Source organism: Dama dama, chromosome 2 (assembly GCF_033118175.1).
Source record: "Dama dama isolate Ldn47 chromosome 2, ASM3311817v1, whole genome shotgun sequence".
Classification (NCBI taxonomy): Eukaryota; Metazoa; Chordata; class Mammalia; order Artiodactyla; family Cervidae; genus Dama; species Dama dama.
Genome location: NC_083682.1, coordinates 8,645,107 through 9,220,568, shown reverse-complemented (window position 1 = coordinate 9,220,568; position 575,462 = coordinate 8,645,107). Strand labels below are relative to the sequence as shown.

The 575,462-nt window shown below is 43.5% G+C and overlaps 14 protein-coding genes, 3 long non-coding RNA genes, 1 other non-coding gene and 3 pseudogenes across 37 annotated transcripts; 12 read left to right on the top strand and 9 right to left on the bottom strand.

Annotated features, from left to right (window-relative positions):
* Positions 1-15,707: 15,707 nt before the first annotated feature.
* LOC133066063 (solute carrier family 22 member 10-like) lies at positions 15,708-43,640 on the top strand (the record flags this gene model as incomplete). Its single annotated transcript, XM_061156772.1, has 11 exons — positions 15,708-16,091; positions 16,985-17,088; positions 20,102-20,256; positions 20,359-20,527; positions 22,011-22,134; positions 24,647-24,762; positions 31,931-32,145; positions 33,971-34,079; positions 35,205-35,408; positions 35,934-35,946; positions 43,617-43,640. Coding segments are annotated over exons 1-11 (1,617 nt in total), but the record flags the coding sequence as incomplete, so codon positions are not given.
* A 6,964-nt stretch (positions 43,641-50,604) lies between these two features.
* LOC133066061 (transmembrane protein 216-like) lies at positions 50,605-50,993 on the top strand (annotated as a pseudogene).
* Positions 50,994-52,795: 1,802 nt separating this feature from the next.
* Positions 52,796-87,111, top strand: LOC133067825 (solute carrier family 22 member 10-like; annotated as a pseudogene).
* A 3,629-nt stretch (positions 87,112-90,740) lies between these two features.
* Positions 90,741-115,489, top strand: LOC133066055 (organic anion transporter 7). The gene is made up of 10 exons (XM_061156746.1): positions 90,741-91,142; positions 91,818-91,921; positions 100,565-100,719; positions 100,822-100,990; positions 102,278-102,401; positions 111,177-111,292; positions 111,968-112,182; positions 113,536-113,644; positions 114,330-114,533; positions 115,429-115,489. The coding sequence occupies exons 1-10, from the start codon at positions 90,741-90,743 to the stop codon at positions 115,487-115,489; spliced, it is 1,659 nt and encodes a 552-aa protein (XP_061012729.1).
* An 11,767-nt stretch (positions 115,490-127,256) lies between these two features.
* LOC133066051 (organic anion transporter 7-like) lies at positions 127,257-156,260 on the top strand. Its single transcript, XM_061156733.1, has 9 exons — positions 127,257-127,658; positions 129,034-129,137; positions 139,625-139,779; positions 139,882-140,050; positions 143,807-143,930; positions 151,727-151,842; positions 152,511-152,725; positions 155,482-155,590; positions 156,053-156,260. The coding sequence occupies exons 1-9, from the start codon at positions 127,257-127,259 to the stop codon at positions 156,258-156,260; spliced, it is 1,602 nt and encodes a 533-aa protein (XP_061012716.1).
* Positions 156,261-166,815: 10,555 nt separating this feature from the next.
* LOC133067821 (organic anion transporter 7-like) lies at positions 166,816-181,533 on the top strand (annotated as a pseudogene).
* A 21,728-nt stretch (positions 181,534-203,261) lies between these two features.
* On the bottom strand, positions 203,262-221,186 carry PLAAT5 (phospholipase A and acyltransferase 5). Its single transcript, XM_061156718.1, has 6 exons — positions 220,934-221,186; positions 219,764-219,857; positions 218,314-218,422; positions 207,990-208,098; positions 203,924-204,186; positions 203,262-203,354 (listed from the first exon to the last, which is right to left on the bottom strand). The coding sequence occupies exons 1-6, from the start codon at positions 221,184-221,186 to the stop codon at positions 203,262-203,264; spliced, it is 921 nt and encodes a 306-aa protein (XP_061012701.1).
* A 9,014-nt stretch (positions 221,187-230,200) lies between these two features.
* On the top strand, positions 230,201-244,677 carry LGALS12 (galectin 12). Of its 5 annotated transcripts, none has more exons than XM_061165133.1 (10): positions 230,201-230,900; positions 232,558-232,646; positions 232,742-232,955; positions 233,966-234,085; positions 235,014-235,052; positions 235,130-235,432; positions 235,650-235,676; positions 236,286-236,374; positions 238,327-238,477; positions 238,967-242,816. In XM_061165133.1, the coding sequence occupies exons 1-10, from the start codon at positions 230,832-230,834 to the stop codon at positions 239,111-239,113; spliced, it is 1,248 nt and encodes a 415-aa protein (XP_061021116.1). In that variant the 5' UTR covers positions 230,201-230,831; the 3' UTR covers positions 239,114-242,816. The 5 variants fall into 5 exon arrangements, with proteins under 5 accessions (XP_061021116.1, XP_061021125.1, XP_061021142.1 ...); XM_061165142.1 differs by having other exon boundaries at positions 238,302-238,477; XM_061165159.1 differs by lacking the exon at positions 235,130-235,432.
* On the bottom strand, positions 243,363-243,435 carry TRNAG-UCC (transfer RNA glycine (anticodon UCC)). Its single transcript has one exon. It is a non-coding gene; the product is annotated as a tRNA-Gly (tRNA).
* Positions 244,678-250,648: 5,971 nt separating the features above from the next.
* LOC133066038 (phospholipase A and acyltransferase 3-like) lies at positions 250,649-264,419 on the top strand. Of its 2 annotated transcripts, XM_061156701.1 has the most exons (4): positions 250,649-250,701; positions 253,858-253,960; positions 259,067-259,347; positions 263,945-264,419. In XM_061156701.1, exons 1-4 carry the CDS (start codon positions 250,693-250,695, stop codon positions 264,128-264,130), a joined length of 579 nt encoding a protein of 192 aa, XP_061012684.1. In that variant the 5' UTR covers positions 250,649-250,692; the 3' UTR covers positions 264,131-264,419. The 2 variants fall into 2 exon arrangements, 1 of the variants encoding a protein (XP_061012684.1); XR_009695062.1 differs by lacking the exon at positions 263,945-264,419 and having other exon boundaries at positions 250,667-250,701; positions 259,218-259,348.
* A 27,993-nt stretch (positions 264,420-292,412) lies between these two features.
* PLAAT3 (phospholipase A and acyltransferase 3) lies at positions 292,413-323,625 on the bottom strand. Of its 4 annotated transcripts, none has more exons than XM_061165095.1 (5): positions 323,523-323,625; positions 322,997-323,072; positions 305,032-305,134; positions 302,220-302,488; positions 292,413-295,381 (listed from the first exon to the last, which is right to left on the bottom strand). In XM_061165095.1, exons 2-5 carry the CDS (start codon positions 323,009-323,011, stop codon positions 295,280-295,282), a joined length of 489 nt encoding a protein of 162 aa, XP_061021078.1. In that variant the 5' UTR covers positions 323,012-323,072; positions 323,523-323,625; the 3' UTR covers positions 292,413-295,279. The 4 variants fall into 4 exon arrangements, with proteins under 4 accessions (XP_061021078.1, XP_061021088.1, XP_061021102.1 ...); XM_061165105.1 differs by having other exon boundaries at positions 323,488-323,577; XM_061165119.1 differs by having other exon boundaries at positions 323,511-323,550.
* Positions 323,626-327,720: 4,095 nt separating this feature from the next.
* ATL3 (atlastin GTPase 3) lies at positions 327,721-368,860 on the bottom strand. Of its 2 annotated transcripts, none has more exons than XM_061165080.1 (13): positions 368,724-368,860; positions 357,720-357,934; positions 357,438-357,581; positions 350,815-350,919; positions 350,256-350,306; positions 347,487-347,543; positions 346,575-346,667; positions 345,556-345,694; positions 335,523-335,650; positions 334,867-334,923; positions 333,716-333,787; positions 332,901-333,332; positions 327,721-332,151 (listed from the first exon to the last, which is right to left on the bottom strand). In XM_061165080.1, the coding sequence occupies exons 2-13, from the start codon at positions 357,924-357,926 to the stop codon at positions 332,065-332,067; spliced, it is 1,572 nt and encodes a 523-aa protein (XP_061021063.1). In that variant the 5' UTR covers positions 357,927-357,934; positions 368,724-368,860; the 3' UTR covers positions 327,721-332,064. The 2 variants fall into 2 exon arrangements, with proteins under 2 accessions (XP_061021063.1, XP_061021054.1); XM_061165071.1 differs by lacking the exon at positions 368,724-368,860 and adding an exon at positions 368,388-368,589.
* Positions 368,861-375,328: 6,468 nt separating this feature from the next.
* RTN3 (reticulon 3) lies at positions 375,329-433,472 on the top strand. The gene is made up of 7 exons (XM_061165040.1): positions 375,329-375,609; positions 427,361-427,568; positions 429,457-429,595; positions 430,168-430,237; positions 430,700-430,746; positions 431,344-431,402; positions 432,459-433,472. Exons 1-7 carry the CDS (start codon positions 375,465-375,467, stop codon positions 432,502-432,504), a joined length of 714 nt encoding a protein of 237 aa, XP_061021023.1. The 5' UTR covers positions 375,329-375,464; the 3' UTR covers positions 432,505-433,472.
* LOC133040010 (reticulon-3-like) lies at positions 392,977-409,398 on the top strand. Its single transcript, XM_061119767.1, has 3 exons — positions 392,977-392,984; positions 394,568-394,677; positions 402,403-409,398. Exons 1-3 carry the CDS (start codon positions 392,977-392,979, stop codon positions 404,733-404,735), a joined length of 2,451 nt encoding a protein of 816 aa, XP_060975750.1. The 3' UTR covers positions 404,736-409,398.
* A 1,215-nt stretch (positions 433,473-434,687) lies between the features above and the next one.
* On the bottom strand, positions 434,688-443,378 carry ZFTA (zinc finger translocation associated). The gene is made up of 5 exons (XM_061165026.1): positions 443,228-443,378; positions 440,614-441,111; positions 439,690-440,091; positions 438,690-439,244; positions 434,688-438,524 (listed from the first exon to the last, which is right to left on the bottom strand). Exons 1-5 carry the CDS (start codon positions 443,376-443,378, stop codon positions 438,067-438,069), a joined length of 2,064 nt encoding a protein of 687 aa, XP_061021009.1. The 3' UTR covers positions 434,688-438,066.
* A 17,073-nt stretch (positions 443,379-460,451) lies between these two features.
* Positions 460,452-484,534, bottom strand: LOC133072139 (uncharacterized). 2 transcript variants are annotated; one of them, XR_009696642.1, is made up of 3 exons: positions 483,769-484,534; positions 461,105-461,276; positions 460,452-460,676 (listed from the first exon to the last, which is right to left on the bottom strand). It is a non-coding gene; the product is annotated as an uncharacterized LOC133072139 (long non-coding RNA). The 2 variants fall into 2 exon arrangements; XR_009696643.1 differs by having other exon boundaries at positions 461,125-461,276.
* Positions 467,343-469,517, bottom strand: LOC133072137 (uncharacterized). The gene is made up of 2 exons (XR_009696640.1): positions 468,451-469,517; positions 467,343-468,040 (listed from the first exon to the last, which is right to left on the bottom strand). It is a non-coding gene; the product is annotated as an uncharacterized LOC133072137 (long non-coding RNA).
* A 324-nt stretch (positions 484,535-484,858) lies between the features above and the next one.
* On the top strand, positions 484,859-496,289 carry SPINDOC (spindlin interactor and repressor of chromatin binding). Of its 2 annotated transcripts, none has more exons than XM_061165017.1 (6): positions 484,859-485,025; positions 488,479-488,808; positions 488,883-489,014; positions 489,162-489,299; positions 489,415-489,615; positions 495,576-496,289. In XM_061165017.1, exons 1-6 carry the CDS (start codon positions 484,899-484,901, stop codon positions 495,668-495,670), a joined length of 1,023 nt encoding a protein of 340 aa, XP_061021000.1. In that variant the 5' UTR covers positions 484,859-484,898; the 3' UTR covers positions 495,671-496,289. The 2 variants fall into 2 exon arrangements, with proteins under 2 accessions (XP_061021000.1, XP_061020992.1); XM_061165009.1 differs by having other exon boundaries at positions 484,862-485,025; positions 495,538-496,289.
* A 17,373-nt stretch (positions 496,290-513,662) lies between these two features.
* Positions 513,663-518,221, bottom strand: LOC133072110 (uncharacterized). Its single transcript, XR_009696635.1, has 2 exons — positions 514,815-518,221; positions 513,663-514,236 (listed from the first exon to the last, which is right to left on the bottom strand). It is a non-coding gene; the product is annotated as an uncharacterized LOC133072110 (long non-coding RNA).
* On the top strand, positions 514,403-568,798 carry MARK2 (microtubule affinity regulating kinase 2). 6 transcript variants are annotated; one of them, XM_061164942.1, is made up of 19 exons: positions 514,406-514,640; positions 553,185-553,364; positions 553,604-553,657; positions 556,548-556,596; positions 556,867-556,932; positions 557,022-557,092; positions 557,310-557,366; positions 558,026-558,262; positions 558,700-558,819; positions 558,918-559,017; positions 559,095-559,207; positions 560,208-560,340; positions 560,572-560,750; positions 561,053-561,150; positions 561,931-562,092; positions 562,716-562,973; positions 564,029-564,055; positions 566,001-566,045; positions 566,678-568,798. In XM_061164942.1, the coding sequence occupies exons 1-19, from the start codon at positions 514,587-514,589 to the stop codon at positions 567,036-567,038; spliced, it is 2,364 nt and encodes a 787-aa protein (XP_061020925.1). In that variant the 5' UTR covers positions 514,406-514,586; the 3' UTR covers positions 567,039-568,798. The 6 variants fall into 6 exon arrangements, with proteins under 6 accessions (XP_061020962.1, XP_061020925.1, XP_061020971.1 ...); XM_061164969.1 differs by lacking the exon at positions 514,406-514,640 and adding an exon at positions 536,470-536,625; XM_061164960.1 differs by lacking the exon at positions 514,406-514,640 and adding an exon at positions 548,390-548,778.
* A 192-nt stretch (positions 568,799-568,990) lies between these two features.
* RCOR2 (REST corepressor 2) lies at positions 568,991-573,930 on the bottom strand. Of its 4 annotated transcripts, none has more exons than XM_061156658.1 (12): positions 573,361-573,930; positions 572,593-572,649; positions 572,237-572,317; positions 571,945-571,997; positions 571,696-571,857; positions 571,459-571,583; positions 571,296-571,368; positions 570,992-571,207; positions 570,596-570,673; positions 570,402-570,459; positions 570,033-570,262; positions 568,991-569,915 (listed from the first exon to the last, which is right to left on the bottom strand). In XM_061156658.1, exons 1-12 carry the CDS (start codon positions 573,485-573,487, stop codon positions 569,601-569,603), a joined length of 1,575 nt encoding a protein of 524 aa, XP_061012641.1. In that variant the 5' UTR covers positions 573,488-573,930; the 3' UTR covers positions 568,991-569,600. The 4 variants fall into 4 exon arrangements, with proteins under 4 accessions (XP_061012641.1, XP_061012651.1, XP_061012661.1 ...); XM_061156668.1 differs by having other exon boundaries at positions 571,296-571,365; XM_061156678.1 differs by lacking the exon at positions 570,033-570,262.
* Positions 573,931-575,462: the final 1,532 nt, after the last annotated feature.

The following is a 575,462-nucleotide window of genomic DNA, read 5'->3' as shown; positions in this document are numbered from 1 at the left end:
GGAAATACATTCATTGAAATAAGAATGTTGACCTTCTAATGGTGAAATTTTAAATGATTATTGCTTTCTTTTTGCAATTTTCTCTCTTCATATTTTCAATAGTTAGCATATATAATTTAAAATTCTTTTAAGTTATCAACATTGAATGGCAAATATAGTATAAGCAATTTTTAAAATGTATATGTATTAAATAAAATCACTGCAAATTAAAAGTTAGATTCTTAGTGTCATGGCTAATTAATAAGAAAAGCTTTTCTATTTAATAGTAATTACTAAAAGACAACAGTAATTAATAAAAGACAAACCAGTTTGAAATATGTTTTCATTTTAAAAACAGCAGATTTAACTAATTATAGTATCATTTTGGGTGAGGGCACACTGTGGTGGGCATTCATAAATGTGAAAACATGCTATAATTTAAGAAATCAAACATGTTATAGGCTGTTGAAGACAATTGGCATTTTATTAAGAGTTTTATTCCAAAACTGAATCAGGAAGAAATAGATCTTAACAGACCCATCATAAGCACAGAAATCAAAACTGTAATAAAAAATCTTCCATCAAACAAAAGCCCAAGACCAGATGGCTTCACAGGTGAATTCTACCAAAAATTTAGAGAAGAGCTAACACCTATCCTACTCAAACTCTTCCAGAAAATTGCAGAGGAACATGAACTGCCAAACTCATTCTATGAGGCCACCATCATCCTAATACCAAAACCAGACAAAGATGCCACAAAAAAGGAAAATTACAGGCCAGTATCACTGATGAACATAGATGCAAAAATCATTAGCAAAATTCTAGCAAATGGAATCCAACAGCATATCAAAAAGATCATACATCATGACCAAGTGGGCTTTATCCCAGGGTGCAAGAATTCTTCAATATTCACAAATCAATCAATGTGATACATCACATTAACAAATTTAAAGATAAAAAGCATATGATTATCTCAATAGATGCAGAGAAAGTCTTTGACAAATTCAATATCCATTTATGGTTAAAAAAAAAAAAAAACCCTCCAGAAAGCAGGCATAGAAGGAACATACCTGAACATAATAAAAGCCATATATGATGAACTCACAGCAAACATTATCCTCAATGGTGAAACATTAAAAGCATTTCCCCTTAGGTCAGGAACAAGACAAGGGTGCCCACTCTCACCACTACTATTCAACATAGTTTTGGAAGTGTTAGCCACAGCAATCAGAGAAGAAAAAGAAATAGAAGGAATCCAGATTGGAAAAGAAGAAGTGACACTCTCACTGTTTGCAGATGACATGATCCTCTACGTAGAAAAACCTAAAGACACCACCAGAAAATTACTAGAGCTAGTCAATGAATATAGTAAAGTTGCAGGACATAAAATTAACACACAGAAACCCCTTGCATTCCCATATACTAACAATGAGAAAAGAGAAAGAGAAATTAAGGAAACAATTCCATTCACCATTGCAATGAAAAGAATAAAATATTTAGGAGTAAATCTACCTAAAGAAACAAAAGGCCTATTTATAAAAAACTATAAAACACTGATGAAAGAAATCAAAGATGACACAAACAGATGGAGAAATATACCATGTTCATGGATCAGAAGAATCAATATAGTGAAAATGTGTATAGTGCCCAAAGCAATCTATAGATTCAGTGCAATCCCTATTAAAAACTACCAACAGTATTTTTCAAAGAACTAGAACAAATAATTTCACAATTTGTATGGAAATACAAAAGACCTCGAATAGCCAAAGTAATCTTGAGAAAGAAGAATGGAACTGGAGGAATCAACCTGCCTGACTTCAGACTCTACTACAAAGCCACAGTCATCAAGACAGTATGGTACTGGCACAAAGACAGAAATATAGATCAATGGAACAGAATAGAAAGCCCAGAGATAAATCCACACACCTATGGACACCTTATCTTTGACAAAGGAGGCAAGAATATACAATGGAAAAAAGACAATCTCTTTAACAAGTGATGCTGGGAAAACTGGTCAACCACTTGTAAAAGAATGAAACTAGAACACTTTCTAACACCATACACAAAAATAAACTCAAAATGGATTAAAGATCTAAATGTAAGACCAGAAACTATAAAACTCCTAGAGAAGAACATAGGCAAAACACTCTCTGACATAAACCACAGCAGGATCCTCTATGACCCACCTCCCAGAGTAATGGAAATAAAAGCAAAAATAAACAAATGGGACCTAATTAAACTTAAAAGCTTTTGCACAATGAAGGAGACTATAAACACGGTGAAAATACAGCCTTCAGAATAGGAGAAAATAATAGCAAATGAAGCAAGTGACAAAGAATTAATCTAAAAAATATACAAGCAACTCCTGTAGCTCAATTCCAGAAAAATAAACGACTCATTCAAAAAATGGGCCAAAGAACTAAACAGACATTTCTCCAAAGAAGACATACAGATGGCTAACAAACACATGAAAAGATGCTCAACATCACTCATTATCAGAGAAATGCAAATCAAAACCACAATGAGGTACCATTACACGCCAGTCAGAATGGCTGCTATCAAAAAGTCTACAAACACCCTAGATAATATACATGTTTTGATGCTGTTCTCTCGAAACATCCCACCCTCACCTTCTCCCACAGAGTCCAAAAGTCTGTTATGTACATCTGTGTCTCTTTTTCTGTTTTGCATGTAGGGTTATCATTACCATCCTTCTAAATTCCATATATATGTGTTAGTATACTGTATTGGTCTTTATCTTTCTGGCTTACTTCACTCTGTATAATGGTCTCCAGTTTCATCCATCTCATTAGAACTGATTCAAATGAATTCTTTTTAATGGCTGAGTAATATTCCATGGTGTATATGTACCGGATGCATGAGACAAGTGCTCGGGCCTGGTGCACTGGGAACACCCAGAGGGATTGGGTGGAGAGGGAGGTGGGAGGGGGGATCAGGATAGGGAACACATGTAAATCCATGGCTGATTCATGTCAATGTATGACAAAAACCACTACAATATTGTAAAGTAATTAGCCTCCAACTAATAAAACTAAATGGGAAAAAAAAGTCTACAAACAATAAATGCTGGACAGGGCACACTGTTGGTGGGAATGCAAACTAGAACAACCCCTATGGAGAACAGTGTGGAAATTCCTTAAAAAACTGGAAACAGAACTGCCATACGACCCAGCAATCTCACTGTTGAGCATACACAGAATAAACCAGAGTTGAAAGAGACACATGTACCCCAGTGTTCATCACAGCACTGTTTACAATAGCTATGACATGCAAGCAACCTAAATGTCCATCAGCAGATGAATGGATAAGAAAACTGTGGTACATATGCACAGTGGAATATTACTCAGCTATTAAAAAGAATGCATTTGAATCAGTTCTAATGAGGTGGATGAAACTGGAGCCTATTATACAGAGTGAAGTAAGTCAGAAAGAAAAACACCAGTACAGTATATTAATGCATATATATGGAATTTAGAAAGATGGTAATGATGACCTTATATGTGAGAGAGCAAAAGAGACACAGATGTAAAGAATGGACTTTTGGACTCTGTGGGAGAAGGCGAGGGTGGGATGATTTGAGAGAATAACATTGAAACATGTATATCACCATATGTGAAAGAGATCGCCAGTACAGGTTCGATGCATGAGACAGGACACTCAGGGCCAGTGCACTGGGATGACCCTGAGGGATGGGGTGGGAAGGGAGGTGGGAGGGGGGGTTCATGATGGAGGACATATGTACACCCATGGCTGATTCTTGTCAAAGTATGGCAAAAATCACTACAATATTTTAAGGTCACTAACATCCAATGAACATTAATAAATTATTTTTTAATAAAGAGTTTTATTCAATTGTTAGTTCTGAAAATACTTGTTAGGCACATATAACTTACAAAGGACTTGACTTATTACCATGGACAGAGATTTAATGAGAAAAGATTATGAAATCACATATAACAGTCCACAAATGCAGTTTCATTGTCATGTTATCATTCTCTACTAGTCCATTTGATTTTTATCTTGGAGGCTCAAGTCTCTGTCACTTGGCGGGATTCCAGAATCATTTTGGGTCCATGTACCTCAAAATCTCCCCATTTGAGGGATCAAGATACTAGGATCTTCATGCAAAACCAAGATTGTGAGTTAGATATCAAAGAAAGAGTTTTCACTTATCTAATTAAAATAGATTTCTAGGTCTCCAGCAGTGCACCCTTTGACCATGTCCACTTCACATTCTATAGCTCCTTGCCTTTTCCAATAGACTTTGTTAAATATATTGAAATGAACATAGTTATTTTCTTCTTTAGTCTCTGTAGTTGGTGAATTATACTGGTTCTTTTTTAAAAGTTCTTTTTAATTGGAGTATAATTGCTTTAGAATGCTGTGTTGGTTTCTGTGTACAAGGTGATTTAGCTGTACGTATACGCATGTCCCCTCCCTGTTGAACATCCCTCCTACTCCCTCACCACCCTGTCTCTCTGGGTTGTCACAGAGCACCGGGTTGAGCTCCTTGTGTTATACTGCAACTTCCCATTAGCTATCTATTTCATATGGTCATGTATATGCTCCAGTGTGACTCTCGATTTGCCCCACCCTCTCCTTTGCCCGCTGGGTCCACAAGTCTGTTCTCTCTGTCTGTGTCTCTATTCCTGCCCTGCAAATATGCTCATCAGTACCGTTTCCCCTAGATTCCATATATGTCATTAATATCCGATATTTTTTTTTCTCTCTTTTTGACTTCACTCTGTATGGGATTCCCTGGTGGCTCAGTCAGTAAAGCGTCTGCCCACAATGTGGGAAACCGGGTTCAACCCCTGGGTTGGGAAGATCCCCTGGAGAAGGAAATGGCAACCCACTCCAGTATTCTTGCCTAGAAAATTCCATGGATGGAGGAGCCTGGTGGGTTACAGTCCATGGTGTCGCAAAGAGTCAGACACGACTGAGCGACTTCACTTCTTTCTTTCACTCTGTATAAGCTCTAGGTTCATTCACCTCATGAGAACTGACTCAGATTCATCCTTTCTACGGCTAAGTAATATTCCATTGCATATAAGTACCACAGTTTTTTTTTATCTATTCATCTGTCACTTCAATGTCCTGGATGCTGTAAATCATACTGCAATGAACATTGGGGTACATGTGTCTTTTTCAATTACGCTTTTCTCAAGGTGTATCTCCAATAGTAGGATTGTTGGGTCACTGCAGGCGTGAAATTAAAAGACATTTGCTCCTTGGAAGAAAAGTTATTATCAACCTAGACAGCATATTAAAAAGCAGAGACATTACTTTGCCAACAGAAGTCCACATAGTTAAAGCTATTGTTTTTACAGTAGTCATGTATGGATGTGAGAATACATGTAAATCCATGGCTGATTCATGTCAATGTATGGCAAAAGCCACTACAATATTGTAAAGTAATTAGCTTCCAACTAATAAAAATAAATGAAAAAAAAAAAAACTGAGCACCTACGAATTGATGCTTTTGGACTGTGGTGTTGGAGAAGACTCTTGAGAGTCCCTTGGACTGCTAGGAAATCCAACCAGTCAATCCTAAAGGAAATCATTCCTGAATATTCATTGGAAGGACTGATGCTGAAGCTGGAGCTCTAATACTTTGACCACCTGATGCAAAGAACTGACTCATTGGAAAAGACCCTGATGCTGGGAAAGACTGAAGGCAGGAGGACAAGGGGACAACAGAGGATGAGATCATTGGATGGCATCACTGACTTGATGGACATGAGTTTGAGCAGGCTCTGGGAGTTGGTGATGGACAGGGAAGCCTGGCATGCTACAGTCTATGGGGTCACAAAGAGTCAGACATGACTGAGTGACTGAACTGGCTGATGGTAGTTTTACTTCTAGTTTTTTAAGGAGTCTCCATACTGTTCTCCATAGTGGCTATACTAATTTACACTCCCACCAACAGTGCAAGAGGGTTCCCTTTTCTCCACAATAGCCATTCTGACCAGTGTTAAAATGGATACATTTTAAAGTGTTAAACAAACCTTCCACTAGAATAAGCCTGCTTGTTCAGGGTATGATGACCTTTTAAAAACACCATAGTGGGAATTGACATATGTACACTACTGATACTATGTATAAAGTGGAGATTGACATGTACACTATTATACTATGTATAAAGTGGAGATTGACATGTACACTACTGATACTATGTATAAAGTGGAGATTGACATGTACACAATTGATACTATGTTTAAAGCGGAGATTGACATGTATACTACTGATACTGTGTATAAAGCGGAGATTGACATGTACACTATTGATACTATGTATAAATTGGAGATTGACATGTACACTACCGATACTATGTATGAAGTGGAGATTGACATGCATACCACTGATACTATGTATAAAGTGGAGATTGACATGTACACAATTGATACTATGTTTAAAGTGGAGATTGACATGTACACTACTGATACTGTGTATAAAGCAGAGATTGACATGCACACTACTGTGTATAAAGCGGAGATTGACATGTACACTACTGATACTATGTTTAAAGCAGAGATTGACATGTACACTACTGATACTGTGTATAAAGTGGAGATTGACCTATACACTACTGATACTATGTATAAAGTGGAGATTGACATGTACACTATTGATACTATGTTTAAAGCAGAGATTGACATGTACACTATCGATACTATGTTTAAAGCAGAGATTGACATGCACACTACTGATACTATGTTTAAAGCAGAGATTGACATGTACACTACTGATACTGTGTATGAAGCAGAGAGCTGTTGAGAACAGACTCTATAGCTCTGGGAACCCTACCCAGTGCACTGTGGTAACCTGATGGGAAGGAAATCCTAGAAAGAGGGGATATATGTATATGTAATGTTGATTCACTTTGCTGTACAGTTTAACTAACACAACAATGTGAAACAACTGTACTCTAATGAAAACAAAAAATAAAGTATTATTTTAATTGGTTTTTAAATACTTTAGCAAGAAGTTTTGCATCTATGTTAAGGAAAGCTATTGGTCTCCAGATCACCTTTCTTCTGCTTTCATCTGCTTTTGGTATCAGAATAATGCTACTCACACAGAGTGTTAGGACACCTTCTCTCCTCTTCTATTCCTGAAGAAGTTTGTGTAAAATGGGAAATTTAGTCTTCCTTAAATATTTGGTGAAAGTCTCCAGTGAAAGTACCTGCAATTTTCTTTGTAGGAAGATATATAACTATGCATACCCATTTATTTTATGTAATAGGTAAAGGGCCATTCAGCTTTTCTATTTCTTCATGAAGAGAATAATAAACTTTTTAATATAAATTTCAATTTTATAATACACTATTATTGGTGATAATCACAATGTTGTACATTAGATCTCCAGAACTTATTTTTCTATAGTTGCATGTTTGTGCCCTTGAACATCTTTTTCACAAACCTGGTTACAACATGAAACTCTCTATTTTTATGAGTTTGGCTCTTTGAAATATTACATACATGTGACATCATATAGCATTTTATTTTTACATCTGGTGACTTTGCATAATGTCCTCCAGGTCCATTCATGTTGTCACAAATAGCAGGATTTTCTTTTTTCTTAGCTGACTAATAATCCTTTGTACATATAGACCATTTTTTAAAATCCATTAATCCATTAACACCCACTTAGTTTGTTTCCATATCTTGGCTATTTTGATAATGCTACAGTCAAAATGGGAGTGCATTTATCTCCTCAATATACAGTTTTAATTTTCTTCAGATGTATATACAGATGTGGGGTTACTGAATCATATGTTAGTCCTATCTTAAATTTTGTTGAGGAATCTCCACATTGTTTTTCATAGTGGCTGCACCAATTGCATTCCCACCACCAATGTAAAGGGTTCCCTTTTTCCATATCTTTAACAATACTTATTATTTTTTGTCCCCTTGATGATCATTGTTGTAAATGATGTGTGGTGATATCTAATAGTGGTTTTTAAATTTACATTTCCCTGATAATTAGTGATGTTGAACATCTTTTCATATATCTATTGTCAGTCTTGATGACTTCTTTAAAAAAATTGTTTTGCTCCTCTGCCATTTTTTAAGCTGGATTTTTTTGTTTGTTTGTTTTGTTACAGAGTTGTATGAGTTTTTGTATATTTTGGGCAGTAACTTCTAGTCCAGTGTATGGTGTGCAAATATTTTTTCCCATTTAATTTTGCTGCCTTTTCATTTTGTTGATTGTTTCAGATCAATTTTATTTGGGATGTGGATGCAAAAATCCTCAGTAAAATACTAACAAACTAAATATGCATGCATGTGTGCTAAATCATTTCAATTGTGTCCCACTCTTTACAACCCTGTGGATGTAGCCCACCAGGCTTCTCTGTCCATGGGATTCTCCAGGCAAGAATACTGGAGTGAGTTCCTGTGCCCTCCTCCAGGGGATCTTCCTGATCCAGGGATCAAACCTTCATCTCTTACATCTCCTGCATTGGCAGGCAGGTTCTTCACCACTAGCATCACCTGGGAAACTCCAACAAACTAAATATACCAACATATAAAATGATTATAAACACAACCAAGTATTATTAACCCCATAAATACAGAATCAATCTAATACATATGATTAAATAATAAAATATAGTATATTAAAGATAGAAAGTTAAAAATCACAAAATTATGTCATTAGAGAAAAAGCATTGGTCAACAAGTCGAACTCTCTCATAGTAAAAAAGCTTAATAAACACATGATAGAATGGGACTTCACCCTGATAAAGAGAATATATGTTGTTTCATTTTGTTGATTATTTTCTTTGCTATGTAGAAGCTTTTGAGTTTGATATAGTCCCAGTTTTCTATTCTGATTTTGTTGCCTGTGATTTTGGTCATATCTATGAAATCATTACCAAGACCAATGTCAAAACAGTTTTCCCCTGATTTCTTTGAGGTGTTTTGCAGACCCAATTCTGTGTTCAAATCTCTCTTACAAATGGAATATCATTTGGTCTTAAAATAGAAGCCAATCCTGCCATTTGGGACAACATGGATAAGCATACAGATATTAAGATAAGTGAAATAAGCCAGTTACAGAAGGACAAATACTGAATGATTATGACATTTTAAAATTATTCAAACTTATAGAAGCAGAGTAGAATGGATGGTATTTGTCAGGGCCTGGGGAGTGGGGAGTGGGAAATAGTTTCTCAGTAGTATGAAGTTTCTAGATGAATAACTTTGTAGAAAATAATACCATATTATGCATCAAAAATGTGTCAAAGGAATGGATCTCATGTTAAATGTTGACTTAAAAAACTACAAAAGAGCAAAAGGGAATTTTTGGATGTGATCAGTATGGTTAGTACCTTAATATAATGATGATATTTTAAATGTATATATATCTACAAACTCAAAGTGTATATCCTAAATGTGTGTGATAGTTGTATATCTATTATACTGCAATTAACCTATAAAAGAGCAGATATGAAGAAGATACAGAAATTGTCATCCTAAATGATGAAAGGTCAATTTATTCAAAATGAATTCAGGTACAATATAATGTCAACTATCACCACATATATTCAACAATTTATTGAAAGTTTTAGTGAGAATAATTAGATAATAAAAAGAAATTAAAGACATATATCCATTTTGGAAAAGAAGAAACAAAGCTATTTTTATTTGCAAATAGCATAACTTTATATGTAAAAAATATGAAACATCCACTAAATACCTATTAGAAGTAATAAATGAGTTTACCAAATTTTCATGTTAAAAAATAAATTGCAAAAACCACTAAAATACTGTAAAGTAATTAGCCTCCAACTAATAAAAATAAATGGAAAAAATAATAAATGGCAAAATCAGTTTTATATCTCTGGTGATTATGATGGTGAGTGCTCAGTTGCATCTGACTCTTTGGGATCGCACAGATTGTAGCTCATGAGGCTCCTCTGTCCATGGGATTATCCTGGCAAGAGTACTGGAGTGGGTTGCCATTTCCTCCTCCAGGGAATCTTCCCGACCCAGATATTGAACCCGTGTCTCCTGTGTCTCCTGCATTGCAGGCAGATTTTTTTTTTTTTAACCACTGGGCCACCTTGGGAGGCCCCTATTTCCCTAGACTAGCAATAGACAACACAAAATTAAATCTATAAAAACCAAATCAATTTATGATAGTATTACAGAGAATAAAATACATAGAAAAAATTATTAGAAGGAGTGCAAGATCTGTCCATTTTTAACCACAAAACAATATTAGAAAATAAAGTGGATCTTAATACAGGAAAAGATATCTCATATTTTTTATCGAGACAAACATTTGCTATAATGCAATATTACTCAAATCAATCTATAGATTGGACGACTTGTCTATCCACAACTCAGCTGGCTTTTTTTCCTTTTGGCAGAAATTGACAAGCTGTCATTAGGATTCATATGAAAATCCAAGAACCCAGATTGCCAAAACAATACTGAAAAAGAAGAATAAGCTTACAGAACTTTCATTTTTTTCAGTTTCAAAGGTTATTGCAAAGCTATAGCACCGTGTGGTTGAGGCATAATAATAGACTTAGAGATAAAGGAATAAAATTGAGAACACAGAAATAAACTCTAAAGTTATGGTCCATTGATTTTCAATAAAAGGAACAAGAAGTCTTTAAGAAATGATGCTTGATCAAAACCACACACTACTGTATATAAAACAGATGACTAATAAGAAGCTGCTGCATAGCACAGGGAACTCTACTCAATACTCTGTAATGGCCTGTATGGGAAAAGAATCTAAAAAAAAGGTGGGTATATGTATATGTATAACTGACTCACATTGCTATACAGCAGAAAATAGCACAACATTGTAAATAGACTATACTTCAATAAAAATTAAAAAGAAAAACTACAATGAAGTATCATCCCACACTTGTCCAAATGGCCATTATCAAAATGTCTATAAATAATAAATGCTGGAGAGGATGTGCAGAAAAGGGAACCCTCCTATGCTGTTGGTAGGAATGTAAATTCATGTAGCCACTATGGAGACCAGTATGGAGGTTCCTTCAAAAACTGAAAATAGAGTTGCCATATATGGTCCAGCAATCTCACTCCTGGGCATAATCCAGAAAAGATAAAAATTCTAATTCAAAGATACATGCCCAGTGTTCATAACAGCTCTCCTTACAAAGTTGTTGTCCTTGTTTAGTCGTAAAGTTGTATCTGACTCTTTTGCAACTCTAGACTCTAGCCCACCAGACTCCTCTGTCCATGGGATTTCACAGGCAAGAACACTGGAGTGGGTTACCATTTCCCTCTCCAGAGGGGATCTTCCCAACCCAAGGACTGAAGCTACATCTCCTGCATTGGCAGGTGGATTCTTTACCACTGAGTCATCAGGGCATTTGTAATAACGAGTAACATTTATGGAAGCAAACTAAGTGTTCATTGACAGAAGAATGGATAAAGAAGATGTGATATTAATACATATCAACAATGGAATATTGCTGATCCATAAAAAGAAAGCAATAATTCCATTTGCAGGAACATGTATGGACCTGGAGATTACCATACTAAGTGAGGTAAATAAGGCAGAGGAAGACAAATATTGTAGGATATTACTTAAATGCCGAATCAAAACTGATACTGATGAACTGGTTTTCAAAACAGAAACAGATTCACAGACATAAAGAACAAACTTACAGTTATCAAAGGGGAGGGAGGGTGGAGAGAGGAATAAACTAGGAGGTTCAGACTAATATGTACACACTACTATATATAAAATAGATAACCAACAAGCATAACACAGGCACAGCGAACTATATTCAATATTCTGTAATAACATACAAGGGTTACTATATAGTTTCTAGTTCCTTGTTACAATGATCTGTGTTTCTGCTGATACTCTTTCTTAATTTCTTTAGCATCTTTATTACTTTCTTTCAGAACTTGGATTATAGTAGACTGGTGAGCTCTGTTTTGTTTTCGTTCTTTCAGAAGTTTCCTCTGAATTTTCATTCTACTTAACTTTCTCTTTCTCTGAATTTAGGAGAAGCAGTTATCTATTGTGCTGTTGAAGGGGTGTTTTTTTTTTTTTTTTTTTTTTTTTTAGTTGGAGGCTAATTACTTTACAATATTGTAGTGGTTTTTGCCATATATTGACATGAATCAGCCATGGATTTACATTGAAGGGGTGTTTTAGGTGGCGGCATCCCTGGGAAGACTGTGTGAAGGAGAGGTTTATAATGGATGCTAGCTTGTCTTCCCTCAGGGTGTTGAATTTGTTTGGGGGTGACCTAAATCCTGTCCCAAGTGAGGCAGGAATTCCGTCTGCTCCATGCCTGTCAACATGCTCTCACAGACAAGTCTGACATGTCCCCAGTTTTTGGAGTAGAAGCCCTGAAAGTCAAGTTGAATCCAGTTCCTTTCCCCATAAGTACATGCCTGCCCAGAAGAGGGGAGCACTGATGCGACCGAGGCCTATGTGCTCACAGAGAAGGCACTGCTTGTGCTGGCATCCACAGCTCTGCTCAGATGCTGCCCAAGGATGCATCCTTTTCCCTGACGTGTCCATCTCAGAGCTTAGCGCAAGGCTGTGATATGGCGTGTGCAGGCCGGCGCGTTTGCTAGGCTGGGCTTGGAGTCATGGTACTGTGGTGGCTGCACTGCTTTCCGTTGTATGGGCTGCTTCCCTGGGTGTTTTCCCCTGGGATCTCTCTGCCCCAGATCCAGAACTAAACCGTGCTGTGGAGTAATTGGGGCTGGGGCCTCCGCCCCGCTCAGCCTGGGGAGGGTGGTGAGGAGGCAGCTGCCAGGGCAAAGCTCTCTGTCCATCTTCACTGTTGGAGCCAAAACGTGTGTTCCCTTGTGTGTAGCATCAAGACACCTCCAGCCCATCTCTTTGCCCCAGTCATTCTCCCAGCAACCAAGGGGGCTTGTGCCATCCATGCAGGGCCCCTGAACTGGGATTTCCAGGCTGTGACTCAGCCAGCTAGATCCCCAGAGTGAGGGCCTGCCCCTGAAGAACTTCTCTTACTTTAAGACTCCTTTCCAGGGCTGGGATCCTGACCTTACACCTTTCCTCTGTCCTCCTCTGTTATGTGGAAATCTGTCTTGTGTCTTTGGTTGTATAGGAGTTCGTCTGACAATTTCCCGTTAATATTTTGTAAGAATTGTCCCACATGTTGATGTATTTTTCACGTGTTTATAAGGACAGCTGAGCTCCACCTCCTCCTACTATTCCACTTTGATCCCTCCCTTCTATATAACAACTTTTATTTATTAAAAAAAATTTTTTTTCATTTAAAAAATTTTTTCAATAACTTCATTTTGTTAGAAAGAAATATTATTATTGATCTAATAACTTCTCTTTTGATGACATTTAATCTCTTATACTTCTGAGTTTTTATTATCATTTTTAAATTTATTTATTTTTGACTGGAGGATAATTGTTTTACAAAATTGTGTTGGTTCCTGCCATACATCAACATGAATCAGCCATAGGCATACATATGTCACCTCCCTTTGGAGCCTCTCTCCCACCTCCCACCCCATCCCATCTCACTAGGTTGTCACGGAGCACCAGTTTGAGCTCCCTGCGTCATATAGCAAGTTCCCACTGGCTATCTATTTTGCATATGGTAATGTATATGTTGCTGTTTAGTCACCAAGTTGTGGCTGACTCTTTGTGACTCCATGGACTGCAGCACACCAAGCCTCCCTGTCCCTCACCATCTCCCAGAGTTTGCCCAAGTTAATGTCCATTGGGTTGGTGATGCCATCCAACTGTCTATCCTCTGTCACCCTCTTCTCCTTTAAAAGTTGTTATATACATTACCGTTAGGGAAAAGAAGGAGAGAATGATAATGTACATGCTGCTGCCGCTGCTGCTGCTAAGTCGCTTCAGTTGTGTCCGACTCTGTGCGACCCCACAGATGGCAGCCCACCAGGCTCCCCCGTCCCTGGGATTCTCCAGGCAAGAACACTGGAGTGGGTTGCCATTTCCTTCTCCAGTGCATTAAAGTGAAAAGTGAAAATGAAGTCGCTTAGTCGTGTCCAACTCTTAGCGACCCCATGGACCACAGCCTATCAGGCTCCTCCGTCCATGGGATTTTCCAGGCAAGAGTATTGGAGTGGGGTGCCATTGCCTTCTCCGGTAATGTACATAACAACTTTAAAATGACAGAGGTAAAATAACAGAAAAGAGATTACTAGATGACAAAGGGAGGAAAGGGAATGACAGGAGCAAGGGGAGGTGGCATATTTCTAATAGTACAAAATTCAGGATTCCTGTGGAGAGGGAATTCTTTAGTATCCTGACTGTGGTGATGGGCACAGGATGATATACAGATGATAAAACTATGGTACTAAGTACAAGTACACACAAATATAAGTACAGGAAAAACTGGGAAAACCTGAATAAGATCAGGAGACAGTGTACCTGTCAATATGTTAGCTGTGATTATCATATTATCATTTTATAAATATTTTTATTGGGAGAAACTGAGTGAAGTGCACGTACATTATATTTTTCTTGCTCCTGCAATGAATCTTCAATAATATCAATAAACATTTCAATTAAAAGTATAAATGGGGAACTTCCCTAGTGGTACAGTGGATTGGAAGCCGTCTGCCAATACAGGGGGGCGTGGATTCAATCCCTGGGCCAAGAAGTTTCCACATGCTGCGGAGCAAGCCCAAGCACCACAACGACTGAACTCCTGTGCTGAGACTGCTGAAGCCCTAGAGACTGTGCTCCTAGAGAAGCCACCACAGTGAAAAGCCCACACATCACTCTGAAGAGTAGCCCCTGCTCACCACAGCTTAGAGAAAGCCCAAGGGCAGCAGTGAAGACCCAGCACAGCCAAAAATAAATAAATGAATAAAAACATTTTAAAACATAGAGGATTGGAAAGTTGTAGCTTGTAAACTGTAAGTATACGAAACTTGGAATTGTTATATTAAAGTGAGTAAATATATACTCATGTAGGTATAGTGGAGCATTACTAGAGATAACGAGGCCAGGCACATTTTGATAAAATAATCAGTTCATCAGGGTTCTGACCAGTAGCACACAAAAGACCCTTAATATATTCTGTAAGGGAAAACCTCAGAAGATAAACCCTTAGGTGATCTTAGCACTGTCTTTCTTCTGTATCTTTATTTGAAGGATTTAAAAATCATTGTGCATTCCTAGTGTGATTGAAACTGAAGCACAATAGCAGTGGCCAAAAGGTAGCAATTGTATCACAACTCACTTTGCTTTAGTTAGAAACAAGGGATTATATTTTGTTAATTATTATAGCCTAAAGTCAGTATAAACAAGAAAAACACTCACTTTCTGTACTTTCCACGGAAAATCCATAGAGCAGTTCCCTTCTGTATCTCTCAAATTTTATTTTCCAGAAATGACTGAAGACTGTGTAGCAGGTTTACTTTATTTAAAAACCATGTTCATGTCAAAGTCCAGTGTTAATTTTACGGAATCACTGAGGACAAGCACATTAAGTGAGTAAACCTTTAAACAGATTTAGTGTTCATCAGACAGAGGAATCTTTGGTAAATAATTTTCTTTATGACATTACTAAAAAGCCAATACCTCGTGATTCCAGAAGGTCTAAGGAAACTGCTTCCATGCTCTCTTACAGCGGCGAAGTGACGAGAACTGTTGATGACAAACTGGTGTGAGGTCACATGGATTCCATGTGAATTAATGAAAGGAAAAATTTCCCTCCCTTTGCCTCTTCACGATGGCTTTTGAGGAGCTCCTTAATGAAGTTGGTGGCCTGGGAAAATTCCAGATCCTTCAGATGGTTTTAGCTCTTCCTCTTGTTGGGATAGCAGCCTGTCATATACTGTTGGAGAACTTCACTGCCGCCATTCCTGGTCATCGCTGCTGGGTCTACATCCTGGACAATGCCACTGGAATCCTCAGCCCTGATGTCCTCCTGAGAATCTCCATCCCACTGGATTCAAACTTACAGCCAGAGAAGTGTCGTCGCTTCCTCCACCCGCAGTGGCAGCTCCTTCACCTGAATGGGACCTTCCCCAACATGACTGACCTGGACACGGAGCCCTGTGTGGATGGCTGGGTGTATGACCACAGCTTGTTCTCCTCCACCGTCGTGAGTGAGGTAAGGCCCCATTTTCCTCTTCTGAGTACTTGGTGTGGGTGTTTATAATAACATAAAATAGACTCTATTCAAATCTTCAGTTACTGAGAAGATAATGTAATGAGTTCTCTTTTATTCTTTCAGTGGTTGTTTATCTTTTTAAATTGCCAAGAACTTACATTACAATCACAGCTTCCCTTGTGGCTCAGACGGTAAAGAATCTGCCTGCAATGCAGGAGACCTGGGTTTGATCCCTGGGTCAGGAAGGCCCCCTGGAGAAGGGAATGGCTACCCACTCCAGTATGCTTGCCTGGAAAATTCCACACACAGTGGAACCTGGTGCATGGGGTCACAAATAGTTGGACACAACTAGGTGACTAACACTTTCACTTCATTTTTAATTACAATTGAGAATGAGGAAATCAGCAAACTGGATATGAATTTTACTGCCACCAAACTTAAAATTTAATGAAGAGGTTGATGTTTAGATAAGTACATGTTTGATATAATGTGTGAAAAATTATTTTTAGTTGCATGTTCTCAGTCTAATTGTAATTGGAAGTACTTCTATTAACTTTTAAAAATTCCATTTCCTGACTAATTGTCAGAGAAACAAATCTGTATTTCACTCTAGATGTGATCCAGATATCAGTGATAAAAAAAAAAAAAAAAACTCAGCTATTTTCAGTGTATGGAAAAGATTGAGAATCACTGAGGTATGCAGTGCTAAGTGAATATAAAGACTGGTTCTGACAAAATCTGAAAGATTGAGTTGAGAATTTCTAGAAAAGCCATGCTTAAACTGGGACTTAAATAGTATAGGTGAGTAAATGTAGGAAAGCAAAGCAGAATGTACTCACTGAGGGCTTTAAAATGCTGTGAAGCTCCTCTGTTCTGGTCTCCTTCTCTTCCAGTGGGACCTCGTATGTGATCACCAGTCACAGAAATCAGTGGTTCAGTTTGTGTTCATGGCTGGAATGCAGCTGGGAGCCTTCATATACGGCCATCTCTCAGACAGGTGAGTGTCTCCCAATCACTGCTGCCCTTCCAGTGTGTGTTTTCACAGTTTATGATTGTTTCATAGGGAAGTCACTCCTGAGTTCCAATGCGCAATTCACACTGTGGGTTGCCGTGGTTCCCAGGAAGTTACAGATGGAAATGTAGAATTAGACTCATTCTGATGGATGCCATTTTGCTGCCACTGGGCTCTCTGTACTCAACACAGAAATGTCATCTCCATAACATCTGAGGGGAATTTCAGAATAATACTTAGAGGTGAACTACCATAAACTTCATTTATAAAGTTGAGAAGGAGTTACCAAGTGGAAGAAGAGGAAGGTGCTCCAAGACAGGAGGTTCTTGTTCTGTGAAAAATGCCACTGATAATTTGATAGGGATTGCATTGAATCTGTAGGTTGCTTTGAGTACTCTGAGAAAACTCTAGGAGATAGTGAAGGGCAAGGCAACTTGGCATGCTGCAGTTCATGCTGCAGTTGAGAAGAGTCAGACACATCTTACAGACTGAATCATAGCAATGCATTAAAGAAAAGAACCTTGGAATATATAAAACAATCACTGACATAACTGAAGGGCAAAGTAATTCTCTATTCATAGCTGAGAACGTCAATACTTCAGTTTTAGTAATGGATTAAACATCTAAGCCAAAGAATAGTAAGGAAATACAAGACTTGAGCAGCACTACAAACTACTAGAGCTAACAGACATGGATTCTTTCATCCCTTCTTGATGAAAGAATACACATTCAGTTCATGGAGCATTCTCCAGACTTGACCATGTATGGGGCTCAAAGCCAAAAATCAGAAAATTTTGCAAGATTTCTAGGCTTTTTAAATATCCTGAGGTGACCATGTATGATAAAAAGTAGGACTAGTGAGTTAACCAATCTGTAAATATTTTTGTTCTAATTCATAAAAATAAAAGGCAACATCTTAGACGTGGAATTGCTAAACCATCTCTGAGAAATGCGAGTCACGACTTATTAATTTAGGTTGGCAGCAGAGGGGCAGAAGGAAATACAGAGGGAAGGCTGTTTGTGGATGTGTTCATATTTGTATTTTGATGATAACCATTGATGTGTGTGTCTCCTGGCTGTACTACAGGAATGCATTGTTAAGTAACTAATCCAATGAAAACACACCTCCTTGCTAATAATTTAATAGCTGAGTTTGGAGAATGAATCCTCTTAGAAAGCACTATACTTTGTGTACTCTGTTGCTTTATGTCTCATTTTTAACTGAACATGAAGTGAATGTAGTATTTCAATCATAGCTCTGCCAATATCTTTGTCTAGAGGCCTGTTGCCATTTTTGTCTTCTCTGAAATTTTTGTCACCAAGAAAGGCAGGATTATGCTTTTTTCCTTAAAGATTGAGTGGTGGTTCAGACGGTAAAGAACCCGCTTGCAATGTGGGAGACCTGGGTTTGATCCCTAGGTTAGGAAGATCCCCTGAAGGAGGGCATGGGAACCCACTCCAGTATTCTTGCCTGGAGAATCCCCATGGACAGAGGAGCCTATTGGGCTACAGACCATGGGGTTGCAAAGAGTTGGGCATGACTGAGCGACTAAGCACAGTGTATTTTTGGTTAATGGCAAATATTCAAGATGTGTGAAATAGCATGATACATAACTGTATGATCTTAATCACATAAAAATGGATGCTTAGTTGTGAAAATACACAAATGAGACCTAGAAGAACACATCAAATGGTAAACTGCTTGTGAATATGAATGACTTAGTTTTTTTCACTTCTTTTGCACGTGTTAACTTTTAAGAAACAAATGTTATTTTAAAAACCTTTTAAAAAAATATTTTCTGTGATTACAACAGAGTGAAATTAGAAAACAGAAGCAGAAGGAAAACCGGAATTTTTACAAATACATGGAAATTTAGTGTGACTCTTACATAAACCTGAACAACTTCGATGCATTGTTTCACTGATCTTTTGCATCAGTTGCATCTTAACCTGTCTGGTGCTAGAGACCAAAGTAACTTTTAGCCCTCTTCTGTCCTACACTGCAGGGGTTAACAGCCAGCTGCCTGTTGCTCTGGCTAAGCCATGAGAAAATCACCATGGGAAAAGAATAAAAGCAAAATATAGCAGTATAGTATAACCCAAATTAAAGTACATCGGGTTGATCAGTTGGGGCTTCATACCCTGCTACACTAAGGAAAAACATAGTGTGGACCTTGGAACACTGGATCACCGCAAGTTCAGAACACTGCTTGTGCACACACTAAGATGTTTTCCCAAGGCATATGCAAGTCTATGACCTCCAGCTAGGTAGTAGCCCTTGTACAAGAAAATAACAAAGATAGTTTATAGTAATCAATAAAATGGGAGATGTGACCAGGAACACAGGAAGCTGACTTCATTGTAACACAATAGATACTTTCTGCTTGCCAAGACACTAAATAAAAGTGATGTGACTCTGAAGAACAGGGCTCTTGACCCAAGAGGTCTTGAGTCCCCCAGTCCCATCTTTAAAACTTTAATTCTATCTCTAGTTTCTTTTTTCCAAACTGTGCATCCACTTTCCATCCCCACCTGCTGTGCTGGCCACAGCACTACACACTACAGAGATTCTCTACTCTGCTAAACACATAAGTTAGTACAATGAGTGCTTATAGTATATTATAATTTCCAATGCTGTAGGTTTTTTTTTTATGGGCTTCCCTGCTGGCTCAGATGGTAAAGAATCTACCTGCATTGCAGGAAATCTGGGTTTGATCCCTAGGTTGGGTCTCCTGGTGACTGGGCGATGAAGTTTTGGTAATGTACAAAACATTATAACACTTGTTTAGGTGTTATAACATTATACCTACTTATTTAGGTAACAAGGAGTGTCACCTTGAAGCAATTCCCATTGTTGACCTGGTTTTTGTGTACTCAAGCTTCCAGATACAAAGAATCACTTATTAAAACATTCTCTAAACTTCAGAGTATGTCTTTTTAATTTTTCACCACAAATTATCACTACCTCCATAATCTAAGCTGACTCTCTGTTTCTTAGGTTTGGGCGGAAGTTGATTCTCAGGTGCAGTTTGCTCCAGTTCGCCATCTCTGGGACCTGCACAGCCTTTGCTCCCACCTTCCTCATTTACTGCTTGCTACGCTTCTGGTCAGGCTGCTCTGCTGTGGCCATCATAACAAATAACTGGATGCTCAGTAAGTCAACAGTTTTGTTCTTCTTCATTTTCCAAGCTTTGAATTTGATCTTGAAATTTCACCCTTAGATGACATTAATATCCGAATTGGGTTTTCCTTTAGTTGCAGAGTGGACAAGGTCCCAGTCTAAAGCCACGGTAATAATGCTGATAACTTGTGCTGTTAGTATTGGACAGATGATGCTGGGAGGACTGGCTTTTGTCTTTCGAGAGTGGCGCACCCTGCAGCTGGTGGTGTCTGTACCTTTCTTTGTCTTCTCTTTCTCCTCAAGGTATGAGCATCTCTCTCACTGTGTTTTAAGGGAACCTGGGATGAAAATGCTTGCTGAATTGGGATATATTGATTTTCTTATTCCCTGAACCCTTTCTTATTGTTTCTGCCTAAACCAGGGTCTTTCATCTGTTTACCTTGTTCAATTTGAGATTTGAGAAGTAGAACATAGAATAACAATGAGCTTTCTGCCTGGGAGTTCCAGGTATTTTCTGCCATTTTGCTTTCTAAGTCTTATCCAGTGTTGTGTCATTGAGTTATTCCATTACTATTTTCTTAATATAAAATATATACTTAAATATTTTTGAAAGATAAAGCTTCAATTTTTTGGCTTTGTAATGAATATGATACAATCAAGTTCTCCATGATTTTCTATGTCACAGATTAAATTGGATAAAGGAAGAGGCAGAAAATATATTCATAGAGAAATTTAACAAAATAGCAGTTTAATTTCTCCAGAAGAGAAAATAACATGCAGATTGGATGATTTACATATGTGTTCATCACTCTGTCTTTCCTTTAGTAATTTTAATGAACATTTATTTATGGATAATCTCATCCCTACACTTAAGACCATTCTAGGGAGAGTCATATTCAGTAGATTCCAGAAAGATTGCTATGGATTTAGTAAAGTGACATGAGTACAAAGAGAGAGAAATAAAAACGATAATCCACATCAGACTCATCTGCTAAGGCATTCTATCCTCTTAACCAGGAAGGTGTGTTTATTGTCTCTGTTTATTGATAAGGAAACTGGGGCAGATGTAAACAGGTGACCCCCACTTATGTAGCTGTTGTTGTTCAGTCACTCAGTGGTGTCCAACTCTTTATGACCTCATGGAGTGCAGCACACCAGGCTTCCCTACATTTGTATTCCACCGATATTGCCAGAAGTGGCAGGAGTATTGACAATATTTGTTGGCCTAAAAGCGTACGTGGTTGGATGGCATCTCCAACTCGATGGACGTGAGTTTGAGCAGGTTCTGGGAGTTGGTGATGGATAGGGACGCCTAGCATGCTGCAGTCCATGGGGTTCCAAAGTGTCAGACTTGACTGAGCGACTGAACTGAACTGAAATGCATTTGGGGGCTTCTTTTTTCACGATAATATATATTATGAATATATGCTATGTGCACAAATGTGCTGGATCTCATGCTTAGTTTTGAAGGGAATTATGCAAGTGAGGGACTCTCAGACTTAAGCTTCATAGGCCTCTTGGAAAACCTTCTGCTGAGTAAGCAGAGAGGCAATTTGACTGCAAACTCTATGATCCTTTGCATGTAGAACATCTCTTAGATGTACTACATAAAGTGGTCATTCTTGTATTTTCCTAGCAGTCTGTAACAAAACACGAGCTCTTTTTCCTAACCCAATACTTGAAGTGGTGAATATTGGATTGAGGGTAAAAAGCATATGCAGTAATTAACCATATGACAAATAAGCAAGAGAAAACTGACTGCACTTGTGGGCCCTTCTTTCATTAGGTGGCTGGTGGAATCTGCAAGGTGGCTGATTATCACCAATAAAATAGATGAAGGATTAAGGGAACTTAAGAAAGTTGCATGCAGAAATGAAATGAAGAATGCCGAGGCAACCCTGAACGTGGAGGTGAGCAGAAAGGGAAGGTGGTTACTAGGCTGAATGGGAGTCATAAACTGACACCTGCCTTCTCGTAATGAGATAGGCAAGCTGCTTTTCTAACAAGGGCAGCTAGTTGAGAATACAAATTCCCTGGTTCTTTATGGCCATAAAGGCCATAAAGCTCATAGAAAAGAAGCTTTGAGCACTGTACAAAGCTTCTTCCTTTAGCTCACTTCTTGATCTGACACTATATCCTATGTACTCTGCAGGATGCCCTGACCCCTTGGTGGCTCTCATTTTCAAAATTTAATGGTTGCCATTTAATTTCTTGGAGTATCCCTTAACTCCTTACCTACTCCATCATATCAACACCTGTGATTGCATGTGTAATATTGTTCAGTTGCTAAGTCATGTTCAACTCTTTGTGACCCCATGGACTGCACCTCACCAGTCTTCCCTATCCCTCACTATCTCCCAGAGTTTGCTCAAACCCATCTCCATTGAGTCATGCCATCCAATCATCTCATCTTCTATCGCCCCCTTCTCCTCCTGCCCTCAGTCTTTCCCAGCATCAGGGTCTTTTCCAATGAGTCAGCTCTTTGCATCAGGTGGCCAAGTATTGGAACTTCAGCATCAGTCCTTCCAATGAAAATTCAGGGTTGATTTCTTTTAGGACTGACTGGTTTGATCTCCTTGCTGCCCAAGGGACTCTCAAGAGTCTCTAACATGCAATTCAAAACATAAATTTTTTGGTGTTCAGCTTTCTTTATGGTGTAACTTTCACATCTATACATGACTACAAAACCATAGCTTTGACTATACGGACCTTGCCAGCAAAGTGATATCTCTGCTTTTTAATGGACTGTCAAGGTTTGTCATAGCTCTTCTTCCAAGGAGCAAATGTCTTTTAATTTCATGACTGCAGTCACCATCTATAGTGATTTTAGAGCCAAGAGAATAAAATTTGCCACTGTTTCCACTTTTTCCCCTTTTCCCCAACTATTTGTCATGAAGTGATGGGACTGGATGCCATGATCTTAGTTTTTTGAATGATGAGTTGTAAGCCAGCTTTTTCACTCTCTTCTTTCACCCTCATCAAGAGGCTTTTTAGTTCCTCTTCACTTTCTGCCATTAGAGTGGTATCTTCTGCATATCTGAGGTTGTTGATATTTCTCCTGGCTATCTTGATTCCAGCTTGTGAGTCTTATAGCCTGGTGTTTTGCATGATGTACTCTGCATGTAATTTAAGTAAGCAGGGTCACAATGTATAGCCTTGATGTACTCCTTTCCCAGTTTTGAACCAGTTCTTTGTTCCATGTCCATTCTGTTGCTTCTTGCCCTGCCTATAGGTTTCTCAGGAGGCCAGTAAAGTGGTATGGTATACCCATTTCTTCAAGAATTTTCTACAATTTGTTGTGATACACACAGTCAAAGGCTTTAGTATAGTAAATGAAGTGGAAGTAGGTGTTTTTCTAGAATTTCCTTGCCTTTTCTATGATCCAGCCCATGTTGGCAATTTGATCTCTGGTTCCTCTGCCTTTTCTAAATCCAGTTTGTACTCTGGAAGTTCTCAGTTTGTGTATTTTGAAGTCTAGCTTGAAGGATTTTGAGAATCACCTTGTAGCATGTGAAATGAGTGTAATTATGCAGTAGCTTGAACATTCTTTGGCATTGCCTTTCTTTGGGATTGGAATGAAAACTGACCTTTTCCAGTCCCATGGTCACTGTTGAGTTTTACAAATTTACTGACATATTGAGTGCAGCATTTTAGCAACGTCATCTTTTAGGATTTTAAACAGCTCAACTGGAATTCCATCACCTCCACCAGCTTTGTTTGTAATAATGCTCCTAAGGTCCACTTGACTTCACACTTCAGGATGTCTCACTCTAGGTGAGTAAACACACCATCGTGGTTATCTGGGTCCTTCAGACCTTTTTTGTGTAGTTCTTCTGTGTAATCATGCCACCTCTTCTTAGTCTCTTCTGCTTCTATTAGATCCTTGCCATTTCTGTCCTTTACTGCACCCATCTTTGCAAGAAATGTTCCCTTGGTATCTCCAATTTTCTTGAAGAGATCTCTAATCCTTCCCATTCTATTTTCCTCTGTTTCTTTGCATTGTTCACTTAAAAAGGCTTCCTTATCACTCTATGCTATTCTCTGGAGCTTTGCATTCAGATGGATATATCTTTCCCTTTCTCCTTTGCCTTTCACTTCTCTTCTTTTCTCAGCTATTTGTGAAGCCTCCTCAGACAACCACTTTGTCTTCTTGCATTTCTTTTTCTTTGGGATGGTTTTGGTCACCACCTCCTTACAATATTATGAACCTCCATCCATAATTCTTCAGGCATGCTGTATATCAGATCTAATCCCTTGAATCTATCTGTCACCTCCACTGTATAATCATAAGGGATTTGATTTAGTTCATACCTGAATATGCTACACTAGAAAGAAAGGACACACGTCTCTCCTATCCTCCTGGCACTCATCACAATACCTGGCACTATGCTAGCAAATGATACTTGATTGCTTTTGTTCAAGGGTTTGAGAGCGACCATGCAGGAGGAACTGGAGGGAGCACAGACCAAAACTACTGTGTTTGACTTGTTCCGCACACCCAACCTGCGTAAAAGGACCTGTCTCCTCCTCTTTGTGAGGTGGGCTACCCACAATGTATGACAACTTGAATGGGAACATGAATCTGTTTATTACAAAAGGTTATGACAGTGTTGTGAGAGGGAGGGCTTATTTGTGGTTAAAAGATGAGGAAGAGAGAACAAGATGTCGAAGGAGTAGGTGGACATGGAGTACATCTCTCTCCATGGATACATCAGGAATACACCTTCAGACATAGAACTGCATGCAGAATACCAGTTGAGAGCAGGCAGGAGTACCTGACCAGAGGAAAAGAATATATAGAACCATGCAAAACTCGGTAGGATGAAGGAACTAGGGGGGAAAATAGGAGTGTTAGTAGGACTGGACCTGCCCTCCCTTGGTGGGAGGGGGAACTAAAGCAGGGGTCCAGTCCCCACAAAGGGGCCATTGTCTGAGTCAGAAGAGAAACATTTAAGGCTGAGAGTGAAACAGCTGATCTGTGGCCGCCTAAATAGAATGGGAATCAGACAGTCCTTGCTGCAGCCATACATACTCTGGACAGGGATGTAGGTCCCCTGGAAGGCATAGTGGCTGGGAGCTGGAGTTTGGGGATTGTGGAGAGATCCCAGGGCGAGGGCTGCTGTTGATTGTGGAGAACAGATTGAGAGGAGGTGAGGCAGGGGGTGGATTGTGGTGGGAAATGCCTGTGGAGGAACGCCAGGAAGCCATAGAAGCAAGGCGATAATGCTGAGTCACGCATAGGGGGTGGAGCCGTCACCATAGCCTCTCTCTCCCCACACACCAGGCAGCTGAACAATAGAGAGGCTGGCCCATCAAATGCCTGACGCACTAAACTAGAGCAGGACCTCACCCAGGGTGCTCCTTTCAGTGACTGATGTGCCGATCTACAGAATAGGACTCCAGCCAGGGGGGCCCCTCTATGTGCCTGATGCACAGAACAAGAGAGAAGGACCCAGGCAAGGTAGCCTTCCAAGGGCCTGAATGGGCAGAGCTATGAAGAAAGAATGGCCAAAGTGGCCTGCTGATCGCCAGCTACAAGAGGCTCGAAGAAAGACTGATAGGGCCATAACTCCTGCAGCAGAGGCAGTCCGTGTCCCTGCACATTTGGTGCCACCAGGGTCCCTGCAAGCCAAGCAGCTGCGCAACCTTCACGCTCAACTCTCACTGGGGCAGAGCCGCCACAGGCAAAAAAAGTCTTGCGTCTATGCACACAAGATCACTCCAACTCTTTATGACCCTGTAGACTGTGGCCTGCCAGGCTTCCCTGACAGGGAGGGTGGTTCTCCAGGCAAGAATACTGGAGCATATTGGCCAATACTGGTTGCCATACCCTTCCAGATCATTATATTTCTTGCTGCCCTAGCTGCCAACTTCCCTGAGTACCTGGTGCTGCCTGAAGCCCTGTGATCCAAGCAGCTGCACCACCTCCACACCTAGCCCTCACAGGGACAAACCCAAGTCCTTCAGGGCAACCTCAGAAGCAAACCCCAGTGGATGACCCACATGTAGAGGTGGAAATGAAACCACAAACGAAACCCAGGAGCAGTGTGGCTAAGGAAGAAGCCCCCAAACCTTCCCACCAGCTGTACAAGCTGCAGATTAAAGCCACACGATCAACTAGGTGGACTCTGTGCCTATGGAGTATATAAAAGGTTGTTGAGAGCTCTCACCAAAGAAAATGCTCTAGTTCTGATAGCTGTGGACCTTGGAAATAGGAACACATAGAAGTAGGACCAGATTAGAATCTGAGCTGCCCCCACAGCAGGTCAAGAGATCAGCACAGTGTTGGAGGGCATCCTAGGGAGCTGAGGTGGACTGTGACTCCCAGCGAGGGAAAGGACTCTGACAGCAGTTACTCAAGAAAAACGTTTATTGTTCTTACATTTTGACTTGTTCTGTAGATTCTTTTGGATATCTTCAGGACATTCCATCCAAATGCAGAAGAATACACATTCTTCTCAAGTGCACACAGAACATTCTCCAGGATGGACCACATCTTGTGTCACAAATCAAATCTCAGTAAATTTAAGAAGATTGAAATTGTATCAAGCATCTTCTCTGATGACAATGCTGTGAGACTAGATATCAATTACCAGAAAAAAAAGAAAAAACGGTAAGAAACACAAACACATGGAGATTAAACAACATGTTTCTAAATAACCAACAGGTTACTGAATAAATCAAAAGGGAAATCAAAAAATTTCTGGAAACAAATGACAATGAAAACATGACAACTTAAAACCTATGGGATACAGCAAAAGCACTGCTAAGAGGGAAGTTTATAGCAATACAATCCTCACTCAAGAAACAAGAAAAACATTGAATAGACAATCTAACTTTACACCTAGAACAACTGGAAAAAGAAGAACAAAACCCCAAAATTAGTAGAATAAAAGAAATCACAAAGATCAGAGCAGAAATAAACAAAAAAGAAATGAAGGAAACAATAGTAAAGAATAATAAAATTAAAAGCTTGCTCTTTAAGAAGATAAACAAAATTGACAAGCCTTTAGCTAGACTCATCAGGAAAAAAAGAGAGGAGAATCAAATCAATAAAATTAGAAATGAAAAAGAAGAGGTTACAACAGACAGTGCAGAAATACAAAGGATTATAAGAAATTATTATGAGCAACTATATGGCAATAAAATGGATAACCTGGAAGAAACAGGCAGATTCTTAGAAAAGTTCAATCTTCCAAGACTGAACCAGGAAGAAATAAAAATTATGAACAACCCAATTACAGGCACTGAAATTGAAGCTGTGATAAAAAATCTCCCAAAAAACAAAAGCCCAGGGCCAGATGGCTTCACAGGACAATTCTATCAAACATTTAGAGAAGAGCTACTGCCTATCCTTCTAAAACTCTTGTCAAAAAATTGCAGAGGAAGGAACACTTTCGAAGTCATACTACGAGCCCAACATCACCCTGATACCAAAACCAGACAAAGATAACACACAAAAAAAGAAAACTACAGGCCAAAATCACTGATGAACATAGATGCAAAAATCCTTTAAAAAATTTCAGCAAACAGAATTCAGCAATACGTCAAAAATCTCATACACCTTGGTCACCTTGGGTTTATTCCAGGAATGCAAGGATTCTTCACTATATGCAAATCAATCAATATGATATGCTATATTAACAAATTGAAAGATAAAACCATATGACAACCTCAGTAGATGCAGAAAAAGCCTTTGACAAAATTCAGCACCCATTTATGATTAAAACTCTTCAAAACATGGGCATAGAAGGAACTTACCTCACCATAGTAAAGGCTATATATGATAGGCCTACAGCAAACATTATTCTCAATGGTGAAAAACTGACAGCATTCCCCCTAAGATCAGGAACAAGACAAAGAAGTTCACTTTCACCACTATCATTCAATAGTTCTGGAAACCCTAGCTACAGCAATCGGAGAAGAAAAAGAAAGAAAAGGAATCCAGATTGGAAAAGAAGAAGTGAAACTCTCACTGTTTGCAGCTGACATGATACTGTACATAGAAAAACCCTAAAGAAAAACCCTAAACCTATCAGAAAATCACTAGAGCTAATCAGTGAATTTAGCAAAGTTGCATGATATATAAATCACTTGCATTTCTACATACTAACATTGAAAAACCAGAAAGAGAAATTAAGGAATCAATCCCATTCACCATTGCAACAAAAAGAATTAAATATCTAGGAATAAACTTACTAAGGAGACAAAATAACTGCACACAGAAAATTATAAGACACTAATGAAAGAAATCAAAGACTATATAAACAGGTGGAGAGATATTCCATGTTCCTGGGTAGGAAGAATCAATATTGTGAAAATGACTATACTACCAAATGTAATCTACAGATTCAATGCCATCCCTATCAAATTACCAATGACATTTTTCACAGAACTAGAACAAAAAGTTACACAATTCAACACAAAAGTCCCTGAATAGCCAAGGCAGTCTTGAGAAAGAAGAATGGAGCTGGAGGAAATCAACCTTCCTGAATTCAGATTATACTACAAAGCTACAGTAATCAAGACAGTATGGTACTGGAATAGAAACAGAAATCTAGACCAATGGAATAAGAAAGCCCATAAATAAACCCATGCACCTATAGGTACCTTATTTTTTACAAAAGAGGTAAGAATATACAATGAATGCAAAGACAACCTCTTCAATAAATGGTGCTGGGAAAACTGGACAGCTACATGTAAAAGAATGAAATTAGAACACTTCCTAATACCATACACAAAGATAACCTCAAAATGGATTAAAGACCTAAATGTAGAGCTAGAAACTATAAAACTCTTAGAGGAAAACATAGGCAGAACAATCGATGACATAAATCAAAGCAAGATCCTCTATGACCCATCTCCTAGAGTAATGGAAATAAAAACAAAAGTAAACAAGTGGGACCTGATTAAAATTAAAAGCTTCTTCACAGCAAAGGAAACTGTAAGCAAGGTGAAAAGACAAGCCTAGAATGGGAGAAAATAATAGGTAATAAAACAACTAGCAAAAGATTATTTTCCAAAATATACACACAACTCATACAACCCAATGCCAGAAAAACAAACAACCCAATCAAAAAGTGGGGAAAAGACCTAACAGACAGTTCTCCAAAGACATACAGATGCTAACAAACACGTGAAAAATCCTCAACATTGCTCATTAGTAGAGAAATGTAAACTAAAACTACAAGGAAATATCATATCACCTCACATCGATCAGAACGGCCATCATCACAAAGTCTACAAACCACAGATGCTGGAGAGGGTGTGGAGAAAAGGGAACACTCTTTCACTGTTGGTGGGAATGCAAATTGATACAGCCACTATGGAAGATGGTATGAAGATTCCTTAAAAAAAAAACTAGGAATAAAACCTCCATATGACCCAGCAATCCCACTCCTAGGCATATACCCTGAGGAAACCAAAATTGAAAAAGACACATGTATCTCATTGTTCATTGCAGCACTATTTACAATAGCTAGAACATGGAAGCAGCCTAGATGTCCATCACGAATGGATAAAGAAGTTGTGGTACATATACACAACTGAATGTTACTCAGCCATAAAATGGAATGCATTTGAGTCAGTTCTGATGAGGTGGATGAACTTAGAACCTACTATACAGAGTGAAGTGAGTCAGAAAGAAAAAGATAAATATCATATTCTAACGCATATATACAGAATCTAGAAAAATGGTACTGAACAGTTTATTTACAGGGCAGCAATGGAGAAACAGACATAGAGAATAGACTTATAGACAGTGGGAGAGGGAAGGAGACGATGAGATGTATGGAAAGAGTAGCATGGAAACTTTCATTACCATATGCAAAATAGCCAATGGGCGTTTGCTGTATGGCTCAGTAGACTCAGACAAGGGCTCTATATCAACCTGGATGGGTGGGGTGGGGTGTGGTGGGAAATGGGAGGGAGGTTCAAAACGGAGGGGATATGTAGACCTATGTCTGATTCATGTTGAGGTTTGACAGAAAACGACAAAATTCTGTAAAGCAATTATCCTTTAATAAAAAATTTTTAAAAGATGAGGAAAACACAGCAAATAAGACTCACATGGAGCTGATTATATTATGAACAGTTCATTATGTCATATCACACTATCAGTCTCCTCACTGGAGATTGATGTTGAGAATTTCTATTACAGTACAGATTTGCCTACTTAATTGTCTTTATTTTTTCTTTCAGTTTTCATTGATGCAAGTGTTGCAAACAGAAACATGAAGAGATCAGGAATATATATGTAAATAAATGAGTACATCAGTATGCAAAAATGTAACCAACATACAGATCAAGATAAAAAATCGTAAATCCCATGGAGTCCCCCACCACCACCACCAGCACTACCCCTATACTCTCCTCAACTACCCTCTCCCTTGCCAAACAAAACTTAGCAGCTATTCTGCTCTCCTTCACTATAGACGAGTGTGTCCTGATCTCGACCTTCACATAATGTAAATTATAAAAGGTTCTGGAACAGCCCGTGTCTCATGCTCACTCATGTAGATTCACGCATTCAGTGGCATGTAACAGTAGATTATTTTCCTCCCTAGTGTTTTTGTTTTCCATTCCATGAATACACTACAATGTTTATATGTACTTTAATATTGATGGACTTTTGTTTACAATCTGGATACCTTTTGTGTGTGTGTTAGCACATGGCCTTCTGTGAAAGTCTTGTTTGTTATCTCTTGAGGGAATGGTTTGGTAGAGTCAGGAGGAGAAATTTTAGATTCTGAATGTTTGAAGATGTATACACATGGACCAAAAAAAGCACACAGGACAGTATATACCCACTGCCAAACTTAAGAAAGTGACTATTGAAATGTATATTTTATCTCTTCCCAGACATATCTCAGTAGACTGCTGATTCACTTAAACTACTTTGTGCTTTTTTGAACTTTTCATATCCGCTAGGACATGAACTTACATTTCTGAATCATAGATGATCAGAAAGGAAGGGAAAAGTACAGATAATGGTCAAGAGAAGACCTGTTTGCAATTGCTCTAGTGGTTTCTTCTCTTGCAATGTCTAAGTCTAGATCTCTCTGGTGAAGTAGATCCTTAAAGTGGATTCCATTCCCTTAGATGCTCCTTGGTTAAAAGGTAGATCCTCACCGGGAATCTTTGATTCCATTTCTGATGGTACAGTTGGTGCATGTTTGCTTTCCTGCATCCTTACATTTTCTTTTAGCCCCATGAAGTCTGATATGAACTTTAAATTACCCAGAATTGTGTTTGGACACCAGGATACTATGCTGCCAAGTCAAGGGGACACAGGTAGCTTCTTTGCAATTTCAGTCATTAGTTGAGAAAAGGGAAGTGCTTTACAGTATGGGCTTTGGGGGAAGAAAGGGAGGACTCTTTGCATACAGACAACCCTCAAAAAGAAGTTATTTCCCTAAATTTTTAGTTTTAATGCTTATGTTTTCAAATTCTCTGTACCTCCAGTTTGGCGATTGAGTCACATTATATTTTTACTGCCAGCTGTTTGCTTAGAGACTCAAGAAAGGACAAAAGGAATATTGTTTTCATCTATAGCCATGTAATTATTTATGGCAACTTTACCATCTAAAATTGAAGAAACTAGGTTGAGACTTTATTCTGTAGCCGCCTGGGTGGATATAATCATCAACTGCAGCACCTGGGCTCTAAATCTTATGGCTTGTGTCTTTCTTCTTTTGCTCACTGCAGGTTTGCTGTCACAGTACCCCTTTATGGCATCGCTATGAACCTACAGCACTTTGGAAGCAATATATTCCTGTTCCAGGTCATCTTTGGAGCTCTCACCACCTTAGCCCGATGTCTTGCACTGGTAGTACTGAATTACAAGGGCCGTCGACCAACGCAGATGCTTTTCTTGTTCCTGGTGGGTCTTTCCATTTTGGCCAACACGTTTGTGCCCCAAGGTGAGAGGAGACTGGACTTTGGGGAAGGGAAGGGTCTTTTCCCCATCCTTCAGGGACTGTAACTGGTCACACTTGTCTGAAATTAGGTTTAAAGAGAGGTTCAGAATAGCATTGAAACAAGTATACTATCAAGGTGAAACAGATCGCCAGTCCAGGTTGGATGCATAAGACAAATGCTCGGGGCTGGTGCACTGGGATGACCCAGAGGGATGGGATGGGGAGGGAGGTGGGAAGGGGTTTCAGGATGGAGAACACATGTAAATCCATGGCTGATTCATGTCAATGTATGGCAAAAACCACTACAATATTGTAAAGTAATTAGCCTCCAACTAATAAAAATAAATGAAAAAAATAAAAAAATAAAGAGAGGTTCATATTTTGAGCTAAGTATTCCCCCAAACCAATCTGATGATTTATGAGATTTTCTGTTAATATTTTTTTGGGAAAAAAAACAAAGGTCAGTGAAGGGCAAATAAGGCATATATTCAATCTTCATCAGATCATGGAAGTGTCTATAAACTGGTAGCATTCCAGATTATTTCCCTAGGGAGCACTTGTTCACTTGCCCTTTGTCCATTCACACTTTTAATAACAAGTATAGAGGGAGGGCTGAGGTTTGCACTTATATCCCAGGTGACGAGATAGTACGGTCACCCCTTTGTTTGTACTCTTCATTAGCACCTTTGATGAGTGGTCCACTTTCCCATCTCTAGTATACACATGTGAGTGGACTGTTAAGTCACCATGACTACAGTTCTTGCTTATAGTAATCTTCCAGGAAATGAAAACACACACACACACACACACACAAAACTCCTTTTTCCAAGGAATGAAGGAGTAAACAGCAGGAACAGGATTTAAGCAGATTAAAATCCCTGTCCATTCCGTGTTAGATTACTTTATAAGTTAATAGAATGAAAATATGTGTTGATTAGGAGAACCATAACGGGCACAATACTTCACTGTCTCCTAGTGCAGGAATGTATTGCACAGCATTAGAGATGGGCAGGCTCTGCTCGTCAGAATGTCACTTATGACATGAGTTTACTCCTTTACAAGAGCGTTCTTTACAATATTATAAAGTCATAACCAGATTTCTTTTTATACTGTGCAGAGAGCTGTTTCTCTAAAGTTTTTTTAGTGGTCCCATTATCCAAACAGAGGTTTCCTTTCTTGGTTCCTCATGTCTAACATTGATGTAGACCTGGGTTCTCTTTAGCCCTTCCACTAACAGAGCAGTTCTGTCTTCCTATTACTCTCCAGTGCCATACCCATGGCAATGCTATTTCTACACTAGGTCAACCGACTCATTGAGGTTTGCCTAAGAGTTTTCTGATTTTTTCAGTGAAAATCCCACATTGCTAAGACCTCCTAAATCCCAAAGAACCCAGGAGGACTGGTCACTTTAAATTCTACACTTTAATTGTTAAGTCCTTAACTTTAGAGCTGAGTCTTTACTCAGTAATTGTCCACATGACGGTCCTACCTTCTGCAATAAAAATTTTAAAAGTATTGAACAGAATAAGTAGATGCAAATTTCTGTCGGATTTACCTTTTCTTCCTGTTCTCTGGCAAATCTCAGATATGCAGAGAGATTTGCTATAATTAATCCAGACCATTTTAAGTACATTTTATTACCTATGTTGATAATTTTATATCTCTCAAATTACAAAAGACTCCATGGTCTCTGCTATTGTAATATTTTCTACAACCTGTTTCAAGCATTCAAATAGTCTATTATAGAGCTGTTGGTCTTGGCTAAACTTGCTGGCTGCTGATTGTTTCAACACAGTTGTCTTAACCTCACTGATCCTCCCATCTCCAGAAATGCAGACTCTGCGTGTGACTTTGGCAAGTGTGGGAATCAGCTGTGTTGCTGCTGCAGTCACCAGCTACTGTGTCCACTGCGATGAACTCATGCCCACTCTTCTCAGGTATAAGACTTTCTATACCTCTGGAAGCCTGGTTAAAGCTTGATATATACTGTCCTATAGTTTAATAAAATTTGTGGTTTAAGGAAGGGACCAGGAAAATGTTCTAATTCCACATATAAGAAGGTAGTTAGTTTACCATCTGTAAGTTCCAGTTATGAGTGTAAAACAGAAATACAAAATACCAAATCAGCCAGTTCTAGTGAGGTGGATGAACCTAGAGCCTGTTATACAGAGTGAACTAAGTTAGAAAGAGAAAGACAAATATCATATATTAAGGCATATGTATGGAATCTAGAAAAACGGTATTGATAAACCTCCTTGCATGGAAGGAATGGAGATGCAGACATAAGAGAACAGACGTGAACACAGTGGAGGAAGGAGAGAGTGGGACAAATGGAGAACATAGCATAAACATACATACACGACTGTGTGTAAAATAGGTATCTGGTGAGAAGTTTCTATATAACACAGGGAACCCGACCTGGTGTTCTCTGATTATCTAGAAGGGTGGGATGAGGGGAAGGGAAGGAGACTCAAGAGGGAGAGGATATATGTATAATTATAGCTGATTTGTGTTGTTGTATGGCCTAAACCAATACAACATTTTAAAGAAATTTTCCTTCAGTTAAAAAAATAATAATGAATGAAAATAGGATACAGAATTTTTATATAAGAAGTAAATATTTTAATATTCATAAAAATAAAGACAAAATAAATGCCTAAAAAAGAAATGTGAAGTACCAAAAATATTAGGAAATAAAAACAAAAAGTGGATTTAATTTTAATTACTGTTGATTTGGATATGGATTTTCTAAAAAGTGATGTTTTAATATACCAAAGATAATTATCATCAAGTTTATTGAAAAAGATGACTTAGTGCCATGTACTATACTAAGCAGTATTTCAATGCATTTGTTTAAAATGATGAAAATGGGTCTAACACATCTTGATCTTATCAAAGACAGAAAATCACAGAGCAAATCACAAAAGCAAGTGTTTTTCATAAAGCCCATGCATATATAATAATTATGTTTTATTGTGTTACATAATCACATCAAAAAACAGATCATAAGTTACATATGTGGATTTTTACTGGATTATTATATATTCTTGTTTATCCCTTAGGGCAAAAGCTTTTGGATTAGATGCGATGGTTAGTAGGTATGGGTCAGCACTGGCTCCTCTCCTGATGACCCTAGAGGTGTATCTACCCACCCTGCCCTGGATCTTCTATGGAGTCTTTCCCATCATTGCCGGTCTTGTTGTTCTTTTCCAACCTGAAACCAGAAATATGCCTCTGTCTGACACTATCCAGGATGTGGAAAATACGTGAGTAAACCTTCTACCATCTCCTGGGAGGGACTGTGTGCTTCTGATCTGTGGGTGAGAAAGGCAACACACCGCGTGGGTCCTTCAGATCCCTGGGGAAGGCAAGCCTTGCCTGGAATACTTCGATCTCGGGCCATTGCCTTCATGAGTGGCGAGATGTCTATCCATTACAAGTTCCAGTCTAGACTGCAGAGATCCCCTCTACCTTGTTTTCATTGGCAGTTTTAGTCCTAAAGAGATGATAATTAGCTCTATTGTGATGGCATATCCTACCTGCCCTCATGATGGTATTTAATGATACTCAGATCCACAAGAAAGAAAATATTAGTTGCTCAGTTGTATCTGACTCTTTGTGACTCCATGGACTGTAGCTCTCCAGGCTCCTCTGTGCATGGCATTCTCCAGGCAAGAATACTGGAGAGTGTAGCCATTCCCTTCTCTAGGGGATCTTCCCAACTCAGGGATCCACAAGAGCCTGAGATATAAAGGGGAAATTTTAATCAAGAGGCATGATCACTCATACAGAAAGACTGGGAGTGTCATGCTATATAAACAATGACTTGACCAAAATATTTAGCTAGACAAGTCTTATCTCAGTGGAAAAACATGGACAGAAGTCTGAGAAGATTGAATAAATAATGAGAGATTAGGAAGTGGAAACACTTACTGTTTCCACTTTAGAAACAGTAAGTGTAAACAGCACTTTAGAGAAATCTCACTGTATGCACTTGAGATTAGGAAAACCATCTGAAATGGCTGACAGTCGGAGGGGGACAGAGGACCAAAGCAACAACTTTAAAAAATAATAGCAAGCATTATTTCACAGAGTTTCACTACTGGTTAGAAGTAATGAACTGAACTCTTTGAGGTTTTGGTCATTTCTTTATTGTTTCCCTTTCTCGTTTGAGTACAAGGTGTTAGTCATTCTATGCTGTATCATTCAGTGCCCAGAGTCAAATAGATCTGGGATATGAAAATAACTCATATTTAAATGTATGTGTTTCCAACATCATATATTTTATTGTTTGCAATTAATGAGTTCTAACCTCATGAAGAAATTTGGATTTTTTGTTTTATAAAACAATTTTCCTAATTTGAATTAAGGCATTTCAACTAACTAGATGAGATCTCTTTCTCTGAGCAAGAGAGATTCAACAACTTTGAGAGAAAAATTAATTATCATTAAAAATGGAACAAGCTGTAGAAATTATGTTATTACAATGATTATTTACACTTCTTTTTTGGTATGAAATTGTTGGTATTTATTATAGTTTAAAACAAATGAATCATACTATAGAAAAAAAAAAGAAACAGTAATAAAGAAATTAATCTTGTTTATGAGCCTCTAAGATTCAGGCAAATTTTGTCACTATACTTCAGGGAAAGTATCAAGGATAGGAGGAGAAAGAAGCTAGTAAAAGTATTTTAATGTGAGAAATATGGTGTCTTTGCAACATCAGGCTTCTATAATCAAGTTCCACAAACTGAGTGAATCACACAACAGAAATGTATTTTCTTAGTTTGGGAGCTTGAAAGTCCAAGCTCAAGTTGTTGGCAGGGCCATGCCCCCTCTGAAGGCTCTAGGAGAGAGTCTGATTCAGGTCTCTCCTGGCTTCTAGTAGTTCCTTGGATCGTGGCACCGTAACTCCAATCTTCACATGGCATCTCCCTGGTATGCCTCTATGTCCAAATATCCTCTTTGTATAATGACACCAGTCAAATTGATTTAGAGACATAACCTGTTCCAGGATGATCTCATCTTAATTAATAGTAACTGCAAGAACCATGCTTCCAAATATGATAATGTCACATTCTTAGACACTGAGAGCTAAAACTTGAATATATGATTTTTTTAATTTCCAGCTTTATTGACATATAATTGACAAATTAAAATTGCTTATTTAGGATATACAATGGGATTTTTATTTTATTTATTTATTTATTTATTTTTTATTAGTTGGAGGCTAATTACTTCACAACATTTCAGTGGGTTTTGTCATACATGGACATGAATCAGCCATGGAGTTACATGTATTCCCCATCCCGATCCCCACTCCCACCTCCCTCTCCACCCGATTCCTCTGGGTCTTCCCAGTGCACCAGGCCCGAGAACTTGTCTCATGCATCCCACCTGGGCTGGTGATCTGTTTCACTATAGATAATATACATGCTTTTCTTTCGAAACATCCCACCCTCACATTCTCCCACAGAGTCCAAAAGTCTGTTCTGTACTTCTGTGTCTCTTTTTCTGTTTTGCATATAGGATTATCGTTACCATCTTTCTAAATTCCATATATATGTGTTAGTATGCTGTAATGTTCTTTATCTTTCTGGCTTACTTCACTCTGTATAAGGGGCTCCAGCTTCATCCATCTCATTAGAACTGATTCAAATGAATTCTTTTTAACAGCTGAGTAATATTCCATGGTATATATGTACCACAGCTTCCTTATCCATTCATCTGCTGATGGGCATCTAGGTTGCTTCCATGTCCTGGCTATTATAAACAGTGCTGTGATGAACATTGGGGTGCACGTGTCTCTTTCAGATCTGGTTTCCTCAGTGTGTATGCCCAGAAGTGGGATTGCTGGGTCATATGGCAGTTCTATTTCCAGTTTTTTAAGAAATCTCCACACTGTTTTCCATAGCGGCTGTACTAGTTTGCATTCCCACCAACAGTGTAAGAGGGTTCCCTTTTCTCCACACCCTCTCCAGCATTTATTGCTTGTAGACTTCTGGATACCAGCCATCCTGACTGGCATGTAATGGTACTTCACTGTGGTTTTGATTTGCATTTCTCTGATGATGAGTGATGTTGAGCATCTTTTCATGTGTTTGTTAGCCATCTGTATGTCTTCTTTGGAGAAATGTCTGTTTAGTTCTTTGGCCCATTTTTTGATTGGGTCATTTATTTTTCTGGAATTGAGCTTCAGGAGTTGCTTGTATATTTTTGAGATTAATCCTTTGTCTGTTGCTTCATTTGCTATTATTTTCTCCCAATCAGAGGGCTGTATTTTCACCTTACTTATAGTTTCTTTTGTTGTGCCAAAGCTTTTAAGTTTCATTAGGTCCCATTTGTTTATTTTTGCTTTTATTTCCAATATTCTGGGAGGTGGGTCATAGAGGGTCCTGCTGTGATTTATGTCGGAGACTGTTTTGCCTATGTTCTCCTCTAGGAGTTTTATAGTTTCTGGTCTTACATTTAGATCTTTAATCCATTTTGAGTTTATTTTTGTGTATAGTGTTAGAAAGTGTTCTAGTTTCATTCTTTTACAAGTGGTTGACCAGTTTTCCCAGCACCACTTGTTAAAGAGGTTGTCTTTTTTCCATTGTATATCCTTGCCTCCTTTGTCAAAGATAAGGTGTCCATAGGTTTGTGGGTTTATCTCTGGGCTTTCTATTCTGTTCCATTGATCTATATTTCTGTCTTTGTGCCAGTACCATACTGTCTTGATGACTGTGGCTTTGTAGTAGAGTCTGAAGTCAGGCAGGTTGATTCCTCCAGTTCCATTCTTCTTTCTCAAGCTTACTTTGGCTATTCGAGGTCTTTTGTATTTCCATACAAATTGTGAAATTATTTGTTCTAGTTCTGTGAAAAATACCGTTGGTAGCTTGACAGGGATTGCATTGAATCTATAGATTGCTTTGGGTAGAATAGCCATTTTGACAATATTGATTCTTCCAATCCATGAACACGGTATGTTTCTCCATCTGTTTGTGTCCTCTTTGATTTCTTTCATCAGTGTTTTATAGTTTTCTATGTATAGGTCTTTTGTTTCTTTAGGTAGACATACTCCTAAGTATTTCATTCTTTTTGTTGCAGTGGTGAATGGTATTGTTTCCTTAATTTCTCTGTCTGTTTTTTCATTGTTAGTATATAGAAATGCAAGGGATTTCTGTGTGTTAATTTTATATCCTGAAATTTTACTATATTCATGGATTAGCTCTAGTAATTTTCTGGTAGAGTCTTTAGGGTTTTCTATGTAGAGGATCATGTCATCTGCAAACAGCGAGAGTTTCACTTCTTCTTATGCTATCTGGATTCCTTTTACCTCTTTTTCTGCTCTGATTGCTGTGGCCAAAACTTCCAACACCATGTTGAATAGTAGTGGTGAGAGTGGGCACCCTTGTCTTGTTCCTGATTCCAGGGGAAATGCTTTCAATTTTTAACCATTGAGGGTGATGCTTGCTGTGGGTTTGTCATATATAGCTTTTATTATGTTGAGGTATGTTCCTTCTATTCCTGCTTTCTGGAGAGTTTTAATCATAAATGAGTGTTGAATTTTGTCAAAGGCTTTTTCTGCATCTATTGAGATAATCATATGGTTTTTATCTTTCAATTTGTTAATGTGGTGTATTACATTGATTGATTTGCGGATAGTAAAGAATCCTTGCATTCCTGGGATAAAGCCCACTTGGTCATGGTGTATGATTTTTTTAATATGTTGTTGGATTCTGTTTGCTAGAATTTTGTTAAGGATTTTTGCATCTATGTTCATCAGTGATATTGGCCTGTAGTTTTCTTTTTTTGTGGCATCTTTGTCTGGTTTTGGAATTAGGGTGATGGTGGCCTCAGAGAATGAGTTTGGAAGTTTACCTTCTTCTGCAATTTTCTGGAAGAGTTTGAGTAAGATAGGTGTTAGCTCTTCTCTAAATTTTTGGTAGAATTCAGCTGTGAAGCCATCTGGTCCTGGGCTTTTGTTTGCTGGAAGATTTTTGATGACAGTTTCGATTTCCTTGCTTGTGATGGGTCTGTTAAGATCTTCTATTTCTTCCTGGTTCAGTTTTGGAAAGTTATACTTTTCTAAGAATTTGTCCATTTCATCCAGGTTGTCCATTTTATTGGCATAGAGCTGCTGGTAGTAGTCTCTTATGATCCTTTGTATTTCAGTGTTGTCTGTTGTGATCTCTCCATTTTCATTTCTAATTTTGTTAATTTGGTTCTTCTCTCTTTGCTTCTTAATGAGTCTTGCTAATGGTTTGTCAATTTTGTTTATTTTTTCAAAAAACCAGCTTTTAGCTTTGTTGATTTTTGCTATGGTCTCTTTAGTTTCTTTTGCATTTATTTCTGCCCTGATTTTTAAGATTTCTTTCCTTCTGCTAACCCTGGGGTTCTTCATTTCTTCCTTCTCTAATTGCTTTAGGTGTAGAGTTAGGTTATTTATTTGGTTGTTTTCTTGTTTCTTGATGTAAGCCTGTAATGCTATGAACCTTCCCCTTAGCACTGCTTTTACAGTGTCCCATAGGTTTTGGGTTGTTGTGTTTTCATTTTCATTCATTTCTATACATATTTTGATTTCTTTTTTGATTTCTTCTATGATTTGTTGGTTATTCAGAAGCGTGTTATTTAGCCTCCATATGTTTGATTTTTAACAATTTTTTTCCTTTAATTGAGATCTAATCTTACTGCACTGTGGTCAGAAAAGATGACTGGAATGATTTCAATTTTTTTGAATTTTCCAAGACCAGATTTATGGCCCAGGATGTGATCTATTCTGGAGAAGGTTCCGTGTGCACTTGAGAAAAAGGTGAAGTTGATTGTTTTGGGGTGAAATGTCCTATAGATATCAATTAGGTCTAGCTGATCCATTGTGTCATTTAAGGTTTGTGTTTCCTTGTTATTTTTCTGTTTAGTTGACCTATCCATAGTTGTGAGTGGAGTATTAAAGTCTCCCACTATTATTGTGTTACTATTAATTTCCTCTTTCATACTTGTTAGCATTTGCCGTACATATTGCGGTGTTCTTACGTTGGGTGCATATATATTTATAATTGTTATATCTTCTTCTTGGATTGATCCTTTGATCATTATGTAGTGTCCTTCTTTGTCTCTTTTCACATCCTTTATTTGAAAGTCTATTTTACCTGATATGAGTATTGCGACTCCTGCTTTCTTTTGGTCTCCGTTTCCGTGAAATATTTTTTTCCATCCCTTCACTTTTAGTCTGTATGTGTCTCTTGTTTTGAGGTGGGTCTCTTGTAGACAGCATATATAGGGGTCTTGTTTTTGTATCCATTCAGCCAGTCTTTGTCTTTTGGTCGGGGCATTCAACCCATTTACATTTAAGGTAATTATTGATAGGTGTGGTCCCGTTGCCATTTACTTTGTTGCTTTGGGTTCACGTTTATACAACCTTTCTGCATTTTCTGTCTAGAGAAGATCCTTTAGTATTTGTTGAAGAGCTGGTTTCGTGGTGCTGAATTCTCTCAGCTTTTGCTTGTCTGTAAAGCTTTTGAATTCTCCTTCATATCTGAATGAGATCCTTGCTGGATACAGTAATCTAGGTTGTAGGTTATTCTCTTTCATTACTTTCAGTATGTCCTGCCATTCCCTTCTGGCCTGGAGGGTTTCTATTGATAGATCAGCTGTTATCCTTATGGGAATCCCTTTGTGTGTTATTTGTTGTTTCTCCCTTGCTGCTTTTCATATTTGTTCTTTGTGTTTGATCTTTGTTAATTTGATTAATATGTGTCTTGGGGTGTTTCACCTTGGGTTTATCCTGTTTGGGACTCTCTGGGTTTCTTGGACTTGGGTGGCTATTTCCTTCCCAATTTTAGGGAAGTTTTCAGCTATTATCTCCTCGAGTATTTTCTTATGGCCTTTCTTTTTGTCTTCTTCTTCTGGGACTCCTATGATTCGAATGTTGGGGCATTTCACATTGTCCCAGAGGTCTCTGAGGTTGTCCTCATTTCTTTTGATTCTTTTTTCCTCTCTGCTTCATTTATTTCTACCATTTTATCTTCTACCTCACTCATCCTACCTTCTGTCTCCGTTATTCTACTCTTGGTTCCCTCCAGAGTGCTTTTGATCTCATTCATTGCATTATTCATTTTTAACTGACTCTTTTTTATTTCGTCTAGGTCTTTATTAAACATTTCTTGCATCTTTTCAATCTTTGTCTCCAGGCTATTTATCTGTAACTCCATTTTGTTTTCAAGATTTTGGATCATTTTTATTATCATTATTCTAAATTCTTTTTCAGGTAGATTCCCTATCTCCTCCTCTTTTGTTTGACTTGGTGGGCATTTTTCATGTTCCTTTACCTGTTGGGTATTTCTCTGCCTTTTCATCTTGTTTAGATTGCTGTGTCTGGAGTGGGCTTTCTGTATTCTGGAGGTCTGTAGTTCCCTTTTATTGTGGAGGTTTTACCCAGTGAGTGGAGTTGGACGATTGGCTTGTCAAGGTTTTCTGGTTAGGGAAGCTTGTGTCGGTGTTCTGGTGCGTGGAACTTGATTTCTTCTCTCTGGAGAGCAATGGAGTGCCCAGTAATGAGTTTTGAGATGGGTCTATGTTTTAGGTGTGACCTTAGGCAGCCTGTATGTTGATGTTCAGGGCTATGTTCCTGTGTTGCTGGAGAATTTGCGTGGTATGTCTTGCTCTAAAACTTATTGGCTCTTGGGTGGTGGTTGGTTTCAGTGTAGGTATGGAGGCTTTTGGACGCTCTCTTATTACTTAAAGTTCCATGTAGTCAGGAGTTTTCTGGTGTTCTCAGGTTTTGGGCTTAAGTCTCCTGCCTCTGGATTTCAGTTTTATTCTTCCTGTAGTCTCATGACTTCTCCAACTATACAGCACTGATAATAAAACTTCTAGGTTAATGGCGAAAAGATTCTCCCCTGTGAGGGACGCCCAGAGAGGTTCACAGAGTTACATGAAGAAGAGGAGAGGGAGGAGGGAGATAGAGATGAGTAGGAGGAGAAAAGGGGGGACTCAAGAGGAGAGAGACAGATCTACGCAGTTGTCTGTTCCCAGAGTGTTCTCCGTAGCCCAGACACCCCCAAAGATTCACAGAATTGGATTGGGAAGAGAAGGGGAAAGGAGGAAATAGAGGTGTTCTGAGGTAGAAAACGGAGAGTCAAGATTGGGAGAGAATAATCAACACACTCCTGAATAAAAATGGGAACTGAATATTGGATTCTTAAATGTTCACAATTTATATCATATACTGAAAAACAAAAATTAAAAATCTAGGGTAGAGGTTAGACTCTTAAAAATACTATATTAAAAACAAAAACCAAAACACACACAAAAAAAATTTTAGAAATATATATGAAGTTCGGTTTAAAAATAGGGCTTGTCTTCTTTTTTTTTTGTAAGGTTATAGTGTAATGAAAATGAAAATTAAGGAGTAGTAGAGGAATAATAGAGGACTTTAAAAAGAAATAAGAGAAAAAGAAAAATAGAAAATAGAAGAGAAAAAGGAAAAAAAGAAGAAAAAAAATAAAAAAAATTTTTTCCTAATTAAAAAAATTGTAAAAATCTATGAAAATGAAAGTTAAGAAGTAATGGGGGAGTAATAGGGAATTTTAAAAGAAAATAAAAGAGAAAAAAGAAAAAAAATTTTTTTTTCTTACTTAAAAAAAAAAATAAAAATATATCTAGGAATTTCTCTGGAGCTGTTGTGGTCAGTGTGGGTTCGGCTCAGTTTCAGATAGCTCCTTGTTCCACCTTACACTTTTCGATATCATCAGGCCCCTTCCAGTGTAGTCGGTGTTATCTACAGGGATTTTGATCTGTTGCACCAGTCCCTTCTGAAGCAGTTCCCTTTGTTTATTTGACTTTTGTTTGCTGGTCTCTTCAGTGCCTCATTTCCGCCCTGACACAGGCGGGCGGAGGTGGTCTCTTATTCAGGTATAGTTCCTTAGCGCTGCAGGGAGGGGCTGGTGCTGCTTTCCCCCGTCTATGCTGCTCGGGCTCCCGGCTGCTCTATATGGAGCATGCCCTGCCCTGCGCGCGGTTCCAGCCCTCCGGTGTTCCACAAAAGCGCGGAATAAAAAGCTGCCCCTGCTTTTTGTGCCTTCCCCGTCCGAGCTGCTCAGGCAGCCAGGGGCTTGACGGGCGCACTCTCCCGGGGTGCGTGCGCCTTCTGCCCTCCGCGTCCCCAGCCCCAGTCCCCGCCCGCGCCGGTTGGGTGCCTGCTCCCTCTGTCTGGCCGTGACCCTCCCGGTGGATGTCGACCATCCAGAATCTCAGGAGGGCTTTGATTAGAAACTGGAGGCCTGTTGGCAATGCGGTAGGGGATGCGGTCCTTGGGGCCAAGCCTGCCCCTTTCCCCTCCCCGCTGCCTCCAGCCTCTGGCAGGGCTGGGTCAGTCCGCCGCCTGCGAGCTCTTCTCTGGACTTTCTCCGTCCCTTTGTTCTGCGAACGGCGGCAGTGTGTTCGGGCCGGTTAGTTTTCCCTCTCTCTTTTGCTGTCCCACAGTTTAAGTTGGTAACTCACAAAAGCTCCCTCCAATTGTCCTCAGGGCACTCAGGCCCGGTCCTTACCCTAAGCAATGGCGCCCGCTCCTCTCTGTTCCGCCCCCACTTGCTGGTGGTGGATGTGGGTGTCTGGGGTGCTTTTCTGCTGGGAGTTGCTTTTAGGCTCCTAATCTGTGGGTTTTATTTATTGTTCCCCTCCCAGTCAGGTTGCCCTCCGAGATTCAAACACTTCCCCCAGACCCGCCAGTGCGAGGGTTTCCTGGTGTCTGGAAACTTCCTCTATTAAGACTCCCTTCCCGGCACGGATCTCCGTCCTTAGCTCTTTTGTCTCTCTTTTTATCTTTTATATTTTGTCCTACCTCCTTTCAAAGACAATAGGTTGCTTTTCTGGGCGCCTGATGACCTCAGCTAGCGATCAGAAGTTGTTTTGTGAAGTTTGCTCTGCGTTCAGTTATTCTTTTGATGAATTTGTAGGAGAGAAAGTGGTCTCCCTGTCCTATTCCTCTGCCATCTTGGCTCCTCCCCACAATGGGATTTTTAAAAGGTGTACAATGTGATGATTCAACAGATATATTTTTTTTCACCTTTTTATTTTTTTTCCATTTATTTTTATTAGTTGGAGGCTACTTACTTTACAATATTGTAGTGGTTTTTGTCATACATTGACATGAATCAGCCATGGATTTACGTGTATTCCCCATCCCGATTCCCCCTCCCACCTCCCTCTCTACCTGATCCCTCTGGGTCTTCCCAGTGCAACAGGCCCGAGCACTTGTCTCATGCATCCAACCTGGGCTGGTGATCTGTTTCACCCTAGATAATATACATGTTTCAATACTGTTCTCTCGAAACATCCCACCCTCCCTTCTCCCACAGAGTCCAAAAGTCTGTTCTGTACATTCAATGGATGTATTTTTAAGAAACTTTTTCTTTTATTAACACAACTCTTTAAATAACATATGAATTTTTGAAGGGACACATTTCAATGCATAACAAATGGGGTTAACATTTCCCATTTGCCTCTTGACTTTCCAAAGATGTCATTGGCCGGAGATCTAAAGAGACAAGTGAGAGTAGCATCCTTCAAATTTGCTTTCTTGTCAACAGCCTTTACAGCATCAGTGTCAATCTCTCATGGATTTTACTGGATTATAAGAAGTTGATGATTAGAGGATCAGTTTGTACTTGTGCAGGGAGGGCATCCAACTTATTTTTTTCTGTTTTTTAGTGTTTCTTTCTATTTGCTAATTGGTTGGTTGATTTGCTTCTGTTTTTTGTTTTTACAGCAAAAAAGTCTCAAGAGAAGCAAATGAAAAAGATTTCTGCATAAAAGTGACAAAATTTTAAGTGGATTTCATGAGATGACTGGTGAGGAAAATAAAAACATGAAGAAAAAAAGGGAGTTTTCCTTTATCTTTATATACTAACAAGAAAATATACTCTAAAATGAATCCTATTTACAATCATGGCATTAATTTTCAATTAAACAGGAAACATGAGTTCAGTCCCTGGGTTGGGAAGATCCCCTGGAGAAAGGAATGACTACCCACTCCAGTATTCTTGCTGGAGAAATCCCATGGACAGAGGAGCCTGGTGGGCTATGGTCCATGGAGTCACAGAGTCGGACACGACTGAGCAACTAAGCATACATGCACACACACACACACAATTTCTTGGAATATAATTCCGTGATCAGAACAATGGTGCCCACATAGAACGAATGTTAGAAAAACATTTTTTTTCTCTTCTACTCCTGAAGGAGTTTGGGTAAAGTGGGTTATACGTCTTTCTTAAATAATTGGTAAAATTTCCAGTGAAGATACCTGTAGTTTTCTTTGTGGGAGGATGTTTAACTGCAAGTTTATTTTATGTAACAGATGTAAGACTATTCAGTTTATCTTTTTTCTCATTTATAGTTTCTATCCTCATCATGTATCCTATTTTCCTATAACTTTACATACCTGGTAATGTTCGATGGATGCCGAGCATTGTGACTCAGCTTCTGGGATATTAGATAATTTTTTATTCCTAAAAGCACCGAGCTGTCTGGGATATGCCTAAATCACTTGAAAACATCAATCTTTTTGGGCCTGAGGGAAATGTTGAGCAGTGTGTACCAGGCAGCTACTTGGACTCATCCATAGGCTATCAATACTGGCAAGGGGCCAAAGAACCATGGGCAAAAGGGCAGTCTAGACATATCTCCTGGCTTGCTCGCCAAATCTGTAATCAATCCAGGCTTGTTTGCCCACTGTAGAACAAGTCAAACACTCAGTCACTGAGGTTTGCCACAGAGAAAGTGTTATTTGTGAGGTAGCTAAGTGAGGACACAGCAGAACAAACCTCAGATCTGCATCCGCAAAGGCCAGAGACCTGAGATGTTTATGATACAAAGAATAGGGGTGGTCTCAGGCATTTGGAAAGGTAATTGGAGGTTGGGAAGATGTGAGGTAATTCATTTCTCTGTAGGCCCATGTTTAGGGTCAGTGGGCTCAACTAGTTTTGGGCAGGTGTATTGGGCAGGGCGTGCCCAAGTCACTTCAGTCGTGTCCGACTCTGTGTGACTCTATGGCCTGAAGCCTTCCAGGCTCCTCTATCCATGGGATTCTCCAGGCAAGAATACTGGAGTGGGTTGCCACGCCCTCCTCCAGGGGGTCTTCCTGACCCAGGAATCGAACCCTCGAGTCTCTTCAGTCTCCTGCATTGGTAGGTGGATTCTTTACTGCTAGCATCACCTGGGAAGCCAGGAGGGTATTGGATAGGAGCTGACTCCAAATTTTTGGAAAACAACTTAAGCCCCCATGACTATGGTGATTCATACATCAGAAGTATTGTCAATGAGGGTGGTTAGAAGTCTGATGATAACTTACATACGGTTCATGAAGCTGGGAGGGTTTGTAGTTAGAGACAAGCAAAAAAAAAACAAAAAACAAAAAAAACTAAAGTAGGCTTAACTAGTAAAGGCAGGTTACAAGTAGAGGGTTTCCTAAGAAACTGTTCCCTTATCTGCTATTCTGTAAGACATGTTCAATGAGTTCTGTTAAGTGCCAGCTTCCATTAATCCTATGGAACATGGTTTCACAATTTCTCCCTCTTCATCTTCTTTCTCTTTCTTACTACCAACTGTATGTGTTTCTCTGCTTCCTGTTCACTTCCCTCATCCTATATTTTACTTTTGCCTTTAAAAATTTTTTTTTAATAAGGAAAAGTATTTATTTGTGCCTTGCACAATTTTTGAAAGCCATTATTGCTATTTAATTTTTGTTATTTACTACAATACTGGGTGCAAAGTTAACAAAAAAAACACTTACTGAATAGATAAATTGCAGGATGAATGAACTGATAGTAATTTCTTGAGAGCTCAAATTTCATTACAGTGACCCTTCTAGGTAGCCCCATAAGGGTTCAGTGCAAGTCACAAACATGCTTGATCTGCTGCAAAGTACATTCATTTTTAAGAATGTAATGCTTACATGAGGCAAAACTTGGAGGTCACTACTCAAAAACTAGCATATGCCAGCCTGCACTAAGGTAAATATCAAAAACTCTAACTGCTCAATGTTAAATTAACCAAGGGTTCATATAGGTCCCTCAAAAGAAAAAAAAATGTGTGAGAAGTATGTGAAACATTTTTAGATGAATGAAATGACGGAAGTCACAATCAGTACAAACTAATAACTAAACAATAGTGGAATCAGTTCAGTTCAGTCACTCAGTCGTGTCCAACTCTTTGTGACCCCATGGACTGCAGCACACCAGGCCTCCCTGTCCATCACCAACTCCCAGAGTTTACTCAAACTCATGTCCATTGAGTCAGTGATGCCATCCAACCATCTCGTCCTCTGTCATCCCCTTCTCCTCCTGCCTTCAATCTTTCCCAGCATCAGGGTCTTTTCCAATGAGTCAGTTCTTTGCATCAGGTGGCCAAAGTATTGCCGTTTCTGCTTCAGCATCAGTCCTTCCAATGAATATTCAGGACTGATTGGAAGGAATATTCATCAGAAGGAAGAAAAAGGTAACTTTAATGAAATGGACAAATTCCTAGAAAGACAAAATTTACCAAAACTGACATGAAGAAGGAATAGAAAATCTAAATAAGACTATAAAGGTGAGTTAGTAATTTTAAAACTCCCCACAAAGAGAAGCTCAAGCTCATTTAGCTTCACTGGTGAACTCTACCAAACATTTCAAAGGAATTAACATGAATCCTTCACAAACTCTTTTAGAAAATAGATGAGAAATGGGCAGTAGAAGAGGACTTCACCCTAACAAAGAGCATGTATACTTTTTCATTTTGTTGATTATTTCATTTGCTTTTTAGAAGTTTTCAAGTTTGATGTAGTCCCACTTTTCTATTTTTGGTCTTGTTGCCTGTGATGTTCATGCCAAACCCTAGAAATCATTGCCAACAATGTCAAAGAAGATTTTCCCTATCTTTTTCTTCTGAAGATTTTTAGAGTCCTAAGTCTGTGTTTAAGTCTTGCTTAGATGCAATATTATTTGTGCATAACAAAGAAGTAAATCCTGACACTGGGACAATGTGTATAAGCATATAGACACTATGATACCTGAAATAATCTGATTACTGAAGGATAAATACAGCATAATTCCACTTATACAAGGTTTTTAAAATAGCCAAAGTCATAAAAGAAGAGAGTACAATGAAAGGTAGTTGTCAGGAGCTGAAGGGATAGGGAAAGTTGAAAATTATTTTCCAATGAGTATAAAGCTTTTTATTCAAGATGAATAAGGATATATATATACAGTTAGTTAGTTAGTTAGTTAGCAACATTGTATTGTGCATTTTATAATATGTTAAAGGGATGGATCTTATGTTGTGTTCATTTAAAAAGATTACAAAAGAACAGAAGGGAATTTCTGGAGATAGTATGGTTAGTTCCTTAGTGTAGTGATGGTATTGTAAGTGTATGCATATGTACAATCTCCACAAGATGTGCAATTATGGAGTGTATCAACTATATCCCCTAATAAAGAGTAAATATAAAGAACCTACAGAAATTCTCATCATCAAGGGTGAAACAGATCACCAGCCCAGATTGGATGCATGAGACTCCTATGCATCGGGGCTTGGGGCTGGTGCACTGGGAAGACCCAGAGGGATGGGGTGGGGAGGGAGGTGGGAGGGGGAATCGGGATGGGGAACACATGTAAATCCATGGCTGATTCATGTCAATATATGGCAAAAACCACTACAATATTGTAAAGTAATTAGCCTCCAACTAATAAAAATAAATGAAAAAGAAAAAGAAATTCTCGTCCTAAATGGTGAAAGACTGAATTCACCATAATTTCAGGAAATTCACTGAATTCACTGAATTCACTGAAATTTCCTGAATTCACCATAAATTCAGGAAAAATATAATGATGTCAACTATCACCATGTATATTCAACAATGTATTCAAAGTTTTAGTAAAGGTAACTAAGAGAAGGAAAATAAATAAAAGATGTATATATTGGAAAATAAAAAGCACAACTGTCTTTATCTGTAGATGACAAAATTTTGTATGTAGAAATTCCCAAGCATTCACTAGATATCCATCAGAAGTAACAAATGAGTTTACCAACTTTGCAGAATACTAAATAAATTGTAAAAGTCAACTGCATTTCTCTGCACTAGCAATGTGTGTGCTGTGCTTAGTCACTCAGTCGTGTCCAACTCTGTGACTCCACAGACTGCAGCCTGCCAGGCTCCTCTGTCCATGGGGATTCTCCAGGCAAGAATGCTGGAGTGGGTTGCCATGCCCTCCTCCAAGGGATCTTCCCAATCCAGGGATCGAACCCTGGCCTCCCACATTGCAGACAGATTCTTTACCATCTGAGCCACACTAGCAATAGACAATCCAAAAGTAAATCTTTTAAAAATCTATTTACAAGAGTATCACAGAGAATAAAATACACAGAAAAAATTAATAGATGAAGTCTGAAGATGGTACCACGAGGTGAGATTTTGGAGGTAAACTGTCGTCCTTCACCTTCATGGAAATCCTGTCCTTTCTGAATGGATGGTATTATGATACCTATTTCCTGCTAGAACTCTTTGTATTTCTGTATAAAGACTCCTGCTCCCATACCCAACAGCCAGTCTAGTACTGGATGTGATGATGCTCTTCCTGTATCTTGGAACTGAAGTAATTTGACTACTCTTTGGTACAAAGGGAAGTCTCTGCCAATGGAAGATGCCACATGATATTAATGTGGTCTTGACCTTCCTGTCCACCATGGTGGCGTCCTATTACCTGCTGCTGCAGACCTCTATGATCCTCCTGGAAGCCATCATGAACAGCATCTTGCTCTTCTTCAGTAGCTCAGAGCTGCTGCTTGAGGTGCTCACCCTGGCCACTTCCTCCAGTACAGACAGGATGTAAAGTGCAAAAATTTCAGCCAGCAGCCCTCACAGGTTGAGACCACACATACATCTGATACTTCAGCCACAGCAGTGAGAAGTGGCAGGCCATGTTGGAAAAGGTTGCAGCTTTTCCTTGGCACAGAGACCTGGGGAACAAACCCAGCATAAGGCCACTGGGCACCGTCTTCTCAACCAGGACCATCAGCCCAGGAGACTCTTCTACACTCCAGAATTGGGAGGGGCAAGGCTGGTGCCTTCCTGGCCCCTCTAGGAACCAATTCCCTTCTGACCTCAGGTTTTCCTCTTTGATCATCGTGGCCAGAGCATCTTGTGTGGACCTTTCAGGCTCCCTGAGCTTCCAGAAGGACCTGAGACACAGGCTCCCCGTGTGTGCTGTGCCCCACATGTCCTGCAGGAACATGGGGTGCCTCAGGAGGGTGTGCTCCCAGAGTGATGCAAAAGCCGCTCATCGCATTTCTCAGACTGAGCTCCAGAGCTTTTTAAGTAGCTCATAGTGTTAGTTTTCTACTCTCCTCATGAAACAAACATTGTTTTATAATATGTATTTCCTGTTAACAAATTAATCGGAGTATAAGAACTGTCAACTATAAACCAAAAAAAAAAAAAAAACAGTGTTCTGAGAAAATAAAGATCTCTAATACATAAATGGAAAGATAGCTCTCAATCTTGTATCAGAAGGTTTAGTGTTGTCAATAAAGCAGTGCTTCTCAAGTTGATCTATAGCTTCAGCACAATTTCTATCCAAATCTCAGCTGACTTTTTGGGGCAGAATTTGACTTTCATTGTCAATTTGTAATATCTTTGTTATCAATATTCATATGGATTCAAGGACACAGATTAGCCAGAACAATATTGGTAAAGAAAAACTTAGAGGACTTTCACTTTTCAATTTCAAAGATTACTGCAAAGCTATAGTACAGTGTGATTCAGGCATTAGAACAGAATTTAACATAAACGAATAAAATTGAGAGAACAGAAACAAATCCTAAAGTTATGGCCAGCTGATATTTAACAAAGGGGACCAGAAAAATCAGTGGGAGAAAGGCAGTCTTCATAGATAATGCTTGGAGGAAAAGATACACATACACATAAAGTTTTAGGACCTCTATCATATACCATAGGGCTTTCTTGGTGGCTCAAGTGGTAAAGAATCTGACTGCAGTGCGAGAGACTGGGATTTGATTCCTGGGTCAGAAAAATCCACTGGAGAAGAGAATGGCTACCCACTCCAGTATTCTTGCCTGGAAAATCCCATGGACAGAGGAGCCTGATGGGCTATAGTCCATGGAGTCGCAAAGAGTCAGACATGACCATAAACAAAGAAGTTTCAAAATGAATCCTGGACTTGAACATAAGAATTAAACTGTGAAGGGAAAAAAAGGATTAAACTGAATTTTCAGAAGAAAATATAAGATTAAATCTTAATGATTTTGGTTAGTCAATGATTTCTTAAACATGGCATGAAAGACCAAATGATAAAAGAGATCAGCATCAGAAAGATGGCAAAAGAGGATGTCCCAGCGTTCCTGTTTCATGGAAACACCAATTTAACAATGGCCCATGGATGAAATTTCCTTTTTGAGGTACCCGGAACCCAGGCAGGAGGTTTCATCAGTCTGGTGCAGCACAGAAATGAGAAAAGACTCATTTCAAAGGGAAATAGAAAAGCTTCACTTTCCTCCTGTCATTCTCTCAACAAAGCATGAGCAGCGCTGAGAAAAATCCCTTTGGCCTAAAAATTCTTTCATGACAGAAAGAAAGAGAAAGCCTGTCTGTGGATTCTGACATCAGGCTCTGCCCATGGTCCTCACCGGGCAGCCCACCCAGGGTCCCCGACAGCTGGCCTGTCCAGAGTTTCTGGCCAAGGTGACTGGTGTAGAACTTTCCCTGCCAAAACCAGTCTGTAATGACTGGAAAGGGTGACTGCTTCTTCAAAAATGCAAGGTTACAAGAATCATGAAGACTTGGAGAAATATGAGACAACCAAAGAAACAAAATACAGCTCCAGGAACTGACCCCAAAGAAATGGATATCTATGAACTGCCTGACAAAGAATTCGAAATAATCATTTCAGAGAAGTTCAGGTAGCTCTTTAAGTTGCAAAGAAATAATGCTAAGCAGCAACACAAAAACATAAGTTTTTGTACAAGTCTCACTGGTAAAGGTAAATGTAAAGACACATAGTAATGTAACACTGGGATGGTGGCATGTAAATTACCTTTTAGCCTCGACATAAAAGTTAAATACAAAAAGTATTAAAAATTCATGACCATAAATTTTTTTATAAATATAGAATAAGAAAATGTAAATTCTGACGCCAATAGCACATGCCCTGTGTGTTTGTGGCAAGTAAATTCATAGAGTTCTTGCATGCAATTGAAGTTAGTTGCTATCAGGTTATAAAACAAACTGTCCAAACTAGAAAAAGTTTTAAGCAAGAATTATGGTAACCAGAAAGGAAAAACCTGACAGTTGATGCAAAAAGATAAAGAGGAAAGTATCAAAGTACATTACCACACATGCAAAAAGACCTTTTCATTGATACGCTACAGCTCACTTCATTGATTTGATCTCATTGAAAGCCTTCAACAGCATAAAGGGGCAAAACTAGAGTTCATATCCACGTTTGTTTAGTGGAGACAGACTGCACCTAGACCATGTGAGAAACCTCCATTAGGCAAGGCCGCTCTGAAAATTGAGGCCTCTTCAAAAGGCTTCCCAAGAAAGATGCCCCAGAAAGATGCTGCCTTCATCCTAAAGACGTATTCTACTAAATCAGTGGAATCAGATCTGCCCCAACCTTTGGTGAGATAAGGAAATACAGGACATAGAAGAATTCTGTAGCATGAGATAAGCTTTATCTAAGAATTATCAGGCTCCTGATGTACAAACAGGGAGTGAGGTATTCCAACTTAAACAGAAAACAGAATAAACTTCTGATGAACCCACTTTCTTCTTCAGCTACTGCCTTATTCTCTGATTTCTTTCACGAAAAAAATTCTTTCTCATTTTCTTCTCATCTATTTATATTTTTAACCATTCCTATAATACATTCAATTACTCAGTTCCAGGAGGACTTCCCTATAGCTCAAATGGTAAAGAATCTGCCTGCAATGCAGGAGATCTGGGTTCAATCCCTGGGTCAGGAAGTTCCCCTGGAGAAGGAAATGGCCACCCACTCCCATATTCTTGCCTGGGAATCCCATGGACAGAAGAGCCTGGTGGGCTACAGTCCATGGGGACCCAAAGAGTCAAACATGACTAAGCGACTAACACACACACAAAATGCATTCCACAGAGCAGTTCTCCTGGGTTCCCTTGTCATACCACTCTCCCCCCAGGTGCCCCTTCCCAATAAAGTCTCTTGCTTTGTCAGTTTGTGTGTCTCCTTAGACAATTCACTTCCAAGTGTTAGATAAGAGCCTACTTTCGAGCCTTGGAAAAGGTGTTCTCCTTCCTACAACAAATGATGACTCTGGTGGGGACTCTTCTTTGCTGCAACTGATATCCTAACCACTTGGGGTACTCAACAATGCGCTTGCCTGCTGATAGACCAGGCCCAGTGGATGCAACTGGGATACTTCTGTCTTTGGTCTCCTCCTAACACAGACAACTCCCCAGAGTGCCCCGGCTGGGTAAGGAACAAGAGGCTTTATTAATCTTTCTCCCCTTCCTTCTCTCTTTCATCTTCTTAATCCTTCCTATCCTACCATTTCTTCTAGTGCCCCGGTCCTGGACCCAGGAGTCTGGTCAAAGGGCCTCAGTCTGAGATGAAGGTCAGAGCCTGATCACCTTCAGTTGGCAGAGAACTCAAATTCTGATTCAGTTCTGGTCTGGTCTGGTTTCTGGTTTAGCCAAATTCCAGTCCTCCCTTCCCTGGAAGCCCAGTGTAAAGTCTCATAATGCCTGGGTATCAGCAAGTGGCAGGAGACATCTGTAAGGCCACCCCTTTTGACTCTCTCCCCCAGGAGATCCCCTGAAGAAGGAAATGGCAAACCATTCCAGTATTCTTGCCTGGAGAATTCCATGGACATAGGAGCCTGGCAAACTACAGTCCATGGGTTTGCAAAGAGTAGGACACGACTGAGCTACTGAGCACACACACATACACATAATACATTCAGCCCCACCAAGTTTCTTAAAATCCTAATGTTTTCTGTATTTTCACATCCAAATGTTTATTTGTGTGTTCGTTGCTCAGTCATGTTTGATTCTTTTGCGACCCTGTGGACTATAGCCCGCCAACTACTCTGTCCATGGGATTCTCCAGGCAAAAATTCTGGAGTGGGTTGCCATTCCCTTCTCCAGGGTATCTTCCCAACCTAGGAATCGAGCCTGGGTCTCCAACCTTCCAGGCAGATTCTTTACTGTCTGAGCCACCTTCTTCAAGTGACATTCAAAATCTGACTGCCCTTAATGACCTGAACTATTACTTACCAAGTCTAAGTCACTCTCGTTTTTCATCTGGACTATTCTCCCTTCTCCAATTCACACATAATTTTTCAATGAAGTCTTTTAAAATTTTTCATGGGATACCAGATCTCAGCTCAAATATCTCTTGTGGCTTCCATCTTATGCAGAATGAAAGTCAACACTCTTACCTTCAATATTAGATCTAGTCTCCTCTGTCTCTTTACCTCTCTAACCTTATCTAACTTTTTATAGCCTCTTTGCATGGCCTGCAGCCTGTCAGGCTTCCCTGTCCTTTGCTATCTTCAAAGAAAAGTATATAAAACATGTGTATATATATATACATTTAAATTATTATTAAAAAAACCCAGTTATTAACTACTATCAAAGTTACAAACTGTAACACACTAGTAACTAAGAATACACATATTTGCCCCTCCAGAATAATATTTTATTAGAAACCACCCTCTAGATGTTTGTAGTAATTACTTTCATACACATTTCTTTATTATTATTCATGGTTTATTAGATAAAATTCACACGTGGTCACATGTATGAATTCCAAGTTCAAAAGTCATTGTATTTGATGAGATTGGGCATGTACAAGATTGTATGGAATAGACAAAAAATTCAGTGTATTTGGATAAATTCATATGTCAGACCCCATGGACTGTACCCTGCCAGGTTCCTCTGTACATGGGATTTCCCAGGCAAGAATACTGGAGTGGGTTGCTATCTCCTTCTCCAGGGGATCTTCCTGACCCAGGGATCAAACCGGCATCTCTTGGATCTCCTGCATTGGCAAGTGGGTTCTTTACCACTGAGCCACCAGTCCATAATACTACATTATAAACTTCAAACTTAGTAACAGATTAGATCTTAATTGTTCTCACCACAGAAAGGAAATAATAATTCTGTGACATGAATAAAGTGTTAGCTAACACTATGTTGGTGATCATATTGCAATATACAGTGTACCAAATTAACACATAGTATATCTTAATGTTATAAATTTTGTCTATTATATCTCAATTATGAACAAACAAATGCAAAAACTAAAAACTATCTAGATGACTTTCATCAGGTGATGGGTTAAACTAACATTTATATCTACATTTCATGTACTCAGCAGCAGAAAGAAATAAGCTATTGATAGCAACTTCAATGAATATCTGTATAATTTTGATTAGCATAAAAGCCAACTTCAAAATATTACATACAATATTATTATTTGGTTAAAATTAAAATTTTCAGCTTCATGAGATAAAGTAAGAGATATGTCTTATGCTAACATTGTGTAAGTTTAAGATGTACAGCATAATAATTAAATATATGTATGTACTGTGAAATAGTTAATAAAACAACCTTAGTTACCACATACAACACCTCACATAGTTACAATTTTTGTGATGAGAACTTTATATATAAAGCACATATTCTTTATCCATCCATTGACAGAACGCTAGACTGTTTCCATGTCTTGAGTATTGTAAATAGTGCTCTAATGTACATTGGAGATGAGATGCAGATATCTCTTTAAGATGGTGACTTCATTTCTTTTGATTTTGTATCCAGAAGTAGGAATGCTAGATCTGATGATAGTTTTATTATTAGTATTTAGAGGACTTTCCATATTGCTTTCTACAGTGATTGTTCCAGTTTGCTTTGCCACCAGCAGTCTTCATGCCTTTCGTTTTGTCCTCATGCTTACTGGCACTTGTTATCTCTTATTCTTTATATGATTATATGATAATTGTTTTAACAGATGTGAGGTAGTATCTCATTGCAGTTTGGGTTCACATTTCCCTGTTAATTAGTGATATTGAAATGCTTTCATTTATCTGTTTGCCTTTTGAATATCTCCCTTGGAGAAATGTCTATTCACGTGCTTTGTTTATATTGGTAGGATTTTTCTTTTTGCTATTAAATTCTGTGTGTTTCTTAAGTATTTGGGGTGTTAATTTCTTATCAGATGTATAAATTGGAAATATTTTCTGTCATTCCATAGCTTCTATTTAATTTATGGATCATTTCTTTAATGTGTAGTAGCTTTCTAATTTGATATAGTCCCACTTGTTTAGTTTTGCTTATGTAGCTTGTAGTCCGGTATCATCAGTAAACTCATTGCCAAGACCAATGTCAAAATGCTTTCCTCCTTTGTCTTCTTCTAGGAGTTACACATTTTCAGGTTGTATGTTTAGGTTCTTAGCCCATTTTGAGTATTATTTTTTTGTAAGTGCTGTAAGAGAGAGGTCCAGTTTCTTTCTTTCACACATGAATATCCAGTTTTCCAGCACCATTTACTGAAGAGACTATGTTTTCTCCAATAAGTATTCTCGGATCCTTTGTCAAATATTGCATGCATGCTAAGTCGCTTCAGTTGTGTCTGACTCTTTGTGACTCTATGGACTGTAGCCCACGAAGCTTCTCTGTCCATGGGATTCCCCAGGCAAGAATAGTGGAATGGGTTGCCATGCCCTCCTCCAAGGGATCTTACTGACCCAGGGATCAAATCCTCATCTTTTACATCTTCTGCTTGCAGTTCAGGGTTCAATCCCTGGGTTGGGAAGATCCCCTGGGGGAGGAAATGGCAACCCACTCCAGTATTCTTGCCTGGGGAATTCCATGGACAGAAGAGCCTGGTTGGCTATAGTCCATGGGGTCACAAAGAGTCAGACATGACTGAGCAACTAACACTTGTCAAATGTTAGTTGATTCTATATGTAAATGATTTATTTCTGGGCTCTATATTGTATTGCTAGGAGTGTCACAGCCTGAGACGAGCTCCCCTGAGGAGACGCATGGCCCCCCTGGGACCCTCACAGAGGACCTGGAAACCTGAGGGGCTTGGATCTGGGAAGTACAGCAGGCATATGGCCCATACAGCAGGGTATAAAAATAAATTACCATATAATAAAGCATAATGAGAAAGAATATATACAGCCGAATCACTCTGCTGTATAACAGAAATTAACACCACATTGTAAATCAACTACACTTCAACCAATTTTTAAAAATCTGCATTCTATCATGACAGAGCACACAGTATGCCTACAGAAAAGAATCAGTTGAATGTCCATCAGCCTCGGCAAATCCTGTTAGCTTCCTGGCTCCAGGCAGCCTTTCACTGACAGCTTTGTTTGCCACTGAAGAGGAATCAGCAGGAGGCCAAGGAATTGATATTTCATCGTCTAAAAAGTGATCCATTGAAGACAAGTCACCAGTGTTCGTCAACCTCGGGAAATGACATTTTTTAATGGGGAAGGAGACAAAGATCATTGCTGGCTAAATTGGCAGGCTTGGTTCTCTAAGGTGGGGACTCATATTTGAAAATCCAATCAATCCTGCCTTAAATAATAAAGTGATCCCAAAAAAGCAGAAAGAAAATTTTTAAAAATCTGATCATAATATTATGGGAACTCTTTTTTAAGTTAAAGCCACTTTTCTGCTGCTGCTTTCAAATTTTTTTTCTTTGTGTTTGACTTCTGACAGTTTAATAATATGTGTCTCAGTGTAAATGCCTTTCAGGTTTAATTTATTTGGGGTCGGGGTCCCATGAATCTGATGTTCATTTATTTTCCCATGCTTGGGAATTTTTAAGACATTTTTTCTTGAGATTAATTTTCTGTCCATTTCTCTTTCCTTTCTTGGATTTTCATAAGCATGTATTGTTTTCTTTATGTTGTCCCATAAGTTTCACGGCTTCTCTTCACTCTTCTTCATTCTTATTTGCTTTTTTTCTCCTCTGACTGGATAATTTCAAATGACCCATCTCCTGGTTCACTGAATCTTTCTTCTGCAATGTTTAGTCTTTTATAGAAGTTCTCTATTGAATTTTTTAGTTCAGTCATATTCTTTAGCTCTAAGATATCTGTTTGTTTTTATTTTGGGGTTATTCTCACTTCTATATTGAATTTTTCATTTTGTTCATTCACTGTTTTTGTAATTCAGTTTAACTGTCTGTGTATATGTTATTGTAGTTCATTGAAATTTTTAAAAAGGATTATTCTGAATTCTTTGTCAAACAGTTAATAGATCTCCATTTCTTTTAGGTCAGTTCCTGGAGCTTTAATTCCTTTGGTGGTTTAATGTCTATTTGATTTTCTGTGATCCTTGATTCCTTGTATTGGCATCTATGCTATAAGCAAACAGTCTCCTCTTCTAGACTTTAAAGGTCAGGTCACTTTACAACCTTCCTTGTTGTGTGGGGCTTTAGGCTATGTTCTACACTTGGGTGAGGTTTTTGGAAGAGGCATGAATAAGGGTGCAGACCATGTTCAGTGATCAGGCAGCATCATAGGTTAGGTTGTGATATGAGGTGAGGCTGTTTTCTAGGCTGTGCAGCTAGGCAGTACCATAATTGGGCTCTGAGGGCCACTGTTTAAGGTGCTTGGTTATATGGGCTCAGAGATTATTCTTAAAAGTAGAGCAGAACTTCTGGCTTGACTTCCTGTCCACAGATGGGTACTGTGGCTGCCTGGGTTGTCTGGGCAGGGTTCCTGATTGGGTGGAAATGGAAGCTATATACCCAGAAGTTAGGCAAACTTGTGCATTTGCTTCCCTGCTCAGGCAGGGCCATAAGCCAGCACCATGCCTAGTATGGCTTGTAGGCTGGAAATCCAAATAAAGTAGAATTTCCAACTGAGCTCTTTGGCCACCAGCTCGGTTCTGCAGAAGAACAGAACCACTGGCTGGGCTCTCTACTTGGATTCTGTGGCAAGCAGAAATGCAGCCCACCAAAACTTGAGTGCTGGTTACTGTGAGCTCTGCCCACTTCTTCATCTCCATTTGATTCCCAGTGATTGAACCTGGGAATTCCCCTAGTGATTCCCACAAGGCCAGACCTGAGTGGGCCTCCTGGGAAGCGTCTCATAATTCTATGGCAGATGAATGTCCACTTGGATCTTCTTTTTCTCACTGGAGAAACTGTAAGCTCAAGGGGGCCCTCTTGATGTGGTGCTGTGTTGGGCTGGGGGAGGAATAATGTGGTCAGAGAGTAGTCACTCCTCTTGTCCTTCTTAAGTATTTTTCTCTATCTTTGTCCTTCAGAGATTGCTTCATCCTTGTCCTCAGGTTCTGGAATTTTCACAGCAATGACTTGTCTGAGGATAGTTGCTAGCTAATCTTCTATAGAGAAGGACTCAGATAGGAATGACCTATGTCACAATCTTGATGGCTTCACTTCCCCATATTTTTCCTTGTATATAACAATATTTTAATGACAGATTTTTAAAGTGGAAAACAGATTAGTAGTTGCCAAAGATAGCAAAGGGAAAGACAGGAGCAGGTGCAAGGTGAGTGTATTTATATACTCAAGAGGGATAAATACATATATGTGCAAGAGGCATATCAGTAGAGACGGATCTCTAGTATCTTGACTGTGGTGGTGGATGCGCAAAGCCAAACAGGTGATAAACTATATGGTACCAAGTACCTCCCCCCCACACACATATACAAATGTACAGGTAAAACTGGGGAAGTCTGAATAAGGTTAGATCGTTGTATGACTATCAGTAAATTAGTACTAATATATTATAATTCTGCAAATATTTCTATTGGGGGAAAATGGGTACTGTTTAGACAATTTCTCATTACATTATTTCTTGCTGCTGTATGTGACTCTACAGTTATCTCAATAAACATTTTAATAAAGTATATAAAGAATTGGAAAGTTATAGCTTGCAAACTCTGAATATAAGGAACTTGGATGACTATATGAAAATGAGAAAATACATACTTGAAATCAAAGAGTATTACCAGAGATAACTAGGCCAGTTTTATAGTGATAAAAGGATCGGTTCATCAGTATTCTGAACAACTGCACATAAATTATACTTAATACATTATGTAAAGTGTTAGTTGCTCAGTTGTGTCTGACTCTGTGACCCCACGGACTATAGCCTGCCAGGCTCCTCTGTCCATGGAATTCTCCAGGCAAGAATGTTGGAGTTGGTTGCCATTCCCTTCTCCAGGGAATGTTCCCAACCCAGGGATTGAGCCAGGTCGCCTGCATTGCAGGCAGATTCTTTCTGTCTGAGCCATCAGGAAGTCCATATATTATGTAAACCAATAATATATTATGTAAACCAATAAATAAATCCAAGAAAATAAACTCACATGAGTTTACTACTGCCTTTCCCCTGTACCTATACTTCAAGGAACTTAAAATTATTGTGAGTTTTTGGTGTAATTTAAACTGAAGCACGAAAACTAGTAGGGTTGTGTTTTGTTATTTTAATAAAATTCAGTATTAAACAAGAAAGCATTTGTTTCCTATTCTTTCCATAGAAAAATCATAAAGCAATTTACTTCCATGTCTCTCAAATTTCATTTTCTAGAAATACTGAAGACTGTGTAGTAGGCTTATCTTAGATTATTTAGAGACCATGTTCATGTCAAAGTCCAATGCTGATTTTACATAACCCCTGAGGACAAACACATTCAGAGAGTAAATCTTTAAACAGATTTCATTGTCAACAATGGGAAGTATTTTGGTAAATAATTATCTCTACAACTTTACTTTAAAAAAAGAAGATTATTATATCCTGATTACAAAAGGACTGGGAAAACTGCTCTGTTGCAAGTAAGGTGACAAGACTCATTAATGAGAAACTGGTGCGAGGTCACATAGACAGTTTGAATTAATGTAAGGAAAGTTTTTGTGCCTCTGAACTTGTCTCTGTAAAGTCATTGTATCTTCTCTTGAATATCACCTTTTCACAGTGACCTTTGAGAAGCTCCAGGATGAAATTCGTGGCCTGGGGCAATTCCAGATGCTTCAGATGCTTTTAGCCTTGCCTTCTCTCATGATGATAGCATGCCACATACTGCTGGAGAACTTCACTGCAGCTGTTCCAGGGCATCGCTGCTGGGTCCACATCCTCAATAATGACACTGTCTCTGATAATGACACTGGGACCCTCAGCCTTGATGTCCTCCTGAGACTTTCCATCCCCTTGGATTCTTACTTGAAGCCAGAGAAATGTCATCGCTTCCTCCACCCACAGTGACAGCTCCTTCACCTCAATGGGCTCTTTCCCAACGTGAGTGACGTGGACACAGAGCCCTATGTGGATGGCTGGGTGTATGATCACTGCTTCTTCTCCTCCACCATCATGACTGAGGTAAAGCCTCATTTACAATTGTGAGTACGTGGTCTGGGTGTTTAGAATAACATAGCATAAATACTGTTCAAGTGCTTAGTGTAACCACCTGTCTCTCATTCTTTCAGCAATAATGATTGCTTACCTTTTTAAAAGCCAAGCACTTATAATTGAGGACAGTGAAATCAACAAACTGGATATGAATTCTAATATCACAAAGCTTTACCTTTAGTATAAAGACTGGTGACTAGTCAAGTAATTACTTGATACAACTTGTGAAAAATTATTCTTGGTCACTTGTTCTCAATCTAGTTGCAAATTGGAAATATTATTTTTAATAAGAACATATTTCAATACCTTGGGTACTTGTCAGAGAAACAGACTGGAGTATATTTCACTCTAGATGTGAAATCTAGACTTCAATATTTTTTAAAAAACTGTGTTTCCAATGTGTGGCAAAGATTGAGGACCGCTAGGGTATGTAGTGCTAAGTGAATATAAAGACTGATTCTGTTATAACCTAGAAGACTTGGTTGAGAAATTCTAGAAAAGCCATGCTTAAACTGAGACTTGAATGATATAGATTAATAAACATAGTTAAAAAAAAAAACAGAATGTGTTCATGAAGGGCACATTGAGGGATTATGAGATGCTGTGAAGCTCCTTTGTGCTGGTTTTCTTCTCTTCCAGTGGGACTTTGTATGGGATCATCAGTCACAGAAATCAGTGGTTCAATCCCTAGTCATGGCTGGAATGCTGGTGGGGGGGCCTCACATATGGCCATCTCTCAGACAGGTGAGTGACTCCACATCCCTGCTGCCCTTCCCCTGGGGTGAGTTGCCTTGGTTCCCAGGGAGCTACAGATGGAAATGCAGAATTCAACTCACTGTGATGAATGACATTTTGTTGCCACAGAGCTCTGTGTACTGGACACAGAAATATCATCTCCACAAGATCTGGGGGATATTCCAGAACAGTATTTAGAGGGTAAGTATCATAATACTTCATCCAGAAATATGAGGAAGAGTTATCTATGGGAACAGAAAGGAAGGTGCTTCAAGACAGAGGTCCAACTTCTTTAAAAACACAGATAGAGAGAACAGCAGTGCTGGCCTTTGCCATGATTTCTGTGTTAAGTCCCTACTGGACTCAATGAGCTAATTGCTTATGGGTTCCCACATTGGTCATCATGTCTTGGTCGCCCCACCATAACTGGTAGGCATTTCTATAAAACTTGGTGCATAGTGAGGTAATACTGGAATTGCAAAATAATTGCAGTTGTAACCTGGATATTTATCTTGCTTTTAAAAGCCTTGTATTAAGTATTCTTGCAACCATGTATTACCTTAGTATAAGATAATTAATCTATAGACCTCAGGAGTCACAATTTGTGTGAGAAGTTTGGGTTATCCTGGGCCAGCAGTATCCATCCTGAAGTAAGAGACAACAGTGGCAGACAGACACTCAAGTCTTTCACAGGAGAAATGAGAGACTTAAAGTGTCCCTTACCATCCATAAGCATAATGTCATTTTATCTTTCACCTGAAAATTGTGAATTTTGTATGTAATTATACCAAATGTAATTCATAAAAGAGTTGACCAGTATTCTGACCAAAGCCTTTATGACTATTCACAATAAAGTGCTTTTTGATGCTACTGTGAGTGGAATTGTTCCCTTTAATACTTTTTTCACATATTTCATTGTTGGTGTATAGAAATGCAATTGATTTCTGTATGTTGATTTTGTATCCTATGACTTCACTGAATTTGTAGACTAGTTCTAACAAATTTTCAGTTGCATCTTTAGAATTTTCTGTGTATAGGATGATAGCATCTACAAACAGAACTTAATTCTTCCTTTCCAACTTCTATTCCTTTTTCTTGCATGCTTTCTCTGATTACAACTTACAATATTATGTTAAATGTGACCTGTGTGAGTGGGCACCCTTGTTTTTTCCTAAGCTTACAGGAAAATCTTTCAACCTGTCAGCGTTGAGTATGATATTAGCTGAGAATTTGTCGTGTATGGCCTTTATTATGTTGAAGTACATTTCTTCTATACCCAATTAATTATTTTTGTCGCTAAAGGATGTTGGAGTTTGTCTGCATCTCTTGAGATGACCATACTAATATACCTTTCACTCCATTATGTGATTTTTCACATTTATTGATTTGCATATCTTGAGTGATCCTTACATCCTAGGGGTGAATTCCACCTGATCATGTTTTATGATCCTTTTAGTGTGCTATTGAGTTTGGTTTACTAATATTTTGTTGAGAATGTTTTGCATCTGTATTCAGCAGAGATGTCGGTCTGCAGTTTTCTTGGAGTGTCCTTATCTGACTTTGGAATCAGAAGAGTGGTGGATTTCTAAAATCAGTTTGAGAGTGTTTCCTCCTCTTCAAGTTTTTTGGAAGTGTTTGAGAAGAACTGGTTTAATCCATCTTTAAATGTTTGGCAGAATTCACCTGTGAAAACTCTTGTCCAGGTTTTGCATTGTTTTTCTTTTTGTGTGTGAGAAGGAGTGGTTTTTATTACTGATTTAATCTCCTTAGTCATTATTGGTCTGTTCAGATTTTTCCATTTCTTTATGATTCAGTCTTGGTAGATTGTATGTGTCTAGGAACTTATCCATTTCTTCTAGGTTAACCTTTTTTATTAAAGGTTTTATTTATTTTATTAAAACACAGAAATATTTGAGTAGTACCTTATAACCCTGTGTCTCCTCTTTAATTTTTAATTTTTTATTTGAGTCTTCTCTCTCACTTTCTTAATCTGGCTAAACATTGTTGAAAACAAAGTAATGAGGTCCACCAATATGATTGTACCATTGTCTATTTCTCCTTTCACATATGTTCAGTTCAGTTCAGTTCAGTCGCTCAGTCATGTCTGACTCTTTGCGACCCCATGAATCGCAGCACACCAGGCCTCCCTGTCCATCACCAACTCCTGGAGTTTACCCAAATGCATGTCCATTGAGTCAGTGATGCCATCCAGCCATCTCATCCTGTCATTCCCTTCTTCTCCTGCTCCCAATCCCTCCCAGCATCAGGGTCTTTTTCCAATGAGTCAACTCTTCACATGAGGTGGCCAAAGTATTGGAGTTTCAGCTTCAGCATCAGTCCTTCCAATGAACACCCAGGACCGATCTCCTTTAGGATGGACCAGTTGGATCTCCTTGCAGTTCAAGGGACTCTCAAAGTCTTCTCCAACACCACAGTTCAAAAGCATCGATTCTTCAGCACTCAGCTTTCTTCACAGTCCAACTCTCACATCCATACATGACCACTGGAAAAACCATAGCCTTGACTAGATGGACCTTTGCTAGCAAAGAAATGTCTCTGCTTTTTATTTTATTTTTTTGTGTGTGTGTGAGATTTATCCCTGTTTATTTTTATTTTTTTTCCATTTATTTTTATTAGTTGGAGGCTAATTACTTTACAATATTGTAGTGGTTTTTGTCATACATTGACATGAGTCAGCCGTGGATTTACATGTATTCCCCATCCCGATCCCGCCTCCCACCTCCCTCTCCACCCAGTTCCTCTGGGTCTTCCCAGTGCACCAGGCCCGAGTACTTGTCTCATGCATCCAGCCTGGGCTGGTGATCTGTTTCACCCTAGATAATGTCTCTGCTTTTTAATATGCTATCTAGGTTGGTCATAACTTTCCTTCCAAGGAGTAAGCGTCTTTTAATTTCATGGCTGCAGTCACCATCTGCAGTGATTTTGGAGCCCCCAGAAATAAAGTCTGACACTGTTTCCACTGTTTCCCCATCTATTTCCCATGAAGTGATGGGACCAGATGCCATGATCTTAGTTAGTATTTGCTTAATATATTGAGGTGCTCTGGTGTTAGCTGCATAATTATTTATTACTGATATATCATCTTGATAAATGGTTCCTTTGTCATTATGTAATGCAACTTTTTGTGTCTTCTTACCATTTTTGGTTGGAGTCTATTTTGTCTGATGTAAGTATCAGACAAAAATATTCTCATTTAATTGTACTCTGCATAGAGTATCCTTTCTTGTCCCATCACTTTGAGCCTATGTATGTCTTTAAAGCTGAAGTGAGCCTCTTGTAAGGAGGATATAGTTCAGTCCTTTTCTAAAAAATCCATTTAGTGACTCTCTCTTTTGATTGGAAAATTAAACCCATTTGCTTTTAATTGTTAATAAGTTGGCTTCCCTGGTGGCTCAGTGATAAAGTATCCACCTGCCAATGCAGAAGACACAAGAAACATGGCTTCAATCCTTGGGTTGGGAAGATCCCCTGGAGTAGGAAGTGGTGACCCACTCCAGTATTCTTGCCTGGAGAATTCCATGGACAGAGGAGCCTGACAGGCTACAGACCATGGGGTCACAAAGAGTTGGATGTAACTGGGGACAATAACAAGCAACAATGCTTAAAATGTTGCTTTTTCTCTTTCATCTTCAATATTAAAATGGCTACACAAAAATTCACCAACTTTGATAAGTTTTTTAAATGCACTGATATGGCAGCTGTCAAAACAAGGTAACAAAATTATTTTGAATGAACTTAAAGACAACTGAACACTACTAGAGCCATCTTATGGGGGGAAAAATGAATGACCTTTGACCAACCCAACATGAACACCAATTCTTCTTGAAATTTTCCATGAAACAGAAGAGGAGGAAAGCTCCCTAACTCACTCTATGGGACCAGTGCTGCTCTGATATCAAAGCCAGATAATGACATCACAAGCAAACAACAGAGCAACATCCCTTATGAATGCAAAATCTGCAACAAAATGCTAGCAGACTGAATCCAACTGCATATTTAAAAAAGTATATACCGTGAACAAATAAGATTTATCCCAGGAATGCAAAGGTAGTTCATCATAAGAAAATCAATCAGTGTAATGTAGCACTTTAATAGAATAAAGAAAGTGTAATTTCAATTGATAACATTCAGCATTTTATCAAACCTAATACTCTTTCATGATAAAAATAAGACTACTAAGAATAAAAGGGAACCCAACAGGTTAAAGGATATTTAAGAAAAAAATTACAACTAACATTATACTCAATGGTGAAAGGAAAACTTTCACACTAACTTCAGGAGCAAGTCAAGGATGTCTGCTTTCACTATTGCTAATCAACATTGTACTGAAGAATCTAATTAGAGTAGTTAGATAAGAAAGAGAAATAAAATTTATCCAAATTGAAAAGAAAAACTTTAGTCTACCTATATTTGATGACATGATTATACAAATTTAAAATTCCAAAGAATGCACAAGAGAGCTATTACAGTTCATGAATGAATTCAACAAAGTTGTAGGGTACAAGAAAAACACACAATTATATAACCACAATGAACAAGCAGAAAAGGAAATTGAGAAAGTTATTACACTTACAATATCTTCTAAAAGAATAAACTACCTATCAATAAAATTAATCTAAGAGGTAAAAAATTTGTATACTGTAAACTATAAAACCTTGCTGAAGGAAATAGAAAAGCCCTAAATAAATGGAAAGGAATCCTGTGTTAATGATGTTGGAAGACTTAATGTTGGTAACAAGTCAATCTACTTAATACAATCAACAGTTTCAATGAAATCCCTATCAAAATTTCAACATTGTTCTCTGTAGAAATGGAAAAGCTGAACTTTAAATTCGTATGAATTTGGAGCTCCAAAGAGCCAAACAATGTTAAAAAAAAAAGGACAAATTCATTAACATGAATCAGCCATGGATTTACATGTATTCCCCATCCCGATCCCCCCTCCCACCTCCCTCTCCACCCGATCCCTCTGGTTCTTCCCAGTGCACCAGGCCCGAGCACTTGTCTCATGCATCCAGCCTGGGCTGGTGATCTATTTCACCCTAGATAATATACATGTTTTGATGCTGTTCTCTTGACAAAAACCACTACAATATTGTAAAGTAATTAGCCTCCAACTAATAAAAATAAATGAAAAAAAAAAAGAAGGTCAAATTCAGAGGACTCACACTTTTTGGTTTCAAAACTACTACAAAACTGCCATAACCAAACATTATGGTACTGGCATAAGGATAGAGGTACAAACCAACATAAAGGAACTGAGTCCAGAAATAAAATTGTACGTTTAAAGCCAACTGACTTTTGTCAAGTGTGCCAAGATAACTCAGAGTGGAAAAGAAAAATGCCTTCAGGAAATGGTGTTGAACCACTAAATATCCATGTTCACGCCTGCAAATTCACTTCAGTCATGTCCCACTCTTTGAGACCCTATGGACTGTAGCCCTCCAGGGTCCTATGTCCATTGGATTCTCGAGGCAAGAACGCTGGAGTGGGTTGCTGTGCCCTTCTCCAGAGGATCTTTCCAACCTAGGAATTGAACCTGCATTTCTTAACATCTCCTGCATAGGCATAAATGGTTTTTTCACCACTAGTGCCACCTGCTGCTGCTGCTGCTAAGTCACCTCAGTCGTGTCCGACTCTGTGCGACCCCACAGACGGCAGCCCACCAAGGCTCTCCCATCCCTGGGATTCTCCAGGCAAGAACACTGGAGTGGGTTGCCATTTCCTTCTCCAATGCATGAAAGTGAAAAGTGAAAGTGAAGTTGCTTAGTCGTGTCCAGCTCTTAGCGATTCCATGGACTGCAGCCTATCAGGCTCTTCCATCCATGGGATTTTCCAGGCAAGAATACTGGAGTGGGGTGCCACCTAGTAAGCCCCTAAATGCCCATACAGAATATTTTTTAAAAGTTTACTCTTCTCTTACTCTATATGCAAAAGTTGACTGAATTAATAACCTATATGTAAGAGTTAAAACCTTAAAACTCTTAAAGGAAGCATAGAAGTGAATCTTCATGACCTTGTATTTGGTAATGGATTCTTAGACATGCAAATCACAAACAAAAGAAAAATAGTTAAATCAGACTTCATCAAAATTAAAAACCTTGTGCATCAAAAGTTATTATCAAGAGAATAAAAGATAACCTACAATTGGGTGAAAATATTTTCAAATAATACAGCTGATAAGTATTTAATATCCAGAATATATGAACCATTCAATAACAAAATGATAAACCAATTTAAAAATTAGCAAAGGACTTGAATATATTTCTATGAAGAAGATATACAAGCGGTTGATAAGCACAAGAAAAGATCCCAACATCATCACTTATTAAAGAAATGCAAGTCAAAACTATACAGCAAACCATATCACACCTACTAGGATGGCTATAATTTTTAAAAAGCAGAAATAGTGTTGGTGAGCAAGTAGAGAAATTGAAACAAACCCTCATTCATTGACAGTGGAAATATAACATGATGAAGCCTCAGTAGACATGAATTTGAGCAAACTTCAGGAGATAGTGAAGGACAGGGAAGCCTGGTGCGCAGAGTCGGACACAACTTAGTGACTGAACAACAACAAGATGGGAAACAGTTTGGCAGATTGTCAAAAGTCTAAATAGAATTTTCACATGAACTAGCAATTCCATTCCTAGGTTTATACTCTAAAAAATTAAAAACAGAGAGTTTGACAGCTGAATATCAGTATTCATTACAGCATTATTTATAATACCTGAAGGTGGCAATCCAAATATGCATCAGCAGATTAATGGGTAAACAAATATGATGAATATACACAATAGGAGATTATTCATCCAGAAAAAAGAATGATGTTCTGGTACTTGGTACAACATAAATAAACTTTGAAAAAAAAATATGCTGAATGAAATAAACCAGGCACAGAAGGACAAAGATATGCATTCACTTACAAAAGAACGATCTTTCTGACCTTTGCGGTTTTAAGCAGGAGGTGTCCGAAAAGTTACCACAAGGATAACTGGTTTGTGGCGGCCAAGTGTTCACAGTGACACTACTTTTTGATCCTTCGATGTCAGCTCTTCCCATCACTGTGAAACAGAATTCACAAGAACTAGTTAAGACTAGGCAAATTAGTGGAGGCAGAAAGTAGATTTAAGGTATCAGAAGAATAAAGTGAATTAAGAGTTATAAACTAATGATTACAGAATATGAATGCTGCATCTAATTCTGTCAGTTTTATTTCATGTATTTCAAGCTTTTGTTGAGTTCATATACATTTGACCTTTTCAGCATTATTATTTCTGTAAATGTATTTTGTTTTGAAATTTGTTTTATTTGATGATAATGTAAAGACACCAGGCATCTTATAATTACTATTTGAACTGAATTTTTTTTTACTGTCAATTTACTTTCAACCCACAATATTTTAAGTACTACTGTACCTAAAATTAGGTCTTTTTTTAAACCCTTTGATAATCTTCCTCTTGTGATAGATGGTTTAAGTCATTAGCTATTTGTTTGGTGTGATTGTTGTTATGATTCGTTTCAGTTTATCACTTTAATTTTTTCTACAAAATTTTTTTGATGATTATGTTGTTGTTGTTGTTCAATTGTTCAGTCCATGCGGTTCAGAGTGGACTGCAGCACACCAGGCTTCCCTGTCCTTTGCTATCTCCCAGAGTTTGCTCAAACTCACATCCACTGAGTCAGTGATGTCATCCAACTATCTCATCCTCTGTTGTCCCCTTCTCCTGCCTTCAATCTTGATGATAATAATGATTACTAAAATGATTATTTGGTGTTATTTTTGTTCCTATGTTTTTACATTTTCCAGTTTTTTTGGTGGACTATTTGAATTTTTAAAGAATTCTATTTCAAACCTTGCAGAGGAATTCCAAATCCCAAAATTTGTACTTTAGTTTTTATTACTGGGTGTATATATTAGCACGTCCTATGTAGTCCAAGTCATATACACTAAGGCACCCTTTTCCTGATGCCCAAGGAAAACCAAATTCCCTTTTCCTCATTTGTCTTTCACCTTCTTTTCCCCTTGATTCACCATCTTACATTAATCTTTCCCCTGGATGGGTTATGGAGCTCATGTTGTTCTAGGGCAGCACGTTGCTTGAGAACTGCAAATCCAGATTCAGTAGAGTGATTTTACATAAAGCTTTAACAACTTTAATGCATTGTTCCATGATATTTTGCAGTGGCTCAGGACCTCCCTGGGGGCTCGGACAGTGAAGAATCTGCCTGCGATGCAGGAAACCTGGATTCGATCCCTGGGTCCAGGAGATCCTCTGGAGAAGGGAATGGCAACCCACTCCGGTATTCTTGCCTGGAGAATTTCATGGACAGAGGAGCCTAGCAGTCTACAGTCCATGGGGTCACGAAGAGTCAGACATGACTGAGCAACTAACATTTTCTTTTTTCAGCTGTAATTTAGAGACTCAAGTATACTTTTAGCTCCATGTGTTCTAGATACTCTAGAGACTCTCTACTTTGCTAGACACACATACTTGTAAAATGGATGCTTATGGTAATATTACAATTTCCAATACTGTGGTTTCTTTAATGTGATATCACTTGATGTCAGTTGCCTCCTGCTGACTAGAGAATGAAGTTTTTATATTCTAGGCTATATTACATAGACAAAGAATGTTACTTTGGGGGAAATGTGTTGATTTAGCTCTTGTTTTTTCAAGATTTCAGGTTCATGAATCACTTGTTAAAACACTCTCTAAGTTTCAGAGTATGCTTTTGCTTTCTGAGTTTCTTACCATATATTACTATTACTCCCATAATCTAAGTTGACTCTCTGCTTCTTAGGTTTGGGTGAAAGTTGATTCTTAGGTACTATTTGCTCCAGCTCGCCATCTCTGGGACCTGTGAAGCCTTTGGTCCCACCTTCCTCATTGACTGCCTACTACGCTTCTGGTCAGGTTGTTCTGTTGTGGTCATCGTAGCAAATAGCAATATGCTTGGTAAATCCACAACTGTGATCTAATCCATTTTCCAAGTCTTGAATTTGACCTTGAAATTTCATCTTTATCTGACACTAGTATCTCAATTGGGTTTCTTCCAGTTATAGAGTGGATAAGTTCCCAGTCAAAAACCATAGTAATGACACTGTTATCCTGTACCCTTAGCATTGGACAGACGATGCTGGGAGGACTGGCTTTTGTCTTTCGAGAGTGGCGCACCCTGCAGCTGGTGGTGTCTGCACCTTTCTTTGTCTTCTTTCTCTCCTCAAGGTATGAGCATCTCTCTCACTCGGTCTTATGGGAACCTGGGATGAAAATGCATGTTGAATCAGAGTAGTCTTACTCCAGGGATCATATCTAATTGTTTGGAACTAAAATCCATGTCTCTCATCTGTTCATTCTGTGTAAACTGAGATTCGAAAAGTACAACAGGGAGTGACAATGACTTTTCTTCCAGAGAAATCTAAGTATTTTCTGCCATCCTTCTTCATGTATCTTACTCTGTGTAGCAGTCATAGAGTTATTTTAGTGTTATTTTCCTTAATGTAAAATGCACTCAAATATTTAAAAAGTAAGCACCTTTAGTATGTTTGGCTTTGGAATGAATCACATTATGGCAAAGTTTTTATTTTCATTTTTGTAGGTGAAATTGGATAAAAGGAAGAGGCAACCAATTTATTCATATAGTTAGCTGACATAATAGAAGCATAGTTTTTTCCAGTAATAAAACTGGCATTCAGTTAGGTGCTTTACATCATATGTTCAACAGTCCCTCCCCCCTTAGATAATTTTAAGATTTATTTATGGTAAACCTCATCATTAAACTTAAAACCAGTCTAGGGAGAATCAGATTTCATCAATCATAAAGAAACGACTACAGATTTAATACACTGAGAAGAGTTTAGGGAGAGAGGAAAGGGCAATCCATGCCAGATACAACTGTTATGTCATTGTAGTCTCACAGCAGGCCCATGAGGACGGTGGCATTACTTTCTCTACTGTATCAATGAGAAAACTGAGACTCATTTAAATAAGTGACTCATCTGTGTACTTAGCTACTGACAACAGGTTACTAAGAGCAGGTCATGGTTGGAGTACTTGCACATGTTGTTGGGATTTACGCTTACATAATTGGGGGGCTTTTTAAAAAAGAATATTTTATAAATATATAATGTGAGCACAAAGTTGATAGAACCAAAGACAAACTTTGAAAGGGAATTATGCATGTGGAAGACTCTCAAGCTTAAGCCTCATAAGTTTCTTGGAAAACCTGCTGATTAAGCACAGAGGAAATTTGACTCCCAAGTCTGTATTAGACTGCGTGTGCTATGCCTTTCAGGCGCAATGCCCACAATAGTCATTCTCCTATTTTCCTAGTATTTGTATAAAAGAACATAATTTCTTTCCTAATCCAATAAGTGAAGTTCTAGGTATAGATGAAAGGCAAAAAGTATCTGTTGCCAATAATCAGGTGACAAATAAGCAAGGGAGAGCTGACTGCACTTGTGTGCCCTTTTTTCATCAGGTGGTTGGTTCAATCTGCTCAGTGGCTGATTGTCACCAATAAACCAGACGAGGGCTTAATGAAACTTAGGAAAGTTGCACGCAGAAATGGAATGAAGAATGCTGAAGAAACCCTGAACATGAAGGTGAGCAGGAAAGGGAAAGTGGTTACTGGGTTGGCGGGAAGAAATAAACTGACACCTGCCTTCTCCTTATTGAGATAGACAAGCTGCTTTTCTAAAAAGGGCAGTTAGTTGAGAATGTAAGCTCAGTTCCCTTATCTTTCATGGCTATATCATGAAAAGAAGCTTTGAGCACTGTACAAGGATTGGTGATTTAGCTCATTTCCTGATCTGAATCTACAGCCTATGTGCTCTCATGGACCCCTGCCCAGCTCTATGGCCTCATTTTCAAAATATCACTGCTCCTGTCTAATTTCCTGGGGTCTCCCTTAACTCCCTGCATCTTTCTTCATATCTCATTCACACAGGCGATTGCATGTGTAATATGCTACAGTACAAAAAAAAAAAAAAAGGGAGCACATCTTTCTCATCCTGTTGGGCACCTGTGCTTTTCATAATACCCGGCACTATGCTGACAAGTGATACGTGTTTGTTGTTATTGGAGGGTTTGAGAGTGACCGACCATGCAGGAGGAGTTGGAGGCAGCACAGACTAAAACTACTGTTTTTGACTTGTCCTGCACACCTAACCTGTGTAAAAAGATGTGTCTCCTGCTCTTTGTCAGGTGGGCTGACAACATTCAAAGAGTGGGGACATGAAGCCATTTATGTCAAAGATTATAATGTGTTGTGGGGGGGCATATTTAAAGGTAAAGGATGAGGCAAACACCAAATAAGACTCACATGGAACTGATTATACGATGAACAGTTAGGTTGTATCACACTGTCAGTCTCTTCACTGGAGATGAATGTACTCCATCTGTAATCCATCACAGTACAGATTTCGGCACATCAGTTCAGTTCAGTTGCTCAGTCATGTCAACTTTTTGCAACCCAATGGACTAGCACACCAGGCATACCTGTCGATCACCAAGCTCCTGGAGCTTGCTCAAAATCATGTCCATCAAGTCAATGATGCCATCCAAACATCTCATCCTCTGTTGTCCCCTTCTCCTCCTGCATTCAATCTTTCCCAGCATCAGGGTCTTTTCCAATGAGTCAGTTCTTTGCATCAGGTGTCCAAAGTATTGGAGTTTCAGCTTCAACATCAGTCCTTACGATGAATATTCAGGACTGATTCCTTTTAAGATTGACTAGTTTGATCTCCTTGCAGTCCAAGGGACTCTCAAGAGTCTTCTCCAACACCACTGTTCAAAAGCATCAATTCTTTGGCACTCAGTTTTCTTTGTCCAAATCACATCCATACATGACTCCTAGAAAAACCATAGCTTTGACTAGATAGACATTTGTTGGCAAAGTGATATCTCTGCTTTTTAATATTCTGTCTAGATTGGTCATAGATTTTCTTCCAGGCAGCAAGTGTCTTTTAACTTCATGGCTTCAGTCACCATCTGCAGTGACTTTGGAGTCCCCCAAAATAAAGTCTCTCACTGTTTCCACTGTTTCCCCATCTATTTGCCACAATGGGACCGGAGGCCATGATCTTCCTTTTTTGAATGTTGAGTTTTAAGCCAACTTTTTCACTCTTCTCTTTCACTTTCATCAAGAGGCTGTTTAGTTTTTCTTCACTTTCTGCCATAAAGGTGGTGTCATCTGCATATCTGAGGTTATTGATATTTCTCCCAGTAATCTTGATACCAGCTTGTGATTCATCCAGCCCAGCATTTCACACGATGTACCTTGCATATAAATTAAATAAGCAGGGTAAAAATATACAGCTTTGATGTACTCCTTTCCCGATTTGGAACCAGTCTGTTGTTCCATATCCAGTTCTAACCGTCGCTTCCTGACCTGCATACAGATTTCTCAAGAGGCAGGTCAGGTGGTCTGGTATTCCCATCTCTTTCAGAATTTTCCACAGTTTGTTGTGGTCCACACAGTCAAAGGCTTTGGTATAGTCAATAAAGCAGAAATAGATGTTTTTCTGGAACTCTCTTGCTTTTTCGATGATCCCGTGGATGTTGGCAATTTGATCTCTGGTTCCTCTGCCTTTTCTAAATCCAGATTGAACATTTGGAAGTTTACAGTTTATGTACTATTGAAACCTGGCTTGGAGAATTTTGAGCATTACTTTACTAGTGTGAGATGAGTGCAATCGTGCGGTACTTTGAACATTCTTTGTCATTGCCTTTCTTTGGGACTGGAATGAAAATTGACCTTTTCCACTTTGGCCACTTCTGAGTTCCCCAAATTTGCTGGCATATTGAGTGCAGTAACTTAACAGCATCATCTTTTAGGATTTGAAATAGCTCAACTGGAATTCCATCACCTCCACTAGCTTTGTTTGTAGTGATGCTTCCTAAGGCCCACTTGACTTCGCATTGCAGAATGTCTGGCTCAAGGTGAGTGATCACATCATCATGGATATCTGAGCCATGAAGATCTTTTTTGCATAGTTCTTCTGTGTATTCTTGCCACCTCTTCTTAATATCTTCTGCTTCTGTTAGGTCCATACCATTTCTGTCCTTTATTGTGCCCATCTTTACATGAAATGTTCCCTTGGCATCTCTAATTCTCTTGAAGAGATCTCTAGTCTTTCCCATTCTATTGTTGCCTCTATTTCTTTGCACTGATAACTGAGGAAGGCTTTCTTATCTCTCGTTGCTGTTCTTTGGAACTCTGCATTCAAAGAGGTATGTCTTTGCTTTTCTCCTTTGCCTTTCACCTCTCTTCTTTTTTCAGCTATTTTTAAGGCCTCCTCAGACAACCATTTTGCCTTTTTACATTTCTTTTTCTTGGGGATGGTCTGGATCACTGCCTCCTGTACAATGTCATGAACCTCTGTTCACAGTTCTTCAGGCACTCTATCATATCTAATCCCTGGAATCTATTTGTCATTTCCACTGTATAATCATCAGGGATTTGATGTAGGTCATACCTGAATGTTCTAGTGGTTTTCCCTATTTTCTTCAATTTAAGTCTGAATTTGGCAATAAGGAGTTCATTATCTGAGCCACAGTCAGCTCCCAGTCTTGTTTTTGCTGACTGTTTAGAGCTTCTCCATCTTTGGCTGCAAAGAATATAATCAATCTGATTTCAGTATTGACCAAAATAGGAGAAAACTTTGCAAACTGTAATATGAAGAGATCAAATTGTTGTTGTTCAGTTGCTAAATTGTGTCCAACTCTTTATGACCCCATGAACTGCAGCACTCCAGGCTCTTCTGTCCTCCACTAACTCTTGGAGTTTGCTAAAATTCATGTCCATTGAGTCAGTGATGCTATCTAACCATCTTATCCTCTGTCATCCCCCTCTCCTTTTACTTTCAGTCTTTCCCAGCCTTAGGGTCTTTTCCAATGAGTCGACTCACCACATCAGGTGGCCAAAGTATTGGAGCTTCAAAACAGTCCTTCCAGTGTATATTCAGGGTTGATTTCCTTTAGAACTGTCTTGTTTGATCTCCTTGCAGTCCAAAGGACTCTCAAGAGTTTTCTCCAGCACCACAATTCAAAAGCATCAATTTTTCGGTGTTCAGCTTTCTTTATGTTCCAACTGTCACATCTGTATATCATCACTGGAAAAACCATAGCTTTGATCATACAAACCTAATGTTGGCAAAATGATGTCTCTGCTTTTTAATATGCTGTCTAGGTTTGTCATAGCTTTCCTTCCAGGGAGCAAGCATCTTTTGTTTCACCATCCTCAGTGATTTTGGAGCCCAAGAAAAGAAAATCTGTCACTGCTTCCATATTTCTCTTTCATGGCAAATGCTATGAAGTAATGGGACCAGATGCTATAATCTTAGTTTTTTTCATGTTGAGTTTCAAGCCAGCTTTTTCACTCTCCTCTTTACCCTCGTCAAGACTCTTTTTAGTTCCTCCTCATTTTCTGCCATTAGAATGGTATCATCTGTATATCTGAGGTTGTCGGTATTTCTTCAGGCAACCATGATTCCAGTTTGTGATTCATCCAGCACTGCAATTCGCATAATGTACTCTGCATATAAGTTAAATAAGCAGGGTGAAAATATACAACCTTGTCATACTTTCCCAGTTTGGTACCAATCCATTGTTCCATGTCCAGTTCTAACTGTTGCTTCTTGACCTGTGTACAGGTTTCTTAAGAGACAGGTAAAGTGCTCTGGTACTCTCATCTCTGTAAGAATTTTCCACAGTTTGTTGTGATCCCCACAGTCAAAGTCTTTAGCGTAATCAATGAAGCAGAGGTAGATGTTTTTCTGGAACTTCCTTGCTTCCTCCATAATCAACCAAATGTTGGCAATTGATCTCTGCCTCTTTGAAACCCAGCTGGTACATCTGGAAGTTCTTGGTTGACATGCTGCTAAAGCCTAGCTTGAAGGATTTTTAACATAACCTCACTAGCGTGTGAAATGAGCACAATTATGTGGTAATTTGAACATTTTTGATATTGCTTTACATTGGGGTTGGAATGAAAACTGATCTTTTCCAGTCCAGTGGTCACTGCTGAGTTTTCCAAATTTGCTGACATATTGAGTGCAGCACTTTAATAGCATCATCTTTTAGGATTTGAAATAGTTTTGCTGGAATTCTATCACCTCCACTAGATTTGTTCATAGCGATGCTTCCTAAGGCCCACTTGACCTCACACTCCAGAATGTTTGGCTCTAGATAAGCGGCCACACCATTGCGGTTATCTGGGTCATTAAGACCTTTTTTGTATGGTTCCTCTGTGCATTCTTGCAATTTTTTCTTAATCTCTTCTGCTTTTTTCAGGTCCTCACTGTTTCTGTCCTTTATCATGCCTATCCTTGCATGAAATGCTCCCTTGAGTTTTCTTAAAGAGATCTCTATTATTTTCCTTTATTTCTTTGCATTTTTCACTTAAGAAGTCTTTATCTCGCCTTGATATTCTCTGTAACTCTGCATTAAGTTGGGTATATCTTTTCTGTTCTTCCTTGCTTTTTACTTTTCTTTTCTCAGCTATTTGTAAGGCCTCCTCAGACAAACATTTTGTCTTCTTGCATTTTTTTTTTCTTTGGAATGGTTTTTATTCACTCCCTCCTGTACAATGTTATGAACTTCTGTTCATAGTTCTTCAGGCACTCTGTCTACCAGACCTAATCCATTGAACCTATTTGTTACCTCCATTGCATAATCATAAGAGATTTCATTCAGGTCATACCTGAAATGCCTACTGATTTCCCCTACTTTCTTTGATTTAAGTCTGACTTTTGCAATAAGGAGCTGATGATCTGAGCCACAGTCAGCTCTAGGTCTTATTTTTGCTGACTTTATAGAGCTTCTCCATCTTCAGCTGCAGAGAACATAATCAATATGATTTTGGTATTGACCATCTGGTATGTCTGTGTGTAGAATCATATCTTGGGTTGTTGGAAAATGGTATTTGGTAGGACTAGCATGTTCCATTGACAAAACTCTGTTAGCCTTTGCCCTGCTTTGTTTTGTACTCCAAGGCCAAGCTTACCTGTTATTCCTGGTGTCTCTTTACTTCCTACTTTTGCATTCAAATCCTCTATGATGAAAAGGACATCTTTTAGGTGTTAGCTCTAGAAGATGTTGTAGGTCTTCATAGAACCAGTCAACTTCAGCTTCTTTGGTATCAGAGGTTAGGGCATAGACTTGGATTAGTATAATGTTGGATGATTTGCCTTGGAAGTGAACCAAGATCATTCTATCATTTTTGAGATTGCACCAAACTATGCTTTTCAGACTCTTGTTGACTCTGAAGGCTACTCCATTTCTTCTAAGGAATTCTTGCACATGGTAGTAAATATAATGATCATCTGAATTAAATTCACCCATTCCCATCCATTTTAGTTCACTGATTACTAAAATGTCGATCTTCACTCTTGCCATCTGCTTGACCATATCCAATTTACCTAGATTCTTTGACCTAACATTCCAGGCTCCTGTGCAATATTGTTCTTCTCAGCATCAGACTTTACTTTCACATCAACAACTGAGTGTTGTTTCCACTTTCACCCAGCTGCTTCATTCTTTCTGGAGCTATGAGTAATTGCCCTTCATTTACTCTTCCCCATTAGCATATTGGACACCTTCCAACCAGTGGGGCTCTCCGGTGTCAAACCTTTTTGCCTTTTCATACTGTTCATGATATTCTCATGGCAAGAATACTGGAGTGGTTTGCTATTTCCTCCTCCAGTGGACCATGTATTGTCAAAACTCTTCAATATGACCCAACAATCGTGGGTGGCCCTGCATGGCATGGCTCAAGCTTCATTGAGTTACATAAGTTCCTTCACCACGACAAGGCTGTGATCCATGAAGGGGGATGAGATCATGAGTATGTACAAATCAGTGAATATTTCTAAATGGTAAAACTGTAACCAACCTGCAGATCAAGATAGAAAGATCCTATTTCCACAGGGGTTCCCCTCAAGTTATCCCATACAACAATAACCACCACCACTGCCTGACTCTTCTCTCCTCACTTCCCTCTCCTGTGAAAACAAAAATTAATAACTATTTTGATCTCCTTCACTATAGATGAGTATTTGTTGATCTTGACCATCAAGTAGTGTAAATTGATAAAGGGTTCTGTGACAGGCCCTCTTTCCTCATGCTTATTCATGAATATTCACCCATTCTATTGCATGTAACAGCAGGTTGTTCTCTTCCCTAGTGCTTTAGAGTCCATTACATGAATACACTACAATTTCTTTATGGACTTCAATGTTGGTGGACTTTTGTTTCCAATGTGGGGTGTTAGCAATAGGGCTTCTGTAGAAAATCATGTACATTATCTCTTGGGATATAAGTACTTACTTTGAGATCAGGGGGAAATTTTTATATTTAATTCTGAATTGTTGAAGTGTTATTTTTTAAAAAATCCCACACAGGACAATATAGAGCCAATGCCAAGCTTAAAAATTTAACTACTGAATTATACAGTTTACCTCTTCCTAGGTATATCCTAGCAGACAACTTCTGCATTTAACTGCATTGTGCTTTTTCTATCTTTTATCTACCCACTGGGCTATAGACATAGGTTTCTTAATCTAGACAATCAGCTTAAGATTTCCCTACTCTAGACAATCTGAATAGGGGAAAAAAGTAGAGATAATGGTCAAGAAAGGACTTACATTCTTGGGATTGCTGTGATCTGTGGTGTTTCTTCTGTTGAAATGTCTAAGTCTACCTCTCTGGGTGTAGCAGATCTTTAAAGTGGATTCCTTTCCCTTAGATCTTTCCTGGGTAAATTGTAGATCCCCCGTGGGAACTTTTGATTCCCTTTCATATCGTACAGTTAGTGCATGTTTGCCTGAATTCTTACATTTCTCTTGGCCCTAAGAAATCAGACATGAACTTAAATTCCCTAGAATTGTGTTAGGTACCAGACACTGTGCTCCCAGGTCAAGGGGACACAGTAGTATCTTTGCAGCTTCAACCACTAGTTGAGAAAAAGGAAATTGTTTACAGTACTGAGGTTGGTGAAGGAAAGGGAGGACTCAAAGCATACTGACAACTCTCAAGAAAGAAATCCTTCTCTAATTTCTAAGTTTTACCCTTCTATATCCAACTTCTATACACCATCCAGTATGGTGACTTGATCAAGTTATGCTTTCATTTCACTGCCAACTCTATTCTAAGTGACCCAGACAAAAGAATGACGGGAGTATCATTTTCACTATTGTCATATAATTATTTATAGTAGCTTTATAATTATGACCTTAAAATGACATATTATACAGGCTGGGTCTTAATCCCTTAGCCTCGACCATTGACTGCTTAGGTAAATACAGTCACAGACTGCAGCTCTAAAGCTGAGCTCTAAATCTTATCGTTTGTGTCTTTCCTCTTCTGTTCACTACAGATTAGGAAGCACAATACCCTCGTTTGGCATCTTTATGAATCCACAGCTCTTCGGGAGCAATATTTTCCTGTTGCAGGTAATCTTTGGAACTTCCACTCTCTCAGCCTGAAGACTTGCATTTTTACCACTGAATCATATGGGCCATTGACCAACCCAGATTCTGTTTGTGTTCCTGGTGGGACTTACTATTTTGCCCAACACCTTTGTGCCCCAACGTGAGAGAAGACTGGATTTTGGGGAAAGAAAGTTTCTTTTTCTCATCCTTCAGAGGTTATACTGGTCACACTTATCTGAAGCCAGTAGTAAAGAGAGGTCCTAATTAAGGGCTAAGTATTCCCACAAGCCAAACTGATGAAAAATTCTGCTAGTAATTTGTTGGGGGTAGAGCCAAAGGTCAGTAAGGGGAAGCTGAGACATATATTTATCTTCATCACATCCTAAAATATCTGTAAACTGGTACCATTTCATCCTCACACTTCCTCTAGGACAGTTCTTATTCACTTGCCTTTTGTCCGTTCACACTTCTAATAACATAGAGGGGTGCAGCTTTGCAATTATACCCCAGGTGAGGACACAGTAGGGTCATTCCCTCTGTTTGGGCTCTTAATTACCAGCTTTGAGGACTGGTCTACTTCCCCATCTCTAATGTATCCACATGAGACTGTGGGGTTAAGTCACCATGACTAGAGCTAGTGCATATTATAGAGGTCTTCCAGGAAATGAAAGAAAGTCCCCCCTTTTCAAGAAATGAAGCAGTGAATAATAAGAATAGTATTTAAGCAGTTTAAAATCCTTGTCCATTCCATGTTAGATTACTTTGTACATTAACAGAATGATGACATGCAATGATTATGAGAACCTTAGTGGGCACTATGCTTCACCATCTCCCAATGTAGGAATGTGCTTCACAGCATTAGAGATGGGTGTACTCTGCTCCTCATTAATGATGGAGGCTTATTCCCTTACCATTGAATTCTCTCCTATATTAAAAAAACTATAATTATATTAATTTGTATACTGTAAAACTTCCTCTGAAACTTTTTCAGGGGTTTCCAAATTCTGACATTTTTTCTGTATAGAAGTTTCCATTCTTGCTTCCATGTGTGTAACATTCATGGAAATCTGGCTTCTCCTCAGCCTGTACAATAACAGACCAGCCTTGTCCTTCTATTGCTCTCTGGTGCCCTACTCACCCATGGCAATGCTGTACCTGCACTAGGTTCAGTGAGTCATTTAAGTTAACCTGGGACTTTCCTAACTTTATCAGTGAAAACCCCACATTGCTAAAACCTAATTCCAAGGAAAACCAGGATGACTGGTAACTTTAAATTCTGCACTTTAAGTTTCTTAAGGTTGGAGCTGAGCCTTAGACTCAGTAATTGTCTGCATGACAGTTCTACCTTCTACAATAAGGATATTGCAAATAATGGCAACCCACTCCAGTATTCTTGCCTGGAGAATCCCTTGGATAGAGGAGCCTGGAGGGCTACAGTCCATGGGGTCACAAAAGGTCGGACACGGCTGAAGCTATTTAGCACTCACAGACAGACAGAATAAGTAAAAACAAGTTTCTGCCAGACTCACTTTTTCTTCTCCTTCTCTGGCAAATCTCTGATATGCAAAGAGATTTCCTGCAATTAATCCAGATAATTTTATATACTTTTTACCATCTACATTAGTAATTCTACATTTCTCAATTTATCAGTCCCTCCATGATCTCTAGGGCTTCCCTCGTTCCCAGGTGGCACTAGTAGTAAAGAACCCACCTGCCAATGCAGGAGACATAAGAGATGCAAGTTCAACCTCTGAGTCAGGAAGATCCCCTAGAGGAGGCATGGCAACCCACTCCAGTATTCTTGCCTAGAGAATCCCATGGACAGAGGAGCCTGGTGGGCTATGGTCCATAGGGTCCGCAAAGAGTCAGGCATGACTTAAGCAACTTAGCACCCACCATGCTCCATGACACTGTACAATTTTCTACGTGTTTCAAATATACAAATAACATATAGGGTGTCTCTTGTCTTCATGGAATTTGGTGAATGCTGATTATTCAGCCCAGATTTCTTAATCTCCGTGGTCTTCCTGTTTCCATAAATTTAGACCCTGCCTGTGACTTTGGCAAGTGTGGGAATCGGTCATGTTGCTGCTTCTGCTACCAGTCTTTCTGTCCACTTTGTTGAACTCGTCCTTGCTCGGCTCAGGTATATGAGTTTGTGGGCGCTCTGCCAGTATACAAAGTAGGACTTTCCCAGCTAATTGCAGCTTATTACAAGAATATACACAATAAGATCAGTTAGCTATAAAAAAAAATCATTTGTAATGGTAATAGCAGCAATATACTAGCAGCCATTATAACCAAAGTTTATTGGAAAAGCTGACTTGGTGCCTTGTACTGTGCTGAGCAGTATTTTTTTCCCCAATTATTTTTATTAGTTGGCGGCTAATTACTTTACAATATTGTAGTGGTTTTTGCCATACATTGACATGAATCAGCCATGGATTTACATGTGTTCTCCATCCTGAACCCCCTTCCCATCTCCCTCCCCATCCCATCCCTCTGGGTCATCCCAGTGCACCAGCCCCAAGCATTTGTCTCATGCATCCAACCTGGACTGGCGATCTGTTTCACACTTGATAATATACATATTTTGATGCTGTTCTCTCAAATCATCCCAGCTTCGCCTTCTCCCATAGAGTCCAAAAGTCTGTTCTATACATCTGTGTCCCTTTTTCTGTCTTGCATATAGGGTTATCGTTACCATCTTTCTAATTCCATATATATGTGTTAGTATACTGTATTGGTGTTTATCTTTCTGGCTTACTTCACTCTATAAAATGGGCTCCAGTTTTACCCATCTCATTAGAACTGATTCAAATGTATTCTTTTTAATGGCTGAGTAATATTCCATGGTGTATAAGTACCACAGCTTCCTTATCCATTTGTCTGCTGATGAGCATCTAAGTTGCTTCCATGTCCTGGCTATTATAAACAGTGCTGCGATGAACATTGGGTGCACGTGTCTCTTTCAGATCTGGTTTCCTTGGTGTGTATGCCCAGAAGTGGGATTGCTGGGTCATATGGCAGTTCTATTTCCAGTTTTTTAAGGAATCTCCACACTGTTCTCCATAGCAACTGTACTAGTTTGCATTCCCACCAACAGTGTAAGAGGGTTCCCTTTTCTCCACACCCTCTCCAGCATTTATTGCTTGTAGACTTTTGGATAGCAGCCATCCTGACTGGCGTGTAATGGTACCTCATTGTGGTTTTGATTTGCATTTCTCTGATAATGAGTGATGTTGAGCATCTTTTCATGTGTTTGTTAGCCATTTGTATGTCTTCTTTGGAGAAATGTCTGTTTAGTTCTTTGGCCCATTTTTTGATTGGGTCATTTATTTTTCTGGAATTGAGCTGCGGGAGTTGCTTGTATATTTTTGAGATTAATCCTTTGTCTGTTGCTTCATTTGCTATTATTTTCTCCCAATCTGAAGGCTGTCTTTTCACTTTGCTTATGGTTTCCTTTGTTATGCAAAAGCTTTTAAATTTCATTAGGTCTCATTTGTTTATTTTTGCTTTTATTTCCAATATTCTGGGAGGTGGGTCATAGAGGATCCTGCTGTGATTTATGTCGGAGAGTGTTTTGCCTATGTTCTCCTCTAGGAGTTTTATAGTTTCTGGTCTTACATTTATGTTTTTAATCCATTTTGAATTTATTTTTGTGTATGGTGTTAGAAAGTGTTCTAGTTTCATTCTTTTACAAGTGGTTGACCAGTTTTCCCAGCACCACTTGTTAAAGAGGTTGTCTTTTTTCCATTGTATATCCTTGCCTCCTTTGTCGAAGGTAAGGTGTCCATAGGTTCATGGATTTATCTCTGGGCTTTCTATTCTGTTCCATTGATCTATATTTCTGTCTTTGTGCCAGTACCATACTGTCTTGATGACTGTGGCTTTGTAGTAGAGTCTGAAGTCAGGCAGGTTGATTCCTCGAGTTCCATTCTTCTTTCTCAAGATTGCTTTGGCTATTCGAGGTTTTTCGTATTTCCATACAAATTGTGAAATTATTTGTTCTAGTTCTGTGAAGAATACCATTGATAGCTTGATAGGGATTGCATTGACTCTAGAGATTGCTTTGGGTAGTATACTCATTTTCACAATATTGATTCTTCCAATCCATGAACACGGTCTATTTCTCCATCTATTTGTGTCCTCTGTGATTTCTCTCATCAGTGTTTTATAGTTTTCTATGTATAGGTCTTTTGTTTCTTTAGGGAGATATACTCCTAAGTATTTTATTCTTTTTGTTGCAACGGTGAATGGTATTGTTTCCTTAATTTCTCTTTCTGTTTTTTCATTGTTAGTATATAGGAATGCAAGGGATTTCTGTGTGTTAATTTTATATCCTGCAACTTTACTATATTCGTTGACTACCTCTAGTAACTTTCTGGTAGAGTCTTTAGGGTTTTCTATGTAGAGGATCATGTCATCTGCAAACAGCGAGAGTTTCACTTCTTCTTTTCCTATCTGGATTCCTTTTATTTCTTTTCCTGCTCTGATTGCTGTGGCCAAAACTTCCAAAACTATGTTGAATAGTAGTGGTGAGAGTGGGCGCCCTTGTCTTCTTCCTGATTTTAAGGGAAATGCTTTCAATTTTTCACCATTGAGGATAATGTTTGCTGTGGATTTGTCATGGGCTTTTATGATGTTGAGATATGTTCTTTCTATTCCTTGAGCAGTACTTTAATGTGTTCTCTCATTAATTTTTTAAGGCTATTTGTCAGAATAGGTGCACTCTGTAACTTGTTTAAAATGATGACAGTGAGTTTTAATACGCTTTGACCCTGAGAAAGGCAAGTAGAAAATCATAGAGCAAAATCGCAAAAGCAAGTGTTTTTCACCAAATCCATGTATTTAGCAGTTGTGTTTTATTGTTTTCCATGGTTTAGTCACTAAGTCATGTCTAGTAGCATGCCAGGCTCCTCTGTCCATGGGATTCTCCAGGCAAGGAAACAGAAGCGGGTTGCTATTTCCTTCTCCAGGGGATCTTCACGATTCAGGAATCAAACCCACATCTCCTGCATTGTATGCAGATTTTTTACTGCTGAGATGCCAGGGAAGTCCTCTGTCTTCCATAATCAAGTCAAAATAAAATATCACAAGTTTCATGTGTGTATTATTACTGCATTATTACATGTTTTAATTTACCCTTTGGTGCAAAAGCTGTGGGATTAGATATGATGGTAATTTGGTTTGTGGCAACACTGGCTCCCCTCTTGATGACCCTAGTGGTGTATCTACGCAGTTTACCCTGGATCATCTATGGAGTGTGTCCCATCTTTTCTGGTCTTGTTATCCTTCTCCTACCTGAAACCAGAAATTTGCCTCTGTTTGACACACTCCAGGATGTAGAAAATAAGTGAGGAAACCTTCCACCATCCCCTTGGAAGGACTGTGTGCTTTGAATCTTGTGGGTGAGAAAGACAACACACTGAGTGGGTCCCTCAGATCACCTGAGGAGGCTGAGCCTTTCCTGAGATACTCCTATCTTGGCCCATTACCTTCACAAGGGGCAAGGTCATTTATGCCCACTGTGTGTTCCAGTCTAGACTGCAGAGATCCCCTCTACCCTGTTCTCATTGGTAGCTTTAGTACTGAAGTGACAACAATTAGCTCTATTGTAAGGGCAAATCAACAAAGAGTCGGACACAACTGAGCAACTGAACTGAGCTGAACTGAAGAGCAAATCCTACCTGCCCTCATGTGAGACACATATACCTGATGATATTTCATGATCCTCAGATCCATTAGAGCCTGGGATATAAATGGGAAAGAAATGAGATTTCTAGTGAAGGAATAATGTTAGGACACACAGAATTAAAGTCTCTCTTTGAAAATATAATAAAGAAATAAATAATTCTTGTGTTCACCTCTGTAAAGTTAGGCAACTTTGCTGCTGTAACTAATAGAACTATTGAGGGTAGGGAGAATAAGAAACCAGTAAAAGGTATTTTAAAATTATAAAAATTGTAGCTTAGCTTTCTAGTGCTTTCATAATAAATAAAGCTCTCCAACTGAGTAACTTTAAAAACAGAAATGTATTTGTGTCATAGTTCTAGAGGCTCAAGTTGTTCACAGGGCCATGCTTTCCTCTGTAGGCTCTAGAGAAGGGTCTGTTCCAGGTTTCTCCTGGGGAAGAAAACAACATAAATTAGGAAAGCAGGAAAAAAATGAAAGTATGTAACAGGACTCTATTCTTTGTGGGGAAAAGAAATGTCTAGGTATTAGTCAAAATATTAACATTAGTATCTATGTGTATTACTACTGCCAAGAGCTTTCATGAAGTAAAATGTTCTATGTCTAACTTTTTATGATGAATGTTTAGTTCAAAGTTAACCTGTACCTATGCTGTTTATAAAAGACCTGCTTCAGGTCTAGGGACATGTACAGACTGAAAATGAAGGGATAGGAAAAGGTATTCCACACAAATAGAAATCAAAGGAAAGGTGGAATACTAATACTTACATCAAACAAAATAGACTTTAAAATAAAAACTGTTACAAGAGATAAGAAAGGGATCAATCCAAGAAGAAGATATAACAATTGTAAACATATATGCACCTAATGTCTGTGTGTTAGTCACTCAGTCATGTCCGGCTCTTTGCAACCTCATGGACTATAGCCCACCAAGCTCCTCTGTCCATTGGATTCTCCAGGCAAGAATACTGGAGAGGGTTGCCATTTCCTACTCTAGGGGATTTTCTCAACCCAGGGATTGAACCCATGTCTCTTGCATTGGCAGGTGGATTCTTTACCACTGAGCCACCTGGGAAATCCCATGCACCTAACATAGGAGTACCTCAATTTATAAGGCAAATGGCACCATGATCAGAGAAGAAAAGGAAATAAAAGCAATTCAAATTGTAAAAGAAGAAGTAAAATGGTCACTGTTTGCAGATGACATAATACTATACATAGAAAATCTTAAAGATGCTATCAGAAAACTACTAGAGCTCATCAATAAATTCAATAAAGTTGCAGGATACAAAATTAGTACACAGAAATCTCTTGCATTCCTATACACTAACAATGAAAGATCAGAAAAAAATTAAAGAAGCAATCTCATTTACCATCACACCAAAAAGAATGAAATACCTAGGAATAAACCTGACTAAGGAGGCAAAAGACCTGTACTCCAAAAACAGTAAGACACTGATGAAAGAAACTGAAGACACAAACAGATGGAAAATCATACCATGTTCCTGGATTGGAAGAATCAGCATTGCCAAAATGACTATACTATCCAAGGCAATCTACAGATTTGGTGCAATCTCTATCAAATTACCAATGGCATTTTTCACAGAACTAGAAGAAAAAAATTTTAATGTGATAGAAGCATAAAAGATCCTGTATAGCTAAAGAAATCTTGGGAAAGAAAAATGTAGCTGAAAGAATCAGGCTCCCTGACTTCAGACTGTATTACAGAGCTACAGCAATCAAAACAGTATGGTACTGGCATAAAAACAGAAATATAGCTCAGTGAAACAGGGTAGAAGGCCCAGAAATCAACCCATGCACCTATGGTCACCTAATCTATGACAAAGGAGGGAAGACCAGGGAAGAATACACAATGGAGAAAAGACAGTCTCTTCAATAAGTGGTGGTTGGAACACTGTAAAGCTACATGAAAAATAATGAAATTAGAACATTCTCTAATACCATACAGAAAAGTAAATTCAAAATGAATGAAAGACCTAAATGTAAGATGGGATACTGTAAAACTCCTCTAGGAAAATACAGGCAGAAGACTCTGACATAAATCACAGCAATATTTTTTGGTTCCACCTCCTAAAGTAATGAAAATAAAAGTAAACAAATGGGACCTAGTTAAACTCACAAGCTTTTGCATGCAAAGGAAGCCATAAACAAAATCAAAAGACAACCCACAGAATGGAAGGAAATATTTGCAAATGAAACAGCTGACAAAGAATTTATTTCCAACTATACAATATAGCTCACAAAGTTCAATTTCAAAAAAAAACAAAAAAACAAAAACAAAGAAAACAATGAACAGAAGACCTAAATAGACATTTATCCAAAGAAGACATACAGATGGATTAACAGCTCATGAAGATGCTAAACATCACTAATTATCAGACAAATGCAAATCAGAACTTGCAATGAGGTATCACCTCGCTCTGGTCAAAATGGCCATCATCAAAATCAGATAATAATAAATGATGGAAGTACCTCTCCCTTACTCACCATAGTCTTACACTTGAAGAGCTTATCTTACACACTGCTATATTTATAGAACAGAAAACATCCTCACAAATCTTATCTGAGTGAATCAATAAGCCTGTAATAAATAAAGTGGTAAATGCACTTACCACTGACTTAGCCCTCTGCCCTCACTACCTGTCCTGACCCCGTTTCGAGTACTTTGTTTTCAACAGGAATTCATGGTTTGATTTGACTTGAAGCAGAATAATATCATTTACTGAAAGAAAAATATTGTACCATATTTCACTTGCTGTAAATTAACTCAGGACTATTTCCATTAACTTTTGAAATGAAAATTCAATATTAAACAAGCAAAACACCTACTTTCAGTACTTTTTACAGAAAAATAAAAAAACATTTCACTTTCGAGTCTGGCAAATGACATGTTCTGAAATGGACTGCAAACCATGCAGCAGGTTTATTTTATTTTATTTACAGATGTGGCGCTCAAAGTCCAATGCCACTTTGGGGCACTGCTGACAAAAAGAATTTTCACAGAGTAGACCTTTAAACAGTTTTGTCAATTACTGGAAGCATCTCAGCAAAGTATTTCTGTGACGTTAAAGAAAACAGTTACCAACCTGATCCCCAAACAAGCTGGAGAACTAGCTTCCATGCCCTTGCTGTGGAGGTGACCCAGGACCTACTGGGCTAACATTGAGATCAGGATCAATACACACTTAGTGCGTGACACAGTGAAAGTTTTCCTCTCTTTGAACTCCTCTAAATAGTCATTTCGCTTCCTCTTGGGGATCACTGCTCAGCCTCGATGGCCTTTCAGGACCTCCTGGATCAAGTTGGAGGCCTGGGGAGATTCCAGATCCTTCAGATGCTTTTACTTTGTATCTCCAGCCTCGTCACCTACCCTCATATTCTATTGGAGAACTTCACTGCAGCCGTCCCTGGTCATCACTGTTGGGTCCACATTCTCGACAATAACACTGACTCGGCTAATGACACTGGGACCCTCAGCCCTGATGCCCTCCTGAGAATCTCCATCCCACTGGACTCAAACCTGAGGCCAGAGAAGTGTCGTCGCTTCAGCCACCCCCAGTGGCAGCTCCTTAACCTGAACAGGACCTTCCCCAACATAACTGACCTGGACACAGAGTCCTGTGTGGACGGCTGGGTGTATGACAAAAGCATGTTCACCTCCACTATCGTGACTGAGGTAAGAGGCCTCATTTACGTCTTGTGAGTACATGGTCTGAGTCTTTAAGGGTAACTGAGTAACGGATAAGTTTCTAGCCTTTTTAGTCACTATTAGGTGCTCATTCTTCCATCTTTCAGCAAATATTAATTACTTCTTTATTGAATGCCAAACACCTATATATTTAAAGAATTTAATGAACTCAAAAACAGATGTGACCTTGCTATTATATGGCTTAAAGATCAAAGGTTAAGAAAGTAATTTATGTGATGTGTTTAAAAGGTCATTAATGTTCAGCCTTGCTTGTAAATTAGAAATAGCAGGGATATTGATGGAAACCTCCAAGCACTCTATCCCAAAGCAGCCATATAAGAAGATCTGTGATGAAATTCTGGCATCAGGAAACTTTTTAAGGCCCTCAAATATTGCACTCTATGGCCAAGATTGAGGACCACTTTATATAGAAAAAAACAAGGCATTGTTAAATCTAACAGGGTTAGAGAAGGCTTCCTAAAAGAAGTTATATTTAAGCTGAGACTTGAATAGTAAAAATCAGCTAATGTAACAAAGAAAGCTGGAGAGGGAAAAGGGGATAAAATAAACAACCACGTGAATCATTCAAACTGCTTCAATCAGGTTTCCACTGAGAGGTTATACATCGTGCAGCTCTCCTTTGCTGCTTTCTTTCTCTTCCAGTGGGACCTGGTATGTGAATCTCAATCACTAAAATCAATGGCCAAATTCTTATTCATGGCTGGAATGCTGGTGGGAAGCATCGTATATGGCCATTTATCAGACAGGTGAGTGTCTCTGAATCACAGCTCTCTTTACTCAGGTATTTTCAAGAACTCATAAATATTCTTCCATTAAGAAACATTTATTGCAAATTACACTGTCCTGGGGCTTCCTTAGTCCCCAGTGATCTAGAAACACAAACAAATGAAGAATTACTGTCAGTGTGGTAAGTGCTATTTTATCAGCTGTGAGCATTGTGTATGGGATACAGAAACAACATCTCCATCAGACATGGGAGCAGTTTGAGAATGAGGTTTGGAGCAGACGTGTCACATCATAGTTTATAAAGATAAAAAAAGAGGTTCCTATGGGAACAGAGAGGAAGACGTTTCACATCGTGAGATTCAACCTGTGTTCAGTCCCTCCTGACCTCTCTTATCTGATTGCCTGTGGATTTTTAGAGTATGGCTATCATGTCCTTATTTCTCAAATATGCTGCTAGACATTCCTGTGAAACCTGTGTTATACATAGCATTGTGTCTTGGTAATGTATTAAAAAAGTATATCAGTGGCCTTGATTTTTTTTTCTAAAACATTACAATAAACATAAAATTTTCAACCATGTAGGGGAATTAATCTAATGACAACTTCCGCCACAATTTGTGGTCTTAGAAATGGAAGTATCCTGTACCTGACAGTACACTTAATTAGATAGCCCAACCAATTCCACCAACCACCCAAGTCTGTCTTCTCTAAGGTTATGGGGAATTAACGTGCTCCTTACCATCTACTAGCATAATGTCATCTATTATCTCAGCTGAAAATCATGAATTCTGAGTGTATGATCTTATAAAAGGTAAGATACCTTATTTTTAAAAGCACCTTATTTTAAAAGGTACCTTATTAAAGTTTTCAGAGTCACAGTGTTCATTTCTAACAGTTCTGTAACACATATGAAAGTGAAAGTGAAAGTCGCTCAGTCATGTCCGACTCTTTACAACCCCATGGACTGTATAATCCGTGGAATTCTCCAGGCCAGAATATTGGAGTGGGTAGCCTTTCCCTTCTCCAGGGGATCTTCCCAACCCAGGGATCGAACCCAGGTCTCCCACATTGCAGGAAGATTCTTTACCAGCTGAGCCACAAGGGAAGTCTGGATATTAAGCCCTATTCCACTAGTCCATTCAATAATGCAGAACTGTTAAATTATGCATACTATATAAAAGTGTTCAGAATCAGAGTGTTCATTTCGAACAGCTCAATTACACAGAACTATTTACCTTGCAGAAATAAAAATTAAACAATATATCTATGCTGACTGATTTTTGAAAAAGTTTCCAAGACTTTTTGGGTAAATGGGTAAAATATGTCTTGTTTAACAAGTGAAACAATGCTTATTAGACATACACATGCAAAAGATGCAAGTAAACCTAAAACCATAGCAAATATTAACACAAAATGGATTTGCAACTTTAATAAAAGAGCTGCTGCTGCTAAGTCGCTTCAGTCATGTCCGACTCTGTGTGACCCCCATAGACGGCAGCCCACCAGGCTCCCCCATCCCTGGGATTCTCTAGGCAAGAACACTGCAGTGGGTTGCCATTTCCTTCTCCAATGCAGGAAAGTGAAAGGCGAAAGTGAAGTCACTCAGTCGTGTCCGACTTAGCAACCCCATGGATTGCAGCCTACCAGACTCCTCCGTCCATGGGATTCTCCAGGCAAGAGTACTGGAGTGGGGTGTCATTGCCTTCTCCGAATAAAAGAGCTAAAACCATAAAACTCTTATAAGAAAACAGGGGTAAATCTTCTTGGCTTTGGGTTTGACAATGGATTCTTAGATATAACGTTAGAAGTGTGAATAACAAAAGAAGATATAAAATAGGTGGGCCTTGGTTTCCCTGGTGGCTCAGAGTTAAAGCGTCTGCCTGCAATGCGGGAGACCTGGGTTTGATCCCTGGGTCGGGAAGATTCCCGGGAGAAGGAAATGGAACCCATTCCAGTATTCTTGCCTGGAGAATCCCATGGACGGAGGAGCCTGGTGGGCTACAGCCCATGGGGTCACAAAGAGTCGGACACGACTGAGTGACTTCACTTTCATCAAAATTAAAAACTTCAGCACATCAAAGGATATTATCCATAAATTGAAAAGATAACATGTCTAATGGGAGAAAGTATTTGCAAATCATATACAAAGAACAAAGACAGGTGAATAGACCAATAGAATAGGGTTTAATATTCAGACTATATAAAAACTCTTACAACTCAACAACAAAAAGACAGAGAACTCAATTTTTAAATGAGCAAAAGACTTGAATATACATTTCTTTTATAAAGTTATATATATATGGGGCATAAGCACATAAAAAGATGCTCAACATGATATCATTTTTAAAATGTTAGTCATCCCAGTGCACCAGCCCAGAGCACTTGTCTCATGCATCCAACCTGGGCTGGTGATCTGTTTCACCCTTGATAATACAATATTGTAAAGTAATTAGCCTCCAACTAATAAAAATAAATGGAAAAAAAAGAATAAAAAAATAAAAATGTTAGTCAAACCACAATAAAATGCCACTTCACACATACTAGGATTGCTATAATCCAAAAAAAAAAAAAAAAAAGAAAGAAAGAAAGAAAAATAACATGCTTTCACAAGGATGTAGAGAAACTGGAATCTTGTACATTGCTGATGGGGAGGTAAATTGGTACCACCATTATGACAAATACTTTTGGAGTCTTCAAAAAATCAAATTTAGAGAAACCACATGACCTAACAATTTCATTGCTAGGTATAAAATCAGAAGAGTTGAAAACAGGAACTCAAACAAATAGCTTATAAAACAATGTCATTGCAACATTATTCACAATAGCCAAAAGGTGAAAACTACACATATCCATCAACAGATGAATGGGTAAAATGTGATATGTACAGCCATAAAAAGAAATAAAGTTCTATATCATGGTAAAACTTGTAGGACCATGACAACATGTAAACTAAAATGACAGACAAAACATAGCAAATATTTATGATCCCACTTACATAAAATATATAGACTAGGAAAACTCATGAAGAAAAATTCAGATTAGAGATACCAGAAGCTGGGAAGAAAAAGGAATGAGGAGTTATTGCTTAATGGGTACAAAGTTTCTACTGAGGATTTTGGAAAGTTTTGGCAGTAGATAGTGATGATGGTTACATAAAATCATGAATGTAATACCAGTGAGTGACCTATATAATCAAAAGTGGTTAAAATAGCAAATCATATTTTATGTATTATACTACAACTAAAAAGAAATATGAGGCTTCCCTGGTGGCTCAGATGGTAAAGAACCACCTGCAGTGTGGGAGACCTGGGTTCAATCCCTGGGTTGGGAAGATCCCCTAGAGAAGGGCATGGCAACCTACTCCGGTATTCTTGCCTAGAGAATCCCCATGGACAGAGGAGCCTGGAGGGCTACAGTCCATGGGATCACAAAGATTTGGACACAACTGAGAGACTTAGCACACATTGCACAAAAAGAAATATAACCAAAAGAATGAGAAGACCAACCACAAACTGGGAAAATATACTTGCAAAAGACACCTGAAAAAGAATGGTTAACCAAAATACACAAAGAACTCTTTTTGAAATTTATTTATCTATTTTCAATTGAAGGATAGTTGCTTTACAACATTGTGTTGATTTCTGCCATATATCAACATGAATCAGCCATAGGCATATGTATACAAAGAACTCTTAAAAAAAGAAAAATGAACATTCCAATTAAAATATAGTCAGAAAATTTGAAAGACATCGCCAAAGAAGTTGTACAGATGGAAAATAAACATATGAAAAGATGCTCCACAACATATATCTTTAGGGAAATACAAACTAAAACAATGATATACTACTGCATATGTATTAGAATGACAAATAGATAGATAGATAGATAGATACACATCAAAGGCAAAGATGTAGAGCAGCAGGCATTCTCTTATTCATTGCTGATGGGAATGTAAAATGATATAGCTGCCTTTGAAGACATATTGACAGTTTCTTACAAAATTGAGCACACTCTTGCCAAATAATCTAGGAATCATACTCCTTGGTAATTACCCAAAGGAGTTGAAAAGTTATGGCCACACAAAACCTACCCAGGGATGTTCATAGCAGCCTTATTCATATCTTCTAAGCCAAAACTTAGAAGATGAATGCATGAATAAATGCATTTATTTTAGCAAATGCATACATAGATAGTTATACATCAAGTCATAGGATCTTATTCAATGCTAAAAGGAAATGAGCTATCAAGCCATGAAAAGATATGGAAGAACTTTAGATATATACTGAAAAGTGAAAGAAGCTAATCTGGAGAGTCTACATACTGTATGATTCCAACTACATAACATTCTGGAAAAGTTAAAACTATGTAAACAGTAAAATGATAAGTGGTAGATAGGAGGAAAATAGGGCTTCCCTGGTGGCTCAGATGGTAAAGAATCTGCTTGCAATGTGGGAGACCTGAGTTTGATCCCTGGGTGGGGAAGATCCACTGGGGGAAGGCATGGCAACCCACTCCAATATTCTTTTTTTTTCCCATTTATTTTTATTAGTTGGAGGCTAATTACTTTACAATACTGTAGTGGTTTTGTATACTAAAGCATATATATGGAATTTAGAAAGATGGTAATGATAACCCACTCCAATATTCTTGCCTGGAGAATCCCCATGAACAGAGGAGCCTGGTGGGCTACAGTCCATGAGGTCTCAAAGAGTCAGACACAACTGAGCAACTGAGCACACAGCACACACAGGAGGAAAACAAAAGAATAGGCAGAATTCAGAGGCATTTTAGGGCAGTGAAACCACTGTTTATGACACTGTAACAGTGGGCACATGTCATTACACATTTCTCAAAACCCATAGAATGTACAATAGCAAGAGTGTATCCTCATGTATTCCTAATGAACACTGGGAGATAATGACATATCATTGTAGGTTTGTTAGTTGCATCAAATGTGTCTATTGGTGCAAGAAGGCAGGGACACTGCATGAGTAGGGGCAGGGATATTGAGAAATCTCTGTATCTTCCTTTCATTGTTGCAGTCAACCTAAAACTGCTCAAAATTAAGAGCACCTAGATACGTAAAGCAAATATTAACAGACATAAAGGGAGAAATTGACATGACACAATAATAATAGGGGACTTCGGCACCTCAGTTATACCAATGGAGAGATCATCCAGACAGAAAATCAATAACAGCATTAAATGACACATTAAACCAGATGGTCTTAATATATATACATATGTATATCTAGATTAGCTCATCAAAAAAACAGAATACACACTCTTTTCAAGTACACATGTAACATTCTCCAGGATAAGTCATATGAGAGGTCACAAAAGCAGTCTTAGTAAACTTAAGAAAATTGAAATCCTATCAGGCATCTTTTTATTATCACAATACTGTGAGACTGGCAATCCACTACAAGGAAAAAAAAACTGCCAAAAACACAAGGATATGGAGGTTAAACAAAGGCTACTAAACAACTAATGGTTCACTGAGTAAATCAAAGAAGAAATTTAAAAAAAATACCTAGAGACAAGTGAAACCAAAAACACAGCAATCCAAAATCTATGGGAATCAGCAAAAGCAGTACCAAGAGGAAATTTATACAAGTTTACCTCAGAAAACAAGAAAAATCTCAAATAATAACCAAACCTTACACCTCAAGGAATTAAAAGAAGAACAAACAAAGTCCAAAGTTAGGAGGAAGAAAAAAATAATAAATATCAGAGCAAAAAATCAATAATTCATTAAAAGGATCATACACCATGATCAAGTGGAATTTATCCCAGGGTAGGGATGCAACAATGGTTCAGTATCTGCAAATCAATCAGTGTAATAAAGCACATTAACAAACTGAAGAAAAAAAATCATATGATCGTCTTGATAGATGCAGAAGAACATTGAAAAAATTCAACATCTATTTATGATAAAAGCTCTCAACAAAGAAGTTACATATCTCAACACAATAAAGGCCATATGTGACAAGCCCACAGTTAACTAACATCATACTCAAAGGTGAAAAATTGATAGCATTTCCAGTAATATCAGGATCATGACAAGAACACCCTCTCTTACCTCTTTTATTCACTTCTATTTACATAGTACTGGAAGTCCTAGCCACAACAATCAAACAAAAAAAGAAAGAAAAGGAATCCAAATTGTAAAGGAAGAAGTAAAACTGTCACTGTTTTTAAATAACATGACACCATACACAGAAAATCCTAAAGATGCTACCAAAAAGCTACTAGAACCCATCAATGAATTTGGCAAAGTTGCAGGATATAAAATTAATTTACAGAAATCTGTTATATTTCTATATACTAACAATGTATACACTAACAATCAGGGAGAAATATTAAGAAAACAATCCCATTTACAGTTGCATCAAAAAGAATAAAACTCCTAGGAATAAGTCCAAATGAAGGGGTACAATATCTGTACTTGGAAAACTATTAGTCATTGATGAAAGAAACTGAAGACAACAACAAAAGAGGGAAGATAAACTGTCCTCAAGGATTAGAAGAATAAATATTGCTAAAATGAACATACTGCCCAAGGTGATGTCCAAAATCAATGTACTCTCTATCAAATTACCAATGTTATTTCTCACAGAACTAGAATAAATAATTCTAAAACATATGGAAGCATGAAAGACCTCCCAATACCCAGAGCAATCCTGAGAAAGAAGAGCAAAGCTGGAGTATCATGCTTTCTGATTTCAAACTATACTACAAAGGTACACTAATCAAAGTTTTATACTAGCTCAAAGCCAGATACACAGATCAATGGAACCCAATAGAAAGCCCAGAAACAAACTCATCGCATGTATATGGGCAATTAAAGAATACACAATGGAAAAAGACGGCCCTCCTCAAGAACCAGTATTAAGAAAACAGGTCTGACTCTTTGCAAACCCATGGACTGTAGCTCTCCAGGCCTCTGTCCATGGAATTTTCCAGGTAATAATACTGGAATGGGTTATCACTTCCTGTTCCAGGAGATCTTCCCAACCCAGGGATCAAACCCACAACTCTTGCACCTCCTGTATTGGCAGGCAGGTTCTTTACCACTGTGCCACCTGGGAAGCCCTAAAATGGAATATTGTTCAGCCATGAAAAAGAATGAAATCTTGCCATTTGTGACAACATGGATGGACCTAGTGGGTGTTATGCTAAGTGAAACAATTCAGAAAAAGACAAATGACAACTTCACTAATATGTGGAACATAAAAAGAAAATGATGACCAAAACAAACAGTTATGGATAAAGAGAACAAACAGCTGGTTCTAGAGGGACAGGGATGTGGGGAAAAAATAGATGAGGGAGACTAAGAGGTTTAAACTTCTGGATGTGCAATAAACGAGTCAAGGGTATGAAATGTACAGTGTGGGGAGTATAGTCAATAGCTATGTATTATCTTTTTATGGTGACAAATTAAACTTACCATGGTAATCATTTTGAAATGTGTAGAAATACTGAATCACTATGTTTTGTAATAGGAACTAACCTAGTATTTTGTAGATCAGTTAGACTCCGAAAGCAAACAAACTCACAGAAAGCTTTGTTACCAGAGGCAGACATGAGAAGAGGGGAAATTGGATGGAAGCAGTCAAAAAGTAGAAACCTTCAGTTATAAGTAAGTACTAGGGATGTAATGTATAACATGATGAATATAATTAACATGGCTGCATGTTATGAAAGCTGTTAAGACAAAAAATCCTGAGTTCTCATCACACGGAAAAAAAAATTTTCCTTTCTTTAAATTTGCATCTATATGGGATGATGAATGTTCACTAAATTTATTGTGATAATCATTTCATGACATAAGGCAAATCATTATGCTGTATACTTTAAACTTGTCCAGTGCTGGTATTTCAATTATATCTCATCAAAATTTCATTGCAGCACTGTTTACAATAGCTAGGCCATGGAAGCAAACTAGATGTCCATTGGCAGACGAATGGATAAGGAAGTTGTGGTACATATACTCAATGGAATATTATGCAGCTATAAAAAAAGAACACATTTGAGTCAGTTCTATTGAGGTGGATGAAACTGGAGCCTATTATACAGAGTGAAGTAAGCAAGAAAGAGAAACACCAATGCAGCATATTAATGCATATATATGGAATTTAGAAAGTTGGTAATGACAACCCTATATACAAGACTGCAAAAGAGACACAGATGTAAATAACAGACTTTTGGACTCTGTGGGGGAAGGCAAGGGTGGAACGACATTAGAGAATAGCATTGAAACACGTATATTACCATATGTAAAATAGATGACCAATACAAGTCTGATGCATGAAGCAGGGCACTCAAAGCTGGTGCTCTGGGACAACCCAGAGGGATGGGGTGGGGAGGGGGGTTCAGGATGGTGAGACACATGTATATCCATGGCTGATTCATGTCAACGTATGGCAAAAACCACCACAATATTGTAAAGTAATTAGCCTCCAATTAAAATAAATAAATCTAATTTAAAAAAAAAAAATCAAGGTGGGGGAAGAAAAACAGAAATTTTTTAAAAAATAAAATAAAAATTAGAAAATTAGAAAGCATGCCCTAAATTTCAAAGTGTGTATTCTTTTTTTTTTTTTCCATTTCTACTATACTGTTGTTACTACTACCATATCTAACCTGTCTCCATTTCTCAGGTTTGGGAGGAAGTTAATTTTCAGATGCTGTTTGCTCCAGCTTGCCGTTACTGACACCAGTGCAGCCTTTGCTCCCACCTACCTCATTTACTGCTCGCTACGCTTCCTGGCTGGGTTTTCTACCATGAGCATCCTGACAAATTGTACTGTTCTTAGTAAGTCAAAACTTTGGGTCTTTGACATTTTCCAAGCCTTAAATTTGACTTTTAAATCCTAACTTTGTCTGAAGTCAAGATCCTATCTGTGTTTTCTTTCAGTTGTAGAGTGGATGGTGCCCCGATTCCAAGTCATGGGAATGACCCTGCCCACCTGTGCCGCTTGCTTGGGCCAGATCATCCTGGGAGGACTCGCTTTTGCCATTCGAGACTGGCACACCCTTCAGCTGGTGTTTTCTGTACCATTATTTGTCTTCTTTCTTTCCTCAAGGTATAAAATTTCTTTCTTTATCTGAGAAGATCCTGGATGCAAGCTACATGGAGTTAGGATGCAAGAATTCTGATTGGTCTTAGTCAATATTTGAACACATGCTTAACTAATCTGTGCCCTGTGTACAACTAAAGAAGTAGAACAGTTAGTGTTACAAGATAATATCAAGGGCATTCAGGTAAATGTGAATTTTAGATAAAACACAAAATCTTTATATAGTAACCCCAAATTTTGTATGGAGCATAGTTACACTAAAAATCACTCATTGTTTACATGAAACTTCTACTTACCTGAGAGTTCTGTATTTTTATTTGGGATTCCCTGGTGGCTCAGATAGTGAATAATCTGCCTGCAATGCAAGAGACCCAGGTTTGATCCCTAGATCAGGAATATCCCCTGGAGAAGGGAATGGCTATCCACTCCAGTATTTTTGCCTGGAGAATTTCATGTACAGAGGAGCCTGGCAGACTACAGTCCAAAGGTCACAAAGACTAAAAAACTAACACTTTCACTACTGTTCTGTATTTTTATTTACTAACCTGATAAAAATACAGTGTCTCATTAAAGTAAAATTTCAAATAAACAGCAAATACTTTTTAGTATATGTACAAAATACTGCATGGGATGTAGTGGTACTCAAGGTTTACTCATATTCACTGTTAATCTAAACTCGAATTTAACCAAACACAGTATTTGCTACAACTGTTACTATCCCTCTGAATAATGGGAAGGGAACACTATGACTCCAAGTCTATATTCTGGCAGTAAAGGTGTACTGCATGCAGAGGTCATCTTCACCGTTTCCTAGTTATGGTGAAAGTGAAAGTCACTCAGTCATGTCTGACTCTTTGCGACTCCATGGACTATACAGTCTATGGAATTCTCCAGGCCAGAATACTGGAGTGGATAGCCTTTCCTTTCTCCAGGGGATCTTCCCAACCCAGGGATCGAACCCAGGTCTCCCAAATTGCAGGTGGATTCTTTACCAGCTGAACCTCAAGGGAAGCCCAAGAATACTGGAGTGGGTAGTCTATCCCTTCTCCAGAGGATCTTCCCAATGCAGGAATCAAACTGGGCTGTCCTGCATTGTAGGTGGGTTCTTTATCAACTGAACTGTCAGGGAAGCCCCTAGTTATGGTACGAGAGAATATACATTGTATTTTCTGGTATAACAAAACAAGAGGTAGGTATTAGATGAGAGGGGAGAGGTATTTCAGGGAAAAAAAGGATATGTGAAAAAATGAGGAAATGAGAGCTGGTTGCACCTCTGTTCTCTTCTTTGATCAGGTGGCTGGCAGAGTCTGCTCGGTGGCTGATTATCACCAACAAACCCGAGAGGAGCTTAAAGGAACTTAGAAAAGCTGCTCACAGGAATGGAAGGAAGAATGCTGGAGATGCCCTAACCATGGAGGTGAACAGAAGAGGGGATTGGGATGACTTGACCTGACATATACTCTAGTTGGAGTCCAAGTGAATAAAGGGTGGGAACACAGGTGTGGTTGGGGTCTACTTAGCTCATTGTCCTGGTCTTCAATAGCTGCCCACATTGTTTGAGTGAATATTAAGAGAGAGCATCATGGTGCTGAAGGGACTGAACGCAGATATTTCACTCAACAGAGGCAGAAAGCCCTTGGTATGTATGATTGTAAAGACTGTGTATTGGTCGCCCTTTGTGATAGAGAAAGTAAAAAAAAAAAAAAACTAATCCATTTCTTTCCAATTAACATTCCAATGGCTTTTTTGTCAAGATGGTAAGGCAAGAAGAGCAGCAGCTTAATGACCATGCAGAAAAGAGCATGTGACAGTGAAAAACAGTCATGTCCAACTCTTTGCAACCCCATGGACTATACAATCCCTGGTTTTCTTCAGGTCAGAATTCTGGAGTGGATAGTCTTTCCCTTCTCCAGGGGATCTTCCCAACCCAGGGATTGAAATCAGGTCTTCCACCTTGCAGGTGGATTCTTTACCAGCTGAGTCACCAGGGAAGCTCAAGAATACTAGAATTGGTAGTCGATCCCTTCTCCAGTGGATCTTCCCAACCCAGGAATTGAACCAGGGTTTCCTGCATTGCAGGTAGATTCTTTACCAACTGAGCTATGAGGGAAGCCCATTACTAACTTTTTTTTGTTTGCAATGATAAGAGAATGGAAAGAATGCTGATGGAGACAAGGAGAAATCATCTACCCTCGTTAATAGGAAAAAGAGAAGGTTAGGGGCTAGACAGTCAAACAAGAACAATAAAACATTTCTGCAAATTTACTCATTGGCACATCTGATCAATTTTTTGAAACCACTTTATTGAAGTTTTAACATACAAAGAGCTGTACCTATTTAGTGTACAACTTGATGGATTTGCAAGTTAGTATACATATGAACATCATCACCACAGTTTATACAATAAACATATCCATTACCTCCTAAAACTTTCTCCATCCTTCTTTATTCATTATTTTTTTGTGATAACACAATGTAAGACCTCCCATCACAGCAAATTTTGAGTGCACAGTACAGTATACCCTAGACACAATGCTATAGAGTATATTCCTTTAGGATTGATTTTTCTTTCTCAACTTAAACTTTGTACCCTATGGTAAATATTGCCCCATTTCTCACATCCCCCAGCACCTGGCAAGCACTATTCAGAAACTCTCTGCTTCTTTGAGTTTGACTATTTTAGATTCCTTGTATAAGTGGTATCCTGCAGTATTTGTTCTTTTGCACATAGCTTATCTTTTGTAGCATAATATCCTCTAGGTTAGCCATGCTGTGGCAAATGGCAAAATTTCTTTATTTTTATTGCTGAATAATATACCATTTTGCATATATATAGATGCCACTTTCCTTTTCTTTTCATCCATCGATGGATATTTGCTTCCATATCTTAGCTGTTGGGAATAATCTAATGAATATATGAGGGCAGATATCTCTTCAAGATCCTGATTTCAATTCCTCTGAATGTATATCCAGAAGAAGGATTACAGGAAAATATACTGGTTCTAGTCTCAGTTTTTTGAGGAACCTCCATACTGTTTCCATAGTGGCCACAGCATTTCACATTCCCAGCAACAGTGTACAAGGATACCCTGTTATCCACATCTTTGCCAATACTTATCACTTTTTTTATAATAGCCATTCCAACTGGTGTGCAGTGGTAACTCATAATCTTGATTTGCCTTTCGCTAACAATTAGTGATGTTAAGCACTTTTTTATGTACCTGCTGGCCGTTTGTATGTGGTCTTTGCAGAAAGGTCTATTCAGTTCGTATGCCCATTTTTTGTTGTTGTCGCTGTTGCGAAGTCATATCCAACTCTTTTCGAGCCCATTGATGGCAGCATGCCAGGCTCCCCTGTCCTTCACTATCTCCTGGAGTCTGCTCAAACTCATGTCCATTGAGTTGGTGATGCCATCCGACCATCTCATCCTCTGCCATACCCTTGTCCTCCTGCTTTCAATCTTTTCCAGCATCAGGGTCTTTTCCAATGAGTCGGCTCTTCACATCAGGTGGCCAAAGTATTGGAGCTTCAGCTTCAGCATCAGTCCTTCCAATGAAAAATTAGGGTTGATTTCCTTTAGGATTGACTAGTTTGATCTCCTTACTGTCCAAGGAACTCTCAAGAGTCGTCTCCACCATCTTCTAAAGCATCAGTTATTCATTGTTCAGCCTTCTTTGTAATGCAACTCTCACATCCGTACATGACTACTGGAAAAACCATAGCTTTGACTAGACAGAACTTTAATTGAGTTATTTGGGTTTTTCGCTATTGAGTTGTAGGAGTTTCGTATATATTCTGGATATTAACCCTCTATAAGACATATGGCTCACAAATAATTTCTTCCAGTCTGCAGATGCTTTTTCATTTTATCGATTATTTCCAAGCTGTGTAAAAGCTTTTCAGTTTGATATAGTACCATTTGTCTATTTTTGCTTATTACTTGTGCTTTTGGTGTCACAACCAAAAAATCATTGCCAAGACCAATATCAACAAGCTTCTCTCCTATATTTTCTTTAGGAATTTTATAATTTAGGTTTTTGGTCTTTAATTTATTTAAGTTGATTTTTTGTTTTTCTTAACTTACTTTATTTTATTTTTTCAGTTTTATTTATTTATTTTTTTTTTTACTTTACAATATTGTATTGGTTTTGCCATACACTGACATGAATCTGCCATGGGTGTACATGTGTTCCCCATCCTGAACCCCCTTCCCACCATAATTTCTTTACAATATTGTGGTGGTTTTTGCCATACATTGACATGAATCACCCACAGGTGCATAGTGTAAGGTAAGTTTCCAATTTCATTTTTTGCATGTAGATATCCAATTTTAATAAACACCATTTATTAAAGACAATCTTGTCCCCATTGTGGATTATTGGTACAATTGTCAGAAATCAATTGTCTGTATATGCATGAGTCTATTGCTGGGCTCTCTATTCTGTTCTATTGGTCTACATGTCTTTATGCCAGTATCATGCTCTTGGTTACTGTGGATTTATTATATATTTTGAAACCAGAATATGTGATGCTTCCAGCTTTGTTCCTGTTCAAAATGCTTTGACTGTCAGGGGATCTTCTGTATTTCCATATGAATTTTAGGGGTTTTTTTTTTCTATTTCTGTAGAGAATATCAATGAGATTTTGACAGGGATTTATTATTGAATCTGCATTTTGCTTTGTGTTGTATGGACATCTTAACAATACTAATTTGTTTAATCCATGAGCATGGATATCTTTTAATTTTCTAGTATCTGCCTTAATTTATTTCTTCAGTGTTTTCAATATGCAAATCTTTCACCTTCTTGGTTAAGTTTATCCCTAAATGCTTTATTGTTTTTGATGATATGGCAAATAGGACTGTCTTCTTAATGTTATTTTTAGATAACTTGTGGCTGGTGTATAGAAATACAACTGATTTTGTATGTTAATTTTTTATCCTGTGAATTAACTGAATTCACTTACTCATTTAACAACTTTTTGGATATGTGTTTAGGTTTTTCTACAAATAAGATCATGTTGTCTGAAAAAAACATAATTTTACTTCTTTCTTTCTGATTTGGATGCCTTATTTTTTTCTTACCTAATTGTTCTTGCCAGGGCTTCCAATTCTATGTTGAACTGAAGTGCGATCCTTGTCTAGTTCCAAATCTTAGAGGAAAAATTTTCAGCTTTTCACCATAGAGTATGATGTTATTAGCTGTGGGCTTTTCATATATGGCCTTTAATGGAAGTTCCTTCAGTACTTAATTTGTTGAGAATTTTTGCCATGGAAGTGTGTTGAATTTTGTCAAATGTGTTTTCTGCATTTATTGAGAGAATCATATGATCTTTAGCTTCATTCTGCTACTTTGGTGTATCATATTATTTGCTTATATTGAGCCATCCTTGCATCCCAGGAATAAAGCCCACTGGGTAATGGTGTGTGATCTTTTCAATCTGCTGTTGAATTTGGTTTGCTAACATCTTGTTGCTTATTTTTTGGACCATATTCTTCAGGAATGTTGGCCTGTATTTTTTTTCTTTTCTTTTCTTATGGTTTCTTTGTCTCACTTTGCTGTCAGGATCATAGTGGTCTGACAAAATTAATTTAGAAGGATTTCTATCTTCTATTTTTTGGAAGAGTTTGAGAAGATTTGTATTAATTCTTTAAATGTTTGGTAGAATTCACCTGTAATGCTATATAATATTAAGCTTTTATTTCTGGAATTTTTAATTACTACTTCATGCTGTTTATTAGTTATTCATCTATTGAGGCTTTCTAGTTCTTCTCAATTCAATCTTTGTAGGTTACATGTCATATATTTGTGTTAGAATGATCCTTTTGCCATTATAAATTGCCTTCTTGGTCTCTTGTGACAGTTTTTTATTAAAATCTATTTTATCCATACAAGGTGGACTATCCCTGCCCTGTTTTGGTTATCATTTTCATGGAATGTCTTTTTTTCCATCCATTCATTTAAAGTCTATTGTGTTCTTAAACTTTAGAAATGGAAAACCTAAATTCATTTTGTCAGGCCAATATAATCCTGAAACCAAAGTGAGACAAAGATACCACAAGAAAAGAAAAGAAAAAAATATAGGCCAACATTCCTGAAGAGTATAGTTGAAAAAATCATCAACAAGATGTTAGAAAACCAAATTCAACAGCATATTAAAAAGATCATACACCATTACCAAGTTGATGTTTTTGAACTGTGGTGTTGGAGAAGACTCTTGAGAGTCCCTTGGACAGCAAGGAAATCAAACCAGTCAATCCTAAAGGAGATCAACCCTGAATATTCATTGGAAGGACTGATGCTGAAGCTAAAGCTCCACTACTTTGGCCACATGATGTGAAGAGCAGACTCATCAGAAAAGACCCTGATGCTGGGAAAGATTGAAGGCAGGGGGAGAAGGGGACGACAGAGGATAAGATGATTGGATGGCATCACTGACTCAATTGACATGAGTTTGAGCAAGCTGTGGGAAATGGTAAAGGACAGGGAAACCTGGAGTGCTGCAGTCTATGGAGTCACGAAGAGTAGGACACAACTGAGTGACTGAACAACAGCAAACCTAAAGTGATTCTCTTACAGATAGCAGAGAACTTACAGTGGGGGTCAAGTCAGGGTGTGCTGGAAAATGTTTAACACTTTAGTTACAGGAAGAAAAAAAAGCCATAGGTCTCAGATTTGTGGTGCTGATCCATTTCTGTGATGTGAATATTACCACTGTAGCCAGTTTCAAGCCACCAACTGGATGGTAACTGCTTAACAAACTATCTAAACATTTAACAAAGGGCTTTTATGAATTTTCACACTGATTCCAGGGCACAACTGGGCAAGGGTTCAAATAGGGGCTGTTTCATGCATTTTAATCCGGGAGAGTGTTATGAGTGGTATGAATAGGTTTAAGGAAAAAAAAAAAAGAAAATGAAGTGAAAATTATAGAGAAAAGTGCATTTTAAAAACTGAAGACACAGCAGGTTCCTATTTGAACATGGGCCTCTTTTTCCCAGAATAAGGATTTTATCAGGTAGTAGGAGCTCCTTGGTTTCTGTGAGTGAGCTGGCATTGCCCCCTACAGAACTATTTCTGCTCTCACTTCATATCTCTGCTTGCTCACAAAAAAATGAATGACCAGTATAAAATAACCACAATGCGTTGGTGCTGTTTTAGTTTCTAAGTTGTGCCTGACTCATTGTGACCCCATGGACTGTAGCCTACCAGGCACCTCTGTCCATGGGATTTCCCAGGCAAGAACACTGGAGTGGGTTGCTATTTTCTTCTCCAGGGGATCTTCCTGATATATCTTGAAATTTAACTTTGATATTGGATGTAATTCAAGTCTAGTCTTACAGGCTTTGAACCCCTCGTCTGGCCCAAGTTTAGGATATTATTTGAGCTTATTCTGACATTATCACACAGAATATACACAGAAGAACTATACAAAAAACATCTTCATAACCCAGATAACCACAATCGTGTGATAACTCACCTAGAGCCAGACATCCTGGAATGTGAAGCCAAGTGGGCCTTAGGAAGCATCACCGCAAGCAGAGCTAGTGAAGGTGATGGAATTCCAATTAAGCTATTTCAAATCCTACAAAATGATGCTGTTAAAGTGCTGCTCTCAATATGTCAGCAAATTCGGAAAACTCGGCAATGACCACAGGACTGGAAAAGGTCAGTTTTCATTTCAATCCCAAAGAAAGGCAATGCCAATGAATATTTAAACCACCACACAATTGCACTCATCTCACACACTAGCAAAGTAATGCTAAAAATTCTCCAAGCCAGGCTTCAACCGTATGAGTACCGTGAACTTCCAGATGTTTGAGTTGGATTTAGAAAAGACAGAGGTACCAGAGATCAAATTGCCAACATCTGCTGGATCATCAAAAGAGCAAGAGAGTTCCAGAAAAACATCTATTTCTGCTTTATTGACTATGCCAAAGCCTTTGACTGTGTGGACCACAACAAACTGTGGAAAATTCTGAAAGAGATGGGAATACCAGGCCACCTTACCTGCCCCCTGAGAAATCTGTATGCAGGTCAAGGAGCAACAGTTAGAACCAGACATGGAACAACGGACTGGTTCCAAATTGTGAAAGGAGTACATCAAGGCTGTATATTGTCACCCTGCTTATTAACTTCTATGCAGAGTACATCATTCAAAATGCTGGACTGGAAGAAGCACAAGCTGGGATCAAGAATTGCTGGGAGAAACATCAATAACTCAGATAAGCAGATGACACCACCCTTATGGCAAAAAGTGAAGAAGAGTTAAAGAGCCTCTTGATGAAAGTGAAAGAGGAGAGTGAAAAAGTTGGCTTAAAGCTCAACATTAAAAAAACTAAGATCATGATATTTGGTCCCATAATTTCATGGCAATTGGGAAAAAAATGGAAACAGTGACAGACTATTTTCTTGGGCTCCAAAATCAGTGCAGATGGTGACTGTAGCCATGAAATTAAAAGACACTTCCTCCTTGGAAGAAAAGCTATGACCAACCTAGACAACATATTAAAAGGCAGAGACATCACTTTGCCAACAAAGGTCCATCTAGTCAAAGTTACATTTTTTTCAGTAGTCAGTTATGGATGTGAAAGTTGGACTATAAAGAGAGCTGAGCGCCAAAGAATTGATGCTTTTGAACTGGAGTTGAAGACTCTTGAGAGTCCCTTGGACTGCAAGGAGATCCCACTAGTCAATCCTAAAGGAAATCAGTCCTGAATATTCATTGGAAGGGCTGATGCTGAAACTGAAACTCCAATATTTTGGCCACCTGATGCGAAGAACTGACTCATTGGAAAAGACCCTGACCCTGGGAAAGATTAAAAGCAGGAGGAGAAAGGGACAACAGAGAATAAGATGGTTGGATGGCATCATCGACTCAATGGACATGAATTTGAGCAAGCTTCAGGAGTTGATAATGGACAGGGAAGCCTGGCATGCTGCAGTCCACGGAGTTGCAAAGAGTCAGACATGACTGAGTGACTAAACTGAACTAAACTTACATTATCATCCATGATGCAATCCTGACTCCTCTCTTCTAAAAGCCTAAGTCCAATATTTTTGCTACTCAGGTTATAACTGAAAGGATGTTATTGCATGTGTAGGTCCTCAGTTAAGGTGGCCTTTCACTTCTCTGAATTCCTCATGAAATTATTCCAATGGACTTTATGATATTTTTTCATTTGTAGAGGTGGGATAAGAATTAAGACTATATTGTTTGAATAACTAATAAATAGGTATCTGAGATAAGTTGGATACAATTCCATATGCACATTTATAGCCTCATGTCTGGCCCTGGAAATCTTTGTGAGAGAAATGCTATTATTTTTCTCCACCTACTCTTCTACTCTGATTCCTCTACTTGTTCTTTTTTTTGCTGTTGTTGTTCAGTCACTAAGTCATGTCCAACTCTTTGTAACTCCATGGACTGTGGCACTCCAGGCTTCTCTGTCCTCCACTATCTCGTGGAGTTCCTCAAATTCATGTTCATTGAGTTGTTCATATGAATTGAGTTTTAGAAATATTTAATTAACTTTCTCAAGGTATATATCCAGCATATTGCAGGACTATTAAGTAACTCCATATTATAACCAGTTCTGAATATAAATCATTCTACTCCAAGATCTCTCCTGATTTCGTCCTCAGATTTAACTCTAGGCATCTCATTCATGGAGGCACAACATGCCAGGAATTCCCCAAAAAGTGACTGAACAAAGAACCAAAACAAAGAATCTCAGGAAATGTTCTTTTTCCTGAGATAAACAGTTTTTCTGCAAGGGACAGCCAGCTGATAACCAAGCTTAGTTTCCAGGTCTTTCATGCCCATCTGGCACAAATGGACCTTTGGACCATTATCCAAGTAAGCATGATTTGATTCCCTTTCTTATCTGTGTATCTGACATACAATCCCTTTCTAATGATCTGTAGCCCTCTCAAATCCTGTGTTTAAATATTTTTGTGTTTAAATATTTTTGTATTTAAATACTTTTGTGTTTAAATATTTGTTAAATAATTTCATTCAGTTCCTTTTAACTCAGGAATTCTCTATTCATATCACTTTTACATCCATTGTTACATTTTCAATGACTATATTTCCCAGCAGACAGAAAGGGAAGTCATCTATCTTGTCCTCTGTTAGGGGCCTCACAATGCCTACCATTGTGTGACAACTGAACAGTTTGTTGTTGTTGAAGGTCCTGAGATCTGCCATGCAGGAGGAGCTGGAGGCAGCACAGACCAAATCTTCTCTGTTTGACTTGTTCCGCACACCCAACCTGCGTAAAAGGATCTGTCTCCTGTCCTTTGTAAGGTGGGCTTCACACAGTGCATGAAAGATGTTAAAATAGTGGAGACATGAATCTATTCCTTATCAAAAGAAAAACATGGTGGGAACAGATCTGAGATAAAACAGAGAAAGCCATAATGATAACTGCTGTATTGAGTAGTCAAAGGGTTATGAAAAGACTGACCCAGAGCTAGGTATACAACAAAGAGTTCTGTTTATCATATTACCCTAACAAGTTCATCACTGGAAACTGAGGCTAAGAACTTCAGATGTTCTCATGATACAATGTTGGCTTTAACTCTCTTCACTTGTTTGTTTTCATTTTAAATAAGGTAAAATTACAAACCACAAAATGAAGAAGAATATATAGCCTGATGAATATTTCCATATGTAAATATGCAACCATCACCCAGATAAAGACACAGAAAAACTCTAAATCCCTGGAAGGTTCCATCATGTGTCCTCCACAAAAATACTCCAAACCCTCCTCCAAAATGTAACAATAACTAGGAGCTCCAAATACATAACTATCTTATAGTTTTAAAATCATCACCTTATGAGGAAATATTTCATAAAACCTATCATGTTTTTATACTTTAAAACCAACCACTGGCTGCTTAGTTAATAGTTATGATCATCATTTGTAAGACAAAGGCTCTAAACCTTATGGTAAATGTCGTTCATCTTTGTTCACCACAGATTTGCAAACTTCATGTCATTTTTTGGTCTGATTCTCCACCTCCAGTATATGGGGAGCAATGTTTTCCTGTTCCAAGTTCTTTTTGGCGCAGTCAACCTCCCAGCCAATTATGTTGCTTTTTTGTCACTGAATCACCTGGGCCGTCAAGTAAGCCAGACACTCTTCATGTTTCTTCTTGGAATCTCCATTCTGGCCATCACATTTGTGCCTGAAGGTGAGAAAAGAGCACAGGTTGAAATAAGAAAATGTCTTACGCCAGGTATTTGAAGACAGAATCTGAAGCTAGAAGGAAGTGAAGGCTAGGGTTCTAAGGATTCTCCAAAACCAGTCTGAGGATTTAGGATAGATTCTGCCATTAAGTGGCTGCAAAATAGTTCAGACAGTTCAGACGACTAGTTGTCTACATCATATCTCACATGTATTTGGTAATTGGTACCTGGAACAGCAATTGATCACTTTCCCTTTGGCCAATCACACTTGTAACTGTAAATGGCAGTATTATGTCATATATCAAATTGTATCTCATATGAGGACACAATACTGCCACTTCCTCTGTCTGGTCTCTTTCCTATTATGACAGTTTCAGTGACACTTTACTACCTGACTCTATGTATCCACTCACGTGTCTGGAATTAGGTCACCATAACTTCAACCTGGTTCCAGGTTGTCATCTTGACTCCAAGGTATTTTTAATCCCTTCCCTTCAAGCATAGTAGATGTGTAGAATAGGGGGAAATGCATTAAAGCTGTTAACAGCCTCTCTTAAAATCCATGTTACTAAGTTAAATGACTATATGCAATGAATAAGGGAAGCCAGATGGTCACCATGCTTCAAGTAACTCCCAGTGCAGTGGCATTTATGCAGGATCCCATCTTGAATATCAGCAGCAATGCAAATTTCCTGCCTTTCAACAGAGCCCACTCCAACGTTGTAATACTTTCATGAACTTTTTTTTTAATGGGATAGAAAACTGACTGTCTGAAACATCTTTTCAGAGGTTTCCAAAGTCTACTTTTTTCCCTAAAACAGATCCTTATTCTTGAATCTTAAAATATTATTCTAGATCAAGCAATTTTCCAGCTTATCCATTAACATGAGCCCCATTCTTTCATGATTCTCTACTGCATTACTAGCCCTTTGTCAATATTGTGTAAACACATGACTTTTAAAGGATATTGATGAGTCTTAACATTTGTCAGTAATTGCTCGTATGATAGTCCTATGTTATACATGAAAGACAGAGGAGACACTGGATAGAGTAAATGAAAGCAAACCCTTTCTGGGATTTTGTTCCCCCCTCTATCTTTAGGAAACTTCTAAAATCTCTGATATGCAGATACAGTTGATTCAAATACTCAGGTTTTTAAATTCTTATTTAGGCTGTAATATACAGATAAGTCACATTTCTCAGCTATTAGTCTCTGCGCATTCTCCGCTCCACGCATTTTCTCTACTATGTATTTAACACATGTAAATGTTTCCAACTGTGTCTTTTTCAGTTATAATTTGGGGGATGTTGATTTCTTCATCTCAGATTTCCTGAGTCTCACTGATGTTCTTCTCCAGAAATGCAGACCCTGCGTATGGCTGTGTCAACTTTGGGAATAGCGGTTTCTTCTGTGACTCTCCTGTGTTGTTTTGCCCATGGAAATGAACTAATCCCCACTGTTCTCAGGTACACAAGCTCATGGAAGCCCTAGCAGAGTCAAAATAGACCTTTCCCAGCTAATTAAGACTTATAGAAGGAAGAAAACTAATGTGAATCATTATCGAAAGCATTGATTATAGTAGCATTAATAATAAAAATTAGAGCCAAAATTTTAATCAAAATCTCAATTTTGTTAGGCATGTTAAGCCCTTTAATGTATCATCTCCCATAATCTGCTGAACCACTAAGGTGCTATGTGTAAGAGTATTTTTAAGTAACAAAAACTTTTTAAAAAAAAACACTTGTGCACTTAAAAAATTTTGTGAGCAAATAAGAGTATATTTTAAATGTAAAAAGTACATCATTAGTCTTCATGTATCTAAATACTGCTGTGATGTCTCCCACGTCTGCATACATGCTAAGTTGCTTCAGTCATGTCTGACTCTTTGTGACCCTATGGACTGTAGTCCACGAGGCTGCTCTGTCTATGGGATTCTCCAAGGAAGAATACTGATGGGTTCCCATGCCCTCCCCCAGGGGATCTTCCCAACTCAGGGATTGAACCTGAGTCTCTTACGTTGGCAGGTTCTTTACCTCTAACCCCACCTAGGAACCCCATGTGGTCTCCCATAGTCAAAGCAAAATAATAAATCTCATATTACATGTATGGATTTATACCAGATTATTTTTGTATTGTTGTTTTCACTCCAAGGGTAACAGCTTCAGGATTCTTGGGAGTTGCTTCTAATATTGGTGCAGCCCTGGCTCCCCTCTTGATGATCTTAACAGTGTATTCCCCCCACCTGCCCTGGATCATCTATGCAGTTTGCGCCATCCTTGGTGGCCTTGTTGTCCCACTTCTACCTGAAACCAGGAATAAGCCTCTGCCTGACTCCATCCAGGATGTAGAAAAGGAGTGAGTAAACCCCTGGTTGTCCCTTAGAGTTGCTGTGTGATACAGGTCTGTGTAAGAAGGCCAAGGTACCATACAAGGTCATTGTCCCCAGGGGAAGGCTTACATCTAGATGTCTCTAGGTGGTCAGTACCTTGAGTTTAGCTACAGCCTCATCCCTCCCCACAGTGACCTCAGCCTCCCCCAAGACTTCCTGGACCACCCAGACCAGCACCAGTAGGCACCAATAGGTTTAGTGATGAAGAAGTCAAAATTAGGTGCCCTAGTATAACATAAACAACCCCGAAGGTGTTTTACAAACATGCACAGATTTAAACATCAGATTCTCGCCCCTCAGGCCCTGGCAGCGCTCAGCCCAGTGAGGGCAGTAAACTCTCTGAGATTATCAGTGTCTGTAGGTCTGTGACCTGCCCTGGTCACTGAAGCAGGTCCCTGAGGGAGACCAAGGAGAGGGCAGGAGCCCTTCCTCTCTCTAAGATGACAGTATGTCTTAGAAGAAGGAGTCCTGTTGTGCTGCCTGTGAGATTCAGACCATCTGATTTTCACTAGAAATGAAAGTGTTGAAAAAAGAGACGAGAAGGGTGGTAATTAAGGTATTTTTAAAAGATCAAGAATTTGAAAGGATTTTAAAACTTTTGTGTATTTCCTTTGCCTCTTCCAAAGACCCAGTTAGCCGACACCTTGGTGTCCAATATCAAAGCTGCCTTCCCAGATCCTGTCCTGGGAGCATGGATTTTTTCTTCACAAAATTTACTCAGATCCTCAGGACAGGTGTCAGTGTTTTTATCAATACTCACAGACCAACACAATCCATTTTCTCTAAATAATTTAAGACATAGGTGCCTTTTCCATGCTTTTTAATCTTGTTCTTTTGTTGTTTTCATTGTATTTGCTCTAGGAGAAAAGACTCAAGAAAAGCGAAGCCGGAAGGTACTTTCATGAAAGTGACACAATTTTAAGGAATTCCATTCCAGGCACTATCTGCTAATCAAAGAGCAAGATAAACAAGAAAAGTTGGGATCATTCCCAAATATATTTGGAAAACAAATAAATAAAAAGATGTAATAGGAAAATGGACCTCATTAACAATTGCAGTTCTAAATAACTATGTACAAAATGCCTATGACTGATCATAATATGAAGTTTGAGGAAAGTAATGATGATTTTAAAGGAATCATAATAAAACATGTGTGTTTCTGGATAGAGAGACAGAATAGCATTAAAAAAAAACATTGATTCTGTTCCAATTAATGGCACAGTCATTGATGGAATAATTATTAGGGGAACAACTTGAAAAATAGTTCCAAATTTATCTACAGGTTAATAATAGGCAAGATTCAAAAGATGAAGTTTATGGAGGGAAGGTGGAGCAAGTATATGTGGCAGTACATGCTGAAAAGAAATGCAGATGCATTTACAATTCAAAAGATGTCCAGAATAGGCTTGTGCCATGTAGAACACTTGAAATTTGGAAATCGGAACAGCATAAATCACTGATAGAAATAAATGATTATGTAATAAGTATCATTAACTAACTTTGGAAATAAATGACTAATAATTTGAAAAAGTATTCCACATGTTTAAAATGACGAATGGAACAATTAAGTCACATTATTCAATAGAAAATGTGAGTACAAAATCTCAGGATTAAGAAAACTTTCTGATTAGTAAAAACAAATGCCAACAGTTTAAATATACGTATATTTGACTAAATACCTCTATTGAAAACCTCTATTGGACAAAACTCTAAAAACTTATGGGATAAATCCAGAAAAATATTAATATTCACCAAAATGATAAAGTACCTTTAGGATATTTTACTTTCTTTATCAGTTTCTGTATTCTAAGTTTTAAAAGGATAATGCAATATTTTAAAATATTGTACGGTGATCAAAAATAAACTGGAAAAAGACCAAATAACAATTTTCAAAATGATTCTATAATAATACGTGGGATTCTAATAATCATGGAAAGAATACATAATTCAATATTAGATGGTCAAAAGGCAAGAACATATACTTTTCAAAATAAAAAAATCCTATGACTAATAACTTTATGAAGATGTACAAGACCACTGGAATTTAAAGACATACAAACTAAATAAAATACCAACTTTTATTTTCCAAAAGAATGTAAATGAAAATTTGTAAATTGATGGCTGAATTGGAAAATAACATATGCCATACAGTTGTGTAAAACAGAATGGTGTCATTATAAGTAGCTTTAAAAATATTTCATTGATTCAGCAATAATTTGTTCAACATGTCATTAAGCAGCGTGTTAGGAACCTTGGATACACAGAGGAAATGAAAAAAATTATATATTAGCAAATATTAATCTACGTGTGACAGATATTAGTCCACATGTACTGGTATGGCATCTTATTTTTATTTTATATGATCAAAGAAGATTTATTTTAAAGTCCTCATTCCCCCCAGGCTGGTGAAAAATTGCAAATCAGTTACTTTGGGAAGTTATTTCCATAAGTCTTCCACACCAGAGCTTTCTAGCTTCTAGGCGTATGTACAGTGGCAAGGTGGTTACAAGGAGGACTGCACTGGTTATCAGTCGTCTATTCAAAGAGATTACCAGGTTACTACTGGACCAAGAGACACTCGGGTGCAGCAACTTTACCATTCACACCATAATGAGATGTTGGAATCTGGGGCTTCCCATCTGACAGCTTAGCTCCTTATACAGTTATAGACGTAGGAGTCTTCTGTTTCCATGAAATGTTGCCAGGGCTCAGGACTGGGTTCTTGCTCCCCCAAGATCTACAAACATTCCTTCATCCTCGGACTTCCCAGACACTCAACTTCTTTCTTTTATTAGCTCTTCTACATACACCCTTTAGTTACCCCATGGGCTTTAGCTTTTGAAACACACTCAAGCAAATCAATCAGTCTTACAATCTTCTTTTATTTTTCTCCTGCCAATAACTTCCAAGAGACCAAGAAACAGAAGTGACAACCTGCAAGAAGCGAGAGAGAAAGGAATGCCAGGGAACTATCAATGATGAATGTCATCGGTTTATCCATCCTTCTTCCTAATGAAATGCTTGATGTCCCATCATGAGAAAAACCAGACAGCATCTATTGTGCATCGCCCCAAAGACTGACTGCCAGCCCATAAAATATGATGCTTTGTGGCAGAGAAAGCCCCACGGGTCCTCATGGGTTTTTGGTTTTTTGTTTTTGACTTATTTATTTGGCTGCATCAGGTCTCAGTTGCAGCACATGGTATCTTCGTGGCTGTGCACAGACTCTAGCTCTGGCACAGGGTTTCCCTGAGTGTGTGGGATCAGTCGTAGCAGTGCACAGACTTTGTTGTTCTGCAGCATGTGGGAACCTTAGTTTGCTGACCAGGGATCGAGCCTGTGCCCCCTGCATAGCAACGTGGATTCTTAACCACTGGACCACCAGGGAAGTCCCCTTCATGGTATCTGATGCTACCATCCGCATTTGTGGCCCAGCAGATGCTCCGTAATACAAGCAGTAGAGTGATATGTATTATGGTGGAGAAGTACAGTAAGCACAAGTATAGAAAATGGGAATGAGAGGGTTGGGCAAGTATCCTTTCAGTTTAACACAAAGTTGCAGGTCGATTCTTCAAAAACCTCCTCAGTATTTCCAAATTGTCATTGTCTTGCAACAGGATTACCAGTGAATATGCTTCATTTACTCTGTATTTTGCAGTATTTCTCAAGAGGAGTTTTATAAAAGGAAAAAGAGAATTCAGAGAACTAACGACATTTAAAATCAAGTGAGGAAATGCTGGATGGCAAATCCTTTCTCCTATTGTAGTATTAGATCTTCCTCCTGGCTATAGATACCAACTACCCCTTAATAGAGACCCTTCAACTATACCCTTCTAAGCCATAAGGCTGTATATAATTTTTGACAATTTTTATATAAAACATGAGTATATTAATTATTCAGAAATAGCATCATGAAGTCTAGTCAAACGTTCCTAAACAGTCATCAGTCAGTCAGTTCAGCCACTCAGTCGTGTCCGACTCTTTGCGACCCCATGAATCGCGGCACGCCAGGCCTCCCTGTCCATCACCAACTCCCGGAGTTTACTCAAACTCATGTCCATTGAGTCAGTGATGCCATCCAGCCATCTCATCCTCTGTCGTCCCCTTCTCATCCTGCCCCAAATCCCTCCCAGCAACAGGGTCTTTTCCAGTGAGTCAACTCTTCACAAGAGGTGGCCAAAGTACTGGAGTTTCAGCTTCAGCATCAGTCCTTCCAATGAACACCCAGGACTGACCTCCTTTAGGATGGACTGGTTGGATCTCCTTGCAGTCCAAGGGACTCTCAAGAGACCTCTCCAACACCACAGTTCAAAAGCATCAACTCTTCGGCGCTCAGCTTTCTTCACAGTCCAACTCTCACATCCATACATGACCACTGGAAAAACCATACCCTTGACTAGACAGATCTTTGTTGGCAAAGTAATGTCTCTGCTTTTTAATATGCTAACTAGGTTGGTCATAACTTTCCTTCCAAGGAGTAAGCGTCTTTTAATTTCATGGCTGCAATCACCATCTGCAGTGATTTTGGAGCCCCAAAAAATAAAGTCAGCCACTGTTTCCAGTTTCCCCACCTATTTGCCATGAAGTGATGGGACCTGATGCCATGATCTTAGTTTTCTGAATGTTGAGCTTTAAGCCAACTTTTTCACTCTCCTCTTTCACTTGCATCAAGAGGCTCTTTAGTTCCTCTTCACTTTCTGCTATAAGGCTGGTGTCATCTGCATATCTGAGGTTATTGATATTTCTCCCCACAATCTTGATTCCAGCTTGTGCTTCCTCCAGCCCATTGATTCTCATGATGTACTTTGCATATAAGTTAAATAAGCAGGGTGACAATATACAGCCTTGACGTACTCCTTTTCCTATTTGGAACCAGTTTGTTGTTCCATGTCCAGTTCTAACTGTTGCTTCCTGACCTGAATATAGGTTTCTCAAGAGGCAGGTCAGGTGGTCTGGTATTCCCATCTCTTTCAGAATTTTCCACCCATGCAGTCAAAGGCTTTGGCATAGTCAATAAAGCAGAAATAGACGCTTCTCTGGAACTCTCTTGCTTTTTCAATTATCCTGCGGATGTTGGCAATTTGATCTCTGATTCCTCTGCCTTTTCTAAAATGAGCTTGTCCTAAACAAGCATGGTACCCAAAGCCAGGGCAGCTATAATAGGACAGCAGATGATTCACGTAAAGACATGGCATGGAAATCTCTGCTGAAAGAGGTTTCCACTGGTATCCTTGCTAGCAAGTTATTGACTCTTTATTTTCTCAAAGTTACTAAATGGAATATAGTCTTGTTATGGACCTGAGAAAAGGAAATGTGTGAAAACTAGAGAGCTGGTCTGTGTCACCACTCATGCAGTTTAAGTAAATCTGGGGTTGGTTGGTTGGTGGGTGGATTTTTCACCATCCCATGGACACATAATCTTTCTTTCCAGAAAACTCAGAGACATTAGTTGAGCCTTGTTCCCCAGAATCTATTTTGTTCAGAGTCCATGAGTTGCTGTGGATCACAAGACAGAGGTTAAGAGGCTTAGTCACCATTAGCCATCGTCTGTACAGCATGCTCTGTAAGAGCTAAAAACTCTTATATGAGGATATCTCAACTACAGAGCTGCCATTTGTCATCTATCAATATGTTTTACTTCCTAGATATAGTGTTTATTGTTCCATTTTAGATAACCTATGGTAATAATAAAAGAAACATATCATCCCTCTGGGCAAGATAGATGGACCACAGCAAGAGTATGACTTAATGCATACATCTATTCTTTGGGTCCTTGGTTAAAGGGATGTATATCCTTCAGTGTTACACCTATTGGTAACATCCTTTACAACAACCAGAGTACTACACATGTATAATATATCTAGTGTCGCAACACATTCAGCAGTATCAATCACTACTACTTGATGGCCCAAAAGTTCCAACCCACAAAATTACATTAGCAACATCTTAGCAAGATGGCAGAAAAAGAAGTCCTAGACCTTCCTCCCCCACAGATTTAACAATAAAATTACAGAGTACTTCTGTGAGAAATCCAGAATCCAATTAAAATATTCATGCACCCCAGATGAGCATGAAGCCAACATCTTCAACCAGTAGGGAATTCCTGACACTCTCCACCTTCTTTGATCAGAGCCCTTCTGTACACCTCACACTGAGGGGCATTTGACTAGAAATCACTGACTTCTATCTTCTTCCTGGAGAAGAAATTGAAATATTGTAAATTCAACTGATTTATACCAGGTTTCTGGAGAGATTATCATCTATACAAATAGGAATGGATGCCAGGTTGAAGAGGGTGTCTCTGAAAATAAAGACATAAACCTTGCACCAGGATATGCAATACCATAAACAGACACTAGAAGGAGACCCAGGACAGTGATTTACCACAGCATCTGCTAGCCTCAGTACTACAATGGGGAGAAGTACTGAGTAAAAATCAGCCAGCTTCTTCAAACTAAAGATTACACACAAAAGTCAGAGAGGACATATATCTAGAAAAGGCTTGAGAGGTCTCCAGAATCTCTAGCCAGGCTTTGTTGAAGTCCTCCCTGTATGAGACCAGATTACAGGGTTTGGAAGAGCCAACTGATTCTTCAGATGTTAAAAATCTCAATAAGAAAAATAACAAAATACACAATGAAACAGGCAATCATGACACATTTAAATGAACAACTAAATCTCCAGAAACTGAACCTAAAATAAATAGAAATACATGAATTGCCAGAGAATGTAAAATTACCATGGTAAGAATGCTTAGTGACTTAAAGAGAGCACAGACAATGTAACAAAATGGCATGGGGGGGGGGTGGGAAATGTGTGAACAAAATGACACTATCAACAGAGGTGTAAACTATGAATGAAAACCAGACAAATTCTGGAACCAAAGAATAGAAAAACTAAATTGAAAAATTTATGAGAAGGACTAAACAACAGACTTGACCAGGCAGAAGACAGAATCAACCAACTTAAAGACCGAACTTTTGAAATTACCAAAGCAAAGGATCAAAAAGAAAAACAAATAAAGAAAAATGAAGAGAGCTAAAAGGACTTATGGAACACATTCAAGTGGAACAACATGAACATTATGGGAGTCACAAAATAGGAAAGAAAGGAGCAGAGAAACAATTTGAAGAATTAATAGCCAAAATTTTCCAAGTCCAAGGAGACAAATAGAAAGTCAAGTTGGAACACCAATTGAGATAGGTCTAAAGAGACCTATCCTGAGGTACATTATAATCATATAATCAAAAGCCACAAACAAAGAGAGAATCTTGAAAGCAACAAGACAGAAACAACTTGTTATGCACAAGAGAGTGCCTATTAGATTATCTGCAGATTTTCAACAGAGATTTTGCAGCCTAGAAAGAAATGGAATGATAAATTCAATGAAAAAAAAAAAAAAAACCACTGCAAATCAAGAATACTACATCCAGCAAAACTGTCCTTTAAAAGAAGAAGGAAGACTTTCTCAAACAAAAGATGAAGAAGTTTATCATCACTTGATCAGACCTATATGAAATGCTTAAAGGAGTCCTCCAAGTTGAAGCAAAGGGACAATAAGCAGCAACACAATACCATGTAAAAGTCTAAAATCCCTGACAAAGTAAAGAGACAAATACAGAATCTTGTGGCTTGTATTGTAGATGAGTGTCTTTTCATTTGTTTGTATCTTCCTCAGCTTCTTTCACTGATGTCTTTATTGTTGTCAAGTTGTTCAGTCTTGCCCAACTCTTTGCGAACCCGTGGACTGTGGTCCACCAGTCTTCTCTGTCCATGAGATTTCCCAGGCAAGAATACTGGAATGGGTTGCCATTTCTTTTTCCAGGGGATCTTCCCAACCCAGGGATCGAACCCATGTCTCCTGCTTGACAGGCAGATTCTTTACCACTGAGCCACCTGGGAAACCAGAGATTAGCATGATGTGATGACTTATGTTTTCCAAATACAACTCTTTCACCTCCCTAGCTAAATTTTCTTTTGATGAAATGTTTAAGGTGATTGTTTTCTTAATTTCCTTTTCTAACAGATTTTTAATTCATGGAAATGAAACAAATTTCTGTATATTAATTTTGCATCCTACAACTTTACAAAATTAGTTTATCAGTTGTTATGTTTTATAAATCATCACTTCAGTAAACCAGATCTGAAAGAGACACGTGCACCCCAATGTTCATCGCAGCACTGTTTATAATAGCCAGGACATGGAAGCAACCTAGATGCCCATCAGCAGATGAATGGATAAGGAAGCTGTGGTACATATACACCATGGAATATTACTCAGCCGTTAAAAAGAATTCATTTGAACCAGTTCTAATGAGATGGATGAAACTGGAGCCCATTATACAGAGTGAAGTAAGCCAGAAAGATAAAGAACATTACAGCATACTAACACATATATATGGAATTTAGAAAGATGGTAACGACAACCCTATATGCAAAACAGAAAAAGAGACACAGATGTACAGAACAGGATTTTATATATAGTTTTATGTCATCTGCAAATAGTGACAGTTTTACTCTGTCTTTTCCAATAAGGATCCTTTGAATTTTTTTCTGTCTGTTTTCTATGGCTAGGATTTCCAATACTATGTTTAATAAAAGTGAAAAAAGTGAGTATCCTTGTCTTGATCCCAGTCTTAAATAAAATGTTTTCAGCATTTCAGTAAGTATGATTATGGCTGTATGTTTATCATATATAACCTTTAATTATGTTCCTTTTCTACCCACTTAGTCAACTGTCTTTATCATAAATGGATGTTGAATTTTGCCAAAAGCTTTTTCTGAATCTATGGACTTGATCGTATAATTTGATTTTTTTATTCTTCAATTTGTTAATGTGGCATATCACATGGATTCATTTGTGACTATTGAACCATCCTTGCATCCTTGAGCTAAATCTCACTTGACATGGTGTGTATTTATTTTGAAGTACTTTTAAATTTACTTTTCTAATATTTTGTTGATGATTTTTGCATCTATGTTTACCAGTGATATCAATTTGTATTTGTGTGTGTGTGTGTGTGTGTGTGAGTATCTTTGGCAAATCTAGACAGCATATTAAAAAGCAGAGACATTACTTTGCCACCAAAGGTCCATATAGTCAAAGTTATGGTTTTTCCAGTAGTCTATATGGATGTGAGAGTTGGACCATAAAGAAAGCTTAGTGGCAAAAAATTGATGCTTTTGAAATATGGTGTTGGAGAAAACTCATGAGAGTCTTTTGGACTGCAAGGAGATCAAACCCATTGACCCTAAAGGAAATCAGTCCTGAATATTCATTGGAAGGACTGATGCTGAAGCTGAAACTCCAATACTTTGGCCACTTGATGCAAAGAACTGACTCCTTGGAAAAGACCCTGATGCTGGGAAAGATTGAAGGCAGTAGGGGAAAATGATGACAGAGGGTGAGATGGTTAGATGGTATCACTGATTCCATGGACATGAGTTTGAGCAACCTTAGGGAGTTGATGATGGACAGGGAAGCTTGGCATGCTGTAGTGCATGGAGTCGCTAAGAGTCAGACACAACTGAGTAAGTGAACTGAACTGAGTATCTTTGTCTGGTTTTGGAATCAGGGTAATGCTGGTTTTAATGAATAAGTTTGGGAGTTTTTCTTCTACTTCAATTTTTTTGGAAATTTTGAAAGAATAGCTATTGTTTTCTTCAAATGTATAATAGAAATACCCTGTGAAGCTGTCTGATCCTGGACATTTGTTTTGTGGACATTTCTTCTTGATTCAATCTTGGAAAATAGTACCTTTCTAGGAATGTATCCATTTCTAAAGGATGTTGTGCATTGATTGGCACATAGTTGGTTACAATAATCTCCTATGATCCTTTGTTTCTGTTGTGCCATTTATAATTTCTCCTCTTTCATTTCCGATTTTATTTATTTGAACTATTTTTTCTTGATGAATCCAGTTAAAGGTTTGTCCATTTTCTTCCATTCTCAAAATTAGTTCTTAGTTTTATTGATCTATTCCATTGTTTGGGGATTTAGTCTTTGCTTCATTTTTGCTACTCTGATCTTTCTTCTTTTTTTCCTTCTACTTAACTTTGTGTTTTATTCGTTCTTATTTCCCAGTTTCTTTAGGTGTAAGGTTGCTGCTGCTGCTAAGTCGCTTCAGTCGTGTCCGACTCTGTGCAACCCCATAGATGGCAGCCCACCAGGCTCCCCCATCCCTGGGATTCTCCAGGCAAGAACACTGGAGTGGGTTGCCATTTCCTTCTCCAATGCATGAAAGTGAAAAGTGAAAGTGAAGTCGCTCTGTCATGTCCGACTCTTTGCATCCCATGGAGTGCAATCCACCAGGCTCCTCCATCCATGGAATTTTCCAGGCAAGAGTACTGGAGTGGGGTGCCATTGCCTTCTCCAAGGTGTAAGGTTAGATTACTTATTTGAGATTTTTCTTGTTTCTTTAGGTAGACTTATATTGCTATAAACTTCCCTCTTAGAACTGCCTTTGCTTCATCCCATATATTTTTTAAAATTTATTTATTTTAATTGGAGGCTAATTACAATATTTTAGTGGGTTTTGCCATACATTGACATGAATCAGCCATGGGTGTACATGTGATCCCCATCCTGAACACCCCCCCATCTCCCTCCCCATCCCATCCCTCAGGGTCACCCCAGTGCACCAGCCCTGAGTACCTGTCTCATGCATTGAACCTGGACCCCATAGATTCTTTATCATTGTGTTTCTATTTTCATTTGTCTCCAGGTGCTTTTTTTATTTCCTCTTTGATTTCTTCAGTGACCCCTTGGCTGTTTAGTAACCACATCATATGTTTGTATATTGTACAGTTTCCTCTTTTAGTTGACTTTTTTATTCACATAGAATTGTGCTTGATATGACTTCAAATTTCTTAAATTTATTAAGATTTTTCTTGCAGCTTAAAATGTGATATGCTGAATAATATTCCACATATACTTGAAAAGAATGTGTGTTCTGCTGCTTTGGGATGAAATGTTCTGTATACAGTGAACCCCCTGCATACAAACCTTCAAGCTGAGAACGTGCAAAGAAGCGAGTGTACACCCGTATGTCCAATCAGACAGTTTGTCCCTGTGTCTGGCATACATTGTCACATGTGTGCACCCTTTACAAGTGCTTCTGCTTCCATATACTTTACTGCACAGCAGTAAAATTGTGAAAGTGGTGTCTCTACTTTTTAACAGACTAAGTTTGTCATAGCTTTTCCTCCAAGGAGCAAGCGTCTTTCCTTTAAAGAAGCAAGAAATTTTATTTACAATCTTTTCATATTTACTTCTATGTATTTTGCTTGTTTTAACACTTATATTTAGATTTTTAAAAGAATATTTAATGCTATTCAAGGTGATATTTTATTCCACTTTATTCTGTTCAATTCTTCCATAGCAATTTTGTGCATCTGCCATATATGTACCTTATGACATAAGATTATAATTATTTATTTCTCCTTTATCCACTGGATTATAACTGCCATGAAGTTATAGTTCCTTAAACTAGCACAAAAAAGATCCTCACAAATGCTATCTGTATGAATAAACAAGCTAAATAAATAAACCTCTATAAGAACTTTCCATTGGCATAGCCCTCTACCCTCCATCATTGCCCACTCTCCCCTCAATTTCAAAAAAATCACTTTGCCAACAAAGGTCCATATAGGCAAAGCTATGGATTATCCAATTAGTCATTTATGGATGTGAGAGCTGGATCATAAATGAGGACCAAAGAATTTATGCTTTTGAATTGTGGTGCTGCAAAAGACTCTTGAGAGTCCCTTGGACTACAAGGAGATCAAACCAGCAAATCCTAAAGGAAATCAACCCTGAATATTCATTGGAGGAACTGATGCTGAAGCCGAAACTCCAATACTTTGGCCACCTGATATGATGAAATGACTCATTGGAAAAGACTGTGATGCTGGGAAAGATTGAAGGCAAAAGGAGACGAGGACAACAGGATAAGATGGTTAGATAGAATCACTGACTCAGTGGACATGAATCTGAGCAAACTCTGGGAGATGGTGAAGGAAAGGGATGCCTGGTGTGCTGCAATCCATGGGGTCTCAGAGTTAGACATAACTTAGCAACTGAACAACAACAACAATTTTCATTGTGTTGATTTTCATTGATCTGATTTGAACTGAAGCAGTTACTGAAAGAGAATGATTTCATCATATCACTTGTTTTAATTTAACTCAGGATTGTTTACATTAACTCTTTTAATAAAAATTTAGTATTAACTGAGCAAAAATCTATTTTTGCTTCTTTTCACACACAAAAAGTCAAAAAGCACTTAACTTTTGAGTCTCACATATTACACTTTGAGAAGGGACTGTGCACACAATATAAAGTTATTTTAGTTTATTTACTAGAGAATCTACAAATCAAAGTTCAATGCTACTTTGGATACTGCGGGGTAGAAGAATTTTTACAAAGTAAACATGTAAGAGATGTGATCATCAACTGCTAGAGTTACTCAGCAAATTATTGATCGCTAATAAATCGCTAATTACTTACCTGACCTTAAAACAACACGGAGAAACAGCTTCCACTATCCTGATGGAAGAGCAAGTTGAGGAGAAAGTGCGGCCAGGATCAACACACACTTAGCGTGACACTGCAGCTGGAAATATTTTTTCCCTTGAACTTTTCTAGATAGTCATTTTGCCTCCTTTTGAGGATCACCAGCTCATCCTTGATGGCCTTTCAGGACCTTCTGGATCAAGTTGGAGGCCTGGGGAGATTCCAGATCCTTCAGATGGTTTTCTTTTGTATCTCTAGCCTCATAGTGTACCCTCACATCCTACTGGAGAACTTCACTGCAGCCATCCCTGGACATCGCTGCTGGGTCCACATCTTGGACAATGACACTGACTCTGCAAATGACACTGGGACCCTCAGTCAAGATGCCCTCCTGAGAGTCTCCATCCCACTGGACTCAAACCTGAGGCCAGAGAAGTGTCATCGCTTCAGCCACCCACAGTGGCAGTTCCTTCACCTGAATGGGACCTTCCCCAACATGACTGACCTGGACACAGAGCCCTGTGTGGATGGCTGGATGTATGACCGAAGTTCCTTCTCCTCCACCATCGTAACTGAGGTAAGAGGTCCCATTTACCTCTTGTGAGTACATGATCTGGGTGTTTAGGGGTAACAGAATAATGAACATGCTTCCAGCCTTTAGTCACTAAGTAGGTGCTCATCCTTCATCCTTTCAGGGAATCTTAATTGCCTCTCTACTAAATGCCAGGCACCTATATATTTAATGAGTCTAATGAGCTCCAAAATAGAAATGAACCCTTCTATTATACTACTTTTATCCTTGGGATGACCAAAGTCTAAACAAGTAATTTATGTAATGTGTTAAAAATGTTATACCAGGTCAGTAATGCTCATCACTTGGTTGTATATTACAAATATTTAGTAGACTGATGAAAAACTCCATTCCCAGGCTATATTCCGGAGCAGTCATATTACATCTACTGTAAAGTTCTAATCAGTAAAATGTTCAGTTCAGTTCAGTTCAGTTCAGTCGCTCAGTCGTGTCCGACTCTTTGCAACCCCATGAATCACAGCACGCCAGGCTTCCCTGTCCATCACCAATTCCCAGAGATTACCAAAACTCATGCCCATCGAGTCGGTGATGCCATCTAGCCATCTCATCCTCTGTCTCCCCCTTCTCCTCCTGCCCCCAATCCCTCCCAGCATCAGGGTCTTTTCCAATGAGTCAACTCTTTGCATCAAGTGGCCAAAGTATTGGAGTTTCAGCTTCAACAGCAGTCCTTCCAATGAACACCCAGGACTGATCTCCTTTAGGATGGACTGGTTGGATCTCCTTGCAGTCCAAGGGACTCTCAAGAGTCTTCTCCAACACCACAGTTCAAAGGCATCAATTTTTCGGCGCTCAGCTTTCTTCACAGTCCAACTCTCACATCCATACATGACCACTGGAAAATGTTACATCGCCTCAAATGATTCCACTCTGTGGCCAAGACTGAGAACTATTCAGTCTGATGTAAACTGGAGATTATTAAAACCAACAGATTTAGGGTATACTTCCCTAAGGAAGTTATGTTTAAATGAGACCTGAATAATAAAAGGTCAACTAATGCAGAAAAAAGAAGCTGAAGAGGGTGATAAAGGCCCCAAATATTGAACTTTGCAAGTAATGTTAAGAAGTTTTGACCAGATTTCCACTGAGAGATTTTTAAAGTTTATTTTTAATCAGAGGATAATTGCTTTAAAAAGTTCTGTTGGTTTATGCCATACAACAATATGAATAAACCTTAAGTATACATATGCCCCTTCCTCTTGAATCTCCCTCCCACCCCAACATCCTACCCCTCTAGGTTGTCACAGAGTACTGGGTTGAGCTCCCCGTGTTATATAGCCACTTCCCACTAGCTATTTTACCCATGGTAATGAGATTTTAAGTTGCTGTGAAGCTCTGCAGTGACGGTGTCCTTGTCTTTCAGTGGGACCTGGTATGTAAATCTCAGTCACTGATCTCAGTGGCTAAATTCCTAGTCATGAGTGGAATTCTGGTGGGAGGCATCATGTATGGCTCTTTATCAGACAGGTGAGTATCTCTCAATCACAGCTTTCTTTATTCTCAAGTACTTTCAGCTTATGAATTATTCTTTCATTAAGAAATATCTATTTCAACTTAGTTTTATGAAGCATCAATCATAACAATCTAGAAGTGTTTTATTTAACTTTGATTAATCACTGTGTTCATACAGTTAAATACTCAAAAAATTACAACAAAAAAAGAATACTTATTTCAATTACTTCAGTATTACAAATACTTCAGTATTCTTGCCTTGAGAACCCCATGAACAGCATGAAAAGGCCAAAAGATAGGACACTGAAAGATGAAGTCCCCAGGTCGGTAGGTGCCCAATATACTACTGGAGACCAGTGAAGAACTAACTCCAGAAAGAATGAAGGCACAGAGCCAAAGCAAAAACAACACCCAACTGTGGATGTGACTGGTGAGAGAAGCAAGGTCCAATGCTGTAAAGAGCAATATTGCATAGGAACCTGGAATGTTAGGTCCATGAATCAAAGCAAACTGGAAGTGATCAGACAGGAGGTGGCAAGAGTGAACATCAACATTTTAGGAATCAGCAAACTAAAATGGACTGGAATGGGTGAATTTAACTCACATGACCATTATGTCTGCTACTGTGGGCAAGAATCCCTTAGAAGAGTTGGAGCAGCCATCATAGTCAACAAAAGAGTCCAAAAAGCAGTACTTGGATGCAATCTCAAAAACAACAGAATGATACCTGTTCGTTTCCAAGGCAAACCATTCAATATCACAGTAACCCAAGTCTATGCCCCAATCAGTAATGGTGAAGAAGCTGGAGTTGAGTAGTTCTAAGAAGACCTACAGGACCTTCTAGAACTAACACCCCAAAAAGATGTCCTTTTCATTATATGGGACTAGAATGCAAAAGTGGGAAGTCAAGAAACACCTGGAGTAACAGGCAAATTTGGCTTTGGAGTACAGAATGAAGCAGGGCAAAGGCTAATAGAGTTTTGCCAAGAGAACCCACTGGTCATAGCAAACACCCTCTTCCAACAACACAAGAGAAAACTCTACACATGGACATCACCAGATGGCCAACACTGAGATCAGATTGATTATATTCTTTGCAGCCAAAGATGGAGAAGCTCTATACAGTCAGCAAAAACAAGACTGGGAGCTGACTGTGGCTCAAATCATGAACTCCTTATTGCCAAATTCAGACTTAAATTGAAGAAAGTGGGGAAAACCACTAGACCATTCATGTATGATCTAAGTCAAATCCCTTACGATTAAACAGTGGAAGTGAGAACTAGATTTAAGGGACTAGATCTGATAGACAGAGTGCCTGATGAACTATGGACAGAGGTTCATGACCTTGTACAGGAGACAGGGATCAAGACCATCCCCAAGAAAAAGAAAAAAAGAAAAATGGCTGTCTGAGGAGGCCTTACAAATAGCTGTGAAAAGAAGAGAAGCAAAAAGCAAAGGAGAAAAGGAAAGATATACCCATTTGAATGCAGAATTCCAAAGAATAGCAAGGAGAGGTAAGAAAGCCTTCCTCAGTGATCAGTGCAAAGAAATAGAAGAAAACAACAGAATGGGAAAGGCTAGAGATCTCTTCAAGAAAATTAGAGATACCAAGGGAACATTTCATGCAAAGATGGGCACAATAAAGGACAGAAATGGTATGGACCTAACAGAAACAGAAGATATTTAGAAGAGCTGGCAAGAATACACAGAAGAATTGTACAAAAAAGATCTTCATGATCCAGATAATCACAATGGTGTGATTACTCTCACTCACCTAGAGCCAGACATCCTGGAATGTGAAGTCAAATGGGCCTTAAGAAGCATCACTACAAACAAAGCTAGTGGAGGTGATGGAATTCCAGTTGAGTTATTTCAAATCTTAAAAGATGATGCTGTGAAAGTGCTGCACTCAATATGCCAGCAAATTTGGAAAACTCAGCAGTGGCCACAGGACCAGAAAAGGTCAGTTTTCCTTCCAATCCCAAAGAAAGGCAATGCCAAAGAATGCTCAAACTACTGCACAATTGCACTCATCTCACACACTAGCAAAGTAATGCTCCAACACCTCCAAGCCAGGCTTCAGCAATATGTGAACCATGAACTTCCAGATGTTCAAGCTGGTTTTAGAGAAGGCAGAGGAACCAGAGATCAAATTGCCAACATCTGCTGGATCATTGAAAAAGCAATAAAGTTCCAGAAAAACATCTATTTCTGCTTAATTGACTATGCCAAAGCCTTTGATTGTGTGGATCACAATAAACTGTGGAAAATTCTGAAAGAGATGGGAATACCAGACCACCTGACCTGCCTCTTGAGAAACCTGTATGCAGGTCAGGAAGCAACAGTTAGAACTGGACATGGAACAACAAACTGGTTCCAAATAGGAAAAGGAGTAAGTCAAGGCTGTATATTGTCATCCTGCTTATTTAACTTATATGCGGAGTACAGCATGAGAAATGCTGGGCTGGAGAAAGCACAAGCTGGAATCAAGATTTCTGGCAGAAATATCAATAACCTCAGATATGCAGATGGCACCACCGCTATGGCAGAAAGTGAAGAAGAACTAAAGAGCCTCTTGATGCAAGTGAAAGAGGAGAGTGAAAAAGTTGGCTTAAAGCTCAACATTCAGAAAACTAAGATCATGGCATCTGATCCCATCACTTCATGGCAAATAGATGGAGAAACAGTGGAAACAGTAGCTGACTTTATTTTGGGGAGCTCCAAAAGCACTGCAGATGGTGACTGCAGCCTTGAAATTACAAGACGCTTACTCCTTGGAAGAAAAGTTATGACCAACTTAGACAGCATATTAAAAAGCAGAGACATTACTTTGCCAACAAAGATTTGTCTCGCCAAGGCTATGGTTTTTCCAGTGGTCAAGTATGGATGTGAGAGTTGGACTATAAAGAAAGCTGAGTGCCAAAGAATTGATGCCTTTGAACTGTGGTGTTGGAGAAGACTCTTGAGAGTCCCTTGGACTGCAAGGAGATCCAACCAGTCCATCCTAAAGGAGATCAGTCCTGAGTGTTCATTGTAAGGACTGCTGTTGAAGCTGAAACTGCAATACTTTGGCCATCTGATGTGAAGAGCTGACTCATTTAAAAAGACCCTGATGCTGGGAAAGATTGAAGGAGGGAGGAGAAGGGGACAACAGAGGATGAGATGGTTGGATGGCATCACCGACTCAATGGACATGAGTTTGGATAATCTCTGGGAGTTGGTGACAGACAGGGAGGCCTAGCATGCTGTGGTCCATAGGGTCACAAAGAGTCAGACATGACTGAGCAACTGAACTGAACTGAACTGTATTACAATTACAATATTGTGGGACTTATGTAATCTCCCCAGGAATAGAGATACACAAATGGAGAATTAATCGGTATGATAAGTGCCATTTTGTCAACACTAAGTTCTGCATACAAGATACAGAAACAACATCTCCATCAGACCTGGAGGCATTTCTGGACAGAATTTAGAGAGGGAATGCCATAACATGTAATTTGGAAATAAACAGCTATCTATAGGAACAGAAAGAAGATGTTCCATGACATGGGATTCCACTTCTTTGCACACATCATATGGCTCAAAGTGTTTTTAGCCTTGGCCATGAGCATTGTATTGATTTGCTCCTACGCTCTGTTAGCTGAGTGGTTATGGATGCTCAGAGAATGGTCATCACATCATAGCTACCCATGTGTGATGTGTATAAATCCTATTAAACTAAACATATGGGTACACAGCAATGTGTCATTGGTGGTCTATTGAAAAAGTATGCCATAATTTTTATTTTGATTTTTGCAAAAGCAGTTCTCTAAAGATAACTTTGACAACCATACAATTAATCCAATAACTGCTGTTTCAATATGTATAATCCTCTGATAGTGCTTCTGAAATAGACAATCATTGCCACCACTGAAGTATGTCTCCCACAGACATATTGGAGAACTGAGGAGGGCCTTATCATCCATCTGCATAATGGTAACTGCTGCTCAGCTAAGAACTATGAAACTGGAATTAGTGAAGTGAAAGTCGCTCAGTTGTGTCCCACTCTTTGCAACCCCATGGACTATGCAGCCCATGGAATTCTCCAGGCCAGAATACTGAAGTGGGTAGCTTTTCCCTTCTCCAGAGGATCTTTCCAACCTAGGGATTGAACCCAGGTCTCCCAAATTGCAGGCAGATTCTTTACCAGCTGAGCCACAAGGGAAGCCCAAGAATACTGGAGTGGGTAGTCTATCCCTTCTCCAGCAGATCTTCCTGACCCAGGAATCCAACCAGGGTCTCCTGCATCGCAGGCAGATTCCTTAGCAACTGAGCTATGAAGGAAGTCCCTACGAAATTGGAATGTATCATAATAAATGTAAATTAGAAAACAGCTCAGAATCAGAGTATTCACTTACAACAAACCTGTGACCCAGGCATCTGTGAAAATGTCATGAAAAAATGCAGAGATCAATATTCTTATTGAGTTATAATTGACAGATACAACTATATATATTTAAAGTGTACAACGTGATGTTTTGACATATGAATACATTATGAACTACATTACCTGTATCTATTGAATTGGTCATACTATTTTTATCCTTCTTTCTGTTAACATGGTGTATCACATTAATGATTGTGTATGTTGAACCATTCACATCCCAGGGATAAATCCCACTTCCCACTTTATCAGTTCAGTTCAGTTCAGTCACTCAGTTGTGTCCATCTCTTTGTGACCCCATGGACTGCAGCAAACCAGGCTTACCTATCCATCACCAACTCCTGGAGCTTGCTCAAACTCATGTCCATCGAGTCAGTGATGGCATCCAACCATTTTGTCTTCTGCATCCCCTTTTCCTCCTGCCTTCAGTCTTTCCCAGCAGCAGGGTCTTTTCCAATGAGTCAGTTCTTCACATCAGGTGGCCAAAGTATTGGAGCTTCAGCTTCAGCATCAGTCCTCCCAATGAATATTCAGGACTGATTTCCTTTAAGATTGACGGGTTTGATCTCCTTGCAGTCCAAGGGACTCTCAAGACTGTCTCCAACACCATAGTTCAAAAACATCAATTCTTCAGTGTTCAGCTTTCTCTATGGTCCAACTCTCACATCCATACATGACTACTGGAAAAACCATAGCTTTAACTAGATGGACATTTGTCAGCAAAGTAATGTTTCTGCTTTTTAATATGCTGTCTAGGTTTGTCATAGCTTTTCTTCCAAGGAGCAAGCGTCTTTTAATTTCATGGCTAATCACCACCTGCAGTGATTTTGGAGCTCAAGAAAATAAAGTCTGCCACTGTTTCCATTGTTTCCCCCATCTATTTGTCATGAAATGATGGGACCAGGTGCATGATCTTAGTTTTTTGATGTTCAATTTTAAGCCAGTTTTTCACTCTCCTCTTTCACTTTCATCAAGAGGCTCTTTAGTTTCTCCCACTTTATCAGGGTGTATGATTCTTTAAGTGTACCGTTAAACTGAGCTTGCCAATATTTTGTTGCTTCATGGTTGGTTCTTAGTAGGTTGTATGTTTCTGGAATTTATCCATTCCTTAAAGGCCATCCAATTTGTTAGCATATAATTATTTGTAGTAATTGCTTATGAGTCTTTGTATTTCTGTGGTATCAGTTTCAATGTCTCCTCTCATTTCTAATTTTATTCATTTGAGTCTTCTCAATATAGAAGTCTATAGTTTTTTGTCAGTCTAGCTAATAGTTTGTCAATTTTGTTCATTTTTTTAAAAAAACTCTGCTTTATTGATATTTTCTATTTTCTAATCTCTATTTTGTTTATCTCTGCTCTGATCTTTGTTATTTCCTTCCTCTGCTAGCTTTAGGTTTAGTTTTCTAGTTCCTTGAGGTGTAAAGTTGGGGTGCTAATTTAAGTTCTTTCTTTTTTAACATAGGAATTTATTGTTATAAACTGTGTTAAAAATTGTTTTAAAATGCCTTTGCTGCATTCCATGACTTTTTTTATGTTGTACTTCCATTTTCCTTGGTGTCATATTTTCATTTCTCTTTTGATTTCTTCTTTGATCCATTGAAAGCTTATTTCATGACCCAACTTTTGACCTATCTTCTCTGTGCACTTGAGATGTATGTATATTCTGCAATTGTTACATGGGATGTTCTATATAGTCTACTAGGTTCCTCTCATCTAAAGTGTAGTTCATATTTTCTATTTCTTCCTGGTTTATTTTTAGGAGACTACTCCTGTCTAAGAATTTATCCATTTCTTCCAGGTTGTCCATTTTATTGGCAAGTAGTTGCTTGTAGTATTCTTTTATGATCTTTTGTATTTTTGTGGTGTCCATTGTAACTTCTTTTTCATTTCTAATTTTATTGATTTGAGTCCTCTCTCCTTTTTCTTTGATGAGTCCAGTGAAAGGCTTATCAATTTTGCTTATCTTTTTGAACCAGCTCTTAGTTTTATCTTTGCTATTGTTTTCTTCAATCTGTTTTATTTATTTCTCCTCTGATCTTTATGATTTTTTCCTTCTACTATCTTTGGATTTTGTTTGTCCTTCTTTCTCTAGTTGCTTTAGGTGTAAGGTTAGGTTGTTAATTTGTGATTTTTCTTGCTTTCTTAAGCAAGATTGTATTGCTATAAACTTCCCTCTTAGAACTGATCTTTCCATAGGATTTGGATTGTGATGTTTGTTTTCAGATGACATGATGCTATACATATCATGATTTGATGTTTGTTTGCAGATGATATGATTTCTATACATAAAAAATCCTAAAGATGCTACAATAAAACTAATAGAGCTCAGCAATGAATTCAGTAAAGTTGCAGGATACAAAATTAATACACAGAAATCTGTTGCACTTCTATATTCTAACAACAAAAGAACAGAAAAAGAACAGAATTGAAGACCTATACTCTGAAAACTATAAGACCCTTATGAAAGAAATTGAAGATGATACAAATAGATGAAAATATATACTATGTTCTGGGATTGGAAGAATGAATATTGTCAAAAATGACTATACTAGCTAAGGCAATCTATAGATTTAATGCAACCCCTATCAAATTATCAATGGCATTTCTCACAAACTAGAACAAAAAAATCTTAAAATGAGTATGGAAATAAAGAAGATGCCAAACAACCAAAGTAATCTTGAGAAAGAAAAATGGAGCTGGAGGAATCAGCTGTGGTCATCAAAACAGTATGTTACTAGTACCAGTAGATACATAAATAGATCAATATGGAGCAGGATAGAAAGTCCAGAAATAAACCCACACATTTAGGTTCAATTAATTTACAACAAAGAAGGCAAGACTATACAATAGAGGAAAGACATAAATGGTGCTTGGAAAGCTGCACAGCTCCATGTTTTTTAAAAATGACATTAGAACATTTTTTAATACCATACACAAAATATAAAATCCAAATGGATTAAAGACCTAAATGTAAGACTGAAAACTATAAAACTCTTAGAGGAAAACATACGCAGAACACTCTTTGACATAAATCACAGCAATATCTTTTTTGAGCCATATCCTAGAGTAATGGAAATAAAAGCAAAAGTAAACAAATGAGACCTAGTCAAACTTAAAAGTTTTTGCACAGCAAAGGAAACCATAGACAACATAAAAAGACAACCTTTGGGATGGGAGAAAATATTTGCAACAGATGCAACCAACAAGAGATTAGTCTCCAAAGTTTACAAACAGCTCATGTGTCTCAATATCAAAGAAGCAAACAATCAAACAATGGGCAGAAGACCTAAATAGACATTCCTCCAAAAAGACATACAGAGGGTCAGGAGGCACATGAAAAGATACTCAACATGGCTAATTATTAGAGAAATGTAAGTCAAAACTAAAATAAGATATCGCCTCACACTGGTCAGAATGTGTAGTCTTAGTCAATCAGTCGTATATGACTCTTTGCGACCCCATGGATTGTAACCTGCCAGGCTCCTCCGTCCATGGGATTCTCCAGGCAAGCATACTGGAGTGGGTTGCCATTCCCTTCTCCAGAGGCCTTCCCAACCCAGGTCTCCTGCATTGCAGGTAGATTATAGTTAAAACAGCCATCATCAAAAAATCTACAAACAATAAATGCTGGAGAAGCTGTAGAGAAAAGAAAACCCTCCTACATTGTTGGTGGGAATGTAAATTGGTATAGCCACTATGGAGAATAGTGAGGAGGTTTCTTTAAGAACTAAAAATAAAGCTATAATAGGATCTAACAATCTCACTCCCAGGCATACATCTGGAGAAAAACACTGTTCAAAAGGGTACATGCTCCCCTGTGTTCATAGAGCACTATTTACAATAGCCAAGACATGGAAACAACCTAAATGTCCATCAGCTGATAAATGGATAAAGATGTGATTCATATATATAATGGAATATTACTCAGCAATTAAAAAGAATGATAATGCCATTTGTAGCAATGTTGATGGACCTGGAGATCATCATATTAAGTGCAGTTAGTCATACAGAGAAAGACAAATATATGATATTGCTAATATTCAGAATCTTAAAAAAAATTATACAAATGAACTTATTCACAAAACACTGACTTAGAGAATGAACTTATGGTTACCAGTGGGGAAGGGTGGGAGGGAGGGATAGACTGGGAGAAAAAATATATAGTTCAAATCATTATTTCCTATTGATTTTCCATTTCCATTTTCCACTGTTGAAAGTGGTATTGAAGTCCCCTGCTATTATTGCACTACTGTCTATTTCTGCCTTCGGATTCTTAATATTTGCTCAGTATTTTATTTTGCCCTTCTCTTAATTTGTCTTTCTCTTTCTCTTCTTCTTCTGGGACTTCCATAATGAGAATAGTGTTTTATTTGTTGGTGTTCATAATCCAACAAGCATTCTGTACTCTCTTTAATATTTTTTTTGTTCTTCTCTGACTGGAAAATTTCAAATGACTAGTCCTTGAGTTCATAGATTTTTCCTCCACTTTATACATCTTTTGTTGGTGTTATGTATATTGCTTCACTTATTGTATTCTTCAGCTTTAGTATTTGGTTCATTTTTATCATTTCTAGCTCTCTGTTCAACTTCTCATTTTGTTCATGTATTATTTTCTTAATGTCATTGAATTGCCAACCTGCATTCTCTTGTAGCTCATTGAGCTTCCTTAAGACAGTTTCCTTGAATTCTTCATGAAGCAGTTCAAGGACATCCATTTATTAGAGGTCAGTTGCTGGAAAACTATTCTGTTTCTTTGTTGGTGTCATGTTTCCTTGATCTTTTATGTTTCTTGTAGTGTTGCATTGATATATGCACATTTCATGGGACAATTACCTCTTCCAAACTTTGTAGACTAGATTTGTTGGAGAAAGGCCTTCACTTGTGGGGGAATGAGCAGCTACCAGCTGGGTGGGGTGTGCCAACTCCAGCTGTGAGGAAGGTCCAGTAGTGTAGTCTCCATGCCGCTCCACCAAGTGAGGGCTGCGTTGGTAGCAGCCCTCTAATATTATTGGTACAAGGGCTGTTTGGGGTATGGATGCCTACCACATCTTTCCTCAGAGCGTGCTGGTCATTTTGCCCTTGATAGGAGGTGTAATTGACGTTGCAAGGTTCATAGCCTGCACTGAATGTTGGGTATATCTTCCTCTTCGCTCCGTGACTGTCATAGCCCTGTCAGGGGTGGGATCTAATCCCCAGTTGTTGGAATAGAAGCCCTAAGGGTCAGATTCCATAAGGTTCCATTGCCCTTAAGTGCAAGCTTTGTGCCAAAGGAAGTGAGGGCTATAGCAAGTGGGGCCCATGTGATCACAGTGAACTTATGTACCTCCCATGCAGGCATTCACAGTTTTGCCCAGTAGCAGCCCAAATTTTCATCCCTTCTCTGTTGTGTTCATCCTAACGTAGCACTATAGTGGCTCTGGGAGCTGGGGTGCGGCAGCTGCAGGAATCAAGGTGGCTGCCCTGCTGCCTGGGACTTGGGGGGCTGCCTCTTTAAATCCCTCTTTTGAAATATTTGCTTCTGTGTTTCTTCCTTCTCCATCTTATCAAACTCCTCTCAGAATTTTCTAAGTCCCCCTGCTTCTGTCATGACTGTCTTCTACATTGTTTTAGAGGGAAACCTGTTGCCCAAAGCCCACAAACCCAAAGTCAGCAAGGAGGGTCTCATATGCCAGCCACTGTGATGGATTTATTCCACAGGTGTTGCTTTCAAATAAGTTCTGTTGTAAACTGTGTGGGCCTAGATTGGCAAGTACAACATTAGATTCCCTGAGTGTAGGTTTTGTACAGAATCCTTATGCTAAAGGCATGTGTTAGTAGAAGGGACAGTTCTGATATTTTAAAATTCCAAAATATTGCAACCTGCCTATATGGTTTGAATTGGTGTCAGCTCAATACTAGTAACAGAATGGGAGAAGAGGCTTTGATACGTTCAGTTTCTGTTTACACACGGGAAGTTTGCTTCTCAGATCTGCCATTTATTATTGATTCTTTAAGGATTCAAAGTGCTTTCTTTTTGCTAGTTTTTACAAGAGGTTGTTATCGTTCCTATAGCCTAATTTGGTGCTTTCTTTCTCAGGTTTGGGAGGAAGTTTATAATCAGGCTGTGTTTCCTCCAGCTCGCCATTGCTGACACCTTTACAGTCATTGCCCCCAACTTCCTCATTTACTGCTCACTACGTTTCTTGGCTGGAATGTCTGCTACGTGCCTCCTGACAACTAATGTTTTGCTCAGTAAGTCAATGCTTTGTATCTTCAGGGTTTTCCAAGTCTTAACTCTGTCCTTGAGATTCCATGTTGATTTGAATTAAAAATTCTGCTTGTGTTTTCTTTCAGCACTGGAATGGACAGAGCCCCGATTCCAAGCCATGGCAACTACACTGTTGATGGCGGCCACTAGTCTGGGACAGACAATCTTGGGAGGCCTGGCTTTTGCCATCCGAGACTGGCACACTCTCCAGCTAGTGATGTCTGCACCCGTCTTTGTTTTATTTCTGGCCTCAAGGTATGAGCCTTCTTTACTCCTTTGTCTTGTGAGAGTCTGGGGTGAGAATGTACATGGAATCAGATACAAGAATTCTGTTTGGTCCTGGTCTACACCTAAGTATTGAAGAAGGAAATGGCAATCCGCTCCAGTATTCTTGCCTGGAAAACTCCATGGACAAAAGCCTAGTAGGCTACAGTCCATGGGGTCGGAAAGGGTCGGACATGACTGGGTGACTTTCACTTCACTTCATACCTGAGTATGTACTCTTCTTATATGCGCCCCATGTACAATTCGAGATGCAAAACAGGCAGACTTGCCAGATAAAATTAAGGCCATTCAATGAAATTTGAATTTAAGATAACCAGCTAATATTTTTGTGAAATTATATCCCAAATATTGTAAGGTACATAATTATACTGCAATTTGTTCATGATTTATATGAAATTTCTAGCTGGGTTCTGTATTTTTGTTTGCTACTGAATAAAACAAAAGAAATCCCATTATATTAAAATTTCAAACAAGCAACAAATAATTTTTTATCTAAAATATTGCATGGGGCATAGTTCTAATAAAAAATTTACATTTTTTACTTGAAGTTCAAATTTAATTAGGCACACTATTTTTACATGCACACATGTAAATCCATGGCTGATTCATGTCAATGTATGGCAAAAACCACTACAATATTGTAAAGTAATTAGCCTCCAACTAATAAAAATAAATGAAAAAACAAACTAATAACTCCTTGGAAAAAAATAAAAAATAAATAAAATATTGCATGGGGCATAGTTCTAATACAAAGTTTACCTTTTTTACTTGAAGTTCAAATTTAATTAGGCACACTATTTTTACATACTAAAACCAGCAACCCTAAAGACAGAAGATAGCAAAGAATCTTCTTCTGGGAATTCTGAGTCTTTTGCAGTCTTTCCATCCTTACTAATGAGACTTAACAAGTATGATGCAAACAGAATTGCTACAAAAATATTATCCCTACAGAGTAAAACATCTGAAGGTGATCTAGCCTCCATTACAATCTGTGATTATAGGTATCACTTTGTAAGAAAACTTATGTGATACAGAAGATATGGACATTTTTCATTTTTTTAACTGATATTGGAGAGAGGAATGGGAAGCAAATTCACCTCCACAACTATGTAAAGGAAAAGCAGCATGGTTCTTCTAGTTTAAATTAAGTCAGATTGGATCAGTTCAGTTCAGTTCAGCCACTCAGTCATGTCTGACTTTTCACAGCCCCGCGGACCACAGCACACCAGGCCTCCCTGTCCATCACCAACTCCCACAGTTTACTCAAACTCATGTCCATTGAGTTGGTGATGCCATCCAACCATCTCAACCTCTGTCGTCCCCTTCTCCTCCTGCCCTCAATCTTTCCCAGCATCAGGGTCTTTTTAAATGAGTCAGCTCTTCACATCAGGTGGCCAAAGTATTGGAGTTTCAGCTTCAACAATAGTCCCTCCATTGAACAATCAGGACTGATCTCCTTTAGGGTGGACTAGTTGGATCTCCTTGCAGTCCAAGGGACTCTCAAGAGTCTTCCCCAACACCACAGTTCAAAAACACCAATTCTTCGGCATTCAGCTTTCTTTATAGTCCAACTCTCACATCCATACATGACCACTGGAAAAATCATACCCTTGACGAGACGGATCTTTGTTGGCAAAGTAATGTCTCTGCTTTTTAATATGCTGTCTAAGTTGGTCATAACTTTCCTTCCAAGGAGTAAGCGTCTTTTAAGCCATTTCAAGGCTGCAGTCACAATCTGCAGTGATTTTGCAGCTCCCAAAAATAAAGTCAGTCACTGTTTCTGCTGTTTCCCCATCTATTTGCCATGAAGTGATGGGCCCGGATGCCATGATCTTAGTTTTCTGAATGTTGAGCTTTAAGCCAACTTTTTCACTCTCCTCTTTCACTTTCATCAAGAGGCTCTTTAGTTCTTCACTTTCTGCCATCACAGTGATATCATCTGCATATCTGAGGTTATTGACCTTTCTCCCAGCAATCTTGATTCCAGCTTGTGCTTCCTCCAGCCCAGCGTTTCTCATGATGTACTCTGCAAATAAGTTAAATAAGCAGGATGACAATATACAGCCTTGACTTACTCCTTTTCCTATTTGGAACCAGTTTGTTGTTCCATGTCCAGTTCTAACTGTTGATTCCTGACCTGCATACAGATTTCTCAAGAGGTAGGTCAGGTGGTCTGGTATTCCCATCTCTTTCAGAATTTTCAACAGTTTGTAGTGATCCATACAGTCAAAGGCTTTGGCATAGTCAGTTAAGCAGAAATAGATGTTTTTCTGGAACTCCCTTGCTTTTTCAATGATCCAGCAGATGTTGGCAATTTGATCTCTGGTTCCTCTGCCTTTCCTAAAACCAGCTTGAACATCTGGAAGTTCATGGTTCACATATTGCTGAAGCCTGGCTTGGAGAATTTTAAGCATTACTTTACTAGCGTGTGAGATGAGTGTAATTGTGAGGTAGTTTGAGCATTCTTTAGCATTGCCTTTCTTTGGGATTGGAAGGAAAACTGACCTTTTCCGGTCCTATGGCCACTGCTGAGTTTTCCAAATTTACTGGCTTATTGAGTGCAGCACTTTCACAGCATCATCTTTTAGGATTTGAAATAGCTCAGATTGGATGGTTTTTTATCATTTGTTCTATGCGAACTCTGAGAGTCCCTTGGACAGCAAGAAGATCAAACCAGTCAACTTAAAGAAAATCAACCCTGAATACTCATTGGAAGGACTGATGCTGAAACTGAAACTCCAATACTTTGGCAACCTGATGCAAACAGCTGACTCATTGGAAAAGCCCCTGAACCTGGGAAAGATTGAAGACAGAAGAAAAGGATTACAGAGGATGAGATGGTTGGATGGCATCACCAATGCAATGAACATGAATTTGGGCAAAGTCCAGGAGATGGAGGAGGACAGGGAGGCCTGGCGTGCTGCAGTCCATGGGGTCACAAACAGGCAAACACAGCTTGGCAACTGAACAGCATGCACAACTTTGCCCTTCTCTTAGAAAGACTCAGGAATGGCAATTACACCCCTCCCCCTAAGAAGGCTGTTCAGAAGAAGATTATTGTCTGAAAATGACTCTCCCTCAGAGAAATGATTACAGATATATTAATAATATAGTGACGTGAGTTCATTTAGACTGGAGGATGTAGTCTCTATCAGGCTCACCCATTATGTCACTACATCCTCATGACAGTTCTACAGAGTATATGGGGGACTGCCTCCTTGTTACACAGATGATAAAATCAAGGCAGCTGTAAGTAACTCACTTATATAGCCAGATTCCATCATAACTGGTAGGAGCAGGAGTGATTCCAAACTGTGTGAGCCTTTGGCATACGTAAATCACTCAAGGGCCCTTATTTTAGAAAAATGACACATTATGAGGAGACATTTTTTGTGCCCTTACAAGAACCTTGGCAAAGGCCTGTACAAGTAAGGATCCCTCATGTTTCAGCTTCATGAGCTCCCTGGTAAATTTGCCTCTGGTTGAGAAGGGAGTCAATACGACTCCAGCCTGCAATCTCAATAGTGAAGGTAAACTGCACAGAGAGGTCATCTCATTTTCCCCTAGTTATGGTACAAAAGAATGTAAGTTTATAAATTTTGGTATAATCCAACAAGTGGTAGGCATCAGACTGGAGGGGAAAGGCATCTCTGGACAAAGGCTATGTGCAAAATGGGCAAGTGAGAGATGACTACACTTTTGTCCTACTCTTTTTTTTTTTTTTAGGTGGCTGATAGAATCTGCTCGGTGGTTGATTATTATAGACAAACCCCAAAAGGGCTTAAGGGAACTTCAAAAAGCGGCACACAGAAATGGAAGGAAGAATGCTGGAGAAACCCTAACCATGGAGGTGAGGAGGCTGGGAGCTGGTTACAGAATGCAAGAAAAACATATATGCTATTCTTTATATTATCTATATGTCATATATATCATTCATATCCATAAGAGGAAGGGAAAGTAAGATCACAGTGGTGGTTATGAGGCTTCTTACCTCACTGTCCAGTTTCTCAACGAGTATCAACATTGTTTGTGTTGGCCTTGGCACAGAACACGTTGCTGCTAAAACTAGACACAGATATTTTACTTAACAGAGGAGAAGAGTACTAATTATTAACAACTGGAAAGACTGAGCATTGGTCACACATTAACTTGGTAAGGGAAAGTAATCAAAGTTAATTTACTCTTTACAGTTCAATGTTCTGATTGCCTTTTTTCAGGGCAACAAGACCAGAAGGAAAGGTTCATGACTGTGCAAATAGAGTATGTGGAGCTTCATATTTCTGTTCATTAACTCACAAATACTTTGATCCATGCTATCTACTTAATGCCTACCTATGGCAAGTTTGGTTCTATCCCTGGAATTATGACAGTGAACACAACAATACAAATCTCTGTTTTGTGAAAGTGACAGTCAACTTACCACAAGTCCCAAGGGTAAAACTGACTAGGTATGCCTCAAAGAAGTGATTTTCTTTTTTATTTTCCTCCCTAGCTAAGTAAAACATTGTAGACCATTAAGTGACTAATTCATCATATCATGCACATACATAAAATACTTAACAAAAGATTAGTGTGTGAGACATGTTACTTGGTCATGAATAACAGAATAAGCCAGAATCCCAGCCTTCAAGAATCTTTCATATAGATATGAGGGGGAAAGTAACAGATATTTTTTAGTCTAAATGTTTGCAATGATAGGAGATAGAAAGATTTCTATTGAAGACCCTGAAAAAAGAGTCTACCTTCATTTTATTGGAAAAAAATTAATAATTAGCTGGTTCAAGAAGAGAAATGCAACTTTTCTGGAAGCATATTCAGTGACATATCTAATGAAAATTTTTATACCCCCAAAAGAAAGCAGAGGCTCTTTTTAAAAGAGATTTGATTTCACAGTCCAGAATCCCCCCAGTAGCATCTCCCACACCCACAATTCAAACAGTCCCCCAAAGTTAAAGGTGAGTGGTTACCAAAAAAAAAAAAAAAAACTCATTTCACAGTCCAGAATCCCCCCAGTAGCATCTCCCACACCCACAATTCAAACAGTCCCCCAAAGTTAAAGGTGAGTGGTTACCAAAAAAAAAAAAAAAAAAACTCATTTCACAGTCCAGAATCCCCCCAGTAGCATCTCCCACACCCACAATTCAAACAGTCCCCCAAAGTTAAAGGTGAGTGGTTACCAAAAAAAAAAAAAAAAGAGATTTGAATAAGGAGAAGCAAAATGCTTCTGAGAGTTAAGATTCCACTGAAGATGGGGGAAAGGAATCAAAGCATGCTCAGTTTTGTCTGGCTCCCTGCAACTCCATGGACTGTAGCCCGTCAGGCTCCTCTGTCCATGAGATATTCCTGGCAAGAAAACCAGAGTGGGTTGCCATTTCCTTCTTCAGGGGATCTTCCTGACCCAGGGATTGAAGCTGTGTCTCTTACGTCTCCTGCATTGGCAGGAGAGTTCTTTACCACTGAGCCACCTGGGAAGAAATCAAAGTTTCTCCCAAAATGAATCCATTACACAGAGATAATACCCCTGAGGGTCCTTGACATGATGGAGAATATGTTGGTACATGCTTTCAAAATAAAACAGAAAACCTCTAAATTGGTGTTGACCTACGGTTCTTTTAAAACTGCATTGATAGAACTCTATCTTATACAAAATTAGATTGTACCAACTTACTTCTGAGGAACTATCTTTATAGTCAAGCCCAAATCTAACATTTTGCCTACCAGTTTGGCCCAGTACAGAGAATGAAAGATTTGATCTTACAAGGACCAGGCACATAACAAAAACAAGTCATACAAGCAAGAAGTAAGACAAGAATAAGGCATTATCAAAGTGAAAGGCAGTTGACAATCCCCTTAGTGCCAGGGGAAGGAAGGGAGTTTCACACAAGAGGAACAATTGAAATTTGGTTTACAAGATGGATTCACTGCATGAATGACTACTCAGTATTGTTTAATTTGATTTTTTTATTTTGTAAAAATAACTTAGAAATTTGTGATCTTAATTTTGTTTTAACTTCATCTGATGGATGGCCTGACACACCCACTTCAATCATAACTTAAATTTGTTCCACTTATATCCACTCAAATATCAGTTTATCTTTTAATAGGACTATAATTGTTTTACAATGTTGTGTTAGTTTCTGCTGTACAATGAAGTGAACCAGCTGTATGTATACACATATACCCTCCCTCTTGGACCTCCCTCCCACCTTCCATCCTTCCCACCCACCTAGATCATCACAGGCACCCTGTGCTATGCAGCTATCTATTTTATACATGGCAGTATATATATGTCAACCCTAATCTCCCAATTCATCCACCTTCCCCTTCCTCTACTGTGTACGTGTCTGTCTTCTATATCTGCGTCTATATTCCTGCCCTGCAAATAAATTTATCTGTACCATTTCACATACATGCATTATTATTACTCCAATCTTGAATGTCTGAGAGCCCAGTATATAACACATCTCTTTTTCCCAAAACACATACAACTTAGGTACAATTTTAAGTTCACAGAAAGACAGAAAGCAAAATCTTTGTTTTTTCACTCCAGTGAAAATTGGAGTAATAGATGTGACTTTAAATATCTAGCCCCAGAGTATCATCAGCAGGATGAAGGGCTAGGAGGGGCCAACACTTGTCTCCCCCTTAAAAACAATAAAAACAATAAATAAACAGCTTGTTGTTGTTGTTTAGCCACTAAGTTGTGTACAACTCTTTTGCAACCCCATGGATTATATCCCCCCAGGCCCCTCTGTCTGTCTCTAGGATTTCCCAGGCAAGAATACTGGAGTGGGTTGCCATTTCCTTCTCCAGGGGATCTTCCTGACCCACATCTCCTGCACTGGCAGGCAGATTCTTTACACTGAGCCACCAGGGAAGCCCAAAATAAACAACTACCAACCGACAAAAATAGCTCTGGAAAAAGGCTGGACTACAAGGACAAGACAGCAGAAACACAAAAGTCAAAAGGATATCTGCATAGAAGAAGTGCAGGAAGCATTTTACCTGCATCACCCCTTGCTCCAACCCAGAGTAGCCTGGTAACAGGAGGAGTCCCCATGCAGGGATATTACCCTATGAGGAAATGGAGAACAGGATACTTCTGCAAGCCGCAACTCTCATGGACTTTTACAGACTTTGCTTCTGAGGACTCACGTAGGCTTCACCTATGCTGGTCAGATGTCAGAGATACCTGGAGTCCTAGATACTGTGTTTCTTCTCCAAGGCTGCCACTGCCACGGTGGTTAGACCTTTCCCCAGGAACCCCAGTCACTGTTGTGTCCAGCTCTCTGGGATCATGATTCCACAGAATTAAGTATCCTTTCATGAGAGAAATTCTCAAAAACTCGGGTATAGAGGCAATGTACCTAAATATGATAAAGGCCATATATGACAAGCCCATAGCTAACATCATACTCAATGGTGAAAAGTTAAAAGCCGTTCTTTAAGACCAAGAACAAGAGAAAGATGCCCACACTCATCATTTCTATTCAACATAGTTTGAAATCCTTACCATAATAATTAGGCATGAAAAATAAATAAAGCCATCCAGGTCAGAAAGGAAGAAGTAAAATCAATTCTGCTTGCAGATGATATGATCTTATGTACAGTGTGGACATGAAGCAAACAGATTGCTAGGTATTTCTCCAGTAAAGATGGGTTTATTCAGGATCAGTAAAGAATTGCATTTCAGGGCTTGCAACCATGGTGAGCCATGTGCAAGTTCCTGCATGGGAAGGGAAAGAAAACACCTTTGTGGGGAGGAAAACGCAGTTGGAAGATCTTTTATAGTTAACAGAGAGTCCATGGCTTCATTGGTTTGTCCTTGCCAGGAAAGGAAAGGAGTCTTTCTTCTTCCTGTTGGGCTCTACTACTCTCATAAGACATGGAAGCTCCCCCTTCTAATCTCTTGATTCTATCTAATTGAAGTTTCTATGTATTAAGTTTATACAATAGAAAATCCTACCGACTCCATATAAAAAGCCTGTTAGAACTGGATATTCAGTAAAGTTGAAGGATAAAAAAATCAATATTAAAAATTAATTACATTTCTACACACTAACAACCAACTATATGAAAGAGAAATTATGAAAGAAAACCCATTTACAGTAGTAAAAAAAAAAAAAACAATAAAATACTTAGGAATAATTTAAGCAAGGAGGTGAAATTTTTCTGTATACAGAAAACTATAAAATATTAATGAAAGAAACTGAAGACACAAATAAATGGAAAGATATCCCATGTATTGGATTGGAGTAATTAACATTGTGAAAGATCCATACTACCCCAAGTAATATGCAATTCAATGCAATCTCTATCAAAATTCAAATGCGTTTTTCTTTGAAGTAGAAAAAACTATCCTAAAACTTGTATGGTACCACAAAAGACCCTGAGTAGCCAAAGCTATCCTGAAAAGGAAAAACAAAGCTGGAGGTATCACAAATCCTGATTTCAAACTATATCACAAAATTATAGTAATCAAAACAGTATGGTGTTGGCATAAAAACAGGCACAAAGAATGGTGGATCAGATAGAGAGCCCAGATACAAACCCATACATAAACGTCCCACAAGATTTTAATAAGGGAACACACAATGAGGAAGGAATAATCTCTCCAATAAATGGTACTGGGGAAACTGGATATTCATATGCAAAAGAATGAAACTGAGTCCCAGTCTTACACAACTCACAAAAATTAACTTCAAATAGATTAAAGACTTAAAGGTAAGTCCTAAAAGCATAAAACTCCTGGGGGTGGGGGTGGAAACAAGAAAAAAACTTCTTGACATGAGTCTTGGCAATGTTTCTTGAATAAGACACCAAAAGCATAAGCAACAAAAGCAAAAATAAAAAGGTAGGACTGCATCAAACTAAACAGCCTCTGCACAACTGAGAAAACAATGAATTGAAAAAGGCAACTTACAACTTGGGAGAAACTAATGTATGGCAAAACCACTACAATATTGTAAAGTAATTAGCCTCCAATTAAAATAAATAAATTTATATTAAAAAAATAAGTTTCAAACCATATATCTGATTAGGAGTTAATATTCAAAAATATATATAAATATTAACTTTTATCAAATGAGCAAATAATTCAATTTTAAATGAGCAAAGGATCTGAATAGACATTTTTCTAAAGAGAAACAAATGGCCAATAGGTATGTGAAAAGGTGCTCAGCATAAATTTAGGGACATGCAAACTAAAACCACAATAAAGTATTATCTCACACAAATTGTCAAAAAGACAAGAGATAACAAATGTTCACAAGGATGTTGAAAAAGGAAAACCTTACACACATTGTTGATGGGAATGTAAATTGGTACAGCCATTGTGGAAAATGCTATGGTAGCAATGGTAGAATTGGTAGTTTCTCAAAAAGTTAAAAACTGAGCTACCATATGACCCAGCAATTCTACTTCTGGGTGTATATCCAAAGGAAATGAAATCAGTATCTTGAAGGGAAATCTGCACATCCATATTAATTTATCAGTTTTCATAATAGACAAAATTTAGAAATAGTCTAGATGTCCTTCAGAAGTTAAATGAATAAGAAAGTATGAGATACACAGACATATGCAATGGGATATTATTCTGACTTTTAAAAATATAAGGAAATCTTCCCATTTGCAGCAATGTGGATTAACCTGGAGGGTATTATGCTAAGGGAAATAAGCAAGACAAATATTTTATGATACTACTTACATGTGCAATCTCAAAAAAAGAAAAAATCAGTTTCTCAGAAACAAAGAACAGAATAGTGGTTGCAAGGGGCTGGAGAAAAGGAGAAATGGGGAGACATCAGTCAAAATGTAAAAACCTTTAGATATAAGTCTGGGGATGTAATGTACAGCATGGTGACTATGGTTAATGATAACAGTATCCAATGAATGCTTCCCTGGTAGCTCAGATGGTAAATAATCTGCCTGCAATGCAGGAGACCTAGATTTGACCCCTGGGTTGGGAAGATCCCAAGGAGAAGGGAATGGCTACCCACTCCAGTATTCTTGCCTGGAGGATCCCATAGACAGAGAAGCCTGGTGGGCTACAGCCCATGGAATCACGAAGAGTCAGACACAACTAGTAATAATACTCTTACATCCCATGAATGAATAGAGAAGATGTGGTATATACACAATGGAATATTGGCCATAAAAAATGAAATATTGTCATTTGTAGCAACATGTATGGACCCTGAGAATAGCATACTAAATGAGTAAGTCAGAGAAAGACAAATATTACTTATCACTTATACATGAATTCTTAAAAATATATATATAATACAAATGAATCTATTTAGAAAACAGATTCACAGACATAGAAAACAAACTTATGGTTACCAAACGGGAAAGGTGAGGTGGGGGGGGCTGTAAATTATGAGCATAGAATTAATAAACACACACTATTATATATGGGCTCCCCTAATGACTCAGACAGTAAAAAAAATCCGCCTGCAATGCAGGAGACCCGGGTTCAGTCCCTGGGTCAGGAAGATCTCCTGGAGAAGGGAATGGCTACCCGCTCCAGTATTCTTGCCTGGAGAATCCCGTGAGCAGAGGAGCCTGGTGGGCTACAGTCCATGGGGTTTCAAAGAGTCAGACACGACTGAGCGACTAACACTAACACTAATATATACAAAATAGGTAATCAACAAGGGTTTACTGTATACTGTACAACACAGGGAATAATAGTAAGTATTTTATAATAACCCATAATAAAAATAATATGAAAATTTTTATGTATATGATTATATGCATAATTTATATATATGGATCACTTTGCTGTAAGCCCAAAACTAACATGATATTATAAATCAACTGTATTTCAATTAAAAATTAATAAATAAAAATCTTTAGTTAATAAGTTAATAAGGATCCCAGCTATACAAGATGTAAACTGATATGCACATTTGTGACTACAAATCTCTGTGAGAAAGACATTATTTTTTGTTCTCCAAATATCCTAATCCTGATTCCCTGATTTATTCATCTGCTTATTCTTCTTTTTAATGACAAGGACACTGAGGCTAAAAGATATTCAATTAACTTCTCAAGGTACATACCTGACAAATGGCAGAGCCATTGTATAACACCAGGTAATAAAGTCTGGGCATAAAATATACTACTCCAAGATCTCCTCTGATTTTGTCCTTAGATTTAATGCTAGGCATTTTATTTATGAAGGCACAACATGCTAGGATTTTCCTTAAAGAGGCTGACTCAGGAACAAAAGTTAAGGTTGTCACAAGAATTAGTCTCCTTCCTGAAAAAAACTTTCCTACCAAGAGCAGCCAACTGAGAACCAAGCTCAGTTGCCAGACTTTCAGGCCCCTCTCATAAAAATGAAGCTTTGGACCTAAATTCAAGTAACTCTTCCTTTAGTGCCTTCCTGGCCTGAATCTACAATCTTGACACCCCTTTTGATTCCCAACAGGCAAATTAAGTCTCATGCCAAAATGTCATTGTCACTGCACAATTTCCCTTTAACTCCATGAATCTCCATTCATAACACTGTACAGCTGTCATTACATATTCAGTGTCTGTATTTTCCAGTAGAAACAAAGGGAAGTCATCTACCTGGTCCTCTGTTGGGAACCTCACAAAGCCTACAATTGTGTGACCACTGAACTGTTTGTTTTGTTGAAGGTCCTGAGATCCACCATGCAGGAGGAGCTGGAGGCAGCACAGACCAAACCTTCTGTGTTTGACTTGTTCCGCACACCCAACCTGCGTAAAAGGATCTGTCTCCTGTCCTTTGTGAGGTGGGCTTCACACAACACATGAAGGCTGTTAAATAGTGGAGATGTGATTGTATTTGTTATTGCAACATCTATAACATGCTAGAGGGACAGATTTGAGACAAAGCATAAGGAAGTCAAGAATATGGTTGCTATGTTTGGTAAAAGTGAAAAGGTTATGAAAAGGCAAGCACAAAAGCAATTATACAATGAGTTCTGCTTGTCACACCACCCTGCCAGGCTCATCATGCAGATGCTGAGAATGTCAATCGTGGCACATGAATGGCTATAAGTTTCTTGTCTATAAGTTTCTTCACTTGTTCTAATTTTAATTAAAGTAAAACTACAAATAGTAAAATGAACAAATACATCTTGTCCAATGAATAATTCCATATATAGATAGCCATCACCCAGATCAAAGTATAGAAAAAAAGCCAAAATTCTAGAAGACTCCATCATATCTCCTCTACAGCAAAACTCTCTCCCTGAAAGTTTAATAATAATTATGATTTCCATCATCATACAATCATTTTATGGTAATTTTAAAGTGATAATCTTGCAAGGAAATATGTCACAAAATAGACCATTCCTTAATAGTTTATCGCCAACCACTGCCTGTCTGGGCCAATATTATTACAATTTGTAGGGCCTATAGTCTAAACTTATGTGTCTTTCACCTTTGTTCACCATAGATTTGCAAACGTGTTGACGCATTTTGGCCTGACTCTCCACCTCCAGCACTTGGGGAGCAATATTTTCATGTTCCAGATTCTCTTTGGCATAGTCACCATCCCAGCCAATTACGCTGCTCTTTTGGCCCTGAATCACCTGGGCCGTCGAATAACCCAGATGCTTTTCATATTTCTGCTGGCAGTCTCCACTCTAACCATCACATGCGTGTCTGAAGGTAAGAAAAGACCAAATATTCAAGAAAGAATATGTCTTCCCCGCCCTCATTTCTCATAGGTGTGTACTGGTCACACCTACTTCAAGCAAAAAGAAAATGGAGATTGGGTTCTAACAATTCCCCAAAACCAATCTGGAGTTTTAGTACATGTGCATGCTAAGTCACTTCAGTCTTGCCTGACTCTTTGTGACCCTATGGACTGTAGCCCACCAGGATCCTCTGTCCATGGGATTGTCTAGGCAAGAATACTGGAGTGGATTGCAATGCCCTCCTCTAGGGGATCTTTCTGATTCAGGGTTTGAACTTGCATTTCTTGCCTCTCCTGCATTGACAGGCGGGTTCTTTACTACTAGCGCCACCTAGGAAGCCCCGGGTGTTTTTAGTACATATTCTGCTATAAAGTTGCCAAAAAAAGAGCCAAAGATCTGTCGAGGTTGGCTGTGATATCATGCCCAAGAAGTATCCGGAAACTGATACCATGTATTACTGACAGTTTCTCTAAGATAGCATTTGATCACTTGGCTTTGCCCAGTCACACTTCATTTGGGCGTTTGCTTTGCTTGTTTTTGGCCATGCGGTACAGCATGCAGGGGTCTTAGCTCCCTGACCAGGGAACCAACCCAGGCCCCCTGCAGTGGAAATGCGGAGTCTTAATCACTGGATGGCCGGGGAAGTCCTGCCTTTTTATAGTAAGTATGGAGGTCTAGGAGCTTCCCTGATGGCTCAGAAGTAAAGAATCTGCTTGCAATGCAGGAGACACGGGTTCAATCCCTAAGTTGGGAAGATCTCCAGGAGAAGGAAACAGCAACCTACTCCAGTATTCTTGCCTGGAGACCCCCATGGAGCCTGGTGAGCTACTGTCCATGAGATCTCAAAGAGTTGGACATGACTTAGCGACTAAACAACAGCAACCTGGAGGATCTAGACCTTGTAACTGCATCTCATGCAAGGACACAATACTATCACTTCCTCTCTTCAGGCTCTCTCTTTTTTTAAATTAACTTATTTATCTTAATTTGAGGCTAATTACTTTACAATATTGCGATGGTTTTTGCCATACATCGATATGAATTAGCCTCGGGGGTACACGTGTCCCCATTCCTGAACCCCTCTCCCACCTCTCTCTCCACCCCATCCCTCTGGGTTGTCCCAGAGCACCGGCTTTGAGTGCCCTGCTTCATGCAGTGAACCATGACATTCTATTCCATGATTCTGTCTCCAGAATGTATATATATTCTCCAACTCTGGTTTAGGGGTGCATTCTTGACCTCAAGAAAACAAAAATTTCTTATCTTCAGGCAGAGAAGAAATATCCATTAGGAACAAGTCACTATAGTTAAGGGCCTCTCTTAGAATCAATTTCACTGAATTGAGCAATCATGTGTAATAAATAGGGGAACCCAGATGGTCACCATGCTTCACCTGACCCCCAGTGGGCAGTTATATATTTTACATGATACTTGATTAACAGGTTCCACTCCTCATCTTTTTTTCATTATTATTATTGGAATATAATTGTTTTATAATGTTGTGTTAGTTTCTGTTGTATGAAGAAAGTGAATCAGCTATATGTATACAGAGATCTGCTCTCTTTTGGAGCTCCCTCCTACCCACCCCCATCCCACCCATACACCTCATTTCAGAGCACTGAGCTGAGTTTCCTGTGTTACATAGCAACTTCTCACTAGCTAGCTATTTTACACATGGTAGTATATATATGTTAACCCTAGATTCCATACATATGCATTAATATACAGTACTTATTTTTCTCTTTCTGACTAACTTCACTCTGTCTGACAGACTCTAGGATCAGCTACATCACTACAAGGGGTCCAACTTCATTCCTTTTTATGGCTGAATAGTATTCTCTTATATATATGTGCCACCTCTTCTTTATGCATTCATTCATCTGCTGATGGACATTTAGGTTGCTTTTATGTCCTAGCTATTGTAAACAGTGCCACAATCAAATTGGAGTAGATGTGCTTTTAGAATTATGGTTTTCTCAGGATATATGCCCAGTAGTAGGATTGCTGGGTCATATGGTAGCTCTCTTTTTAGTCTTGCTCCTCTCTTCATCTTGAACAGCATCAACAGAGCAAGTTTGCTGCCTTACAATCAATGTCACTCCAATGTTGCAACATTCTTATGAGATTTTCTGTAACTGGGTGGAAACTGAACCTAGCCTTCAGTGTTTCTTGAAGGCTAGCATTCTTTCCCTTGTGAAGGTCCATACTCCTGATTTTTTAACATTATTCTAAATCTAGTTACTCTTCAAATTGTTCATTAACATAGCAGTTCTGCCCTTTTATTATATTCTTCTGCAATATAAGTCCCTTGTAATTATTGCATATGCACCAATGTTTCAAACTCATGAGGATTTAAGCGATGATCATATACCTCAGAAACTGCCAACAAGAGTTCTACATTCCACCTCAAGGGCAGAGGAGACACAGAACAGAATTAGTGCCAGAGAACACCTGCTGATCTCACCTTCCTTTTCCTCTTCTGCAAATCTCAGACATTCAAGGAGAATTGAGGAGATAACCCAGACCCTTTTATTCATCATGAGCCATAAAAAGTAGATAAGTCACATTTCTCAGCCTATTAGACACTGCACATTTTCCGCCCCTGTGCAGCTTCTCTACAGGGTATACTTGCAAACGCCTCCATTCAGATCTTCTTCATTTGTAATTATAGGAATGCAGTTGCTTCAGCTCAGATTTCATGAGCCTCACTGGTCTTTCTCTCTCCAGAAATGCAGGCCCTGCGTATGGCTTTGGCAGCTTTAGCAACAGGAGTTTCTTTTGCCACATTTGCCAGCAATTTTTGCCATGGAAGTGAACTAATTCCTACTGTGCTCAGGTATACTGAAATCTCGTGGATACTCTTTCAGGATCAAAACAGACCTTTCTGAATTAACTGACATTTGTTGAAGGAAGAAAAGAAGATTGGTTAGTTATCAAGGCAATCAATTATAATTACAAAACACCAGCAATTTATAAGCAAATTTATTTAAAGCAGACTTTGTTGGGTACTGGGTGATGTCCTTAAATGCATCATCTTATATAGTCTTCTGAACCACACAAAGGATAGATGGCATGAGTAATGATATCTTTTTTAATGATCAAGCTGTGTTTTAATGCACTTAATGTACTTGAAATTGAAAAAAATCACTTATGACTAATAGAAAATTTCAAAAGCAAGCATAAGTCATCAGCCTTCTCCACTGCTATGCTATCTCCCATAATCAAAGCACAATAATAAATCACAAACTATATTGTAGATTTGTACTTGACTTTCTTGTATTATTGTTTATACCCTAAGGGTAACATCTGTGGGAATCATGGGAATTGCTGCTAATACTGGGGCAGCCCTGGCTCCCCTCTTGATGATCCTAACTGTGTATTCCCCTCACCTACCCTGGATCATCTACGGAGTCTTACCCATCCTCGCTGGTCTTGTTATCCCACTCCTTCCTGAAACCAAGAATAAGCCTCTGCCCGACTCCATCCAAGATGTGGAAAATGAGTGAGTAAACCCTCTAAGCGTCCCTTGGGGGAGCTGTGCACTCAGAGTCTGTGACGAGGAGGGAAAAACATGAGTTGAGACACTGTCCCCCAAACAAGCTAAGCTCTAAGCTATTTCCAGGTGATCAGTGCCTTTGGTTTAGCTACAGTCTCATCCCTCCCCACAGTGACCTCGGACTCCCCCACGCTTCCCTGGATCACCCAGACCAACATCAGTATGCACCAGTAGGTTTAGAGGTGAAGAAGCCAAAATTAGATGCCTTGGTGTGACATACACACCCCTGAAGGTGTTTCACAAACATGCACTGATCCAAACACCGGATTCTCATCCCTCAGACCCTGGCAGACCTCAGCCCAGTGAGGGCAGTAAGCTCTCTGAGACTGTTGGTGTCTGTAGGTCTGTGACCTGCCCAGGTCACTGAAGACCTGAGGGAGACCAAGGAGAAGACAAGAGCACCTCCCCTCCCATAGATATCTCAGGGGAAAGAGTCCTATTGTGTTGCCTGTGAAATTCGGACCATCTGACTTTCCCTGGAAATGAAATGTTACAAAAAGAGAGAAGAGTAGTAAATATTGGGATCTTAAAGTGATGACTGGGAAAGGAATCTATGACTTTCTGTGTTCCATTTGCCTTTTCCAAAGACTTTTGACCAATGCAATGGTGTCCAAAAGTAAAAGTAGAAACTATTGAAGCTGCCTTCCCAAATTTTGCTCTGGGCGTTTGGTCTTTTTCTTCACAAGATTCATTCCAACTCTCAGAGCAGAGGTCACAGTTTTCACCCAAGCTGGTGGATAAAAGATTAGCTTATTCCAAAAAATAAACATGTAGGGCATATAGGCTTCTTCCATGTCTTTTTGTTTTTGTGTTTGCTTACTGGTTTATTTGTATTTGTCCTAGGGAAAAAAGGTCAAGAAAAACAAAGCAAGAAGATACTTTCATGAAAGTGACACAATGTTAAGGGATTCCTGGAATGAACTGCTCATCAAAGAGGAAGAAAAAATTGGTGTCTTTCCTATTAAAAAAATTGAAAAATAAATAAAACAAAAGATACAATAAAAACGTAGATCTCATTTACAATTGTTGTACTAATTGCTAAATATTCAATACTTACAACCAATCATTGTAAGAGGTATGAAAGAAAATAGAATTATAAAAATATTTGAATTAGAATGTTTATGTAATGGTAGAAACCTAGTATAGTGAAAACACTAGTGTTTTTTGCAGTTACTTGGTAGAATAACTGGTAGGGGAATTACAATAAAAAAAACTCTGTATTTTTTGAGATATTAAAACTTGTTCCAAATATATTTAGAAATTAATAGTAGACAAGATGATTCAGAAAAAGAGGATTATAGAGTGGATTGAGCTGCTCGTTAAGTGGAGAGGCATGTGCAAGTCTTTAACATTGTAAGCTATAATAGTAAAAAAAAAAGAAAATAGTAATAGCAGATGCATTTTCAAATAAAAAGAAATCCAGAAACAGACCATAGTATTTTAACATTTAATATATCATAATTTGGTTATAAATCACTAGAAGAAATAGAGTATTGTGCAAAAAATAGCATTAACCATGTGTTTAGAAGTTGCTAATAATTTGATCACATAGTAAACCAGAAAAATCTACCTGAATAAAGTCAAATGGAACAAATAAACAAAAGAGATGATTATACTGCTTTCTTTCTGTTTTGAATGCCTTTTATCTCATTTTCTTACCTAATTGCTCCAGCTGGGACTTCCAGTACTATGTTGAATAGAAGTGTCAAGAGTGGACATTCTTGCCTTGTTCCTCATATTAAAGGAAACACTTTCAGTTTCCCCTGTTAAGTATAATGTTAGCTATGGGCTTCTCATAGATAGCCTTTTTTATGTTGAGGCAATTTCCTTCTATTCCTGTTTATTAGTGTTTTATCACAAAAGGGTGTTATTTTTTGTGAAATTCTTTTCTCCTTTCATTGAGATGATCATTTGATTTTTATCCTTCATTCTGTTATGTGGCCTGTCACATTATTGACCTGATGTGTTGAACCATCCTTACATATCAAGGGTAAATCTCACTGGGTCATGATGTATAACCCTTTTAACAAGATATCAAATTATTTCCTAACATTTTGTTGGGAATTTTTGTGTCTACATTCATCAGGAATACTGGCCTATAACATTCTTTTCTTGTATTAATAGTATCTTTGGCTTTCGTATCAGGATAATGCTAGCCTCAAAATATTAATTTGGGAGTGTTCCCACTTCTTCAATTTCTGATAGAGTTTTGAGAACTTGTGTTAATTCTTTAAATGTCTGGTAGAATGCATCTGTGAAGCTATCTAGTCCCGAGCTTTTCTTTGTTATAACATAGTGTGTATGTGCTTTTCTTTGTTATACCAAAGTGTGTATATGCTCAGTCATGTCCAACTCTTTGCAACCATTTGGCCTGTAGCCATCCAGGCTCCTCTGTCCATGGGATTTTTCAGGCAAGAATACTGGAATGGGATCTCCTCCAAGGGATCTTCCTGACCCAGGGATCTGACCCATGTCTCCTGAGTCTTCTATGTTGACAGGTGGATTTTTTACCACTGAACCATCCGAGAAGTCTGGCATGAAGACTTGGGTGGTTCAGCTGGTAAGGAACTTGCCTGTCAATACAGGAGATGTGAGTTTGATCCCTGGGTCAGGAAAATGCCCTGGAGTGGGGAAGGGCAACCCACTCCAATATTCTTGCCTGGAAAATTCCATGGACAGTGGAGTCCATGGGGTTGCAAAGAGTTGGACACGACTGAGGACATATGCACCATTTTCTTTGTTGGGAGGTTTTAAATTAATGATTTAATTTACTTCCTCATTATTGGCCTGCTCAGAATTTTTATTTCTTCCAGATTCTAGGAATTTATATCTTATAGCTTACCCAATTAGTTGTATAATTGTTCATAGCAGTGTTCTATGATCTTTTTAATTTCTCTGGCATGAGTGGTAATGTCTCTTCTCTTTCACTTCTGATTTCATCTATTTGTCTCTTGTTTTTTTTCTTTAGTGAAAAATATCAGTTTTATTTTATTTTTTCCAAAACATTATTTAGTTTTGGATTTTTTAATTGTGTCTGCTATTTCATTTATTTCTGCTCTAATCTTTAATGTTTCCTTCCTCCTGTTAATTTAGGCTCAGTTTCTTCTTTTTCTAGTTTCTTCAAGTGTGAACTTAAGATTTTTAATTTGGGATATTTCTTCTTTTTAGTGAAAGCACTTATTACCATAAATTTCCCTCTTAGTACTATTTTGCTGCATACCATAGTTTAGATACCTTGCATTTTCATTTTTGTTTGTCTCAAGATATTAAATAATTTCCTTTTTGATTTCTTTTTTGTTCAAGAGTATGTGGTTAAATTTCCACATATTTGTGAATTTTCCTGTTTTCCTCCTGTTATTGATTTATTCTATTTCAGTGTGCTTGTAGAAAAAATTTAGTATGATTTCAATGATTATGATTTTATTTGTAGAAGACCCTAAAACTTCACATGAAATAAAGAAACTGTGAGAACTAATAAACAAATGCAGTAACATTGCTAGATACAAAATCAACAAGCAAAAATCAATTGCATTTCAATACACTAACAATGAACTATCTAAGACAGAAATTAAGAAAATAATTTAATTTAGAATAGCAAAAAAAGAATAAGACAGTTAGAATGAAGAGGTGAAAAACTTGTACTTTGGAAATTATATGAAGTAATGGAATGGATGCCATGATCTTAGTTTTTTTGAATGTTGATTTTTATGCCAGATTTTTCACTCTCTTCTTTCACCTTCATCAAGAGTCTTTAATTCCTCTTCGCTTTCTGCCATAAGTGTGGTGTCATCTGCATATCTGAGGTTATTGATACTTCTGGCAATCTTGATTCCAACTTGTGGTTCATCCAGCCTGGCATTTCGCATGATGTACTCTGCATATAAGTTAAATAAGCAGGGTGACAATATACAGCCTTGATGTACTCCTTTCCCAATTTGGAACCAGTCTGTTGTTCCATGTCTGGTTCTAACTGTTGCTCCTTGACCTGCATACAGGTTTCTCATGAGGCAGGTCAGGTATTCTGGTAGTCGCATCTCTTTAAGAATTGTCCACAGTTTGTTGTGATCCACAGAGTCAAAAGCTTTAGCACAGTCAATGAAGCAGAAGTAGATTTTTTTAGAATTCCCTTGCTTTCTCTATGATTCAATGGATGTTGGCGATTTGATCTCTGGTTCCTCTGCCCTTTCTAAACCCAGCTTGTACATCTGGAAGTTCTTGGTTCACATATTTTTGAAGCCTAGTTTGAAGGATTTTGAGCGTTACCTTGCTAGCATGTGAAGATAAATTAGTCATGAGTATATTTGCATCAATCACCTTCAGAAAAGTGATCTATATGAAAGAAGACAAAGATTGAAATGCCAAAATAATAGGAGATTTTTAACCACTTCCCTCAATACAAGGCATATCAACAAGAAAGGATATAGACGGCCTTTAAAATGCAGTATCTTTAGATATCTTAAGGTAAATCTTGTGGATCAACCTATTGAACTTTACTATCTAATATTCCAGACTACGCCTTCCTGTCAAGCAAATATTAAAAATTCACACAAAAAATTTAATCATATAGTAAGTGAAAGGTTTTCTGTCTAATCAAAGAACATCTTTGTGACCAGATGTGTGAGTTTTTCCCCACACCAACCAATTCTCCAACACCAACTAGGTGTCCTACAATTCAGTTCAGTTCTGACACCTCTGCTGGAGTTAGTGTCAGAGCCCGCAGGTTAAGGGCTCAGTCCCACAAGACTATCCCCACTTCAGATGTCAATCAAAGGAAGTGGGTCCCCAAGTTATCCACACTTGTGTCTGACAGCTACAAAACTGGGGTTGGCCCTGGCCCCCTCTCCTCAAGTTATAACAGTTCACATAACTCAAGGAAACTATTGACATTCGCTGATTCATTACAGGAAAGGATATGGATGAGCATGCAGATGAAGAGGTATATAGCGTGATGTCTAGAAAGGTTCTAAACATAGGAGTCGGGGTGTGCCGCCCCCTCTCAGTGCATGGGTGTGTTCACAAACCTGGAAGCTCTCAGAACGCTGTATGCATGCATGTCAAGTCTCTTCAGTCACGTGCAATTCTTTGTGACCCTATGGACTGTAGGCAACCAGGCTCCTCTGTCCATAGGATTCTCCAGGCAAGAATACTGGAATGGATTGCTATGCCCTCCTCCAGGGAGTCTTCCTGACCCAGGGATCATATCTGTCTCTTATGATTCCTGCATTGGCAGGCAGGATCTTTACTACTAGCGCCACCTGGGAAGCCCCCTCAGAACCCCATAGTTCAGGGATTTTCATAGAGGCTTCACCATATAAGCATGATGGATTATTAATTCAATTTCCAGTCCCTCTTTCCTTTCCCAGAGGACTGGGAGGGTAAGGCAAAAACTTCAGAGTTTCTGATCATGGTTTGGTCTTTCTGGTGACCAGCCCCCATCCTGATCTTCCTCTGCCTTTTACAAATCCAGCTTGTACATCTGGAAGGAGCCAGAGATCAAATTGCCAACATCCATTGGATCATAGAATAAGCAAGAGAGTTCCAGAAAAACATCTACTTCTGCTTCATTGACTATGCTAAAGTCTTTGACTGTGTGGATCACAACAAACTGTGGACAATTCTTAAAGAGGTGGGAATACCAGACGACCTTACCTGCCTCCTAAGAAACCTGTATGCAGGTCAAGAAGCAACAATTAGATCCAGACATGGAACAACAGACTGGTTCCAAATTAGGAAAGGAGTACATCAAGGCTGTATATCATCACCCTGCTTATTTAATTTATATGCAGAGTACATCATGTGAAATGCCAGGCTGGATAAGGCTCAAGTTGGAAACAAGATTGCTGGGAGAAATAGCAACAACCTCAGATATGCAGATGACACCACCCTTATGGCAGAAAGTGAAGAGGAATTAAAGAGCCTCTTGATCAAGGTGAAAGAGGAGAGTGAAAAAAACTGGCTTAAAATTCAACATTCAACATATTGAGATCATGGCATCTGGTCCCATCACTTCATGGCAAATAGATGGGAAAACAATGGAAACAGTGACAGACTTTATTTTCTTGGGCTTCAAAATCACTGTGGATGGTGACTGCAGCCATGAAATTAAAAGACACTTGCTCCTTGGAAGCAAAGCAATGACAAATCTAGACAGCATATTAAAAAGCAGAGACATTATTTTGCCTACTAAGGTCCATAGAGTCAAGAGTATGGTTTTTCCAGTAGTTATGTATGGATGTGAGAGTTAGAAAATAAAAAAGCTGAGCACCAAAGAATTAATGCTTTTGAATTGTGGTGCAAGAGAAGACTCTTGAGAGTTTCTTGGACAGCAAGGAGATCAAACCAGTCGATCCTGAAGGAAATCAGTCCTGAATATTCATTGTAAGGACTGATGCTGAAGCTGAAGCACCAATACTTTGGCCACCTGATGCAAAGAGTTGACTCATTGGAAAAGACCTTGACGCTGGGAAAGATTGAAGGCAGGAGGAGAAGGGAATGACAGAGGATGAGATGGTTGGATGGGATCACTAACTCAATGGACACGAGTTTGAGCAAACTCTGAGAGATGGTGAAGGACAGGGAAGCCTGGTGTGTTGCAGTCCATGAGGTCACAAAGAGTCGGACAAGACTGAGCGACTGAACAACAACCCCATCCTGAAGCTATCCTGTAGCCCAGCAAGAGCAGCCTCATCAAAATAAAAGGAGGTCCATCACCTTCTTTTTACAAGGGATTTACGAGCTATGTGTCAGGAACAGATCAAATATTAGAGTGAAAGATACTCCTAGTGCCTTAATTTTTCAGGAAATTAGAAAGGTTTTGGGCCAGGAGCCAGGTACAAAGACCAAAATAAATACTTCTTACTATATCACAATATCATATTAAATCACAAAGAAAAATCAGTAATTTCTATGATGGAATATGATGACATATTCCAACCCACAACCTCTAATCATCTAAAGAAAATTAAAAATTCATGCACTAGAAAAAATTAAAAGACTTTCCCTCCTGGAACTTGCAAAGCTACCTCTTAAGTATCTCTTTGTTGAAAGAGGGAAAAAATCAACTGAAATTTCAAACTACTCAAAAATAAAAATAATTAAAACACTACAGACAGGAGATTACAGGGTTTTTTAAAAACAGTAATCAAACACAAATTCTAGCACTAAATATTTCTATCAGAAATAATAAAAGAATGAAAATAATGAATGAATTTCCAGCCAAGAAACTTCAAAAAGTAAAACAAAACAAAACAAAAGAAATCACAATAATAGACCAAAGACAAAAAGTATTTGCATACAGTATAGAATAAAGAACACATAATTAATATATATTGTATTTCTGAAAATACTTATCAAATACAAAAATGCTAGCTAAAGTAATCAAGGAAAAGGGAGAAAGTGCAAACGTAGGAAACATATCATGGAGTGAATAACAGAGCAAATTAGGAAAAATCACTAGCCAGGCACAGTGCTTCTGCTGGCGGTGACCAGGCAGAGTCTCTGCAGGTGCCAGCGGTGCCCCACCCTCTCTCCACTGGTGAGAGGTGGGTGCAGTGGACAGCATCCCACACCAGCCAGTGGCAGAGGCATCTCCCTGCAACACCCACACTCCAAGGACCGGAGCTTCCACCCTGCACTGTGTCCCAATGGCCACAGGACTGACCTGTCCCATCGCCTCTCCCCATGCTCTCCAACCCGGCTGAACCTGACAACCACTGCACCCCCAGCTTACCCTCACCACCACCACCTCCTCTAGTTAACTGCAGCGACCAGAGCAAGCAGGAGGGTGAGGGGCAGTCATTGAGTGGTCCTTGGCATCCAGACTACCAGATTATTCAACTGGACGACGGATCGAGAGGAACTGGCCAATGGTGCTGCCATGACTGCTATTTAGAAAGAGGCTGGAGTGCAGGAAAAAGTTAGTACCTGGGGAATATTGAAGAACAAAGACAGAAAGGCCAGAACACAAGTGTATGTTCTGTTCCGACAGTCACTGAACTGTGAGGAGATTGGAAATGTTCTGCAACTCAGGTGTCCCCAACCTCTGGGATCTAATGACTGATGATCTGAGGTGGAGCTAAGGTAATAATAATAGAAATAGAGTGCACAATAAATGTAATGTGCTTGAATCATCCCCAAAATCACCTGCCCCCCATCCATGGAAAAATTGTCTTCCACGAAACCAGTTTCTGGTGTCAAAAATGTTGAGAGCTGATACTGTAACTATAGGATAGAGAATGGTTCAAGGGAATGGATGCAGTCAAAGTTCTGGAATGTCATAAACTTGCACCTGCAGTGTATATGCAAAGCAAAAGCTTCGTTGTGCCAGCCAGTGGAAATTCTAAGCTCTGGTCCCATATGACCCTCCTCCCAGATAATAAAAATACATCTACAACGGCAGAACATTCCTCTGGATAGTATAAGACAAAGACAGTGAAGAGGCTCTCTACCAAAGATACAATGGAGAGGGAGTGGGGAGGTGCAGGTGGGTATAGAGGTGTAGGGGGATGCATTTTTTTCCAGTTGACACTTCACAAGGTAACCATTTTATTTTACAAATTCCAGTTTGTGAGTTTTTCTCAATTATACAATAACTATTTGGACAAATTAGAGAGGCCTCTGCTGATAGCAAGGCTCTGGTTCCTCATAGAGTTCAGGTGAAGAAGAGAAGTCTGCCCTGGGTCCCTTCGTGGTCAACAAAACTGTTGATTGAAATATAATATGGCATAATATGAGAGCTGTGAGTTTAAGTTTTATTTGGGGCAAAATGGTGACTATAACCTGGGAGACAACATCTTAGGTAGCTCTGGGGGAAGGTCAATATTACATATGGTTTTAATAAAGGGCAATAAATACAGTCAAGCACACATTTTGGCAGAGGCTTGCTGCTAGTCACAAGGAACAGATGTCAACATTAATAATTTTAGTGCTTTTCTAGACATGAGGAGATGGAAGGTTTGGGGCTCATAAAATCTTCTGAAAATATCTAACTATCTGAAGGTATAGTTAGATGTTTGCCAGTTTTTTCCCAGAGCACAGTGTGCCTCATTCCTGATCTCAACCCTGAAATCCTTTCAGGGTGTGTTGGAGGTCAGCAATTGCAGTGGCTAATAAATTAATTCTTTTTTCTTAATAATAAGCTAATTCTTACAGAAGCAGATGGCAAGTGCCAACCTTTAGTTGGCAGCTTCTATTAATTTGCTAGAGTGGCTTACTTAACATAAAAAAGAGAGCTTTATTGCTCTCAACACAGGAAATTTCAAGGTTTTAAGAGCTTTATGCCAGGAACTAAGATGAAGAACAAATATATGTTTCTAATCATAAATCACAATATCACAGGGAAGGAAAAAATAAGCACACTAGATAAAATTGAAATTTCTATCACCTTTAGCTCCAGTTGGGCTTTTGTGGTGGTGTTAAAGATGTTCTATAGAGATAATAGTGATGGTTGCACAAATTCTGTGATAACTATAACTCAGTGAATTATACACTTTAAATAGATGATTTAGATGGCATGTAAAAGATATCTCAATAAAACTGTAAACAGAGAAATTTTAATAGATGATTTAGTGCTAATCAATAGTGTTATGACATTTTATCTCATATTTTCTCTGCAATTCTTCCCTAGCACATTGTGCATCTGCCATATGAATTTTATGATATCAAGTATAATTATTTATTTCTCCTTTACTCACCAGACTGTAAGAGCTGTGAAGATGTTGTTTGACATAATGCTGTATTTCTAAAACTAGAACAGAAAAAGATCCTCACAAATGTTATCTGAAATGATCAATAAACCAGTAAAAATGAGCCTCTGTATGAGCTGACACAAACTAACCTCTCTGGCCTCCATTACGGCCCAATCTGCCTCGATTTTGAGTAACTTATTTTCAGTGTGAATTTGTGGTATGATTTGAACTGAAATAGAATGCCACTTACCACAATGGGAAGGGTTGCATCACATTTCACTTATTTAATTTAACTCAATAGAGTTTTCATTAACACTTTAATTAAAGTTCAATACTAAACAAGTAATACATTTTCTGTTCTTTTTAAAAAAAAATCAAAGGCATTTCACTCTTGTGTCTCACAAATTACGTTTTCTGGGAAGAACTGCAAATCGTTTAGCAGATTTATTACAGTTCTTTTAGCAAAGTCCAAAGCCCAATATTGTAATTCAGAGTCCAACGGTGACTTCGTGGTATTGCTCAGTACAAAATTTATACAAAGTACACTTTTAACAGATTTAATTGCCAACTGCTAAAGTTACCTCAGCAAAATATTTCCCTCTGTGAGTTAATGAAACCAGCTACCTTCCTGACCCTCCAACAACTTGGAGAAGCAGCTTCTATGGCCCAGCTTTAGAAGTGAGACAGGGCCAATTGAGAAGAAAGTGCAGTCGGGATCAACACACACACACTGTGACATTGCACCTAGAAATATTTTTTCTTTTGAACTTTCCTGGATAGTCATTTTGCCTCTTCTTAGGGGTCACCTGCTCAGCCTTGATGGCTTTTCAGGACCTTCTGGACCAAGTTGGAGGCCTGGGGAGATTCCAGATCTTTCAGATGGTTTTCCTTTGTGTCTCTAGCCTCATAGTCAGCCCTCACATCCTACTGGAGAAGTTCACTGCAGCCATCCCTGGTCATCGCTGCTGGGTCCACATCTTGGATAATGACACTGACTCTGTTAATGACCCTGGGACCCTCAGCCCTCATGCCCTCCTGAGAATCTCCATCCCACTGGACTCAAACCTGAAGCCAGAGAGATGTCGTTGCTTCAGTCACCCCCAGCGGCACTTCCTTCACCTGAATGGGACCTTCCCCAACATGAAAGAGCTGGACAGGGAGCCCTGTGTGGACGGCTGGGTGTATGACCGAAGTGCCTTCTCCTCCACCATCGTAACTGAGGTAAGAGTCTTCATTTACCTCTTGTGAGTACATAGTCTGAGTGTTTAGTGGTAACAGAGGAATGAACATGCTTCTATCCTTTAGTCACTAGGTAGGTGTTTGTTCTTTGTTGTTTTGGCAAACATTAATTACTTCTCGATTAAATGATGCATTCAGAAATAGACATGAACCCTGCTTTCACAGTGCTTTTTTTCTTAGGAAGACCAGGTTCAAGCAAGTATTACATGATATTTGGTAGTGAGTTAGAAACATCTGGAAGCTTAACAAAAATCTCTATGCCCAAGACTACCTCAGAACTATCATATAAGAACATCTGTGGCAAAATTCAGGCATCGATAAATTCTTAAAACTCAAATCGCTGCACTCTGTGGCCAAGATTTAGAATCAGTTAGTATGGAGTGAAACAGAGCATTAATAGAACTTAATAGAACAGATTGAGAGGAGGCTTCTCCAAAAAATTAATGTTTAAACTGAAGTCTGAATGAGAAGATCAGCTAATGCAGAAATGGAAGATTAAGAAGAAGGTAGAGGCCTGATATTAAATTTGCAAGTAATATTAAGGTGTTTCCACTGAGGGCTTATAAGATGCTATGGAGCTCTCCTTTGCTGGTTCTCCTTCTCTTCCAGTGGGACCTGGTATGTGATTATCAGTCACCGAACTCAGTAGCTAAATTCCTACTCATGGCCAGAATGCTTGTTGGAAGCATCGTGTATAACTATTTATCAGACAAGTGAGTATCTCTAGATAATAGCTCTTTTTATTCCTGGGTGTTTTTATCAATTCAAGAATCATTCTTTCATTAATGAAAAAATATCGCAAACTTCACCATCCTAGAGCTACCCCGGTCTCCAATCTTTTAGAAACACAAACAGAGAATTAATCAGTGTGGTGAATGCTGTTTTTTCAACATTAAGTTTTGTATACTAAACACAATAATGATATTTCCATCAGATCTGAAGCACAGCAGGACGGGATGTAGAAAGGAGTGCTGTAACATATGGTTTAGGAGCATGAGAAAGAGTTATCTATGGAAACAGAGAAGATGCCTCGTGGTATGAGACTCAGCCTGTGTGAAGACACAGATGTGGAAAATGACTTTGTTGGCCTTGGTTAGGGCTGCCATGTTCAGTCCTTCCTGGACTCTATGGGATGGATGACGGTGGCATCTTAGAAAATAAGTCTTAGAAAATTTAGAATATTAAAATCATAACAAGAATCTTTTCTGACCACCGTACAAAACTAGAAGTTAAAAACAGGAGATCTTTCACATCAGTTTAGCCTTAGCCTGCAGGGTCCTAGAGTCCCTAAATCCACTGTGTTCTAGATGCTAAAAAGACATCTTACTATGCTAAATACACCTGTTGGCACAAGAAATATTTGTGATGTGTGACAATTTCTAATATTGCAGGCTGTCTTATTTGGTTTCAATTGCTGTTGAAGATTCACTAGTAACAGAGTAGAGAAGACACTTTGTTATGCTCAGGTTATGAACAAGAAGGCTGCTTCTGAGATCTGTTGTTGATTCTTTTAGGTTTCAAGTGTGAAGTTTCACTTGTTAAAACATTCCCTAAATTTCACAATGTGCCCTTTCGTCACGTTTGTTTACAATATATTGCTATCGGTCCCATATTCTGACCTGTACTTGATTCTCAGGTTTGGGCGAAAGACGACTCTCAGGTGATGTTTGCTCCAGCTCGCCATTGCTGACACCTCTGCAGTCATTGCCCCCAGCTTCCTGGTTTACTGCTCACCATGCTTCTTGGCTGGGCTTCCTGTCCCAACCATAATAGCAAACATTACTATACTTGCTAAGTCAACACTTTGGATATTGTACAATTTGACTTGACTGTGATGGTGACATTCCACCTTTGCTTGAGGTCAAAATTCTGTTTGTATTTTCTTTCAGTTTTAGAGTGGATGGTGCCCCGATTCCAAACCGTGGGAACAGCACTAGTAATTTGTGCCATTGGTGTTGCACAAATACTCTTAGGAGGTCTGGCTTTTGCCATTTGAGACTGGGGCACCCTTCAACGGGTGTTTTCTGTGCCATTATTTGTCAGCTTTCTGTTTTCAAGGTATAAGCTCTCCCTGAGTATTAGAAGGTCCTAGAATGAAAGAAGCACGGGAATTCCCTAGCAGTCCAGTAGTTAAGACCCCCACCTTCCAATGCAAGGAGTGCAGGTTCAATCCCTGGTCAGGGAACTAAGATATCACATGCGGCAGGGGGTGGCCAAAAATTAAAATAAATAAATAAAACTTGGGGAAAATAAAAGAAAGAAAGAAGCATGGAATCAGGACACTTGAATTCTGTTTGGTCTTTGCTCAACCCTTGAGCACGTACTCTACTAATCTGTGCAATTCAACAGGCTAAATAGACAGGGTTGCCAAATAATATTATGGACATGAAATTAAATTTGAATTTCAAATAGGCAACAAATATTGCTGTATAATAACATGCCAAATGTTACATGACATGTAGTTACAGTGAAAATTATTCATTGTTTGTGTGAAATTTCCATTTATCTGAGAGTTCTGTATTTTTACGTGCTAACTGGATGAAATGTAGGCTATTTCATCAAATTCAAATTTCAGATAAATAGCAAATAAAATTTTAGTATAAGTATGTCCAAAATATTTATTGGAGTTATTCAGTTTGTTTGATTAAAAATTTAGCTAAGCACATTATACTTTTATTTGATAAAATTGGCACATCTCCTGAATAAGAGGGGAGTCAATAAACCTCCTGTCTGTGTCATCCTTGCATTTTCTTTGTCATGGTACAGGAGGAGTAAATTTTTATTTTCTGGTATAACCTATTAGTGATGAGTATTAGATGGGAGGGAAAAGACATCTACAAGGGAGGAAAAACTTTCTTCTACCTTCTTATATTCTGTGGGCACCTTGGACACAAGAGAGGTTAACAGGAGAAATGCACACAAATGTATTTAACATTTTTACATGTATAAATGAGTCTTCAAAAGGAAAATTAAAACCCAAAGAAGCCATTAAGCCCAAACGCTTATATGCCTTTTCACATTAAAAGCAATAAACTGTGAGTACGTGACAAGACAAAGAGGAAAGGGCAGTAATTTATGGGATAGTGACTAGAAAGCTTATGGAAAAACTAAGGAAAAGTAAGAGTGGTTTCAGTAAGTTTGTTTGTACAGGTCTGTTTGGGCATCACTTCCCAGTCTTTGGTGATAAGATTGTTCTTCCCTTCCTGACACAGAACAGGCATCTTTCTCAGGGGAAATTTTATGACCTACTTTTAGGTAGAAAGGGGGAGGTCGGAGAGTTCTCTTCCTGGATCTTCCACTTCTCGAGTGCAGTGCCTTCAGCTCAAAATAACCAATATATCAAAGCATCATTTTTTTCTATAGCACATCCCGAACCCTTTCATATTTATGGACAAAAGTTATATGAAAAACTGGGAAATATGAGTTAGTTGTACACTGTCCTCTTTGATTAGATGGCTGGCAGAGTCTCCTCGGTGGCTGATTATCACCAACAGACCCGAGGAGGGCTTGAAGGAACTTTAAAAAGTTGCACACAGGAATGGAAGGAAGAATGTTGGAGACACCCTAACCATGGAGGTGAGGAGGCTGAGAGGTGGTTATGGAATATAGGGAAGATATAACCTAACGTCTATAGGTAGGTAGTATCTGTAAGAAGAATGGCAGGTAAGATCACAGGTGTGGTTGTGGGTCTTCTGACCTTATCAGCCTGGTTTTCAAAGAGTGTCAACATCATTTGAGCTAAAATTAGAGAAGGATATGCAGTTGCTAAAGGACTGGACACATATCTTAGTCAATGGAAGCAGAAAGCACTGAGCAATAATAATGAAGACTGTGTTTTGGTCTCAGTCTATGTAAGAGAAAGTAATTTTTAAAAATTCATTCTTTTCTAATTAATGTTCTGACGACCATTTTTCAGAGCAGCAAAGGTAATGGCAAGAAGGATTAGAGACCATACAGAATAGAGAACAAGGAGGTTCTGCTGTCAGTTCATTCACCCACGCACCCTCTTTCATGGTCTATTTAGTGAGCACCCACCTGTGGCAGGTTCTGTTCTGTCCCAGCAAGTATGGTGTGACCACCATCATGAAAATCTACATTGTGTACAGTTTACATTCTACATTACAAGTTCCAAGAGCAGAAATGAGTCAAAATGTCTCAGAGAAGCTTTCATCTTATTTTCTCTCCTAGGCATAGAAGGTAGATACTGTTTCAGATCATTAGTTAAATCATTCTTCATGTCATGCACATATATAAAGTGTGTATTGAAAAATTAAATTGTGCCAGGCATCATGCCAGATCATAAATAATAGAATAAGTCAGAGTCCCCACCTTCAAGGAGCTGTCCTATTAGTATGAGAGAGAAAATTAATAGACACTTTTTAATCTAAATGTTTAAAATGATCAGAGACTGTAAAGAATGCTAACAGAGACAAGGAATAAAACATCTACCCCCTTTCACTGATAGAAGAGCAAATTAAAAGTTAGGCACTCAAAAAGGAGAAATAAAACATGAATGTAAACATGTAATCACACATAAAATAGAGGTTCCTACAGTCCTAGAAAAATGAAGAGGTCCTTTGGGTGGTGGTGGTGGTTTAGTTGCTAAGCTGTATCTTGCAACCGTATGGCTGCAAGGCTCCTCTGTCCATGGGATTCTTCAGGCAAGAATACAGGAGTAGGTTGTCATTTCCTTCTCCAGAGGTCCTCTAGAAGGTTTCAAATAAGAAAAAGGAGAACACTCCTGAGAATTAAGAGCCCACTGAAGATGGTGAGAAGAAACCAGTTTCCCCAGAGATGCAGCCATTAAAGAGACAGTGGCACTGAGGGTTCTTGATATGAATGGGAAAGTGTTGGCTTGTGCTTAAAAAAAAAAAAAATGAGGGAAGTGAACCTTGAAATTTGGGTGGGGCTCTGAAATTCAGTTCTTCTGGCCCAATGCAAAGGAAGAAAGCTTAAATACCTACAGGCCCAGGCAGATACAAAAATAAGTTATATTAGCTGGAAGCAAGAAAAGAGCAATTCATAATCAAGAATGACAACTGACAATCAGCTCAGTGACAACAGGGAACAAAAATAGCATGGCACATGAGTAGCAGTTAAAGTGTAGTTTATGCAAGAGTACCTTAAACTACATTTGAATGAATGGATAGCTAATGGGCTTTCATTTAATTGTTTTATTTTGTAAAGATAATTTAGAAATTTGTGATCTTTGTCCTGTTTAATCCATCTGATGGGTAGCCAAACACATCTGCTCTGAAAAATCCTTCTAGCTTAAGGCTGCTCCACTTTATATCAATACCGATCAATTGATTACTCCAGATTTCCAAGAAGGGTGGCCTTTCAATTCTCTGAATCCCCTTTATCATGAAGTTTTTCTAACGAATTTGGTGGTATAATTTTATTTGTGGAGCTGGAATGACAATGGGGCTAATAGTATTTGAATAATTAATAAATCAATAACCTCCTGAACCATGTGAGATGGAATTTCATGTGTACACTTGTGGCTTCTGTACAGCCTTGGAAATCCTTGTGAGAGAGGCATTTTTTTCCCCTCCTATTTTTTCTGATCCTGATTCCTTTTTCTGAGGTGTAAGTGTCATATAATATTATAATAGTTTCAGATGTAAACATAATGATTCAACATTTGTATATTGCAAAATGATCACCACAATAAGTCTAGTTAGCATCTGTCATCAAATAGTTACATTTTTTTTCTTGTAAAAAGAAATTTTAAGATCTACTCTCTTAGAAACTTTTCAAATATATAATACAGTGTTACTAACTATATTCACCATGGTGCACATTACACCCCCAGGACTTTTATATTTTCTAACTGCAAGTTAGTATCTTTTAACCCCCTTGACCCATTTCACCCACCTACCCTTTAAACCCTACCTTTGGCAAACACTAGTCTATTCTCTGTATCTATGAGCTTGGTTTTGTTTTGTTTTTAGAGTCTACATGTAAGTGAGATCATATGATATTTGTCTTTCTTTGTCTGGCTTGTTTCACCTAGCATAATTGCCTAAAGTTCCATCCATGTTGTCAGAAATGGCAAGATTTCCTTCTTTTTATAGCTAAATAATATTCCATTAGATATATAAGCTACATTTTCTTTATCCATTCATCCATTAATGGACCCTTAGGCTGTTTCCCTATCTTGACTATTATAAATAATGCTGCAGTGAACATGAGGGTGCAGGTATTTTTTTAAGTTAATGTTTTCATTTTCTTCAGATAAATTCCCACAAGTGGAATTGTTGGATCATATGGTAGTTCTTTTTTTAATTTCTTATGAACCTCTATGCTTTTTTTCTATGCTGGCTGCACTAATTTACATTCCTACCAACAGTATGCAAGAGTTCCCTTTTCTCCACATTCTTGCCAATACTTGACATTTCTTATCTTTTAAATGATAGCCATTACAACAGATTATATATCAGTGTAACTTTTATTTGCATTTCCCTAATGATTGGGGAGGGGCTTCCCTGGTAGCTCAGCTGGTAGAGAATCTGCCTGCAATGTGGGAGACCTGGGTTCCATCCCTGGGTTGGGAAGATCGCCTAGAGAAGGGAACGGCTACCAACTCCAGTATCCTGGCCTGGAGAATTCCATGGACTGTATATAGTCGGACATGACTAACTTTTCACTTTCACTTTCAGTTTCAGTGATTAAGGATGTTGAACACTTTTTCATGTATCTATTAGCCATCTGTATATCTTCCTTGAATAAAAATGTCTATTCAGACACTCTTCTCATTTTTTAATTGGATTGTTTGGCTTTTTGCTATTGAGTTGAATGAGTCCTTTACATGGTTTAGACTTTAATCCCTTATCAGATACATAATTTGCAAATATTTTTTCTCATTGTGTAGGTTGTCACATTTCTTGGGGTTTCCCCGTTGACTCAGCAGTAAAGAATTCACCTGCAATGCAGGAGATGCAGCAGGAGCAGCAGGTTCGATCCCTGGGTGGGGAAGATCCCCTGGAAAAGGAAATGGCAACCCACTCCAGTGTTCTTACCTAGGAAATCCTGTGGACAGAGGAACCTGGTGGGCTACAGTCCATGGGATTGCAAAGAGTCAGACACAACTCAGCAACTAAGTGCACACATTTTCTTATTCCTAGTCATCTTTTTAATGAGAAAGAAATTGAGGCTTAGAGATGCCCTATTACCTTCATTAAACTGTACATTTAGCATTTAGTAAAGCTATTGCATAATGACAGGTAATAAAGTCTGGGTGTAAATCATACTACTCCAATATCGCCCCTGATTTTTGTCCTCAGATTTAGTTCTAGGCATCTCATTCATGGAGGCACAACATGCTAGGGTTTCCCTGAAAGAGGCTAACCCAAGAGCCAAAATTAAGTCTCTCAAGGAAATTACTCTCCTCCTTCCTGGAAAAAAAAAAAAAAAATTCTGCCAATAGTCACCTGAGAAGCAAGCTCAGTGCCAGACCTTCATGCCCCTCTGGTACAAGTGAAACTTCGAACCTAAATCCAATAACTCTTTCTTTAGCCCCTTCCTGACCTAAATCTATAACCTTGACATCCCTTTTGATGCCCAGCAGGCAAACTGAGTCTCTTATTGAAATGTCCTTGTCACTGCACAATTTCCCCTTACCTCCCTGATTCTCCATTCACAGTACTTTGCATCTTCATTACTCATCATTACATCTTCAGTGGCTATATTTTCCAGTAGAAACAAAGGGGAGTCATCTGTTGGGGGCCTAATACTGCCTACTGTTGCGTGAAAACCGAATAGTTTGTTGCTGTTTCAAAGGTCCTGAGATCCGCCATGCAGGAGGAGCTGGAGGCAGCACAGACGAAACCATCTGTGTTTGACTTGTTCCGCACACCCAACCTGCGTAAAAGGATCTGTCTCCTGTCCTTTGTGAGGTGGGCTTCACACAATGCATGAGGGATGTTAAAATAGTGAAGACGTGATTGTATTTGTTATTTCAGCATCTATAACATGCTAAAGAGACAGATTTGAGATTAAGCATGAAGAAGTCAAGAACATGGTTGCTAGGTTTGGAGAAAGTAAAAGGGTTATGAAAAGACAGACACAGAACCAATCATACAGTGAGGAGTTCTATTTATCACATCACCCTAAAGGCTTATCACTAAAGATGTTGCTGAGAATGTCAATCATGGCACAGATCTTGGCTATAAGTTTCTTCACTTGTTTTCATGTTCACTGAAGTAAAACTATAAACAAAAAGTAAGGCATTCAGATGCATGCAGTTCAATGAATAGTTCCATATATAAGTATATAACCATCACCCAGATCAAGGTTTAGAAAAAAAGCTAAAAGTCTGGAAGGCCCCATTATGTCTCCTCCATAACAAAACTCCCTGCATTCCCCCCAAAAGTGTAATAATAATTATGACTTCCATCATCATATAATTATTTTGTGATAATTTTTAAATCATCACCTCACAAGGACATTGTTTTTATAAAGTCCCCAAGATTTGTTTTAACCAGGTATGTTAAGACATGAAAACTTGGAAATGACTGTCATGAAGGAAGTTTTACTCACAAATCCCTAGAAAGAGGAAGTATGTGACAAGCCAGATGGGGCCATGCAGGGAAGCACCTGGGTCAGTCGGAAGAGGATGGCCCCAAGCCTTTATTGGGGTTTTGTGGGAGGGAATGAGAGGAGGTTATGTATCTTGAGTAAGCTGAGGGTTGGACTGTTTGAATAATTTCAGCAGGATCCGTGCTGTAGAGATGGCTCTGAGTGTCCAACACCTGACCCTGGAGCTATTTAGGGCAGGGAGAATATTGGCTTGGTGTGAGAGTTTGATAAAGGGGATGCTTGGGGATGTGGGCCCTGGATTGGTGGTTTGTATACCCAAGGTATACTCACAGGGGAGCAGTTTGCCACCTTATCAGTGAGCCCTGGAAGAGGCAGACTCTCCACGATCAAGGCCCCTTCTTCCAGTGAATCAAAAATACAGAAAATTTTACAGTATAATCAAAATTGAAATATTCTACAAATCAGACCATGTCTGAATACTCTAACACCAAGCCTTAGCTTACTGGCACAATATCATTATTTGTATGATTGGAGAATCTAAACTCATGACATCTGTCTTACCTCTTCTGTCCACCCACAGACTTCTAACCACCATACCAGTTTTTGGCCTATCCCTCCACCTCCAGTTTGTGGGGGAAAACATTTTCGTACTCCAAATTCTCTTTGGCATAGTCCAACTTTGAGGCAATTATGCTGCAGTTTTAGCACTGAATCACCTGGATCGCAGAGTAAGCCAGATGGTTTTCATATTCCTGCTGACCGTCTCCATTCTCCTCCTGATCTTCATACCCCAAGGTGAGAAAATAACTCAGCATTAAAAATAGGTTTCTCAGCATCCTCCCCTCAGGAACTATATGGATCACACCTAGCTAAAGCCGGAAGGAAAGCAGCATTGTGTTCTAAGGATTCCCTGAAACCAGTCTAGGGGGTTAGTAAAGCTTCTGCACTTACATTGCTGGGAAAAGAACTGTCAGAAGAAAGTAATTCTCCTCTGCCCTTTTAAGTTCTTCTGTCTGGACTAAGAATTTTTTTTTTTTTTTTTTTTTTTTTTTTAGTTGGAGGCTAATTACTTCACAACATTTCAGTGGGTTTTGTCATATATTGACATGAATCAGCCATGGAGTTACATGTATTCCCCGTCCCGATCCCCCCTCCCACCTCCCTCTCCACCCAATTCCTCTGGGTCTTCCCAGTGCACCAGGCCCGAGCACTTGTCTCATGCATCCCACCTGGGCTGGTGATCTGTTTCACTATAGATAATATACATGCTGTTCTTTCGAAACATCCCACCCTCACCTTCTCCCACAGAGTCCAAAAGTCTGTTCTGTAATGATAACCGTATATGCAAAACAGAAAAAGAGACACAGATGTACTGGACTAAGAATTAAATTGACATGAGACGAACTAACAGGAGAAAATCAAACAAAAGTTTAATAACATGTATAAACATGGGAAAGTGAAAGTGTTAATCACGTGGGAGGGTCTGACTCTTTGCAAAACCATGAACTGAAGCCTCTGTCCCTGGAATTCTCCAGGCAAGAATACTGGAGTGAGTAGCCATTCCTTTCTCCAGGGAAACTTCCTGACCCAGGGATCAAACCCAGGTCCCATATTGTAGGCAGACTCTTTACTGACTGAGTCACCAGGGAAGCATGAGACCCAGGCAAAATTGAGTAACCTATCAAAATAGCCAAAGCCCCAACCTTCAATACTGTCTTCAGCTAAAAACAAAAGAGAAAAATAGGATGTTGAGGGGTAGTGGTTTAGGACTTCAAAGGGGAGGTAGGCAATTCGCCTGGAAATGGAAAAGATGTTTGATAAACAAGTGTTTGCTTGGCCATGTAGAAACAATGGGACATAGAGTGGATGCTGGTCTCTGGGCCCCGCTGAGTTTCCCCCACCATACCTAGCCCATGTTGTCTGCAGACATTTCCAGTTTTAGGTCTATTCCAGGACTAAGCCCTTTACCTAAATTCTTTCATCAGCTAAGGCGGAGGGAAAAAAACAAGACTTCCTGAATCTTCTATTTCTCAAAACTAACCAACCTAAATTAACCTTCATGCCAAAGAGACACATTTTGGGGTGGCGAGTTTTGCCCCCCTACAGAATCAAACGTAATTAAAGTCGGCTCAGACATATGATTGTATTCATCACATCTGAGAAATATCTGGAAACTGGTGCCATCTATTATTGGCAGTTACTCTAGGGCAGCAATTAATCATTTAGTGGTGTTGGTTTACTGACTAAGTTGTGTCCAACTGTTTATGACTTCATAGACTGTAGCCCCATAGACTGTAACCCACCAGGTTCCTCTGTCCTTGGGATTTCCCAGGCAAGAATACTGAAGTAGGTTGCCATTTCCTTCTCCAGGGGATCTTCCCATCCCAGGGATTGAACCCGTGTCTCCTGCATTGCAGGCAAATCCTTTACCCGAGCCACCTTTGGCCAATCATACTTTACAGAGTAAGCAAGGTGGGTCTAGACCTTGTAATAGGCTCTCATGTGAGGACACAATACTGTCACTTCCTCTGACTGGGCTCTTTCTTGGTTCTATAGCTTCACTGAAAATGTATCCTCTGATCTCTATATAACTACTTATATGTCTCATGTCTGGTCACCATTAGGGCAACTCTAGTTTAGGGGTGTCATCTTAACTTCAAGAAAATAAAATTCCCTGTCTTCAAGCAGAGAAGAGAACAGTAGGAACAAGGCAGAAAGCAGTTAAGAGCCTGTCTTACTATCTATTTTACTAAACTGAATAATCATATGTAATGAAGAGGGAAACCCAGCTGTTCACATGCTTCACCTAACTCCCAGTGCAGGGGTGCACTTTATGGGATCCCAGATTGTTGGGGTTCCACTGCTCACCTTGAATATTAACAGTGATGCAAGTTTGCTACATAATGACAGAGCCCACTCCCAGTATTGTAGCACTCATAATGAAATTTCCTTGCAGGGAAGGACATGTAGGCATAGAAAACAGACTCTAAAATTTCCCTTCTGTTGTTTCCAAAATCAGACTATTTTCCCAATAGAGATTCTTATATTTGATTATTGAAACATTGTCCTAGATAAAGACACTCTCCAGATTATCCATTAATACAGGAGTCCTGTCCTTGTATTAATCTCTTCTGCAATACTGCTGCTGCTGCTAAGTTGCTTCAGTCATGTCCGACTCTGTGAGACCCCATAGACAGCAGCCCACCAGGCTCCCCCGTCCCTAGGATTCTCCAGGCAAGAACATTGGAGAGGGTTGCCATTTCCTTCTCCAATGCAGAAAAGTGAAAAGTGAGAGTGAAATCACTTAGTCGTGTCTCTGCAATACTAGCCCATGTCAATATTGTGAAAGCTCCTAGGTTTTAATCTGTTGAGACATGGATGAATCTTACACCCCTCAGTTATTGCTCACATGACAACCCTACATTCTACCTGAGGGGCAGAAGAGACACTGAAGAAACTAAATGAAATCACGTTCTGCTGGTCTCACCTTCTCTCTCCTTTTCTGGCAAATCTCAGAGAGGCAGGGACAGTTGATGAAATAATTCAGACCCTGTTATTCACCATAAGTCATAAAATGTAGCTAAGTCACATTTCTCAGCCTATTAAACACCACACATTTTCAGCCTCTGTGTAGTTTCTGTTCTGTGCATTTTACACCAGAGAACAGCTCCAATAAGGTCTTCTTCATTTGATCAGGCTTCCCAGTTGTGCAGTGGTAAAGTCTCCACCCGCCAAGGCAGGAGACACAGGAGACACAGTTTCCATCCCTGGGTTGGGAAGATGTCATAGAGTAGGAAACATCAGCCAGTGTTCTTTGCCTGGAAAACTCCATGGATAGAGGAGCCTGACAGGCTACAGCCCATCGGGTCGCAAAGAGTCAGACAGGATTAATCATGCATGAACAGTGTGTGCAGGCTCTATGTCATTATCTCTATCTCATTTGTAACTATGGAGATGCTAATTCCTTCAGCTCAGATTGCCTGAGGCTCACTGGTTTTCTTCTCTCCAGACATGCAGACCCTGCGTGTGGTCACAGCAACTTTGGCAGTAGGAGCTTCTGGTGCTGCATTCTCCAGCTGTCTTTCTCATGCATTTGAACTGACTCCTACTGTACTCGGGTATGAAAATTCATGGATACTCTTTCAAAAACAGACCTCTGCCAGCTAACTGACACTTATTGGAGGAGGAAAACTAAGATTGGTTAGTTATCAAAAGTAACCAAGTGTAATAACAAAAACCTAACAATTTATACCCAAAGATTATTTAAAGTTTTTGCCAGACACTGGGTGAAGTCCTCATGTGCAACATCTCATGTGATCTTCTGAACGACAGGAAGGGAAGATGTCATGAGTAACGGTAATTCTTAATGATCAAACTGGTCATAATGCACTTAACTGCACTTGAATTTGAAGGAAAAAAATTGCTAGCAAATTAAAGAGAAAATTTCAAAAGGAAGCATATGTGGTCAATCTTCTGCACTGCTATGCTGTCTCCCATAATCAAAGTAAAGTAATACATCACAAAATCACATGTGTAGATTTTTACCTGACTTTCTTGGATTATTGTTTACACCCCAAGGGTAACAGCTCTGGGAATCATAGGATTTGCTTCTGCTACTGGGACAGCCCTGGCTCCTCTCTTGATGATCCTGTGTATTCCCCACACCTGTCCTTGACCATCTACAGAGTCTGTTCCATCCTTGGTGGCTTTGTCATCCTACTCCTTCCCGAAACCAAGAATAAGCCTCTGCCCAACTCCATCCAAGATGTGGAAAATGAGTGAGTAAACCCTCTAAGCATCCCTTGGGGGAGCTGTGCACTCAGGGTCTGTGACGAGGAGGGAAAAACATGAGTTGAGACACTGTCCCCCAAACAAGCTAAGCTCTAAGCTATTTCCAGGTGATCAGTGCCTTTGGTTTAGCTACAGTCTCATCCCTCCCCACAGTGACCTCAGACTCCCCCACGCTTCCCTGGATCACCCAGACCAACATCAGTATGCACCAGTAGGTTTAGTGGTGAAGAAGCCAAAATTAGATGCCTTGGTGTGACATACACACCCCTGAAGGTGTTTCACAAACATGCACTGATCCAAACACTGGATTCTCATCCCTCAGACCCTGGCAGACCTCAGCCCAGTGAGGGCAGTAAGCTCTCTGAGACTGTTGGTGCCTGTAGGTCTGTGACCTTCTCAGGTCACTGAGGACCTAAAGGAGACCAAAGAGAAGACAAGAGCCCCTCCCCTCCCCCCGACCCCCCCCCCCCCCAACACACACACACACACACAGTACATCTCCGGGAAAGAGTCCTATTTTGTTGCTTGTGAGATTCGGACTGTCTGACTTTCCCTGGAAATGAAATGTTACAAAAAGAGAGAAGAGTAGTAAATGTTGGGATTTTAGGTGATGAAGACTGGGAAATGATTCTATGACTTTCTGTGTACCATTTGCCTTTACCAAAAACTCTTTTGACCAATGCAAAGATGTCCGAAGGTAAAAGTAGAAAGTATCAAAGCTTCCTTTCCAAATTTTGCTCCAGGAGTTTGGTCTTTCATTCACAAGGTTTACTCCAACCCTTGGGGCATGGCTCACGGTTTACAACCAAAGCTGTTTGGCAAAGGATAAGCTTGCTCCTGAGGATACAAGACATATATGCTTATTTGATATTTTTTCTTTGTTGGTTTCATTGTAATTTTTCCAGGCGAAAATGTTCAAGGAGAACAAAGCAGGAAGAAACCTTCACGCAAGTGACAAAATTTTAAGGAATTCCATTAAGTAACTGCTGATTCTAGAGCATAAAAAAGGGGGGGAAATGAGGTAATGTTAAGATGCTGGAAATCTTTGTAAAATAAATAAATATATAATAGAAAAAATTGATTTTTTACAATTGTGGTACTAAATTATGAACTATAAAATATCTCTGATTAACCATAATTTAAAAATGTGAAGAAAACCATAATATTTTTAAAAGATTTGAATACTTGTATAATTGTAGATAATTAGCATGTTTCTGAATAGGAATGTAGAATGGAACTGAAAATAACTAGTCTTCCCCTAATTAATCAGTAGAATAATTGATGTAGTAATTACAATGAAAACCAGATACTTTTGGAAGAATTTGAAAAATAGTTTTAAAATTACCTACAATTTAATAATAAGCAAGATGATTCCCCAAAAAAGGAGATCATGAGGTGAGAGGGTGCTGGCTAGTCTATGGAGTAGCATTTGCTACTCATAGTAGTATTTACTATAAATGCAATAGTCACTGATGAAAGAAATCAAAGAGGACACAAACAAATGGAGAAACATACCGTGTTCATGGATTGGAAGAATCAATATTGTCAAAATGGCTATACTACCCAAAGCAATCTATAGATTCAATTCAATCCCTATCAAGCTACCAACGGTATTTTTCACAGAACTAGAACAAATAATTTCACAATTTGTATGGAAATACAAAAAACCTCGAATAGCCAAAGCAATTTTGAGAAAGAAGAATGGAACTCGAGGAATCAACCTGCCTGACTTCAGATTCTACTGCAAAGCCACATTCATCAAGACACTATGGTACTGGCACAAAGACAGAAATATAGATCAATGGAACAGAATAGAAAGCCCAGAGATAAATCCACGGACCTATGGACACCTTATCTTCGACAAAGGAGGCAAGGATATACAATGGAAAAAAGACAACCTCTTCCACAAGTGGTGCTGGGAAAACTGGTCAACCACTTGTAAAAGAATGAAACTAGAACACTTTCTAACACCATACACAAAAATAAATTCAAAATGGATCAAAGATCTAAATGTAAGAACAGATACTATAAAACTCCTAGAGGAGAACGTAGGCAAAACACTCTCCGACATGAATCACAGCAGGATCCTCTATGACCCACCTCCCAGAATATTGGAAATAAAAGCAAAAATAAACAAATGGGACCTAATGAAACTTAAAAGCTTTTGTACAACAAAGGAAACGATAAGCAAGATGAAAAGACAGCCCTCAGATTGGGAGAGAATAATAGCAAATGAAGCAACAGACAAAGGATTAATCTCAAAAATATACAAGCAACTCCTGCAGCTCAACTCCAGAAAAATAAATGACCCAATCAAAAAATGGGCCAAAGAACTAAACAAACATTTCTCCAAAGAAGACATATAGATGGCTAACAAACACATGAAAAGATGCTCAACATCACTCATTATCAGAGAAATGCAAATCAAAACCACAATGAGGTACCATTACACGCCAGTCAGGATGGCTGCTATCCAAAAGTCTACAAGCAATAAATGCTGAGAGGGTGTGGAGAAAAGGGAACCCTCTTACACTGTTGGTGGGAATGCAAACTAGTACAGCCACTATGGAAAACAGTGTGGAGATTTCTTGAAAAACTGGAAATAGAACTGCCATATGACCCAGCAATCCCACTTCTAGGCATACACACCAAGGAAACCAGATCTGAAAGAGACACATGCACCCCAATGTTCATCGCAGCACTGTTTATAATAGCCAGGACATGGAAGCAACCTAGATGCCCATCAGCAGATGAATGGATAAGGAAGCTGTGGTACATACACACCATGGAATATTACTCGGCCGTTAAAAAGAATTCATTTGAATCAGTTCTAATGAGATGGATGAAACTGGAGCCCATTATACAGAGTGAAGTAAGCCAGAAAGATAAAGACCAATACAGTATACTAATGCATATATATGGAATTTAGAAAGATGGTAATGATAACCCTATATGCAAAACAGAAAAAGAGACACAGATGTACAGAACAGACTTTTGGACTCTGTGGGAGAAGGCAAGGGTGGGATGTTTCGAGAGAACAGCATTGAAACATGTATATTATCTATAGTGAAACAGATCACCAGCCCAGGTGGGATGCATGAGACAAGTTCTCGGGCCTGGTGCACTGGGAAGACCCAGAGGAATCGGGTGGAGAGGGAGGTGGGATGGGGAATACATGTAACTCCATGGCTGATTCATGTCAATGTATGACAAAACCCACTTCAATATTGTAAAGTAATTAGCCTCCAACTAATAAAAATAAATGGCTATTATAAACAGTGCTGCGATGAACATTGGGGTGCACGTGTCTCTTTCAGATCTGGTTTCCTCAGTGTGTATGCCCAGAAGTGGGATTGCTGGGTCATATGGCAGTTCTATGTCCAGTTTTTTAAGAAATCTCCACACTGTTTTCCATAGCGGCTGTACTAGTTTGCATTCCCACCAACAGTGTAAGAGGGTTCCCTTTTCTCCACACCCTCTCCAGCATTTATTGCTTGTAGACTTTTGGATAGCAGCCATCCTGGCTGGCATGTAATGGTACCTCATTGTGGTTTTGATTTGCATTTCTCTAATAATGAGTGATGTTGAGCATCTTTTCATGTGTTTGTTAGCCATCTGTATGTCTTCTTTGGAGAAGTGTCTGTTTAGTTCTTTGGCCCATTTTTTGATTGGGTCATTTATTTTTCTGGAATTGAGCTGCAGGAGTTGCTTGTATATTTTTGAGATGAATGGATAAGGAAGCTGTGGTACATATACACCATGGAATATTACTCAGCCATTAAAAAGAATTCATTTGAACCAGTCCTAATGAGATGGATGAAGCTGGAGCCCATTATACAGAGTGAAGTAAGCCAGAAAGATAAAGAACATTACAGCATACTGACACATGTATATGGAATTTAGAAAGGTGATAACGATAACCCTATATGCAGAACAGAAAAAGAGACACAGAAATACAGAACAGACTTTTGAACTTTGTGGGGGAATGTGAGGGTGGGATATTTCAAAAGAACAGCATGTATACTATCTATGGTGAAACAGATCACCAGCCCAGGAGGGATGCACGAGACAAGTGCTCCGGCCTGGTGCACTGGGAAGACCCAGAGGAATCGGGTGGAGAGGGAGGTGGGAGGGGGGATCGGGATTGGGAATACATGTAAATCCATGGCTGATTCATATCAATGTATGACAAAACCCACTGGAAAAAAAAAATAATAATAATAATAAAAAAAAATTAAAAAAAAAAAAAAAATAAATGAAAAAATAAATAAATAAATGCAATAGTCAAAAGAGTAGATGCATTTACATATCAAAGAAAGTCCAGACAGACCACAGATGTAACACTTAATATATAATTTTGGCATCACAAATTTTGGGTAAAATAAGGAATTATGCAACAAATAGCATAACTATTTAGAGTTAAATGACTAATAATGTAACTCCATTCAATTCTGTTCAGTCGCTCAGTCTTGTCCGACTCTGCGACCCCATGGACCACAGCACGCCAGGCCTCCCTGTCCACCACCAACTCGAGGAGTTTACCCAAACTCATGTCCATTGAGACGGTGATGCCATCCAACCATCTCATCCTCTGTCGTCCCCTTCTCCTCCTGCCCTCAATCTTTTCCAGCATCAGGGTCTTTTCAAATGAGTTGACTCTTCCCATTAGGGGGCAAAAGTATTGGAGTTTCAGCTTCAACATCAGCCCTTCCAATGAACAGCCAGGACTGATCTCCTTTAGGATGTACTGGTTGGATCTCCTTGCAGTCCAAGGGACTCTCAAGAGTCTTCTCCAACACCACAGTTCAAAAGCATCAATTCTTCGGCACTCAGCTTTCTTCACAGTCCAACTCTCACATCCATACATGACTACTGGAAAAACCATAGCCTTGACTAGACAGACCTTTGTTGGCAAAGTAATGTCTCTGCTTTTTAATATGCTGTCTAGGTTGGTCATAGCTTTCCTTCCAAGGAGTAAGCGTCTTTTAATTTCATGGCTGCAATCACCATCTGCAGTGATTTTGGAGCCCAAAAAATAAAGTCAGCCACTGTTCCCACTGTTTACCCATCTATTTGCCATGAAGTGATGGGACCTGATGCCATGATCTTAGTTTTCTGAAAGTTGAGCTTTAAGCCAACTTTTTCACTCTCCTCTTTCACTTGCATCAAGAGGCTCTTTAGTTCTTCTTCACTTTCTGCCATAATGGTGGTGCCATCTGCATATCTGAGGTTATTGATCTTTCTCCCGGCAATCTTGATTCCAGTTTGTGCTTCCTCCAGCCCAGCGTTCCTCATGATGTACTCCACATATAAGTTAAATAAGCAGGGTGACAATATACAGCCTTGATGTACTCCTTTTCTTATTTGGAACCAATGTGTTGTTCCATGTCCAGTTCTAACTGTTGTTTCCTGACCCGCATACGGGTTTCTCAAGAGGCAGGTCAGGTGGTCTGGTATTCCCATCTCTTTCAGAATTTTCCAGTTTGTTGTGATCCACACAGTCAAAGGCTTTGGCATAGTCAATAAAGCAGAAGTAGATGTTTTTCTGGAACTCTCTTGCTTTTTTAATGATCCAACGGATGTTGGTAATTTGATCTCTGGTTTCTCTGCCTTTTCTAAAACCAGCTTGAACATCTGGAAGTTCATGGTTCACGTATTGCTGAAGCCTGGCTTGGAGGATTTTGAGCATTACTTTGCTTGTGTGTTCAGATGAGTGTAATTGTGCGGTAGTTTGAGCATTCTTTGGCATTGCCTTTCTTTGGGATTGGAATGAAAACTGACCTTTTCCAGTCCTGTGGCCACTGCTGTTTTCCAAATTTGCTGGCATATTGAGTGCAGCACTTTCACAGCATCATCTTTCAGGATTTGAAATAGCTCAACTGGAATTCCATCACCTCCACTAGCTTTGCTCATAGTGATGCTTCCTAAGGCCCACGTGATTTCACATTCCAGGATGTCTGGCTCTAGCTGAGTTATCACACCATCATGATTATCTGGGTTGTAAAGATCTTTTCTGTATAGTTCTTCTGTGTATTCTTGCCACCTCTTCTTAATATCTTCTGCTTCTGTTAGGTCCACACAATTTCTGTCCTTTATTGAGCCTATCTTTGCATGAAATGTTCCCTTGGTATCTCTAATTTTCTTGAAGAGATCTCTAGTCTTTCCCATTCTGTTGTTTCCCTCTATTTCTTTTCATTGATCACTGAGGAAGGCTTTCTTATCTCTCCTTGCTATTCTTTGGAACTCTGCATTCAAATGGTTATATTTTTCTTTTTCTCATTTGCTTTTCACTTCTCTTCTTTTCACAGCTATTTGTAAGGCCTCCTTAGACAGCCATTTTGCTTTTTGCATTTCTTTTCCTTGGGGATGGTCTTGATCCCTGTCTCCTGTACAATGTCACGAACCTCCATCCATAGTTCATCAGGCACTCTATCAGATCTAGTCCTTAAATGTATTTCTCACTTCCACTGTATAATCATAAGGGATTTGATTTAGGTCATACATGAATGGTCTAGTGGTTTTCCCCACTTTCTTCAATTTGAGTCTGAATTTGGCAATAATGAGTTCATGATCTGAGCCACAGTCAGCTCCCAGTTTTGTTTTTGCTGTCTGTATAGAGCTTCTCCATCTTTCTAGCTCCATACCCTAAACCAGAAAAATAATCTGATAAAGTTAAATGCAATCAGTAAACCACAATTTTCAACAGAAAATTCTACAAAACCTTGAAATTAAAAATATTCTGAATAGTAAAGCAAATTCCAGAAATTTAAAGACAGATAAGTTGAAGCTGAATAATTCTCAAGACTCTTGACAGTCCCTTGGACAGCAAGGAGATCAAACCAGTCAATCCTAAAGGAAATCAGTCCTGAATATTCATTGGAAGGACTGATGCTGAAGCTCAAGCTCAAGCTTTAATACTTTGGCCTTCTGATGGGAAGAGCCAACTCATTGGAAAAGACCCTGATGCTGGAAAAGACTGAGGGTAGAGAAGGGGGTGACAGAAGATGAAATGATCAGATGCCATCACCGATCCAATGGACATGAGTTTGGGCAAACTCCAGGAGACAGAGAAGGACAGGAAAGCCTGGTATGCTGCAGCCCATGAGGTTGCAAAGAGTCAGACATGACTTAGCGACTGAACAACAACAACAACAAATTGAATGATAACTCATTTAAAGCCCATGTTTGGCAAAATTCTAACAATTTATCGGAGCAAACTAGAAAAATATTCACCAAAATGATAAAAGCAATTAACTTTTAATGGTGGACTTTTAAGTGATTTTCACTTTGTTCTTTGTAAATTTCTGTATTCAAAGTTTTAGTCAAGGAATGTGTAAAATTTCAAAATATTATAAGGTGTCGAAAATGAAAGAACAAATGACAAAATAAACAATTTTCAAAGTGTACTTTTAATACATAGAATTCTGTCATAAATATCTACCAAAAAGATAGTAAAATAAGTTAATAGAAACGTGTAAAATCCAGACCATATCATTTTTAAGAGAAAAAAGCCACATGGGTAATAAATGTATGAAAAGCTGTACAAACCCACTGGAAATCATAAGACATACAAGTTAAAATGAAATATCAACTTATATTTTCAAATGGCCAAAAATTATGTTCTTATTGTCAAGCTGGTGAGAATGCAGTTCAGTGGAAATGTATTATTTGATGGTAGAATTATAAAATAATTCATGCTAGATGGGTGCTAGAGACACAGAATTGGCATCAATATCAAGTGCTTTAAAATAAACTTGCTAATCCAGCAGCTGTTTATTGAGCACATAATAACTACCAAGGTAAGCAATCTACATACTTGCATGCATGCTTGCATGATCTGTCATTTCTGACTCCTTGCAACCCCATAGACTGTAGCCGCTAGCCTCCTCTGTCCATGGGATTCTCCAGGCAAGAATACTAGAGTGGGTTGCCATGCCCTCCTCTAGGGAATCTTCCCGACCCAGGGATGCAACCCGCAGTTCCTGCATTGGCAGGAGCAACCTGCAAAGCCCAAGCAATCTACATACACAGATGAAATTTAAAAGATGGGCACAAAACAGATGCAGGTGTGGTCTCACATCTTTATTTTCTACAGATGAACATAATTTTAAGTTCCCTTTTCCTCTAGGTTGGCAGTCAATCACAAGTCAGTTAGTTTTGGGGAATTATTACTATAATCCTTCCCTACCTGAACTTCCAGATCTCATAGGCATATGCAATGCCACAGTGATGGGATAAGAACAAGATAGCTGATTGTCCTTATCTGTTAGTACTGGTCCTGTACTCATTTGGTTGCTACCACTTTGCCAGTCACCACCACATCAGGCGCTAGAATCTGGAGCTCCCAGTCTGACTGATCCGCTCTTTATGCAGCCACTCTGTTATGGGTCTATTATTTTCCCAGGACCTACTGGATCCTTCTCCTCCCCACTCCAGTATTCTTGGGCTTCCCTTGTGGTTCAGCTGGTAAAGAATCTGCCTGCAGTGCAGGAGACCTGGGTTCAATCCCTGGGTTGGGAAGATCCCATGGAGAAGGGAAAGACTACCCACTCCAGTATTCTGGCCTGGAGAATTCCATGGACTATATAGTCCATGGGGTCGCAAAGAGTTGGACACAACTGAGCAAATTTCACTTCACTTCAGAAGGGGAAATATATCCCCAAGGTTACATCCATCTAGTGAGGGGAAACCTGTATCTATTGACTAATCAATGTGTAGTTACAAAGGTTCCCACTGTGGTTTAATTCCAAACATTTCTGAAGAGCCATTCCATCTGCCCATGGAATGACTTAAGGACTGTCTACCATGATTCAACATGAACTTCTCAACAATCAGGCTTCTGTCACACACTTATGGAATGAAGTTCTAAAAGAATGCTATAATAAACCTGTGTGTACATTTGGACCTTGGAGCTTCTTTCCCTAGAAACCAGCCTGTGGAGTCCTGGCCCAAGGCCACAGGTGTGAGGCCTTTCATCAAGGCCACTGAGGCAGAGCCGAGAACCAAGTGTCACCTCCAGCACTGACTGAGCCCTTGTAAGCATTGCCAAAGGCCCCCCTGATCATCACCAGCAGGTTTCCTGGCCCCAAAGTAGGCAAAAATGCCCACCCCAATAGTCACCCTATAGTACCCTAACCAATCACCCAATGCCAACCTTGAAGCAGGAATTTTCTTTGCCCAGTGGCTATAAAAATTGGCTACTAACCCACAAAAAGACTTCCCTTGTAGCTCAGTTGGTAAAGAATCTGCCTGCAATGCAGGAGTACTGGGTTCGATTCTTGGGTCGGGAAGATCCCCTGGAGAAGGAAATGGCAACCCACTGCAGTATACTTGCCTGGAGAATCCCATGGACAGAGCAGCCTGGCAGACTACAGTCCATGAGGTTGCAAGAGTCAGACATGACTCAGCAACTAAACCACCACCACCACCAATCCACAAAAACTGTCAGCTCTCCCTGGTCTTTCAGAAGGTCTGTCCACTGCATTTGCAGTATCTTCATTATCTCAGCTCATTGCTCTCCATAAATTCACCCCTTCTGAAATATTCTGTGTCTGGAAATTCTTTTACAGAAAATCTGAGTCTTTCCAACTCAGACCGCCACAACACAACCCAAGGCAAATGTTAATAACAAGGTATTCCTGGGTCTGCAGTGAAGCAGCCCAAGTTAGCATGAACATGATTACTTCGGTTTGGGCTGGAACCATATTAAGTCAAGTAACACTAAAATTTTCTCTCTGATCTTATTGTGATGATAGGAAGATGTTTGGTAAGTAGAATTCACTGGATTTGGAACTGACTGAGCCTTGAGTGAACACTAAGGATAGTCAGAGGATATTGTAAAGGCTTTTGACTTGGATAACTGGGTGGAAGGGAGTACTATTTACAGAGATAAACAAGAGGAGCAAGTGATAGCAAGAGGTGGAACATGAGGAGACAGTAGTGAAGAATGAAAGGCTGTCACAGTCATCAGCAACAGAGCCAGAAAGCCCTGAGGGAATTCAGGAAGAAAAGAATACCTGCCATCTAGCGGCCATCAGACTGTAGCCACTCCCTACTGTGAGCCCTGAGAAAAGGAAGCTCAGGATGTGAAAACAAGATCAGTTCAGTTCAGTTCAGTTGCTCAGTCAAGTTTGACTCTTTGCAACCCCATGGACTGCAGCATGCCAGGCTTCCCTGTCATCACCAACTCCTGGAGCTCACTCAAACTCATGTCCATGGAGTCAGTGATACCATCCAACCATCTCATCCTCTGTCATCCCCTTCTTCTCCCACCTTCAATCTTTCTCAGAATCATGGTCTTTTCCAATGAGTCAGTTCTTCGCAGCAGGTGGCCAAAGTATTGGAGTTTCAGCTTCAGCATCAGTCCTTCCAATGAATATTCAGGACTGATTTCCTTTAGGATTGACTGATTTAATCTCCTTGCAGTCCAAGGGACTCTCAAGAGTCTTCAACACCACAATTCAAAAGCATCAATTCTTCGGCGCTCAGCTTTCTTTATAATCCAACTGTCACATCCATACATGACTACTGAAAAAACCATAACTTTGACTAGATGGACCTTTGTTGGTAAAGGAATGTCTCTGCTTTTTAATATGCTGTCTAGATTTGTCATAGCTTTTCTTCCAAGGGGCAAGCATCTTTTAATTTCATGGCTGCAATCACCATCTGCAGTGATTTTGGAGCCCAAGAAAATTAACTCTGTCACTGTTTCCATTGTTTCCCCATCTATTTGCCATGAACTGATGGGATCAAATATCATGACCTTGGTTTTCTGAATGTTGAGTTTTAAGCCAAACTTTTCACTCTCCTCTTTCATTTTCATCAAGAGGCTTTTTAGTCCTATTTCACTTTCTGCCATAAGGGTGGGGTCATCTGCATATCTGAGGTTATTGATATTTCTCCCAGCAATCTTGATTCCAGCTTGTGCTTCCTCCAGCCCAGCATTTCTCATGATGTACTCTGCATATAAGTTAAATAAGCAGGGTGACAATATACAGCCTTGACATACTCCTATCCCATTTTGGAACAAGACTGTTGTTCCATTTCCAGCTCTAACTGTTGTTTCTTAACCTGCATACAGATTTCTCAAGAGGCAGGTCAGGTGGTCTGGTATTCCCATCTTTTTCAGAATTTTCCAGTTTGTTGTGATCCACACAGTCAAAGGCTTTGGAGTAGTCAGTCAATAAAGCAGAAGTAGATGTTTTTCTGGAACTCTCTTGCTCTTTTGATGAGCCAATGGATGTTGGCAATTTGATCTCTGGTTCCTCTGCCTTTTCTAAATCCAGTTTGAACATCTGGAAGTTCATGGTTCACATACTGTTGAAGCCTGACTTGGAGAATTTTGAGCATTACTTTACTAGTGTGTTCAGATGAGTGCAATTGTGCAGTAGTTTGAACATTCTTTGGCATTGCCATTCTTTGGGATTGGAATGAAAACTGACCTTCCAGTCCTGTGACCACTGCAGCATTTTCCAAATTTCTTGGCATATTGAGTGCAACACTTTCACAGCATCATCTTTTAGGATTTGAAATAGCTCAACTGGAATTCCACCACTTCCACTAGCTTTGTTCATAGTGATGCTTCCTAAGGTTCACTTGATTTCACATTCTAGGATGTCTGGCTCTAGGTGAGTGATCACATCATTGTGGTTATCTGGGTCATGAAGATCTTTTTTTGTATAGTTCTTCTGTGTATTCTTGCCACCTCTTCTTAATATCTTCTGCTTTTCTTAGGTCCGTACCATTTCTGTCCTTTATTGTGTCTATCTTTGCGTGAAATGTTCCCTTGGTATCTCTAATTTTCTTGAAGAGATCTCTAGTCTTTCAATTCTGCTGTTTTCCTCTGTTTCTTTGCATTGATCACTGAGGAAGCTTTTTTTTAATCTCTCCTTATTATTCTTTGGAACTCTGCATTCAAATGGGTATATCTTTCCTTTTCTCCTTTGCCTTTTGCTTCTCTTTTCTCAGCTATTTGTAAGGCCTCCTCAGACAACCATTATGCCTTTTTGCATATTTTTCTTAGGGATGGTCTGGATCACTGCCTGCTGTACAGTGTCACGAACCTCCCTCCATAGTTCTTCAGGCACTCTATCAGATCTAATCCTTTGAATCTATTTGTCACTTCCATTGTATAATTGTAAGGGATTTGATTTAGGTCATACCTGAAAATGGTCTAATGGTTTTCCAAACTTTCTTCAATTTAAGTCTGAATTTGGCAATAAGGACTTCATGATCTGAGCCACAGTCAGCTCCTGGTCTTATTTTTGCTGACTGTATAGAATTTCTCCATCTTGGCTGCAAAGAATATAATCAATCTGATTATGGTATTGACTATCTGGTGATGTCTATGTGTAGAGTTATCTCTTGTGTTGTTGGCAAATGAGTTGCAAGATACTGGCCTCAAGATAGCTGAGGTGCATATCAAAGGAATGATTTCAGTGAACTCATATCCTTATATATCTGATTTTCTTTAATTTACAAAAACTTTAGACATTTGAACTACCTGCCCTTTTTTGCAAAACTTCTACATAACCTGGCTCCTCCCCTCACCTCCTCAGAGCAGTTCTCTCATAGTTACTTGAAGTGCTGTCTCCCAGGCTTGCAGTCCTAAAAACTCCCACCAAATAAAACATAACTCTCAACCTGTGGATTGTGAATTTTTTAAATAACTTTGCTTATTGTACTGGGTCTTCAATGCTGTGTGGGCTTTCCTCTATTTACGGCAAGTGGGGTCTACCCTCTAGCTGCTGTGCCCAGGCTTCTCAAGGAATGGCTTCTCCTGTTTTGGAGCATGGGCTCTGGGGCACATGGGCTTCAGCAGTTGCAGGCTCTACAGCACAGGCTCAGTAATTGTGACACACAGACTTAGCTGCTCTGTGGCATGTGGGATCCTCCTAGATCAGGAATCGAAACTGTGTCTCCTGCACTGACATGGATTCTTTATCCCTAGTCACCAGGGAAGTTTCATGAGTATTTTTTTAAGTCTACAGTAGGAAGATACATTTCTATTTCTCCTATAGTTTGTCTAGCCATTTCTGATATCTTCTTTGCTGGCTCTATCTTCTCAATGCTCTACTTAAAATCAGAGTTCTAAAAGCTCATCCTTAGGCTTCTTCTCTTTTCATTTTATATGATCTTCTCTGGTGCTCCTGCCACTGATAGGTACTTAGTGTGCACCTATACCTGCTATATAAATGGAAACAGTGACAGACTTTTATTATCTTGGTCTCCAAAATCACTGCAGGATGGTGACTGCAGCCATGCTATTAAAAGACACCTGCTCCTTGCAGGAAAAGCTATGATGAACCTAGACAGTGTATTAAAAAGCAGAGACATCACTTTGCCTACAAAGGTCCATATAGTCAAAGTTATTGTTTTTCCACTAGTCCTGTACCTATGTGAGAACTGGACCATAAACAGGCCTGGTGTGCTGTAGTTCATGTGGTCACAAAAAGTCAGACATGACTGAGTGACTGATCAAAATTATACCTACTATGTCTGCAGCTTAGACTCACTATTTTGTTTAAAGAAGTATTTCAAATCTCAAGTGGAAAACCCTACATAGATATCCAAAAAAAAATAATAGAAGGAAAGCAAAATTTTGCCCTTCTTGTATTCTGATTTTGGACAATGTCATTCCAATGCACAAAAAAGAAACTGAGGAGTCGGTTTGATTTCTTCCCTTTTCCTATTCCTAAATCCAATATTCAATGATTTGGCAGGTGACCAAGATGGTGAAGGAGGAAGATCCAAAACTCACCTCCTACATGGACACACCAAAATTACTACTACTAGAACAAATATCTATGAGAACACTCTGAAGACTAGCAGAAAAGACTGTCCACAATTAAAGACATAAAGAGGGAACTACAGCGAGCCAGGAGGAGGGACAGAGACATAATATTGTCAGGATGCAGACCCCCCACCCCAAATCAGTGAGGGCCTAGGGAGGACTATCACAAATGGGAGGACTGTCACAATTGTAGAGGTCTTCCTCAAGGATTGAGGGGTCCAAGCCCCACATCAGGCTCCCTAGCCCAAGGGTCCTGAACCAGGAAAACAAGACCCCAAAAACATCTCATTTGAAAACCAGCAGGATTATATTCAAGAGAACCAGAAAGCTGTAGGAGACAGACTCTGCTTTTAAATGGCACATGCAACATCTCACAAGCCCCAAATGCTATCACAGAAGCACAGAGGCAATAGTTTGAAAGGAGCCTGGCTGATCTTGAAGAGCCTCCTGGAGAGGCAAAGGGAACTGGGACTCCCCCCTGGAGACACTGGCAGCAATCAGTTTGGGGAGCTTGTTCTATCTCAGTAACACTGGAACTGGTATAATCAAAGAATTTTGAAATCCTTCCTCTAGCCCATTGGCACTGGGGACCTTGCCCCATCCTCCAGCAAGAAGAGAACCAGCAATGGACAAAGAGGAGCCATATTTCTCCCAGCCTATCTCCCTGAGCCTCGGGGCACTTAGAAAATCAAAAGATTTGAAGAAGCAAGTCTCAGAAAGGCAGGGGTGGGGGTCCCTCTGGAGCCCCAAAAGCAGGAATTTGGAATTTTTATGCTGAACCCATTAAAATGCCTCAGACCAACAATTTACCTTCTGCACATCTCTTCAGCCAAGTTTCAAATTCCCAGGAGAGAAATGATTGCTAAGAATGATTCTCTGGCAACCTAATACATATTTCCAAACCGGTTGACCCTAGCTGTGAATGATAAATCCAAGGGCAGGGATACCCCATTTAAGATAGGTCAGTTTAGTTCAAATTTATTCATCCATGGCCAGGAATACACAGCTCTTTTATAAGTAGCCAGGGGATAAGCTCTTTCTTCTCTGAATAAATGTCCTTCCCTCAATTCCTCCTTTTGTTGTTGTTCAATCACTATATCGTATCCGAATCTTGGTGACTCCATGGACTGCAGCACACCAGGCTCTTCTGTCCTCCACAATCTCCCAGAGTTTGCTCAGATTTCTGTCCATTGAGTTAGTGATGCTATCTAACAAACATCCTCTGCTACCTCCTCCTTTTTTTGCCTTCAATCTTTCCCAGCATCAGGGTTTTTTCTAATGAGTCAGCACTTTGCATCAAGTGGCCAAAATATTGGAGCTTCAACTTCAGCATCAGTCTTTCCAATGAATATTCAGGGTTGATTTCCTTTAGGACTGGCTGGTTTGATCTCCTCGCAGTCCAAGGAACTCTCAAGAGTCTTCTCCAGCATCACAAATTGAAAGCATCAACTCTTTGGCACTTCCTCCTATTGGAAGGACTGATATATTTCTGCTTAGTTATTATGATACTGTATAAACAGGGCAAGAACAGCTTCACTTTCCATGCATTTGAGTTTCATACAATCTTAATCTTTATGTATTAAACACTAAAATTCACCTTTGATAGGCTGTTCTTCATACACCAATGGTTAAGCATTTGGCGCTACTGAGCAACTATTATGAGATGAGATGGTTGGATAGGATCACCTACTCAGTGGACGTGAACTTGGGCAAACTCTGGGAGACGGTGAGGGACAGGAAGGCCTGGCATGCTTTAGTCCAAGGGGTGGACTTATAAGTGCACGAACTCTGCTGTATAGTCAAAGATGGTGCTGCTGCCGCCAAAACGGAACTGCTAGTCTGATAGGCAATATAATAGTTGCTGCTGTTGTTCAGTCACTGAGTTGTCTGGCTCTTTACCACCTCACTGGCAAACTCCAGCAGACAGTGAGGGACAGGAAGGCAGGGCATGCTGTAGTCCATAGGGTGGCAAAGATTGACTGGTCTGATCTTCTTCTTGCAGTCCAAGGGACTCTCAAGAGTCTTCTCCACAGTTCAAAAGCATCAATTCTTCGGCACTCAGCTTTCTTTATGGTCCAACTTTCACATCTATATATGACTACTGGAAAAACCATAGCCTTGACTCTATGGACCTTTGTCAGCAAAGTGATGTCTCTACTTTTTAATATGCTGTCTAGGTTGGTCAAAGCTTTTCTTCCAAGATGCAAGCGTCTTTTAATTTCATGGCTGCAGTCACCATCTGCAGTGATTTTGGAGTCCGAGAAAATAAAGTCTGTCACTGTTTCCATTGTTTCCCCATCTATTTGCCATGAACTGATGGGACTGGATGCCATGATCTTGATTTTTTGAGTGTTGAGTTTTAAGTCAGGTTTTTCACTCTCCTCTTTCACCTTCATCATGAGGCTCTTTAGTTCCTCTGTCCTTTCTGCCATTAAGGTGGTATCATCTTCATATCTGAGGTTATTGATATTTCTCCCAGCAATCTTCATCCCAGTTTGTGCTTCATCCAGCCCAGCATTTCTCATGATTTACTCTGAATATAGGTTAAATAAGGAAGGTGACAATATACAGCCTTGATGTACTCCTATCCCGATTTGGAGCAAGTCTGTTGTTCCACTTCCAGTTCTAACCCGTTGCTTCTTGACCTGCATACAGATTTCTCAGGAGGCAGGTAAGATGGTCTGGTATTTCCACCTCTTTAAGAATTTTCCACAGTTTGTTGTGATCCACACAAAGGCTTTAGCATAGTCAATGAAGCAGATATTTTTCTGGAATTCTCTTGCTTTTTCTATGATCCAACAGATCTTGGCAATTTGATCTCTGGTTTCTTTGCCTTTTCTAAATCCAGCTTGTACATCTGGAAGTTCTCAGTTCAGGGTCTGTTGAAACCTAGCTTGAAGGATTTTGAACATTACCTTGCTAGCATGTGAAATGAGTGCAATTGTGTGGTAGTCTGAACATTCTTTGGTATTGCCTTTCTTTAGGATTGGAATGAAAACTGACCTTTTCCAGTCCTGTGGCCATTGCTGAGTTTTCAAAATTTGCTGGCATATTGAGTGCAGCACTTTCACAGAATCATCATTTAGGATTTAAAATAGTTCAGCTAGAATTCCATCACCTCCGCTAGCTTTGTTTGTAGTAATTCTTCCTAAGGCCCACTTGACTTCACACTCCAGGATTACTTACCTGTGTTTGGAAGCTGACAGCTCAACCACACCAAATATCCTTTCCACACTTTTCTTAATTTTACTACCTGGCTGGGTCCTCCTTTTGGTGTCTGGGTAATGCTGTTAGACAAGGCTTGATTAACTCCACCCCTGCCCCACCCTTCCAGAGACCAGCCTTGCATATTAGAAATCCTGAATGTGAGCCCCTACAAGGTCATTTCTTCACTGTTAGAGCACCATTTTCCTATTGCCCTGTGAAGTCCCAGAGCTGCCCTGGACAGCCACCCACCAGGCAGACATATGGAAGAACAGAACCCTCGGTGTCTGCATGTGAGCAAGGCATGCTGGAACGTCTTGCTTTATCCCTGAGCCTAGATGGTAGTGAAGCCTGCTCCTGATACAGTGTGCCGGAATGGGCTCCCTGAGACTCCAGAGCACCCAGGCAAGCTCTGCCGCAGCCACAGGGGGTCAGGCGAGGGGCAAGGGGCTGGGGGGGCGGGGGGAGTGGCATGTGACTCTGTGCAGCATCAATCCTGTATTTGCATCAACGAGGTACAAAAGGAAGAGATTAACTTTTCTCCCACCACTTCCCAGTAGAGAGGACACACTTTCTTGCTTCAGCCCTGAGAGAGATACTGTCAGTGTCCGTATCCTGCAGGGACTTCCTGTCCAAAGGTAACATGCCTGTGTGCTTAGTCACTCAGTCATGTCCGACTCTTTGCAGTCCTACGAACTGTAGCCTTCCAGGCCCCTCTGTCCATGGGATTCTCCAGGCAGGAATACTGGAGTGGATAAACATTCCCTTCTCCAAGGCGTCTTCCCAACCCAGGAATCTAACCTATGCCTCCTGCATTGCAGGTGGATTCTTTATGGGCTGAGCCACCAAGGAAGCCCAGTTACCATAGATCAGATCAAAAATTTATCCTACTCATCTCTGTTAATATTCATCCAACAGCCAAAGTCTGATATAAAGATTATGTGCAATTGATTTTGCCTTTGCTGTGGATGAGGAACCCTTTGTCCCTGCCCCACATAGCCTTTTCATTATGCATCTGCTGGCCTTAATTACCCTCTTCCCTCATGTCATTATAACGCAGGTCTTGATCTCAAAGTCCTTATTTTGCCAAGTGGAGACATTACTGCTATAAACATTTACCCACTTAAAGGACTGGGCAAAGGTGGGTGAGTGGGTACCACCTGTTCACAGCAGGCACTGAGTCTCTGATGGAGATAATGAACACATAGAGCCACAGGGTCACTGATGGTCATCAGGAGGCTGGGATTAACAGACACACAGTACTGTATATAAAATAACAAGTACCTACTATACAGCACAGGGAACTCTACTCAATATTCTGTAATAACCTATACAGGAAAAGAAGCTGGAAAAGAATGTGTGTGTGTATTAAATCACATCAGTCATGTCTGACTCTTTACAACCCTATGGACGGTAACCTGCCAGGCTCCTCTGTCCATAAGATTCTCCAGGCAAGAATACTGGAGGGAATTGCCATGCCCTCCTCCAGGGGATCTTCCCAACCCAGGGATCGAACCTGAGTCTCATGTCGCCTGCATTGGCAGGCGGGTTCTTTACCACTAATGCCACCTGGGAAGCCCTGAAAAAGAATAGATACAGGTATTTTATAGAAGGGAATCACGTTGTTGTACACCTGAAACGCAACATTGGAAATCAACTATACCCCAAAATTAAATAAAAATTAAAAATTAAATAAAATTCACTCTAATTTAAAAAAAAAAAAAAAAAGTGCCCGGAACAAGGTGAGCTCTCTGCTGTCACTGCTGTCCTTGGCATTATTGCTTTATTCCCCTGAACTGTTGGGAGCCTGTCCCTGAAGGCTTCGGGTCCAGCACACGCCCTCCCCCAAGGCTAGCTGGTGCTGAAGGTCTGGACTCGGCTTCACCCACAGCTGCTCCACTTTTCCTGTTTCTGGCATTGGGCAGCTCCATGACATTCTGCCTGCAGGGAGGGTTCCACCGCTCGGGCAATGCTTGGAAAGCACTGCTCTGGAAAATCCCCTGAAGACAGACCTCCCGTGTTTTTCCAACTCAGACTGTCTCCCCACCACCTTGGTCACTGCTCACGGGCTCATGCAAAGGTCAGGCAAGGCCTCCTGCATCAAGATGGAAAGGCCAAGAACCTGTGGCCTCGGTCAAATTTTTTTTGTTTTTCTCAGTCAATTGTCTTTTTCAAACACAACTGGAAGAATTCAAAATTACTCATTTACAAGGCATCCCCCCACACTGCTACAAACTCACATATGCTTTACCTTTTAAGTTGAACTTGAAGCAATTATTCTGAAAATATAAAAATTATCTTTTTTATATTTAACCTAGAAAACTGAATGTTTTTTAATATCCACCACCATAATTTAACAAATTTTAAAAAATGAAGCACTTTCTCTGCCCCAAGAAACGTCACCGACTGTGGTCGACAGATAGCTGCCTTCTCATTAAAGCGTCTGCTCAGCTGGCTGACAACGGGCTGGCTGGCTTCGAAAGCACAGAGAACAGACCCTTCCAGAGAACAGAACTTTGAGTTTGAACTCAGCCTTCTTAGAGTTTGTTTAACCGTGTATTGTTCTTGCTACAGCGTTAACAGAAGTTTCAGTAGGAACAGCCTGGGGTCAGACAGTATCCAGCACCCCCTCTCCTTATGTTGCGCTTGACTCTGTGTGATATAAAAATCCTAGTCCTGCAGAATTGAGTCAACTTCCCTTTAAAATTTGTACTTCTTTGAATGAGCTCCCCTCCCACCGGCCTGCGGGAAATCCAGTTCTGTCCCGCAGTATTCCAGAGGACCCCCACTCTGGAACCTCTGGTCAGCTTGCTTCTAATGCACTCCCCTCTGGGGTCCCTGAGAGCTTCTTCCCTTAGCTGCAGCCCTCAGGTGCTACAAACCATGCATACCGGCCCCTTCCTTTATGTGCCAAACACAGCAAATACAAGGCTTACAGATAACAATAAGTGATTATAGGCATAAAACAAAAACTTAAAACCAGGAACTTGGGAGCAGCTTATCTCTACTCCCACTCGGGGGGTCCCCTCCATTTCTCCCCTCAGGCTCTGGCCTGCTGCCCCAGTGGTGGGGGTTCATTCCCATTGTGTCAGTTTGCAGGCCTGACTGGCATATTTCCCCTCCTATCTCCCAACGCCTGGCCAGCAAAACCGGATCCCTTTGTTGTCACAGTAATCTCTGCAGAGGTTATTCAGGATTTCCAAAAGTCTGTCTCTCCTCTGTCGTTAAGCAGAACATCTGGGTTGTACCTGGGAGCTGCCAGCCCACGAGTCTCTTAGAGTGGGCCTCCCCACCATTAACCACACAGCACACATCCGTGTTCTCTGTTCCATGTGATACGCCAAGCGAACCAATGCCACCACCGTCCCCACTCGCCCACACCTGCCAAAGCAAAAAGGAACAGACCCTAAAAAAAAAAAGAACACAAACCAGTAGTTAACATCTCAGAAATATTTGCATTCAGATGGCTTTCCCTTGGGACCTCCTCTCCAATTGTGGGTATGTGTTTTATATTTACAAGACTAAACAGGCTCACCCAAGTGTTTTCCAGGTGGTACTAGTGGTAAATAATCCACCTGCCAAGGCAGGATTCGCCAGAGATGAAGGTTCGATCCCTGGGTTGGGAAGATGCCTGGAGAAGGAAATGGCAACCCACTCCAGTATTCTTGCCTGGAAAATCCCATGGACAGAAGAGGCTAGCAGGCTACAGCCAAAGGGGGTTGCAAAGAGTTGGACACAACTGAGCGTTCACACACACACACACATACACACACCACGGTCCCACTCAAAGCAGAGTTCTTTTTACCCTAGAATGCAGCAACAAGTTTTTAATGACACTTTAAGAAACCCTCCCCTCCTCATCTGCAAAGTGTGAAGAGTGCCTCCTAGAGCTCATGACTTTATGGACAGCTTGGAAACAGGGGGAGGCCACTGTCCAGTAGGTGGTCTCCAACCCATGCTCCACTGTGTCTTGCATCCCTCCAACCATCTCAGAACTACTCACTGCCATCCCAGACCACCACGCATGGGTTCAGACAAAGGTGGGCGGAGCCAGGGCTTGACACATGGCAGACATTCCAACATGTTTGTTGGATGAACTGAGTGAACATAAGCCCTGAAGATGCTTCTGAGGGTCTCTGTCCCATCTAGTACAAACCAGAAAGGACCCACGGAAGTGTCTTTCTGTTCCAAACATAAGCAAGAAATAGATAAGTCCTTATTTCAAAGTTACTAAATACATCCTGGCGTGACAGAGTTGTTTGTTAATCAAACAACACCCTGTTCCTTCAATTAATGATTAATATGGTCTGTGAGTTCAAAGTGACCTTCAGATCAAAAGGTTTACTAATCTATCACTGAGTTCATTCAAAGCTAAAATCTATAAAGTATAACCCTGGCACTTGGATTCTCCTCTAAAGGAAGTCTCCAACGTAGACCATATCATGACCGAAGGGAGGGATACTGGGAATTCTGGTGATGTTGGGAGGCAGGGAGGAGGTGATGGCAGGAACCAGGGGCAACGACTTTATCCTAGTCGTGATTCACAGAGATGGGGGCAAGCTCCACTCGCCAGCACCTGAAACTGTTGTGCAAAGCAGAGAGAGAGGCCCTTTAGGCAGGGCAGAGGGGAATCAGTCAAAGACACACATCCAGACTCCAAAATCTAGGAGACAGGAGGAGTCAGTCAAGCCTGGATGGCTAAGAACAGAACAGAGCAGGGGAAACTGAATGGTTTCACTGCAGGTCTATTTCTTTCAAACGGGAGAAAGATGGAAGATCCTAACGGACCTGATGTGAGATGCTCTGGGGGTTCCATCCCCCTCTATTCCAAATTCTCATGCTTCCCAGGCATTTCGAGAGTCCTTCTCTGGCTTTCTAGGCTGGCTTCAACTCTCTGCTAGCACTGACAATCTCTGGCCATCATTTTAGCTTTAGTGTCATGTCCACATTCTTCAAAGCACGAAAATCACTCCTTTCTCTCCCTCATTCACACCAAAGTCCATTGATTAAATTATTTTAAATATTCCTCTGAAATTGGTGAAGATGGAAATTTCTAAATTTTCTGGTGCTTATGAGGCAGAAAAAGCAAGATAAATGGTCTCGTCAATTAAACTTTACATTGGGACACTTTTTAGACAATAAAGAATAAAGCTGATGTATAATTTTTAAAAGAAAATATTTCTTGGGAAACCTGCTTCTGGATGAAGGCACAGTTGGCCCTGAGCAGAGAGTTACAGGTTTCCTTAAAGGCTTCCTCCCCTGAACCACACTACGGGGGTCTGAAAAGGGCAGTAAAGAGAACTTCTGGAAAGAGTTCTTTGCTCCTGGGAACATTCAGCAGATCTTCCAGGATGTTAAAAAGCATCACAGACTAGGTTCAGCCTAAGAAGTAAGTAAGGCCCTTTTCCTACAAAAAAACAAAGTTAAGATGAAGTATATGAAATGCCTAGCACAGTGCCTGGTGCCTAATAGATGCATAACAAATATTAGGTTCTTCCCACCCTGAGCGTCCAGGGGCCTATGAGCACATATATTGGATGTATTTCTGGAGGGGCAATTGGGTACATTCTAGATTCTTCCAGAAGCTCACAATTTTCTTACAAGGGGCCATGGAGAGAGGAAGGCAGGGGAGGGAAGGAGGCCCGGGTTCTCTTTGCCAGCTCAGCCGCTCTTCTTCTGCCTGGGGTTTTCAGCACCTTCAGGCCGTCACTGATTTGGGTCTTATGCTGTCCACCACGGCTGACAGCACCGCCCCTGCCGCCTTGGCTCCCTGCATCAGCACGTGCTCCACCTGCAAAGGAGAACAGCTCACAGGACCCTCGGTGAGGCTCCTAGGACCCCCCCCCTGCCCCACCCCTCCCTCATCGCTCCCTTCAGGAACTGGCCTGCCTAGGAGGAAGCCACCTTATATTCCCAAAGATGCTACAGCCGCGAGAGACCTGGACAAGCCAGGATTGCCCGAGACGGACATCGGAGGCAGGGGGGAGCCCTTTCCTCCAGGAGGCAACCTGGGCTCCTAGTTCTCCTGCTCCCCCAGAGCCACTCAGCCCAGGGTCTGCCTGTAGCATGACAGTCAGAAGGGCACAGCCGCTGAGTCCCTTATTCTACATACAGGGGGCCCGAGAGGTGGGGAGGGGCGCCCCCTTGGACACGGTCACACAGGGATCAGTTTCACACAGACCTGGGCTTGGGTCTCCTGAACGCCCGGCCCAGGCTCCTTGGGAGGACCTCCTATCACCCCCTTGCTCCCTGGTGTCTTCTTTCCACAGGCAAATGCTCGTGAGATGGGAGACCCCTCATGCCAGGGCCCACCGAGCCTGCAGCACTAGAGCAAGGTCTCCCAGGAGCAGAATACCACACCTGCTGGCTCCTGGGCACGCCGTATCGCAGGTCGTTGACAAAGTGCTCGCAGTTGCCCTCGATCAGGCTGTACTGCACGATCCTGTTGACCATCTTTTTTGTCCGCTGGATGATCTTGTCCACAGGCAGGGGCAGGTACGTCCCATCCAGCTTGTTGTTGACCTTCCAGGAGCAGCCGTGCAGCACGTCCTCCAGACGACTGTATTTCACCACCGCCCGGTTGCTGAAGACAGAAGTGATGCTGCCAGCCTCAAACTCCTCACCTGGCGACCAAAGACAAGCCAAAGTTGGGAGCTGCAAGCGGCCACGGTACAGAGCCATCAGCTCGCTCCAGGGGCTGGGTGAATGGCTTCTCTTAGGGCCCCAGTTTCACCGTCTCTAAAAGCCACAACAGAGAATGGGGAGTTGGGCTAAATGAAATGCAAAGGGCCGGCCTCCCCAAGAAACCTTCTGCCCTGTTTTCTGCACTCCCCACTTTCAACCCTCACAGCAATCTCTTTCTCACCAAGCTCTGGAAGCACCTTATGGTGTGGTCCTAGATTCCGTTCTGTGTACTGACCCGACCAAGTCCTAGGACTGGAATCTTGCTTTCCTAACCAGAACCCAGGGTGACAAGCACCCTTACATGTAAGAGTCATTGGTTCCTTGAGGAAGGATTATGGCTTCATGACAGGCCTCCCCCTGCCGCCCCTGTAGGGGTGCAGATGAAACCAAGAGGGCACGCAGACAGGACTCTAGATGGGACCCATTCCAACTAGCTTCCACCCAAAGCCATTCTCCCTTTCTCTCCACTCAAGTATTAGGATTCTCCTTGAGGGCTTATTTAAAACCAGGGTTCCACACCTTTGAAAAAAGAAACATTTGAAGCTGCTGTATTATCATACTCAGTCCTTAGAGGAGAGCCTCAGAGAGGGTCAGGAACCCACTCAAGGCCAGTTAAGTGGCGATTTAATACAGGACTGTTTTCCTGCTACAAGCATATGGATATGCAAACATGGGAACCATCCCCTGCTGTAAGTTGTGTGAGCGCAAGAAATGTCCCCTTTCCTTTGCAAAGCATTTGAAGTCTATCTGCTGATTTCACAAAAGCTGGCAGTAGGCAATTCAGCTTTGGGGAACAAAGATGGCAGAATTCATTTTTAGAGGAAGATCTGACAGGGAGGATAGGGACATAACTGTTACCTTATCCCTATAACAACTCTGGTTATACCAGAAGTTTCCTGGATTTAGACTGGAAAGGAGAGGGGAGATGAATGCATTGTGAAGTGATTTTTCATTTTTCACGTAGGCATGCAGACAGGAAGTGGGACAGGCAGTGGGGAAGCAAAGCAGGAGAGAGGGACTCTGCTCTGTGGGAAGGTCCCAGCCAGGTGAGAAGCTGGGCCAACCAAAGGGGACAGGACATGGGCAGGAGAGCCATGACCACGGTGTTCAGTTCGGTTCAGTCACTCAGTCGTGTCCGACTCTTCGCGACCCCGTGGACTGCAGCATGCCAGGCCTCCCTGTCCATCACCAACTCCCGGAGTCCAATTAAACTCATGTCCATCGAGTCGGTGTGATCAAGGTGTGGTCACAGGCATTTGGTATCAGTGCCCTTTTGTAATCTCAACTTGAACTGGCAGCACTTGCACAGGAGGCAAAATTCCAGAGGCGTCAAAGATTACACAGTGGAGCCCCATGCCTCTCCACCTTCCAACTCCCCCAGGTCCCATCTCCTGAGGACACCATGTGACCAACAGCTCTAGATGTCCAGTTTTAATCCGCTTCACATTCCGTGCTGTAATCTTCCACTATGATCACTTCCACCCCCGCAAACCTCAACTAAAATTTAGTTGGTCACCTGTTTGATCTCAGCCCTGTGTTCATGCTGAAATGAAAGGAGAACAGTGTCCACACTGAGGGGGAAGCCACCTAGGATTGGTTGGGAAAGCACGGAGACCCAGAGAGGGTGGAGCTGCCGAAGGTGACCAGGAAGCTGGAAGCAGCATTTGGGGACAACAGGAAACAAGTGGGCAATCAGAATGCGTAAGTATCTGCACCCCTCCCGGGGAATCCTCAGAAATAGGAAGATCTTGAACCAAGTTGTGTCTGACTCTTTGCAACACCTAGGCTCCTCTGTCCGCGAGATATTTCAGGCAAGAATACTGGAGTGGAGTGCTATTTCCTTCTCTGAGGGATCTTCCTGACCCAGGGATCAAACCTGCATCTCCTGCTTGGCATATGGGTTCTTTACTACTGAGCCACCTGACATTTCTATTTTAAAAGAAAGGGTGGTCTAGGCGGCCAGGGAACTTAGGGATGTTCTTCACACTTGTGTCTGTCTTAGGGCTGGACACTCGGTGGTTTTTGATGGGCAGAGATCAAGCTCAATCACACAGTAAATTAAGGTCCAGTCATGCTTCTGGTATTTTATTGTTGAAGTAAGGTAGCAGCTCAAAATTCTCCAAGCCAGGCTTCAGCAAAACATGAACCGTGAACTTCCAGACGTTCAGGCTGGTTTTAGAAAAGGCAGAGGAACCAGAGATCAAATTGCCAACATCTGCTGAATCATCGAAAAAGCAAGAGAGTTCCAGAAAAACATCTATTTCTGCTTTATTGACTGACTACTCCAAAGCCTTTGACTGCATAGACCACAACAAACTGTGGAAAATTCTGAAAGAGATGGGAATGCCAGACCACCTGACCTTCCTCTTGAGAACCTGTATGTAGGTCAGGAAGCAACAGTTAGAACTGGACATGGAACAACAGACTGGTTCCAAATAGGAAAAGGAGTACGTCAAGGCTGTATATTGTCACCCTGCTTATTTAACTTATATGCAGAGTACATCATGAGAAATGCTGGGCTGGAGGAAGTACAAGCTGCAATCAAGATTGCCAGGAGAAATATCAATAACCTCAGATATGGAGATGACACCACCCTTATGGCAGAAAGTGAAGAAGAACTAAAGAGCCTCTTGATGCAAGTGAAAGAGGAGAGTGAAAAAGTTGGCTTAAAGCTCAACATTCAGAAAACTAAGATCATGGCATCTGGTCCCTTCACTTCATGGCAAATAGATAGGGAAACAGTGGAAACAGTGAGAGACTTCATTTTGGGGGGCTCCAAAATCACTGCAGATGGTGATTGCAGCCATGAAATTAAAAGACGCTTACTCCTTGGAAGGAAAGTTATAACCAACCTAGACAGCATATTAAAAAGCAGAGACATTACTTTGCCAACAAAGGTCCATCTCGTCAATGCTATGGTTTTTTCAGTGGTCGTGTATGGATGTAAGAGTTGGACTATAAAGAAAGCTGAGCACCAAAGAATTGATGTTTTTGAACTGTGGTGTTGGAGAAGACTCTTGAGAGTCCCTTGGACTGCAAGGAGATCCAACCAGTTCATCCTAAAGGAGATCAGTCCTGAGTGTTCATTGGAAGGACTGATGTTGAAGCTGAAACTGCAATACTTTGGCCACCTGATGGGAAGAGCTGACTCATTTGAAAAGACCCTGATGCTAGAAAAGATTGAGGGCAGGAGGAGAAGGGGATGACAGAGGATGAGATGGCTGGATGGCATCACTGACTCAATGGACATGGGTCTGGGTGAACTCCGGGAGTTGGTGATGGACAGGGAGACCTGGCGTGCTGCAGTTCATGGGGTCGCAAAGAATCGGACACGACTGAGCGACTGAACTGAACTGAAGGCAGCAGCTGAGGGACACAATAATTAACTGTCCCTTTTACGTTGCTAACTTCAGTATCAATATTTCAATAGAGCAGTGGCCCCCAACCTTTTTGGCACCAGGGACCATTTTCATGGAAGACAATTTTTCCATGGGTCAGGACAGGATGGTTTCGGGATGATTCAAGCACATTAAATTTATTGTGCACTTTATTTCTGTTATTATCACATTGTGACAATTTGGAAATGTGAGCAATGGGGAGCCACTGTAAACACAGATGAAGCTTCACTCACTGGCCCACCACTCACCTCCTACTGTACTGCCCAGTTCCTAACAGGCCATGGACCTGAACTGGTCCATGACCCAGGGGTTGGGGATGCCTACAGTAGAGTATCCACTCTTACTTGGGGGAGCCAGGTGAACCACACAATCATCTTCCACATAGATGGCCCAGTGCTCATAGCCAATCCGAAAAATCTCAATCAGGTCTCCAGGTCTGGGTTTCGGTTTATCCTATGACAGAAAAACAAAATAAAATGAGACTTCACGTGCCCAGGGAAATCCAGAGATCCTGTTTGGGGATCAGCTACAACTCAGTGTGAAGACACTGCCTTTCATCACATTACCGAAACCCAAGGAGAAGGAAATGGCAACCCACTCCAGCACTCTTGCCTGGAAAATCCCATGGATGGAGGAGCCTGGTAGGCTGCAGTCCATGGGGTCGCGAAGAGTCGGACACACATGAGCAACTTCACTTTCACGTTTCACTTTCATGCATTGGAGAAGGAAAAGGCAGCCCACTCCAGTGTTCTTGCCTGGAGAATCCCAGGGACAGAGGAGCCTGGGGGGCTGCCGTCTATGGGGTTGCACAGAGTCGGACATGACTGAAGCAACACAGCAGCAGCAGCAGGGTGCAAAAAGATCTTTCCACACAAATGACTGAAGGACCCACCCACTCCTGCTACCACCCTCATTATTAAAGCCACAGAGGCTAACAGCACCAGCTCCAAATGCGCAGCTCACATGTATACATGCCCTTCAGTAACTGATGGAACTTCTGTACTCATTTTCCTTGACGCTGCGCACCATGCAAACTTTTTCAATAGAGGGCGCCAGAGAGACACTGCAAGAGGAAGGGGATCTCCTGCAGGTTCTGGTTTTGTTACACCAAACTCAATTCTTGGGATAAATCTCATTTAGTAATGATGTATAATCCTTTTTTTATGTTGTTAAATTCAGTTTGCTAATATTTTGTGGAGGACTTTTACATCTATATTCATAAAGTCTGTAATTCTTTTCTTTGCCTGATTTTAGTATCAGGGTTAACACTGACCTCAGAATGAGTTGGGAAGCATTCCCTCCTCTATTTTTCAGAGTTTATGAGGGATTGGTAACTTTTCTTTTTTAGAGCTATAGTAGAATTCTCAAGTCAAGCCATCTGGGCCTGAGTTTTTCCTTGTGAAAAGATCTTTTATTTACAAATTCAATTTACTTGTTGTAGGTCTGTTCAGATTTTTGAGTTATTCCTGAGCCAGTTTTGTAATCTGTGCCTTTCTAGGAGTTTGTTCATTTCATGTATGTTTTCTAATTTGGTAGTATAAAGTTGCCCGTAGGACTCCTTTATTATCCTTTTAATTTCTGCAAGATTGTTAACGAGCTCCCTCTTTCAGTGTGGATTTTGGTAATTTGAGTTTTCTCTCTTTTTTTCTTGGTCAATGAATGTAGCAAAAGTTTTGCCCATTTTGTTTATCATCTCAGAGAACCAACATATGGCTTCCTTCTACTTGCTTTGAGTTTAGCTTGCTTTCCTTTTTCCAGTTTATCAAGGTAAGAACTTGGATTCTTGATTTGAAATCTCTATTCTTTTTTAATATAGGCACTTATAGCTTATATTAAGCACTGCTTTAACTGCATCTCATAAAATTTGATATGCTGTTTTCATTTTTATTCAACTGAAAATATCTTCTAATTTGTATATTTTTATTTCACCCATGGATTATTCATAAGTATGTTTTTAATTTCCAAATACATATTTCCCAAATTTCATTCTGTTATTGATTTCTAGTTTAATTTCATGTGAACAAAGAAATACTTTGTATGATTTCAATCCCTTTAAATTTGCTGAGACTTGTTTTATGGCCTAGAATATGATCTCTCTTGGGGGATATTCAAGTCTGCTTAAGAAGAATATGTATTCTATTTTTGAGTAGACTATTCTATTCTGTAAAAGTCAGTTAGGTAAAGTTGATTAATATCATTGTTGAAATCTTCTATATGCTCACTGATTTTTTGTCCAGTTGTTCTATCCAGTATAGAGAGTAGAGTATCTAAGTCCCCAACTATTATTTCTGAATTGCCTATTTCTCCCAATTCTGTCAGCTTTTCTTCATGAATTTGGGGCTTATATTATTAAATGTATATGTGTTTACAATTGTTATATCTTCCTGATGAATTAACCTTTTATCATCAAAACTGTTGCTCTCCTTAATAAAATTTCTTCTCTTAAAAGTCTATTTTTTTTTTAATATTAGTATAACCACTCCAGCTGTGATTCTTCTTGCATCCTTCTACATCCAACCTATTTATGACCTTGAATCTAAAGAGTGCCTCCTGGGAACTCCCTGGTGGTCCACTGGTTAGGACTCAGCACTCTCACTGCCATGACCCCAGGTTTAATTCCTGATCAGGGAACTAAGATCCTGTAAGCCATGCAGCCAAAATAATAAATAAATAGTTTGTCTCACACAGATGTACAGAACAGACTTTTGGACTCTGTGGGAGAAGGTGAGGGTGGGATGTTTCGAGAGAACAGCATGTATATTATCTATAGTGAAACAGATCACCAGCCCAGGTGGGATGCATGAGACAAGTGCTCGGGCCTGGTGCACTGGGAAGACCCGAATCAGGTGGAGAGGGAGGTGGGAGGGGGGATCGGGATGGGGAATACATGTAACTCCATGGCTGATTCATGTCAATGTATGACAAAACCCACTGCAATGTTGTGAAGTAATTAGCCTCCAACTAATAAAAATAAAGGAAAAAAAAATAGTTTGTCTCTTGTAGGTGGCCTGTAACTGGATCTTGTATTGGCAAGTCAGATGATCCTTTTTTGGACTGTTTGAGTCACAAACTGCTGTGAAACTGTGGATTCAAATTCCCATCTGGAGTCCTTAATCCAATATAAGCTCCATGACTTTAAAATTAGTTAGAACAAAAGCTAAAACATATATTTATATTCTTTTACAATAATAACCTATGTAATTACCTTTACTGGCGCTTTGTATTTCTTCATGTAGATTAGTTACTGTCTGGTGTGACTTCCTTTCAGCCTGAAGAACTTTGATACTTCCTTTCAGGCAAGTCCTCTAGCAACACTTTCTGCCAGTCTTCACTTATCTGAGACTTCACTTTACTCCACCTTCATTTTTGAAAGACAGTTTACCAGACACAGGATTTCTGATTGACAGCCTTTTTTTTTCTTTTGTCACTTTTCATACGCCATCCCACTGCTTTCTGGCCTCCATCATTTCTGACAAAAAACCAGCTATCAGTTTTATTGTGGTTCCTTTGTACATGATGAGTCTTTCTCTCTCTCTCTCTCTCTCTCTCTCTCTCTCTCTCTCTCTCTCTCTGTTTAGAGGCCTGACTGGGTTAATTCTTCAATGTCTGTTTCCCTCACAGTATTCAACCCCTGGTGTATCTGCTCCAGTTTTGTTTTGTTTTCTTGCTTCTGTTTCTAAGCCTGACATGGCTTAATGCTAAGCCAGTGACTGGTCAGAGGCTGACACACATCTTGGGCCAATAAGGCATCACTTTTTTTCTATGGAGCTTGGTGTGGTTTGGAGAATTCATTCAAGGTTCTAAAGTTGAAAAGTCTGTGAGCTGTTATTTAATACTTTCTGCATTCACAAGGCCTCATGCTCCTCCAGGAATGGAAGGACAGGCCCCTCCAGTGTCTCCTGAAAGTGTGTGCAGCCTGTGCACCCCTTCCAGACCAGCAGCTTTTCTAGGCCCTCTTTAACTGTATCAGTACCTGCATTTCTGTATTAAATTTCTGGCTAGTCTGTTAATCTATCGCTTGTCCCAACAAACACTACAACCTCAAGCTAGCTGCAATTTTGGCCTTCCATGATGTTTGTCACTGAGGTAACTACTGTTTTCAACAACATCCCTGGGCATGGAATTTTCCACATTTTGTTTCAAATAAAGTTTCCCTCTGTGGCCACTGCCAATCCTCCTGGCAGGTCCCACCCACTTTCCCACCACAGAGCTGAGGAAGGTAGGGGATGGAGGGCATCCTAAGACACTACAGATCTCCATTGTTCTGAGATTCCAGGATTCAGTAGACTTTCTTGATTTAATATATATCAACTTACTGTATGCTTCTGGTCAAATTTCAGAGTTTTCTTTTATTTATTTATTGGTTGTGCTGGGTCTTTGTTGCTGCACAGGTTTTTCTCTAGTTGCAGCAAGCAGGGGCCACTCTTCCTTGTGGTGTGCAGGCTTATCACTGTGTTGGCTTCTCTTGTTGTTAAGCACAGGCTCTAGGGAGTGTGGCTTCAGTAGTTGCTGTTCCCAGGCTCTGGAGCACAGCCTCAATAGTTGTGGCACATGGGCTTAGTTGCTCCGTAGCATGTGTGATCCTCCTGGACCAGGAATTGAGCATGCATCTGGATTGAGCATGCATCTCCTGCATTGGCAGGCGGGTTCTTTACCACTGGGCCACCAGGGAAGCCCCAGAGTCTTTAAATCATTGTATTTGACAGTTTCATCCAGCTTTATTTTTGCTATTTGGGGAGATTTTCTGAGATCCTCAGCCATTTCAGAAGTCCTACCCACTTGAGGGAATGAATTTTTATGGGCACATTGCAGACCACTGACCCAGCGATACTACATGGAAGAAACTGTGGCCAAGAAAGATGAAGTGCTTTGCCAAAATCCTATGCAAGTCAGCTGGCAGAGCTAGGACCAAAACCAGGTTTCTACCCCCTGACCAAACTAACTCCTGCCTGAAAGAGAAAATACAATAGCAACTGAGTTCCCACTAGAGGGCGCCCCAAACCAGCCTTCCCATGTGGACAGTGAAATCACTATCCCTGCTGAATTTTCCTGGAATGACTGCCATTAGGAAGACAGAACAATTTATTCTGATGCTAGTCTAAGCCAGAAAAAAAAAAAAAAAAAATCAAAAGAAAACCACATGCTGGCCATCAAGGATGTTTAACAAGCTTGGTACAAGAAACAGAAAGTTTCAGCACTGAAGGGAGTGGATTTTAGAATTTTAATCCACCTGCAACATTGCCACTGGATAAGGGTTGTTGTTGTTCAGTTGCTAATTCATGTCTGACTCTTTGCCACCCCATGGACTGCAGCACTCCAGGCTTCCCTGTCCTTTACTATCTCCCTGAGTTTGCTCAAACTCACGTCCATTGAATTAGTGACACCATTCAACTAATTCATCCTCTGTCACCCCCTTCACCTCCTGCCCTCAGTCTTCCCCAGGATCAGCGTCTTGTCCCCAGCATCAGATGGCCAAAGGACTGTAGTTTCAGCTTCAGCACCAGTCCTTCCAATGAATATTCAGGGTTGAATATTCTGAATGAATTGACTGGTTTGATCTCCTTGCAGTCCAAGGGACTCTCAAGAGTCTTCTCCACACCACAGTTCAGAAGCATCGATTCTTTGGCACTCAGCCTTCTTTATGGTCCAACTCTCACATCCGTCCATGACTACTAGAAAAACTATAGCTTTGACTATACAGACCTTTGTCAGCAACATGATGTCTCTGCCTCTTAATATGCTGTCTAGGTTTGTCATAGCTTTTCTTCCAAGGAGAAAGTGTCTTTTAATTTCATGGCTGTAGTCACTGTCCACAGTGATTTTGGAGCCCAAGAAAATAAAATCTGTCACTGTTTCCACATTTTCCCCATCTATTTGCCATGAAGTGATGGGACCATATGCCATAATCTTTGGTTTTTTGAAAGTTGAGTTTTAACAGGGGTAGGAAGGTGAAAACTTGGATGGAACTTACAACAGACTTAACAGTCACCTAGAGTCATCTGCTTAATAGTCACCTGCTCTCTTGCTGAAGTTTGTCCCACTGTAAACATTGTATTGAGCTTTGGGTCTCAACTTTGGCTGCACGTGGAAATCCCCTGCAGAACTCTTAAAAATTAAGACTAATGTGGAGTATGGCCTGAGAACCAGAGTTTTAAGAGCTCCTTGAGTGCCTCTAGTGGCAGCCAAGGTTGTAGCCACACTGGGAGCTTTTCCAAGGCCTCATCCTTTCTTATCCTTGACTTTCCCCGGCCCCCAGCGCTTCATGAACCTCAGGAAACCAGTCTATATCCTCCAGGTTGATCTCCAGCCCCAGCTGGTGCTCCAGTCTCCAAATCCAGATTAAGCTTTCTCTGTCCTTTTACTCTCTTGGAAATAAGATGTCACTTCAAAATCTTCCATCCATCTTGTTATTTATTTCCTTTGCACAGGCTGGCAGCCCAGCCCTGGCCCTTCTCCCAGATATAGGCACCTGTTTAGAAAAACCAGTCTTTCATAAGGCCCCTAGACGATAAAAGTTTCTGAAAGTCTTATAACTCTGAGGGGTGATACAAGGAAGTGGGTGGAGGGCTTCTTCATGCCTACAGCAGAGGGGAGGGCTCCCTGAGACAGGCCATTATGTATGGAAAGTATCCTTTTAGTGACCAAAAGCAATGGGAAACACAAGTTAAAGTCAAAGAAACAGATCCAATATGGAGTCAAAATTGGCTCTTCTCTATAACAATCTGTACACACGTGTTCATAAGCAGCTTTGTTTGCAACAGCCAAACACTAGAAACAACCCAAATGCCCATCAACAGGTGAGTGAATGAACAAACAGTGGTCGATCCATACAATGAAATACTACTTAGTCATAAAAAGAAATAAACTATTGATAACATGCAGCAACACAGATATAACCTGGAATAATTATATGAAATTATGTGAAAGGAGAGAGACCCAGAAAAACACATACAATATGATTCCATTTATGCAAGCCTCTAGAAAATGCAGACTAACGCATAGCAATAGAGAGCACATCAGTTGTTGCGTGGGGATGGGAGTGGAAGAGGGAGGGGTTTACAGAGAGGACAAAGGAAGCTGTGGGAGTGAGGCAGATGTCTGTGCCCCCACCAGGGATTGAACCTGCACCCTTAGCAGTGAAAGCACAGAGTCCTATCCATTGGGCTGCCAGGGAATTCCCTGGTTATTTGTTATCTTGACTGTGGTGATGGTTTCATGGGCGAATACATGGGTCAAATCATATCCAATTGTATACTCTGAATATATGCAGTTTATGGTATGTTGGTTATACCTCAATAACGCTCAATAAACAGATCCATAACGTTGTTTCTAAACAATTCAAAAGGCATAAGCAACATCTAATCACATGGACCACAGCCTTGTCTAACTCAATGAAACTAAACCACGCTGTGGAGGTCCATCCAAGATGGATAGGTCATGGTGGAGAGTTCTGACAAACCATGGTCCACTGAGGAAGGGAATGGCAAACCACCTCAGTATTCTTGCCTTGAGAACCCATGAACAGTATGAAAAGCCAAAAATACAGAACACTGAAAGATGAACTCCCCAGGTCAGTAGGTGCCCAATATGCTACTGGAGATCACTGGAGAAATAACTCCAGAAAGAATGAAGAGACGGGGCCAAAGCAAAAACAACACCCAGTTGTGGATGTGACTGGTGATAGAAACAAGGTCCGATGCTGTAAACAGCAATATTGTAGGAACCTATAATGTTAGGTCCATGAATCAAGACAAATTGGAAATGGTCAAACAGAAGATGGCAAGAGTGAACATTGACATTTTAGGAATCAGCAAACTAAAATGTACTGGAATGGGTGAATTTAACTTACATGACCATTATATCTACTACTGTGGGCAAGAATCCCTTAGAAGAATTGGAGTAGCCGTCATAGTCAACAAAAGAGTCCAAAATGCAGTACTTGGATGCAGTCTCAAAAACGACAGAATGATCTCTGTTCATTTCCAAGGCAAACCATTCAATATCACGGTAATCCAAGTCTATGCCCCAACCAGTAACACTAAAGAAGCTGAAGTTGAACAGTTATATGAAGACCTACAAGACCTTTTAGAACTATACCCAAAAAAAATGTCCTTTTCATTATAGGGGACTAGAATGCAAAAGTAAGAAGTCAAGAAACATCTGGAGTAATGGGCAAATTTGGCCTTGGAGAACAGAATGAAGCAGGGCAAAGGCTAATAGAGTTTTGCCAAGAGAACATGCTAGTCATAGCAAACACCCTCTTCCAACAACACGTGAAGACTCTACATATGGACATTATCAGATGGTCAACACCGAAATCAGATTGATTACATTCTTTGCAGCCAAAGATGGAGAAGTTCTATACAGGCAGCAAAAACAAGACCAGGCGCTAACTGTGTCTCAGATCATGAACTCCTAGTTGCCAAATTCAGATTTAAACTGAAGAAAGTAGGGAAAACCACTAGACCATTCAGGTATGACCTAAATCAAATCCCTTACGATTATACAGTGGAAGTGAGAAATACATTTAAGGGACTAGATCTGATAGACAGTGCCTGATGAACTATGGATGGGGGTTTGTGACATTGTATAGGAGACAGGGATCAAGACCATCCCCAAGAAAAAGAAAAACAAAAAAGCTAAATGGCTGTCTGAGGAGGCCTTACAAATAGCTGTGAAAAAAGAGAAGCAAAAAGCAAAGGAGAAAAAGAAAGATATACCCATTTGAATGCAGAGTTCCAAAGAATAGCAAGGAGAGATAAGAAAGCCTTCCTCAGTGATCAGTGCAAAGAAATAGAGGAAAACAACAGAATAGGAAAGACTAGAGATTTCTTCAAGAAAATTAGAGATACCAAGGTAACATTTCATGCAAAGATGGGCACAATAAAGGGCAGAAATGGTATGGACCTAACAGAAGCAGACGATGTTAAGAAGAGGTGGCAAAAATACACAGAAGAACTGTACAAAAAAGATCTTCATGACCCAGATAACCACAATGGTGTGATCACTCATGTAGAGCCAGATATCTGGAATGTGAAGCCAAGCAGGCCTTAGGAAGCATCACCATGAACAAAGCTAGCGGAGGTGATGGAATTCCAGTTGAATTATTTCAAATCCTAAAAGATGATGCTGTGAAAGTGCTGCACTCAATATGCCAGCAAATTTGGAAAACTCAGCAGTGGCCACAGGACTGGAAAAGGTCACTTTTCATTCCAATCCCAAAGAAAGGCAATGCCAAAGAATGCTCAAACTACCACACAAGTGCACTCATCTCACACGCTATCAAAGTAATGCTCAAAATTCTCCAAGCCAGGCTTCAGCACTACATGAACCGTGAACTTCCAGATGTTCAAGATGGATTTAGAAAAGACAGAGGAACCAGAGATCAAATTGCCAACATCTGCTAGATCATTGAAAAAGCAAGGGAGTTCCTGAAAAACATCTATTTCTGCTTTCTTGACTGACTACTCCAAAGCCTTTGACTTTGTGGATCACAACAAATTGTGGGAAATTCTGAAAGAGATGGGAATACCAGACCACCTGACCTGCCTCTTGAGAAATCTGTATGCAGGTCAGGAAGCAACAGTTAGAACTGGACATGGAACAATAAACTGGTTCCAAATAGGAAAAGGAACACGTCAAGGCTGTATACTGTCACCCTGGTTATTTAACTTATATGCGGAGTAAATCATGAGAAATGCTGGGCTGGAGGAAGCACAAGCTGGAATCAAGATTGCTGGGAGAAAAGATCAATAACCTCAGATATGCAGATAACACCACCCTTATGGCAGAAAGTGAAGAATTAAAGAACTTCTTGATGCAAGTGAAAAAGGAGAGTGAAAAAGTTGGCTTAAACCTCAACATTTAGAAAACTAAGACCATGCCATCTGGTCCCATCACTTCTTGGCAAATAGATAGGGAAACAGTGGAAACAGTGAGAAACTTTATTTTGGGGGGTTCCAAAATCACTGCAGATGGTGACTGCAGCCATGAAATTAAAAGATGCTTGCTCCTTGAAAGAAAAACTATGACCAACCTAGACAGCATATTAAAAAGCAGAGATACTACTTTGCCAACAAAGGTTCGTCCAGTCAAGGCTATGTTTTTTTTTTTAGTCATGTATGGATGTGAGAGTTGGACTATAAAGAAAGCTGAACACTTAAGAATTGATGCTTTTGAACTGTGGTGTTGGAGAAGATTCTTGAGAGTCCTTTGGACTGCAAGGAGATCCAACCAGTCCATCCTAAAGGAGATCAGTCCTGAGTGTTCATTGGAAGGACTGATGTTGAAGCTGAAACTGCAATACTTTGGCCACCTGATGGGAAGAACTGACTCATTTGAAAAGACCCTGATGCCTGGAAAGATTGAAGGCAGGAGGAGAAGGGGATGACAGAGGATGAGATGGTTGGATGGCATCACCAACTCAATGGACATGAGTTTGGTTGAACTCCGAGAGTTGGTGATGACCAGGGAGGCCTGGTGTGCTGCAGTCCATGGGGATGCAAAGAGTCAGACACGACTGAGCAACTGAACTGAACTGAAAGCAACATCCCTAATCAGTGTGCAATTCAACCGTCCACCATATAAATAAAGTAAAATACAGTATAATGTAGAGAAGTCTCCAGGAATTAAAGATATACCTGGTCTGAGAATTCCCACAGTACCCACCTCCGCTGCTTGCTTCGTTAACCTGCCCGCAGTCCCAGGCTTCGGGGTTGAATTCCACTCTGTTCTCTTCTGGTTGGGTGTGGACTCCAGGCTGACTACGGGCTTCTCCCTAAATGAATTTTGTGATCATATACTTAATAGAAAAACCACTACTTCACAACTATTGGAAATTCTGTATTACTTCAGAGTTATGATTTTAAGATATCTTTCAGTTTTGAGATTCTAGGAAACATTTTGCCTATGAAACTTGTTTCTGTGATGCCATTCTGTCCTGCAAAAATAATGGCTATTTTCTGCTTTTCAGACAATTGTTTAAATGCTAATGACAGCAATGAGTAGTTTTCAGGGGTGTTCTCCTCCGTCTAATAATCTTTTTTTTATGTTTTTAAATATTTAGACATAGCTTTTTTAAAAATAGTACACAATGACTTCTAAGGAAATTCAACAGGCCTCTTCTCCTTTCCTTCCTCTCCCAGTCCTCCAGGCCAGAAGAAGGGCCCCTCAACTGTTGGACTGTTTCTTCCAATAATTAGCTCCGTATTTCTGAGAAAGCCTGTTGACAACACTGTAACTGCCAGTAATGTGATAGAAATCAGTATATTTTGTCCCTCAAAGCAAAATGTTACAGGAGAGGACTGAAACTGAAGGCAGGGATATAATTTTGGGGTAGAACAGTAGAGTGAACTATATGGGGCCACAAAGACCTGAGTTTGAATCCTGGCTCTCATATTTGCTGTGCATCCTTGAGCTAGTAAACTAGTCTGTCTGAACCTCAGTTTGACTGTCTATAAACTAGAGATGCTAATATTGGTCTCACAGTTATCAAGAGGGTTAAATGGAAAAGCATATGTATACATCTGGCTTCCCTGGTGTCTCAGATGGTAAAGAATCTGTCTGCAATGTAGGAGACCCAGGTTTGATCTCTGGGTTCAGAATGACCACCCCCAAAATGGCTTTTTCCTTACATCCCCAAATTTTAACTCTTCTCAAAAGGTTCAGTGTATGGGAATGATGGGGAGGAGATGGGACATACTCCCCATTTTCAGTATTGTTCTTCTCCAAACTTTCAGCTCTCAGAATCTTAAACAGAGACAAATATCATGTTTCTCAAGAAAGTCAGTTGTAGAAACTGGAAGACGGTTGCATCATTCATTAGTTAGTGAGACCAGCTGGCAATATTGTAAGCATTCTTGGGAAGCAGTTCAGTTCTCAGGGGTCTGCAGAATGGCCTTGTGGCTAGAAACTACTACAAGGCAGCCTCCAGGCCTGGCCTGCAGGTCCCAGGACTGCCCTCCCGCTGTTATCACCAGGAGCATACCAGGCCTCGTTGCTGGAAGCCTGGTTCATGCAGCACCAGCTAAGGATTTGTATTACAGAACTGTCATCAAAGTCAGTTCTTCAAAACCACCCCTTAAAGACCCAGTCCTTCCACACAAAGAAAGAATCTTACCCCTGCTGGACACTGCTTCTGCCCTGTTCTATCGTGTCCTGCTGCGGCTGCTTGGGCAAAAGCTGGTCCAACACCTGAGATCCCACAGATTCTTCTAATGCAAAGGAAAAAAAGAAATCATGTTACTGAATATTTAAACCACAACTGCCTTCTATGGGGAGTGTAACCCATGAAAGGACGGCTGGAGCCAGGCCTTGACAGCATTGGGAAGGTGGGAGCTCCAGTCTAGCACTGAGCCCGGCTCCCAGTTCAGTCAGTTCAGTTCAGTCGCTCAGTCATGTCCGACTCTTTGCGACCCCATGAATCACAGCACATCAGGCCCCCCTGTCCATCACCAACTCCCGGAGTTTACTCAAAGTCATGTCCATCCAGTCGGTGATGCCATCCAGCCATCTCATCCTCTGTCGTCCCCTTCTCCTCCTGCCCCCAATCCCTCCCAGCATCAGGGTCTTTTCCAATGAGTCAGCTCTTCGCATGAGGTGGCCAAAGTATTGGAGTTTCAGCTTCAGCATCAGTCCTTCCAGTGAACACCCAGGACTGATCTCCCTTAGGATGGACTGGTTGGATCTCCTTGCAGTTCAAGGGACTCTCAAGAGTCTTCTCCAACACCACAGTTCAAAAGCATCAGTTTTTCGGCGCTCAGCTTTCTTCACAGTCCAACTCTCACATCCATACATGACCACTGGAAAAACCATAGCCTTGACCAAACGGACCTTTGTTGGCAAAGTAATGTCTCTGCTTTTTAATATGCTGTCTAGGTTGGTCATAACTTTCCTTCCCAGGAGTAAGCGTCTTAGCCCTGAATAAATTCTGGGATAAAGGGGGCTGTGAGGCCATCCTGAAAAGGGTTCCTCCTCCGGGAAAGAGAGATTTTGGAATTTCTGGGTACGGAATCGGGAACTGTTGCCTCTAACCCAGATGGCAGAAGCCTTGGGGTTAAACCCAATGGCAGAAGCTTCTGTGGGGCTGGAGTTGTTCTGAACTCTACCTGCCGGGCAGCAGCCGCGTCTGTTTACAGGGTAAATACTCGCGAGGGTCGCTGGATGCCTGGCCCGCTGTAATTAAATTAATAGCCAACGACCATTCCTAACTATTCACTTATTTCGGTTAACAAGCATCTCTAACAATGAACAAATATCTATGAGGAAAGTTGAAGGAAACCACGGTGACCTTTCTGGAGGTCCGAGGGCCTGCTGGGACCTGGAGAACGACCCCGGAAGGCTCCAGGCCCGGGCGTGGCGGCTCGGTGGGGAGAAGCCCCACGCCCGCAGCGGCCTGACCGGGGCCCGGCTGGAAGTCCAGGATCGGGCTGGGTGCCATTCGGCCCAGTACTCGCGGTTCTCAAGGCGGGCCTGACGCGGGACCGTGGGGGCCTAGGGAGGCGGCGCCCGCCCTCGTCCCGGGCGGCGGGGCTCAGGCCCATCCCGTTTGCTGCCGCCCCGCCGGTCCCCGGGCCTCGCAGGGGGCGACGCGCCGGGCTAGCTCCCAGACGGCGCGGGCCGGGTCGGCGGCGCGCAGGGAGGGCAGAGGGGCGCGGAGCCGGCACGCGGGCGCGCAGCAAACGGCGGGGGCGCGCGGCCAGAGCGCTCGGAGCGCCGGGGGCTCGGGCGCGGTGAGCACGTGCCCGAACAGGGCGGGCACCGATCGCCCGCTTGAAGGCCCAGGAACCTGGGGGCGGAGGGACGTTGAGAGGAAAGGCCGGGAGAAGCAGCGTGGGCTGTTGGTGGGATGGAAAGTAACAACCGTTTGCATAGGACTCAGGTGGAATCTGATGTGGTTGGAGCAGCTGAAGGTCAACGGTGCAGACAGGGGAGCGACAAATGGAGACAAGAGTTGAGGCCTGGTTAGGAGGTCTTGGAGAGGCATCTTATTTGTTTAGGAGTTAAAATCTTGGGAGATTCAGACTAGGTAGAATGACAGATAGTCTTTTACAAACTTTTAATTAAATTATATACATATGTTATATATATATATATACATATATGTATACACATAAAAAAAATAATAATGGGATACATGTAGTTTTGAAACGATGATAAAGATGAATGCACCATCCAGGGTTTCCCAGCTGGCACCAGGGGTTAAAGAATCTGCCTGCCAATGCAGGAGATGCAAGAGATGCGGGTTCAGTCCCTAGGTTGGGAAGATCCCCTGCAATAGGAAATGGCAACCTGCTCCAGTGTTCTTGCCTGGAAAATTCCCTGGACAGAGGAGCCTGGCGGGCTACAGTCCACAGGGCTGCAGAGAGTCAGACACTGCTGAGCGACTCAGCAGCAGCAGCAATATACCATCGTTGGTAAGAACGCTGCATCACATCAATACCTAGCACAGATGCTCCTCCTGCCTGTACCTTCTTCCCTTACCCTGTCTCCCAGCTCCTCCTCACCCCCACCCCTGATAGGTTACCTCTCTCCTGTCTATCATGCTCTTGCTTTATAAAACATTTTTTAAATCTCTTCTTTGTATTCCTAACACGCTGTTTCATTTTGCTTATTTGAAGCTCATAACACAATTTAATCACGCTGTATCTTCTGCAATCTGTTTCTTTTAAAGTTGTCTCTATAATGCATTCACATTGCTATACAAATCTGTAATTTGCTTCCCTTGCTGAAAGATATTCCATTATGTGAATAGACAATTTATTGATCTCCTGATGAAATTACTTGGGGTTATTTCTATTTTGGATTTAGAAAAATATTGAAAAGAACCCAAACTGTGTCCTGGTGTATGCATGCAAGAGAGTCTATAGGATTTAATAGCTAGCAAGATATGAAAATATTCAACTTTATAGTAGAACACTGTCAAGGAACATATAACAGGAGGATTCCTGGGTGCTGATTTCTATTTCTCGTAAATCCTCTGTTCCTTATCAGTTCCTGGCAATGGGAACGAGTGAAATGGCACGCTATTCCCAGGACTGAGGTCATAGGATGAGACATGCATGAATTCCCTTCAGTGACTCTTTTCAGCGTCAGCGACCTTGTATGTATTAGACTATCCATATTGTGGCTATTGATAAAATTTCATCCTGTGTAATAGCTGAGTAATCATCTTACTAAAGATATATAAGCCTGCATTTCTGCTAATAAAGCACCCTTGCTCCATCAGAGCTTGGGTCCCCGTGTCTTTCTTTCTCTCTCTCTCTCCCTCTCTCTCTTTCATTTTCTTATCATCGACTCCGGATCACCAGGTTTCAGTTCATTAAAGTGCCGCAACAGAACACTAAAACATTTTCCCAGTTGGTGGTACCAGTTCCACTTCCACCAGTAGTGGGTAAGAATTCTTGTTGATTTACATCTTTGCCAACACGTAGTACTATCTTCGGAGAAGGCAATGGCACCCCAGTCCAGTACTCTTGCCTGGAAAATCCCATGGATGGAGGAGCCTGGTAGCTGCGGTCCATGGGGTCGCTAAGAGTCGGACGCAGCTGAGCAACTTCACTTTCACTTTTCACTTTCACGCATTGGAGAAGGAAATGGCAACCCACTCCAGTGTTCTTGCCTGGGGAATCCCAGGGACGGGGGAGCCTGGTGGGCTGATGTCTATGGGGTTGCACAGAGTTGGACATGACTGAAGTGACTTAGCAGCAGCAGCAGTACTATCTTACTTAATTTTTCCAGGTGAGCAGATATAAAATAGTATTTCACTGAAGTTTTCATTTGCACATAACTGATCACTAATGGGGCTTCCCTGGTGGCTCAGACAGTAAAGCATCCACCTGCAATGCAGGAGACCTGGGTTTGATCCCTGGGTTGGGAAGATCTCCTGGAGAAGGGAATGGCAACCCACTCCTGGATTCTTGCCTGGGGAATCCCATGGACAGAGGAGCCCAGCAGGCTATAATCCTGTTCTGTGTGTAGTCACTCAGTCATGTCTGACTCTTTGCGACCCCATGAACTGTAGACTGCCAGACTGCTCTGTCCATGGGCATTATCTAGGCAAGAATACTGGAGTGGGTTGCCATGCCTTCCTCTAGAGGATCTTCCCAACCTAGGGATCGAACCCAGGTCTCCTGCATTGCTGGCAGATTCTTTACCTTTAAGCCACCTGGGAAGCCCAGGCTATAGTTCATGGGATCTCAAAGAGTTGGACATATCTGAGCAACTAAGCAAATCACTAATAACATTGAGACCTTTACATATATTTATTAGCCATTTAGACTCTCTCTTTTAAATGTGCCTGTTTGTGTCTTCTGCCCATTTGTCTTTGGAGTTGCACTCTTACTGATTTGTAGGTATTGTTTATAAATTCTCGATATTCATCTTTAGCTGGTCATATTTGTTTGCACACATTTTCTTCCAGTTCCTGGCTTGTCTTTTCACTCTGTCTATGAAATCTTTTGAAGAGAAATTATGGACTTTAAGGAAGCAGAATTTACCAATTCTTTCTTCTGAGGTCAGCTCCCTGTGTCTTTCCATGAAGTCTTACTTTGCCCTGAATTCAGAAAAAATATTTTTCTACATTTTCTTGTAAATTTTTTAAAACATTCTTTTCATTCTGTCAACCTGGAATTGATTTTTGTGTGCATGTGAGGCAGAGATCCAATGTGTGTTTCCCTCATATGAATAATCGTTTATCTCAGCATCACTTACTGGTAGTTTCTTCCTTCCCTCCCAACCCCACCCCCGACCCCCACCCTCATGATGAGCAAGGCCACCTCTGTCACATGTCAGGTTTTTGTGAATGAGCAGGAATATTGTTGGCTCTTATTCTACTCCACAGGAAAATGTGTTTGTCTTTGTGCTACTACTGTTAAGGGAAACATTGACTGAAACCTCCCACCCTGGCCAGGTACCATAGTAACCATTTGTGTGAGTTATTTTACGACAGGAGGTCCTGGCAAGGAACACAGAACTAACAAGCCACCACCAATGGGAGGAATCTGGGAAAGGTCAAAAGAAGATACCACCTGTCCTACCACCTCCCAGAATCATTCTCACTGCATCCATCTTGGCTAAGCAATGCATGTGCCACTAGGAAGGACCCTGAGTCAGAGTGACTGGCCAGAGAAAACCTGGAAACTAATCCCATCACCATAAAATTGGAAACTGCAAGCCGCATGGCAGAGCAGTTCTCCTGGGTTCCCTTACCCGGTATACCTCTCTGCCTGGGAGCCCCTTCCCAATAAAGTCTCTTGCTTTGTCAGTATGTGTGTCTCCTTGGACAATCCATTTCTGAGTGTTAAACAAGAGCCCACTCACTCTTGGACCCTGGAAGGGATCCAATGATTTTATCATATAATCTTAATTACTATACCTTTATGATAAATCTTAATATATAAATATCTTCAGATTCCCCTTATTCTTCCCCAGGAGTTTCTTGACTACTCTTGAGTTTTTGCCCTTCCATAAATATTTCAGAATCAAGCTTGTCAGGTTGCTCAAAAGAGTGTGTCATCACCTTGATTGACATTACATTGAATTCATAAATCAATTTAGCAATTTTGAGATCTTTACAAAATTGAGTCTTCCAATCTATTACATATTATATCTCTCTTCTTGTTAGGACTTCTTTAATGTCTCTCAATGAACTTCTATAATATTCTTCATAGATATTTGATCTTAGGTGTGTATTACATTTTTTTCTCTATTCATTTGGAAGTTTACACTCTATTCTTTTATTTATTGCCCTCAAAATTTTAACATTCATGCTCAAAGGTTTAAAGTAATATCCTAAACACCCCTCTGAAGCAATGTGAGAACCTTGCAACACTTTCACTCCAATCTGCCCCTTCCATGCTATTTTAGTTCTGCCCTTTTTTAAAACCCCAAATTCACATTATTATTGTTACCATTATTATATTATAGATACATATATGCTTAGATTTGCCTATACATTTGCCACTCCATTTGTTTATCATTCCTTCTCACATCACAAACCTTCCCTCTGAAGCCATCTTTCTTCTTCCTAAAATATAGCCCTTTGAAGTTCCTATAGTAAACATCTGTGGGTGATTAACTCCTGGCTTGCTCCAGATGCTTGCTCCTTGGAACAAAGGCTATGACCAATCTAGACAGCCTATTAAAAAACAGAAACATTACTTTGCTGACAAAGGTCCATCTTGTCAAAGCTGTGGTTTTTCCAATAGTCATATATGGATGTGAGAGTTGGACCATAAAGAAAGCTGAGCACCGAAGAATTGATGCCTTTGAACGGTGGTGTTGGAGAAGACTCTTGAGAGTCCCTTGGACTGCAAGATCAAACCAGATCAAATCCTATAGGAAATCAGTCTTGAATATTCATTGGAAAGACTGATGCTGAAGCTGAAACTCCAATACTTTGGCCACCTGATTCAAAGAACTGACTCATTGGAAAAGATCCTGATGCTGGGAAAGATTGAAGGCAGGAGGAGAAGGGGATGGCAGAGGATGAGATGGTTGGACGGCATCATTGGCTCGATGGACATGTGTTTGAGCAAGTTCCGGGAGTTGATGATGGACAGGGAAGCCTGGCGTGCTGCAGTCCATGGGGTCACAGAAAGTCAGACACGACTGAGCTACTAAACTGAACTGAACTCCTGGCTCTCATGGTGCCCAGATGAGGACCTCAGAGGTTCCTGGGGTATCATATGGAGAAGCAAGAGCCACAGGGCTGTTCAGGCAGCCAAGCGGGTTGGGAGGGCTAGGGGAGGACAGGCTCCTGCCTCTGAAAGGGCCCAAAGGGAGACCCAGGTGCCTCTCTGAGGGCCTCCTCCATGACAGAGAGTGCTGGAGTAAAAGAACTTTGCCTGTTCTATTTCTACACTATTTCTACTGAGGCCCCCAGCACTAGAACTGCCCAGAGATAGAAGGAGTGCCTGGTGGGCCCCCATGGCTCTCCTCCTCCATCCCCACATTCAGAACCTTTCCACCTCCCCTCCCATTCAGGACACTGCAGTGGGAAGGTGCCCACAGGAGCAGACTGTGCTTCTGCTCTTCCAGGCCTTGCATCTCTCCCCCAGCAAAAAGGACAGGAGAGCAAAAGCTGTGCACTGATTGAGTTGTGGTTTGGGTTTTGGATTCTTTGGTTGGTTGGTTCAGTAAGATACACATCAAAATATTAATAACAAGAAATGTCATGTTAGCCTACTGAACCTATGAGTGTTGCTTGTCCTTTTCCCAATTTTATGATATTTCTATCTATCTCTTTGGAGGGGGGAAAGAGAAATAAAAACAGCTGGCTTTGTCCTGTTGGTTCTCCCCTCCAAGTATATGTCTTCTCTCTCCAATTAGACTGGAGGCACCCTGAGAGCAAGATTGATTGCTGATCCCTTTAACAAATGCAGCATCCAGTTATTTTTAAAAAATTGCTGCAGTCACTAAAACTCACTTACAGGGCAGCATAGCCACCAAAAGAAATTGAAACTGTTTACTCAAGAGTATACGAACCTGCTTTCAGACCATAGCACCTTCATTCCTTCAAACACACTGACTGAACATCCCCTGTGTCCAGGCTCCACCTAAACTGATTCTTATACCCCCACCTCCTCCAAAATGATCTTGGCTGGAATTAACCAGCTTGCCACCCCCTCCAGATTATACCTCAATCTTCCCTGTTTTTCCAGAATTTTCTGAATCATTTAATTCAAGATGTTGGAGTCCCTTTTGGGAGTCCTTTTTCCCTGTCTCCCTTATCCAGCCAGCTGTCAGGTTCTGCCAATTCTTCTTGCCTTGTCAATTCTTCTATCCTGCCACTATGTTTTAGGATGATGCAAAACTGGTTCCGAGAGAAAAAGAATCCATGAGCATTTTCAGTGACCTAGAAGGGAATTAGATAGAAGAAAGGGATGGAGACATAGATCAAAGTAGGTTAATCTATGCAGTAGTCCCTCCCTAGGCCCAGAGAGTTCTACCTATTCAGGAGCAGTGAAAGAGGCTCCTAGATCAAAGAATGGGGGAAGTGGGGCACCTTGAGATCCCTGAGCATGGATTATGTTTCCCAAATTATTAATTGGTAATTGACAAATATTGATTTTTTTTTAATGTCTCAGTTACAATCTGTAGCTAGTTAGAAGAGTATGTGGGCTATTTTGCAGTTGGGCCATGATTCCACACCTGCTAAGGGAGAGACAGAGAAAAAGGCAGAGACAGGACAGGAACTATAAACCATCCCCCTCACAGTCACCCAGTCTATATTCTGAGAACTTTCCCTGTGTCAGGCATTTGGTTGTAAGAATCTGCCCTCTTGGAACTTACAGGTGAGGAGTGGGGGAAATAAGAGACACATTAAACAATTCTTCAGTACATAATGACAAGCTATGATAAATGCTCTGAGGAAAAGGTACAGGATGGAGGGTATGGAGGTGGGGTGGGAGAGTGCCAGTCTGTGGCAGGGGAACCCCACCTGCCAGCGTCAGGTCACCTTCAGCCCTTTCCTGAACCTCTCCCAAAAGTGCCCCCTGACTCTGGCTCGGGAAGAGAAATTTACTCCACCGCCCCATGCCACCCCTGGACAGACTAACTAAGACCTTCTCTTACTCTGGAGCCTCTTGGATCAGATCCAGCAAGTCTGGATGTGTGCTTTAAACCAACCAGGTCCCCATCTGCCACCAGCTGTCAAAAGTTGGAGTCATCAGAAAAGAGAAATGACATGCACCATCCCCCTTTCTTCTGCTGCCTCCCTCCTGCAGGCCCTCAGCAGCCTCCACTCCTGACTGTTGCAAAGAGAAACAGTTATAACCACCTGGGGTTTCAGAACCACTCTCCTGTTATGGGCTGAATTGTGTCCACCACCCCCAAATTATCTGTTGAGTCCTGACCCCAAGTATGGCTTCCCCGGTGACTCAGTGGTAGAGAATCCGTCTACCAATGCAGAAGATGCAGCTTCAGTCCTGGGTTGGGAAGATCCCCTGGAGAAGGAAATGGCATCTCACTCCAGTATTCTTGCCTGGGAAGTCCCATGAACAGAGGAGCCCAGTGGTCTACAGTCCATGGGGTCACCAAGAGCCGGGCACGACTTAGAGACTAAACAACAAAACCACAGTATGTAGAATGTGAGGGTGTGTTCTGTTTGGAGATAAGGCCTTTGAAAGGAAAAGGAAGGTAAAATGAGGTCAGATGGGTGGACCCTAATCCACTGTGAGCGGCCTCCCTACAAGAAAAGATGAGGATGCAAACCAAGGAGAAAAACAACCCCAGGGAAAAAACAACCCTGCTGACAGCTTGATCTGGGCTTCTAGCCTCCAGAACCGTGAGAAAATAAACACCTGTTGTCTCAGCCACCCAGCCCCCAGTGTTCTGTTATGCTGGCCCTAGTTCCTCAATTCAGGGAGGAGGCACTGAGGCTGGAAAGGGTGTGGGGGACGGGCATCATTTGGGTGCCGCCAAGCTGAGCTCCGCCCTCTAGGTGCAGGGCTCCCCATCCTTGCCCAGCTGGTTTCTCTACCTCTGGTTTTCTCCCCCCTGCTGTGTATATAGATTATTCTTCCTGAACGCACCTCAGATCCAATTTTCCCACACAGAACACCTTCAGCTGCCCAGCTCCCCCTACCCAGCAGGGTCTGAGTAAACAGCCTGGTTCTGTACCTGGAGCCCTGCGGGTTAGGATCTAAGTCAGTGTTTCCATGTAAATCCATAGCTGATTCATGTCAATGTATGGCAAAAAACACTACAATATTGTAAAGTAATTAGCCTCCAACTAATAAAAATAAATGAAAAAAAATAAAAAGAAAAAGAAAGTTAAAAAAAAAATAAGTCAGTGTTTCTCAAACATTAAAATGCTGATTCCTGGGCTCTTCCACCCCAATATCTCTGGGGTGGGGCTCAAAAGTTTATATTTCTGGATCTTCCAGACCCAGGGATTGAACCTGAGTCTCCTGCATTGCAAGCAGATTCTTTGCCATCTGAGCCACCAGGGAAGCCCAATAAGTTCCCAGGAGGTAAGGATGCAGCCTCTTTCCCTAGGACCCCACAAGGGCTCACCCATCAGAGCAGCTGCTTCCTTTCCCCTCCCCACCCCGGACCCTTGAACCTTTGCCCAGCTTCGTCCTGCCAGGAATTCTCTGCTGCCAAGTCGACACAGTGGTCAGATCCTGGGACTTCCCAACTCGGGATAAAGTTGAGAGGTTGTGCTGCTTTTTGAAGGAAAAGGCTTATTGGAATTTGAACCAGAACTGGAATGGTTCCAGTCCCAAGGATCATCTGTTGTTGTTGTTGTTCAGTTAAGTCGTGTTTGGCTTTGCAGCCCCATGGACTGTAGCCCACCAGGCTCCTCTGTCCATGGGATTCTCCAGGCAAAAATACTGGAGTGGGTTGCTATTTCCTTCTCCACCAAAGGAGAACAGGGTAGCTTAAAAAAAAACACAGAAATCTAGACCCACTCCCAGATACAGACCTCCCTTCAAGACAGAAGACACGCTACTGTGATCACCTTTTCATATGTAAATGATCAAAAGGAGCCCCAGTGAGGGTAAGTGACTTGTCCTGGGGAACAGCACACTAGAGCAGAGGCTGAGCAAGAACCCAGGCCTCCTTCGGTGTAGCTGTGTGCTCCCCTCTGCTCCCCTGCCTCTTCTGAGCCAAAGAGGGTCTCCTCTCACCCTGCCTGTTCTTACCTCCCCCCATGCCACTTCCTTGTGACCCCAACTGGGCCCTGGCATTTCCAGCCATTGCTGAAGTGGAGCCCCAAAGGACTATGAAACTTGCCAAGAGGAGAAGAGTGGGGAAAGCGGCAGAAGAGAAGGGAGAGGTGGAAACCTTTTATGGGGAGGGAAGGGGAAGCCCCCCATTGGTGTCCAGGAAGTTGGGGGCGGGGCTTCTCCTGGAACCTGCCCACATGTACCACCAGCTCTGCCTCTGAACCTTGACGGGCTCCGGCTGCCGCCCTGGAAACCGCAACCCGCTGCGGGCCTCAAAGGAACCAGCTTCTGGCTTCCCTCTGCAACAGGCTGCGTGCTTCAGACCCTGAGGATTAGTTACTGCAAGCTTCGCGCCCCTCAACCTGGACTTCTGCTGACACCCAATCCAGCCGGTGGGGCTGGAGCTGGGGCCGGGCGCTGGGGGTAGACAGCTCCCAGCGACACTAGGACCCTGCAGGGTGCGAGTGAGACTGACTGCTGGGAGAGCTGCCCCAGGCACCCCACCCCACCCCCATGTCACCTGGAGAGAAACTGGACCCGCTTCCTGACACTTTCATCCTGCAGCCGCCAGTCTTCCACCCGGTGAGCAGCCGCTCAGGTCTGGAACCTCCTGGGTCTCAGGGCTCCCCCTTCCAGCTGGGCCCGGTCTCCCAGGTTGGCAGGGGGCTGGAGAGGTTCTGAGTCATGGACCCTGTTTCCCCAGCCCCTGCCCATGGCTCTTGGAAGGTCCTCCTGAGCTTAGAGTGAATGACAGCTCATTTTCACTTGCTCTCAATGAGCTCATGGGATGATTGCATTTTAAAAGCAGTAGAGCCTGAAAACAGCGCTGTCTCCTATTCCACAGTGGGTGGCTAAGAGGGTGTGGGGGGGAGTGCGTAGTATCGTTAGGGGACCCTGATCACTTAGGAAGGGCAGTCTCATCTCCAGCCTGGGAGTCAGGTCAGAACCTCCCAGTCAGACAAGGGGTTGGGGTTTCCTGGACTCCTCCTTTGGCCCAGTGCCCGGCAGATTTCCTGAAGCCTGACAGTGCATTACAGAAGACCAAACTCCCAGGAGACCCACCCTCCCACTAATGAGCACTAATTATACTTTCTCTTTCCTTGGTCCTCTCTCAGGAGAACAGCTTCAGCTCAGTTAATTACAGGCCAGGCCCGAAGAAGCTTGGGAAGTGGGAGGGACTGACATGCTGAGCCCGGCTAAGCTGTGGGCACTCTGATAGCCGGGGCCTCCCGATCCTCCCCAGGTTAGAGGGGCCCCTTGCTTTGCAAGCTGCAAGCTCCCACCTAGAGGGCAGAGCTGTTGGGTCTCAGCTCTTCTCGGCAGTTTGGGCTTCTGAAAGCTGCCGGGAGTTGGAAAACACTGGGTAAGGGCCCATCTTGTGACACTGCCCAGTATGAACCTGGGCAAGTTCATGTTTATTCTGCAGATACCTCTTTAGAGCCCACTCTGTGCCAGGCCAGGCACTGAGCCTGTAGAAGCTAAAGGCAGGACTTTGTCTTAGGGGCTTGTCCCTCCCAGCAGGAACAACCAGCCATAGGGCTCTAAGCCAGTCAGCCAAGGGCCAGACTAGCCACGGCAGTAGAGAGCACAGTGAGGGAAGGGATAATTCAGGCACCAAAATGGATGATGCTTGAAAAAGCAATCAGAGCCTGGGAAGTCAAGTCAGATTTCACAAGGTGGAGGGAGGGCTGAGGAAACAGTCCCAGAAAGGGCCAGAAGTGGTAAAAGTGTACGTCGTCTTTTAGGAATACCAGGGGGAAAGGTGAGCTGAGAAGGTAGACTGAGTCATTATCAGGCATCCATGCCAGGATCTGGGCTCAGATCCTAACTTGTCCATCCCTCTGCCTCCCAGTTCCCAGGTTCTGGCCTATAAACAGTCCTCGGGGAGACTGGACACCAGGCTGGTGGAGGCCAGGGTGGCAGCCAGGGGACTGTGAACCTCAGTGGGGTCACTGCTGTGCCCTAGGAGCTGAGCGGGGGCTGGGCTGGTGCTCCCAGGGTGCAGTGGAGCTGAATCCAGCTTCCCCTGTGTGGTGTGGCCTGGATGTTGTGAAGGTCCAAGACAGGAGAGGAGACGAAAGAGAACATTTCAGAGAAAACTTGTTTTTCCCCATCAGGACATTTTCTGTTTGGGGTGGGAGAGTTATCTTGTTCCTCTCCCCTCCCCATCCCACCCCCAACACAGGGGTCCCTAGGCCCTTTCTCCAACCTTGTACGGATGAGTTTCTTCTTTGTTCAGGTGATTCCTTATGTCACAACAATTTTTGGTGGCCTGCGAGCAGGCAAGATGGTCATGCTCCAAGGAGCGGTCCCTCTAAATGCACGCAGGTAAGGGAAGTGCTCCACGGGGCTTCCTCTCTGCCTTCAGGGTCTCTGGGAGTCTCTGACCAGAGGTGCCCTTTGAGAGCCTCACCTCCCCACAGGTTCATGGTGGACTTCCAGTGCGGCTGCAGCCTGCACCCCCGGCCAGACATCGCCATCCACTTCAACCCTCGCTTCCACACCACCAAACCCCATGTCATCTGCAACACCCTGTACCGTGGGCGCTGGCAAGCCGAGGCCCGGTGGCCCCACGTGGCCCTGCAGAGAGGGGCCAGCTTCCTCATCCTCTTCCTCTTTGGAAATGAGGAGATGAAGGTGAGCGGGAGGGGACATCAGGGCTTCCCAGGTGGTGCTCGTGGTAAAGAACCTGGCTGCCAATGGAGGAGATGCAAGAGACGATCCCTGGATCGGGAAGACCCCCTGAAGGACATGACAACCCACTCCAGTACTCTTGCCTGGAGAATTCCACAGACAGAGGAGCCTGGAGGGCTACAGTCCATAGGGTCGCAAAGAGTCGGACACAACTGAAGTGACTTAGCACGCACGCACGGGAGGGGACATCACGGGGTCTAGAACTCGTGTCCTTCTGCCTCTCTTTCCTTCAGCCGTCCCCCTTGTCACTGAGTTAAGGGATATTTGGAGGGATGGAGCACAGAATCCAGTACTCAGAGGACCAAGGAGCTGCCAGGCCCGGTTCCAAGCTGCCCTGGACCCACCTGGCCCGGTATACATGGCGGTATTCAGCAGATGCCAAGGTGCTGCCACTGTCTAGGGAGCGTCTAGAGAGCACTGCAGATGCCAGACACTGTTCTCAGCTCACTGACTCCTCACAACAACACATGAGGAGGGAACTTTCATTGTCCCCATCACACAGAACAGTGGGGAAGGAAGGGAGAAAGAAACTTGGCCTCAAGGCTTTCACCGCTGCTGCGAACTCCTGCCAGAAGGATCTTCAGACTTCTCCAGGGCAGAGGGAGCTGGTGCGAGCCAGCGCTGCAGAGAAAGATAGGGGTCCCAGAGCCCCTGAGGCTCCTCACCTGTGGATGGGGCAGGCGGAGGGCTGCTGCGGCTGCTGGCAGGTCAGCTGAGAGGCGAAAGGGGGCCAGCGTGGTGTGTCAGGGACCAGGCAGAGCACTGAAGGTGCTCTGCCTGCCAGTTCCACAACCTTGGGGAGGCTACTTAAGTTCCCCCAAGCCTTGGGCATCTGTCTGTAAAACATACCTGCCTCCTAGAGTTGATGTGAAGTTAAAAGAGGAAAATTCCATTAAGAGACTCAGTGGATGTCTGGCACGTCAGTATGGTCTCAGCCTCGTCTTTTTCTCCAGGTGAGTGTAAATGGACACCACTTCCTCCACTACCGCTACCGGCTCCCACTGTCTCGGGTAGACACCCTGGGCATATTTGGCGACATCTTGGTGACAGCCGTTGGATTCCTGAACGCCAATGTAAGTTCCTCTGGGGCCAAGGCCTGGGTGGCAGCAGCCTCTGACTTCCCCTGATGACTGGACAAGCCTGGGACCCCTTTCCATCCCAGACAAGTCCTGACGCCAATTACAGCCAAGGTGGAGGGCATCCATCCAGGTGTGGGACATGGCGGGGCTGAGGGAAGAGGTGACCACAGAAGAGGGGCCCAAGAGCCTGGGGCAGAAGTCTATCCTGGACGTGAAAGTGAAAGTCGCTCAGTTGTGTCTGACTCTTTGCGACCCCGTGGACTGTAGCCTGCCAGGCTGTTCGGCCCATGGAATTCTCCAGGCAAGAATACTGGAGTGGGAAACTGTTCCTTTATCCAGGGGATCTTCCCAACCCAAGGATCAAACCCAGGTCTCCAACATTGCAGGAGGATTCTTTACCATCTGAGCCACCAGGGAAGCCTGTGAATACTGGAATGGATAGGCCTATCCCTTCTCCAGGAGATCTTCCCGACCCAGGAATCAAACCAGGGTCCTTTGCTTTGCAGACGGATTCTTTACCAACTGAGCTGCCAGAGGAGCTATCCTGGGCGTGGGGTCTGGTCAATGTGGAACAGTGGCCAGAAGGCAAATGACTTGGAGTCTTGGAGCCGTGGGACCCAAACATAGCACTGGCTGTATCATTCCCAGTTGAGGAGTTGATTTAAAAATGCAGATTTCTGGGACCCACCACCAGAGATTCTGATTTAGCAAGTCGAAGGTAGGGCCCAGGAATCAGCATGATCAAAATGCCAGGTTTGAGAAGCCCTGACAAGGCCTCTGGGGAGAGGAAGAGCTACCAAGGCCACAGCCAGCCTCTGCCCTCCTTCCCAGGCACAGAAGGGCAGACAGGAGCCAAAACAGTCAAGCTCTAGGCTTGCAGTGGTCCTGAATCCTGCCTGTTGCTTTTTCTCTCTCCCAATAGCCATTCGTGGAGGGTGGCAGCGAGTATCCGGTTGGACACGTGAGTCTTGGGAGCTGGGTTAGCCTTTGCTGTCCTAGCCATCCCAGCTGAGCCGGTTCCCCTCTCTCTGACCCCAGCAGGACCTGCCATTCTCTGGGCTGCTGCACATTGCACAAGGCCCAGCTGCCCCTTCCCTCACTGTGCGGACACCATGGTTACAGCTGGCCCTGCCTCAGCCCATGGGAGCCTGGATTTGCCTCTCCCTGGTGCCAAGGCCAGCTAGGGAGGACGGATGCGGTGGGCTGACTTCCTGGAGTGGGCAGGGCCCAGCCTTTCTGCCGGATCCATCTCAGATGGAGCTTCAGCAACCCTGCAAGGTAGCAGGTTGGCCTGCAGGGCAGAAGGGAAATGAGACCCAGGGACTCGGCCAGGGTCACACAGTGAGTGAATGACAGACCCTCCGTCCAGTTCTTCTCCATTATTCCAGAGCCGGTGTCCACCTGAATTCAAGAGGGCCCCACTGGAAGGCCAATCATTTTCCTGTCTTATCTCTGAGAGAAGCAAATCCCCAGTATCCCCAACTTTTAAGGATCCCTTTATTGAGCTATTGAGCGAGCACCACGTGGCCTCCATGTCGCCTCTTTCTTTCCTTGACAGCCTTTCCTGCTGAGGAGCCCGGGGCTGGTGAGTGACCGCTGCTCCTGCATCTGGTGGAGGGACAGTCCCTCACCTGCTCTATCAGGGCTGGGAGGGCGCCCCCACCTGGCGGGAAATGGCCCCCAGCACCAGGATTTCCCCTTGAATTGCAAGTTGTGGGTGAACGGGCAACTTCAGGCTAAAGCTCCAGCTTCATTTTACCTATTCTCCATTTATCCTGCACACAATTTTCTGATAGTTGTCCCTGCTAGGCCCAGCACCAGGCTCCAGGGTGGAGGTACATATCAGCTCCACCCCTCCAGCTGCTTACAGGCTGGTGGGGAGGCAGACCAAGGAATGAGCCATTCCCATTTGGAGCTCAGCATTAGGGGATCGCAGCACAGGGGGGCAGGCGAAGAGAAGGGGAGGACAGGGAGAGCAGAGTACAGGAGGCTGGCCTACAGTAGGTATATAATAACTGAGCAGGGCTGTTTCCTCCTGGCTGCAGGCGCAGAGGCAGAGATTTACCTGCCTCGGGGCTCCCTGGACCCTAAGGACAGCCCAGGAAGCAGCTCCTCGGGGCAGTAGCCCTCCCCAACCCCCTCTGTGAGATCCCCCCCCACCCCCGCCTCTCAGTCATTTCCTGTGTTCCTTCAGGAGGTGCCCTGCTCACATGCCCTTCCCCAGGGTCTCTGGCCTGGACAGGTCATCATAGTGCGGGGACTGGTCTTACCCGAGCCCAAGGAGTAAGTATGCAGAATTGGGGGGCGGGGTGGGAGACGGGACGCATCTCTGTGCCAGGCACAAGCTTTAGAAGCATCATCTCTTCAATCTCCAGGACTACTGCTTAGCCCCCAGGTGAGGAGACAGAGGAGCAGAGAGCAGAAGTACATTGCCCAAGGTCACAGAGCCTGTGAAAGTCTCACCTGGGATTGGTTCCAGGGCTCAGGTAGCTTTGTGGCACCAGCAGCTCCAATTCTGGGAGTGTCTTCCCTGCCTGGACGTGTGGTCAGGCCGGCCAGCCTCTCACCGCAGGCCCCAGCTGCAGCCTCAGGAAAGGCCCTTTAAAGACACAGGCTGGGACTTCCACGGCAGCCCAGTGGTTAGGACTCTGCGCTTCCAGTGAGGGGGCACAGGTTTGCTCTCTGGTCAGGAAACTAAGATTCCCTCATGCCTCTCAGCCAAAAAAATAAAAACTAGAGAATAAAAGTGTACAACTTGAAAAGTCGCGTACAGATGGGAGCACGTGATCTCCCATAGTGTCCTGGTTTAGGAAACACCGCCAGAGGACCCCAGAGAGTAGGCCCGGCACTGGGAGGTGGGGGCTTAGAGGAACTCTAGTCAAGTGGATGCTGCCTGGCTTCCCCCACAGGGGGCGCTACTACTTCATCCCTCAAACCTGCAGGCTCCAGTAAGACAAGTATCTTTCTTTTCTTTCTTTCTTTCTCCTTCTTTTCTTTCCTTCTTCCTCATCATCCTTCCTTCTCTCCTTCTTTCCGGAACTGCACTGGATCTCATGACGTTTCTGGACCCGATTTCCTGGGTTTACTTCTGTTGCATGCGTGTGTGCTAAGTCGCTTCAGTTGTGTCCGATTCTGTGTGACCCTACGGACTGTAGCCCGCCAGGCTTCTCTGTCCATGGAATTCTCCAGGCAATAATACTGGAGTGGGTCATCATTTATTTCTCCAGGGGATCTTCCCGACCCAGGGATCAAACGCGTGTCTCTTAGGTCTCCTGCATTGGCAGGTGCGTTCTTTACCACTAGCGCCACCTGGGAAGCCCTTGACTTCTGTTGAGGACACTTCGAATCTGAGCAGCTTCACAGCAGTGACCTTTCCTCTCTGTGCCTCCGTTTCCTTGTCTGTAAAAGGGGGTAAAAATAGTTCCAGCTTTAGGGATTATGCCAGGCATATAACAAGTGGTCCACAAATGTGGTGGAAGAGCAGGGGAGTAAGGAGAATGCCGTGTATTTTCCCTGCCCCATCGCCTTCTGTTTTGCTCTTGTTTTTTAAGTCACTGACCTGACTAAATCCTTGCCCCCCATGCTCTTGATCAGGTTCATGAATTCTGGGCGGGTTGCAGCAAAGCTCTCGGCAGCATGGGCCTCAAAAACCAGGCACGACTGGGTTGGATTCCTGGTTTTGCGTTTTATAAACTGTGGTCTTGGGCAAGTCACTCCATCCCTCTGAGCCCTGAGTTCCCCCATCAAAAAAAAAGGAAAGAGATAACCCCACCTGAACAGGGAAGATGAAAAGTTTCCAGTGAAGAAAAGAACCCCCGCTCCTTCCCAAATTTGGAGACAGGAAGCCAGATCTTAGCTCAAAGTCACATGGTTATTAGTAGTTGACACACAGATCATTTTACTGCTCTCTCTCAAGGGCCGTGAATTCACGTGTCCTCAGAGGCCAGGCAGGTCACGTAAACAGTGAGGCACCAGGTTGGGAATGTGGTGAAGTGGAAAGAATATTTCTGTAGATTTTCTGATGCCAGATCTGAATTTAAAAAAAAAATGCCAAAAGTTCTCTTTTGTATAAACTTTCTCAGTTTTCGAAAATGCTAATACTTTAAAGTTGAACAATACTGGGGACCAGCCAGAACATTTCTACAGGTTAGGTCAGCCCTGGGCCACCGACCTCAAGGCTTAGCACAGCATCTGGTGTTTATTTTGCAAGCCCCTTCTCCGGCCCCTTCCCACAGTTTCACGCTCAGTCTGCGAGACGAGGCCGCCCACGTTCCCGTGACACTCAGGGCATCCTTTGCAGACAGAACTCTGGCCTGGGTCTCCCGCTGGGGCCGGAAGAAGCTGATCTTGGCCCCCTTTCTCTTCTACCCCCAGCGATTCTTCGAGGTGGGTAAGAGCCCAGACCCCTGGTCCCTCTGGGGTGGAGCGCAGAGCTGTACTCCCATCTGGGAGAGTGGGGTTACGTCCGGGGAGGGGGGTCGCGGTTTGTGGAGCCAGAGCCACTAGAAGAGAGGAAATCAGTGGGCCTGATCGCACACCCTGAAACACCAATTTAATTAATCAAAGTGGGCCCTGGCCTCAGCATTATTAAAAAGCCCTGCTAATGACTCCAGTGTGCAGCTGAGGTTGAGACCACTCCTCCAGGGGAAGCAACCCCTGTTACAGATGGTGAAACAGAGGCCAAGTCCTGGGCAGATCCTTGTGGCAGGGCTGATGACAACCTGGGCCCCTCCGTCATCCTGTCTTTTTCACCAGTGGGTGCCCCATGGGTCCATTCCCTGTGTCCTTTGGTGGAAGGAGAAGCTCACTGGGTGGGGCGTCAGGCAGGCAAGGGAGGGTCTGGGAGCCCGCAGCACCCCATGCCCTTCTATACAGGTGCTGCTCCTGTGCCAGGAGGGAGGCCTGAAGCTGGCACTCAACGGGCAGGGCGTGGGGGCCACCAGCCTGGGCCAGCAGGTCCTGGAGCAGCTACGGGAACTGCGGATCAGTGGTAGTGTCCAGCTCTACTGTGTCCACTACTGAGGAGGGAGCCAGAGGGCCCAGCCAGAGAAGAGGACCTGCCTATACCGAGGGCCCCACCAGCTGACCCCACTCTCCTCCCCTCATTAAAAGTGTCACCACGATGTCGGGCCTGGCTCACCTCCGGAACCAGGAGCCTGAGTCTGCAGATGCTTTGGGCCCCACAGCAGAAGGTGGGCACAAGAACGTGAAGGCTCCAGAAACTCTGAAGCTCCCTCTTCTGAGAGCCTGGGATTTGGCTCTGCTGTCCTTCAGGGGCCTCTAAAAGGAGGTAGATACTCCAAATGAAGCCCAATGAAGGTACCCCAAAATACAGCAGCTTTAAAAATTGAGATGTTTATTTCCTTCTCACATAAACAGAAAATAGTTCAGGTCAGTGGGTAACTGCTCGCTGTGGACCTTCTGGGTCATCCCACAAACCCCAGAGCATCAGCATCACCTGCATGGCTGAGGCATGGTCACCACTGTATCTGGGTTTCAACCACTGAGAAGGCAAATGGAGAATATGGACAAGGCCCACCTGATGTCATAAGCCCAGGCCTGGGATTGGCACACACTATTTGCACTCACATCTCATCGGCAAATAGTTACATGGCCACACTGTCTACAAGGGAGGCTGGAAGTGTTCTCTGTGAGATGACCATGTGCCTGGTCACAGGTCCACAACTGTGATTCCTGACATATTTGGTATCATTCATATGATCTGATTTTGTGTTTTCTACTTACTATTGCTATTTTGTCCTTATGTTTTCAGCTTTCATACTTACTATTGGATTGATGAAGTCTCCTTTATCACTCTCCCATTTTTTTCTTAAGCTAATTTGAAAGTTATGAATTCCATTTTATATATTTCTAGTGGTTATCCATACTTTTTATTTTATTTTTTAATTAACATGTAAAATTGACTTTCCAGGATGGGTAAAATTCTAGATTTGTGTGATGACCACCAATACAATCAGGATATATATAACTCTGTCATTCCAAAAAATTCCTTGGTGTCACTTCTGTGTAATCATACCTCTCCACCCCCTCCCTTCAGTTCAGTTCAGTTCAGTTCAGTCGCTCAGTCGTGTCCGACTCTTTGCGACCCCATGAATCGCAGCACACCAGGCCTCCCTGTCCATCACCAGCTCCCGGAGTTTACATCAAACTCATGTCCAGCCATCTCATCCTCTGTCGTCCCCTTCTCCTCCTGCCCCCAATCCCTCCCAGCATCAGGGTCTTTTCCAATAAGTCAACTCTTTGCATGAGGTGGCCAAAGTACTGGAGTTTCAGCTTCAGCATCAGTCCTTCCAATGAACACCCAAGACTGATCTCCTTTAGGATGGACTGGTTGGATTTCCTTGCTGTCCAAGGGACTGTCAAGAGTCTTCTCCAACATCACAGTTCAAAAGCATCGATTCTTTGGCGCTTAGCTTTCTTCACAGTCCAACTCTCACATCCACACATGACCACTGGAAAAACCATAGCCTTGACTAGACGGACCTTTGTTGGCAAAGTAATGTCTCTGCTTTTTAATATGCTATCTAGGTTGGTCGTAACTTTCCTTCCAAGGAGTAAGCATCTTTTAATTTCATGGCTGCAGTCACCATCTACAGTAGTTTTGGAGCCCAAAAAAATAAAGTCTGACACTGTTTCCACTGTCTCCCCATCTATTTCCCATGAGGTGATGGGACCAGATGCCATGATCTTAGTTTTATGAATGTTAAGCTTTAAGCCAACTTTTTCACTTAACCCCCAGCAACTCACTGATCTGCTCACCATTACTATATTTTGTATTTTGAGAATGTCTTATAAATGGAATCAGGTAGGATATGACCCTTTGAAATTGGTTTCTTTCAATCAGCAGTACCTTTGGGTACTGATCTAAGTGCTGTGTATAACACTGAGTCATTTCTATTTATTATTAATACTCAGTATGATTCTATTGTACCGCAATATATCTGTTGACCCACTGAAGAACATTTGGGTGGTTTTCAGTTTTTGACAATTATGAATAGAGCTGCTAAAAACATTTGTATACAAGTCTTTGTATGAATGTAACTTCATTTATCTTGGTTTAATACCTACCACTGGGCTTGATGGATTATGTGGTAAATGCATGTCTAATTTTATAAGAAGCTATCAAACTATTTTCCAGAGTTATTTCAGAGTAGCTTTGGAAATTTCACATTCCCACCAGCAATCTATGAAATTTCCAGTTGTTCTGCATGCTCATCAATACTTGTTATTGTCAGGATTTTTTATGTTAGCCATTCTTGATGTGTAGAGGTATCTCATTATGGCTTTAATTTGTATTTTCCTAGCAGCTAAAGATGTTGAGCATCTTTTCATGTGCTAATTTTCCATCTGTGTGTTCTCTCAGAAGTGCTGTCCCCTTCTCTATTTTCTGGAATTTTGTAAACATTGGGACTGTTTCTTTAAACTGTTCATGAAATTTGCTGGGGAAGCTATCTAGACCTGGATATTTCCATTTCGAAGATTTTTTAATTAAAAATTCAATTCTTTTAATAGGACATAGAAATAGACTGTGTATCTATTTTATCTTGGGTTGGCTTTGTTAGTTTGTGTTTTTCAAGAAATTGGTCCATTTAATCTAGATTCCATATACATGCATTAATAGGCAATATTTGTTTTGCTCTTTCTGACTACTCTGTATAACAGGTCCTGGATTCATCCACCTCACTACAACTGACTCAAATTTGTTCCTTTTTATGGCTGAGTAATATTCCATTGTACATATGTACCATATCTTCTTTATCCATTCATCTATCGATGAATATCTAGGTTGCTTCCATGTCCTAGCTATTGTAAACAGTACTGCGATGAACACTAGGGTACATGTGTCTTTTTGAATTGTGGTTTTCTCAGAGCATATGCCCAGTAGTGGGGTTGTTGGGTCATCTGGTAATTTTATTCCTAATTTGTTAAGGAATCTTCATACTGTTCTCTATAGTGGCTGTACCAGTCTACATTTAATCTTAGTCATCAAATGTAATACATATATGCAGGGCATAATATGATTTTCTTATCTTTTCAATGTCTATGGGGTCTTTAGTGAAAACCCTTCTTTCACTTCTGATATTGGTAATTTGAATCTTTTTCCCTTTTTTTCTTTGTCAGTGTCACTAGAGTTTTACCAACTTAATTGGTATTTTCAGAAAAATGGCTTCAGCCCTATTGATTTTCTCTACTGTTTTCTGTTTCCAACTTTATAGATTTCTGCCCTTGTCTTTTTTGTTTCCTTCTTTTTACTTGCTTTAGTTTATTTTGCTCTTTTTTTCTAATTTCTTCAGTTGAAAGCTCAGAGTACTGATTTTAAACTTTTCTTCTTTTCTAGTATAAGCATTTAAGATAATACATTTTTCCTCAGCACTTTACCTATACCACACAAATTTTGATATTTTGTGTTTGCATTTTTGTTCATTTTAAAATATTTGCTAATGTCCATTGAGACTTCCTCTTTGATGGGTGGATTATTTAAAAGTGTGTTATTTAATTCCAAGTATTGTAGATCATTCTGATATCTTTCTGTTATTGAGTTATAGTTTAACTTCATTATGGTCAGGAACACACTTTGTATAATTTCAATTATTTTAAAATTTTTAAGATTTTCTCATGATCCAGAATATAAACTTCAAGTTCCTGTGGGCACTTGAATGTGTACTCTGATGTTACTTGTTCAATAAATGCCAGTTAGATCCAATTTGTTGATGGTATTGTTCAACTTTTCTGTATTCTTGCTGGTTTTCCATCTACAGGTCCTGTAAGGTTTTCAGAGAGGAATGTTAAAGCCTTCAGCTATAATTACATGTTTCTCTATTTTTCCTTTCAGTTCTGTCTGGTTTTGCTTCCTTTATTTTGAAGTTCTGTTTTTTGGTGCATATTAAAGTGCTTTAGATATGATATTGTTTCTCATGGTTAGATAGCATTACCAACTCAATGTACATGAATTTGAGCAAACTCAGGGAGATACTGGAGGACAGAGGAGCCTGGCATGCTTCAGTCCATGGGGTCACAAAAAGTTGGACACAATGCAGTTATACCGCCAAATGTCCAGGGTGGTAGAGGGTGGGGGTTTAAATTTCCCCAGCTGAAAACCACTGGTCTATTATATTTAATTTCTGTTGTTCTTCCTTCCTTCCTGATGTTCCTGATTTCCTTTTAGTATCATTCCTTTTTTTTTTTTAATATATATATTTATTTATTTATTTGACTGCATGAGGTCTTAGTTACAGCACATGGGATCTTGTTCCCTGACCAGGGTTTGAACCCGGGCCCCCTGCATTGGAAGCACAGAGTCCTAGCCACTGAACCACCAGGGAAGTCCCAGTATCATTTCTTTTTCTCTGAAGAATTTCCTTTAGCAATAGTTATAGAGCAGATGCGGGTAATAAATTTTCTTGGTTTTCCTTTAACTAAAAACATTGTTTGTTTGTTCACTTAGGTGAATAGGTGAACACTTACAGGTGAAATTGCTGGATTGTAGGGTTGGTGTATGTTATGTTAAGTGTATGAGGGGGCCTGGGGTGGGGTGGGAGGAGTGGGTGGGCAGAGTGTGCATGTGTGATGGTGAGATGGAAGAGAAAGAAGGAATAGCAATGAAAGCAGGAGCAAGAGGGTGAGTAGTGAGAACCTGAAGAACAAGTCTGCAAAATACAGATTTACTTCAAAGACTGGTTGGTGGCTTGGCAGTTTTTTATTAGCTTAAATATACACTTACCATATGACCAGCAATCCCACTCCTAATTCACCCAAGTGAAATGAAAATACATGTCAATGCAAAAAACCCACATTTGAATGACCATAGTGACTTTATTAAAAACTAATACTCTGACATAAATCACAGCAGGATCCTCTATGACCCACCTCTCAGAATATTGGAAATAAAAGCAAAAATAAACAAATGGGACCTAAACAAACTTAAAAGCTTTTGCACAACAAAGGAAACGATAAGCAAGGTGAAAAGACAGCCCTCAGATTGGGAGAGAATAATAGCAAACAAAGCAACAGACAAAGGATTAATCTCAAAAACACACGAGCAACTCCTGCAGCTCAACTCCAGAAAAATAAATGACCCAATCAAAAAATGGGCCAAAGAACTAAACAGACATTTCTCCAAAGAAGACATACAGATGGCTAACAAACACATGAAAAGATGCTCAACATCACTCATTATCAGAGAAATGCAAATCAAAACCACAATGAGGTACCATTACACGCCAGTCAGGATGGCTGCTATCCAAAAGTCTACAAGCAATAAATGCTAGAGAGGGTGTGGAGAAAAGGGAACCCTCTTACACTGTTGGTGGGAATGCAAACTAGTACAGCCGCTATGGAGAACAGTGTGGAGATTTCTTGAAAAACTGGAAATAGAACTGCCATATGACCCAGCAATCCCACTTCTGGGCATACACACCAAGGAAACCAGATCTGAAAGAGACACGTGCACCCCAATGTTCATCGCAGCACATTTTATAATAGCCAGGACATGGAAGCAACCTAGATGCCCATCAGCAGACAAATGGATAAGGAAGCTCTGGTACATATACACCATGGAATATTACTCAGCCATTAAAAAGAATTCATTTGAATCAGTTCTAATGAGATGGATGAAACTGGAGCCCATTATACAGAGTGAAGTAAGCCAGAAAGATAAAGACCAATACAGTATACTAATGCATATTTATGGAATTTAGAAAGATGGTAACAATAACCCTATATGCAAAACAGAAAAAGAGACACAGATGTACAGAACAGACTTTTGGACTCTGTGGGAGAAGGCGAGGGTGGGATGTTTGGAAAGAACAGCATCGAAACATGTATATTATCAAGGGTGAAACAGATCACCAGCCCAGGCTGGATGTATGAGACAAGTGCTCGGGCCTGGTACACTGGGAAGACCCAGAGGGATCGGGTGGAGAGGGAGGTGAGAGGGGGGATCGGGATGGGGAATACTTGTAAATCCATGACTGATTCATGTCAATGTGTGACAGAACCCACTGCAATATTGTAAAGTAATTCGCTTCCAACTAATAAAAATAAATGAAAAAAAAAAAAAAAGACTATACACTAGAACTGCTTGGCAACATTTTTCCTTTTCCAGTGAAATTTGAATAAAACCAAGATAATGTATTGAGTTATTTAAAAAGCTGAATTTATTCTGTCTTAAAGGATTAAAAAATTCCTGAGACTATGTCCTTCTTAAAAAAAAAGAAAGTGAAAGTCACTCAGCCATGTCCAACTCTTTGTGACTCCATGAACTACACAGTCCATGGAATTCTCCAGGCCAGAATATTGGCATAGGTAGCCTTTCCCTTCTCCAGAGGATCTTCTCAACTCAGCGATCGAACCCAGGTCTCTTGCATTGCAGATAGATTCTTTACCAGCTGAGCCACAAGGAAAGCCCAAGAATACTGTAGTGGGTAGCCTATGCCTTCTCCAGAGGATCTTCCCGACCCAGGGGTCAAACCAGTCTCTCCTGCATTGCAGGCAGATTCTTTACCAACTGAGCTACAAATGAATTATTTATAAAACAGAAATAGAGTCATAGATACAGAAAACAAACCTGTGGTTACCAGAAGAGAAGAGGAAGAAGGCATAATTTGGGAGATTGAGATAGACTAGATAACTATTAAGAATCATCTGCATAGCAGTTGTTCAGTCGCTAAGTCATGTCCAACTCTCTTGCAACCCATGGACTATAGCCCACCAGGCTTCTATGTCCACTGGATTTCCCAGGCAAGAAATACTAGAATGGGCTGCCATTTCCTTCTGCAGGGGATCTTCCCAACCCAGAGATCAAACCCACGTCTCCTGCATTGCCAGGCAGATTCTTTACCACTGAGCCACTTAGAAAGCCCTACTGTATAGCACAAGGACCTCTATTCAGTACTCTGTAATGAGTTATATGGAAACAGAACCAGAAAAAGAGTACGTGTATCTGTGTGCATGTGTATAACTGATTCACTTTGCTATGCAGCAGAAACTGACACAGCATGGTAAATCAACTATACTCCAATAAAAATTAGTTTAAAAATAAAACCTAAAATTAAAATTAAACAATTATAGTACAGCCACATAATGGAACACTACCCAGTGAAAATAAATAACAAACTACTGTTTCATGAAACAACATTGATGAGTAATAATAATTTTTGAAAACATTATGTTAAATGAAAGAATCTGGACCCAGAAAGCTCCATATGGTCAATTCCATTCACATGATATTCTGGAAAAGGCAAACTGCAAAGGACAAAAATCAGAGTAGTGGCTGCCCGAAACTAGGTGGGGGGAGGAGCTGACTACAAGTGACATTTGAGGGGTGATGAAATATTCTCTATCCTGCTTGTGGCAGTAGTTACATAATAATTGCCAAAGCTCACAGATCTGAACTTTAAAATGACAAATTTTACTGTATGTAAATGATAACTCAATAAACAGACAGAGGGTGAGATGGTTGGATGGCATCACTGACTCAATGAACTTGAGTTTGAGCAAACTCCAGGATACAGTGAAGGACAGGGAAGCCTGGCATGCTGCAGTCCATGGGGTCACAAAGAGTCAGATACAACTTAGCAACTGAGAAACAACCAACCCAACTTAAAAAAATAAAAAGACTACTTAATGGAAAATAGGGCTTCCCAGGTAGCTCAGCTGGTAAAGAATCTGTCTGCAGAGTAGGAGACCCTGGGTTGATGCCCAGGTTGGGAAGATCTCCTGGAGAAGGGATAGGCAGCTCCCTCCAGTATTCTTGGTCTTGCCTGGTGGCTGAGACGGTAAAGAATCGGTTTCCAATGTGGGAAACCTGAGTTCGATCCTTGGGTTGGGAAGATCCCCTGAAGGAGGGCATGGCAAACCCACTCCTGTATTTTTGCCTGGAGAATCCCTATGGACAGAGGAGCCTGGCAGGCTATAGGCCACAGGATTGTAAAGAGTTGGACACAACTGAGAGTCGGGCGGGACTGACATTTAGACAGGAAATCCTTCCTCACTTGCAGGGACCAGATGGACCGCATTCTTATCCAATAGCCACTTTGAAAAAAATCTCAGCCAGATCTCCAGGTATAGTGTTTGGCCTGCCTGCCTTAGAAAAACCAGATGTACATGAACCTAAGTTATCTGTCTCGCAGAGAGTGGCTTCTTTAGGGAGAAGGGGTGATGCTTAATCTTCATCACGTGATGGGCAACCAGGACGGTGCAAGCAATTGTCTTGGGCACCAGCCCCGACTCCTGCTGAGACATAGGAAAGGAGGGAGGATCCTGGGACTGTGTTGGCTGAGTCCGTGATCACTCAGGTGTACCTTCGTACACCCAGGGCTGTGTGGATGTGTTTCTGCACATGTGCACTCTTGACAGAGCATGCAGAGCATCTTCCCAACATGTCCCAGCACCAGGCCCACCCAGGGAAATGCTGGGCAGTCAGTCTTGCGGACAGACCCTCAAGCCCACCATCCTGTGCTCGTGGAGTCCATGGCCTCATTGGGCCCCATCTTTGGGTCCCCTCCTGCCCTCAGGATGCCCTCCTCTCATAGCTGATGTCTTGAGAGATGCAAGTTGGAGGGATCTTAATGGGACCCAACAGGCAGCTCGGCCAGGGGCCAGAACCTTGTGGGATCACACAGCTGTCAGCAATGGGGTGGACCCCTGCCCTGTGGCCCTTCCGCCCACACAACACCCTGACAAGGGAGCCTCACCCCATTGTAGAGGTGCAGGAACCAGGGTTCCCAGAGGGTGTCCACTTGCTCAAGGTCACTTGTGCCAAGAGGCCAAGCCAGGCCTTTGCCCACAGCTCTCACTAGGCACCCCACAGTCCTGCCTGACTCCCTTTCCTCACCCCATTCCTCATGGCCTGTGTTCCACCCCAGGCCACCCCAGCTGCAAAAATGAATCATTTTTCTGTTCCCTCTATATTCATAATCAGGGGAATGACATCCCCTGTTCCAGGTTTCCTAGTCCCCAGAGAGGGCCATCTTAAGTCCTCCATCTCCCGAATACATCCTTTCCTGCTGCCCACCCTCAGCCACACCCCTGCCACCTACATCCAACCACAAAGTCTGGTCAGTGCCCACCCTGGAAGTTTATCCTGAGTTCACTGCCTTGTCCAGCTCCCACTCACTGACTTGGTCCAGGCCAGCCCCGACCCTGTTACTGTGACCCCTCCACCCTCTGCCCATGCCCCCCACCTCCTATCTCCAACACTCCACATTCAGTCTCCCAAAGACTCCCTGTGGCCTCCTGAGGGCATATTGCCCATGACCTTCCTTTCACCTTAGAGCACAGGGCACATGGTTTCAGCAGCTCACAGGCCCTTGCTGACCCACCCTCCTCACCCCTCCTCCCCCTTCCTGCCTCCCCCTTCCCAGGCTGACTGGACAACGTGCCCTTGCCCTGACTGGTTTCTCACCCTTGCCTCTGCTCCTCTGCACATCTGGTTCTCTCTGATCCCAACCCCTTCCCACACCCACTTCCTCTTCTCCCCCATCTCCTCTGAGAAGCTGGCCTGCAGGCCCCAGCCTGGTGAGCTGATCCCCTCTGGGTCACCAGGCGCCTGGGACCTCCCCCTCTTCCCCACGGTTGTGTCTGGCTGAGATTCCCTATGCCTGCCTTCACCCCCTCTGGGCGTGGACCTCCATCCAGGTAGGATCCTGTGTGCTTGGCCCTCCCTCCCTGTGGCTCCAGCACCAGTCAGGGGCCTGGCTTGGAACAGGAGAAAAGCAATTGTGTAAGGAGGAGGGCTGGGACTCCATGGGGCCAGGACTCCAGCCCAGCTCCTCTGCTCTCTCAGGCCAAGTGTCCCTTCTGCCAGGGCAGGGCCAGAGATAGTCGACATGCAGAGAGCATGTGGAGACTGTTCACTCCATCCCCAAATGTCCCCAATTGTCTAAGACCACGGCTGGGACACTGACAACAGCAGATGGTGGAAAGGCAGTCAGCTGTGTCTCTACTTGGAAAGGAAATGGGGCAGGATACAGGCACAGAGCTGCACACAGCAAGGGCACACAGGCCCATGCTTCCTGAGAAATAGGATACCTTTTCCAGGAATTGACCGAGTTTCAGTAATTCGGAGGCTCTCTACATACCCACAAGCCTGCTCTGCATCCTCCTCCCATCCCCAGTGAGTCTGTCGCCCCGGATTTTCCTGCCAGATGCTGTCTGATTGTTGGTGAACTGGTTCCTGTCTGTTTGTAGCCTTGAAATAAGGTGTTTTTCACCCAAATGAGAAGCAGGGGAGTGCATCCCATATGTCGACTGTATAGTCAGGAACCATCTCTCCCCATGATGCACGCACACACCACGGTCACTCACCTTCTCCCAGGCTCACGATCCTGCTGTTCATCAGGCAGCAGGCGACCCTCCGGCTCCAGTCCACGCACCGTGAGTGGTCTGAAGCTGCTGGGGAAGCCCCTTTCTCTTTGCCCATGATTGGTTTGGAAGGGGAAGCTTGACAGTTCTGGCCAGTGAAGAGGGAGAGCAGGCCAGCCAGGGGGTTATAGGAAAGACTGTATTCCCTGGAGGAGAAAATAAAAAAGACAAGTGATGAGAAATACCTTCCTTTAGTGCATTTGGACATCACCAGGAGAAAATGTGCCCCTTGAGGCTGCTGCAGCCATGGTGACCGGGCAGGGTGTCACTGGGGACACAGCACCAGCATGATGGAAAAGCCTAGGTCCTTAGTGGCCTCGATGAGCTACTGAAATGGATCTGAGTCACCGGCCTCTGGCTACCTGTTACAGAGTCAGTGACTGTCCAGGCTGTCAAAACCTGTTTTAGTTAAGTTCTGCTTCTTGCAGCCAAACGCATCCTACAGGGGCATCGAGGTCCTGGGTCCCACATGCCACGAGGCACCCACCTCCTGAAGGCTTGCCCCGTGGAGTGCAACACGCCATCTGGCCCACCCCATGGCTTCTGACCCAGTATTTCCTAGAGTCGTTACAATGGCCTGGAAGGTGTACTAGGGGGTTGGCACCTCTGAGCCTCTAAATGCCCCTCTTCCTGGAGTAGGAACAGTCGTCCGAGATTTTGTTGGAAGAGACCTTGGGTTTCTCAAACAAGGCCAGATGATAGCACTGGCCTCCTACTCTACTTCCAAGGGGCTTTAAAGTCCCGACAATTTTATGTTTTGAGGTAGGTAATCATGGACCTTTCCACTTAAAGCAAATCCTGCTGCTAAGTCGCTTCAGCTGTGTCCGACTCTGTGTGACGCCCATAGACAGCAGCCCACCAGGCTCCCCGACCCCTGGGATTTTCCAGGCAAGAACACTGGTGTGGGTTGCCATCTCCTTCTCCAATGCAAGAAAGTGAAAAGTGAAAGTGAAGTACCTCAGTCGTTTCCGACATTTCGCGACCCCATGGACTGCAGCCCACCAGGCTCCTCCATCCATGGGATTTTCCAGGCAAGAGTACTGGAGTGGGCTGCCATTGCCCTCTCCGAAAGCAAATCATAGTCTCCCTAAAAAAAAAAAAAAAAAAGTTTACAGCTTTGTAGTTTTTAAGAAGAGAAGAAAAGCGAAAGCGAAACTCAGCTTTGACATAAAAACTGGTGTGAGAGCGGCAAAATCACACTACTGCTCTGGCATGCGATGGCATCGGTAAGTCCCCTGAAACTCCCCACCACTGACTCTAAATGAGAGGGCAACTCCCTTCCTGTAAAGGCTGGGTCTTGCTCTTCCCAGAGCCTGCCTGGAGAAGGCTTTCATAGGAAAATATATTGGTTGTTTAAAACTCCCTTTTCCTGCTGGAACTGCGAGGTCTTTGGGCAGAGTGGGCGTCCTGTCCACACCCAGTGCAGTGAGGGGTAGGGACTGCCATGGAGAGGAGTGGTGGGCGTTCTGGGGTCCATGGGGAGGAAGCTGGGGTGGCAGCGGAGGGGCAACCCTGGGACAAGGGAGATGAGTGCATCCCACCTCCTCCGCCTCCTCCATCACCCGAGGCATCGGTCCTGCTGCAGAGAATGCACTTGCATTTCACGTTCTGTTCCTGAAACACTCTCTCCCCAGCAGCCAGTGTTTCTGAATGAGAGAAGTTTAGGTGCGGGGACGGGGCGGGGGGAGGGGGGGCAGGCTCCTTTCCTAGTGTGCAGCTGGAAAGGAACAAGCCAGATTCCTGCCATTACTGAAAACCAACCAATTCTGGGAAGAGGTGCCATATTTCTCAAAAAAGGCGGCATCAAGCCTCGCTCTGAGCTACTCCGTGCCTGCTTCCTGCCCCATTTCCTTTCCAAGTAGAGACACAGCTGATGTTCCGCCTTTTCGCTGTCTGCTGTTGCCAGTACCCTGGCTGTGGTCTGAGACATCTGGGATTACCTAGGGATGGAGTGAACAGTCCATCTATATGTTTTCCAGATGGAAACAAGAAGTGGGGTCGGGGTGGGGGGTTCAGGGGTCAGAGGGAGTCACGGATGCAGGGACGGGGCTGCCCTGGACCAAGTCAGAGGACAGGAGATGAGGAGGCAGTGAATTCAGGGAAAGCTTTCAGGGTCAGCCTTTTTAGTTGGACATGAACTTGAGAAAGAAAGGGAAGGTGAGATGAGTCCAAGTTTCTCTGTAGATAAGTTTGCTGCTGGGTATATATAGATATATATTAGCAAGCTTGTTTCTCTGTATGGTTCTCCTTTCATTGGTATTTGCCTGGGACACAGTGAACTCCTTGAGTCTGTGTACCTACTGCTGCTGACTACTTGACCCCATATTACTCAAGTTCTAAATGTCTCTTTTTCTAGTCCATAAGCTCCTTGAGGGCTGGGTCTCTGCCTTGCCTGTACGTCCTGGGTCATTCATGGAAAAGCCCAGTTAAATTCCCCTTTGGGGACCCCTGTGTTCAGTTGCTCAGTCATGTCTGACTCTTTGCAGCCCCATGAGCAGTAGCCTGCCAGACTCCTCTGTCCATAGGATTCTCCAGGCAAAAATACTGGAATGAGTTGCCATTTCCTTCTCCATTGGGGATCCCTGGCAACCTCCTAACTCTCACCCAACAATTAATATACATTTTTTTTTCTCCTATTCTGGAAAACAAATGAGATTCCTAAATTGTGACCATTGTCCAGTGTTCTGAAATCGGTTCTCGTTAAGGTCTGGGTGACTTCTAGGAAGATAAATTATAGTTACTGCAATAAGACAGCATGATTGGTCTGTAAAATCCAGCAAAAAAAGATATTTTTCCTGCCTCATGGGATGCTTCTTGGCAGTTTTGGGGCTTCTATAAATAGAAATGAACTGCCCTTGCCCCTGCTTCACAGCCACTGTAGAGTGGTGATGGGCTATTCCCACTGCCCATCATTGCTATCCCAGGGGAGTCCACACTCCCTACTCATCTTTGCTGAAATCTCTCAGTCAGGCCAGAGTTTGGAGGTGGGATGTGGACAGACCCCTGTGGGTCTCTCCCCAAACAGCAAGGGGTGAGCAGGAAAGGACAGAGGGCTCAAACAACCTCTAAGGGGCTCTGTCTCCAGGTGTCCCAAAGAGATTCACGGTTGGTTTGGACGAGGGAAGTCCAGATCAGAGTGCCCCCACCTCCAGCACTTAGCACAGTGTCTGGTACTGGGACCTCAGTACACTGAGTGACAGTGATCTTGAAGCTCTCCTGAGTGCTCTCAGGCTCTGGCCACTGCTCCCATCACAGAGCGGGGGTCTGAGGAGCGTTTCAGCATCCTTCCCACCTTCCCCTGCACACACACACACACACACCCTCACTCCCACACACGCGCACTGTGATGTAATGGGAAATGTCTATTTAGTCCTGGTCCCAGGTTCCTACCACAGAGCTTCTAAAATCCGAGTAATTTCCTGAGCAGTGGGGGAGAGAGGAATGCGTTTCATCATTCAGAAGAAGCCCCTTTCAACCAACCAGGTGACCAAAGAGCTGGAAGTAGCATTAATCACCAGTAGGCAATGATCTCATCAACCGAGCCTACATGATAAAGCCTCCACAAAACTCCTAACATGGGGTGTCGCTAAGAGCATGAAGGTCCTGGAGAGCAGTGGTCCCCAGAGGGGTCAGGGATGCTCTGAATACCCCCCTGCCCCACAGCTTGCCCTCTGCATTCCTGAGTTGCATATTTTCTAGTAAACTGGTCATCTAGCAAGTAAACTGTTTCCCTGAGTTCTATGAGCTGTTCTGGCAAACCACTGAACCCAAGGAAAGGGGCTGTGGGAACCATCAATTTACAGCCAGTTGTTCAGAGCACAGGTAACAACCTGCAACTTGCACCTGGCATCCGAAGCTCAGTCTCCTGGGACTAAACCTGTGGGGTCTGGGCTGACTTTGGGCCATCAGTGTCAGAACTGAGTTCAACTGTGGGACGCCCAGTCAGTGTGCACCCAGGATTGAATTGCTTAGTGTGGGAGACCCACAATCCGGTGTCAGAAGGAGAGGAGAGAGCACGGTGCAGAGGAGAGTGTTCCGTCGCTTGTCACACACGCATGCAGCGCTCTTACCCTCAGGATGAGCAGCGAGGGGCCCATTACTGCCAGAGGCTGCCACCACCCTTCGCCAGGCTCTGAGAGTAACAATCAGGTAGAAGTCCCAGCGAGGTGTGCACTTTGCAAGTAGTCATGACAGGTGGGCAGGCCCATAAGCCCTGGCAGACATGTGAAGTGGGCCGGGCACCGGCATGGCCCGGCGGGCTCGGGAGGACGTCCTGGAGAGCTGTGAGATGAAGGCCGCTGAGCTGCTCCCTCTGGGCTGAGCTCCACCCCTGGTTCCCAGCTCCCTGCTCACCTCTAACAGACTTCTTCTTGGTTTTACAGCCCAAACCCCAGCCTGGAGACTTGATTGAGATATTTCGCTGCTGCTACAGCCACTGGGCTGTCTACGTTGGCAATGGATATGTGGTCCACGTGGCACCCCCAAGTAAGGGCACCCAGCGCCTCCACCGTGCTAAGGCTGGAAGCAGAGGGGATGGGGAGCTGTGGGTAACTGGGGACCCCAACATTCTTCTTGCTCTCCAACTGGCAGTTGGTTCCTGAGGGCTACAAAAGACATTTTGGTGTGGGACCATAGTTTTCAAACTCTACTCCTTGGAACCCAAGGGGTATGAAGACAGATTGAGGTGGGATTCCAAGGGGGCAGTTCTACTGTAATGCATTTTATATATTATGACCTTGTATAAAACACATTCAACTTTTAAGTTGAATTTTAATTAAGCAAATCATCTGCAAAGAGTATAGGTCTTTGGGCAGCGGACTGACTATGGATCCAGTTTCACTCTCAACCCTCGGTTTCCTCATTTGTGAAGTCAGGCTGAGAATTCTTAACTTGGGGAATTGTGAGGATTCCCCACTCCCTTTTCCTAAATTATTTAACTGAGGACCAACCTAAATGCAGTCAAGTGCATATATATTGTAGTGTACAGTCAATGAATTATTTTAAAAGTATCTATCCAAGTGATGATGAACAGATCAAGGCCTAGAACATTTCCACGGCCCTTAAAAGCTCCTCGTGCATCTTCAGGACCCTCTCTCCCTGCTGAGAGGCAGCCACTCCTCTAGGTCCTCCTGCTTTTGTTTGCCTGTTCTAGAACTTCAGGGCAACTCTTGTGTTTGGCTCTTTCACTGGCCCCATGAAATCACCCGTACTGTTCTTACTTCTCCATTGCTGTGTATGCTCGGACGATGGGAATCCCATTTGTTATCCCCTCTTCTGCTGATTGGCATTGGATGCTTCCAGCTGTAGGCTGCTCTGCGTGCAGCTGCTGTGGACATGCTTGGGTGTATCTTCTGATGACCTAGGATGGTAACAAAATCAGCAAGCTCATGCTGTATTTACAGAGAAATCAAAGTAACCAGGGTGGATGTCACCGTCCCCGCCCCTGATCAACCAAACCACCAATCTCCACATATACAGAATCTGCCTTTGCCCTTATTTATAAAGCCAGCCCCTGGGTTGGACAAAGGCCCTGGACTCCTCCTCTTACTTTCATAAGCATTTTGCCCTCAAATTCCCCCCTGCCTTCTCTGTTATTCCTCTTGGCTTTGAACCCACTGGAATATCTCCCACTGTTAAACAAAGACCCCCTTGACCACACATTCTCTCTAACTAACTTCCCATGGGGTAGATCTCTTGTCTGCCATGCCCATTGCTGGCTCCTTACTTCCCATCCTCTCTTCGGTTCCACCAGAGGGCATTTACGCCCCTCCTGGAGCAGCTCTCATCAAGGCTTCATCAGGATCCTGGTTCCAGCCTCCTTGCTTCTCTGCAGCATTTAGCACGAGTGACCTCTTTCGATGCTTCCCCTAGCACTGCCTTTCTTCCTTTCCCTCTAGGCGCTTCCATGTGACCTCCTGTGGGAGGGGGTGGGGTGGGTCCCTCCTCCTCTCCCATATCTCTCATTTTTACTCCTCCCTCACCTATCCCCTGGATTCTAATACCTTCTATTTGTCGATGTCTCCCTAAAACCCCAACCTTAACTTAGGCTTGATCCTGCTCACCTTCAGACTTGTATAACATTTTGAATACTTGGCATCTTCCCTTAGGTGTCTAACTGGCATGTTGCACTTGACAACCTCAATGGAGGGCTCCAGACGACAACACCATTCAGTTGCTTAGACCAAAAATCTACACATCATCCTTGATCCTTTTCACCCTATATCTAAACCATCAGGAAATCCTATTGGCTTTATCTCCAAAACAGACCCACAATCTGATCACTTCTCAGCATCTCCACCGATGTGCATGGGGTAAGATACCATGCTCTCTCACCTGATGCTACCGCACTTCTGCTTGGTTTCTCTCTGTCTTGTCCACGGATTGTCAGTCCTTCCTTCACTGGGCAGCCAGCATGATCATTCTAAAATATAAATCTGACTATGTCCCTCCACTCCTTAAAATGTCGACTGGCATTTCCATCACGTATAGAAAAAGTTTCAAATCTGTGCTGTGGCCTCTGAGCCTGGCATGGTCTGGCCGAGGCTGCCTATTGATCTTCCTCTCCTTCTCTCCTCTTGGGTCTCCAGACCTCACTGGCCTCCTTGCAGCCTTCCTTCCTGAGGTCCTTGCTTTTGCTCTCCCTTTTGCTTGTGATGCTCTTTCCTGGCTCTTCGCACACCTGGCTCCCTTTCATCATTCAAGTCTCAACTCAAATGGCCATTCCTGGGTGCAGCCCTCCCCAGTCTGAGCAAGGGCAGCCTCCCATGGGCATCCTCTCCTGTGTGACTTCACTTAATCTTCCCCATAGCCTTTTCAAAACCTAAAAGTATTTTATTTTTTCTATTTGTCACTGTCAGTGTCCTTTTACCAGAGCATAAACTAGTTGATGGCAGGTGGGCTGTCTAGTGCATGTTCCCCTTCAGCACCTTGGACAAGGCCGGGCTCATAGTAGGGCCTCAGTATTGACTGACTGTGCTGAGTGGGTGTTACTGCTGGACAAGAGACAGGGAAGGCATGACAGGGACCTGGGTGGACAGTGTGACACCCATCACTGGGTGCACGATGCTCCTTAAAGGGAAAAGATGCTTCTATCTGCATCCTCTCATTGGAGCTTCACAGGAATCTTGTGAAATCGGTGAGGCAAGGGAGACTGACCTCATACTCCTGAGAAAATGGTGGAAGTTAGAGCCGGATGGAAACTTAGAACAACCCAGTACTAATGAGAGCGAAAACTGCTGGGCACTAACCCTATGCCAGGCACTGTGGGAGGCAGCTTACCTAATCAGTTTCTTAAATCCTTGCAGCTCCCCGTCCACCACTGTAGGCACAGGTGGAACTTATTGGACCTGTTCCACAAGGAACTGGGGACTCAGAGAAGTTAAGCAACTTGTCCACAGTCATATAGCAGAAAGTCGCAGAGGTGGGACTCAAACCCTGTCTCTGACTCTATTTCCTGCCTTTAAACCTGATGCTCCGCTGTTAAGTCTGAGGTTCCCCAAATATCAGTCATGGATTATTTGCCATATTCATGCACCCTTTCTCCAACTGTTGAACTGGTATTTTCTTTAATGTTGTTCAGTTGCTCAGTCATGTCCAACTCATTGTGACCCCATGGACTGCAGCATACCAGGTTTCCCTGTCCTTCACCATCTCCCGGAGTTTGCTCAAACTCATGTCCACTGAGTCAGTGATACCATCCATCCATCTCCTCCTCTGTCATCCCCTTCTGCCTTCAGTCTTTCCCAGCATCAGGGTCTTTTCCAATGAGTCAGATCTTTGAGCCAGGTGGCCAAAATGTTGGAGCTTCAGCTTCAACATCAGTCCTTCCACTGAATATTCAGGATTGATTTCCTTTAGGATTGACTGGTTTCATCTCCTTGCAGTCCAAGGAACAATCAAGAGTCTTCTCCAACACCACAGTGCAAAAGCATCAATTCTTTGGCACTCAGCCTTTTTTATTGTCCAGCTCTCACATCCACACATGACTACATGGACCTTTGTCACTAAAGTAATGTCTCTGCTTTTTCATATGCTGCCTAGGTTTGTCATACCTTTTCTTCCAAAGAGCAACTAACTGTCTTTTAATTTCATGGCTGCAGTCACCATCCACAGTGATTTTGGAGCCCAAGAAAATAGTCTCTCACGACTAACTTTAAACAGAAAAATAATTCTTTTAAAAGGAGCCTTAAATTCCTAAAGTGATGTGTGTTCATGAATCCACCTTAGCTTGTATTTGTGGATTCCAGCGTTGGCTCAGCTAAGGTAAGGGGCAGGTCAAGTCCGTGCAGTGATGGGACCAGAATCAGCACCCACTGCTTCTGCCTCTGAGCCTGTGCGCACTCTCACCAGGGAGGCACCCAGCGTGTGGAGTGTAAGGAAGCCCTCACTGTTGGGTGTTGACTCTGAACTTGCACCTCTGGAGCTGGACCTCCTGAAATCCTGTGCCCTAGGCACCTAGCTTGCCTCTCCCCAGTCCCAGGCCCCTACCTGCCCGACAACGGGCTGAAGGTGGATGGGCCTCTGGAGCTCCCCTGATTCAGTCCCCACGCTGACCCTTTCAATAGACTCAGGGCTCAAAAACAGCATCATCTCTATTTACCTCACTGAATTCGTTAGACACCTCCTGCCCTACTAGGAGGAAATCTGAATTCCTTGATTTTCTAAACCTCAGAGTTGTTCTCAGGGCAGAGGGGTTCAGTCCTCTTTGGAAAGCTGAGCAGAACACTGATCAGACCCTCTGGCCACTGCTTGTTGCTGTCACCTGGCGTCACAGTGCAAGATGGGTCATGACCCGTGTAATGGGATGCTTCCCCTCCTGGGAGAGAACTGTGGGTTCCTGATCATGGCAGGGCCACAGAGGCTGTCTGAGGGACACAAGTATCCTCTGTCATGTTCCCTGTGGTCCACCTCTTTAGTGCAAGCCCAGTTTTCAGTCATCATACCCTCCCTACATGATATAAGCTGGTGACCTCAAGAGGGATCTCTGTGTGGGCACCAATTTCACTCCACACCATCCTGGCTCCTGTATTGGCCCCAAATCCCTTTCTTCAAGGCAGTTTCACTTCTGGAAATCTGTTGCACCTCCAGCCCCTCGGCATCGACCAGGACTCTGTGAATGTACCCCTCCTTGACCTCCCTGGTGTCACTGCTTTGGGAGCAGCTGTGGGGTTTTGGTCCCTTTGTTCCCAGAAGGATGGAGTCCCCTTCTGCAAATCCATTCAACTTTTCTGCAATCACCAGCTTTGTGTGTGTCGGGGAAGTGGAGCCTTGGCAGGATCACAAAAAATTCACACTCTATTCCCCCAGGGAGGTGGGTGTGCTCAGGGCCCATACTGCACAATCAAGAAGCCCACTGAAGTGTCACAGGGTGTACAGGGCCAGTTTCTCTACATTAAAAAAAATCACAGCAAGTCATAGGATTTTACTCCTCCTTATTTCAGATAAGAAAACCAGGGACCAGAGACCACAAGGGTCTTATCCAAAGCCACACAGCTCTGACCCTGACTCATCTGCTCACCCCCTTGTGGATGTGGGGATGCTAGGCTGGGGGCCGGCCCAGGACCAATCATGGTCCCTATCCTGAATCCACAGGAAAAATCCCAGGAGCTGATGGGGCCAGTATCATGTCTGCCGTGGTTGACAAGGCCTTCGTGAAGAAGGAGCGGCTGTGTGCCGTAGTTGGGGGAGATACGTACAGGGTCAACAACAAGCACGATGACAAGTACAACCCTTTCCCTCCCAGGAAAACCGTCCAGCCGCCAGAGGAGCTGGTGGAGGAGCTGGTGGACCAGGAGTTCTGCCGCAGTTTGATCAGCAATTACCACAAGCATTTCATCAATGAGCTGCGCTACGGGGTCCCCTGCAGCGACCAGGTGGGTCCTCACTGTGCCCCTAGCTCCACGGTCTCTTAGTTTCTTATTTCTCTGCTGTTTCTCTTACTCAGGTTGGCCACATCCCCCAGAAGTTGCCTTAAGATATATAGGATAATGGTGACACAGTTAACTCTACATGCCAGGCTCTAACTTGAATTGGTTGCTCTATGAGTTTCCGTGGCTGCTGTAACAAACGGCCAGAAATTCAGTGGCTTAACACAACACAAATGTACTGTCTTATAGTTCTGGAGGTCGGAAGTCTGACACAGGTCTCACTGGCCTAAAATCAAGGTGTCAGCAAGGCTGTGTTATTTTCTAGAGGCTCTCACAGAGAACCTGTTTTCTAGTCTTTCCCAGCTTCAAGAGGCTGCCTGCATTCCTTGGCTTGTGAAGAGGAAAGGTCCTCTTCAAAGTTAGAAATGGCTGGTTGAGTCGCTCTCCCATTGCATCACTATGATACTGACTCTAATCCTTCCCCCTTCCATCAGAAACTTTGTCATTACATTGGGCTTACCTGGAAATCCAGAATAATCTTCCTATTCTAAGGTAAATTGATTAGCAACCTTAATTCTATCTGCAATCTTAATTGTCTCTCTCCATGTAGCATAATGTATTTACAAGTATTAGGAATGAGGACATATTATGGAGTTAAGACCTAGACATCGTTGGGGGCTATTTTTCTGCCTACCAGTTACTCTTTACACAGGGTACAGTTATTGTCCTGGGAGCTCCTCTTGCTGTTATTCTAGAAAGACTTCCCTCTATTATCTCCTGCACCAGAGCACCACCTTCCATATCTCATGTCCTCTTTCTTGGTTTGTTGTTATTGTTGAATGGCTAAATTGTGTCCGACTCTTTTCTGACACCATGGACTTTAGCCCGCCAGGTTCCTCTGCCCATGGGATTTCCCAGGCAAGAATACTGGAGGGGGTTCCATTTCCTTCTCCAGAGGATCTTCCCAATCCAGGGACCAAACCCATGTCTCCTGATTTGGCAGGTCAGTTCTTTACCAATGAGTCACCTGGGAAGCCCTGTCTTGGTTTACACATTTCTCATGGTGGAAACTCCTTCAGCAGCTTCCTGACAAAGGATGCATGGACAGAGAATTTGTTTGAGATCCTGTATGTCTGAATTATTTTTCAATTTACCCTCCCACTTGATTTAATAGTCTGTATAGGTATAGAATTCCAGGGCTTCCCTGGTAGCTCAACTGGTAAAGAATCCTCCTGAAATGCAGGAGACCCTGGTTTGATTCCTGGGTCAGGAAGATCCCTGGAAAAGGGATAGACTACCTACTGCAGTACTCTTGGCTTCCCTAGTGGCTCAGACAGTAAAGAATCTGCCTGCAATGTGGGAAACCTGGGTTCAGTCCCTGGGTTGGGAAGATCCCCTGGAGGAGGAGGGCATGGCAACCCACTCTAGTATTCTTGCTTGGAGATTCTCCATGGACAGAGGAGCCTGGTGGGCTATGGTCCATAGGGTCACAAACAGTCGGACACAACTGAGCAACTAAGCACAGAGGTGTATAATTCTAGGTTAGAAATTGTTTTACTTTAAGATTTTTGAAGGCATTCTTCCCTTGTCTTCTTGCTTCCAGCACTCCTATGATGAAATCTAAAGTAATTCTGATTCCTGATCTTTTCTCGGTTTCCTGTTTTTCTCTCCTGCTCTAGAAGATGTGATGTCTTGTCTTTACCCGGTGTTCTAAGATCTCACACTAATGTGCCTTGCATAGATCTGCTTTTATCCTCAAGGCACCATTTCAATCTGAAAACATATATCCTTTGGTCCTAGTAAATTTCCATGAGTTATTTCTCTCTTGCTTCCCCTCCTCTGAGTTTCCTCTGGTCCCTCTTTTTGGAAAGTTTATTATTCAAATGTTATACTGACTGGATTATTCCTTCATTTTTACCTTTGGAAGCTATTTTCTATAGCTTCATCTTTTCTACTGTTCCTTCTGAGAGATTTCCCCAACTTTATCTCTAAAATGTCAATTGATTTTGTAATTTCCATCATATTTTTATTCTCTGAGAATTGCTTTTATTCTCTCAACATTCTGTTATTTTTAATAGCACCGTGTTCTTCTTTATGGTTGTTGTTGTTGTTTAGTCACTAAGTCATATTTGATTTTTGCAGCCCCATGGGCCATAGCCCACCAGGTGCCTCTGAGATTTCCCAGGCAAGAATACTGGAGTGCCTTCTCCAGGGGATCTTCCCAACCTCGGGATCCTGAATTGCCAGGTAGATTCTTTACCTTGAGCCACCAGGAAGTCCCTCTTCTTTACTGTATACATTCTATTCTCTAAAGACATCTTTTAAAAAGATGTTATCTTTTCTTTCTCCAGATTGCCTTTTCCTTTTTGTTTTGCTCTCTGTCTTCTATTTCCGAGGTCCTGCTAGATGTCTGGTACATCTGGATTGTGCGCTCGTGATTAAGAGTAGGGGGCTTGTGGAGTGAGCTCAGAGGGGGCAGTGAGGTGTTGACTTTGAGTTTCACTTCAGAGTAAACTGGGAACCTTCATATTGGTACCTTTCATTGTTTCCACTTGGGTCAGTCAGATTCCCCAGAAAAGTTTTCCTGACTCTTATGTAGAGGGTAAAGTGCTGGGAGTAGAGGGGATGGGAAGGCCAAGAGTCTCCGTTTACCATATTTATGGCCTCTCAATTCCTTTTTGGAGGTATGATATCCACACCCTCACATGTGCTTCTGTTTTCAGACCCCCAAATCTTCTGATTTTCATTGTGGTTAGGGAGGAGCCTCAGTCTCTCTCTTTCACCCACTTCCAGAAGTACCTGGTGATGTCAATATGTGATCTTTTTCGGGGATTTTGGTGTACACAGTAAGCCCCCTACATATAAACATTCAAGTTTTGAACGTTCAAAGATGCAAACTTGTGTTCCAGCAAAGTCCGGAATGAGAGACACTGAAGCTTGCCTTCTGTCTCCTATTGCTGACGATCCTTCAGTTCTACCATCGCCCACCCCCCTCCCTCCTCCAGTCAATAGCGCTTCTCGCCTGTTCTCATGACACCAGCCCCAACAACACCAGTGTTGTTCTTTACTACTGTACTTTTCAAAGTACTATACTGTAAGATTAAAGATATATGAGTGGGACATCCCTGGTGGTTTCAGTGGTAAGGAATTCACCTGCCAATGCAGGGGACACAGGTTCGATCCCTGGTCCAGGAGGATCCCACCTGAGGTGAGGTAACTGAGCCCTTGTTACCTCACAACTACTGAGCCCAAGTTCTAGAACCTATGCTCCGCAACAAAGAGGAGCCCCCACTTCCTGCAACTCGAGAAAGTCTGAACACAGCAATGAAGACCCAGTGCAGTCAAAAATAAATGAATACATCTTTTATTTTTAAATGTATGAGAACCCTGTTAAAAGGATGGCTCAGATGGTAAAGAATCTGCATTCAATGCAGGAGACTGGGGTTCAATCTCTGGGTTAGGAAGTCTCCCTTGAGAAGGGAGTGGCAATCTACTCCTGTATTCTTGCCTGAAGAATTCCATGGACAGAGAAGCCTGGCGGGCTACAGTCCATGAGGTCGCAAAGAATCAGACACAAAGGAACAGCTAAGGCTTTCACTTTCAATAAGTATTTTTGAGTGTGATGATAAAGAATTTAAGTTGAAGTTTTTAAAAATGTGTTCTTTATTCTTTGTTTTTATGTGTTTTTTGTGTGAAAAGTATTATATATCTTTTACAGTACAGTACTGTATAGTTCATTGTGTTACTTGGGTACCTAAGCTAACTTGGTTGAACTTACGAACAAATTGGACTTAAGAACGTGCTCTCAGAACTGACCAGGTTAGTACGTAGGGGACATACTGTATTTAGGATTAATATTCAGCTTTTTCCACAGCTTCCTTAGCCCTTAGTGTTCTCTGAGTCCTAGAGGAATTATGCCTGAAAACTAATGTCTTACTTTATTTTTATTTGGAGTTCAGGAAGGAGTGAAATTTGATACATGTTCTGTTTTTACCCTGAAACTTACTCTTACTTTTGCAGGGTTTCTTTTCTAGCACAAGCAATATAAGTAAGATATCTTAATAATTTAAAGTATAACATCACCACTCTTCTTCATAGTTGAGTCATTTATTGAAGAACGTGCAAAGAGCACTTGGCACTTGGCAGGTCTGGGCTCTGGGGATGCAGCAAAGATGAAGACAAGTGAGGGCTCTGCCAGGACCCAGGTCAGAGTTCATTGAGGATTCAATAGCAATTCCTCTTCAATTTTATATGTACCTCAAGAGCTCCCTGTTGATCAGCCAGGATTTCAACCATCTGGCTTCATCTCCCTGTCCTTTCCACAGTCACCCTGTGGGGATCTGTCTGCTTTAAAAAACTTGCAGGCTGAAGGGAATTTCCCTCTACAGGCCTGTGTATGTCATTGGCCAGCTGCCTCATTCACAAATTCCTTCCTCATGCTGCCCTCCTCTCTGCGTTTCCCTGCCAATATTTGTTGACTCCTGAGTTTGTCAAGGAGGCTATGAAGCACATGAAGCTCCCTGAGCTGGACATCCTTGTTGAATGTATAGTCTGTACTCAGCTTACTGACACAGAGTCTGACTCACCCTCCTCTCTCTCGCAGGTCAGAGATGCTGTCACAGCAATTATCATCATGGAAGTGCTCCTGGCACTGGAAGTGCTCCTATTGACTAGAGTCACGTTCTCAAGAAACAAGAAGCAAAATCAATGGCCTGAAGGGAGTGTCTTGTCAGCAGTGACATTATGCATTAAGGAGAGTCTTGTTTTGCTAGACAGTTTTAAGAGTTAACAGGCAGGTTGATAGGGAGTCCAAGGCCCCTTTAAGGAGGAAGTAAACTTTCTTTCTTTTTCATATTATTTTGCCTTAGTCTTGTAGGCTATGATATATCCTTGTAGTCCTGTAAGCTATGATATATCTTGCTCAAGGACATGCTTATTTTAAAAGCTCTGTGGTGGGAGGGGGGATCAGGATGGGGAATACATGTAACTCCATGGCTGATTCATGTCAATGTATGACATAACCCACTGAAATGTTGTGAAGTAATTAGCCTCCAACTAATAAAAAAATAAATAAATAAAAGCTCTGTGTTAATTATGCAACAGTCTATTTCATTTGAAACCTGGCCTTTTAAGCATAATATATCTTACTCACGGGTATGCTTTTCTCAGACCCTATATCTCTATATTAGTCATTATAACTGTAACAAATGTTGCCTGGGAACCTGTTTCCTCACTGCTTACATAGCAATAACACATCTCTCCCAGAGACAGGGTGCTTAAAACCCCATTCTTCCAGACTAATCTTGGGTCAATGTTATCTCAATATGTATGCTGTGGGAGAGGGTCTGGATAAAACTTTCTCAATCTTGAGGTATTCTTTTTATCTATTCTCAGCAACCAGTTGAAAAGTATATAATGCCCTGCTTAAACTAGTGAGGTGGGTACTCTTTCTACCCCCTTCTGATATCTATGTCAGAAAATTACTCTGTCCTTTTACGTTAAATAAAAATCTTTGCTACACAAAGCTCTGAGTGACTGAGGCTGCATCTTTGGTCCTGGAGTTAAATCTTCTCCTTTGGAGACCACAAATTCGACACCAAACACCATAAGCTATCAGTTTCTGGTTTGGTTTGTGGATTTCATTTTTTCTTACAATAATAAAAACAAAACCCAATAAGGGAGGATTTTACTGGGGGACATGCATCAAGAACTGCCTGGCATGAAGTCTGTTGAGGTTGCAGTGAGGCTCTGTTCCTGCTGATGCCAGGCTGTGCTCTGGGTCTTTGGTGATTTTCTCTCACTTTCTATTTGTGGGCTGTGTTCTCTACCTGCAGGAAAAAAAGTCCAGCTCTGGTTATCTTAAGTAATGGGTGTTTCCAGTTGTGCAGGTACAGGTGGGCAGCAAGAGAGACAGACAAACCTGGCTGATATGCAAGAACACGAACCAAGGGAAACCAGGACCCTTGACCTGGAACTAGACCCAGGCCGGCTTCCAGGAGTCAGCAGCTGGAGTCCGTAGATGTCCAGTGGGGCTCAAACCAAACCAAACCACAGCCATAATGAAAAGTATATGCTCTGGCCAATCTTGTTTAAAACCTCCCCTGGTCTCCGCAGCTTTTCTCTGCCTTATCAGTTTCACCCCGCAGTGATCCTGCGTCCTCTCCTCTTAGGGCTTGTCACAGCCCCCAAGTCTCTGATCCCACACCCACTCCTGTGGCTTCTCTTCCCATATCTGCTCAGCTCCATCCCTATCCCGGCCTGAGAAGAGCTCTTAGCACAAGCTCCTGAGAGAAAATCTGATTGGCTCACTCACCACCCTGAGCTGTCTACTGATTGGTTGACTGCCATTGGGTCAGGTGGTCCCACTAGACCAATCAGCTCTGCCCAGTGGAGCCAGGTCACATGGTACAAGGCTGCCTGAGACCTTATGGAGCGTGGGTGTGGATGGTCCTATATCTGAACTGCGTGCTGCTGAGGCCTCTGGGGAGGGGTTAGGGAAAGAGGTATGACCATTCCGGGTTGGACCCTTCAGATTTGTTGCCATCACTCACTGGACTTGGCAGATGTTCAAAGTTACCATTTTCCTGAAAAGAGCGTTCGTGGGTTCCTCAGAAGCACCCTAATGGGGCCAATTTGTCCTTCAGTCCACAGGGCAAGTCTCATCCTCCATCTAGTTGCCAGTGTTTCCTTGATCAGCTCCGGTTGTATGGGGACAATCTGTCTGTGGAATCCTGGACAGAACTTATAAATGGCTCCTTGCCAGCTCCCTCCTGCTTGGACCATATCTGACCTAGGATAAGCTTGTGCTTTTTTATGCCCCAGTGTTGATATAAGAATAATTTTCTCCCGGTGTAGTTTTTTTTTTTTTTTTTTGGTTCAGCCCTATTGATGTAACATGTCATGTCAGCTCTCAAGCTCCCCAAACCCAAGAGACACAGGCCAAACATAAAAGGGTAGGCATCTGAGAGCCCCTTCTCTTACATGGGGCAGAATGTGATGTGGACACATAGACTATAAACCTCCAAACTAACTATGTAGTAAAAAAGAAGAATGAGGAAAAATAAACACAAGAAAGCAAATCAAAACACCCAGTTAAATTTAAAAATAAACAAATAAAAATACAGAAAGTGTGGTGTGTAGAAATAACCAGATAAGATGTAAGAACTAATTTCAAATGTATTAGTAATGACCATAAATATAAATGGATTAAACTTGACAAACTTTCCAAGTAAAAGCAAATATTACACTGGATTAGAAAACTAATCCAGGGAATATAAGAACACAAACATAGGTTAAAATGATAGACATTTTACATGACAACTCATCTGATGTCTTTAAAATGTTAATGTTATCAAGAAGAAAAACTGAGGGTATATATAAATTGTCTTAGACTGAAAAACATGTTGGAGGCAAAACAATTAAGTGTGAAAAATGAATATGAAAGCAATCTGGAATAACTGGAAATTTAAATATGGAACGAGTATTTTACAATATTAAGAAATTATGAATTTTATTAAATGTGATAGGCATGAAATTTTATATAAAGCACATGATCAAGCTTAAAAATAGATGCAGATAAAGCAAATATGACAAAAAATAAATTTTTAATCTATGCACTGGGTATATGAATAGTCATTGTACTAGTCTTCCTAGTATTTTTGTATATTAAAATTTTCACATAAAACATCTTAAAAATTTCTGAAATTTGAACTTGAAAATTTGAATAAAATAAAACTTTCAAAATTGTTTCAATAAATTACATAATTATTTTTAATTAAAAGAAGATATGCTAGGCAAGTACTAACTAAAAATTGGTTAATCAGTAATACTAATTAGCTAAGAGTTTGTATAGCATTTTCATATCCTATAATATAAGCTTTAAAGCAAAAATGATTACTAGACAGTAAGAAGATAAAAAGTATGACATAATAAGAAATACGCTTGGTCTTTGTCCTTGGTTCTGGGCCAGAGCACCTGAAACCCTCAGAATTTCCTTGGTGATAAGCTTGTCTTTTGCTATTTCTAAGGAACCCCTTTGATCAACCTGAGTTTGTGCTAATCGGGTGACTTAGACCCTAAGATAGCCTTAGGATGGGGCTGGTCATCAGAAAGACCCAGTGATTACAGGGTTGGAAATTTCAGCTACTGATCTCTAAGAAGGGAACGTGGGAGAGGGTGCTAAAGATTAAGTTCTATAAAAACTGTTCAGCGAAGAGACTTGAACTTCCTGGGTGGTGAACAAACCAAGGTATCCGGAGAGTGGCTGCCTCAAGAAGACATGGAAGCTCCTTGCAAGCTCTGCCCCCACACCTTGCTCTATGCATCTCTTCCATTTAGTGGTTCCTGAGTTGTATCCATTATAATAAATCAGTAAACATAATTAAAGTGCTTTCCTGAGTTCTGTGAGCTTCTCTAGCAAATGATTGAACCATCAGAGGGGTTGTGGGAACCTGTGATTTTTAGTCCATTGACAGAAATACATGTGGCCTGGGACTTGCAAGTGGTGAACAGCATCTGAAGGTGAAGGAGGGCAGTCTTAGGGTACTGAGCACTAACGCTGTGAGGTCTGTGGTTAGTGTCAAAATCGAAGTGACTTGTTGAGCAACCAGTTGGTGTCTGGAACTCAGATAATTAGTTGCTGATCTTAAAATATACTCCACAACAATTCTGATAAAAGTTGCAACTCAGTAGGAAAGTATGATAATTCTAAAATTGTTCACATCTAATAAAAGTCCTAAAATAGATATTGAAAATGTTGGCCTGTTGCAAGGGGAAAATAACAAATTCACCATACAGTAGGAGATCTACATACACCTCTCTTGGGAATTGATAAATTAAGGGTACACAAAAATCAGTAAAGATACAGAAGCTTTGAAAAAGTTACCTGCAAGCTGATTTAATGAACACATACAGTACAATTGTGGAATACAGATTCTTTTTGACCACACACAAAGGAATGCTTATGAAACTGACCATGTCCTTGACCTTGAAGCAAGTCCGAACAAATTTCAAGGGACTGGTAAGACAAAGATCATTTTTTTTTTTTAATTTTTATTATTATTATTTTTTTTTCCAGTGGGTTTTGTCATACATTGATATGAATCAGCCATGGATTTACATGTATTCCCAATCCCGATCCCCCCTCCCACCTCCCTCTCCACCCGATTCCTCTGGGTCTTCCCAGTGCACCAGGCCGGAGCACTTGTCTCGTGCATCCCACCTGGGCTGGTGATCTGTTTCACCATAGATAGTATACATGCTGTTCTTTTCAAATATCCCACCCTCACATTCTCCCACAAAGTTCAAAAGTCTGTTCTGTATTTCTGTGTCTCTTTTTCTGTTCTGGATATAGGGTTATCGTTATCACCTTTCTAAATTCCATATACATGTGTCAGTATGCTGTAATGTTCTTTATCTTTCTGGCTTACTTCACTCTGTATAATGGGCTCCAGCTTCATCCATCTCATTAGGACTGGTTCAAATGAATTCTTTTTCATGGCTGAGTAATATTCCATGGTGTATATGTACCACAGCTTCCTTATCCATTCATCTGCTGATGGGCATCTAGGTTGCTTCCATGTCCTGGCTATTATAAACAGTGCTGCGATGAACATTGGGGTGCACGTGTCTCTTTCAGATCTGGTTTCCTCAGTGTGTATGCCCAGAAGTGGGATTGCTGGGTCATATGGCAGTTCTATTTCCAGTTTTTTAAGAAATCTCCACACTGTTTTCCATAGCGGCTGTACTAGTTTGCATTCCCACCAACAGTGTAAGAGGGTTCCCTTTTCTCCACACCCTCTCCAGCATTTATTGCTTGTAGACTTTTGGATAGCAGCCATCCTGACTGGCGTGTAATGGTACCTCAAAGATCATTTTTTCTAACCACAATGCAATTAAGCTAGAAATCAATAACAAAGAGATAGTTAGAAAAATCCTATACTTTAAGACATTTTAGAACACACTATGAGATAAATTACGAGTCAGAGAAGGAAACATGATGGGAGCTAGACAATATTTAGAACTAGATGATAACACAAAATATCACTATTTGGGTCATTCCACTAAAGAGATACCTAGAAAGGAATTTTTACCATGAATTCTTACATTAAGAAAGGAAAAGGTGCAAATTAATGAGTTAATCATCCAATTTAAGAAGATATTAATACAAAGAATCATATAGATGGCCAATGAAGTGAAGTGAAAGTCACTCAGTCATGTCCAGCTCTTTGCAACCCCATGGACTATACAGTCCTTGGAATTCTCCAGTCCAGAATACTGGAGTGGGTAGCCTTTTCCTTCTCCAGAGGACCTTCCCAACCCGGGAATCGAACCCAGATCTCCCTCATTGCAGGCAGATTCTTTACCAGCTGAGCAACAAGGGTAGCCCAGATGGCCAATAGGTAAATGAAAAAAATGCTTAACAGCAGTAATCATCAGGGAAATGAAATCAAATCTGCAATGAGATATCACTTCATGGCTATCATCATAAAGGCAAGAAATAACACATGGTGGTGAGGATGTGGAAAAAAGACAACTGCTGTCCACTGTTGGTGGGAGTTTAAATTGGTGGAGCCACTATGGAAAACAGTAAGAAGGTTCTTCAAAAAATTAAAAATAGAACTACCATATGATCCAGCAGTCCCCCTTCTGGGTATTTATCCAAAGAAAAGAAAAAAATAATTTGAAAAGATATGTGTACCCCCAAGTTTGTCACAGCATTATTTACAACATCCAAGATATGGAAACAACCCAAGTGTCCATCAGTAGATAAATGGATAAAGAAATTGTGGTATACAAAATGGTTTTAGTTTTAAAACATTTTTTTTTAATTTTAAAAAGGTGCTGATTCACTGAAACTGAAAAATGAAAAGCATTGTGGTATATATATATGAAAAGGGACACTATTCAGTCATAAGAAAGAATGAAATCTTGCCATTTGTGACAGTATAAGTTGACCTTAATGGCATTATGCTAAGTGAAATAAGTCAGATAAATGCAAATACTATATGATCTTACTTATATGTTGGATCTTTAAAAAAAACTTATGCTTGTAGACACAGAGAACAGATGGTCGTTGGCAGAGGTGGGGCTTGGGGGTGGGCAAAATGGGTGAAAGAGGTCAAAAGATACAAACTTCCAGCTATAAGATAAATAAGTCATAAGGAAGTAATGTACCACGTGGTGACTGTAGGTAAAATACTTCATTGCATATTTGAAAGTTTCTAAGAGAGTAGCTCTTCAAAGTGCTTGTCACAAGAAAAAGAAAAGTTTGTAACTATGTATGACAGATGTTAACCAGATTTGTTGTGGTGATCATTTGCAATATATGCAAATATCAAATCATTATGTTGTGCTCCTGAAACTAAGATAAACTAAGATAATGTATGTTAATTATACATTAAAAAAAGACTGAAAAAAAAGAAGATAGAGGCAAAAGGAAAAAAATAGGAAGAAAGTAAAAAGATACGAACCAAGAGAAATGAATCAAAATAAGCAAACAAAATAGAATGCACAAGTAAATGTTTTAGGGAAAAATGGAGATATATCTACAGATGCTAAGGAGAATGAACAACAAGAAAACAATAAATAACTTGAAGACAATAAATTAGTAAATTTGAATGTAATTAATACATTCTAAGAAAAACATGTTATGAAAATTGAACCCAGGATAAATTTAAAAAATCTAAGTAGCTCTATTACCATTGAAGGAAATAAATCGGTAGTTAAAATTTGTCCCACAGAAAAAGGCATGCCTGGATAGTTTTACAGATGAGTTTTACCAAACATTCAAGCAATATATGGATGACAACTCTGTGGAGAAAATATTTAAGGACATCAAAGGAAATCTAGTAATTGGAGAGAGATACAGTATTCATGGATAGGAAACCTCAATATCATAAATGTCAGTTTCTTTCCACATTTCATCTCTAGATTCAATGCAATTCCAAACCAAATTCCAACAGGGTCTTTGCTGAAATTTGCTGCCAGATTCTAAAGTGGACCTCTAAAAAGTAAAGAGGCAAGATTTGCTTTTTCATTGCCAAGAAGAAATACCAGACAGGGAGACTTGCACTATCAAATATCAAGATTTACTGTAAATTATTATTGAGATCAAAACAGTAGGGGGGTAGATAGATGAATGCAAGAAGAGGTTCATTATAGGAATTAGTTCACATGGCTACAGAGGCTGAGAAGTCCCACGACCTGCCATCTGCAAGCAGAGAACAGAAAGCTAGTCATGTAACTGAGTCCAAGCCCAAAGGCCTGAGAACCAAGGGAGCTGATGGTCTAAGTTCCAGTTCCTGGCCTGAGAACTTGCAGCGTGGGGTGCTAAGGTAAGCCCTGGAGTCTAAAGGTCAGAGAACCAGGAAATCTGATATCAGAAAGCTGGAAAAGATGGACCTCCCAACTCAAGAAGAGAGAGAGTTCCTCCTTCACCTTCTCTATTCTATTTGGGCCATCAGCAGATGGGATGATGCTCGTTGTCAACTTGTAAACCTGAGTGAGTGAGTGATAGTCATTTGGTCGTGTCTGACTCTTTGCAACACCATGGACTGTAGCCTGCCGGGCTCCTCTCTCCATAGAATTCTCCAGGGAAGAATACTGGAGTGGGTTACCATTTCCTTCTCCAGGGGATCTTCCCAACTCAGGGATTGAACACAGGTCTCCTGCATTGCAGGCAGATTCTTTACCATCTGAACCCCAGGGAAGCCTAGAAGGCGATAATGAGATAGAAATCTGTTATTTGGGATCAAAAAACTACAATGCAGAGCACACAGATTTGAGTAGCAACCTAAACAGTGTCCTACTAGGGAATAAAAGTCATGGGTTTTTAAAGACAAAGAAGGGAGACTTGCATGGCAAAGAATTTTAATTGGAGCTGGATGCAGAAGCTAATCCTGGCTGAACAGGATTACTAAAACTATGACTAGAGCAAGGTGAAAACCTGTTGCTATGACAAGTTTTGGGGATTACCCAGGTGGCACAGTGGTAAAGAATAGGCTTGCCAGTACAGGAGACACAAGAGACATGGGTTCAGTCCCTGGGTAAGGAAGATCTCCTGGAGAAGGATATGGCAACCCACCCCAATATTCTTGCCTGGAGAATTGAGCACACACACACACAAGTTTTAGGTGTTTTTGCAGAGTCCTTGGAATTTGTGCTTTCACTCAGTTCAAAAGTTGAGGTTCCATCCAAGTAGGATGTGGGAAAGGTCCACCTACTTAATGGCCTTCTGGTTTCACTAAAAAAAAATTTTACCTTTGTGATTCCATTTTGTTTCACATTTCTCACTGCCCACAGGTGAGAGCAGATCTTTACTTAGTCTACTAATTCAAATACTTAATCTCACCTGGAAACACCCTTACAGATACACCCAGAAATAATGTTTTATCAGCTATCTGAGCATACCTTGGCCCAGTCATGTTGACTCAAAATTAACCATCACATGCAAAAGTATAAAATTTTTAGACAAAAATTCAGGAGAACATCTTCATGACCTTTCTGTAATTCTGTAGCACAAAATAATACAGAAAAAAATAATAAAGCACAAAAAGGTAAATTTGATTCCATCAAATAAGATTTAAAAAGTAAATGAAAAGGCAAGCAACATCTGGGAGAAGATATTTGTAACACAAAAACTGACAAAGGATTAGTATTCAGTATGCATAAAGAAATCAATAAGGGAAAGACAACCCAACAGAAAAGTGGACAAATACATTAATGGGCTTTTCACAGAGGAGTGAATACAAATGTCTCACAAATACATGACAAAATGAAGAACTTCATAAGTAATTACAGAAACGTTAAATGAAAGACCCTGTAAGCTGCAGCTACCATGCTGGCAAATATTTAAATACTGAGCAGTTACACCTCTGGTATTCTGCCAGTGAAAAGCTTCATTTTCCATTCTTTTTCTAACAAAGCCAAAGGTCATACCCTACAATCCAGCAACTCTGGTTTGTGACCCTTTAGCAAGTGATAACTTCTATTTAATGGATCACAGTCAGTATTTTAAAAATCATTCAATAAAGCAGAGTGTCCAGTTGAGTTCAATTCAGTTGCTCAGTCGTGTCCGAATCTTTGCAACCACAAGGACCACAGCAGGCCTCCCTGTCCATCACCATCTCCTGGAGTTTACCCAAACTCATGTCCATTGAGTCGGTGATGCCATCCAATCATCTCATCCTCTGTTGTCCCCTTCTCCTCCTGCCTTCAATCTTTCCCAGCATCAGGGTCTTTTCTAAGGAGTCAGTTCTTCGCATCAGGTGGTCAAAGTATTGGAGTTTCAGCTTCAACATCAGTTCTTCTAATGAATATTCATGACTGATTCCCTTTAGGATGGTCTGGTTGGATCTCCTTGCAGTCCAAGGGACTATCAAGAGTCTTCTCCAACACCACAGTTCAAAAGCATCAATTCTTCAGCCCTCAGCTTTCTTTATAGTCCAACTCTCATATCCATACATGACTAGTGGAAAAACCATAGCCTTGAGTAGACAGATCTTTGTTGGCAAAGTAATGTCTCTGCTTTTTAATATGCTCTCTAGGTTGGTCATAGTTTTTTCTTCCAAGGAGCAAGCGTCTTTTAATTTCATGGCTGCAATCACCATCTGCAGTGATTTTGGAACCCCCCCAAAAAATAAAGTCTCTCACTGTTTCCACTGTTTCCCCGTCTATTTACCATGAAGTGATGGGACCGGATGCCATGATCTTAGTTTTCTGAATGTTGAGTTTAAGCCAACTTTTTCACTCTCCTCTTTCACTTGCATCAAGAGGCTCTTCAGTTCTTCTTCACTTTCTGCCATAAGGGTGGTGTCATCTGCATGTCTGAGGTTATTGATATTTCTCCCAGCAATTTTGATTCCAGCTTGTGCTTCCTCCAGCCCAGCGTTTCTCATGATGTACTCTGCATATAAGTTAAATAAGCAGGGTGATGATATACAGCCTTGACGTACTCCTTTTCCTATTTGGAACCAGTCTGTTGTTCCATGTCCAGTTCTAACTGTGCTTCCTGACCTGCATACAAATTTCTCAAGAGGTAGGTCAGGTGGTCTGGTATTCCCATCTCTTTCAGAATTTTCCAGAGTTTGTGGTGATCCACACAGTCAAAGGTTTTGTTGCCGGGGTCCAGCCCCAGCAGGACCCAGGGGTACCCTCAGGATGAACGGTATTGGCAAGAAAAAAGAGAGAGGGAGAGAGAGAGAGACCAGACTGGGGTATGTGCAGCAGGGTCTGGCAGCGTTTTATTTTCACTGTAGCCTTTCTACCCTAAGTGAGTACATTTCTAAGGGGGAGATAAGCACACAGACTTAGTTTAACGTTACATCAGCTTGTCCTTCACGAGACCAGGTGTTCTCTGCATACATCTTTGTTTATGAGAGTCTTTTTCCATAGATTTTTTGTACATTATCTTCTGGCCTTGAGCTTGGCAGAAAATAGAAAAGTGGCAGTCTCATGGTACAGCAGGTTGCAACATAGTAGAAATACAATCCTGTCAACACAAAGGTCAGTTCTTTTGCAGAAGTTACCAGCTAAATTTATCTAAAAAGTTTAGCACACAAAGACTCTGCAGCTCCGGTGAGGCAGCCTCTGTTTTAGCACTCTTGGTTAAAATTAACAATTACCTTATTGTTTCTACACTAGGGCTAAATTCTTATTTTTCTAAATCCTTCACTATATTAACAATAGTTTCCACTGCACAACTTCAGCACAATAACAGCAATCAAACGTTGATCCAATAACCACTTTTAGAATAATATTTTGTGTGTTTTTTAATAGGGCTTTCTCACCTCCAGAAGTGCCTTAGTACACATTTGCCAAGCAGACTAGAATGCCAGTAAAGGGGTCTAAATTGAAACACTCCTTTTATCCTGGATAATCTTATAGGATACCACCATTCAGAGGACATATTAATTAAAGTTCTAAGTTGATTCTGTTTGGAAAGAGATCGGGGAAGGCCTTCTACCTGTATCACAGAAATTAGGGAGTAGTCTAATATAGCAAGCATCAGAAAGACAGAGATCATCTTTAAGGTGAGCGCCGGAGCAGCTTTTCAAAATCCCTGAAGTCCTGATCTGCCTTGCTTGTCAGGTCTTCTCCTCATGACCTTGTCATGGGTGGGATCTTGTGTGCTAGCTCCCGGCATTTTGTCATAGTCAATAAAGCAGAAATAGATGTTTTTCTAGAAGCCTCTTGCTTTTTCGATGATCCAGCAGATGTTGGCAATTTGATCTCTGGTTCCTCTGCCTTTTCTAAAACCAGCTTGAACATCTAGAAGTTCACAGTTCACATATTGCTGAGGCCTGGCTTGGAGAATTTTGAGCATTATTTTACTAACAGAATGTAGAGAATAGTTTTTATCAGAATGAATCTCATCTTGTTTTTTGGTAAATTTTTGGTAAGACTTTTACTTACATATGTCAAGTCTATATATATATCCTGATGCATTATAAAGTGCATTTCTCACTGTGAGTCTTGGTCAAAAAGTTTTAGAAGCCTCCGTTCAGAGAAGAGCCTCCAGATGCTCCAGGAGGTTCATATAAAGATGTTCAGGGTAGTTTGGTCAGTAATGGTGGCACCCTGGGAAGACCCTCAATGTCCGTTGACCAAAGACAGGATAATTAACTGTGCTACATTCTACAAAGGGAATACTGTGAGCATGTATGAACAATGGCTACAATCCATCAACATGGAACCTAATCATGAGCAAAAATAATTAAGTTGTGGAATGTATGATCTTTGATTCTGTTTTTATCAATTTTTTAAAAATATCATTAAGGGATACATTTACATGTGTAAAAAATTTTTTAAAGCGAGCCCTTAGACTCAGGAGCATGTCCACAACAGTATTAGGAGGGAGAGGAAATGGGATTAACTTTTTTTTATAACAGCTTTTTTAAAATAGAAATCACATAGGGATTCCCAGGTAGCTCAGTGGTAAAGAATCCACCAGCCAATGCAGGAAATGCAGGAGACTCGGGTTTAATCCCTGGGTCTGAAAGATCCCCTGGAGGAGGAAATGGCAACCCACTCCAGCATTCTTGTTGGGAAAAAGAAATAAAATAAAATAGAATCCACATACCATACAGTTCACCCATTTAAAGTCTATAATTCCGTGGTTTTTGGAATAGCCACAGATTTGTGAAACCGTCACCATAATCAATTTTAGAACAATTCCCCCACTTCTAAAAGAAGATCCATATCCTTTAGCTATCATCTCCCAGCACCACCTCTACCCCTAATCTTAAACCATCTTGAATCTACTTTTTGTCCCTATATATTTGTCTATTTGAGGCATTACATATAAATAGAATCTTATAATAGGTAGCATTTATGACCTGTTTCTTTCACAAATATGCTTTCAAGTTTCCTCCCCTTTGTAGCATGAATTATTACTTCCTTCTTTTTGTGGCCAAGTAACATTCCATTGTATGGATATACTAATGTTTTTTATCCATTCTTCAGTTTGGGTTTTGTCTACCTTTTGGCAATTATGAATAATGCTGTTGTGAATATTTATGTACAGACTTTTTTGTGTCATGGGCCTTATCTCAGATATTGGTTATTTTCTCTTTCTTCAACTAGAAGTTGGTGCATGGGTATTTTATTGTTACTTGTTATGTCTTACACTTATGACTGTTCTCTATAGATATAATATTGAGAAAACTCATTAAAAATTATATGTAGTATAATATATTCCTGGAAGGCTATCAGAAATTGATACAGTTTCCTCTAGGGAGGGGATCTGGGTGGTTAAGGCCTAGAGGTGGGAATATAGAAGCTCATCTTTTGTTTTATATGTTTTAAAAAGTATACATATTTTAAATTATATATATATATTTAAAGTATATTAGATGGTGCAGTGGTAAAGAATCCACCTGCCAATGCAAGAGATGCAAGAGAGCTTCAATCCCTGGGTAAGGAAGATCCTCTGGAGGAACAAATGGCAACCCATTCCAGAATTCTTGCCTGGAAAATTCCGTGGACAGAGGAACCTGGCGGGCTACAGTCTGTGGGGTCGCAAAGAGTTGGACATGATTGAGTGGCTGAGTGTACACACACACACACACACACAGATCAAAAATGTATGTCTTCAAGGCTGTAGTCTTGCTTGTGAATAGGCTGGTACCCCTATCTCCCCTCTGCACAGCTGGGGGCGCTTTGGCCTCTTTCCTGTCGAGCACCTTTATGCACAGTACCAGGACAAGCAGAACACCCAGCCCACCAGCTCTTGCTTTGCTGACTGCCACAAGGCTCTTGGGTCTGATTCTCTGATGCCCTGAACAAATTGGATTAGGTGAAAAGCCACAAGCCCCAGCATGGGCACAGTGACGTTTCTTCCTGTCTCAACCACCGAAGACTGGGTTACTCACTCTGCCAGCCCTATCTGAGTTTTCTTTAGCTGAAAAGTGCACAGCGAGTCTTCTTGCTCAGGGAAACAGGGTTGTGATGTCAAGGCAAAGGGATGGCACTGATTGGATGAACCATGATCACGTGACTCCAGGCTGGCAACTCAAAGGTGTCCAGCATCCTCAAGTCGGGGCTGGCCAAAGGACTCGGGAGATAATCAGTTGAGCCAACAGCACTAACTCCCTCCAGGATGGAAGATGAGGGTTACTTCTAAGACTGTCCCCTGAAATCAGAGAATGGAGTGGAGATGCTGAGAGAGGCTGAGTTTCCAGGGGAGCAAGACCACGTGACCTGTGAGAGCAGATGGTCTGCAGAGAGGGGCGGATGCTGAACCATTATCCAGTCCCAGTTCCTGTCCACTTGCATCCTGAAAATAAAGCCCCCCTTTTTACTAAAAGCCTGAAGAAGGTAGGTTACTGGTCCTTGCTTCCCTGGCCACACATCCCATAATGAGGATCCTAAAGGCCTCCCTACTCCCACCCCCCAGCCCCCCACCCAGGTTGCCCAGGATGTTTCAGCTGATAAGGACAGGTTGTATGAGACATTTATTTGAGGCTTTGGGGAGGATAGCATTCTGGTGCCTAAAAAAGCAGCCCCTCCACACCCAGGCTGTCATGGATTTGGGGTTTCCATTTGGCCTAGAATGTGCCTCTGAACTGCGGGCCAGAGGGAGAAACGGGGAATCGTCTCCCACCATCCTTGTAGCTGAGCAGGCTCACACTCTTTCCAGGGTGTGGCAGGGCCATGTGCCTCTGATGACTTGTTTGGTCTTATTCCATTGGCTTTGAGGTTGGTGCAAAACAGTCCCAGTTTTGGGGTCTCCCTGGGCCTCCTCCTCCTTGGTGAAACTCTCTCACCTGCGCTCCGCCTCTTCATCCTGCCTTGCCTCACGCCACCTGGCTTGACTTGCTGCCCTCTTACCCTCTCCTCTCTGCCCTGAAACTTGGTGAGTGTTGACCGTGACCCTGACCTCACCAGCTCCTTCTGAACCTACATCTCAAACTCTGATGGCTCTTCTTCAGGGCCTGCTTGTCTACCCAGCACATAGCCTGGCCCTGCTTGCAGTTCTCACGTGAACTCTGACTCATGTTTCTAAAGATTTGTGTGCCTGGGCAGTGTCAGAGGAAAAACCAAATTCTTGAAACGATGTTGCTGGATGTCCAGGCAACAAAACAGACAGACATCATCTTGCCAGAAAGATGGCCTCAGTCAGTCTAAACTGCAGATAAGCTTTTATTTAAAAAAACAAAAACAAAAAACTCTGTTGGTGGTGATTTTCTTGTTGGTCTGCAGCTCTGGCTCAGAGGGACGCAGGTCAAGCTGAGGCCTGAGGGTCCAGGTTGGGTGGGGAGCACTCCTGCGGGCAGTCCCGAGAAGGCAGGAACAGTGGGCTCGGGGAGCCCAGCCCCACCTCCTCAGTCACGCTGTCCATATCAGTGGGACCAGGAGCGTGGTTCACAGCGGTGGGCCCAGGTGGGCTGTCAGAGGCATCCTTGTCCCATCACAGCAGCCCCTCTGCTTTCCCTCCATCCCTTTATCCTCCTCCATGTGTTCCTTCTCCCTCTGGCTCAAAAATATCCACATTCTCTGAGTGCTCACCACAGCCTGCAGTATAAGAAAGGCTTTTATTTCGCTTTTGAAACAACCCTGTGAAGTAAGAATGTGTGTGTGCGTGCTCAGTTGCTCAGTCGTGACAACTCTTCACGACCTGAGGGATTGTAGCCCACCAGATCCTCTGTACATAGGATTCTCCAGGCAAAAATACTGGAATAGGTATACATTTCCTCCTCCAAGGGATCTTCCCGACCCAGGGATCAAACCCACGTCTCTTGTGTCTCCTGCATTGCAGACAGATTCTATACCGCTGAGTCATCAGCGAAGCTGTGAAGTAGGAATAATTACTCCCAAGTTCACACTCGAGAGCACGAATGCCCTTCTCCAAAGGAACTTCTCCAAGAGGCAAAGCGGGAATCTGACCCTAGGAGAGTCTGACTCCAAAGCCAGAACTTAAAAAACAATTAATTTCTTTAATTTCACAAGTAACATGTAAATACATTTTCCTTGTTAACAATAACAACAACACCACAACAAAACCAAACCAAAGCCCAATCAAAACTGTCAGCATTAAGGCTAAAATCCCTTTCCACCATCGTCTCCTATGTAGACAGTTTCTCCTTTAGACAGCTGGGTATGTGCCCTTCCAGATAACTTTTCTACTCATTTGCCTCCATAAGTATGGCTACCTTTTCAGTGTTGTGTTGTGACTTTAGATTTTGCTGCAGTTTTTCATCTGGTTCCCTGAGTATAGCTCATTTAAGAAATGATTGACTGGATCTTTTCCTTTGTTTATCAGTTTTTCAAATGATATGGTGAGTCTTTCATACTCTCCAAAGGTAACAAATAAATTTTAAAATATCATTATGAGCACATAGATTTCAATATATTGGATATGTTTCAATCTATGTGTAGTTATTCTTTTTAATGTGCGAACTATCACATCTTTGGCCAAGTTGAGTCTTGACTCCTATAATCAAAGGCTTTGCTCTCAGCCATGTCTCCCCACTAGTCAGCTGGAATCCTCTGCCCACAGCAGTCACTCAGCCCCCTGGTCAGGGTGTGGCTGGCTAAGCCAGGTCACAGGGAGCTGTGGTGCTGGCTGACCTCAGAGCGTTCCTGAAATAAAACTCCTGCGGGAAGGACGTATCTGGCATTCTGAGTGTGACCTCCTCCAACATACCTCCTGCTGCTGCAAACTCCAGAAAGTCACTGCCCACTGCCAACCCCAACCACACTCTGTGATCCCCAGCCGGCTCAAGGCCTGGAGCCCAGACTTGAGCTGTCCCAGGAGGGCCTGGGATGTCCCGGGATCGTGAAGGGCATAACATTGGAAATATTCAGGACTAGGTTTTGGTCTTGCTCTTCTACTTATAGGTAAGACAGGCCATCTAACCTCCATGAGCCTCAGTCTTCCCATCTGTCAAGTGGGGCAGTGACAGGTCTTACTCGCAGGAATGATGATAATATGGCTCCATGTTGAGCACCATATCTGGCATGTTGGGCTTCGCAGGTTGGAGCTCCATCACTCATATCACTTGCCCAGGGAACAAGGCAGGTGGCCCCTTAGAAGGCATTGTAGACCTCTTGGGAGTCAGGACTCACTCTCTGACACACACATCCTCTGCACATACAGTGCACTCACACCCAACTTGTGTACATCACTCTGACTCACTCCCCTGCTGCATGTCCACCCACAATGCTTTCTGGACCCCCTCTCCATCTCTTCTTTGTCCCCCAAAGAGCTTCCTTCCAGCCCAGTCATCCTGTGAGGCAAGCAGAAGTAACGCCATGGCAGGCAGCTTAGATTAGGAGCAGGCCTTCCTACTTCTGGGTGGTAAGATTATCAGGCCACCTGGATACAACCAATCAGCTTTCGCTTAAACACTGACCATTATTTACCAGTTAGGAAATTAGGAACGGGGCAGAAACCCCTGGGAAAGTCCCGCGCGCGCGAAAGTTTTGACCAATGAAATTGCTTTGCAAACTTGTAACCAATCCGCTTAAACCAACTACCAACAGCGTGTGCTCACCCTATAAATTTGTGTAACAGCTTGGGCTCGGGGCTCTCTGACCCTGCACCACTGCGTTGGTTGCGGCAGAGGCCCTGGCTCAAGTCAGTAATAAACTTCCCTTTTTGCGAGTTGCATTGTCTTGGAAGCCTTCTCTATTCCCGCTAGGGGATTCGGACATTGGGCATAACAATCCCAGTAAAGAGAGGGACTTCTCACCAGTATAAGAAGGGCTCCCAACTGTTTACTGCAGGTCACGAACAGAGGGAGCCTGCAGGCTGGACTGGGGCTCCTTGAGGGTCAGGTTCTAGAATGTTCCCTGCCAGGGCTCCCCTCTGCCTGTCTCTGGTTTTCCTGAGGACAGGCAGCCAAGACCAAGCCAAGCCAAGACCGAGACTTGGAGACCTGACTGAGATTTCTGCCTTTGGCTGTGAACACTGGATCTTCTCTGTGAGCAGGGGCTCTGTGAGCCATCTGGCTCCCTCAAGTAAGGATGGGCTCTCTGTTTAAGCACCAGGGTTGAGGTGGAGAGTGGGAACAGTTGCACCATCACGTACTTGTTCTCACTTCAGTGCCTGGCACAACAGGCACTCAAAGACCATTTGCTGAATTCATCATGCTCCCCCACCCCTGCGGTGTACCAAGGGCTCGTCTTCATTAGAAGTGAGTTCATGGGCAGACTGTTGACTTTATTCCATTAGAGAGTGGGGTTCAGTTCCAGCCAACCCCCGGTTCTTGGGAAGCATCTCTTCCTGGGTCCAGTCTCCTATATATTAGTTGTTCTGGAGGGATGAACAAGAGTAAGAAATATCTATTTCCTCCCAATAGTTAACAACTGGCTGCACAGTGTAAGGAAAGGAGTGTGAGCCTCCCAACTAGACAGAAGCAGTTTGGGATCCTCGGTCTCCTGCTCCCTGACTGTGCAACTTGCACACGTGACTGCCCCCACCCCCCTGCTAAGTTCAGCTGCATCCTCTGTAGAGCCAGTAATAATCCCTACCTCTGGGCTGTGTAGGGATGGAGTGAAGGCGTGTGTGGGGAGGCACTGGGGCAGGCTTGGATAGGTCCTGGACCAACTCCCTGCTTCCTTCCACAGCATCACAGCATTAAAGAGAATGCCCAAGCCCTGGAAATAGCAGGGAATTGGCCAAATAAAATAGATACCTGCAGGTAATGGCATGTTAAGTGAAAGTGAAAATTGTTCAGTCAAGTACAACTCTATGTGACACCATAGATATACAGTCCATGGAATTCTCCAGGCAAGAATACTGGAGTGGGTAGTCGTTCCCTTCTCCAAGATATCTTCCCAACCCAGGGATTGAACCCAAGTCTCCCTCATTGCAGGCAGATTCTTCACCAGCTGAGCCAACAGGGAAGCCCAAGAATACTGGAGTGGGTAGCCTATCCCTTCTCCAGCGGATCTTTCCTGCCCAAGAATAGAACCAGGGTCTCCTGCATTGCAGGCGGATTCTTTACCAGCTGAACTACAAGGGAAGCCCTTGCATGAATGGCATGTTTTGGAACCATTAAAACAGCTTTACAGTACATATGCATATACATATGTATGCATGTATTTCTGTATATATATATGTTTATATTCAAAATAAATATAAAAAATAGACTTATTGAAAAACATTTACTAATAGTAAATTTACCCCTTTTAGTACATAGTTCTTTGACTGTTGACAAACTCACATATCCATGTAACCATCAGCAGAACACAGATCATAGGAGAGTCACTCACCCCTAAAGTTCCCCCATGCCCCTTTGTTGTCAGCCAGCCCCTCACCCCCAGCTCCACACCTCAGCTCCTGTGATCTCTTTTCTCTCCCTATAGCTTTGCCTTTTCTAGAGTGTCATATAAATGGAATCATACAGAAGCTTGCTTTTTGTGTCTGGTTTCTTTCACTTAGCAGAATGCATCTCACATTCATTTATGTTGTAGCACATGACAAGCTTTGTTCCTTGTTACTGCTGAGTGGTATCCTGTTTTATGTATGTCCCAGCATTTGTTTATTCACCAGCTGGAGGACATTTTTGAGACTTTTGATATTTGATTGTCAGGAGAAATATCAATAAACTCAGATATGCTGATGATACCACCCTTATGACAGAAAGCGAAGAACTAAAGAGCCTCTTGATGAAAGTGAAAGAGGAGAGTGAAAAAGTTGGCTTAAACTCAACATTCAGAAACTAAGATCATGGCATCTGGTCCCGTCACTTCATGGCAAATAGATGGGGAAACAATGGAAACAGTAACAGACTTTATTTTTGAGAGGCTCCAAAATCACTGCAGATGGTGACTGCTGCCATGAAATTAAAAGACGCTTGCTCCTTGGAAGAAAAGCTATGACTAACCTAGACAGCATATTAAAAAGCAGAGACATTACTTTGCCAACAAAGGTCCGTCTGGTCAAAGCTGTGGTTTTTCCAGTAGTTGCGTATGGATATGAGAGTTGGACTGTAAAGAAAGCTGAGCACTGAAGAACTGATGCTTTTGAACTGTGGTGCTGAGAAGACTCTTGAGAGTCCTTTGGACTGCAAGAAGATCAAACCAGTCAATCCTAAAGGAGATCAGTCCTGAATATTCATTGGAAGGACTGATGTTGAAGCTGAAACTCCAATACTTTGGCCACCTGATGCAAAAAACTGTCTCACTGGAAAAGACCCTGATGCTGGGAAAGATTGAAGGCGAGAGGAGAAGGGGACGACAGAGGATGAGATGGTTGGATGGCATCACCGACGCGATTGACAGGAGTTTGAGTAGGCTCCAGGGAAGCCTGGGGTGCTGCAATCCATGGGGTCGCAAAGGGTCAGGCACGACCGAGCGACTGAACTGAACTGAACTGATGAATGTTATCATACAGGTTTGTTTGTATGCATGAACGTATATTTTAATTTCTTTTGGGTAAACATTTACAAGTAGGGTTGTGGAGTTACGCGGTAAGTGAATAGTTAATCTTAAGAAACTGCCTACCCACCCCCTCAAAAAAACGAAACAAAATGCTGTTGTCCAAGTTCCCCTCAGCAACATAGGAGAGGGCGCCCTCTACTGGGGAAAGGAAGAAGCCCATCGCGGAGATGCGGGGTCTGGGAGGCAGAAAAAGGAAAATGAACCCAGGAGAGACTGGAGGTTGGGGGATTCTCGGGGGCAGAGACAGAGGAGACAATGTGCTTTTCTCATGAAAAAGAACCAATTCTTGGCGACGTATATCCATGCCTATATTAACCCTGTTTCCTCCACCTGGCAAAACCTAAGCGCTGCCTCTCCTGGTACTGACTCAGCAGAATCTCTTTCTCTACCTCCATCCCTGCTATAGCTGGAGCGAGCTGGGGCAGGGACTTTTTTTAAATGGCGTTTTGAAAGAAAATAAAACAGGTGAGCTAAAGGGTAAACACAAACGAGTGAATTTAGAAGGCTCGATGACTCGACTGTGGAGAGACGGACATTCCTCCGCAGGCTTCCTATGAGCCCCGCTGCGTCCTGCAGGTCCAGCGGCCCCTCCCTGACGGTTCCAGGCGCATCACTGGGCGGTCATTCCAGCTTTCCAACAGGCATATGCATATCCTGCCACCGCAGCTGAGCCTTTAATGCCAACAGGATATTCTCAAGAGGACTTTAGACGTATATGTAAATGTCTGATTTTCATGCTTGCTCTTCACATTGTGGGCTATCAGACAAGATAGTTACTTGAGAAACATGGGGAACACAGAGATGACCGCAGGGCAGCAGTAAGTATGGTGCACTTTTTCGCAGTTTAAGTTGGATATTTCTTTACATGCCTGAAACCATTTTTAAAGCTTTTTTGTACTAGAAAATGCAGGCATATTTCACCAAAGTAGACGTACGGTGATTTGAAATCCAATAAATGAAGGCAACACGTGGCCTTCCAATAAAAAAATATTTGAAGACTGAAAAAAGTGGGTGAGGCAGGCAGCCACCCTTTAGAGGTGAATCAGAGAATTTAGAGCTGGGAGAATGTGGACAACACCAGGCCCAGTGCTTTCCATTTATACATGATAAAAGCAGGTGAGGGCTTCCCTGGTGGCTCAGTGGTAAAGAGTTCGCCTACCAATGCAGGAGACACGGGTTCAATCCCTGGTCTGGGTAGATCCCACATGCTGAGGAGCAAAGAAGCCTGAGCACCGCAGTTACTGAGTCTGTGCTATAGAGCCCAGGAGCTGCAGCTACTGAGCGCAGGCACCCTAGAGCCCGGGTTCTGCAACCAAAAAAAGCCACCACAATGAGAACCATGGACCACAACTAGAGAGCAATCCCCACTTTCTGCAACTAGAGAAAAGCCAGTGCGGCAAAGAAGACCCAGCACAGCCAAAACTAAATAAATACATTTTAAAAAATAAAATAAAAGCAGTGAGAAGAGGAGGGACTTATCTGGAACCACGCAACAAATGAGCCAGGAACCTCAACTGACTGTGGCTGGCGTGGAGAGAGAGGCATAAACAAGACAAAATAGCAGTCCATAACAGAGTTCAATTGTCTTTTTTTTTTTTTTTTTTTTACTGCATCAAGTCTTAGCTGCAGCATACAAAATCTTTTATTGCGGTGCATGGACTCTCTCCTTGGGCTTCCCTTGTGGCTCGGCTGGTAAAGAATCTGCCTGCAAAGTGGGAGACCTGGATTCAATCCCTGGGTTGGGAAGATCCCCTGGAGAAGGGAAAGGTTACCCACTCCAGTATCCTGGCCTGGAGAATTCCATGGACTGTACGGTCCATGGGGTCGCAAAAGTCAGACACGACTGAGCAACTTTCACTATGGACTCTCCAGTTGCAACATGCATGTTCCAGAGGGCATGGGCTCAGTAGTTGCCCCGCTCAGACTCAGTTGCCCCGAGGCATGTGGGATCTTAGTTCCCCGACTAGGGACTGAACCTGTGCCCCCTGCTTTGGAAGGCAAATTCTTAACCACTGGACCACCAGGGAAGTCCTCAACTGTGTCTTTAATAGAATCATGCTAGTCTGCATTTCCTCAAATAAAATCTTCCCATGCCTTTAGTTCCATTAAAATAAGCCTAAATGATCACAAAACAGGGAAATCAATAAACTAAACTCCATGCCTGCTAGCTAAGCAAGATTTCCCTATAGTAACTGGCTGCCTTCATGACAATTCCTTGAACTTACTGCTTTTCCCTCTTGTTTCTGCAGGATCACAGTGAGGCAGGGGCCAGGCCCACTTCTATGGTGACACCTGCTGTCACACCTACAGTCATGAGCACATCAGTGACCTGCAGCAAGAAGAGAAGTGGGGTAACACTCAGTACCAGGGGTCTGACCACAGAAACATAGAACACCAAGAACCTTCAGCTCAGGGAAGACCCATCTGGTCTGGTCCTCTTCAAAGCAACCCCAGCGGGAATAAATACAGCCATGAAAGGGGGCATCCGGAAAATACTGGCGACCCAGGAGAGAGGGGAGAAAGTGGCTGGCTAGAGGGGAAAGAGTAAGTGGGAGGAGGAGCCACAGGTATGAAATGCAGGGAAGGGAGGCATCAAAGGAGGGAAACTCAGCGGCCCTGTGGGTGTAATACCCCCGGAGGGCGTGGGTGCCCAGATGATGTAGGTCAGGGCTGACCAACTGGGAGCCTGGAAGCTGGTGTAAAGCGGAGGAAACCACCCCTGTGACCTCCCACTACCCAGAGTCTGTAGGCAGAAAGCTCGCCTGGATCGTCCTGTGTCCCAGGTGCTCAGCCACCTCCAGGCGCATAGTAGGCTTGTGATTTACCTGCTGAGCAAATGTCTGGACTCTGGGTAGCACTGAGGTTCTGCTTTTATGAAATAATATTGTCTCACATGTGTGCTGTTGGGGAGAGGAAATTTCCCCCTCTGTGCCTCTTGCATTATTGTGGCTGAACTAATTATAAAACTAATGATAAAATGAAAAAATGATGGAAACAGTGACAGACTTTATTTGCTTGGGCTCCAAAATCACTGCAGATGGTGACTGCTGCCATGAAATTAAAAGACACTTGCTCCTTGGAAGAAAAGCTATGACCAACCTAGACAGAATATTAAAAAGCAGAGACATTACTTTGCCGACAAAGGTCCGTCTAGTCAAAGCTATGGTTTTACCAGTAGTCATGTATGGGTGTGAGAGTTAGACTATAAAGAAAGCTAAGCACGGAAGAATTGATGCTTTTGAACTGTGGTGCTGAGAAGACTCTTGAGAGTCCCTTGGACTGCAAGGAGATCAAACCAGTCAATCCTAAAGGAGATCAGTCCTGAATATTCATTGGAAGGACTGATGTTGAAGCTGAAACTCCAATACTTTGGCCACCTGATGCAAAAAACTGTCTCACTGGAAAAGACCCTGATCCTGAGAAAGACTGAAGATGGGAGGAGAAGGGGAAGACAGAGGATGAGATGGTTGGATGGCATCACTGACTCGATGGACAAGAGTTTGAGTGGGGTCCAGGAATTGGTGATAGACAGGGAAGCCTGGTGTGTTGCAGTCCATGGGGTCATGAATAGTCGGGCACGACTGAGCGACTGAACTGAACTGAATGATAAAATCAACTCAAGATAGACTTGTAGAGAAAAAGAAAAACATTTTAATGTGTACACACAGAGGCTTCATGGAAATGGTCCCTAAGAAGTAGCCAAAGCAGGCAGCTTTTAGACGTTTTAGACAAAGAAACAATACATTTGTGAGAAATTGACAGGACAAAGAAACTAATGTGTTCTGAGTATTGGGTGGTTTGTTGTTGTTGTTATTATTGGTGTTTGTTTGTTTGTTTGGCTGCCCTGGGTCTTTGTTGCAGCACAAGGGTTCCTGGTTGTAGTGCACAGGTTTTCTCTAGCTGAAGGCTTGCTCCGGTTGCAGGCTTGCTTTTGTTGCACTGCGCAGGTTTAGTTGCCCTGAGGCATGTGGGATCTTAGTATCCTGACCAGGGATCGAACCCGAGTCCCCTGCATTGGAAGACGGATTCTTAACCACTGGACCACCAGGGAAGTCCCAAAACTTAGGTATTGAGTGTTCAATTAGTGAGGAATCTAAGCAGAGTTTGCACTTGGGGTGGTAAACTAAAGAAGTAATGAGGTGTTTATCCAGGCTTCTTCCCCCGGATTCCCTGTCCCTGGCAATAAGGATGTCCTTCTACCTCCAGGTGCAGGGAGAGCACCTTTCACCTGAGGGGTGTATTTCCTGCTTTCAGGGGATCAGAAAGGAGAGTCAGAGCATCCCTCTTGCCTTGACCATTTCTTAACTAACTTTAATTCAAAATAAGCAATGTTCCATTGTAATATATTTGGGAGTAGTCCACCACAAGTCCCAACAGCACCAGTCAGAAAATGGTTCTAGATAAAGACATGGATACTCGGAAAACAGAAAAGGATGCAGTAGATATGTGAGGATGATCCCCGAAGGCCAGTATACTCAGCCCAGCTCTGCTGTGCTCACCAACACAGTGACATGGGCAGGGGTGGGGCCAGCTGGTAAGACTGGAAGCTGGACTTCTATACCCAACAGAGACTTGGAGACAGTGGCCCTGTCCTTCCTGGGGACCACATTCAAAGGGATGGCTTCAGGTCCTGGCATCATTGAGCTTTTTCAAGCTGGTATCTGAGGGGTCATCCTGCAGACATGGCCTCATGTTGCCAGAAGCCCTGCTGGAGTTTGACGGTCCCTTGGTGCAAAAGTCTGGATGCGTTGGTTCTGTGGCTCAAGTTCCGCTGTTCTCACAGGCCCACATTCTCACCTAGAGAGAAGGAGACAGAGGAGAGTCTTTCTAGAGAAACAGTGTGATGAGAAGGAAGGGGTGAGGGGGAGAAAGAAAGGCAAGTTAGTGAGCTACCTTCAGTGGAAAGAGTTCAGAAATAGAGGTGCCAGGGCCAGGGAAAACTAACAGATGAAGGAACCACACACCCCAAGTCCCTCCTGCCATCTCGAGGGGTTCTTCCTTCCCCCAGTAGAGGGCGTGCACTCCTATAGTGCTGTGAGGTACTTGGACAACAATAGGGCCGTTTCTTACAATAAACATTCACTTACCATTGTTGTTGTTGTTCAGTAACTAAGTCCTGTCCAACTCTTTGTGACCCCATGGATGGCAGCATGCCAGGCTTCCTTGTCCTTCACCCCCTCCTGGAGTTTGTCCAAATTCATGTCCATTGAGTCGGTGATGCTATCTAAACATCTCATTCTCTGCCACCCTCTTCTTTTGCTCTCAATCTTTCCCAGCATCAGAGTCTTTTCCAATGAGTTGGCTCTTCACATCAGGTGGCCAAAGTATTGGAGCTTCCGCTTCAGCATCAGTCCTTCCAATGAATATTCATTGGAATGTTCATTGATTTCCTTTAGGGTTGACTGGTTTGATTTCCTTTGCTGTCCAAGGGACTCTCAAGTTTCTCCTCCAGCACCACAGTTAGAAAGCATCAATTCTTCAGCACTCAGCCTTCTGACTCTCACATACGTACATGACTACTGGAAAAACCATGGCCTTGACTCTATGGACCTTGGTCGGCAAAGTGATGTCTTTGCTTTTTAATATATATATAGTCTAGGTTTGTCATAACTTTCCGTCCAAGGAGCAAGCGACTTTTAATTTCATGGATGCAGTCACAGTCTGCAGGGATTTTGGAGCCCAAGAAAACAATATCTGTCACTGCGTCCACTTTTTTACCTTCTATTTGCCATGAAGTGATGGGACTGGATGCCGTAATCTTAGCCTATGATTCTGCATTCCTACCCCTAGTGTTTACCCAAAAGAAATTAAAATCCATGTTCATGCACACAAACAAACCTGTATGGGAATATCTATAGTAGCTGTGATAATTATTGTCAAATATCAAAAACTCCACAGACGTCCTCCAGCTAGTGAATAAAGAAAGGCTGGCACATGCATGCAGCAGGGTACCACTCAGCAGTAACAAGGAACAAAGCTTGTCATGTGCTACAACATAAATGAGTGTCAGATGCATTCTGCTAAGTTAAAGAAACCAGACACAAAAAGCAAGCTTCTGTATGATTCCATTTATATGACACTCTAGAAAAGGCAAAGCTATAGGGAGAGAAAAGAGATCACAGGAGCTGAGGTGTGGAGCTGGGGGTGAGGGGCTGGCTGACAACAAAGGGGCATGGGGGAACTTTAGGGGTGAGTGACTCTCCTATGATCTGTGTTCTGCTGATGGTTACATGGATATGTGAGTTTGTCAACAGTCAAAGAACTATGTACTAAAAAGGGTAAATTTACTACTAGTAAATGTTCTTCAATAAGTCTAACTTTTATACTTATTTTCACTATAAACATATATATATAAACACATGCATACATGTGTATACACACATGTGCTGCCCAGCTGTTTTAACAGTTAAATAATATGCCATTAAATGCAGACATCTATTTTATTTGGCTAGTTCTTTGCTATTTAATGGTTTCCAGGGTTTGGGCATTCTTTTTAATGCTGTGATGCTATGGAAGACAGTAGGGAGTTGGTCCAGGACTTGGCCAAGCCTGCCCCAGTGCCTCCCCACACATGCTTTCACTCCATCCCTACACAGCCCGGAAATAAGGATTATTATCTGCTCTACAGAGGATGCAGCTGAACTTAGCAGGGTGGTGGGGGCAGTCACGTGTGCAAGTTGCACAGTCAGGGAGCAGGAGACAGAGGATCCCAAACTGCTTCTGTCTAGCTGGGAGGCCCACGCTCCTTTCCTTACACTGTGCAGCCGGTTGTAAACTATTGAAAAGAAGTAACTGTGTCTTATTCCTGTTTGTCCCTCCAGAACAACTAATATATAGGAGACTGGACCCAGGAAGAGATGCTTCCCAAGAACCGGGGGTTGGCTGGAACTGAACCCCACTCTCTAATGGAATAAAGTCAACAGTCTGCCCATGAACTCACTTCTAACGAAGACAAGCCCTTGGTACACCGCGGGGGTGGGGAGCATGATGAAGTCAGCAAATGGTCCTTGAGTGCCTGTTGTGCCAGGCACTGAAGTGAGAACAAGTACGTGATGGTGCACCTGTTCCCACTCTCCACCTCAACCCTGGTGCTTAAACAGAGAGCCCGTCCTTACTTGAGGGAGCCAGATGGCTCACAGAGCCCCTGCTCACAGAGAAGTTCCGGTGTTCACAGCCAAAGGCAGAAATCTCAGCCAGGTCTCCAAGTCTCGGTCTTGGCTTGACCTGAGACAGGAAAACCAGAGGGGAGGGGAGCCCTGGCAGGGAACATTCTAGAACCTGACCCTCAAGGAGCCCCAGTCCAGCCTGCAGGCTCCCTCTGTTCGTGACCTGCAGTAAACAGTTGGGAGCCCTTCTTGCACTGGTGAGAAGTCCCTCTCTTTGTGGGATGACTGGGCTGGAAAGGAGCTCTTTAGGAGACAAACGAGAGATGGAGAGGGGGTCCAGAAGGCAGTGTGGGTGGACATGCAGCAGGGGTGTGAGTCAGAGTGAGGTACACAAGCGGGGTGTGAGGGCACTGTATGTGCAGAGGATGTGTGTGTCAGAGAGTGAGTCCTGACTCCCAGGAGGTCTGATGTGCCTCCTAAAGGGCCACCTGCCTCCTACTCAGGCATGGTCAGTTTTCGTAAGCATTGCTTTGTGTGTGGTCAGAAAGAATCTGTATTTCACAGTTTACTCTATGAATCAGCTCACAGTTTAGCTCATGGAATCAGCTCGTCAGTACGTTTTGCGAAGTTTCTGTATCTTAGCTGATTTTTGTGTCCCCTTGATTTATCAGATCCTGAGAGAGGCGTATGTAGATCTCCCACTATGGTGAACTGCTCATTTTCTCCTTACAACAGACCAAAATCTTTAATATTTGTTTTAGGATATTTATTAGATGCAAACAATTTTAGAATTATTAATATCATACCTTCCTAGGAAATTGAAGGTTTTATCAGAATCTTTGTGGAGCGTTTCTCAACACCAGCAGTTAATTCTCTGAGTTTCCAGACACCAACTGGGTGCTCAATGAATCGGTTCAATTTTGACACTAAACAGACCTCACAGCGTTAAGTACTCAGTCCCCTTAGACTGTCTCTCTTCACATCAGATGTCTTTCACCACTCACCTGTACTTTCGTCAAAACCCCTCCTACATTTCAATAGTTTTCCAGAATGGCTCACAGAACTCAGAAAGGCACCTTAAATGTTTACCAATTTATTATGATGGATACAATTCAGAAGCAATCAAATGGAAGAGAGGTGGAGGGCAAGGCATGGGGGCAGAGGATGCAAGGAGCTTCCATGTCCTCTTGAGGCAGCCACTCTCCGGATACCTTGGTATGTTCACCACCCAGGAAGTTCACCAAGTCTCCTCACTGAACAGTTTTTATAGAGCTTAATCTTCAACACCCCCTCCCACACTCCCTTCTTAGAGATCAGTAGCCTGAAATTTCCAACCCTCTAGTCACTGGGTCTTTCTGATGACCAGCCCCATCCTAAGGCTATCTTATGGTCTAAGTCACCCCATTAGTACAAACTCAGGTTGATCAAAGGGGTCTCCTCAGAAATAGCAAAAGATAAAGCCTATCACCAAGGAAATTCTGAGGGTTTTAGGAGCTCTGGCCAAGAACCAAGGACAAAGACCAAGTGTATTTCTCATGATGCCACACTTTTCATCCTTTCTGTCCAGTAATCATTTTTGGTTTAAAGCTTATATTTTCTGATATCAATATAGTTATGCCAGCTTTCAGTTAATTAGTATCAACTAATTAACCAGTTTTTAGTTAGTAGTTGCCTAGTATATCTTAATTAAAAATACTACTATAAAATTTATTGAAATAATTTTGAAAGTTTTATTTTGTTTAAATTTTCAAGTTTCAGCTATTTATAAGGTATTTACTATGTAAATGTTTTAATATACAAAAATACTAGTAACATGGCCACGCATATAACTAATGCATGAGTTAAAATCTTATTTTATCATGTTTGCTGTATCTGCATCTATTTTTTACACCATGTGTTTTACATAAACCTCATACCTTTATCACACTTAATAAGATTCATGATTCCTTAATATTCTTTTTTTTTTCCCCTTAATATTCTTCATTATCCAGTTCACATTCAAATTTCCCCAGTAAACCTAAATTGCTTTTATAGTCCTTTCTCACATTTAGTTACTTTGTTTCCAACATGTCTTTCAGTCTAGGACAGTTTATACACACCCTCAAATTTTTTCCTTGATAACATTAATGCTTTCAAGACATCAAATGACTTGTCACATAAACTGTCCCATCTTATTAACTTCAGTCTTTATGTCCTTATATTTCAATTGTATCTGCTGTAAACAGTATTCCCTGGATTAGTTTTCTAACCCAGTATAATGTTTGTCTTTTACTTGGCAAGTTTAGTTCATTTATATTTATGGTCACTACCAATATATTCGGAATTAGTTCTTCCATCTTATCTGATTATTTCCACAAATCTCACTTTCTATATGTAATGCTTCATTATTTTTTAATTGAATGAGGTGCTTTTGTTTTGCTTTCTTGCGTTTAATCTACCTCATTCCTTTTTATTTCATAATTAATTTGGAGATCTATACTCCATGAGTCCACATCACATTCCGCCCAGTGTGTGAGAAGGGGCTTCAAGAGACTCCCCTTTAATTTTGGCCTGTGTCCCTTGGGCTTGGCAAACTTGAAAACAGGCATGAGATGTTATATCAATAGAGCTACGATAAAACTAAAAGAAACTAACTGGGAGAAAACTATTCTTATGTCAACACTGGGGAAAGAATGAGCATAAGCTTTTCCTAGACCAGGTATGGTCCAAGCAGGAGGGAACTAGAAAGGAGCCATTTATAAGTCCTGTCCAGGATTCCACAGACAGATGGTCCCGAGACAACCAAGGCTGCCAAGGGAAACACTGGCAACCAGATGGAGGCGATGATTTGCCTTGTGGAGGGAAGGACAATTGGCCCCAGCAGGGTGCTTCTAAGGAGCCCACAAAAGCCCCTTTCAGGAAACTGGTCACTTTGAACATCTGCCAAGCCCAGCGAGGAACAGAGGCAGACCCCAAGGGACCAATCACGAATGGTCATACCTCCTTCCCTAACCCCTCCCCAGAGGCCTCAGCAGCACGCAGGTCAGGTATAGGACCATCCACACCCACGCTCCATAAGGTCTGAGGCAGCCTTGTACCACGTGACCTGGCTCCACTGGGCAGAGCTGATTGGTCTAGTGGGACCACCTGACCCAAAGGCAGTCAGCCAATCAGTAGACAGCTCAGGGTGGTGAGTGAGCCAATCAGATTCTCTCTCAGGAGCTTGTGCTAGGAGTGCCTCGCAGGCCACAGGGAGGGATGAAGCTAAGCGGATATGGGAAGAGAAGCCACAGGAGTGGGTGTGGGATCAGAGACTTGGGGGCTGTGACAAGCCCCAAGAGGAGAGGACGCAGGATCACTGCAGGGTGGAACTGATAAGGCAGAGAAAAGCTGCGGAGACCAGGGGAGGTTTTAAACAAGACTGGCCAGAGCATATACTTTTCATTATGGCTGTGGTTTGGTTTGGTTTGAGCCCCACTGGACATCTACAGACTCCAGCTGCTGACTCCTGGAAGCCGGCCTGGGTCTAGTTCCAGGTCAAGGGTCCTGGTTTCCCTTGGTTCGTGTTCTTGCATATCAGCCAGGTTTGTCTGTCTTCCTTGCTGCGCACCTGTATCTATACAACTGGAAATACCCATTACTTAAGATAACCAGAGCTGGACTTTTTTTCCTGCAGGTAGAGAACACAGCCCACAAATAGAAAGTGAGAGAAAATCACCAAAGACCCAGAGCACAGCCTGGCATCAGCAGGAACAGAGCCTCACTGCAACCTCAACAGACTTCATGCCAGGCAGTTCTTGATGCATTATCCCCAGTAAAATCTTTCCTTACTGGGCTTTATTTTATTCTTGTGAAAATAAACCTTATTGTAAAATAGAATGAAAACTACAAACCAACGCAGAAACCCTCTAGGAAAAAAAGACCCCCTCAATGTATAAAGTCACTGCAGACAGGACTGTATAAAATCACTGCTTTTGTTTCTTGTTTCTTGAGAACATGACTCCAATGAGGCCCATGGCTGCAAGGCCCACTCCCGCGATGCCAACTGCCATGATGGCATCTCTGACCTGCAAGAGAGAGGACAGTGAGTCAGACTCTGTGTCAGGAAGCTGAGAACAGACTGTACATTCAACAAGGACATCCAGCTCAGGGAGCTGGACATGCCCCTTAGCTTCCTTGACAAACTCAGGAGTCAACAAATATTGGCAGGGAAATGGGGAGAGAAGGACAGGATGGGAAAGCACTTGGTGGATGGGGCCAGCTGCCAACAAAGTACACAGGCATGAAGAGGGAAACTCCTTTGACCCTGTGAGTTTTTAAAGCAGACAGAGCCCCAGAGGGTGGCTGTAGAAAGGACAGGGAGACGGAGCCAGATGGTTGAAATCCTGGCTGGCCAACAGGGAGCTCTTGAAGTAAGTGTAAAGTTGAAAAGAAATTGCTATTGAATCCTCAATAAACTCTGACCTCTGTCCTACAAATCCCTCACTTATCTTCATCCTTGCTGAATCCCCAGAGCACAGTCCAGCCAACCATTGACCTTTGCATGTTCTTAAATAGATGACTCAACTTTGAAAAAGAGTAGTGATGTTAGACTTTAAATTATTAAGATATCTGGGGGAAAAAAGATATCTGACTTGTATTGCTTATAATAGAAAAAAAAAAAAAAAAACACTGGGGCAAAAGTAAGAGTAAGTTTCATGGTAAAAATTGAATATGTCAAATTTCACTCTTTCCTGAACTCCAACTAAAAATAAAGTAAATCATTAGTTTTAGACATAATTTCACTAGGACTTGGAGAACACTAACTGCAATGAAGGCACAATGCCCCAATCAGCAAAACTGTACTTCTCCCAACTAAAAGAGTATCATGAACATGGATCAAGAAATCTCCCCTGAAACCAACCAAGCATTTAAGCAGAATCAAGATTCAAAAAGGAAAAGATTTCCTTAGTGGTTTGATGCCAAGAAATCCAATGAAACCATATATCAGAAATCTCAATAATATAAAGGGTGAAAATGTGGACTTGGAACCCAAAATCCACATCCTTACATGACCCGCCAACTCTGCCCTTGGAACCCTAAGCACAGAGCTTGTCTAGGTTGTATATTTTGTGGCTGCAAAACTCACACATGCCCAACAGAAAGAACAATTTGGAAAGCTTCAATGGTTAAAAAATACGTATCTTGGCGCTGCCCAGGCTTATCTGAGCCATAAATGTGTCCAGTAAAGCTATGTGAAATTCCAGGAAATATACCAGTGTAACTAACATCACAAGGTATCCAGAACTGGTATCCTTGGCAGCAGAGTACATGATGACAAAAGTTTGAATGAGGCAACTGACCTAAGTTCCACTGTCAGTCAGTCTTCAGAGTTTCCTGTGAAAGCTAATTAGCCAGGCTTTATGGCACCCATGGTTCTGTTTCGTTCTTGCTAGGGAACCTGCATATAACCACTTGTATCCAGTGTTTTCCTTGCTAAGCTACGTGTCAGGGTGGGAGAAATGGTTTGCAGATAATGGAGTAGGAACAATAAGCCCCCAGTTCTTTACAGAACCTCATAGTGTGAGAAGAAATGCTGATGGAGCCAGTTCATACAAAAGGTACTTTGTCAAGGAAAACAACAATAGCCTCATTGTTTGTGCCCCTGCTTTGTACAAAGTATTTAATTAAATACAAAAAGTAGTATATAGTTAGTCCTGAGGGTGCAAGTTTTACAGAAAGAATGATCTTCCTGGGAGAGACAGTGCTACCTTCAGATGCCATTGATGATTTTCTTGTTGCAAGGCTGCTGGGTCCAGCCCAGCCACTGTGCTGAAATTGCAGGAGTTCTCATCATGAAAATAGGCTACATGGTGTGCATCAGAGGTCTTCAATCAGAATATGATGAAAGAGAAAAATTGTCCTTCATTATCTTTTTTTAAAGTGGTCAAACTGTAATTCTATCAGGTTGCAGACAACTAGCTGCTTATGCTAAAACGTCCATTCTGAGTTAAGCCCTGGAATTGTTTCTAGGAAAAAGACAATTTGAATGTGCTTTCTTTACTTTCAGCCATGTTGTAAGTGGATATAAGAAGAGTAATATTACTCATAGAGCAACTGAATTTAGACTATCAGCGGTTACAAACTAAGAATGTTTATAAAATATTTGACATCAAGTTGGCTTTAATACTTAGAGTAATTTTTAAATAATGCCCTGCAATTTATCCAGGTTTATGAAATATACACATTACCACTGGCCAAATCTTCAATTTCTACTTATCTTAAAATTTTATCTGATACAGAATAGACTTCAGCCTGAGTGTGTAGCTCCTAGTTGCTTTTTTTTTAAAGTACATATTCAATGTACTTATTCACATATTCAATGTGAACATATTCACATATTCAATGTGAAGGCTTATTTACAAAAACTTACTAAGTATACATTTCTTGAAACCTGAGTATTTTTAGGTAGGTAGATGGAAAATAGGAGAATCTGTTTTAGAATACTCAGGCGTGGAAAGCACAAACTACATTTTAGTTTTAATCCATGGCTTCCCTTTCTAACTGGAAAGTTAGATGGGTCACATGTAGTCTGTTGAAGGAAAATCTAGTCTGCTTTAAAGAGCTGAACACAAATAAACACAATGACTAATCAGATTCTTTTAACACAAACACAAATGTCCTCATGAGTTAAATGAAAAAGAGAGTTGCTGCTTTGACAGCGATTACAAAGAAAACTACTGCGGGACATTGTCCAGCACCCGCTACTTTCACCCTCTCTGGTGAGACGGGACAAGTGCAGAAGTTGCATTTTAATTTGGCCACAGCGTGTATTATGATCGTTGCTTGCCTTGGCCAGTGATTCTCAAGAAGGGGACAGGCTGGCCTCTGGGAGATATTTGTCAATATCTATAGACATTCTGGCTCTTACACCTGGGGGTGGGAAGGCTACTGGCATCTAGAGGGTAGAAGCCACAGATGCTGCTAAACATCTTGCAATGCACAGAGCAAGTCAGGACAATGAAGGCTTAACTTCATTGTCAATGGCCCAAAATGTTAACAGTGCTGAGGTTGAGAAACCCTCATCTAGGCCAAAAAGTAAAAGAGGAAATCTTTGGAAACAGTTTAAATGGCACCTCCTCTTGCTTCATAGTCTATCCTGCTTTCATGTTCTCTGAAGGGGGTCCAGAAGAATTGTTGATGCTGTTTTGCCTTTTCAGGTGTATGAGTGGTGCCTCAGGCTAAAGTCTGAGGAAGAGAAATGTGTCTAGTCAGTGTTGCTTCATTTTTCAGGAAGATGTTCGTAGAAAGAATGAACAATACACAAATATTTCTTGGTTTTTTTTACTATCTCAAGATTTGGAATTGTACTTAAACGCTCTAAATATTATTTTTGTGTACTGACAAATGTATTTTACTAGATTATGTAACAATATTGTGTCAAAATGTTCTACTTATATGAACTTATGAATTTGTTCTTCAGTCTATTAATAATCACTAAAGGACAACTAAAAATGACATGATTAAGAGATATTTTATAAATCTACCAAATCTTCCTGATACAACACCCTAAATTTATTACTTCCCAAATGTGTACAGTAATCTCTTTTTTTTTATTTTACTGCTGCGTAAGAGAGTGGACATTTACCTGAAATTGAAGCCAGGTCTAACTGGCTTCAGTTAGACCTGTTATGTAGTACCACGAATGATGAAATCTGATTCATTTAGTGTTAGTTTCTCTTTATCCTGATGTCATCATTGCTCCTTAATTAAACCAAATATACCAGTAAATGTTAGTTTTCTCATTTAAAAAGATAAATAATTGGAAAACAGGAGAGAGAAGATAAGGAAATCAGAGGAGGGCTTCCCTGGTAGCTCAATAACAAAGAACCTGCCTGCCAATACAGGAAATCCGGGTCCCATTCCTGACCCGGGAAGATCCCACCTGCCACAGAGCAACTAAGCCCATGCACCACAACTACTGAGCCTGCGCTGCGAGCCCGGGAGCCGCATCTGCTGAGCCCACACGCTGCAGCTACTCAGTCCATGTGCCCTAGAGCCACGCTCCGCAGCAAGAGAAGCCGTCGCAACGAGAAGCCTGCACAGCAATGAAGACCCAGCACAGTCAGAAATGAATAAATAAAAATTTAAAAAAAAGAAAATCAGAGGAGCAGTCTAGGGGTACAACCTCCGGAATAAAAGAAGAGAAAATGGAAAACTTCCCAGAACTGAAGAATTGGGGTTTCCAGACTGAAAAGAGTCATCAAATTCCCAACACAGTTCATGAAAACAGATCCACGCAAGGTTTATCATTGATAGATTTCAGAATGCTGAAGATAAAGAGAAGAGTCTATAAGCTTCCAGAAAGCTAAAACTGGTCACATACAAAGGCTCGAAAATCAGAACGAATTCAGACTTCTCAACAACAGTAGCTTAAATGACATGACAATGGAGCGATACCTTCAAATTTGGGGCAAACTTTTTTTTCAGCTTAAAATTCCACCCCCAGTCAAACTATCAATAAAACAGGATAAAATGAAGATATCTTCAGGCACACACAGTCTTTTTTAAATGCACCCTTTCTCGGAACCTATTCAAGGTGGTATTCCACCAAAACTAGAGAGTAATCCAAGAAGGAGAAAGATGTGAGCTTTCTCGAGGGTAAAAGCATTAATACAGGAGAAAACTGAAGGGTGTCTCTAAAGGCTACTAGTAAAGACAGATACTAGGATGACAGTATGCATCAAATGTGACTCAGGACAAAGGTTTTGAAGGTCATTTTCCCCAATAGACACATGTACTGATGCCATCATCCCCAGATTCCTTCTGTTTGCATCACCTTTGTAACCTAATGAGGTTCCTCTCATGGACCTGCCCAATGACTTTCCCAGAAGGAGGATCTCATAAACTGTCAGAAAAGTTGAATCCAGACTGTGACCCAGAGATTCTGGAACTCTTCACCAAACATTGGCAGTGTTATCCTGTCCATACCTAGGCAGGGGTGTACTTGATATTCCTCAATTTTTATATTAATCGCCTTTCACATTCACATATACATACTTATATATTTATTGCATATATGCACATGTATATGGGTGAAGTAATCAGCATGCAGGTCAGTGTAGTAAACACCACTGGTTATCAGCAGTATGAGGAAGAAGGCTGAGCATGATCCTTGCTGTTGAATGCCTCCCCAGGATGTCACTGTGGCCCAGACAGGCCAGTGGAAAAGACACTGGGTGAACCAAGAGAAAGAATGAAAATGAGGACCATTATGACTACTTCAACTCCCACAATTTATTAAGAGAATTCTCTTAGTTGCCACTATGCTAAGCATAAGGATGCTCTTATCTAATTCACTCAGTAACCCTCCGAGATCAATATCATCACGTGTACTTTACCAAATGGCAACCCACTCCAGTATTCTTGCCTGGAAAATCCCATCGACAGAGAAGCCTAGTGGGCTACAGCCCATGGGGTCACAAGAGTCAGACACGACTGAGCGACTAAACCACCAAGAGTGGTATTTAACCTGAGAGAACTTGAATCAATCCCCAAGGTCATAAAGCTGACAAAAGGCAGAGCTCACATCCAGCCCAGGCCTGCCTGACTCCAGAAGCCCACACTCTTGACCACCACACTGACCAAGGAAGACACCAAATGTCAAAAAGTTATAAAGTAATGAAAATCAACAACCTGATGGATCTTAACCTCACCTTTCATCAAAAGAAAAAGAAAAATCATACTCTTTTGCATCAACTGGCATCTAAGAACTTTAGGAAATAATGTTGTCACACATACACACACACACACAAGAGGAGAGGAAGGGCCAGAAAAGGAGGAGAGGAAGGGAGAGAAAATGAGGAGCAAGTTAGTTTCCCAGCAGTGATTCAAAAAAGAGAGTAGCCATGGCTAAAATCAACTAAGTAAATAAACATCTCCTGGGGGCTCCTGGATTGCCCCTTGGGTTACGGCAGTTCTGAGCACAGTGCTTTTTACAAGCAGGAAAAGTTGTGTCAGACAGACCTGGGATTCAAATCTCACCTCTGCTACTTATCAGCACAGCTGGAGACAGCTCTCAGGAAAAGAGATAACACTGATTTGTTTGATAACATGAAAGGCCACCAACAAGTGCTCTGGGGCTCAAGTTTCTGCATCTGTAAAAGCAGAACAATAAAACCCGCCTCTGGGTCTTCCCAGAGCACTTGTCTTATGCATCCAACCTGGGCTGGTGTTCTGTTTCACCCTTGATAATATACATGTTTCAATGCTGTTCTCTCTAAACATCCCACCCTTGCCTTCTCCCACAGAGTCTAAAAGTCTGTTCTGTACATCTGTGTCTCTTTTTCTGTTTTGCATATAGGGTTATCGTTACCATCTTTCTAAATTCCATATATATGCGTTAGTAGTGCTCGGGGCTGGTGCACTGGGAAGACCCAGAGGGATCGGGTGGAGAGGGAGGTGGGAGGGGGGATCGGGATGGGGAATACATGTAAATCCATGGCTGATTCATGTCAATGTATGGCAAAAAACCACTACAATATTGTAAAGTAATTAGCCTCCAACTAATAAAAATAAATGGGAAAATAAATAAATAAAGAACAAAGATTACCAATTAAAAAAAAAAAAAACCGCCTCTGGGGCTGTGGGAAGGGTCCATGTCAGGGCCAGGCAGCCAGGGATGGCTGGGCAACCGAGCTGACAGTGATGCCTGTGTTCAAGCCTTCAGCCAGCATCCCCTAACGCCAATTGTCTGCGGTGCCCATCACCTCACCCCTGTCCCCACCCTGACTGTGATACTCTTGAGGGCAGAGTTCTGTCTCTGCTATCCTGTCTTGTTTGTGCGCCTGTCTCCACCCCAGCCAAGTCCACACTGATGCCTGCATCAGCTGAGAAAATGGAGAAGGGGACGCGCTGAGGACCCACCTGGTCGCTGCGGGGAACCCCGTAGCGCAGCTCATTGACGAAGTGCTCGCAGTTCTCGCTGGTCAGCTTGTAGAGGACCTCCTGGCCCACCAGCTCCTCTGCCCGCTGGACGATTTTGCTGGGAGGCAATGGCGAGTATCTGCCGTCATGCTTGTTGTTGACGTGGTACCGGTCTCTCCCGACCACGTCACACAGCCGCTCCTTCTTCACGAAGGCCTTGTCGGCCAGTGCAGACATGACACTGGCCGCACCAGCTCCTGGGATTTCGCCTGTGGATTCAGGATGAGGAACACGATCGGTCCTGGGCCGGCCCCCAGCCTAGCACCCACCAGGGGATGAGCAGATGAGTCAGGGTCAGAGCTGTGTGGCTTTGGATAAGACCCTTGTGGTCTCTAGTCCCTGGTTTCCTTATCTGAAATGAGGAGTGAAGTTCCATAATTTGTTGTGATTTTTTTAACCTAGAGAAGCTGGCCTTGTACACCCTGTGACCCTCCAGTGGCCCTCTGATTGTGCAAATAAAGGCTCTGAGCACACCCACCTCCCTGGGAGAACGGAGTCTTAATTTTTTGTGATCCCGCCAAGACTCCACTTCCCTGACACACACAAAGCTGATGACTGCAGAAAAGGTGGATGGATTTGGGGAACAGATCCCATTTCTCTTGGAGCAAAGGGACCAAAGCCCCACGGCTGCTCCTAGAGGTATGACACCAGGGAGATTCAAAGGGTACAATGGCATGGCCCTGGCCAACGCTGAGGGGCTAGAAGGTGCAACAGATTTCCAGAAGTGAAACTGCCTTGAAGAAAGGGATTTGAGGCCAATACAGGAGCCAGGATGGTGTGGAGTGAAATTGGTGCCCACACAGAGATCCCTCTTGAGGTCACCAGCTTATATCATGTAGGGAGGGTATGATGACTGAAAACTGGGCTTGCACTAAAGAGGTGGACCACAGGGAACATCACAGAGGATACTTGTGTCCCTCAGACAGCCTCTGTGGCCCTGCCATGATCAGGAACCCACAGTTCTCTCCCAGGAGGGGAAGCATCCCATTACACAGGGCATGACCCATCTTGCACTGTGACACCAGGTGACAGCAACAAGCAATGGCCAGAGGGTCTGATCAGTGTCCAGGTCCTGTTCTGCTTGGCTTTCCAAAGAGGACTGAACCCTTCTGCCCTGAGAACAACTCTGAGATTTAGAAAATCAAGGAATTCAGATTTCCTCCTAGTAGGGCAGGAGGTGTCTAACGAATTCAGTGAGGTAAATAGAGATGATGCTGTTTTTGAGCCCTGAGTCTATTGAAAGGGTCAGCGTGGGGACCGAATCAGGGGAGCTCCGGAGGCCCATCCACCTGCAGCCCCTTGTCGGGCAGGTAGGGGGGTGGGACTGGGGAGAGGCAAGCTAGGTGCCTAGGGCACAGGATTTCGGGAGGTCCAGCTCCAGAGGTGCAAGTTCAGAGTCAACACCCAACAGTGAGGGCTTCCTTACACTCCACACGCTGGGTGCCTCCCTGGTGAGGGTGTGCACAGGCTCGGAGGCAGAAGCAATGGGTGCTGATTCTGGTCCCATCACTGCACGGTCTTGACCTGTCACTTAACTTAGCTGAGCCAACACTGGGAATCCACAAATACAAGCTAAGATGGATTCATGAACACACATCAATTTAGGAATTTAAAAGTTCCTTTTAAAAGAATTATTTTACTTTTTAAAGTTAGTCTATTAAACAAAATACTAATTAAACAATTGGAGAAAGGGCACCTGGATATGGCTAACACTCGATGACTGAATTTGGGGGAAGCTCAGACTTGACAGTAGAGCCTCGGGTTTAAAGGCAGGAAATAGACAGTCAGAGCCAGGGCTTGAGTCCCACCTCCAGGACTTTCCTGCTATGTGACCTTGGACAAGTTGCTTAGCTTCTCTGCACCGTCATTCCCTGTAGAAAAGGCCCAATAAATTCCACCTGTGCCTACAGTGGTGGACGGGGAGCTGCAAGGATTTAAGAAACTGACTCATTAAGGTGCCTCCCCCAGTGTCTGGAACAGGGTTAGTGCCCAGCAAGTATCCGCTCTCATTAGCACTGGGTTGTTCTCTAAGTTTCCTTCCGGCTCTGACTTCCACCATTTTCTCAGTAGTATGAGGTCAGTCCCCCTTGCCTCACCTATTTCACAAGATTCCTGTGAAGCTCCAATGAGAAGATGCAGACAGGAGCATCTTTTCCCTTTAAGGAGCATCGCGCACCCAGTGATGGGTGTCACACTGTCCACCCAGATCCCTGTCATGCCTTCCCTGTCTCCTGTCCAGCAGTAACACCCACTCAGCACAGTCAGTCAATACTGAGGCCCTACTATGTTCCAGGCCTTGTCCAAGGTGCTGAAGAGGAACATGCACTAGACAGCCCACCTGCCCTCAACTAGTTTCTGCTCTGGTAAAAGGACACTGACAATGAACAAATAGAAAAAATAAAATACTTTTAGGTTTTGAAAAGGCTATGGGGAAGATTAGGTGAAGTCACACAGAGAGGATGACCATGGGAGGCTGCCCCTGCTCAGACTGGGGAGGGCCACGCCCAGGAATGGCCATTTGAGTTGAGACTTGAATGATGAAAGGGAAGTAGCTGCGCTGAGAGCCAAGAAAGAGCATCACAAGCAGAAGGGAGAGCAAAAGCAGGGACCTCAGGAAGGAAGGCTGCAAGAAGGCCAGTGTGGCTGAAGTCTTGTTGGAGAACAAGAATAATGTTGGGGTCCCCGGTTACCCACAGCTCCCCCATCCCCCCTGCTCTGGCCTCAGCATGGTGGAGGCCCTGGGTGCCCTTACTTGGCGGGGCCAGGTGGACCACATATCCGTTGCCAATGTAGACGGCCCAGTGTCTGTAGAAAGGGCGGAAAATCTCAATCAGGTCTCCAGGCTGGGGTTCAGGCTGCAAAACCAAGAAAAGGGCTGTTAGAGGTGATGGGAGAGCTGGGAACTGGGGCAGGGCTCAGCCCAGAGGGAGCAGCTCAGCGGCCTTCATCTCCCAGCTCTCCAGGACATCCTCCCGAGTCCACCCGGCCACATAGGTGCCCGGCCCACTTCACACACGTGTCCCAGAATTTCAGGGACTACGTGCCTGCCCATCTGTCATTACGACTTGCAAAGTGCACACCTAAAGGGTTTTTTCATTTGCTGGGGCTTCTACCTTCTTGTTACTCTTAATATTATTTACTGAACTCAAACTCTAAGTCAAGCACTCTGCTAAGTGTTTCACAGGTGCAGCTCAATAAATTCACACAACCCGCCTACGAGGTGGGCACTTTTGTGAACCCCATGTGATGAAAGAGGAAATCAAGGCTCAGAGATGGAAAGGAGATTTTGCAAAACCACACAGCCCCTGAGTGATGTGACCAGGACTCAGCGTGAGGCCGCCTGATTCCCAGGCCATCATCTTGACCCCCACAGTGACCTCAGGCAAGCACACGGGTTATCTGCCTAGAGCTGCCCACCTGGGGACCCTGCAGAGGCCGTCACATCTCGGGGGATGGTATTCCACAGACACTCCCCTACCCGACCCAGAGCCTGGCGAGGGGTGGTGGCAGCCTCTGGCAGTAATGGGCCCTTGACTGCTCATCCTGAGGGTAAGAGCGCTGCGTGCGTGTGTGACAAGCGAAGGAACACTCTCCTCTGCACCGTCCTCACTCCTCTCCTTCTGACACCGGATTGTGGTCTCCCACACTAAGCAATTCAATCCTGGGTGCACACTGACTGGGCGTCCCACAGTTGAACTCAGTTCTGACACTGACGGCCCAGAGTCAGCCCAGACCCCACAGGTTTAGTCCCAGGAGACTGAGCTTCCGCTGCCAGATGCAAGTTGCAGGTTATTACCTGCGCTCTGAACAACTGGCTATAAATTGATGGTTCCCACAGCCCCTTTCCTTGGGTTCAGTGGTTTGCCAGAACAGCTCACAGAACTCAGGGAAATAGTTTACTTGCTAGATGACCAGTTTACTAGAAAATATGCAACTCAGGAATGCAGAGGGCAAGCTGTGGGGCAGGCGGGGATTCAGAGCATCCCTGACCCCTCTGGGGACCACTGCTCTCCAGGACCTTCACGCTCTCCGCAACACCCCAGCTTAGCAGTTTTATGGAGGCTTTATCATGTAGGCTCGGTTGATGAGATCATTGCCTACTGGTGATTAATGCTACTTCCAGCTCTTTGGTCACCTGGTCAGTTGAAAAGGGCTTCTTCTGAATGATGAAACGCATTCCTCTCTCCCCCACTGCTCAGGAAATTATTCGGGCTTTAGAAGCTCTGTGGCAGGAACCTGGGACCAGGACTAAATACACATTTCTCATTAAATCACAGTGGGTGTGTGTGGGAGTGAGGGTGTGCATGCGTGTGCAGGGGAAGATGGGAAGGATGCTGAAACGCTCCTCAGACCCCCGCTCTGTGATGGGAGCAGTGGCCCAGAGCCTGAGAGCACTCAGGAGAGCTTCAAGATCACTGTCATTCAGTGTACTGAGGTCCCAGTACCAGACACTGTGCTAAGTGCTGGAGGTGGGGGCACTCTGATCTGGACTTCCCTCGTCCTAACCAACCGTAAATCTCTTTGGGACACCTGGAGATAGAGCCCCTCAGAGGTTTTTCGGGCCCTCTGTCCTTTCCTGCTCACCCCTTGCTCTTAGGGGTCAGACCCATAGGGGTCTGTCCACATCCCACCTCCCAACTCTGGCCTGACTGAGAGATTCCAGCAAAGATGAGTAGGGAGTGTGGACTTCCCCATGTATGGCCTCCCCTAGGACAGCAATGATGGGTAGTTGGAATAGCCCATCATCACTCTACAGTGGCTGTGAAGCAGGGTCAAGGGCAGTTCATTTCTATTTATAGAAGCACTAAAACTGCCAAGAAGCATCCCACGTGGCAGGAAGTATACAGACAAATCATGTTGTCTTATTGCAGCAATTATAATTTATCTTCCCAGAAAAAGGCACCCAGACCTTACTGAGAATCTATTTCAGAACACTGGACAATGGTTACAACTTACAAATCCCATTTGTTTTCCAAAACAAAGGGAAAAAATGTATATTAATTGTTGGGTAAGTGTTAGAGGTCTTCAAGGATCCCCAGAAGGGAATTTAACTGGGCGTTTCCATGAATACGCCAGGACATAAAGGCAAGGCAGAGACCCAGCCCTCAGGGAGCCTAAAGATTAGAAAAGGAGACATTTTGGACTTGAGTAATATGACGGCTTCCCTGGTGCCTCATACGTTAAAGAACCTGCTTGCAATGCAGGAGACACAGGTTCGATCCTTCGGTCAGGAAGATCCCCTGGAGAAGGCAATGGCAGCCACTCAAGTATTCTTGCCTGAGATTTCCACGGACAGAGGAGCCTAGTAGGCTACAGTCCATGGTGTCACAAGAAGTCGGACACAACTGAGCGACTAACATTTTCACTTAATATGCTGTCAAGTAATAAGCAGCCTGTAGGTATGCAGACCCAAGGAGCTCACTGTGTCCCAAGCAAATCACAATGAAAGAAGACCTATGCAGAGAAACATGTTTACTATACACACACACACACAGCAACAAAAATATCTACAAAGAAACTCAGACTCTGTAACACTGAATACTGATGCTAAATGAGAAAAAGTCGTACCAAAAATCTACATACAGTAAAAACCTACATACTGTGTGATTCCATTTATATGTCATTCCAAAATAGCCATCACTATTAGGACAGAAAAGTAACCTATGATTTCCAGGGGCTACAAGGGATGAACAAGGAAGGGGTATGAGGGGATTTTGGAGCAATGAAAGTTTCTGTACTATTCTGTATTTGATCATGGTGAATGGTTACTCAATTGTATATGTTATCAAAACCCATTGAACTGAACACCAAAGGGAGTAAATTTGACCCTAATTTTTTAATTAATAAAATTTTTTAACTTTGAAAAATGGAAATCTACAGTTTGAAAGCAAAAAAAGCTGTGCTTTTTTTAATACTCAATCATATTGCCTTTCTCTAATAAAAGGGAAAAGGCACATATTTCCAAATATGCACTAGCTTAAAACATGCCACCACTCAAGGAAACTTCTTTTTAAAAATGATCTGAAAGGTGATGGATTCACCCACGGGGCCCTGTGCACTAGTTAGAAGCAAGGACTCGATGTTCACGAGACCACATGGACAATCTTAGCTACAGTGCTGAGTGGAAAAATGAAGACTGAGCTCTGCAAAATACCACTTATATAAATTAAAGACACCCACACACAAACCAATAATACACATCTTATCAGAACCATACCCAAAAAAATTATTTTTAAAAAGCAACAACAAAAGAATCTCAAAAACACACACATCATTTTAGAAACTAAAGAATACTTATTAAACATATTGGGATGCTAGCTAGCCATTGGGAAGATGGAGAGAAAAGTGATGATATAATGGAACTTAAAAGTAAACAGAAGACAAGACATCTTGCAAGGACCAGTGAGGACAGGTTGCCATGAACAGAAGACATGAATAATTCACACTCTTTCACTAAACTCTACCTGGAGAAACAACTGCTTAATGATACACACAGCCAACTGTGCTCAATCAAAATTAAAAACTCAAGAAATCATGTTATAAGTTTAGAAATATGAGAACTACAGTCCTTGGGCCCATTGTGTGCCTCTGCTTATTTTTGTCTGCTGGCAAAGAATAATGTTTACATATTTTAATGGTTGGGGGAAAAGTCAAAAGAAGAATATATTGTGACACAAGAAATTATATGAAATTCAAACTCCAGTGTCTATAAAGTTTTATTGGCACACAGCCATGCCCATCAGTTGTGGCCAATGCTGTTTTCTCTCTATGGCAACAGAGACCAGACATAGTAAACTGTTCCCTCTCTGGCCCTTAAGTTTGGATCAAACAGTGACCCGTCCCTCACTCAGCTTGATCCCCAGCCCTAAAATCCAGTGGTTCTTCTCCCAGGAACAGGTGAGCCAGCAGGAAGCCAGAAATTCTCCCAAGCACAGTAGCCAGGGCTCTCCCACACGACACAGGCGATGACAAAGGCAAAGCTGAGACTCTGCGCCCACGGGATTTCAGAACAAAACGTCTTTATCCTCTCCACAAAAGCACAGCTTATAATGAGCTGTGTAACAGCCATTTTCCTTAGCAAGCAAATGGGGAACAATGTCTGGCCTCCGCAATTCGTATCGGAAAAACAACCTAGACGACCACTAATAAGAACCAATGAAATAAATTATCTTATATGTGTATGTATATACAGCCAATAGAGGGAACAGGTTGGTTTTACATGAGCAGACACAGAAGCAATCAAAAAAATAAGCTGGAAAACATTATCCCATTTTTGTTTAGAAAACATCATTGTGATTGAAAACATATTGCTTTTATGTGAAATCTAAAACTAGGCTACAAATAAACTTATCTACAAAACAGAAATAGAGTTACAGATGTGGAAAATAAACTTATGGCTCTGGGGGGAGCAGAGCAGGGAGAAATAAACTGGAAGATTGCTATTGACATGTACACACTACTATATATAAAACAGATAACTAATAAGCACCTACTGTATAACGCAGGGAATTCTACCCAATACTCTGCAATGGCTTATGCGGGAAAAGAATCTAAAAGAGTGGGTATATGTATACATATAACACATTCACTTTGCAGTATACCTGAAACTAACATAACATTGTAAATCAACTATAGCCGTATAAAAATTATTTTTTAAAAATAATTGTACACTTATAAGCAAAACATATTATACACTATGTATGAGCTACAGAAAATACATCAAACTGTTATATACTCCATACAGTGGGGGATTGAGATTCAGAGACTTTTACATTTTATGTTATATTATTTTATTGTTTTTAATCAATGTGAATTACTTTTACGATAAAAAAAATTTTAATACTTTTAGATGGGAAAAAATCCTTCATACTGATGACCCTGCAGTTTTTTAATTGGAAAAGGTGAATATTTCCTGTCACCAAAACCTCTTAAAACCACCTTTCATTTGAAGCTTGTAAATATTACCAAGATAATAATGCTTAAAAATCATTAACATTTAAATGTATCAATAACACATAAAACCACAAAATAAAACCGAAAATAATATAGGTGGATACATATCAGATCTTGGAATAGAGAAAGACATTCTAAAGATAAAGTCCAAAAAAAAAAAGGCATAAAGTAAAAGGTTGAAAGTTTTCATAGGTTTCCGTGGTGAAGAATCTACCTACCAATGCAGGAGACAAAAGTTTGACCCCTGATCAGGGAAGATCCCACATGCCTTGGAACAATTACACCCGTGTGCCGAAACTATTGAGCCCGTGCTCTAGGGCCCAGGCGCCGCAACTACTGAAGCCCACGCACCCTGGCGCCCATGCTCGGCAACCAGAGACGCCTCTGCAACTAGAGAGCAGACCTGGCTCATCGCAACTAGAGGAAAACCTCGCAGCAGTGAAGACCCAGCACGGTCAAAAATAAATAAATAAATAATAAACATTTGGGGGGAAAGTTTTTATGATTGAAAAAATGTTAAAGCACTTCTTATTTAAACTTTCTATCATTGCCTATTATGTTCATACTCCCTTTTAAGAGAAGATGACCAGCCACAATCCCGACTGCCCCGGCAGCCATATTTTATACCACGTGACCACCGCATCCCAGCCTCCGCCAGCTGGACTAGAAAAAGGCACGGACCCCAAGGAGGTCAGCGTCCTGGGATCCTCCATGGTCCTCTCTCTCACTCTCAAAAATCTGCAGCAAGTAATTTTAAAAATAGCTTTTGACACAAGAGCTAAAATTGAAAAATCGTGACATGGGAGAGACAAGAGCGACCCCAGTGAACCACAGGCCAAACCAAGGGTTGGAGTTCTCACACCCACTATGACCAAGCAGAAGACCCCTGTGGACAGTGGGAGAGAAAGAAGCAGGCACGTCAAGAATAGCTAGCTGAGTCACACCATGGGTGGAGCACTAGAGATGCACAATTTCAGCTGTAGAGTGCCTGGAATCACCATGATCCTGAACTGCCTCCCAGGCCCTGGGCGGCCCAGCCGTATTATAGCTCTTGTACTTAGGTTTTCCCCTTACCCCTCCACATGTGTCATTAGAATAAACCTTCTTTACTTGAGCTAGCTTAAGTGGGCTGCTTGTAATCAAAAGAGCCAGACCAGAAAATTCTGTGCACTGAAAAAAACACCACAAACTACCATGAGTAACTGGAAGAAAATGACAGCCTTAATATATAAAGAATTTTCATGAACCAAGAAAAAATTTAAACACTGAAACAGGGAAAAAAATGGAGACAGGGTATAATAAATAATTTTATAAAGAGAAATATATATTACCACTAACACAAGAAAACTTATTCTAGCTCACTAGTAATCAAATAAAAGTTAATTAAAAACAGTTCAGGGAAATACTAATACTAAATATAAGAAAAGATGCAGGTAAACAGGTACCCTCAGTCACTGTTGATAGGAGTATAAATCAGTACAACTTTTCTGAAGGTCAATTTGGCAATTTGTATCACTAACCTTAAAAATGGGCTTCCAGGTGACGCTAGCGGTAAAGAACCTGCCTGCCAATGCAGGAGACGTAAGAGACGTGGGTTGGATCCCTAGATCAGGAAGATCCCCTGGAGGAGGGCATGGCAACCTACTCCAGTATTTTTGCCTAGAGAATCCCTTGGACAGAGGAGTCTGGCAGGCTACGGTCCATAGGTTCGCAAAGAGTCGGACACAACTGAAGCAACTTAGTACACACGCATGCATGCACACAACCTTAAAAATATTCATATTCTCTGACCCACATCTTTATAGACCAGATCTTAACAATAACCTGAAATGCCTACAAAAGATGTCACAAAATCACATCTAATGACAAAACAATAGATATCTAAATATCCTACATAAAGATATTAGTTAAATCTTGCCATATTTATAGTATACTGTACAGTTATGCTTTAAAAGTTATATTTTAAAAGAATACTTAAGGACAAGAAATGCCTGTAATATAATGGTTAATAAAAAGGTTTTACAGTCAAGGATAACTCAATTTTTTAAGTTAGAAAAAAAAACCTTTACACAAAATGGTATTTTTTTTTAAACTTTGTTCCAAAAGGAAAACTGACACATTAAAAAAAAAAAACTGGAAATACACCAAAATGTAAACTGTGTTTATTACTAGTTGTGGAATTTGGGATATTAATTTTCTTTTTAATTCTTTTCTAGTTTACCAGAGGTGTAAATACATATATATTTGTTTTAGAATCAGAAAACAATGTAAAGCTTGATAAACATCAGTGTGCTCAATCTGGGGTAATCCCTACAATTACTATTATGTAACAAAATAAATACACAAAAGACTAGAAAGATATATAGCAACATCCTAACAGATTCCCTCCAGGTGCTCAGGCTAAAGGTGGTTGTTGTGATTATTTTGTTTCTTTCCATTTTTCTGCATTTTCCAGCTTTACTGCAATGAGCATTTTTAAGTTTATAGCATACTTTCCAGCTTTATTATTTCTCCACTTTATTATGAAGATTTTTCAAATGCTCAAAGTTGAAAGCATTTTTTAGTGAACATATACCCACAACCTAGATTCTACCATTGTGTTATTGTATTTACTTTATCACATATATGTCCACCTATTCATTCCAACTATATATGTCTTTAAACTCCTCTTACGTCTGTGAGAGGCAGACGTAAAGCACTGAGGGCGTCTGGGACAATGACAACAATAACAACAGCAGTAAAACAAGCATGTGATGTACTCTCACGCTGATGGGCTCCAGAACTCACTGGGTTCCTGACCTCAAGCCTCCAGCCTTCATCCCGAGCTATGGTCTCAGACCCAAGCCTTGCCCAAGTTACAGGAGAGGAGGTTGCCAGCATGCATGCAGAATCACCCTGCCCTTAACAAACACCCTCTCCCACCTTAGGGAAGTGGTGTAACTGGTCAATGATACCCCTTGAGAATTCTTTCACCTTGGGGATGCTCACCTCTGCCTGGGAGGGTCAAAGGACTCATTCATTTGCTCACTCATTCAACAAAGGCTCACAGAGCTGGGTACCTGGGCTATGCCCATGAACAAAGCCAAGATACCTGTCTTCATAGAGCTCTTGTTCAGTATGAGAGAGAGAGAGAGAGAAATTCTTCAAATGCATTTAAAGCCTCAGCGTGGGTGCGCTTAGTTGCTCGGTCCTGTGTGACTCTTTGTGACCCCATGGACGGTAGCCCATCAGCCTCCTCTGTCCATGAGATTCTCCATGCAGTGAGTGGCCATTCCCTTCTCCAGGGACTCTTCCTGATCCAGGGATCGAACTCCGATCTCCTGCATTGCAGGAGGATTCTTTATCGTTTGAGCCATCAGGGAAGCCCCAGTAAATGATGATATCAAATAGAAGAGATATCAAATAAAAACAAAAAGAAAGAAAAGGTAGGACAGGATTAAGTGGTCTGGAGTGCAATGCGGTGGGCAGGGGTGGGAGGGGAGGACGCGGGCTGCAACAGTCTAAGGGAGCCAGGGAAGGCAGAGAGTAGGCCCTGCCGATGCCGGGAACATTCAAGCCAAGGAGACAGGTAGGAGTGTGTTTAAGGAACAGCCTGAAGTCCAGCGTGGCTGGAGTGCAGGGGGGAGGAGGAGAGGGGAGGATGGAGGATGGAGAGAGAAGCTGATGACTCAGACAAGATGGGGACAGCAGAGCATGAGAAATAATGGATTCTGGACTTCTTTGAAGGTAGACTCCACAGGATTTGCTGTTGCAATGAAGGAGGGTTTGAAAGAAAGAGGAGTGAAATGTGACTTCAAGGTTTCCAGGAGGCCGAATGGGCAGGCTGCTGGCGGGGAGGGTACACTGGGTTGAAATGTCCACCTGGAGCGGGGCAGCTGCATGTGTGAGTCTGGAGATCAGAGGAGCGGTCTGGGGTGAAGGTCACTGCTGATCTTTAGAACAGCTCCTATTGGGAGTTGGAGGGAAAAACCTGGCTGAAACGGGTATGAGAGAGACCAGGAGAAGAGGACCTCCTGGGAAAGGCAGCACCTGAGATTTTTGTTGAAGACTTGAAAAATGAGGGAGAGCATGTATTCAAACCCAAATCCTGCACTTTTTTTTGGGGGGGGGGGGGGGAGGGGAGGCCATACCATGTAGCAGACAGGATTTCCTGACCAGGGATCAAACCTGTGCCCTCTGCAGTGGAAGCACTGAGTCTTAACCACTGGACTGCCAGAGAAGCCCCCCAAATCCTTCACTCTTAACCCTCACACTCTGCTGCAATCAGAGGAGGCAGAAAAGCAGATAGACGGAAAGCAGACAGATGGAGACAGGTGAACAGGGGTGGGGGCAGACAGGAGCAAAAGCACAGTAGTGCAGGCATCTCAGAGCGACCTCAGGGTTGGGTCAGAAGCAGGATCCCTGAGCTGGGCCCCAGGCCTGGCGTTTTTGTTTTTTTTTTAAGCCTCCGGGTGATTCTATTGTGCAGCCCAGATGGAGAACCACAGGAGGGGGTGTCCATAGGGCAGAGAAGGCTAGATAGACAGAGAGGGGCAGACATACCTCATTTTGCAGTTGGGGAAACTGAGACTAAGAGATGAGGTCACTTACCCAGCGTCAGCCCGCAAGTAGCCAGTCAGGAACCTGAACCCCCACCTCGTCCCCACCACAAGGAGGAGGGACACCGCCCGGCCCTCTAGCAGATTTCACCACCTGCCCCTGCATGATAACCCCCATTCACTCCTGCAACTCAGAGCCGGTGTGAGACCTCAGGTGCGGGCACTGCACAAGACTGGAGGGGAAAGGAAAGGCACTTCCAGAAGAATTTTCAACCCAAGGGTTGAAACAAAGCAAAAGGAATGTTTTTTATTTTTCATTCAAGACCACTAAGGAAGCATTCCAGTCCACCCACACTCAGCCCCATTTAGCCCCCTCGTCAGAAGTTTGCAACGTTGGGTTTTTTTTAATTAATTTATTTTTTATTGAAGGATAATTGCTTTACAGAATTTTGCTCTTTTCTGTCAAACCTCAACATGAATCAGTCATAGGTATATGTATATCCCCTCCCTTCCAAACCTCCCTCCCACCTCCCTCCCCATCCCACTCCTCCAGGCTGACACAAAGCCCCTGTTTGAGTTTCCTGAGCCACAGAGCAAATTCCTGTTGGCTATCTATTTTACATATGGTAGTGTCAGTTTCCATGTTACTCTTTCCATATGTCTTACCCTCTCCTCCCCTCTCCCCAGGTCCATAAGTCTATTCTCTATGTCTGTTCCTCCATTGTTGCCCTGTAAATAAATTCTTCAGTACCATTTTTCTAGATTCCATATATATGTGTTAGAATACAATATTTATCTTTCTCTTTCTGACTCACTTCACTCTGTATAATAGGTTAGGTTCATCCACCTCACCAGAACTGACTCAAATGCATTCTTTTTTATGGCTGAGTAATATTCCATTGTGTGTATGTGTACCACAACTTCTTTATCCATTCATCTGTTGATGGACATCTAGGTTGCTTCCATGTTCTAGCTATTGTAAATAGTGCTGCAATGAACAATGGGACACATGTGTCTCTTTCAATTTTGGTTTCTTCAGGGTATATGCCTAGGATTGGGATTGCTGAGTTATATGGTGGTTTTATTCCTAGTTTTTTAAGGAATCTCCATACCATCTTCCATAGTGGCTCTATCAATTTACATTCCCACCAACAGTGCATGAGCATTCCCTTCTCTCCACACTCTCTCCAGCATTTATTGTCTGTAGACTTTTTGATGAGGGCCATTCTGACCAGTGTGAGGTGACATTTCATTATAGTTTTGATTTGCATTTCTCTAATAATGAGCGATGTTGAGCATTTTTCATGTGTTAGCCATCTGTATGTCTTCTTTGGAGAAATATCTGTTTAAGTCTTTTTCCCACTTTTTGATTGGGTTGTTTGTTTTTCTGGTATTGGGTTGTATGAGCTGTTTGTATATTTTGGAAGTTAATCCTTTGTCAGTTGTTTCATTTGCTATTATTTTCTCCCATTCTGAGGGTTGTCTTTTCACCTTGCTTATAATTTCCTTTGCTGTGCAAAAGCTTTTAAGTTTAATCAGGTCTCACTTGTTTACTTTTGCTTTTATTTCCATTACTCTAGGAGGTGGGTCATAGAGGATCTTGCTTTGATTTATGTCACTGAGTGTTCTGCCTATGTCTTCCTCTAAGAGTTTTATAGTTTCCGGTCTTACATTTAGGTCTTTAATCCATTTTGAGTTTATCTTTGTGTATGGTGTTAGGAAGTGTTCTAATTTCATTCTTTTACATGTAGCTGTCCAGTTTTCCCAGCACCATTTATTGAAGAGGCTGTCAATGTTGGGGTTTTTTTTTAATGAAATATTTCAGGCATACAAAAAAATACAGAAAGTAGGCTAGTGAGCATGACTGCTGTGTTTAAATCAGGATGCATTTGGTTTTTAGAAACTGCATACTGATTACAGCCTTGGGGCGCCGAAGCCACATAGCCAGGGTTCAAATTCTAGCTGTACTACTTATTAGCTGAGTGGCCTTGGGCATGTTACCTAACTCCCAGCCTCAGCTCCCTCAGCTCTAAGATAAGGGTAATTACAGCACAGGATTCAGGAGACTGTCCTGATGATCACATAAGTTAGTATCTGTGAAGCAAACACTACCTGGTACATAGCGGCCTGCTCAGTCGCTGCAGTAGTGTCTGGCTCTTTGCGACCCCATGGACTGTACCCCGCCAGCCTCCTCTGTCCATGGGATCCTCCAGGCAAGAACACTGGAGTGGGAATTGAAAGAGACACGTGTACCCCAATGTTCATCACAGCACTGTTTACAATAGCTAGGACACGGAAGCAACCTAGATGTCCATCGGCAGACGAATGGATAAGGAAGTTGTGGTACATATTCACAGTGGAATATTATTCAGCTATTAAAAAGAATGCATTTGAGTCAGTTCTAATGAGGTGGATGAAACTGGAACTGGAGCCTATTATACAGAGTGACGTAAGTCAGAAAGAAAAACAGCAATACAGTATATTTACGCATATATATGGAATTTAGAAAGACGGTAACAATGACTCTATATGCAAGACAGCAAAAGAGACACAGATAGAGAGAACAAACTTTTTGACTCTGTGGGAGAAGGTGAGGGTGGGATGATTTGAGAGAATAGCTTTGAAACATGTATATTATCATATGTGAAATAGATGACCAGTCCAAGTTCGATGCATGAAACAGGGCACTCAAAACTGGTACACTGGGACAACCCTGAGGGATGGGATGGGGAGGGAGGTGGGAGGGGGGTTCCGGATGTACACCCATGACTGATTCATGTCAATGTATGGCAAAAACCACCACAGTATTGTAAAGGAACTAGCCTCCAATTAAAATAAACAAATTAATTTTTTAAAAAAAAGAATACTGGAGTGGGTTGTGATGCCCTCCTCCAGGGGATCTCCTGACTCAGGGTAGAACATGTGTCTCCTGCATTGGCAGGTGGGTTCTTTACCACTAGTGCCACCTGGGAAGCCCTGGCAAATAGGTAGTGTTCTGTAAATGGCAGTTTTTGCTGCCACTGTTCTTGGGGGTGTTTTTATTATTCTTGATTTGGAAGGTTCACAGACAGCTCCAGGACCAACTGGAGACACTCTGGAGGTTGTGAAACCCAGCCTGAGAGCAAGTTCTCTTTGTTCCCAAATCACATGCTGTGGTGAGTGTGGAAATCCCTCATCTTATCCACTCCATTTCTGATACTCTGGGGAAACCCACGAGAGGCACGTAATTCAAAACAAAAGCAAAACCCTCAAGTCCGGGGAGGGTGCTAAGAACGGACTTTGCCAGTAGAGTTGGGAGTTTTGATGCAAAGACTTTAGGGAGAAAAGAAGCCCCGGAGGAGCCCACCCTCAATACTGTCTGTCTGAGACTGCGTTTTCAGAAGCAGAACCCAGTCCACCTGAGACTGAGGCCCCTTTGCTCTATTGCTGTGTGACCTTCAGGAATCACTTAACCTCTCTGAGCTTCTCCAGCAGAGTTTGTGTCAGGAATAATGAGATAATGAGGGTGAGAACTCTAAAATCCACTTAACACCTGTTAGAAAGTCCCAAACTCATGCCCCAGGCTTGAGTGGGTGCAGGGAACTGGGTGAAGGGGGAGACCAGACTCCCCAGTTTCAGGCTCAGCAAGAAGGTAGAGGAGGGGCTGGGTTGACTCATGACCTCTTCCCTCCCAGCCTCTGGGAGAGGGACAGTGGCAGCTCCAATCAGGCACCAGTCCAGCCCCAGCAACCCAAAGGTCACGGGCATCCTGGAAAAAGGAGGCAAAACTCATCCACCTTCCCAGGCTCTTGACCCCCACAAGCCCCAAACCTGTTCCACGTGTTGAACGTCAGCCCACGGGAGCCAGGACTTCCCCTGAACTCATCTGGGAACCACCACCGCTGCCACCAGGCACCCCTCGCGGTTTTCACAAGTTACTTGGAATCCTTACAGCAGCCCCATTTTAACCACCAGAAAACAGCTCAGAGATGGGAAGTAACTTGCCCAAGAGAACTCCTGAGAAGTGGGGCCAGGGGGCTTCCCTGCTGGCTCAGCGGTAAAGAATCCGCCTGCCAATGCAGGAGACACGGGTTCAATCCCTGATCCGGGAAGATCCTACATGCCATAGAGCAACTAAGCCCGTGCCCCACAGCTGCTGAGCCTGTGTTCTAGAGCCCAGGAGCCTCAACTTCTGAAGCCCGCCTGCCCTAGAGCCGATGCTCTGCAACAAGAAGCCACAGCAATAAGGAGCGAACTGCAACTGGAGACCAGGCCCCACTCGCCACAACTAGAGAAAAGCCCACGCAGCAACGAAGACCCAGCACAGTCAAAAATAAATTCATTAACTAAATTATTTTTAAAAAGAAGTGATGCCAGGATTACACCACAGGTCTTCCTGAACCCAAAGGCCAAGTTCTCTTCGCTGCACCCAGTAATTCACACCAAGCTTCTGACAGCTGCTCACCACCCCCACGGTGAGTTTTGCCTCTGCTTCACTGTCTTCTAGGCCTACAAGGCCCTTGACTGTTTGCTAGCAAATTCCTGCTCATCCCTCATGTCTCCGCCTCCTCAGCGCCTCCCCCTGACTTCCCAGCGGAGAGTGTTTATCAGCCACAGCTTGGTGTATCTATAATGATGACTGTAATTGTCGGGCTGAGCCCCCAGGAAAGGAGAGATCGGCTTCCCTGCCCAGCCCGCCAGGCACATACAACGTCCTCAGCAGAGGTTTGTGGGCTAGAGGAACGCTCTGCTTCCTGCTCAAGCCCCTCCACGGTGCAGATGAACCCCTGCCCTGCCTGAAGCATCCACTTCTCCCTCCTCCCCTTTGCACCATAACTAGCTCCACAGAGATCTGTCAGGATGTCAGGCAAACCTCGAGGGTCGTGAAGAGGTCCATAAGAGTCTCAAGTCAGAGCCCAGAGCAGGCCCATCAATTTCTGCATATCTGCAGGCAGGAGTACAGATGCAGAGGTAGAGAACAGACTCGTGGACACAGGAGGGGAAGGCGAGGATGGGATGAATTGAGAAAGGACCACTGACAGACGTACAGTACCATGTGTAAAATAGAAAGCTGGCGGGAAGCAGTTCTGTAGCGCAGGGAACTCAGCTCAGGGCTCTGTGATGACCTAGAAGGTGGGATGGGAGTGGGGGTGAGAGAGAGGCTCCAGAGGGAGGGGATGTGTGTATATACTTATAGTGGATTTGTGTTGTTTTACAGCAGAAACCAACACTATAAAGCAATTATCCTCCAGCTTGAAATAAATTTTTAAAAAATTTCTGCGTATCTGGAGCCTCAGATGCCCTTTGGATCTTCACTTACCCAGCAGGAGCTGCTCAACAAGCCACGGGTTTAAAGACAGGGTGCATGGAGAAGGGAAGGCAAAGCTCTTGGACCACGCGTCCTAAGCAAATGTATTAGTAGAACACAGTGGCACTGACCTGGAGGCCTCGGGCTGGACTAAAGGGCTTGGAGACACGTGGGCCCATATGGTAGATATGCAGCCTCTCCAACCCCGGGAGATCCAGGGAGCTCTATCAGAATAACTACAGTTGTCAAGTCCTAAGAGCCAGGCTTCCCAGGTGGCTCAGTGGCAAAGAATCCGCCTGTCATACAGGAGATGTGGGTTTGATCCCTGGGTTGGGAAGATCCCCTGGAGAAGGGAACAGCAACCCACTCCAGTATTCTTGCCTGGGAAATCCCCTGGACAGAGGAGCCTGGCAGGCTACAGTCCACGCAGTTGCAAAGAGTCGGACACGACAAAGCGCGCGCACACACACACATAAGAGCCAGGCCGTGGCATACACAGAGTGGGAAAGTGCACCCATCCTCCGGGTGGAGACAAAGAGGTGAGAGTTGTCTGTAGAGAATTTTAAAACAATAAGACATACCAAGAATCCATCTGCTGTTTATTCTCACCATATGCCAACACTTCTAAACAGCATCAGTGATAATGGTCTAAGTTCTAACTCATGCGATTCCTGCCGAGATTTAATAACATGCATGCGAGCTTTACGTTAGCACACATTCCTGTTCTTTGAAAAGCTTAGTTTTCTATGTGGAAGTCTAATCAGAGAACACCTAGCTATACAGTGAACCTCCAACACACACAGACTCAGCTCCATGTGTCTGCTTCAGCAGGAAGTTCTGAATGGCTCAGAATGGTTCGAGTTCACTTTCAGGACAGTTTGGGCTACCAATCCCTTCCTACATTTTCCTGTGTTTAAACAGAAGTCTGCGCTCCCAGCACCAGAAGGAAAGAGATTAAAAGACAAGTGTTTGAAAGTCTGAATCAATTTCACTGGGAACTAAACTCTCATTCTAAAGCAATGGATTAAATAAATGTCAAAGTTCACCATCATTCAGCCATTTTCTCTGACTTTTGCCAAAGAAGAAAAACTTGGGAGAATTTTACCAAATAAATTAAAAACTTACGATGGATTTTCTGGTGAAGATGTTTTAGTCAAAATGTTTTAAATGTGGATATATTTTAAAGCCTTTGAATGGATAAACAACAAAGTCCTACTGTATAGCACAGGGAACTATAGTTAATATCCTGTGATAAATTATAATGGAAAAGAACATTAAAAAGAATATATATGTGTGCATATACATATATATAACTGAATCACTGTGCCGTTCAGCAGAAATTAACACATTGTAAATCAACTATATGCCAATAAAATAAATTTTAAAAATAAAAATAAAAAATCAGAAATTCCCTAGCAGTCCAGTACTTAGGACTCCCTGATCTCACTGCCTAGAGCCTGAGTTCTACCCCTGGTCAGGGAATTAAATCCTGCAAGCTGAACGGCACAGACAACAAAACAAACAAACAAAAAACCTAGAGATCAACAAACATAAATAAAATTAAAAATAAAAGCCACTAAAATTAATTTTTTAAGATATAGGCAGCATTTCAGTTTCTGGAATTTATTACAAAATGGGATTTTTATGAATCTCTGACAAACCGATTCTAATGTTTAAGGCTTTTCCTATTTGTATATCTGTTGTTTCATATGAGAGAAACTTTTGAAATTAATAAAAGCTGTTCTTCAATCAACTGTGAGCCAAGATACATTGACAAGTCTGCCTCTACTGAGAGTTGCATATGCAAAGAAGATCAGTTTTGTCAAAGTCAAGGACAACTTTTCAGAAAAAGTTCCAAAACAGAAACTGGAATGTTGTCATTATTCATGACTATAACCAACCTAACTATAAGAACAAGTTTTCTTCTAAATTACATTAATGCAACTAAAAACTATTAACCCATTACTTCTATTTTTCTCTATAACATCTACCCTACTTTACAATTTTTAGTTTTTCACTGGCATGATTTCATATACAAAGCTCAACAGAAGCAGCTTTACTGTGTTTACTTTCCTGCCATTACTAATATTTATTTCATGATTATTACTGAAAATAGTGTTGTTAGATAAGGAAGAGGAATGTTTTTAAAAGACCACTCCCAGCATCAAATATGCCAGGTACACCCTAATACCAGGCGCTGCCTTAAGCTCTTTACACGGATTAAACAATAATCATAATCACAACAATGAATTACAGGTGAGCACTTAATATGTCTGCTAAGCACTGTTCTGAGCACTTCAGAAGTATTAAGTCACATAATCGTCACTGTGGGATTGGAAACGTGATCAAAGTGCCGCAGCTAGGGAACACGATCGTGAACATTATCCCAGGGGTGTCTTCCTCAAAAGCCAGGCTCGAACCTCTCTGCAGAGGGTCCTGCTAGGGTTGAAAGGAAGCATATGCTAAGCCCCTTTATGATTTCTGAACCACATCACAGATCAGAAATTGGGAAAGTGAAAGCTGGTAAACTGCCGGCAGGGCGCCATGAAGTGTCTCAGCCGAGGCCAGAAAAACGCCCCTGTGGTCAAATCCGGGCGGTGGCGGGGAGCGGGGGGTTTGCATCAGGTGCAGCCCCAGACTGTGCTCCAGGGGCCCTTCCAGGCGCTCTGGTCTTCAGGAAGGCAGACAGGACCTAGGCGGAGCAAGTCTGTCCTCGCTGCCTCCCAGCTCCGGTAGGCCCTGCTCCTGTCTCAGGCAAACAGGACCTACCCACACAAGTACTCACACTAAGACAGCTCTAACCACTGACCGTCTCCCGCCTGAAGCCCACCGGCCAATGGAGGTGTGGCCCGCACATCCTCAAGGACCGGTTCTCTGATGACTCAGACCCGCCCAAACACGGCCCCCACCCCCAGCCCACACCCGCCTGCCTTACTTACAAACGGTGCACGCATCTTCCTGGGTGATGGCGGCCCTCGATTTCAGTCTCGAGTTGACTTGATCAGCTGTAAATGCCTGAGGCAGGAGGGAGGGGGAGTCACCGTCAGCAATAAGAAACCGCGTCCCCAAGACCCCAGGGGCCAGTGGCTTCTGGCGGAGGAGATCGTGCCCAGTTGATCTCCAAATTCTCCGGCAACGACCCGCTCACTCAGTTCCAGTTCCTTGCCGGCCCCCTCCTAGCCCCGGCACCTGGCCATGAACCCTCGCAAGGCGGGCAGGAAGGTTCACCTGATACCGGAGAGGCTGGCGGTGCAGCGGCGGGGAGCGCGATCGGTGTCACTTGCCCCGGCGGCCGCGCCCCAGAAAGTCCGCGGCGCCGCGCGCGCGCGTGCTCAGCTAAACCGAACTAATTTGTTTACTCCAGTCTCACCCAAGTTCTCCATCCCCCACACAGCCTGGGACACCGGGAGAGCCACCCCAAGCGTCTCACCCTCCTTACGAGCTTGGAAGTACCTCTCCACCCACCTCGCGAACGTGGAAGGCAGTAGCGGTATCCACCAAGAAGGGAACCAGTTAAATGGCCGCAGAGGGCAGGTCAGCGTGAGGTCACTCGGCCACTCCCCGTGTGACTAATTAGAGCCCCGCAGAGCTCCACGCCCCAGGGGGCCTCTGGGGCAGTCAGGCCAGGATGCTTTCCGCTCACCCCGAACCTTCTCCGCACACCCTCCCCTAAGCAGAGGAGCCCCCTGACCCCAGCTAGGGGCTCCCCCACCCTCAGTAGTTTAAGATCTCTTATACCTATCTATACAAATCGCACTGCAGTGTAATCAATTTGCTCATCCCCTCAAGTGGGTAGTTTAAAACTACCGTCAGTCAGTTCAGTTCAGTCGCTCAGTCGTGTCCGACTCTTTGCGACCCCATGAATCGCAGCACGCCAGGCCTCCCTGTCCATCACAAACTCCCGGAGTTTACTCAAACTCATGCCCATCGAGTCTGTGATGCCATCCAGCCATCTCATCCTCTGTCGTCCTCTTCTCCTCCTGCCCCCAATCCCTCCCAGCATCACGGTCTTAGACCCCCGTTATCCACGAGTTCTCTATCTGCCCTCTGCTGGGTAAAAAAAATAAGGAGAGACAGAATTATGGATAAGCTGAGGTTATTTTAGGGTTCCGGACCTCCGGTTTGAGGCATTCGCTGGGGATATTGGAACACATCCTCCTAGGATAACGGGGGATTGTATATTAATTTTTAAAACCATTTAAAAGCAAGGGCCTAGCAGAGAGAAAGTATTTTTAACTATTGGGTCCCAAGCCATCAGATATCCCCCAAATCTGGCACCAACCTGGCACATGGTAGGCATTTCACGAATGAAGGAATGAATGACCAAACACAAGCCCTTCTTGTGCACTGGGCTGTGACTCTGCAGGGATAAAAACAGTTCTGGTATATCACTATTTCCTGACCCTTCGCTGCTGGCACTGAGCTTGGAATCAGGACCCGTTGGCCAAATCCTGAACCTACAGGGTCAAGAGCACCCTTCCCTCTCTGAGCCTCAGTTTGTTCATCTGCAAACTGGGGTGGTGGTGATATTGTACAAGATGTAAGATAATGTATAAAAACATATACGGCTTTGCTGTCAGATAGGCGTCTCAGGTGGCTCAAGTGGTAAAGAATCCACCTGCCGATGCAGATGCAGGCGATATGGGTTCGATACCTGGGTCCCCTGGAGTAGGGAATGGCTACCCACTTCAATATTCTTACCTGGAAAATTCCATGCACAGAGGAGTCTGGTGGGCTATAGTCCATGGGGTTGCAGAGAGTCTGACAGGACTGAGCATGTACACAATGTAACAACAAAAATGCATTCCCCAAAGGGAGAGCAACAGATGAAGCCTGGCATATATATAAAGTGGGAGCCTGATGTCTGGCCTGGGGCAAGTCCTCACTGGGGACCTCTTGGCTGTTGTTAGGAGGAAAAGTACATGCTTATCCACAAACCAGCTTCCCAGCAAGGAGGTCAGAGGCACTGAAATAAACACCAAAGTTTTATGTGCATACTACTCACCCAACAAATCGTATTATGTGTATTGAGCAAGAGATTATCTGTAAGGCCATCCAAACCCAGAATGGCAAGTTTTGGTTTTGAGGAAACCACACCTATTCCTGCCTCTCCTTAATCTTTGCTTTCAATCAGCCCAGATGTCACTTTTTTTACTTTCTTTTTTCTCTTCCCTCTGTGACTGTGCCAGGAAAAACAACATCCCTGCTGAGGGGCAGGGATGTCAGAAAGTTTGGTTTCACCTTTCACACAGCTCTCAAAGGTGGAGCTCTGTAGGGAAGTCCCCAAGAGAAGCTACCGCGTGTTGCCACCACCATCATCAACAAGGCAGTCTGTCCTTAAGCCCCATTCCAAGTCCATCACCATGATGTGAGGGGACGGCCAAGTTCAAAACAGCCAGGATCAAACTGCTATCTGCCTACGAAGCCTCTTCCGGTCTTTTCTGCAGCCACAGCTATGGAGGCCCATCCTTCTTGTGACAGGTGGAAAATATTAATTTTTCATTACTTGCCATCTCTCCTTTCTCTGCCTGCTGAGGGTTCTCCTCCAGGAGAATCCATTGTTGTGCTGTCTCTGAGGAAGGAGTAACCACGAAAGAGGGAGGAAACGGCACAAGGTTACATGCCAAGAGGGCTTCCCTGGTGACTCAGCAATCAAAAATCCACTGCAGTGCAGATGTGGGTTCAGTCCCTGGGTGGGGAAGATCCCCCAGAAGAGGAAATGGCAACCCACTCCAGTATTCTTGCCTGGGAAACCCCATGGACAGAGGAGCCTGGTGGGGTACAGTCCATAGGGTCACAGAGTCAGACACGACTTGGCAACTACAGAACAACACGCAGAGCAGACCTAAAAGACCCTGCAGGGATTCTGAGCAGGTGGGGCAGGTATGAGAAGCAAGGGCCAGGGCAAGAGGAGAGCAAGAGAGGGGAGGAAGTGTGGGCAGACAAACTGCATTTAAGGGAACAGAAGCCACAGAGCATTATGTGACAACATGAAAGCTCTGATGTGAAACAGCAACTCCAAACCAGATCGCTCCTCAGGGGAAAGGTACCCCACCAGCCAAGTGAATAGGCTTTTGATCTGTATCCAGGTCACTCGGGGGAGGCGATGTCAGTACACTGACTGACAGATTGCTTTGACCAGAAAAATCAGGCTTTTAGGAAAGGAAGGTGAAGTGTAACTTCCTCATGAATTGCCTAGGTCTGCAACCCCTCAAACCCTACTGAAGAGGTGAGAATAAACCCCTATTGAGAGGCCCTGCAGAGCTTCCACTAGTAAATGTGCGGCATAACCACCTCTATTTCCCCTTAAAAGCACATTCCCGAGATGTTCCAGGCTCTCATTCCACTAAATGGCCAGTCTGGGGAACTGACAACTGCAGAGGACGTTTGCTTCTGGCCAGCATTCTCTCATTTGGCGACTCTGCTTGGTTCTGGTACGAGTCACAGTACCCCCCCATCACCCTGAGTAGGGACACATGTGACCTACATCTGGCTCTCTATCATGCCCCAGCCCTCAAGGGAGCCAGGGACCCTGGAAAGAGCATATGACCCAAGGCAGACCAGTCAGAATCTTCCTCTAGGATGGAGGTTTGTATGTATATAAAATACACACACACCTTGTAATAGGCAATGGGTCAAAAAGCCTCTCTCCTCTGGGGACAGTCAAGTGGAATGATGTAAGCCTGGAACCGTTTGTTCCTGCCCTCCCCAGCAGCGTGGAAGAAATCTACCTGCAAGAGGAAGTGATGCAGCCAGGAAATAATAGTCCTGTTGACATTTGATTCACGCCAGTGTAACTTCTAGATATCCAGTTACAAGAAAATGCTTCATTTAAAATATTCTTTTAATTATTAAGCTAATCAACATTGGACTTATCTTTGGCAAACTGTTTAACAGTAATCAAAGGCAAAAGTGTCTATCAATGCACCAAAGAGAAGCATAGTTTGCTTGACCTCTCCTCATCCACACATGACCACTTTCCCCACCCTGCTCCTTTCTGCCCCCCAGCTTACACTGATGGAGGGATCAACACTCCCCACACTCTCCATATTACATTAACTTGTGAGTTTGCCCCTTTCCTACTAAACTGTGAACTCAGTACAACACCCAGCCTGGTATGATCAGGGATGGATGGCTGGCTGATTGGCTACTGACCCCATCCAGTCTATGTTTCAAACTAGGAAAGAAATCTTTTTATTGTAGGGCTGAATGGGGTTTGTAAAGTGATCAGTCAATATTTGAGTTCAAACAACTTCTTCACTGCCTCCAAGGTCACCAGTGAAAAGGAAAGCTTTCAGTAGAGCTGTATTTACCTCACCCCACTCCCAGAGACGAACCACTTAAACCAGTTGGCTCTAGATCGGGCAACTAAATGAAAGTGCTCCAAATTCAAAGGTCCTCACAAGTCCATGTAACTATAAAATCTGTGCTTCATCTTACACAATACGGTCAACAGCACAGCTTTCTCTGGCATTATGCTAGAGATTAAGACACTAGTGCGGTATTATTTTGCAGGACAGAGAAAGCTGACTCACTCAAACCACTTACCACTGCCACCTTTGACACCAAGTTTTCATTCGCTTAGAGATCCTATTCACTTTACCAAACCCAAACCTACTTAACACATCTTCCCATATTAAAGAGAAAGGAAAAACACAAGTAACACGGTGCTGAGATCTTTATTCCATTAAATGACCTTAAAACTAAGAAACAGAAACATGCTTTTAATATACTAATAGCATAATCTAATCCATTGCACTTTTTAAAAAGTATATTAAATTTTAAAGCCATTCAAAAAGTCTAGGAGGAAGAAAGTGCTTTTAACAAATCATTTTTTTAAAGAAAGAGAAATCAGAGAAGAAAATTTGTATATGCTCAAAATTAGTATTAACTCCTTTAAGGCTTAAGTCCATGACAGCATTTATGTATCTAAATTGGAACACTTTGAGAATCAGATGCATCTTCCCCTGGTCATAAGAATACTACATTTATAATCTTAGTTCTGGCATGTGAGACTCCTTTCCCAAGAAGAAAAATTTCTTCTAAAATCTTTCTGCCCTTAGATTAATCTTGAAAGCCCCTGGTAAGGGGTACTCTGTCACTAATCTTCAAATTTATGATCCTCTCTGTCCTTTTTGTTCATTTTTATTTATGGCTTATGGTTTTCTGTGCATGAAAAGATTTAGAGGTTCAAGTCACAGTGCTAAATTTTTGCTTTTTCAAAGAAAAACAACTTTCAAACTAGTTTTTTTAATCCTAAGTACACCTGTTGGTAAATAGGATACTTGTACATTCATTTTTCAGAGAAGGCACTAGGACTTTCTAATTTAGAGAAACATTTTCATAGAGCTTGGGTAATCCTCTGGACTAAATGCATCCTTGTTACTCCTGACACTGAACTCTCGGTGACTGTATCTGGCAGGAGACCGCCTATTCTGAAACTCAGGCGAAAGGTGTCCACTTGCCTTCAGGCAGCACCAAATTGCACTTCCTTCCCATCCCTCAGATCACTCTCTCCCACTGTGGTCTCTGAACCACCTGTGATGCTATTTTTAAAAGTGGTGATTCCAGGGCCACAACCCAGACCCAGATCCACTAGGGCAATCCCTGGGTACAAAGCTAGCAATTTGAATTTTTTTAAACATGCCTCCCAGGGCTGTTTTATGCAGGTCAAGATAGAAGACAGCCACCATTCAAAACACAGTTACAACATGACTTCACAGAAGGAAAACTATTCAACTGCAAATAGTCTCTTACAAGTGGGCTTCAGAATGTCATTTTAAAACACCACCTACACAAATAGTTGGTATGTTAGTAACTGAAGTTTTTCTTCACTATGCCCCTATTCCTTGACTAAAATTTTGATGGATCTAAACATTAAGCCAAATGATGCAACCTGTGTTGGCTACCTTAGATGGCAGCCATCCTAAATAATCCTAAATTACATTTCAATAGTTTCATGGGGGGAAAAAATAGCTCTATTAAGATATCCATATAAGTTACATTATTTTGTTTAAAAAACCAGGGAAAAATAAAACTATGTGCTTTTTAATCACTTTTGCCTGGACTTAAATCAACTATGTAATTTTTCTATAACTCATACATACTTATCCAAGACACCATTTTCATAAGCCAGGTGGAACGCTGGGTATAACCTGTTAAATGCACTGCCAGTACACGGCAGTTTGTCTGTTTGTTCACCTAAAGCATTTTACTTCACGAAAGAGAAAAAAAGGAAAGACCAGGTAAAACAAAAACAATACTCATAAGCAACTCTACCAAATGTGAAACTACAGAGACCTCCATGCGACAGCTTTCTTGGTATACTGCTAAAATAAGGTATGACTCTGAGGCTATTTCATCATCTTACATGATAGTTTTCCCTCATTTTGTCTACACACCAATCTAGAAAGAGTCATCAATGAAAGACTGAGATTTTGATTCTATTATTTTTACTTGGAAGCTAACTGGAAGTATTAAAAAAAAAAAAAAAAAAACTTAACATTTAACTTCTCCTAAAATGAATTCTTTTCATAGAAAATTATGAAAACCTTTTATATGTTAGTAGGGAATGTGCCCCATATACTCTTAGGAATGTGCAAACTGAAAATGCTTGCTTGCGTGGAAAGGCAGGAGTGCCAGAGAAACACATAGCCGGCAAACCTCACCGTCCTAAGTACCGTCCCTGACCCACCAACCAACAGCTGAGGCGCGTAAGAAGAGAGAGGCATTCTCTTCAACCTGGTCATAAACCTCCCCAGGACTGCTTACAGCCAGCAATGAGAACGCACCTTTCATTGGAAAAGTTGATATAAAGTCATCAATTCTCTTTTAAAAAAAAAAAAAAAAAAAAAACAGAGAGGGCAAAGGAAAACTCATAAAAGTCCTCACTGAAAAAACTATAAACAATTTCCAGAGGCAGAATAAGACCAAAAAAAAAAGGTTTCCCCAGGGTAATTAAACAAAGTTATTCCTTTATGATCAAAACAGAAATTCGGTGAATTTAAACAGTAACTAAATTCTAAGGTTTCATTAAATCATACATGATTGCATGTTTTTTATTTTTTTAAAATCTAGTATTTTAGTATTGAAATAAGTTTTAAACATAGCATCCTTTTCTCACCATTAAAAGTAGGATAATTCTAGACAACTCTTCTGAAATCTATAAACATGCTTATACGGTGCATTAAAAGCTAAGTATGTCAACATCTGTAAGGCCTTTAGCAAATAAGTATCAATCTTCAGGAAGATGACAGGCCACTTGAAAATGCACCAAAATTTCAAAACTAAGGTTTTAATTTAATAAAGCTAAGTATTATTGATATGCAAGTAAACAGTTTTTAGAACAAGTTGGAATTTTTCTAAAATTTAACCATGATTGAATCAAATAGCAAGAACTTCGGAGCAAGATGGTATGTAAATATGAAAAATACATTAAACACTTAGAATTAATTCAAAACTTACAAAAATACTTGAGTGGTAAAGTGTTAAAACAGTCAAGAGAAACACTCTTTGATAAAAAGATGACAGACTAGAAAATACTTTTTTCCACCATTCATACTTCACCTATATAGAACTTACACTCGGAATTTGCCTAAAATTCCCTACCTCCCTCCCACAACAAAAAAATTATCTTAAGAATTAAGGCTCATATACCTGAATGCTTATATAAATACTTGCAGGCAAGTTGTATGAAGTTTTAAAATCCAAAACAATTCACCATGATAAACAAAGGAAAAGGCAACTGATAGACAAAAATTTTTATCATATAATCAAGGTAAATAAAGAATTTAGATACTTTCTAGATATTATATATCCAAACTTGGGTGGGACTTGGTCCTTACTAAGCCAAAGATACTTTAAAGCTACCAGACTAGTCACATATAAAATTAAATAAAGGATGATTCACTAAATAAAACTGACAGTTTTAGCTTCATTATTAAAAATATCAGACCATGAATAGGAGACTGCAAATAAACATTGTGGATAAAGACCTGATGTACTGCCAAGCCACATGAAACAGGACATCAATTAAAGGCAGCATGTTTGGTAAAAATCCTTCCTCTAGTCCTTGATAAAGTTCTGTTCTCATGAATGACAGCTGTGAGTGAGTTACGTACAATACACATATGTATAGACAGAAACCTACAATCAGCGAGTCTGACCAAGGCACAAGTTCAGATGACTTATCAGAGGTCATATGGTTCATTTAAACTCAAGTTTTTTCCTTGAAGTATTCAACTCATTCCTTTTATTATAAGCAGCTCTGGTTTTTCAAGGCATGTTTGCCTCTTTTCTAGAAAGAAGCTACAGGAATGAATGAAGGCAAAAAAAAAAAAAACAAACAAAAAAAAACAGAATATGTTCTAACAAAACTGCCAGCCTGTCAAGAAACAGACTTTAAATTTCAGTGTATGGTAGATTTAAATACAATTTTTCCATATTATGTGGCAAACACAATTCTCTAATATCATAAGATTTAAAAACTGTAATAGCATCATTTTTAATGTCTTTAGTTTTGAAGCTTTTGCCAAGTTTTGTAAACTTTTAAAAAAGGAATCCTTCTCAAAAGAGTACGGTACAAACTGACAATTCACCTCAAAACAGCATCTTTCATGTGAGTGTCCTCAATTTCCTCCCGATCAAGTCCTCGAAAGCATGGGTTCAATCTTAAAAGGCACTAAGCGGCACATAAAGGACTGAAAATCGCATTTCCATTGTTCTTTTAGCTTTTTCCCCCATAAAGTGCACAAAGCAGAGTAATAAGAAAACAGACTCAAGCTTGGATCTACACCAGCAAGGAAAAGAAATGCTTCCAAGAGAAATGGAAGTGTGTTTAAGAATTTGAAACCACAGGAAAGGTCTGTTCATTTATTAGTGCCGTGTTTCAGCTCTTCCCAGACGGTCCCGGGTCTGCTTTCCTGGAGACCTGGGCCTGTGGCCGTCGCAGAAGCCCAGAAATCAGAGGGAGCTAGAAGGGTTCTTGTCTGATCCTCTTGTTAGGATGCTACTGAGCTTTTTTATCCGAGGGTGGTCTCCCAGCAACTGCATCCCTTACAGCAGCCTGAGTGGAATTACCGATGTGAGAAGTGGCCTGCAAAAGTCCATTTATTCAACATGTCAGTTAATAAAATTACAGCACAGTGTCAAAAGAGCAAGCCATTACAGACAAACTTTCAAAAATCTCTGTCTACACTGAGACTGAAAATTAGGGAATGAAAAGGTCAAGGAGCCTGTGGCAGCTGCTAATGCCCAGAAAGTAGGTCAGCTGAACCTTTGGTGGGTGGGCAGCTCACCAGCATTCACAAGCTTCTAACTCAACTAATCTGTTCCTGCTACTCAGAAAAACAAAGCAGAGTCTCAAATCTGTAAACCTGGAGATCATGTAATATCAAAAGCCACTGATTTGATGAACTGATGGAAGTGAAAGAGATGCCATCCACTGGCAGATCTCAAAACAGAACATTTTGCTAAATTCATATTTTTCAAAGCTCATGACTTTCAGTGAAGCAAACTAACCTTGGATGTGGGAGATAATCACACAGGAATTATATCTGATGAGCATGTATTTAAAAGTTTCCCGTGAAGAATACAATGTATGTTAAGTTGGAAAGCTTTCTGCATTAATGAGCAGGTTTTAGGCATGGAAACAAAATATTAGGAATAAACATTAATATCCTAAAGAACAATAATAAAACATAAGGCCTATCAAAAAAAAATAAAAAGGCATGTTTCTCATGCCTTCTATCACTATTGAACTCTTCCAAATCGAGATATTTTACAATAGAAGCATGGATATCTATCTGTTACCAACCGTCAGCCTCCTGGGTTGGCACCACTTACCTGCTCTAACACATACGCTGCACCGGAATCAATAGCACCGCCCAGCTCACGATACTGACCAGAGTACCTGATGTACCCCCAGGTGAGAAGCGCTATTAACAGCAGTCCAACCATACAGTTGAACAGCTGGGCCACCACCTCAAGACCAATAAAGCCAGTGAGGCCGGAGGCGATGTATAGAGCCACGATGCCCGTGAAGAGCACTGCGGGGGTTCGGAACGTGCTAAAGACATTCTTGCTACTGTTGTGCTTGCAGAAGTTCTCATAGAGTTCCTTGATCTCCTCCTCCAGCTCCTGCTGGTAACGAAGGCTAAAATCCTTCCCGCCCATCTTTTTCGTCTTCTTAAAATGGTCCAGAGCAAGCTGTTTGAATTCGCAGTGCTTCTCCTCTAGAATGTCTGGAGACAAATACGGTTTGTCTCCCCCACAAACCTGACAAGAATAAAGACAGAACACGGTAAAGAATCCTTCAGAAACAAGTGCCAAATAAAACAAGTAAAAATGCTGAAAAGCTTAGAAAATTTTAAGATACTAGAAATGAACTTTAAAATGATGACTAAAATCAATAAAAGTCTGGGTTCAATTCTTCTGAAAAGCACACTTAGGAACCAGGGTGATACTGATCAGTGAGAGCAGTGACACTGTAAGGAAGTCTTGCTTAGAAAGGGTCATAATTAAAAGGCCCCAGTAACCAGGATAACCTGAATGTTGCCTCATCACCATAAGATACACTAAGCAGGATCAAGCTGGGACATCTGAAGTTAAAAATATTGCCCAGGTTAGATATTTCAGAGTAAGACTTATGTCCAACATACCTCTTCCATGTTGTTGTAATAAACGTCCTTGGCAGAGGCTGCAGCTGCTAAATTGTTAGCTTCAGCAGTGGCCTTTTAAGAAAGAAAACCACAAACTATAAATTCTTTCTCTTTTAATATTCTTCCACAAATAACCAAACAGAAGTTTTGTTTCATTCTATTCCCCATTCTTCCTTCTTTATGATTCTTCTGTTATTTTTCAGGTTTCCACACAGTCCAACTGATTAAATACACCTTTTCTGCCAGATTTTCTGCCAAAAAATGTTCTCATACATAAGAATCTTTGTCTTAAAACTAAACCTCTGAAAATAGTTCCTTTGCTTCAATTTTGTATGTTAAGAAATAGATGTAACTCAGAAGAGAAAAAATTTATCTTTACAATACCAATCCCACATGCTAACTCCCTTTGTGAAAATGTTTTGTCTACTAAAGAAATAAACATTTGGCAATGAACAACCTTATCTTCAGCACGTGTAAGTCAGAAATCATATGTATTCACAAAATGACATCTTGAAAACATCAAAATGTTGATAATAAAACTTGCTGAAAATGAAAAACCTGATTAGGAAATAGATAAGTCAGGACATGTTTTATGAAAATAGACAACAAACAGGCAATAGGAGAATGATCTGTCTAACAGAATGGGGTCTGTTTAACCTGGGTACAGTACACTTGTGGGGAAGCTGTTCTGGTCTAACTCCACCACCAGGAATACGGACAAGAAGATCAGAAGGCAGTCACACTGCTGCAAACGTGCTAGACGTGAACAGACCTCAGCGTGATGAAAAGGGGGGCCTCCCCTGCTGGCTCTGCGGTAAACAATCTGTCTGCCAATGCAGGGACACAGGTTCAATCCCTGGTCCTGGAAGATTCTACACACCACGAGGCAACTAAGCCTGTGTGCTACAACTACTGAGCCCATGCTCTCGAGCCTGTGAGCCACAACTCCTGAAGCCCGCGCGCCCCAGAGCCCAGGCTCTGCAACAAGAGAAGCCACTGCGGTAAGAAGCCCAATGCACTGCAACAAAGAGTAGCCCCCCTCCAGAAAGACCTCGTGCAGCTACAAAGACCCAGCACAGCCAAAAATAAATAAAAGTTTTTTTAAAAAAAAAGAAAAGGGGAACTACCAGGACTGTCAAAGAACTGCTTACCTGAAGCATGGATTTGGGGTGAGGCAGATCTTCTCCTTGGTAAATTTTAATATATGCCTTAGAATATAAACATAAGAACAATTACGAAAAACGCCATTAGTCATATTTAACTGCAACTTACTTTTCAGAAACAGTGACCATACAACTGCATTTCCTAAAGACCTAGATCCACACCCAGGAATTAGCAAAAACACAGCACACCTTTGAGTGCATGTTAGCATTTTTTTAGTTAACTAAAAATGTTCTCAAAGCAGCACACGCCTACCAAGGCGATGGCTCCCACCAGACTCCCCATGCACGCTGGCCTCACCACTGCCTGTGGGCAGAGTGACCGTCCGCCGTGAGGTAGTCGTGTCACATCTAGGTGCCGTCTCCTACTCACAGCAACTTCCTAACCACCTCCTCTCCACACCATCTTCCTTGAGGACCAGTCTTCCTTTAGCCACAGTAATCACTCCTCTAAGAGAGTGCAGAGAACATCCATTTGGTGCCTAGACCAATACTGCCACCCAGTGGCCCACTCCTGGAAGGACACTGGAGTCTGAAAAGGCTTTTCCTTCCAACTCCCCAAGCTTTAAAATACCTGAACCGAGTTCTTAACCTGTATCAGTTTCACCAAAAGTCAAATATTTTAATAATGAAAACCCCATATTTACCTTAAAATACTCCAGCAGTCCCCGACAGGTGACTTTTGAGCCATTGATCTCCTTTTCCATTAAGTTGGCTGGGTTTAATACATACAGTATCAGTGTCTGTAACTGCTCTTTGAATTCACTGGCAATGTCTGTTCGCAGGACCAAGAAAAAGGAAACAATAAGCCAAACAGATTTATTCAACCAAGGGGAGCATAAAGCACAATCTTCAGTCTATCTGCTAGCTGAAAGAGAGGGGCAGGGGTCCCAGACTGTGAGCCTGACCCTTTCCGTTGCTGACGGGTCTCTGTTCTCATGTACCTGTACGGTCTCCTTCCTTTCCACAGTATTAAGTCCTCTCTAGGTCCATAACAGCGAAGAAGGCAATGGCACCCCACTCCAGTACTCTTGCCTGGAAAATCCCATGGACGGAGGAGCCTGGTAGGCTGCAGTCCATGGGATCACTAAGAGTCAGACACGACTGAGCGACGTCACTTTCACTTTTCACTTTCATGCACTGGAGAAGAAAATGGCAACCCACTCCAGTGTTCTTGCCTGGAGAATCCCAGGGACGGGGGAGCCTGGTGGGCTTTCATCTATGGGGTCGCACAGAGTCGGACACGACCGAAGCGACTTAGCAGCAGCAGCAGCAGTTCATAACAGAATATGCAGAATATCGCTACCCTGGTTTTCACTCTGAGAGATTCATGTCTACTCCCTACATGTCCAAGAAATTTTACTTTTTATTTTACGGGACTGCCCTGGCAGTTCAGTGGTAAGGACTCTGCCTTCCAATCAGGAGTTGGGGGTTCAATCCCTGGTTGGGGAACTAAGATCCCACATGCCTTGTGGCAAAAAAGCCAAAACATAAAACAGAAGTAGTGTTGTAACAAATTCAATAAAGACTTCAAAAATGGTCCACATCAAAAAAAAAAAATCTTAAAAAAAAAAAAAGAATTTCATTAATATATCTTCAGGAAAATCCTTATCAAACCTTCAGGTTCTCCCAGACCAGGCCTTTGCCACACCCTCACTCTCCCCCTTAAAAGCATTATAAATCACTATTTATCCATTTGCTTTACTTTTGTTCATTTTTTTAACGTTAAAGGAAGTAGAAGCACTTCAACCTCATGATATTTAATTTCTATTATCTCCTCACAGAGGTTCTCTCTGGGCCACCCCAAAGGGAAAAGACTACTATTTCAGAAAACATGACAGCTTCTTTCCAGCTTCTATAGAGTTCCCACAGAAGGTTCAGGAAGCTGTTAAACAGAGCTCTTTCCTCAAAGTGAGAACTAGCTGGCCCAAGTACGAAAATGCAAGGAATCTGATTTATATGATCCAGCATCTTCGTAATTCAAGTTATTGAATTCAACTAATTCAAACTATCAGCTAAAAATAAAGTAGACAGGAACCCACACAAAGGTAGGAACTCCTTAACACTGCATAAACCGAATTTTACAAAATGGAGACAGTCTTATGTATTCATTTAACAGATTTTGACCACCTTTTTGTGGCAGGCATTGTTGTAAGAGTTGGAGATAGAGCAGTGAATAAAACAAAAGTGGTTTACTAAATTTTTTCCAGCTACAAGGATCACCATAAAAATCTCCACAGAAAAACTTCAGGTTATTTTATTTCTAAAGATTATAGGGTCTTCTAAGAGGAATTACTAGGTATGTGAGAAAAATATAAATTGCTGGAAAATATTTAAAACTATTAAAAAATATAACAACCATCCATAAAACCCACCATCAGACAATCAAAATTAACATGTAAAATTAACTCTCCCCTTCCTTTTTAAGGCTCTTATATCTTGCTAAATTGCTTTTGTAGAAGATTGTACCAACTTATATCCCTATCACCAACATATGAGAAGGCTTGTTCATTACTATGAACGCACGAGATTTTTATTGTTTTTAAAACCTTTGCTGACTTGATTGGCGAAAAATCGTATCTTGCAGCTTCTGCTTCTGACAGTACTAAACATCAGAGATACGGACGGGATCTTCTTCCTAACAAGATCCTGCAAAAGATATTCTATTCCAATGTAGACTTGGGAGTCTACAAAGTTTACAAAGAGAGCTGCAAGGGGCTGAGTAGGTGGGGAGTGAGCTGAAACCAGAACACTGAGCTAAGTACATGTGAAGCTGTGGCTCGTTTGAGGCTATTCACTATAATGGGGTAACAAACTTTCCGCAAAAATAATTCCTGAATTAAGTTGGATCCTGAAACGGGACTGCAATCGTCCTGGGTTGGTAAGCCCCTAGCTCCCCGAAGAAGCAAACCAAAAGAGGAGATCAAATCTCCTCTGGAGGAAAAAAAACAATCTGAATAATATACCAAAGAACAGCACAGAGAGATCGGAAGATGCAAAATAAGGAAGAAAACTAAGATATGGAAGACAGAATACAAGGTCCACAACTAAAAACAGACATACAGAATCTTGACATTGCAGAGAAAGAACACCCAATCGAAAACTAGACAAGAAGAATTTCAGAGGAAAGGAAACATGAATGGAAATAAATACATGAAAAGATATTCAACCCCATTAGTAATCACAGAAATGCAATTCAAGATCACAGTGAGATACTATTTTATAATCACTGATTTAACAAAACTAAGATGGCTGTTAATACCAAGTGTTGCCAAGGATATGGACCAATGGGAATTTTTATAACACTGATGAAGGAGTATAAATTGAAATAAGAACTCTGGAAAACAATTTGGCATTACCTAAGGTGAAGATATATATATTTCAATTATCCATCAATCCCACTTTTAAGCACATAACCTGGGAAACTCCCATATATCCACATCCACAAGAATGTTAATAGCAGTGCTACTCATAATAGCAAAAAAACTAGAGAAGCCCAAACTTCCACTGAGAATAAACTGCTATATTCACAGGAGGCACTGTTATCCTACAGTGAAACTGAATGAATTACAATCACATGCAATAATACAGATAGCCTTAAAAATAAAGCACACAAAGACAGTAATGACAACTCTATATGCAAGACAACAAAAGAGACACAGATGTGGAGAAGAGACTGTTGGACTCTGTGGGAGAAGATGAGGGTGGGATTTGAGAGAAGAGAATTGAAACATGTATATTACCATATGTAAAATAGAGGACCAGTGCCAACTTCAATGCACGAAGCAGGGCACCCAAAGTTGGTGCTCTGGCACAACCCAGAGGGATGGGGTAGGGAGGGAGGTGGGAAGGGGGTTCAGGGTGGGGGACACATGGACACCCGTGATTGATTCATGTTGATGTATGGCAAAAACCACCACAATATTGTAATTAGCCTCCAATTAAAATAGATAAGTTAAAAGAAAACAAAAATAAAAAAATTAAGCTCACAGTGAAAATGCAAATTGGCCACATACTATATTTTTATAAAGTTAAAAAAAAAATTGAAGAAACTTAGCAACAGACTGTTAAGTGAATCAAACACAAGGGCTTCCCTGGTGGCTCAGATGGTAAAGAATCTACCTGCGATGCGGGAGACCTGGGTTTGATCCCTGGGTTGGGAAGATGCCCTGGAGAAAGGAGAAGCTACCCACTCCAATATTCTGGCCTGGAGAATTCCATGGATAGAGGGCCAGGTGGACTATAGTCCATGGGGTCCCAAAGAGTCGGACACGACTGAGCGACTTTCACTTCACTTCACATACAAGTAATAACTTTTTTAATTCAAGGACAGAATAAGCAAAATTTAGAATAGTAGTTATTTCTGTGGCGAGGCAGGGAGAAGGAAAGAAGCATACAAATATAGAAAACAGCACTGATAATGTTCTTAATAAGAGACTGGAAAACTACAGCCCTTGGGCCAAATATGATAGCTAACTATATTTATAAATAAAGTTTTATTGAAATATAACCATGTATATTCATTAATACAATTGTCTATGGCTGCTTTCTTGCTACAAAGCAGAGTTAAATAATTGTATGGCCCACAAAGTCTAAAATATTCACTGTTTACTCCATTACAGAAAGTGTGCCAATTCTAGTTCCAGATATTAATAGTAAGTTGGGTAGTGGGTTGATGATATTCATTACATTTCATACCTTACATATATACATTATGTGTATTCTTTCTTATATGTAATACTGATGCATTCTTTTGCATATCAAATAACATATTTAAAAATTTAATGGTAGATCATTCTTCTAATTTGCTTTTATTTATTTTATTACTTGTTAGGCCAAACTCTCTCCCCTATTTGTTCATCAGCTGATTACCTTTTCATTGAACTTTTAGGGCCTTTATCTTAGTCACTCTTCAGCAAGTAAATAGATATATTGTTCTTTATGTGTATTATGGTAACTGAAATTTTTCTCCATTTTGTTTGCCTTTTTATAAACATGCATAAGATTATTATGTATTCAAAAGTATAGCACTTTTTCTTGATAATTTCTTTTATTCCTTCTAATTTTAAAGAGTCCTTCCCCAATTCCAGAGGTCAAATAAAATTAATTTTTCCCCATGCTTTCAATTTTATACTTAGAGTTTACTTATGGCTAATAAATTGAAATTTGCATGAGATTCTTTTTTTTCTAAATAGTAACATATACTTCTAATCACTGATTTCTACACCATCTTAAATAACCAATCATAAGATCTCTTGACATCAAAAAATGTTTGTTTTTTAATGAGCTACCTAAATAAACAGATACCGATCTCCATCTAAATACCCTTAATTCCACAGTCTTCTCAGGATGGCACCAAAATATGGCCCTATACCAACTTTAAAAAGGGGTTGATCCCTACATTTAACATTTGATAAAGGTGACATTTCAGCCAGTGAGGACAAGTTGGACTCTTCGACAGTGTTGAGACTCATAAGTAGTCATTCAGAAAATAAGCTGGATCCAAACTGGATCATTGGGAAAGACCCTGACCCTGGGAAAGATTGACGGCAGGAGGAGAAGGAGACGATAGAGGAGGACATGGTTACATGGCATCACCAACTCGATGGACATGAGTTTGAGCAAGCTCTCGGGGTTGGTGATAGACAGGGAAGACTGGAATGCTGCAGTCCCTGGGGTCGACATGACTGAGTGACTGACTGAATTGAACTGAAACTGGATTATAAATTATAATGTGAAAAAAATGGGACCTCAAAATTTCAAGAAAGAAATTCTTTAAAACCCTGAAGTGAAAAACACATAGTGTACATATTAATAATATGCTATCCTATGTATATTTATATTTGCCTTGCATATACTAAAGAAACTCCAGAAGCCTACAAAAATGGAATAGACTTTTCACTGAATACATTTTAACTCTTTTTGGGATTTAAAACATGCGACTGCATCATCCACTTGGAAAAACTTTTTTTAAAGGTTTCAACAGTCATCACACTGAAAGACTGAGAGCTTCAGAAATATTTCACACAGGAAATAGCAGGATCTAGACACCACAAATGGTATTGTCCAGGGTTTTACCCATATTTAATAGACCCTCAACTATTAATGTTTCTATGAAGGCTGTACCAAAATATGAGTTTTAGACATAAGAACAGATAAGAACTACTGTCACATGACTTAGACAATCTCAACATCTCATGGCGTCCAAGAAGATTGCTCCCTACAATGTCTTCTGTTTAATTTCTAGCTAACTATCTCAGTAGTTACTGTATTAGGTCTCTCTGCTATAGTAAAAAAAGGAAAACAGTTTTCTTTATGGTGATGACAGTTATCCTGTGTCTGCTGAAAAGGAGTCTCAAAAATGAGCTAATTTCCTAGCTAACTACTGTAGGAAGCAGCAGCTTAGCACTGATTATACCATAACTAAGATTGTGTCTGGCAGGTGTTCACCTCTGAATAAATAGTTATTCTTTTAAAAAATAAAGTAAGACCAGTAAAACAATCCCTGAAGTAATTAGGGGAACATTTGCAGAAACAGCTTCAGAATGCAGTTCTTAATAAATTTAAATGTTCTACAAAAACTACATGAAGGTCTTTTTCTGGATTACCCCTAAACAGTCTCAGGCTAATGTCTTATCTAGGTTATACAGGGCAGAGCTGTAGGATCTCAACCAAGTCACTGTACAAGTATATGCTTGAGAAAATACAGTGTCTAGGAAATTTTTTTCAACTCTCAGAAATGTTATCAACTCTACTTAAAGGTCCCCCACAATGAAGTTTATGTGGTTCTCAACCAAGCACTTGCCAAATATTCACAAGTCACACACTATTTGCAATGTAACATCCTCAATTTGCTCTTCACTCAAAACCCTTCAGTAACTTGTTTTAAAGGTTCCCTAAAATTACAAAATACCCGTACACATATACCTTTGCAGAGCTAACAAGAATTCATCAACAACCCTCCTAATGACTACAGGTCCCTTAAAAGACACACAAAGGCAAGCTATTAACATATTTTTTTAAAGTGAAATAAAAAAGGAAATTTTTATTTCTCAAATCCTTCCTTTTTTAAAAACAACCTCATAAAAATTCACTTTTAAATAATTAGGATCATGCAATATATGCTACTCTGTACTTTCCACATTTAACAACATATCATGAACGTCTTTCTATGGAAATACAGATATATCCATCTATCTACTTTTACCTTTTAAATGATTTATTTTCATCCCTTTGTGAGATGTACTGTAATTAAACCAATTCCTCAGAAATATATATTTAGGTTGCTTCCAATAATTCACTATTATAATAATGCAGCAGTGGTACTATCCTTGTCCACATATGTTTATCTACTTATATATGGATAGTTCCTAAGGAAAATTTCCTAAAAGTTAAATACTGGATCAAAAGATGTGAACATTTACAATGCTGCTACTGTGGTACAGACTATATAAATTTGTACCAACACATTTGCACTTTCTTGATTATAGCTAGGCAACACATATTTTCATGAATTATGTCTTGACCATCTGTATTTCTTCCTTTGGGACTTGCCTTTCCATGTAGCAAAAGAGGATTTTAACCCTAAAAATGTGTTTTACAGTTTTATCATGCATAGTGAATAATTATGAGACTGCTGTTGCTGCTAAGTCACTTCAGTCGTGCCCGACTCTATGCGACCCTATCCCCGGGATTCTCCGGGGAGTGGGTTGCCATTTCCTTCTCCAATGCATAGAAGTGAAAAGTGAAAGTGAAGTCACTCAGTCATGTCTGACTCTTTGAGACCCCGTGGACTGCAGCCTACCAGGCTCCTCCGTCCGTTGCTTATATAGAATTTGTTCCCTATTTTATAATATGAAGCTTAGCACCCTTAATGTTTAGTGACAAACCCTTCATATCTGTAAATCCGTGTACTCTGGAGTGTCCCCTGCTAAAATGCATGTCTATCTGGAATCTCAGAATATCTTATTTAAAAATAGAGGCTTTACAGATGTAATAAGTTGAGATCATACTGGATGAGAGTGGGACCTAAATTCAAAGAGCAGCATCCTTGCAAGAAGAGAGAACACAGGGAAGGTGGCCATGTGAGCACAGAGGCAGAGAGCAGAGTGATGAAACTAAAACCCAAGGAATGCCAAGGACTGCCAGCAACCACCAAGAGAAGCACAGGACAGATTCCCCTCAAGAGCGTCCAGGATGAACCTACCCTGACAACACCCTGATTTTGGAATTCTGGTCTCCTGAACTGCTAGTGGATGAATTTCTTAAGAAATCTAGTTTATGTTACTTTTTTACAGCAGTTCCTAGGAAACTAACATAAAATACATACCCAAGAGTGATAGAAAATTTCAAAAGTCAAGGTTACAGAACTTTAAAAAGCTCTTCCTGTTTCCTAGAATAACATGATGAAAATTAATTTTAAAACAGAATATTCTGAAATATTTAGATGCTTAATAATACGAAGGAATGTCATGTTTGTATATTATGTATGTTTATGCCCAATAACCTGAAACCACCCTAAAGCAAGACAAAGGTATGAGGAGTCACTCCCACCCACCCTCTCTTAAACATCTTCAGTTAATATTCCACTGGATAGTTTCCCTACCAGTAATGAATATACCAGAGCTCAGATTTGGTAAATGCATGTCTAATAATGGAACGTTAAAATCCTAAACAACACCTCACCTACAAACTCAACTTTCTTACCTACTCAACTCAGAGAACTCACTCACAACTGCTTCTGTTTCAGCACCAGTTGTTGCCTAAGCAGATTTCTCTCCAAAGGCAGACCCCAACCTAAGGTTTCTGAACTGCCAACCTATAGGCTGTGAAAGTTTCCCACTCAGGAAAGCTGCCAACCACATAAAATGTCACATAGGTGACAAATAGAAGGTAAAGGTAAGCCTTTCAGACTCAATTTTTTTTTTGCAATAGTAAGACCAGCTGGAATGTAAATCTTAAGCTGAATGAGCATATTAACGTTCTTGAATCCACTGAGTTACATAAATTGAAAATTATGCATCTTATGTTTAATACAAAGTAATAAAAAACTTCCACTTCACAAGGCAAGTTCCAGTAACTAAGCAGTGTAAATCCTCTAAGTGACTTGCCCAGTACAGCAGAACTTCTTCTACAACTATGAGCAAGAAGGATCTGGATGTGGGTCTCTGTCCCACCACCTACTAGCTAAGTACTCTGAGCAAGTTATGTAACTTTGCTAAGCCAGTTTCTTCATTTGTAAGATAAGGGAAATAATATCAGTTTCATGGAATTACTGGGAGCAATAAGTATAAAAGTAACTAGCATAGTGTTGGTGCTCAGTCGCTCTAGTTGTGTCTGACTCTTTGCGACCTCATGGACTGTAGCCTGCTAGGCTCCTCTGTCCCTGGGATTCTCCAGGCAAGAATACTGGAGTGGGCTGCCATTTCCTACTCCACATAGTGTTGCTGCTATGGTCTAAATGTCCGTGTCCTTCCAAAACTCACATGTTGAAATTCTAACCCCTAAAGGTGATAGTATTAGTAGGCAGGGCCTTTGGGAAGTGATTAGTCATGAGAGTGAAGCCAAGTGGGATCAGTGCTCCTATGAAAGAGATCCTACCACGCTCCCTAGCCCATTCCCCCCAAGAGGATACAACCAGAAGTTTTGAGGCCAGAAAGACAACCTCCCCGGATCATGCTGGCACTCAGATCTTGGAAATCCAGCCTCCAAAACTATGAGAAATGAATTTCTGTTTTTTATAAACTACCCAGTCTATGGTATTTTGTCACAGCACCCTGGAGAGACTGACAGCGGGGAACACAAACGGCCTCTAAAAATGGCAGCGATTATTATTTCAACTTTACTAGGAACCTAAGAAGCTCCAATGGGCTTCCCTGGTGGCTCAGTGATAAAGAATCCATCTGCCCATGCAGGAGACGTGGGTTCAATCTCAGGGGATCAGAAATATCCCCTAGAGAAGGAAATGACAACCCTCTCCAGTATTCTTGCTGGGAAATCCCCTGGACAGAGGAGTCTGGTGGGCTACAGTCCATGGGGTCGCAAAAATAGTCAGACTGGACTTAGTGACTGAAAACAACAAAAGAAGCTCAGATTAATTTATAAACAAAAGTGCTTGGTTAAACCCATGTGTAAACTGAGGACTAGCTATTAAATGACTCAAGGTTTCAGTGAGTCAGGATCAAAAATAAGACAATGGAACTCAAGAGTCCCACCTCTGATTCCTCTAAGCTACCACCTGGTTACCACTTCCTGATAGTAACTCATGACCCAGCACCAAGTTTGCTATAATCACAAATAAGATGAAAACAATAGCCATGCCATGCATCATACTACCTTTGTTTGGGACTTTAGTTTTACTTCATAAAAATGAGCTGACTAATGTTAACTCTTCCTTTATCTAGCATTTTTATCTCTTGTAAACCAGGAATCACAACATCATTCTTAGAAAGATGATTAATGGGTATTACCACAACCATTTCAGATGGAGAAACTAAGATAATTCTGATGGTCACACTAAGGTAGGAGAAAAAAACTGAACTAGACTGTAAACACTATTCTTTCTAAAGGAACATAGTATTTCTGTTAAGGACTTACTGTTCACAATTGATATTTTCTGGTCACTCTTTTTAATTCCAAAGATAAAAATCACATGTATAAATAACATCATTTGCAACACACCTTTCAATTTGCCATCAAAGTCAGGGCTTGTGGCCACCTGGAGTCCAGGATGTGGTAGTAGAAAACAGGAGACGCTGGAGAAACATGAATGGATGTGATTCCGGACATTCTGAATTTCTTCATGTTGATGTTCTTTTACCTGCCAATAAAGGCCAACAATTTACAAACGACCATGTGTTTTTCCTAACCAGCACTCACTAGTATAGGACAAAGAGAAGAAGACTTTCCAACTCTAAAAGATCATAGTGGCCCAGGTGTTGTCCAGTGAGGAAACTCAGAACCCTGAGAAGCAATAAATGCATAAATTTGATTAACTACGGCTTGGCCCCTAGAGCTATCGAAGAACAGGTACTACAGAGTTTCTTAAAAGAGTATTGCACAAGACTTAGGAAGAATAAGGAAAGATTTGTGGGCACGAAGGACACGGAAAGGCTTGTGGGCATAAACCAGTAAGCAGTGACTGACTGTGTTTTAATTTTGGAAAACAGGCTAAGCCTGTTTGTATCCACACCAGAAACCAAAAACACATATGGACTCGTGTGAATTATGAAATGGAAATTGCAATCAAAGCTTGGGCTTTTGCCTGGGGTTTTTCTCTCCAATCCCTGTGAGTTATATACACAGGTTCTATAACCTTACCATGAATAATATCAGTTTGTGCTAATTAATAATTCCTAAGTGTTTAACACACAATGTAATTTTCCATCATCTGCTTTAAATACAGTGGTGGAGAGTGGTTTAGTCGCTAAGTTGTGTCCGACTCCTGTGACCCAACGGACTATAGCCAGCCAGACTCCTCTGTCCATGGGATTTCCCAAGCAAGAATACTGGAGTAGGTTGCCATTTCTTTCTCCAGAGATCTTCCTGATCCAGGAATTGAACCCAGGTCTCCTGCAGTGCAGGCAGATTCTTTACCAACTGAGCTAAGAGGGAATCCCTTTAAATATAGTAGCTAAAGGCAAATGAGAAAGTTATCACTACTTTTAGGTAATTCCTCAGAAGACTATATTTCTATTTACCTGTAGACGCTTTTCCAAAAATGACATTCCTCCCTGTAATCCACAGTTGTATTCATAAGGGAAACTCCAGTCTCGAACCAGGAACATCAGTGTCTATTTAGAAAAAGAGCAGAACACATTATAAAACTACATAAATGTATTTTCAAAATAACCATTGAAATACTTCTTTGCAAAATGCCAGCTTCTTCAAAAGGGGCAAGAAAATGTGCTAAAGGATTTATCTACCCAATCCTACCCTGTAATGTCTTAGAAACCCTATAAAGACTAGAAGGACATGCATAAGCCATTTGTGAGGTCAGTATATCTCATCTGATATTTTTGTCCTTATGGGTTAAGAGAAGAGATTGATGAAAACAGACTGATGAGAAAATGCTACATTCGGGGGTCTGCTCAAAAGGCAAGTATGAATAAGGTGAAGGAAAAGAAAAAAAAGAGCACTAGCTAATCATAAAATGAGATCTGTTAACGTCAGACAGGAAAAAAAAAAACTAAAATAAAAACAATGCTTAGAGATCCTTTAATCTTACTGAGGCTACTGTGCATTTTCATCCTCATAAAGCAGTTAGGTAAAGCTGGGGTCAGCAAACGTTTTCCGTAAAGGGCCAGAGAGTAAATATCTCAGACTGTTGTAGCAAGAAGCAGCCATGGACAATACAAATAAGTGTAGCTGTGTTCCAATAGAGCCTTCACTATGGCCAACTGACATTTAAATTTCAGATTATTTCCACATACCATGAAATATTATTCCTCTTTTGATTTTTTTTAACCATTTAAAAATGTAAAAAAGAAAACACTCCTAACTCACAGGTCATATAAAAACAGACAGTTAGCCATATTTGGCCTGTGGATTATAGTTTGCTCATCTATGAACTAAAACAAAGATGTGACTTATATTTACAGTTAACAGTCTACCTGGAAGGGTTTTTGGAAAATTTCATCCATCGCCAGACGACCATATTCTGTGAAGAGCTTTAAAAAAGAAGAGTTATGGTTTGTAAGGCAATATTACATAAAGCATTTTAATGGCTATTCTGTAGCAAATAATTCTTTTAACAGACTGAATACTATTTATATGAGACCAAAATTCTAACACTCCCACAGGAATCACGAACCTTAAAATAATCTAGACTCTTCCTCTCTCACAAATTCCTCATCCCAATTCATTAGTAAACCCAAAATCCAACCATGTGCAACTTCCACATGGCTTAGAATATTGTGACAGCTTCTCACTGTGTCAGCCCCAGATTCTCCTCAACACAGCGGCCACAGTGGTTAGTCAGACCACATGATGCCTCTGCTCGAAACCCTTCAACCTCATTGCGAATAAAAGCCAGACCCTACAGTGTGATCTGGCCACACTGGCCCTCCTTGATGTTCCTCAAACTCGCTGCGTGCACTGCCATCCTAGGGCCTTTGTTCTGATGCCTCCTTCTGCCTGCAATGTTCTTCCCCCAGGCACCTGAACAGCTACATCGCTCCTTCAGGTATTTACTCCAATGACTCCTTTCTAATGAAGCTTCTCATGGCCATCTACCTAAAAACGTTACACCTCTCCACCCAGTATTTCCTATCCCATGTCCTTTCAAATTTTTCTCCTCACTTGTGTATACACTGTACCTTTACTTATCTTGCTTAGTAACAGTCTTCACTACCAGCACTTAAGGTCTATGAGGGAAGGATGTTCTGTGCACTGTGGGGCCTCCAGCACCGAGGACGGCACGTACCAGACCTGCAGGATGCGTGCCATGTGAATGACCCAGTGAATGAATCCTTTAGAGTTAGGGTTTACCCGTTTACCTCTATTTCTTCACGAAGCTGCACCAAAAAGTACAGCAAAATGAAGTGCAAAAGTCATAAACTCACAGGACAGAGAGGAATAGAAAGGGTATGAGAAAGAAGAGTTGTCACAAACACTCTGGAAGGAGAACAAATGAGAACTGTCTTGGGTTTTGGCTTTCTCCATCCCGCTAAGAATAAGAAATCTATGAGGCAGGGGCCAAAAAGTAACAAGCAGAGTCTCTCAGCAGAACCCCTGAAAGGCTCAGAAATTAAAGCACCAGTTACCCTGAAAGAGGAGGTGAGGGAGCGGGGCTGACGACTAAGGAAACAGTTGGAAGTCTTTATATATATTATATACACATATCACGTCCAGCTTACCCAACCGAGAGATGATACATTTCTACTGTTTTAAGTCACCCAGGTTACGGCACTCTGTGACGTGCGTGCAGCGGTCCTGAGGCATCACTCAGGCCTAGTCGTCTCTGCACCCTCTCACTGCCGGGACTACAAAACCCATAAGGAATCAGGCCTAGCTCACACACTAGTGTTACCACACACATGGCCCACTGCCTCACACTGATTGTTGCTGTTGTTTGGTTGCTCAGTCGGGTCTCTTTGAGACCCCACAGACTGTAGCCCACCAGGCTCCTCTGTCCATGGGGTTTCCCAGGCAAGAATACTGGAGTGGGTTGCCTTTTGCTGACCCAGGGGATCTCCCTGATCCAGGGGTCAAACTCATGTCTCCTGCACTGGCAGGTGGACTCTTTCCCACTGATCGACCAGGGAAGCCCTCACACAAATTAGGTATTCCAAAAAATGTGCGAAAGAAAGGAGCTTAGAAAGGAGTCAGTTTCGGGTGAAAAGGTTTCAAACTCAAGTTTTGATGGATACGTATCAAGGAGCAACAGCTCTCAACCACCGAATGATGGCACTGGTGTAGAACCACTAATTATGAAGCACAAGTAAGTGTTAACAGTAACATTAAGAGCCAAAATTTCAGATTTATTTTGTTCTTTTTAAAAGGAATATAAATTAAAACTAATTCAAGGTAATCTCTCTAATAAATGACACCCCCACTCTCGTATTCTGATACATTTCTTGAATGTCAGTGGAGGAGTAGAATTCGAGAAGCATGCCAGACTGCATCCAACTCTGGGATACCCAATGAAGAGGATTTCACAGGAAAAACGTGTAAGAACTGCTGCTATGGAGAAGAGAGGACATGACTAATAACAGCACCAGGTTTAATAAGTAACAGCTAGCACATATTAAGCACATACTATTTTCCAGGCAATGACCCTATGCCTTTGATAAATATTAATTTATTTAGCCTCACTTGAATTACTGCAGTAGGTTCATAAGCAGTCTCACTGAATGCATCATTGCACCTCTAAAAATATACTCTAAACACAACAGTCACCATGATCCTTTTATCACATGTCAAACAATATCACTCCTCTGATGTAAACATGGCTCCCATCTCACCCAGAGGAAAAGCCCACGTCCTTACAAAGCAGAGCATCACTGGAAGCTGAGTGCCTGCCTCTCTGATGCCGTTCTCCCCTCTCACCCTCCAACCTCACCCACTGGCCTCCCTGCTATTCCTGGATCCCAGCAAGGACACTCCACCTCAAGGTCTTTCTTCCTGCTGTTTCCTCCCCTGCACCACTTTCCCCCCAAAATATCCGCAGGATTTACCTACTCACTTTTTTCGGTCCCCTGCTTAACTCAGTAAGAGCATCCCTGACCACTCCAATCATAGATACACAGGGTGAAGGATTACCATGAACCCGCACCTTCCTCCACACTTCAATCTTTTGCTGAAACTACTCAGTTGTAAAACGCACCATGGCCTTAAAACTTTTAAATGACATTATTAACATTTTTATGAGGAATACATACCTGCAGCTGTTGAAGATCATCTTCTTGAATGTTCTGGGACAAATTATAAATCTAGAAAACAAAATTTCAGATTGATACTACTCTAATCTACTTCAGATGAATCCCAAGTTAAGTCTAAAGCAGTGAACAGAAGCTTGTACAGTTAAAGGTCTGAATATAAGAATACGAGGTCTGTTTCAACAGTAATATTATCTCTCTTCTTAGAGAACTATGCATATATGGTTGAAATTGCATAATTCTTCCTTTATAGTTTAAAATACAGTTTTCTTACTTTTTTCACCAAATCTACATTTCCTGTGTAATGCAACTGATTTAACTTCAATTTCCACTTTTCAGACTTCTCCTGGAATATACTATATATATTTATGACCAAAGTGGAAAAATATTAATAATTTAGGCTGCTTCCTGAGCTTATAAGAGCTTCACTTATATCTGTAGTATAAAAAGAACATTTACATATCACCATAGGAATTCTGATAACAGAACAATAGCTGAAACTAGATGTGTCCTCTTCATCTTATTTCTTCTACAAAATTTTTTCCTCGTCAACTAGTTTTACCTGAACAGAGCTAGTCATGGTGCTCAGAGCAAAGATGGTGGCACAGTCTTTCACAGTGGACTGGCTGTCAAATGCCCCCTGGGTATCCATCAGAACAACTGCAACCTATAAAACACACACACAAACACACACACAAAATATGTTACAGTGAGAAGGAGGAAGCACATGCTTGTAGGTTCTATCAGAAAAACACAATTACAGTTAACCCTTGAACAACACAGGTTTGAACTACACGGGTCCACTTATATGCAGATTTTTTTCAATAAAGGTAAGTATTTAGATGCCTTGCTTTTTTGACCAGAGAACTTTGCTGGAAAAGATTATCTGCTCTGACAGAGAGTACAGAACAGAGGTATACAGAGCAATATGAAAAGAGAGGAAAATCACCCTAACAATCAAGACAGCCAAATGTTGAAGCCAATTAGCTCACTTTTCAAGCCAGTCCTGTGGATGTTTTTGTTGTTGAAAAACAAATTTAAAATATTGACTTAGTTTAAACTCAGGCATTATCCAGTAAAAATAAAATGCATGGCCTTTTTGGCATTTCCCTGCAAAGCTGAATACTTCTCTTTAATTTATAGGATTTTCTGGTCATTTGATAAAAGAAAAACAAACATTGATTTCAATCTTTATGAAAAAGAGACCACACCACAGATGCCAAATGAAAGCAACAGAATCAAAGCTATCGTTCACTCTATGTAACTAGGTTTCATGAAGCCTCATACTTTCCAAAAAGAACTTAATGACCCAGTCCCACCTTAAAAGTGAAATTTAAGTAAAATGTTAAAAAAAAAAAAAAGATGTAGTACCTATCATCCTTATATAACTTGCAATAATTGAAAAAATATCTGCACTCCCACATTCACTGTAGCATTACTCACAATAACCAAGGTATGGAAACAGGCTAAATGTTGTTTGACTGATGAATGAATAAACAAAATGGAGTATATATCCATACACTGGATTATTTTACCATGGAAATGAGTCAAGTCTCAATATATGTTACATCATGGTAGGGCCTTGAGGGCACTGGGCTGGCTGGGAGAGGTCATACAAAAGACCCATATTTTATACGATTCCATTTGTATGAAACAGCAAACATGGAGGAGGAAAGGAGATCAGTTGTGGCCAGGGGCTGGGAGAGGAGGGAAATGGGACATGACTGAGTTTCTTTGTGGGGGTGATGAAAATGTTCTGGCATTAGATGGTAATATTTGCACAGTCTTGTAAGTGTACTAAAAATAGCTGAATTACACACTTTGAAAGGATGAATTTTATTGTAGGCAAATTATATTTCAATGAAAAAGAAAATCATAACATCTGCTAATAAGAAAAATGAGGCTAACTAGAGGGAAAAAGAAGAAATACTAAAGAGAAGCTCTTTAAGGAGTGGGAGTCATATGTATACTTAAAGTGCTGGATATTTGGAGGGAAATGGTATTCATATATCATGTAGTAGAACAGTAAAATGCCCTAACAACCTTCAAAAACAGTTTGGCAATAGTGAGAAATAGAGGAAATGGGTATTCTCAGACCCAGTAATTCCACTTTTAAGAGACTTTCCAATGTTTTTTTTACTAGAACCCACAGTAAGAAATACATTTTGCATTACAATCAAATATGCACATCCATAAAGCTGAAACTTAATTTTTATCTGTTCTATATATACTCTAATACTTTCTAGTTCTTATTTTTAAAAAACTGGTCAGAACAGTCCAAGTTCGATGCATTAGACAGGGCACTCAAAGCTGGTACACTGGGACAACCCAGAGGGATGGGATGGGGAGGGAGGTGGGACGGGGACTCGGGATGGGGGACACACATACACCTGTGTTCAAAATTCTCCAAGCCAGGCTTCAACAGTATGTGAACCGTGAACTTCCAGACGTTCAAGCTGGTTTTAGAAAAGGCAGAGGAACCAGAGATCAAATTGCCAACATCCACTGGATCACTGAAAAAGCAAGAGAGTTCCAGAAAAACATGTACTTCTGCTTTATTGACTACGCCAAAGTCTTTGACTATGTGGATCACAACAAATTCTGGAAAATTCTGAAAGAGATGGGAATACCAGACCATCTGACCTGCCTCTTGAGAAATCTGTATGCAGGTCAGGAAGCAACAGCTAGAACTGAACAAGAACAACAGACTGGTAAATCGGGAAGGAGTACGTCAAGGCTGTATACTGCCACCCTGCTTATTTAACTTATATGCAGAGTACATCATGAGAAACGCTGGGCTGGAGGAAGCACAAGCTGGAATCAAGACTGCCGGGAGAAATATCAACAACCTCAGATATGCAGATGACACCACCCTTATGGCAGAAAGTGAAGAAGAACTAAAGAGCCTCTTGATACAAGTGAAAGAAGAAGAGTGAAAAAGTTGACTTAAAGCTCAACATTCAGAAAACTAAGTCCATGGCATCTGGTCCCATCACTTCATGGCAAATAGATGGGTAAACAGTGGAAACAGTGGCTGACTTTATTTTTCTGGGCTCCAAAATCATTGCAGATGGTGACTGCAGCCATGAAATTAAAAGACGCTTGCTCCTTGAAAGAAAAGTTATGACCAACCAAGAGAGCATATTAAAAAGCAGAGACATTACTTTGCCAACAAAGGTCCATCTAGTCAAGGCTATGGTTTTTCCAGTAGTCATGTATGGTGTGAGAGTTGGAATATAAAGAAAGCTGAGCAGTGAAGAATTGATGCTTTTGAACTGTGGTGGTGTTGGAGAAGACTCTCTTGAGAGTCCCTTAGACTGCAAGGAGATCCAACCAGTCCATCCTAAAGGAGATCAGTCCTGAATATTCACTGGAAGGACTGATGTTGAAGCTGAAACGCCAATACTTTGGCCACCTGATGCGAAGAACTGACTCATTTGAAAAGACCCTGATGCTGGGAAAGACTGAAGGCAGGAGAAGGGGACGACAGAGGATGAGACGGTTGGATGGCATCACCGACTCAATGGACATGAGTTTGAGTAAACTCTGGGAGTTGGTAATGGACAGGGAGGCCTGGCATGCTGCAGTCCATAGGGTTGCATAATTGGACATGACTGAGTGACTGAACTGAACTGTACACCCGTGGCTGATTTATGTCAATGTATGGCAAAAACCACCACAATATTGTAAAGTAATTAGTCTCCAATTAAAATAAATAAATTAATTTTAAAAAATAAAATGAAAAACTAATATAAAAAAACTGGTCATAAGCAATAAATTGATTTCTCTATACTTTATTGGGTCATGGACACAGTTCAAAAACCGTGGCCTGGAGACATGCTTGCACACTACTCACAAAAACATTTTTCAGGCTGTTCACTATAGCAGGAATTACAAAATGAAAAAAAGAAACAATCTAAATGCCCACCAATAGGGAAATCGGTAAACAAAATATGACATATTTATTTGATGATTACTATCCCTGGTGGCTCAGATAATAAAGAATCTGCCTGAATTCAGGAGACTCGGGATTCAGTCTCTGGGTTGGGAAGATCCCCTGGAGAAGGAAATGGCAACCTACTCTGGTATTGTGGTCTGGAGAATTCCATGGACAGAAAAGCTTGGTGAGCTACAGTCCATGGGGTCACAATGAGTCAGACATGATTGAGCAACTAACACTTTATGAAACAACAGTTGCACGACACTGGGCATCAGGTAACAAAGGATAATGATCCTTGAGAGAAAGAAAACAGATGAGGTCAGCCCTACAGATGACACAGCTAACTGGCTAAGGCCGGGGAGCCCCGGCAGAGCCAAGAGTCCCTGAGTTGAGAAAATACAGCTGAGAGTCAGGGAGACCAAGGCAACAGGACTCTCAGGCAGAGCACCTGAGAGGAGAGGGCTACAGAAACGAAGAACACCATGGATCGCAGAGAGGCCCCATCAACTGTTCAGCTGAGTCTTGACAAGCTCATGTGAGTAAGAAAATTACCTGACGCTGGAGAAAGGAGCCATTCAAAAGGCTTAGAGGGAAGAGTACTCACTGCTCACAGAGGGCCAAGAATAGCACCTCTTCCCTCCAGTCAGACGACAAAAGCCCTGTCATTCTAAAGTCTTGCCTCATTAGTAAGGAGCAAATAGCTCTAGATTAATAAAGCTGTCTCATTTAACAAACCCTAAAATTTAAAAGCAAGACCAAAAAGGATCCATCAGCTTCCAAATTTCTTAAATGCATCCCATATAACATGCTAAGTATTTTATGGGAATTCAAAAATATCCAGCATCCAACTAGTTAAAATTCACACCTCTGGCATCCAATCAAAAGTTTGCAGGCATGCAAAGATATCACCCAAATAAGCATACAAAGATATCACCCAAATGAGAAAAATCAATTAAAACTAACCCAGAACTGTCACAGATGTAAAACTAATAGAAAATGACTCTAAAACAGTATTCTGTATATCTGTACTTCATACATCCAAAAAGTTAAATGCCATAAAAAACATTTAAACTTCTGAAGATGAAAATCTCAATGTCTGAAATGAAAAACACACTAGATGAGGGACATCCCTGATGGTCCAGCGGGTAAGACTCCACACTCCCAGTGCAGGGGGCCTGGCTTCAGTCCCTAGTCAGGGAACTAGATACAACATGTATGCCACAACTAAGCCCCCATGCCATGAGAAAGATCCCGTGAGCCACAACTAAGACTCAGTACAGTGAAAATAAATAATAAAGAAAAAAATATTTAAAGAAAAAAATACACTATATGGGATTAACAACAGATTTAAAAGATTGGTGAACTAGAAGACTTAGCAACAGAAACTATCCAAAAGGAAGCAGAGAAATAAAATTTTTTTAAATGAACGGAGCATCAGTGAGCTATGGGACAACCTAAACAGCCTGACATACATGTAATAGGAATCCCCAAAGAGGATAAGGGACAAAAAAATATTTGAAGAAGCAATGGCCCCCCAAATGTTTGAATTTTATAAAAATTATAAACCTGCAGACTCAAAAAGCTCAACAAAATTCAAACACAAGAAACATAAAGAGAAGTGCACAAAGACGTATCATAATCCAATTGCTAAAAAAAATAATAATAATAATGATAAAGAAAAAATTTTTAAAGCAACCAGACTAAAAAGACACATTAAGCACAGAGACAAACAAAAATAAGGTAACAGTAGATTTCTCAGCAGAAACAATGTCAGCAGAAAGGCAGGGGACCGACATCTCTGAAGCACGGAAAGACAAAACTCCCATCCTAGAATTCTATACCCAGCATAAATATTTTCAAATACTTTTCAGACACAGAACAAAAGCTAAAAGAATTCTGCACCGGAAGAGTAGCACTACAACAGCTTTTAAAGGAAGTCCTTCAAGCGGAAGGAAAAATGAACACAAACAATAGATAGAAATCTGGATGCAAAAAGTGAAGTACAGTTAATGGTAACTGCACGTGTAAGTACATGGCTTTTTTCTTATTATTTAAATATCTTTGAAAGATAACTGACCATTTAAACATAAATAAAAAAAGTAAAAACAATGTTATTATAATAAAATATATGACAAAAGCACAAAAGTTGGGAGGGGAGAAATGGAATATCAATTGTATCTTAATAAAGCTGCTAAAAAAAAATTAAAGAACGGATAAAACAATATCTAAAGATTCTTCCAAGCAAAAGTTTCTAACGTTCTATTTCAAAAAATCCTCATTCTCCTCCATTCTCTTCCTACCCACCGCCTTGCCCCCACAGCTTGTGGGATCTTAATACTCTGACCAGGAATTGAACATGTGCACTCGGCAGTGGTCACACAGAGCCCCAACCACCACTGGACTGCCAGGCAATTCTCTACATTCTCTTCCTTTAAAAAGAAAAAGTATAATAATCTCCCTATTTTGCTACACATTTTTTTGTATGCATATCTAAGCATTTAAAAAAAAAAATTAGAGGGTTTTCTAATATACCTTTTCCTGAAACTTCACTAAAACAGAGAAACAAAATATTTAAAGAAATAATAAGGAAATTCATAAAATAAAACAGAAGCTGTGGAAACAGTGATCAAGAATCATGCATCAATTCTCCATCTCCCAAAATATTTAATAACTTAACATCAAGGAAAAGGCTGAAACTGAACAACGTGAAGGGGAGATACGAAATCTTAAGCCTTGGAAAGACTCAAAAAATGAGAGGCACAAACAACCGTGAAAACATGCTTTAGGGTGAGACTAAAAACAGAAGGAAGGGGTTAAAGTCTGTTTAAGAAATAGTCATAACACCAAATTCTCTCTTTCCACTTGAGGAGACACATACCTTGCCCCAGCTGACCCTTACAAAGAGATCTGGGGGGAAGGTCTACAACTGAAGCTTATGAGGTTCATGAGATGAGCTGCTGACAGCTGGAGGGGTGGGTGGAGTGAATGATTACAGAAGTAAGAGTGTAAAGTAACTTCTGAACAGTTGAGAGCATTAGCCTCTGGGAAGTGAAAATGAGCAGAGAGAGGACTAGTCATCTTAGAAGCCTTATGTTACCCCTGACCTTTTAAACTACATTCATGCATTATTTTTAAATCTTGAACTTATATCATTTTGATAAAAATCATTTTAACTGGATTATCAGACTACACATTAGTTTTCATTTCACTGTGTTTGTTAGTTTGTAAGTCTTTTTCTTCCTTACCTTCTTTCCACCTGGCTTCTCCACAGTGAAAACCTCACTCCAGATCTGAATTCCGGTGGTTTCTGGGTCAGAGCCCCCTCGCCATGAAAACCCTGTCAACGGTTCTTCTGGGTCACCCAACCAGTTTGAATGGCCACCTTCCTTCTATAGGAGAAATAAGAAATTTCCATTAAAACTTATTCAAGTAACTTTACACATCAAGGATAACTCATGAGGTGAGTTTGCTCTTTTGGACACAAAAGTCTCCACTTGCTAATCTGAAATGAAATAATTCTACCTTACCTGGAAATATAAGTATCGTAGCATGAAGTCCAGCAAGAAGGACTTGCCCTTTCGGAAGGCGCCGGCCACCGACACCACCACCACATCAAGCTCTCGGATGTGGTCCTGTAAGAGGATGCTGGCCAAGGCTTTCTCTTCTAGCTCAAAGGAATGTTGGTCTTTCTGAACCAAAACAACCTGCACTGGGCCAGGCTTTCCGCTCTCCATAGCATCACCTATGTTGTTACAGAGATTAAAAAAAAAAGTTTCAAATATATGTATTTTTAGCATGGAAGAGTAAAAACTTTTTGAACAGAGCACAAAAGCACCCAACCATAAAAGAAAAAAAAAAAAAAAAGATTAATTAGACTTCATTAAAATTAGGAATTTTGTTCATTAAAAGACACCATTAAGGGAGTAAAAATGCAAGTTACAGGCTAAAAGAAAATACTTTAACACCTAAATCCAAAGGACTCATATCCAGAATCATTATAGAAATCCCAAAGAAAAATACAACTATTCCACCTTTAAAATGAGTAATAAGCAAAAGATTATGAACAGGCATTTCATTTAAAAAGGATATCCAAATGGTCAATAAGCATATGAAAAGGTTCTATACCATCATTTAACAAGGAAATGTAAATCAAAACCATAAGGAGATACCACCGCTTGCCCATCAGAATGGTACAACTGTAATTCTCATACACTCTGATGGGAATGGAACCACTCTGAAAAACTGTTAGGCAGTTTCTACTAAAACTAAACATAACTATGACCCAGCCAATTCCACTCCTAGGTATATACCTAAGAGAAATAAATGTGTACATCCATCAAAAAACATATACACAAGTATGTTCACACCAGCTTCATTCAAAATGGTCCAAAACTGAAAATAAACCAAAAGTCCACCAAGAGTAGAAAGGGCACCTGCCACTGCCAAGCCTTTCACATACATCATTTTACTTAATCCTTAGAACTCTACGAGGTAAATAATACCACTCCATTTTAAAAATAAAGAAACTAAGGCCTACAAAAGTTAAGTAACAGGTCCCAACGGGTCCTAGAGAAAACTTGAAAACATCTGTAGGTGACTATGCTTTGCAGATCACTCTTAAAAACCTAGTCAAGATTTTAGAGGCAAGCAATTCTTTAGATCAAAATTAACACTAACTCGTAGTTTCTCTTCTAGAGTTAAAAACACAAAGATATTCTTTGAAATTCAGAGCCACTTAGCTATGAGGATTTACGGAAAGTTTACAAAAAAAAAAAACAAAGCAGCAGTGGAGCCTATGAAATGAGGCAAAGCACTACTACCTTCTAAAGGAGACGTTCTTAGGTCGTTAAAAGGACACTGTTGTTGTTTAGTTGCTAAGTCACGTCCGATTCTTTGTGACCCCATGGACTAGACCGCCAGGCTCCTTTATCCGTGGAATTCTCCAGGTAAGAATACTGAAGTGGCTTGCCATTTCCTTCTCTAGGAGATCTTCCCGACCCAGGGATCAAACCCATGTTTCCTGCATTAGCAAGCAGATTCTAATAACTGGGTATTTAATGAATTATATTAGGATATTATGAATGAGTATTAGGAAATTATGAATGAGTATTAGGAAACAAAACCATGTTTTAGTGGATTATTGCTTAGAAGGAAGCTAAGTTAAAAAAAAAATTAATGAATTTAAAGTAAATTGAAGGACAAATATTAAGTTGAGCATAGTAGAGGTAGGTAGATATGGTCAAAATCATACATATGGTCCCAGAAACCCTTTCATCTGGGAAGCACTGAAGGCTGAATGATCACAGCAGGCAAAGTAGACAAAACAGCCTGACTGCCAGACTCTACCCTTTAAGTACGCACTGCTGCGCATTTTTTAAACTTACAGTATCAGACAGCAACAAAAGGCCTACCCACTTTTTACCTTTTTTGCTAACTACTGGAAAACAACCTATAACTATAGATTAAATGTCATGCTGGCATTATAATACACAGATACTAACACTTTTCTTTCCCATTATTTCCCATTACAAAAAGGAAACATTTTTGTGAATAATCTCTTGGAGTTCTTATTGACATAACAGCAGGTGAATCCGGGGCCTGAAGACCTTCAGTCTTTCATATAAAAGAACAAAAGAGAACAATTTATTCACACCTTATGGATAAGGCACAGGGTTAAGTGCTGTGCAATACTCAAAGCAGTACCAAGGTCCCTGAGATGGCTGGTTGCTCCCCCAACATCCATTTTTCTCCTGCTGCTATGGTAATATTTTTAGCTGGGCACATAAATGCTCAGAAGAAACACATTCCCAAACCAACCCTGTATGCAGGGTATCACTATGTGCCTAAGTTCTGACTGGAAATGACACAGCAACTTTCAGATCATGCATCTTCCCGCTTCTTGCTGGTTAGATGCAAAAGTAGGAGCAAGTCACCCTGGACCAGGCATGTGAGGGTAACACCTCAACAAGAGAGGTAGGGCTGAGGACTTAGTGTCACAGAACTGCCACTGCTGGCTCACTTTCACAATGAAAGGAAAATGTCTACCTTGTTTAAATCACTTATTTGGAGGGTCTATGAGATACAGCCAAACCGAGTAACCAATAGTCCCCCAGGACTTCACAATTAACTTCATGGTACCGGTTCTTTCCATTTCATCTATTTCACCATTAAAGTTTACTGAGCAATGTGAATTTCCTACAGAAAGCAGGCACACAATCAACAACTGTTAAATAAGAATGAATATGTATGTAATATAGTTGAAAGCTACCACCCTAAGGATGCAGGTGGTACTCTCAGGGCAACAGGCATGGAAGATAACGTTACCTGGACTACAAACAAGATAGAAAAATTCCGTGACAAAAATGTATGACGTTGTACACAATGAATTGCACTTCAAGAAAAGATGAAGGCCACTAAGGACAGTGTTTTTTTTTTAAAAAAAAGATAAAACCTTTCCTCATCTCTTCCTCTTTCTGCCTACAGTAAAGTGAAAAGGAAGAGAACCAGGCTATATTTAGTTAAGGGAGTTGGGGAGATCCTGCATTTCTCTCTGACAGTATACTAGGCACACAGGACTTTAAAAGATCTTGGTTTGGGTCCACTTAAGGGAAAAATCATTTTGAACTATACACATTAATAATTCAAACAGAGGTGCTCACTTTTCACCATACCATCTTTATCTCTCACTTCCTAAGACAATAAAACTATATATTATTGATCATCCAAGTAAAAATCTTATTTTTAGGTATCATGTAAATGTCCTTTGCTCATTTATCTTTGCATCTCAGATCCCCCCAATCCCGTAAAGCCCTTAAGCAAAACCTCAGGGCCCTCTCTTTTAGCCATGCCAGCTTCCAACAGTTCCTGCCTATCAGGTTGATCATTCAAGTCAACATCTCCAGAGTGTTGCTTTGACTTGTCACCTCATTCCCTAGGGCTGAACACCTTCATTACAGTACCTAAACATACCATGAGAGCAACTATGTAACAAAACAATCAAAAACATTTTCCGGGTTGATGGCTCAAAGCTAAAATCTTAATTCTATAAGTCAAAGCCTTTCACCATTCACCCTATTGCCTTAGTTTCTCTAATTCTTTATTCTCCTCATCCTCCCAGGTAAATTTATACTCCTCCTAGGAGAAAGTTAGGATCCAGGTGCTATTCTAATTTCAAAATTTCAAATATACAGCCTATTCAACTATTTGTTTCCACTGAGCAATGTGAATTTCCTGAAATGTGCCTTCCGCTTGACTCCAGCAAACACTTGCTCATCCTTCATCACTCACCTGCACCCTCCCTCAGGCCTGACCTCCCATCCAGTCCTCTCATAGCCCAACACTTTACACTAAAAAGCAATCAAGAGAGTCCGCAGGGCTTGAATCCTTACTCTCTCACCTCCAGAATGCAAGCTCCGTGAGGACAGAAATTTTTGTCTCTTTTGTTCAATGCTATGTCCCCCAAGAACCAGAACAGTGCAGACAGAGAGGAGATATCCAGTAAACATTTGCATAATAAACAAGCAAATTCCACCTCTTAGTCACAATGTGATTGTGGATAAATATCTATTTGTAATTCCATTTATTTATAAAACTAACACCATCTCAAAGCAACAGTGTATGACACATACTGTGAGCGTGCTCAGTCACATCCGACTCTTTGCAACCCCACTAACGGTAGCCTGCCAGGCTCCTCTGTCCATAGGAGTTCCCAGGCAAGAATACTGGAGTGGGTTGCCATTTCCTTCTCCAGGGGATCTTCCCAACCCAGGGATCAAAACCAGGTCTCCTGTGGCTCCTGCATTAGCAGGTGAATTCTTTAACACTGAGCCACCTGTGAAGCCCGTATGACACATATTATGGACTCAATCAAATGAACCTGTTTTCCTATTTCCACTACTAATAAATACTATTCTATTGGGAGGTTGGGGGGAGGTTGAAGAGGGAGGGGACATGTGTATACCTATGGCTGATTCATGCTGATGTATGGCAGAAACCAACACAATATTGCAAAGCTATTATCCTTCTATTTAAAATAAATTAATTAAAAAAAATACTAGTACATATTATTATTCTACTTGGGGCTTCCCTTGTGGCTCAGCTGGTAAAGAATCTGCCTGCAATGCAGGAGACCTGGGTTCGATCCCTGGGTCAGGAAGAACCCCCCTGGAGAATGGAAAGGCTGCCCACTCCAGTATTCTGGCCTGGAAAATTCCATGGACCATATATATATATATATATATATATAGAGAGAGAGAGAGAGAGAGAGAGAGAGAGAGAGAGAGAGTCGGACATGACTGAGCGACCTTCACTGATTATTCCACTCATTGCAACTTTATATTGTAATGAGTTCCTGGGGAGTAAGGAAACTGTCACACTCAGGCCTAGTATCTACCATAGAATAATAGATTCTTAGTATTGTGAACACTAAACCTAACAGTACATATAAAGAATTGTGGTAAAAGTCAGTTTCTTCCCTTCCTCCTCCCAGTCTCCTTTCCGTCATCGTCAGCCTCCTTGAATGTCTTCATGCACTCAACTACCCATTCCCTTCTCATCACCTTGCCATCTGACTTTCCTCTCAGTCTCTCTGTTGAAACCATTCTCTAGTTCATCAATGACCTCACCTGCCAAATGCAATAGGCCTTTCTTGATTCTCATTCAACCCTACACCTGTGATAACACACAATGGCCAATGGCTTCTAACACTTCTTAAAACCTTTGGACTCTACAATACTGCCCACTCCTCCTTCCCTCCCAGCCTCTATCAACCCCTTTTCAGCCTGTGATACCCACCAATGCCCCGCTTTAGCCTCGTGTAGTTCTCATCCTCTCCCTGATTGAGCTCTCTACTCGTTAATTTCACTGAAGCTGAAACTCGCTCAGTCGTATCCGACTTTTTGCGACCCCATGGACTATACAGAATATATATATATTCTCCAGGCCAGAATACTGGAGTGGTTAGTCTTTCCCTTCTTCAGGGGATCTTCCCAACCCAGGGATCGAACCCAGGTCTCCTGCATTGCAGGCGAATTCTTTACCAGCTGAGCCACAAGGGAAGCCCATTAATTAATTAATTTCACTACACCCTCTATTTTGGTGATGCAACTTCATTAATTTCTAACCTGCACTTGGATCCAAATGTGCAACTGCCTAAGGCACACCTTCATCTGGATATTGCACCATCAGCCCACTCTCGGAGGAGTATTACATAGAAATAAATGGATGTAAGAGTCAGAGGACAAGTTCCTGTTCCAGTTCTCCCACTAACAACCTGTGTGATTCTGGGCATGTCCAGCCTTCAGTCTCAACAGTAAAATGAGTGGAGATTAAACCTCTACCATTTTATAACTCTGCATATAGTATCATTAGCCATTTAGTATCATCAAAGTGAATCCTGTCAGCTACTCCACTCTTTCAAATCTCTACCTTTCAGCCTCCACATCTCTCCTGACTCATAAGCAATGTACCACCAAACCCTATCATTTCTTCCATCTATAACTTCAGCTCCTGGTTTGGCAAAGATTGTTATGCAAGTGAAGGAGTATGTACAGGAGGGAGGCCTTCCCTAACAATCAGGAATGGCCAGACTTCAGGGCCCAGTTTCGTACTAACTCTAACACCATGAGTAAATCATTTCACTTACCTGTGTCTCTGTTTCTTCCTCAAAATCAGGCAGTTAGGTAAAGCCATTTTCCAGCTCTAAAATTCAATGCCTCTTGAAAAACTGAAAATTTCCTGAATTATCTAAATTGGCCAAACTTGTTACAGAACCTATTCATGCTTTAGGTTAAGTTAAATTGTATAGGCCTGGCTAAAGAACAGATCAAAATTCATGATTAAAAAAAAAGCAACCTGCACAGAAAGGACTCCACAAAAGACTTGAGGTTTCTTTAAGGGGGAGGGACACCCCATTTGCAGTGAAATTACTTTCATTTCTCAAGAATCATACTGGATGGAGATCTAACCTCCAGGGATAGTGCTAGAAAAACCTTTACATGGCAATCTTATATGCCTTCGCCCTTAGCAAAGCAATCATTTTCCAAGTTGACAACATTTTCTGAGTAACACTCACTTACATGAACAACTAATATTTGTTTAGTATATGAAGAGTTCATGCTTTATTATGTTCACTTACTCGAACAGATGTGACATTTTATACACATACAAAAGATATGCCTGACCAGTCATATCTGTCCTCTGTATACACTTTTTTTTTTGGGGGGGGCGGGGGGCGCACCACAGAACTTGTGGGATCCCAGTTCCCAGACCATCCGTTTACATTTAGTAAACTTATAAACCTAAGTTTAGGAAAAATTGAAGTTTAGTGAACTTAAAACCTAATTTCAAAAAAAAAAGGTGAGTGGTAAAACTATTATACTGCCAATTATTAGTGCTGTAAATAGTTCAAAGTATGTAGAAATGTTGAAAATATTTGGATAATTATAAAGGATTCCAATAATTGACATGGAAGTTTTTTCTAAGTACTTTTAAAGCACTGACTTAGTCTCTCCTTTTTAATACACACCTTAATCCAGATTAATCACTAGATTTAAATGCTTATTTAATCGATGTATAACTGGACTCAATGGACGTGAGTTTGAGCAAACTCCAGGAAATGGTGAAGGACAGGGAAGCCTTGGCATGCCGCAGTCCATGGGGTCGCAAAGAGTCCAACACAACTTAGCAACTGAACAACTTCACCAAAAGGACAGACAAATAGAATGGCTGAAAGACTAAACAAGTGAAATTAATTATTATTGGGGAAAATTTGTACAGACTATGCAAATTACAACACTAATTCTTCCTAGATTTCTGAATTTTTAAAGAACAGAAGAAAACAACGTAGCAGCACAGGCTGAATAAAAGTAGATAAGATTACTGAATTGTAAGTGGCCTTTCTGACACTATGGAAAACACACATTTTAAGAAACAAGTTCTAAAAAAAAAAAAAAAAAAAAAAAGAAACAAGTTCTATCAGAAAAAGCATTATGGGGGAAAGAAGTTTAAATGCTCCTCAAATATTTGAAACCAGTGATAAACTCAACGAAACCAGTTATTTGGAAGCAATCACAATTGCTATTTCAGGTAATTCAGACAGAAGTTTGTAGATCAATTAAAGAGTTTAGACCAGGGTTTCTCAACCTCAGCACCACTGGTATTTGGGTGGATAACTCTTTGTTGTGGGGAACTATCCCACTCACTGTAGGATATTTAGCAGCATCTCTCACCTCTTCTCACCAGGTATCAATTGTGCTCCGTCTTGATTGGGAGACCCAAACATGTCTCCAGGCATTGCTAAGTGTCCCAACCAGGCAAAACCACCCTGGGTTAAAAACCACTGGGGCAGAGCGAGTCTCAGTTCTCATTCTTACTGTCCAGAGAGTTCTGAAAAGCAAATCCTAACTATACTTAAAGAAACATTTCACTGAGCAGCGTGCATGACTCAGGGTAAAGTTATGACCTGAGTTTTCCATTCTCCTTTTGAAATAGCACATTTTCTAAAGAGCAAAAGCAACACACCCAAAAACAGAAGCATACCATTTTCATGCCTCGTTCTTGCTGGCAGTCTTTTAAAGTTCCCAGTTCACAGAGAACGCCAAAGAAAACACATCATCATATACAAAGATACATGGAAGCTCTCAGCCAACTCTACTACTGGGTGTGGCTCCTTTTTGCTGATGGTGGGAGTGCCTTTTGTCTCAAGGTAGTATATTGGTAGATACACATATATTTCTAAGGTTCTTTCCATGAAAATACTATTTAAACACAACTCAATACAATACTAGGGGAAATTTACATTCTAATTAATTAAAAGGTTTACGAGGAAGATTATTTTCATCTGTCATAGGAAATTTTTGTATTTTAGCACAGGTAGTGGTTTGGTCACTAAGTCATGTACAACTCTTGCAAGTCCGTGGACTGTAGGCTGCCGGTCTCCTCTGTCCACGGAATTCTCTTGGCAAGAATACTGGAGTGGGTTGCCATTTCCTTCTCCAGGGGACCTTCCCAACTCAGGGATGGAACCCCCATCCCCTGTCTCCTGCATTGCAGGCGGATTCTTTACCCGCCAAGCCACTGGGGAAGCCCAGAAGAGTAACAACTCAATACAAAAATACTGACATTACAAATTATACTTCCTATAATGCAATAAATCAATTCAAATTAAGCAACCACCTATAGGGAAATTTGATTATCTATTAATATAAAAATCAGATTACTTGGGTTTTAGGAGCTTTTTCACTAGTGCCTGGCTGGAGTGAGCTCCAAGCATTAGCAGGTTTTAAAAACCCCAAGTTATTCTAAAGTGCAGCAGAGCTGGGAACCACAGCTCTACAGCAACTAAAAGATTTTTTTTTCCTTTTAACTAAAAGCTTTCCCATCATGTTTCCCCTTGATATTTTTTACAGAATGTGCTATTAGAATCTCAAAGTCAGGAAAATGTTTTAAAATTCAGACTAACTATAAACTATAGTTGTGTTGTTTAAACAATTTCTCAATATGAAACACAAGGCCACAGAAACTTTAAAGGCATGTCTAGTCATCAGAGGTAAACTTTAAACCAATTCTCAAACAAGTTCACACGCCCTAGGGTTCTCTAATATTTCAAAGAAATATTAGACTATATGACCAAATTGTGAGTAATGGCTACCACTGAGGAACTGGGGAGGTAGAGAAGACATTTCTTCTTACAAGTCTCCATTATTTCATTTTAAATAATTAGTGTGAGTATATCTTTTATGACTTAGGAATCATAAAAATGAAAAACTGCATGTGCTATGCCTTAGAAAACCAATTCTACAAAAGCTTACTCTAAACAAGGATGCCTGCCCTGCTGCTATCTATGGGGTCACAAAGGATGGGACATGACTGAGCAACTGAACAACAAGCCCTGTTGAGTGAAAACTAAAACAATTATGCTAGCACTCGTCATCACATTTCTCCTCTACTACTTTTTTTAACTTTATGACTCCAATAAGACAGTAAACAATAGCTAATAAAACAACCTGCTCTGCGAACATAATACCTCATTAGATAGAGATCGTCAAGTCAAGCGTTTCCTTAACAGGTGTTAACGCAGCAACAGAGATTTCTACACCATGAGCTAGTTTCTGTGGGGACTGAAAAAAAAAGCACTCATTTGAAACTCAACACTGCAATGCTGAATACGTGTCTCGGGTTAAAACTATGTAGGTTTTGATTCTCCAAAAGCCAGCCAAAATGTGAAACCACATTTTCGGTCCGTTAGTTCTTTTCTCTCCTTCCCAAAACATTCTACCCAACTTCGTGTTCAAATTTCAGGGCTGGGATTTATTGAAGTCTTCAATGTTCTGTTGTTGCCTTTAGACTTCGCAAAGGAAGCATCTGGCCATTTCAACAGCACACAAAAATAAAGTCAGGTAAAATGACAGATGAAATCAAAACCCACGAATTTCTGGTGACCATTTGTTTTTATTTAATACTTTCACTATTTTTTTATGTCTTCAAGAAAGCAAAAGAACGTATTGTACCACACGTATTAAAAGAACTTCTTAAAAATCAATTTAGGCCACATTCTCTTATCTCCTTTAGGGAGATAAGTGTGGGTTGAAAATCAACCTTGCTATTACTTCTTGTAACTCAAGGTCGTTAGGATAAAAATAAAGTTTCCAACTCAAAGACACTTCGCAGCCCTCCACAGCTTTTTGAAAGGTTGAACAATACGGCATCTATAATATTTTCTCAGCTCCCTGGGCCCGTTAACAAGGCCAGAGCCACTCGGCCCGCGAGCGTGCGAAGCGCCCAGGCAGGAAGGGGACCGCAGCCAAGAGCGCCCAGCTCAGCCAGGGCGGGGCCGGCGGGGCGAAACCTCGGAACGACGCCCCGGGACCACAGACCCTTGGGGCCGTCCTAGGCGGGGAGGGGGAGGCACCATGCGGGCGGCAGCAGCCCCGAGGGGCACTAACCGTCTCCCCCGGTCGCAGGGCCCGACCTCCAAAGGTGGCCGAGGAAGGCGCCGCCCGTGCCCTACCGTCCCGACCCCGCGAGCAGCCCCTGGACCCGAATAAGCCGGCCAAAGGACACCAGGGAGGGGCGCGCGGTCCCAACCCCGGGACGAGGAAGGGCGGCGGCACGGGCGTAAGGTCTCCTCGGAGCTACAGCAGCGAGGGCGGTGGAGGTGGCTACGGAGCCGGCTCGGGGGAAATCGGGCGCCTCACCTGCTCCTCCCGATGCAGCCGCTACGGCTCGCTGAGGGGACAACATGGAGCCTCCGCCTCCAGCAGAAGCAGCAGGGGCGCAAAAAGAGCAAGACTGGGGCGGGAACGAACCAGGCCCTGGAGGCGGGAAACGGGCGTGGCCTGGGCTCTAACAGAAACGAGGGAGAAGGAGGGGCGCGCGAAGCCGCGAGAGAGCGAGAACTCAGAGGCTTGGCAGGGGTCGACCGAGGCGCAGCGAGCGGCTAGCGGACTGGAGCGGGAAAGCGCACGCGGCAAAATCCCGCCACCGCCCGACGCGTATGCGCGTGCGCTGGAGTCCGACACTGTCTGGAATACCTGGGGCTGCGCACTGGGAGCAACGGTCCCTTGGGAATTGTAGCCCCTCGATCTCTGGTTACCCGCCAGCGGTTCCCGTTTAGCGAACTCATCCGGGGCGGGGAGGAAGCGGAAGAGAGGGACCGGGATTGTCGCGGCTCTTCGACGACTGAACTACAACTCCCAGCAGGCCATGCGGGGAGAACCGAGCCGGCCCGTGGTCCCCGCCCAGCTCCTAGTCTTGAGGCCAGGCCCAGGTCCGAGGCCTCGGTGGAACCGGCATCGGGCCCCTACTGGCCGCGTTTGAGAGGGTTTCGGTGCTTAACGCTGGCCGGAGCCATAGGTAGCCGGCTCTCTACCCTAAGGACCGAAGGGAGGCCTCAACCACGGGTGACGTGAGCATCACTGGTTTTTTAAATGATTTTGACTTCACAAGGAGAGGAGGCCGTGACTTCATTATCACCATTACTGCTACTCCCGATATTCCTGTCTCTGCCCAAGCCTGATGGCGCACCATCGCTACTCTTAACAGCTAACATAAGAACTTCCAGGGAAAGTCCTTCCACTGGCTTTGTTCTTTCTAAGCTATGGCCGTATTTTGTAAACCTCTGGTTTCCTGGAGCTTGTCTTGAAGTTGCTTTGGCAATGACGCTCTTACTTAAACTGTATGGTAGATCAATGCAAACACAGTTCTCCAAAAATGCTTTTATTACACTCACATGTGATTGCAAAACTGGCAGTTGTCACAATTGGAGAATATTGTTATTTTGGATTTGTTGGGGTAGGGACAGTTGTCTTGGGGGTAAGTAGCTGATGAGAGGCTAAAGTGTCTGTTGCCACCACCACCTCTTGCATCACCCTTGCTTCATTCACTTGACACATTTTTCCACTTTCTTCTGTCTTACCTATTATAACCTACCCAGGAACTCCTTCCAGCCATCTCTAGGCTGTGCGATGCCCTTGATCTGTGTTTCACTCCCGGAGTGATTAGGCCAGCAGTAAAGAAGTAAAGATAATTCTACCTAAACTTACCTAAAGAGGTCCTGTTTTGTTTTCTTTTCCTCTGTCCCTTCTGATTCTCTGCAAATTCTCAAGGTTATTTGAATACCTCTTCCAGGCATTATATGTGAGTCTAGATTCAAGCTAAGCTACCTGACCAGCAAGAAACTAGATGTAAATATCAGGACAAGTGGTTACTGGGGTTTCACATTGTATGTGCAGAAAGCAGGACCCAAGAGATACTACTCAAATCCAAGGGATATGCGGCATGCTCAGAGAAAGGGGCCAGAGACTAAAGACTTGTCACAATTGCAAAAAACGATTAAAGAAGTTAAACTGAACATGGTGGTGATGAGCATATAGTGTTAGTCGTTCAGTCACGTCTGACTCTTTGCAACCCCATGGACTCCTCCATCCAGGAGGCTCCTCCATCCATGGGATTTTTCAGGCAAAAACACCTGAGTGAGTTGCCATTTCTTTTTCCAGGGGATCTTCCCAACCCAGGGATCAAAACTGGGTCTCCTGCATTGCAGGCAGACTCTTTACCATCTGAGCTATCAGGGAAACCCCTATACTCCCCTTCCCCAACCTTCTCCATAAGAGTGCTCAACATGTAACTTCTGTTTTGCTTTTCTGTTTGTCTCTTCCCATTAGAACATAAGTTACAGACAGAAATTTTTGTGTTCACTGCCTATATCGTCAGTGTCCCCAAACAGTGCCAGGCAGGAAGTAGAAACTCAAATACTTACTGAAAGGATGAATAAAGAAAGTACATGTTACACGTAACACTGCCCACTCACTTTTTTGTTCCTTTAATACTAAATACTTAATTTTTGCTTTTGAACAACGTACCCTGTTTTAATTTGTGTTAGTCACTCATTCGTGTCCAGCTCTTTGTGACCCCATGGGCTGTAGCCTGCCAGGCTCCTCTGTCCATGGGATTTGCCAGGCGAGAATCCTGGACTTCTTTGCCATTTCCTTCTCCACTGTTCTATTTTACGGGTTCCCAATAGAGACACATTGCAACTCACCCTGTCAGGAAGTGACGGCAAATACTGACATTACATCTTGCTCAGTATAACATCATCAAGGTCAATATCAGTACCTCAGCCTTCTGCATATATTGTAGAAGTTTTTGGCACTTGGAACAACACAATACAAATTATACATAGGCTTTAGGATTAGTCGCAACTCAAGGAAACAACCCCTGTAAACAAGAAACCTGTTTTGTTATTATTGTTTCCTTCTCAAGTACTCATGGTTATCAAAACCCTGGAGATACAAAATGCTAAATATTGATAAGACTGATTTGAGCCTGCCTTCAGCCATCTCACTCATGTATGAGCAGAGGCTGAGCTTTCCTTGTGGTTTTCAAGAAGTAGGTGACATATAGATATGTTTGAATGTGTCAAGGCCACTGGCTTTGTGGTCAGACTGACCTGGTTCTGAATTCTATCTCACTAGCTGTACAGTTGGGTGAGTTAGTCTACCTTTTTGAACTCGTTTCATCATCATCTGCCAAATGACTTGAATACTCAAGCCACAGAGTTGTCATAGTTAGTTAAATGAGATATGTTTGGTAATTATGACTAATGCATGATTAGTGCTCAAAAATTGGTAATTATTATATTCATTCTGGAAAAGCAAAACAAAGTCATAAATATTCAACATACTAGAGTATGTTACAAAGGACAAAAATAGCAAAATTGTTTTCTGCAATAATATCTACTGTGAATCAGGTTCCAAAGCTTTCCAAAAACAGGGTGTTTGTTATGTACCAGGCACAGTGCTAGGCAGTAATGCTGCCACAATACATAAGGCACATTCTTGTCCTCCAGAGACTCACAGCCTTGTTGGGTAAACAGCCAAGTAAATAACCTTCACTCACTGTGTTGGAACACATTTCAGACTCCTCTCCTACCACCTAATCGCAGAATCCACATTTAAGCAACAATCTAGGCACTCGTAAGGGACAGACTGGAGAACTGGCATTCCTGGGTGTCATTTAAATACCTTACTTTGCTTGTGTATAAAATGAGGGAATAACTTGTCCTAGTTTGTCAAAAGAAAAGTCAATCCTGACTCTTAGGCTGTTATAAGTTGAATATCAGGCCCTCAGTATAGTAACAGAATAAAACCTCTAGATCTATCAGCTGCTTCGTTATTGTTAACTGCAGTCAACAGCACAACTGTCTTAATGCCTCAAAAAGACACTAGAAAAGATCACTAGAATTTGCTGTTAAGGAAAGGAAGCACTATCATTTGTGTTAAAAAGGGTGTGTGTGTGTGTGTGTGTGTGTGTGTGTGTGTGTGTGTGTGCGCGCGCGCGCGCGCACGCTCAGTCATGTACTGACTCTGTGACTCCATGGACTGTACCCCCAAAGGCTCCTCTGTCCATGGGATTTTCCAGGCAAGAATACTGGAGTGGGTTGCCATTTCCTTCTCTAGGGGATCTTCCCAACTCAGGCATCAAACCTGCATCTCTTGCGGCTCCTGCATTGGCAGGCAGATTCTTTACCAATACACTACCTGGGAAGCATTAAAAAGGTAGACAAGAATATAAATTTGCTATATTCACCTTTGCATTTGCCACAAAAAAGCTCCTAACAGCAGTTACCTCTGTGAGTGTAGAGGGGGAGACCAGTGGGTACAGAGAGGTTAGTGATAGATTAAAACTTTATAGTATATATACTTTTGATTATAAACATATATGGCATGTAAATATATTAAATTTTTAATTAATTTTTTTTCCTTAAAAGTCAAGGAAAAAAAAAACTGATGATAAAATGACCTGGAAGACAAGGTGGGAAATTAGCTTTGTAAATACCATCCCATAAAGACAGGACCAAGAAAGACTTCCCAGCTCAGTGCCTCAACAATTAAAATTGCTCAGCAAAACTCCTGAGAAATGGCTGTACTCCAGTGAGCACTAACAATTCCATCTGAGCCCTTCCCTGCCTGAAAACTTATACTGAATCCTCCTAAGCCTTCATTCTTTAGGGCTCTGCTTCTACTTCTCCATACTCTGGCCCTGAAACATCTCCATTTGCTCTCCCTTTTGTCCCAATTCAAGCCCTTGCTCTAGCCAACCTGGGCTAACTATACCCAAAACATCTCACACTTCTAAGCTTCCAGTCACCACAGAAGGCTGTGTGGTCTTGTGTTGCATTAATGCAGCCTGTGGAAGGGAAGGGCAAGAGGGAATCAAATCTAGGCCAAGTTCTGCTGGACAAGCCAGCACTGAAGTGCATCATGGACTGGGCTGGGAGAAAAGTGTGCTTTTTTGTGACTGGTCTGCCCGGAAGGAGGTCTTATTGTATACCTGCAAAAAAGCACCCCTTGCATTTGCTTTGCACCATTCTCTCTTGCCTTTAAGGGCCTCCTTACCACTCCAAGCTCCTATGTGACTTAATTTCTTCATAAAACCTCCCCAAGTCACTATAACTCCATAGTGATTCCGTCTACTCTTAAATTCAAACAATTCACTTGTCATCTAATCATAGTGTTATAGTTTTGTGTTGTTTGGGAGTTGTTTTGGCTGCTATTTAATTTGTATTTTGTTTTAATTTTATGTGAGTATGTTCTAAGCCCCACCTAGCTTGTAAACTCAGGACAAACATATTTTTTGGATCCCTCCAGATTTCCCAGTATTCTGTGTATCAAACACACAGCAAATGACCAGTAAACATCTGTGCAACAGATCAGGTACATAAATAACATCCCAACCAAGAGTCATTCTCAGGAAAATGTACTGATACAGCAGATGGAGCAGGAAGGAAAGGCAGCTTCAGGAACTGGATCAAGCACAAATGCCTTTTTTAAAAACATATTTATTTGGCTTCATTGGGTCTTAGTTGAGGCACATGAGATTTTTAGTTGCAGCATGTGGAATCTAGGAACACAGTTTCTTAGCCACTGGACCACCAAGGAAGACCCCACACAAAGGCCTCTTGTGTAAAAAATCTGAAGGCTCTAAAGAGACCACCAAGACCACATCAGTGTCTTGATTTTTATCTTCTTTTCTCTCTTTCTAGATATTGAACTAGGGTTCCTTTCCAGGCAGGGTCTGCAGATCCTTGCAACTGCTGTCAGAGACCAGCATCATTCATTTCCTTATCCAGCACCTGATAATATAAATGCTTAAAATTTATGTATTTATCAGAATGGTAGATAACTGGTTTGATTATCATATTGGCTTGCATTTCTCTCTGTCATCCAAAGGACAAGCTGCTGCAGTATCAACTGATGCTTTAAATGCTAGGGTAAGATATTTGCCACAAAGTTATTTCAGGAAATATTCTTCTGTGCCTTTTTTTAAGAGTGTTTCAATGGCCAGAAGTTTTTTCTTTTTTTTCCTCCTGTCTCGGCTTTACCTGACCTTAAAATCTGTCAAGGGCAGATGGAGTTCACCGCCTGTTCTAGAAGATTTCCACTGGTCAGATTGCTTTCCCTCTCTGTGGCTGCTTGGCTGACTACCTCCCTCTTCATGAGGTTGCATCTTTACAGGATCTGCTGATCCTGCAATTGCCCTTGGGGGTCACTGATTGCTGCTTTAGCAATAACAAGGCCTATAGTCTTGATTTTTATTACTCCTGGTCTACATTTCCCTTTTTAAAAGAATCATACACACTGCAAATCATTTGGCCAGTTGTAGGTAGAAGGCTTTGAATTTTGCAAGCCAATCAGAGAAGCCAAAAAGAGTGAAATCCAGTATAAACTAGATAGTATCTGGTTTCAAATACAGTTTCCACTAAGGACCCCTTTTAGGCGACGAATAAATTCAATTATATGTCTTTTGTGCCACATTCTCAATTTTTAACCCCTAATTTTACCATCCTATAACCAGGCTGTTATCTTCTGGCTCATCTTTCTCATTAGTTTAGCTTTTTTTTTTTTTTTTTTTTCGTTCAGAATGTGTCTTCTCTGTTAGTTATTCGACAGGGAACTGGCAACCTTGGGACAGACCCCTTTTGGGGAAGAGTAACGAGATAAGAACGTGAAGCAGGTTCTGCGGCTGCATTGCAATGTTATTGGAATAGTTTTTCTGTACAGCCTCTTTCTTCACCTACCAAATGGGAGATTGTACCATCTGTCCCTCGTGGTGATGGGGTATTAGGATATATCCGGGAAAATCCATAAATCACATTGCAGAGTGGACCTACACTGTGGTTGTAACCATCGGAGTCACGAGGAGGAACGCATCAGACAAAAAACATCGGCTCTGGAATTTGTGGGAAAGATATACTTCACTAATAGAAGCAAAAAGAAATTTCTATCGTTAAAACACATAATCAGCCTAAGCTAAAACAATCACAGAAAAATCCGCGGAGAAACACTAAGGCGCAGGGCCCCCCTCAACTTCGGCCGCAGTGGTGGGCGGAGCTTGGTGTTTGGCCACGCCCCCTGCGCCAGGTCCCCGGGGGGCGCCGCCCACCTCTCCAAGGGCCTTGGCGCAGCGCGAGGCCGGTTTTGCCCCTCCTTCTCTGGAGGACCGCCGAGGGACAGTTCTTGCGCCTGCGCCCTGTGTCAGTGGGCGCAAGGCGACCATCTCCGCCCCCGCCCGAAGGCCCTTGTGCGCCTGCGCGGTCGCTCTCCCGCCCTCTCGCGGTGCTCGGCTGAGTCAGTCAGTCCGTCGGAGTCTGTCCTCGGAGCAGGAGAGGCGAGGCGACTTTGGAGAGCCAGCTGCCGGATTATTTCCTCTCCCCTCCCTGTCTCCCGTCCCACATCTCTCTTCATCCCTCTCCCGCCTTTGCTCGCGCAGCCATGGCAGAGCCGTCGGCAGCCACTCAGTCCCCGTCCGTCTCCTCGTCGTCCTCCGGGGCCGAGTCCTCTGCGCTCGGTGGTGGCAGCGGGAGCCCGGGAGCCTGCCCCGCCCTGGGGACGAAGAGCTGCGGCTCCTCCTGTGCGGGTGAGGCGCGCCGAGGGACCCCGACCTCGGGAGGGGGCCCCTAGGGGGTCAGGGAAGGCACATCACCCTCGCGTTCTGGAGGCTTCATCCCCCGGGAAGGAGCGGCTGGAAAATGGGCTAAGGGGGAGAGGGGTGACAGGTCTTGCAGGCGGTGAGGAAATAACGGGGTGAGGGGAAAACAGACTGGGGGAGGGGAGATATTCCCGCGGGTGGGCGTTAACGCCGAGACTGGGCAGGTGGGCGAAAGACACCAGTTTGGGGGCGGAGGGCGAATCTGTCCTCTGAACCGGGGTGATTTAGTGGAGGATTAGAGAGACTGAGAGGATCGGGGCAGGTTGGAGGTAGGAGAAATGCCCTGTTAGGATTTTGAGGGGATGGCGGTGAAAGGGTTGGGTTGCATTGCAGGTTTGCAGACAGGTGTTGCCATAACCAGCCGTTCATGGTTGTCTTCCAGAAAATATGGGGTGGTTGTTTTTTTCGGTTGCCCGTGGGGAGGATGAGGAAGTTTAATGGAAACACTGAAGCCGTTTTCTGTACTGTTTTCATCCGCCTTTAGTTTTTTTTTGTGGCCAGACTCGGAATGCCCGATTTTTCAGAGGCTCGGAGGCAGAAGGAGGCGTGATGAGAATAGCTCAGGGAAGATTTGGGAGGGAGCTGCTGACGGTCCAAGATGGATCCGTGGCTGCATCTGCAACACAGCCTGCTCTTCACTGGCGCGGCGTGGGGGTGGGGGCACGAGGTTAGCAGCTTATATTCTAGAAGAGAATAGATAAGAGACATGCCAAGCAGTAGACATGTTTTAATTCCATGCTTTTTGTTGGCTATTATTGATCGAAGTGTAACAAAAGGGGGTGTTTCCCGCAGAAAAGGGGGAGGGGGAGAAAATTCAGACAAAGCAGGGGCTGGTGGAACCCCCTTCTCCTCGCATCTCTATGAAAGACTAGGAGGGAAGCTGCAGGCCGCTTTTAGTTTCCATTGTATACGCGTCTGCCTGCTGGTGGGAGCTGGCTGGCAAGCTCCCCTAGAGTGGAGATCTGCAGTGCAGATGCCTTCTTGAGGGGAAAAAAAAGCACCATGAGCAGGTGGTGGTGGTTCTTAAAGGAACTCAGTCTTTGAAGAAGAAGAAGAAGAGCTTTTTGTCGAAGGACCATAAGCTCGGGGGAGTACAGATAATTTTGTTCTTTATTTAGCTACCTTAGAGAATTTTGAGACGTTTTAAAATGCTTCATTGTCTATTTTGCGAGAATCTTGGGTTGATTTTCTAAAGAACAAAATTTATCTTAGCTTTAAATATATTCTCTAGGTGTTTTTCAAACAGTGGATTTCTACATAAATGCTTTGGTACCCGTTTGGATTTTCCAGTGTGGTTATGGACATTTCAGTAGAAACAGTTATCAGAGGAAGCTTCTGCAAGGCCAAGATGAGCTATCCAGATATAGGAATGAGGCAGCAAATTTAGAACCCCTGTCCCCTTTAAACCACTACCATTTCTCCTCCAAATTTTTGTGTTCTGGGCAAAGGTCCAGATGAATAGCAGCTTCCTTATATACTTAGCAACTTGGTGTTTTGGCTTTAATCACTTGTCATTGGTTACTCTTATGTTGCTGGCCCTTTTGTGCATACCTTTTGATTTTCTTCATTTTAAATTTTTGATACACTTGAAAAATAGATACTCTCGCCACCTTGAACTCTTATCCACTGCAAATATGTATTAATATTGTATAAAAATCATTAATACAGTTTTAGTGAGTTCAACGCAAGATCCTCATTTGTCAGGTCACTACTTGAAAAGTTTAGCTTAAGACACTGTAATATATAGTCAGAATTTCATTGCCAAAGCTCTTCCTTCTTGCTACATCTTTTCTCCATCTCTCAGAGGAAATGTCTCAGGCTTTTGCACCATGAAAATAAGATGAAGTTTGTTATTACAAAATTTGACTCATAAAATGGGTTCTTAAAAAATTTACCTTGATTGTTTTAAAAATCGGTAGGTGTTAATGTCAACCTTTAGCTTCATTTACATTCACCAAGCTTCTCTTGGTTTTAGAAACTTTCAAAAAATAAGAGTTTAAAAAAAAAAAAGAAGAGTAAGTGGTCACTTGGTGCCTGCAGGAAACAATTGTGTCTTGACTGACCTGTTTAGTAACAAACTTTAGAAATTTAGTTTCTAATTAAAAATGATTGGTGATGGCGCTGTCTCATCCAGTGCATTCAGTGTTAGTGCAGCTGGCAGTGATGTATGCTTGGAGAAGGTCAGGAGCCAGGATTGGCTTCCCAGATTTCTGCCTTTGAAGAAGAACAAAGATTTCAAAGGCAGAAATTTGAGGTTGAAGTGAAAGATACGTAAATAATTAGTGTTCTTTTTTTAGGATGAGAGTTGCCTTAGATACCTGTCTATTGCCTGAACTTTAAAAGTGGTTTAATAGTTTACTGTCTGTAGCCTTTGAAATTCTTTAACTTGCTAGAGACTGTTCTTTATTATTGCTCTGAAAATCATGGTGCCAAAATAAAGCTACATTTCTTGTATCTGTTCATGGAAATCAGCTCAAAGCAAAAAACAGCTGGATCAACTAAAAAAAAAAAATACACAAGTTTTTGCTTTAATTACTTCTTTCCTCACTCGTGAAATTGAGTTGTTCCATGTACTTTTTATGGCTTCATTTTTACACTTTGTTCTAACATATCAGTCAATCACATGATTATGTAATTTGTATTTTCAGTCTTAACTCTTAAGTAAAAAAAGAACTCTGACTACCTGTTCAGCACTGAAGTCTGTATTGTACACATGTCAGATTAGCAGTGAGTGTGTAATATGGTGATAAACACACAGACTTGAGTCCCAGAGATACCTATATTTCAGTCCTGTCTATGCTTATTGACCATATGACCTTGTGCACATCCTAAGCCTCAGGAATGTGACGTAGACAAATTTGCTGCCCTTAAATCCTAACTTTTATTGAACAACAATACCTAGTATTTGATACATCTATTTATAGATTTAAAATACATAGATACAAAGAACAATTGAATAAGAAGTGAGAAATCATAAATCTTCCTCATAGTAAAGGATGCTCTTATACTTTGTTCTTTATAAAAGTGAATCGTTTGTTTCAGCTTTTGACCCCTCATATTTATAAGGGGTCATTCCTTTCACTCAACTGACCTGTTAAAGAAGTTGGGGGTGAAGCCAAGATGTTTCATAGGTCGCTTGGCATCAGTATGCTAAGATATTTTCTGCAGCATGCTGACCATAAGTATAGTTATGATACATTATAAAACTCCTGTCAGGGGAAGCAAGAGGACAGGAAAGGGCAAGAATGGTCATGTAGTATGGTTCACAAATGCTTGTTGATTTGAATGATTTTTATTCCCCGGGAACAGAAGATATCTTTTAATGCTGTTTTCTTTTAGAGTCAGATTCACAAATAATTTAACCACTCTGATCAAACAAACCAGTCCACATATATTTAACACTTACACCTTCCTTAAATTGAAATCTCTAAGGAATTGTTTATGTAGTAGCTGGTAAGAGCATCGGTGTTTTTATTTTTATTATTTTAGAGATGGTCTGTAAACAAAATGAAACTAATATTATCGCTTTTATTGTATTCTATGGTGGTGGTGTTATCCAGTCCCTCATTCGTGTCCAACTGTTTTCTGTGGTGAGGAAATTATATATCCTTACTGATACAGTAGTCACCTGTTTAATCCTGTGCAGTTTATAAGCATCTGTAAAATGAAGCTCGGTAGTGAAGGAATTGGTGACGTGTCATTGAAGGGCAGAGGGAACATTAAGTTTTCCAGTTTTGTGTGAGCCAAGACATTGTTCTGTAGAAGGGCACTTCTCTTTAGAATAGCCATAAACCTAGAACTACTGTTTTTGTAAATCTGAACAGAACTCCAAATAAATGATTAACTATGTGTATTTGTTGTATGTACATACCTTATAGTCTGTGTCCAACTTTATTGTTAATGATGAATTTATAACTGCCTCCTTAACTGTACAGACTTACGAAATAAATGTAAATTTTGTAGTATAACTTTTCAGATGAAAATTACCAAGTTGATATTACGTTCATATAATTTAAGTCATTCAGGAGTTGCACAGGAGACTGACTGAAGTTTTATCCCGTTTGTTTGTAACAGCTCTTCTAGAATTATTTTGGATGGTTGGGGAAGTTATAGGTGTTTTTTATAAAGTATGTTTATACTAAACTAAATGGGCCTCCCCGGTGGCACTGTGCTGTGTTGTGCTTAGTCACTCAATGGTGTCGGTTCAGTTCGGACTCTTTGCAGCCCCATGGACCATAGCCTGCCAGGCTCCTCCATCCATGGGATTCTCAGCAAGAATGCTGGAGTTGGTTGTCATGCCCTCCTCCAGGGGATCTTCCCAACCCAGAGACTGAACCTAGGTCTCTTACGTTGCAGGTAATGGATTCTTTACCGTCTAAGCCAGAGGGAAGTCCCCAGGTGGCACTAGTGGTAAAGAACCCACCTGCCAATGTAGGGCACGTAAGAGGTGCTGGTTCTATCGCTGGGTGGGGAAGATCCGCTGGAGAAGAGAACGGCAACCTACTCCAGTATTCTTGCCTGGAGAATCCTGTGGACAGAGGAGCCTGGCAGGCTACAGTCTGTGGGGTTGCAAAGAGTCAAACACAACTGAAGCGACTTAGCACGCCCGCATGTATATTAAGTAAATTTAGCTGTAATCAGTATTGCTTATGATTGCATCATTGCAGTGTTTTACTACATATCTGTGACTAGTAACATCTGTTACTAGAATAGGACATGTTACTCTGTAATACTGAAATTTCAGAGAAAATCCCCTTGTTTCTTACTTTTCTTTTTTTGGTTGTGCTCCACCACTTGCATGAATCTTAGTTCCTCAACCCAGGGACTGAACTCATGCCATGGCAGTGAAAGCACCAAATCTTAACCAGTGGACCACTGGGGAACTCCTGCAGAAAATCCCTTTAAATACTGGATAGGATGTGTGTTTCTGTTTTACATTTTGTGATGGGGTGGGTAATTGTTAACAGTTAGCTTCCTCTTGTGATGGTCTCTTTAAATTTCAAAGAAATATTCTTATCTGTTTTTTCCAGTCTATTGGTTCAGTTTTCCTCATAAGCACATCATCATAACCTGGGGGTGGGGGCGTGGTGGTGGAGGCAGGAGCTCTCTGACTTCTTCTTCACTGGCAGTTTGCCCTTGAAGATATATTGAAAGGTATTCTGAAAAACATTTTTAGCAAAACTAATACGGAGCCACCTGAAAGCATTTCAACAGTGGGCATTGTCTTCATTTTACATAAAAGGCAGAAATACTTGATTTATGTCTTACACTTGTGTATTGCTTTATGGTTTAATTTGTGCCAATACATTAGCTTAATTCAACAAATATTTAAGCATACATCAAGCATTGTGGCTATGAAGTTAAAGGTAGGATAAAACAAGGATTAAGGATCCAAGTCAGTTCTTTCAAATACATACACTGCCTGTCTTTCAAATTTGAAACAACATGTGATAAAAATAGTTCTGTCACCCTCTTAAATTCAGTTATTGGTTAACCAAGTTCAGTTAACTTAGAAACCTTAACTTCTGATCCCATGGTTTCTAAGCCAGGTGGCTTTTTGCTCCACTTTTCTACAGAAACTTCTCTCATCAAATACACCAGTTATTTTCCATGTTATTAAATCCAGTGGTTACTTCTCTTTCTCATTTTATTTATTTTTTAACCTCACTTGAAGGAGTGTGGGATCTTGGCTCCCTGACCAGGGATTGAACCCATACTCCCTTCGTTAGAAGCATGGAGTCTTAACCAGTGGACTGCCAGAGAAGTCTGTCTTCCTCATTTTAAATGCCCTTGATTCCTCTCTTTCCTTTACATAGCAATCAGCAAATCTTATTGATTCTACAGTGACTACCAGTTTTCCCAAGCTCCATCACTACTACCCTGGTCCAGGCTATTATCCATAGCTCTCCTGAATTACTGCAGTTGCCTCCTAATTGATCTCCAGACTTTCTCTCTTGACTCTCTTCAGTCTTTTCTCCACACAGCAGCTGGTGTGAGTCTGTGGAAAATGTAAGTCAGATCATTTCATTCATTGGCATATGCTCTAGTCACTTCTGATCACACTCAGATTAAATGCTGAAGTCATTAAACAGCTTATGAAGCCCTGTAATATCTGGCCCCAGCCTGCCCCCCTTGCTCACCTAGCTTTAGCCACACTGATCTTGTTATTTTTCATACTAGGAATACCTCTCTCAGTGTCTTATTTGCTGTTCACTGTGCCTAAAATCGGAGAAGGCAATGGCACCCCACTCCAGTACTCTTGCCTGGAAAATCCCATGGACGGAGGAGCCTGGTAGGCTGCAGTCCATGGGGTCGCGAAGAGTCAGACATGACTGAGCAACTTCACTTTCACTTTTCACTTTTATGCATTGGAGAAGGAAATGGCAACCCACTCCAGTGTTCTTGCCTGGAGAATCCCAGGGATGGGGTCGCACAGAGTCGGACACGACTGAAGTGACTTAGGAGGAGTGCCTAAAATGCTCTTCCCTCATACATTCTCACAGCTCTTCACTTTCTCACCTTCCTTAGATCTTTGCCTGGCTACCTTATCAAAATTGCATAAGAGAAAAACACCTTATAGGCTTTTCCTGCTTTATTTTTCATGACTTGTCATAATCTGTCTTACAGTATTTGACTTATTTATTTTGTATATTGTTTGTCTGCCACAAAATAGAAGTTTCATCAGAGTGGAGATTTTTGCTGTTTTATTCACTGCTCTATCTCTGATGCCTGTCAGAACCTGGCACAAAGCAGGCCGTCGTATTTTTTAATGAGAGCAAAGACTTTATCATTATGGAATGGATGAGTAGATGGAGAACCTCTACTCCCAGGAAAATAATGCATACATGAAGTATTGCATGAACTTTCACAGATTCATGAACTACTATAAAACTACTCATAAACCTCAGGTTAAGAAAATTTTGTTTTTGAAAATCAGATTGTTAACTTTGCAAAACCTTCTGCATATGGAAATTGATATATTCATTTCGGTGCTGAGGAGAGACTTTTCATATAAGTGCATAATATTATATCCAAATATAGTGTATGTTTAAGATTGTCTTCTTTTACTACTTACTTCTGCACTCTAGTATTTTCCACTAATGGCTTTAAATCCAGAAAATTATAACCACTTGAATGCCACATTTTGGTGTATTAGAGATTAACTTCTATTAAGTACTCAATAGTAAGCTAGTATGATGTGGCAGAATTTTAAAATGTGTTAAAATAAGTCTGATTTCTATCTTCTAACAGAATCTGAGATTTTTATTTAATATGTTTTAAACATTATTTGCAGAAGAGTAAAATATTCTTAACAACAGTAAATATAGCACTACTTAGAAGTTGGGTTATTAAAACATTTGTAACCAATTTACTATTTTTATGCTTCATTTTGTTTGTCAGACTTTCTAATTTTGTTTCCTTTGCAGGAAGAGTTCTGCTTATTTTTCCTCTTAGATTGCATATGCATTTACTCTACATATGTACAGAGAAAGCTTTCCAGCTCTTTAGTGTTATAACAGAGTGAGCATCTTCACTTCTCCTAGAGTGAAATGCGTAACTACTACATTAGTAGGGCTAATGTCCAGACTCAAAGTCTGTTTCTGAAATAACAATTTAAACTCTTGCTAAGGCTCTATAATGTTCAAACCTCCATATCCTGTGTCTTCTACTGTATGCTGACCATCATATTCTGTGCCTTATGAAAGATACAGGGACATGTAAGATGATCCGTAGCCATAAGGTGCTTCCAGTCCAATTGGAATTTGTTTCCAATAGCAAATAAGTTGAATGGATATTAGATCTTATTTGGTTTATTGGTACCAGAGGGCCAAAGCATTGTTAATTGGTCTATTTTTACAGTAATGTTAGCTCTAGTAAATTAAAATTATTAAAAATTAGCCTGCCAGTTTATGTAGATTCTCTCCCATGCCTTAAGTGGGGGAAATGCTTAGTAACTTGCCTCCAAAAGGTACAGTATAGAAGGGTGGGGAAAAGTACTACCATGGAGAAACTTGGCAAACTCTACCTCGGCCAGGGGATCAAAGTTAACATCATCACTGATAAGTCATATTAATAGTATGTACCTTGATATGGTATGACAAGACAGCCCTTCACCTCAGTGAAGGGTTACCCCTCAGTGGTAATCCTCCCTAAAACTCATAACTCCAGTCTAACAATGAGAACATCAGACAAGCCCAAATTGAGGGACATTCTGTGAACTACTTGAGCAGTCCTTCTCAAAATTTTCAAGATCATCGAAGTAAAGAAAACCTGAGAAATTGTCATAGTCCAAAGGAGGCTGAAGAGACATGATGACAAAATGTGATGTGGTTTCCTGGATGGGATCTTAGAACAGGGAGCGGGCATTAGGGAAAAGTTATTGAAATCTCAGGGAAGTATGGGCTTTAGTTATTAGTAATGTATCAATATTAGTTCATTAATTGTCACAAATTTATCAATACCACAATACTAATATAACATGTTAATTATAGCAGAAACAGTGCTGAATAAAAGCAACAATCTTTTCTGTAAATATAAAATTTTCTAAAATAATTTTTTAATAAGAGAAAGCTTTAATCATGAAATGGAGATTGTTTTGGGAGAGGCAAGTAGGTACGAGTAATGCAGTGGAGGTCTAGTGAGCACAAAAAGGAAAAAATGGCATAAATTTTGGGGAGAAAAACAGTCTGCCTGTTCCTGGAGCTCTGATGGGGGAGAGGACAGTAACTGGCTCAGTTTAGCAGTTTTTACTGAGATCCTGAGTTGCCATCAAGAACTGTGGTCATGAAAAACCAGACAAAGATAACACAAAAAAATAAAACCACAGGCCAATATCACTGATGAACATAGATGCAAAAATCCTCAACAAAATTCTAGCAAACAGAATTCAACAACACATTAAAAAGCTCATACACCATGATCAAGTTGGGTTTATTCCAGGGATGCAGGGATTCTTCAATATATGCAAATCAGTGTGACACACCATAGTAACAAATTGAAAGATAAAAGCCATATGATACTCTAAATAGATGCAGAAAAAAGCTTTTGACAAAATTTAGCACACATTTATGATTAAAACTCTTACAAAAAATGGGCATAGAAGGAACCTTACTAAACATAGTAAAGGCCATATATGGTAAGCCCACAGCAAACGTTATTCTCAGTGGTGAAAGCTGAGAGGATTCCCCCTAAGATCAGGAACAAGACAAGGGTGTCCACTCACCATTATTATTCAACATAGTTTTGGAAGTCCTAGCTACAGCAATCAGAGAAGAAAAAGAAATAAAAGGAATCCAGATTGGAAAAGAAGAAATAGAGCTCTCACTGTTTGCAGGTGACATGATACTGTACATAGAAAACCCTAAAGATACTATCGGAAAATTACTAGAGCTAATCAGTGAATTTAGCAAAGTTGCAGGGTGCAAAGTGAATACACAGAAATCACTTACATTCCTATATACTGACAATGAAAAATCAGAAACAGAAATTAAGGAATCAGTCCCATTCACCATTGCAACAAAAAGGATAAAATATCTAGGAATAAACCTACCTAAGGAGACAAAGGACCTGTATACAGAAAATTATAAGACACTGATGAAAGAAATCAAAGACGACATAAACAGATGGAGAGATATTCCATGTTCCTGGCTAGGAAGAATCAATATTGTGAAAATGACTGTACTGCCAAATGCAGTCTACAAATTCACTGCTATCCCTATCAAATCACCAATGGCATTTTTCCCAGAACTAGAACAAAAAATTTCACAGTTCATATGGAAACACAAAAGACCCCAAATAGCCAAAACAGTCCTGAGAAAGAAGAATGGAGCTGGAGGAATCAACCTTCCTGACTTCAGATTGTGCTGCAAAGCTACAGTCATCAAGACAGTATGGTACTGGCACAAAAACAGAAATATAGACCAATGGAACAAGATAGAAAGCCCAGAAATAAACCCATGCACCTGTGGGTGCCTTATTTTTGACGGAGGAGGCAAGAATAATACAATGGGGCAAAGATAGCCTCTTCAATTAGTAGTACTGGGAAAACTGAATAGCTACATCAACACTTTCTAACACCATACACAAAGATAAGCTCAAAATGGATTAAAAACCTAATTGTAAGACCAGAAACTATAAAACTCTTAGAGGAAAACATAGGCAAAACACTTGATGACATAAAGCAAGATCCTCTAGGACCCACCTCCTAGAGTAATGGAAATAAAAACAAAAGTAAACAAGTGGGACCTAATTAAATTTAAAAGCTTTTACACAGCAAAGGAAACTATAAACAAGGTGAAAAGACAAACCTTAGAATGGGAGAAAATAATAGCAAATGAAACAACTGACAAAGGATTAATTCCCAAAATATACAAGCAGTTCATACGACTCACTACCAGAAAAACAACCAACCTAATCAAAAAGTGGAGAAAAGACCTAAACAGACATTTCTCCAAAGAAGATGTACAGATGGCTAACAAGCACATGAAAAGATGTTCAACATCGCTCATTATTAGAGAAATGCAAATCAAAACTACAATGTATGAAGAGAGTAACACGGAAATTTACATTACCATATGTAAATTAGGTAGTCAATGGGAATTTGCTGTATGTCTCAGGGGACTCAAACAGGGGCTCTGTATCGACTTGGGGGGGTGGGATGGGGAGGAAAATGGAAGGGAGGTTCAAGAGGGAGGGGACATATGTACAACTATGGCTGATTGATACTGATGTTTGACAGAAAACAAAATTCTGTAAAGCAGTTATCCCTCAATGAAAAAATTTAGAAGAACTGTGGTCACGAGAAAGAGTGGAAAGAATGCCTTTTGTGTGGGTGGGGGGGGACTCAGTTATAAAGCAAAAAAGGTAGCTAAATGATAAAACTTACTTATTTTTGGCTGTGCTGGGTCTTCATTTCTGCACAAGGGCTTTCTCTAGTTGAGGCAGGCGGGGGCTGCGCTTCGTTGAGGTGTATCAGCTTCTCATTGCAGTGGCTCCTCTTGTTGGGGAGCACAGGCGCCATCTCAGTAGTTGTGGTGCATGGACAGTTGTTGTGCAGCACGTGGAATCTTCCTGAACCAGGTATCGAACCCATGTCCCCTGCATTGGCAGGTGGATTCTTACCACTTCACGACCGGAGAAGTCCAAAAATAATTTGTTTTAAAATTAGAATAGAAAAGATGTTTGAAAGAACTGATTAATTTCTCATTTTCATTATACTAATTTTAGATAAAATTTCAAACACTTCATTTTTCTTTATGTTCTAGAAGAAGCTTTAATAATCTGTGGAAACTAGCACAAGGAAAAAGCTTTGGCATTATAGAAGTCATTCTACAAAGTTGTTCCCAGAATAACTTATTTCTCTAACAGTGTAGTCTGTATTCTGCTGGTGTTAAAGGATGGATACCACCAAAATAAGTAATTCATTGAGACTGTTTTTACTGCAGTTTAGAAAATTCAAACAGTCAGGTTTATTAGTGTATTTACCCCTGATCTAAATCAAAAGTTGACTCTCACATCCGATCCAAAGCTTTTTCTGTCTTTCTCTCTCCCCCAGCAACCCATCTAACACAGGCTTGATAAGAATTTGGAAACCTCCACTAGTGTGCCTTTTTCCTATTTTTCCTCCCTATTTTTCCACTGCTTACCTACTCAGTGTGATGCTGGAGGGAAAGGTTAAGAGGTATGGGGACAGGATCTTATCTTCTTCATTCGACGGAGTTTTAAAACATAAACTTGAGTGCTCGCTTCGGCAGCACATGTACTAAAAAAAACATAAACTTGAGAGAGGAGGGGAGTATAATTGCAGGGTTGTTAAGATTTGTTTGAAATTAAGAGATCAGCAACCTAAAATAATCACATATATAACTGCAAACCAAAAATCTGTAATAGATACACACCCAAAAGAGAAAGGAGGGAATTCCCTGGCAGTCCAACAGTTAGGACTCTGGGCTTTCACTGCTGAGGGCCTGGGTTCAAACTCTAGTTGGAGAACTAAGATCCTGCAAGCCGTGAGGTGCAGCCCAAAAAAAGGAAAGAAAAAGGAATCCAAACAACACTAAAGAGAGTCATCAAATCACAAGGGAAGAGAACAAAAGAAGAAATAAATCCGACAAATACTGTATGTTATCACTTGTATGTGGAATCTAACAAAATTGAATATAACAAAACAGACTCAGAGAACAATCTAGTGGTTACCAGTCAGGAAAGGGAAAGGGGTGGGGCAACATGTAGGAGTAGATGAAGAGGTACAAACTACTATGAATAAAATAAATAAGCCACACGGATATATCATACAGCACAAGGAATATTATAACCAATTTTTAAAATAACCTTATCATATTGTTACTTTATTTTGGCCACACCTCATGGTATGTGGGATCCTAGTTCCCTAACCAGTGATCTTAAGCCCCTTCAGTGGAAGCACAGAGTCTTAACCACTGGACTGCCAGGAAAGTCCCTAAAATAACTTTAAATGAAGTATAATCTATAAAAATTTTGAACCAGTGACACTAAATCCTTAGTTTATATAACTAACCCATGAGAAATAAGATTCAGTAAATAATAAAATAATCATAGAGCTTGAAAATATATAAACAGATGAAAGAGAGGATCGGGGCTCTGGAAAAGTCTATTGCTCAACTTTTCTCATTACTTAAAATTATTTACTCAAAATCATTTACTCAGAAAGAACCCTATCATGATAAAGATGCACATGTATGCAGAAGATATATGTGAAAAGTTAAATAAAATTAATTCATGAAATGTTAATGGAAACAAAGCAGTATTTCTAAATGTTAAGTGTATTACTTCGTATAATTGAAGTGTATTACTTAGTATTTCTAAATGTTAAGTGTATTACTTTGTATAATTTGATTGAGTTCATATGTAATTAAATTAATAAACTGAATGTCATAAGTATAACCACCACAAAAATATGTATACATAAACTTGATTAGTAAATTTTCAGATAAGTACCGCATACATTCAGTTCAGTTCAGTCGCTCAGTCGTGTCCGACTCTTTGCAACCCCATGAATCACAGCACATCAGGCCTCCCTGTCCATCACCAACTCCCTGAGTTTACTCAAACTCATGCCCATCGAGTCGGTGATGCCATCCAGCCATCTCATCCTCTGTCGTCCCCTTCTCCTCCTGCCCCCAATCCCTCCCAGCATCAGGGTCTTTTCCAATGAGTCCACTCTTCGCATGAGGTGGCCAAAGTACTGGAGTTTCAGCTTCAGCATCAGTCCTTCCAATGAACACCCAGGACTGATCTCCTTTAGGATGGACTGGTTAGATCTCCTTGCAGTCCAAGGGATTCTCAAGAGTCTTCTCCAAAATCACAGTTCAAAAGCATCAATTCTTCGGCACTCAGCTTTCTTCACAGTCCAACTCTGACATCCATACATGACCACATACATTACATTACAGACCAGCAAAAGAGACAGGTGATCTGTCTGGTAGGCAGATAGAGAAGAAGCATTGGCTTTCAAAAAACATTCAGGTTTAAATCTTGATTCTGACATTTATAAGCTTCAGTTTTTGTAAGGATTTGATTTGATATGTATATAAATACTTAATTCAGTGTCTGTCATAGACACTTGGGACTCAGTAAGTGAAATGTAGCTCTGTTTTCAAAGAGAAGGGTTTTTTTGTTGTTTGTTTGTTGTAGTTTTGACAGTTTGTTAAAGCTTAAAGTATTATGAAAATTGAAAATCCAGTGGTGTAAAGACTAGTAAGATTATCCACTAAACGGTTTCATTGAGAGAACTGCTAGAGATCCTATTTAAGGTGTCCTTTTTCTCCCTCTAAGGTAACTAATCCACTTCATGTAGGTGGGAAGCACAGGTATGTGTTAAGAATTATAAGAAAAATGTATGTTCATAATAGAAAATTTAGTAAACAAAAATATAAGGAAAATTAAAAATCGATGGGTAGCATATACCTTTCATTTTGTAACAATAATCTCTTGAAATAATACATGTTCCTCATATTCAAAAACTCAAAGCAAGAAAAAAACTCATAATCCCTCTGCTCAGAGAGTAAATATCATTATCCATTTTTCTTCTTAAATGAATTTGTATTTTTTACCGAAATGGGGTCACATTATTTAAATTACTTTTGTAATGCTCTTTTTTATTCATTGTATTATCAGCATCATTTAGTATGAATAAATTCTCATCAACAGTACGATTTTTTTTTTTCATTTATTTTTATTAGTTGGAGGCTAATTACTTTACAGTATTGTAGTGGTTTTTGTCATATATTGACAGGAATCAGCCATGGATTTACATGTATTCCCCATCCCAATCCCCCCTCCCAACAGTACAATTTTTAATGAGTAATATCCCATTGTATGGATATATTAAAAACTATTTAAGCAGTCCCTAGTAACTTTTATTAAATTCCCTTAATATTTGTGATGAACAGTCTTATAACTACATATAGGCACAGATTTATTCTTTTTTTTTTTTAGATTTATTCTTTTACTTATAAATATGATTACATATTGAAATTAGGTTTCATCAGGTCCACTTATGGCCTTTTATCCATTATCTTCTAGCAACTTCCTGGACTTTTTTCCTGCAAATATTGCTTCTTTTTCATATTCAGTCTTTTTCCTTCTACTTGTGCCGTTCTCTATATAAATACACTTGTCATTTCTATTCCTAAAAAATCTCTCTCTCAACTCTGCCTCTCCCTCTCACTGCTGCCCAGTTTTCAGTCCCTTCTCTTTATCCATACTCTGCACACTTGCTTTCAGTGTTCTTAAACTTCGGTTCACTCCTCAGTTTTCAGTGGTTGGCCCCCTCCTCCCTCTAACCATAGAGTCATCAGTGCTGAATTACTTGATTACTTAAGTTCAGTGACCCGTTTCAAAGTCTTCACCACTCCTTGGCTTTTAACTCTGTTAATCATTCTCTAAAGCTTTCTTCAGGTGACAAAACATTTTCCCCCACATTGACTCCTTTCTATCTCCTTCACTAGTGATTCTTTTTTGAGTCTCTGTAAATATTGGTTGTGTATCTCAAGATTCCATTGTTAACACCTCTTTGATTCTCCCTGGACAAATTCATTCACCCCAGTGGTGTCACTTCTCACCCCGGTGTTAGCTCCTAGATATTTACCTATAACCCTTACCTGTCTCCTGAGTCTGTTCATATTGGTAAACAGTTTCCACTTAGATATTCCTTTTTGTTGTTCAGTTGCTAAGTCATATCTGACTCTTTGCAACACCATGGACTGTGTAGCGTGCCAGGCTCCTGTCTTCCACTACCTCCCAGAGTTTGCTCAAAGTCATGTCCATTGAATTGTGATGCTGTCTAACCATCTCATCCTCTGCTGCCCCCTTTTCCTTTTGTCTTCAATCTTTCCCAGCATCAAGGTCTTTTCCAGTGAGTCAGCTCTGTGCATCTAGTGGCCAGAGTATTGGAGTTTCAACATCAGTCCTTCCTATGCATAATCAGGTTGGATTTCTTTTAGGATTGACTGGTTTGATCTCCTTGCAGTACAAGGGACTCTCTTAAAGAGTCGTCTCCAGCACCACAATTCAGATGCATCAATTCTTCGGCACTTAGCCTTCTTTATGGACCAACTCTCACATCTGTACATGACTACTAGAAAAACCATAGCTTTTGGTTTTTGACTATATAAGATATGCCTTTGTTGTTGTTGTTCAGTTGCTCAGTTGTGTCTGACTCTTTGCAACCCCATGGACTGCAGCACTCCAGGCTTCTCATCCTTCACCATCTCGCAGAGCTTGCTCAAACTCACGTCCACTGAATTGATGATACTATCCAACCTTCTCATCTTTTGTCATCCCCTTCGCCTCCTGCCTTCAGTCTTTCCCAGCATCAGGGTCTTTTCTAATGAGTCCGCTCTTCACATGGCCAAAGTATTGGAGCTTCAGCTTCAGCATCAGTCCTTCATGAATATTCAAGATGAATTTCCTTTAGGACTGACTGGTTGGATCTCGTTGCAGTCCAAGGGACTCTCAAGAGTCTTCTCCAACACCACAGTTCAAAAGTATCAGTTCTTCAGTGCTCAACTTTCTTTATGGTCCAACTCTCACATCCATACATGACTACTGGAAAAACCATAATTTTGACTATACAGATCTTTGTTGGGAAAGTAATGTCTCTGCTTTTTAATATGCTGTCTAGGTTTGTCATAGCTTTTCAAGGATAAAACTTTGTCATAGATATGCCTTAGACAGCTTATTTTTTAGTGGAAATTAATACAAAGAATTCCTCCTCATACCCTAGCAAGCCACATTTCATGTAGTTCTTCAGTCCTTTGACTTTTGCTTCTCCAGTCTCCAACATCCAGTGATTCAAAATCCTGTCCATTCTTTCCTGTCATGTCCATCCCTTCATCCCCATCCTCACTGCCTTAGTTTAAGCCCTCATGTCTTGCCAAGATTACGCAGGAACTTTTCAATTAAGTCCATACTTTACCCCTGATAGCTCAGTTGGTAAAGAATCTGCCTGCAATGCAGGAGACCCCAGTTCAATTCCTGGGTGGGGAAGATCCCCTGGAGAAGGGATAGGCTACCCACTCCAGTATTCTTGGTCTTCCCTTATGGCTCAGCTGGCAAAGAATCTGTCTGCAATGTGGGAGACCTGGGTTCAATCCCTGGGTTGGGAAGATCCCATGGAGAAGGGAAAGGCTACCCACTCCAGTATTTTGGCCTGGAGAAGTCCATGGGATCGCAGAGTCTGACACAACTGAGCAACTTTCATTTTCACTTTACCCTGCTGCCAGAGTTCTTTAAAACACATGGGATATTGTCAATCCCTTACCTTCACTGATTCCGCATTACACATCATATGATATAATTCAAATTTCATTGTATGATATTTAAAGCTATTTGGAATCTGGCCAGATGTTCCTTCTCTCCAGACTGCCTTCCCTTGTCTTGTTCACCTGATGAACATCATCTCTTCTGCCTCTACTGTATGCATTCTTCCCATAATGCAAACAGCTTTACTGGTTTGTCTTTTTCAGTTGCTTGTGGGCACAACCATCATCTCTGCACTGTTACAGTGCCTAGACCTAGTTACTTGTAGGTAATATTTGATTTAATTATTAGTATTTGTGAATTAAGATCACCTTTTTTGGGTGCAGTTGCCTGCATCAATATGGCATATGAATAGAATATGGTTTTGTAAGTTAGAAGAGCTCTTGCAATATTGTTGCAAACTACTTCTGGTTATCTGTGTCCTGTATCAGAATAGATGCTATTGCATAAAAATTTGTGTGTTGAAATTTTCCATTAGGAGGGTGTCAGGTGGAAATGAAAAGGTAGGTTCATGGGATCTTTTTTAGCATCGGGCTTACTTAGCATTTAGATTTTCAGGTTTATTCATTTGGCAGAGATTTAATGTTGAAGATAATTGCATATAAACATTAACCTATTTGGAAACATTAAATAGAAATGTTTGTTTTAAGAAAGAAAAGAGTACTGTTTTTCAGTGGTAGGAGTAAATGTGATGCTTCATTTTAAGATAATTAAAAAACAGTGAATTTTTAAATTCTGGTCTTGAGTTACCAAATTACTGCCTCTTGTCCACTAAATTCTGCCTTGGTGTTAACATGCTCTGTATCTGTCAACTGAATAGTTTTTTTTTTTAATTGAAGTATAGTTCATGTACAATATTATGTAAATTACAGATGTTCAATACAATGATTCACAATTTTTAAAGGTTAAACTCCATTTGTAGTTCCTATAAAATATAGGCTATATTCCCTGTGTTGCATTTAGATTAGTATTTACAGATATTGCAATGGCCCAGTCCTTTAAAGCAATCTTCTCATTTTAAGTGTATTTCTGATATTTGTGAAAACCTTTTTATAATTACAAGAAAAAAAGGAGTTAAGTAAAGATCAGTATACTTAGGGGTACTTTTTCAGGGTTTTGTTTTTCACATGCTGTTTTTTTAAATTTTTTTTTCCATTTTTACTGAAGGCAATTTATATTCTTCGTTTAATTTTTTTTTAAGGCCAAAGGTTGTAATGAAAAGCAAATCTCCCTCCTGCCCTAGACCTCAAAGTTCCTTTTGTTGCCAGTTAACAAATGGAAGCACAATGTATGCACGTCAGTACTTTGCTTTTCAATTAAATATATCAACGTACATAGCTGTACCTCATTGTTTTTTGTAGCAGCAAGTATTCCATTATCTGGAGGTTACTATTTAACTAGGCTTTTATCGATGGTCATTTAGATTATTTCTGGTGTTTATAATCAGCGCTGTTACGGCTATCCTCACTGATGTACATGTCTTTGTATGTGTATGCAGATATATTTACCAAGTTAAAGAATATGCTCAGGGGTTGGTAGGGGAAGTCTATGCATTTAAAATTTTGATATATGTTGCCAAATTTAGAGAAATATAAGTCCCAATTTTAGACATAGGAGATTTCTTATATTGGTCCTGTTTTTCCCAGTGGATTAATTGTGATTAAAATTTTTTTTTTTTTTTTTCGGTATTCAGGGTCAGTTTTACATATTTGCCAACTATATATGTTTAAATGCTTATATTCATGGCTGACTCCTCAAAATGAAGTTAAAAATGGTTTTAAGCAAAACCAGTTAGTACTCAGATACCTATTTTTTCTTTCCCACATGAAGTTGCAGGGGAGCATTACCTTTCTTGAGATTATTTAAAAATTCTAGGGGTTCCTCTTTTCTTCCTTTGTGGGTGAGAATATCTGACAGAAGAAATTGAATTGATTAACTTTTAGAAATGCATTTTGAAAATGAAATAAGGTTTTGCTGCCAGGTGAGTGAAAACAGTAATTGGAAATATAGATTTGGGTTTTCCCCTCTTCCTTAAACCCAATGAAATTACGATGCTTTGCCAAATTAAAAAAAAAAAAAGTTAAAGTTCAAATTCCTATGTGAGGTTGTCAAATTCTCACGCTGTATATTTTCTTTCAGATTCCTTTGTTTCTTCCTCTTCCTCTCAGCCTGTATCTCTATTTTCGACCTCACAAGGCAAGTCTGTCATTTTTTGTGTGCATTAATGAAAGAAAAATGTTGAGAAAGAGGCTGTAACTGGGGAAATGAGGCATGAGTTTTCTGTTGCCCCCAAACTCCCTAAAATAAAAACTAAATACAAGTTAGCAACTCCTAATGACTTTCTCATAAAGCTCAGTAAAATAGAATGAGGCTGGGTGGACCCTTTAACATAGCGTAAGCTTTAGGTGTAACTTTGAGTATTTTAAAATTAAAAACTTGCCCACAGAACTTGAAGTAGAAAGAACTGCAGTTCAGAAAACACACTTTCTCCAGAATGCATTCAACCTGTTGATTTGCAGTTATCTAACTTCTTTGGAGAAGTAGTGGATTTGGGAAAGCTATATAAAAGTGTGCTTCCACTGAACTAATATACCATCCTAGCTAGAATACTTTAGTATGGACTTATCTGAGATTAGTCCCAAGAGCTAGGCCAGTTCCAAATTGCCTGGGAACACTGAACAACTCAGTTGAATTTTTGGCAAGCAAGGCTTGTTTTCCTGGAGATTAACTTATGGTGTTTTGGGGGGTTTGTTTCACTCTGTCAACCAATGAAGAAGGGAGTCAGAGCTGCCAGCTGCGTGGAGGAGAGTCAGCTTTGTGCTGTTTCATCTGTGCTCTTGTTCTCCACCTCAGGGATAGATCAACGGAAAATCATTATTTTAAAAAAGATAATTAAACTCACTAGATAGGTCTAAGAAGCCTTGTTCAAAGAGTTTATTGTCCTAGCTGGAATGAAAGTCAGTATGCTGGTTTGTTAGAAAGACTTTCACCTTGTAAGAATAAAAAACCTAATGGGATAAAATAAACGTAGTAAAAGTTTTTTTCAGAGTCTGATCTGCTTCTTGGGAAACATGATATACAGTTTATTGCATTCAATTCAGACTGATAGCATTAGAGTCCCCAACTCTTTTACAGTGTGCCTCACTGTGTGAATTTGAATATCTTCTGGGTCAAATCATGACCTTTGAAATTAACTTGTTTATATTTAAAGATAGATAGTTTGTGAATGTTAGGAAATAAATAGACACAAATTGATCCTCAACATCTAGAACCCATCCAGATTTATATTTTTAAGGGTATTTTTTTCCTCATGAGAAATTTAATAATTTAGGCAAAGAGATATTACATGTATTCTATTCTGGAAGGTGTCAGTTAAAAATATAATGTAAATAAAACAAATAATTATATTTTCTCAAAGTATTTCAGATCTTTTAAGATACTTTCTTCATAGTCACTTTTTTCATATAGAAAGGAAATAATTGATAGCCTAAATAGTGTGACAGTACCACTAATCACAACATGCCTAATACATAGAATGTTGAGAGGATATGTCATAGTTTTAAAATATTACTTTAATCCATATTAGTAGCAACTACATGCACACTCAAATCAGAGGTAAATAAAAGGGATTTTTCTAGTTAAAACACAAGTTCAAGTAGGTTTCAGTTTCACAGTGGCTATGAGAGCTTGTTTAAAAAAAATAGATTTGTCATTCTTCCTTTTATAGTTATTTTGACCAGTGCAGATTCAGGGTATGTTATTGTTAAAGGGTATTGTATTGTAAAAAAGCGGTTTAAAATGTCATATCCCTGAAGGTGTTCCAATCTAGCCTCTATTACTAGCATTTTCTCCTGCAAAAAAGACATAATGGAAAAGCAGCCCAGTTGGTGCTCTACTTCATTGGCAGGTCTAGAGATCAGCTGATTTTTTGAGGGCGCTCTTTGGCAAGTGATTAGGTGTGTTCTAGGGTGGCCAAGACTGGTAGCTTCTAGTCTGCCTTAATAAAAGCAAGGGAAAGGAAGTTATTGGTGTACTTAGTTAACTGGATTAACCCCCCTGGAGAGAATAGCTAGGACCAGTTCCACCCAGCTGCATGCAGGCCTTTCAGAGTGACTGTCGCCAGCAGGTACCTTTGAGTCCATAACTGGCACTAACCCAGCTAATCTGTCTCTGGCTTCTATATCCCTCAGCCATTTAGCCTTGGAGAATTGTGCCTTGCTTATATATATATCCAAGCCATATTAGGGCTTCCCTGGTGGCTCAGCTGGTAAAGAATCCGCTTGCAATGCCGGAGACCTGGGTTCGATCCCTGGGTTGGGAAGATCCCCTGGAGAAGGAAATGACCACCCACTCCAGTATTCTTGCCTGGAGAATTCCATGGACAGAGGAGCCTAGCAGGCTACAGTCCATGGGGTCACAAAGAGTTGGACACAACTGAGCGGCTTTCACTTTCATTCTTTCTTTTCAAGCCCTATTAAGCAATATGTAGCAGTAATTAAAAATGACATTTTCATACTTAAGAATGACATTTTTAATATTGAAATATATATTTATCATTATTGGACTTCAAGGAGAGGCATGTACTAAATCTTGTCTTTTTCTGTTTTTTGATCATGCTGCTAAGCTCATGGGATCCTGATTTCCAGACCAGGGGTTGAACCTGGACCCATAGCAGTGAAAGTGCTGAGTTCCGTCCACTGGACCACCAGGGAATTCCCAAAGTTGTCGTTAATTTGGACTGAGAAGAAAGGGCAATTAAATCTTTCAAAAGGAAATTATGTAGTCTTTATTAAGTTGTACTACTTTGAAGTATACAACTACTTAAGCTAACAAGTTAAGCTCTTTGAAAACTGATAGATTTGTGTTGAGAATGTCGAGAATAATCACTTCTTTCTAAGTAAGTTGTATTCCTGAGGAGGTCCTTTCCAATCTTTTGCTTATTGATTCCTTTTTTAATTCATCAAGCAGAGTTAAATTTCAACTTAATCCTGGAGCATTTCAAAATAGGGGAGTAAATTTTAATGTTTTCCTATACTGTTAAATAAGGATATTAACAGAGGTATAGATGTAGTTTATGTGGTCATTTGGGGTGGGTTGTTTTTTGTTTGTTTGTTTTGAGCTTTTAGTGTGGTTAGTACTTTTTTGTCTCATTTAATCCTCACAACCAATTCTATGGAGGAAAGGTACTGCTTCTTTTACTAATTGAGGGAATTGGGGTTTTAAATGGTGAAGTAACTTGCTCAAGGTCACACAGTGAGTAAATGACACACCTAGGACTCTGAAGTCCATGTATATAACCATTACCTCCAGTAAAGATGATGTATTAGTGGTATTTTAAGGTTTACAGGTTTTTTAGGATGTCATGTTAACATCATGAGAACACAAGAGGCAGAAATGACCATTTTAACCATATTATTGCTGTTAGTGATGTAATTTAGTATCACCTGGGGGATGTACACCCTCCATCAGACACAAAATCAAATTTGGTTTCTCCTTTTGAAATCTTTGATAAAAGTGGAGGCTGAAAAATACTACAATTTTCTGTAGAAAACATTGGAAGAAAAGTGGGTGAAAATAAGATTATAAGGAGGATCTATCCACCACCCAGAATTGGAAGCACATTTGCAGTAGTGAATATTTGCCTATAATTGGAGTAATGCAGTAGGCATCTGGAATAGGAAGTTAAACACTGAACTTTGGGGCAAGCATTGAGGGAAAAAAAATTGCCAGTTACAGCCTTTTTTTTTTTTTTTTAAACAAAAGCAAAACATTTTTCTTTGTACAAAATAGACTTTTTGTTTAGGATCTAGCTTGGCTGCAAAGTGTCTGCTGGCTAACTTCCTATTTTGATGCTTTGGCTGAAAATTGCTGATACTGTTTTGCACGATAATTTGTCTTTCCCTCTTGTTTTGCGAATGTGAGAAAATTCAAGTGTAGGAAAACCTATGCCTGAATATTTCAAGCCTCCCGTGTATGAATAAGCATAGTATGTATGTGAAAACGTAACTTAGTGGCTTACTACAGGCTGGCACCCTTTCTTCACTCATGTGTATGCTTTTTCTATGTTACCAACTAAAAGTAATGAATTTCCTGAGGCTGGATAGTAACCAAATGGTATCTGTAGCATAATCTCAAGTTATTCACTCTTCTAAGGAAGAAGTGTAGTATACAACATTCATTATTGCTTATCTGTTTCTAGATCATATTGTGTTTTCATTATTAGGTTACAAAACACTTGAATAAAAAAGTACTAAACCCTTTTCTAAAAGACAGTTTGGAGAATAAGAGAAGATATTTTGAAGGATAGAGTAAACGGTATATGAAGAGGCTTTTTCAATTCAAAGTATTCACTTGACATATACACAGTATTCAGTTAAAAGTTGTTTCTTCATCCTGTGATTGGGCTTCCCTGATGGCTCAGCAGTAAAGAATACAGCTGCAGTGCAGGAGACTCTGGTTTGATCCCTGGGTCTGTAAGATCCCCTGGAGGAGAAAATGGCAGCCCATTCCAGCATTCTTGCCTGGAGAATCCCATGGACAGAAGAGCCTGGCGGGCAGAGTCCATGGGATTACAAGAGTCAGATGTGACTTAGCGCCTTAACCACATCTTGTTCTGTGAGGTATAACACTCTGTATATAGAAGAGGGAAAACTTTTTCAATTTCCACACAAGATTCTCTAGTCAAATGGAGCTTTTGCCTTATTCCAATCAAAATTTTGAGTTAATATATTAACTCAATTTAATCCTCATAGCAGTTCTTAAGTTAGGTGCTTTAGTATCCCAATTTTCAGATGGTATTAAGCAACTTGACAAGGCCACACACCATTAGTACATGTGATGAAAGGATTTTGCAGCTTTTAATAGGAATTTGGGGTTTGGGCGTGGTCTGGAAATTTAGAGTATGGCCGCCAACTTAATTTCCTAATCTTATTTAAGATAATATACATAAATGGAGACTTCTGAGTAATGACTGTTAAGTGTCATGCTGACTAATTGAAACCATGACAGTGGAGCTTAGTTTCTAAAGACCTATTAGATTCTGGTCTTTGTTTTATTTAATGTTTTCTTACCATTGTAAGCACTTTACTTCCAGACCGGTTTTTTCCATGTCTTGATACAAATCAGCTCTGTTCAAGTTTGTTAGAATTTCAACTAGCCAAATGAACTTCTTTCCGTTTGCTGAAATTCTAAGTAAGATAATTATTAAAATTACAGCAAAAAGGCTAACTTACTTTGCTACATGTGGGGAAGCTTGATTGACTGTCATGAGAGCTAATATGTAGAGCTAATAGCTAATAGATGCTATTAGCTGAGGAATTACTCTCCTAATTACTGAGGAAAGAATGCAGCATCATACTCTGTTTAGCCCCTAAACCTGTCCCCCCAGAAAACACTGTCTGCTCCAAGTATTGTCACAAAATTATCATTAGGGAACATGATAAAGCTATTTTTGTGTATATAATAGTTATGTCATATTAAAGAATCTTCAGTAAAATGAAGTCTCAAGAAGTCAGCAGCATTCAGTACAGAACTTAGTATTCTGAGAATAAGATTTCTAACCTAATCTAGTTTTTACCTCAGATTATTATGTACCTAATTCTAACTTCTGGAGTATTAAGAGTTCAAGGAAGTTAGAAAAGAAACAAGGCTTAGAAAACTGAGAACTTTGTGTCCTGACAAAGCATAGAATATTTCTACCATCCTTTTTGTGTGTATGTGTGGCCGCACTACATGGCTTGTGAGATCTTAGTTTGTCAACCGGGTCTTACTGGCAGAGAAAGCATCGAGTCTGAACCACTGGACCACCAAGAAGCTCCCTACCATACTTTTTTTGTTTCTAATACTGTGTGCATTCTTTCATTAGCATCCAGTATCAGTTGCTTTCTTTTTCATTTCATCAAATCCATCATCATCATCTTCATTTTATCTGTTGACTCTGCTTCTTTTCTATCTCCCACTCTGTATTGTAAGCTCCACAAAAGCAAGAATTTTTTCTGTGTTCACTGGCTTTTAATCTAGATTCTAAAACAGTGTCAGGCACATGATAGTGGCACTCAGTAATTAACAATGAATTATTACTAATTCATTCTGTCCACTTTTGTCTGTAAAATGACAAGTCTAAATCATCTGAAATCTCAATCTCCATAAAACATATAAGCTGAGCATTCCCTGTGAGAGGTGGAGTCAGTTTTGTTCAAGATTCCATTCGTTTGAAGGGAGGGGGTCCCAGTTTTACCTTATTCCAGATTTAGTTCATTAAATGTCTCCTGGTAGAAACATTTACAAGTAAATTTGATAATAATACATAGCTCAGATTGTGGATATTCTGATATTAATGTAGTCCATAGTTCTTTAAATTTTAGGTCTTTAAGCTTTTTAACCTGCAGTGGTGAGCTTCATTTATCCTTAATCAATCTTGCTGTGTATCCATACTGTACAATGATAGATGCAAAGCCATGTTTACTGCATTAGAATTAAATATGAATTATAGCTTACTTCTATCTCATGGGTACAATTTGTACCACCAAACTTCAACTATTTTATTCTCAATTTACAAAGACTTTTCCCCCAGATTATGGTTACACTGTGCTAAAGGTCAGAGATCCTGTTACATCAGATTTCAGTAGTGTTTTAAGATATAGGAACTTTATCTGGCATTTGGAAACACTTTTTTGTAATAGTAGAATTTTGTTTCTTGCAGTAGGATATTTAAATATTTCTTTTCATCTTTATAAAATGATTTTGAATAAAATAAAGTCATAATTTTGCTTTTGTCTAATTATTATTCAGCTTCTCAAATGAAACATGAGTTGAATAAAAGTAATCCCAAAAGTTTTTCTCTCTCACGTCTTCCCAATTGCTCATTCACACTCAAGGAAGGCATTTCTGTCCTGAGGCCTCCTTGGGGCTCACCTGAGCAAGCCGAATCTTTGATTCATTCATGTGGAACTCTTTGTTTAGACCTACTTTGTTCCAGCTGCAAAGATACAGCAGTGTATGAGAACGATGGTGCTTGCGCTTGGGACAGTTGTTCTGATCTTTTCTCCAGTAAAAAACTTCCTAGGTTGGAGAGTTGGAAAACAGGGTGGTAAATCAGTGGCTACTGTGATATTAAAAACTGATAAGGCCTAATTAATGTATTGCTTTTAGGGGGGTATTTTCTGTTTTAAAAGATTTTCTGGAGTTCACTCTTCTTAATAAAGGAAACCAGTGTGCACAGTTCAGTTTTCAGTTGACAAGTTGGTACAAGAGATTTTGGAACAGTCCAGCGTTTTCAGTATCCTTTAAAATATTCAGGCCCTCTCTACCTGGGGCCCACCTTCCCTGTGGATAGAATGGAGTACTTCTAGCCTGATTTTTAGGCTGGGGGGTCCGCTGTATCTCTTGGGGAAAAAAAAACTCTCGTCACTTGTTTTCCTTTTCAGATAGTCAGGCTCTTACCAGTGGTTTTATAAAAGGGGTGTGTTCTAAATTCTTCCACCTACAGATGAGAGTGTATCAGTACTTCGTAATATGTTTTACATGAATTACATTGTTTCTGCTGAATAGCTCTACTAAATACCAAAGGAACAGGAATAAACACTTCCCCAGATTATCCAATCTTTATTATAACCTTCTTCATGCTTTACCATTAAAGGGAAAATGTAGATTGATAAGTATTTTGTCATGAAAATTTTCTGTCATTTTCAGTTTGTAGCATGATAAGCCTTTTCTGTTTCACTGCTGGCGGTTTTATGCATGTTTTATAACTGTTGATCATTGCTTTGTTACATATTTATGTATGTATATGTATATGTACATCCTGTGTGTGTGTATATATATATGTGAATTTAAAAATAAAAAGCATGCTGCTTGGCCTGACTAGCTAATGTGTAATTGTACCTGGTAAACAATTGTTTTTCTTTCAAATTCTGGCCGTAGAGGGATTGAGCTCTCTTTGCTCTGATGAGCCACCTTCAGAAATTACGACTTCCTCCTCTTGTTCATCTTCTGAAATATGTAACACTGACCTTACAATACTACATGGAGTAAAAAGCAAAATGTTAGGCAGCCAGATTCTTTTAGCCCAAGAAGAAAAAGACTGCTTGGCTCTTCTAGATGGGAAAAAGATGGAAAAGCCTCCGGGGACCAGCAAAGACATAGAAGACTCCCCAGTTTCTGCTGCAGGAGAAGTTCACTGCAACCGTCCTTCCATTCCACTCAGCTTCCTGGGTCATCCTGCTTTTCTCTCAAAGGAAGTTGGTCAAATGGAACAACAGATAAATAAAGATCAAGAGTCCAGGAACCCAAATGAGGAACCAAATAGGGATGATATACCTGCTTCGGATGCAAATGACAAGTTCACTTTGCTAACAGCCCAGAAGCCACCCACCCTGCAGCCTAAAGCCGAAGGCATTTGTCCATATTCCTTGTCTCCTTCTGAAGCTTCAGGAGGTGGTGTTATGGAAAAGGATTCCCCTGAATCACCATTTGAAGTAATAATTGACAAAGCAGCATTTGACAAAGAATTTAAAGATGCATATAAGGAAAGCATAAATGATTTTGGTAGCTGGGCAGTGCATACTAGTAGAGAATCACCTGCAGACATTTCAGAGTCTAATGACAAAGTATTTCCACTGAGAAAGAAAGAAGCAGGGCGTTACCCAGCCTCTGCATTGCTCATCAGGCAGTTTTCACACACAACTGCAGCATTGGAGGAGGTATCTAGATGTGTGAGTGATATGCATAACTTTACTAATGAAGTACTGACTTGGGATTTGGTTCCCCAAGTGAAACAGCAGACTGATAAATCTGAGTACAACACAAAAACTACAGGACTTGGCACTAGTGAATATAATTCAGAAATTCCTGTTGTAAATCTGAAAATGAACACTCAGAAAATTCCTGTATGTTCTAGTAATGGAAGCACTACTAACACTAAATCACCAGATGACTGGGCGGAAACATCTCTCCCGCAAGAAAATGCTGTGCCAGACCATTTGGATTCCACACAGGAAGTCACTATCAAAGATGTGCAAGACAAAGTGCAGAAAAGAGACGACACACTTTCAGAGTTACCTGGATCTCCACTGGAGAAATGTGTCTCTCTCGGTTCTGGAGTGGCCACAGATAAAGTGGTTTTACCCGACGGCCACCTGAAAGGTGGAATAAGCTGGCGGACCTCTGTGTTGGGAGAAATGACAGAGGCTGATAGTTCTGGTGAATCTGATGACACAGTAATAGAGGACCTCACAGCAGATAATTCATTTGAGAGCAACAAAATTCAGGCTGAAAAGCCTGTTTCCATCCCAAGTCCTGTTGTAAAAACAGATGGAGAAGTCAAAGAGATCCTCAGTTGTAATAAGAGAGACAGAACATCTGAAAATTTTGAAGGGTCGGTCAGTGACTCTGAGCCACAACAAGTTCAGCCTGGTCCTCTTGAAAGGAGCCCGAGTGAGGCAGTATGTTCACTAGTATCTAATAAGAATGGCACGTCAGAAGTGAAGCAGTCAGGCAGTAAGCATGAAGCTGTTCCTGAAAAGCCTGTTGCAGCTGAGAACCCCAAACTCCCTTCAGAAGCATCTCCTACAGAACTCTCACAAAGTGTGACAACCTCTGCCTATTTGGAGGCATTGCATGAAAAAAATGTGAAAGATATAGATGATTCTTCCCCAGAGGACCTGATGGCGGCCTTTACAGAAACCAGAGAGAAAGGAATAGTAAGTAAAGGTGAAGGAAATACCTTCGAAGCAACATCAGAGCAAACTAAGGACTTTAAAACAAGTCTTCCTCTAGATGTTTTGCATGAGAGTAAGTCACGTGTTTCTGAAATTAAAAACATAAAAAGCAAATACAGTGAACAAAGCAAAGAAACAAATGGGAGTGAGCTTCTGGAAGTTTTCCCTACCCAAGGTACTCCAGTAGCATCTCTCGACTTAGAGCAAGAACAGCTCACAATCAAAGCACTTAAAGAACTGAGTGAAAGGAAGGTTGAGAAGTCAGCTTCTGTACAGGATAAAGGAGAATCTCCTGAAGAAATATTCAAACAGACTTTAACATTTGTTCCAGAATCATCTTGGCCACAGAAATCATATGATGTCCTGGAACACAAAGACGTCAAGACTGGATCTGGTCTTGAGATTTCCAAGAAGCCCACTGTTATCAAAGAAACTACTAGGGTAGAGGTTATTTCCATCCTTAGCGAGACTGAACCGGTAAACAAGCCTGTCCTAACAAGACTTCTGACAGACTTATCAGGTAACCGTTTACATTAGAAATACTGCATGTGGGGGGAAAAAAGAAATACTGCATGTGGTTAATTCTGCTATGATTGATTATTTAGAGGGCCATTTTCTTAGTCTCTGATTTATATCACTAAATTATAGCTAGAATAAAATATACTGTATAATGGGGAAAGGTAGATTTTTTTTTTTAATGGTTGTTTGATTTGGTTTTCTTATACAAATGTTTCCCAAAGCAGGAGACTACTTGGTAAAATTAATATTCTCCTAAAGAAAAAAAATGTCATCATCCAGTTTTTTCAAGGTCCTCCTTTCATTATATGTAGGGGAGATTGCTGCTTTTAAGACTATCACTAGGCTCTTGTTTACACAGATTATTATAAAATCTCACTAACAGTAGCACTGCTTAGCCCTTGGGTTTTTTGCTTAGCCCTTGTAAAATCTATTTAGCAATCAAAGAAAGGAATTCCTGCTGGGAAGATAATAAATGAAACTTTTAATTAATTTGATCTTATACCACAGAGATTTTATGCTCTGAAAGTAGGTAACCAGTACTGTAGTACAGTCGTGCCAGTGATACTTTAGGAGAACTCATGCATTGTTCTACTTTGGACCTTGTTGACATTCTTCAGGTCAAAACTCTTTGTATGGTACTAGAAGCCCTTCTGCTTGTCTTCTGTTTATTTGAGTGATTACTTTCATAGCTGTTGGCCTTCATTTAAATTACTTTAGATGCTCCCTGTTCTGGTGTCTTCGTGTAATGAAAAAAAGATCTATAAAGCCTCCAAAATCGACTCCCAACCTCTGATCTGATATGAGGTTCTGCACTTGGTGTATGATCAGTGTGGACAGAGTTAGGTGCTATGCAGGGCTCTGTGGTTTTCCAAGCTTTTTAAACAATAGATTCCTCTTTCAAATGAAATCAGACACAGAGTTATAATATTTAAAACAAAAAGGTTTTTGTTAAGAGAAACTTTTTAAGTGAGATTGTACCATTTACTTTTTTTTTTCCCCTGTAAAGGTTTTATTATGCACAGACTAAGCAGGGGGCTCAGTCCTTAGCAGCCACTTCCCTCTGGTCACTTCTTCCAGCAAGGGTGCCGCTAACTTGCTTTGCTTGGTTAGGTTCCCTGCTGGCATCTGTGGGTCACCCTGAAGCCTACAGCCGTGGGCTGCTGCAGAGCCGTGACTGCTGCCCGTTATAGCCTGCAGCAGAAAGGCACCGTATACTTCTTATTTTATAAAGGTATTTCCTTACTAAAGACCATAGGCAGGTTATTTAACCTTACTAAATCTTAATCCTTAAAATAGAGATAATAATGGTACTTACTTTATAATAGTGTGAAGATTACAAGTGTAAATGCAGGTTATAAAGGGCCTCAGTTCATTCAGTTCAGTCACTCAGTCATGTCCGACTCTTTGCATCCCCGTAGACTGCAGCACTCCAGGCTTCCCTGTTCATCACCAACTCCTTGATTCGTCAAACTCATGTCTATCAAGTCAGTGATACCATCCAACCATCTCATCCTCTGTTGTCCCCTTCTCCTCTTGCCTTCATTCTTTCCCAGCATCAGGGTCTTATCTAATGAGTCAGTTCTTCACATCAGGTGGCCAAGTATTGGCGATTCAGTTTCAGCATCAGTCCTTCCAGTGAATATTCAGGACTGATTTCCTTTAGGACTGACTGGTTTGATCTCCTTGCAGTCCAAGGGACTTTCTAGAGTCTTCTCCAACACCACAGTTGAAAATCATCAAATTATTCAGTGCTCAGCTTTCTTCAGAGGGCCTAGTATGTAGTAAATACTCATTTAGCAGCAGGTACAGGACCTGGCATATAGTAGGTCCTGGATCATTATTTGTTACTGAATGCAGTGTTAATAATTATCTGTGAAAACACTGAGGCTTTTTTATAAACTCAAAAATGTGAAATGGCAGTTAAGGATAGCTGTTATACTCTAGAAGTTGAAGATAGTTGAACTTGGATTAAACAGACCTGAATCCGTATTATTGCTTTACACCATCTAGAAATGTGACTTTAAACAATTAAGTTACATCACCTTTTGGGGCTTTAGTTTTCTTATCTATAAAGTGAAGATGTTGATGTAGGTGATCATCAATACCATTTCTCTGACCCTGGTAAATACTAGCTTTCTTCATGAGTTGTTGTCAAAATTCTTAAACATAGGTTTTTGAAGTGATGAGGTGTATAGAAATTAGGTAACAATCTGGTGTCTAATCCTGGCAAATTCCTGCTTTAGTGTGTGTGACCTTTGACAATTAGTCAAATTGGTTTGGCATCTTGCTTTGTTAATATTGTGGTATTTTGCCCTGCTTCATAGTGTTACAGTAAATAACGTATTGTGTAAATACTAACTATTAGTAAATCTCAACTGAGTTATTTAATCTAGTGTGAGAGGTGAAAAGGACTATGGAAGTTTAAGTTGTTTTGTCACTGAACAAATTCTATGATTAATAGATATTTTTAGATGATAATTAAAGAAAACTAGTATAATTAGACCAAGAAGCTAAAAGTTCTTCCTTTGAAGGTTTCAGAATTGAAAACCTTTTAAAATTGTCTTACATCATGAATAAATCTTTTAAGATGTAAATTATACTAATATATACCAGAATCTAGCTCTAAGCAGTGTATCTGAGCAGTCTTCATTTCTAAAGTAAAACCAATTCTGTAATTATATTCTGCCTAAAGTTGTTGGGGAAAATAGGCAAAGGAAGCTATGAAAAAATAAATGGTCTTTTATTTTCCTTTTGCTATTCTGTGGTATATATGGCAGTATTTAACAGACCTGGAAATGACCTAGCAATTTTGTTTCTAGGTATGTACTCTAAGGGGAAAAGAAATTTATGTGCGAAAACAACTGTAAAGATATTCTTTGTAGGGCTGTTTACAATAGTGGCAGGTATCTTAGTGCCTCAACAATTAAAGATTGTTGGAGTGTGTGACATATCTGTGCAGTCGAATGTTATACAGCCACTGGAGTTGTTACAGGTTGATGTGAAGTACAAAAAGAAATACACTTGTATTTCTGTATATTAGAATTAACTTCTATTGTTAATTAATATTTGCTTTCAAACTAAAGGACCCTTTGATTACCATCTGACCAAATTCCTGAATTTCCCCAGAGGGAAATTATCTTATAGTGTTGTGTTAGTTTCTGCTCCACTACATTTTAAATGTGCATATATGGTATTGTTTTGTGCTTTTAAAACTTTATTAATTTTATCTTTGTTGGGACTTCCCTTGTGGTCCAGTGGTTACAAATCTGTGCTTCCATTGCTAGGACCGTGGGTTTAGTTCCCTGGTGGGGGAACTAAGATCCTTCATTTCATGCAGAGCTCACCCAAAAAATAAATTAATATTATCTTTGTTATGCAACTTGTTTCATTCAACATTAGGTTTTTTAACTCTTTTCATATGGAGGTATATATAATTTTATTTATTTTAATCACTGTGTAATAACCCATTTTATTACTATATTATTTTTCTTTTAACTAATATTTGGGTTATTTTCCATGTTTTACTATTGTAGACATTGCTGAAGTTAACATCCTGTACTCATCAGTTTTTATACATATGCATGTATTTCTCTTGGGTCCTTATGCCACTGCTTATCAATTTCACTTCTGTATATGCATTATTTTTCTAGTTACTGTCAGTTTGCTGTCAAAGTTGGAGTTTCTTCTGTTATGCGAAAATGTTCATAGTTTATTAATAAAAACTATATTATTTAACACAGTAGTTTTTATTATATGATGAATACTTAAAGTAGACAAAACAAGTGAGAAAACAAGGTTTTCAGAATAATACTTATTTTCATGTCATTGAAAGTGAATCTGTATACCTACACACAGTGTGATTCTGAAGTAAATTTTTAAGAACAAGATCACAGTGATTTTTCTTGCAATGTGGCCAAGTAGGCTTTTACTGGACCTTTGTTGGGACTTCTCTGGTGGTCCAGTAGTTAAGAGTCTGCCTTGCTGTGCAGGGAACACTGGTTTGATCTCTGGTCCAGGGAAATCCCACATGTAGCGGAGCAACTAAGCCCATGTGCCACCAGTACTGGAGCGCACGCTCTAAAGCCTGTAAGCCACAACTCTCATGCTATGTGCCCTAACTGCTGAAGCCCACCTGCTCCAGAGAAACCACCACAGTGAGAAGCCTGTGCACCCACGAGGAGTAGTCCCGCTCACCACCAATAGAGAAAGCCTGTGCACAGCAACAAAGACCAAAGGATGTAAATAACTGAAACTATTTTTTAAAAAAAGGATCTGCACTCCCATCACAGGGGACACGGGTTCATTTCCCTGATCAGAGAACTAAGACCCCACATGCCACAGTGTGCAGGTAACTTTCTTCATGTAAATATATACTCTGGACAGAATTGTGGGGTTAAAAGGGAGACCTGAAAGCACTGGGAAAATGAGCAAAAGCGGGCAAATTCTAAAAAAGGACTGACACTTTCAAGAAGAGACAACATGAAATCAATTTTCTATTTTTACTGTTTCTTGCCAGAGAAAGACTGAAGTTGGCATCTGACAGGGTGGTTAAAATTTTAGTAGAAGACTTATTACTAGGACTTTGCCGGTGGTCCAGTGGTTAAGAATCACCTTACAATGCAGGGGACACCAGTTTTTTCGATCTCTGGTCCAGGAAGATCCCAAAAGCTGCTGGGCAACTACACCCGTGCACCGCAACTGCTGAAACCTGTGCTCTCGAGAGCCTGTGCCTCCACCACGGGAGGAGATGCCACAGTGAGAAGCCTGCACGCCACAGCTGGAGAGTGGGCCCCGCTCGCTGCAACTAGAGCAGAGTTGGCCCACACAGCAACAGAGACCCAGCACAGCCAAATATAAATAAGTAAAATTATTTTTTAAAAAATAAAGTGGAATTCTGTAATATAGTAGCTAAACTTAAAATTCACCAATTGGCCTTAATAGTAAAACAGAGATGATAGAAGAATCAGTGAACTTAATGATAGATGAACAGAAAACTATCTAATCTGAAGAACAGAAAGAAAAAATTTATTACCAAGCTTCAGGGAACTTTGGGACAATATCATAAGACCTAACTTGTATAGTTGGAGTCCCAGAAGAGAGAAAAGTGAGAAGTTGGGGAAGAACATATTTGAAGACAATATGGCAAAAAAAAAATCAAATTTTTTGAAAAACACATTTACTGATTAAAGAAGCTTGGCAAACACCTGTTAGTATAAGGATGAAGAAAACCATACCTTGGTATATGTGTCAGAGGTTCCCAAGACTACTGCCAGGCTCAGTGATTTGCTGGAAGGACTCAGTAGAATTCAGAAGCTGTTAAACTCACCGTACACAGCAAAAGGACACAGAATTGGCAAGGGGGAAAGGCACATGGGATGAAGTCCAAGAGGAACCAGGTACAAGCTTCCTGGTATCCAGTAGAGTCACACAGAGCTGTCCTTAATCCTCCCGTCAATGATCCATGACAGCATGTGCAAAGTGTTGCCAACTAGGGAAGCTCAACTGAGGACTGGGTATTCAGGATGGCATGCTGACCCCCGTGACTCACCCCAGCTACTCAGACACCAGCCATGCAGAGCAGGAACAAGTGTTTGCTGTAAATCATGTTGTTCGGATAGACTTAAGTGGTCACACTGGTGCAGCATGGCACAAGGCCCCAGGCACACAGAAACAGCAGCCAGCATATGCCACTGGCTCAGATTTCATCTCCCAGTCCTGAAGACAGACCTTTCTTTGGCATGTGCATGGTTTGAGCATTCCAGAACTGCTGAGTTAATCCTTTCCTGCCCAGTATATCTTAGTCAAATTGCTTGAAATGAAAGATAAGGAGAAAAATGACACAAAGAAATGACAGTTGTAATTAGAGCTTACTTAACTGAAAACCATAAGCTTCCCAGGTGGTGCTAGTAGTAGAAAACCCGCCTGCCAATGCAGGAGACATGAGACGTGGGTCAATCCCTGGGTCATGAAGATCCCCAGGAGGAGGGCATGGCAACCCATTCCAGTATTCTTGCCTGGAGACTCCCATGGACAGAAGAGCCTGATGAGCTATGTGCATAGGGTCACAAGGAGTCAGACACAACTGAAGCAACTTAGCATACACACACATCAGAAATCACAGATGCCAAAAGAGAGTGAAGTAACACCTTTTAAAGTGCCAAGTGGGGGGAAATATCAATCCAGATTTCTCTTTTCAACAAAAATACCCTGCAAAAATTAAAGCAAAATAAAGACATTTTCAGATAAAAGAAAACTAGGAAAATTTGTCACTAGAAGACCTGTACTATAAGAAACAGTAAAAGAAGTTCAGATTGAAGGGAATTGATACCAGATAGAAACTGAGATCTTTCAGAAGGAATGAAGAGCATTGGAAATGGTAAATAACTGAGTAAATACAAAAGACTTACTCTTTTCCCTCTTCTATAAAATATTTAAGACTGATGAAAAGAGAAATTATACTGTGTGTAGGGATTATAATGTTTATTTGATAGAACAATTTATAACAAGAGTATGTGAACCTAAACTATTGGACGAGATTCTACATTTTTTATAAAGTGTATGATATTTTAAGTAGATTGAAAAGTCAAGGGTATATGTTGTTCCTCCTAAAATAATAATGCAGAGACATATGGTTTAAATTAAAACTTTAAAATAATCAAAAAGAAGGCAAAAAGGAAGAATGAGGGAACAAAAGAGGAAAACATGGTAATGAAGTGGGAAAACTGATGCAGTCACTATCAGTAAGTTAGTGGACTAAAGACTACAACCAGTAGAGTGACAGACTGCATAAAAATGCAAGAACTACTTGTATACTGACTGTAAAAAGATACACATTAAATGTAAAGATACATTAGTTGAAAGTAAATGGATGGGCAAAGGTATACCAAAAAAATATATAAATGTATGCCATGCAAAAGTAAGCATAGGAAGACAAACAGTTTTACCAGAAATGAAAAGTGACATGTTATCATGATAAAAGATATCAAGATGTCTTGACAGTTGTAAGTGTGTATGTACCTCATAACAGCTTCAAAATAAATGAAGCAAAAATTGGTGGAATTAAAGGGAGAAATAGCCCATTCTTTAGTCATAATTAGTGGCTTTAATATCTCTTGCTCAGCAGTTGACAAACCAACTATGCATACACACAAAGATCTGAACAGCACAACCAACCACTTTGACCTGCTTGATAACTTACAGAACGCTGTGCCCTACAGCGGCACAAAATACATTCTTTTCCAGGTGTACAAGGTATACATTCACCAGTATAGACAATATGCTAGGCCATCAAACAAAGCAGTACATTTAAAAGATTAAGATCATACACAGTATGGTCTCAGACCACAATGAAACAAAAATTTTAAACAATGAAAATAAGATATCTAGGAAAATTCCCAAATATTTGAAAATTAAGCTAGTCACTTTTATATAATCTATAACTCAAAGAAATCATAAGAAAAAATTGAAATGTTTTTAAACTGAATAACAATGAAAATACAATAATCAATCTTGTGGAATGTAGTGCTGAGAGGAAAATTTATAGCTCTAAGTGCACATATTAGAAAAGAAAAATAAATTCAGTGATCTAAGGTTTCAACTTTCTTCCAAGGAGTAAGCAAGCGTCTTTTAATTTCATGGGTGCAGTCACCATCTGCAGTGATTTTGGAGCCCCCAAAAATAAAGTCTGTCACTGTTTACACTGTTTCCCCATCTATTTGCCATGATGTGATGGGACCAGATGCCATGGTCTTAGTTTTCTGAATGGTGAGCTTTAAGCCAACTTTTTCACTCTCCTCTTTCACTTTCATCAAGAGGCTCTTTAGTTCTTTGCTTTCTGCCATAAGGGTGGTGTCATCTACATATCTAAGGTTATTGATATTTCTGCCCACAATCTTGATTCCAGCTTGTGCTTCATCCAGCCCAGCATTTCTCAAGATGTACTCTGCATATAAATTAAATAAGCAGGGTGACAATATACAGCCTTGACATACTCCTTTTCCAATTTGGAGCTAGTCAGCTTCAACATCAGTCCTTCCAATGAACATTCAAGATTGAAACTCCAATACTTTAGCCACCTGATGCAAAGAGCTGACTCATTTGAAAAGACCGTGATGCTGGGAAAGATTGAAGGCAGGAGGAAAGGGGACGACAGAGGATGAGATGGTTGGGTAGCATCACCGACTCAATAGACATGAGCTTGAGTAAACTCTTGGAGTTGGTGATGGACAGAGAGGCCTGGCATGCTGCAGTCCACAGGGTCTTCACTGAACTGAATACAAAGGCTTTAGTGTAGTCAATAAAGCAGAAATAGATGTTTTTCTGGAACTCTCTTGCTTTTTCGATAATCCAGCGGATGTTGATAATTTGATCTCTGGTTCCTCTGCCTTCTCTAAAACATCTAGAAGTTCATAGTTCACGTACTGTTGAAGCCTGGCTTGGAGAATTTTGAGCATTACTTTACTAGCATGTGAGATGAGTGCATTTGTGCGGTAGTTTGAGCATTCTTTGGCATTGCCTTTCTTTGGAATTGGAATGAAAACCTAGACAGCACATTAAAAAGCAGAGACATTACTTTCTAACAAAGGTCTGTCTAGTCAAGGCTATGGTTTTTCCAGTAGTCATGTATGGGTGTGAGAGTTGGACTATAAAGAAAGTCTTGAGAAGACTCTTAATAGTCCCTTGGACTGCAAGGAGATCCAACTAGTCCATCCTAAAGGAAATCGGTCCTGAATATTCATTGGAAAGACGGATGCTGAAGCTGAAACTCCAGTACTTTGGCCACTGATGGAAAGAACTGACTCACTGGAAAAGACCCTGATGCTGGGAAAAATTGAAGATGGGAGGAGAAACGACAGAGGATGAGATGGTTTTGATGGCATCACCGACTCAATGGACATGAGTTTGAGTAAACTCCAGGAATTGGTGATGGACAGGGAGGCCTGGCGTACTGCAGTCCATGGGGTCACAAAGAGTCGGACACGGGGACTGATCAACTGAACTGAACTGAAGTTTTCAACTTAAGCTAGAAAAAGAGCAAAGTAAATCCAAAGGAGGTAGAAGGAAGGAAATAATAAAGATAAGAGCAAAAATTAATGCAATAAAATTAGCAAAGCCAAAATTTGGTTCCTGAAAAATATTAACAAAATTGATTTCTTAACTGATTCAAGAAAAAAGAACACAGGTTACCAATATTAAACATGAAAAGGTATCATTCCAGATCCAGTGGATATTAAAAGGTCAGTAGAATATTACGAACTTTATGCCAGTTTAAATTAAACAAGTTCTTTTAAAAATACAGTTTACAAAAAAATAAAAAATAAAAATACAGTTTACCAAAGCTAACACAATTACATTTTAAAGTCCAGGCCCCCCCCAAAAAAAAGTCCAGGCCCAGCAGTTTCACTGAGTGGGGGTGAGGGGTGGTGGGATGTGTTTCAAGCATTTAAGGAAAAAGGAGGCCAACTTTCCAACTCAGACTAGTATATTTATAGTGATACAAAAACTAGAGAAAGATACTACAAAGAAAATTATAAACTAATATCACTCAGGAACATAATAAAATGAAAAGTCCTTCACAAAATATTAACAGCAAATCAAATCCAGCACTATGTCAAAATGTTAATGCATCAAGGCTAAGTGGGTTTGTTCTTGGAATAGGAGCTTGTTTTAAGATCAGAAGCCAGTCAACATAATTTGTCACATTAACTTAGGGAAAATCTTGGTGAGTATATGAGTCAATACAGAAAAGATACTTGAAAAAACTCAACATCCTTTTCTGATAAAAGCTTTCAGCAAATCAGGAATAGAAGGTAATCTCAGTCTAATAAATGGTATCTGTTGAAAACTACAACTGACATTATAGTTGATGCCAAAATATTGAACACTTCCCCTGACATTGGATACAAGGTAAAGATGTCACCCTCACCATTTGTATTTACCATCATACTGGAGATCCTCCCCTTTGAATTAAGACAAAAAATAGAAATAAACAGAATGACTATTGGAAAAAAGTAGTTAAGCTGTCTTAGTTTACAGATTACATGATTGTGTACATAGAAAAATCCTAAGGGATCTTCAAAGCAACTGCTAAGACTAACAAATGAATTATTCAGCAGAGTTACAGGATATTAGGTTAATACACAAAATTCAGTTTTGTTATATGCTAGCAACAAGTAATGAGAAAACAAAAAATTTTAAAGTTCCATTTACAATAACATGAAAGCATAAAATAGGAATAAACGTAACTAAAAGAAAAAAATATGCAGGACCTGTATACTGAAAATTACAAAACTGCAGAAAGAAGCCAGAGAACTCTCTGAGAACCATGCTGTATTCATGGATTGGAAACCTTGATATTGTGAAGAAGTCAGTCCTACCCAAATTCACCTGTGATTCAGTACAATTCAAAGTCCTAGAAGCATTTTTCAATAGAAATTGACAAGCTTATTCTAAACTTTCTTTGAAAATACACAGACCTAACACCCAAAGCAGTCTTGAAAAAGGAAAAAATTGAGGGCTTGGAATACTTACTCCAAGACATTGTAAAACTCCACTAATAAAGACTGTGGAACTTGCAGAAGAGTCAACAAATAAACAAAGAATCCAGAAGTAACACATTACCAAAAACTTAGAAACTTAACACAAGTTTATCATCTCAAGGGCTTCCCTGGTCCCTTAGACGGTAAAGAATCTGCCGCAATGCAGGAAGCCTGGGTTCAATCCGTGGATCGGGAAGATCCCCCGGAAAAGGGATAGATGACCCACTCCAGCATTCTTGCCTGAAGAGTTCCATGGACAGAGGGGCCTGGTGGGCTACAGTCCATGGGAATGCAAAGAATCAGACACGACTGAGTGACTAACACTGCACTTTCACAGTTTCCGAGGGTCAGGAATTCAGGCACAGGATTTCATTTTCTAGTTTAATGGCTGTGGGGCAGCAGTCTCAGCTCAGCTCCAAGAGGCTGCACTCAGATCCCAGGTCTTTCGACTCTCTCACAAAATGCTAGCTTACTTCTTCAAAGCTGTCAGGAGGATTTCTCTCCAGGCTGCTACAGGGTCTTACATAACTGAAACTTAGACACGAGAGTGACTATCCCATCATATTCACAGGTTCTGCTCACATTTGGGGGCAGGAGGAAATATATACAACATGTACACCAAGGAGTAAGATTTTGGGGGGCCATCTAAGCATTCTGCCTGCCACAACCCCTGCTTCATATGATGTGCAAAAATGAAGTGAAAATAGATCAGAGGCATGAACATAAAAACTAAAATCATGAAACTCTTAGAAGAAAGCATAGAATATCTTCATGACTTGAAGGTAGCCAAAGGTTTGTTGAGTCAATGCACTCGTCATAAAATAAAGGATCAGTGAGTTATTTAGACTTCATCAGAAGTAAAGCTTGCTCATTAAAAGACACCACTAATAAGCCAGCTATTGACTAGGACAAAGTGTTTACAAAAAATGTATCTGATGAAGGAATAGTATCCAGAAAATACTTAAAACTACATTTCAACAATAAAAGGGCAAATAACACAAGAAAATAAAGTGGGCAGAAAAGATTCTGACGCTTCACAAAAGGCACACAAATAACCCAGTAATCCAATGAAAATGTTCACCCTCACAAGTCTTCATATAATTAAGATGATTACACACCCACCTGAATAATTAAAATTAAAGACTGACAACTAACTCTCCAACTATTGGTAAGAATGCAAAATAGTACAGATATTTTGGAGAAATGTTGCCCAGTTTCTTAAAGAACTAAACATGCACCTGCCCCGTGACCTAGCAACTCTGCTGTAGAGAAATGAAAACACTCGCACGAACACTTGTGTATGTTCATAGCAGGTTTCTTCATCACAGCTATTCATCAATAAAGGAATAGATAACCTGTGGTGTAGCTACTTAGCTTTTGATACTTGCAACACTTATGGATGAATCTCAGAAACTATGAAAAGTAAAAAAGCAGTACAATGATTCATACTGCACAATTCCATTTATATGAAATTGTAGAACAAGCAGACTGTTGTATGTACGGAAAAGAATCAGATCAGTGTTGGGGCTACCTCGGAGTGTTGGCTGGGAAGGTACATGAGTAAACTTCTTGGGGCAATGATAATGTTCTGTAGTTTGATAGAGTTACGTGGGTGAGTGCATGAGTCCAAACTCAGTGAATGTATTATCTGTTTAATTGTATGTAAATCTTATATCAAAAGAAAAACAATAAATATTGAACTTTGTTAATGATACGCACACTGAAGATGATTTCCTGATATTTGCCATTTACTTTGGAACACGTTAAAAAATTAAAATGGACTAGTGGATAGATAAGAGGAACAAATATGTAAGTAAGCGTAGCAAAGCGTTAATGATCATGGTGATGGTTATACAACAATGGCTGTACTTAACTGTTACTGAACTGCATACTTAAAAATGGTTAAGATGGTAAATTTTCTTACATATACTTACCATGTTAAAAAAAGTTAAAATAAGACATTGCTAGTAAAAATCTAGTTAGTGTGATTATATGGGTGTTCACTCTAAACTGTTTTCAGCTTTGCTATATGTTTGGAGAAAATTAAATGCTGGGGGGCGGGGGCGGTGCAGAATAAAGCAGAGTAGAGGGAAGCTGTCCCACTTAGCAATCAGATTCCCATTTTCCCACGAGGGAAACATTCAGTAGAGCTAAGGAAAATGGAGAGAGTATCTCAAAGGTCAAGGGTATGTGTATTATTAATATAATACCTAATATTTTTATGTTTAAAATTTCTTTAGCTTACTACTGGTAAAGATTTTAGGGACTGTCAGCTTTTTTTAAAGAAGGAAATAGTTATATTACTTATTATGATAGTCTGAAACTCTGCATTACTTAACAGACTGTCAAAGAAACAAACAAATCCAAGTATATTGTAACCATAGGAGAAATGTCACATTACCATAACATGACTAGCATGGAAGACTGAATTACAAATAAATACACACGAAGGGCATAAAATCGCTTTTCAAGTTTGATTGGGGTTTCACGTTAACTAGTGTTTTGTTTAATTTTAGATTTGATCTGATAACTTCTGCAGACTTAAGTCTAAATTTTCTTAGTTGGAGAATTAAGTGGTTGTCAAGCATGTGGAAATAACCAACCGGACAAGGAAAGAAAAAAGCTAAGAAACTAAAGCCAGGGTTTTGTGTCTTTATCCTTTCCATCATGATTTAGCACTACATTTATTATCTTTAATTGTATTCTTTAGATAACTTAGTTCAAAAGTTCACATGTTCAGATCCATCGATTCTTTTGGGGAAGAGTAGTCAGTACCATTTTGTCTTCTGTCCTTTTAAAATCTAAAATTGAAGACATGGGGAAGGGGATGTTAGATTATTTAAATGAATGAAAAACTCTTTCCAGACAGTCTTTGAGAGGAATGCTGGCTTGAAAGGGATTCCTACAGATTTCCTTGGCCTGCTGCCAAGTGTATGCAAGACTGAAAGTATATATGTTTGTCATTGACAGAGTTTTGTATTCTGTCAGTGACCTTTCTGTGCCATCTTGAGAGAGTGTCTTTGTTAAGGATCAACCTGTATTATTAACCCATTTCAGCAGACTATTAACCTAGACTATTAACCCATTTCAGCAGCCATAGAATTTGGTTCTAAGTTTATAAATGCATTATCCAATGTCTTATAACTCAAAAAATGGCTTCACTTATCATGAATTAGTAATACAAAAGTAACCAAAGAAAATAATCAGTGTGGAAATGTCTGTATACTTTTCTTTACAGAAATAGTTATTCATATAAAAAACTTAACTGCTCAATTTCCCCATTTGTTAAAGAAGTTTTCGTATTGAGGTCATGATTTTTTTTTCTTGTAGTTATTGCAGTCACTTTTAAATCTTAGAGATTTGTATTAACAAATTTTGGAAAATTAGTGCTCAGAAGGTAGAACATGTTGTATGGATCCTTAGTTAGAGAGTTATTTTTGAAAATGAAATTAAAGCTTATGGTCTACCAATCCTTAAAATTTCTTGGCACATTTATTCCTTTTCAGAATAAGCGTTTGAGCAGCCTTTCTTTTCTTCCTTTGAGGAGTACACTTGGGAGAGTAAAGTTTGAGAATGGCTTTGGGAATGGTTGACATTGGCGTCAAATCAAGATGTTTCCCCGGTTTAGTAATAAAAGTCAATAGGCAAGGAGTCAACAAGGTTTGGGGCTGTTCTCATTGGAATTGGCAAGAACAGATTTCTTTCCTTCAGTCTTGAGATTACCATTGGATATTATTAGTGCCCTCTTTTGGTGTAAGAAGGTTACTGCATCCTTAAATAATACAGGCAAAAGGTGAGGGTGAGTTATAGTTGCTCAGTCATGCCTGACTTTGCATCCCCATGGACTGTGTGTAGCCTGCCAGGCTCCTCTGTCCGTGGAATTCTCCAGGCAAGATTACTGGAGTGGGTTGCCATTTCCTTCTCCAGGGCAAAAGGTAGACATCCTTTAAAGTTTTTAAAGTAAAAAATATGCTGAAGATTTGGAAAATTAAAGAAAGCAATGAATCATTCATAATTCTACCAGCAACATAAACACTCTTGGTTAATATAGACATTCATTGTCATATGCTTAATCTGCCATTGGCAAAATAAGATAACAGAGAAATTTTTGACTTCATTTACATAAACTTATACAAAGATCCTGGAAATGGATTCTAAGAAATACTTAGTATAACAAGACTTTAAACAGATTGAAACATAACTAGAAAAAAGTAAGGAACTTTCAAATAAAAATAAATTTTAAGTTATGTGATGATAAAGTTATAACTGAAAAGTTAGGAAAACACTAACTTTGTATTTTTGGGACTTCTTTTCATTTTTTTCCAGCACCCAGTGTACTAGCTTGGGTCAGTACTCAGGACTTTGGAAGAGGGTCAGTTCAGTTCAGTTCAGTTGCTCAGTTATGTCCAACTCTGCAACCCCATTGACTGCAGCACACCAGGCTTCCCTGTCCATCACCAACTCCCGGAGCTTATTCAAACTCATGTCCACTGAGTCAGTGATGCCATCCAGCCATCTCACCCTCTGTCATCCCCTTCTCCTCCCGCCTTCAGTCTTCCCCAGCATCACGGTCTTTTCCAGTGAGTCAGTTCTTCGCATCAGGTGGCCAAAGTATTGGAGCTTCAGCTTCAGCATCCGTCCTTCCAATGAATATTCAGGACTGATTTCCTTTAGGATGGACTGGTTGGATCTCCTTGCAGTCCAAGGGACTCTTAAAAGTCTTCTCCAACACCACAGTTCAAAAGCATCAATTCTTTGGTGCCCAGCTTTCTTTATATTCCAACTCTCACATCCATATATGACTACTGGAAAAACCATAGCTTTGACTGTATGGACCTTTGTCTCAAAGTAATGTCTCTGCTTGCTAATATGCTGTCTAGGTTGGTCATAGCTTTTCTTCCAAGGATCGAGCATCTTTTAATTTCGTGGCTTAGTCACCATCTGCGTTGATTTTGGAGCCCAAGAAAATGAAATATGACATTTTCCCCATCTATTTGAAAGCAGTGTAGCTTTCCATTAATTTATGTCGTCATTAGTTTCTCTCAGCAGCATTTTATAGATTTCAGTGTACAGGTCTTATACATCTCTTGTCACATTTATGCCTAAGTATTTCATATTTTCATGCTATTTTAAATGGTGTTTTTAGCTCAGTTTCTTATTGGTTAATACTAATACATGGAAATATAATTAATTTTGTATCCTACAACATTGCTAAAATTTATTAGCTTTTTTATAGATTCCATCAGATTTTCTACATAGGCAACATGCCATCTGTGAATAATGACAGTTTTACTTCATCCTTTCTAGTTTGATGCCTTTTAATTTCTTTTTCTTGATTTACTGTGCTGGCTAAAGCCAGTAGAAGTAGTAAGAGAGAATATCCTTGCCTTCTTTCATTAAATATGATGTTAGCTCTAGATTTCTTGCAGATTATTTTTATTAACTAAAGGAAATTCCCTTCTATAACCTCATTTGCTGAGAAGTTTTATCAGAAGACATATTGGATTTTGTTTTTCCATATCTCTTAAGATGATCGTATAGTTCTTTAGTTTGTTGATGTGCTAAATTATATTGACTGATTTATGAATACTAAGTCTCGCATTTTTGCAAAAAAAAAACTTGGTCATGATATACTCTTTTTTAAATGTTATTTGTATTTGGCTGTGCTGGGTCTTTGTTGCTGTGTGGGGTTTTCTCTAGCTGTGATGAGCAGGGGCTCAGTCTAGTTGCAGTGTGAGAGCTTCTCATTGCGGTGGTTTCGCTTGTTGGGTAGCATGGCCTCTAGCGCATGCAGGCTTAGTAGCGGCGGCATGTGGACTCAGCAGTTGCAGCTCACAGGCTCTAGAGCACAGGCGCAGTAGTCATGGCACACGGGCTTAGTTGCTCCATGGCATGTGGGAGCTTCCCAAATCAGGAATCGAACCCATGTCTCCTGCATTGGCAGGAAGATTCTTTACCACTGAGCCACCAGGGAAGCCCGATCTATTTCTTGAGTGAGCTTTGATGGTCTGGTCACTGGAAAATTTGTCCACTTCATCTAAATTGTCTAGTTGATCCTACTATCCTACATTGATCCTACTATCCCCTTATCTTTTTAATGTCTTTAGAATCTGAAGCAGTGTCACCTCTCTGATTCCTGATATTGGCAATTTGTGTATTCTTTCACTTTTTCTTGATCAGTCTAGCTAGAGTTTTATCTATCTTATTGGTATTCTCAAAGAACCAACTTTGGTTTCATTGATGTTTCTGTTTTTCTATTATCTGTTCATTGACATTTGCTCTGGTTTTTATTCTTTCATTTCTTCTGTCTAGTTGGTATTCAGTTAGTTCTTCCTCTAGCTTTTTAAGGTTGAAAATGAAATCACTGATTTCTCCTCTTTCTTTGCTTATAATATAGGCACTTAGCTGGACACCACAGATTTTTATTTTTATTCAGTTCAAAATACTTTGTAATTTCCCTGTTGATTTTTTCCTTTGGTCAGTGAGCTGTTTAGAAGCATATTGTTTGGTTTATACAAAGTTTATCATTGGTTTTCTCAGTATCTTTCTGTTATTGTTTCTGATGTAATTACCTTATAGTCAGAAAACATGAAAGTGTCTTGAATCCTTTTCAAGACCTAGAGTTAAGTTTATCTTGGTAAATGTTCTACATATACTTGGAAAGAATGTATGTCCTGCTGGTAAAAGTATGGAGTGTTCTTTTGAATGTCAAATTGGTTGATAGTCTTTAAGTCTTATATCCCTATTGATTTTTTGTCTACTTATTCTGCCAGTTACTGAGAGAGGAATGTTGAAATCCCTGACTATAATTGCAAGTTTGTCTCATTTCTTTTTTTTAATACCTCTATTGAGATATAACTCATATACTATACAATTCATCCATTAAGGTTTACAACTAAATGATTTTTTCCATCACCACTATCCAATTTTAGAATATTTTAGTCCCCCCACAGAAAAGAAACCCCATACCCATTAGCAGTCATCTCCCATTTCTAATCAGCAGCAGTTCAGTTCAGTTCAATCGTGTCCAACTCTTTGCAACCCCATGGACTGCAGCACACCAGGCCTCCCTGTCCATCACCAACTCCCTGAGTTTACTCAAATTCATGTCCATTGAGTCAGTGATGGCATCTAACCATCTCATCCTCTGTCATCCCTTTCTCCTCCCGCCTTCAATCTTTCCCAGCATCAGGATCTTTTCAAATGAGCCATCAGGTGGCCAAAGTACTGGAGTTTCAACTTCAGCATCCGTCCTTCCAATGAATATTCAGGACTGATTTCCTTTAGGATGGACTGGTTGGATCTCCTTGTAGTCCAAGGGACTCTCAAGAGTCTTCTCTAACACCACAGTTCAAAAGCATCAATTCCTTGGCGCTCAGCTTTCTTTATAATCCAACTCTCACATCCATACATGACTACTGGAAAAACCATATGTTTGACCAGACGGATCTTTGTTGGCAAAGTAATGTCTCTGCTTTTTAATATGCTGTCTAGGTTGGTCATAACTTCATCACCACAGCCGTAAACCACCACTCATTTACTTTCCCTCTCTACAGAGTTGCACATGTTTTATATAAACATAATCATACAATATGTGGGATTTTGTAGTTGATGTTTTACAGTTGGCATAATGTTTTCACATTTTATCTATAATATGTAGTGTTGGAACTTCATTCCTTTTTATGGCCAAATAATAATTGCATTGTATGGATATGCTCATTTTATTTGTCCATTCATCAGTTGATGGGTGTTTAGATTGTTTCTATGTTTTCCATGTTATGAATAATGCTTCTGTGAACACTGGTGTACATACATTTTTGTGCTGTATGTTTTTATTTCTCTTGCACATTTGCTTAAGAGTGGAATTCCTAAAAAAAAAAAAAAGAGGAATTCCTGGGTCATATAATAATTGTATGTTTAACTTTCTGAGGAACTGCCAAATTGTCTTCCAAAGCAGTTGCACCATTTTTCATTCCCACTGGGAATGCATGAGGTTTCTCTGCATCCTTGCCAATATTTGTTATTATATTTTTTATTATAGCCAATTTAGTGGGCTCATCGTGGTTTTGATTTACATTTCACTAATGAGTAATGATGTTAAGCCTCTTTTTATATACTTATTGGCCATTTGTATATCTTTGGAGAAATGTCGTTTGGATCCTTTCTCATTTTTTGTTTCTTTTTTTCATTTAAGCTGTTCTTTTTTTGAGTTATAATTTCTTCCTATGTATATTTTGGACACAATTAACCCTATTAGATAAATAATTTGAAAATATGTCCTCTTATTCTATGAGTTTTCTTGTCATTTTCTTGGTACTGTTTATAACACAAAGGTTTTTAATTTTAATATAGTCCAATTTATCTTTTTGTTCTTTTTTTTTCTTTTGGTGTACTGAAGTGGATTGCCATTCCCTTCTCCAGGGGATTTTCCGACCCAGGGATCAAACTCGGGTCTCCCGCATTGCAGAAATAACCATTACCGTCTGAGCCACCAGAGAAGCCCAATTTAGAGTGTGTGTGTGTGTGTGTGTGTGTGTGTGTGTGTGTGTGTAAACTCGGGTCTCCCGCATTGCAGAAATAACCATTACCGTCTGAGCCACCAGAGAAGCCCAATTTAGTGTGTGTGTGTGTGTGTGTGTGTGTGTGTGTGTGTGTGTGTGTGTGAGAGAGAGACAGAGAGAGATTTGTGCTTTTGGTATTGTATCTGAGAAACCATTGCCGAATCCAGGATCACAAGGATTGACTCCTGTTTTTTCTCTGTGTGTGTGTGTGTGTGATTTGTGCTTTTGGTATTGTAAGTGAGAAACCATTGCCGAATCCAGGATCACAAAGATTGACTCCTGTTTTTTCTTTTAACAGTTTTAAGACACTTTTGATTTTCTTTTTTCTGCCATGCTGCATGGCATGTGGGATCTTAGTTCCCCAGCCAGGGGTCAAACCTGTGCCCCCTATGGAAGCAGTTAGAGTGCAGGGTCTTAAACACTGGACCTCCAGGGAATTTCCACTTTCAGTTTTCTGAAACAACCATTTCATATCTTTTCCTCACTCGATAAGCCATTGTCACCCCCCTGCCCCCAGTTCCAGCTGACTACCTCATCTCCCTTTTGTTGAGAAAACAGAAATATCCAGAAGGGAATCCCTCCTCTTCCATTCTTCAGATCTGTGAATGGGCCTGTCTCTCTTCATCCTCGTCAAGGTCAGGCCCCTCAGCCTGGGCTCTGCTCCATCCCCTCTTCCTCCAGGACTTCACTGCTTCTGCTCCCTGTCTTCCGTCTCTCCTTGTTTGTGACTACAGCAAGCTTCATAAGCACGCTTATAAAACATGCAAGCATGCTTTAGTGTTTCCCATCATTGAAAACCCTTGGCTCCAGATGTTCTACTCCCCTCATACCCACACTTCTTAAGCATTTTCTTTCATACTGCCTCCATGTCTCACCAGTAATTCCTCTTCAACCCCCTCCAGCTATTCACTGAACCGCTCTGATTAGACACCAACGATCTCCATATTGCTAAGTCCAAGGTAACTTTTTCCCTTTTTCAGCCTCAGCACAGTTAGCCAGTTTCAACACCCTTCTCCACAAACCACTCGTTTCTCAGCTTCTGTGACTCCTACTCTCCCAGTTATCCCCACTTCCTTGGCTATTTCCTCTGTATCCTTTCTCCAGCTCCTCTACTTCTTCTCAGCTACTAAATATTGGAGCACCTCAGAATTAAGACTGGGCCTTCTTCCCTGTAAACTAGGTAACCTTATCCATTTTCATGACTTTTAATATTATTTGTGTGCTGGTGGTTTGCATATGTGCATCTCCAGCTCAGACTTGTCCCGTGTGCTCCATACTGGTAGATCTGACCACCTTCTCGGTGTACATCTCTAGACATCCGTCCAGAACTGCCACGCTCTCTACTCTGCTTTTTCTCATCTCAGTAAAGGACACTGCATCCATCCATTTGCTCAGGCCCCAGAATGAGGTCTCGTCCATATTTATTTCCCTCTGTCACCTCCCACATACTTCATCATCAAGTTCTGACTGTCCTGCCTGCAAAATACAGTCTGTGTGTCTACTCCGCTCCATCCTGACCTAATCTAAACGCCCATCATCTCTGACTTGAACCCCTGTGTTAGCCTCCTAGGGAGTCTCTCTGCCTGTACTCTTGCCCCATCCCGGTCCATTTTCATCACAGAAGCCCACTGTAGCTTTGACAGTGGTTATCATTGTAGGTTTGACTATTTCTTGTCACAGTTTTCATGAGAAAGGGAGGCTTTTTCTAATTTGCACCAAGGTAGATTTGCATTTAGGCTAGCATATTTATGTCTTTTCCCTTCTCTGATGCATCAAGGTCTTTTTCTGTCTAGGCCCCAGCCTTATCCTCTATGCTTTTCTTTCTTTCAAATATTTCAGACTTAAAAAATTCAAACAAAAAAACTGCCATATAACCTTTGCACCTAGGGAGTCTCTCTGCCTGTACTCTTGCCCCATGCTAGTCCATTTCCTTCTCGCTTCAGCTTCAGTCTTTCCAGTGAATATTTAGGATTGATTTCCTTTAGGATAGATTGGTTTGAACTCCTTGCAGTCCAAGGGACTCTCAAGAGTCTTCTCCAACACCACAGTTCCAAAGCATCAATTCTTCAGTGTTCAGCCTTCTTTATGGTCCAGTTTTCAGATCCATACATGACTACTGGAAAAACGATAGCTTTGACTAGACGGACCTTTGTCAGCAATATGTCTCTGCTTTTTAATACACTATCTAGGTTTGTCATAGCTTTTCTTCCAAGGAGCAAGTGTCTTTTAATTTCATGGCTGCAGTCACCATCTGCAGTGATTTTGAAGCCCAAGAAAATAGTCTGTCACTGTTTCCATTGTTTCTCCCATCTATTTGCCATGAAGTGATGAGACCAGATGCCATGATCTTTAGTTTTTTTAACATTGAGTTTTCAGCCCACTTTTTCACTCTCCTCTTTAACCTTCATCAAGAGGCTCTTGAGTTCCTCTTCGCTTTCTGCCATAAGGGTGGTGTTATCTGCATATCTGAGGTTATTGACATTTCTCATTGCAATCTTGATTCCAGCTTGTGCTTCATCCAGCCCAGCGTTTTGCATGAGATACTCTGCCTATAAGTTAAATAAGCAAGGTGACAGTATACAGCCTTGATGTACTCCTTTCTCAATTTGGAACCAGTCCATTGTTCCTGTCTGGTTCTAACTGTTGCTTCTTGACCTGCATACAGGTTTCTCAGGAGGCAGGTAGGGGGTCTGGTATTCCCATCTCTTTAAGAATTTTCCACAGTTAAAGACTTTAGCACAGTCAGTGAAGCAGAAATAGATGATTTTCTGGAATTCTTTTGATTTTTCTATGATCCAATGGATGTTGGCAATTTGATCTCTGGTTCCTCTGCCTTTTCTAAATCCAGCTTGAACATCTGGAAGTTCTCGGTTCACGTACTGTTGAAGCCTAGCTTGGGGAATTTTGAGCATTACTTTGCTAGCATGTGAGATGAGTGCACTTGTGCAGTAGTTTGAACATTCTTTGGGACTGGAATGAAAACTGACCTTTTCCAGCCCTGTGTCCATTGCTGAGTTTTCCAAATTTGCTGGCATACTGAGTGCAGCATTTCAACAGCATCCATCTTTGAAAGGATTTGAAATAGCTCAGCTGGAATTCCATCACCTCCACTAGCTTTGTTCATAGTGAGGCTTCCTAAGGCCCACATGTCAAGTTACCTTTGGTTTTATAGTCTGTTGACCCAACTGTTGATAATTTATAAACCTGGTTTGCTTAATTTAGTCAACAGTTTTCAAGCTTTTCCCACAGTTGCTTTACTGAAGCATTCAAAGTAAATGACACTTTATTCCATTGTACTTGAATAGCCATGACTAAAAACTAAGTTTCTGTAAACCTATCCAGAAACCAGTAAAACCTCTGGCAGTGTGAATCATCCCTGATATAATTTGGTTCTCCTTGACTTTTATTCACTGTCTTACGGAGGGGTGCACCTGTAACTGCATGCTAGTGTAAGGCTTGTCGGGTGTGCAGAGCACAGAGCGAACCATCCCGGCCTCGTGACGCGTGCGAGGCCGTCTAACGTAAGCTCCTTTTCTGTTGGCAGTGCACGACTTGGTTTTCTGGCGTGATGTGAAGAAGACTGGCTTTGTCTTTGGCACCACGCTGATCACGCTGCTGTCCCTCGCAGCTTTCAGCGTCATCAGTGTGGTTTCTTACCTCATCCTGGCTCTCCTTTCGGTCACCATCAGCTTCAGGGTCTACAAGTCTGTCATCCAAGCTGTACAGAAATCAGAAGAAGGCCATCCGTTCAAGTGAGTTCAAGTGTCATAAGTGATGCTGTGCAACTTGGGGAAGGGTTTGCAGAGGCTGCCCAGATCCAGATCAGACCTGACGAGAAGTCAGGAATCACAGGGCCCGATGCAGCTGATCAGGGGCATGGAGCATCAGCTGGAGACTGCTTTATGAAGTGACCACGTTAGAAGCCAGGAACTTTTTGACAGACTATAGAGGCTCCCCTAAAAGGACTGTCTGCATTCCTGGGCAGGGTCATCCTGCAGAGAACACAGAGCATCTGGACAGCACTCAGTTAAATGGGGTCCCAGGTACATGTTTAAGCCCCACATAGTTAATACTTAAAACAGCCTTGGAATATTGTTGTTGAGGATGCATTCTTGGCAATTTCAGAACTCGGTGTGTATATTCTTGGTTTTATTACTGATTTCCTTCCTATCTCTCCTTTAGTTACCTTAATAGCAGCGGCAAGTCGTGATCAAGTCAGTAGGTCATGCATTTGTAGAATCCAGTTGCTACTTTTTCCAACTGTGCTATGACTTTAACAAATGTTTTCCTCACTCCTTTCCTCTTGAAAGTCTTGGCCCATAAAAATTTTAACATCAACAAATGGCAGTATTTTATTATTTCCAAATGGCACATTTTTAAAACCCCTTCTCATGGAAAAAGAAGTATTTCTGTGATCTCTCAGAACTATGACAGAATAGGTGTCTGACTGCAGCTTTGGTCCTTGTGTTTTCTCCTGGTGAAAATAGAAGGAATAATTGAAGCTATATGTGGCATTTAAAAAGTTACATGCAAATTGGTTTTAACAGATCAATAGTTGTTGATTGATTGAGTGGATAAATTTTACTGTTTTGCCACAAGCTGCAATGTAGAAGTTTTTTGTTTTTTGTTTTTTTTTTCCTCCGTTAGCATGACGCTGTTATAGATTATAAAAGGTGTTTTGCTGGGTTGTATTAATTACAGCATCTAGTTTTTATAACTTTTGTGTTTGATAGTAAATATTTCCTTAATAAACAGGAAAGAAAAACATGCCTGTTATTCTTCTGATTTTTCCCGCAAGACTATAGGCTGTTTGAGGCAGAGGCAGGTTTATTTTTCTGATATCCCTACGCCTAGCAGAGGGTCTGGTACTCATGGGCACTCATTAAGTGCTGAGTGAATGAACAGGTTATGAGCAGGTGGTTACATCTCAGTTCTATAATGCATCTTGGGAACATAACCCAGGTCTTTGTGTTTTTTTAAGAAATATTTTATAATGCCTCCTTTATCATTTTGAAATGAAATTCATAGATAATATTACCAGTAAATAATTTTTTGATCATAATTATAAGGAGTGATAAAATAGAAAATCATTGACAGTAAAACAATAAGCAGTTCAGTCAATATTTTAATTTCTTAGAAATAACTACACCAAAAAAAACTAAAGATACTTTAGATCAGATACTTGCATGTACATTTATAATCTCCCTTACAGATGTGATTTTCCAAAATGGCAAAAAAAAATCTTAATAAGGTTTCGGCATAAACAAAACACAGTTTTAGACAATTCGGGATATGTTAAAATTGTGGGGAAAATACTTTGTTTTTATATGTTCTGGGCTCTTGATAACTACAGATAGGTTCATGAACCTTCATGACTATCCTATGAGACAGTAGAAGCTCTGCAGGACATCGGGCAGTTCTTTATTGTACATGACTGTCCCACACTGCAGACATAGGGCAGCTTTGCCTCCACCTGCCAAATGACAGTCATGTCCCCCCCACCCCATGTTAGCAAAAACTGCCTCTGCAGATTTCACACACCCTTCAGGGGATTTGACCCTCTGAAGAACTTCTCTGCTAACAGAAAGAGATCATCTTCTGCCATGTCAAATGTGTGACTGTTGTTTCTTCTTCTGGAAGAGCCTACCTGGATGTCGACATCACTCTGTCCTCAGAAGCTTTCCATAATTACGTGAACGCTGCCATGGTGCACATCAACAGGGCCCTGAAACTCATCATTCGTCTCTTTCTGGTGGAAGATCTAGTTGACTCCTTGAAGGTTAGTTGCCTCTACAGCTTTTGGTGGTAAGGCTGAGGAAAACCAGGGACTGAGTTATAATTCAGAGGAAGGCAGTAAATAAGGTTTTATCAGACAAAAGCAAAATGTATGCTTATCTCAATCAATCTATAAAAATGGAAGTAGGGGTTAGTAAAGAAGGTACTTTCTGCACCGGGAGAACTAACATCAGAATAAGGATAACGTATGTAATTGACAGAAATGCAGTTACCATCTGTTTGGGGGCCTGAGAGAGCCACTGAATTCTCTTATGCACCCTCAAATGTATAATAGAAATGAGATAACCTTCATCTTGAAATTATTAGCGGCATACATCACTAAATTTATGAGGACTTAGCCAAAAAAGAATAACATCAAAAACCTGAATTTTGTAAGATCCCCTGGAGGAGGGCATGGCAACCCACTCCAGCATTCTTGCCTGGAGAGAGGAGCCTGGTGGGCTACAGTCCACAGGGTCGCAAAGAGTCAGACACAACTGAGTGACTAAGCACAACCCAACCTGAATTTTGCATTATGATTATTCCTGCTTAACCCTCTGATGTTGGCCTTCACAGCTTGCTGTCTTCATGTGGCTGATGACCTATGTTGGTGCCGTTTTCAATGGGATCACCCTTCTGATTCTTGGTAAGGTGGCAAGGAAAATGTCTTCAGGCTCTATGAAGTAACTGGTGAGGGTAAGAGCAGAGAGAGCTCAGCACGGCTCCAGTCCTTTCACACTGGCGCAGCCTTCAGCATCCACAAAGACCTTGACTGGGTATTGGAGGGACCTGTGTTTGTGGGCACGGGTTTATTAAACGGTCCCACCTATAAAGAAACATCCAGACAACCAGAAATAATAAAGGAGAGTTGTCTAGATTTGGTTTAAACATGAGGATCTTCATAACTTGGAAATTATTTGTGGTACAAAAGGGAAGCCTGTATACCTGCCTGTATCTAACTGTCCTTAATTGAGAGCTCTGGCCAGGATTTCTCATATTGATGAAGTTCTGTGTCTCCCTGTATTTCATGAGGAAAAATATCCCTGTTACTTGACTTTGTGGCTGTCTCACATTTACACTTGCCGTGTCTCATGATTCTGTCTTACAGCTGAACTGCTCGTTTTCAGTGTTCCAATTGTCTATGAGAAGTACAAGGTAAGCATTTGTCTGTGTTGAATCATATATGCCAGTTAATGTATGACTAATTTTAGTTCTTTTTTTATTTGTTTGTTTATTTGGCTACATCAGATCTTTACTTGCAGCATGTGGGATCTAGTTCCCTGAACACGAATTGAACCAGGGCCCCCCTGCAGTGGGAGCACAGAGTCTTAGCCACTCGACCACCAGGGAAGTCCCTAGTTCATTTTTTAGGCATTGAAAGTTGACAGCAATCTTTTTCTAGTCATTTTTACAGTCTAATTTTGTAAGTCAAGTGCCTATGAGAAACTGGTAACTGAATCCATCAGTGTGAACAGATGTCTGCATTGTAGAGTGGCTTATATTGAGTGTACTGGATGCTGTGAAGTTATTTTTGATAGATTGTCATCCATCATCTGACTTGATTCATGGCTTTTTGGTATTAAATGAATTAGTCTCACCAGAAGTCAGAACATATTTGTTTACTGAATATAGATTAGACACACAGTTTCTGGTATTGAGAAAATGATGGTTAACCGAGACTAAAGAATCTTACCTTCAGGAAAATTGTTAATCTGTGTGTTGCCACAACTGAATGACTTTTCTTCTTTAAAGACCCAGATTGATCACTATGTTGGCATCGCCCGCGATCAGACCAAGTTGATTGTTGAAAAGTGAGTATGCTTAGGTTCCTCATTTCATCATGACATGAGCTTTTTTTCCCCCAATTATTTTTAGTCTCCTATGTAAAATGGTAATGCCAAAGAAAGTAATTTTTATCCTGGGGAAAAGGAAAGGCTTGGTTAATGGTTTCATTTTACTAGAAATTATTTCATCTGTTCCTTTGTAAAGCATTCTTTGTATCTTAAACTGAAAAGGATCAACAGAGTTAGGACCACTCTGCCTTTTTGAACTGGTTTTTAAATGTTTGTGGTTGTCTACTCGCCATTTAGTTTCACAAATATCAATATTAAGCCAAACCCTTCCTTCCCTTTTCAGAAATAAAAGTTATAGTAAATAAATATATTAAAGCTCAAAACTACCTCTTTTCTAAGACTACAAATCCTTCTGTTTTAATCAGTTTCATATTTAAATCAAATAATAAAATATTGGTAGAATTTTTATGACTCCCTATATCAAGGAACTTTGTAAGTTAATATTTTTCCATATTTTCTTCAGATACTCTTTTAAGAAACAAAGCATCACAGCAGTTAAATTCTCTTTGTGCCTGCCCCCCACCTTTCACACCCCAGATTTCAGTGCTTTTTCTAGCTTTGATATGAGGAAACCTTGTCTATATTCAGACAGCCCAGACTTAATGCCTGGATCTTTACCTGCTTTTTCGCTTTCTTAGGTAGATATTGGAGCTAAAGCCCAGCAAGGGCAGTTCACACAGATTTGTATATGGTTGTTGCTTATTCCTATAGAGCACAGGCAGCAGGCAGTGTGCTTGCATATACCTCATTCTCCGGCATCCCCAGTGGAGGGAGCCAGGGGGTTTGGGCAGCAAAAGAGGAGGGAGAGGGTGGATCTTGGGGGTACTCTTCAGCTCATCCCAGGCCAACCTCAGCCCCTGCCTCTTTTCATCTAGAGGAAGCCCAGTGAAAATGGGAGTGTTGTTCACATGACACTAGTAAGTCCAAGAGTTGTCTTCTAGGATCAGTGTTAAAACAAAAATCTGGAACTAATGTCTGTATCTTCACTCTTTTTTTCTTTCCTTTTCCCAATAGGATCCAAGCAAAACTCCCTGGAATCGCAAAAAAAAAGGCAGAATAAGTACATGGAAACCAGAAACACAACAGTTACTAAAACACCATTTAATAGTTATAACGTTGTCACTTGTGCTATGAAGGACCGTGCTCAGTGTCAGCTTGAGCCTGCATTCCAAGCTTTTTAATTTGGTGTTTTCTCCCCTCCTTTCCCTCTACCCTCAGTATCAAGCACAAGAATTGTTGGACTTAAAAAAGAACTTAGTATCTTAGAAATATCTGGATTAATATTCTGGACTTAAAAAAGAACTGGTATCTTAGAAAACCCAAAAGAATAAAGAAAGAACCAAATTAATAGGATAAATCAGTACCTTCATGACAGTGGAGCTTTTTTACCTGTAACTTGAAAGGAGGGGAAATTGGAGGTAAAGGAGAAAATGAAAAATAGAAACCCATGTCTTGGGTTCTTTTATCCAAATTTCAAGGATTAGTCAGTCTTCTATAGCTTCCCATCATAGTTTTGCCCTTATTTTTAAGTTAAGAAATAATGATTAACTTATGAAGAAATTATCTGGGGACAAGAATGGGATTCCTTCCCTTTTTTTGTTTTCTTTTTTGTTGTTGTTTCGTTTTGTTTTGCAGTCCTCTGACCCATCTTCCTGCCCCACAACGTGAGCAGCTACTCCTAATCTTCTTCTTCATTTAATGATATAACTTTCAACTCTGTGAATAACTTATAGTTGATAGTGATGATTCCTGATTCCCAGAGTACCATCTGATAACCAAGAATGGAGATGGAAGGTCGGATGGAGGAGGAGCACACAGGAGCACTGCTGTGAGTCCTGCGCCTCCTTAGGAAGGAAAGGCTCCACATGTGGGACGGTGGTGTCTGTGTCATTTCTTCTGGACACCAGTTCTGAGCTGTAGTTTGAGCGCTTATTCCTGAATGTGCTTTCCTCCCTCTTTCCTACCCTCAAGTTTAATAAATATGGTTGTACTTTTCTTATTATAAAATAAATGTCTGTAACTGCTGTACACTGCTGTAACCTTGTTAGAGAAAAAAAAATTTAATCTGCATGTGGGCCTCTCTATTATTGAGTTACTGTAATCCTGTCTCAGTCCGTGGTGGGGAAACATTCTCAAGAGGTGAACTACAGAAACACAAAGCCCTTTTTCTCTTTTCCCGACACACTCCATCTTTAACCTGTGCTCTTCATTTTACCCTGAGGACCAAAGCTGAGCCGGCTTGAGAGGAGACTATCTGTGGTTAAGACACCACAGATGAGTGTAGGGAGGTGCATTTTGTGGTTCAGGTGGAGTTTTAATGTAGAGGCTAGCTTATTGGGCGTGTGTTATTTGAGGGTTCCTTCCATTTTCAGGCACTAAAGATGTCTTAGCACCTGTACCGTGGCGTAGGGTCCTCTTTTTGAGAGTGTTTTCCAAGGAGCTTTAGGTAAGGGTGACCAGGCAGGGCCAGATTGTGTTGGCGGGCTCCATGCACAATTAAAAGACAACAGAACAGTTCACGTTGATACCAGATGGAGGGCATTTGAAAATCTTTGATTCCCACTTGAGACTTACATCTTCCTCCCCTTCCAACATGAAAATTCAGTAAACTTGAAAGAACATCATCTGTGAATTCCTTCAGGTTGTAACTCACAGTTGTGATAATCCAGACGGAATATGCACTGATGACTTTAAAGTAAGGGCTATAATCTTTGACGGTCCCAAAGCAGTGCAGCTCTGTAGAAGGTAGTGGAAGGACCTTTTCTTTCTACTTTGTTGAGGAAATTACTTAGGAATTTAGATGGGTAAAAGGTACCTTGCCTTACTCCACTCTTCTTTTCTTAGCCCCCTTTCCTTTTGAAATGTTTTAACTCACTTCATGTCATGGTGGGAAATGCACTCTCCATCTCCATTTCTTGCCCTCCCAAGAAGTCAGTGCACTGACTGTCTTTTTGGGCTTCCCCTCCAAAGGACCTTTCCCTGCGCTTGAAGCCTCCACACCTAGCTTTTGTTTCGTCACTGCGGTGTTCAGATTGATGATTGGACAGATCTTTGTGCCACACAGGAATTTTGTTTTTTTTTTTAAGAAAAATCTATAGGTGAAAAATTACTAATGAAACTGTGTGCGTGTAATGTGCGTGCAACATAAAAGTACAGTAGCACCTAAGGAGCTTGAATCTTGGTTCCTGTAAAACTGCAAATTGATGTGGTATTAATAAAAAAGAAAAAAAAAGGAACAGTGACTGTGGTGTCATTCTGCTAACTTTATTCTTTATACACAGTTTGGGTAAAGTAAGAACCAAACGAGGCTTCCACTGGCCCCCATCCCCACTCCACTTTCGAGGCTTTAAAAAGTGACTAATAGTTGATACTAGTAATGATTTCCAAGATTGCAGAATTTCCATAATAGAGCAAAGCTGTGCATTTAGTTTCTCAAAGAAAATAAGAGACCCTCTAAGAGGTGACTGTAGGAGAAAGATGATGAGTGGAAGGGGCCAGGGGGGTCTGTAGTCCCAGTTCACAGCAACCTAGGAGGATTCCCCCACCTGCAACATGAAGCAGCCTGTAACTCCCACACAGTCACAATGTACTTACAATAAGACTCAGTCACCATGGAAAATGGAAACTTCCATCAGGTGTTTGCTGAAAGAACTTATCTTGGATTTGCTCTTTCCCAAAACTAAGGTTGCCATGACCCTTAAGGTGATTTTTTTTTAATTTATTCAACATACCTCTTAGAAAACTTAGGCTGAAATTTTTAAAAAGTAACTGATGCAAACAACTTCACAAATACGCATACAAATGTTCAAATAATGTCACTAACATGGTATATAAATATGTATTCAGAGTAACATTTACATATTGGCCATAATAGCAAGCATACCATTAACAAAAAAGATTCATGAAGAAACTTCACCTGTTCATATCAGACTCCCAAGGCAAGGAGGAGGCACCTAGAGATGAGAACCACCTAAGCTCCTGACTGTTGATTCAAGAGGCTATAATAGCTGCAAAGTAGCAATAACCACAATGCCACTGTAGTTCACTGGTGCTCAGAACTTTAGCGTGCCTTATGATCATTGGAGGGCTTATCAAAACAGATTGCTAGGCTCCATGCCAGTTTCTGATCCATAAGGTGCCACCCAAGAATTTGCATTTCTACTAACTTCCTAATTTCTGTTGGCCACACTTTTGAGAACCAGTGGAGTGTTTGGGGCTGCTTCTCAATGAAGACATCCACTCTTGCCCTCCTAAGGCCTCTCCCTGCCTATTGAGAGCAAAGACCATTCTCACCCTGCTCTCTGCCCTGGCTTACCTGAACTTCGGCAGAGGGTGTGGATGACTGTGATAGTTGCCCCAGTCTGCCTACTGTTTTTGAACAGGCAGAGTAGCAAAAGTGGCAGAGCACTCCTGGATCTGAAAACAACATGCATGAAGGAAAATAAAAGAATGGCAGTACCCAACCTGGGGCCATCCATAATCCCTGCTCTTTTAATACTGTCTCAAAAAACCTGGAGGTTCAAACACTCTAGGAATTCACTTTTCAGATGAGTGACAGCCCACGCAGTATTCCCTGAACCCCTGGTGGCATCAACACAATGCCAGAGCCTTTGCCCAGCAGGGAGGCCTTGGGCCAGGCGGCAGTCAGCTCTACTTCTGGAGTTCTGGTCCAGAAAGCTGCTGCTGGCACCCTCCAGCTAAAGCCAGTGGTGGCAAGACTGCCCTGTTGAATACTTGTTCCAGGAAAGTGTGCTGCTCTCTGCCACCCCCAGTAGCCCACAGCTGCACTGGGAGGGACTGCAGAGCCCAGCACACGCCATCCTTCGGCAGGCCTAACGGTAAAAGAAATATTAACTTACCAGAGATCGGGAGGCCATATGGTGTAGTGCAAAGAACACTGAACTGGGAGTTGAGGTTTTTATTCTAGTCCTAGAATTGCTCCTACCTGGTGTGTGATAATTTCAGTTCCTGGACTCCATCTTACTTATCTGTGAAAGGGGTGGGGGCAGGTACTGGTTGATCTCCAAGGTCTTTCCAGCTCAGACAATCTTGAGTTATATAAAAAATGCTATAAAATCCGTGGTATAAAATTCAATTCCCAATCAGAAGTCGAGGGGAGTGGGCCTTGAGGCACTTGAACCTTGGGCTCTGGCCTGGGAGCACTGAGATGAGGAAGGCTTTCCTCTCTGCTCTCTGCTTTCCCACCCACAGAGGCAGCTGCCAAGGCCGGTACCCCTCCAGACCCAGCCCTGAAGACCCCACCCGCTGATCTCCCCACTCAGCCTTTAAGACCAAAGGAACCGGCCTGGCTATGTGGAGAGCGCCAGTGGGTTACTAGAGACTCCTCGGAGGAGCCTGGTGAGGCACACATTAGTCTCTGATGTTTGGGGTCCCCCCGCCCGCGCCTCCTCGCTCCTCCTACCTTTAGGTCCTTCCTCCACAGCTTATCTCTGATACACGCATAATAAATAAGACATTTGCACATAAGGGTGACGGACAGCTCTCTTCCCGCCCCTCCCCCTCTCATATAAAAGCATTAAATACAGTTTCAAAATAAAATACAAAGAGCAAAAAGGGCCTGATCCCGGGGCCACCTGTTCTCCACAGGAGAATGAATGTACACATCCCTCTCGGACCTGCCTGGAGATCGCGGGACCCGTTCCCGGCCCCTCGCGGCCTGGCTCTGCCGCGGAGAGAGAAAGGAAGGCCGAGGCCCGGCCCCAGGCCCAGAGGGCTGCGAATGGGTGGCACGTCCACGGCGTACAAAAGGGGGGGCAGGAAGGGGACGGGAACAGAACGCCAACTGCCGGGACCTCCAGTGTCCCGGACTCGGACTGAGGGCGCTTGAAGCAGGCGCGCCTGACTGAGCTTAGGGGTACAGGCAGACCTTCGGAGCAGGCGAGCAAAGGAGGAAAGTGCTAATCCCTTTACAAGATCTCGGCGCCGGCAGGCGTGGCAGGAGCCGGGCAGGAGGGCGCGGCGGTCCCCGCAGAGCCCGCCCCGCGGGCGGGGCTCGGGCCCGGCCCCGCCCTTCCGCCCGGCCTCCCGCCCGCGGTCGCCAGCGCCTTCCCCCACCCGCGGGCCGGCGGGCTCCCAGGCCCCACTGCCCCTCCTCGCGAGGAAGGCCCTCGCCTGCAGTCCAGGCCACGGAGCGGCCGCGATGGCCAGTAACGAACGGCTAGGGGGCAGCTGGCCCCGGTCCCCGAGAGCCGTGCCTGCCGGCGTGCCTCTGTGAAACCTCAGCGCCCCCCACTCGCCCAGCCAAGAAAAAGGGACCTGCGCGTCCCTTCTGCGCGCCCTCCGCTCCACCTACTTGGGACCCTAATACTGACGGCGCCCCGCCCGCCCAAGGCTGGCCTGGCGGGGTGCGACCGCGGGCCGAAAGCTCTCCGTGCACCGACCGAGTCTTCTCAGGAACTTGGGGCCTGGAGCGGCGAAGGCCCGGGCTCCGGGTCCGAGGAGAAGAGGGCGCTTCCCGCGGCGCCCGCACTAGCTTGAACCCGCCACGCCACCCCAGTCCCGAGAGTCTCCGCCCTGCCCGGCCAGCGGGGGTGGGCAGTGACCAGGGCCGCGGGGAGCCGGGGGAGTCGGCCCGGCACCGCCGCCCTCCCCCTCGGGTGATCTAGGCCCGACACACGGCGCCCGCCTTGAGGTCCGCGCCGCCGTCGCGCGGCGCCGCCGGGGCGGGCGGCCCGAAGCCCTCGTGACCGTAGCAGCGCAGCGCCGCCTCCTCGTAGGCCTCCAGGATGGTCTGGCGCTCCTCGGGCGTGAAGTCCATGGAGAAGGGGTGCACCTGCAGGATGTGCCGCTTGATGGTGCTGACCTTGAGCGTGGCCAGCGCGCCCCCGCACACCATGCAGACCAAGCCGCGCCGGCTGCCGTCGTAGTCCATCAGGTACTCGCCCCGCCAGCGCGGCTGGTAGTTCCGCCGCTGCTCTCGGCTGCGGGGCGGGGGAGGTGGGGGCGGCGGCGGCGGCGGCGGAGGGAAGGCGAGCGCCCCGGGGTCCGGGCCGTCCTCGTCGTCCTCCTCTTCCTCCGCCTGCCGTTCCGACGGTTCCCCAGGGGAGAGCGGGACGTCGCCTAGGACGGAACAAAGGACCGCTCTGGAGCGTCCCGGCCTCGTGACGCCCCCACCCGTGCCCTCCGGTGGTCCCAGCCTCCCGTCTCCCCTTCGACCTTCCACTGTCCCCACCCGCCTTCTACCCCTAGCCCCTCTCCCTCTCCACCTGCTCTGACCCAGCTCACCCCACCACTCCTCCTCCTCCTCTGGCTGCTCCTCCTCTGGCCCTCCCCCCTCCTCGGAGGCTGCGGCTGTGCTGGGGGCGGCGGGGTCCCCGGGCGATTCGGGGCAGGGCAGCCCCAGGGCCAGCAGGTGAGCGGCCTTCTCGCTCCACTCCTGGGCGATGAGGGCCCCGACTGGCCCGCCGAGGCGCGCGGAGCCCGGGTGGCGCCGGCGGATGTGCCGCTTGATGGTGCTCATCTTGAGCGAGGCCAGCGCGCCCCCGCATGCCAGGCACACCAGGCCGCGCCGGCCGCCGTCCAGCTCCAGGAGGTACTCCAGCCGCCAGCGCTCCGGGCAGTGGCGGCGGGGGTCGCGGCCCCGCGCAGACCGGCCGGGGACCCCCACCCTCTCGCCCTCCTCCGGCTCCTCCTCCCCTGCCGGCCCGGGCACCCTCTCAGGGACCCAGCCAGCCTCTTCCTTTCCGTCTGGGGGGCTGAGGTCCTGAGAGGACGGGGCTCCAGCAGCGGGGGCCGGGTCCCGGCTCTTGCTGGTCAGGTCCTGGGGGACGAGGTCATCGTCTGTTGGGGAAGGGGTGAGGGAGAGGGGCTCAGCTTGCTGGCTGGGTTGCCCTTACCCACGAAGAGGGGGTCCCTTGCTTCTCATCCCAGCCCTAAGCTAGAAGCCCCACCAGAATCTGTGTGCGTGTCCATGGGGGCTGGGGCGGGGGAGGTACGTGTGTGTCTATGTGGGTGGGGGGATGAGTTCCCCCCCCCCCAACCAGAACCTCTGTGTGTGTGTGTCTGGGGGGGGAGGGGGAGGTGTGGATGTCTATGTGGGGTGAGGAGCGTGTGTATGTGGGGGGGAGGTGTGGGGGGGGAGGTGTATGGGGGTGTCTATGTGGGGGGAGGGGTGTGTGTGTATCTATGTGGAGGGGGGAGAGATGAGTCCCTCCCAGTTTTGGCCACAGACCTCACTTTGCAGCCCTTATATAAAGGGGTTCTGGCCGTGGGGTGGGCCTCGCACCTGGTGGGGACTGGGTGAGCTCAGACAGCGCCTCCGGCTGGCCACCCCAGGCCTGCAGCAGGGCGCTAGCCTGGGGGGCCCTACGCTGGGGGCCGCGGAGCCCCAGGCAGCTAGGGTGCACCTCCAGCACGTGGGCACGGATGTCGTCCAGCTGCAAGCTGGGCAGTGCCCGGCCACAGGCCATGCACACCAGCCGGTTCCCCCGCGGGTCATAGTCCATGAGACACTCTGCCCGGAACCAGTTCTGCAGGGACTCCTTCAGCCTCCGCTCCAGCCGCCGGGCACCCAGCCCCCTGCTGCCCCCAGCCCTCCGGGAGGCTGAGAGGCACCGACGCGGAGCCCCGGGTGCCCCTGGGCCCCCTCGCCTCCGGCGCCGGCCGCCCCCACCAGCTGGGGCTTTGCCTGAAAGGGTTGGAGGGAGGGAAGGAACTGAGATGCTGGCCCTCCGGGAGAGCTCCCCCCACCACAGCCAGGCCCTCCAGCCACAAGCCTCTCCCTCACTCTGACTCTGAGCCCTCTGCCTAACCTTTGCCCTTCCCTTCCTCTCCCCTCACGTCTTAACTCCTTCATCTCCTAATCTGCCTGCACACAAAGCCTCAGCCCCACCCGACTCCCCCGAAGGTCCAGATTCTAGCCCCTTCCCTAGACTTCACTGTCAGACCTTTCCAGTACCCTCTGCTCCCAGGCCTCTCGCCAGCCTCCACTCCCTGGATCTTTCTAAAACTACAGAATGTCAAAACTGACTGCAATGCTGGAGATCTTGTCCCACAGTCCCTCACCCACTACTGTCCAATAAGCAGAGCTCACCCCAAAGAGGAGCAGTAGCTTGCTCCAGGAAACCAGCTAGTTGGCTAGGAAGCCCGGGCTGGCCCCACCTGGCCCCATCCACCACCCAGGCCCCAGCTTCCCCAAGTCGGACATTACCTGGGCCCTTGGGCAGGCTAGTCTGGAGGCCAGCCCCTTCCTCCTCCTCTTCCTCGTCCTCCTCCTCCTCCTCCTCAGGCCCCTGGGCCCCCAGCCCCTCGGCCTCTCCGCAAGCCCCCAGCCCCAAATGGGCATCCCAGCTGTTGCTGATGACTTCCTTCTCCCGGGGACTCCAGTGCAGGGAGTAAGGGTGCTTTTGGCGGATGTGTCGCTTAATGGTGCTGAGCTTGAGAGTGGCCAGGGAGCTGCCGCACACCATGCAGACCATGCCGTGCCGAGCCGGGTTGAAGTCCATCAGGTACTCCAGCCGCCAGTGGTCATGGTAGTAACGACGATGGTCACGGCCAGGAATGCGGCTTTTGCCAGGCCTCGAGGCCCGGGCCTCACAGTGGTCTGAGTATTTCCTGCCTGAAGATGCTGGTCCCCTGGCCCTGGAGGAGGGCAGGGGGGCACTCCCCCAGGACCCTAAGGCACCCCCTTCCAGCTGAAGATCTTGCCCTGAAGGGGGGAGGAGGGGGGAAAGGGAGACAGTTTCTCAATCTCTCAGATTTCCAGGGAAAGAACCTAGGGCTTCCATTTTGCAAGAGAATGGAGGTGGGAGAGAGGTCTGTTCAGGGGCAGGAAAGGGACTGCAAGAACAATCAAAGGGAGGTGGCAGAGCAGGGAGTCAAAACATTGGTCCTTTACACAGAATGAGACCCCTTTAAGAGAGGATCAGGAACAAAAGAATGCAGGGCACAGCTCTAATTTTTTTCAAAAAATGAAGGTGAAGGCCAAGGAGGCAGCAGGCTCTGCAAGGCACCCCTTCTGGATGAGCACTGTCAGGGGAAAGCCAGGGGAGCGGCCTGCTGGGCGGTTACAGCCAGAGCAGGGCGGGCAGCGGGGCCAGAGAACAAAGGGGGCATCTGTCTGCACACAGGACCCACCGCCCGAGGCCCCAGCCCGGAGGGCCCCACCCAAAGATCATCTTTTTCCCTTTCTGCAATAGTGCCTCAATTACACCTTCCTAAGAAGCCCATTTTAAGGGGCACTAAACATTGTCAGGTCCCAAAATTAAGGGACCCCATGACAAAGCTGTCAGCACCTCCAGAGAAAGGAGTTTTAAGGACTAGAGTCTGGGAGAGCTGATGACTGGAAGGGGCCGGCAGGAGGGCCACCAGAGTGGCTACTGAAGATACTGCAGCAGGGAGTGGCCACCACCCACCGGAATCCATTAAGTCTCTCTGGGGATTTATTTTTTGCTCTGGCCGGGAGCTGGCCACTGCCCAGAAATCAGTGGGCAGGCAGTAGAGAGGCCACCAACCCAGTAATGTCCCCTTTTGCCAAACGGAGACCCTGAGCAGTCCCCCCCACTTTCCCTACAGTTTGGACCGTATTTCATTTAGAAAAGGGTCTCCTGGCCAAATAGGCTGAATAGACAGATGTGGTCATCCTCCCAGGAGAGAATCTCACTGTATGGAAAACAAAAGGCAGGATCAGAGGGGGCTCCTGTCACCCTGTTTTTGTTTGGTTTTGGTTTAAGTACATTGAAGAAAAAGAAAGCGCTAGTTTCAGAGTCAGAAACGTGGGTCTGACTCCGGACTTCACTGGTAACTTGCTCTGTGACCTTTGGTAGGTGATGTCCGCTCTCTGGGCCTGAATGTCTTTGTCTGCAAAGGCACTGGATAGCTAGCTGGTCTCTCAGCATCCTTGCAGCGCCGGATCTGTTAGTCTAAGGTGGACTGGCCCTTTAAGAGCCGAAAAAAGGGGAGGAGCTGGAATTCTTTAAAAACAAAAGGGGATGGGGAATTTCTGGCAGGGGAGCTCCGGGATTAGGGGTGAAGCTCCAGAGCCTGGACGCAAGCTTCAGGGATCTTAAGCCGTTGACCCCGGATAGAGAAACAGCCCCCTTTGAGAGCAAACGGGGAGGACTGGCTGGTCCCGCTAGAGCTGACAAATTGTGGCAAAATTTCTGAAAAGAAGGGAGGGGTAACGCGCGGACAGAAGGGGAGTGTATGCCATTGTGGGCGAGACCATCTCTTTAAAAACTGCCCGCCCGTGGGGAAGGTACTGGGTAGGTCCCCAAGAGGCGCAAGCCATGCTCTCTTCCAGGGAGAACATAGGGGGAAAAGAAAAAGGGTGCCCTTCTCTAGGCGAGGCCCCAGAGGAGAATATAGCGGAGTCCCCAGCTCAGTTCCTCTGGAGGGAAGCCCCGGAAAGGGACCAAGGTCTGGGCAGACTTTTTAAGAGACAGCTGGTTAAGGGAGACCATCTGGGAGTCAAAGAGAAAGGGACGGGGGACGCAAGTCCCAACAGCCTAGAGCGCGCGCCCCGCGGCGTCAGGCCAGGTCCTTCGGGGCCCCTCCAGCTCGGCCTCTGAGGCGGGGGCCGCGGGGCCCTTTAAGGGGGAGGGGATCCGCCCGAGCCCCGCGGGCCAACCCCGGGAGCTGGGCGGGGGGCTCCGCCGCTGGCCCTGCAGCCACGATCCGCGCCCGCCAGGTGGCGCCCCCGCCCGCCCTGCCCGCGTCCCCCGCTTTGTTCGGCGGCGAAGAGGGGCCCGGAGCCCGGAGCCGCAGCCCTCCCCTCCCCCACGCCGGGGCCCCCGCCCGAGCCGCCGGCCCCAGCCAGCTCTTACCGCCGTCGTCCTCCTCGGGTTCCGCGCTGCCGCTCGATCCGGCGGGCGGCAGCCGTCGGCCCCGTGCCGAGGCCGCTGCTGGCCCGGGGCCGCCCCTGCCGCCGCCGCCGCCGCCGCCGCTCCGACTCCGGTGGTCCCCGCCAGGCTCCATGCGCTGCGCTGCGGCGCGGGGCCCCGGGGCGGCAGGGCGCGGGGCCGCGGGGCCGGCGGCGGCCGGCGCGCGGCGCTCGGTGCGCGGGGCCCCGGGGCGCGGGGCGCATGCACAGGGCGGCCGGCAGCACGGACGGCTGGCTGCTCGCTCGGCGGCGCGGGCTGGACCGGGGTGGGGATTCCTGTCTGGGGCCCCTGGGGCTCCTTTAAGGGCTCCTGGGTAAATTTAAAGGGGCCGCGCGCTATTTCCTCCTGCCAGCTCGCGGGGGGCTGGGGGGAGCGTCGGGAGGCTAAGAGCCCGACCGAGGCTCTGCAGCTGGCGCCCGCCGCGGACGTTAGGAGCACGGACCTCGCCGTCCTCGCGGGTCCGCGCTGCCGCTTGCGGGGCTCGGGTCCCGGCTCCTGGAGGGTCACCGAGGTGGCCAGGGGCGCAGCGTCCGTTGCGACGCGCTGCCACCCAGGCTCGGCTCGCAGCCACTGCCCCCTCGGGGCATCTCAGCGTCCAGCTTCCCGCACCCGCGCTGGCAAAGGGGGTCGCCCGGTGGGGAGGCCCGGGCCCCTGCCAGGGGCTGCCTCCTCCCGCGCGAGCTCGGCGCGGGCCCCAGAGCGGACACGAATGGCAGGGGCCCCAGATGGCCGCGGCCCCGCGGAGAGGGTGGAGCCGCGGGGGCGGCCGCGCCCCCTCCCGCGGGAGCCGCCGGGGAGCGCTGAGAGCTCAGGCTTCAGCCCTGGAGGGCGGACGGGCCAAGCGCCCTCGGAGCTGGCCGGGGCGGGGACCACGGCCTCGGAGATCCGGGCCGAAGAGAGGGGGCGCGCAGGAGACCGCGGAGAGCCGGCCGCGCCGAGGCCCGACGCCGCTGGGCGTTGGGGGCCCCAGGATGGAAGCCGGGAAGAGAGGGGTTGCGCCGCGGCCATCTCTGGCTTTTGCCCTCGCAGGCCTGGGGGTGGCAGACGCGGCCCCGGACACTCTGGCCGGCACGAGGAGGCAAAGAACGCTGACCCCGAGCGAGGTGTCGGGCACCTGGGGACGCGCCCCACCACGGCTGGGAAGCGCTGGAGCTGACCCTGCCTGCGAGCCCCGGGATGCCTCGGAGCCCCCAGGTCCCGGGAAGCGCAGGATAGGGGCCCGGAGAAGCAGCCAGGGGCTCGGCAGCCCGGGGTCCTTCCTCGAGGACCGGCTGGAGGAGCAGGTGCTTTCTTTGCCTGTGGTTGGTCGCCCACAACAAAGGCGATTCCTAGAGATCCAAATTACAGGGTGCGGGAGGCCGTGCAGGGTCTTATTATCTCGAGGTGGGTTTTATTCTCTTCTTTGGGGACGTGCCCAGCAATCCGTTAAAGTCACGCTTGACACTCATTCCTTTGCTCACTCCACACCTACTATGTGCCAGCATGCCCCTAGGCGCTGGGCACACAGCAGCGGGCAAGACCCACAGTCTGAAACTGACTTAGCACCCACGGCTTATGAAAAGGAAACAGTTCCGCCCCTCGGGGAGCCATGGGAAATTCTAAATTACTTGCAGCACAGGAAGCCCGTCTCCTGAATGTTTGTGAAGAGGAACTGGGAACTAAAATTTCTGTAGTGTCTAAAAGGTGGCTGTCACCACTGGAGATGTCCCATCTCTTCCTCAGTCCCCATGATGACCTGCAAGAGACATCTCCTTGGGTGAAAACGGTCTCCCTGCTACAGGGCTGTTCTGTCCACTGCTGGCCTTCCTATGCTCCCTGACTTACTTGCCGGCAAGGGACCTGATGCTGATGCAGTCCCCGATGGGGCTATGTGATGGGGGATTCCCTCATTCATGCGTTCTTCACCTCTGCCAGGCTAGGGACACAAAGGTGAAATAAGACACAGACCTGGCCTTCACATGTTCCTAAATATGGTTTTTATTTTATATTTTTTAAAGGTTTATTTATTTGTGCCAAGTCTTAGTTGCAGCCCGACGGGTCTAGTTCCCCGACCAGGGATCGAACCTGGGCCCCTTGAATTGGGAGCACAGAGTCTTAGCCACTGGACCAGGAGGGAAGTCCCCCAAGTATGTTTTAAAAAAAAAAAAAAAAAAATTAGGAAGATAACCCATGCTCAGGGCTGACCACTGTGAGCCGCTTTTGATAAATGTCTTTCTGGTTCTTTTTCTCCGAGTATATATAGGATAATCTTATTCGTTACCAACTAAAAGGTATGGACACCACCTAGAGGTGTTTTTAACAACCTCTGGCTCCTATCCTTGCTCCCATTTTTGAGCCTAGCTTCAGGACTAGCTCCAAGTCCATGGTTCCAAGCCATCTTCCACCCACATTTAATCCTCACAGCCATCCACAAAGCAGCTTTGCTTTGCAGATGAAGAAACAGGAGACTCAGAGTCGAGAGTCTCACTCAAGGCCATTCGTTCATTTGCTTATCCAGTTATTCAGAAAGCATTGACTGAGCCTGTCCTGCGAACCAAGCACCAGACTAGGGATACAGAGGTTTTAAAATTATGTAACACAGCCCTGGAACGTTCTGTTCCCCACTTCCTAGGAGCTCTCAGTCTATGGGGTCTACTCTGGGAAGACAATGCAATCCTATCACATTATGACTCTTGTTGGGCCCTAGGAACTTTTGTCTCCGAGTGTGTGTGTGTGTGTGTGTGTGTGTGTGTGTGTGTGTGTGTGTTCAGTCGTGTCTGATTCTTTGCAACCCCATGGACTACAGCCCACCAGGCTCCTCTGTCCATGGAATTTTCCAGGCAAAAATACTGGAGTGGGTTGCCATTTCCATCTCCAGGGGATCTTCCTGACCCAGATATTGAACCTGCATCTCTTGTGTCTTCTGCATTGGCAGGCAGATTTCTTTACCACTAGCACCACCTGGGAAGCCTTTGCCTCCATGGGAATCTTCTAAAGAAAATTTTAAAAATGATTTAATGGATTTTTATGGGTCCAACAAATTTTTTTTTCTGATGTGAGAAAAAATAACATTTTCTTTGACCCTTAAAGTTTTTTTTTTTCTTCTGATTTTTAAATAAGTTAAAACATTCTCATGACCCTCTAAGATTATTGAGGACCTGACACTGTGTTCCCAGTGCCCAAAGGCTAGCCAGCCTTGATAGAATACAGGGTGACAAATGCCAAGGAAGAGGTCCCAAGCAACTAGGGGAGAATTTTAGGCAAAGTATGGCTTGAGCCAAGTCTTAAAAGACCAGGAGGTGTTGCCAGGATGAGAAACAGAGGCAAGGAAGATCTAGGGTGAAGGAAAGTCCCACGAGGCAGAAGAAGAAATGGAAAGAGCAGGGACAAGAGCCTGGGGTGCCTTGCTGTGAGTCCTTGAGTTTGTGCCCGAGGTTTGGAGAGTGCCTGGAGCCTCAGGAGGCAGCCCTGAGAATACAAGGGAGGAGGGAGTGAAGAGAGAAAGGTTGGGCACAGCTTGTGCCATCCACACTGGCCACAGAAAGGCAACAGCTGTAGGGCTGATGGAAAAGATGCCAAAGATTTGAGCAGGGTCCCAGCACGTCGTGGTGCTGTCTTCCTGCACACAGGGGTGCTCGAGGGGGATGTGAAATGCTACCTGTTTCATTAATTCTATCTCAGGATAAGTCAGCACACCTTGGGGGGTAAGTAATGGAAAACACAAATTGGATCAGTATTTTTTTAAAGGAGGGGAAGCGTGTATTTATTCATGGAACTGACAACTACAGAAGAGGTTTCTTCAGATGTGACTTGACCCAAGGCTCAGCAACGTCACCGTGATCTTAGTGTTTGTCTGTGTCTCTTTGCTTTTACCCTGCTTCCCCCTTTACTGGTTCCCTTTCAGACAGGTCTTTCAAACGATGGCCCCTAGCAGCTCCAGATGTATGACTTCACCACGCCAAGGCCCTCAGAAAAGAAAAAGATCTTCCTTTCTCCCCCAGTGTGAACAAAATCCCAGGTCTAACTCTCATTGGCCTGAACTGGATCACATGCTTAATCACATGCTTATCCCTCAACCAATCACTGTGGCGCACGGGATGTGCCATTCCCCTATGCCTGAGATCAGACACCCATTCCCAGAGGAATCAGCACGTGGACTGAGATGGGCAGATGTAAAGTAAAACCATATGAAGTTAACAAAAGAAGGGATGCAGAATGACAGAAATGACAGATGTCTAGTCACTCATGTTGAGAATACATTGTCATTCCAGCTTCTAGCAAGACAAGGATGAGGTACATTTGTGGAGCAAGGCACATGCAGGGGTCATGTCTCCTGTTCTATCCATCACAGTCCTGCTGGAGCTGGCTCTCCTTTGGCTATCTGCACAGCTCATCCCTCCCCACCCAGAGTGGGAGCTCCCAGCAACCATCTTTCCTCCACACGTTCCAGCTTAAGAGCCTAGAAGTAGCAGTCCAGGAGTGTCACCCTGACCCATGCAAGGCCAATTAGATTCTCTCTCCCAACACTTCAGGATTTCCAGGCAACTGGATGACGTCACAGGGTGCATCGATCACGACCAGCCCTCTCACAGCCTGAGGAACAGAGTGAGAAGACCTAGAATGTGGAAAGGGAAGAAGAGGCCATGTACCCTTCCCATTTCCAAACCCTGAAGAAGCCTCGTTACTCTCCTACTTGGGTTTCTTGGGACACATCCCCTTTTTCATTTCCTCAAATTAGTTTCTGGTTCTTGCAACAAAAAGCACCTATTATGTGCCAGCAGTGACTATAAGACATAGCCCCTCCCCTCACAACAGTACAATTTTCTTACAATTCAGTAAGAAAAGCTCATCGTATAGTTTAAAGAAAAAAAAGTCAAAGGTTAAGATTAGGCAATTCACAGTCCAGGAATGACAGGTGGCCAGCCAAGAGTAGCTTGACTTTACTTGCGTTCAGGGAACTTCTGATTAAACAGCAAGAGGACCTCCCTGGCAGTCCCATGATTGAGACTCTGCACTTCCACTGCAGCGGGCACAGGCTCAATCCTTGGTTGGGGAAGTTCCACATACTGCACAGTGTAGCAAAAAAAAATAAATAAAGCAAGATACTATTAGCCACTTGTCTGATTGGCAAATATTTTAAAGTTTGATACTATCAGAAATGGGGAGGGTATGAAGAAAGGGGGACACCCAGCTGAGAATGTGTCAACTAGTAGGGCCACTTTGGAAAGCAATTTGGCCAAATTGCTTTATTTATGAATCTAAAAATGTGCAATGTGGTATCCTGGATTGGATGCTGGAACAGATAAAGGACATTAGTGGAAAAGCCAGTGTTACACACTGAATTGTGTCCCCTCCTAAACTCATATGTTGAAGACCTAACCTCCAATGTGACTGTGTGTGGCGACAACCTTGAGAGAGGTAATTGAGGTTAAATGAGATCATAAGGATGGAATCCTAATCCCATAGCCCTAGTGTCCTCTAAGAGGAAGAGACACCAAAGCGCTCTCTCACTCTCCCCATGCAGGTGTGCACAGAAGAAAAGCCACGTGAGGACACAGTGAGAAGGTGGCTGTCTGCAAGCCAAGGAGAGAGACCTCACCAGACACCAACGCTGGAGGCACCTTGATCTCGGACTTCCAGCCTTCAGAACTGTGAGAAAATAAATGTATGTTGCTTAAGTCACCCAAGTCTATGATACTCTATTATGGCAGCCTGAGAAGATAATACAATTAATGAAATCCAAATAGGGACCTTCCTGGTGGTCCAGTGGCTAAGGCTTCACACTCCCAATGCAGGGGACCCAGGTTCCATCCCTGGTCAGGGGACTAGATGCCACATGCTGCAACTAAGAGTTTGCATGCCCCAACTGAAGAGCCTGCACGCCACAACTAAAAAGATCCCGAGTGCTACAGCTAAGACCTGGTACAGTCACATAAATAAATATTTTTTAAAAAAGAAAGAAATCCAACTAAAGTCTGGAGTTTAGTTCACAGTAGTAATATGCAAATATTGGATTTCTTAGTCTTGACCAATGTACTATGACAACATAAGATGATAACATTAGAGGAAACTGGTTGAAGAATATATGGGGACTGTCAATACTCTTACAACTTTTCTGTAAATCTAAAATTGTTCCAAAATTTTTAAAAAATTTATTTGCAAAATGCCCATACCCTCTGATCCAGCAATTCTATACTATAGAGAAACGTACATGTACAGGAATCATAAGTAAAGGGTGTTCCTTGCAGCATGGCAGGTAATGACAACTCAGGAATTACCTAACTGTCCTTCAGTAGGAAAAGAGCTAAATAAGCCAGAGAATGTTCATGCTATAAACATTATGTGGCAGTAAAAAAGAATGAGGTAGAGCTATGTGTATAAAAGTAATAAAAGTAAGATGCAGAAGGGTTAAGTTATTCAATAAAATATTATTATGAGACAAAGGGGAAGAGTAGGAGGAGCTGGAGCTGCCCGGAGGCTGCTGGGGCTGACTTGTGGGCAGGTGGGCAACTCTACCCCCTTGGGCACTCAGCACTCTGCCCATTGGGCATGCTTCCTCCTTTCTATTGATCTGTTTTCATTCTTCTACTTAACTGTTCACTGAAAAAGTCATTGTATTTCCTTAGCTTATATTGCCCAACTATTAGGGAAAGAGACACCTTTCGGACTATCTCTCCACTTACTCCTGTAATATATACCCAATTGCTATTACTTGTAGGTGGCCTTCAAGAAGTTCTGTGAAACAGCAGCCCTCCAATGTCATTTTCTCTATAATTGAGGATTCACCCAGTGTTCAAAGCTGGCAGCAGTGTGGGGATACCTAGAAGCTGCCACTTGAACTATTGGGACATTCACATCATTTGGGAGGGGGGCTTCTACCGGTTTTATCATGTTGGGGAATGTCAATTGTCCCCAACATTCCGTGTCCAATCACACAAATGCTTTTAGATTCTAACTCCTAAGCTGCTCTTCTCTACTGACCAAACCCATTGCACAGCCCATTGTTAAAAGATACTGAAGTATATTAAAATTCTAGAAATTTATTTGAGCAAAAATCCATTTGAATTGGTCATCATCAAGTGGAAGTGGTTAGAAGCACTCCATAGATAGAAGCTGGGGAAAAACTTTTATAGAGAAAAGGTGGAAGCAAAGTAAAGAAATTATTGACTGACTCTAGTTGAAGCGCTGCTGCTGCTACTACTGCTGAGTCACTTCAGTCGAGTCCGACTCTGTGCGACCCCATAGACGGCAGCCCACCAGGCTCCCCCCGTCCCTAGGATTCTCCAGGCAAGAACACTGGAGTGGGTTGCCATTCCTTCTCCAATGCATGAAAGTGAAAAGTGAAAGTGAAGTCGCTCAGTCGTGTCTGACCCTTAGCGACCCCATGCACTGCAGCCTACCAGGCTCCTCGGTCCATGGGATTATCCAGGCAAGAGTACTGGAGTGGGGTGGCACTAGTTGGCTCTTAATGATTGGTTGTTAGGTTTTGTTTACATAACCTTAAGGTATTTACAGGTTTACATTTTGGTTTGCTTACATAGGTGCTGAGACATTGGAGCCACCTCAGTCCAATGGCCTCCTTGTTTAATTTAACAATTCCCCCTTTTGGTCATTCAGAGGATGAACAAGAGTTTGCTGTTAGACCCAATCTCAGTCACTATGAGAGTTAAATTGCTCTTATCGGTTAATGATGTCAGATCCATAGGTGAACTGCCTTTGCTGTTTATCCCATTGTACATCTTGTTTCTGTTTCTCCAAGCTCAGTGAGACCATCTGATTTGCTGCTGTTGGTTGCAAATATGCATTTGAGATCTTTGCCACAACATAGCCCACCAAGGAGACTATAATGATGACTCTTTGTCTGTGTATGTATGTGTGTGTTCATCACCCAGTCGTGTCTGACTCTCTGCGACCCCATGGACTATAGCCTGCAAGGTTTCTCTGTCCATTTCTCTGGAATTCTCCAGGCAAGAATACTGAAGTGGATTGCCATTCCCTTCTACAAATAATGATGACTACTAGGGGATAATACCAAAAGACTGAAATATACTTCTTAGCCAGGGCCCCATGAACCTAGTATCAAATAAATCAAAGAATGTACCTGATATGGTACCAATCCATTTTAACCAAGTAGTTTGTTTGTTAATTTCTTGTTATTTGAGTTTTTACAACACCAGAGGTGTTAATTCAGTTACAGCTGGAGGTATTAGCTATGGCGCAGACCCTTTGTTCAGTCAACAAATAATCTAAAGCAGTTCTTACTATCTGAAATCACCTTAGCTAGAGAGCCCAGGTACTTTTGTTGTGCAGCCAAGGCCTTAGTGGTGGTAGGCTCAGCTATCAGCCAGAGTTAAAGATAAGCTCCTAATCATATGTTTGTTTGTACTAACTCTGAGCCGTGAAAGAAGGGACTGTCCAGATGATCCCCATCTGGAGATATTAACATCTGCTGACAAACTTCTTTTTTGTCCATAGTATAAATTCAAGGGAGTGGGCCAGTGTTGAGTTTCTGAGGTGTTATAGAGGGATAGTGAAACAGTAAATGCAGCAAGACCATGGTGCCGTTTCATTCTCCAGCTGTCAAGGCAATGAGCTGCTGAAGCATGAGGGCTAATACCCAAACTTCTGCATGCCAAAGCCAGGAAGAATACCTAGGACTGCTTCAGAAATATTATCATTTGTGGACTCCTTGGTTGGTTAGCATCATTTTACCAAGACCCAACATGGTAAAAGACCACCTAAATGTATAGGTCTGTCAGCAAACTTACAAATGATTTGATACATTGGCTGTTTTGCAGTGTTTTTTTTTTTTTTTTTTTTTGCCATGTCTTTTATATACATATTCAGTGAATCTCATATTCCATCCCCGGATTGGGTTAAATTGAGGCAAGAAACAGGGATATGTGGAATTAGTATTTTAACTTTATAAAAAGGACCTGTGGAACAAGTTAGGTACACAGTGGCATTTGGGATTCCAGTGAAATTACTTCTAGGGTAAACTAAGGGGTCTCTCCCGTCATGGGCTGATTTTGGTTTAACATGAAAAATCCAGCAGTTAGTTCAGTTTCCTGCATTAGCTATGGTTGGTGAATCCTAACCATAGTGTTATCTTCCCATGCATTAAAAGAGAGAATGCAGACAGCAAATAGGCAAAAGACATAAAGACTTCATATTGGAGATATCTATTTTGATCTGTAATCTAGAGAGAGCTGTTTACCTCAAGATGTCATTTGCTTCTGGGGAGGGATCCCCCTGTCAATTTTAACTTTAGATCTCTGGCTAGGATGTAGTTCCAAGACTCTGGAGGACCACCTTACAACTGGGAGATGTGGACCTAGGGTTTGAGTCTCTGAAGTTTGACTACTATCTGGGTAGTGAGGCAAATATAGATGGTCTCTTCTAATGAGGTTCAAGGGTAGTCTTTCTTAGATGTTTCCAGAATACCCACCCTCCAGGTTCTAAAATGTAGAAGCTTCAACCATCTGTAGAAAAGTCATGGAAAGCTTCTTTTACCTGGTAGAAATTTGCGTTAAAGCTTTACAATACTGAATCATATCAGAATTTGAGTCCAGGAGACAGATGTGATTCTATCATCAAGGGTATCAGTCTTCCCATTACTATTTCATAACGCATTCCTTTATCCTTTCCCATAGGTGTTGATCTAATCACCATGCCCAGAAGATTCCTCCCCAGAGGCAAATGACATCTTGAGGTGGTAGAGAGCTCTCCCAAGATCACAGATCAAGGTCTTTATCTCCAATACTGGAACTCTAGGCAAGGGCAGTCCAATTGATTCTGTTAATTTAGCTAGCTTTAGTATTTTTTTAATATTTATTTTATTTATTTAGCTGTGTTGGGACTTGGTTGCAGCACACGGGATCTTTTTGTTACAGCACCCACTCTCTAGTTGTGGCTGAGAGGTTTGATTGCTCCCCAGTGTGTGGGATCTTAGTTCCCTAACTAGGGATTGAACCCTTGTCCCCTGCATTGCACGGCAAATTCTCAACCACTGGACCACCAGCAAAGCCCTAGCTAGCTTTAGTTTTAAGATACCATTTATTTGTTCAACTTCACCAGGTCACTAAGGACAATGATAATGCCTTTGAGTCAGCAGTGCTTTATTTGTTTAATTATTTGTCTGACGAAATGAGTTCCCCTCTCATTGGAGATTTCTCAGGGGAAGCCCCATGAAGGAAATATATTTTCTAAAAGTTTCTCAGCTATAGTTGTGCCATCAGCCTTTCTGCAGAGGAAGGCTTCAATCCATCCTGAGAACATACAAGCAATTACAAGAACATATTGATAACCATCCATATAGTCAAACTGTGGTCTTTTCAGTAGTCGTGCATGAATGTGAGAGCAGGACCATAAAGAAGGCTGAGTGCCAGAGAATTGATGCTTTCGAATTGTGCTGGAGAAGAGTCTTGAGAGTCCCTTGGACAGCAGGAACATCAAACCAGTCAATCCTAAAGGAAATCAGTCCTAAATATTCACTGTAAGGACTGATGCTAAAGCTGAAGCTCCAGTACTTTGGCCACCTGATGTGAAGAGCCAACTCATTGGAAAAGATTCTGATGCTGGGAAATATTGAAGTCAAAAGGAGAAGGGGATGTCAGAGGAGATGGTTAGACAGCATCAGCGACTCAATGGACACAAATGTGAGCAAACTCCAGGAAATAGCGAAGGACAGGGGAGCCTGGCATGCTCAATCCATGGGGTCACAAAGAGTCGGACATGACTTAGCGACTGAACAGCAGCAATTGTAACCCATTGAGAGAGGCAGTTGAATTAAATTCATTTGTAAGTGTTCAAATGGCTTGCTCAGTAGATAATGGGAATGCCCCATCTAATACCTTAATAGTCTTGCCAGGGTTATGGATTTGACACGTCAGACATTGGTGGTAAACCAGATTTGTGTCCTTGGAGTAGTCATTCCACCAATTCTTTTTCATAATTCGGATCATTTTATCTGTGCAACAATGAGATGCAGAATGTAGGGCTTTTAGTAATGGCATTTTCAAGGATTCAGGAAGAACGAAGCAACTGTCCAGGCCCACAGTAAATTCTTGTATAATGTCAAATTTGCACGCTTGTTGACCCCAAGATTGTTGCTCCAGGTCAGATGCCTAACTTTGTCTTTTATATAAATTATCATAAATAATTTGGTTAGAATTGATCTTACAGAGTTCATTCAGGTTGTGTCTTGGTACAGTTTTAGCGCATACTGATTTAGCCTGGAAGTCTGCCACAGCATTTGCCTGATAATCATGTTCTGTCCTTCTAGTATGAGCTTCAGTTTTAATCATTGCAATTCAGTTACACAATAGAATGACAGAGAACAGTTTCATTTATTCAGGGCCCATTTTTCACCAGCCTCCACTAGTAGTGAGGAGCCTGTTTCCATAACAAACCAGTCATGCACCACCCCAAAGGTATGTTTGCTGTCAGTATAAAGGTTTACTGATTTTCCTTCGGATAACTGACAACTCCGAGTGAGAGCATATAGTTCTGCTGGTTGAGCAGAGTTAAATCGGGAAAGGCTTCCCCTTTGCCGTAAATCCTATTGAGCTGTCATGGCATATCCTGCTTGATTTTTCCCCTCTGCATTCTTAGCATAGGACCCAGCAACAAGTATCAAATCTTGGATTTTTAATGATGTATCCTGTATGTCAATGCAAGGGGTCAATAACCACACCGCCGTGTCTACAAATTACCATGATTTGTACCATCATCTGCAAGGGTGGCAGAGTTGAGAAAGTTGTGGTGCTTGATATGCTTAGAAAGTGAAAGGAGAAGGGTCTCATGTGAGTCTGCTTGCTGAAAACTGTTGAGTCTGAGGGGAGTTTAATAGACTGAACAGCATGAAGTACTTGAAAGTATAAGTCATATCCTAATACAATTCACCTAAGTCTTCCACTAATTTAGCTGCTATGGCTACTGCTTTTAAACAGTTTGAATATGCTCTGGCTACTGGGTCTAACTGTAAGTTATAGGAAGCAATAGCTCTGTTTTCCTCCATGTTCTTGTGTTAGCGTTTCTGGATCCTGGTTATCACCCATCGATAAATAAGATGAAAGGTTTGGGGGCTCTAGGGCTGGAGTTCATTGCAGGGCTAATTTTAGTTGGCGATGAACTTGCTCATGATTATCTTCCCAGGGTTAAGCTCTGGAATTGAGATCCTCGCAAACTCATACAGGGGACTTGGCAATCAGAGAAAAATTTGGAACCCAAGATCTACAATATCCTGTAAATCCTAGGAAACTTCTATTTGTTGTTTAGTCATTGGTCTGGGCAAGTTGTGGATAGTCTCTCTTTTTTCAGATGAAAAGGAAATGCCCCAGCAGATGAATGGATAAGAAAGCTGTGGTACATACACACCATGGAATATTACTCAGCCATTAGAAAGAATACATTTGAATCAATTCTAATGAGGTGGATGAAACTGGAGCCCATTATACAGAGTGAAGTAAGCCAGAAAGAAAAACACAAATACAGTATACTAACGCATATATATGGAATTTAGAAAGATGGTAACGATAACCCTATATGCAAGACAGGAAAAGAGACACAGATGTACAGAACAGACTTTTGGACTCTGTGGGAGAAGGCGAGCGTGGGATGATCTGAAAGAATAGCATTGAAACATGTATATTATCAATTGTGAAACAGATCGCCAGTCCAGGTTGGATGCATGAGACAAGTGCTCAGGGCTGATGCACTGGGATGACCCAGAGGGACGGGATGGGGAGGGAGGCGGGAGGGGGTTCAGGATGGGGAACACAGGTAAATCCATGGCTGATTCATGTCAATGTATGGCAAAAACCACTACAATATTGTAAAGTAATTAGCCTCCAACTAATATAAATAAATGAAAAAAAAAAGAAAAGGAAATGCCGTCTGCACTCTAATTGTGCTCTAGGTAGTAGACCACTTCCTTTGAGAATCAGAGATTTTTCTTGAGGTCTTAGGGCCTTTACAAGCTAATTATTGTAGTTTTTTTTTTTTTTTTTTTTTTTGTCGCTCAGTCGTGTCCGACTCTTTTCGACCCCATGGACTGTAGCCTACCAGGATCCTCAGCCCATGGGATTTTCCAGGCAAGAATACTGGAGTGGATTGCCATTTCCTTCTCCAGGGGATCTTCCCGACCCAGGGATCGAACCTGGGTCTCCTGGGTTGTAGGCAGACGCTTTACCGTCTGAGCTACCAGGGAAGCCCTGTACTAGATAAATCTATTTCTGAGTTATCCTTTGAAGTGGAACATAGCAATAAGTTATCTACATAGTGAATGAGTGTAGAGTTCTTAAGGAACTGAAAGGTGACCAAGTCTTGATGTAAAACCTGTGAAAAATAAGATGGGGCTCCAGTGAATCTTTGTGGCATTAAGTCCAGGTATGGTGTTGGTTTTTTCCAAATGAAGACAAATAAATGTTGATCATCCTTGTCAACTGGAATACTAAAGAAAGCAGAGCTAAGACCCACTGCTGTGAACCATTTTGAGCTTGTAGGTACATTAGATAACAAGGTCTTGGGATTTCGAATGGCATGGAGACTTGGCATCATAATTTTATTAATTGCATGCAAACCCCGGACAGATCTCCAGCCTCATCCATTTGGTTTTCTGATGAGTAAGATCAGAATGTTACAGAGATTACTGCATGGAATTGTAAGTTCTTTCTTAATTAAGTCTGTATTTGGTGAGAGCCTTAGGAAAGCTTCTGGTTTTAGTGGATAGTACAGCAATTTAGGCAGGAGTTTGGAATGTTCTGTTTGGATTTTTTATGGATTCAGTGCTCTTAATTTTGCCTGTGTCACTTGAGGAAGAAGCATACAGGCATTCAGGCACTTTTGAGAGTTAAGGGTTTTCATACTTTAGAGTCCCAGTTCCTGCTTGCAGAGAGCAGGACACCTCGGGTTCAGGGGAGTCAGAAAATTCTAAGATCGTTTTACCTTCTGTGTTAAATTTTATATAACTCTTCATTTTTAGAAAGCAAACCTCATCCTAACAGGCTTATGGGGGCCATGTCACACAGAAGGAAAGTATAGTTTTCCAAAAATGTCATCTGGTTCAGTTTAGGTTAGACACAAATACCCTTTGCACTTGGTTAGAAACCCCCAATATGGAAATATTCTCTTTACTCCAAGGGAGTTGCTGCTTTATAAAAGGAAGTTTTAATAGCGATAAAGTGGCAACGGTAAACCCCAATACTGAGCAGTATTCCCCACTGTTTATCTTAGGTTCCATTCGCTCATTTAGAGGAATCCTGGGGAGCAACTTACAGGAGGACCCCTCAGAGCCCCATCAGTGTTTATTATTACTTCAGTAATCAAAGTTTTTTAATTCCCCCAATGGAAAAGCAGTCTGGATTAATAAATGGAGGTCTGTGAAACAATGGGATCTGCAGGGGGCATTGCTTTTTTCAGTGCCCCAGTTGTGTACAGTGAAGGCAGACACTTCAGAGCAGAGTTCTATTCCTGAATGGGGGATCTCTAGTTTCTGGCTTGAAATGTGTTTGTGGAGGTCTCCTTGGCCCTTGGAGTTGTTATAACTTCAGGGCCACAAATTGGTTGGCTTTTTTAATTTTATCTTTCTCCAAGGTTTTTTCAAAATGCTTAGCTAGGTCTATTTTTTTTTTTTTTTTTTTTTAGCTAGGTCTATTAATTCAGCATGAAAGGTAGCTTCCCAGCCCAGCTCGTGTCTCTTAACTAGGCTACTTGGTTCAGCCAGAGCTTCTTCTTTTTTTTTTTTTTCAGAGCTTCCTAATGAATAAGGAGGTAAAGGTGTTTTCTGACCCTGCATTAATAAAGAATGTTTCACAAACAGGGTTTCCAATTTTTGTCTTCTAATCTGAGACTGCTTCATTCTTTTCTTGTTTGTTTGCAAGATTGATAGACCGGTCAGTCTCTCTGGGAAATGCCTTATCCATACTTACAAGTAGGTCTTCAGCTATTTTTCTAGTGCCTTTTGGGCCATCTGTAACAAACCACAGTTTGTATGTAGGTTTTTATCATCAGTTTCGGGATCTTACCATTTGGCTTCAGTCATCCATTTGGGGGCATTACCACATCCTGATTCATTTGAATAAACTGGCAGAGGTCCAGGAGCCCCATATGGTAGGCTCTAGTTAGAATTCTAAATTCCTCATAAAAATTTTGAGGATTCTCTTGAGGGTCTGGAGAACTTTGATGATGGCTCGGCTTCAACCTTTGACCAGGAGAAAAGATGGTTACGTTTGGTATTCCAGGCTTAGCAAAGGGCCTCACTTTCAAAGGTAAGTGAGGGGACTTCCCTGGTGGCTCAGCAGTAAAGAATCCACCTGCCAATGCAGGAGACACAGGTTTGATCCTTGATCTGGAAAGATCCCACATGCCCTGGAACAACTAAGCCCACGCATCATACCTACTCAGCCTGTGCTCTGGAGCCCAAGAGCTGCAACGACTGAGGTCCACGTGCCCTAGAGCCTGTGCTCCAAAGAGAAACTACTGTGGTGAGAAGCCCATGCACCGCAACTAGAGAGTAGCCGCTGCAACTAGGGAAAAGCCCATGCAGCAGCAAAGACCCAGCACGGCCAAAAATAAATAAAGTTATTTTAAAAAAAAGACCACTGAGGGACCTCCCTGGTGGTCTAGTGGTTAAGACTCCATGCTCCCAATGCAGGGGGCCTGAGTTCAAACCTTGGTTGGGGAACCAGATCCTGCATGCCACAACTAAAGATCCCATGTGCTGCAGCTAAGACGTGGTGCAGCCAAATAAATATACGCATGCGTGCTCAGTCATGTCTGACTCTTTGCGACCCCATGAACTGCAACCTGCCATGCTCTTCTGTCCATGGAATTCTCCAGCCAAGAATACTGGAGTGGGTTGCCATGCCCTCCTCCAGGGTATCTTCCCAACCCAGGAATCAAGCCCACATCTTCCGCTTGGCAGGCAGATTCTTTACCACTGGGCCACCTGGGAAGCCCAAAAGAAAGATAGACACCCCTTGCTCCCAAGGAGGCTGTAGACTACTGGGCATAAATATATCATAATCCTGGACCGGTTCCCTGCAAGGTATTGACGCTGATGTTGTTTAGTCTCTAAATTGTGTCTGAGTCTTTTTGCGACCCCATGGACTGTAGCCCACAAGACTCTGCTGTCCATGGGATTTCCCATGCAAGAATACTGAAGTGGGTTGCCATTTCATTCTCCAGGAATCTTCTGGACCATCTCCTGTCTTGGCAGGTGGATTCTCTACCACTGAGCCAGCAGGGAAGCCGCCAAATAAATAAATATATTTAGAAAATAGAAAGCAATTGAGTAAAAGGATTAGTAGGTTCAGGAAATTTAGGGAGGGGAGGGATACCAGAAGGAACATTTGGAGTCAAGTCAGGCAGTATGCACTTCTTTTTAGATTCACCATCAACTTGTTGCTTAAAGTTTTCAATTGTGTTTTGTAAAGAATCTTTTAAAGAGGTAATTTTGATTCCTTTCATTTTTAAGAAGCTTCTGAATAGCAGTAAAAAAAAAAAAAAAAAAAATGCACCACACTGTTTTGGGGGAGATTTAGAACTCTTTTTCTCTGGAGCACCTTGTAAAGATATGCTTATCTAGATTAAAAATTTCCTGCTACAGCCACTGTAATTCAAGGTTGTCTTTGATAAGATAATACAGGGCCCATAATTTATACATACTGTTAGCCAGGACCGCAGGTGGAGGAGTCCCAGACTTTTTGGACTCAAGGAAAATTTTCTTTCTTTCTCTCTTTTTTTCTTTCATGTTTTGTCCATGACATGTGGCATGCAGAATCTTAGTTCTCCAACCAGGATCAAACTTGTGCCCCCTGCAGTGGAAGCAAGGAGTCTTAACCACTGGACTACCAGGGAAGACTCCCCCAGTCCAGTTCCTTTTAAGTCAGCTGATCCCCAGGCCTAGTCCAGAGAAAGAAATCCTCAAATAAATTCAGAGAGTTCTTTCAAACCCAAAAGCCTCAAAGCTCAAATAAGAAAGTAACTTACCTATAACTTCCAGAGGTAGGAAGAAAGCAGTGAGCCCAATGGGCTCAGTGGGTCACTCTGCCTGGCTGCTTGCTCCTGCGGCAACTTGGCATCTCCTTTGGATCCCAGTTTTGACACCAGAACAGTTAAAAGATAAACTGAGGCATAGTAACTTTTTAGGGAATTTATTTGAACAAGAATATATTCAAATAAGGCCATGCCAAACTGGAAGCAGTTAGAAGTGCTCTGTAGATAGGAACTGAAGAAAAGCTTTTATAGAGAAAAACTGAAAGCAAGGTAAGGAAAGTATTGATTGGCTATAATTTTAAATGTAGTTGGCTCTTTATCCTTAGGTTCTGCTTTCATAACCTTGAGTATTCACTGGCTTTGCTTCTGTAGATGATGTGGGCTTCCCTTGTGGCTCAGCTGGTAAAGAATCCTCCTGCAATGTGGGAGACCTGGGTTCGATCCCTGGGTTGGGAAGCTCCCCTGGAGAAGGGAAAGGCTACCCACTCCAATATTCTGGCCTGGAGAAGTCCATGGACTGTATAGTCCATGGGGTTACAAAGAGTTGGATATGACTGAGTGACTTTCACTTTCACTTCACTTTCACTTTCCATAGATGGTGTAGCATTAGAGCCCCCTCAGTCTAATGGCCTCCTTGCTGAATTAATCTAACACCATCCTCGTCCTCCTCTATCTCCCTACCCCAGTGTTGTCCCCTGCAACCCACTCTCCACTCAGCATTAGAATGATCTTTCTAAAGCAAATCTGGTGCAGTATCTCCCTTGCTTAAAGCCCCCCCCCCCCAACCCAGTGGCTTCCCATTGCCCTCAGAATCAGAATCCATTCCTTCACAGCCCACCTTACCCCTCACTCTTGTCTCTCACCGCCAGCACGCCGGGACCCCTCAAGGAGGAGGCTGGGCATATACAGTGCCCTCTGCTTGGAGTGCATTTCTCTCTCTGTTCCTGGTTCCAACTTCCTCATTCTTTAGGTTACCAGTAGGGCTTCGCAGGTGACTCAGTGGTAAAGAATCCACCTGCCAATTTAGGAGAGAGTTGTAGGTTTGATCCTTGTGTCTGGAAGATCTCCTGGAGAAGGAAATGGCAACCTACTCCAGTATTCTTGCCGGGGAAATCCCAGGGACAGGGGAGCCTGGCGGGCTACAGTCCTTGGGGTCATGAGAGTTGGACACGACTGGGTGACTAAGCAAGGCATTCCAAGGACCTCCCGTATCTGGGGTTGTCTAATGGCCCCCCAGTAGAGTCAGTCCCCTGCTCTTTTGAGTTGGACTGACACTTTCACTTCTTTCAATCGCCTTCTTATTCGTAAGTCAAAGTAATGTACTAAAATGTTAATTTGTCTTTTGTTCTCACTGCTATGGGAGAATTAGCAGGTCATTGATTTGAAAACTTGCGTTCACAGAAGGAAGGTGGCAGAATTGTTCCAGAGGGGAGGGATCTCAACTGCTGAAGGGAATCCTGGTGGGATTCCAGGGGAAGCAGGGAAGAAATCAGTTCATCATCAGCTCAGCCGCTCAGTTGTGTCCAACTCTTTGTGACCCCATGGACTGCAGCACACCAGGCCTCCCTGTCCATCACCAACTCCCAGAGTTTACTCAAACTCATGTCCATTGAGTCGGTCATGCCATCCAACCATCTCATCCTCTGTCGTCCCCTTCTCCTCCTGCCTTCAATCTTTCCCAGCCTCAGAGTCTTTTCTAATGTGTCAGCTCTTCACATCAGGTGACCAAGGTATTAGAACTTCAGCTTCAGCATCAGTCTTTCCAATGAATATTCAGGACTGATTTCCTTTGGGATTGACTGGTTGGATCTCCTTGCAGTCCAAGGGACTCTCAAGAGTCTTCTCCAGCACCACAGTTGAAAAGCATCAATTCTTTGGTGCTCAGCTTTCTTTATGGTCCAACTCTCATATCCATAGATGACTACCTGTGGACATCTAGGTATTGAGAGCAATGGGAGAGTCTCTGAGGACGGGAAAAGACACACCTGAAAAGCAAGGGTACTGGAGAGATCTGAAGGCAGGGCCGGAGTGGAGAAGGGGAATGGAGGTGGAGAAGATCGTTCTAGGCATCCCAGCATGTACAAAGGTTCTGTAGTAGAAGGGGAAGTAGCATGGGTGAGGTATGGCTTGAGGCACGGTCAAGCACGCAGGGTTTTAAAGTCTTTGTTAAGGATTTTGGTCTTTTTTCTAAGAGCAAAAGTGTTAGGAGAAATACACTAACTGAAACTGCCCACCCAGACTAGGCAGCATAGCAACCGTCTGCAAGAGTAACTTTACGACAGGAGGTCCTGGTAAGGAACTCCGAACTACTAGGAGCTAAAAAGCTACTGCCAACTGGGAGAATCCGGGAAAGTTCAAAAGGAGACTCCACATGTCCTACCTCCTCCCAGAATCCCTCTCACTGGCATCCATCTTGGCTGAGCAATGTGCGCGCCACCAAGAAAGACCCTGAGTCAGAATGTTTGGCCAGAGCCAACCTGGAAACTAATCCCATCAATATAAAGCCTGAGACTGTGAGCTAGCAGCAGAGCAGTTCTCCTGGGTTCCCTTACTCTCCTGCTTTCTGCCCGGTGACCCCTTCCCAATAAAGTCTCTTGCTTGGTTAGCCTGTGTATCTCCTTGGACAATCCATTTCCCAGTGGAAATAAGCCTCCTTTCAGACCCTGGAAGAGATTCCCCCTTGCTGCAACAAGAGGAGGTTTTAAACATTCGCGGGGGGTCAGGGTAGGGCAGGGGTTGATATTATCGGATTTATATTTTGAAAAGACAACTGTGAAAATATATTGCAGGGAAAAAAAGAGTAGAGGCACGAGGTAGATAGAAAACCTTTGAATTGAACCGAGAGAGAACTGAGGAGCTGCCAGCAATACCACAACATACGTGGAAATGTAAAAAGGAGGCAGAGTCCACAGTCCCTGAGGATATTCAACAAAAATGGGGGAGGAGAGGGAGACTCCAGTGATGACACTGAAATTTTGGTTTGCAGGAAAGGAAAGGTGTTGGTATTATTCATTGAGCCCTGGGACATCAGGAGAAAAGCAGGCTGGGGCCCGGGAGGGGGGCTGGGGAGGAGCAGATCAACTGGGGAGCATGTGTCTGCAAGTACCAGAAGGCAGAGGCTGAACTGTAAGACTGTTGTTTACAGAAGAAGCTCAGAGATTAGAGTTTCCTGAGTTTTCTCAGACTCTTCCCACTATTCAGCTCTGTCCCTTCTTGCGGGCCGATTTTTTAGTCCTATGTTTGTTGTCTCATGACTGACATAGCTCCAAATATCATGTGCTCACACCAGTGTTACAAGTAAGCAGTGAGGTACAGGGGCTCTGTCTTTTTATCTGGAAGGCAAGATCTTCAAAAACTCACCAGCAGATTTCCCATTGCCTCTCATGGGCCAGAGCTGGCTGCCTGACCATCGCTGAACGCCAAGGGAGCTAGGAAGATTTGTATCTGTGACAAAAAGTCTTCCTTGACAAACTCCAATCCAGGTCCTTTGAAGCCTCTTCTCAGCTGTGCCCTGACTTTTGGACTTGTGTGTTCATCACTGCATCGTTCAGTTTTAACAAGAATCTGTTGGGTTGGTCTAGCCAGAATCTCGCCCTTACCCTCTGAGTTTTCCACTTAGTAATTTTCCATCCACTGACCCCCACCCTGAGCCTTGGCTCTAAATCCCTACTTTTCTTTATTCTGTTTGAAGTTGACCCCTAATACAAACCCCCATCGTAGTAGCTCCTTGGAAAAGTCCACCTGGTGATCATCAACAAATGTAATGAATGATTTTTCCTTTAACATCAATCATTTGGCAAAAAATATATATATATAATATATATAAATATATATTATATATATATATCATTTGTAGTTTAGAGTAATCCTAATTTATCCCCCCGGGGCTGAGGGCAGAGCCTGTATTCCTAAAATCAAGGGAGCCCATAAAGGAGCTGGGGGAGGGCTAATGGGTTGCAGTGAACCGGATATGCATAGTGTCAAGGTCAACTATCATCTGTGCAGCTCAAATCCAAGCTTCTTTCTGGAAACAGCACTTCCCCTTTTTCTTTTGGGATTGTGCTTCTCACACCCAAACTAAGTGGTTGGGTGTGGCTGATCTCATCCCCCACAGTGTGGGGTTGGTGTATGACCCAAGTGAGGTCGCCAGTACCAGGATGCAAACTTGAGACATGTTAATCTTCACATTTTATTCATTATTTATCTAAAATTCAAATGTAGCTGAATGTCTCATTTAAAAAAAAATTTTTATTGACATGTACACACTACTTTATTATTTTTTGTCTGTGCTGGGTCTGAACTGCTGCATGTGGGCTTTCTCTCGTGGTGAACAGCAGGGGCTATTCTCTAGTTGCCGTGCATGGGATTCTCATTGCAGTGGCTTCTCTTGTTGCGGAGGATGGGCTCTAGGTGCATCAGCTTCAGTAGTTGTGGCTCCCAGGTTTGGTTGCTTGGCTGCACGTGGAACCCTCCTGGACAAGGGATCAAATCCATGTCCCCAGCATTGACAGGCTGATTCTTACCCACTGTGCCATCAGGGAAGTCCTGAATGTCTCATTTTTTTTAACTTTTTATTTTATCCTGGAATATACCCAGTTAACAATATTGTGATAGTTTCAGGCCCACAGCAGAGAAACTCAGTCATACATATACATGTATCTATTCTCCTCCAAACTCCCCTCCCATCCAGGCTGTCGCATAACATTGAGCAGAGTTCCCTGCGCTACGCAGCAAGTCCTTGTTGGTTATCCATTTTAAATATAGCAGTGTGTACTTGTCTGTCCCAAGCTCCCTAACTATCCATTCCCCCCATCCTTACCCCCAGCAACCATAAGTTCCTTCTGGAAGACTGTGAGTCTGTTTGTGTCTTGTAAATAAGTTCATTTGTATCATTTCTTTTTAGAATCTGCATAGAAGGGATATCATAGGATATTTCTCTTTCTCTGTCTGACTTACTTCACTCGGTATCACAATCTCCAGGTCCATCCATGTTGCTGCAAATGTTATTTCATTCTTTTTATGACTGAGCCATATTCCACTGTATATATGTATCAGATCTTCCTTATACTCAAATTTTTATTCATTAAATCTGGCAACTCCAGATCCAGGCCTACCAATAGGACACAGACATTGGTTTGGAAAAGACCGTGAGTCCTAAGCCAGGCTGATGAGCGTCCCCCTTCAAACATTTGATGGAGCACTCAGGGAGGAGGCTTTTTTAATTGTACTGGGTTGCAAAGCTAGCAGAACATAACTTCAGCTGCAAGAGTGAGCTTCAGACCTAGATCTGGCCCATCCAAAGATTCCTTCTCCAAATTACAATGATTGTGTCATAACTAGACACAAAACCCAAGCAGAGTCAACAAGACGCAAGCCTGGAGCTGATGATGGAATTATTGGGATAGAGAAACCTCTGTTTGTCTGCTGGAGATACTGAGCTGGAAGCATGGAAGCCTGTTGCTGCTGGTGATTATCTCACCTCCATGTGAGGGAGGGTAAGCATAGAAGTCAAGTCAGCAGAGGGGATTCCCTGGCAGTCCAGTGGTTAGGATTCTGCATTTCACTGCAGAGGGACTGTGTTCAATCTCTGGTCCAGGACAAAGATCCCACAAGTGAAGTCAGCAGAGAAAAAAGCAGAAGCAAGAAATGGGAAAACAGACACTGAGTCCTGTCAATATCATTGAACCTTTAGTATCAATCCGCCAGGCCTCAAGCCATTCTTCCTCTGGACTTTTCAGTTAACGGAGCCATTAACTTTGGTTTATGGCTTAAACCAGTGTGACTTGGAATTCTGTGACTTGCCCCCAAGGGAATACTGATTAGGGGAAGGTCCCTGGGTCAATTTTGGACATGTTGAGTTGCCTCTGATGTCAAGTAGCCAGTTGCAACATGTGAATCTGAGCTAGAGGTTTAAATTAGTTAAGTCTACTTTGCATAGATGGCAATTGAATTCCCCATGCCTAGAACCCAGCCTGGCATAAGGTAGGCATTCAGTAAATACTTGATGAATATGTGAATGAATGAATATAGCAATCATTAATTCTTAATAGCCCTTCAAAACAAGAAGTGCTGATCAGTCCAGGTAGTTGGGATAAATAGAATGAACACTGCTGAAGAAAATGTTAGTGAACGGGAAGACCAACTTGAATAACTTTCCCAGATGGGAGAGGTTTTAAAAATTGAAAATATTAAAAAAAAATTAGTAAAAGTAGAAGTAAAAATATCCAGATAATAGGATTTCAGAAAGAAAAATATAAAGTTGGAGAAAAAAAATATTTGAAGAGATAATGAAAGTAAATTTAGAGAATATAAGAAAAGATCAAAAGACTTCTGTTTGCAACCAGGATATAGAAATTTTCAGCCGGCCAGTGCTCCCACTGCAGAAATTAGAAGAAAAACAAAACAAAAAAGTAAGAAAATTGCAAGAATCATCTTTTTTAAATCAGCAGAGTTATAAATAAATGCAAAGCTATGAATGAATGAGATAAAGATTCCAGACATGAACCTTCATTCCTGAGTAGGCTGAGAGTCACAGGTCAAATATTTTTCTCTGGAGGGATTTGCCAATTCTGGGCACAAAAGCTTAGCTCAGGCAAAGGAACACTACTGGGAGGAAGAGAAGCCAGCAGAGCTTTAGGTGGTCATGAGGAGCTGGACATTCCTGGAAGTCCCGAAACTTGGGAGTGAAGTCTTTTGCAGTCACATGGTGTTTAGGAGACCGTGAGACTCCTAACTTAGAGAAAAAGGGACTGCCTGAAACAAAGGGCACTTGCTATGTTGTAAAGATGTATGGGGTGGGAGATGGGAGTTGTCATTGTTGGAGGTGGGAGAGTTAAAGCTCAAAACTTCCAAACGGCAGAATAAAACATCCCATAGCCCAAAGGCTGAGACAGAGACCTTCTAGGCTCTCATTCAAAAGCCCCGGAATGGAAAACTCCCTGGTGGTCCAATGGTTAACAATCTACCTTCCAATGCAGAGGGTGCTGGTCAGGGAATTAGATCCCACATGTTGTGGGGCAACTAACTCAATGTGGGCAACTAGAGAACCCACACGCTGCAACTAAGACCCAACACAGTCAAATAAAGTTTTTTTTTTAATTAAGTCTTTAAAAATAAAAATAATAAAGAGAAATGAGAGCCCAGAATGCTCCTGCCTAAGAAACAAGGATGCAACAAAAGTAGATAGAATATTCATAAAACTGAAATGTATCCCCAATTCGGTTAATCCTTTACTAACTAAATGTGATCAGTCTTAGTGCAGGAGCCCCACAGAAGTGAATGCAGAACATCCTGTAATGGAGGATAAGATCACGTGTATAAAAGATCATGGTCTTTTGGGAAGTTGCTAGTCTGTCCTAACAGCAAATAGAAGGCTGAGAAAACTGAGAAGTCAGCAACTCTTCTTAGATGTGTAAAAGAAGTGAGGTCACAGCAAGTGACGGAAGGTCGCAGAGGGCCAGGGACCTGTGACAGTGAGGTCGCAGAAGTGAGAGCAGCAAACTGCCGCACCCCAGGTTGGAGAGACAGACAGGTGAATACAGAGAATCAGATCTACCTGAGCAGAAACCCACGAGCTGGAACCTCCGTGGGAGCCCATGCAGGTAGGGAAGCCTGAAGGGTAGTTGATGAGTTGCTAGCAGTTCAGTGCGCATGGCCATGGCATCACTGACTCAATGGACATCAGTTTGAGCAAGCTCCGGGCGTTGGTGATGGACAGGGAAGCCTGGCGCGCTGCAGTCCATGGGGTCGCAAAGAGTCAGACATGACTGAGCGACTGAACTGAATGGGAATATTAGAAAAAGGAGAAAGAGTGAAAGGAGCAGAATAAATACTGGAAACAGCAATGACGTTCCCCAACTGAATGTCAGATACCAAACCCATAGACTTGCCATTTCTAAGAAATGTTAAAAGAAGTTCTTCAGAGAAAAGGAAAATAATATAGGTCAGAAAGTTGGATCTACATAAAGAAAGGAAGAATATGGAAGAAAGAATAATGAAGGTAAAATTAAAACTTTCATTTTTCTTATTCTTAATTGATCTAACAGATAGCAGTTTGTTCAAATTAATAGTATATATGTATATATACACACACACACCCATAATGTATGTTTATATGTAAGTGACACGAATGACAGTGAAGGAACAGGAGAGAAGTTATGATTATTTTGATATTATAGGAAACTCGTTACCGAGACTTCCTGGTGGTCCAACAGTTAAGATTCCAGGCTCCTAAGGCAGGGGGCCCGGGTTCCGATCCTTAGTCAGGGAACTAGACACCACATGGTCTTCAAGGAAGATTGAAGATCCCGAATGCTGCAACTAAGACCTGGCACAGCCAAATAAAAAAATACTAAAAAAAAAAAAGAAAAACGCATTACCCATGAGGTTGTATAGTGTTATTAGAAAGTGGACCTGGACTTCCCTGGTGGAACATTGGAGAAGAATCTGACTGCTAATGCAGGGGACATGGGTTCAATCCTTGGTCCAGGAAGATTCCACATGCCACGGAGCAACTAAATCCATTCACCACAACTGCTGAGCCCGAATGCTGCAACTACTGAAGCCCTTGCAACTAGAGCCTGTGCTCCACAACGAGAGAGGCCACTACAATGAGAAGCCAGGGCAGTGCATGAAGACTAGGCCCCTCCCACCACAACTAGAGAAAGCCCACACCCAGCAATGAAGACCCAGTATAACTAAAAATAAAACTAGCCAAAATCTTTAAAAAAGAAAATGGACCTGGATTAGTTGTAAATGTATATTGCAAACTCTAGGGCAACCACTAAAAAACTAAAAAAAAGATTTTTCTTTATGCTGGGAAAGGAGAGAAACTGGAATCATATAAAATGCTCAGTTAAAATCATGAAAGGTAGAAGAATGGAATATAAAAAATAGGAATAAAGAAGAAGGGCAATAAGTAGGAAACAGTAACAAATATGGTACATATGAATACAACTATACCAGTAACCACTTTTGAATGTCAGTGGTCTAAAAGAACTAATCAAAAGACAGATTGTGAGAGTGGCTCATACCACCGATGAGCAGGGAAATGCAAATAAAAACTACAATGAGATACCACCTCACATCCATTAGGATGGATACTAACAAACAAACAAGAAAGGAAATAAGTGTTGATGAGGATGTAAAGAAAGGGAAACTTTGTGTGCTATTGGTAAAAATGTAAATGGTACATCTGTGGAAAATAGTATGGCATTTCCTCAAAAAATCAAGTATAGAATTACCATATGACCCAGCAATTTCCATTTCTGGGTGTACACCCAAAAGAATTGAAAGCAGGGTCTTCAAGAGATATTTGTACACCCATGTTCATAGTAGCACTATGTACTATGTGGAAGCAACACAAAGAGTCTGTCGACAGAGGAATAAGTGAGTGGGGTGTATACACACAATGGAATATTATTCAGTCTTTTAAAAAATTTTTAATTGATGTGTAATTGACATATAACATTATGTTAGTTTCTGGTGTACAACATAATGATTCAATGTGTGTGTACATTGAGAAACCATTACCACAATAAGTCTAGTTAGCATCTTTTCAGTCTTTAAAAGGAAGGAAATACTGATATAGAGACAAAAAGTAAGATAGTGATTGCTAGGGGCTGGGCAGGAGAGAAAATAAGGGGATTTTGTTTAATAAGTACAGGGATTCCATTTTATAAGGTGAAAAGATTTATGGAGATGAATGGTAGTTGTATAACATTATGAATGTATTTGATACCACTGAACCATAAACATAAAATGGTTAACATGATAAGCTTTATGTGTATTTTATCACAATAAAATAATTGGAAAAAAAAGATCTATAAGAGGAAAACTACCCAACCTGATGAAAGAAATCAAAGAGCTAAATAAATGGAGAGATATTCCATGTTCATGGATAGGAAGACTCAGTATTGTAAAACTGCAGTAATCAAGACAGTGTATTATTGATGAAGGAATAGACAAATAGATCAGTAGATCAGAACAGAGAGCATATAAACAGACCCACATAAATGTGGTCAGTTCATCTTTGATAAAGGGGCAAAGGCAATACAATGGATGGAAGATAGTCTTTTCAATCAATAGAACAACTAGACATCCACAAACAAAAAAAGAAAGACACAAACCTTTTGCCCTTCACAAAAGTTAACTCAAAATGGGTCACTGACCTCAATGTAAAATGCAAAGCTATAAAACTCCAAGAAGATAACATAAGAGAAGGTCTAGATGGCCTTAGGTTTCTAAATGACTTTAGATATGACCCCAAGGGCACAATCCATGAGGAAAAAATTGAAATCCTGGATGTAATTAAAATTAAAAATTTCTTCTAAGTAAACGACACTGCTTTTGGACTTCCTTAGTAGTCCAGTGACTTAGATTCTGTGCTCCCAGTGTGGAAGGTGGGCAGAGGCTTCTCTGACTAGGCTCCAACCTGCGCCCCCTGCAGAAGTGCAGAGTGTTAACCACGGGACTGCCAGGGAGGTACCATCACTTATTTTCTCAGGGAGGAAACTATTTCCCAAGAGTCCTCCAGCAGCCTACCCTTTATGTTTTCACTGGCTAAATCCAAGTCACAACCCACAAACCAGTCACTGCCGTAGGAACGGGATTCCAGGGCTTTGTTGTTGATGTTCAGTCACTAAGTTGTATCTAACTTTGTGACCCCATGGACCACAGCACACCAGGCTCCCCTGTCCTTCACTGTCTCCCGGAGCTTGCTCAGATTCCTGTCCACTGAGTCGGTGATTCCAGGGCTTGGGTTAAACTAATTATGATTCATGCCCTGCGGCTGAGTGAGGGGCTCTCCTTTCCTTAGCTTCTTGCTACCCAAAAAAATTTGGATTCTGTTAACAAAGAAGAAGAGAAACACAGCTATTTGTTAGGTGATGGTACATGCCATATCCTCCTCTTATAATAATGTCATCCCAAATGTTCTCTGTAAATACTCATACATCACTCTCAAAAAGGTTGTTCAACTTGGGTGACTCCACCCCCAAGCATCAGGAGTGGACAGTAAGCCACAAGGGTGGTCCACGGATGAGCATATGACCTATCCTCACTGATGACAGGCATCCTCTGAACTTTTCTGGAACGTTCTGGACAAGTTGCATTCAATCCCCATTGAGCTTAATAAACTACCAAGTTATAAACCTGAAGTCACTATGGTGTTCATCTCTGCCACATAGTAGAGTCTCCCTGAAAAGGAAGCCAATACAGAGGACAGAGCCTGGAGATGGAGAGAAATGACATTCCCAAAAATATCATGTGCACTATTGAATCCAGCTATGCCTGAAGTCAGTGTTGTTCAGGACGTTTCAAATACTTTTTCACCTGACCCAGTGACAAAGAGAAAATCGGTTTCTATCATGTGCAATTGAAGAGTCCTAACGAAACAGAAGACAAGCAGGGGCCAGATCATGAAGGGCCTGAATGTGAGGCCAATATTTATTGGAAGGACTGATGCTGAAGCTGAAGCTCCAATACTTTGACCACCTGATGCAAACAAGCCAACTCATGAAAAAGACCCTGCTGCTGGGAAAGTTTGAGAGCAGCAGAAGAAGGGGGCGACAGAGGATGAGATGGTTAGATGGCATCTTTGACTCAGTGGACATGAGTTTGAGCAAACTCTGGGAGATAGTAAAGGACAGGGATGCCTGGCGTACTACAGTCCATGGGGTCACAAAGAGTCAGACACAACTTAGCAACTGAACAACAACTGGGAAACATGGATGAGTTTTAAGTAAGGGAAAGACATGACCAGATATGTGAGACATGGTCCCTATTGTAGAAACTGGGGAGCCTCTACCTCTGCCAAAGTCAGATCTGCCACAAGTTATACTGCTTAAATCAGGAAAGTGAAAATGTCAGTTGCTCTGTCATGTCTGACTCTTTGTGACCCCATGAACTATCCAGACTCCTCTGTCCATGGGATTTCCCAGGCAAGAATACTGTAGTTGGTTGCCATTTCCTTCTCCAGGAGATCTTCCCAACCCAGGGATCGAACCCAGGTCTTCCACACTGCAGGCAGATTCTTTACCATCTGAGCCAAATCAGGAAGAAGTACCAAATTCCCCAACCCCACCACTATCGACTTTATCAGAAGACTCTAAATCAAAAGAATTGAATGAAAACCACTCCCTGGTTACTCCAAGTAACCATGAAAGTGGGTATGGATTGGGATTTCTCTGGTGGTCCAGTGGTTGGGACTCTGAGCTTCCAATGCAAGGGGCACAGGTTCAATCCCTGGTTGGGGAACTCAGATCCTGCATGCTGTGTAATGTGGCCATAAACAAAAAAAAGGAAATGGATGTGGATTAATGATGTGCCCAAGACCCAGGCAGTGCAGGAAGCAATATTTTCTGAGAAGAGAGCTAGCTATGCAAATGGGGAAAACATCTTTTTAGACATTTATCTTTACTGCCTCTAGAAACTTTTGTTTTGGTGGGGGGAGGTCTTTGAAAGATATACTTACTTAAGAAGAAATCTAATAAGGGAGCCAGCAGGCCCTGTGGCTTTCACTCTTCCAACTGAGCTAAAATTGGTGGGTCTACTGAGGCATCCTTGCTCTGGGTCCTGGAAGCCATTCATCACCTGGGTTGGGCTGGCAGGAAGCAAACATCTGTGCCCTTCTGGCTGAAGTCCAGGACCCTGCTCTCTTTAGACCACAGGATACAGGAAGGAACCCAGAAGCAAAACCTTCTCCTGTGGAAAAGGAGTGGAGCCTTCCTTAGGAAGAGAGCAGTAATCTTACTGAGACACTAGGAAGGAAGTTCATGTACGTTTGCTGGGCGTACCTAGGATGGGGACGCCAAGTCAGAAGAGATAAATGACATGGAGATGGAGACAGACAGTCATATAATGCTTTATTGTGTGACACAAGGGAATGTTCAAGTTGCCAGAACTGTAATTTCTGCTGCTGCTGCTGCTGCTAAGTCGCTCAGTCATGTCCGAGTCTGTGCAACCCCATGGACGGCAGCCCACCAGGCTCCTCTGTCCCTGGGATTCTGCAGGCACGAATACTGGAGTGGGTTGCCATTTCCTTGTACAATGCATGCATGCATGCTAAGTCACTTCAGTCGTGTCCGACTGTGTGACCCTATGAACGGCAGCCCACCAGGCTCCTCTGTCCACGGGATTCTCTAGGCAAGAATACTGGAGTGGGTTGCCATTTCCTTCTCCATTGTAATCTCTGCTCCTCTTATAATGTAAATTCCTTCAGAAAATGCCCTAATTCTGTTTTTTTCCCCCTAATTCTGTGTTTTGCAAACTTTTTTTTAGACTGCATAGGAGTCCCCTACAGAGCTTATTACACATCTAGATTCCTGGGATCCTTCTAAAGATTCTGAGTAAAAAACGTGGGTAGCTGTTGTTTATACCTGTTCAGCATCCTTCACCCGTTCCTTTGGTATCTTTGGGGAAACAAAGTGAAGGACAAATGTGTAAGCACTAATTCACTAGCTTCCATCCCTGTTGGTCAGTCATGGCTCCAGGGGCATCTGTTCCACCCACTTCTAGGGTGTGCAAGTGTTAGTGCTGAATAGGGCTCCAAGTATCCCCCGCTGAGGGGTCAGAGAAGCCCCAGAGCAAGAACCGAGAGGTGCGAAGTGTGGGCTGGGTGCAGTCAGACTGCTTCTATGTGAAGGGAAGTTGGCAACAGTGACTGGAAAAGAGGTGTAACTGATAAGATGTGAAGTCATGTGCCAGAGTTTCCTGTATGGTCCATATCCTGAACTCTAGATCTGTTGAGGCCCTCCATTAAGTCCAATCCATTATGAGGATACACAGAAGAAGCTATATTAATTGTCCTACTGGTCTATCTTCATTCTTTTTTAAAAATTTATGTATTTATTTCTTTTTGGCTGCGCTGGGTCTTTGTTACCATATGTGGGCTTTCTCTCATTGTGGTGAGCAGGCTTCTCATTGTGGTAGCTTCTCTTGTTTCAGAGCACAGGCTCAGTAGTTATGGCACACAGGCTTAGTTGCTCCATGGCATGTGGAATCTTCCTGGACCAGGGATCGAACCCGTGACCCCTGAATTGGCAGGCGGATTCTAAACCTCTAGACCATCGGGAACGGAGAAGGCAGTGGCAACCCACTCCAATACTCTCTTGCCTGGGAAATCCCATGGACGGAGGAGCCTGGTGGGCTGCAGTCCATGGGGTCACAAAGAGTTGGACACGACTGAGTGACTTCACTTTCACTTTTCATTTTCATGCATTGGAGAAGGAAATGGCAACCCACTCCAGTGTTCTTGCCTGGAGAATCCCAGGGACAGGGGAGCCTGGTGGGCTGCCGTCTATGGGGTCGCACAGAGTCGGACACGACTGAAGTGACTTAGCAGCAGCAGCAGCAGCAGACCACCGGGGAAGTGCCATCTATCCCTGTTCTTGATTTCTCTCACCTACACCCAGCATTGATATAGATAGAATTGATGCTGTAGAACTGTGGTGTTGGAGAAGATTTGAGAGTCCCTTGGACTGCAAGGAGATCCAACTAGTCCATCTTAAAGGAAATCAGTCCTGAATATTCACTGGAAGGACTGATGTTGAAGCTGAAGCCCCAATACTTTGGCCATCTGATGTGAAGAACTGACTCACTGGAAAAGACCCTGATGCTGGGAAAGATTGAAGGCAGGAGGAGAAGGAGACAACAGAGGATGAGATGGTTGGATGGCATCACCGACTCAATGGCCATGAGTTTGAGCAAGCTCCGGGAGTTGGTGATGGACAGGGAGGCCTGGCGTGCTGCAGTCCATGGGTCGCAAAGACTTGGACACGACTGAGCGACTCAACTGAACACCCAGCATTGTGCTCACCTGGCAGTGATCCTAGGGTAGGGAAAACACCGTCATTAAGTGGCTGCTCTAGCGGGGATTTGAACCCACGCAGTTTGTCTCCAGAGCAGTGGCTTTTAGCCACTACAGTGCCTATAGCACAATGTTGAGGAAAGTTTCAAGGCAGGTGGCATCCAGTTTCAGTGATTTAAAAAACCCACCATAACTGCTCAGGGATGCTGACTACGAACGAGGAAGCTGGTAGACGCACCACCAAAAGCAAAAGTGACCAAAGGAAAATAGATTCATTGGACCACATCAAAATTTAAAACTTTCTTGCTGCAAATTAAGAGAGTAAAAAGACACCCCCACAGACGAGAAAATATTTACAAATTGTATATCAGAGGAAGGTCTAGTTTCCAGAATATATAATGAATCCTTACAACTCAAACGCACAAAGACTAATAACCTAATTTTAAAATGAGCCAAGGATTTGCATAGACATTTTTCCGAAGAAAGTATACAAATGGGGAATGGGCACACGAAAAGATGTTTAACATCATTAGTCGTTTAGGGAAATGAAAATCAAAACTATGAAAAAAAAAAAAAAAGAAAATCAAAACTATGATACACCAATGTGTGCCCACTAGGATAGCTGTAATAGAAAAGATGGACAATAACAAGTGTTGGCAAGGATGTGGAGAAACTGGATCCCTCTTACACTGCCGGTAGGAATGTACCTCAGAGCAGCTGTAGGAAACAGTTTGGCAGCTCCTCAATCAGTTAAACATAAAATTACCATGTCACTCGGCAATTCCACTCCTAGGCATACACCCAAAACACCTGAGAACAGATGTGCAAACAAAGACTCGTACATAGATGTTCATAGCAGCATTATTCACAGCAGCCCAAGGTGGAAACACCCAAACGTCCACCACTGATAAATAGATGAGTAAAATGAGGTCTACACATACAACTGAATTTTTCCCAGCAATAAAAAGAAATGAATACTGATACATGTTACAACAAAGATGAACCTGGGAAACATTATGTTAATTAAGAAATAAACAGTCACAAAAGGCTGTACTGTCAGATTCCATTTATATGAAATATCCCAAATATACAAATTGACAGAGACAGGAAGTACATTAGTGGTTTCTGTGGGACTGGAGGGGAACAGTAGGGAGTGACTGCTGATAAGCCTGGAACTTCTTTTAGGAGGAGGGACAAAAATGTTCTCAAATTAGATTTTTGTGATGGTTGTACAACTCTGTGACTATACTAAAAAAACACTGAACTGTACACTGTAAATGAGTGAATTGTATGGCATGTAAATTATATTGCAATAAAGCTATTTTTGAAAATCTCAAAGTCCCATGTCCTAGGAAACCCCTCAATCATTCAGCAAAACCGAGATGGTTGTTCTCCCTAATGTTACTCTCAGCCATATAAAATTTTATTCAAAACAGAACACGGGGCTTGGGGAAAAAAGGCAAGGTCTGGAGTATTAGTCAGCTTCTTGCTGTGGCAAGGCTGTGTAACGAACAACCCCAAAATGCAGTTGTTTAGAAAAGTGAACTTTCATTTCTCGCTCACAGGTCTTTGGGTCACCTGTCCTCTACCAGGCCAGCTGTGTTCAACTGGACTTGGGTGTCTCCATTCTAGGACCCAGGCTGAAGAAGCAGCATTTCCCTCGGGCATGCTTTTCTCATGGTGTGTGGCACAGGCAGAAAAGGCCAAGGCATGCCACACACAAATGCAGGAATCCTCAGCTAGAATATAGATTATCTCATGCCTGCTCACATTTCATTGGCCAAAGCAAGTCCCTCTGCCAAGCTCAAAGTCAGTGAGATGGGTAAATATTCACTGCCTAATGAGAAGCATTAAAAGTCTCCAGGCATAGGGGCTAGGCCTGTAATCTTATTATAGGGAGAGTGGAATAGTTGGAAATAAGCCAATCTACCCCAGTTACTGGGCCAAATTCTTGTCATTCCTGCATTATGAGACATTTGTCTAATATCTGCTGCATTGGAAGTCTTTTTTCTTTAATAGAAGTGACTATATTTTAAATTCTGATTACAAAAGTAAATCAGACAATACCGAAAACTTTAAAATATAAAAACTATAATCCCATCATTCAGGCCTAACCAATGTTAACAGTGTTTATTTTTATACAATTTCTTACATATACATAATCACACTGATGTTTTAACATAATTATGATGTACACTATGTTGCAATTGTCAGTTAAAATTTCATGAATACTTTTATATAAAAATGTATATCACCGCTATTTTTTTATCACTGCTATTTTTAATGTTCGTGTGAATTTCATGGTGCTTACATATTTTGACGGTTTATATATTTTTTAACCAATAATTCTGCCATCATAACAGATTTATTTCCATTTCTCAGGTTTACCTCCAATCTGTATTAATGTTATTCAACGTTTTGCTTCAACATAATCATAGTACATGGACTTTCCAGGTAGTGTTAGTGGTAAAGAACCTTCCTGCCAACGCAGATGTAAGAGACGCTGGTTCAATTCCTGGGTCAGGAAGATCCCCTGGAGGAGGGCATGGCAACCTACTCCAGTATTCTTGCCTGGAGAATCCCATGGACAGAGGAGCCTGGAAGGCTATGGTCCATAGGGTCGCAAAAAGTCAGACACAACTGAAGCAAGACTTAGCACACACGCATGTAATCATAGTGTATAGGTGGTCCCCAGCTCACAATGAAGTGAGTGAAGATGTTCAACTTTATGATGGTTGGAAAACAACATGCATTCAGTAGAAACCATACTTTGAGTTTTGACTTTGGATCTTTTCCCAGACTAGCAATATGCAGCCTCTGTCATGATGCTGGGCGGTGGCAGCCACCACTCCCAGTCAGTCATGTGATCACAAGAGTAAAAAACTGATACACTTCCAACCATTCTGCACTCAGACAACCATTCTGTTTTTCACTTTCAGTACAGTATCCAATAAATTACATGAGATATTCAACCCTTTATTAGAAAATAGTTGTTACTGTTGTTCAGTCACTAAGTTCTGTCCAACTCTTGCGAACCCATGGACTGTAGCCTACCAGGCTCCTCTGTTCATGGGATTTCCCAGGCAAGACTACTGGAATGGGTTGCCATTTCCTTATCCAGGGAATCTTCTCCACCCAGGAATCGAACCTGCATCTCCTGCAAGTCTCCTGCATTGCAGGTGGATTCTTTACCTCTGAGCCACTGAGGATGCTCTTGACATGACCATAGGACATGACAAAAACTGGTTAGAACCAGCTAGGTCCAAGATGGCAGACAGGTTGACTTCCAGTAGACCTTGAGCCTCAAATGACACCCCCATCAGGACCAGGACAGTTCACAGGCTAACCATAAAAGGCCAAAGAGTGGGTGATGGCCCAGTCCCTGGCAATCTCCATCCCCTTCCTAAAATAGCCAGAATAATCCTCCCATTTGTTAGCCTATGAAATTATGCAGCCCATAAAAACTAAGCACATTGTATCTTGGGGCCTCTCGCCTTTTGAGATAGCCCACACTCTGTCTATGGAGTGTGTTTCTCCCAAGGTCGTTCTTGCCTTTTGAGACAGACTGCATTCTGTCTATGGAATGTGTATCTCTCTAAATAAGTCCACTTCTTAATAAATCACTTGGTCTCTCACTGAATTCTTTCTGTGATGAGACATGAGCAACCTGAGCTTCATTAAGTCCTGAGACCAGGTGTGTTATCTCAATTAAAAGACTGCGATTAAAAGACAATCTGAGTTGTATGATTTCAAGCTTATGATAGATTTATGGGAATAAACCTGAAAGTCAAGGAATATCTGTGTATGTTTGTGGGTTTGCACACTTAACATTATTCCATAAGTGCTTTTCTGTGTTGTTACAGTCTAGAAATTTGTTCTTTGTGGTGCTGTCACACCATCATTTAATTAACCAATTCCTGTTACTGGCTGTTGTGATTTTTAGTATTTTACTATTATATTAATTTATTCCCAAAATTCCTGTTGCATTCGATTGGCTATTTGTTTGTTAATATTTATGTATTTATTTGGCTGCATCGGGTCTTAGTTGCAGCACGTGGAACCTTCGTTGAGTCACGTGGGATCTGTGCCAGACTCTCTAGTTGCCCTTCGGCATGTGGGATCTTAGTTCCCTGACCAGGGATCAAACCTGTGTCCCCTGCATTGCAAGGCAGATTCTTAACCCCTGGACCACCAGGGAAGTCCCTGGCTGAGTTTTTCTGCTGCCTTTTCCACCATTCTTCCCCTCACATCAAGTGGAGGAGGGATGGCCATTGGCAGTTCCAACTGTTGAGTTCAGCAGCTGTGTAGTCGATCAGTGGGAGGAGTTGTATAAATACACTGCTATAGATGTGTATCGTTCATAGCCACTTCCCTGTCTAGTTACTAAGAACGGTCCTGAGTGGGCATGGCTTCCAGAAATTTTCCGAATGCCCACTAAGCAGATTCAGCTCACTTTGTGACAACCAAAGTGCAGGATCAGAAGTCTTCTGCTGATAGGAATGTATTCTACAGTGCCTGGCACCCGAGGCGCACGTGGGCAGTGGAGGAGAAACAAGGTTTGAAATGTACCCAGTCCCTGGTGGCTCAGATGGTAAAGAGACCGCCTGCAACGTGGGAGACCTGGGTTTCGATCCCCGGGTTGGGAAGATCCCCTGGAGGAGGAGGACATAGCAACCCACTCCAGTATTCTTGCCTGGAGAATCCCCATGGACAGAGGTGCCTTGCGGGCTACAGTGCATGGGGTTGCAAAGAGTCGGACATGACTGAGTGACTAAGCATAGAAGCTAGTAGATGGGAAATGGTGGGACATCTCCTGCTATGTGGGGAAAAAGCCATCTACAAGGAGAGAATAAGGCTGACGCACAGAAAAAGGCAGAGACCAGGGATGGAAAGATTGGACTGGTGGCGTTCACATCCTGCCTGTCTCCCCGCCTTTTGCATGATCGAGTGTTCAGCCCTTCCCTGAATCCCATGAGCCAACAGATCCCCCGTTTTGGTTTCTGTTTATTTCCTTATTTGCCTGTGCTGGGTGTTTGTTACTGCCTGGGCTTTTCTCTAGTTGTGATGAGCGGGGGCTACTCTCCAGTGGCAGTGCTCAGCGTTCTTATTGCAGTAGCATCTCTTGTTGCTGAGCACAGGCTGTGGGGCGTGCAAGCCTCAGGAGCTGCAGCTCCTGGGCTCGAGAGCACAGGCTCAATAGTTGCAGTGCCTGGGCTTAGTTCCCGGGCCAGGGATCAAACTCGTGTCTCCTGCTTCGGCAGGCAGATTCTTTTCCACTGAGCCACCAGGGAAGCCGCTCCCTGATGCCCCTACCCTGCCCCCTGCCCATTTTGTTTGAACAAGACCCTCGCAGTATAGACACCAAGCTGGTGCTAACACCACAGCTCCAGGGACAGGACTGGAACTAGAAAGATGGATGAGAAATGGACCTGCCCTCTGGCAACCCACAGATCAAGAGACTAGGAGATGCTGACAAGTGATTGGAACACGAGTTTCACAACAGAAGTGTTGCTATGAGTACAGAATGCCAAGTAAGTTACAGTGCAGCCCCACACACCCACTTTTAGCCTTCAAACAGCCGTCTCTTCACTTAGAGCTCTGGCTGGCTTTATTTCCCACAGCAGCCCACTCCTTGTCCCCTCATCACCGAGGCCCCAAATGCCAACAGTAAGAGCTGAATCAAAAGGAAATGCTTCCATTCAATGTCTTATAGTAACCTATCATGGAAAAGAATCTGAGAAAGTATATATGCAAGTAGAATAATATAATTTGAAAAAGATATATATATATATATATATATATATAAAAAACTGAATCGGGGCTTCCCAGGTGGCTCAATGGTAAAAAAAAATCCACCTGCAACGCAGGAGACTTCCAGGAGACATGGGCTTGATCCCTGGGTCAGGAAGATCCCCTGGAAGAGGGCACGGCAACCCACTCCAGTATTCTTGCCTGGAGAATTCGAGAGACAGAGAAGCCTGACAGGCTATAGTTCATGGGGTCACAAAAGAGTCAGACAGGACTTCACGAGTAAACAACATAACTGAATCACTTTGTTGTACACCTGAAGCTAACACAACATTGTAAATTAACTATACTTAAATCTTTTTAAAAAGTTAAAAAAAACATAAAAAAAGGCAAAGCTTCATCCCAGCTTGGGCCTCCAGCCCTGGGGATGATGTGAGGAATGGCCTGGAACAGCTAACTACTGGGACAGAGGCCACTGTTTTCATGTCTCTAATCTCCAGTCTGTCCTTCCCCTGCTCTAGGAATCTCACAATCCAAGGCCAAATTCACGAGTTACAGACATATTTGCCTAGTAAATCTCTACCCTTTCTCCTCCACACACACCAACTCAGCAATTAAAGTCCCAATTCCTTCACAAAGGACTCAGCACGGACTATGTGTCTGACAGATGGGAACTGGTAACAGCTTCATTTAAGCTGGTCCTGGAGTTTCCCCTCGGATGCTCTGTGCAGGGAGGGCTCCCTCAGCAGTAGGTATGATGGAAAAGAGCCCTGGCTTTGCAGTCAGAATCGCTCTGTGACTTGCAAGCTGTTTGATCTCAAGTGACTTATTTCTCTTGGATTCAGTTTCTTTGTATGCATGTATCGGAGCTAATAATATCTACCCTTTCATTCATTTAACAACTATTTAAAGTTCCCAGTGAGGCAGCATGGTGCTGTAGTGGATAGAGCAAGGCCAGTGGATGGGTAGAATGGGCAGAACAGGAGTTGAGTCCTGCTTTTGCAACTGGATTTCACTTGAAAGAGCACAAGATGTAAGAAGAACCATTATCTTAGGCAACCCTAAAAATAAAAAATGCTGCCAAGTTCTGACACAATGATTTCTTATCTCTTGGAATTGTTTAGTTATTTAAAGAGCTCTTTGAGACTGACATAGTGACATAGATTTTTCATGTATCACTCTTTATATGTATAAAAATGGAAAATAGAAGCAAAATAAATTAGTTAAGGTTATCAAAGCCTTTGACCAAAGACCACCAGAAACACACCTGTAGTCAAAAAAAGTCAGGCTTATTTAACCAGCAGGCAGTTAGGAGAGCTTATCCTGAGAACATCTTGTGTGTGTCCTTAAATGTGGGCTTTTTCCCCTGGTTCTGTGGAGGGATTAGGGAAGTGGGGACTATGTCTGGATTGAAGGCTGTCAAGAAGCAGGGGCAATTCAGAGACTGGGTATCTTTACAATGCTTACCTAGGAGGCAGGAAGATTCAAACAGGGCTAGATTTGTATCTTCCATAAAGAAGCACCAGTTGGGAATTCCCTAGTGGCCTAGTGGTTGATTCTGGGGGCCGGCTCAATCCCTAGTTGGGGAACATCCCACAAGCCACGTGGTGTGGCAAAAACAAAACAAAACAAACCAAAACCAAACCAAAAAAAAAAAACCACCACCAATCACTCAGAGAAAGGCCAAGTCATTTTTGTGGTCACAAAGTGGCCCCATGTGAGCATCTAAGCATGTCTCATTCTAAGCACTGATAAATAACAAAATTCAACTGAGTAAATTTGAATATTTAATTGGCTTTATCTAATGACTCAGCATCCCATCTAGGGAACAGAAAAGTGCTCCAAAGAACTGTACAAAAAAGGAAGGGTTTAAAAAAAAAAAAGGAAGGGTTTTACAAAAGGAAGGAGTGAGTGGGGAAGTTATTAGCAAAGAAAGAACTTTTCCAGTCCAGGTTATCTTCTTTTCAGGGGAAAGGGGACAGAAGGGGTCTTTTATGCAGATTACCTGACTAGTACTGATCAGGAAATTTTAGATTTTCTGTTTATAGAACACATTGCTGGGAAAGAATGAAACTGCAATTAAGCCTTGATTTGCTGTCCTGAGGGCAAATGGCTCCATTTGGGGCCTGTTTCTTCCTCTTCTTCTTCTTAAAATAGCAATGGTTTAGGTTCTGCTGGAATCATCGTATCCGAATATCAGAAGGGCCATCTTATACTTTCTTGATAGTCCTAAAACTTCACACTGGTGTCCATTAGAGAAAAAAGTATCCCCACTGCAAAGATGTTAAAAATGCAGGGAGAAATGCTCATGCTAGATTTGATGAAATAGGATTCATGGTGATTAACTTGGGCAAGTAATAAAACCCTGTAAGGCTCAACTTCCTGCTAGGTAAAATGGGAACAATACAATCTACCACATAAGACTTGTGAGGTCTAAGAAATAATGTCTACAAAGTGCCTGGTATAATATTGGGTGTATCACTCAAGGTCCAACCAGGCAAACAGGAACCACTCTAAGTATGTAAGCCAGAAAATCCAGTGCCCCGAATTGGTGACACAATGACAGGAGTGATGGAAGGGCTGAGAAACCCAACAGGGGACAATGAGGCGACCCAAAGATTAGCAAAAATAAGAAGCTGCCCACACTCCTAAGCTGGAGGGACAAATGGAGGGGGTGGAATTAAGGGAGAGTGGGGGAGAGGGTCATCCTTGGGAAGTTGGAACCACGAGGAAGAGAAATAACCTGGCTTTCTCCTGCCTTCTACCTTCCAGTCTCCTGCCTCTGTCTCCATTTCGCCAAACCCAAAGCTGAATGAAGGCAGCTGTCCTGAAAGCCTGAGAAACTGCACCCTGCAGGGCAATACAGAGCAGAGCAGAAAGGCAAGGAAGGGGCCTGCAGCAAAGGGAGCGAACAACCTTCAGACAGAATTAGGGTAAACAGACTTAGTAATACCTTTATTCTGATCTCCTCTATTCTGATCTGGTACAGTGGCATTTTAAGAGGGATTTTCAGTGTCAGGCATGTCCTCCACTGAATTCTCCTGAGGGCTTCTACAGCAGACGGAGATGCCCATTCTCTGTCGCAGAGGTCAGAGCTCAGCCAGACCGGAGTTATGCAGCAGCGTCATGGCAAATGGACTCTGGTCCGGGGCTCTCAAGGGCTTCCGAGTGACCTTAGGAGGGAGGAGCACGATGTCTGGACTCGCGTTTAAAAGATGGAAATCACAACCCTCGGCCGGTTGACGCGCGCTCAAAACACTCCACTTGGTATCTTCATCCTTGTCCAGAAGGCTCCACAATTTTTTTTTTTAATAAAGGATGAAATAGTCTAAGAAAACAGATAACGTAGCCAAGGTCTCAGAGCTGGCAAATCTTAAGGAATTCAGTCTCTACTCTTCCCACGCCAAAGCCCTTTCCGCTCCCCTACCGGTTCTTCGCTCGCCCGGGGGCATCTTCTGGCCGAGGAAGGCTAGCTCAGGGAAAGGCTAGAGTCGGGGTTGATCAAAACCCTGGGGCGCCTGGTAGCGCTCTACGTGCAGGCAACGTGCCCGATCGGCGTCTCAAATGGCGGGAGACCCGTCAGACTCGGCTGGCCGGCTCCGGACGCTCCCGGCCGGGAGAAGCTCAGGGTCCTCTCCCGCGTGCCAGCGACCCCCACCCCTGCGCCCCGGGGCAGCCGGAAGCCCGAGGCCCTGCCCGCCCCCGGCGGGTCCCAGGGATTCTAACGGAGCCGCGTGCCCGGGGCGGGGCCACACGCGATTGGCCGCGCGGAGTAGGGGGCGGGCCCGCGGCGGGCCGGCCGGGCGGGCGCCGACAATGAGCCTCCATAAAAGGGAGCGGCGGGGGGCTGGGGCCCCGGATTGAGCCCTCCCCCCCCCCCCCCCCACCCCGGGGTCCCGACGGTGTAGGTCTCGGGGAGGCCCAGACGCGCCCGTCCGCAGGCCGGGCCGGCGAGCGGCGGGCGGCGGGGAGGGGGCTGCACGGGGCGCGAAGTGGCAGCCGCCCTCGGCGCCCAGGCCTGCGCGCCCGTCCTCGGCGTCCGGTCACCAAGATCCCACCCCGCCCCACCCCCCCGGCCGCGCCATGGCCCTGAAGGCTGAGGGCGCCGCGCTCGACTGCTTCGAGGTGACGCTCAAATGCGAGGAAGGGGAGGATGACGAGGAGGCCATGGTGGTGGCCGTAATTCCGCGGCCCGAGCCGATGCTCAGAGGTGAGGAGGGGAGGGGATCCCGCTTCCGCGTCACGGTCCGGGCTCGGCGTCCCCTCCTCAGTCGGGGGTCCGGGTACCCCTCCCCCACCTCCAGTCTGGTGCCCAACCGCCTCCACCCGACTCCAGCCTGAGGCCCGGGCGCCCCCTTCCTCCCAGAGTCTGAGGCCCTGGCGCGCTTTTGCTCCACCCCCACATCAGGGTTTGGAATCTCAGGCCTCCCCGAACTCCCTCTCCCCCGCCCCTGCCCGGGGTCTGGAGCCTTCGATCCACGCCCGGCGCGCTCCGGATGTTCCGGTGCCCGAGCGCCCCCTCGCCCGGGCCCAGCACGACGGCTTCGAGGTGACGCTGGCGGGTACTCCGCCCGGGGAGGCAGAGGCAGGCCGAGGGGCCAGGCTGTGTTCTAGGCCGAGGGGCGTCAACGCCTCCAGGCCGGAGGCAGGGGCCCTTCCCCTCAGGGTTCGGAGCGACTCGGTGGGTGGAGGCAGGCGCCGGTGTAGCCCGCCGAGAGGTGGGTTTTAAGGGCCCTCCAAGCCTAAAGCTTTCCTGCACTTCCCCGCCACCATCCCCAGGCCTTGCACACGCATAAGCCACAGGTGTCAGATTCTGGCGCTAGAGTGGTGAAAGGGATTGCTTACGGCACCCAGTTTTGGAAAAGAAATGTTTGCTACAGGCGCCCTCGGCCACTCTAGAGGGAGATGGGCCTTGAGAGGGGATTTGAAGAGCAATGTGTAAGCACTCACTTTCCCTTCCTCCACCGATTTTTCCAGCCCTCAGGATGTTGAGGGCCCTAAGAAAACAAAGGGCCACCTTCGTGGAAGACTTACTATTCATGAAAATGCAGATCTTTGCATTCCTGGATACCTCTTCTCTTAGTGGGGACAATACCCAAAAAGCTTGAGAGCAATGCCGTTCATTTAGCTAAAGCAGAACATAATGACGTGTCCCTCCACCGCCTCTCTTCCTTTTTGGAGGGCTTTAAAATGAGGGAAATAAAGCATTTTCCATCTGGAAGAGGTTCTCTCCCTACCTTTTGATACCATTTATTGAGTGCTCAGTGCCAGACTGTCTCAGTTAACCCTCTCAACAACTGCGAGAGCATTCTTCTTCCCCAGAGAGTGGATTCATGCAACAAGTATTTGGGGGCACCTCTTATATGTCAGGGCTTCACAGGTGGTGCAGTGGTGAAGAACCCACTTGGCCAGTACAGGAGATGCAAGAGATGTGGGTTTGATCATTGGGTTGAGAAGATCCCCTGGAGCAGGAAATGGCAACCCACTCCAGTATTCTTGCCTGGGAAATCCCATGGACAGAGGAGCCTGGCGGGCTGCAGTCCATGGGGTCACAAAGGGTCAGACACAGTTGAGCACGCACACGTGCATGTCAAGCACTGTTTTAGGCTGGGCATGCTAATTAGCGTAAACAAAGTGGAAACCCTGCTCTTCTGGAACTTGTGGGTATATATTAATGACCAGAGATAGATGAATATAGATAAATGTATAGCTTGTCAGATGGTGACGAGTAGTTCGGAGAACACTGAATCAAGATAAGAAGAGTGAGAATGGTTTATTTGGAGTATCAAGTGGTCAGGAAAGTCTTCTTAATACGGTGAATTTCGAATACAGACCAAAGGAAGTGAGGAAGGGAACCCTGTAGATAATTGGAGGTAAGGCATTTTAGGCAGAGAGAACAGCAATTGCAAAGATCCCGAAACAAGCTTCTTGAAAGGTTTGGTTCAGGGGGTTAAGAAAAACACAAATTCAAGGTTTTTGGCTTGAGTGACTGGAAGGATGGACTTCCCATTTGCTGAGACAGGAAGACTGAGGGGCAGGCCTGTAGGAGGTTACAGTTTGAACAAGACAAGTTTGAGATGCACATTGAAGTACAGAGGTCCAATGAGAAATAAGACACGTGAATCTAAATTTCCTGGGAGTGGCTGGCTAGAGGTGTAGACATGGGAGTTGTCAGCAGGCAGGCTTGGGAGCAAGACCACCAGAGGAAGGAGGTGGATAGAGAAGGGGTCCTAGGACTGAGCCGTGGAATGCTCCAGGGGTTCCAGTTTGGAGACTGAGTCGATCCTTACCAGACATTGCTGAATGCCACGGCATGCCAGGCACTGGGCCAGTTGCTGGAGATACAGGTGTGAAGGATCAAAAAACCCATGCTGTCACGGACCTGCGGCAAAGTGAGGAGACACAGGGAACAAGGAAAGCACGTGTTTCGTCAGGCAGCCTTGTGGGCTCTGGAGGAGATGAAGTGAGGGGAACAGGACACTCAGGTGGGGCTGCTGGCCGCTGTCTCAGGGACGGCAGAGAGGCCTTGGTGAGAAGACAGTTCTCTCCTAGAGAAGGAACTGGCACGGGTGCCCGAAAAAGAGCTCCCGTGAAGTAAAGAGAAGAACCAACAGAAGGTGATGCCCTGGAAACCAGGTGACAAAAATCAAGATGGAAGAAGTGACCTGCCAGGGGATGGAGTTGAAGCGCTGACCGCTGGGTGTAGCAGTGGTGACCTTGACAAAGCTATTCTGGAGGAGTGGTGGGGAAAGAACTGCAGCCCCCGTCACCTGGGGGAGAGGTACCGCCAGCCTTGGAGCTAAACCTTCTGAGACCAAGCCAGTTCTCAGACCTGTTTCAAATGCCACCTCTTCTAGGAAGTCCCCAGGTATTAGAACCTCCCATGTTTGTATTTTGCCCCATCCTCTCAGATGGGAAGAGAGGTGCACCCACAAAGGATTAAAAGCTCTGAGCTGCCAGACTCACAAGAGTCTGAGCCTGCATCCTTTGCTAAGCTGAGAACGGTTCCCACCCTGTCAAATCTTACGATCCCATGTGCAGAGAGAATGGTGCTGGGTCCACCCTTGGGGGTGGACAAGGTCACTGCTGCCAAGGCTTTGCGGGGGAGGCCTCTTGACGGGGCCTCAATGAATGGAGGACCAGGCCTGGATGCCCTTTGCTGACCCAGAGCTCATCGAGCATCTCCTCCCTTGCATGCCAGGCCCTGCAGGAGAATAAGATGACAAAGTTTGCTGTTCTTGTCTTTGAGGAAGTGAGCACTGTCAGAAGTCAGATGTGGATATAGTCAACTGCCAGGGGTGGGTGGTTGGAAAGGCTTCACAGGGCCGAGGATTTGAGTAGGACCATGAAAGAAGTCGAGGAGTTTGCCAGACTGACGGGGTGGTCTGAACAGGTGTGCCCAGACCGGGCCATGCTGGAATACAGTCTTTGGAAGAACCTGTTGGACCTGTGGTCGGAGACTGGATTGGGCTAGCGGGATGTGGTGGCATGTCGGCTGTGTTTATTGTGGCTAGTGTCTTGTGGGCTCCAGAGCGGGGAGAAAAGAGACACTAGGTGGGAAAGGTCCTTCCTTGCACATGCCACCAAGCTTGGGGAACCCTGTTCTCTCTTGCTGGTATGGGCACCTCTACTGATGACACCTCCCCCCTCCTCTCCTCCTTAGTGGCCCAGCAGGAAAAGACCCCACCACCCAGGCCCAGCCTGCTGGAGGCGGGCAGTGATGGCTCTGAGGAGCCCAAGCAGCAGGTGTCTTGGGAGCAGGAGTTTCTGGTGGGGAGCAGCCCGGGAGGCAGCGGGCGGGCGCTGTGCATGGTGTGTGGGGCCGAGATCCAGGCCCCCTCGGCAGACACGGCGCGCGCCCACATCCTGGAGCAGCATCCTCACACCCTGGACCTGAGTCCTTCCGAGAAGAGCAACATCCTGGAGGCCTGGAGCGAGGGGGCGGCCCTTGTGCAAGACTTTCGAGTGGAGCAGACGTCCCCACACCACTCAGGTAGTGGGGGCAGGGGTGGGGGCGGAGGGGAGAGTTGGAGTTTGTGGTTGATCACTGGCATCTGCCCGCTTCAGACTCAGGCCAGGACTCCGACCCGGACCCTGCCAGGATGCCAGCAGAGATTGTCGTTCTCCTCGACTCTGAGGACAACCCATCCCTCCCCAGGAGGACCCGGCCCAGGGGACTTCGCCCTCTGGAACTTCCTGGTCAGTCATCCCAAAGCCAGTGAGGCCAAGTTGGGGTGAGGGTATCATGAGCCCCGTGAGCTGGGTGGAGACAGGCTGCTCGGCAGGTACCCTGCAGCTCCGAGAGTGCGGGAGTCAGACCTCTAAAAAAGGTCTTATCTTTTGCAGTGACCCCTGTTCCAGAGCCAGTAAGCAAGAAGCCCCGTGGTCAGAGATGCAAGGAGCCCTCTGGGGAAGAGCCAGTCAGGAAGAAAAGAGGCAGGCCTATGACCAAAACCCTGGACCTAGACCCAGACCCTGACCCAGGTGAAGGAGCGTGTGGGCTCCAGGGGGAAGCTGGGGCTGGAGGGGTCAGGGTGGGGTGGCAGGGGTCACATGCACCTCAGCCGAGGCCCACGGTTTGATCCCGTCCTTCCTTCAGACCCCCCCTCGCCAGACTCGCCCACGGAGACCTTCGCTGCTCCCGCTGAGGTCCGGCACTTCACGGACGGCAGCTTCCCGGCCGGCTTCGCCCTCCAGCTCTTCTCCCACACCCAGCTCAGGGCCTCAGACCGCAGAGACTTGCCCAAAGAGGGGAGAGGGGCCGAAGGAAGCCTCCTCCAGCCGGAAAGCCCCTCCCCAGGTGAGCGCCTGAGCAGGGGCGGCAGGTGTGCAGGGTTGGGGAGGCCGCGTCCCCGGGTGGCTGGGCTGAGGGCAGGCAGCCAGCCCGAGAGCTGAGGTTTGGGCACGCTCCTTGGGAGCATCCTGGTCATTAGGTTGAGTTAGGCCAGTGTTCCGCAAAGCCCGACAGCCGTCACCACACTCACGGCTGATTCCAGCTAGAGCCTGAGATGCCCACCCAGGGGCCTAAATGGGACTGATAACAGGAGACGGGGTCAACGCGCCACAGACCCTTGGCTCAGGGTATGTCTGGTAATAGCAGTGAGCGCTTGTGTTTCTGTCATGTTCTCTGATTTTAAGAAAATTTTATACACAGCTCATTTGGCGCTTATAAAAGTGTCTTTTTCCGAATGGACAGGCTGAGTCTCGGAGTAGTGGTTCCTTTTCCATGTCCATGTGTTCCCTTCCTATGGCTGCTCTAACAGATTGCCACAAACTCAGTGACTAACAACAGCACAGATACACTGCCTTTTAGTCCAGGAGGCCAGAGGCCTGGTACGGGAGGTGTCACTGGGCTATAGGCAGGGTGTCGGCAGGGCCAGTTCTTTTCTGGCTCCTAAAGAGGGAGTCTTGCCTCTTCCAGCCTCTCGCGGCTGCTTCTATTCCTCAGCTTGCGCTCGCCTTCCATCTTCAGAGCCAGCCGTTGCCAGGCTTTCTTGGGATACCATCTTTGGTTCTGGCCCTTCGACCTCCTGTTTCCCCCTTAAGAACCTTTGTGGTTACCCTGAGCCCGCCTGGATCATCCAAGGCTCCATTTAATTTTAAAGTTGGTTGATTAACAACGTCAGTTCCTTCTGTAGCCTTAATTCTCCCCACCGTGAACGTACCATATTCACGGCCCTGGGGGTTAGGACGTGGACATCCCTGGGGGACTGGTACTCTTGCTAGGACAGTCACCTAATGCGGCAGTAGCAGAATTGAGCTGACACTGGTCTGTTCCAGCGGGGCACCGGCTGAGCCTGGTTCTTCCCTTTCCATCTCGCCAGGCCAGGCCCTGCTCGCAGCATCTCGGGTGCAGAAAGTGGTTCTTGAAGGAGTGAATGTGGCACACACAGTACCTCATCCCAGCCTGCCCGAAGCGGGCACGTGGAGTTGGAGCCCTGAGAAAGATGGCACAACGGGTGTGGGAGGCTCCCCGGAGCAGGGCTCCCGAAAGGGAGGTGTGGCTTTTGCATAAAGAGAAAGCTTCACGTCCCTTCAGCCCACGTCACTCACTGACCACTGTCAGAAATTTGGCTTATGTCCGTCCAACCTCTCACAAAGCTCTGTGTGCAAGTAGGTGCCCATGTACTCCTGTCTATTTGTTTTTTACCCAAAGGGGCTCTGCTTTTTCCAGTCTGAAGGCCGGCCTCACCCGTGTGAGGTTTTAACTGTCTCAGGTTTCAGCTTGAGTCACCTTGCAGTCCTGCCTCGCCAGGACTGCGCTGTGCCTAGACTTGTGTGTTTCCTGGTCCTCCTCGTATCGTCAGCAGACCCCTGCTGTACGTAGCTGACCTTTCCCACTGGCTGGTGGGTCTTCTGGTTTCATTCTTCAAGGCGGGGGCTTCATTTCGAGCCTTGGGGTACCCTGTGCCCAAACTCCACCTGTCTGGAGTGACCAGTAGCTGAGAAGAGCATCCTTGAGGTCTCAGGTTCGTTTGGGGTGAGTGGGCAGAGCCTGAGACTTCGGGGTTCAGCTGTCCAAATGATTTGAAAGGGAGGGAGGCGCTGCGCCATGTTCTGGCAGTGGCAGGGACCTGTAGAGGTTCCAGACAGCCCAGAAAGCGCAGGAGATGGCGAGAGACACAGCGGTACGTGTGCTTGCAGCCTGACCCAGGAAGCTCTGAGAAATGACCCAAGTGGCCCAGCTTTGGCCCCAGGAAACGCCCAGTCTTCTGAGGGGCCCACGCCAGCACATACAGACGAGTAGGGTACCCACGGTGGTTCTGAGCACGGCACGGCTCCAGACTAGTGACCGCAGACCAGTTCTGGGTTGTAAGAACCCAAAGCTCAGATTTCTCAGAAACCTGTGAGGCTTCAACCAGAATGTTCTACTTTGAGTTGTTTAATTTTTTTGAAGTTCTCCAAAGGTCTTGGTGGACTAGAGATCCTACCATTTTAAAAAAGAAAATTAAAAATCAAGGATTTAGAAGTTGGGAGTCGGCAGGAAGTCACTGTGGTCAGCTGAGCTGGTGGCCATGTGTGTAAAGCCATCAGGGGAGGCTTGCTGGACGTTCTGGGGCCTTGGAGGAGGAGGGCGTCCAGGCCAGGAGAGGCGGTGAGCCCTGAGGGCCCACTGGCAAGCAGTGGAGAAAAGCCTTCCTGGTGTTTAATTAGAATAAGACCTGGAGACCTGGCTTAGAATACCTCGGCTAGACCAGTATGTTCCCAACTGGACCAAGGAGAAGAAAGTGTGTGTGTGTGTGTGTGTGTGTGTGTGTGTGTGTGTGTGTGTGTGTGTGTGAGAGAGAGAGAGAGACTGGACCAAGAAGACAGGGTGTGTGTGTGTGTGTGTACCAAGGAGAAGAAAGTGTGTGTGTGGTGTGTGTGTGTGTGACTGGACCAAGGAGAAGACATGGTGTGTGTGTGTGTGTGACTGGACCAAGGAGAAGAAAGAGTGTGTGTGTACCAAGGAGAAGAAAGTGTGTGTGGGTGTGTGTGTGAGAGTGACTGGACCAAGGAGAAGAAAGTGTGTGTGTGTGTGAGAGGGAGAGAGAGAATGGACCAAGGAAAAGACAGGGGTTGTGTGTGTTTGTGTGTGACTGGACCAAGGAAAAGACAGGGGGTGTGGGTGTGTGTGTGTGAGTGTGACTGGACTAAGGAGAAGAGTGTGTGTGTGAGAGAGAGAGAGAGAGACTGGACCAAGGAAAAGACGGGGGGTGTGGGTGGGTGTGTGTGAGAGAGACTGGACCGAGGAGAAGAGTGTGTGTGTGTGTGTGTGTGTTGTGTGTGTGTGAGACTGGACCAAGGAGAAGAAAGTGTGTGTGTGTGAGAGAGAGACTGGACCACGGAGAAGGCGGCGGGGGTGGGGTGCGTGAGCTTCATGAGTGGCAGGCTTTGTTCACTGCTGTATCCTCTGCACCTGGAACAGGGCATGCACAAAGAAAGCCCTTGGAAAAGATTTACTGACAGATGAGTGGATGGCAACTGCTTTCACTTGTCACTCTTCCAGAGTCTCTACTCAGAGATGAGCCTTAGTGAAAAACGAGAGATGGGTCCCATCCACCCCCTGGAGGAGGTGCTCACATTTGCACACATTTGCACAAGTGTGGAGGAAGAGAAGGGGGCTGAAGCTGGGGGAGCAGAGGGATTTGGGCCGGGCCAGGAGGCAAGTGGGGGTGGTTCTGGGCTTGGGGTGCTGAACCCCCGTTTTACAGAAAAGGAAACTGAGCCTCGGGCAGCCTGTGTGTGTATCGCCGGTGCAGCACCCAGCCTGCCGCGAGGGTCAGGGATCAAGTCTCCCTCTGTTGGACCACGAGCTATTCTTTCCTTCAGGTCTTCCCCATCAGCTTACATAGAGATGTTATTTCTCCCTTCTTAACCCTCATCTATCATAGCCTCTGTCACATTTGTCCCCAAACCTTTTCAGCAAAGCTGGAGAGCTTTTCTCTGCCATCTCCAGTCTGTCTTTTGGAAGCCACTAGATTCAAACTCATGCTTACCACCTACATGTCTTTTTTGGCAAGATCGCCACTGACGTCCATAAAGTTAGACCCGGTGGTCAGTCCCTGTCTTTCCTCATCGGGCAGAAACAAGGAGCCTGTCCCGCCCTCCTTCCTGGAGGCTCATGCTGCCCTTGGCCTCTCTGGCTGCACCGTGAGGGGGTTGCCCCTGCCTCTCTTGCCTGTTCACTTCCAGCTCTCAAAGTTGGATCATATGGTGGTTTTACTTCCTGTTTCTAGAGTATTATGCTTCCTTGGGTCTGGAAGTTTGCCTGTTTCATTCACAGTAATGTCCCCAGTGCCCAGCCCAGAATGGGTGCTGTCTGTGTATTTGGCAAATGAATGAATGACCCAACCATGAGTCAGGATCTGTACCCACGCCCTGGGTGATCCCAGACTCGAAGCTTGTCATGGTTCCACCTTCCCTTCTGTCTTGGGCCTGTCCCTTTGGTTCCAGCCTCTCTCTTGCGTAGTTGATGTGTCTGGTTGGTTGTATAAAAGATCCCCCAAACTCGGTGTTTCTGACAGCGTTTCTGAATGGAACCCCAGCCTCTTTACTCCCCCCTCCCCGTGCTTCACTTCCCTGGGAAGCTGGCTACCACGTTCTTCAGCTTGCTTGGACCAAAGCCTCAGAGTCGTCATCTATCTCTCTCAGACCCCACTTCAGTCTGTCAGCAAATCCTGTTAGCCCCACCTCCAAGATGCTCAGGTTTGACACACACACAAACCCTGTCACTATCTCTGCTGCTGCTGCCTTCATCCAAGGTTCCTTAACAGCCTGTCTCCTGGCTTCTGATCATTGCCCACTGGGTCAGTCTGCAGCAGCCAGAGCCGCCGTTGAAAACACAAGTGGGATCCTAGCACTGCTGCTCAGAGCCCCCCAGCGCCGTCACTGTCACATTCCAGAGAAAAGTCAGAGTTCTCGGGGGCCTGGTGGTCCTCACCTTCCCCGCTCACCAGGGCATCCGCATGTCCTCTTCCTCCCCCAGGAATGCTGTTCCCCAGCTAGACAGTGCGGACTCCTCACTTCTGTACACCTTTGCTCACGGGTCACCTCCAGGTCACCTCTGTGAAACCCTCCTATCCCCTACTCTGGTGTGCTTTTTCACTTTGCTTCCGTCCATGTGTATCACATTGCGTTTTTGATTTGTTTGTCCTGTTGATTGGCTCTCACTGCTGGAACGTAAATTCCAGGAAGGCCACTTAGTCTGCCCCGTGTCCTGGGGAACCCCCAGCAGCTAGACTAGCTGGGGCACAATGTGGTTGCCCAGTAAGTTACTGCTGAATGAAGGAGCCCTGTGAGTGGGCCCCACATGTCCTCAAGGAGTGAAGAGTGTGTCAGGAAGACAGACCAGCTCATGTGAATACAAAGCAGTTTGTTCAGTTGCACAACCCAGTGGCAGCCATTGAGTCATTTTACATCCCAGCAAACGGTACAGCAAGATTGTACCCATTTTCCCTGCCAAATCACTAAGTCTCTGGAAACAGTAAAGGCCAAAACCACAAGTAGCACAGACACCACAACAGTTGCAGTCACTGTTTTATGTTTTCTGGTTTTGCTTTTTGATGTAACTTTTGGACCTGCTTATGCAGTGCACTGGGTGGGGTTGCTTCCTGACGGGGCTGTCAGCAGTCCGTTTTCCCATCTTGAGATCCGATTTTGCCTGTTGTGAGTAGCTTCATGCTGATCATGTGGACACGTGACCCCTGCATGGTCAGTACTGACTCGGGAGGTAAAGAGCCTGGTCGGGGTTGCAAAGCAGAGCTGGATGTTAACCCCAGGAGCCTCTGTGAAGTGCTCCCTCCTTCACCCTTCATATTCACCAGGGCAGAGCCCTGTTTCTCTTTGCTTTGGGGTGTTCTCCATCCCACCACCTCTGCCCACGCAGGGCAGAGCCCATCAGGCTAGGATGCCCAGTGAGTTTTAGGTGAAAGAGTCGGCTGAAGACAGAGAGGTGAGGGGGGCGGAGGAGAGCACCAAGCATCCCTGTGTGGAGTACACACAGGAGGGAGGCTGCAGAGGGCCCCCGGAGGCGGGATGCCCCCGTGGTCAGCGCTGGTCCTCGGGTGAACCAGGAGCGAGGCCTCCCACTGTCCCTGGGCTTCCCCTCTGACTGCAGGTCCAGAGCTGTGGAATGGAAGGCCTGGAAAGGGGGGTGTGGTTTAGAGACCTTCCAGGAACATCCCTCAGCCAGATGGTCTGGAGGGCCCTGACTCTGCTCTCTGCCCTCACCCCTGCCCAGCTCCCCCTCCGGGGCTTCGCGGGACGCTGGATCTCCAGGTCATCCGTGTGCGACTAGAGGAGCCCCCAGCAGTCAGCCTCCTGCAAGACTGGTCCAAGCACCCCCAGGGCGCCAAGGGAGTGGGAGCAGGTGACGCCCCAGACTGGCCCGCGGTGCTGTCGGAACCCAGCAGCACTGTGGGGGCGCAGCCAGAGGCGGGGAGTGGCCTGTAGGTTCTTGCTTTTCTGGGATGGGAGGGAGGGAGGGAGGAGGCAGTGTCCCCCTTGGGCTCATCACGCAGAGCCCCCCAGCTCGGCCGCCTAAGTAGAACCAGGTGCCAAAGCAGGATGGAGGAGAGGAAGGTGGGTAGCATCTGCCATGACTTGGGGCGCTGAGAAAACGTCTCCTGGGGGCGAGGCGGGGGACTGCCCATGGCTGTCGTGCGGTAGGGCATTGGGCCTGTGGAGAACACCCACCCGATCCTTTTGCTGACCCCGACCTCTACTGTCCCCCTGACCTCCCGCCCTCTCAGCCCCCCCCCATTCTCCCGCGGCACAGTGCCTTACACAGGAGGTGGTTGTGAACTGAGCCCCACTACCTCGGGGGACGCCTCCCCTCCCCCCTGCGCAGGCCCCCAGAGCAGGAGGCCTCCATTACCTCTTCCCGCTCCATCCCCACAGGTGGCCCACCGGTCACTCACTCTCCTGTTCACCTCTTTTCCTGTTGTATATATCTCCTTTGTTGACAATAAATTATTTTTTTTTATGAAGAGAGTTCTGTCTGGGCTATTATTGGGGGGAGGGATTTGCTAGCAATCTGTCCAGCCCCCTAGAGCGACCCTGAGAAGCAGGAGAGCTGAGAGGGGGTCCTGGGTGTGGGCCAGAAGCTGCGGCTGGGAGGCTGCTGCTGGCACGGGGTGGGGGCAGGCCTTGTCAGATGGGCGCCTCAGCCCCTCCCCTCACCCCTGCCCTCCAGATGGGGTCAGGAGCGCCTCTTACACATACCGTCTCACTCACTTGGTGAACCTCTGTTCGAGACAGGCCACTCTGGGGCACCAGGGAGGAGCTGAGACCTAAGGTCATCTTTCCGGAGTGCCCTGGCTGTGGCCAGCGTGCAGGGGCACCGATGCCTCCCCCCGACCCCGCCCCAGGACAGGAAGAAAGGCAGGCAGGCCGCCTCCAACCTTTCAGCCTCGCGGTCAGCCCCCATCTCCTTCGCTTAATTACAGCGAGCCTTTGCCAGGTCTTCAGGTTCCCTGAACCAGGAGATAACCCACTTTGGATCACTCCCCCTATTCCTTAATCCCTTCCCTCCTAAACTACCATCACCAGCCAAACCTGCATAGGGTTGTGTTCTTCCTCTGTGGTGATGGGGGCTCTCAAGAGGCACAGAGAGCTCTCAGATCCCTAACTTGACTGTCCCGTGTAGAATCCAGGGGTGGGTGGGAGAATAGGGCCGTCCACCCTCTGCCCCGGCTCCACTGCTTCTGATGGGTCTCGTACAACACAGCCCAGCAGGTTCTGAGACTGACCAGAAGGCTGGTCCCTAAACCAGGGGGAGTCGGCTGAGCAGGCTGTGCTGTTTGCCTGTCTGAGCTGATGTCACCTGAGCACCCAACCAGTTGTGGTTGGCTCGTGGGGTGTGGCCCTTTCTCCCCATCTGATGAGTTCGGGAGAAAGAGTCTGAGGATGTCAGGGGCCCTTTTCCAGGGGAGACCAGATGTGTGGTGTGATGGAGGAAAACCGAGCAAGGATTCAGGACCCCTTGTGTCTCAGGCGACTCCAGCAGGGCATGAGGGCCACGGGACTCCCCTGTGTCTCTCCCACCATTTCTGCAAATTGGCAGAACTTGTATCCTACCAAATAGGAAGGAATAAATAATGCTGATAGTCTAGCTCTGAAACACAGACTATGAATTATTGCAGGTGGTTGCTGTCTGTCTTTTCAATGGTGTGACTGTTTACATTTATGCCAATGTGCTTTTATTTTATTTTATTTTTTTTAAACATTTATTTTTATTCATTTGGCTGCATAGAGTCCTAGTTGTGGCATGTGGGATCTAGTTCCCTGACCAGGGATTGAACCCAGCCCCCCTACATCAGGAGCGCAGAGTCTTAGCCACTGGACCACCAGGGAATTCCCTACATTTATGCCAATGTGCTTTTAAAACAACTTGGCTATGTTGTTGGGTGTTGACAATTGGGAGAACTTAGAAAAGTTCATTGTACAATTGTGAAGCTAAATGCATCTTTGCAGCTGTTAATTATGATTGAAGGTTTGGCCCGCTAGACTGTGAGCTCCTTCTGGGCGAGGGCTGGATTGCGTTGACTTCATCTTCCTAGTGTCCTGCATAGGGCCTGGTGCAGAGTAGGTGCTCGATAAATGTTTGTGAAGTGCTCTATTGGTGTGTTCCTTTGTGACATTTGTGCTGTGTGGGCTGGTCCTCGGAATGTGGTCCTCTGCTCTCCTGAGGTAGCTGGCGGAGTAACTGCTGGTGATGTGGTTCTTCGTGGCTTAACCCCCACATCTCAGGTGGCAGGGATCTGCCCAGCCTCAGCGGGGACCCCAGGGACTCTATGAGCTGGTGTGGCTGGAAGCTGCCGGTGGGCACCTCTGGGCTTCCAGGGAGAGGCAGAGTGGAGCCTGGGGCATGGCTCTACCCAGAGTGAAGAAGGAGGTTTCTGAACACCCGTGAAAGATTGCTTGGGGTCCACCACCTGGGCCAGAGTCACCATCCTAGAGCCTGCGACACCAAGAAAGCCTCCCTTGCAAATATCAGTGACCCAGGGGCTGATGGTGGCAGCTTTCTCCAGGTGCGATGCTGAAGTCCAGCCACAACCAAGTGAAGAATCAGGACAAGGATGCCACCACCCAACCCCCTGACCCATGCCCCTAGACCCCAGTACTTTGCGCTTTGAAGCCGGCCACCTGCCACCCTTCACAACTGCCTTCCTTAGGGTCCAGGTCAGGGAGCTCTTTTTGGAGACCTGTGGGCAGAGCCAGACCAAGAGAAGGGAAGAAGCACTCACTTCTCCCCTTGAAGAGAAGCTGAGCTGTGGATGGACAATGGGGATCACTGGCTGGGCACCTGTGTAGCCCCCAGTTCCATCATGGCTCTGGTCCAGACTGTGGCTCCCGCAACCTGACCCCCCCTTTTCCAGTGTCCCCCACCCCAGCTTTCTCACGCATGTGCACACACGCACACGCACGGCCAGGCTGCAATCTGGCTCAAATGAGACTGCCTTCCGGCCCCCGGTGAACTGGGAAATCCTGCACACTCTGGGGTGTGGGGAGGTCTGGAGTGGGAGAGCCTCTCTGAGGGGATCGCAGTCTCTCTCTGTCTGTCCCCCCAGCCAGTCTGTTGTGGGGGGCACCCAGCTGACCCCAGGGCAGGATGGGAGCTGCCGTTGCAGGTGCACTGCCAGGTAAGGTGTCCCCACCGCAGTCCGTGTGTCTGTTCCCCACCTCCCTGGAACCGGTCGCCTTCACACTGCTGAATCCAGCCAGTCCCTTTCTGACCTCTTCCCATGGTCAGAGCTCACCCGCCTCCAGACAGGAAGCAAAGTCACCATTTGGGGCCTCCCCAACACCAACAACAAAGCCTCTGGTCTCAGGCCCCACCTCCAGGAGGCCTGTGGCAGCGGGAGCAGCACGGAGCCAGACCAGGCCAAGCACCCTGCAGGGTCAGACTGCACAGCCGCGAATGAAGGCCCCGGGCAGCCCGGGTGCCGGGAACTGCGGGGGTGGACAGGACACCGCCCTGGTCCCCAGGGTGGGTCACCTCACGCTGTGCCTGTGATACAGATGAGGAAACAGGTGCCTCCAGCTACACGTGGTACCTCGCCTGCCACCCCAGAGCAGTTACAGCAGCAGAAGCTGGCCGAGCCCAGGTCTGTCTGACCGCAGAGCTGCTGTCGCTGGCGCCCTGTGGCCAGTCTGTGCCCTAGGGAGACCCGACATGTCTTCCCTCCAGAGCCTGGGGACCCTTGGTAGGTTTGGGGCGGGAGTGGACTCAGGAATTGGGAAGCGCATTCAAAACGACAAGCACTCACACCTTGTTTTTGTTTTCACAGTTTCATTTATTTACTTATTTTCAACTGTACCGTCTTCATTTCCATGAGGGCTTTTCTCTGGTTGTGGTGCATGGGCTACTCATCACAGTGCTTATCTTGTGGAGTGTGGGCTCTAGGGCACCAGTCTCAGCAGTTGTGGCTCCCAGGCCCTAGAGCACAGGCCCTGTAGTTGCAGCACACATGGGCTTAGTTGCTCCGAGGCACGTGGGCCTTCCCGAACCAGGGATCGAACCTGCGTCCCCTGCATTGGCAGGCAGATTCTTTACCACTGAGCCACCGGGGAAGCCCACTCATACCTCCTTTGCTCCAGGACCGTGATCGTGGTGCCCAGGGCCCTGGTCGTGCCCACTTCCAGAGGCCCCAGGCCCTGGCGCCTGCTAGGAGCATGCCCTGTGCGTGGCAGTGCCCACTGGAGGAGGTCACCACGATGAGGGGTGCTCATCACACCTGTCTCAGGCAATGATGTCTGGGGACCAAGCTGAAGGATTTGAGAGTGTGCGGAGTCTTGTTCCTCACCGACTTCTTTCTCCTGAAAGGGGCCTGGGCTCCTGGGTGGGTCCTGCCTGCTGCCCTGGCCTCACTCTGACCTCTGACCCTGGCTCAGGCTGGGCGTGGTATTTGGAGGCTATAAAAGCAGTGACAGAAAAAATAAATAAATAAAAGCAGTGACAGGATGTGATGTCCACATGAGCTGGGGCTGCCCTAGGGGACAGGGCATAAGGAGGGGCTTCTCCTTTCCAGACTCTGCCCTGACCCCTCTGCTCCTTCTCTCTGATCTGACCACTTGCCCACCCACATCCTCCTGCGTAAGCGGTTGGCCTTGGAGAGACAAGTCCTCCAAGGTCAAGATCACTGCACTCTTCAGAGCTCAGGCTCAAGGGGCCACTTGGACCCGGGCCACAGCTGGAAGCGAGGCGTTCGCTCTTCAGGTGTTTTGAATATAGTCATGAACAAGAGATGGTGCTGAAGCTGTCCCCACACCCTGGACTGCAAACCAGGAACTGGGGTGTCCAGCAGGGATGAGCACCAAGTGAAGGGCACTATTTTTTCCTCTTTTCTTTCATGATCATGGACAGCTTTCTTTTTCCTCACCTCTCAGTTTGTGGGATCTTAGTTCCCCAACCAGGGATCAAGTCCAGTGAAAGCATAGAATCCTAACCACTGAACCACCAGGGAATTCCCGATCACAGCCATTTTCACACCCACCCAAAAGAAGAGAGAGAGGAAATAATGAACTGTGATGTATCCATGATCCAGTTTCAACAAATATGGCCAATTTTGGTTTATCTTTATTTTCTCCTCCTTTCCGGATTATTTAAAAGCAAATCTCAGCAGTTCCCTGGTGGCGCAGTGGTTAAGAATCCTCCTGCCAGTGCAGGGGACACAGGTTCCATCCCTGGTCTGGGAGGATTACACGTGCCTTGGAGAAACTAAACCCACGCGCATTAACAACTGAGCCTGCGCTCTGGAGCCCACAAGCTGCAGCTACTGAAGCCCGTGTGCCTAGAGCAAGAATGAGAGAATGAGAAGCCACTGCAATGAGAAGGCTACAAACTGCCGCTAGAGAGGAGCCCCTTCTCTCGGCCACCAGAGAAAGCCCATGCAGCAATGAAGACCCAGCACAGCCAAAATAAATGAACGAGTAATTTTTACAGTGAAGAAGAGCTAAAGAGCCCATTGATGAAGATCAAAGAAGAGAGTGAAAAAGCTGGCTTAAAACTCAGCATTCAAAAAACAAAGATTATGGCATCCGGTCCCATCACTTCATGGCAAATAGATGGGGAAAAAGTGGAACAAGTGGCAGATTTCATTTTCTTGTGCTCCAAAATTCCTGCAGATGGTGCCTGAAGCCACGAAATTAAGACACTTGTTCCTTGGAAAGAAAGCTATGACAAACCTAGACAGCATATTAAAAAGCAGAGACATCACTTTACCGACAAAGTCTGTATAGTCAAAGCTATGGTTTTTCCAATAGTCATGTATGGATGTGAGAGTTGGACCATAAAGAAGGTTGAGCACGGAAGAATTGATGCTTTGAAACTGTGGTGTTGGAGAAGACTCTTGAGAGTCCCTTGGACTGCAAGATCAAACCAGTCAATCCTAAAGGAAATCAGTCCTGAATATTCATTGGAAGGACTAATGCTGAAGCTGAAGCTCCAACACTTTTGCCACCTAATTGGAAGAGCCAACTCATTGGAAAAGACCCTGATTCTGGGAAAGATTGAGGGCAAGGGGAGAAGAGATAAGGGGAGAGGATGAGATGGTTGGATGGCCTCACTGGCTTAATGGACATGTAGGCATGAGTTTGAACAAACTCCGGGAGATGGTGAAGAACAGGGAAGCTTGGCATGCTGCAGTCCGTGGGGTCACAAAGAGTCAGACACAACATAGGGACTGAGCAACAACAATTTTTAAAAAAACAAGTCCCAGATATTATATCATTTCATCTGTAAATAAGTCTGTTTGCATCTCTCAGAAATTCAAACTCTTTTCAGTAAACATATCATATCACACTTCCAAATTAATAATTCCTTAATGTCACTTAACTTGGATGTGGGGTATCTCCTCCCTGCCACTGCTACTGACCGTGGACGTAGGGTATCTCCTCTCGACTGGCTGCCGTTCCAGTTCCACACTTTGCTGGAGCAGCCATGAAGAGATACCCCACATCCAAGGTAAGCGAAACCCCAGTAAGACGGTAAGCTCTGAGAGAGGGCATCAGAGGGCAGACAGACTGAAACCACAATCACAGAAAACTAACAATCTAATCACATGGACCACAGCCCTGTCTAACTCAATGAAACTAAGCCATGCCGTATACGGCCACCCAAGACAGATGGGTCACGGTGGAGAGTCTTGACAAAATGTGGTCCACTGGAGAAGGGAATGGCAAACTACTTCAGTAGTCTTGCCTTGAGAACTCCATGAACAGTATGAAAAGGCAAAAAGATAGGACACTGAAAGATGAACTCCCCAGGTCAGTAGGTGCCCAATATGCTACTGGAGATCAGTGGGGAAATAACTCCAGAAAGAATGAAGAGACGGAGCCAAAGCAGAAACAACACCCAGTTGTAGGTGTGACTGGTGTAGAAGCAAGGTCCGAAGCTGTAAAGAGCAATATTGCATAGTAACCTGGTCCAGGAATCAAGGCAAATTGGAAGTGATCAAACAGGAGATGGCAAGAATGAATGCTGACATTTTAGGAATCAGTAAATTAAAATGGACTGGAATGGGTGAATTTGACTCAGATGACCATTATATCTACTACTATGGGCAAGAATCCCTTAGAAGAAATGGAGTAGCCATCACGGTCAACAAAGGAGTCCAAAATGCAGTACTTGAATGCAATCTCAAAAATGACAGACTGAAATAAAAAAAAAAAAAAAAACACGACAGACTGATCTCTGTTCGTTTCCAAGGCAAACCATTCAATATCACAGTAATCCAAGTCTATGCCCCAACCAGTAATGCTGAAGAAGCTGAATTTGAACTGTTCTGTGAAGACCTACAAGACCTTTTAGAACTAACACCCCAAAAAGATGTCCTTTTCATCCTTTTACAGGGGACTAGAATGCAAAAGTAGGAAGTCAAGAAACACCTGGAGTAACAGGCAAATTTGGCCTTGGAGTACAGAACGAAGCAGGCTAATAGAGTTCTGCCAAGAGAACACACTGGTCATAGCAAACACCCTCCTCCAACAACACAAGAGAAGATTCTACACATGGACATCACCATATGGCCAACACAGAAATCAGATAGATTATATTCTTTGCAGCCAAAGATGGAGAAGCTGTATACAGTCAGCAAAAACAAGACCGGGAGCTGACTGTGGCTCAGATCATGAACTCCTTATTGCAAAATTCAGATTTAAATAGAAGAAAGTAGGGAAAACCCCTAGGCCATTCATGTATGACCTAAATCAAATCCCTTACGATTATACAGTGGAAGTGAGAAATAGACTTAAGGGACTAGATCTGATAGACAGAGTGCCTGATGAACTATGGACAGCGGTTCGTGACGTTATACAGGAGACAGGGATCAAGACCATCCCCAAGAAAAATAAATGCAAAAAAGCAAAATGGCTGTCTGAGGAAGCCTTACAGGTATCTGTGAAAGGAAGAGAAGCAAAAAGCAAAGGAGAAAAGGAAAGATATACCCATTTGAATGCAGAAATCCAAAGAATAGCAAGGAGAGATAAGAAAGCCTTCCTCAGTGATCAGTGCAAAGAAATAGTGGAAAACAACAGAATGGGAAAGACTAGAGATCTCTTCGAGAAAATTAGAGATACCAAGGGAACATTTCATGCAAACATGGGCTCAATTAAGGATAGAAATGGAATGGACCTAACAGAAGCAGAAGATATTAAGAAGAGGTGGCAAGAATACACAGAAGAACTATACAAAAAAAGATCTTCATTACCCAGATAACCACGATGGTGTGATCACTCATCTAGAGCTAGACATCCTGGAATGTGTAGTCAAGTGGGCCTTAGGAAACATCACTACAAACAAAGCTAGTGGAGATGATGAAATTCCCGTTGAGTTATTTCAAATCCTAAAAGATGATGCTGTGAAAGTGCTACACTCAATATGCCAGCAAATTTGGAAAACTCAGCAGTGGCCACAGGACTAGAAAAGGTCAGTTTTCATTCCAATTCCAAAGTAAGGCAATGCCAAAGAATGCTCAAACTACTGCACAATTGCACTCATCTCACATGCTAGCAAAGTAATTCAAAATTCTCCAAGCCAGGCTTCAACAGTACGTGAACCATGAACTTTCAGATGTTCAAGCTGGTTTTAGAAAAGGCAGAGGGACCAGAGATCAAATTACCAACATCCGCTGGATCATCGAAAAAACAAGAGAGTGCCAGAAAAACACATATTTCTGCTTTATTGACTATGCCAAAGCCTTTGACTGTGTGGATCACAATAAACTGGAAAATTCTTCAAGAGATGGGAATACCAGACCACCTGACCTGCCTCTTGAGAAATCTGTATGCAGGTCAGGAAGCAACGGTTAGAACTGGACATGGAACAACATACTGGTTCCAAATAGGAACAGGAGTACTTCAAGGCTGTATATTGTCACCCTGCTTATTTAACTTACATGCAGAGTACATCATGAGAAATGCTGGGCTGTATGAAGCACAAGGTGGAATCAAGATTACCAGGAGAAATATCAATAACTTTAGACACACAGATGACACCACCCTTATAGCAGAAAATGAAGATCTTGATGAAAGTGAGAAAGGAGAATGAAAAAGTTGGCTTAAACTTAACATTCAGAAAACTAAGATCATAGCATCCAGTCCCATCACTTCATGCAAATAGATGGGAAAACAGTGGAAAGAGTGGCAGACTTCATTTTTTTGGGCTCCAAAATAACTGCAGATGGTGACTGCAGCCATGAAATTAAAAGGTGCTTACTCCTTGGAAGGAAAGTTATGACCAACCTAGACAGCATATTAAAAAGCAGAGACATTACTTTGTCAACATAGGTCCGTCTAGTCAAGGCTATGGTTTTTTCAGTAGTCATGTATGGATGTGAGAGTTGGACTATAAAGAAACCTGAATGCTGAAGAATTGATGCTTTTGAACTGTGGTGTTGGAGAAGACTCTTGAGAATCCCTTGGACTGCAAGGAGATCCAACCAGTCCATCCTAAAGGAGATCAGTCCTGAGTGTTCACTGGAAGGGCTGACGTTGAAGCTGAAACTCTAATACTTTGGCCACCTGACGCAAAGAGCTGACTCATTTGAAAAGACCCTGATGGCTGGGAAAGATTGAAGGCAGGAAGAGAAGAGGATGACAGAGGATGAGATGGCTGGATGGCACCACCGACTCAATGGACATGAGTTTGAGTAAACTCCGGGAGTTGGTGATGGACAGGGAGGCCTGGCGTGCTGTGGTCCATGGGGTTGCAAAGAGTCAGACACGACTGAGCGACTGAACTGAACTGAATGTCACTTAATATCCATTTCAGTGTTCACATTCCCCAGTTGGTCCATGAACATCTTTAAAAAAATTTTTTTAATATTTTGATTGTGGGAAATACACATAGTGTGTATATTCATATTGTTGTGCAACCCATCTCCAGAACTCTGCCAGGAATCTTTTTAAAGCTGATTTCTTTGAATCGTGGTCTAAGTATGGTCCACGCACTACATTCAGTTGACGGGTTTCAACCTGTAACAGCCTTTCTTTCCTCTTTTTCCCTATACCTTTTCTTTTTTCTTAAGAGCACAGTGGCTGGCTCTGTGGACTGAAGTTCCTCCATTCTGAATGTGGCTGATCACATTCCTGTGATATCCTTGCAAGTTCATCCATCAGGGATGCAGTTTTGAAATGGAAGCTTGAGAGGGCCTCCCCTGGAGACCTTTAAGCAGAGAGAACGTGTAGTTACATAGGGAGCGGAGTTCTGGGAAGAGGGACAAGGAAGGCCAAAGCCCTGTGAATTTTGTCTCCTGGGGGTTCGCAGACACTGTTGGAAGCACTAAGGATACTGCCCCAGCCAGAAAACATCCCTGCTGTCCTTGGGGCTGGGGACCTCAGGCACTGCCCTCCCCAGGGAGGATGATGGTAAGGAAGGTAGGAATGTTCCCCCGGACACACCTGCTGCCAGCCAGGAGCAACCCTGCAGCTTTGGGCACACTGTTGAGTCATTGGCCACCCTCCCGTGCCCCTCTCCTCCAGATAGAGCCCTGGATACCAGCTGGTACTGACTCCTCTCTGCCAGCTCCAAGTCTAGGGCTGCTCTTGGCCCATGTGACATCCACATGAGATGAGATGGGGACTCCTTGAGGGCTGGCTGCCTGCAGGCCCTCCATGGGCCGCTCCAATTGCTCCAGTCCCTCCGTGCAGTCCTTTGTTTATCCTTGGGACCTCAGCATCACCTCCTCCAAGAAGCCTTCCTTGCAGCTTCCTCCAGGCCCTGTGCTCCCACAGTTCCCAGATCATCCACTTAGGGTATTCCCCTCTGAGACCCTGGAAAACCTGCCCACTCCTGCTTTCCCCTCTGCTTCCCACCAGCATTGCTTCTGCCAACACGGCAGCCTGATGCTCAAGGCATCGAGGATACTCAACCTTCTTAGCCATGGAGATTGCAGGACCCTCCTTGCCTGTGGACAGTAACCCCGTATGGGAGTGTGGGTGGTCCAAAGGGCACCTCTCACCAGGAGAACAGACTCTGAAGGTGGCCTCCAGGCCTGCGGCACCTGCCCCTCCCCACTTGCCACCCCAAGCAGGTATACAGTGGCCTATGTGGGCAGCTGGAATTTCCTGCTACACTGGGCACATGTGAGTGAGCTGGTAGGGACATGGTCTCCTCTACCCCAGGCACAGTGCCCAGTCCTGGGCTAAGGAGGGCGAGAGTGACATGGTCACTGCATTAGGGTTTGAGACATTGTCTCAGACTGTCACAGAATACCACAGACTCAAGGCTTATGGGCTTCCCCGGTGGCCTAGCTGGTAAAGAATCCGCCTGCCAATTAGGAAGACACAAGAGAGATTGGTTTGATTCCTGGGTCGGGAAGATCCCCTGGAGAAGGAAATGGCAACCCACTCCAGTATTCTTGCCTGGGAAATTCCAGGGACAAAGGAGCCTGGTCGGCTATAGTCCATGGGGTCATAAAGAGTCCATGCACGCATGGCATACAATAACAGAAATTTATTCCTCATATCTCTAGAGGCTGAGAAGTCCAAAATCAAGTTGCCAGATTCAGTGTCTGGCAGGAGCCTGCTTCCTGGTTCATAGACAGCTGTGTTCTTACTCTGTCCTCACGTGATGGAAGGGACCCGCTGGTCCCTCTTTTACAAGGGCCCTCATCCTGGGACTTCCCTGGTGGTCCAGTGGTTAAGAATCCACCTGCCAATGCAGGGGACGTGGGTTTGATCCCTGGTCCAGGAACTAAGGTTCCACGGGCTGCAGGGCAACTAAGCCTGTGTGCCACAACTACTGAAGCCAGAGCATTCTGGAACCCGTGCTCTGAAACAAGAGAAGCCGCCTAATTGAGGAGCCCACGCACTGCAACTAGAGAAAGCCCACGAGGCCACTAACAGCCCCTCACACCGTAGTGAAGACCCGGCACAGCGCATCCAAAAATAAATAAATATATATTTTTAAAAAACCCTTCCTGACCAAATCGCCTCCCAGAGGCACACCTCAAATACCATCACCTCAGGGGTATTATTCAGCCACTCAGTCGTCTCTGACTCTGCGACCCCACGGGACTGGAACACGCCAGGCTGAGGGACGTTACCTAATGACTCACCAGATTCATTAGTGACAGAACTGGGGCCAGGATGGGCTCTCTCACATCTGATCCAGGGTTGCTGTTCTGGGAGGTGGGGAGATGACAGTAGAGAGATTTAATAGAAGACTCGGGAGGCTAGCTAGAGTCTGCCTAGTAATGACCGCAGCCCACACACGGCACTGGCTGGCCACCTGTCCCGGCATGTTTCATGTATTATCTCATTATTGCCTCACAAATCAACCCTGTGAGGTAGGTACTTTTATTATCCCCATTTCACAGATGGGAAAATTAAGGCAGAGCAAGGCTAAGAGGCTTACCTAAGATTACACAGCCACTAAAGAGCAGCCTGGCAGCAGGGCTATGTGTTTGCTCACGACCCCCACACAACCTGCCTCTCGTGGGCTCAGAAGCCCCAAGTTCATTCCCGTGTTCCTACTCCCACTGGCAAGGGACCAAGCTTCTCTAGGCTTCGATTTCCTTCTGAGTAAACCTGAGGAAATAATAGTGCCTCTCGCTTGTAAATGTGATTAAATCCACATAGGACCCAGTGTGGGTTAGCCCTGAGAAAAGGGAAGGCGCCTGGGAGTTCCTGTCCTTGTGTAGCTCATATCCTGGTGGAATAATAAACGTATTCTATTCCATCAATTCTAAGATGCACATTTTCCCACACTCTAATCTCTGAAATGTCCTAAGTTCAATATGAAAAGTGAAAGTCACTCAGTCGTGGCCAGCTCTTGGCGACCCCATGGACTGTAGCCCACCAGGCTCCTCTGTCCATGGAATTCTCCAGGCAGGAATACTGGAGTGGGTAGCCATTCCCTTCTCCAGGGGACCTTCCTAACCCAGGGATCAAACCCAGGTCTCCTGCATTGCAGGCGAATTCTTTACCAGCTGAGCCACCAGGGAAGCCCCAGATTCAATATGGTGTAGGGTAATAATGCTTCCCTGGGAGCTCAGCTGGTAAAGAATTCACCTGGAATGCAGGAGACCTGGGTTCAATCCTTGGGTTGGGAAGATCCTCTGGAGAAGGGAATGGCTACCCACTCCAGTATTTTGGCCTGGAGAATTCCATGGACAGAGGAGCCTGGCAGGCTACACTCCATGGTGTCGCAGAGTTGGACGTGACTGAGCAACTTTCATTTCACTTTCAATAATGATAAATTGCATGATGAAAGTTCAGAGACATCGAGAGAGAGTAAAGCTCAGTGAGAATGGGAGGGCCTCTGGTGAGTCAGAGGGCGTGCGTGGGTCTTCCCACACCCTGTCATCTGACTCTTGACCAGAGGGTAATTCTGGGCTGCTCTCCTCACCCACAAGGTGGCCTGCCAGGAATGGACAAGTTCTCTGGCTCCCCTGATTGGGAGGAGAAGATGGAGAACAGTTGCAACAGTTCACAGGGGTGAGAATGAAAGTGTCTTCCATCCAGCACTTTGGGCTCCCCTTGGCTTTTCTTCCCCTGGCCGTGGGAGGGACCGCTACCCTAAGCCCCTGTGACTCTCCAGCTGGGAATCTGTAATCCTTGCCTTCTCCAGTGGGCATCACAGCTGCCCAGGAGCACTGCTCCTATTGGCTGACTTCTACCTGGTCTGGGGCCTGTGGGAAATGCCTTTATTCTTGTGTTTCTTTTCACTTGTTCAGGTTGGAAAGTCTGGAATTATCCTTAATTCTTCTCTCTCACAAATCTCCTAAACCAATCCATCAAAAAATCCTTTCGGGGACTTCCCTGGTGGTCCAGTGATTAATGGCTCGGCTCCCAATGCAGGGGGCCTGGGTTCAATCCCTGGTCAGGGAAGTAGAACCCCACATGCTGCAACTAAAGATCCCACATGCATGCCGCAACAGAAGATTGAAGACCTTAAATAAATAAGGTGTTATTTTTTTTTTTAATGTAAAAAGAAAGAAATCCTGTCCGCTCTATCAATCCTGTTAATAAACCACTACTTCACTGCTGCGACTTGCTCCGAGCCATGGTCATTCCTCACTTGAATTACCTTAAAAGCCTCCTTCAGGGTATCCAGATTTCTGCTCCTGCTTTGCCCTTTCACTCTATTCATTTTTTAAAATAATTACAAAATAATTCCTGTATTTATTTATTTGGCTGTGCTGGGTCTTAGTTGCCGCTCTTAAGATCTTTAGTTGCTTGAACACTTAGTTGTGGCATGTGGGATCTAGTTCCCCGACCAGGGATCAAAGCCCGGTCTCCTGCATTGGGAGCTCAGAGTCTCAGCCACTGGACCCCCAGGGAAATCCCTCTCACTTTACCAGCAATCTGGCAACCAGTCAGATTGAGTCACTATAGTGGCTCCCCACTTTGCTTCAAGGAAAAGTCAAAGCAGTGGCCCACCAGATCTGACTCCACATCATCTTTGACAAAACTAGACAGAGACATCACTTGGCCGACAAAGGTCCATATAGTCAAAGTTATGGTTTTTACAGTAGTCATGTATGGATGTGAGAATTGGACCACAAAGAAGGCTGATCACTGAAGAACTGATGCTTTTGAACTGTGGTGTTGGAGAAGACTCTTGAGAGTCCCTTGGACAGCAAGGAGATCAAACCTGTCAATCTTAAAGGAAACCAGTCCTGAATATTCATTGGAAGGACTGATGCTGAAGCTGAAGGTCCAATGCTTTGGCCACCTGATGCGAAGAGCCAACTCATTGGAAAAAGACTCTCATGCTGGGAAAGACTGAAAGCAAAAGGAAAAGGTGGCTGCGTAGGATTAGATGTTTAGATAGAATCACCGACTCAAAGGACATGAATTTGAGCAAACTCCCGGAGACAGTAGAGGACAGAAGAGCCTGTATGCTGCAGTCCATGGGATTGCAAAGAGTCAGACATAACTTAGCAACTGAGCAACAACCACCTCCTACTCACCCTCATGCTCACTCTGCATCAGTCTCACTGGCCTCCTTGTTCTTCAAACAGCCAGGCCTGCTCCTGCCTCAGGGCCTTTGTACCCTCTGTGCAGAATGCTCTTACCCCAGATAGCTGCAGAACTCCTTCCCTCCCCTTCTTCAAGTCTTAGCTCAGTCACCTTCTCAGTGAGGCCTGCACTGAGCACCTAATGTTGCAACTTGTTTTCTATCCCCTCACCTCACCTCTGCAACCCTGATTCCCCTTAGCTGACTCTAGGTGTTTTTTTTTTTTTTGGCACTTAATATTAACAATATTAACTAGTATGTTTGTTGTCTGTCTTTCCCCAGTTGAGATGTAAATTCCCCAAAGTTGGAGATCTTTGACTATTTTGTTTACTGATACACCTGAAGAGCTTAGAACTGTGCCTTTCACATATTAGGTGCTCCAAAGAGATTTGTGAATGAGTGAACTTGCAGATTAGAGAGCAGTAAATGTGTGGCAATAATTAATCTTTGAGGAGGTTAGGTGGGTTCAGGGATATGAGAAGATGATATGTGAACTGGATCTTGAGGTATCAATACATCCTGAATTCCAGATGACATAGGTGATGGGCAATTGATCAGCCTGAACTGACTGGCAATTGATCAGAATGAAGGTGAGAGAGCTTGATGGCAGGGCACAAATTGCAGGGAGGTATCAACCAGTGATACGTAATTAGAGAGGATATTCACAAGGTAAGTTGAGGTCAGATTGTATAAAGTTTTCTTTTACTTTCCTTTTTTTTTTTTTGGCTGTGCCACCTGGCATGTGGAAACTTAGTTCCCCATCCAGGGATCAAACCCACATCCACTGCAGTGGAAGCACAGAGTCTTAACCACTGGACCACCTGGGAAGTCCTGGGCAAAGTTTTCAATGCACCATCTTTTCAGTAAAGTCTTTTTCTACTGCCAGGACCAGCTACAAAATCTGTAGGGCCCAGGGCAATTTGAAAATGCAGGGGCCCCTTGGTAAAAATTTCAAGAGGGGTCACAGTAGAGCATTATATCAAGCTTCAAGTTTAAGGCCCTTCTAAGAGTGATTTTGTGAGACTGCACAGGTCAGAGGCCCACAAAGTCAGCCTGCCTAGCCCTCAAGGGAGCTGGTGAGAGCCTTCTAGCAGTAGAGATGTAATTGGAGCTGGACTTCAGGAAGATTAATCTGGCTTGTCTGGTGGGGCAGGTTGGAGGGAGTCTAGGCAGGGAGACCGGTTAGGCAGCCTTATGAGGAAGAGGAGAGAGTGTAGGATGGGGGTAGGGGCCAAGGGGCGGAATACGGGGATGAGAACTCAGGGGAGTGGAAGCATGCGAGAGGCAGAGTGAGTTGAGTCAAGTCTCCTTGGACAGGGGCCAGGGAAGCCCGCTGAGTGCAGCTTCATTGCTTCTCCAACCCTTTCCCCTTTTTCCTTATCGCAGGGACCCCAGCCTTGGAGGTTATCTCTTGCACAGGAATCAGCGGTGAGTTTCCCTTTGGCCACCAGAGGGCAGATCGTTCTCATGGATTTTCTGGATGAATTTGGGGTGGGGGTGTGTCCTCTGGCTTCACCTCTTCCTCTTTTTCCCTCTCACCTCCTTCTGTGTTCCTTCATCAGCTGTCTACCTCAAGGGCTGGGTGCCTGAATGGAGCTGAGGTGGAGCATGAAGAGGCGTCCTGGAGTCCCATGCATTTATTAGGACTGTAAGTCATACTTGTTGCCTTAGGAAGTACGTTCATACCATCCTCTCATTGCTGTCTGGCTGCCTATTTCTCTGGTTGACTTAGCCAAGAGTTCCACTCAAAATGCTGGAGCTGGAGTTGGAGGTCAAGTGTCACAGTTCCAATCGGCACTCTTTCCCTGCAAGCTCTTGGGCCTCTCTTTTCCTGTACCTTCTGCGGACTTGCTGCTTGATCTTGGTCTTTGGCTCTTGTGGGGATTCTGGCTTCTGTCTACTTTAAACTGCTGTTGAACCTAGGGTAGGTTTGGGGGGATGGTTTTCCAAAATGTCTGGGGTACAATGGGTGGGGGCAGCCAGAGAAGTCAGACCTGCCAGTCTACTCACTGTCCTTGATGAGATAGTCTAGGGGGAAGTGAAGAGTAAACTTAGGTTGCCTCATGGACTTCCTGTTAAGGTAAGGGGCTCTCCAGAAATGAGAGGGACCTCAAGCTTATGAATAGTGACCTCTATTCATTAAAAGGAAATCAGGCCCAGGAAGGAAAGGAATGTCTCCAGTTGTTCATTCTTTGTGCCATCCTGAAGAATCCTCATTTTCAACCAGTTTCTCTCTTTTATTTTCCCAATGAGTTTCCTTGTCTTAGAAGGGATAAGTGAAATGTGATTTAAGATGAGACTGTCTCTCCTGCCCAACCTCAGAGGGATATTTTAAAAGGGAACTGGAATGACTCAATATTGCCATAGTGCAATGCCGTTTCGTGCTATTCTGGACAATTAGAAGACTTTTTTTTGAAAGCAAAGAATAAAAAAGGTAACAAACCCAAAGATATTATTTAGAATGTCATCACTGGAACAAAGGCATGGATTCTTTAAAGATAGGGACATTGAGGAGCTAAAGAGAGATATTATGTGATTTTTTTCCCCAAGATCCCATTTCATTTTCACTGCAAAGAGCTGGAGGTAGAATGCAGGGTTGAGGGAATCTCTGAAGCCTTTGGCAGCTGGGAGCCAAGGACGTTTACCTGGTGTTTGCCAGGGACCTTGAGGAGCCCTGTGGATTAGATGTGGGGTACACGGATAGACAAATAAAAGCCAAGATGGACGACAACAGGTGATGAACGGGAGGTAGACAGGTAATAGACTAACGCTGCATCTGACAAGTGACTCACATGTTGATAGATAGGCTGGATGATAAACCAGATGTATTTAAGGAGCTGACTAACAGAGGAACGGACACACAGATAGGAAGTTGCTTTAGAACCAAAGGATGTCAATAGCAGGGCTTAACAGTTTTATTTTCTACTTAGTCAAATAGTAACACGCACACGTGATCTACGCTCCCTGTTCAAGATTTGCAAATACCCGAAAACTGACGGAAAGAAACGAAGAGTCAGACTTTTGGTACCATCCGAGGGAATGACCCGAGGCTCGCCCGATCGCGGGTGTTGCCGGAAATGGCCGACGACCGCCGTTCGCGGCGGGGCGGGATGGGGGCGTGGCCCGCTCCCAGAGCGCGGAGCTGCTTCGGGTGTTTCCGGAAACTGCCGAAAACCAGCTTGAAGGGGGCGGGGAAAGGCCTGTAGGCGTGGCTGGAGTACCCGGAGTCTCTTCGTACATTTCCGTAAACAGAGCCGAAGCTTGGTCTTCGGAATCGAGGAGCCGCGCGCGTCCCCAGGATTACCTTCTTCGGGTGTTTCCGGAATTCACCAGTAGTCGGTGGCTGGGAGGAGAAGGCGCGCCTCCCTCCCGTTTCTAGTCGCTTCGGATGTTTCCGGCTGCTGCCGGCGGAAAGAGCCGAGGACCGGCGGTGGTGGCGGCCATGTTGGGAGCAGCAGGTCCGGCGGCGGCTGCCTGTGTGCCGGGCGCGGAGCAGTGCCGCTGAGGGCAGGGGAGGAGCGAGGCAGGCGGCCGGCTGCGGCGGCAGAGAGTAGGCGGAGCGGCGCGGCCCGGCCGAAAGGCGGCACGGCCCAGCCGGGGGTCGGGGGGGTGCGGTCCGGAGCTGCTCGGAGCCGGCGCGGCCTAGCCCGAGCGGCGCATCCCCGGGCTGGCGTGAACGGCAGCCCGGCCTCCCCGCACCCCCGGCCGGGGCCCATGCGGCGGGTGCTCCTGCTGTGAGAAGCCCCGCCCGGCCGGGCTCCGCGCCTTCCCTTCCCTCCCTTCCTCCACGCTTCTCGGTTTCCCTCCCTTGAGATACCGGCGCCATGTCCAGCGCTCGGACCCCCCTTCCCACGCTGAACGAGAGGGACACCGAGCAGGTAAGGAGCCCTGAGGGCTCCCCACATTCTTTGGCTTGGCCCCTGCACCTTGCAGAGCCTCCTCCCTCTTCAGCTCCCCTCGTGCCCCGGCTGCCATCCCGTAAGCCTCGGCTGCCCTGTCATCTGGCTCCTGGCCCCGTACACCTCCCTTCCGAGTCCTATCCGGGGACCCACCTCGTCCGGACTCCAAGCTGCACACTTGTCTTTCTGCCGACCACCCCTCCTCCCCCCGGCCCTTCTCCCTTCACCGCCCTCCTGCGCTCTTCCGTGTTACCTCCCCAGCTTCCTCTTCTCTTCCCTTTCTCTCTCAGGGGCCTTTTTGGTCTTCCTCCACCCACGCTGAAAGCAGCCACCTTCCTGCTCCTCGACTAACACCCTGCGATTTGCCCCAGATCGTTGTCCACCTCTTCCTCCATCCCTCTAGCCTGGCTTCCCCTCCGCCCGCACCGGTTCTCCCAGTCCCAGTTATCACCCTCAGGGTCCTTGCCCCGGACTGTGACCTCGATCCTTGTCACCCTGTCAGTCCCCCGGCTTTTTACCCTGCCTCCTCCTGTTCCACGTTGTGCTCGCCCTCTTGCTTGCAACCCACCAGCTCCACCCTCATCACCTTTCCAAATCGCTCGCCTACTCTTTGCTCATCACTTTCCCTTCTCTTCTCCAGGAGCTCCCTGGTGCCTCGCGCTGGCATTTGTTGCTTCCGTGTTTCCCCGTGCAGCTGTCATGCGCAGAGTTTTCCCACAGGTTGTCTTTGGGGTTCCAGTCTTCCCTCCCTTCAGAGCCCTGAGATCCCTCACGTTCTCTTCCTCTGGGGCTTGTTTTTTTAAGTTTTGGTTTGGCCTCCTGTTTCTCACGGCGAGTGTTGTACAAGCCTCCCAAGGGCTCTTCCTGCGGAGGGAAAGACTCACTATTTCAGCCCTGCTCCATGAACACCACCTGTTGCGCGGTCCTTTCCCAGGCCTCGCTTCATCCTGGTCCTTCCCTTTCTGTCTTCTTGCACCGCAACACAAGCCAAGCCGTGATGCTTTCCTGTTTCTTCACTCAGGAATCTGTCACTTAGTATCTTCCCCTTTGCTTGTTGCCTTCCCGTTTCTCTGCCCTCACCCCATCTTACTTAGTACCAGTCCTCTTCATCAGGATTGCCTTTCATCTCCATATTCTTCTCCAGCCTTCTTCACATCATGTTTATTTCCCCCACGGATGCCCCCCGTCCATCCCCTTGTGATTGGCTAGCCTTTGTGACTCCCCAGAGCAGGAATTTTGCATGCTAGTTTCTTGAGCTGCTGCTCCCTGTCCCCTCATCCTGGCAATCACTGCTATCATTTGTCACCCAAGCCTTAGCCTTTTCTGTGTCATCTCACCTCTCGGCCGAGAGGCGTCCACTTTCCACCCCTCCCCTTTCTTTCGCCGTCTCTGGTGTCCCTTGCTGCCTACTCTGGAGAGTCCCCTTCTTGTCACCTGGTGGAGAACTTTACTAGGCAAAAAAAAAAAAAACTCAACTTGAAAAAAGAGCTCTTCACCCATGGGGCTTGCAGTGCTTTTTTGCATTCTTTTCTCTTGTTACATTCATTATGTTTTCCTCTTGTTCCCTTCTTTCTGGCTAGCGCAATAGAACCATTGTTATATTCTCTTGCATATTAACGGCTCTTGCATCTTAACATTAACATCTTAAAAAAAAATCTTCCCTCTTTTCATTTTTCCTATGTTTTTCTCTTTTGTTAGCCCCTCTGTCTCTGTCATCTGGACAGTCAGGAACTCAAGAGGAGTTCTGGATAAGTTTTTTCTGCAGTGGTTGACCCTTTCATAACCTGTGAATTGACTGACTGTTTCTAGGGGGTGAAACGGGTTGAGAGGGAGAGATGGTTGAGTTCCATTTTATCACTGGATTTGGCATGGGACTGAGGTCTTTAGAAACAGGAGCTTGGTCTCCATCTCAGTCTTGCCCTCAAATGCCAGTGTTTCTTTCCTTCCTGGGAACCACTTTCTCAAGGCCCTCTCTCCTGTTCCATTACTTTTCCCATCACAACTTTTATTTAGCAGGTAAACCCTGCTTAACCAGAGGACTTTCCCAGACTGTTGATTCTGAGCTGGTAGGAGGAGGCTGAGTGACTGACTGGCACCCTCAGGCATCTGGGGCGTGGCGGTGGAGTGCCTACTCTCTCAGCAAGGCCGTGGGGGGCATTGTGTTCAGCAGAGCAGAGTAACAGGGCCTCAGTGTGGTTTCTTTGTGTTGTTTACTCAGTGTACATGTATTCTTGCCATGGTCTTTTTCTTGTGATGTGTGCATTGATTTCTTCTCTTCCCCTCAAGCCTCTGACACACACCTTGAGCACGTTGTAGGAACCTGGTGCTCGCCTCCCACCGATTTTATGATAGCCGACCTCTGTGCACCTTTTGGGAATGTAAGCTGCTTCCTGATAACTTTGTCCAGAGAACTGGCTGCATGCATTGTCATCTTGTTCCAAATTGTGAATTACTCATCCTGTCCCCACTCTGGGCTTAGGGTCCCCTGAGCCACTTCATCACTTCTGCTGTACCCTCAGGGTAGCCCTGCTATGGACTTGCTATTAAGTCTTATTCTGGAAAAGCATAGATTCTGAAAAACCTTACAAGCAGATGTGGTATTTTTTAAAACAAGAGAAAAAATAAGTAACAACTCTTTGGGTCATAAGGCCAGAGAGGCCTGAAGCACTGGCCTCTTTTGGACTAGATCATGCCGCCAGGTGAGACCAGAGAGCTCTTCTTGGTCCTGTTGTGAGTCTAACTAAAGTGTTTGTGGTAGAAGCCTTAATGTTGCGAGATAAAAAGCAAGGGATGTGGTTGGGTTGGTTTCTTTCGCCCGAAGGTCCTCTATTACCTTACTTAGATTTAAATTATTTAAATTGGTTTCACTGAAAAACAGGTAAACAGACTCTACTGGTTGTCTTAAAACTCTAGTCTCTTCTCGCTCTTTCTCTCCTCCTTTCTTTAAAACATGTGGCTGATGAGAACCTGTTTCTAGGAGCTCTTTGATCACATCTGAATTAAACACACAGAGACACAGAGATAGAAAATGTTGAAGTGTAAAAATAAACCTGGTGATGCAGACATTGCCTGTTTGCTGTCGACTCTGCTTCTGACCGTGAAAGGAGGAGATAAAAGGAAGTTAAGCCCTGCCGTTATTGTGATTTTTGCGGCACCGGATTGCAGATATGCTTTTTCACAGTCATAGACTCTTCTTTTTGCAGGAGGGTTGTAACCTGGGACTGGTTGTTTGGGGCATTCTTAATCTGTGAGCTGAGCTTTCTGTTCACTTTTCCAAATGGCTCTGTTGGCCTGGAGGCTTGGCAGCGGTGGAAGCAATCAGCAGGATGACTATTTGTCTTCCAGCCAGCAGCAGCACAAACAGGCAAGTGCAGAGGGGTCCAGCATGCAGTGTCCACCTGCCGCTGGCGAGCGCTCTCTGTAATACCTGGTGGAGGCCTGCATGGCTCCAGGCCTGCCCCATCTCTGGGCCTCAGGAGCCACAAAGGAGGGCTCCTTCGAGAAAGAAGGAGGCTTTCACTGCCAGCCCTGCCTCTGCCCCTCTGCGGTGGGCGAGGGTGGGGGCTTCTGTCATCCTTTCAGGGAGGCATTGTTTATTCTCTCAGATGATTCTGGGAAGAGGAGTTTGGAAGTCTGGTTGAGAGAGCAAATCTAACTTTCAGGATCCTGTAAAGAATCACTGAGCCACTCCAGACACACATAGCTGGCTCATGGCTCCAAGGGTTGATTCTGGCTGAATGTTTCACTGGATAATCTGGTTTTAGTGTTGTCTCAGGGAGAGCTTGGTTCTCTCTCATTTCACTCCCTGTCCTGCAAGCTGTGCGGCAAGACCCGTGCTCTGGGTGCGGGCTCTGACCTCTGCCCTTTGACTCTGGCAGGGGCCCTTGGTGGTGCTGCCTTCTGCTTAGAGATGTGGGTGAATTTCAGACCATATAGTCTTTACTTTCCGCTTTACCCCTGAAAGAGGGAACAGGCATGGTTAGAGCAAGGACACTAGTAGACCCTGGAGTTCATAGAGTTGCCATACTACAGCCTTTGAACCTGGTAGAGGTAACTACCTAGTAAATTGTAATTATTTCTCTCTAGTCTGTGGACTTTGGGAAACAGCTAAGAAGATGGATACAAGGCAGTCATTGAGATTTGGCCTGCTTCACATTACATGGTAACCGAAGATTGGGCCTGATTTTTTTTTTTCCCCAGCATAAATGTCTTAAACAGAGTTGGTGCTTGTGAGGTAGGGAGAGACTGAGAATTTGTTTTCTGAGAGGTCTGCATGGTTAGAGGTCTTGGGAGTCAAAAACTTCTCAGACTATACTGCTTCCCCTTTGGACAGAACAACCTAATTCTCAGGGGGCACTTGACCAGGAGAACTAAGCCATGCCTTCGTGAACTCTTTCCCACTGAGCACTTAGCCACCTGGCTGGCATTTCTCTTCTCCCAGGAGCTTCCATGACTCTCCTACATATGTATTATGTCGACTTATATGAATATTTTATACCTAAAGTGCAGCTAAGCCTCAGACTTTGTGGCCCATTATCGACAAGCGAGGTGGGGGCTGGGCGCCACCCTTGGCCCCCTGATAGCGTCTCCGCTAAGTGGACCCCCCCAGCAGCACTTTGAAGCCCATTAATGGATTGGGATGAGGTAACCTCAGCAGATGGAAAGGGCGAGGAGGGTGGTCATCCTTCATTCTCTGAGGCTGCCTGATGAGGCTTTCCTGCAGCCAGCCAGGTCCGGCCCCAGCTCCCTCCACTTGGTTAAGCTGTAGACTGACCACTAGGCCTCTTCTTTGAGAGGAGTTCTGGAAAGCCTTTGATTCTCTCTTCGTCATGGTGATGCTGCCATTATTTGCCGCTTTCCTGTCAAAGCCAAAATTGAGAGGGATGTGGAAAGGGTGGGTGGAGTTTAAACCTGGTCCTTCCTCCTTCAGGGGAAGTTCAGCAAAATGACAAACCAGATAGGTGGCTGGGTTTCCTTTTCTCCATGGTAGATTCCAGCTTTGTACATTTTGCACTTGAAGCTTGGATTCTCCGGGCTTTCTCCCAGCCTTCATCAAACAGGCATGAGTCACTGGAGTGTTATCTATGCAGGTTCGCCTTCAGTCTCAGCAATGGGAAGAGTAAGTCTTTACAAACCCCGTGGGGGAGGAAGCCACCCATTTCCCACTTGTGGCCTGGGAGGAAGCCTCTGTCCCCATGTTAACTCTGAAAGTTCTCGTCACTCCCCCACCACGGCCCTCTCAGTGCAGGCTATGGAATTTTCTTGCTGTTTTTTTAGACTTTAAGATGGTACCTCTGGTTCTGAAAAAACACCAGGAGGAAATCTGACCCCTTGATTTCCAATTATCAGTCGGAGGAGGAGGAATCCCAGGTCCTTCTCTTGCCCGCTAGACCTGCCTCTCCCTTGGGCTGTGTAAATAGGCTAGATCCCTTCATCTGAACGTCTAGAGGGTTTGAAGTTTCCTTGGTCCCTATGGGGAGTTCTTCACTCCTTTCCCCTTACTTCCATTGATTCTTTCTCGTTAGAAAAGGGTGAGTACTCCCTGAGTTGCTTTAGTCGTGTCCTGCCCTTTGCGACCCTGTGAACTGTAGCCCGCTGGGCGCCTCTGTCCATGGGACTTCCCAATTAAGAATACTGGAGTGGATTGTCATGTCCTCTAGGGGATCTTCCCAGTCCAGGGATCGAACCTGAATCTCCTGCATTGGCAGGCGAGTTCTTTACCTCTAGCGCAACCTGGGAAGCCCAGAAAAGGGCAAAACATGTATCAGTATATTTCATCTTGTGCAGCAAACTAGTGATTTTAGGCTTACAGAGTCATAAGAGTCACAAGTAGGTAGGAGGGACGGTGAGGTGGACCCTCGGCTCGGCGGATCCTGGGGACAGTGGGGGGTGGGGGAGGGGAGGGGTGGGTTCAACGACTGGCTCCAAGCCATGTTTTTCTTTTTAACATAAGGAAGGCGGAGCAGACCTGGGACTTCTCTGTAGAACCAGTCAAGCTGGTTTTGAGCCACCTCGGCCTATTTTCCTCTGTGCTGTTTGGGAAGCTGGTGATTTAAAGATCTGCCTCCTCTGGGCTCTGCTCATTGAGGCATGAGTTTAGCCGATGTCTGTGAACAACCCCCTTCCCTCCCCTGGTCTCTGAGCTGGGCCTCTGCAGTGAGTGGGCTTTCTCCACACCTCATGCTGCTTTGTCTTACACACCTTTCACCAGCATCTCAAAGGTACAGCTTCTTTTCTTTGCAGTTCACAGCTTGGCAGAAGGCCCTCCACCTGGCCAGGAGGCCTGTGCTTGGCTCCCGGTCTGTGGATCTAGAAGGGAATCTGGACTTCTGCCTCCTGGCTATTGTGACCTGGCTGCTAAATCCAACCAGACCCCAGACCTTTTGGATTGGTGCGTAGGAACTGTTCAAGCCCACTGGAGAAGAAAAAAGGAGAGAGAATAGGTTTTGGTCTTTGGCAGTTCAGCAGGTACTTCAGCCATGGGGAACAGTTTGGTTGTCCTTGATGGAGGTACCTGTAGGAAGTGTGGGAGACTTCAGTCACCGTGTGCTGGCATTTCCTGAACACAGTAGGGAATCCGTCTCAGGGAGGAGACAGCAGGATTCTGAGGCCCCTGCGACTGGACTGCTGCTGCTGCAGCAGGGTTGTGTTCTCAGGCTCCCACTAAACAGAAAGCTCCCAAGCCCACAGCCTGGTGATTAATGAGTGGAGCTACCTGCAAGCAGTGCTCTCGCTTCTGTCCTTGCTGCTGCTGCAGTGGTCTCCTCGTTGTCTCCTGAGCACCGTGTGACTGAAGGGTTTTGTGGGTGCTGGTGATCCCACATGCGGGGCACCCCCTTTCTCCTCACCTTTAGACCGGAGGGTCTGCTGGCTTTCCCTCACCCCCTCACGTCCCCACCTCCTCTCCACAGATGGCCAGGTTTTGACTGTCTTTGCACATAGCATTGGCAGCATCTGTGGCTTGTTGCTTTGCTTTGGCCACAAAAGTTTGAGGTACTAGTTCTCCAGTCACAGGAAGTGGGGCCCCTTGGGCCCTTTTGGTCTAGTGTAGCATTCTGATTGAGTTGACTTTATGGCAGAGTTGAAAGGGGATCCAGCGCCTTTGGATTTCCAATAAATGGTGTTGCTGTGGTCAGAGTGGGCGCTACCGCTAGACTTCCTGAGCTGGAATCTTGGGATAGGCCCCGCTGTGACTTGGGCTTACTCTGTCCCTATGGGGCTGTTTCTTCTTCTGTAAAGAAAAGGGAGTTATAATAGTACTGTCTTAGAGGTGTAGGTGTTCTGAGCATTAAAAGAGTTAATGAATATAAAGCACTTAGAACAGGGCCTGACAGGATGTAACAATTATCAGCATCATTTTTTCAGTTGACCAACTTAGTGAATTTTCTCTGAGTGCCATGCAACTCTAGGTTGCTAGAAGCGAAATACTTTGGATTATCTTTGTGTTGACTAGGGTTCCGTAGGTGCTTTTCCTAGGATTTCTGAGTTTAAAGTTTTTATTTTATTAAAAAAAAATTTTTTTTTTATTTTTAATTTTGCCAGTCAGCAATCTGAAAGAAAATAGGATGCAGTTGGAGAGATTTAGGAGAAGAAGGGGATGAGAGAGGTTGAGATGGTTGAATGGCACCACCGACTCGATGGACCTGAGTTTGAGCAAGCTCCAGGAGTTGGTGATGGATAGGGAAGCCTGACATGCTGCAGTCCATGGGGGTCGCAAAAAGTTGGAGCGATTGAACTGACTGACTGGAGAGGTTTATATACTTTTGAAAGCACTTTTTTTAAAGTTCATGTATTGACAAGATACCAGTATCAGGCAGCTTTATTGATTAAAGGAAAAAGAAACACACGGCCCTCTGCCAGCCCATACTTTTGTGTTGTGAATGGTGGTGGTGGTGGGTGTGCACTCTCTTCATTGGCTGGAAGGCCAGATCTCGTCCCTGGAGCCCCGGCTTCTCTGAGTTGCTAGGATCTGGGTGTTAGAGGAGGCCCCACCTAGCGCCAGGATTGGATTTCTTTCCTCAGGTTCCTTTCTTCACGAGCAGTGTCTACCCTTTGGCTGCAGGAGAAAGCCCGCTGTTTCTCTTAGAGACCACATAGGAGCCTCACAGCTGGTGATTTTAGTTCCTTTCCCACTAGCCGAGAGGCCTGCAAGGGCAGGTTCTCGTTACCTTTGTCGGCTTTTCTGAAGTGAGAAGAAAGCCTCCCCTTTGGGAGCCCTGGGAGGGTGACAGCCATTCCTCAGCGGTTCCTGTGCATCTGTGGACTTTGAATATTGAGCCGAGGTTTTGGTCTCAGTTGGCTCCTGTTGATGTTCCTCGCTTGAGCTTCTAGAGCCTAAATGCCTTATCAGAGCAGCAAGTTGCTTAGTTTTTTCATGTTGCCACTGTGGAGGGGAAGAAAGGTAACAGTGTCGCCGATGCAGGGCTCATCTCAGAATATTTCTTTCACTGCATTTTCCTCTTCCTTTTGACCCCTCTGCTGACTTGTCTCACTTCCTTTTTTTTTTTTTTTTTTTATTCTGTTTGGTTTCTTTGAACTCTGTTCCTTCCTTATCACTGTCCTTCTCGGGTTTTCATCTCCATGTCCCACTGCCTTACCTGTTTCTATGCCTCTTTTGTGGCCTGGCTCAGAAGGGGAATTTTGGTGGTCTGAGATCTCTCTCCTTCATGTGTAGAATCTCAGAACCACCCAGTCCTTTCTTTCTCCTATTCCTCTGATTTGTGTAAAGTTAAGAGCTCCCTGCTTTGGAAAACATTTTCTTTTTTTGTCTCTGGAGCCACTTTGCTCAGTGAAGCCCGACTTGGCGTCCCAGTTTCCCTAGTGACAGGTCTAAGCTAGTTCTGGGCAATCAGGAATGCCAAAACTCTAGGCCATGTCTTGGGAGAGATCTGAGGAGGCACTTACTACTTTTGGTAGCACTGTGTTGGTTCTCAAAGTGTAGTCTGGGGACCCTTGTGGTCCCTAAGACTGTTTGGTGCTATACAAATTGCAAATAACTTTCCTTGTAACCTTGATGCTGTATTTGCTTGTTTCAGCTCTCATTCTCTCACCAGTATACAGTGTTTTCCAGAGACTAAGTGATGTTTATTGACGTTATCACTCTTGGCTAATGGAGTATGTGCTGCTTTTTTTTTTTCCAATGTGTGCTTCTTTATTTTTGTCTTTCCTAGAATTTTTAAGGTAGTACTTTAAGGTATAAATACGGAAGTTTTTGGTGATGAACTTGATTTGTTCTCATCACTTCTTCTGTGCTCTTACTAGCTTTCTTCAGTATACCCGTTGTAATTTCTGTAAACCTCAATATTGTCCAGTAAATAGTTATTTTAAAATCCCAACATTTTCCTGGCACCTTTGAAGAAACACAAGAAGTAAGTACAACTTCCAGCACTTAATTGTAAAAATTTTGGGGAAAACTAATAATTTTTTTTTTTGAAAACTAATAATTTTTAAAATTATATTTATAACTTACTTTAGCACTTAATTCTGTTTTATTCTAAAATAGAGGAAAATTCATAGTATTTTTCTTATATTTAAGGATAAATTGTTGGCTTAAAAAAGGGAGGTTGGAAGTTTTGCTTTCTCAAACACAGCTGCTAGCTCTGTTTACTGCAATTAGAAACGTATCAACAAGTGAAGGGGAGGGATCTACTCTGAAGAAACTTGGCAAAACTGTAAACAAGAAATGAAAAAAAATTTGAAAGAAATGAAATCATAATGAACGGTATCTTCTCATCTTTATAGATGCTAATAATGTAGCTTATTGTGTGTACTTTATTTTTAGTGTTTTCGTGCAGTATTAGGGTGCTGGTTGGCCTTCTGTGGTAGCTCAGACAGTATGGAATCTGCCTGCAGTGCAGGAGACCAGGGTTTGATCCCTGGGTGAGGAACATCCCCTGGAGAAGGAGATGACAACCCACTCCAGTATTCTTGCCTGGAGAATTCCATGGACAGGGAAACCTGGCAGGCTATAGTCCATGGGGTTGCAGAGAGTCAGACATGACTGAGCGACTTAACACTACAACTGCTACTGCAAGGGTGCCAGTTAAGTTGCAGCATCATTCAAGAGCAGTCGTCAGAGATTCAAGAGAAAGGAATTAAGTGTTTTAAGTGCACATACCACAGTCTCTTTAAAAGCCCAAACTTGTTCCCGCGTTTCCAGCTAGAAATGCCAAAGTCACTGAGGCCTCTTACAGGATGAGTTACTGCTCCTTCCGGAGAAGCCCACCCGTAGCTGAGAGACTAATAAAAAAGCTCTGAAGAGCTGGCATTCCTGAATGCACACTGGATGAAAAGGCAGTAAAGTTCGGGGCAGGGCCACTTCATGTGACGGTGTTGTTGAATTAAAGATTCAGCTGCAAACCTGAAGACTGAGTTAATATCTTATTTATAGAATTTTACTTTCACCTTAGAAATGAGCAGGTATATAGGCATGGCTCAACTTGTATCACCACCATCTACGTGTCAAAAAATATTTTCTCTTCTGGGAATGCTCAGCAACAAAACACAAGTTGTGGTAAATGTGCAAAGGGTTGAATGACTTTTTCCGCTCTCGGTTTTTCCTGGAGCAACTTTGTTCCCAGTTGCATTGTTGGTACAAAAGCAGCGCAGCAGAGAAAACTGCTGGTGGCGTGAATCAGGGTAGGGGCACCAAACTCTGCTGGTGGTCAGTCATGGACTTTTCTCTACGCATTTGTGGTTTAAAAAAAAAAAAAACAACTCACTGTCACTTAAGAATGTCCTGGATGAAGCACTGAAAATTGTGAGGTTTTTTTGTTAAATCTCAGTCTTCCAGTAAAGATCTCTGATATTCCCAAGTGATGAAATGTAGAGTATCCATGGAGCATTGCTGCTCTTTTTTTTTTTACTTTTTTTTTGCATTGCTGCTCTTTACCATAGTCCAACTGTCTGGGGAAAATGCTCTTGTGTGGGAGCTGACCCAGCTGAGAGGATCATTTTTACTTGAAATAACAACTGATGGACAAACTATAGTTATTCATACTTCAGTGTTTAGTGGACATCTTCTTGAAATTGAGCAGAGTGAGCCTGTCATCATTGCCAGTGATAAAATTCAAGTTTTCAAGCAAAAATTAGAATTTTGGAAAACTTGCATTTGTCACACTTTTTTTGATGAGATTGGTGGTGAGATTAATGGAGTATGATTTTTTGATATTGTGTGAACTCCCAGTATTTGAAAATTCTGCATAGTCAGTGAAGGAATATTTCCTTGGTTCAGTTCAGTTCAGTTGTTCGTTCCGTCATGTCTGACTCTGTGCGTCCCCATGGACTGCAGCACACCAGGCCTCCCTGTCCATCTCATCCTCTGTCGTCCCCTTCTCCTCCTGCCTTCAGTCTTTCGCAGCATCAGGGTCTTTCCCAATGAGTCAGCTCTTCGAATCAGGTGGCCAAAATATTGGAGTTTCAACTTCAGCATCAGTCCTTCAAATTGAATACTCAGGACTGATTTCCTTTAGGATGGACTGGTTGGATCTCCTTGTCATTTCCTCGGTTATCGGTGGTAAGAGAGCAACTCAAAGTGCAAGGTGACCAATGGATTTTAATATAAAGGTACACAAAAGATTAATTTGATAAAAATCACATATTGCACATTGCAACTACCCTTTAAAAACAACCACTTGTGGAGTTTTGGTCTAGTATCAAAGAAGAAAATCCTCAATATTTGAAAGGCTATTATTAAACTTCATTTTCCAACTACACATTTGTGTGAAATGAGATTTTTGCATCTTTCAGCCAACCTATGGAAACACTAAATGCAGAAGCAGATACAAGAAGTATCTCTTTCATTAAGCTTGATGTTAAAGAGATGTCTTAGAGTATAAAACTGTGCAACTCTTGTTATGAATTTTATTTTGTTTTAGAAATAGTTTCTGCATTTAAAAATGGGTTATTTGTGTAAACAGGTAATGGGGTTTGTTGTTATTTTATTATTTCTTTATTTTTTTTGTTGTTGTTATTTTAAATGAATAAAAATGCTTTAAAAAATCAGTTTCAGTTTTTAATAAGGTAACTGTTGATAGCTATGACCCACATAAACAAAAGATCTTTGCAGTCCTCTATAAGTTTTTTAAGAATGTGAAGAGTTCTTGAGACCAAAAAGTGAGAAAAACCTTTATTGTAGACAAAACCTGAGTTGACTGTCCTCCGTCTTGGGCTGGTTATCTGCAATGACTTCACGGGGAGCCCTTGTTTGCAGTTCCCAGCGCCTGTAATCGCGCCTGCCTGGGCCTCAGGGACTTTGACCCCAGTGCACTTATTTCCTTCTTCTGATACATGCAGCATTGGCCCTGTCAGATTCTTTGATTGTTGTTTTATCTGTGGTTTGTTTATTTCCCCCATTTTTTTCTCTTTATTCCCTGATTTTTTTCTTTTTCTCATTTTCTCTTTATTTGTAATCTTTCTCATTTTTTCTTTTTCTATTCTTTGTTAGGTTTTTTGGGTGAGGGGTCTGGCATTGTGTTTTGCTTGCATTATAAAGTCAGTTCATCAAGTGGATTTCCTTTGGTCTGTGTGAAGTTGTGGTTTGGAAAATACATTTTTTTCATTAAAATTAAGTAAGTAATGTTTACATGTAATGGGTTTATTAATGTTCTTTTAAATGAATGGAGACATTGATAGGTATGATTCATATAAATAGAATCTTTCGGGAGATTCAGGTTATTTTTAATACTGCAAAGACTTTCTGAAACCAAGAAGTGTAAGAACCACAGTTGTAGACAAAACAAGTTAATTCTTCCTGGCTTTGTTGGGTTTATTTCTTGGTGATTTGATAAAAATTAAAAAAAAATTTTTTTTGCAATTCCCAGAACCTTTTTAGTCCTGACTGGGCTCATGAAGGCACTTGCTGCCTTGGTTTGCTGTCGTTCTAAGAAAGCTGGTTCTCTGTCACCAGAGGGGCTTTGACCAAAGTTGGCTTGTCTCCTCCTATGAATACATAACTTTGACCTTACGAGGGTTTTTAAACAGTTAAATTTTATTTCTTTTAAATTTTGAACTTTGAAGAGTTAACAAAAATAATCCAAAGAGTTTTTATATGTTCTTCACCCAGCTTCCCCTTATGTTAACATCTTATGTAACCATAGAACACGTATCAAAACTGATAATTAGTCTTGGTATCATACTGTTAACCAGACAACTTCTGATTTCATCAGTTTTCCTGCTGGTGTACTTTTTCTGTCTAGGATCCAGCCCAGAAACCCATATTGCATTTAGTTGTCATGTCTCCATAGTCTCCTCAGTCTTTTCATGTCTTTCATGACATTGACTGTTTTGAAGAATGCTGGTTAGTTATTTTATACAATGTTCCTCATTTGTGGTAGTCTGAAATTTTCTCATGGCCTTGTGCTTTGTTTTTTCATTGTAGTAAAATATGGGTAACACAAAATTACCCAAAATAAAATACATTTTATTAATTTTTAAGTATATAATCCAGTGGCATGAAATCCATTAATAATGTAGCCGGCACCACTATTTGTAGAACTTTTTGGTCATCCCAAACAGAAAGTCTATATCCATAAACAGTAATTCCCCATCTTTCCCTCCCCCAGTCTTTGGTAACCTTTTTTCTACTTTCTCTATGAATTTGTTTGTTCTGAACACTTCATATAGGTAGAGTCGTACAATATTTGTCTTTTTGTTTCTGCCTCATTTCACTTTGCATAATGTTTTCAGGGTTTCATCCTTGTTGTAGATTTAATAATTAAGTTTTAAAAGTTAACCTAGATTTTACTATGATGATATGTATTAACTTGATATGTTGAAAGATAGTTATTAATACATAGTTGTAATGAGTTCAGTAGTATATTTTAAATGAATTAATAGATTAACATTTTCTCAGTTTAAGTTATAATACAGTAGCTCTGATCAACATCAACAAAAGCTATTTGAGGCCCTTAGTAATAAGAGCATAGAGGGTTTTCCAGGAGTCTGAGAATTGCTGTTGGAGACCAGTAGGGAGTTGACCATCCCTGCCCTTGATTGGCTGGTTACTGACTGTGACCTCATAATGAGCCTTTGTTTTGCAATTCCCAGAGTCCTGGCTGAACTGCAGGAAGGCACTTGCTGCGTTGGTTGCAGTGTATCTAGCTAAGGAAGCTAGACTTTAACCAAGTTTGGCTCATTTCCTCCTTCTAATAGGGGCATTGGCCTTTTTTTTTTTTTTCCTTCCATTAAAAAAATAATTTGGCTTACTCGGATTTCATTATGACAGTAGTTTGTGTTTTTTTTAAGCTTATATATTGGCTATTGGTCAATTCCAAATTTGAAAACTGCAAAGCTTGCATAGCCTCTATCCTTGAAAAACCTTGGTACCTGTAATAGCTCCAGGCACTCACTAAGGCCAGAACACCCAACAGTCTGTTCTCAGAGTGACTGCAGAGCCCACACACTTGGTTCCTATTTCTTCTGTAATTTAACTCTTTGTTAGCCCTGTTTCTTAGTGAAACTTGCCTGCCAAATCCCATTTTTATATAAGTGTACTTTGTTTTCTCTTGGAAGAGGTTAAGCGGATTTGTGTGTATGTAACAGCATGTGGACTTTTATCTTTGCTTCATGAATCTTTAAGAGATAACAGTTGCAGTAAATATATTTCTAAACTACTTTATAGTTTTCCACCTTGTTCTTTTGTTTGTAGTCATTCTCTCACTTAACAAAGCACCTCTCACTTTTAAAAGCTTCTGTTAGTACCACTTATAGTAGACCTTTGGGCCTCCTCTGATAGTCACTTGAATCAGCTTTAAGCAAATCTGCTTACGCTCATTTGCTCAGGATCACTTCTCATCAGAATCATTAAAAAAGTTTAATCAAGTGATTACCTTATATCAGGTTGTGTCTACATATAGACTTGTGGGATTATAGCTCTATTTCCCATCACTCAGCAAGTCCCATAATCCTCTGCTTTTTACACAAAGCATATTTCTTTTCAGATACACATGTGGCTTTCACTTCAATTCCAAAAGTGAACTTGATGTGCTTTTTTCTCTCTCTTCGGCCCCTGGTCTGCATGGAAGACAGACTTTTGCTTTCAAAGGAGATTTGTTCACTCTGTTAGCTAAGGCAGTGACTCCGTAACGGTGCCTCCTGGATGGCCCTCTAAATACAGTACTCTGTTCCAAGTGATTGGGAAACTCTTAAAGGCAATAGACTGAGTACTTGAATAGTAGACAGTGCCCCCACCCATTCCCACGGAGTGCCGTATGCTCCGAGGCTAGTGTCTTTAGCTGTCGCATCATAATAGCCAGCATTTATTGAGCACTTTGTCCCAGACGCTTGTTTAACTAGCTGTTTTACATTCATTAACTCATTTAATCTTTGTGAGATAGTAGATCTTATTATTCCCCCCACTTTGCAGATGAGGAAACAGAGGCCCAGAAATGTTGAGTAACTCTGTTTAAGGTAACAGACTCGTGTAGTCCAGAGTGTTTGTTGGTGTTAGAATAAGACTTTCCTGACCACGAAGAGCACTTTGGCTCTGGCTTCAGTTGTGTCCAGGCAGTAGTAGATAGATACCTTAGGACTAGCTCCCAGTCAGTGTGGGGCACAACTTGCCTCCCAGGCCGGCTTCAGAGTCCTACGTGGTTTCTCTGCCCCACGTTTTCTTTCTGCCCTCTGTGGCCTGTTGAAAAGGTGGCATGGTGTGGAGATGCAGCTCTCTGCGTTTATCTCCCTTGTCTTAACAGCTTATGGGAAGCTTTTTTTTAACTTTACTATTTAATCCTGGCTTCCAATTTTCCTGTTCATCTCTTCTCATCTCCTGGAATTCCAAGAACCTCTAGAAAAACTGGAGTCTTAAGACCTTAAATTGATAACCAGCAAGTAAGTAGCCTAGGACAGTTCGGAAGATTTGCCTGTCCTGCTGGGTAGCACCTCACTCCTGCCTGCCCCCCCCCCCAAAAAAAAAAAAAACTTTTGTTTGTGGCCCTTAACTATGTTTTATCCTTATGAAACTAATATTTTCTTTTTACATGCCATTATGTACCAGTTTCACACACAAGAGACCCAGAGCTGCTCGCATTTGGCCTTGACTGCCAAGGACACTGAATACAGTAGCTGGTAGTGCCAGGACCCTGTGTGGGGGACTTGCCAGTTCAGTCCTGGGAGCTGAACTCTGGCCATCCTGCTGTGGCTCTTTATCCCATTGCTTGGGTAATATGCCACTACTTCCTGTTTGCCTTTGTCGGCCTTTTGGTCTTTTGATCACTTCTCTCTCCTGAAACTCTGCCTGTGGTCCTCCTAGATTTTAGGAGTTGTTTCTCAGTGAGAGTGAATCTCTGGAATTTCAGTTAACTTGAGTTTGTAAGTTTATGGTATGATTTACTTGCATGTCATTCCTGGTATGATAGTGCCTTTTCTTTTATCCTGTTAAAGATTTTGATTTTATTAACTAAATTCTGAAATTTTGAGCTGATTTTTTTTAAGATCCCAGCGTGGGGCAAGGATAAAGGGGTGGACTGCTGCCCTTGATTCAAGCATCACACTTGCCCCCCTCTTGCTGCCCGTAGTAGAAAAAAAGTTCAATTGTGTGATTGTATTTGTGTTCAAACTTGTTTGACTTTTCTAAGATCATGGTTATGTGCCGTTTCTACGGTATTTTAGAATCCATCCTCTTGTTACAGTGGAAGAGCCGCGGACCATGTGAATTATGTTAAGAAGCGCAGGCTGTTAGATTTTCTGAGCGGTTCCCCCCCCCCCCCCGCCCCTCTTCCTGCCGCCAGCACATTTTTATCTGTCCTCAGAGATACACCTGTTCACACACAGGTGTTCGGTAGCGATGCAGGCCACTGCTTCCTTGGAGAGCGCATGGCGGTGTTCTCGCTAATGAAAAGGCTGTCATAATGGGTTAGGTCCTTAGGGGCTCTGCCCTTCTGTACTTGTATTCCCAGGGAGAAGAATCTCTCCCTTAATTACCGCATCATGCTGGGCAGAGAGGTGTGGCTGCTAATTGATTAGATGACCATCCTTTGCTTTGGTGTGGGACTGTTGGTGGTTTTGTTTTTAAATAAAATAGATTTGAGTCAATTAAGTGTATTTTGAAGAGATGAATATTTCCTGTTGTCAACCTCCTGTCTTTAGTGCCATCCTTGTTCTTTAGCTTGGTCATGAGACGTGCTGAATGGACTTTGCTGGCATTTTGCTGCTGGTGGAAACAGCATCTTTTCCTCTCCTGTCCCTCTGGCGTGCTCACTTTTCGTTTGGTAGCATCAGAATCCTTTATTTGGTTCGGTTTTCATTCCCTCCTTCTGTCTTGGAGTGGTTGAACCCTGTTCTGAAATATATTTTTTAAGATAGTGTTTAAAAGCAAACACCCTGCCTTGAAACCTCAGAAGCTGCTTGTGAAACAGCCGATAGGGCAGGCTGCCAAATCTATAGTTAAAACCGATCCCTTAATGACAAAATGTCAGACATTGATGTTAAACCTTCATTATGATTGTGGTGTGAGGATTTTTCTCGTTAATAAATGTTTAGGTGCTGAACTCCCAGTTTCACATTTGGAATGCTTTCTGTTATAAAATTCTGCATAGTAAACCATCCCAAAAGAATCTCCTGGGCTAATCTATCTGCTATAGGGAAGATTTTCAGCAAGCCAATCCCCATTCTCCTTCACCTACTTGTTTATTTTTTTAATTTTGGGAAATGATTTTCTTTTGAGTGATGTGGACCAAGTCTCACTAGCTTTATCATTTTTAAGATAGAACTATATATAAAATATGTAAACAACAAGGACCTAATGTATAGCAAAGGGAACAGTGTAACTGTATTCAGTATCTTGTAATAACCTATAATAGACAAGAATATGAAAAAGAATACATGTATGTTTGTGTATACACACACGTATTTAACTGAATCACTTTCCTGTACACCAGAAATATCGTAAGTCAACTAAACTTCAGTTTTTGTTTTTTTCTTCAGTTTATTTTAATTGGAGGATAACTACCTTGCAACATTGTGGTGGTTTTCGCCGAACATCGCCATGAATCAGCCACAGGTGCACCTGTGTCCCCTATCCTGAACCCGCTCCCCGCCTCCCTCCCCTCAACTTCAGTGTAACAAAAAAAAAACTAGCTTCAGAATTATTTTTATCCCAACAGAGGAGGGCTGGGGCCTTAATCTTTATTCCCACCCTGAATTAACTGAATTAACTTTGTTTTTTGTTTGTTTCATTTTTAAGATGATATAGAATCTTCTGTTTGTCCAGGGAATTTCTAAGTACTTTCAGGAGTGAGCATTCATTCCTTCTTAGAACCTTCCAGAAGAATTCTGATGCTGCTGGTAGCCTGCTGATTAAGAATACAATTTAAAAAAAAAAAAAAAAAAAAGAATACAATTTAAAAACTGATACTAGGGGTACTCTTCCTGCCCCCTTCTGATGCCTCTGTCAGAAGCTTTCTCTATCTCCTTTATACTTTAATAAAACTTTATTTAAAAAAAAAAAAACTGATACTAGTGTACAGCAAGCTATAACACTGATTGAATGAATTGATGAGGGAGACCAGGCTTGACAACCGATAATTGGGAGAGAAAAGGATAAATATGTTAACGTGCCTCCACAGTCACAGCTGGCACTGAGATTCAGGGCTCTGGATACAGAGCTTCAGGATGTCCTTCCACACTTTCACCAAGAGCACCCTATTCTGTTCTAATGCCAGGGGCATTTTTTGACTTGATTCGCATGACCTTAGCCCTGAACAACTTTTTTAACTTTGTGCTTAAGCCTTTCCTGTATCATCTTTGCTTGTATATTGGGCCTGTCTCTGGTTTCTAGATGGGAATGAGACAAGGGAGACTGAATGACTGATTGTTCGGTGCATCTCCCTGAGTTGATTTCCTCTTAATCAGCATCTCACAGCTCTCATCACAGCGCACTCTGTGGACAGGCGCCCCCATTCATTGACGTCTCAGGGTTTAGATAGATTCTAGCAGAACTCATGGTCCTAGCTAGAAGCGGGACCTGGGGATCTCTAAATCTCTCTGAAAAAAACAAAGTCCTGACTTAAATTGCTCTATGTTCTTGCTACCAGAGGGGGCTTCCCTGGTGGCTCAGTGGTAAAGAATCTGCCTGCAATGCGGGAGAGGCAGGCTCAATCCCTGGGTCAGGGAAGATCCCCTGGAGAAGGAAATGGCCACCCACTCCAGTATTTTTGCCTGAAAAATCCCATGGACAGAGGAGCCTGGTGGGCTACAGTCCACGTGGTTGCAAAGAGTTGGACACAACTTGGTGATTAAACAAGAAGCTTCTAGTAAATTGGAGGGCATAGGCAGATTAAACAAGAAGCTTCTAGTAAATTGGAGGGCATAGGCAGACTCTAGTTCCTGGATTTGGTCCTGTGTTAGGTAGTATGATTTGTGCTTCTGTCTCCTATTAGATAGGCAGCTTTATTGAAGGCTGGGCTGTATTTTATCCTTCTCCGCATCCCTTTCTTCCCTGGAGTCTTATTAGAGTGCTTTGCACGTGATCGTCTCTCAATGAATTACTTGTGAAATAAAAAAAAAGAAAAGTTACAACATGGGTAGTATTCTTCACTTACACCACCCTTGGGAAAGTGTGTCCATATTGATTTGTGAATCAGACATCTATTCAGTTTTTGACCATGTAAGTCACAGGTCTTAATAGGTTCAATAATGACGAAAAAGAACAACTTTTCCAGGATGAGAGGATAAGGAGGGTGTTTTCCCCTATCACTGGATTGTTTTAAGAACCCAGAGAGGAAACCACAGGAGGGTGTGCACTGCTGAGGAAGCCCTGTGTGGCTTCCTGAAGTAGGGAGCAGAGCTGAAAAGAAGCCCTCCGGGCTCGGCTGAGTTCTGTTCTTGCCCTGGACACACAGCATCTCAGCCTGCGTTGTTGTCTCTGGTTATAAACTGGCCTCATCTTCCCCGCTTTTGCGATGGGTGAGCAGAGGGACACTGTTGGGAGTTTAGTCCAGGGGTGGAGAGGTCATGGGGTCTGTATCAGAAGACTGGAGTTATTTTTAGTGGGAGAGCCGCTCAGGAGCATGGCACCGGAAGAACTGACTTCACACCACCTCAGCACTTGGTGGTGATGCCGACCCAGATTCTTCTGTGAGCGTCTTGGGGGAGACCAGTTCCTTTTCTGAATTGACCAAGACCTGTGAGGTCAGGGACTGCATTGCCCAGGACTGTTGCCGGTAGGGCAAGAATGAGATGGCCATTTTCTCCTTTCTTCTTCATTTCTTGGTCTTTGTGACTCAGGGCGTGAGAGCTTTCACTGACGCTTGTGGCTCCAGGTTTTGAAGCAGTGCAGAAGAGGCCATCTGTGTGGGGTGGTGGGAAAAGGACCTGTTGGACTAGTCTGCTTGGACCCGCCTTCCCCTCCCCCCACTCTGGGCAGGGAGGGTGAAACTGCTGCTTGCTGGCTTTGCCAAATGGATTTCTCCTCGTGGATGGGCTGCCATGGCGGGCAGGCGGGCAGCTTCCCACCCAGGAGCCCCCCAAGGAGCTGGGCTGCTAGGGAGTCATGCTGAGAGGGGCGGAGGGGGGCAGGTGCTGGGCACTGGATGTGCCACCTGCGCTGCCAGGGGCTCGCCTACTCGGAGCTGCTGAGGCTGAGGCTGCAGAGCCCTCGGGCCTGCTGGGAGGACCTCGTACCTCATACCTTGTGGCCACATTCGTGGTGTGCAGAGAGGCTGGGAGTGGTGAGGAGCTGGTAAATTGTGGGTAAATGAAGTCTCGAGAGGAAGAGGATTCTGGCCTAGGGCGCACTGAGTTCAGGGTTGCAGTGTTTGGAAGTCCAGAGTTGTCACCTAGCTTAACTTGAATTTTCACAGCCCTAGGAGGAAGAGGTTTTCCAATGTGTGAGCCTGGTGTCCTAGACACGTTAGGTGAGGGTTAGTTATGGAGCCAGACTTTTAGGCAGATTGACGCAATGTAAGACAGGGTCAGGATGTGGTCTTCAGAACGTGCAGGCCGAGCCCACTTCCTGCTGGAAGGCTTGTGAGCACAGAGACACTGAGAGCCCTCACGTCCACCGAGGACAGACCCTCCGAGCTCACCGCCAGCCCCTCCTTGTGCAAGTGGGGCAGCAGGTCCCAGGAGGGTGAACGACTGGCTCAAGCGATACAACCTGTTTGGGTGGTGCTGGATCTAGACTCGCTCTCTGCTGGGGACTTGGAGCTGTACCTCCATTGCTTCACTGCAGAAGCCATCCTCTTGCTCAGCAGGCCTGTGCAGGGGCTCCCTGCAGCCCTCAGAGCAGAGGGGAGGCCGGGAAAGGACAGGTGGAAGGGCAGTCGGCCTCAGCTCCACACACTGGCCACGAGCTCTGAAATCCTGCCAGAGACTGCGTCTGTAGAGGCACCAGAAGGCCCTGGAGAATGGATTGAAAGCCACGGGCGCCAGCTCTCTAGCCCTGGCCTAGGTTGAAGAAGTCACGTGGAGCAGAGATGTACTAAGAGCTGTTGGGTAAAGAGTCACTCTGAAAAAGGCAGGAAGACCCTGACCCTGGCTTTCTCTCATGAGTTAGAAAAGCGTTTCTTGAAATCATGTGAGGTGCTGGGTATTGAGGACACAGGGCTGACTGCAGCCCGGGAACTTCCCTTAGGCCGCGCCTAGCCTTGCCCCGGAGAAGGCAGTGGCACCCACTCCAGTACTCGTGCCTGGAGAATCCCATGGACGGAGGAGCCTGGTGGCTGCGGTCCATGGGGTTGCGAAGAGTCGGGCACGACTGAGCGACTTCACTTTCACTTTTCACTTTCATGCACTGGAGAAGGAAATGGCAACCCACTCCAGTGTTCTTGCCTGGAGAATCCCAGGGACAGGGGGAGCCTGGTGGGCTGCCGTCAATGGGGTCGCACAGAGTTGGACATGACTGAGGTGACTTAGCAGCAGCAGCAGCAGTCTTGCACAGTGGTGAACAAGACAGCCACCTAGAGTTCCTCAGGAGCCAGGTCCTGGTGCCGGAAGGCTGCTGTCCTCAGGACGCCTGCAGTGACGGGTAGGACCCTGTGAGGGCAGGGAAAACCTCCCAGGGGGTGCGATGTCTGAGCTGAGGCTGACCAGGAAGGAGAATGGCAGCGGAGGATAGAAGCAGTGTTCCAGGCAGTAGGAGGTGGCGGCAAAGGCTGGAGGTCTGGGAGGACAGGAGGAGGCAGGAAGCAGGAGGAGCCCAGAGTGAGACTCCAGGAAGGGACAAGGGCAGGGAAAGGGAGCCAGCCCATTGCAGGGAAAACCCGGAAACTGTGGATCTGAAAACCAGTTTTTACCTACATATGCACTTATCACACGCGTGTGTACATACATTTGTGTATGTGTAAGGGGAGCTGTGACTAGGAAGCCACATAATGAAGTTCCCAGTGCTGGGTGTCCTGCAGCGATGACTGTTGGTGTCCCCCCGCTTGTTGTAGAGTTGAAGAGGGACTGGTTTTTCTACACGCAGGTGTGGGTGGAGGGTAGGCCGTCCAAGGTTTCAGTCCTGGCAGGTGGGACTGGTTTCAGCTTTGGGGCCGGGCTGGCTCAGGACACTGGGGGGCTTCTTTGGGCTCAGGGGTCAGGCCCCATTTCCCTCTTCTGGGGCGGGGGGTAGTGACTCACAGGTCATCGCTGCCACCAGGTGGGGTGGGGGGTTCTGCAGGCTTTTCAGAGGCAACCTGTGGCGGCCGAGGGTAGTGGCTGATGAGAAAGAGGAAGTACCTGGCGGCCATTTCTCCTGCCACTCCTGACAGGTGTTTCTGTCGCCCCTGTGTGGCAGCCTTGGGCGATGCTCCCGCCACGGAGGAGCATTTCCTGTCCGTGAGAGGGGCCGTCCTCTGTGGCGGAGGCTCTGCCCCCTCCAGCCCGGTGCATGAGAGGCCCCGCTCCCTCCTGTCCTTGACAGTCGGGCACAGGCACTTCTGTGGTGGGCCTTAACTTTCAGGGTCGTGAAGATGACTGTGCTGCAAACTAGAGTTCAGGGCACTGCCGGCAAAGTGTGTGAAAGCCGGCCTAAGGTTAGCGTGGACACCGTCTGCCTCCAAAAGTTGTAACGGGGCAGCGTTTCACTTGCCGACATGGTAGCCGTGGCCGTGGCCTTGCAGGCAGCTGAGCTGTCTGCTCTCCTACCAGGGAGCAAGTTTCGTTCCCATGCTAGTCCGGCTTTTACTGTTTCCCCTCCTGCCTTTCCCCAGGGACCATAAACCTGCCTACCTCCTGTTATGTTCTAGTTCTGATAGGAGTACCATTCAGAGTTCCTGGCAGGAGACCAGCCCACTTCTCCCCGGGTTGGTCTCCTCTCCTCTTCCCAGCGTGTTGGATGTGTTCGCTCCCCAGAGTTCTCTTATGCAGCTGGCTGGCTCCATAGTGCCCAGAGATTGGAGCGCTCCGGCAGCAGGAGCCCAGCTGCTTCCCTCCCCGGTTTTAGGGGCTGGGCTTGAAAACAGAGACTCATAATCTCCCTTCCTCCTCCTCCCCCTCCTCCTCCCCACCACACAGCAGGCAGACTGGAGTGACCGGCTCGGGGGCGCAGAGCGGGGCTCAGCCCGCCTCACCGCTCTGCATGGCGTGACGGCAGCAATCTGGAGGAAGATTAATGGACGCGTGAGTGTGTGAGCTCTAGGGCACGTTACCGTCTCAGACTGGCCCTTGGTGGCAGGTGTGGACTCATTCTGGTGTTAGGGAGACCAGGGCTCCTTCGGGGAGATGATGACCCAACCAGGTGTGTGTCTGCCAAGGCCGCCACCCTTTCTCGTGCGTGGGGAAATGGAAAGTGCTTCTACATACCCCTGCTCTCCAGAAGAGCTAGGTGGGTGGTTTGGAGAGTTTATTCTTGGAATCCCTTGCAGCACAATATCCCTTCCCTTAGCCATGTTCTTTGGCTCCTAATCTGGACTTACTACCTTCACTTCTCATAGGATGGGCCCATGTCCATGGCCTCGGTGAGACCATGGGTGGAAGGTTAGTGAAGGAGTCACTGCTCTTTTGCTAGAAAGAGGAGGTGGGGGAGGGAGCCCAGGTTGCCAGCAGGTGTTTTGTGTCCCTCTCTGGCTGGCTAGAGAAGGGTGCCACCCTAGCTCACTTCTGCTGACCACTTCGGACAGCCAGGGGAGCACCTAAATGGAGAACATCCTCTTGCTGCTGAGGCCTGAGTGCCTAAGGCAGAGAGCAGATGGTAGCCGCCCAGGCCTGCTAAGAGGGGAAGATTGGTTATTTTGGGGCTGTGACAAGCAGCTTCGTAGACAAGCACCAGCCAGGGGCCAGTTTCTGCAGTAACCCTGTGGAGAGCCCGGACGGCCGGGAGCTGCGGGGCCACAGGCGCAGGGGCTGACGCTGTCCCTTCCTGGGTCTGGTGGCTAGTGATGTCGTTGTGAAGGTAACCCCCTGGTCAGAGAGGTCAGCCCTGACACCCAGCCGCCTGAGCCCCTCTGCCCTGGAGTTATTTATACCTAATTGGTCTCCCAGTTCCAGCTTTGATTCGGGCAAGAGGTGGTCATAGGAATTTCTGTGTTGGTAGTTTGACTTCTGATTGGGCATTTAGGCGTCTGAGAACTGACTGCTTTCTTGATGCAAAAGTACCCTGGAAACCCCTTTCTTAAGCCCCACGCTACATATATCTTGGTGAGACAGAAAGCCTTTGCTTGGACATTAATTTGGGGCTCTTAATGGGGTCCTCTGTTGCTCATCCCTCTAATCTCCCTGACTGCCCCCCGGTCCAGAAAGCCAAATCTTTTATACAAAGAACTTCGGGAAAATGGAGCAATGCCTCAAGGTCACTGGATCATAAGTGGTATTTGGCATAGTGAGCGGGTTTGGTGTTTGGTGAGAGATTTATGCTTTTTATTTGAGCAAAAGATTTCTTGGCGGGAGGCCCCTATGCTGTGTTCCTAGTGCTTGCCCTGTGTACAGGGTTTGCCCCCTTTCCTCCCCGACAGGTCATTTTAATCCTCTTGCCCATAAACAAGTGCAGCGGAAGGTGTCGGGCCAGCTCACATGACCTTGGTTATCTCTTCATGGGGTAGCCGGCATCAGCTTTGGATACCGCAGTCACTTGACGTGGTAGAGCTGTCAGGGTCAAGAGGTGGAGATGCCAGGAGGAAGCCTGGGTCCTCCAGGAACGGGGAGCAGGAGTGCCTGTGATTCCTTAGGACCAGGTAGGAGAAGTCAGCTCTCGTGGCACAGGAATGCAAAAAGCATAGCCAGACCGTTTCATTCTGTCTTGCCTTTCTCATCCCTGGATTCCTACTTCTGGTATCTCATTTCTCTTTCCCCTGTTTCTCAGATCATGTCTGCAGGGGCCCAGGACATGCAGCTGCGTCAGGAAACTGCCCCTGAGGCAGACACACGCCAGCTCGTAAGATACAGAACCCACCACTGAGAATCCCATCTTCCCAAACAGTGCTCCCGTTCTGTTGTGTGAAGCACAGCTGGTGGTGGGAGCCTGGCTGCCACAGACCAGCGCCGCTCAGGAGCTGGGTGTGTTGGCTAGGTTTTCACCCCCACGTTCACCCCCAGGGCCACTGCTCTGAGTTTCCGTGTTTCACCACGGAAGAGGCGGGGCTCTCGGTCCGCAACAGTCAGGGGCTCTAGCCACACTGTGTGAGTGTGTGTGTGCGCTTGTTAAATACTAGTCACATTTCCCATTGTGACTGTTAATTTGTAACATTTCCAGTTCCATATACCTAGAAAATCTTGGCAAGATTGTTGACATTGTGTATTTCAAAGCTGTGGTGTACACTCTGGGTTTTCCTAGGGTTGGATGTGTGTGTGTTTCAAGTGCTTTTGATCGGGGCAAGTGGAGTGGCCTTTTATGGAAGGGATAAAACAGTTGAGCTGCTGGAGCCCTTTCTGGCTCTGCCAGAAAGCCACGTCCAAGTCCGAGCTGTGCAAACAGATGACCAGAACTTGGGTCTTTGGCTCCAGTGCTCTCCTAGGCCAGTTTAAAAGATCCGTCTCTCTCTCTCTCTCTCTCTTTTTTTTTTTTGAAAATAGAGAATTTGTGGTAAGCATTGGGTAAAAAGTTAAAGCCAAAAGCCATGTCTTTTTCTGGCAACCTGCAGACTAAGTTAGGAAAGCATGTGGAATTACAGTAATAATAGCTAGCATGTCACGAGCATTTAGTATATGCCAGGAATTGTTCTAAGTGTTTTGGATGGTGTTGGATGATTCTGACTTTAGCCCTTCGTCTTCTCTTGGTGGAAGCCCCTTTATTCCTGTGGGTTCTTTGTCCTTGTCCTGGGGGTGGTGTGGACCAGACAGAACAACAGACTGGGGAGCAGTGGCCTCCTGCAACCAGGCATGTTTTTTCTAACCGGAGGTACCCCTGCAAGGGGGTGAGGAGGGGCAGGTTGCACTCAGTCTTCAGGTTTTTATTTAAGCCAGCATGCTGATTGGCAGTTAGAGCTGCCCTTCAGGATTTGTTGGGGGAGGATCTGTATCCCTTTTGCAGCCATCCTTTCTTCCCTGCCCTCTCTTAGTGAATTTGGAGGTGGAAAGCTAGAAACTTGGCTGCTTGCCTCCTTCAGAACAGCCAGCATTCTCTTGTCTGCAGTCTGTGTAATAAATAGTGCATCTCACAACGCCCTGAAGTGGCCCCCTTCCTCCCAATACCACCTGGCAGTTGATGGTTCTTGCTCCTGAGGGCTTCCACCAGCATAGGAGTTCACCTGCACCAGAGAACCCTGCTCCCAGCTCCACACCACAGACATCGGAAAGCGCAGCACCTCCAGCAGTGTCCTCTGAACCCACGTCTCCCTGCCACCTGGGCCAGGGCTAAACTGGCCTTTTCTGGACTACTCCTTTCTCTTAGAACCAGTACAGAGTCTCTTTCTTGCATTCTGCCTCTCAAAAGATGAATTAACTATTAAAGTGCTTTTTTAAGAAAGCTCTTACAATGGGAAATGACTATCATCTCATTTACCATACTCTCTGCTCCTTGGCCACGCACACAGGTAGCTCGAGCGCCCTGGAGTAGAACCCTTGTTGCCGCCAGAAAACAAACAGGGTTTGGCTTCACAGGCAAACTTAGGCCCAGTGTCAGCAGCTGTCATGTTCTCAGTCCCAGTGAGAAACTCGTGCTTTCCAGCCTTCTCCACCCAGCTTCTGACAAATGAGCCCTCCTCTGTTTATCCAACATGCTAACCAAGGCACCAGCCCAGGCCTTGGCCATGCCATGTTGCAGGATTCAGCAACCTCTGCCCTTGGCCTTGGTCAAGACTGCAGTGGTAGCGATGGGCCCAGTGAGGCAGAAAGGAGGTGTGTCTGTGACTTCAGTTACCAAGCAGGGAAGACAGTTCTGAAAAGTGTTTGCCCCTGCTGTGTCAGGAACTGTCCCAGGCTCCCCTGTGCCCGCCCTCTCTGGAAGTTCTGCTTGGTCTTCCTTCGTTAGGCCTTCTCTCCTAAGGCAATACCCATTCAGAATTCCTTTCCTCCAGCCTTGGTCTTCATCTCCACCTGGGTTTCTGTTTCCTTAGACCCGCCCTCCTGCCCAGCCTCCCTAGATGTTCAGGTCCTCTTATGTCAAGCCCTCACCTAGAGTTTGAAGGTTAAGAAACCCCAGTCTCTACTGCCCGTGGTCCTTGGGGAGCAAAGGTATGTCCCTGGGCCCCATGTTGGAACACTGAGTTCACTTTGCTGTTCAGGACTCTGGTTCAAGTGTTGTGTTAGTCGCTCACTCATGTCCGGCTCTTTGCGACGCCATGGACTGTAGCCCACCAGTCTCTGTCCATGGAGTTCTCCAGGCATAAATACTGGAGTGGGTATGAATTCTCTTCAGAAGATCTTCCCAACCCAGGATTGAACCCAGGTCTGCATTGCAGGTGGATTCTTTACCATCTGAGCCACCAGGTTTATTTACGTGTTAAGTATGGTTAATACAGTACTTCAGAGACAGTGGCGGGCCCTGACAGGATGGGCTGGCCTGAGAATACGAGCGTAATGTGTAACATGTTCCTATGGGAAAAAGTTCCTTCTCAGAATGGAACTTCGGGTAAGTTCGGGGTTTCTTGACTAATATGCTTCAGCAGATTCGCGTGTGCCTTGTGGGAGCATTCTCATTACTTGTAGACATAGCGCTATCTATCACAAAAGTAAGTTGTCTTTCTAGATGCCAAACGCCAAAGATAAACATGCACATACCACTTCCTACCCAGAAAGTTTTCTGGAGAGCTGTGCTCGGCTCCTGCAGTTGTCCTGGGCACAGGTGAGGCTGAATTCTCCATTCTGAGTGATCTGACCCATCGTCATTTAGCACCGGTTCAGGGGCAGCCCTCATTCCTCAGCTTGTTTGTCCTTTCCTGCTTGGGTTTTTAGTGATCCGCCAAAGGAAGAAGATAACACCTCTGCCTGCAGGAACAGCCCAGTGGGCAGTCACCCATGGGAAGGGCAGCCAGTTGGATTTTTAGTGGTCACGTAAGCAAACAGCCACCGTGCAGCCAGGCCAGGTGGGGACGGGTGCCGAGAGAGGTGGTGCTGGCCTTGGTGGTTTCTGCTCTTGTCCCGCTTGAGCTCTGAACTTCTGGCCACGGTGACTTCTGGGCGGCAGACTTTAGTCCCAGTCTTCTTTCTGACGTTTCCTCTTCCTCCTTCAACTCCCTCTTTGAAACTGGAGGAGTCGGCAGGTAGTAGTTTTTCCACTTTCAGAGGAAGAGGCAGTGGGAAGAGGCACATGTCTTATTCAGCACCTTCCAGTGTAGAGCTGGAACCAGATAGAACTCAGCAGGCCTGTTTCCAAGCCTCATGAAGACATTTGAAGAAAACTGCATTGGAAGGGCAGAGACATGGGGTTAAATCTGCACCCAGGTAGAAAGGCTGTTGCATAAATGCTGAGAGAGAGTTGTGGTTTTTTTTTTTTTTTTTTTTTTTGAGATCTCGTGCTGCTTTTTTACTTTGTGTTGGCAAAAACCCCAGGAGAAGATGGGAGATTCTGGGAGGAGATGATTCTGCTGGGCGGTGAGTCAGCTGAGCTCCCCGGCTGCCGTTTTTAGTTCCTCTGCTTTTCTGTGACAGGAGGCGCTTTGAGGAGGGGTGGGAGTCAGGGCAGGGATGCTGATTTTTACAAAGAAACGAGGCAGGTGTGTATGGGTGATCTCTAGGGTCGACTCAATTCATTGGTTCAAGGAGGAAATACGGAAGCAGAGCTCTCAGTGTGGCAAACACTAAGGAAATGTCTCCTAAAGTCTCTGTCACTTCCCCAAATCAGTAGCTCTTCACGTGGCTTCAGCTGCCTTACATTGTCACAGCAAGACACTGTGGTTTTGACAGCAGAGCAGTGGAGGGATTGAATGTGGAGAGGCAGAGAGAGCTGTGTGAAGTGGGAGGGCTTGGGGGTTGTGGGGCAGCAGGAATTTCAAGGAGAGGGAGCTGCCTCTGAGATGAAAGGAGCCAGGGATGGGAGTTGGGGGCAGCTGGTGCCCGACTCTGCCTATATTCTGAGTCTGTCTCCAGTTCTCCTTGATGACCACCCTGGCCTCGAGCTTTGTGAGAGATGGCGTATCAAGGACCCTGTCCCCACCGGAGAGAAAGCTTCTTAGTGGGACTAACCCTCCACAGATGTCACCCATCTTTGGGGCACCCAATTCATGGCCCATTGCCTGCTTGGATGTTGTCTGCAGGGTACACTGACACGGGTTACTGGTGTAGATCCCAGAAGCTGTCATGAAGATGCCCCAACATGTCCTCTTACTTATTCATTCGTACGCATTTATTCATTCATTACCTTACTGAATACATCCGCTCTGTGCTATAGGCATTGTTGTGGGCCATGAATCAGACAGACCAAGGGCCTTCCCTGTATGGTGTAGTCTAGTGAGAAGGACGGACAGTAACCAGTCAACTTCAAAGGGCAGTAAACGCCCTGAAAGAGGAGAGAGGGATCTTGCAGCCAGAAGCTTTGATCTTCCTTCCTCTGCCCTTGCTTATCTCCTTGAGGGAGGAGGGGAGCACTTTAGGGATCACAAAGCTGTACCACTTTCATTCTGTATATTTTCCTCAAGTATTATAAAGCAGGGGAGCTGGGTGCGCACCCTGTTAGGCACTCAGGGCGCACGAGGGTGACCTCTGACTTCGCAGAGCACAAAGAGTGGGGTTAAGGCACAGAGGCCCAAAGTCAGAAGAGCTGAGTGGGTACAGACAGGGTGCTGTGAGAGTCAGGGAGAGGCCACTCAGCTAAGAAGGCGTCTGGGTAACTATATGAATAAAGGGATTTGGGATAAACAAGGGATAAGAGGGTTACTCACATGGACCACTTAAAAGAAGGTGTTACATGAGAGCCGGAGCCTTTCAGTATGTGTATCTGTAGCTCTCCATACCACCATTCCGATCCGTTCTAATCCGTTCCCTACACAGCAACCAGGGTGGTAGAGCTGGGGTCCCCCCACAGGTCTGTCTGACTCCAGAGGGACACCCTGCACCACCTCTACGGTCAGACGGTGTGCTCAAGACAAACTACTGGGCAAAGAAAAGGAACTTAGAGGGTGGCCCAGGCACCTCGGCTGCCCTGGTAGTCTCCATCAGCTCCCCACGATCCTGTGTCAAGAGAGCCAGACCTTTCTGCTGCAGACTGCCTTCTGCCTCCCCCGGAGCCCTGGGCTGCTGGCAGGCTGGCTCTCCTGTGATATGGAGGAACTTGCTGGTCTCCATGGTTACAGTAACCCACTGGTACGGGAGGAGTCGAGTGGAGTGTGAGGCTGGCAGTGAGAGCTTCCCCCAGCCCTTGGCACCATGTGGTACTGGTATGTCGGCTGTCTCTTGGACCTCTTCGGAAAGGAAGGAGTTAAGGAGCTGACAAGGATGGGAAGAGTGGGCACACCTTCCTCCTCTTCTGGGCTGCTCCGAGGGCAGAGGCGTGGCTGCCTTCTCATTCACCCACTTCTCCTGGCAGGAGTGGTTTTATATTAGGAAGGAGGGTCCTTTTTGTCTGACAGCCTGGCCATGGTAGGAATTTAACTTTTCCTCATTCTAGAAGGATTACCAGCTTTGCCGCACTTGTAATCAAGTTCTTAGAGGTTATAGCGCTTCTCAGAGCTCAGAGAACCCCTGTAGATGGGAAACCACAGTTCCTACCTGGAAGTGAAGAGAGATCACAGAAAACATGGCCGAGACTTTGCTGCGCACCCGCCGTGGTCAACACTGGCATGGATTTTCTCATTTCCTCTTCACACTAATCCTGTGAAGTGGGAGCAGCTAGAGTCCTCATGTCTAGAGATCTGGCGGCTCCAAGTGTTCTTGCTGGTGGTGGTCTGAGCTGGTAAGGAGCAAACAGGGCTCCCAGCAGGCCCGGCACCTCCAGAGCTCTGCCGTGCCGTCCCCAGACACAGCGTGAGTCTCGTGGACGGCCCCCCTCCTCTCAGTCTCTCAGAGGCAGCAGCCAGATCTCTCTGGACTTTATAAATGGGCTCCAGCGGTGGGCGCTCAGTGAAGGTGTGCTGAACAGGCCACAGTAGTTGGAGATGGAGACAGAGACCAGGCCCCAGGTGAGCGGGTGCCCAGGGCTGAAGTGGTGTGGAAGCTTCTAAAGCTCTGGTTGCTCTGTAGACTCCACCGTGTTTGAAGAGGAGCCCAGCATTTCAGGTGACTCAGAGGACAGATCTGAGGGGCGCTCCCGGCACGGTGGCCTCTGCGTGAAGGGGTGTGGGCTGGAGGGTGGCTCAGCTCGGCTCTCACTGTGGTCACTTCTTGCCCGCCAGACTTGCAGGCAGGCGCTGGCTCTGCCGTGGCTGCTGGGAGGCACGTGGAGGCTGCTCCCTGCACGGCCTGGGCTGCAGTGCCGGTCTCCCACCCTCGGGGTGAGTCTTGCAGCTCAGACAGCCGGAGGACAGCCAGCCACCTTACTTTCAGCTTGGCCTCGGTCGCAGGCTCTGCTGGCCTCCTTTGTCAGGGAGGCATCTACCCTGACTCGGAGAAGGGAGCAGTTCCATACAAGCCCACCTCCCCTCTGCAACAGAGTGTTAAGGGATTGCAGGAGTTCCTCAGGGGGAGGGTCACAGTTCATGGTCGGGGGGCGGCGGGCTGCGACCAGGCCCTCCACCCATCAGTGCTTGCCAGCTTTCCCAGGGCTCTCCTGCCCAGCATGCTCCACTGGTTTATTGACTCTTGGCAGTTGAGAGGGACAGTTGCTCAGGATGAAAGGGTGCAGAGAAGGCTCCTGGGTGCCGTGAAGGAGGAAGGGTTAAGGAACTAGTGATTTGCCCTGTGACGTGTCAGCTCAGTCCTACCCTGTCTCTCCCCAGCCTCTCTGTTTGAGGTCAGTGCTCAGTACTTCCTCAGTTTACAAAACTTTCACTGCCTCCCACAAATACGGTGGAGGAAACTATCCCTGTGTCACATCACAGAATCCTGGAGCCTAGGCAATGAAGCCATTTGATCCCACTCTGGCTGAGTGGAGGGGCAGGCCTGACTGAGCCCCGGGTCCAGAATAAAGCCTGATCTCTTCCACTGAGTTGAGTGCCCACTTTGAAGGGGTGAGAGGAGGGGGTGCTGTGAAACAGCCCCCGGCCCCTAAACTGGCCTTAACCAGACGTTGGTGCTCCTGCTGCCCCAGGCACCTTTCCTGAACCTTCACATCCTTCCCTCCTCGTCTGTGAATGAAGAGCCAGAGACTTCTGCTTCTCTGGGGAGAAATAAGAGCAGATTAGTCTTCAAGAAGGGCTGAAGGGAAGCTGGTAAATGCAGCCATGAGGAACGGCAGAGTGCTGGAGTGGGCACGAAAGCACTGGCCCCAGGCCCAGCTCTGCACTGGCAGGCTGGCCTCGGGCACGTCTCTTCACTTCTGGCTTCAGTTTCTCATATGTAAAACGAAGGCGCTACCTACCCTGTAGGTGTATGGTGTGGAGAACACAGGACGTACGTGCCAGCAGACGGTAGTACCAGGGATGTCGAGTCTGTTGACCAGGGCTATACAGACGGTGAACACGGAGTAGCACCATCCCCCATGTGTCTGTGCCAGGTGCTGTGAGGGCCCCGGGAGCTCTGCCCTTCCCGGGAGGAGTTTATGGCCTCCTGGCATGAGAGCTTTAGAAAGAGTTGCCTAATGGGAAAGATGCTAGCCTAGAGCAGTGGAATGAATGTGAAGTAGATCTGGCAACCAGAGGAAAAGCCAGTACCAGAATCCGGAACACAGCGAGGAGGGCTCAGCAGGTGCCTGGACCGAAGGTGCTTGGCCAGAGGAAGGCGTGAGGAATGGCTGCCCCTGCTGTGCCCAGGCCCGGGGGAGGGGGTCCTGGGGGAACCTGGAGATCGTCTCCCAGAATCGGGGCTGGAAGGAGTTAGAGAAACATTTGGTTTGTTCCCAACCTTTGGGCAAAATTTAGGATTAAACGTCTCATTGTCTATCAGCAACGAAGATTCTTCATCTAGAACCCATAGACCTAAGGGGCTTCCCAGGGTTCCTGAATCTCCTGATACTATGTCCAGAACACTCCACACAAGTGCATTTTTCTGAGGTTGAGCGCTGGTTTCTGTGAAGTAGGAGGTCCATCTGCCACTGTTGGATGGCTGGTTACTGCTCCCCCCGCCGCCACCCTTGGTCCTGAGGGTGGGTTTGCCGCCGCTCCCTGGGGCAGCCTGTCTGCTTCACACGGAGGCCCCCTCCCCAGGTCCCACCTGCTGCAGGTGCGGTAAGGTAATGGCTTTACCTGGGCTGTCCTCCTCCTCACCCGCTCCCAGCGGTTACCCAGCAGAGCACCTTGGGGAGGGTGGGGCAGCCCACTTCCGGGGAGGGGGAGGGAGAAGGAAGTTGATCTAAACCCGCCTCTTTCTCTCTCTGTCTCCCTTCCTTCCCGTTCCCCTCCGGCCCCTTTCCTCCCACCTGGTTCCTGGGTGGTGTCCGAGGGCTGTCTGGGGTTCCTGGCCACCAGGCCCCAGCCTGCAAGAAGCTGTGGGGCTCTGTCCCCGTCCCTCTCCTTGCCAAGCCCGGGCTCTCTCTGCTAGTGGTGGTTTCGGTTGCGACACAGTCCAGGTTCCCAGAGCCGCTCGGCCTGGCTGCTGTGCTCTTTTTCATTGAGGAGGTGGTGGAAGGTGTCGCCTGCTTCAGCTGAGTAAGGGTGGCTGACGGTGCCAGCAGCCCCCGCCCTGGGCCTGGCTCTTCCCGGCCTCTGTACTTTGCCCTCGCTGCCTGACAGGTTCTGCTCTGGGCTCTGCTGAATGGAAGTCGCTGGTAGTCCTTGTCCCTTTCTCCAGCCGGGTATGTTTCCCCCTGTTTTCTGGGTTTTTTTTTTTGCTGTGGAATTGCCCCCTCCTCTCTCATCCCTCCCACCCCAAACACAGGGTCTTTGAGGAGTTGCTAAGTGGAGCCAGGCACTGACTAGCACAAGGCGTGCGCTTCCTGGGAAGAGGCACGGGCTCAGAAACGAGGGGCGAGTCCCCAGAGCAGTCTGCCCTTAGGTGGAGTCGGCAGGCCTGGCCAGACTGAAGGGACGGAATGAGACAGGCCGAGGCGCCGGGAGGGGGCACGAGTGCCACAGTGAGGGGAGAGAGAGCGGGGGCGCCCCCCAGGGCCAGTGCCCAAGGACACCTCTCCTCCACTCTGCAGGGCCCAGGCGCACTCTGCCTCTGGCCTGGGAGTGCCTGTCACCCTTCCCAGCTTGGCCCCTTCCCGGCCCTGGGGACGCCTAGGGACACTCGAGGCCAGCCCTGAGTGCAAGGCCCCAGAGCGTGAGGTTTTCTCGGGAGGAACTGTTGGCCAGAGCCTCCAGCGTTAGGGAAGGGGCCCTGCCTACCTGAGTCAGCGCCGGGCCGCTCGGGGTGGAGGCTGTCTTCCGGGCGAACCTGGCAACACGCCTAGGCCGGGTTCTGAGATCCCAGGTTGACGGGCCCACTGGATAGAAGACTTTGTTTTTCTTCATCTTCATGCTTCTCGAATGAGGACCACAAAGCTGCTTAGGCCCGACTTCTCAGTCAGGCGTGCTAAGTATCGTGCGTGTTTTGCTATTTGGTTCCAAATCCTGCCTCCCAGGGTGACCCCTTGTTCTTTCTGAAAGCTGCCTGAGGGCCATGGTGTCTACTTTCAACAGACTTCTGAGACCTTTGGGGCCTGTCCATTCTGTAATGTTGGCCAGAGCTTGGAGGATGTAGTGTTCCATGTCTCTGTGGGCAAGGAGGGTGGAGGTGGGGGGCAGAGTGTGGTTCTGGCCAGATCCTGTTTAGTTGGCTCAGGACAGCCAGTCGTCAACCTCCCACCTTGTTGGTGAGCTCTGTGTCCAGGTTACATGGGCTAGTCAGAGCCGTGGAAGGGCCCTGTCTCCATGGTCGTAGCTGCACCCCTGCCTCTGCTTCAGCCTTCAAAGAAGCCACCTGGGGCAGGGCCCTCGTCCAAGGAACATTTCCTACTGAGGACTTTCTCCTTTCTCTTCTTCCTCCCATTCCGTCTCCTCACTCTGTCCCTCATCCCTGCTGTGGGAACTGTGTCTCAACATGGAAGAGGCAGAAGGGGTGAGAGAAGGACTGTGTCCTTGGCATCCTGAGAGTTGGATGGTTTGGTCAGAAAGGGGAGTGTGTGACTTGTAGAGTGGGGGAATCAAAGAACACGCCCCAGCGTTTTCTGCTTCTTTGGGACCCAGATAGGCGGAACCTTCTCTTTGACTGTCCTGGAGACCTCGCTTGGAACTAACCCTTTGCAGCTGCCCTGGCGAGTCCCCTCCTGTGAAGGCAAGGTGGCCGACGCCCAGCTAGGACCTCTCCCCAGCAGGGACATCTCCCCAGCGGGGGGACCCTACATCTCTTGGCCTCCATCTGAGCTGCAGCTGAATCAGGACTTCTTGACTTAGATGTGAAAGTCTTGTTGACTGTGAGACTTCTGGCTGTGCAGACAGGCTGTGTAGCATTTGAAGTGAAGTGAAAATCGCTCAGTCGTGTCTGACTCTCTGTGACCCCATGGACTGTGGCCTTCCAGGCTCCTCTGTCCATGGAATTCTACAGGCCAGAATACTGGAGTGGGTCACCCAGCTGTTCCCTTCTCCAGGTGATCTTCCCAACCCAGGAATTGAACCCAGGTCTCATACATAGCAGGCGGATTCTTTACCTTCTGAGCCACCAGGAGAACCAAAAATAATGGTAATCGTGGTTGTTCTTTATTAAGCATTGGCTAGATGGTTGGGTGGCATCACCGACTCGATGGACATGAGTTTGAGTAAACTCCAGGAGTTGGTGATGGACAGGGAGGCCTGGCGTGCTGCGATTCACGGGGTCACAAAGAGTCGGACACGACTGAGTGACTGAACTGAACTGAAGGCATTGTACATGCTTTCTGTCACCTAATGAATGTGAAATAGGACGGTTTCATCGCCGCTTTACAGATAAGAAACTAATGCTAGTAAATAGGGGGAGCCTGGACTAGAACCTCGGCCTGCTGGACAGAGCTCCTCCGCAGCCACTAGACCATCTACTGGCGCCCACACATGGGATCATCCCATGTTGGTCATCTTTTAGGATTTCTTCCTGCTTTGTAGTAATCTCATCTCCCTCTTAAGGATGTTGTTGATGATAGTAAAATTAACATGTGTTGAGTAAGAGGCAGGTCTGGGACCTGAACCCTGGCAGTTTGTCTCTCCACCTGTACTCTGTTCCAGTATGGAGGACAGTTGTTGCTGTGCCTTGAAGATAGTGTGCAGCTGAGCCTGGGAGTGAGGAGTGGGGAGAGGGTGCTGGCCTGCTGTGCCGCGCAGAGCAGCCCCTGGGCTGAGGAACCTGGAGACAGAGGGGCGGAGCTCAGGATGGGCAGTCGGACGCCCAGAGTTAGCTTCAGGGAGCGAAGGACCCAGACCCTCAAGGCGACACTGAATTGAGGACTTGGTGACTGCCAGGCTCCTGCTGCCTTTGGGTCATATCCTCAGAAAATAGGGGAGTGACCAGAAACTTAGGAGGTCAATTAGAGGTTGCCAAGGAAACTTTTCCACCCATCTTCCTCTCTTGGAAGTGGGGGCAGAGGGAAGTTTTTCCTTGTTCGTGGCCCCTTAGGGCTGAAAAGCAGCTGGTTGGGGAAGCATGCTCCTTGCCAAGGAACCCTGGACAGTTCCTTGGGTGGTAGCAAGTCATTTCTTTGTGGTTTTTGAGGGTTTCACCGAGAGCCAGAAAGGACCGTGAAAGAAAGAATTTCGAGACACGCTTCTCTGGTCCCACTGCTCCCTTCCAGATTGTATCCTTGAAGTTTCCAGGGCAGCTCTGGATGGTTCTGGGACGGAGCTCTGGCTCCCCTTGATCTGCCTGATGCTGGAGCAGTGGCATCAGGTGCTCTGAAGAGGCAGTTCAGGGTTCTTGACTAGCGTTAGACCCTTAATAGTTTGATTGAGATGTAATTCACATCCCATACAACTCACCCTTTAAAGGGTATGCTAAAGGGGCTTTTAGTAAATTCATGGAGCTGTGTATCCATCACCACAGTCAGCATTTCATTAGAATTTTTTCATGACCGCAGAAAGAAACCTCAGCCCTTAGCTGTCATCCCTAAGGCCCCTCATCTTCCTAAGCCATAGGCCCGTCTCTGTTTTTGTCTTTTTGGATTTGCCTACTCCAGAGTAGGCATTTCACATAAAGGGAGTTGTACAGCCTGCAGTCCTTCGTGGCCAGGCTTGTTCACTTAGCATAACATTTTCAAGGTTCATCCGTGTTATAGCATATGTTGGTACTTCTTTTTCTTTGTTTAGTTGCCAATGAATATTCCACTGTGTGGATATTTCACAATTTGTATATCCATTTGTCAATTGATGGACATTTGTGTTGTTTCCACTGTTTGGCACTTGCGAATGTGGAATGTTATGGACGTCCATGGGTGTACAAGTTGTTCTTGGGCGTGTAGCTAGGAGTGGATCACTTGGAACTCTACATTTAGCCCTCTGAGGGCCATACAGATCTTCACACAGAAGGATGTTTTCATCTGGACCGTGCCTTTTTTGTGTTATGTGTATATGCCTGTTGGTGCCAACTGTTGTCATTTTTGCTTCCTCACACTCTTATATGAGCTAGGGGATATCGAAGGAGACCATCAGCAGACCATCATTCCATGTTTTCATTGCACAAGTGTTCATTGAGCATCTACCATAACCCAGTCTACGTAGGTGCTGGGTTGTATCAGTGAATAAACGATACGTGCCTGCCCTCATGAGCTTCCATTCTTACCAGATAGACAACAAATCAACATGAAGTCATACGCAGTAAAGATAAATTTAAAGTACTGGGTGATGAGTGCTATGCAGTAATTCTGATCACGTTGCCCCTGCGGCTCTTGAGTTGTGGCCTGATCAAAGTGTGAACAGGCAACAGGGAGGGCAGTAGACGGCGCTTCCCACACGAGGAGGAGGAACTGTTGGGTTGTTCATGGGGGATGTATGGCCAGAGAGTGGGGCCAGTGATGGGACGGCTCGTAGTAGGATATTGACCCTGGACCCAGGCTGTGCTCCTTTGGAGTGAAGCGGGGCTCGCTTTCCCTCTCCTGTTACTCCCCTGCCTTATGACTTTCTCTCTGCATGCCTCCCAGCCTCCTGGCATCTGCCCCCATACCCCAGCCTCTTACAATTTTTTGCAGAGAGCTAAGGGCCAGGGTATGGGGAACTGAAGGGTGGCACACTTCAAGGTGTGCATGTTTCTACCCGGCAGCCCCCCTTGGGACACCTCGACTCCAAGCCCAGCAGTAAGTCCAACATGCTGCGGGGCCGCAACTCGGCCACCTCTGCTGACGAGCAGCCCCATATCGGCAACTACCGGCTCCTCAAGACCATCGGCAAGGGTAACTTCGCCAAGGTGAAGCTGGCTCGGCATATCCTGACTGGGAAAGAGGTGAGCGCTGGGCCTGGGGCCACGGCAGCATCTCCCACTGTTGACACCCCAGCAGTAGTGGTAGGGCTACTCCCCAAGGCAGCCTTCTGTTTATCAGGCAGAAATGAGATCTGAAAAGAGAGGGATGCACAGAGGGATAGGGCCAGAAGAAGGTGGAAATATAAAGGAAGAAGTAGATTTGAATCCTGATCTTAGCCTGGTCAAAGAGATAATCTTGCGCTTTTTTGTCTCTTGTGCAGGTAGCTGTAAAGATCATTGACAAGACTCAGCTGAATTCCTCCAGCCTCCAGAAAGTAAGCTCACAGTACATCCTGTCCCTTTCTAAACCTCTGTCAGGAGTCACTCATCTGCTGATCCCATTTGGACCTCCTCTTGAACCCCTGGGCTTCCCAGGTGGCACAGTGTAGGAAATGCTGGTTCAATCCCTGGGTCGGGAAGATCCCCTGGAGGAGGAAATGGCAACCCACTCCAGTATTCTTGCCTGGGAAATTCCATGACAGAGGAGCCTGGCAGGCTACAGTCTGTGGGATCCCAAAGAGTCAGACATTTTTGAGCACACACACAGACACTTGAACGTCTAGTTCAGATTCTCCAGTTATTTTGTTGTTCCCACTATCCCTCTCCATGGCTCTGCTATTTTCAGGCTTTTGTTGGATCCTTTGTGCTGACTTCTCCTGCTTGGGCTTCCTGGCCTCAGACACTGGCTTGCTAGAAGTCTTGCTGCCCTTTCCCAGCCCCTCGGCCTACCTGTCTGACCTACTTCCTGCATCTTGTTATTTTCTGGCTTGTGACCAGCCTGTATGCAGAAACACATGTATACAGCCATTACCCGAAACACAAGCAGTTGCTTCAACATCGGGAACGATCCAGGGGAGTGGCTTAGAGGTACAGGGGTAAGAGGAGGCAAAGAACCTGTCCCTGGATCCTGGGCCAGCTCCATTTCAGAGAATGGAGGGCTGGGGTTTTTAGAAACTGAACTCCAGTTTCAAGCCTCTGATAGTATGTGCAGATTAAGGACAGGTACTCCCAGTTTTCCTTCTCACTTTTAGGCTCCTCCTGACTAACAGTTGCAAAGTCGTTTGCATGTAGTCTTTGCAAGGTGAAACTTTTGCTTCCCTTGACTTAAGTGGAAACTGAGGTCTTACTAACTGGTCAGGGAACCCTCCAGGTGGCACCACATACGTAGGAGCGAGGAAAGAAGGCTTTCATTTGCAGAGGAGGGACAGCTTACCAGTGACTGGTGAGTGTAGAGCTGGAAACAGCCCTCTCCGCCTGCCCTGGGCTCAGGCAGTTAGGGGAAGGAAGAAATCTCCCACTGGGCTCCCAGAAAGTGGCCCCTTTTCAGGTCCGTCAGATTTCCTCATTCTCCAGATGACCCTGGCTCAGATTTTCTGACCTTGACTGACCCGGATCTTTTCACCTCATGGCAGATTGAGCTTTCCTTTTCATGAGCATATTGTGTTACTTGGATTAGGAGAGGGTATAACCTCATGCTATCTGAGCCGACGACAGTGAGATTGGGAAGCTTGGGGCTCGGGGTTGGGAGTTGTTACTGAGAGAAACACTCAGAGAATCAGTGTGGGCTGAGGTGCCAAGGTGTTTCCCATTGTCTTTGTTACCCCTGGGATCCCCTCAAGGTTCTTTGAGTCAAAGGAAACGTGGCTGTCATCACCAGGGCTTCCCTGCTGGGAGCTTTCCGGAAGGAAGGGAAAGAGGGCTACTCTTGACACGTTGGCTTGGACCCCACAGAGCAGAAGCCAGCTTGGTGTGGGCCATTTGGTCTTTGGAGTGTCTCAGCCTCCCAGCGTCAGCTCGGCCGTCCTATTTCCCACCTGTCTCTCCTCCCTGCCTCTTCTGCCTGGCTGGGAGACACCAGCTCCAGACAAATGTCACCTGTTAACACACTCCATGGCCAAGGCCAGACTGATTGTGGCCAAATCACTCTGTTTAAATTTGATCCCAGCAGCAACCCCTGAACGACACACCTTGAAGAAGCTGGCCTCTTCAGGGCTCTAACCAAGCTCAGAAAACTCCATGCTGTCCTAGGAGGGCACTCTTTGCAGGTGCAGCGAGTGACCTCAGGGGAGGAACCCTGGCAGCTGCCTTCAGGCCCCATTTCAGTGCTGCTCCCACTACTGCCCTGAGGTGGTGTCCAGGACTTTTTGCCTCTTCACCCACTATATCTCCTGGGCTAGGGAAGAAAGCAGTGAAAAACCTGGGCTCTAACAGGAAAAGGGAGTGAAGGTCAGAATCAGGTTCTCAAGGGTTGGGAAACCTGTCTCCCATTTCCTTTCCAGCTCAGGAAAGCTCTGGGACTTCATTAAAGGGAAAAAAAGATAGGTTCACTTTCTCCCCGTAAAATATAGCCTGAATTAGGTCTCCAAACCGCCCCTCAAAAAAAAAAAAAAACACCAAAACACAACACAGCTAGTTCTGCTCCTTGTGCAAGTGGGAAGGCTTAGAAGTTACCAAAACCCCACCCCCAATTTTCTGGCCCCCGCAGAGGGGATGGGGTTCATTTCTGTCATTTTTCTTTATGGAAATATATGGTTTGGAGTCCCTGATTTTGTTTCACAAAGAGAGCGTGAGTGTGTGTAGGTGGATTTGATTAAAATTGGCATCAGCTATATATAGGAGTGGCTTCTTCTGTCACCACCCCGAGGCCCAGGAGAAAGAGGCGCGCCCACAAGTGCTGAGCCCTCTGACTTCTGTAAGTCAGAAGATGGTGGGGTCCCCCTTCCGAGCTCCCTGCCCCTTCACACAGACCACGCTGGAGTCTGCTTTGTCTGTGATCCGTGGAAGCAGCTCAGGTTCTAAATATTCATGTCCATGGGCTCACGCTCCCTCCTTGGGAGGCACCCAGCCAAAACCGTCTGCTGTGGGGGGGCTGGATCTGAGTAGACAGCCCCTGAGGGAGCAGCTGGCTCGTCCAGATGCTGCCCCTGAGGGTGCAGGTCAGGAGAGCCCAGCTGGCCTCGCGCTGACCCTTCTTGCTCTCCTCCTCCCCCTTGGGCCCTTCTCAGCCCTTGGGGACGGGCAGGGAGGATCTGGACTGCCACACTGTTTCTTCACCCTGCCTGTTTGCTCCTTCGGAAAAAGCATCCTAGCAATGGATCTGTTTGGAGGGGACCTGAGGGGAGCAAGCTGAGCAGGCATGACCCGTGCTGCTATTTTATTTTCCAGCTCTTCCGTGAAGTAAGAATAATGAAGGTTCTGAACCATCCCAACATAGGTGAGGACCGTCGTCGTTCCTCTCCCTCCTCCACCGCGCGCCTCCAGTTCCCACACGTAGTCCTCCTCCCTGAGGGGCACCTGAGGCACAGTGCCGTCCGGCTCTGCCCCTGGCCCTCAGGGCTGTCCATAGCGGTGTGGCTGCCACGGGGGGAGCTTGTCCTCGGGAGGGGGGGAAACGTTTGTTCTGAGGATGCCCCTGTGCATGCCGGGGCTTGACATGTGGCCCCTGCAGCTGTTCTGACTCAGAGCTTGGCCTTTCCTCTCGCAGTTAAGTTATTTGAAGTGATCGAGACTGAGAAAACGCTCTACCTGGTCATGGAGTACGCCAGTGGAGGTAGGTATGGAATTGCCTCTTCCTCCTGTGTCCCTGCCTTCCCCAGCCCCTGCCAGCTCTGATGTAGACCCCACTCCTGTCACTTGCAGGAGAGGTGTTTGATTACCTAGTGGCTCATGGCAGGATGAAAGAAAAAGAGGCTCGAGCCAAATTCCGCCAGGTGGGTGTGACTCCCTCCCTGGACTGTGGGCCCAACCTCTGCTCTGGGGGGTCGGCATACAGGGAGTAGCTACCCGTCTTTCAGCAGCCTCGGAGGGTCCTTTGGGCTTTGCTTATCCATGTGGCAGACTGGAAGTCGGTCACGGGATGGCAGCTCCACCAGCCCGCGTGGCCCACCTTCGGGTGCCTCCGGGCTGACGCCGCTTCCTTCCTTTCAGATAGTGTCTGCTGTGCAGTACTGTCACCAGAAGTTTATTGTTCATAGAGACCTGAAGGTAAGGCATGCTCTCGTCTCCGTGTCTTTGAGGAGGGCTGGCTCGTTCACCTCTGTGAACAGTGACAGAACCGTGACACCCTGATGTTCAGGGAAGCTCTAGCCTGTAATTTTTTTGGAGATGATGAGGAAGCCCCTAGGGCTGCTTCTGACACAGGCCTGTGTGACTGGACTTAGGCTCCCATTCCCACCAGCGAGCGGAGAGTCTCTGCCATTTCACCTCTTCCAGTGCTGCCAGGCCTGGCAGCCAGCCGAGGAAACAGGGCTGACCGTCCCACAGCTTCATCACAGCTGCTTTGCAGATGTGAACACTCCCATCTCTGTCCCTCAGATGTTAGTGTGTGAGACTACCTCTGGGTCTTCCCGGCCTCTGAGTCCTCACAGATGACCACGATTAACCCAGGCCTGACAGGGAAGCTTTCCACAGCTCACGGCCCTCAGCCTTCAGATCCTAGCCCTCACACAGCCCCCTGTGTGAGGAGCAGCCTTTGCCACCCTCCTCCAACCCAGCGCAACCTCTTCACACAGATTGGAGGCTGCCTCCAATCTGTACTTGGAGTACTAAGATTGAAGATGACTCCTGTTTATTCTCTGCCCCTTCCTGTCCGGTGCCTTGGTGTGGTCCACTTGGGCCCTGACATTTTCCTTCTTACCTTTCAGGCAGAAAACCTGCTCTTGGATGCTGATATGAACATCAAGATTGCAGACTTTGGCTTCAGCAATGAATTCACCTTTGGGAACAAGCTGGATACCTTCTGTGGCAGTCCTCCTTATGCTGCCCCGGAGCTCTTCCAGGGCAAAAAGTATGATGGACCCGAGGTGGATGTGTGGAGCCTGGGAGTTATCCTATACACACTGGTCAGCGGATCCCTGCCTTTTGATGGACAGAACCTCAAGGTGGAGTGAAGTGCAGGCTTAGATCATTTGAATTCTCATTTCTTCTCTTGGCCTCTGGTCTTGTCCCCGTCCTCTCACCTTCACTGCTTTTCTACATTTTTCCTGAGCCAGAGCTTCAAAGGGCTTACAAAAGGTAGCAGCTATTAAAAGGCATTATGTACCCGGTGTAATAATCTCAGTTCTTCTCTTGAGGGTGGGGATAGATTGTATGTTTGTTCACCTCTCCAGGGCACTCAGGATTGCAAGCCTCAGGCTCCTGAAGCCCGAGGGCGTGGGGTATCTGACAGCACCGCCTCTCTAGTGAGGGACCTTGACCCAGGCCCTCTGCCTCCTACTGTATTTCATTTCTATCTGCCTGGACAGTCAAACTATCAGGAGCCTGGATGTTAGGTTTCTTAAACCCTTGGCCTTGGGTGATTTAAATTTCACTCCTACAGGAGCTGCGGGAGCGGGTACTGAGGGGGAAATACCGTATTCCGTTCTACATGTCCACAGACTGTGAAAACCTGCTCAAGAAATTTCTCATTCTCAATCCCAGCAAGAGAGGCACTTTAGAGGTGAGCAGCCTGAGACCATCTGGCCAGGTCCTGGGTCCCAAGGAAACCTCCAGGCTGAGTTCTCCCTCTCTGCCCTTCTCCTCCCCTTTGCTCCCCAGCAAATCATGAAAGATCGGTGGATGAATGTGGGTCACGAAGATGATGAATTAAAGCCTTATGTGGAGCCACTCCCTGACTACAAGGACCCCCGGCGGACAGGTGAGGCTGTGCTGGGCAGTGAGGTTGAGTCTGCCTGGGACTCAGGACCTGCCTTAATTGTGTGCCCTCCCGTGCAGAGTTGATGGTGTCCATGGGTTACACGCGGGAAGAGATCCAGGACTCCCTGGTGGGCCAGAGGTACAACGAGGTGATGGCCACCTATCTGCTCCTGGGCTACAAGAGCTCCGAGGTGTGTGCCCCGCTCCGTTCCCGCGTGCTCCGTTCCCGCATGCCGTCCTCTGTCAGCAGCAGCCCTGCTTCTAGCAGCTGTTGAGGGCAGACCTCATCTCCCAGTAGCTGTGTAGCTGCGCTCTCTACTGACTGATTTTAAGCCCCACCTCTGGGGGCGCTAAGGCCCCTCTGGCCTTTGCTTTCTCTGATGGCCATCAGTGGTTCAACAGGAAAGCTGATGGGGTCGGGCCTGGGTCTGGGTTGCCATACGGTGAGTATATCTAGTTCACTCTGTGATGGTTAGACAGGGTCTCAGTGCATCTGGGTCAGTTCTTTGTTGCCTCTAGACATCTGTTTCCACATGTTTTGTGTCTCTCTGTATCAGGAATTGATACAGGAATTGATACCAGGAATTGTGTCTCTCTGTATCGGGATTCCTGGGTGCTTTGTGTCTTATAGGAGCCTTGAGTCTGTGTTGCTTCTGCTTAGTGCTCTTGTCTGGGAGTGTGCATCTGGGTGCCTATACGTCCATCCCTCGTGTCTGTGCATCTGGAGGCCTCGTGATTGTTGCTCTGGGTCACCATGTCTGCACCTGAACCCACGGGTCTCTGTGGGAGTCGGGTCCTGCTTACCATCTGTGTGTTCCCCTTGCACGTGTGGCCTCCCTGTCCCCCTGGTGGTGTCAGACTCCTTTTCTTGATTCTTAGCCTGCTCGGGAGGTATTGGGGGATATCTCTTGAGTCTGAATGCTCATTTTTGCCTGCTCACGCGCACGCATGTGTGTATCCGTGTCCTTCTCTGAGGGCGGGGGGTCTTTGTGGGGAGGTCGGTATGTCTTTGGCTCTTTGTCAGGGTCTTTGTTGCTACTTGTTTTTCTCTGTGTTTACCTACATGTACTTTGGTCTTGCAGTGGGCATGTCTCACGGGAGCCCAGGTGGATTTGTGTCCAGCAGGATTGTGGCGTGGAGGTGGGATCGTCCACAAGCAGCTCTTCATCCCTCCCTCTTGTGTTCTTGCAGCTGGAGGGCGACAGCATCACCTTGAAGCCCCGGCCTTCAGCTGATCTGACCAATAGCAGTGCCCCTTCCCCCTCCCACAAGGTACAGCGCAGCGTCTCCGCCAACCCCAAGCAGCGGCGCTTCAGCGACCAGGGTGAGTGCTTCCGAGAGTGGCAGGTGTGGGGCTCACCCCTCTCCTGATGGGTTCTGGGCGCTTCAGACCCTCTTCAGCCTTATTAGCATGTCCTTGGGCAGCTCACTGTACTTCCCTCCAACTCTGTGAAACGGGGTTTCTGGCAATGCGATAGGAAGCATGAAGCACGTGGTGGGTGTTCAGCGTGCCGCTCTCGCCCTTACTGTTCCCACCGTCCCTCTGGCCCACCAGCTGGCCCTGCCATCCCCACTTCCAATTCCTACTCTAAGAAGACTCAGAGCAACAACGCAGAAAACAAGCGGCCTGAGGAGGACCGGGAGTCAGGACGGAAGGCCAGCAGCACAGCCAAAGTGCCTGCCAGCCCCCTGCCTGGCCTGGAGAGGAAGAAGACCACCCCCACGCCCTCCACGGTGAGCCACGCCCCCTCCTCCCTCCTGGCCAGCCCCACCCCGCTTCTTGCTCTGGGGCCTGTCCTCTCGAAGCAGCTCCTTCCTTAAGCAGGCCCAGCTCCCTTTGGCTGCCTGCCTGACCTTCCCTCCTGGCCCACTTGTGCTTACTGTAGAAAACCTTGCCCCCCAGAGTCAAAGCAACATCTTTTCTCCCCTCCAACCCCCACACCCTCCCACTGCTCATGGTAGAAAGAGGAGGAGGGGGCTCGTTTTGTGACCACTTTGGTTTTCTGTGATACAGCTCTTCCCCTTCTTCCCCACAGAACAGCGTCCTCTCCACCAGCACAAACCGAAGCAGGAATTCCCCACTCCTGGAGAGGGCCAGCCTCGGCCAGGCCTCCATCCAGAATGGCAAAGACAGGTGAGAGGCCTGGGCCCTGCCTGCCGCGCCCCCCAGAGCCGCTCCCCCAGCGGTGACGTCTGTCAGCAGCACCCCTCCCCTCCCGCTCCCTGGAGTCCCGTCCTGGCTCTGTCCAGTCCAGCCGTCCACACGCCAGCACCTCCCTGCTCTCCCCCTGTCTCCTCCCTGTGCTCCGTGACTGCTTCTGGCGGGGTACCCAGTGTGACTCCATGAGCATCTCAGCCGCCTTCTTGCTTCTTGACCACAGCCAGGGCACGGCACCTGTGCTGTGCTGGGCATCAGTGCCCCAGGGACCCCGGCTCAAGGCAGAACCCAGAGACGCCCACCTGAAGGGTGTGCACAGTGAGGGTGACCCCCGCTGTGCCTGTGAGAGCAGAACCCCCCAGCCTTGCTGTCGGTGCTGAGTTCCTGGCTCCTTGTCTTCTGCGCTTAACGAAAACTCCCCTTGGCAGCACCCTGCTCTTTCTGGCAACAGTACATCCTTGTTCTTAGAATTCCTAGGAGACCGATGCAGCCCGGGGGCAGTGGCCTCCTGTCGGCCTTCCCGCACTCTGGGTTTCCTTCCCCAGGCTCTGGCCCGCTCGCCCTCCTCGCCCTGCCCTCTGCTCCCCAGCCTTGCCTCCCTGGGCTCTGACTTGTGCCCCGTTGCTGCTTCTGGGCGTGACCTGCATCCTGCCGAGGCTCCCCTCTGGCCCTTCCCGCCCTGCCCTTGCTTCCTAACCAAGCCTTCTGCCCCCACCCGCCCCTAACCCAGGCCTCTCCGCTGCTTTTGTCTCCTAGCCTAACCATGCCAGGGTCCCGGGCCTCCACGGCTTCTGCTTCTGCCGCGGTCTCTGCGGCCCGGCCCCGCCAGCACCAGAAATCCATGTCGGCCTCCGTGCACCCCAACAAAGCCACTGGGCTGCCCCCCACGGACAGTAACTGTGAGGTGCCGCGGCCCAGGCAAGTGTGCTGGGGCAGCCGATGCACCGCTGCCCTCAGCCTGCCCCTCCTCCGCCCCCCACAATTTCTTCCCACCTGGGGGTCCTGCTTTGTTCTTGTCGTCTTAGCCACAAGAGACAGCTATCTCCTGCAGCCAGGAAGTAGAGGGAAGCAAAAGTAGCTTACCGCCCCTCTTCTCCTCCAGTTCTCCCTCTCAGAACAGACATGCACGAAGCCGCCCCAAGGCTCCAGAAGGAAGCCTTTTTGTTCTGAGCCTTCCTGGACTTCCTTAGGACCCAGGGACAGTCAGCATCACAGGGACTTGGTCCTTGAGGGTTGGTCAACATTGTCCCCTGGAGGTTCCAGTCTGCCTGGCTCCCAGGGAGCCGCTCCTCTGCAGCCTGTACTGCTCTCCACACACGTATCCTTCCCTGCCTCCCTCCCTCCCCGAAGCCATCTCCTCTCCCCCCACCTTACTGGCGTCCTCAGTGGTCACATCCCTTCCTTCTGTGTCCTCTGTGATGGCTGACTCCCTCTGCCCTGGCTTCCCCCTCCCCTTTTCCCACCCCAAGGCGCTCCAGCCGCTGGCAGGGGCCGCCTTGTGCCCTGATGCATTTCCCCCACCCCCACCTCTTTTCCCACAGCACAGCCCCCCAGCGTGTCCCTGTCGCCTCCCCCTCCGCCCACAACATCAGCAGCAGTGGTGGAGCCCCAGACCGAACTAATTTCCCCCGGGGTGTGTCCAGTCGAAGCACCTTCCACGCTGGACAGCTCCGGCAGGTGCGGGACCAGCAGAATTTGCCCTACGGTGTCACCCCAGCCTCTCCCTCCGGCAACAGCCAGGGCCGGCGGGGGGCCTCGGGGAGCATCTTCAGCAAATTCACCTCCAAGTTTGTACGCAGGTGAGTAGGGGGCCTAGGGCAGCAGAGGGACTGAGGCCAGGCCCTGCACCTGCCGGGGGAGGGGATGAGAACACCTGGGGCTAGAGCTGGGGTTAGGTCCCTAGGGCGTTAGAAGCAGCCTCAGGAAGCCTGAGAAAGCGAGTCTTGTTGGCACCTGAGGCGCTCAGACCTGTCCATCCCTCTCAGGCCTCCCTAGCTTCTCATACACACCCCTTGTTCTCTGGCCCAAGCAGATGGCCGATGCCGCCTCCTCTCTGGGAGAGTGTGAACTCAGATGCTAAAATAAAAGCCCCCCTCTTCTCTCCTGGGTTCCCATGGAAACTTATATTTGGTGACGCAGCTGCAAAGTCATGAGGCCTGAGCCAGGCTGGGCCGGCAAGGAGAGTTTCTCCTGGTCTCTTGTCTCGCCCCGTTTGACCTCCTTGCTCCCCACCCAGTTGGTTTTGTCTGTCGCAGTCATATTTGTCTGCTGGGCTGGAGGCGGGGGGAGGCGGGGCGGTGTGCCAGGATGGAGGCCACGAATTCAGTAACTGCTGGAGGCCTAGGGTGGCTCGCGTGCGGCCTGCTGCACTCTGACGCTTTCCGGTGTGGGAGCCAGGGTGGAGATCCTCTTCATGAGGTTTCTCACTCCTGGCCCCTGATGACCCATAGAAACAGCGTTCCTCCTTGAGGTGCATCCAGCAGTCCCGCCTCGTGGGGTGCTCCCTGTCTCCATCCCCCTGCTTCCTCAGCCATCTTAGCGTAGCTCAGGACCCAGCAAGCAGGAGGCTGGAGAGAGTGCGTTTGCCTGCCCTTCCTCCTGTCCTCTGCCCCACTCAGCTAGCGTAGCCAGGCTGGGCCCCTTTCCACCTCGGGATACAGCTGTGGGGCTGCAGGGTGGGGCGTGAGCAGATGGGGGTGTCTGGGACTCTAGTCTCGCTGAGCGGCTCTTCCGAAAGTGGGGATGACCCTTGAACCTGTAAAGCCCACTCCCCACCTGCTTATCCACATACCGTCTTGTTGGTTTTTTTTTTTATTTCTTTTTTTATTTTGTCTTTTTTTGTTTGTTTTTTTAGAAATCTGTCTTTCAGGTTTGCCAGAAGGTAGGCGTTGAGCCCGCTGTGTGTGTGTCTGTCCCGTGCCCTGCCTCCATCACTAACGCCCCTCTGTGGCTCTTGCGCCCTCCTCCATCTGCTAACCGTGTCCGTGTGGCACTCTCTCTGCCATCTTAAAGGGAAGGCGACGGCCTCTGACAGGGTGGCCCACGAGGCCACGTGTGCCCACTGAGGGCAGATGGCTCTGAAAACAACGGGCCCGTCCCCCAGCAAGGGGGACCTTTTCAGGGAATTCTCCCTTTAAGATTGTCTCCTCCCCCCCGGTCCCCTGCCCTGGGTTTTGGTCACAAACGTGGTGGGCTCCTCTTCCGGCCGTTTCCCGTGTCTGTGCATGCGCTCTGAAGAAGCTCCACCCGGGTCAGAAGTGTGTCTGGGATGGTGTCTCACTCTGGGTCTCCTGGGCCTCCTCTTCCCTGGTGCCCTGAACCGCAGGTCCTCTGGGATGGCAGGACTTCAGGGGCCCTGCAGGGACACTGGGGTGTCCAGGCTGCTGCCTGACGCCTCAGGCCCGAGGAGCCTTTGCCTCTCGAGTGGGGCACAGCACCCCCTTCTGGCAGCTCCGTGGAACAAGCCCACCCCTCCCCCACCCCAGCAGGCCTCGGGCCTCCAGCCTTTTCTGGGCGACTCGAGCCGCATCCTCTCTGGGCTGTGTTCTCCAGTTACGGCCTGTGGCTTCCCGAGAGCCAGGAGCTGGGACGTCCTACCCCTGTGCCCTGGCAGCAGAGGGAAATCCTCCCGCACTCAGGCGGCTGCCTTCCTGGGCCCACTCCTGGCTCTGTCGCCCCCAGCCCTGCCTTTGTCCTGTCTGGAGGCCTGGGTGGGCCGCATACCAACCTGAGGAGCAGGTTGGAGCCCTGGTTCCTCAAGGCCGGCCACCCAGGCCCTGCCCTGGGGCGGGGACACCTGACAGGCAGCCGGTGCCCGGCTGACAGACGGCTGAGACAGGGTCTCCAGGCTTTCCCCTTCCGCCCACCACTCCCCAGCTCTTCGGTGCATGGCTGGCTGTTGACTCATGGGGCCCCGGTGGGGGCCTGCTCTGCAGGGTGCCTCCACCCACGGGCAGGAGCCAGGTGGGGCCCGAGAGAGCAGCCAGGCTCCTTCCCCTGCTCAGCGCAGGCGCCTGCTCGCAGCGCGCTGGTTTGCGTTCGTGTGTCTGTCGTCTCTTTGTGTTCCTTTTACATGTGCTGCTGCTGCTCTTTCTCTCCCCCGTCCTCGCTCTCCTCTGCACCCCCAGTTCCCCGGCTCCAGGCACCCATCTTCCAGCCAGGAGCTGGAGAAGCCGCTCAGCGGGGCCAGACCTCTTCCCCACCCACCCTCCCAAGGTGTCTGCCCTGCCCTGCCCTGCCCTCCGTCTCCCTTCTGTATCAGCAGATGACCTGGCAGGCAAGGGAGTTATAAAAGAAAGAGGGAGGCAAGCCTGTCTCCAGCAGGCCTCAGGGCCCTTCTCCCCCCATCATCCAGCCCCAGGCACTGAGCCCCAGGCACACTCCCAGCAGGTCTTAGCCCTTTGAGCCTCCGGAGAGAGGCCTCTATTTATCCCCTCGCCCCTTCCCTCTAAGAGGACCACAGTTCTGAGACTCAGCCCTGGGGCCCGAGAGCAGGACCCCCCCCGCCCCAGAGCCCTGGCTGTGGGCTGTGTGCTCCATGAGCTCACGTACGTCCACACCCTCCTCGCTGGCACGGATCTCCGTGTGGGGTGGGGCAGCCCCCCCACCGTGCTGGGCTCCCTGTTGGAGAGGGACAGTCTCCCTGTTGGAGAGGGACAGTCAACGCGGCCAGCGTGAGGGGCTGCGGGCCACCGAGCCTCACGGCCTGCCAGTGATGGGCAAGTGGCCTTCTGGGCTTGGGTCCCGCCCACCCACCGGTGGCACCTCCCTGGACCCACCCTCACAGAGGTCCCAGCACTAAACTCTCCCTCGCTCTGTTTTTTGAGGAACCTGAATGAACCTGAAAGCAAAGACCGAGTGGAGACGCTCAGGTGAGAGGGCTGGAGCCGGCGCCGGCCCTGCGCGGGCCACCGGGCTCGTCACGAGCCTCCTGCTCCTCTCTTCCTTCTGCCACACGGCTCTCCTCCCGTGCTTCTGCCCTGTCCCCACCCTCGTGGGGCCTCCCTCTCCTCAGAGCACCCCTCACCCCCACCGCAGCAGGTGTGGGCCCTTCTCCTGAGATTCAGTAGATTCTGGAAGCAGGAGCCCCAGGCCGGGTGGTTGGGGCTACAGACTCCCACCCACGGACAAGCTCAGCTCTCGTGAAGCAGCCGCTTCTCTCTGTCCAGTCTGTGAACTGCTCGGGGCTACCGTGCGGTGCTCCCTGTTCTTCCCCGGCCCTCTCCTCTTCGAAGGAAAGCATGGAGCTGTCACATCATCACCCCTGGCCAGGGGCTGGCTTCTCCTCCCCGCTCTGCCCTGAGAGACGGGGGTGCAGGACTGCCCACCCTCCTCGCCCCGCTCTGCTCCCCGGGCCAGCTCTAACGCTCCCTCTTCCAGCACCGCTGCCTCTGGGGCACCCTCCCGCTGTCCTCTCTGGTCTCAGGGTCCATCTGCCGGGGGGCGCTCCCGTGGGTGGGACACCGCGGCGCCCGCCTGACGCCCGCCTCTGCCCTCTCCGCAGACCTCACGTGGTGGGCAGCGGCAGCAACGACAAGGAGAAGGACGAGTTCCGGGAGGCCAAGCCCCGCTCGCTGCGCTTCACGTGGAGCATGAAGACCACGAGCTCCATGGAGCCCAACGAGATGATGCGGGAGATCCGCAAGGTGCTGGACGCCAACAGCTGCCAGAGCGAGCTGCACGAGAAGTACATGCTGCTCTGCATGCATGGCACGCCCGGCCACGAGAACTTCGTGCAGTGGGAGATGGAGGTGTGCAAACTGCCGCGGCTGTCTCTCAACGGGGTTCGCTTTAAGCGGATATCGGGCACCTCCATGGCCTTCAAAAACATTGCCTCCAAAATAGCCAACGAGCTTAAGCTTTAATAGGCTGCCAGGAGTGGGGGGCGTGGAGGCGGCCAGCTGGACTTAGCTGCTGGGGCCGGCGCTCCGCCCGCCCGGGCCAGACTGCAGAGATGGATCGGTGTGTCTCCCCTGCTGGCACTTCCCTCCCCACCCCTCTCAGTTTTTTCTTCCATGTTTGTGGGGATGGGAGATGGTTCTCTCCGCCTCCCCACGGTTACCCCTGCCCAGATAGCCCCCCTTCCCCATCTCTCCCACAGGAGGCAAAGGAAGGGGGGGAGGGGTGGGGGGGCAGGGCTCCCCCTCGGTACTGCGGTTGCACAGAGTATTTCGCCTAAACCAAGAAATTTTTTATTACCAAAAAGAAAAAAGAAAAAAAAAAATTTCCCAGCGGCCACCTTTCCTCCCTGCCCCATTGGGACAGTCGAGACTGGATCTGTGGGGTTTCCCGGGAGGGTGGCTCAGGGCTGGAACACTCTCAGGCAAGAGTGGTGGAGTTCCCTGTCAGGCCCTCCGCCAGGCCCACTTTGGGCTTCTCCCCTCTCCTCTCCTCCTTCCCCTCCAAGCAAACCACCAGAGGTGGCCTTCCCCTGACCTCAGGCCCCTGGGCTGGAGGCCTGGGCGGCTGGGGGCTGGGGCGGGGGTGCTGGCGGCAGCCTGGGGCTGGCAGGCTAGGCGCGGGGCTCGGCCTCCCTCCTCACTGTATCCTCTGCCCCTCCTTCCCCAGAGGCTGGGCATTTCCTTCCACAAGCTGCTGTGGGGACGTTCATTCCCCTCCTCAAAAAGTCTGTGCCATCTTCTCACCCCCTCCTGGGTAGAAGGCGGGGCTGACCCCAGGGCTGGGAGAGGGGAGGGAACCGCAGGGCAGATGGGCTCCCTGGCCCCCGGGGGCCGCCCAGGCTGCTAGTCTCTGGAATAGGGACGATGGCATCCTCCTTTCTGGGAGAGCCTTTGTCTGAAAGCACAGCCCCCTCGCGCCAGTCCTCTCCCCGCTGCTCCTCTTCATTGGCATTAATCTGGGCACCAGCTAGTTCCATAGCAGTGACTTCCCTCACCACTCATCTCTTGGCCTTGCCTTCTCTTCCTCACACTGTCGCCCCTCCTCTCAGGAGACACTGCCCGGGGCCTCCAGGGCCGCCTGGCCGAGGCTGCGGAGGGCAGCGGGCCCGGGGCCTCTGCCCTCCACGGGGCTGGGGGGCAGATAGGCCAAGGGCCTCCCAGCTCGCCGACCTCCGCAGCCAGTGTGGGAGTGGCTGGTTATGGGCGCTTGGCTGGTGGCAGCCGCTGCATCCCTTAATTTATTTCTCTGCTGTTTCTGTTCTTGAGAAATTGGGGGAGGGGGTCCTAAACAGAGGCTGCCTCTACCCTCACCTGAGTTGTACATTTTTTTGTGATGGGTTTTATTTTTTATTATTATTATTATTTTTTTTTTGATTTATGATGACTCCACCCCTACTCATCACCCCACTCCCAGGCCTGGCTCCATGGCAAGTCGAGCCCTTGGGTCCCAGGAAGGGGCCTTGCCAACCTCAGCCCTCCCGCCCCAAGCCCTGACTGTGGGCTCCGGCTCCTACCAAGGGCTCCCTCTCCCTCCCCCCTTCCTCTTCCTGCCCTATGGAACAGCCCGGGTGCTCCCAGGGGCCCGGAGGGCAAGGCTTGGCTCCCAAAGGGGGTGGTGGCCGGGGGGCTCCCAGGCAAGGTGGCCCCTCCCCACCCAGCCCCCCTCCTGCACTTAGTCTCTCCTCTGGATCAAACACGTAATAAAGAGAATGTTTGGAATCTGAGCTGCCGCCTCCTGTTTCTTATCCCAGCTGGGCAGGGACCCAGGCCCCATGGGCAAGATATGGCCCAACCCACCTGCCTTGCTGGGGAGAACGGATTCCTGGCTGGGGCCTGGGGAAAGGACAGTGCTGGGTGGACCCATGGCCCCAAAAGAGACACTCAGCCTGGGACCCTTAAACCAAAAGGAGATTCAGTGAGCTTGAAGGTTTTATTTTTAAAAAAACATTGAAAAATAAACCCATGTCTGCATATGTTCCCAACCCTCCTTTCTCTAGGTTCGTGGGCAGGGGGGGCACCCTCAGAGCTCCTCAGCACTACCCACCCGGCCCCTGAAGACAGGAGAGCTACCTCTCTGGCCCCAGGGGACCTCTCTGCCCACCTCCCCCCTCCAGCGCCCTCCCCACCTCACCCAGACTTATTGCTACAAGAAGGGAAAGAGGAAGAACAGCCAACACCTTAAACTGTCCTCGCCCCCAGCCCCCACACTAAGGTCACTACCCCCTACACACGAAGGGCAGGACCAAAGGCCAAGCCCTGGCAGCCTAGGAGGCAGCCATTCCAGTCCCAGCCAGGAAAAGAAAGTACCCTCAGGCCAGCTCACAAAGCCCCAGACCCTGGCCGGGCTTGGCCACCAGAAACAACGTGCAGAACCCACAGGGCCAGCTGTGCCCATCGCAGCAGCTCCAGGTCCTCAAAAGACCTGGCGCGAGCTCTAGTCCCTTCTGTCCTTGGTGAAGCCGGAGGTCCCCAAGGACGCCCTGCCGAGGGGTTCTGGAGCCTCTGGTTGGCAGAGAGCCTCAGGGCTCAGAGCGAGGGTGCTGGAGGCTCCAGAGGGGCTCCAATCAGGGTGGGTGGGGGCTGAGGGCCAGGGCGGGCACTGTGGCGGGAGGCAGCCAGGGCAGGGCGGATGAGAGGTGGCGGCGGCTGGTTGGGGGCCAGCCGGGGCTGAAGGAAACGGCCCTGCTGGAGTGGGGGTGGCTGGCGAAGCAGGGTGGGGGCCGTGGGCAAGGGTGGCCTCAGCAGTGGGGGCGGCTGGGACAGCGAGGCGGGGGGTGGAGGAGGGGGCGGCGCAGGGGGCCCCGATCGGGGTCCCGACGTGGAGACGGATGTAATCTGGACCTGAGGGGAGACAGAAGGGTGAGAAACCAGGCTCGCGCAGGCCCTCAGCCCAGCCTTTAAGGACGGAGGTGGTTCCTCTCCTCTCTCCTCTGCAGCATTTCTCTCTCCCCTTCTCACCTCATCATCTTCCTCTAGGGCTGGAGCTGGCAAGGGAGCCCCTCTCCTAGCCTCCTCCATGGGGACCGGGGCTCCAGGGGCCCCATCCTGCTCGGCCTCCCACTCCTGCAGCACCTCCTCCAGATTGAAGCGGCGCCGGTAGCTCACAAAGAAGGTCTTCACCTGGGTCAGAGTCTTGTTCCCAATCACCTCTGCAATAGCCCCAAAGTCTTTGCCATACCTACGGATGGCTGGAAGGGTCAAAAGGGCAGCAGAGTATGAATACCGCCTTAGATCTAGTTACTTCCCTGATCCTTCCCCTCTGCCCCAGCTCCCTGGGGGGAAGGAGACACTCCTGGGGCCCTCTGTTCTCCCCAGAGCCTCACCCACCTTGTACGGCCAAGAGCTGCTCATCCGTGGTCCAGCGGGAGTTGAACTTGGTATTGGCCTGCAGAGCAAGGCATGGATCCTTGAGGCTCAAAAATAGGGGAACAGAGGGCCTGCTCTCCAAACCAAACTCCCCTTTCTTGCTCTGCCCACAGCCAGAGTCCCTCCTCCCCCTGAACTTGGAAGAGCAGCCTCACCTCAGGGGGGCGGAGTGGATCAATGCCGCCCTCCAGGGCTTGGCGGAGGCTGCTATTGGTCTGCTTCATGCTTTGCACCTGGGAAGGTAAGTCAAGGGAGGGCCATCAAACTCCACGCCAGGAGGCCATCAATAGCAACCCTCACCCAGCCATCTACCTCATCTCATCGCTCACAACCATCCAGTAGGGGAGACACTGGGGTTCGCCCCTTTTCAAAGACCAGCGTTATTATTTTTTTTAATGACCAAAAAAGAACATGTTACCCAGAAGCCCAGAGAATGGGGAAGATGCAGGCTTGGCAACCACACAACCTCCCTAACAGCTCAGCTGCCCCCAGTCAAGAGCTCCCAGCTGCTGACTGTCCCCTCTCACAGCTCCTTTCCCTGGGCCCCCTACCTGGCGCTTGAGGGAGATGAGCTGGGAGTCAAGACCTCGAAGCGTGAGGTTGGCAAGGTCCGGGCTCCCCGACACTGCGGTGAGGCCCTCGGGGCTCAGGTACATGCCTTTGGGCGGGCGCCTCCGAGTTCTCAGCGGATGATGGCGGTACTGGGAGCCCTGGGCCTCCTTCTTTCCTGGGCCCGGGCGGGCATTCAGGGGCCGAGAGGGCAGAGGCTGCCAGGGAAAGGAGAGGAGGTGGGCAGTGCAGAGCCCAAGGAGAAGGTGGGCCAGCGGGCGGGCCAGCAGAGCTCTGCCCCCTCACCTCTCTCTTGGGGTCTCCAGCGTCCGGCTCCCCCTCACTCACGGCTCCTCGTCCCTCTTCAAGCTCATCGCTGCTTACACGGGGACCAAGGAGCGGGTGAGGCTGGGGCTAGGGCCTGCAGGACCGCCACTTACCCCCACCCACAGCTTCCCCAGGCCCCCACCTGTCTTCCTTGTCCTTTCGGCCCCCAAGCCGCCGAGCCTGTCTGTCCATCACACTGGTCCGGCTGCGGGTCTTCTTCCAAGAGTAGTAATACTTCACCAGGCTGGGAATCAGCTTGTCAGGCAGCTGGGGGCAGGGGGCAACGCCAAAGGCTGGAGCCCACTTAAGACTCCAGGCCCCGGGAAGGCTTATCAGAAAGAAGCGGCCAAGGAACGCCGACAGGGGTGGAGGGCTTTACCATCTGCTGGATCCGCTGGAAGCACTTGCCATGGAAGCCAAAGGCCTGTTCAAACAGCACTTTGTCCTCTACCGTCCACTCATCCGGGAATGGGGTGAAGTTGGCCAGGTCAGCCAGCGACTTCTCTACGTCGTGTTTATGCCACAGGAGCATGCCCAGTGCCTGGCCCAGGAGAGAGAAGGACTCAGGCTCAGCTGCCCCCAGCACCGTGCTGTCTCCTCCCCGAATCCCTGTGGGGCCGAGGCTCACCTGCTCGATGTTGTAACCGTGCTTCTCCTTGGCCATCGCAATGTACTTGTCAACTGCAGGGGCGGGAGGAGCCAGCTCTTGGAGGAGGGGTTACAACTCCTAACCCAGGCCTGTCCAGACAGGGGTATGCCCCCAGGGACTAGGCCCCTGACCCTGAGCCCCAGGGCAGGGGTTGAACCCACATGTCTCGGCCTCTAGCCCACTTCTGAGAAGAGCCGGCCGGCAGCTGACAGGAGAACCAGGCCCCCAGCTCCCAAGGGTAGACACGAACCCAGGGTCCCACCCCACTCACGCTTGGCATCTGACACACAGTGGTTGGGGGACCACACCAACATCCCCTTCAGCTCCTTGTTACTGTAGCGTGCGGGGCTCTCTGAAAGGCAAAGGACACCATCACCCAGCTGGCCCTGGCCTGGACCCATGGCCAGAGGGCAGCAGAGTGAGGCCTGTAGGTGAGGCCCGAGGGGAAGGAGGAGCAGAGAACCAGACGGGAAGGCCGAGCAGGAAAACTAACCATGCCACAGGGCCGGCCACCCACCCCTGCCTGCCCCACCAGTGGGCGCCAGTCAAGGGCTCCCCCAGGTGGGGCTCAGGGCCAAGCCACGGGCCCTCAAGTCCCCTCCCTTCACAGCCTGTCCTGCCACTCACCAGGCTTGCACTCCGGAATTACGGCCTGGTAATTGGTTCCAACGCGGATCATGCTGTCTGTGGAGCCAGGGGGAGGCAGTCAGGACTCCAGGGAGGGAGGGCGGGAGGATGTGGCGGGGGAGGTGGCTGGCCTGGAGTTCTCCTTCCTGACCACCCAGGGCCCCCACCTTTCAGGAGGCTCACTTTTCCCTGACCATCTCCTCAGTTACCCTCAGTTACAGAAGCAACTGGAAAAGGGAGAGACTTGCCCAGCCATAGCCCCGGGGGGGGGGGGGGGGGGGGGGGATAGGGGCCAGTTTTAAAGCCCAGGCCCAGCAGAGCCCTTTGTTCTGACTTGGTGGGGGGGAGGGGGGGTTGGAGGGCTGCCCCTAGACCTGGACCACAGCCCTGCAGGGAATCCAAGGCTCCTCCCCACCACATGAGCCTCACGGCTTGGTGTGGAGGTGTCTTTCCAGCTCCTGCCCCGGCCAGACCTCAGTCCCCTGCAAGGTGGTAAGGTATGAGGAACCCAGGCTGTGAAAGGGAGGGACGCCTGAGTACCTCGGGGACGGAGGGCAGGGAGGGGGCAGGCAGGACCGCCTCCCCGGCAGCTAGGGGCCCAGCCTCCAGATTCCCCGTGCCGGCTTGGGGGCAGCAAAGCAGAGGCTCCGATTCAGGGAGGGCAGGAACCATGCCTAATAGTACCCCTGGGGTCGGCAACTCTCCCCCGCGCCGCGCCCCCCCCCCCACCCGGCCGGTCCGCCTTTAACCCCAGGCTGCCGGGCTCACCGTGCGAGTGTTCCTCCTCGCTGCTGTCATCCTCCGAGTGCGGCTGTCCGCCGTTGGGCGCCGTCTTGGCCCGGCTGCGGGACAGGATCCCGGAGCCCGCGCTCGGTTTCTCCATCACCGAGGGCATCACCCCCGCCCAGCTGCCCCGGGGGGCGCGGGAGCCTTCGCAGAGCCGCGGTGGTTGCCGCGCTCGCCCGGAGTGCCGTGCCCGGCCCGGCCTGGAGGGGTCGCCACTGAGACTAGGAGAGGCAGGAGGTCAAGCGTGGCTAGGGTCCGGCGGGGCAGAAGCCCAGCGGGCAGCCCGGCACTCTCCGCGACCCCCAGAGGTGAGGGGCGTCAGAAAAGTTTGTGTAGAAGTGGGGTACGCGGGGGAAGAGCCGCAAGGTCCGGTGCGGCCGCGGCGCGCTCGCTCTGTACGCCCCCACGGAATTGGGGGCTCCCCGGAGAAGTCGGGGCAACCTGCCCTCGGGGCGCCCTGGAGCCCCAATTGCCCGCCTGCCCACGCAGTTCAGCGAGCGGGCGCTGCGGCGCAACTGCCGCCCGCCCCCGCCCCTCCCCGCGAGCTCCGCGTCTCTCGGCTGCACCAGGATGCCCCACTCCCCGGGCGGGGACCCCTGTCCGGACCAGACCCCCGCCTGCGACGGCAGCCGGCGGCGGCGGCGGCGGCGGCGGCGGGACGGCGCGCACGGCGCGCGGCGCTGGGGCAGAGTTGCCGGGAGGCGGGGGAGCGCAGCCGCGGGCGCCGCCTCGCACCCTCGCCGGCGCGCTCGCTCGCTCGCTCGCTCGCTCTCCCGGCGCGCTCGGGCTGCTCGCTCGCTCGCCCGCCCGCCCGCTCTCCGCCGCCGCTCGCTCCTCGCGCACACAATGAAGCTGCTGGCAGGGAAGTAGTGCCGGCTGCGGCCTCAGCACCCCTCCCCCAGCCGATGCCTCCGCCAGCTGAACATCTGGCCCTGGGGTGGGAGGCAGGGCCCGGGGGGCGGGGCCTGGGGGCCGGGGCTAGACCTCCGGGGGGTGGGGTCAGGACCCGGGTGGCGCGCGCTTCCCTCTGCCGGCCCCCGGGGCTCGCAGACTTGCCCCCCTGGGGGAGACCCTCTGCCCCCCCACCCCACCCCCAGGAGTAGCCAGGGGTCAGCCCCACCCACGCGCACACCAGCCCCACACTGCAGCGGGCTCGGGTTACCGCCGCCTGCCCCGGGGGCCCTGAGGCCGCCTGCCCGCCCGCCCGCCCGGGTGGAGCCCAGCTTTTCCTTCCATTTCCCTTCCTGCCAAGGAACTCCCCACCCCCCCTTCCGCAGGGGGGACCCCCCCCCACACACACACACTTCATGCGCCCTTGGGGGCCAGAGCGGATGGGAGGCCGGACAGGCTAGGATTGAATTCCTCCAGGAGCTACCGGGCCAAGGAGCCTGGCTTCTGGTGTGCATCTGTGGGTCCCCAGGGGTCACCTCAATTCCCTTTAACGGCTGCAATGCGCACCCCAAAACAGTGGCCCATGGGGTTGCGGGATGGGGCGTGGGAAGTGCAGGGGAAGACCTGGACTGCAGATTGGAGGGAAGCTGGGGGTCTGTCCTCCCTGACCCCCCCACCCCCGCCCCGAGTTCACTGTCACCCCAGCTGGGAGCAGCAGCCCCCTCCCCCAGGACGAGCACGGGCAGAGTGACAGACCGGGAAGCGGGTAGCGCGGCACAGACGGAGAGGGGGGAGGGGGTGGGCAGAGACTTTCAAAGCCAGACCCAGCCACCCTGCCAGGCACACAAAGAGCCAGCACACACACCGGCGGCGGCGGCTCGGAGCCTGCGAGCCGCGCCGGTGCCCGTCCCCGCCGCCCCAGGCACGTGCTGCGGCGCACACAGGCCGAGGCCCCCTCCCGCCCGCGGCCCCTCCCACCCGAACCCCGGACTCCCAGACGCACCTCCGCCCGGGCACACCCCGCTGTGCCCAGGCTGAGCCGAGCCGGCGCTCGCACCCTCCTCTCCCTTCCCTTCCCTTCCTCGGCCACTCTGTAATCAGATTCCTAAATTTAGAAGCAACCCCGGGCCCAGCCAGGGGTCCCCGCCCCCACACGCTGCCTGCGGCCAGCCGGCCGGGGTCCTGCGGTCGGG

Excerpts from the sequence above, each read along its gene's own strand:
- LOC133066055 (XM_061156746.1), top strand. The coding sequence starts at position 90,741 with ATGGCCTTTCAGGACCTCCTGGATCAAGTTGGAGGCCTGGGGAGATTC. Across the intron at positions 100,991-102,277 it reads GTCTTCTTTCTTTCCTCAAG|GTGGCTGGCAGAGTCTGCTC; the intron begins GTATAAAATTTC and ends TTCTTTGATCAG. Across the intron at positions 114,534-115,428 it reads ATCCAGGATGTAGAAAAGGA|GAGAAAAGACTCAAGAAAAG; the intron begins GTGAGTAAACCC and ends TATTTGCTCTAG.
- LOC133066051 (XM_061156733.1), top strand. The coding sequence starts at position 127,257 with ATGGCCTTTCAGGACCTTCTGGATCAAGTTGGAGGCCTGGGGAGATTC. Across the intron at positions 127,659-129,033 it reads CCTCCACCATCGTAACTGAG|TGGGACCTGGTATGTAAATC; the intron begins GTAAGAGGTCCC and ends CTTGTCTTTCAG. Across the intron at positions 151,843-152,510 it reads TGTCTCCTGTCCTTTGTGAG|ATTTGCAAACGTGTTGACGC; the intron begins GTGGGCTTCACA and ends TGTTCACCATAG.
- PLAAT5 (XM_061156718.1), bottom strand. The coding sequence starts at position 221,186 with ATGGGCCTGAGCCCCGCCGCCCGGGACGAGGGCGGGCGCCGCCTCCCT. Across the intron at positions 218,423-219,763 it reads AGAAGCAGTGTCCAGCAGGG|GGAGAAGCCCGTAGTCAGCC; the intron begins GTAAGATTCTTT and ends AAATTCATTTAG. Across the intron at positions 203,355-203,923 it reads GCGTGCCCAGGAGCCAGCAG|GTGGAGCACGTGCTGATGCA; the intron begins GTGTGGTATTCT and ends TCTCCTTTGCAG.
- LGALS12 (XM_061165133.1), top strand. The coding sequence starts at position 230,832 with ATGTCACCTGGAGAGAAACTGGACCCGCTTCCTGACACTTTCATCCTG. Across the intron at positions 235,433-235,649 it reads GACTCGGCCAGGGTCACACA|CCTTTCCTGCTGAGGAGCCC; the intron begins GTGAGTGAATGA and ends TTTCCTTGACAG. Across the intron at positions 236,375-238,326 it reads GTCTTACCCGAGCCCAAGGA|TTTCACGCTCAGTCTGCGAG; the intron begins GTAAGTATGCAG and ends CCCTTCCCACAG.
- LOC133066038 (XM_061156701.1), top strand. Across the intron at positions 253,961-259,066 it reads GGTCCACGTGGCACCCCCAA|GAAAAATCCCAGGAGCTGAT; the intron begins GTAAGGGCACCC and ends CTGAATCCACAG. Across the intron at positions 259,348-263,944 it reads GGGTCCCCTGCAGCGACCAG|GTCAGAGATGCTGTCACAGC; the intron begins GTGGGTCCTCAC and ends TCTCTCTCGCAG.
- PLAAT3 (XM_061165095.1), bottom strand. Across the intron at positions 302,489-305,031 it reads GGTCCACCTGGCCCCGCCAA|GCGAAATCCCAGGAGCTGGT; the intron begins GTAAGGGCACCC and ends CTGAATCCACAG. Across the intron at positions 295,382-302,219 it reads GGGTTCCCCGCAGCGACCAG|GTCAGAGATGCCATCATGGC; the intron begins GTGGGTCCTCAG and ends TCTCTCTTGCAG.
- ATL3 (XM_061165071.1), bottom strand. The coding sequence starts at position 368,433 with ATGTTGTCCCCTCAGCGAGCCGTAGCGGCTGCATCGGGAGGAGCAG. Across the intron at positions 347,544-350,255 it reads ATGATCTTCAACAGCTGCAG|CTCTTCACAGAATATGGTCG; the intron begins GTATGTATTCCT and ends TCTTTTTTAAAG. Across the intron at positions 332,152-332,900 it reads CAGCGTATGTGTTAGAGCAG|GCCACTTCTCACATCGGTAA; the intron begins GTAAGTGGTGCC and ends GGACTTTTGCAG.
- RTN3 (XM_061165040.1), top strand. The coding sequence starts at position 375,465 with ATGGCAGAGCCGTCGGCAGCCACTCAGTCCCCGTCCGTCTCCTCGTCG. Across the intron at positions 430,238-430,699 it reads GATCACCCTTCTGATTCTTG|CTGAACTGCTCGTTTTCAGT; the intron begins GTAAGGTGGCAA and ends TCTGTCTTACAG. Across the intron at positions 430,747-431,343 it reads TTGTCTATGAGAAGTACAAG|ACCCAGATTGATCACTATGT; the intron begins GTAAGCATTTGT and ends TCTTCTTTAAAG.
- LOC133040010 (XM_061119767.1), top strand. Across the intron at positions 394,678-402,402 it reads TCTATTTTCGACCTCACAAG|AGGGATTGAGCTCTCTTTGC; the intron begins GCAAGTCTGTCA and ends TTCTGGCCGTAG.
- ZFTA (XM_061165026.1), bottom strand. The coding sequence starts at position 443,378 with ATGGAGCCTGGCGGGGACCACCGGAGTCGGAGCGGCGGCGGCGGCGGC. Across the intron at positions 440,092-440,613 it reads TAGCCTGCCCAAGGGCCCAG|GCAAAGCCCCAGCTGGTGGG; the intron begins GTAATGTCCGAC and ends CAACCCTTTCAG. Across the intron at positions 438,525-438,689 it reads GGAGGAGGAGGAGTGGTGGG|GCGACGTCCCGCTCTCCCCT; the intron begins GTGAGCTGGGTC and ends GTTCCGTCCTAG.
- SPINDOC (XM_061165009.1), top strand. The coding sequence starts at position 484,899 with ATGGCCCTGAAGGCTGAGGGCGCCGCGCTCGACTGCTTCGAGGTGACG. Across the intron at positions 489,015-489,161 it reads TCGCCCTCTGGAACTTCCTG|TGACCCCTGTTCCAGAGCCA; the intron begins GTCAGTCATCCC and ends TATCTTTTGCAG. Across the intron at positions 489,616-495,537 it reads GCCGGAAAGCCCCTCCCCAG|CTCCCCCTCCGGGGCTTCGC; the intron begins GTGAGCGCCTGA and ends ACCCCTGCCCAG.
- MARK2 (XM_061164942.1), top strand. The coding sequence starts at position 514,587 with ATGTCCAGCGCTCGGACCCCCCTTCCCACGCTGAACGAGAGGGACACC. Across the intron at positions 514,641-553,184 it reads ACGAGAGGGACACCGAGCAG|CCCCCCTTGGGACACCTCGA; the intron begins GTAAGGAGCCCT and ends TCTACCCGGCAG. Across the intron at positions 559,208-560,207 it reads TGGGCTACAAGAGCTCCGAG|CTGGAGGGCGACAGCATCAC; the intron begins GTGTGTGCCCCG and ends GTGTTCTTGCAG.
- RCOR2 (XM_061156658.1), bottom strand. The coding sequence starts at position 573,487 with ATGCCCTCGGTGATGGAGAAACCGAGCGCGGGCTCCGGGATCCTGTCC. Across the intron at positions 571,858-571,944 it reads ACGGTTACAACATCGAGCAG|GCACTGGGCATGCTCCTGTG; the intron begins GTGAGCCTCGGC and ends CTCCTGGGCCAG. Across the intron at positions 570,263-570,401 it reads GCAGCTCTTGGCCGTACAAG|CCATCCGTAGGTATGGCAAA; the intron begins GTGGGTGAGGCT and ends TGACCCTTCCAG.